At 49.5% G+C, this 570,767-nt stretch overlaps 11 protein-coding genes across 30 annotated transcripts; 3 read left to right on the forward strand and 8 right to left on the reverse strand.

The window, feature by feature from the left end:
• Positions 1 to 576: 576 nt before the first annotated feature.
• SMOX (spermine oxidase) lies at positions 577 to 71,534 on the reverse strand. 2 transcript variants are annotated; one of them, XM_082050221.1, is made up of 7 exons: positions 71,519 to 71,534; positions 27,126 to 27,360; positions 22,066 to 22,292; positions 13,023 to 13,196; positions 9,929 to 10,628; positions 2,680 to 2,840; positions 577 to 1,075 (listed from the first exon to the last, which is right to left on the reverse strand). In XM_082050221.1, the coding sequence occupies exons 2-7, from the start codon at positions 27,331 to 27,333 to the stop codon at positions 938 to 940; spliced, it is 1,608 nt and encodes a 535-aa protein (XP_081906347.1). In that variant the 5' UTR covers positions 27,334 to 27,360; positions 71,519 to 71,534; the 3' UTR covers positions 577 to 937. The 2 variants fall into 2 exon arrangements, with proteins under 2 accessions (XP_081906347.1, XP_081906346.1); XM_082050220.1 differs by lacking the exon at positions 71,519 to 71,534 and adding an exon at positions 59,330 to 59,446.
• A 69,309-nt stretch (positions 71,535 to 140,843) lies between these two features.
• Positions 140,844 to 170,758, forward strand: RNF24 (ring finger protein 24). Of its 7 annotated transcripts, none has more exons than XM_082050231.1 (7): positions 140,844 to 140,890; positions 147,473 to 147,554; positions 157,307 to 157,456; positions 164,929 to 164,971; positions 165,887 to 165,928; positions 168,602 to 168,681; positions 169,607 to 170,758. In XM_082050231.1, the coding sequence occupies exons 3-7, from the start codon at positions 157,314 to 157,316 to the stop codon at positions 169,743 to 169,745; spliced, it is 447 nt and encodes a 148-aa protein (XP_081906357.1). In that variant the 5' UTR covers positions 140,844 to 140,890; positions 147,473 to 147,554; positions 157,307 to 157,313; the 3' UTR covers positions 169,746 to 170,758. The 7 variants fall into 7 exon arrangements, with proteins under 7 accessions (XP_081906357.1, XP_081906354.1, XP_081906351.1 ...); XM_082050226.1 differs by lacking the exon at positions 140,844 to 140,890 and adding an exon at positions 145,041 to 145,384; XM_082050228.1 differs by lacking the exon at positions 147,473 to 147,554 and having other exon boundaries at positions 140,847 to 140,890.
• Positions 170,759 to 173,092: 2,334 nt separating this feature from the next.
• On the reverse strand, positions 173,093 to 188,859 carry PANK2 (pantothenate kinase 2). 2 transcript variants are annotated; one of them, XM_082050223.1, is made up of 7 exons: positions 188,518 to 188,859; positions 178,272 to 178,624; positions 176,776 to 177,029; positions 175,260 to 175,436; positions 174,922 to 175,045; positions 174,004 to 174,129; positions 173,093 to 173,641 (listed from the first exon to the last, which is right to left on the reverse strand). In XM_082050223.1, exons 1-7 carry the CDS (start codon positions 188,744 to 188,746, stop codon positions 173,591 to 173,593), a joined length of 1,314 nt encoding a protein of 437 aa, XP_081906349.1. In that variant the 5' UTR covers positions 188,747 to 188,859; the 3' UTR covers positions 173,093 to 173,590. The 2 variants fall into 2 exon arrangements, with proteins under 2 accessions (XP_081906349.1, XP_081906350.1); XM_082050224.1 differs by lacking the exon at positions 188,518 to 188,859 and having other exon boundaries at positions 178,415 to 178,556.
• A 7,198-nt stretch (positions 188,860 to 196,057) lies between these two features.
• On the reverse strand, positions 196,058 to 204,080 carry MAVS (mitochondrial antiviral signaling protein). Of its 3 annotated transcripts, none has more exons than XR_014183921.1 (7): positions 203,803 to 204,080; positions 203,508 to 203,682; positions 202,278 to 202,504; positions 200,743 to 201,328; positions 199,840 to 199,994; positions 198,365 to 199,373; positions 196,058 to 197,406 (listed from the first exon to the last, which is right to left on the reverse strand). XR_014183921.1 is itself a non-coding variant. In XM_082051170.1 (6 exons), exons 1-6 carry the CDS (start codon positions 203,917 to 203,919, stop codon positions 198,726 to 198,728), a joined length of 1,908 nt encoding a protein of 635 aa, XP_081907296.1. In that variant the 5' UTR covers positions 203,920 to 204,080; the 3' UTR covers positions 198,043 to 198,725. The 3 variants fall into 3 exon arrangements, 1 of the variants encoding a protein (XP_081907296.1); XR_014183922.1 differs by having other exon boundaries at positions 196,058 to 197,142; positions 198,123 to 199,373; XM_082051170.1 differs by lacking the exon at positions 196,058 to 197,406 and having other exon boundaries at positions 198,043 to 199,373.
• A 399-nt stretch (positions 204,081 to 204,479) lies between these two features.
• On the forward strand, positions 204,480 to 335,123 carry PTPRA (protein tyrosine phosphatase receptor type A). 2 transcript variants are annotated; one of them, XM_082050210.1, is made up of 24 exons: positions 204,480 to 204,755; positions 230,543 to 230,680; positions 267,216 to 267,287; positions 308,650 to 308,728; positions 309,127 to 309,492; positions 312,226 to 312,243; positions 316,422 to 316,506; positions 318,196 to 318,269; positions 320,714 to 320,850; positions 322,645 to 322,735; positions 323,186 to 323,262; positions 324,353 to 324,389; positions 324,868 to 324,965; positions 325,103 to 325,222; positions 326,372 to 326,538; positions 328,084 to 328,219; positions 328,956 to 329,105; positions 329,224 to 329,317; positions 330,488 to 330,564; positions 332,060 to 332,194; positions 332,644 to 332,769; positions 333,182 to 333,333; positions 333,628 to 333,763; positions 334,779 to 335,123. In XM_082050210.1, exons 2-24 carry the CDS (start codon positions 230,663 to 230,665, stop codon positions 334,851 to 334,853), a joined length of 2,520 nt encoding a protein of 839 aa, XP_081906336.1. In that variant the 5' UTR covers positions 204,480 to 204,755; positions 230,543 to 230,662; the 3' UTR covers positions 334,854 to 335,123. The 2 variants fall into 2 exon arrangements, with proteins under 2 accessions (XP_081906336.1, XP_081906337.1); XM_082050211.1 differs by lacking the exons at positions 204,480 to 204,755; positions 230,543 to 230,680; positions 267,216 to 267,287 and adding an exon at positions 299,999 to 300,135.
• Positions 335,124 to 341,937: 6,814 nt separating this feature from the next.
• Positions 341,938 to 346,113, forward strand: MRPS26 (mitochondrial ribosomal protein S26). The gene is made up of 4 exons (XM_082051238.1): positions 341,938 to 342,212; positions 344,550 to 344,687; positions 345,456 to 345,579; positions 345,895 to 346,113. The coding sequence occupies exons 1-4, from the start codon at positions 341,956 to 341,958 to the stop codon at positions 346,024 to 346,026; spliced, it is 651 nt and encodes a 216-aa protein (XP_081907364.1). The 5' UTR covers positions 341,938 to 341,955; the 3' UTR covers positions 346,027 to 346,113.
• A 962-nt stretch (positions 346,114 to 347,075) lies between these two features.
• Positions 347,076 to 350,616, reverse strand: LOC309438985 (neurophysin 1-like). 2 transcript variants are annotated; one of them, XM_082051033.1, is made up of 3 exons: positions 349,746 to 350,616; positions 349,118 to 349,319; positions 347,076 to 347,771 (listed from the first exon to the last, which is right to left on the reverse strand). In XM_082051033.1, exons 1-3 carry the CDS (start codon positions 349,863 to 349,865, stop codon positions 347,722 to 347,724), a joined length of 372 nt encoding a protein of 123 aa, XP_081907159.1. In that variant the 5' UTR covers positions 349,866 to 350,616; the 3' UTR covers positions 347,076 to 347,721. The 2 variants fall into 2 exon arrangements, with proteins under 2 accessions (XP_081907159.1, XP_081907158.1); XM_082051032.1 differs by lacking the exon at positions 347,076 to 347,771 and having other exon boundaries at positions 348,773 to 349,319.
• Positions 350,617 to 352,114: 1,498 nt separating this feature from the next.
• LOC309438986 (vasotocin-neurophysin VT) lies at positions 352,115 to 354,500 on the reverse strand. The gene is made up of 3 exons (XM_082051034.1): positions 354,281 to 354,500; positions 353,422 to 353,623; positions 352,115 to 352,306 (listed from the first exon to the last, which is right to left on the reverse strand). Exons 1-3 carry the CDS (start codon positions 354,455 to 354,457, stop codon positions 352,143 to 352,145), a joined length of 543 nt encoding a protein of 180 aa, XP_081907160.1. The 5' UTR covers positions 354,458 to 354,500; the 3' UTR covers positions 352,115 to 352,142.
• Positions 354,501 to 360,942: 6,442 nt separating this feature from the next.
• Positions 360,943 to 381,381, reverse strand: LOC309438597 (RING finger protein 37-like). 5 transcript variants are annotated; one of them, XM_082050213.1, is made up of 5 exons: positions 381,317 to 381,376; positions 370,222 to 370,318; positions 368,041 to 369,223; positions 363,714 to 363,875; positions 360,943 to 361,824 (listed from the first exon to the last, which is right to left on the reverse strand). In XM_082050213.1, exons 2-5 carry the CDS (start codon positions 370,273 to 370,275, stop codon positions 361,613 to 361,615), a joined length of 1,611 nt encoding a protein of 536 aa, XP_081906339.1. In that variant the 5' UTR covers positions 370,276 to 370,318; positions 381,317 to 381,376; the 3' UTR covers positions 360,943 to 361,612. The 5 variants fall into 5 exon arrangements, with proteins under 5 accessions (XP_081906339.1, XP_081906341.1, XP_081906340.1 ...); XM_082050215.1 differs by lacking the exon at positions 381,317 to 381,376 and adding an exon at positions 381,116 to 381,258; XM_082050214.1 differs by lacking the exon at positions 381,317 to 381,376 and adding an exon at positions 380,344 to 380,616.
• Positions 381,382 to 384,546: 3,165 nt separating this feature from the next.
• On the reverse strand, positions 384,547 to 437,872 carry LZTS3 (leucine zipper tumor suppressor family member 3). 3 transcript variants are annotated; one of them, XM_082050380.1, is made up of 4 exons: positions 437,719 to 437,872; positions 400,000 to 400,488; positions 396,846 to 397,607; positions 384,547 to 394,039 (listed from the first exon to the last, which is right to left on the reverse strand). In XM_082050380.1, exons 2-4 carry the CDS (start codon positions 400,447 to 400,449, stop codon positions 393,329 to 393,331), a joined length of 1,923 nt encoding a protein of 640 aa, XP_081906506.1. In that variant the 5' UTR covers positions 400,450 to 400,488; positions 437,719 to 437,872; the 3' UTR covers positions 384,547 to 393,328. The 3 variants fall into 3 exon arrangements, with proteins under 3 accessions (XP_081906506.1, XP_081906504.1, XP_081906505.1); XM_082050378.1 differs by having other exon boundaries at positions 396,846 to 397,676; XM_082050379.1 differs by having other exon boundaries at positions 396,846 to 397,676; positions 400,000 to 400,514.
• Positions 437,873 to 472,334: 34,462 nt separating this feature from the next.
• Positions 472,335 to 510,939, reverse strand: DDRGK1 (DDRGK domain containing 1). Of its 2 annotated transcripts, XM_082050787.1 has the most exons (9): positions 510,772 to 510,937; positions 504,380 to 504,532; positions 494,662 to 494,768; positions 492,710 to 492,811; positions 482,829 to 482,951; positions 480,847 to 480,885; positions 476,755 to 476,811; positions 475,387 to 475,435; positions 472,335 to 473,860 (listed from the first exon to the last, which is right to left on the reverse strand). In XM_082050787.1, exons 1-9 carry the CDS (start codon positions 510,857 to 510,859, stop codon positions 473,688 to 473,690), a joined length of 891 nt encoding a protein of 296 aa, XP_081906913.1. In that variant the 5' UTR covers positions 510,860 to 510,937; the 3' UTR covers positions 472,335 to 473,687. The 2 variants fall into 2 exon arrangements, with proteins under 2 accessions (XP_081906913.1, XP_081906914.1); XM_082050788.1 differs by lacking the exons at positions 472,335 to 473,860; positions 475,387 to 475,435; positions 476,755 to 476,811 and adding an exon at positions 477,322 to 477,523 and having other exon boundaries at positions 510,772 to 510,939.
• Positions 510,940 to 570,767: the final 59,828 nt, after the last annotated feature.

Here is a 570,767-nt window from a genome sequence, read left to right on the forward strand (position 1 = left end):
CTACACTCCTACATAAGTCTGCATGTTTTCTCCACTGGACTAGCTGCCCCAGTTACAGCGGTAAACTCAGGCTCTATCTGCATTACCAAGGTAGTTTCAGGGTTTTACTTTGCACTGTAGTCTGGTGCACAAGCATGAAAGCTCCTTCCACAGTGTTGTTCAAGCACTTTTGAAGGACAAGTGATGGGTTAAACTTTGACGTTCCCTTTACACGCTGCACCATAGATGGGCAGCTCCTGGAGAAATGTTCCTGGTTTAACTTCCTTCGATAACTCCCCACGGGCTGGCTCAGTGAAGCCAGAGGGAAGAGAAAATTCCCCTGGGAAATTATAGGCAGATTTCCTGAAGCACAAGCTGAAAGACACATGACAAATGGAGTTAAACATGTACCAATACAGAGTGATTTCTGTGCTAATCCAGGCAAGACTCTGCCTCCAAGGTGTAATTCTTTGAACAGTTAAAATCAACTGGTACATCGAGTATCCAGATCTCAAGATCCTCCTACTCCAAATTCTGCAGGAAGGAAGAAAAACCTTATTTTAATAACAATGAATAAAAGAGTCACAAGACAACGAGTGAAGTGTCCAGGAAGTACCAAAGCACCCAAGTCTTTTTATTACAACATTTATTTCAGTATCGAAGGCACTTACAATGCAGAAAGAAAAAAAACTGATAGGCACCAAAAGTGAAGTTAGAATTAAAATGACAAAGAAACAGTTTACCAGACAAAAGGAGCACCCTTCCCTGTTAACAATACAGCACATGGAAATGAAGCTATTCATGACTAACTTTTTAAACAGTTAGGGCTCTTTTTTTTTTTAATAGAAAAAAGATAAAGGCTGCTCTACTGTGAACTGAAGTTAAGAAAAGAAAAGAACCCCTCCACACACCTGCACAAGGATTTGGGAGTTGGTGGTGTTGACAAACATGGGGCTTTTCAGTTCCGGCACTGCAGGAGGTCCTGGTACATCTCGATGAGGTGAGCGGCCTCTCTCTGCCCGGAAAGCACAGCACCGTGGGTCGTGGAATAGTATTTCCTGTGAGTGGCCTCTCCTGAAAACATCACCTGCATGGGCTGGGGAGAAGGAGAAGAGCAGAACAACTCAGCAGCACTTACCGGAAAGCAGATGTGAGGCTAAAAGGAGATAAAACTTTCTGTGCTCTCCCACATTCCCATGAGGTGATACAGAGGTTTGAGAGCTCTGGTTCTCAAACACCAAATGTGGTGCAGCATGGGAACAGGCAAGCACACGGTTGTCACCGTCATAGAATCATAGAACAGTTTGGGTTGAAGGGACCTTCCCAGCTCCCCCAGTGCCGCCCCTGCCATGACAGGGACATCTTCACCAGCTCAGGTTGCTCAGAGCCCCGTCCAGCCTGGCCTGGGATGTCTCCAGGGATGGTTCATCCACCACCTCTCTGGCCAACCTGGGCCAGGCTCTCACCACCCTCAGGGCCAACAATTTCTTCCTCATGTCCAGCCTGAATCTCCCTCCTTTAGTTTAAAACCATCACCCTTGTCCTATCAAATGTCAAGCTCATCCTCATTGCTGTGCCTTCACAGAGCTGTTTGCAGGGCTGAGTCATCATCACAAAGCCAGACACCAGCTCTGATAACCTCAAACCAATCTACAGAAGTCACTGAGCACCACAATTCTCCAACAATTCCTCTTATTGCTCCCTCATATTACACTTTAGCCTTTTGCGCTTTAAGGATTTGTTTTTCCGGACAGCAATTTCAGAGACATCTTATCTGTGTTTAGTCTTCTCCTGGTTCATCAGCATCACCCTCTCTGCCCAAAAAATGGAGGAAAAAAACACTTCCACTGAAGAAAAAGGAGGGACACCTATTCAATTTCAGACATCTTATCTGTGACCGTCCCCCTGTGCTGGGTACTGGGGAAGGCAAACCTCAAATCCTGGGGTCAGTTTTGGGCCCCTCATGCCAAGAAAGGCCTTGAGGTGCTGGAGCGAGTTGAGAGAAGGGAACGGAGCTGGTGAGGGGCTGGAGCACAAGTGTGATGGGAGCGGCTGAGGGACCTGGGGGGTTCAGCTGGAGAACAGGAGCTGAGGGGAGACCTTCTGATCTCTGAACTGCCTGAAAGGAGCTTGGAGCCAGGGGGGTCGGGCTCTGCTCCCCAGGAACAAGCGCCAGGAGCAGAGGAAACGGCCTCAAGTTGTGCCAGGGGAGGTTGAGGTTGGATCTGGGAACAATTTCTTCCCCAAAGGGCTGTGGGGCATTGGAACAGGCTGCCCAGGACAGTGCTGGAGTCACCATCCCTGGAGGGTTGGACAGACGGACATGAGGTTCTCAGGGACATGGGTAGTGGTGGACTTGGCCATGTTAAGTTAACGGCTGGACCTGACAATCTTAAACGTCTTTTCCAAAATGATTCTATGATCCAAAACCCACAGGGTGAGACACAGTGTCTAATCTCTTGCATCAATAGTTAGACGCCTACTGCCAACACAGAAAGATTTCCTAATACGCACCTCTGACACATGGACAAGGTGAAATCCCGGATATATTATTTGTCCAGATGGGGAAAGAATAAAAATGTGGAAAACACACTACTGGAGGCCCAACAAGAGATTGTCTCTTTCAACCTTCCCCCCCAAAAACCCTGCCCACTCTCACATTAGTTTTCTTGCCATAGAACCGATTTGGGCCATACTTACGGCAGTTTTGGAGCTTTCAGCATAAGGCAGTGGTTTAGCAAGTTTCTCTACATCAGCCCCGCTAGACCCGACTTGGGTGTAAGAGTAGGATCCACGGAAATGGGGATTGCTGCCCCAGGAGGACCGCAGGATCCGGCGAGGTTTCGGAATGTTTGGATTCCCTGGGTGGAAAGAAGGAGAAGACAAAACATCAGACAGTGTCCAAGAGAAGACATGGCAATGCCTGTGCAAGGTGTGGGCTGGCACGAATTCAGCCTGATCTATTGAAAATACATCCTAGCAGAGCCCGCAGGCTACAGGGAAGAGGCCCTAAACCTGATCTATTTTTTATCACTAAGTATCTATATAAAGAAATAGCATCCCTTTTCATCTCAGCTGCAGTCTTCCATTTTGGGAAAGATCATTAAAATGTTTATGTTCCTAAAAGACTGGGGAGCCTCAGGGAACCCTGGTCACCCTCTGGTTGAAAATACGGAGCATCTCCTGGCCTCATTTGCCCCGGGGAGCCTGGTGGTGATCAAGCATAGGACTGATCTCACATAATTTTAGGTATTTAATTGGGTGCTCAGTCTAAATTGGATGGGTAGTGGTGGACTTGGCCATGTTAAGTTAACGGCTGGACCTGATAATCTTAAATTGGATTGGGTAGTCCTGTGAGAGAGGTGTGGGTAAGGATGTCAGAGGGCAAACCCTAATTAAGTGGAGCCATAGGAAAACCTGTCAAAAGTTCTCAAAACCTGTATTACTTAGTCCAACTGCTGATCAGTTGCCCCCGAAACGAATGTAAAATCCAATGGACCCATTTTGGGGGATGCACATGGCATGGAAAGAAGGTTTTTGAGGCCAGAAGTAGGATTTTTAGATTGCTGTAGGATTTCCACAGCTAAGAGGATGTAGGACCTAGAAGTGGGGGGCACTTGAGTGCACCAATGGGGCCATCATCAGCCACTGTCCCCATCCCCAAGAGTACAGGAGCACATGGCATCCAGGACTGTGGCCAAGAGCCTCAGGTAGAACTGAAGTAAGGAGGGTCATTCTTTGGAGACCCTCTTGCTAGGCTGGTTTGAGACCATCTCAGTGTCGTTGACCGGGATCTTGTTTCCCTCCTGTGGTCATATCTGGGCAAGAGAGGAATGGGGAGATGCAACATGGAAAATTGCAATGAAGATAAATTGTGTCTGCAGCAAAACCGAAACCCACCCTTGAGGAAACCTCACCTATCCAGGAAATGTTCAGCTACCTGGGTTGAGTCTAAGTCTTCTCCACTGAGAAGGTTACCAAGCACTGGAACAGGCTGCCCAGGGCAGTGCTGGAGTCACCATCCCTGGAGGGGTTTAGAAGGTGTGTAGATGTGGTGCTTAGGGACACGGTTTAGTGGTGAACTCAGCCATGTGAGGTTTATGGTTCAGTATGATGATCTTTAAGGTCTTCCTAAACAATTCTATGTTTCTAAGAGACTGTCAGCACAAGAATGAAGAATAATTTAGACATATTTGCATCTTGCACAGTTCCTGTACCTGCTTCAGACCCTGAAGCACTTGAGAATGCTTAGGCTGCTATGAAGACGATCCAAATTCCCCCACTTTCTCCATCAAAGCTTAGAAAGGGAGACATCCAACTGCAAAGATTAGTTAGGCATTACTTCATTTAGTTCTACTAAACAGTTTTTTAGTCGTATTTTTAATTCCTCAAAACCAGGAGCAGGTTACATCCCTGGTTCAGCTACGGCTTTTAGGAATATTGTGTGCCAACCAGAACTATGAAATACGAGGCCGAAAGAGAGCAAAGGGCCCTGGATGGTTTGCCAGATCACACTTTCTAACAACATCCCAGATCAAAATATAGCACAGACTAGAAAACGAATATACCCTGCAAACAAAATACATCCTATGCCTCGCTGTTGTTTCAGGAGTAACAATTTAGCATAACAAAGCCTCTAAAAAAAGCTCCTGTGAGAATCCTCAAAGCAGGAATGCCTGGGATGGAAGTGAAAAGCCCAAGGGAGGCTGAGAACAAGGAGCTCTCAGATGCGTCAAGGAAATAAGTTATCGTGTTTTATTTTTAAGGGCTGTGGGAAGGCCCAGGAGAACACACCATGAAAGCTGTTAGACAACAGGGCCAAAGCAGTCATCCACCGCTTTGCATTACACAAAAACAATCACAAAATGGATTTTCAAACGAAACGAGTCTCTGCAGTGGGGTGGTGGTGCCTCTTCTGTAGCTGGTGCATGTTCTCTGGTTCCACTGTCAAGTTACGCAGAAGATTTTCAATACAGGGGTCAAGTAAGGTGTTGATAAAAAGATGATTAACATCAGGAATACGCAGTGTTGCAAGCAATGAGATGAGGGCTTGCCAGCCTGCAGATAAGACCACAGATCTACTGAAAGACTGAAATTTGTTAACAAAAGGGTTTGTGGAGTCATCAGCCCAATCAACAATTGTATAAATCCATCAATATTTAACAGAGCAATTATTCAGACTGCTAAAAGCACCAGTTCTGTCTCTCTCTAGTGTTTCCCGTGAATGACCTTGTGCTGTGTACACAAGCAGGTGAACAGCAGCCTTCCCACCAGGGAATTCTTCATGTAGTAACTTCATCACAAGGGAAACTGCAGCCCAGCGACATGAAGCATGTGGCCTCGGGCAGATGGCAGAGATTCACGCAGAGATGCCCAAGCCAGCTGCCAGCATGGAGTGGGGCTAAGGAGCCTGGGCATGTGGATATTAGGAAATAATTCTTCCCCAAAGGGCTGTGGGGCATTGGAACAGGCTGCCCAGGGCAGTGCTGGAGTCACCATCCCTGGAGGGGTTGAACAGACACAGAGATGAGGTTCTCAGGGACATGGGGTAGTGCCAGGGGTGGGTTAACGGTTGGACTTGATGATCTTGAGGTCCCTTCCAACCAAAATGATTCTATGATTCTGTGAAAACGCAGCTGTACAGCTCCCAGAAGCAAAGCCAATCTCCTTCCCCAGCAGCACGCTGTGTGGTGCAGAGGTACCAGCTCTCGTGAGCTCCTTTAAGGCTCTCCAGCACACCCGAGCATGTTGAAGCCCCTATCGCGGGGTCAATACTACTCGCCACCCTACTCCTAGATGGGTAAACACATGCCTTTGTCTACACATAAAAGTAACAATACACATGTGGAAACTTTTAAGTATATACTGTCCAAAAAGAGATAAAAAGGCTAAAAAAGGACCTTTGCCTTCACTGAAATAGGAGGGTATCTATGTTTATGCCACAGATTCCCATTTGTGAAGCTATGTTTGTCATCCCTGGAGACATCCCAGGCCAGGCTTGACGGGGCTCTGAGCAACCTGAGCTGGTGAAGATGTCCCTGCTCATGGCAGGGGTGGCACTGGGGCAGATGGGAAGGTCCCTTCAACCCAAACCATTCTGTGATTCTATGAACTCCATGTGCCTCAAACAACCCTGTTCTTATTCAGCTACTGCAGATTGATTGGTTATGGGGCTGACTATGAGACACAGGATTATCATGAAATCAACGCACAGATCTAAATGAAGACACCCAAATTTAGTTGTCTACCTGAGAGCTGGGTATCCAAGATCCCATCAAGGCCAACAGAGAACTGTGGTACTACACACTCTTTAGTGTCTGCAGCCACCAGAGAGATATTGGAGCATCCCAGACATCCACAGGAGCTGGTAGATATGATGCAGAACCTAAAAGAGATCCATTCCCCTGTAGAGAAATAGCTGGAGGATGGGGAGGACAACTCAAGGCATCACCAGCTGCAGCTTGACACATCAGTGAGTCCTTCAGAAGGGAGCAGGTCTGCAATTCCTGCCTTCTGGCTTCCAACACTCCGAGCTGAGCCAACAAAGAAAGCAGAGCAAGACTTCTAATTGTCCCGACACATCCCATTTAATCAGATTTAGAGAATGCTGCTTTACAGCCATCCAGCTGTGAAGAGCAGCAGTTGTCAATGGTTCTTAGGTAAGAACAATCCTCGGAGCTTTATACAGCAAAGCCAGATAATCCACAACACCAACCTGCATGTGAAATTTAAGGTCAGAGACAGATCATCTCCTCTCAGAGAGAAATTCTCAGTGTGAAATAACACCGAGTCTAAAAGAACGGATTTAACCTAGGACTGGTCTAAGACCCTCTGAAGCCAACGCAAAGGCTTCCATGAGCAACAGACTGGGAAAATACAGCTGAAGATGGGAACCCACTTGGATAATGTATAAATTCTTTAATAGAAGAATAAGAAATAAGAACATGGGGGGCTTTATACTCAGAACATTAAAGCTACAAAAGGCAAAGTGAACATTATAAGGCTCATACTATCTAGTCTCATCACTGAATGTAAGGCCCTCTCTATACTCAGTAGATAAAAGCTTCTACAGAAGGTGTCACAGAGCACCAGGTGAGCTGTGGAAGATCTGAACTGCCTTATGGAAGAGTCTTTGCACTGAGTCTAGGAACTTCAGAAGACTAATTTCCCAACTCAGTTAGTTGACTTACATGAAGTTGGGTGGTGGGAAAAGCTTTAAAAGCTGGGTCAGGTCGTGCTAACCGGACCAGAGCAGACCAGTCTTTTCCAGAAATGATCACAGTTAGAGAGAAGGCTGCTTTGGCCCCCCACAACCAGTACTTAGCTGGTCTATCCCACTCTCGCACTCCCAAGAAACGGATTAGTAGAGAAGACGGTAGGTACATGGAGAGCTGAACATGCTTCTCTGTTTCAGCCCAGATTAGGCTTAAGGTCCTGCTACTTCTGTGAACCTGCGAGGGAATACAGGGGAGCAAGAGTAACAGGATAAACCCAGCTACCTTAGCGAGGCCACCCTGAAACAGCTGTGAAACGTTTTTCTACAACTTAACAAGATTTTGGGGCAGAAAGTGCAACAGGTCACGTTGCATAATGTGTGCTGCAAGGACAAGTTTTCTTCTCGCAGTTTTGAGCAGGTGCATAAAATGTTCCCTGCAAGGCAAGGTAAATTCAGTGTGAAGTTCTCCAGGGTTAGATAAGCCAGGATTAGCAGAGGGCTGAGCTAGAGCTCGCACTGCTGAAGGGTCTGATGGGCAGTGACCAGGTGCAGGATCAGCTGGAACACCAACTGCAGCACATACCAATGACCCAGCGCCAACATATTTCCACCCTGGGAGGAAGAGAGGAACATCCAACACATGTAAACAATAACAACAGCGTAGGAGCCCACGAAAGAAGAGGGAGAGTGTTCTCCCATCTGCCAAACTAAGACAGACCCAAAGAGCCAAATTCCTACTGAGGAATCAAAGTGTTTTAGAAAAAAAGAGGCCTTGCTGCAACAAATATATGCTCTGGGAGACGTCGGCACTGAAACAACTTGGCCTCAAAGAGAAGAGCCGCCTGCTACGCCTGTGTAGGGCAGCAGTCGGCCTTTTGAGGTCAGGAGGAAAGAAGCTGTGTATGTACTGACGTTGTAACATAACGAAGGGATACCCAACACCACTGAAAACAAACGGCTCGGGAGGGAGAAGCTGCCCGGAGTCAAGCATTCACCGATTCATCCCACTTCTCCGCAGGCTGCTGGGGAGCCACAGGTTTATCTTCCAACATCAACACAACAGGAACAAGCTGAAACAAGGTTTCAGTTTTGGTTGCTGCATTTGGGTTTCTGAATCCAGTGTCTAAACTAAGATTTCTGAAGAAAGCAGTAAAACCTATTATAAAGCCTCTTTTGACAGTAGCCAGTTATGCGGGCAGTCCTGAGCTTCACAGAATCCCAGCCTGGTTGGGGTTGAAGGGACCTCTGGAGATCATCCAGTCCAACCCACCTGCTCACGCAGGGTCACCAGAGCAGATCACACAGGGTCGTGTCCAGGCGGGTTTGAATGTCTCAGAGAAGGAGACTCCACAACCTCTCTGGGCAGCCTGGGCCAGGCTCTGGCACCTCAAACTGAAGAAGTTTCTCCTCATATTCAGACAGAATATGTTTCAGTCCTGTGTTTCAGTCTGTGCCCGTTGCCCCTCACCCTGTCACTGGGCACCACTGAACAGAGTCTGGTCCATCCTCTGACACCCACCCTGGAGATACTGATCAGCATTGATGAGATCCCCTCTCAGCTTCTCTTCTCCAGGCTGAACAGCCCCAGCTCTCTCAGTCTCTCCTCATAAGAAAGATGTTCCAGACCCCTCGTCATCTTCATAGCCTGCCACTGTACTCCCTCCAGTAATTCCTTTTCCTTCTTAAAACCCTTTCTCTAGATCTCCATGTTGTTGGTAGAAAATAATTTGAAAGCACGAGGGAAAGCTACACTTCTGAAGGCAAATTTCTTTGGTTAATTGGAGGTTCACAGACAAGAGGTGAGGCTGGAAACCCACTGGGTGTTGAGGTTTGGCTAACAAGCTATCAGATATAAATAGCTCAATCATGGGGCCTATCTCTAGAAGAGCATAAAACACATCTAATCTTGGAGGATGCTGCTCTTATAATTGCTTGTAATTATGTATAAATCCAAAATCCTTATTTCAAGACTGTCAGTGAGTCAATCACTATTTCTTTCAGTGTTACTACCTGACAGTTGCACAGGAGATCTCAAAGAACTCTGTGGATGCTAAAAGGCCTTTCCTTGGGAAGGTGTGCAGGCTCTAGAGAAGTGACTGCAGACAAACTAAGGCTCAGCGTGTTCAAATATTGCTACTTTTGGTGATTCCATAATGGATTTTCTCAGCAAAATACACAAAAGATCTGTCTCGCTACGACCCTTTAATGTGATGTGTGCTCAGTATATGTGAAATCTGTGAAGTCCAGGACGGTTTAGGTGAGGCACCCAGAAAAAGGAAATTCTCAAGATCACTTGGAAATTCAAGCCAATGAGATTTCCACATTGCCTCAAGTTGAGTGGAAGTCAGGGATGAGATTCAATCACCCCATCTCAGTTGATCTAAACAAGTTCAACTCCCCTGGCTCTAAAAGAGCTTTCCACAGCTGAGATCAGTCCCCAGGAGCACTGAGCTCCAGCTGCTAAAGAGTTATTTGTGATTAAATAAAGCAGAGGATGTGGAATCCTCAAGCACTTCTACCCACCACTTCCTGAGCCCGTTATCAGTGTCTCTGTATAAATAGCTTTCAGGCACACCCAAGCAGGAGGTACACGCACAGCCCGTTCAAAAGGACGTAAAATGCCAAAAGAACTAAAAATTACTTTAGTGCATTTCCTTCCTAGCAGTTATTCCACACCCCAGCCCCGCTCTCCCTCTCTTCACCACTCACCAAAGGAACCAGAGCATGGCTGACCTGTAAATTTACGTAGCATCTCGGTACAGGTTTCCGCCACGGTTTCATCATCGCACTTCTCCATAATCAAAGCCTCTTCTCCACAGATCCAGCCGCTCAGGACGTGGCCGTACCTCTCCGGTGGGTAGAGCACATCAAAACTGCAGATCTTCTTGTACCACAGCTCCTCGGGATAAGTCAAGCTCTCACTCTCTGCCTCATCTTCCCAGACAAACTGGATGCTGTTGCACTCGGAGCTCCAGAAAGGCTCTTCGAACTCCAGGAAAATCTTGTCAGTCGTATTGATCCCTAGTTTCTCAATGGCCATCACCTTGTCCTCGGGCAAGCGAGGATGAAACAGGGTCTCGTGGCGCTTCTTCAAGACTCCCAGGGACACAGTCACGATGACGTGGTCGGCTGGGATGAACTCACAGTCTTCGCACTCCACGAAGACATCGGAGCCCTTGTCCTCCTCGGGGAGGTCACTGTTGTGGTCAGCCACCCTCTCAATCTCCTTGCTGACTGACTGGTTCCAGTGGATGCACTTGACCGGCTTGCGAAGCTGGATGACAGACTCGGGAATGGAGCGGGCCAAAATCTCCACGATTTTAATGAAACCGCAAGGGATGATGTGATGAGCCCCAGGGATTTCGGTCCATTCCCCAAATTCACTGAGCGAGACTTCATCCATGCTGTGGGAGCTGCTCTCACAACTCTCTACCTAAGGAAAAGAAACACAAAAGCAACGTCGCCACAGAGCAACTCATTTTGCCACAGAACAACATTGCAAGGGCACAGAGGAGCTGCGCAAGCTGGGAGTCCTGAATCCCACTCTTAATCCACATTATTTTTGCTAGTAAAGAAGCCTTTAGCCACAGGTTCTAACAAAAATCAATCCTTGGCCTTCCTGCCAAGCAGAGAAGCCACTATGTCATGGTAAAAAGCTGCATCAGCTTGGGTTGCATTGGCCACGGTTGCATCATCCAGAGTTCAGAGATGATGTCTTTGCTTCTGCGTGACTCTGAGTCACAGTTCTGACAGTTTTCTGTCATTTAAAAGCCACTTTACTTGCCAGGGACTGGCTGCTCGGTGCTCCTGCAACAGAAGCTGGAGCTATGTTAATCAGATGCTCTTTCCAATGTTAATAGATGTTCCCATGAGGAGCCAGGAGAAACTTTTGGCAGCAGTTTCTGCCGCCTGGAGCTTACAACATGCTGTCAAACAGTCAGCAATCAGCAAGCGAACAACCTGCCAGAGGTGAGAGTAACCTACGCAGAAGGAACTGGAGGAGACAGAAAAGGGAAATGCCAAGACTGCGTCTGATTCACTTGATGTGATTATCAAAGCTTTAGATTCGAAACCTGCTGGTTAATGTTTGCAGGATTATCAGGTGTAACTGTAGCTTCCAGAAATCCTGGAACAAAGGCAGGATGTTCAGCCTTGTGATAAGTTTCTAATGATAATACTGATGCAGGGGACACAGTGATCTTAAAATCTTCAAATCACCAGAGTCACAATGATTTGCATGCTGTAATTCTTTAACCACTTTAGGCAAAGGGAACATTATGATTCCTTGCCTCACCCCTTTTGGTCAGTTTTCCAGCTCTTTACACACTGTAATGACATGTCTGGAAACCTGGCAAGCCTTGACCTCCCCTGTGGAGCATCCTGGTGCAGGGCAGTAATCTCTGCGCCGGGCTAAGATATCAAGCAAACAAGTCAAAGTTGCACTAAGTAGTTCACAAACAGGTGTTTGCCCCTTCCTGGTCATTGCCCAGTGACTCCAGTGAAGACTGAGCAAGGACAGGCCCAGGTCACCAGCAGCTAGGTCTTGAAGAAGACCTGTCCTCTGAGTGTGCTGTGGTTCCACCCCATCCGACAGCTCCAACACCCACGCAGGGTCAGTTCTGCTGGCCCACGATACCAACTCTGCACCTACACTTTGCCTGAGACACCTGGTAATCCTCACTCTCTCAGCAACAACCCTGATCTAATAGTCTTAAGTATCAGAAGCTTTGTTGTTCTCAGGTATTTACACATGAGAAGGGATTCGCAAGGGCTGTGGAAAAGTCTCTGGCTGCAGCAACCTGTAGCAACCACAGAAGTAATCAAGAAAACCAGAGGTATATCAAACAACTAACATTGTCTACGTGGGTGATGTTACATGGATAACACAATAAATGATGAGTCTTTATGTGGCAGCTGTGGAGACACCCTGCGCTACAAACTCTGGGCTTAGGACAGGGAGATATCAGAACAGCGCCCAGGATGCCTTAGTTCAAATCTCAGCTTTATCACAGACCTCCTGTGAGACTCTCTGGGGTTTTATTTCTCTTTGTTTGAGCTTCCCACCTGTAACTAGTGAATACCACACACTTACCCACATCACAAAGCACTACTTGCGTCCCCTGCTTCATTTCATAAGACTTTATAAGTCATTACAATTGAAATAGGAACAACTGTTACACTTTACTTGAGGAATGCTTGATGCAGCATTAAGTCCTCATCCCACAGAGATCTCATTTAGGCCAAGGCATCAAGGAGATAAAAGGGACTTAGGGAAGCCATGAGGAAAGATGATCAGGACATGGTTTATACAATCTACCTCTGATTTTATTGCTTTACCTTCAAAATGCTTTCCAGAGATTTCTTCAGCAAATTACTAGTATCAAAGTTACATTTCTTCTGGTTTCTGAGATGTGGACAGAGGCAGAAGAGGGTAAAAGATACTCAGGTGGGACCACAGGGTCCCAGGTGTAAGGCACAAGACAAGACATAACTAAAAGAAGCTGATGACAGAGTAGCTTCAGATGGTAAGAAAATGTTAAAACACACCAGAAAATTTAACAGGGCCTAGGATGTCCCCTTCTAATTAGAAAGATGGAAGTTTAAAGTAAGGAGAGGAAAAAAAAAATAATAAAGGCATTATTTCTTGCAGCCCACTCTTCAGATATGCCCTACAAGGAAGAGTTGGTGATATGAACACAAACTGCCCCAGCTGAAAGACACCACAGAAACCAATTCCCCAGTGATGTGCAAGGCTTAGCCAGGTCTCTGAGGTTTAAGATTTGTCTGTTGTTAGCCAAAACAAACAAACGACGACATGTGCACACACCTTTAGGTACTGCTGGATCATGGCCAGTTTCAGCCTCTTGACGGTCTCTGTGTCATCCGGATCGGCCTTGACGCGTTTGCGCACGACGTCCCGTGTGAAGACGCCCACACTGTTCTGGCTCTCAGCGTTGACTGGTTTACCTCGTTGGAAGAACTCCTGAGTCAGGTTATAGACCTGCAAGAGACAGGAAAGAAAGATGGACAACGTGATTCACAGCTGAATCCCAAGCCCCAAGTGGGATGCTTTTTCCTCCATCCAAAACCAGCACATTTATCGTGCACTTTGCTCAACCCCTGAGGGTGGTGAGAGCCTGGCCCAGGTTGGCCAGAGAGGGGGTAGATGAACCATCCCTGGAGACATCCCAGGCCAGGCTGGATGGGGCTCTGAGCAACCTGAGCTGGTGAAGATGTCCCTGCTCATGGCAGGGGGTTGAACTAGGTCCCCATTAAAGTCCCATTTCCACCCAAACTACTCTCTGATTCTACGATTCTACTCACCTGGAATGGTCTAGTTACTATTAAGTCATTAAGTTACTATTAAGTCATTTATTTAATTGGAGCATGTCCATTCTATCACTTGCAGAAGACCAAGTGAGGCAGTCCTGCCATTTTCAGGAGCTACAGCCTGTTGTTCAACCAGCTGTTGAGATACTACAGCTGGATCGGTAAGTGCAGAGCACAGAACTTTTCTGCACAACACGTCTGGGTTTGCTACGTGTAATTTCTGGCTCTGCTGAGCGGTGTCACAGCCTGACTCGGTCCCAGTCTCCATCCATAATCTACTGGGACTGAACTTAAGAAGTAGAACCTATGTGTTTCATGGCATTTGACGAGAAATCACTGGCTCTTCTCCCACCTTAGTGTGTTTCAAGTGCAAGCCCACGTTGCAGGGCACATACATTTGGCTGCTCTAACCCAGAACCAGCCCTTTCGCCCCCTCTGTTATTGAGCAATAATGCCCAGGAATCCACCAGGCTGGGCTAATTCAGTTTCATATTGTTTTTTTCTGTTGTCCCCTGAAAAACAGGGAGCAACCAACACAGGCTTAGCAAACATATTTTGTATGTGCAGGTTTTACTTGCTGAGCACAAGACAGGTACAGAACCATAAGACAAAAAGACATCCCCAGTTACCCTCCAGTAGGACCCACAAGAAAAATCCCTTTCTAACAAATTGTTCTTCTTCAAACAAGATCGTCCTGACCTTATTTTTTAACCCCACTTTTCCAGTGTACAATAGACTTAAAAGCAAGAAAACAACCATCCACCTTGGCCATCTGCTGGTGGGTGTTCGGAGAAATCAGTATTTCTGTCTGTAATATTGCAGGAGAGACTGCAGTTGAACCACGGCGTTTCATTTCCATGGAAAAACTCAGAGGAATCTTTTAACACAGGAAAGCTTTCAAAAGATGCCTCCCAGAAATGCAGCTCATCCCATTCATGACTTGTTTGGCCCGAATGAGTCACCCTCTCATTTTTATCATGCCACAGGCGTGCTCAGTACCCTTAAAATTAGAGAGGCAAGATCCCTGCTTGGGGAGTTTTTTGGGTCAAAGGTGGATTGATTACAATTTACAATCTTTCTTTGCAGACAGATTATTTGGACACACTGAGAAGTTCAACTCCAAAGTAAATGCTTGGTAGGAAGTGACAGAACTATGGCAGCCTCTCCTTCAAAGGCTCCTGCAGCTTCTCATTCTCTGCTGATATCACAGAACCCCAGAACATCAGGGGTTGGAAGGGACCTGGAAAGCTCATCCAGTGCAATCCCCCCATGGAGCAGGAACACCCAGATGAGGTTACACAGGAAGGTGTCCAGGCGGGTTGGAATGTCTGCAGAGAAGGAGACTCCACAACCTCCCTGGGCAGCCTGGGCCAGGCTCTGCCACCCTCACCATCAAGAAGTTTCTTCTCAAATTGAAGTGGAACCTCTTGTGTTCCAGTTTGAACCCATTACCCCTTGTCCTATCATTGGTTGTCACCCAGAAGAGCCTGGCTCCATCCTCCTGACACTCACCCTTTATATATTTATAAATATGAATGAGTCACCCCTCAGTGTCCTCTTGTCCAGCTCCAGAGCCCCAGCTCCCTCAGCCTTTCCTCACACGGGAGATGCTCCACTCCCTTCAGCATCTTGGTGGCTGCGCTGGACTCTCTCCAGCAGTTCCCTGTCCTGCTGGAACTGAGGGGCCACAACTGGACACAAGATTCCAGCTGTGGTCTCCCCAGGGCAGAGTAGAGGAGCAGGAGAACCTCTCTGACCTACTGACCACCCCCTTCTAACCCACCCCAGGTACCATTGGCCTTCCTGGCCACAAGGGCCCAGTGCTGGCTCATGGTCACCCTGCTGTCCCCAGGACCCCCAGGTCCCTTTCCCCTACGCTGCTCTCTAATAGGTCATTCCCCAACTTGTACTGGAACCTGGGGTTTTTCCTACCCAGATACAAGACTCTACACTTTCCCTTGTTATATTTCATTAATTTTTTCCCCACAAAGGAAATAATTTCTCCTCTGTCCCCAATGCCAAAAGCCCTTTGGCAGGTTCAACATCCCACGGTTCTCAGGTCCACTGATTTCTGAGGCCCAAACCTCTTCCAGCAAGTCCAAGCTGTGGAGACCTTGCGTCAGCACAACACAGCACAGCTTTCATAAGCCGATTGCACATTATAAGCAGATAACGCGTTCACAAGACAAGCAGAGCTGCGTTAAAACCCAGCTACCATTTGGCCAAAGGGATGAGCGAGCCATGGGTGTGTTTTTATTAACCTTTACATTCTTCATTGCCCAACAGAGAAAAGAGAAGGCGCAGTGGTCTGTGCTGTAAATAAACATCACGTCTTTCCTATGTATGTCAATCTCATCAGAGAGCAGGTCAGTATAACAGCATCAAGATTTAGTGTTTTCCCAGAATCCCTGTTATTTCCTTGCTTTTCTCTTCTTGGGGGTGCTGAACCAGTCAGTAAAGAACAGAAGACAAAACTGTTGTAGCCAAGAAGCAACAGCAAGCCCTGCATTAAGACGCTATCAAAAGAGTCAAAAAGTTGCTCATAGTGTGTTCCTAAAGTTACACACAAAACAAACAAACAAAAATGTATAAGAAACTATGGAAAAGATTCACTAGAAGTCCTATTTAAGGTACATTTCTAATGAAGCAGGAGGAGAATTGCACTGTCTGGAGTTGGAGTTACTTTGGGTTTGCTCCCTCAGGTGGGAAACTGCTCATAATAACAGAAAGCGTCTTCATGCCTATGTGACCACCTCTGAAATCACTGGGAAAAGGTGTTTGAGATTTAAAAACACATTCTCCTTCGATCGTTTCATCATGATGTGATGACAGAAGGGTTCTTCAGAGAGCTCAAGTGGTCTTAATTACTAAGAGCCTAGTGAAAAGCAGCATCAAGAACCACCTGAAAGATGCTACTGATGTTCCAGTACAAAATATCCTTGCATCCGAACTGAGAGCACCATGCCTGTCAGCAAAGAGCTGCACCATAAGCAGTCTTTTCTACTCACATCCCAGCACGATCCCCTCCTCATTTCTCACTCTAAAGCTCCTCTGGGTTCGGGCAGAACAATGGGCCTGGAATCTCATCTGCAAGAACTATCAGCAGAAGCAAAAGACACAGAACATCTCAAGCGACTGCAGATTTCCATCCTCAGTTCTGAGAGTTTACATCCAATCTTGCAGGGAAATGGGTCTGAAGGTCAGAAATTAAAAGGAGTTCATTGAATGGCCATAATCCTAAAACAATGGCTTCGCTTCAGCTTGTATCTTCTGTCTTGTTTCTGACCAGCATCCCACAACTGGGGTCTCTGCAGGGAACGTGGGTCCCACCAGGGATGTCCTCTCTGTCACCCACAGGTCACCTACACGTGTTCATGACATACGTGCTCCTCCACCACGGGAAGAGGCTGTTTCTTAGGAAGAACAAATCTAAATAAAGAAGTTTCTCAGCGCCGAAGGAGGTCAGGAAAGCACATCCCCATCCCCGCTCCTTCCTGTCAGCGCCGCTGACAACGCGTCGCATTGTCTTTTTTCTCACTTGGCTTAAAAACTGCGGTGATTTAATCCCCGGTCAGTAAAAAAAACCCTGATGGAGACATGTCTGTGCTGTTCCAAGGCCAGACATCTGTGGGTGCAATAGAGGGACAGGGAGGGAACGGTGACTCTTGGTGGCCCTTTGGTCCTGCTTTCTATGATAACTGGAGTTTTAATTGAGGATGGCGTGAAGCCCAGCACAGGGTGGGGGTGAGAAGGGTGGAAAAGTTTGACATTCTTCAGCTGCATCCCTCCCCCAGAAGCTGTGCAGAACACAGGAGAAAGCTGACAGATAACAAGGCCATTAATTAGCTGATTGTTAAAGGGAGGGTTCCTGCTAAGCAGGTCTTTAGGGACCACATCCTTACTGAAAAGCCTAAGTGACTTATTCTAAATCGGGATAGCTGATGGACTGTGAAACTCTCAGATGGACTGTGAAATTCTTGGGTGGGATTTTTCACCTGCATTTAACTTGTCCAGCTTAACACCATCCTCCCACCCTTCACAAATACCTGAGAGTTGGCATTAAATACATGTTTGGAGAGAGAAATGAGAACTTAGCAGGGACAGAAAAGCAACTCTGAGACGAGTTGTCCCTATTCACATTTTCCCAAAAGTCACTGATACTGCAGTCATTGCTGTCAGGTCACACTCCTGCCCCTTGTCTTTGAAAGTCACACAGATGTGGTATAAGTAGAGGCCAAAATCCACCCCCAAGCCCCAGGATTTCCCCATAAATCATTCAATCATAGAATGGTTTGGGTTGAAGGGACCTTCCAACCTCACCCAGTCCAACTCCAACATCTTCAGCAGCTCAGGTTGCTCAGAGCCCCGTCCAGCCTGGCCTGGGATGTCTCCAGGGATGGTTCATCCACCACCTCTCTGGCCAACCTGGGAGGTCCTTGGAAGGTCCCTTCCAAACCCAAACTATTATATGATCCACTGATTCTACAATCCTAGAAGTGGAGAGGAAGGTGAGAAGATCATGAATACATGGCATGGCCCTCACACCATAGGGAACCTACCAGTGCTGGTGCCCCTTTGAGAGACTGACGAAATAGAGTGACGATGACCCTAAGCAGCCCCACACAGTCTAAGAAGAATAAGAACCAACAGTGGCTGGAGAGCTGTCCTGCCCACAGCTCGATGCCCTTTCTCATGGTGCATTGCTTGGCAATCATAGAATGGCTAGTGGAAAGGACCTCTGGAGATCATCTAGTCCAACCCATATACTAAAGCAGGTTCACCTAGAGTAGGTGAACAATGTGGGCTTCGAAATCGAGGTAGCTATTCTGCAGGACTGGAGATCTTTCTTGCAGGCATTGGTCTTTCCTATTGCTCTCATGGAGAAGGAATAGGGTCACCTTGCTCACAAGCTCCTGATAGATCTTGACTGAATTGGACGCAGTGCAACAGCTTCTCAGTTAAAACAGCCCCTCCTAAGGACCTTTCTGCTACAGGAACAAAGAGCTGAGCAGTCCTACTGCTGGCTCTCTTGTAACCAAATAAAGGTTTCTGCAAGGCATTCCTACAGCCATTAAAAATTCAGGCTACTGCAAACAAAAAGAAGCAAAACTTGTATTGAAGTAGAAGAAGCCGGCCAAAAAAAGATTGGATAAGTGCCCGGAAAAAGCGTAAGGACTTTCCAAATGAGCTAACGAGGCAAAGCTCTGGAGGTACTGGGGTGCTTGGCCTTTCACATCAGGAAAATTCAGCTCGCCTTGCTAGGCTGCAGCTCCGAGACTCCACAGACCCAAGTGAAACGCCAGGGAGACCCTCTGCACTTGCTTCTACTCACATGTGGTGTCCAGATGAGAAGATAACTGGGGCTGGAGGATGGGAAAGCAGAGCTGAAGGCACATGCTGGAGCCTGAGCCCACGGCAGCAGCTGCAGCGACGTGAGGGCATGGGAAGCAAGCCATGAAACTGTGATGGATTTAGCCCCGTTCATTCAAGACATTTTCCACTGCTCATGCCAGTGCTCCATCCCTGATTAGGCTTTGCATCCATCATTGCGGCTGCTGGTTGGTTTGGGTTTTTTGTTTTGTTTTTCAAGTCAGAACACGGTGTGTCACGGGCTTTACTATCTCAGCCTCTTCTAAAGTGGAAAATGCGGCCTGAGAGATGAGATGAAGTAGAATCATAGAATAGTTTGTGTTGGAAGGGACCTTCAAAGGTCATCTAGTCCATTGCTAACAGCAGGTTGCCCCAAGATTTTGAGAAGAATCTGGGAGCTGCAATGAGGCAAGTGAGGAGCCTGAGCTCAGGTGATCTGTAAAATGGCTTTTGATCCTGGACAACTTCAAGATGTTCTTAACAAAACCTCTCAAAAAACCTGCCTCATCAAACAAACAAACCAACCAAAAAAATGCCATGAAGATGCAGAACTGAAGACCAAATTCCTACTGTTCCTCCCGAGCACCCATTTCATCGGCAGTTAAAATAAGGACGTATTGGACAGCCATGATAATAAAAAGATGGAATGGGCTATAGTGAAAATAAGCGAACAAAACCCGCACACTAAATGCACCAGGCTGACTCAGCACACATAAACAGAAACATTTTCTGCACTTTATAGCAAAGGGAAAGGTCCCCAAAGCCACACAGCACATGCATTTCATCCAGCCTTTACTAACTGGAGATTTTCAGATGGGGTAGTTCACCTTAATTCCCATTTTTCCCAAGCAACACAGGGAAGAACCCCCAGTCAAGTGTCTGAAATCACTAAAGATCATCTGACCGACACCCCAAAAGGCTGGGACAACAAAACCGTGAGCTGCCCTGGCAAGAAATTCCAGCACGTTTTGAAAGAAGAGGGAGAAAGCAGCAATTAGAGGTTGGCTGACGTCCTCTTCTTGGCTTAAGCCGTCCCTTACATATTTTTTAATCGCAGGGAGTAGCTGGAGACACTTTTACAATCCATAAATGTGGAAGCCGCTTCTGTCTCCTAGTGATAAAGATATCCTGTGGTAACGATAAGCCAATTACGTGTTGTGTAAAGGAGATTAACTTTTAATGTGGCGTTGTCTCACATTGCTGGCTGCCCCCCTTTCTCTCGCTTTGAAATAAAGGGGACATTTAGCAAATTAATCATCCCCAAAACGCTGGCACCTTGTTATAGACTTTATCTTATCGGCTGTATCTCAAAGCTAAGTAGCTCTCATCTTTGTATTCTCATTTCAGAGCCTGCCTGAGATGCCCTCCCTTTGCTGGAGATTTTCCTGTCAACTTTGAGATAGGATGACCAGGGCTGGTGATGCGCCCTTTCCATCAATAACGTTGCTTACTACAGAATTTTCGCTTCCTCCCTCTGTCTTATCTTAATTTTGCTCCGCACACATCTCACCTGTATTTTTTCCTGGCCGGCTCTGGTTCTGTTTTCAAGTCACTAATACGAAATGGTTGTTCTGATGAACTAACTCCACCCGCGTTTGTCGCAGAAGAATTCCCTCCCTGCCACAGGTTGCTAAACTCCTTCCATAATGGGGTTCATCTGAAATTACTGCCCCTCTCTAAAACAATTTTGTGCTGTCCCATCACAGGTTCCAGTTCAGAGCCCATCACAGGTTCCAGTTCAGAGCCCCAGGACAGTGTCAAAAGTCCTTCCAAGCAAATGCTTGGAATGCTCTGCATTCAGTTCTGGATAATTCATGGGCTACAGTGACTTTTGTCCCGGTGGCTTTCTCTGTGCTCAGGGACATATTTTTAAAAATAAAATATGCAAGAGTAACCTGAATCTAGTGTGTGTTTAGCCAAGAGTCAAATCCTGGTGACATTCACTGTCAGATGAAAATCCGAAGGTTTCAGGCATGGCTAAAGCCCAATGAAAATAACGTCTGGCTCTGGCTTATACAACCCACTGAGAGGTCAAATTACCTGGAGGACTAATCATTCTGCATTGACCCCCCCCTAAGTGTATTTCATAAGTGACATACAAAAGAATATGAGGAATAATGATAATTAACTCTGGCAAATCTCCTCCTTTCACTTCACTCTGCCTAAGGCCAAATCTTCCTACTGAATGCCGACATAACTAATCTCAATCTTTCACAGGTCTTCAACACATAAATCAGTAAGAAACCTCTTTTCCCTCTGGAATAAACACCAGGAGGACAGCGGCAGTGCCAAGTTACATGAAAATAAATTGGGCCCTTTTTATATAAGAGTCTAACAATTGCTTCTCTAGCAGAGGTTCGTCTTTCCACTAAACGTCTTCCAGGCTTCTATTTAGTACTTTTAGGTTCTGCATATGTAGTTCTTTAGTTCCTTGGGGTTTTTTTTTTGTTTGTTTTGTTTTGTTTTGTTTTTGTGTGGGTTTGGTTTAGTTTTTTGTTTGTTTGGTTGATTTGGTTGTTTGCATTTTGCTGGTTTGGTTTGGTTTCTTTCCTCTTTGGTTCTTCTATCACATATTGATATGTGATATTGAGGTCCTCACCCACACTAACTGAAGAGGACTTCACTGACCACTGAACAAAAGCAGCTAAAATAAACTTAAACTGAAGTCTGTGCTGGTCTGAATCTACTAGAAAATATGTTCCTTTCCTTCTGATACAAGAAAACTTGCAATTCCTATGATGCTGCTCCAACTTTTGCACACTACACAGCACACTAAGGTATTTATAACATCAATAAAATGTCACAGAACTACAATATTTAGCTGGTTGTTGCTAAGGTTTTGCATTCTACTTTGTTTAGTAATCTGATCCCTCCTTTATTCTTTTAATTAAGTAGCAACTTTCTAAAGCAAATGACTGGATCTCCTCAGCAATAGTTGCTGGAAGTGATTAAATTGATGACAAATGTGGAAAGATTGTTCTCCCTAACAACAGTGAGTTAATCCCACATCAGGGACAAATGCGAGCAGATAAGAGCAAACTAATCATTGAATTTTGCAAAGAAACTAAAGACATTACCGGTTTTCTAACTTTGTCCAGTTTCTGGAACGTTATAACTGTCAAGGGGTCCCAATGTTCCAGGCAAACCTGAAAAAACAGCTGAACACCCACCTCGTTGTATAAATCACTGAATTCTTCAACCACATCTTTCGGGATCCTTTGCCCGTTGTTGGTGAGGTGATAGGCCACCCCATTCTTGGAGTAAAGACTGATCCGCCCAACACTTCTCTCGCCATCAGTGGTTTCTTCAAGTAAACCATTGTCTTCTGCTAGATGATAGACTGGGTTTCCATGTGAACCATGAATCCACGTAGCTCCCAGTTCAAAAGTGGCGTGCCCTGCAGGGGAGTAAACCCAGAAAACCAGTTATCCAAGCCCATTTTCCTGCAAGCTTGTCACACTCGGCCCTAAATAAAAGGTACTTGTGTAAAAGGAAAACAATTGCCCAATGACAACACGTTTGCGAAGAGAAGCTGCCAAATTCATGTATAATGTGATTAAGTTATAAAAGACGTACCCATCGTTAACCAATTGATATGGTCAATGCTTTCAACCACCTGCAAAACGAGGGGATGTTTTTCAAGTTTTAGATCCTTCTGCATGACAAGAGGGACAGAAGATGAAGCGACACATTGTTTAGAAGCAGAGTGCTTAGTTTATAGATTAATTAGTAGATATATTGTAAGTAAGAAACTAAACAATTGTAACTAACATCATCAATTATTTCTCAGTATAGATGTATGGCAAAATTTTCAAAAATTATAATGCATATGTAATAATTACGTGAATATACGCAATGCAAGAGCATCCAGTCATTGGAGCACTTATGGAGGATGATCCCCAGTGTTCCCCAGCGCTGATAAAACAAAGAATGCCGCTTAACAGTATAATTGACTCTGCCTATTTCATCAGTTAAGTGAGTTCTCCCTGTTAGACAAGGACAATACTGGTGTTCCTCAAACCAGTCCTTCCGGATTCAAGTTGAAATAGCGCTGGAACCATGGGATGTTTCCAATAAAGTTACATCCCAGCAACACACCTCTGATACTTAAGGCAAAATTCCCAATATTTGAGGTTCCCAGTTCTTATGGTTGTTTCCAGCTGCTCTGTTCTTGCTACTTGGCTTTTCTAAAGCATCTTCTCTAAGCCTGAACTCAAGAACACGACCAGAAAACAGAGAAGCCATGAAGAGGGTGTGGGAAGGAAAAGAGCTGTAAGAAGCCACAGGTACTATTGCAAAAAGGACATATAAGGACACTTACATCAATATTAAAGTTGTAGGGAGTAAATAGAGTAAAGACTTCAAATATCCACTGCATTTGAGAGGAGGGGATGGACACCCAGACATAAGAAAAGCACATCCAGCAGGGAAACACAGCAAAAAATGCATCACCCTGGGATGGCAACATACAGAATATTGTTCTGTGATTAAAAATGCAACTTATTTACAAATACACCTCAGATTAACTGCAATATAATGCACTTCCATTCCCCATATGAGCAAATAGGCTATATTTTATTACTGATGCCTTTAAAAACTATTTTAAAAGATGCCCTGTTAGGTTAAACACCAAATGTGTTTAGTCTCCATCTATACACCTGCAAAACAAAGGGTTTGGTCAGCCCCACTGTCTCCCTTCTCTATAACTAACAGGGTTTGCACCAGGGCTCTGACCCCCAATAAACCAGTCATCATACACTGTTTAACATGTAAATATATGTTCAGATAGTTTAATGGGTGAAAGCTCCAAGAAATGCTGAGAAACCACCTCCAAGGGAAGCCCCATGTATCTTGTTTTTCAAGCAACCCCCTTGTCATTAAGGAGCATGCTGATTGTCCTTCAAAATATACGTTACAGGACGCCAGAGCACTAAATTCCTATGTGTACCTAAAAACAAAGCGTGTGCAGCATCAGGCTACAAATGTGTGAATATTTAGGGCTCCACAAGCTCCAACGCAGTCCCAGAGCACCCGGCCTGGCAGGAACGATGGCTCATAAATATTGAGTGTGGCCATCACCTCGTTAATGCAATCACCTCGTTAACACGATCCTCCCATGCCAGACCGGCAGCAGGAATACACACACTAATAATCCTCCTCCATAGAGCTCTTATTTACACACCACCTCATCTTTGGTGCTCGGTAACAATTGTGATGTGTTCCAGGTTCTTCTGTTTTTAGAAACTGTGTGGAATATAATCAGATACCAACCAATTAAAAATAGTCATTCTTGCCTGTAATGCTTAGAAACTCACTATCATCACTACCAAGCAGATGCCAGTTGTTACCTAGTGAAAGTTATATAATAAATTATTTAAACGTGTAAAATTAAATAACATCTTTTTAAACAGAGATAACTATTTTACGAGATTTTAGTTTCACAAACAAAACACCCAACACAACAAAACACAGGAATAAAAATCTGCTTGCCATTCTGTGAATATAATTCCTGAGACACAAGCACCAGGCAAAAGAGGCCTATACACAACAATATACCGCACCAGCAGTTTCCCAAAGGAGTGCACAGATTGCATATCAAACCTTCTGAATACACACAGGAACTTTCCTTCGCAGCCCTGACTATTCCCTGGGCATCCTGTCCTGAAATAGCTGCAGTGGACACGGATCTTCTAGATCGTGCACAAGAAACAACACAACCCATAAGCACAAAAACTCTCTGCCTCACCTGTGCTAGAAATAACGAACCCAATCCCTGAATATCCAAATTATTCCCCTGTCCTGAGCAGCAACGTACTTTATGCAAGCGTGTTGTCCCCCGCAAGACCCAGGGGGGCTCAGTGAGAGTGGAAACATCAGGATATAAACCCTGAGAAGGTGCCACCTTAGCTCTGCAGAAGATTTAAATCAGATCTTTAGTCAAGTGTGCAGACAGGGGAGCGACAGAGAAGTTTAACATTTAGATGCCAGGCACATTAAAGTGGCTGTGTATTTAAAAAACCCCGAAGAAACCACTTCTGTAACAGTTTTCTGCAAGCTTAGGCCAGTTCTGAGAAATGAGCAGGTCTTGCAAGCCCCAGCTACAATCTCGCTGCTTCAGGGACTGCAGAAGGGAAAAATACAGCCCAGGACCACGCTGTCCTTTTGCTTGAATACCAGGGAACAAGGAGGCTCTGAGTAGGTGCCGCTTCTGCAGATTTCACCACCCAGAGCTCCAGAATCGTTTGGCTAAATGGCACGTATATCTACAAAGCACACAGGGGCCAGAACATAAACCCACCGTGGGAAAGAACTGCAGTCCATAGCCATGCGGTGTAACCTTGATGGCTTGCAGAAGATATGAAAAGGCAGTTTATGGTTTTAAGAAAGGTATTAAAAGATCCAGACTTTGGATTCCAGGCCCCTGCTCTGCAAGTAACAAATGACAAACTGCAAGATCTCCACCAGACTGAGCTCCGGTCTCACGTTAGTTAAGAAGTGTTAACGAACAGGAGGGAGATTCCCAGCAAAGATATGAATAACCAGTGGTGTCCAAAGGTGAGAGAAGTAGTCTCAATAGTAGTACCACAAAACCATTTCAAAGGTGTACTGAAAACATTATCTATTGCTCCCTGAAGCTTTCAGGTCTTTAACACTTCCCTCCTCTCGCAGACACGTTCCAGGATATTTTTAATACAGCGTATTGCGAGCAAAGGACACACTTCCCATTCTAACCTCTATGCCAAGTCACAGCAGAATGCAAAGTGCCCTATTCAAACCCTGGAGATTAGATTTCCCTGACTGCCTTTTCATTCATTTCCCTTCTGAAAGCTCATAGGACGCTGCTGTTTATTTACTGTGGTGAATTTATCGAGTAAAATACACTAAATGATGTCAGCACCTGACAAATAGAAAGAAAAGAGGGCAGCAAGAGGCCAGAGTTAATAAGTAGAGAGTGGGATCAGAAAAGAGAACTAGTTAATTGAAATCAGGAAGGCAATTTGGTAAAATGAGGAGCTTTTTGCCTGCTGTGGAGGAGACACAGGCAATGCCCTTCTCCAGACCAGGGAGAGTTTGGTTGACTGCTGTGCTGCAAAAGGCAACGTTTGTTCCACTCGTTTTTCATTTAGGGATTTTACAAGCCCTGCCAATTGACACGGGATTAAAATACCCAGTGTCTGCACCTTTGTGACACGCTGAGAAAAGAAGCCACGGAGGTAGGAAAGCTGCAAATCAGGATGAAAGGAGACATTGAAGAGGATTTTTTCCAGCAGCCTGATTCATGGTGGGTAGTGCCCTACACAGTCAATTAGTTCTAGGGAAATGAATGAGGCTGTTTGTGAAATGGAATTGCATAGAGCTCACCCCTGTGCAAGCGATGTGAGTCACAGAAATGGCCGCTCATCAGCCAGGAGATTTACCGACTGCTCCTAGTCCAGAGTCAAGCTTGAAAACATTGGTGGAAAGTGTCTCAATACAGTTATTTAATCACACAATGCTTTGTTACACAGAGCTCTTCCTGGATGAGTGAAACATAAGACCTACAATATTCTTGAACACAAGCCCTATGGGGAGAGGCTGAGGGAGCTGGGCTTGTTTAGTCTGGAGAAGAGGAGGCTCAGAGGTGAGCTCAGCACTCTCTAGAACTACCTGAAGGGCAGTTCTAGCCAGGGGGGGATTGGGCTCTTCTCCCAGGCATCAGCAATAGGCCAAGGGGGCATGGGCTTCAACTCTGCCAGGGGAAATTTAGGCTGGATATTAGAAAGCAATTCTGTGCAGAGAGAGTGGTCAGGCATTGGAATGGCTGCCCAGGGAGGTGCTGGACTCGCTGTCCCTGGAGGTTTTTAAACTGAGATTGGACATGGCACTTAGTGCCATGATCTAATAAACGGACTAGAGTTGGACCAAGGGTTGGACTCGATGATCTCTGAGGTCTTTTCCAACCCAGTCGATTCTGTGATTCTGTGTGAAAACAGCCATTAAGGTATTTATTTTATAGAAACATGGGTTTGGAGCAGCCCTCCCTCAGAAGAGATGCACAAAACAATTCAGATTCACCCACCCACCCTGAAACATGATGGTTGATGGCAACATTCCTGACAACATCACACCGCAAACAACCTTTTTGCACACATGAATTGACCGCAAAAGCACGTTTACAAGGTCAAATTAACCTAATGGCAGCACAAAGCCTCACCAGCTGTATTTTACTCCCCGAAACGCCGTTTCTTACCGAGTTTCACGCTCTGCACGCGGCCTCCGATGCGGTCGGTCGCCTCAAGGACAGTTACATCCGTGAACCCGCTTTCCAAGAGCGCTTTGGCTGCCGACAGGCCTGCGAGCCCAGCACCGATAACCACTATTCGAGGCTGTCGTTTTCTCCGTAGGCCACTACTAAGAGGATCATCCGTGCTGTCTGCAGATATTTCACAACTTTGCATGCCGTCCAAGCTCTCTTTCTAAGGAACCTACGGAAAAAAAGGCAAAGAAGAGCGTTCAGGGAACTCGGCTCAACTCTGCAGTTAGAAATCCTAAAGGAAGTCTATAAAATTAAAAAGTCCAGCAGGGAAGAAAGAAAACTTGTGCGCTAGACCCAGCCTTCAAAACGGGATGCATAGGAAGGAAAACTGAGGTCAAATTGGGATGCAACAACTTTTTGGCCTAGAGCACCAGTGCTGGAAACTCCAGAAATCTCCACCCTCTTGTACCATGTAGACTATTTCCAGCGAAGTCAAAGGATTTTCAAACCCCCATCTCTTTATATAACCTTCAAAAGTGGCAATTTTGTGGCAAAGACTTTAAGAAAAAAGAAAACCACACGCCAAGTGCCGACAAGCTGCACAACACAGCAATGCAGATTCACTTTGCCTCTGTGGCAACCACAAAGCATAAGCTTGAGATTATATAACTACAGGAGAAGGTAAGGAGGATTTAGCTCGAAGATCAGATATCAAACCAATCCTTACAGAAACAGTACAGACGGAACAATGGTTTCAACGGATGAAAGCCAACGAGGGCCAGCTCAAAATCCACAGCCGCACGATGCAGAGCCAGCACTGTCCTGCCACATCGCGATCAGCCTCGGTCTTTGATGCGAGAGGTTTAAACCCACGCTAGTCCTGACTAGTCCAATTCTACCTCCACCCACCCAAGGCATCCAACTGCTCCTCCAAGCAGTATCCTATTTTTCTTTGCAAACTCCTAGAAACCATCTTTTTAACTGTCTCTACCCTTAGTTGTTGGGTCCTGCCACCTTATTTCAGTATGCAGCCAGATTTGATGGTTAAAGTTTAACCTTAACCAGGGACCACCAGTGTAGATGTCCTCATAGACAAATGTCATTGTCCAGTCATCTGATTCTGGACGGGTTCACATCTGTCCCTCAAGAACAGGAGAAGGAACAGGGTGCAGAGACCCACAGTTCACCAGGCTGAAGAAGATCTCAGTCTTGACTCGCAATGGAGAAACCCAGCCGAAGATTCACCAGCCACTGAATCAGCTGGTGCCCAGTGACTTGGACAAAGCCCACACACAATTCCCAGCCTTACTGTCCTCCCTACCCAACACTTACAGAACACAGAGAAATCCAAGGGGCTTGTATGCCGGCTCTACCTGTTGCCAAGCTGCTGGATACTCCTGAGCTCTTCCCCAGTTCTCCCAACACTTGGTGAGCGTCAAAGACTCCTGTTTCCCTCTTGCATCACCACAAGAGTCAAACCTTTGCGCTTAAGACATCGCTGGACTATTACAGTATATAGTAATTTGTACTAATGAAGTACAAAGTGGCCTTTCTGTACTTAAAAGGGGCCGATAAGAAAGATGGGGACAGACTTTTGAGCAGGGCCTGTTGTGATAGGACAAGGGGTGATGGTTTTAAACTAAAGGAGGGAGATTCAGGCTGGACATGAGGAAGAAATTGTTGTCCCTGAGGGTGGTGAGAGCCTGGCCCAGGTTGGCCAGAGAGGTGGTGGATGAACCATCCCTGGAGACATCCCAGGCCAGGCTGGACGGGGCTCTGAGCAACCTGAGCTGGTGAAGATGTCCCTGCTCATGGCAGGGGGGGCACTGGGGGAGCTGGGAAGGTCCCTTCAACCCAAACCATTCTGTGCTTCTATAGTTTCATTTGGAGAGGCCCTTTTTCTCCAGGATCTGAAAGCATTTGTGTATATTGACCAAACATCTCCTGCTCTCTGTAACAGAGCTGACACCACAATGCTGTCTGTAGCAATTTAAGCAGTGGAATAAAAAGTGGTCCCACCCCAGCTCTTGACAACTGTTTTGAAAGTGTTTACTTTCACAACTGGAACAACTTCAGCTCAGTCCACCCTGTCTGGGCTCACCTGCAAGAGGGATTAAGCACAGAGCCTGTAACAAACTCTGCAGCACCGGTACAGCTCGTTCCAACTGTCACTGAACAACGGAACAGGTTCCAGCTCTGCTGCAGCCACACCAAAATCTTCTACCTATCATCTCACTGTTTTCATCTCCTCACCAACAGATTTCAGCTAGTAGACAGCTGTCACAGAGACATCGGAGAGTTATTTCCAAGCTGAACTCAAACATGTCAAGCATCCACTGCTTTCTAGTCCATGGGGAAAGAGTCAGGAAACATGGTCATTTGACAAGCAGAAAAGCCACGAGCAGCCAAAACCAAGCCCTGGACTTACTGCTGAGCAAGCTGGGTTCACAAGCAGTACAAGAGTCTGAAGAAGCAGCAGTGACTGATTTCTTCCCTGGTCACACAAGAAACTGCGAAGCTCTGGAGCAGGCAGGGAAGAGGAGGATGAAAAACTCCTTCCCTACAGCAGCTGGTGAGATGGGTCAGGTTTCCAGTTCTAGACCTTAGGGCTTGTCTTTACTTGGACTTCTCCGGTGGTCTTTCCTCATGTGGGGCAGGACTGTGGACCTCTGGAGACCATCCAGTCCAACCCACCTGCTCACGCAGGGTCACCAGAGCAGATCACACAGGGTCATGTCCAGGCGGGTTTGAATGTCTCAGAGAAGGAGACTCCACAACCTCTCTGGGCAGCCTGGGCCAGGCTCTGGCACCCCACAGGAAAGAAGTTTCTCCTCATATTCAAACAAAACTTCCTGTGTTTCAGTCTGTGCCCATTGCCCCTCAGCATAAATAAGATCCCTCTCAGCTTCTCTTCTCCAGGCCAAACAGCCCCAGCTCTCTCAGTCTCTCCTCATAAGAAAGATGCTCCAGACCCCTCAGCATCTTTTTAGCCCTCGCTGGACTCAACCAGTAATTCCTTGTCCTTCTTAAACTGAGGAGCTCAGAACTGGAGATTATTAAATGTCTTAAATATCTTGAAGGATAAGAAAGTTAGTCAGGAGGTGCTCCATGATGTGCCAGTTAAATTCTCACCAGTCAGAGGCTGGCAGGAAAAATGAGATCATGTCTCAAAAGACTCACACAAACACACCACAGAGATGAGGAGCAACATTCTAGTTACAAACTAAACCAAAAAGGAAGCATCACTTTTCTCTATACACGAGTGCAGGACAACGGGAAGAAGCCAGGTTTCCTATAAATAAATGTTGTTTCCATCATCATTTTTATATTTTCTTGCGGTTGAGCCACTACTTTTCCTGGACCCTTCCATGCTGCACAAGGTGCAGTGGATCAATCACTGGTCCTTTGCCTCCCATCTCACGTATGTCAACTTATTGACTTCTAATCTAAAAAGAAGTTAAATTCCTCTGGGTTCCTTTATGATTGTTAAGATGGGCCCTGAACATTGGCATCTGTGTACTCAGAGCTTCGGGAAAGTCCACCACTGGGATACGAAGGGAAAAGCAGCACAGTTATTAAAGGAGACACAAGAACTGCCACAACAAGTCATGTTGACAAGTTTGGGGTTGGTCAAAGAGGAATGATCCTCTTCTGGCAGTACCAGCTCCCAGCAATACGTCCAGTAAGGACACTGTAAGGTAGAGAGCCTGTCCAGACCCCTGGGGACTTCTCCTCCTTGCAATTCCCAACTTATTTTTGAATCCCTACCTACTTGTGGCTTTTGCAACAGTTTAGTGGTGAGGAGCTGCACAGTCTATTAGCTCTATGCAAATATTAATGTCCCTTTTGTGGTTTCAAAACCACTACCCAATGAAAATTGAGGATATCCCCCAAAACTATAAGAAACATTGAACAGCCATTCCCTGTTCACATCTCGGTGCTAAGGACCTTCATATATGATCCCAGTTGTCTCTTCTTCAAGAAGAAATAAATCTTGATGACCTTAAAAGTCTTTTCCAACCAAAATGATTCTGTGATTTTACACAGTTAAGAAACATCTTTTCTGCCCTCTACATCCTATAGAAGTTGAACTCTTTCAGCTCAGTTCTTTAAGAATAGCTTTCCTAATCCTGGTTTCAGTAAACTCATGTGGATTCTTTACTTGAAAGCTTCAAAAAAATGTTTTTCCCTCCTGCTTCAGCATTTTAATTTTAATACTGGATTAGGTGACCTGTCTAGACAGATTATAAAATAACAGGGTATTTTGTGTGTACAGAATCCTGATTCAGAAATCACCCTTAATTAGCCAACAACCTCTACCATATGATCAGCAGGGGAAGGCAATTAAAATTCAGCAAGAGTTTAGTCTTTCCAACCAGCATATACGCTCTATTGTGAAATGAAGAGATGATATAAATATATGAATTCCCACTACACTTTATGTCAGTAGTAATTACACACTTTGTTAGGCACATAAGCAAGACAAGCACATAAATCATGGCCTTTTATTTGTAATTCTCTACCTTCGGCACTTGCCAAGCCACCAGCCAGGGCTTGAGCCAGTGAATATTACTAAGTCCTCTGACACAAAGACAGTTTGGCTTTTTACTTTCTCTTGATTGCCAAAAAGGGTTGATTCTTTTATTTCCTTTTTAATCACAGGGTAAGAAGTGTGCAAGCTGTTGTACTGGGAATCTCTGTGAGGCTGTGATTTTACTTTGTGTCCCTCTAAGAGCAAGGGTAGTACTAAATCACAGCTTCACTATAAGTAAAATTCCACCTACTTAGTATTGCTTATAGCTTTCCTGTGAGACAGCTAACAGACAACCGTTACCCACATTAAATAAAAAAAAGTCAAAATACACATTTTCCTTCTGTCTTAAAAATATAGCTTCGATCCTCTTACCTCTTGTGCATCTAAGTGTCTCACTCATGATATTTTAATCACTTCTTCTTCCAGACCTGCCCCCTTTTCTCAGTTTCTATCACCACTATGTCCTTGCCTTCCCACTACCCTTCCTTCATCCCTTCGCACTACTGTCCAACTGCTGGTTCCCAGCAGACAAATCTTTGCAAAAATATAATTTCAAAGATGGGCATAATTCTACCAATCATGGGTTTTCCATTCCTGGCATTTGTACCCTTCAATCTGGGGACAGACTTTCCAGCAGGGCCTGTTGTGATAGGACAAGGGGTGATGGTTTTAAACTAAAAGAGGGGAGATTCAGGCTGGACATGAGGAAGAAATTGTTGGCCCTGAGGGTGGTGAGAGCCTGGCCCAGGTTGGCCAGAGAGGTGGTGGCTGAACCATCCCTGGAGACATCCCAGGCCAGGCTGGACGGGGCTCTGAGCAACCTGAGCTGGTGAAGATGTCCCTGCTCATGGCAGGGGGGGCACTGGGGGAGCTGGGAAGGTCCCTTCAACCCAAACTATTCTATGATTCTATGATCTCCTTATCCCTTCACCTCTGCTGATGTCAGTTATACCCCCAGCAAACTGCTCCCAGGGAAACGACTCTTCATCTGCACAGAGAAGCCTTGGTAGCTTCCAGCAGGACTTCACACCAGACCTACCCTGGCAAAGACTTAGAAATAATATTTCACAGATTTTTGTTTTTCATCCTTTTAATCACGATATATTCTTTACATATTCCCTTCACCACAGAGTGCCTTCTACTTAAGTTACAACGGCCCTGCAGACAATGGCAACCTAGAAATAGCATGAACGCAGATGCCACGCCAGCCTGCTCTACCTTTAATCCAGCAGCAACAGCAACAAAGTTCAGACATGTGCCTACTTCATGGGTTTTGTTTGTTTTCTCTTTTTCCCATTTTGCCAGTAAAACCTTGCAGGTCACAAAGACGAAGCCACAGAATTAAGGCAGCTCACAACTGCCCTCCTTATTACAACAATACCCTCCTATCAGGCTATTCTTCTAGGACCCTTAAGAAAAAAGTCACTAAAGGCTCTGACAATTTAAAAATACAAAACCAAAATAAACACAAACATTTCTCAAGGAAATCTGCTATTCTTAGCTCAGCCAAACGCTCTCCTGCTAGCACTGTCTCAGCTGCGACAACACAAAGGCTTAGGCGAGGCTTACACAAAGCTCGTGTGTTTAAAGTCTTGTCTGGTGGTGGGTTGGGTTTTTTGGTTTGTTTTTTTTCCACCAGGATTCGTCACTCTTAAAAAAAAAAGTGACCTTTCTCTCCTATCTAACTTCATATCACACAGCAGGTTGCCTTACAGCCCCAAGCCATAGCTGTGGGCTCCCAGCATGCCATAGACCACAATCATGGTCATCTCAGGTGGGATTTGTCTCACCTTGTTTCATTACTTGGGTGTCCAACTTGCATCTGCTGTCTGCAGCCTTTCAGGTGATGGAGAGAAGGAGTAATCATAGAATAGTTTGGGTTGGAAAGACCTTCAAAGCTCATCCAGTGCCACCCCTGCCATGAGCAGGGACATCTTCACCAGCTCAGGTTGCTCAGAACCCCGTCCAACCTTCCCCGTGGTTTCCTTCATGCTGTGCAGTGGAATTGAAGCAGCCAAACGGCTTCATTCCTTCTGGATGAACCCAAACTAGATGATGAAGCCCAGGAGAACCCAAATGCATCCCAGACATTCAGGGGCATCCATGGGGCCAGAGTACAGCAAGTCCAACATGGAGCCTCCAGGGACACACACTCACGGACATAGGGACCTCAACATGTCACCTCACATCACCTACTGATCTAGAAACAGCTTTTGGCAGCTAAAATGAGGTTGGGAGGAAAGGCACCCCAAGAAGAGGCAGCCGGTGGCCACACTTCCACATGCTGTTCCCAGACTCCTGCACAAGGACTTGGTTTTCTTTCCCAACCGCACGATTTGCCAGAATTTTCTAGGGTGTTGGATTGAGTCTTCACAATATCAAGTGCAACAGCCAGTCTGGAGGGTGAGAAATGCATCATCAATACAAATAAATTCCCTGCGGACCGCACAGACCAACGTAAACAGACTAAAATTTACCAGAATCGCTTTATTCCCTCATCATTTTAATTTATGGGGATTACACATCATCCTTAATCATAAACTTAAAGAACCGCATTGTGTTTGTTTGAAAGGAATTCAGACTAAAGCAACAAGATTTCATTTGAAAGACTAAATGGAAGCACAAGAAATAAAATAATAACAAAATAGTAGCGTGTTTAAGTGCAACTATTCAAGATACTATCAACACATGAAGGGGCACTACATACACATGTGTTTATAATGCAGCTTTGTCATCACAGTCTGAAAGCATTTACAAACAGAGATTATTTGACACCAGAGAATTAATTCAATCTAAGCAGAGACAAAGCAAGATTGAGCAACCAAGAGCAGCAGCTACAAACAATTCACAACAGAAAGAAGATGTCTATTTTTAACAGTGACACTAATCAGCTGTTGAAACACTTTTCACTGAAGACAAAGAGGATATTGCTTGAAGCTTTTAAATCAGGATCCAATCTCTCATCGACATTTACACTCCATTCCCACCAGGAGAAGGTTGTGCTGGGAACGCTGCTGCATTGATGAAGATGGGCAGGGTAGATCATGGACAAAACTCTCTGCCCTTTGCAGCTCAGGAATCTACCACGATGCAGAAATGTGGGTCTGTGAGCACATGAATTATTAACAAACTGTTTTGGGGGTGGAAATTCACACAGACCACCCAGTGCAGGGCACCTCCTGCACCTCAGAAAACAATTTAAAAAAAGAGGCAAACTTGTTGAAGGAGAGTTTCAAAAGCCTCTTTCCAATAGATGTAATAATCCCTATTATTTCACCAACTGCGCACAGAGGAGTGGTGATCTGAAAGCACTATTAGCAGAGCCCACACGCAAAAGCTCCACAAGAAAAAGGCAATTTATTGAACAGATTTAAAGATGGCTTGTTGTTAACTCATTAAGCAGTCCACCACTAATTGTACTGAGCAACCGCATGGCTGGAGTGAGTAACCTTTACCTAAGTGACTGCAACAACATTTTCAATTTTCATCTCTAATGCGCTTTTTTTTTTTCCCTAAACTGAGGCAGAAGCACTTGGAAGGATTATAAGGATAGAAGGATATAGTTACAGCAGTTTTATCTCCTTTAGCACCTTTGCAGGCGTCAGACTCGGGCTTTCCACTGCGCGTGGGTCAGGATGGAGCGGATTGAACTCTGAGCAGACACGCCAATGAAGTGGAAGGGGATTTCTGCTGTGTCACCAGTGCCTCCCGCGGCTGTTTGCTGTGGTTCACCACGGCTCCTGGCACAACAAACCGGCGTTTTGTAACTTCGCCCTCTTTTCCCCTTTCATCAGCCTTCTCAGCAGCAAGGACATTAATCCTTACTGCCTGGTGTTTCAAGATGCTCTTTCCAAGCTCTCCAGGCTGTAAACATGTCAAGAGGGAAGATATGTCTATTTTTCCTCCTCTACATACCCCCCGCACTCCTTTTTATTCCAGCCAAACTCACAATCCTTTTGAGAATCACCATTTATACCAGCACGGGTTAAGCACAGACACCCTCCCAACATAAGGCAGGAGCGTTATTAATTGAACTTAAGCCCTCCACGTCAGTTGGATACGCGGGTGAAACACGCCTGCTGTTATAAACTACCTTTGTACAGGAGTTGTGCAAACACCGACCCAGCGCAACGGGAGCTTTATTTCATCAGAGGCAGACACACCTCAGCTGCTCAGCGACCTGGAGACCTGCAGGAATGGGATAATGGTCCATAGCCACCTACGTATATACCAGGGACCTTCCCGAGCTTGTAAACCTGTGTCACCGACAGCGTACGCACCACTGAGATCAAGGTTAACTCTGCAAAGCCACCTCCAGCTGGGCTGAAACCACCCGGAGAGCGGTGGTGTTGGAATATTGTGTCCAGTTGTGGCCCCTCAGTTCCAGCAGGACAGGGAACTGCTGGAGAGAGTCCAGCGCAGCCACCAAGATGCTGGAGGGAGTGGAGCATCTCCCGTGTGAGGAAAGGCTGAGGGAGCTGGGGCTCTGGAGCTGGACAAGAGGACACTGAGGGGTGACCTCATTAATGTTTACAGATATATAAAGGGTGAGTGTCAGGAGGATGGAGCCAGGCTCTTCTCGGTGACAACCAATGGTAGGACAAGGGGTAATGGATTCAAACTGGAACACAAAAGGTTCCACTTAAATTTGAGAAGAAACTTGTTCGGGGTGAGGGTGGCAGAGCCTGGCCCAGGCTGCCCAGGGAGGTTGTGGAGTCTCCTTCTCTGCAGACATTCCAACCCGCCTGGACACCTTCCTGTGTAACCTCATCTGGGTGTTCCTGCTCCATGGGGGGATTGCACTGGATGAGCTTTCCAGGTCCCTTCCAATCCCTGACATTCTGTGATCATCATCCTCATGCTCAGACTTTATCCAACTCAGTATTTGAGTCTGAACGGGTTTGCTGGCTGGATGTGTGCAGCTGGAAGAAGCTGCTCAGCCCCAGACCAATCCTGCAGGCAGCAGGGCTTGTCAGAGGAGACCTGTTCTGACAGCTCACAGAAACTGCAAGTGTTGATCAGAAGCAGCCCCTGCAAGGCTCCACTCCAACCTCCTGCTCCAAGAAGGACCATCAGGGCATTGTCTCCTTGAATGCAGTGGTTTCCAGTGCTTCAAACAAGCAAGACAGATCCGCATTATTTTCTCCATGTCTGACTGGAGCCACAGAATCCCAGCCTGGTTGGGGTTGAAGGGACCTCTGGAGATCATCCAGTCCAACCCACCTGCTCACGCAGGGTCACCAGAGCAGATCACACAGGGTCGTGTCCAGGTGGGTTTGAATGTCTCAGAGAAGGAGACTCCACAACCTCTCTGGGCAGCCTGGGCCAGGCTCTGGCACCTCAAAGGAAAGAAGTTTCTCCTCATATTCAGATGGAACCTCCTGTGTTTTTGTCAGTGCCCATTTCCCCTCATCCTGTTGCTGGGCACCACTGAACAGAGTCTGGTCCATCCTCTTGACATCCACCCTTGAGATATTTATTAGCATTTATAAGATCCCCTCTCAGCTTCTCTTCTCCAGGCTGAACAGCCCCAGCTGCCTTCCAGATGCTGCACACGGACACATGATCATGGGGGAGCAATTGCTCCTGGACCCAAGTTTTGGAGTGGAGCTTCTCCATCATCTCTGCAGCACCCTCCCCACTGCATCCCACAGCACCAACACAACCCATTTACCCCATGTGCCTCACCTTTGCCCACCACCCGGGGTGATGGAGAGCTGACTATGCTCACCTTTCTCCCCACGCTGGTACAAGGAAACCAGAGAGCTTTGCACAAAAACAAGGCAGCGCTCCTGAGAGATGAGTGACCCGTGCCAAGTGTTATGCTTCAGCAGCAGGAGCAAAAACAAAGTGGCTCCATTTCCAGAGAGCTGCTGGAATTTATAGGGGAAACTGTGAGAGAAAAGTAAGTCTGAAATGAGGACAACTGCTACCATCCACATAAAAAGCCCAAGCTCGAGGCACTTAAAAGGCTGCAGTTCAGCGGTACTGATCTTAAGTGAGCATCTCCAAGCCCCATTTACAAATGACTGACCCACGGTGAATGCGGAGTTGGATCAGACATCAAGTGAGGAATCACATTAGTAACACACCCCTGTATTCTTTGACAACAGCATCAACAAAATTATTCCCGTTTTACCCACACGCCAAACCCACAACCTTGTGCCCAAAACCTCGGCATCATTTTTTGAAGGCAGCAGAGACCTCCAGGCTGACTTTGTATTCTTCTTCTTCTGGACACATCCCAAGAGATGGAGGAAAATCACTGAATTAACCTTTGCCTGTCCAAACCCAGGTCTCCTCCAGCCTGAGATGACCTTAGCTTGGCTGCCTGGTCCCTACTCTTGTAACAAATCATTGCCATCCTGATCTTCATTTCCCTCCTCATTTCCAGAAATATCACCTCCCCACACCTCAGAAGAGACAGAGATGGGGCCACACTAAACACGGTTTTGTTTCCCAAGCTGGGAAGAAGTTATTCTCCTTCAATGCACACAACAAACAATGGACTCCTACTCCCAGTGTGACCACTGTGGGACCTCAGGGAAGCCATCACACCTCTTCATGCCAAACAAGGGTGACCATCCAGAGCCACCTCTGCCAAACAACTCTGCTAGTTATGAACAAGAAGCAGCCCAAAGCTTCTACATCTTAAAGCTGAGGCCCTCAGAGCTTATGCAGGCTCCAACGACAGCACCACTCCGTGGTCCTACATGCTGGCCTAGAAAACAAAGCAGAAATGTTTTTAAGTTCAACAACAACAACATCACCTCATAAGTACGATCCAAGACAGCTGTCTCCTTTTGCCTTTTCCCACAACACCATCCTCCAGGAAAATTGCGGAGGAGACAGAGAGAATAATCAAATGTCATCAAATCTGACATGTTCTAATTATCTCTGAATCAGCAAAATAGTGGAAAAAGCTCCACAATAAGATCTCCTGCTAGTTTAGAGGCACTGGGCACCTAATTGATGACCAATTACCTAAGCAGCTCATCTGAAGCTGTGTTGCAAGAAAAGACACAGCAAGCTAGTGCCCAAATCTTGGGGTGATCAGAGCAGCAGCTCACAGAGAGTGGGACAAGTGGACAAACCAGCACCTGTGATAATTCAGTCTTAAGACAAGGAGGGCTGAGGAGAACTGAAATGAGCCACCAGCCGGCAGACCCACCACATGCGGAGCAGCGTCCCTGCAGAGGTGCCTGTCAGAGCTGCTGGGAGCGGGTCGGGCAGGGGAACTCAGACAAGCCAGGAAAGATGGAGCAGGCAGGGAGCACAGCTCACCTGGGAGAGGGATGGCGTAGTTCCGGCTCTAGAGATGAACCTGTTGAGGGACACACAAGCGTCAACATAGGATTTATACACCAGTGAAGAACCCACTGCTGTGGCCAGTAAACCCCATTGAATCATTTTGGTTGGAAAAGCCCCTTAAGATCATCAATCAAACCATTCCCCAGCCCTGGCACTGCCCCATGTCCCTGAGAACCTCATGTCCATCTGTCCAACCCTCCAGGGATGGTGACTCCAGCACTGCCCTGGGCAGCCTGTTCCAATGCCCCACAGCCCTTTGCGGAAGAAATTGTTCCCCACATCCAACCTCAACCTCCCCTGGCGCAACTTGAGGCCGTTTCCTCTGCTCCTGGTGCTTGTTCCTGGGGAGCAGAGCCCGACCCCCCTGGCTCCAAGCTCCTTTCAGGCAGTTCAGAGATCAGAAGGTCTCCCCTCAGCTCCTGTTCTCCAGCTGAACCCCCCAGGTCCCTCAGCCGCTCCCATCACACTTGTGCTCCAGCCCCTCACCAGCTCCGTTCCCTTCTCTCAACTCGCTCCAGCACCTCAAGGCCTTTCTTGGGGTGACAATACTGACTTCAAGCAAAGAAGTGTCAGGATATTTTGTCTTGTTACACCCAAACCCCTGCACACCAACATTCAATTTGTATCACCTGCTCCAAGTGCTCCACAAACATATCAAGTGGCTCCCAGAAACACCTGCCCCAGTGAAGTCTCCTCCACTCACCAAAGTCACCAAAAATTTGCCAACCAGGAAAATCTCTATATTCTTGAATGCTTAGAGGAGATTAAAACAAACAAAAAAAAGTCACTGGATGGTGCTTTTGGTGAGGAAAACACTGCACATTTTTACCACTGTGATTAACTTGTTTTCACGCCTGCAAGTATCCCTCCAGTCAAATGAACTTGTTCAAAGCTGATTCACACCAAGGCTACTTTTTAAATTGGGTAGTTGTTGACAAGTAGAATATACTTAACAAGCCCCAAGCATCTTGGCATATGGTATAAAGACTTCCTATTGTGAGCTGGGGTTTTCTGTTTGGTTTTTTTTGGATGTTTTTTTTCAAACTGACATACGGGCAGAGCAGCTTGTGCCACAGGGCACTTCCATACAGTGCTTGGCATCAACAGACCTGCCAGGATATCCAGAAAATAAACCAAAGAACGTCATGCCAAGAACACAGGGGATGAATCACACCATTGAAAACACACTGATAAAACACACCATTATGCATTTGTCACATCTTTCTCATCTGAGGGAAAAGGAAATAAATGAAAACAACTGGCTAGCCCATGGCTGATTGTTCAGCATGTTCTTCTGGCTGAAGGGCATCGTGAGGATTCAGGAGCCTCAGCCAGATCTGAGATGCTGGGATGGGAGCAGAGTATCTTGATTTATTCTTCAAAGGCCTCCTGACAGGCTGCTGGAACACACCTTGGCCAGTGGGGCGGCATCATAATTGACAGTACATGGACAAAATTAAGAAATAGATTATTTCCTCCACCATCGGAATCATAGAATAGTTTGGGTTGAAGGGACCTTCCCAGTTCCCCCAGTGCCCCCCCTGCCATGAGCAGGGACATCTTCACCAGCTCAGGCTGCTCAGAGCCCCGTCCAGCCTGGCCTGGGATGTCTCCAGGGATGGTTCAGCCACCACCTCTCTGCCCAACCTGGGCCAGGCTCTCACCACCCTCAGGGACAACAATTTCTTCCTCATGGCCAGCCTAGAAGCTCCCGTGGAATGGCTGGTGGGTGGTCACCATCACCGCGTGATTCCCAGAGAAATGGGCTGAAAATGCAGTCAAAGTCCTTCAGGAACACACAGCAAGTGCACCCTGTGATGGTAAGATGGGCCAGCTATGGTCAGATTGGCTGAGCTTTTGGAACTGTCCCAGAGGCGTCTCTTCCTTCCCCTTTTCATTGGGGTTTTCCTGGTCATACAAAGCTGGTGAGCTTGTCTGCAGCTGAGACAATGACTTCCCTTGTGCCACGGAGCTCCTCCTGCCCACGCAGCTGGTAAGATCAGAATACTGCAATGCTGCGGTTCATGTGCCAGAGGCTACAGCATTACACGGGACACAGCTAAAAGGAGTTTCACAGCAGTGACAAAAAGCACAGCTTCGGCATGTTCCTTGTACAACAGAGGAACAAATCCAGTAAATCTGCTGCTCTACAAACCCCCCAAAGAGAGAACAAGCACGTGCTATAGCTTTTGCATCAGCATCCCTTTATTTTGGAAGGTTGCAGAGATAGCTACAAGGGTCCACCTACCGAGGAGGCATCTCGCAACACTTACTCCACCACCAGGGACACCTCGCACTGCCACACCATTGTCCTGCACCAGGAGAAGCTGGGGAGAATAGGGACACCAGAGCGGTATTCAGCCTGCCGCAGTGAATGGGATATTCCTACCCTGGCGATAGAAATCATGATCTAGCCACAAACTCTAACACCTTTGCTCTCCACGTCCTATAGACCATCAGGGACCCGTCGATTCTGTCAGCTGGCCAGAAGTTCAACCAGCACAGCCAGATGCAGGTGAACAGCTCAGGAACGGAGCTGTTGAGCTTACCAGAATAATAACAACCAGGCCCAAACTGCCCTGCCTTTTCCCATGTTTTTGCAAGCTCGCCAAACCCTGGTTGAGCCCATGGTGGGAATTTTCCCCTTATTTCCAGCTTCTTGATCACTTCCATTATTAAGAAATATCCACCACTGCTAAGCTTCTCGTGAAAGCAAAGCTCGCTGTTTCCCGACTGTAAAAGGAAGGAGAGACAGAAAACTACAGAAAAACAAGAGGTTACAAACTAAAAATATTGGTGTAATGGATCAGAACAATGCTGCAAACAAGTTTCCTGCACAACCTGCACTCTGTCCCATCTGCATCACCGTGCGATCTTATCTTCACTATTCTCCTTCTCCCTCCAATTGTTTGAGTATCTTAATTGATAAAAACCAGCTTTAATTAAAGAGGAAACTTGCCCATGTTTGCACAACTCAGAACACAATGGGATCCCAGTCAAATAAGCACTGGTGTCTGTATTACATTTGGGAATTCCCTGCGGTTTGGGGTTTTAAATTCATCGCAGCAAGTTTGGGAGCAGTGCTTCAAGGAGAATCTTTTCTTCTCCCATCCTGTGTAATAGGAGGGTGAGACAGGGAAAGAATCCACACACAGAGAGGCTCAGAACTGCTTCCAACTCCATGTGTACATGAGGATCATTTCAGGACACACCATACGAGACACGCTAGCCCAAAAGCAATTATTACTTTTTCTTACCACTTCTCAGAACTCAGACCAACCGAACTGCCCTGAAATAGCAGCACAACTCCCTAAATAGCATCATTTCTTCCCTGTTTGAAAGCAACAGCCACAGTGAACCTTTGATTTTAAGCTATCCCCGAGCAGCTACCACATCTTCACCATTCAAGCCACAGGGAAAATCATTAAATGCAACAGAAACGCTAGGGGATGAGAAGCAAAATTAGACAAGCTGAACACCACACAGATTTACTCGCACAGTAACTGGATCGACTTCAGCCTGGACCAGACTAGACGTGACTCCAGAAAATAGGACGTCTTTCCAGATACTGTGGGGATTTCTCCTGGGCTCCCGCTTTGCTGGAACGTTAAATACCAACAGAAGCAACTTCATTCTGCTGAGTGATTTTCCTCCTGAGTGGTGAAACAGAGCAGAAACAGCTCAAAAGCAAAGCAAAAGAAGGGTGGGAGAGCAAAGAGATGAAAACACGACGGTGACGCCGTCGGCTTTGTTTCCAAACTTCAAAACGAAGCCCAAGGATGAAGTTTTCTCTGGAGACTCCAACAGCAAACCAGTTCTTATGCTCTGAGGTTACAAAGAGCCCTGCAGGCTGGAGTGCCAGGGCATGCATGTTAATAATGGGTTATAACTCCTGCAAGGTGCCTTCGGTTCCTCCCGACACACCTGCGCTCAAAAACGTTTCTTCTCGGTGACCATCAAGACGTTTTACTGAGACGAAGGGGAGTTCACTTTACATGGCTCCTCCTCGGGAAACCGTGTCTCAAATTGCTTCAATAGAATTAAAATAAAACGTTGCTCAGAGAAATTAAATAGCACAGGCTGAGGGAAAATAAGATTTTTAGATCTAAGGGATTTTGCACAGAGCAGGAAGACTTGTCATGCGGTAAATAGGAGAAACCAGGACACTTGTGATTGATCTGTTCTTCCACAGCCTTCCTATGCAGCTGAAGGTAAAAGAATGATAATCCTATCCATAAATTGCTAAAAATATAGCACAATTTCAGTGTATTTGGATGGGAGCTCATTTTATTTAGCACATCATGCTTTATCCTTTTGATAATTCAGCTTTGCCATACGTTAAACAGCACCAGCACATTGCTGTGGCAAAATAAAGCATTCTGATGAATGCCCTCAAATAAAAAGGAATCGGTGTAAAGTATTAGGTGCCCACCCATCAGGACTGAGCTATGTGGATGATAACAAGCCAGTAAACTTCAAATCGCTGTTTGCATCCATCCCACAGCAACACGCTGAAATGCACAGAGCCTACAGACAGGCTGGCATGTTGGCAAGAAAAGATTGTCATTTCTAAATTTAGCAAACACTTCAATTATTGTGCGATGCTTCAAAAGCAACAGAGATATAAAGTGGAGTCTGTAGGGCAATGATTTAAACTTCAATGAGATCTCTGCTTGCTGAGCAAAGACTTTTCTTAATCCCTTCCTGTTTGGACAATCTGATCCCTTTTTTTCCACCGCAAGCACAAGGGTCTGTCCTGCACTGAATGGATGGGGCTTGTTGGGTTTTATTTTCTGGGATAACTTCCAGGTTAAAGAGAAAGGATTTACACTTGAATGAAACATAGGCTCTGTATTTGGAAAATTTGTTTTGAAAACTTGGGAAGGAAGCAAAGGCTCCTTCGTTTCAAAAGGGCCTCAATTAACATTCTCCAACAAGTCTTCCTACCGAAAGGCCAGCGCTTGCTGCGGGACATGTGATTGGAAACTCGTCCTCCTCGCTCACAATGTCCCTTTCTGAAACACAGGCCACGGTTTCTGCGAGACACGAGGATCTCTGCACAGCCTCCCAAAGGACAAGGCCTGGACTCCGCACATAAGATGTTCTACGACTTAGGCTCAGACTTAAAATAAGCAGCACAACAGTTATCTCGGCTTTGAAAAACAACCCTGAAAGTGCTGAGCGTGTCTAGATATTGCCTACGCAGGAGAAGGAAAACGATCTATGCCATTATCTTTTTCCAAATAAAGCTAAAGGGGAAAAAAAAAGGGTCACTGACAATATAATATTCACTTTTATTTCTGAATTCCCTTATCAACGGAAGTGTTCTTCACCCTTTAATAAGTATCAGTCAAAGTCCGGCCCAACTCAAAGCTGGTGATGGATTGAGTACGGGAGTTTATTTCAATACACAGCAGACTGGGATGGGAGATAAAGGTATTATTAGTGTAAATTGTTACAGAAACATTGCAGCCTTCACCTCATTCAACACTTTAGGGAGACCATCTATAACACACCACTCTAATTAATTTCTTCTGCAATCAAAATCTGATCCAGACACAGCAAGAAGGGACCATTTACCTGTAGCACTGTCAATTCTTCAGCTTGGAAAATAAGAACACAGACTCTCCGCAGTCTGTCCCAGTAATTTAGATGCTGAGATGTGAAAATATGGAAAAAAAGATATTATTTTTCCTACTGACCACACTTTTAGTGCAGGCACTAAATCAGGTATGGATAACTATGAAAAACATTCTGCATACAACCACTATTCTCTAGTTCATCCAAAATCAATCAGCCATTTGGGGGTTTGTCTACACTGAAATGGATCAAAACAGTTACCCTACAATATTTTTCCTTCATCCAAAATAAAAGTGATTTAGGGGTTTTGTTATTTAATAAGATTTTCCATGGGAAAGTCGGCATGCTTGAAATTCACACCCCACTTTACAGGGGAATAGTTTCCTCATGTGGACACGCGCCTAATTCTGAACCCTTGCTGGCCACAAAAACACAGATGTCGAGACAGAAAGCACCACAGAATCCTCCAAATTCCCCAAATAAATGAACCACAAGGTACTTTGCACAGCTCATAAATGAGCTGCTTGGTGATAAACACACTTAATGGAGTTTACATTTGCTTAAGACACTTAAAGATTAAGAGGTCTACTACTGTCTTTTCTGCCTACTGCAGACAGATGTTGGACAGAACGACAAGCTGAAGATACTTTTTAGATGAGTTAAACAGGCTATAAATGAAAAGCCCAAGGCAACTCACCCAAGATACGGGGCCAAAAGTTGGGGTGAACTTGAGCTTTGTGTCAAAACCTTCCATCGATTCCAGGGGAATCCACAAAATATTTGGATAGGGCACGTTCCACAGTCACTCTCTCCTTAACTTGCGCTAAAGATCCCTTTGGTTGATACCTCCTTTGTACCCAGAAACGTCCCTTGCAGATACTTTCTCCTGAGAATATAATAGCTGGTGACAATTAATTAAATATGCTTGTATCCATAGGTCTTTCAATACATAAGCTAGCTGAGAAAACTGGGAAAATATAAACACATAGACGTCCCTACAAGACGTCCCTACAAGACGTCCCTACTTGGTTTTCATTACACCTTTGAAAAGAGACAATCCACTCCTAAAGTTTTGAAATGGGTAAATACAATTACTGCATTATCTCAGGAAATAAAGAAGAGTTATTTCCATAACCAAATAGCTTCTCTCTTCCACATAAAGAACTGGTCATGCCAACCCCTACCCGAGCTTTTCTTCATGTTCTAGAAACAAGCTTTAGGACAGGGAACCTGCTCCGAAATCCAGGTTGACACACAGACATAGGATGCATAGCTCTGTTGTATCACGTTGGATTTAAAAGCAGGGATGAAGTTATCCTGGCATGTTTTATTAAAAGACACCTGTGAAAGGGATTTAACCACTAGAAAAACGGTGCTTTTAAAAGTGAAATTGCCTGGTTAACATGGGCAAATCTGAAAGTGTTGCAAGTCTCTGCTCTGGGACTTAAATATTGATGTAAACGCTACAACCAGAGCCTCTGGAAATGAAGCGATGGGGACACGGGATGATATTTTCTCCTCTGCTTCTTGCGCCCGTTTGTCACCAAGCGCATCCTCCCCTCCCTGCTCCAAAGCAGATTAAGCTTAATACACTCATGTAGTTGTGAAGCGTACTGCCTATCATCCAATTAAAGAGCTAACGAGATCTGAGTAACAGCACGTAGGCACAGATAACCGTCGGCTGGTATCTGGTCCAGATTAGACACGTTCCTTATTTTTCCAGCCCTTGCAGAAAAAGGGTTGGGATTCGTTCAAAGGCTGCTCTGAACACTGGATGCAGGTAATTGTTTAATTTTGTTTGGGACCCATAAACACATCACGGTTGTTTCCTCTTGATCTCCTGGAGCTGTCATATGGCAACTGTCCCATTACAAAAGTCACAATAAATCTGGCGTGGCTTGGATATTTAAACTTTGAGTGTGGATGGGGCAGATCTCATCACCTTTAAGGTCCCTTCTAGCTTCAAAAAAAAAAAAAAAATCTATGGAACAATAAAGAATCTATGCATCAGCGGGAAAAATAATGTATGTCTGTGCAAAGGTGATAAGGATACTCAGCAATGCAATTTTTATTAGCTCTGACACTGCTCCTCATGACAATCCCATAACATACAGCTAAAAAAACATGAAGTAGATATAATCATCACAAAAGGGCTGCTTGGCAACATAATTCTCAGGGCATAATTAACAAGGGTTTGCTATCTAATTGGGAGGGCACTGGAAAGCGGGTCCAGCCAGGTGTAAGAGCTGTGCAATATTTTCATTACCGATTCGGATGACAGACTGGAATGTATGGCCATAAACCCAAGAGATGATTCAGCCGGGAGGATTCACAAGCGCTTATGGTGTGCAGGTTTAGATTTCCAAATGATCTTGGCACACCAGTCCAACATCAACAAGAGGAAATGGTTAAGAAAGAGAAGCCACGGGTACAAATGCAAAAATAAAGAGCAACTTCCTATAAAGCAAGACTCCAGAAAAGGCTCTGGCATTATAGAGAGTCACGGTATTGCAAAACTGACATTCAGGAATGTCCCACAGCTGCATAAAGGCAAATCTCAGCCTGCAGTGATAATCCATGGAAAGCCCCTTCAAAGTTTTACCCTCAGCTGCTCACTGTTAATATACTTTTTATAAAAGCAGACTGAAGAGGATCTCGTGGAGAGCGACCAAATTGCAACACACCAGCTATGAGATTAAGCTGGATGCATTTAAGCCAGATGTGTTCCTAAGAACAGACTAGTCCAGGCGAGCAGGCAGGCCACGGCCTGAAGGAATCCTCCTTCTTCCAACATCCAGCAGGAAAAACTCAGAGTTCAGCTTTTTCTGAGTTTAATACCCTGGATTTAATCTCTATTTAAAAAGTTAATGGTCATCCATGTGGATGCAAAAAAATAAGAGTCCAATGGCTTATCAACACAGAAAGATACCAGAAAGTACTTTTTAGAATCCCACATGCATTTACTTCACATCCCTCTTATTTTATGGCTGGACTCAATGACCTTGAGGGTCTCTTCCAACTGAAATGATTCTATGATGCTTCCCCCATGGACAAGCCCCACATAGGTCAGTCTGAACACAACTTTTGTACTGTTTTGAAGCAGCTCCCTCATTAGCAAATCTTTTAAAGAGTGACCACCCTAGAGACACTTAACCCATCCCCACAAACGGGGAGATACACACTGGATGGGTGGAACGCAACATGACTAAAATTTGGTTGGACTGTTGAGCTCAAAGAGTAGCAGCCAACAGATTGAAGTCCCAACTGGTAGTGTGATATGAATGATGTTCCTCAATGAACAGCCAGTACTGATGCTGTTCAACATCTTAATTAACGCCCTGGATTAAGAGCTTGTAAGAGTCGGTCTGAATATTTGTCTGAACGTTGCCATTCAAGAACAGATGGACAACGGCTTGGAAAGGGGCCTGAGGAGAAGAATTGTGTTGCACAGGTCTCTCCAACCCGGGGGGCTACCGGTAACAATGGCTGCTGTGTGGACTTCACCTGCTGCCTCAGCCAAACTTGCCCCCACCTCCTAAAAGGGATTGTGTTATTCACGTCTCTCTGACCTGGGGACAACAGCTGCCATCCAGAAGATGGATTCTCACCTGCTGCTTCAGCCAAATGTGCCCCCCACCTCCTCCCTGAAACAAAGGCCAACGAAGAAGAGTGTGCCCAGAAGCTCGCCAAGGATCCTGAGGTCACCCAATGGACCAGAAAGAGACCCCTGAACACGAGGCCACGCAGGCGCAGACGGGTCCTGGCAAGCAAAGCAGGGACTTTTCAGGCCTGCGCAGTTAAGCCTGGATTGCAAAGCAAAGGTGGAGATTGGCCTCAAACAATGGGAGCAAGAGGGGGCGAAGAAGCATAAAAGATGACTCCTGACTGGACATCCCACCAGAGGATCCCAGATCACGACACAGGACCAGCAGAACTCTATGGGACCGGAGACCAGAGGGACGCCTTTGGGACTCGTTGGTGGTAATTAAATCCTCTTTCCCCCTTTTTCTTTCCCTTTTTCTCTACTCTCTCGCTATCGAGTGCTGCTTTACGGGCAAAATAATAAAGTAACACTGTTTGACTGAATTATAACCCCTCGGCATTTTGGTTGCCTTAATTTTGCGCTTCGAGATCAAGGTAAACAAACCATCATGAGTCCATCACTGAATGAACTGTGACAGAGCTCCCTCAACAAGTTGAAAGGCAACACCATGCTGGGGTGAGCGGTTGATATACTGGAGGGCTGACTGCCCAGCAAGCTGGAAGAACATGCTGAAGGAAACCTCATGGGGTTGAGAAATCCTGCACCCGAGACAAAAAAATACCCATTGTCAGCACAAACTGGGGACTGACCGGCTGGGGAGAAGCTCTTCAGTAAAGCACCTGGGGTCCTGGTGGGCAATAAGGTGAACAGGAATCAACAGTGTGCCCCTGCAGCTATAAAAACCAGCCACATACTGGGCTGTACTGGGAAGAACAATAGCCAAGAGCTCAGGGAAATGGATCTTTTCTTCTCTTTTAGCTGGACTCCCCAGAAAAGACATTGCCAAACTCTGCGGAGTTCAGTGGCAGTCTGGTCACTGGAATACAAGATGGAAGAGAAGAGAAGGAGGGAACAGGGTTTGTTTAACCTTGAGAAAAAATGCTGATTAGTGGGGGATCTAATTTCTGCCTTCGACTACCCAGCTGCGGGGTTACAGAGGAGATGGAGCTACATCCTTCTTGACGAGCGTGAACAAAATGATGAGAAACAACAGACGCAACCTGCAGCAAGGAAAATTCTATTCAGACAAGAGGAAAATATGCCTCGCCATGAGAGTGCTAAGCATGGCATCAACCTGCCATGTTTGACTGGAAAAGGCCTGAAACCTGATCAGAAAAAGTTCGCAAGAAACCCACCTTGGAGAAGAAGGTCAGATGAGAGAGCTCCAGACGTCCTGTGCAAACTAAGTCACTGTTCAGTTCTAGGAAATCATTATGATGAAACACTGAACAAGGGATTTTGCCCAGCAGCCTACAGCACTCTCCACCTGTTCAGTGATAACAAGTACTTTAGACTCAAAAGCTGTCAATAAAATACCTTCCACATGACTAAAGATCCATGTATCTCTAATTAAGGGAGAAAAAAAAAAAAAGAGTAAGAACAGAAATACTAGAGCTTTCATGGTTGTTTGAAACAGAACAAGAGAGACTGGAGACTCACATCGCACGAGTTATCATACAAAAAGCTCTGCAAGAAACGTGTGAGGAATTCAAAGGCGTACTGATAATTCAAACAAACAAAAAGCACGACTGCTCCTCCCTACCTGCTCTTCCCACCACAATGAAGAGGAGCTGACGCCAAGAGCTGTTTCAGACCTGTCCAGACCAGCCTTCCTTTTGGTGTTACCTTCTCCAGCTGGCTGTGTGCAGACATACCTTCCATACACACATTCTACTTTCTCCCACTGAAAGGTATAAGAGGTGTTAATAAATCTAAATGAAACACCTGCAACAACACACACAAAGTTGTTTTGTTTTGGTTTGGTTTTTTTCTTTCCCCCCAAGAAAAAGTGAAGCACTTTACTTTACTTGGAAATGGTTAAAATGAAACTGCCCCCTTCCTCTGAGTATCCTGTAAAACAAACCCCCTGAAACCTGATAAAACACACACAACTGTGGTTTACAAGACAGTCAACCGATGCAAACTACAGTGTCTTGTGTAATTTGGACATCTGTCCACCTGGAAGTAGCAAGGACCAAATTCACGTTACCCATGTGGACAAGCAGCCCTCAAATATCTGTCTCTGACACAGAATAGCCATTTGGAATAGTTTTCCTAAAAGTATAAAAATCAAATAATAAACACCTTCAAGCAAAGGGCTAATTATTCCTTTAATGCTGGCTGGCACGTTACCCACTTCATCTTATTAAATAATGTTTTTGGTGCTTATCTGCTGCATTTTCTGTCATGTTTTATGTCTGAGTGCTAACTCTCCTCTCAGAATAATCCTCACAGCCATGTTTTACTCGTGTTAGAAATGCACAAATAACTGTATCCTTCACTGAAACAGATAGTACGTGCAAAATCAGATGCACGAAGCGTAACCACTGCAGGGAGGGAGAACAGAAGAAGGTCACTCGTGAACTACAGTTGGGAGGTCAGATCAGGAAAAGCACAATTGCCCAAGCTGCAACTGAGCTGCTCACGGGGAAAACCTTGGTGAGAGCAGCTGGCAAGGACCTTCACCTTATACTGTGCTGATAATGGGGGAAAACAAGAGATGCACCCATCAGTTTTGAGTCCCTTACAACAAGAAAACCCTTGAGGTACTGTAGCGAGTTGAGAGAAGGGAACGGAGCTGGTGAGGGGCTGGAGCACAAGTGTGATGGGAGCGGCTGAGGGACCTGGGGGGTTCAGCTGGAGAACAGGAGCTGAGGGGAGACCTTCTGATCTCTGAACTGCCTGAAAGGAGCTTGGAGCCAGGGGGGTCGGGCTCTGCTCCCCAGGAACAAGCGCCAGGAGCAGAGGAAACGGCCTCAAGTTGCACCAGGGGAGGTTGAGGTTGGATGTGGGGAACAATTTCTTCCCCCAAGGGCTGTGGGGCATTGGAACAGGCTGCCCAGGGCAGTGCTGGAGTCACCATCCCTGGAGGGCTGGACAGATGAAGATGAGGTTCTCAGGGACATGGGGTAGTGCAGGGAGTGGGGTAACAATTGGACTCTATGATCTTGAGGGTCTTTTCCAACCAAAAAAATTCTATGATTCTATGACCATACCCCAAAGTCTACATAGGAGAGTCACAAAGTGGTGTGTCAGGCCAGTACAGGTGGGTACCAGACTGAGCTCTGCAGCCAAGTTCTGGGCCCTGCAGCTCAAGAGAGACATGGTCCAGATATTCCCAAATTCTGCCGCAGAGGATGGAACAGCTCGCTCTGCACAGTAACAAAAGGCCAAGGGGTCAGCAATGTTCAACTGCAGCCCAAGAAATCAGAGTCAGACACTAGGAAAATCTTGGTAATGATAAGAACAATGAAGGGCTTGAAAGGATCACCCAGGGAGGATGGGCAAAGTCCATCTCTGGAGGCATTTAACAACTATGTTGGACAAATATCTGCTGGGAAAGTTTAGATAGATCTGACCCAGGAGGTCAGATTAGACAATCTATTAAGGTCCCTTCCGGTCCTGCTCTTCTTTGCTTATAACAGAAATATGACAACAGAACATATCGGCAGCAGCCCCAGAGCACATGAGCTCCCTAATATTTCCTTAATTCGGCAGAAAAGTGCTGTAAGATCCCATGTGCTGCAGTTGCCCGTTCCCACCTGGTAACTTCTCCCTCTGTTTCTGGAGGAGCAATACAGAGGTAATGCCAAAAAAAAATGGTTTTACAGAACAAGGAAGAACAGGAGCTCAGGACTGAACCCCTTTTACGTTTTGGTTAAGCCCCGAGCAAAACATCCGTGCTTCTAAAGACAAAAAATCTCACAGATTGTCTGCTTGGCCTCACAGACTCTTACCTGTCCCTCTGCTCAGCTGGGAGCATGAGAAATCCCACCTGCATCAACCCTTCAGGCAGAAACTCCTAATTAGGGCTGGCCTTTGGGCCTTTTGGCCCCAAATCTGCGACATTCAGGGCTTCCTACCAGCTTGCCCATAGGCAGGGAGCCCACCACACCGTCCTGGAGGCCACCACATGGTCCTGGAGGCCACCACAAGGGAATCAAGGGGACAAAAAGTTAACGAGCCAGCGCTTAACCCTAAAGCCTGTGGTCACATCCAGCCCTTTGTCAAGTTGTCTTCGAAGTCCAAATAGAGGCACCGCATGCTATTGTATGACTGGAGTGATGGTGTAAGCTCCCCACGACTATAAAAGGGACGTTTAATTTAGTCTGCTACATTATTGGAAGCACTGTGCTTCTGTAAGCATTAATTAACGGCACATCGTGTTCTGGGAGATCAGAGCAGCCAAGCAGCAAAGTGTAAACTGCACAGCCCAAAGTACTGACCTTTCTCTCAGGGTTAGAGCTTGGGCTATCAACTTCAGCAGCAAAGGGTTGGGTTTTTTTAGGAGTTCTTTCTTCCTTGCGTGTCCCCCACAGCTCCTCCCGGCTCATTCTTGTCAATGCTGGGAAACTTCAACCGAAGTTTGCACTGTCCTTAAGAAATTTCAACCTAAGTTTGCACTGTCCTTAAGAAGTCCTGACAGCAGCAGCCATGGGACAGGCCAAGGATGGGATCCAACTGAAAAACAACCCCATCAAAATAAGTAATAACCTGCTGCCAGGTGTGTGATCTCTCACCCACAGTCATGGCAGAACAGGCCCAAGAACAGGCCCAAGAACAGGCCCGAACCTTTCACTAGAAGTAGCACCTTCAATTTGTGTAAATCACCCATAAAACTAAACTCTCATGGAGGTGGAGAAGTTATGCAAGAGAAGAACAACCAGTGAGAGACAGGAGAGCACAGTGAAAATACCTTAGAGCAGTTTCCCTGCTGAAAACAGGGCCTTGCAAAATGATGCTCCTTCCAGCTACCCAGGCTTTCCAAAAGGGTCTGTGATTTTTAGGGGTTCGAGGAAAGGATCACCAGACACTCTAAGGATGCATGTTCTCCTGGCAGAGCCCTCTGGGATCACAATTTGTTCCAATAAAGAAAATCCTGTTAGAAGAAGATGGGGGAATCAAAGCAGGAGCTCACACCTACATCCTGGAACACGCAGACTAAATATCTGTCCATCCAACAGAAACATGAGATTTGCACACTTGAATGTTACACCTGTAAAATGTCTTTGGGAGAAAAACCATTCCCCTCCTGTCCTGCTGAATGAATCAAACCAAAGAGAGCTCTCATAAAGGAAAATAAACTGCTCCTTTTCACAGAATCACAGAATCAGCTGGGTTGGAAAAGCCCTCAGAGATCATCAAGTCCAACCCTCGGTCCAACTCCAGCCCATTGACTAGATCATGGCACTAAGTGCCATGGCCAATCTCAGTTTCAAAACCTCCAGGGCCGGTGAGTCCAGCACCTCCCTGGGCAGCCATTCCAATGCCTGACCACTCTCTCTGCACAGAATTGCTTTCTAATCTCCAGCCTCAATTTCCCCTGGCAGAGTTGAAGCCCATGGCCCCTTGTCCTATTGCTGATGCCCGGGAGAAGAGACCAATCCCCACCTGGCTAGAACTGCCCTTCAGGTAGTTCTAGAGAGTGCTGAGCTCACCTCTGAGCCTCCTCTTCTCCAGACTAAACAAGCCCAGCTCCCTCAGCCTCTCCCCATAGGGCTTGTGTTCAAGTCCCTTCACCAGTCTTGTTGCTCTATTCCCAGCTTAGAGATAGGCCAGGACTACCTGCTTAGCTTAGAACAGGTATTTTCTGGATACATTAACAGCTTGGGTAGGTACTTCACAACAGAAATGATCAAGAATAAAGTGTCTTTTTTTTTTCTCTCCTCAAAGTGCACAAACACCATCGTGTCCTGTCCAATATTTCAGTCATTCCAAGCATGCCAGCAACCTACGCTGTTAAATGCCACTCGGCTAAATCGGGAGGGCACACTTAAGAAAAATCTGGCATTATGCAGAAATATGAACAACGAAGAAATGAACAAACAACTATCCATTCTTCAGAAATTAGCTGCTATCCACTTTGTTTTCTACTTTGACAACGAGGAAAACAACTATTTTCTTTTGTCTTAAAAGGTAGTTGCTGCCTTTGAACTCAGTAGGTACCAAAAAAAAAGTCTTTTAATGACATTTTTAAGCCATTATAAAGACCCCGCAGCTCTTTCAAGACCTATTGGATAAAAGAAATGCAAGTGACCAAACCTGAAGATTCTCCACATGCTGCAATTGTCTTTATTTACACCAGTTCAGCTCTCTGGGCTCCCCACAGCTGATAATCCGCCTCGCTTACTGTGACATCCTTTCTGTCACTGTCCCTCCATCCTCCTACTCTCAGAGCTGAGATAAACATCTCCAAGGATGATGTGGAAAACAGCTCCGAAGGAAGAACACGCGACACCCAAAGCCCTGTGTAAGTCACAACTCTGGGGCTGCAAAATCCGCTTCTCTCAGACCCAGCGAGGTCCCAGCCACCATCATTTTGAGTTATCCCAGAGCACTAACTAATGCCGGCTTGTTTTACCCGGGCTTAAAGGATGGTCTGGGAGCAGAGACTGACCCTGAAATAGCTGTGGGATCAAACTCCAGCGTGAACAGCAGGGAAGGGCTTTCTGACCCCTCTTGCACTGCATTCCTGCTGGTGAGGTTATCTCAGTAGCTTCAGAGCAACCCAGGACAAACCCCCGCTGAACCTGTCCTGACAACATCACGTCCCCGGCATCAAGATATCACCAAAAAGCCAAAAATAAAACCTCCAGTGGCAATAAAAATAAGAAAAAATATCAACAAAATCGCACTTAAAACCAAAGATGGGGCAACTTGATCTGGGTGAAAATGTCCCCGCTCATGGCAGGGGTTGGACTGGATGAGCTGCGAAGGTCCCTTCCCACCCAAACTGTTTTATGATTCTATGACATGATTAAAATTCACTGAAGCAACAGCACTTTTAAAAAATCTACTGCATTTCAAGATCTCCAGAGGAAAAGGTCACCAGTACATAGAGCGCGTCTCGCAAAGCAAAGGTCTGTGTCCTGCTGCTCTCAGGTTGTTATAAAGCCCCATGTGGTGTGTTACCCACAGCCCGGGTGGGCAGCGTGGGGTGCAGGTTGAATCCCCATCTACCTGCATTTTTGCTCCAGCCTGCAGCTCAATCCCTGCCCCAGGGTCCCTCATGGGTGCTGCCTTGGGTACCCAAAGCTTCTTCTTGCCCTACAATGAATAAAGAACATGTCCAGACCACAGCGGGACAGCTCTACATACTGGTGACATGATGCACACACTGGTCAGGTTAAGGCAAAGGTCAGTGCCATGAAAGATTCTTGGAAGATTCAGACTAGACATGAAGAAGAAACTTTTCTACACTGAGGGTGGTGAGAGCCTGGCCCAGGTTGGTCAGAGAGGTGGTGGCTGAACCATCCCTGGAGACATCCCAGGCCAGGCTGGACGGGGCTCTGAGCAACCTGAGCTGCTGAAGATGTCCCTGCTCATGGCAGGGGGGGCACTGGGTGAACTTGAAAAGTCCCTTCAACCCAAACTACTCTATGATTCCATAAAGTTCATGCATCCTACACACCCAAAAAGCAGAACCGCTGAAAGGCCAACTGGTGACATCCTCCTTAAGAGGATGTGTCAAGTTGGACCTCAAAAAGCTTCCTTAGAGGTTGTGGTGGACTCTCAGAAGGTACAGGGAGGAGCTGAACCCCACAGGCTCCCCAAATGTGTTCACAAGTGTACACAGATAGAAACATGGGACCTCAGACTCAGGTTCTACAATGCTGATCTCCAGAGCAGAGCCACACACCACATGAAACAGCTGCACCACATCAACCTGCTCCTCGGGTGCCACAACACACATGGTGCTAATGGAATCGCCATCAAGTTTTATTTTCCAAGTAGTTCGTATTCCCATCCACGATACTTCTGGAATCTTTTCTTAAAATAAAAAGAAACCACAGAAACATTATTTTTTTTAAAAAAAAGAAGTAACAGATTTGTAACCAATTTCCACGGTGACTAATATAAACTCAAGTCATATTACTGTGCACAGACTCACGTACCCTCTACATAGAGCATGGGACACCTGGACACATCAAAGCCAACGCACCAACAAGAACTGATAAAAACAGCGGTTGAAAATTGTCATTAATTCCTGCACTCAAGCAGGACAAATCCTCAAGCCAGATGATTTAGACACTCTCTTCAGAAGGAAGAGTTCAAATCCATTCTCCACCCACATCATTTCCAAGAGGTAATATTTATATCTCTTTAGTTTCTTGTTTACCACTCTGGCACAACTTCTAGCTTACCAAGAGAGCTAAAGAAAAATCAGTTATTTAATTTCCATAGACTTGACTTCATTAAATTCTGGAGAGGACTAAAGTCTGTGGCCACAAAGAAAGGGCATTTCTACATTTTTCCATTTTCTGGTCTGTTTATTACAGTTATTGAAAGAGACAGCAGTTACATTTGTGAAATACAACAGGCTGTGTTCTAATATTCATCAAAGGCACCGAGAAAATAATTTCTATTTCTTTTCCATATAATCAAATCATACACAGGCAGTAAATCCACATACTTCAGCATCACCATTCTCCTCAGACCCACATTTGGGCCAGCGGGAAATTAGCTGGAGAATCTTTGATTGCATGGGAAGGGATCATGGTCACAGAAAACATGAAGTGATATAAACGGGGTTGAAAGGATGGGCAGCTCTGCTTCTCCAGGAATTAATTCCAGGCAGCAATACTCCTCCAGCTTCTGAGGCAGAGATGGGCAAGAATCCACCACCTTTTGCAGATGGATGATTGTGAAAAACCCAAACCCTTGGCTAAGGTGGAGACGAGTAAAAGCACCATCACACCTTTAGACCAAAGGCTTCTGTAGGGACCCCATAAACCAGGGGTGTCAAATGCATTTTCACATCAGCCTCATGGTTGCATTCAAAAGGCCAAATATAATTTTAGGACTGTATAACCATAACTACTCCTACATCTCTACAGTCCTAAAACTACATTTGGCCCTCTCAAGGCAACCGCGAGGCCGATGTAGTCCCTGGTGAAAATGAGCTTGACACCCCTGCCATAAACAACAGGTTTATGCTTGTGAGGAATGTTAACAGTTTCATGGAGCTTTCTAAACTCTACCTCAACCTCTCCAAATCCACCAAGTCAACTGAGATTCCCCCATCCCAGGAAAAGACTGTGCTTCTGAGACATCTCAGTTAATTTGCGACAGCACTCAGACACATTTTGGTGGAAAAGACACAGAGACAAGAAAGCCCTTCCAATGAAACCCAGAGAGGGCTACCCAGGAGTGTTTGCAGCAACAGTGAAGATGAGGAAAGGGGCTCCCAGGACACATGTGGGGTGTCCATGGTGTCCCAGCCACATGCTCCACCATCTCAAGAAAGCACAAAGCAGTACAGTGGAGAACAGCTGCTCCCACAAGCAAAAGGAGAAAAATAAAAGGACCACGGCACCCAACATCAACCAGCATTTTCAGGACCTGCAGATCAACACCTCTGTGGCTATTTCCACATACTGTTTGGCCAAAACAACAGCTAGATGCTCCTCTAAACCCCAAGATGCCTGGGAAACATTTCAGCAGCTATGTGATGATTTGGATCCAGACCTAAGACCATCATTTTTTTTTTTTTACCAGCTCAGCAGTCATCTGAACCTGTCTCCCAGTCCAGCTCCACAACGGGGGTACAATGGAAAGGCGATACTTGTCTTTTTTAAAGGAGAAGCCAGCTGGAACTACAGACCTTGCTACTCACTGAAAAACACCGTACATCTGTTCCGCAGCAGCGCCGTAAAAGATTAGTAAGCGCTGGGCTAACAATCCGGAAAGGGAAAAGGACCTGCGAGAGCAGAATGTTATCACTAAGTCAATAAAGCAACACTTGTAAAAGACTGAAAAAATCCAGTGTTCTCACACAAGGCGCAGAAACGCTCCTCGGCTGATTTCTTGTCCCCCCCCCAAACTTGTCTGGTGACTCCAGGAACGGGACCGTGTCGTACGGGCTGAGGGAAAAGCGGATCGAGGGGGTGAGCTGAGGACAGAGCTCCAGACTCGACCCTGTTTGTGCAGGATCATGGAGTGGACACACGTTAGCTGATACATATGGTTTCACTTTTATGTAAAGCTTGCGTTTACATCTAATGTATCAGGGCAATTACAGCCCTGGGTTTGAGACAGCGTGCTTATACATCACACAAAGGATTTTTAGGGGTGATAAAAGAGCAAGGGTCCAGCGGAGCAGCTGTTATTTCTGAGGCTGAGGATGTAAATAGCTAAAAAGCTTTGTTTTGAGGTCAGATCGGCTAAGCGACAATTGGCTTGGTGCGTTTTGCTGCTGCACGTCCAGAATTAACCCCTCGCCCATCGCGATTTAAAAGACGGAGCAATTCTGCAGAAGTCAATGGGTTTGACTGAAAACACGAGACCGGTGGGAACCGCCAAGCCCCCGGTATTGTCACAGCTTCGTGTAAACAAGAGATACTGAAATGCAGAGCGAACTGCAAGCCTGTACAGCTCGTCATTTACATCCCGCCGCACGCATCAGATGACGGCGACTTCCCTACTTAACCTTTATTCTTCGTGTCACCGCCTGAAACGCTGAGGCAGAGAAAGCGGAGGCGCGATATGTTGGCATAAACACATGGGGAAAAAAATAATAATAATAATAAAAAAATAATAATTAAAAAAAAAAAATCAATGTGATGGCAAACATCGGTGGGTTCTCTACCCTCGGCCAAGCCCCGTGCACCCACACTAAGGTGTTTCTTGGTCCCACATCCCTCCCCAAAAACACGGGTTGGGATCAGACTCCCACCCGGGCTCGGTGCTGCACCAGCCAGGGGAATTTTGGGGGCTGAGGAACGAGGGTGGGCACGTTTATAAGGCCGTTTAGTGGGTGCATGGGATGGGGTGCAGGGGCAGGTCCCCCCGGCAAACCCCCCCCAGCTCTGCCCCACGGCAGGCTGGAAATGCCCCTTGGCCGTGTTTTTAGAAAGAGGGAGCCGGGCTGGGGGGCTCCGGCCGCGCTGCCAGGTGGCCGAGGGACGGGCCGGAGCGCGGCAGGTGCTGCGGGGGGAACGACCCCCCTGGGAAGCGGGACCCCCGGTGAGCGGGGAAGAGCCTCCCCCGCCTCCCCCCCTCGTCCCGTACCTCTCTCTGCGGTGGCCGGAGGGCCGGGGTCTGGCCGCCCGCCCGGCTCGCACGGCGCCTCGCTGCCCTCCCCGCGGCTGGCGGCTCCCGGCGCGGCTGCGGCGGCTGCTGGGGCACTGCGGGCCCAGAACCAGCGCCGGCCTGTTTTCCAGCCGCCTCCCCCTTGGGCCCGCCCCGGCTCCGCCTCAAGATCCCCCCGCCTCCTCCAGCTCCGCCCCTGCGAGCACCGGCCTGGGGCGCCTGCGGGGACGCGGAGCCGCGACCCGCCCGAACGGCAAAGCCGCGGGGTTGATGTATCCTCTCTCCTCCTCTAAGACAGGCCTGGGGGAGGATGGCGCTGGGGACCGCGGCATGAGCCCCCCAGACACACTGGAATGGGATATAGCGTCGTTTTTTTGTTGGAAAATCTCCTCAAAATCATAAAGTCCAACCGTTCCCCCACCGTTGACACTGCCCCATGGCCCTGAGGACCTCATCTCTGCAGCCAAAGCAACTTCTTTCCCTTGAGGTGCCAGAGCCTGGCCCAGGCTGCCCAGAGACCTTGTGGAGTCTCCTTCTCTGGAGACCTTCAAACGGCACTGCTGGAGTGGGATATAATTATAGAGTCTTTTTTTGTTGGAAAAGCCCCTCAACATCATGGAGTCCAACCATAACCCACCCCTGGCACTGCCCCCTGTCCTGAGAACCTCATGTCCGTCTGTCCAACCCTCCAGGGATGGTGACTCCAGCACTGCCCTGGGCAGCCTGTTCCAATATCTGACTAAACACTCTGGGCTTTAAGCCTCTGCCATGCAAACCTCTCCCACTGGTAAAGCAAAAAGAAAAACCTCATTTCGGTGTAACAAACTGGCATTCAGAGCCCTAAAGCAGAGGGAACAGGGCTCTCCCAGCATCTGAGTTTGATGCCTTCCATGCAGCTGCAGGGTAAAAGTCTTGTCTCCAAGCTGCAGCTCGGTAAACACCACGTTTTATTAAATTATAGTCTCTTTCCAAAGTAGGTTTGTCACGAGCAACATATAAAGCACAGGATGAGGATCCACCAGTGCAGCTGAAACACTCAGAAAACCCCCAGCCAACCCATTAAACGCTGACTGAAATTGTTTGGGGTTATCTAGATAAAAAGTTTGGAGAAAAGCCTGCACCTTGGATGGAAATAGTCATGTCTGCAAGTTGCCTTCGAGCAGTTTAAGTTTTTATAAAACCCGCTCAGCTGCCTGCCAGAGGTTCGCACCTGCACGACTGGGGTGAGGCCGCTGAGCCAGCACAAACATCTGGAGAAAACGGCAAGAATAACGTGGGGATCAGATTTCCCAGCTTCAACCAGCCAGATATTAAATAATAGCTGTGCAAAATTTTCCATTGCATGTATACAGCGTTTGCAGGCCATTTGCTGCCAGACCTTGTACTCTTCTGATTGCTCTTTACTGCTGTTGTCACTGCTGGAATTGATACCTGCAAAGCAGCTTGAAGTCCCCAGATGCTGAAGCCACCATAGTATTTGACAACCAGCGCAGGACAACGTGCACCTCGTGGCCATACGCTCTTTACCTGTGTTGGAAACGTGTTTCCTGAGCCTGCAAGCCGTAAGGGTGGGTGTCCCCATCCAGCACGGGAGCCAGCCGGAGCTGCTGGGCCAGACTGGGCATGGTGGGATGCTGACGGAGAAGAGGCAGCAGCTCTGCCCACACACACATGCCCCACAGCCTCAGCAAAGGGTCTCCACCAGCCTACAGACGGAAGTGGAGCTTTGTAAATTAAAGGGCTTCAGAGAAAGGAGCCATAAACCAGTTTTAACCAGGCATATCCCTGTTTTAACCGGTTACTGTGTGCAGTTCTGGGCTCCCCCATTTAAGAAGGACAAGGAATTACTGGAGGGAGTCCAAATGAGGGCTGTGAAGAAGATGAGGGGTCTGGAGCACATTTTTGATGAGGAAAGACTGAGAGAGCTGGGTCTGTTCAGCCTGGAGAAGAGAAGCTGAGAGGGGATCTCATCAATGTTTATAAATATCTGAGGGTGGGTGTCAGAGGAAGGACCAGACTCTGTACAGTGGTGCCCAATGACAGGATGAGGGGCAATGGGCACAGACTGAAACACAGGAGGTTCCATCTGAACATGAGGAGAAACTTCTTTCCTGTGAGGTGCCAGAGCCTGGCCCAGGCTGCCCAGAGAGGTTGTGGAGTCTCCTTCTCTGAGACATTCAAACCCACCTGGACACGACCCTGTGTGATCTGCTCTGGTGACCCTGCGTGAGCAGGTGGGTTGGACTGGATGATCTCCAGAGGTCCCTTCAACCCCAACCAGGCTGAGGTTCTGTGATGTCTGGCAAAAGGATTTTGGCAATGAGGTTGGTTATGTTGGCTGGAAAGAACAAGCCTTTCCCACTGGATTGGACAAAGTCCTCGATGATGAGGAAATAGGGTCAGTTTGATGGTCCAGCTTGGTGTGACCTACCTGGGGGAGATGGAGAGAAAGCTGGGATTTCCTGCTCGTGGTCCTCAGCGTCTCACAGAGCAATACCTGCCCCTGGAGCTGCTTCTAATTGAGGCTGCGTCTGTTAGCAGCCAAAAAGGAGCCATGGTGAAGAACAGATGGGTTCTCCCTGTTCCCACAGAGAAGCTGACCCGTGAGAGATGCTCGTCATCCAGCAGCTGGGAAAGCTTGGGAGCCAATTCCTACTGAATGGCACTTCTATTTCCTCCATAGCAAATAAACAACCGTGTTCCAGGGCTGCACTAGCTCTCAGCTCCACTTGGCTGCAGTTTGAAGGATTTGAACTAAATCTAGAAAACTCTGAGTAGCTGGGCTCCCCTGGGCTCTACCCTCTTTCTCCAGTTTAAATTTGGCAATGAGAGCCCAGCCAGCTCCAAAGCCCTGGACATGCTTGCAAGAGGCTTTGAGGGTACATAGAAATGCAGCTACCTGTGGGAAAATACAGCTAAAATGCATTGCAAGCACAGTTTTAATACACTGCTTCATGCATTAAGAAAGAGGAATTGACAGATGTGGGTGACATCGGTGCCATACTTGGAGAGTAGCTCCAAAGAAATTGGATTAAATCCTAAAATAAGCACTTTTTGTGCCTCTGACATTTGTTCTCTTAGCTTGTGGTTTGTGAACAGCTGGTCTTCAAGGTAAATCAAGCGCCCTTCCTGGGAAGAACCCATGAACCACAGATTTGTGAATGAAATGCAAAGTGAGTGATAAAAGTCCAGAGGGTGTAACCCACAAGCTGGGAAGAAAGATCTGCTTGTGCAGCACACCTGAGAAGACTGCCAAGAGCTGCGAGCCAGACATCATCAGCATAAATAAAGGGTATTATTGCCTGGAAGTTCTCTTTCTGGGAGGGCTGTGGGGTTTTTGGCACTACAGAAAATGTCCCAAGGATGGACAGAAATAGCTCAGGTCTCATGTCCTTCTACACGCACAAATTTGTTTGGGAAGGGAAGTCTTGCAAACTAATCAGGAGAGCTCATGGTGGGCACAAGGGAAGGTGGCCTGGACACTATATTAAGCTGTACTTCTGGGTTTCACAGTTTCACAGTATGTTTGGGATTGGAAGGGACCTCAGAAGATCATCTAGTCCAATCCCCCTGCTGGAGCAGGAACGCCCAGGTGAGGTCGCACAGGAACATGTCCAGGCAGGTTTTGAATGTCTCCAGAGAAGGAGACTCCACAACCCCCCTGGGCAGCCTGTTCCAGTGCTCTGTCACCCTTACTGAGAAGAAGTTTTTTCTCAGATTTAAGTGGAACCTCTTGTGTTCCAGCTTGATGCCATTACCCCTTGTCCTATCGTTGTTTGCCACCGAGAAGAGCCTGGCTCCATCCTCGTGGCACTCACCCTTTATATATTTATAAACATTAATAAGGTCACCCCTCAGTCTCCTCTTCTCCAAACTAAAGAGACCCAGCTCCCTCAGCCTTTCTTCATAAGAGAGGTGCTCCACTCCCTTAATCATCTTTGTTGCCTTATGCTGGACTCTCTCCAGCAGTTCCCTGTCCTTCTTGAACTGAGGGGCCACAACTGGACACAATATTCCAGGTGTGGTCTCACCAGGGCAGAGTAGAGGGGCAGGAGAACCTCTCTGACCTACTGACCACCCCCCTTGTAATACACCCCAGGATGCCATTGGCTTCCTGGCCACAAGGGCCCAGTGCTGGCTCATGGTCACCCTGCTGTCCACCAGGACCCCCAGGTCCCTTTCCCCTACACTGCTCTCTAATATGTAATTTCCCAACCTATACTGGAACCTGGGGTTGTTCCTGCCCAGATGCAGGACTCTACACTTGCCCTTGTTAAATTTCATTAGGTTATTCCCCGCCCAACTCTCCAGCCTGTCCAGGTCTCTGGATGGCAGCACAGCCCTCTGGCGTGTCAGCCACTCCTCCCAGCTTAGTGCCATCAGCAAACTTGCTGATAGTGCACTCTATTCCCTCGTCTAAATCATTAATGAATATATTGAATAATATTGGCCCCAGTACTGACCCCTGAGGCACTGCACTAGATAACTGGCCTCCAACTAGACTCCGCACTCCGTTTGGGGTGTCTGAAGTCTTGTCAGTGGGGTCTTTGGATGGATTGATCCTTTTTTCTGCCAAGAAAAATAATGACTTCATACCATTAAGTGATTGTCTTCTAGATTCCTATTGACCAACATAGTGTCCCATTCCTAGAACTGCCAGGCGAGATGAGGATCAAGCCTCACATGAAGGTCTTTTTTAGGAAAATAAAGATGCCTGGAGAAGAGAGCAGGAGAGGAGATGAAAAACAGACAGCATTCAATACCCCTCCATACTCCCCAAACACCACATTCTTGACATTCAGTATTAAAAGGCTTTGCCTTTTACCTTTCTCACGCAACGTTTTCCATCCTCAGATTTAAAAATGCTGGTAAAAGTGCCATTATCCACTCGAAGGCAGCAATTTTCCAGTGCAAAGCCATCTGATACAAGCCACAGGGCTGTGCTTCCCAATTTGCCCACTCTTGCTAAAATTCGGAGTTGGCATTAGGAGCAAAAAGCCTCATTGCATGTCCCAAGTTTGGCACGTGCTCGTATCTCTTGGGGGATCCATTCACACACTTGACATCTAACAGGACGCTGGTAAGTTAAAACCTAACTCAAAAGCAAACACAAAATAAGTAGCATAGAAACAGGTGTTTTTTCCAGTTTTCTAACCCAAGAATTGTTATCATTAGGACACCTGAGCACTGATTTTGGCTCCTGCTCTGGGTGACACACGACAGCAGAGCCACTTATGTTTCCCTAAGCAGTAAATTAAGTACAGTTTGGAAATACCTGTGTTAAATAATTACAACAGCCCAGCTGACTTTTCCATCCTCTACACTGTGTGTTTACTAGAGAGAGACGAATCCATTTTTTACCTGCAAAGCAGACAAGGCAAACTCACCATGAAGGGCTCAGATATAACGCTCTGTTATCTTTCCACCCGTACGTAATACGGAATTTCCATGATTCATTCACCCACTTGAGGAACACTTGAATAGTCAAACAAAAACATACATTCCCAGGAGAAAAAGCCAAACCACATCCGGTGCAGGAGAGAGAAAACTTTCTGACATAAATACAAGATCCCGCTACAAGTTTTCTCCAAAGCAAGACTTGCTGAGCATAAACACAATGGGAAAGGGCAAAGATCAAACGCTATCACTTCTCGTTAATGTTTTTTCCCCTTTCTCTCACAATCCCCTGATGATAAGTCAATAAAAGGTTTTACCAGACTACAAAGGGAATCTGAAAGCCCAGCAGCCTCCCTTTGAAAGTATATTCAGGCTCCAGGCGGCTTCAAAAGTCACTTTAGAGAGTCTGCCCTTTGCTAAAAAGCCTTGTGACCTCCCGGTCATTCCAGCGTAGCTGCAGTAATTCATATGAATGAGTAATATATGACGTTTGCTATTGAGTCATCATTTGACAAGCTAAGTGACAAGGGAGATCTATCACAACTGTTTCCCTTTGATGATAAACCATCCAGCTCACCTTTATGGTTAGAAATAAAATAAGACCAGGTGAGAACTACTGAAGGTGATTTCCAGAATGATGCAGCTCAAAGAATAGTTAATTTTAATATCCTGATAGCTATAGTCTTGAACACTTTCCTACGTGGATTCCTGGAAGGATATAGCTGCTGAGAAAAGTATCCAATCTCAACAATGGAAAAAACGAATATATGTGTGGAAGATCCATTGCAATCCTGGAGCACTGGAACAGGCTCCCCAGGGAGGTGTCACAGCCCCAAACCCGACAGTGCTCAAGAACAGACTGGACAACACCCTCAGACACACGGTGTGACCTGTGGGGTGTCTTGTGCAGGGACAGGAGTTGGACTCCATGATCCTCGTGGGTCCCTTCACACTCAGGACATTCTACGATTCTGTGATTCTATAAATTGTTATAGCGAACGTGCACCCGGAATGACTGAAACATATCGTTATTTCTATCTTGTATCTGCCAAGCTTCGAGTCCAAAATACGTATTCCTACCACAACATTCTGCTAAATTTAAAAAACATTGTTCCATTTCTGTGATTTATCATAGCTGAGGTATCCCTTTGGTTTCACTTGCTTTAGGAAAACTGGAAATACTTTCCGTCATGCACACACAGACACATCTGCCAGGGGCTGTCCCGTCCTACAGCTGCGATATCTCCAAATGCCTCATTGTCCGCAACATCTGGCTCATTTGGGAAGGAGCTCTGACAACTTCTCTGCCTTACATCAGCTGCATAAGTGCTGCGAGACTCCCTGGGATAGATGGGGACAACAACCTGAGTTGGTACAGCCAAGGCTGCTGTCTGTCCATACTGGTGACAAATCCTTCCCGGACCTTCAGTCCCCACCATCGCCAGGTGAGCAAGGCTGGTAGTACAAAGATCACAGCTTTTATTACACACTTGTTTCCTTTGCACCCTGCTACATCGCTCAGAAATCCTGGAGAAAGTCATCTTCAGGGGACAACAGGGAGGACGGCAGTAGCCCAGCCACACCACAGGGCAGATGCCTTTGAAAATAGGTGAAAAAAGTCAAAAAGAGGCAGAAAAATGGGCTGGCAAAGAACATCAGAACCACTGCCCTGAGTGAGAACAAAGAGCTTTCTAGGTCAGTGTGCTGCCTCCACAAGTGGAAGAACAAGATTTACCCCCCTCAGCTCCCAGTTATTTTCTGCTCAGGGACTTTGTGAGATAGACATGGTTTCTCTCTATTCAGTAACCTTCTTTGGATTTTGTTTTCATGAGTTTCATAGTGATGATCCCAACACCCTGCAGTAAGGAGTTCCACCAAGGAAACGTATCAGTGACACTTTCTTTGGTTTGCTTGGAGCTTGCTCCATTTCATCATAGAATCATCACAGAACATCCTGAGTTGGAAGGGACCCACAAGGATCATCGAGTCCAACTCCTGTCCCTGCACAGGACACCCCACGGTTCACATCGTGTGTCTGAGGGTGTTGTCCAGTCTGTTCTTGAACACTGTCAGGCTTGGGGCTGTGACACCTCCCTGGGAGCCTGTTCCAGCATCCACCACCATCTGTGTGAAGAACCTTTTCCTAATGTCCAACCTTGATGGCCTATTTGATGCCCCCATGTTCTTATGTTGGAAGAGAGTGAACAGCTGACTTGTTTGCAAGTATCTCACTATTTTGTACAGCTCTAACATACCCTCTTCAGTTATCCCAGGCAAGTCCTGGCTCACCTTGTGTGCTTTCTTATGAAAGCAGTGATGGACCTTTACCCCACTTTGACGCCAGTTCAGCATAGGTTCTGTGAAACTGCAATCACTTAAACTATTCTGAACACGAAGAATTCAGGAAATGAAAATCTGGCAGGTACAAAGGGACAGGACTGAATATGGAAATGTGGGAGGAGGCTTCGGCGCAGCTCCTGCCTTATCTCCCAGCAGGTAACCGAGAAAGCGCAAGCGGTGGCAAATGCAGCGAGAACAGTGGAAAAACGAAAACGACGCCAAAACACAAACGAGTCCTAGGAGTCTCGTTTTCCATCCCTAACGCTGGCCAGGTGACAGCAGTACTTCCAGCCAATATCTCACTGTTTCAGATGTTGCCCCTCAAAGTGAATGATCCTGAGGGTTCTCCTGCCCCCGCCACCGTTTCCATCCCCATCTCGGCAGCCCCTGCATCCCGTCCTGTGCCCGCAGGTGTCCGCTTGCAGACTGCAGCCGTTCTCACTGACCAAAACAACCCTTTTGTTCCCGTCCGTCCCGCTGTCTGTCCGTGCCTGTCTCTCAGCTCCTGACGATGCTGAGTTCACCAGCCAGCCAGTACAGAGGCCTCCTTTGTGTTCCACACGCGTGTACGCTGCCAAGTGCTCTGAGCTACCCTGGTACCGCGTCTCCTAAAAATAGATTGCCCCATAGATGGCCTGCAGTCTTTAAAAGCCGTGGGTCTTCAAGATAAGCCCCTCGTATAACCTGTGCAAAATGAGAAGTGAAGGCACTCCTGGGGTGAAGAGTAAAGCTCGGAAGAAATAGGCCAAGTATAATAGAGAACACAGCCTCACTACACCCACAAGCAGCAGAAGAAACTAGTGCCAAGGGGCCCAGGGAGAAAGTATTATGTATAACCAGCACACAGACGTAATACGACAACTGCTGAGCCACAAGGTTTTGTTTCTTTACAACCAGCCTCTGAGTTCTGTGCATGAAGGTACAGCACTGCTAGCAAAAATAATCCAAAAGAATAACGATCTAAATGATCTGAAAAAAACACTCAAATTTATCTCCTTCTTTACATAAGGGTACGTATTTTGGGTATGAAATACATCCAGATAGCATTTCGCCCATCCGCAACTTGCAACACACTCATTTACTCTTTCACATTTTATTTTAATAACAGGGGAGTCAGGCAAGCTCGACTGACGGGCTGGTTCCCAGGGAAACCTGGGCAACTTATTTCTCTTAAATAGCAGGCACAACTGTTCCCCGTGTTAAAACGTGCAGCCTGCTGTGACATTCACATCTCCAGGATTTAATCGCAGAAGGACAGAATGCTTTTGCCCGGCTCTGAGGTGGGGAAGGAAAAAGGTAGCAGCACAATTCAGGTGACAGGCACAGCAGGAACCTGGCACCCAAATCACTTTTGTGGAAACAGGTCCCTTGGCCTCATCCCCAAAGGAAGGGCAAAACAAGACTTCAAAAACAAAAACTGGTAAAATTAGCCAGTGTTCCTGGGAGAGAAATGGAAGAAGGGAATTGGTAATAGCAAGCGATCAAAATCTGTCACAATGTTGGGCTGGCTGCCTGGTGTTTTGGGGACACATGAAGAACATAAGAAACAGCCACACAGCTCTCCCCAGGGTCTGTCCAGCTCAGCAAGCTGCTTTGGTAGGTACACATAAAAGGGAAAGGGTCTTGAAAAAGAAATTGGAAGATGAAGCTGAGTGTCCTCATACAGTGCTCTCTGGTAACACTCGAGGCATCTCAAGACCTGAGATTACCCCCTCAGACAGCTGTGAAGAACATGGAATCACAGAGTAGTTTGGGTTGGAAGGGACCTTCAAGCTCCCCCAGTGCCACCCCTGCCATGAGCAGGGACATCTTCACCAGCTCAGGTTGCTCAGAGCCCCGTCCAGCCTGGCCTGGGATGTCTCCAGGGATGGTTCATCCACCACCTCTCTGCCCAACCTGGGCCAGGCTCTCACCACCTTCAGGGCCAACTATTTCTTCCTCATGTCCAGCCTGAATCTCCCTCCTTGAGTTTAAAACCATCATCCCTTGTCCTGTCACTACAGGCCCTGCTCAAAAGTGTGTCCCCATCTTTCTTATTGGCCCCTTTTAAGTCCAGAAAGGCCACACTAAGGTCTCCCCGGAGCTTCTCTTCTCCAGCTGAACACCCCAGCTCTCTCAGCCTGTCCTCCCAGCAGAGCTGTTCCAGCCTCGGGTCATTCCTGTGGCTCCTCTGGCCCCTCTCCAGCAGGTCCATGTGTGTCCTGTGCTGAGGACCCAGAGCTGGACCAGCACTGCAGGGGGGTCTCAGCAGAGCGGAGCAGAGGGGCAGAATCCCCTCCCTCCACCTGCTGCCCACGGGGCTGGGGATGCAGCCCAGGACACGATTTGGCTTCCGGGCTGCAAGCGCCATGTTCCTGCTGCACGTGCCAACGATGCCGTTCCCAGCTCCATGATCATATGCCGTGAGGTGCAGTGGCTTTGGTGGCTAAAGCTCATTCTGCTTCCTACTTTTTCAAGTTAACTAGATGAAATAAATAGATAAAACCAGTGGCCAGGAACAGGCACTCAAGGGTGGGTCAAACACATATGATACTTCTCCCCAAAACTCTCCCTGCCTCCTTTATTTTCAGCTCAGGCGATATCTTGTGCCTGATGAGATGTTTATGCTTAGTAAATCCCAGCAGATCTCTCATCCATGTACTTGCCCATTTACCTCTTGAACCTTCTTGTATTCACAATATCCTTCAGCAAGAAGTGTAAGGCTCAGCTACCCATTCGATGAGGACCCGTCTCCATTGGTTTGTTTGGAACCTGTACCCCACTAATTTAATTTGCTGACTCCTCATTCTTGTTCTGGCCGAGACACTGGACAGCCGTTCCCTCACCACCCTGTCCCTGGCACACGGAATTTGCCACATCTCTCCAATGTGCTCCTTCAGTATCTAGGACCATATCCTGCTTTCACTTATCTCCTCTGAGCCAATATTCAAGCGGCTTTTAAGTGAGCAGGTAACAATTTGGCCTTGGAACAATTTTTCCACACACGCAATTTTTTTGTTAAAAAGAAAAAATATTTAAACACGTTATTTTTTTTCCCTCAGATGCTTTACAATTTGCATGCCAGAGTTTCCAGGTACCCGATGTCCTGTAACCGAGACACTGAGCAAACAGCAGCAAACACGATCCCCGGCCTTTGTTCTGCCAGCTGGAAACCGCAGGTCGCTCTGCACCCGGACACCACCACGGACCAGAGCCTTGGAAGGAGATGATGCAAAACCCTCCTTTCATCAGACAGACTGAAAAGGGGGCTTCTATTTTTATTTTTTTTTTTACTGAATTGGTGGGTTTTTTTGTTCACCTTTTCTATGAGAAGGTGTCTGTCCATGCAAGTGACTCAGCTCAACAAACAGCACTGGTGATTCATTACTCCTGAATGTGCCAGTGACCTGCGTGGTGCTGGTCTCATCCCCACCAGGAAACAACCTTAATAAATGACACCAGCAGTGTCATCTAAGTGGTGCCCAGCATGGTGGAAACTGGGCTGTAACACAAACTGCGCAGTGAATTCACTCCAGCGACAGAATTAAAACCATTCCCCTGAACTTTCCATGAATACACATGAAAATAAAAGGTTAGCAGAAGGAAATGAAATGGGCCAACCATCAAAGGTAAAAGATGATCCTTTGTGGAATTACTTGCTCGCACATCCCAGATCACCCGTCTCAATTCAGCTCCAACTGGAAACTTCTTATCAGGTCATTAAAAAAAATCGAAATAGGGTACAAGGCAGTTTTCTAATGTAGTCTGAGAAATGGTGACAGCATATGAAAAAATCATTGCTCTTCTCTGTGCTCAGGTCAAATATCCGAATACCCAGCAGCTCTCCAAGTCTCGATGTTTTGGGTTGGTCTGAAAATTGCAGGTAAATTCCACATAAACAGAGAAAACTTGTCTCAAATAAAATAACTGTGATCCTATACAAACATAAATCATCAAAAGAACGCTTTTCTTGAAGAAACAAGCACGTTAATCCCAGTTGTCCTCCCAGTTGCGATTGCCACCATATTTCAACTCTACTGTGTTATCCCTGCTACAGAGACATTGTACAAACCACTCAACATACCCGACATGGAAAGGTGCTTCATACATGTACAATTTTTTCCCATTCCTGTCCAGATAATGAAATTAATCACATTAGACTCCATCTCACAGCTACAGCCCGGCCTATGGACCAGAAGACCACAGCCCAGCACAATCCTATCCAAACACTGTCAGGTTTTCTTATCTCCCAGCATCCGCTTTCCCCATATCAGTGTTTTTGCAGTTGCACAAGGCAGTGTGATATACATGAGAAAAATGCCATCTAAATGCAAAAACAGATGTAACTTTAAACTTTCTTTTAGCTTAAAGACCCCCAAAATCTAGCAGAGGATCAGCTCCCTATTGTGCATATTTCAGCCTACAAACCACGGTCCTGCTCGTCTTAGTTACCTTCTGCTGAAACTTGCTGGTGGAGTAGGTGGATCGAAGCTGAAGGTCCCTTTAAATCCTTTGTTGTGCTTGTACAAGTGGAAAACAGCTCCTATTAAAAAAAATCTCCTCTGTTTGCCAAGCCGTGTGTAGAGATTATGAATCACTAAATGGCAGCCACGTGTCAGCAAAAGTAGCAGGAAGTGTCTTGCGTTTGACCTTTATTTATAGTAGCAGGAGCACTTTGTACATATAGTTACAATGATCTAATTATCCTTGCTCACCAAGAAAGATCAGATCAATCGCCTGCATAATATATTTTTTCCATTAAAAATATATATATATAATATCTGGCTAATAGTTATCGGTCTGGAGGAACTGTGAGAAAGCTCATTCTGTATGTTTGGAAGGCAGAGGACTTGTTTGGAGCTTTTCCTCTGGGATCCTGGTGGAATGGGGGACTTGACATCAAGACCGCTTGCCAAGCCTGTTGACTGATTTTTCGGCACACCTCTCTTGTTCAATAGACACCCTTGTTTCACAGAACCGAGCGGTGATGCTTCCAAGTTTGGGAAGCAATAAAGTCCTGAACCCCCTCCTCACTGTACACATGTAATTTGAAACATATGCTTATTTTTTAGTAAATCCTACACATTGGAGAGTGTTGCTGAATCAAGACAAAGCACCTCTGGGCTGCTATCCCAAGCCTGGAGATGTGTTTGAATTACACAAGGGTGTAAGCACCATGCCTGGTTTTTTCTTGTATGTAAAAGAGCATTTTGGTACCTTTTCAGATTAAGAGCCAAGTCTAGCAGACGTGGTGAGATAAATCAATGGCTCATTGCCCTTAGAAGGGGGTTCTTTATTTCCCCCCGTCCTCTTTGCCTCTGGACAATGAGATGGTGTTCTACCATATCTCCAAAGGGTCTGCTGCAGTGGAGGGGGGAGACCTGCATGGCCATGGGCAAGGGTGAAGGTGAGAAACAAGGCTGAGATGATCTCCATAAGGTCCACACAGCCTAAGCAATAGCCATTTTTAACAGTGTAGACATCTGAGAGATGCACATTGGGTCCCACAACAGGGTAGGTGAGACATGCATGTTGGGACAAGTTAGGAGCACCCCAGAACCTCCAGCCATATGACAGAAAAGGGATCTGTTGCCCAGAAGGGATCCCATGAGCACAGATTCCTGCTAATAACAGAGCCACAGTGCCACTGCCTCCTTCCCACTTTGGGCCTAGTGATCAAGGCGACCTCTCGTGTCTGGCATATGGAAGAGAGCAGGAGGGCAACTAGGGTGATGTATAGGAAAGGAAAGTGATGTAGGGTCTTGAAGGATAATGGTTCATCCCTCAGGCTCCCCAGATCCTCACACTGATGAGAAGGGGCAGCGATCACCTTGTGCCTCTAGCCTGAGCCAACAGAGCCAAGACTGAGCCAGGCTTTGGCCCGCTTAACCAACTGAGCCCTGCAACCAGGTCCCCACAGGTCCCACCTAGCAGGACTTAGAAGAACCAAACCCAAGACAAATAGCCCTTGTAAGCTCTGCCACCCATGGCAATATGATGCACTACCTCTCTGCAGACCTGTCACTTAGGGATCCAGCAAGGACACTGCAGAGGATGGTCTAACCACGCTATCGATCACAATGTGCTGGCTGCCCCATGCCCACCACCCTCTACATCTGGAAGTTGAAACCTGCCAGGACTATGCCAGTCTCTGCTGCTCCATGGTCTTTCTCTGCCCTCCACTGAGATCCTCTTCACTAGCCCCAAGGCACAGATAAGCCAGAATCCCTCACCTGTCCAGAACCCACAGTCCATCCTGTGGACCCCACTAACCGGCTCAGTGACACCATGTTGGGCAACCCTGCTTCTTCATCAGCCTTTTTTAATTAAAGGTCTTCTAATCTTATAGTGGTCTCCATTCTGCTTTGGACCTGAGTCAGGGATGCAAGAGTTGCCTTCCCTCCACCGAACAGGTCTCCCTGTCCGGTCAAACCAACCTGGCAAGAAACTGACTGCCCAGTGGTCAAATACCAGTGACACCTGAATTAGTTGGTGGCCACTCCCAGAGGTGGCATGTGTCCACAGAACCAGGCCTTTAATCATACTGTCCTTCATGGATTCCCCTTGTCCCCTTCAAATTCCTTTGTAGCTCTTTCCTACACTTCTCCTCACCCTACTCTATCTGGTTTAAAATTGTGCTGATCACTTACTCAGGCTGGACATGAGGAAGACATTTTTGACACTGATGGTGATGACAACCTGGCCCAGGTTGGCCAGAGAAGTGGTGGATGAACCATCCCTGGAGACATCCCAGGCCAGGCTGGACGGGGCTCTGAGCAACCTGAGCTGGTGAAGATGTCCCTGCTCATGGCAGGGGTGGCACTGCTTGAACTGGGAAGGTCCTTTCCAACCCAAATTGTTCCATGATTCTGTGATTCTACATTTTATTCTCCAGGACAAGGCTGGGCTGTTGCAGAGATCCAGTCACTGCCCCACATGCTCAGCTCTTCTCTGGAAGTCCTTTCCCTGGAGGGAGTCAGCCCATATGACACTCACATCTGTCTCCAAATAGCCCCAGCACCATCTGGATCTCACCCAGCTCGTCCAAGCACTCCAGCTCTGACTCCGTGTCACCACAACTGCATTCTTGGAAAGGGTGCACACACCCTGACGTTGGGTTGTTACAGCAACTGCGCTTGACATCATCACCTTTCCCCACATCCACCGCTGTCATGCAAGAGGTTGTGAAAGCCTCTTGGCACTGTCAGGCAGCTGCATATTTCAGTGCTGGGGAGAGGACTCCCGTTCAAAACCAGGAGCGCAAGGAGCAGATGTATTATGTCTCCTGAAGAGCAGGGTCAGAGGGCAGCACAATCTGCCTAGCACAGCATGGAACGCGGAGCCACAAAGCAAAACAAACAAGGAAATGAAAGTCGTGGTCCCACAGGGATGGAGTCTGCTGCCTCCAGCAGCAAAAAGGAGCAGGTGCAGAGCTGGCTCTGCAGTACCTGGATATTCCCCAATGATTTCTGCACAGGGGCTTGCTGCTCTGTTACAAAATCCTTTTTTCCTGCAGGACCCATGGGACACAGCTGGGAGCAGAGTCACCGTTCAGGCCACAAACTCCCAGCAGAGTGGAGCCACCATATGGTCTCCATCCTCAAATGACTTTGGCGTCCCTGTGGGAGATGAGTCTTGGAGCTTCTTTCAAACCTCCTGTGCAGTTGCAGGCAACATGTCTCTTAATTTTGGTGGTAACCGTGGCCATTTTATAACCAGGGAAGAGTCTGGATGCCAGAATTCAAAGCTTTTTATCAGATGCCAGAAAACCTGCCATTTCTCTGTTGATGCCTTTTATCCAGCTGAGATGTTTCTAGGACAAGGGACATTGCCAGCTCACACCTTGTCATCAGGAGTGTCCTGATCTTCAGCATCCTTCCTAAAGCCCATCCTTGCAGTTGCTCAATTAGAGGCAAAACACAGGTTTTATGATGTCACATGCACACCTGAATCCCTTGAATTTCCCAGCCTCCAGCCTGGCGGAGTTTGAAGGACTGACTTATGACTTTCAAATGTATGAGCTGGAGCGTCCCTGCAATCCCTCGAGAAGCACGTGAATTTTCAAGCAGGAATGTTTGTTGTTTCCATAGTGCTGGCTTCTGGCTAGTGAAGCCAGGAGTGCTTCATCAGCATAAAACATTAACATCTGTTCAGCCTGCAGAAGAGAGGGCTGAGAGAGGATCTCATCAACGTTTATAAATATCTCCAGGGTGGGTGTCAAGAGGATGGACCAGACTCTGTTCAGTGGTGCCCAATGACAGGGTGAGGGGCAATGGGCACAGACTGAAACACAGGAGGTTCCATCTGAATATGAGGAGAAACTTCTTTCCTGTGAGGTGCCAGAGCCTGGCCCAGGCTGCCCAGAGAGGTTGTGGAGTCTCCTTCCCTGAGACATTCAAACCCACCTGGACACGACCCTGTGTGATCTGCTCTGGTGACCCTGCGTGAGCAGGTGGGTTGGACTGAATGATCCCCAAGAGGTCCTTTCAACCCCAACCAGTCTGGGATTCTGTGATCTCCTTCTTTTACAAAAAAGCAGGATCTCAGAGGGTTTTGAAGGCCAAGGCAAGGTCTGGAGGGCAGCTTCATGGGTAGTTATCACCAGGTCTTTGCTCCACTGAGCAACAACCAGAGGGGAAAAAGAAGGGACCCACCCTGACTCTCAGTTGGGAAAAGCTACTACAGACCCCACACTGGATGCAAAAGAGAAACAACCCCGCACATTCCTTCTTCCCACCATGGAAAAAGACTGTTGACCTTCCCTAGCCCCTTCAGACTCGCCCTGCATGAACAGAAAGAGGAGAGTAAAAACGAGTAGTGTGACATGCAAGAGAGCTGACAATACCCATGAGTCCATGTGGACTTTTGCCTTGAGGTCCCACGCTAGTACCAGTTGATTGCAAACTTATAAAAGCTTTCTATCTATGACTCTTCTGCCATAAAATCAGGTGGATGTTGGTCAAACACTTCTAACTAAGTTGGAGAAGGTCACAGCCTTCCATATGCAAAGGATTCTCATAGATGTTATGTTTTCTTATGAGACAAACATAAAGTTATCCCCATGGCAGACACCCATGGAAACAAGCTCAGCAGAGACAAGGGAGCTGGGAGCAGGGACAGAAAGCCAGAGGCTTTAGCCAAGAGTGACAGGTTATTCAGGTCTGGGATGAGGTTACACCCAAGAGATGGGATGGACAGTGTGACGCAGTCATATTTCCCAACACCACCCCATTCCCAGGCCTGCTTCACGCCACACAGATCCAATCAAGCTGCTTGGGAATTTTCCAGACAAACATTATGTGGATTTGTGGAACACTGAATGTTTCACAGAAAACACATTGCATCCAGCGAACCTCTGATGGAACGCAGGCAGGGAGGTGTTTCCACTGGACAAGACAAAATTACATCAGGAACCTGACTGCCAGTTCACGTGATGAGCTTACAAATCAACTTCTCCACACTTCTAGGGAGCCAGGCTTGTAGATTTGCAATCAAGATCCCAGGTTGATGACCTGATGAGCTCAAGGCTTCTACAAAAGTCTCTCTTGTAGCTCTTAGTCAAATATTGGGATAAGCTTGGCAGTTCCTGGCTCTGGGGCAGCTCACTACAGGTGCAATCCCAGCTCACATCGTCTCCAGGATGGTGAACTGTCCTTTGGGGAGCCCAAGGAGCCATCCAGCCAAATAACATAAGCAGACCTAAATCTCTTTGGATTGCTTGAGGTCATTGCTCCTGCTTTCACCCTCCAGCACATCAGCGTCTTTATTTTACCAGGGAGACCAAAACAGGACACAATAGCTGGATGTGTCCCACAAGCATTGAACAGAAGGAATTGTCACTTCCCTCAGCCTGCACTCTTGCTATTACAGTGTTGTTTGTGGCTCATCACTGCACAAGGCTAATGTCCAGCTTGGTGTCCACCATGATCCTCAGGGCATTTTAGGCAAGGTTTGGTGGTTTATTTTTAGCTTCCATTGCTCCCGTTGCAAGACAACACACAGAAACCCCCAACCAAAGCCAGGTCAGGCCAGCAAATTACCCTGTTTAAACCTCTGGTTGCAAACGAGGGTCTTACAGATCAACTATCCATATGACCAGTCACATTTGTTGAGCCTAAATACTTTCTCAAGTGCTCAGACCTTCCCCTTTTCCTCTGTAAAATGAAGCTACGGACTTTCTCTTTACAAAAGGTCAAATAGATTCTTCACACCCCTTGAAGAAACTGCAGTGATCTAATTAACTTGGGCTATCTCCATCCTGACAAAGTCACCCTCTCCAGGCGGCAATTTCTGGTCTCCAGGCTAAATGCTGTGGGCTCTTGTCTGTCCTGTCTGCCTGGAACAAACTAACAAGTTTCTTTTGGGTCCCCCGGTCCTTTTGTGCATATTTTTTAAATTACTTTTTTAAATTATTATTTTTCAGTTCAAAGACCTCGTGAGGGCTGTGTCACCACCCACCAGAGTGGTGTCTGGGTACGTGTTGAGTGCCCTTGGACAAAGCTGTGGGCGTATGGACACTGCAGATGGTGCACGACATGCTGGGATAGTTGTGGAGGAGACCTTGTAGGTTGGCCAGAGCCAGTTTACAACTTGAATACTTTAAGTCATGATGCCATAACGAGGCAGCAAGGCATATGGAATGAATTCACAGACTGCGCGCAGCCCCCAAACACAGGTTCCTCAGCCCCAGCATGAGGAACATGACAAACATGGGCCAAGCACTTCTCCATGATAAGGTTATTCTCTTAGTGCCCATTATAAGCTGCAGCTCACAGCTGTCACCATGCTCAGTGGCTTGCTGGTGTCACTCCAAGGACCAGTTCTCTACCCCAGGACACCCTCAGTAGCTACATTTACTGCTGGGAGGTGAAGCCCCAGCCTGGCTGTCCCAGAGGTCCTGGCAATGCACACATAGAATCATTGAATCATTTTGGTTGGAAAAGACCCTCAAGATTATGAAGTCCAACCATAACCTAACTCTGGCACTAAACCATGTCCCTAAGAACCTCATCTCTGTTTTTTTTAAACCCCTCCAGGGATGGTGACTCCAGCACTGCCTTGGGCAGCCTGTTCCAATGCCCGACAGCCCTTTCCGGGAAGAAGTTTTTCCTAATATCCAATCTAAACCTCCCTGGCGCAACTCGAGGCCATTACTTCCACTGCTGTCGGTACCTTGGCACCAGAATGCAAGCAGACCCCATCTTCTGGGATCTTTAAAGTCCAGTTTTGCAAACCTAAAAACATGTGGCACATATATGTTCTACAGGGCACCTACACACCATTACTTGTCCTGGCATCATGTGAAGTGTAGATAGACCTGGTCTTCTAGGCAGCTGGGCATCTGCCCCTCACCTCTTCTACAAGCCAAACGGTTCCCTCAGGCAGTTGCCTTCCTACCCCCAAACATGGCATTTACTCTTCTCCTCAAGTTGGCAAGCCTGTGTTACTCAAGGCCATGCTGTTTAAACTGTTTGACTTGATTTTCATGTACAGCACTTCCTCTTCTGAGGCATTTGAGGACTGAGAGCGTGACCTTTGGCTGCTGTTTGGGTTCAGCAGCACAGGCAGCAGCCCCAGGGTTGGGTGGGTTGAAAGAGGAAAAGCCTTTTTGCTCCCCCTCCTACCTCTTTATGGATGAACTCACACCAAAGCTAGCAGGCAGCTGTGAGTGCAACATGCGGCTTGGATGCTGCAAGGAAGACCTTCTCCATGAAGCCCATGGCTGAAGCAGCAAAGTGACCCAGCGCTGGGGTGAAGCCTCAGCCCATCCTCCTAGCTTGGGCAACATTTCGATTCCATACCTGACTTCCATATGACTAAAAGGGAAATGAAACCCAACGTAAAGTCTTTGCATGTTGAGTATGAAATTGTATCTACCACAAAGCACCATTTCTACCAAAGCTTTTAGGGTGTTCATCTACCGCTGAAGCTTTTCTGCTGCCTTCTATAGTAGGAGTTGTTGAACTTTATATCAGGACAGCGTAAGCCCAAAGGTTCAGGAGAAGGCTGGAAAGATCAGGAGGGAAAGCCTCATGTTTGGATTGACTTTGGCTCATTGGATCAGTAGCTGGGGAGGCTGAATGCTCCCAAAGGCCTTCTGGGTCACCTGAAGGAGCAGAATACACAGCCTGACAGATGTGTTCACTTCCAGCAGCAGAGCCCACCATGGACAAGAGAGTAATCACATAATGTAGGACGGTCTCCAGGAGGCTTTTCCTGGCAGGTATCATAAAACGAAGCAAGATTTTGTCCTTTTTCCCAAAGATGTTTCTAAGGCCACTGATGAAAATGGAAGCAACTGCAGAAGGCCAAGTAGCACCATCTGCCATGGCAGAGCCTGATGTGGTGCAGAATGGTTTCTGACTAAGATGTGAAAACAAATCCTTCCTTGGTCTTTTGAAAGAAAAAAAAAGGAAATTACCATCTTGAGAAGCACGTCTGTCTTTCAGTTCCACCTCGCTTCAGCTGAATTTGTGAGGACTCAACATTTTTGCAACTCTGGCCAGACACGTGTCACATGCGCAATCACACACAGACATCCACATCATCCAAAGAGTTCAGACCTCACTTAGGAACCACAGTCAAGCACAGATTTTGAGCACAGCGTGTAGCAAAGGTGAGAATAGCAAACCATGACAGCCTTTGGACCACATCGTCAGAGCACATCAGAGTCCTTCCCACCCTACACAGACCTCTGGTGACAATCTGGCTACTTATTTTGATACCTAACAAGAAAATGTGGCCCCAGCAGAGGAAGGGGATTTTTTCAAACATTCGGGCCAAGATGTCCTGCCTCAGCATTGCCCAAGCAGCACATCTAAAATAAGGTGAACTCAAATGGATAGTTTAACTCATTATAAACAAATGCATTAAATCAGCCTCATGTGCCTCCTTAGTGCAACTTGGCCGGATATTTTATAGCTGCTCAAGAGAAGAGAAGCCAAGTTATGACCCGACTGCTGGATCCTGAACTCCCAAGTCCTCTATTCACAGATCCACAGAATGTCAGGGGTTGGAAGGGACCTGGAAAGCTCATCCAGTGCAATTCCCCCATGGAGCAGGAACACCCAGATGAGGTTACACAGGAAGGTGTCCAGGCGGGTTGGAAGGAGACTCCACAACCTCCCTGGGCAGCCTGGGCCAGGCTCTGCCACCCTCACCAGGAAGAAGTTTCTTCTCAAATATAAGTGGAACCTCCTGTGTTCCAGTTTGCACCCATTGCCCCTTGTCCTATCATTGGTTGTCACCAAGAAGAGCCTGGCTCCATCCTCCTGACACTCCCCCTTTCCATATCGATCACCATTAATGAGTCCCCCCTCAGTCTCCTCTTGTCCAGCTCCAGAGCCCCAGCTCCCTCAGCCTTTCCTCACACGGGAGATGCTCCACTCCCTTCAGCATCTTGGTGGCTGCGCTGGACTCTCTCCAGCAGTTCCCTGTCCTGCTGGAACTGAGGGGCCACAACTGGACACAAGATTCCAGGTGTGGTCTCCCCAGGGCAGAGCAGAGGGGCAGGAGAACCTCTCTGACCTACTGACCACCCCCTTCTAACCCACCCCAAGTACCATTGGCCTTCCTGGCCACAAGGGCCCAGTGCTGGCTCATGGTCACCCTGCTGTCCCCAGGACCCTCAGGTCCCTTTCCCCTACACTGCTCTCTAATAGGTCATTTCCCAGCTTACACTGGAACCTGGGGTTGTTCCTACTCATGGTGTCCCTCTCCTGATAAAGCAGAAAAGTCTCAAGTATAAGAGTATTTTATGCTACCTGGTGAAACTTGCACTTGAGCACATAAAAACCCATCATTCTGCACACTAGGTTAGTCCTTTTCCTACAAAGGCTCCTGATATCTCAACTTTAAAATAAATTACATGCAACACTGTTTGAGTCTACAGCTATTCCAAATTCCTGTTATTAGTCAGCTCAGTATGTGGCCCATGAACTTCATGCCTCTGAATCCAAATAATGTCCTTTAGCTCATAACAGGCTAATTGACACCGCATTTGCAGCGAGCAGCTCCCACACTAGGCCTGCACCAAAGCTTAATGGGTTGGAAACTTGCAGGGGTTTCTGATCTGAGCAGTGGAAGAGAGATCTTAGAGTCTTGAGGAGAAATGTTTCCTATTAGCTCTTGGGATTCTAAGTGTGTTTCCTTGTCAGCCCAAGGGACAGGAGGTCTCCACAGATCTGAAGCTGGTGTGTCATGGACCTGCTGGAGAGGGGCCAGAGGAGCCACAGAAATGACCCAAGGCTGGAACAGCTCTGCTGGGGGCAGGCTGAGAGAGTTGGGGTGTTCAGCTGGAGAAGAGAAGCTCCGGGGAGACCTTATTGCAGATTTTCCAGACTTAAAAGGGGCCGATAAGAAAGATGGGGACAGACTTGTCAGCAGGGCCTGTTGTGATAGGACAAGAGGTGATGGTTTTAAACTAAACGAGGGAAGATTCAGGCTGGACATGAGGAAGAAATAGTTGTCCCTGAGGGTGGTGAGAGCCTGGCCCAGGCTGGCCAGAGAGGTGGTGGATGAACCATCCCTGGAGACATCCCAGGCCAGGCTGGACGGGGCTCTGAGCAACCTGAGCTGGTGAAGGTGTCCCTGCTCATGGCAGGGGGGCACTGGGGGAGCTGGGGAGGTCCGTTCAACCCAAACTGTTCTCTGATTCTATGTCCCAATGGAGTACTTGGCACTGGCCTCTAGATGTAAGAAACACCTTCAGTGCTGATCAGTTGTGGTTTCCTGATGATGCTCAAAGACAGCACAGGAAGTCACTGCCCACAATGGGATTATGTTGCCCAGAGTGTGGACACCAACAACTGAGAAAAATTATTCTTCCCTCCAACTTTCAGCCTGTCTTTTGTACCCTCACTTCCAGCCTTCAGACCTTCAGCTGCAAATTAGCAAGATCTGCTACAACTAACCAGCTTTGTATTTTACCTTGTGGACAAAGTCATCTCTCACATCTGGCTCTCAATACAACTGGAGATGCCAGCCAGGTGAGCACCTTTGGCTTGTCCCAAGCTCTCTTTGCCACCAAATGTCCTCCTTGGCTCCATGGAGGGAAGTCAGACAGGGAAGCTAATGTTAATTTGCAGCTGCAGCAAAGAAGAGACTTATCAACCGTCAAAACAATGAGTGCCAGCATCGTGACTTCCCTCTTCCCTCGTGATCTGTGGAAAATGAGAGGAAATCCAGACTCTGCACGGGGAGGCTCAACAGCCTGGAGCTTCCCAGGCACAGGCGCCTCTTTCTTTGCCTCAATAGGTCACCCACTGGTAGCTGAAGGGAAAGTGCTAGGCCTTTAAAGGTCACCAAGTTGAGCTGGACTAGCATGGACCACAGACAGCAGTTCATGGCCCAGCTCACTTTGGTCTCATCCTTAAAGTAGGGTGGCAGTTTCCATCCCTGCTGATTCCCCTGTATTCATAGAATTATTTCAGCTGGAAGAGACCCTCAGGATCATTGAGTCCAACCATAACCTAACTCCAGCACTAGACCATGTGCCTAAGAACCTCATCTGCTAATCTATTAAACCCTCCAGAAATGGTGACTCCACCACTTCCCTGGACAGCCTGTTCCAGTGCCCAACTCTTCCCCACTGAGAAGCAGGTTTTACAAGGAAATGGAAAACCTACCTCATGCCACCAATCTTCTTGACCAAAGCACAAGTCCTATTAAAGACACCTGAAGCCAGAGATCACAACAACCTGCCTTAAAAACCAGGAGCTTGCTAATGGCGTTGTGCAAACACCAACATGTTTTGAGTGTGTGGCTTCACAACACCAAGTCTTTACAGAAAAACCTGCTGAAGGTGTTGCTGCCTTCTTCATCCTTCCCCACCCATCATCTCACACTACTACTGCCTTGTCCTCTCAGTGCCAACCAGCACAGCTTTCAAAACAACCACACTTGCTGTTGTTGTTGTTATCTGCCTGTTTTTAGGTGGATCAGCTCCCATAACTGCATCTCTGCCTGACTGTACAGTTGACAGAGAGGAGATGGCCTGGACACAACTGGGGATGGGCCCTGGGAAGGGAGTGCATAATTCTGTTTTACTGGTACTGCCATATAGAGTTTTTTCATACTTAATTACCCACAGTGAATTTTTCTTCCATGAATTTATCCATTTGCTTTATGAGTTCCCATCAGTTTTCAACATCCACAACATCCTGTTGCAAGGAGTTCCACAGCTTAATTATACATTGGCAGAAGAATCACCTCCTCTTGTTTTGGACTTGCAATTTCTGGTTTCCTGTAATCCTTGTACAGGTGAACATACTCTCCCTGTCCACCCATTCCCATACCACTCAGTTATTTACAGTCCTCTGTCATAACCTTTCTCAGATGTCTCCCCTTCCAGCCTGATGAGTCCTCATCTGTCTGGTGATGTGGCAGTGACCACAGAATTTTGAGCATCTTAGTGTCCTGAGTCTTTTCCAGCTTCACTTTGTGTTCACAGCCATTTTGAAGCCAGGGAACCATCTTTCAAATGATCCCTAGAAGAGACAGCGAGCACCTGAGGTCCCTTCCCATGAAGGTGTGTGGATCCCATACAGGCTCAAGACAAAGGGGTTGCCAAACACATGAACATGGAAACCCATCAGGCCAAAGCAGCTTTAACAACTCTATTAACACATTCCTTGGCCTTTCTGTATTTAAAAGGGGCCGATAAAAAAGATGGGGACAGATTTTTCAGCAGGGTCTGTTGCAATAGGACAAGGGGTGATGGTTTTAAACTAAAAGAGAGGAGATTCAGGCTGGACATGAGGAAGAAATTGTTGTCCCTGAGGGTGGTGAGAGCCTGGCCCAGATCGGCCAGAGAGGTGGTGGATGAACCATCCCTGGAGACATCCCAGGCCAGGCTGGACGGGGCTCTGAGCAACCTGAGCTGGTGAAGATGTCCCTGCTCATGGCAGGGGGGGCACTGGGGGAGCTGGGAAGGTCCCTTCAACCCAAACCGTTCTATGATTCTTGCTTCACTGAGGACACAGAAGTCAGCACACAGTGTTTGCAAATGGCCTTGGGGGGCTGCATTTTTTTGAAAGGGAGAGAGATGCCAATATTTTTGTATTAGGCTCCAGGGATACCAGAGGGGAGAACACTAGCAGGGGAGATTTGAGTTTTTCCAGGGTAACTTCTCTGAATGAAAGCCCAGAGGATGGCTGACATGACAGTGGAGAGACCTCTGAGCAGTAGTGTCCTCCGTCAACCTCTCCTTATTGTGTTTCTACATTAGCACAGATTCTGGGCGACCCATCTCCAGCACCAACATAGCTGAGGAAGCAATGTCTTCCCTGCTCAGAGCAGAGCAGATCTCACACAATGTGTTCCCTGCTCAGAGCAGAGCAGATCTCACACAATGTGTTCCCTGCTCAGAGCAGAGCAGATGTCACTCCTGCTTTGCTGGGCAAACATTCCTGTCTACAAAGTCAGCAGAGAGAGGAACCAGCCCCAGAGGGAAAGGCTCATTTTACAAACACCAGCACATGAGGAACCTCTAACAGCCAAGGCAAGAGGCCCCTGGGCAGCATTGCTGAGCATGTTGATCCCAAGCCAAAGCCTGGGAAGGTGGGAAATTTAGGAGGACTTTATCAAGTATTTTCTGCCCCTGATCACAGAAATCGCAAACTTGCAGAGCTTCAACCATTTCACCCCTCTCCCTGCTCCTTTGTTGTTATCAGAGCACCTAAAGAGGCGATCGGAGCACAGAACCACAATGAGTTCAGGGGTGTACAAACACCAACAGCCCTTCCTGAGAACACAGCTAAGCCTTTAAGAGGCTCAAACCGAACTACAAAATCACCAGCAGATCCTGTTTGGGACCAGCTGGTGTTGGCAGGCAATAACAGCCTGCCTGCCATGCAAACATCCATCTGTTTCCCCAGCACCTATGTGTGCTTTCCAGGCAGCGTCCCACAGCTTTGGCTGTCTGGGACACCCCAGGGAGCCAGACTCATTTCTGTTGATATCACAACTACAGCAAAAGAGATGCTTAAATTAGAGACACTTCATAATTCTAGGTTCTTTCCAATTCCTGTTCATTTAAAAACCCCGTAAGCCCAGGACTCAAGTACATATGGTCAGAGACCATCAGTAGACACCTCATGGATGAAAGCAAGTACAAAGAATAAAAAGAATGCTGGGTCATCCCAAACCTTCCATTTGGTAGCCATCACAGCACCACGGTGTTTTAAGAAGATACTTGCATCTGGGTAGGAACAACCCCAGGTTCCAGCATAAGCTGGGGAATGACCTATTAGAGAGCAGCGTAGGGGAAAGGGACCTGGGGGTCCTGGGGACAGCAGGGTGACCATGAGCCAGCACTGGGCCCTTGTGGCCAGGAAGGCCAGTGGTACCTGGGGTGGGTTAGAAGGGGGTGGTCAGTAGGTCAGAGAGGTTCTCCTGCCCCTCTGCTCTGCCCTGGGGAGACCACAGCTGGAATCTTGTGTCCAGTTGTGGCCCCTCAGTTCCAGCAGGACAGGGAACTGCTGGAGAGAGTCCAGCGCAGCCACCGAGATGCTGAAGGGAGTGGAGCATCTCCCGTGTGAGGAAAGGCTGAGGGAGCTGGGGCTCTGGAGCTGGACAAGAGGACACTGAGGGGTGACCTCATTCATGGGGATCAATATGGAAAGGGTGAGTGTCAGGAGGATGGAGCCAGGCTCTTCTCGGTGACAACCAGTGATAGGACAAGGGGTAATGGGTTCACACTGGAACACAGGAGGTTCCACTTAAATTTGAGAAGAAACTTCTTCTTAGTGAGGGTGGCAGAGCCTGGCCCAGGCTGCCCAGGGAGGTTGTGGAGTTGTCTCCTCTGCAGACATTCCAACCCGCCTGGACACCTTCCTGTGTAACCTCATCTGGGTGTTCCTGCTCCATGGGGGGATTGCACTGGATGAGCTTTCCAGGTCCCTTCCAACCCCTGACATTCTGTGACTGTAGGAGAGCAAGGATGTTTTAAAGAATTTCTCCCACCTGTGCTTGAATAGGCAGTGCAGAAGCAAGGGTCAGCCATTCGGTACAGAAAGGCAGTTGTCAGTAACAGAACATCCACGTGGTGATGAAGGTTCCAGTTGCCAAGGGCCATAACTGGACCCATAACTGTGCAGACACAGCACAGAAAGCATCAGCGGGATTTTGACAGAGCACACTTTTCAGGGGCTGGGATAACATGCATGCAAGCAGAGGGGACAAATTCACTGTATCATCAGAAACAGTGGTGTCCTCAGCCTTCAAGAAAAGATACCAAGGGAGCACAGGAGGAATAAATTAGCTATGCTGGGCACAACCCAAAATCCATGAGGTCTTGTCAGACACAGGCCAAGGTTTTAGCGAACACGTGAGCTGGGTCTTGGCATAGTGCATGCACAGAAGTGGCAATCAGATCAAGCTGGAGAGGAAATCAGAGCCAAGGGAGAGTTGTTTCAGATGGGAAAGATTAAAATGTGTTTGGGCTGTGAGGAGGAGAACCAGCAGCTGGTGGAAGGGTAAGCAAAGAGAGAGCCAAAGCAGAAGGGAGCATCAGGTGACAGGGCAGAGGATGGGGGAGACAGGTCTGGGACTGCTAAAGGAAGAAATGTGCTTTTTTGCCAAAGTCATCTTGGAATAGAACAGAGAGTTCCTGTTCGGAGCCAAAACAGGGGGGTGGATGAACAAGGAAATCAGCTTTATCATGAGATATCCCGCAGCAAGAGAGCAGGGGAGGAGAAGGGACACTGGAAGGCGACCATGGCTGGTGGGATGGCCTGGGATGAGCTGCAGAGAGCCAGGCACTGAGGACAGAATTCATTTTGTCCCTTTTCAGCAATAGTCCATACCATGCCCTAGCCTGGGGCCACTTCCAGCCGAGGAACTCTGTCCTTCAGCTTATGCAATGTATTTGCAGGTAGCAACACAAGTCCTACCACTGGTGCCTGCAATAACGTGAGGGGTGGAGGACTCATTATTTTCTCTGACAGTATCATGGTTTTCAAGAAATAACCCAGAAAACAATATTTATGTTGGCTTAGGTGTGAAGTCATGTCATGATGCAAGCAAATTTAAAAGAAAAAATGGAGCTTAGAAAATTGGCATTGTAGTTCTGAGCTGATGGAAGAGTTGCATGTGTATCCCTGACCTGAGAGGATCAGGAGACTCGTGGTGAGTAGTTGTGCTACTCATGGCTCTGCCTGGACAATGACCCAACTCATACCTTTCCTTTTCTTCCTTCAGTACTTAAAGGAGCCTATAAGAAGGATGGGGACACACATTTTGGAAGGGCATGTTATGACAGGACAAGGGGCAATGGTTTTAAATGAGAAGAGGGGAGATTCAGGCTGGACATGAGGAAGAAATTATTGGTCCTGAGGGTGGTGAGAGCCTGGCCCAGGTTGGCCAGAGAGGTGGTGGATGAACCATCCCTGGAGACATCCCAGGCCAGGCTGGACGGGGCTCTGAGCAACCTGAGCTGGTGAAGATGTCCCTGCTCATGGCAGGAGGGCACTGGGGAGCTGGGAAGGTCCCTTCCAACCCAAACCATTCTGTGATTCTATGATTCCATATTCTTCATAGCTCATATGATTCCCAGATGTTCTAACACCTCTACTCCTTCTCTGACACGTGATGTGAAAACTACTTGCCCGTCCATCAGCCATCAGAGTGTACAAAACCTCGTTCAGATCAGAAATGTTCTACCTGGGCAGGTCACATACCCAAAACAAGATGTAATTTTACCCTGATGAGGTTCCCAACCTAAAGAGCTGCCCCGGGAAGGAAGACACTGTCCTCAAGGCCAGCACCAACTATGACATGGTCACCCTCTAGTGGCCACCACTCCTCTCAGAGACTCCTCATCTACATCAACATCCATTGCTTACTCCTGTTTAGTGAGAGGTTAACCCAGGCACACAAAGAAACCATTGTGGAAAGTTTTGCTTCCCCCCACTAACCATTTCCAGCAGCATTGCGTAGGCTCACAGTGCGAGGGTTCACCAGCTGTGCATTAAAAATGTAGAAGAAACCATAAAAATGAAGGTGCCCACAACCATCCCATCAGTTCCTCATGATTGCAGCACAGCTGCCCCTATAGCACTCAGCCCATACAGCACCAGCATCAAAAAGAGACCAGGTAGAGATCAAATGCTATTAGCAGGGCTAAAAATACAAGTTCTGCTTGGGTGCACTTTCTATTTGTTTGGTGTTTTTTTAAAAGGAATATCCTGATCCTCCAACATTTTTTTTTTCTGTTCTCCACATGGGCCACCCCATCTATATCTATATGGTGTTGTGTCAAATGAGGTGGGAATGAATACGCAAGGGAGAGTTTGCTGGGGTGGAAGGCACAACACAGCTACTCAAGGACAAGAGCTCATGTCCTTTACTTCCTCAAGACAGTGGCCAGATGAAACATTACACCTCTGAGAACAACATTTCTTCCCTTGAGGTCTATGTGGGCATCTTGGGCAGCCCATGAAACCGTGTCCATGGTTGCTGTGTCCACTTAAAAGCTCCCCCCACAATGCATGTTGTCCCCCAGGACACTGAAGGTTGCCCCAGTGGGATGCAGTTTCAGAACTGCTGGCTTGTGACCAAAACTGAAGCTGTACCAAATCAACCAGGAAAACAAGTGTAAATGTTTTTAAACAAAATATCCTGTGGTGACACTAAAAAACAAACACATGTTGCTTCTGTTCAGGCAAAGGAGAATTGGAACCAAACCGGAAGGCGAAAAGGAAGCCAGCAACCCAACGGGTGACAAGTAACTCAGATTTCTTGCATCACGCAGGATCCACTCCTGTTGCAAAACCCAGTTTGATCCTTCCCTCACCAATCTCACCAGCCGTGAGTCATTTCAGAGGGCAAGAGGAGACTCCAAACTCACCAGGTCCTGCTGCAAATTCATACTAGGGGATGCGACTGAGGAGGAATGATTTATGGCAGCGTATGCAATGACAACCAAGTCCTCTCCAGCCTTCCTTGAGGACAACATCAGAGCTACATTTGCCACTGGGAAGTGTATTTCCACATCCAGTGAATGTTGTAGGGGATGCCTGTTGACCATCTCACTCTAATAGCTAACGAGTAACTGAAATACAATCAAAGCAAGCAAGGTGAAGGAATCTGCTCTGGGATTTCCTGAGGTTGAAGCTCCATTTGATGACCCCTAGTTGCTGAGCTGTATGAGACAGAGGCCACCTAGTCCTTGCTCATCCTCTCCAGACCACCCATGAGTTTCTAAACCGCTCGTATGTCCTCCTACAGTCATCTCTTCAAACCGCAGAAGTACTTACCCAGCTATTCCTGGCAGGAGTATCACTCCGATGCTTTGCCCTCCTTGCTGCCCTTCTCTGGACCTTTCCCAGCTCCAGCTCCTCTGGATGTTGGATGCCGTATCCATGGTGCAGCACTATTGTGACATGACCCCTGTGTTCTTTATTCCTACATGAGAGTTCCTGACACCTCACCCATGCTGGAGGTAGCGTCACTCAAAGAGTTCATCTATCTGAGCAGGAAAGGCACAGAGAAAGAGACTCAGCAGCAGGGAACATGCCTGTAATGAGGACGGGGATGGAGAGGCTTGAACTGAACTCCCTCCTGCCACCGTAACCTGCATGGGACAGAGTCAACAAACATGGTTTACATCTCTGTTGCAATGAGATAGGAATAAAGCAAGATCTCAAGAAGATAAGCCAAGAGCTGGGAGAGCTACTGACAGTGCAGGGGAGGGCAGGACAGTGCTTGGGCTCACACATGGAGGTGCCCAGGGACACGTGTGTGACCCTCTCGGTGCTCTCCCTGCTACCCGAGCTGTGGTTAGCATCAGCGGGAGCTTAAAGCAACAAGAACAGGTGGCTTCTGACAACCAGTGATAGGACATGAGGCAATGGATACAAGCTGGAACACAGGAGGTTCCACTTAAATTTGAGAAGAAACTTCTCAGTGAGGGTGGCAGAGCCTGGCCCAGGCTGCCCAGGGAGGTTGTGGAGTCTCCCTCTCTGCAGACATTCCAACCCGCCTGGACACCTTCCTGTGTAACCTCATCTGGGTGTTCCTGCTCCGGCGGGGGGATTGGGCTGGATGAGCTTTTGAGGTCCCTTCCAATACCTAATATTCTGTGATTCTGCCATAGGAACAGAAAAGCAAGAGAGGTCAATTCCTGTGTCCTCCTTCCTTGGGGAAAACCGTCTGCATATCAGCTACCTCTGCACTGAGGTTGTGGTGCCTCCAGCTGTGTCTGTCTGTGTCTCTGCCCAAGCCAACGCCACATTCGTGGTGAATCACAAGCCAGAGGTGACAACACCAGAGCCTGAGCCAGCGAGGAGGACGGGGGCCAGCACTGCCCATGGCAGGAGATCGCCTGGGACCAGTCAGCGTGGAGGCCAGACCTGCACTCCTCCGTGACACTGAACTGGGGACAATCACAGCCACAGCCAGTCCTTGGCTCTGTCCTCACTTCCCTGCTGGGGACACAGGGATGGGTTTGTCCCTATGGTGACCAGCGCTGTTTCTCTCCTCCATCCCTCTACCAGGTGTTTTTTGCCCATCTCCTCCACTCAGATCCCTTTTGTCTTTCCCTCCCCACAGGGCTGGGCTGATGAAGCTGATTTGGGATCACGTGTTGCTTAGCAACACTTATTATCCCTGACAATATGCAAGTTTACTCTGGCTGCCAAAGGGAACCCGAATGAAATGAACCTCCCCCACCTCTGTCACCAAGAGCTTTTAACTACATTTGCGTTTATCGCTACCCTCTCTGCATGCACACACTACAAGAGCACCTTTCCCCTCCATCACTGTCCAAAGCCCTTCTGTGGGACTGTGTCTCTACCAAGGCAAGTCCCAAATCTCTATTCTGGTTCAGCAAAACTAACAGAGATGTTACCAACACCAAGCTCCGCCAATGGGTGAAAAGAGACTTTTGGGACAGAAGCAGCATCTCCTTTCTGAGCTGTTTCCATCTTACATGCAGCTGTGCGATGTTTACAGCCACTGACTCCAGCAACACCTCATACATAAACACATTCCATAGGGAAGACATTACCTGACATACCTTCTGTTGCCACTTGTTGCAGGACAGCAAGCCAAAAATGCATTCAGATGTTGGCATCTCCTGGGATGACACAGATTACCAAAGGGATGCAGCTTGTGAATCATTGAATCATAGAATAGTTTGGGTTGGAAAGGACCTTCCCAACTCCCCCAGTGCCCCCCCTGCCATGAGCAGGGACATCTTCACCAGCTCAGGGTGCTCAGAGCCCCGTCCAGCCTGGCCTGGGATGTCTCCAGGGATGGTTCAGCCACCACCTCTCTGGCCAACCTGGGCCAGGCTCTCACCACCCTCAGGGACAACCATTTAATCCTCTTGGGGACATGGCACAGGGTCTACAAGGATGGAGAAGTGGCCACTGAACCAGCGGATGTAGGAAGGGATGTGCCAGGCAGGAGACCCTGAGTATCCAAAGCAGCGCTGAAAATGTGTATTTAGGCAACTGAATCATTGTCCATGTGTCTCTTTGAGTCCAGAAGTGTGTCCACGCCACAGAGAGCACAAAACAATTGGACGATGAGAAGTCTGGGCTATGCCAGCTCTGGGCTGAGAGAGCATTGGCATCCAGGATGCCAATTCAGCAGGTTTCTGAAAACACCAGCTTCCCTTGCGAAATAAGTTTCACCCACGAAGGAAAGGAACCATGACAGCTCTGTTCTCCAGCAGCTGCAAGAAACAAAAGCTGTGTCAAAGCCCATTCCAGCAAGGAGGCACAGAGCTACAAATAACCCAAAAAAATGCAAAGGATTTCCTGGCATAGCCAGCACCTCCAGCATGATCCATGCTCACAAGCTAGAAATTCTAATCCTTGCATTGTTAGATAAGATGGGATTTTAAATCACATATAAGCAGCATCAATTAGCCATCCTAATAAGCAGTGCTGTAAAGTGGTGATGTGTGGAAGAGGCAGCAGATCAGACAGAAACACGTTCAGAGGGCATGAGGGGTTTTCTGAGGGAATTTCCTTGGGATGAGCCAGGGCAATGGAGAAGGGAAGATGCTAAAGTGGTGAATTTGGGCTACAAGGAGCTTGCTTTGTAGTAGAGAACAGAGCAAAAGCCACAGAGCTGGGAGAAACAGTGCTTTGGATAACACCGTGTAAACACACCTCTGAGAACATCTCAGGCTTTGAGGAAGGTACAATGAGTGTTGTAACCTCTGTTTCATAAGAGAAAGGAAAGCAGAGAGACTGCATGGACAAGCAAGAGGAGGAGCATGGATTGCAACCTGATGCTTTCTCCTTGACCTAGCCATGAGAACAAGCTCTTTCTCTTGTTGATATTATTTGGGCTAAAAATCAAAGCATTCAAGAAGGTTTTCTGGAGGTGCATCCAGGGCTTCCTGAAGGTTGCCAAAAAACCTGGAGAAGAGCTGAAATCTTCTCCTTCTGAGAAGCAAATAAAATGCAGGCAATGCCTAAAATCCTTTTCCTTCATCTCTTATGGCTCCAGATGTCCCAGAAAACGTCATCCCCTGGCTTCATCCCTGCAGGGGACCTGGGCAGCACCATGTCCCCAAGGCATGGAGATGAGCTGAAAACTTCATGTGGTTTTGGAGCACAGCAGCACATTGCTGCTGAGCCTTTGCCATCCTTCCAGACCATTGAGGCTGCTGTGTTCTGCATCCAAACTACACCAGCTAACATCTACCTCCCGGTCCTCATGGTTCACTGAGCTGATCATAGAATCATGGAATAGTTTGGGTTGGAGGGGACCTTAAAGCTCCCCCAGTGCCCCCCCTGCCATGAGCAGGGACATCTTCACCAGCTCAGGTTGCTCAGAGCCCCGTCCAGCCTGGCCTGGGATGTCTCCAGGGATGGTTCCTCCACCACCTCTCTGGCCAACCTGGGACAGGCTCTCACCGCCCTCAGGGACAACAATATCTTCCTCATGTCCAGCCTGAATATGACCCTTGGCCACAATTGGGCACAGAGAAGCAGCCTGGTGTGCGTTTGCTGGGTGCACATAAGGAAGGGATGATTGCACAGGGTGTGCTGGGTGCACTGAGCTCCCCAGGACTCAGCATCTCTCTGGACCAGGGTTTCGATCAGGGCACCAGCTGCATCACAGGACAGGAAAGGGCCTAACTTTAGAGTTTCCTCCACTGGATCAATTAATGAAATATGCAGCACCTTAGTGAGGGAGCAATAAGACAGAGGAAACTGAGGCACAGCTAAGCTGTGCACCCCAAAGAGAGGATCCCAGTCCCATGTAGCCACAGTCCCTGGCAGATGGAGACAGCACATATTGCAGTGGGTAGTTTCCAAAATGACAGTTGGGCTCTGGATCCACTTTAGATGAGCCCCCAGCCCATGTCCTATGGCTCAGATAAAAGATTCAGGTGCTGTCCCTGCTCTTGCTGGAACTCAACAAGGCTTTGACCTGTGAACTGAGCCAAAGCCCAAAAAGAAATTACAGGAGGAAGCTGAGCAGACTCCAGGATGTCCTCTCATCCATTTTCCCCCATTTGCTGTGGTTAAAAGTAAAAGGGATGAGAGGTTTGGGATGTGTCCTGATTACCCCGCTCTGGAAAACACTTTGTTCCGCCACTGATGTTTCCTGCCCACCTACAACCAGTGGCCTCAGTGTTTGTGCTTTTGGCACAGGGCGATGAACCCGGGAGCTCAGAAAACATTCAGAGCGCTGGAATGAGTAGCAGCCCTGTGTTTGGGCTGAATAGCAAAAGGAGCTTGTGTGGGTTTCCCTTTCAGAGACAGCTGAGAAAAGGTTTTGTTGCAACTCTCTGTCAGGCCAGAAGCACCAGGGAGTCTTGAATTCTGATCTCTGTGCTTGTTTGTGTCTATTTAATGCCATTATTTGCTCTTTAACTGCTATAAGGCTTGAAGGAGCTCAGTGCTTGCAGAGAGGACTCCCTCTGTCCCAGACAGGTGAGGTTGGGCTCTGTCATTTGGCTTGGAGACCCAAGGAGCCCTGTCTGAGACTTAAACCCCTTCCCACAAAGGACATCATTGCTATGGGATTGACCCTCTGTCCTGGCCCAGACCCTCACCTTGGCAGGGTTCTCAGAGGGCTGTCTTGTACTCCAGCTTTCTTTTCCAGCTCAAACACAGTGAGAGGAAGAGAGGCAGAAACAGGAGTGTGGATAGAGCTGTAGCTGCTGGAGACCTTCCCCTTGTCCAAAACCTCTGCCCTCAGACCACCATGTCATCCCACAGCTTCTATGTTCTCTTCAACTCTCCCAAGCATCCCAGAAGCTGTGATGGGAAAGATGTGCTCCGTCCCAGCCAGCTCTGACCTTAATCTGGCACCTCATCATCTCACCCTTGGACCTGCCTGCGGTTTCCCACAGATCAGAGATCTCCAGGCTCAATGGTTTTTAACTCGTTCTGTTGTGGAATAAATCATAGAATCACAGAATAGTTTGGGTTGAAAGGACCTTCAAAGCTCATCCAGTGCCGCCCCTGCCATGAGCAGGGACATCTTCACCAGCTCAGGTTGCTCAGAGCCCCGTCCAGCCTGGCCTGGGATGTCTCCAGGGATGGTTCGTCCACCACCTCTCTGCCCAACCTGGGCCAGGCTCTCACCACCCTCAGGGCCAACAATTTCTTCATCATGTCTAGCCTGAAATTGTCCACCTTGGCTTTACATCCCCCTCTTTATCATACAATGGGCCCCATGTACACAGTTATAACTCTTCTTGAGAGCTCTGGACCCTACCTGTGGCCATTACACAGCACGTGAACACACAGGCATATTGTGCCACACAAACCCCAAAGCACCTCTGAGGTGTTCTCAGGGCCTCTGGGAACAGCTGGAGGCCAAGCCAGCTCTGCCCCAATCAGTGCCACTGCACCACCAGCACTCAGTGAGAACCTCAGGCAGTTCTCAGAACCAGAGAATCACAACACATTGCTTGAAAACACTCTCATATCATGAAAATTCATCTCCTTGGGGGACCAGATCCATGGGAAGCCATGGCTGCACCAGCCCGGTGCTGGGTCTGTCAGATGTCCCTTGGTGTTTTCTGGCTGCTGGTCCTCTACAGCCACCGCTCAATGGCATGAGACACACATGAAAGAGGGATTATCCTTAGCCATGCATGGTCTTCTACAACCCTACAGTATCAGCCATAAGCTCAACCTGCAAGGTGGCCATCCTGGCTTGGAAACTGCAGTAGTCATGGTCCCCACTGTGATTTTGGTTGAGCCACCTCTGAGTTCATTCCTGCTACACATCCATTCTGACCATGCAGTCCTCCCCAGATATAAACCAACTGGGACAGCACCTTGATTTCTGCTACTAAAGTCTATCAGGTGCCTTGAAATAGTAATATCAAGTTATTCCAGGTAAGCTGCAAAGCAAAGAGTTCCAGGAAGGCTCCAGGTGATGCTGATGAGGTAGCCTCATCTTAAGCTACTGAAAGAGAAGCAGCACAAAGGAAGTGGGGGGGAGTGGAATGGAACAGAGTAAGGAAAGATATTACTTAATGAGTTTTAATATTTAGTATCCAGAATCTGTCCTTGGTTAGTCTGTGAATTTAGATCTGAAAGGGCTTGGAGGGATTTTTGTGCCTCGTATTCTCATAGGTGCCAATTAATTAGATAAGCCAGCCTGAGGTGGAAGACACTAAAGATGAAGCTGAATAACCAAAACCAGTCTACATGGAGAGGAAAAATAAAAATAATAAAAATAATAATTCAGAATGAACACAGAAGTCCCAATTAAGGGAGAGAAAGTTCAACTTCAGAGTTGTAAATATGAATTATAACTGCTGAAGCGCGTAAGTCATAACTTCTGGGCATCCTCCCTCACAGCCTTGTGCCTATATTACATGATCTGCACCTAAGGGTTGTGTTTTATAGACAGAGGAATGTTGATGCAGCCACGTCAGTAGGAAGCCATTCATCCGCCGGCCGCCGCCACTGCACGCACAGCACATCAGATGTCTCTGGGGACTTTATTCTTCCTGCCCCTGGAAATCCGACCTCGGCCAGGCAAGGCTCCAGCCAAGGGGACGTCCTGGCGCTCACTCCGCGGTCACCGGGGCTGACATCAGGATAACCCCCCTGCAGTGCAGGGAGGGCCTCCCGCTCTGCACAGGCGTAACCAGGGGTGACATGACCCCACCGTGATCCTGGCCCTGGCCATCTCCACCCTCAGGGACAACAATTTCTTCCTCATGTCCAGCCTGAATCTCCCTCCTTTAGTTTAAAACCATCACACGCCTTGTCCTATCACAATAGGCCCTGCTCAAAAGTCTGTCCCCATCTTTCTTATCAGCCTCTTTTAAGTCCGGAAAGGCCACACTAAGGTCTCCCCGGAGCTTCTGTTCTCCATCTGAACACCCCAACTCTCTCAGCCTGTCCTCCCAGCAGAGCTGTTCCAGCCTTGGGTCATTTCTGTGGCTCCTCTGGCCCCTCTCCAGCAGGTCCATGTGTGTCCTGTGCTGAGGACCCAGAGCTGGACCAGCACTGCAGGGGGAGGACAGAGCTGGAGGAACTAGAATATGTCCCACCCATCAGGAGAGCTCTTTGCCTGCTCTCAATCCAGGGTCTGGCATTACCCCAAGGAGCATCTCTGACAGCTCTCCCAGTGCTCTCTGGAGCTCACATAACCCTGGTGAAGCACAGATACTTCAGATAATGCAAATGAAAACATGGGGGCCACCAGGCTTGTTGCAGGAACCTCTGTTTCCCAGCCCGCTCCTCCCCTCACTGTGTGGTACACCTCTCCTCAGGATGCTGAGCATCCTTCTTCCCAGGGAATGGGGAACTTGGCACCACTGGGGAAGCCTTAGTGACCTTCTGGATGAAGCCCAGAGTGGGGAAGTTTTCACAGCATCTCTGAAACATCCCTTTCCCATCTGCCCTGTAATCGCAATTTGCAATGATAACCAGTGTCAGAACAGCCAGTGCTTCAAGAAGAGCCATCACAACAGCAAGGGGAGGATGTCCCTGTCTCCCAGTCCCCTCCACACAGCCCCATCAGGCAAAATCTCCACCTTCTAGAAGCCTTCTACTCATTGCCTTAAGAAACAAGGAGAGGGGGGAAGGGAAGCAAATCTCAACCCCAGGCTCATGCATTTTCACCCGTCAGAAAGCAATTTTACATGATTACAGAGCTTTCTATTCTGGTCTGAAATTGCAAGTTTATTAGTTAAGAGCACACCAGTACCTCGGAATTGTGACTGCATTAGGAGAAGCACTCAAACCTCATCATCTTCTGAATGAGACACTTATGGAAACACCCACAGCAGTTATAATCTCTGCCTGTGGCATGACTTGATGTGCTCATGGTTGGAATAATGAGAGCAGGGAGCAAGTGATAAAGCTTCCAGCACAGAAAACCTCAGTATAGCAGCAAATCACAGTCGTCTTTACAGAGGAGGTTCACAAGATCTTGATCTGCTTTCATGGTTTAAAACCCAAAAAGGGAATCAAGTTTAAGCAAATGAAAAACACTCTTAAATTGCAGAAATTGTGAAACATATGCAGGAAATACAGCTGGAGATTTCCATAAACAAACCCAGCAAAGCAAAATCATAGAATCATTTCGGTTGAAAGGTAGTTGAGTGCAACCGTTCCCCCACCCCTGGCACTGCCCCATGTCCCTGAGAACCTCATGTCCGTCTGTCCAACCCTCCAGGGATGGTGACTCCAGCACTGCCCTGGGCAGCCTGTTCCAATGCCCCACAGCCCTTTGGGGAAGAAATTGTTCCCAGATCCAACCTCAACCTCCCCTGGCACAAATTGAGGCCATTTGCCAAACCACACATCTCCTTCCCTGCAAGATGGAGTAGCAGGGGTTCATCATGGAACAGGGAGTAGCAGCCACATCAGGGGATGTGACCAAGGGGACACCCTTCACACAACACCTTGCTGCCTAAGTGGGAGTTCAGTGACTGCTGAACATCTCCAGCAGACATGGACAAATCCTCCTAAGAGCCCACTGGGAGATGGAGTAGTCATTCTCATTTCACAGCAACAGGGAATTATTACAAGCAAAGGCAAAGCAACAACAGATTTAGACCAAAATCCTAAGGTGCCTAAATTCCCTTGACCAAATGGCTATTCATTCAAAGGAAATAAACCTTAACACACTACCAGTGGTTGATGTATTTATAATTTACTGAGATCACTCAGATTTATAGCAGAATCAGGGGATTGATTTTTTTTTCTGAGCCACAAACACCTTCCTAAATTGTGGAGTAATCGTTCCACTCTGTAATTTAAAACAAGTGATTAAAGAAACAGAATAAAAATAAAATCAAAGCAAATTTCAATGATGTGAAATTAAGATTACTACCAACATCTGCTTTCTGAAAAAGAGATAATCATGAAAAGATTGTTTGTAAAGGAGTTTGAATGTAAGCTTGAATGCTTTTTCAAATGAAGAGGAAAAAAAAAAGCCCAATCTAGAGGAGCTTGGGCACCCCCCTCCTTCAGCAGAGACAAAATGCCACTTTCTGGGAAACCCAGCAAATTCAGACCCGTGTTCCCGGAGGATGCTCTCCCTGCGGGATCACACCCCTCCTGGGGGACCTAAAATGTTATTTCACCCAGAGCTGCGAAGCTAAATCAGGCAGAGATGAAATCACCTCCCATGCCAGATGTGCTGTTCCCTCTAATGAAGACTGTCCATCAGTGGGACCGATGTGAGACGGGATTTATTCACCAAGTACCGGCTGTGCTGATGAACTTGTACTCACAGGGTAAAGCCCGTGTGCGCTTCACACAGCTCCCAGGCCAGACTCCACAATCCCACCACCACCTCCCAGATTTATTTGCAAGGACAACAAATCATTTTCCTGGTCAGCACGCAGGATCCAGCCCAGTGACAGCAGCAGGGTGCAATATTTCCCGGCCAACTCCTGCTCAGTTAAACAAGAACACCTTTTAAGCAATCATTCTCAACCATCTACCAGCCGACCAGCTCCCTCTGCTGCTGCTTATTCCAACTTGACCCAAACTATTTTCAGAGATGAGAAGCCACCAGAAGCAGCTGATGAACTTAGCCAGCCTGGGGGCACAGGCTACATCTTGGGCTGAATTTGAAGTCACTTCTCTTATGGGGAGAGGCTGAGGGATCTGGGCTTGTTTAGTCTGGAGAAGAGGAGGCTCAGAGGTGAGCTCAGCACTCTCTAGAACTACCTGAAGGGCAGTTCTAGCCAGGTGGGGATTGGGCTCTTCTCCCAGGCATCAGCAATAGGACAAGGGGCCATGGGCTTCAACTCTGCCAGGGGAAATTTAGGCTGGAGATTAGAAAGCAATTCTGTGCAGAGAGAGTGGTCAGGCATTGGAATGGCTGCCCAGGGAGGTGCTGGACTCGCTGTCCCTGGAGGTTTTTAAACTGAGATTGGCCATGGCACTTAGTGCCCTGATCTAGTCAATGGGCTGGAGTTGGACCAAGGGTTGGACTCGATGATCTCTGAGGTCTTTTCCAACCCAGCCGATTCTGTGAGAGAAGAGTGGGAGGAAGTGGGTAAGCAGTTCTGAACAAGGAGCGAAGCAATTCAGGAGAAGAAAGGAGGATGGAAACCCTTTGCAGAGCAATGTCCTCCTGCTTGCTTTCCCTCTTGGCAAGCCCAGCAAACAGGCTGCGATGACAGGAGGGACAGGAGGGCCACATTGCCAGCCCCCCAGACAGATGAACATTTGCTCTGCCACTCACAGAGCAATTAAAGCCTCAAACCCTGCCTGCACAGATTTGCAAGACCTGCTCTCCCTCCATTTAAGGGCCAAAATAAGGATTAAAATGGCAAACGCAGGTGACTGCTGGCTGCGGGCACTGCAGACCTTGTGCCTTGTATGGATGAGATTCCACCTCAGCCGTGACCTGTTCCCACCTGGACACTGAAGGGAGGGAATCAGCAGAACAGAGAGGAGAAGGAGAGCCAAGAGAGTGGGGAATGAGATACAATGACCAGATGGATATTTCCAAGGGCTTGTCCAAGCCAGATCCTGCCAGGGATTTTCTGCAGCCCACATCTCCTCCTCTCTTCCCCCAACCTGGACAACCACTCAGATCAGTGACACTGGCACAAAGACTTGCCTGAGAGGGCTCCTGGGGGAAGTGTTTTTGCAGAGGAGACAAAAGAGGAAAGGAAGAACGCTTGGAGCAAGGGAAAAAACCCCAGAGCTCTGCCTACAAGACAGATTCATGGTCCTGAATGGGGCAGAAGACCCAGAGGAGCAGCGAGATTCAGGAGGGTGAAAGAAAAGCAGAAAGAAAAGCAATGCCAGTTCCTCACTCATCCACAGCTGCAGCCAGGAAAATTCACGCCAGGACTCAGATCACAGTATTTCCTTGCAAGGGGTGCAGAGCCTAATGTGAATTAAGATGAACGGTGAAAAAATTTAGCCTAACACAGGTCTATCAGTCATCTCATCAAGTTATAGAATCATAGAATAGAATCACAGAACAGTTTGGGTTGAAGGGACCTTCCCAGATCCCCCAGTGTCCCCCCTGCCATGAGCAGGGACATCTTCACCAGCTCAGGTTGCTCAGAGCCCCATCCAGCCTGGCCTGGGATGTCTCCAGGGATGGTTCAGCCACCACCTCTCTGGCCATCCTGGGCCAGGCTCTCACCACCCTCAGGGCCAACAATTTCTTCCTCTTGTCTAACCTGAATCTCCCCTCTTCTCATTTAAAACCATCACCCCTTGTCCTATCGCAACCCACTCTGCTGAAAAGTCTGTCTCCATCTTTCTTATAGGCCCCTTTAAGTTCTGTTTGAGGGGACATTGAAAGAGCATTGCCACAGGCACACTGAGAACTGCTAATGAGTCCATCTCTGCCTCAGATAACAAGATCTGCTCCCAACAGCAACCACAGACGCCCATTATCAGGGATAAGGAGGAGCCAGTTTTAGGATGATCCACTTCTTGCTCATAGCCAGAGGGCTGCCAGCTGCTGGATGCATCTAATCTTATTGGCAATTTAGCTCCTGGCTTATTGTCTTTATCTTTGCTTCCACTGGAAACTTCTGATGGAACTTCATGATTGTGATGCACAAATTCACGCTCCAACACCAGAGCTTGGACTGTTACCGCAGCAGGAGGAAGATATGGGTGAGAAAACTCATCATCTGCATTTCACACCATTGATATTTCAGAAAATCCTGCCTGGAACGGTAGCAACTAGTCAGGATTGCTTATCTGCTGGCTCTGCCTGCCTTTAAGTGGAGCAATTTGATGATGTAATCCCAATAACTCTGGCAATAGCTTAAGAGGAGTCATATGAGTCATAAATCATTGACAATAAGTTAATCACTTGAGCTAATAGCTAAGACAAAGAAGACATTGTTCTAAAATGAAGCAAAATTTGCCAGTGACAAATAAACCAAACATATTTCTCCTGATTGCTTTCTGCTGTTGGTGTCGACAGGAGAGCAATCGCAAGAGATTTGCAATGAAATATCTGTTTCTCTTCTGATCAGGCTGGGGAACACTAAAGCAGCTTTTAAGGTAATACCCAATTTAAGACCTTATGTCACCAGGTCATTCAGGAGGAAGATTTTGCAAAAGAAAAAGTCCTCATTTATCACATCACTTAACAGCCTTGAGTCATATTTCCCCCACAGATGTGACAATGTTGTAAATGCAGCAGGATGCTGAACCTCCCACTGCCCCTTCTCTCCTGGAGGAGCATGGAGTTACCCCTCTCCTCAAAGAATACAATAGGATGATTTGTTTCCAAGTATGTACTTGCACAAAAAAGTTCAATGAATTAGCTGTGCCTTCCTCTGTCTGCTTTGAAACTTGACCGGGCTGACAAAGAATTTGCTTCCTGGAAATGTATTTGAGGGTGTTTTCGGAAATCACCAGATGGAAAGCTGAGCCAGAGGGTTACTTTGCTCCTGCACCAGCACATTTAGTCCTCTTCAGCAACACAAACTGCACGGCCACAGCTCTGGTGCAGGTGTCTGAAATTCCCCCCAAATTCTGGCCAGAAATTCCTCCGAGAATTCACTTCTCAATGAGCAAAGAGTCATTTGCTCCCACCTCTCCACATCACGCTCACTCTGATGGATTTACTCTATTTTTTTCCCAAGATGAAAAGTCCTGGCCTGCCTAATGCTTCTCTTCCAGAAGTCCTGCCAGACCTTTGCCTTGTTCACAGGGCCATGAGGATCCAGGATATCTGGCTGTGGAGCTGCAGGAGACCCGTGTCCTTCTGGACCAGCAACCAGAGGACAGACAGGATATTTTAACCCTGAGGGTGGTGAGAGCCTGGCCCAGGTTGGCCAGAGAGGTGGTGGATGAACCATCCCTGGAGACATCCCAGGCCAGGCTGGACGGGGCTCTGAGCAACCTGAGCTGGTGAAGATGTCCCTGCTCATGGCAGGGGGGGCACTGGATGAGCTTTGAAGGTCCCTTCCAACCCAAACCATTCTATGACTCTATCCCCAGTCACATCAAACAGCACTCAGCACTTACACTTCAGCAGCTGAAGTGATCCGGGTGGGATGGGGACCATCAAGAGAAAACAGAGGGCAAGGAAAGGCTGGGAAGGTGGTGGGAGAGTCGGTGGGACACCTGGTTGTCTTGCAGGTGCTGTGATTTTCCTCCCTAGGAGCACAGAGTAGTGGGTTATTTACTGGTGGATTTGTTCAGAAATCTAGGTGAATGCCTCACCATAGTTCACATCCTCTCCTGCAAATCGTCATTCTTTCAAAGCAAAAGAAAATCAAGAACCACCTGACTTGGTGTATCAGGGCAACTGTACCTCCCTGAAGCCAGCAACCTTGTAAATAGGGTATCAGAAGTAAGGCAGATGAGATGACCTTGTCACTCCCACCTGCTTCCATAGCTGTTTGGGCCATGACCAAACACCAGGTTTCATAAAGACAAAGAAAACCCATCACTGGGAGGGGTGGAAGGACTCCTGTCCTCACCCTGAGCTCTGTGTGAGTTTTTCCTACATTTTTTCACCACAGAGCCCTAATTAACCACAGATGAACGGACTCCTGTGCTAAACATGCCTGAAGTCAGTACAGGAGAGGGACCAGCATTCCTTATTCCCAGCCCACAGACAGAACCAGGGGGGCCAGTCAAAAATAAAAGGTTTCATCATGTGAACTTCCCAGAGGAAGCAAGTTTTCTCCTGGAAAGAACAGAAATGGTGTGTGGCAGGAGCAAGTGGCTCCTTGGGGGCTGCCTGGGCAGGAAGGAAGATGTTTTGATTTATTCTAGGTGTGAAACTTGGCCAGGGAAACTTGCCAGGTGTTTATATTGGCTCCACTTCATCACCAGGCTGTGGTTCCAGTGGGAACTTTGCTTCTCAAAGCTGGATATCTCCATATCCGTAACCCGGAGAAGACGGGACAGCCAGCAACAAGGTCTGGCTTACCCAGGGGTAAGGTTGGTAGAGGGGCTTAGGTTAGGCTTAGCTCAGCCTCCACCAGCATCTGGCAAGGATCTCAGATGTCTTCCCCCAAGTCAGCCTCAACACCACCCATCCCTGCCAGCTCCATAGTGCTGCAGAGAAAACCAAGAACCCAACTTGCCATCAGCGCTTTGGTGCAATGAATTTTCCCAGCAAGGCAGATCACAGCAAAGACCTACAAACCAGGGTGTGAGAATCATAGAATCATAGAACAGTTTGGGTTGAAGGGACCTTCCCAGCTCCCCCAGTGCCCCCCCTGCCATGACAGGGACATCTTCACCAGCTCAGGGTGCTCAGAGCCCCGTCCAGCCTGGCCTGGGATGTCTCCAGGGATGGTTCATCCACCACCTCTCTGGCCAACCTGGGCCAGGCTCTCACCACCCTCAGGGACAACCATTTCTTCCTCATGTCCAGCCTGAATCTCCCTCCTTTAGTTTAAAACCATCACCCCTTGTCTCATCACAACAGGCCCTGATGAAAAGTCTGTCCCCATCTTTCTTATTGGCCCCTTTTAAGTCCAGAAAGGCCGCACTAAGGTCTCCCCGGAGCTTCTCTTCTCCAGCTGAACACCCCAACTCTCTCAGCCTGTCCCCCAGCAGAGCTGTTCCAGCCTCGGGTCATTCCTGGGGCTCCTCCAGCAGGTCCATGTGTGTCCTGTGCTGAGGACCCAGAGCTGGACCAGCACTGCAGGGGGGTCTCAGTAGAGCGGAGCAGAAGCCAGATCTGTGGCAGCTCAAGGCATCGGGGTGATCAGCCTTTGGTCAGACACAGTTCAACAACTTCCCACAGATGGGGCCAATTCCAATCAAGGCTTTGTGCTTCTGGATGGCATGAAATTGGGTCAGAGGACAGCCAACAGCCTTCCCATTCTGCAGGAACTGGAAGGTCCCGAGATAACCTGGCACAAGCTGAAAGCAAATAAAAGGAAACGCTGTTTCACACCACTCACAAAGATGATGCAACTCGTTGCCAACATATCTCTCCATGTTAGATCCACTGTAAGTGATGGGAAATCAAGCAGATTGTGTTCTGGCTCCCATCTGGCTCAATACTCACACTTCTCTGAATGTAAAGGGTTTCCTTCCCATCCCAGGATGCAAAGGCACCACTTGTGCTGTTTTAACTCTTCCCTTTCCCCATCTCTTTTCGCATGCTCTCACAGAGGTGGGACACCCAGTAGCATCACCTCCTCGCTCAACTTGTGTTGCTGTCTCACCATGTTTTCTCATATGTGTGTTTCAAAGGGGCATGTGCAGGAATCGAGCCTGCAACCTGGGATTTGGAAGGCTAGAGGACTGCAGAGGGTGCACACATCTAGATCTAGACCAATTTCACCCATGCAGGCTGAAGTGGATGAGAGGAGGGGGCTTCTGGTGCAAACAATACCAAGAATCATGCTCTGGATCCTCTCACAGGGCACACTGATTTACACCAAAAGCAATACAGGATTCTGCATGTCTCCCATCACTTCTCATCCTGTCACTCCAGCATCTCCTTCACCAAGGATTCCCTTCACCATTAAGGGTAAGGACCAAGGACAAGCCTACCTTAGACCCACCCCTACACACTGAAGTTGTCCAAGCTCTCCTTCCTGCCTCCCTTATCACTTCAGGCATGGTCACCCTCTGCACATCACTTCAGCATCCACATCTCTTCACCACTACAAGAGGTGACAAGTTGACAGAGCAAATGACTCTCGACTTTGCTCCAGACCAAGCACAGCCCTTTCCTTGGGATGAGACCAAGTGTGCTGAGTGTACAAAAAACATCCTGTATTTCCCTGACACCTGTGTCTAGTGAGGCCTTCAAGAGGCAATTTAAGTACAGTCTTCAGCTATGAATGTTCTTGGTTTCATGGCTCAAAGTCAGACCTTTATTGTCATGAAAAGGATACTGTGAGTACTGTCACTTCCACACACCGTTGGGAAACAGACCTTGCCATGAACTAGCTCTCACTTTCCCTGGAGTATTAACCCATGTGTTGCTTTTAAGGCATTTAGAATTATAGAACCATTTTGGTTGGAAAAGACCCTTAAGATCACCAAGTCCAACCATTAACCCACTCCTGGCACTGCCCCATGTCCTGAGACCCTCACCTCCGTCTGTCCAGCCCTCCAGGGATGGTGACTCCAGCACTGCCCTGGGCAGCCTGTTCCAATGCCCCACAGCCCCTTGGGGAAGAAATTATTCCCCACATCCAACCTCAACCTCCCCTGGCGCAACTTGAGGCCGTTTCCTCTGCTCCTGGCGCTTGTTCCTGGGGAGCAGAGCCCGACCCCCCTGGCTCCAAGCTCCTTTCAGGCAGTTCAGAGATCAGAAGGTCTCCCCTCAGCTCCTGTTCTCCAGCTGAACCCCCCAGGTCCCTCAGCCGCTCCCGTCACACTTGTGCTCCAGCCCCTCACCAGCTCCGTTCCCTTCTCCGAACAGTCCTGTCTCTAAGCTGCTACCTAACAGAGCACTACAAAGACACATGCTTTGACAGAGACCCAGGCCACCAAATCCACCTGCTTGGGTCCTGATTCCTCCTTCCAAGGCACACACAAGAAACTGCATGAGCAAAATAGACTCCATGGCCAAGATCCACATGCAGCTGAGCCAACATATCTGCAGAGAAGAAGAGCCTCAGTTAACTCATCCCTCCCTGCTTTTCCCCAGCCATGTGGTCCTACCCCTGCCCAGCACCCACTCACACCCTGACACAGCACCAAGCACAAAGACAAGCCAGTTCTTGTCTGTGCCATTACAGATCCCATCTCTTGGGGACATGGGAGGATGTTTTGTAAGGGCATGTGATAGTATGGCTTACCATGGAAAGTTTTTCCCTTCTCAGGGAGCTCATTTGCTGAAACATTCAGCCACATTGCCACACACCCCAGTACAACTCCCTCATATACCACCTGTCAAACACCAGGATTGTCACTTCTAGGACAACACAACCCCAGGTTTCATGCTGTTGAACATATATCTTGCACAACCAGGCTGCTTTGTATTTATGGAGAGCTTTTCTAATTCGAGAAAAACAAAACAAAACTAATTTCTAACCCAATTCTTGAACCCTCCTGAGCATATGGTGGCTTCAGCATCCTTGAATGGGACCTACAACCTGGGTCCAGGAATTGTTCACTATCTTATGTCAGGGGGCTACCAGCAGCACAGGGCAAACCGCACAAGAGAAGAGCTGCTGAAGAACCCATCCCAAAGGACTCATCATCGGGACAGGCATCAACGAAGCCTCAGCTCCCCAGGAAAGCACCTGGCAGCCCTCTCCCTGGAGAGAGGGGAGATGAAAGCGCCCAGGTGCACAAGCAGGCAGCTGCAAGGAGCCCCAGAGCTTGTTCTCACACAACGTGATGTGTTCCCGGAGCAGGGTCAGGGTGGTGTAATCCACTCCAAAAGCACCCAGGTAATTGCGTAGGTCTCTGGCTCTTTGGTTGGGTCATATCTTGGATGTCTGCCATGAATCCTCACCACTCTGACTTGTACAAGCAGGTATCTGATCTGCATGAGGGTGTCCCTGCTCATTGCACAGGGAGTAAAATAAATGACCTTTGAAGGTCCCTTCCAACCTAAACCATTCTATGATTCTACACCAAGAAATAGAGAGAAGCAGGATGAGCTGGTTTTGGAAATCCCTCAGGTGGCACTTCCCTTCAAATCGAGAGGCTGCATTTTCCTGATGAGCTCTCATTGCTATGATTTTGCAATAAGATACTTCACAGCAGACCTCCTCATGGGGATCCCATTAGCAAAGGCTGCATCTGAGGGTGGTAAAATACTGAAACAGGTTGGCCAGAGAGGTGGTGGCTGAACCATCCCTGGAGACATCCCAGGCCAGGCTGGACGGGGCTCTGAGTAACCTGAGCTGGTGAAGATGTCCCTGCTCATGGCAGGGGGGGCACTGGGGGAGCTGGGAAGGTCCCTTCAACCCAAACTGTTCTATAATCTGCCCCATCAGCCCCTACATCACCTGCTGGAGCCAGAGCTTCTCCCTGGTCACCAGGTTCCTCCAGGTGAGGAACTTCCTGTCCACCCAGCTCTGCATCCCACCTCATCACCAAACCCAAGCTCCTGACCAGATGCTTGAGCTCTCTTTCTGACAGGACCTGTCTGAGCACGCTTTGCGCATGGCTCGGGGTGATGGCTGGTGTTTTGTAGGAATTAACCTCAAACACAGGCACGAAGTTTGAAAAAAAAAAAAAGCAAGATTAAATATCAAAGCTAAACCTGGTAAAAACAGAACCCTGAAGGGACAAAATCCCCAGCCTCAAAGCTGTTTACACATCTCAAGTTCCTGGTGTTTTTTTGACAAACCTTAGCTCAATCCTGCCCAGCTTTCCTCACTATTTCCAAGCGTTGCTCCCTCACTGTGCAAGCCTTGCTCCCACCACGCTAATCCTTCGCTTTCCTGCTGCATTTCTTAGTTCTACCAAGCATGCTTTTCCCCTGGACCACCTTCCCCAACAGCTAATCTAACTACATCCCCATGGTGCATCTTCGCCATCTTCCTTGATGTTGGTCCCAAATGATCTGAACCACCGAGGGTCTGAAGGACTCACCCCAGATGCAGTGGGCCTCTCCTTCAGTTACCCAAAGCTCTGGGACAACCACCAGCTCACCCAAGCAAATAAATCATCATTCTTTATCCAGCACACACACAAATCTACACAGAATTAAGACCCTTGATTCTTTATCCATCACACACACAAATCTAGACAAAAATAAGACCCTTGTGCATTTCACAGACTGGTTGGTGTTGGAAGAGACCTCTTGAGATCATCCAGTCCAACCCACCTGCTCACGCAGGGTCACCAGAGCAGATCACACAGGGTCGTGTCCAGGCAGGTTTGAATGTCTCAGAGAAAAGGAGACTCCACAACCTCTCTGGGCAGCCTGGGCCAGGCTCTGGCACCTCACAGGAAAGAAGTTTCTCCTCATATTCAGATGGAACCTCCTGTGTTTCAGTCTGTGCCCGTTGCCCCTCATCCTATTGTTGGGCACCACTGAAAAGAGTCTGGTTCATCCTCTTGACATCCACCCTGGAGATATTTATAAGCATGAGTAAGATTTCTCCAGCTCACCATGCACTGAGTATCTTGTGGTTTTAGGGCAGAGCTTCCATAAGGTCTCCAGGACCCCCCTTCCCTTCCCACAGCTCCTCTGACATGGGCTGGGTGACCCTTGCTCTCCCCTCAGTGATCTCCTTGTCAGAGGTGGGATTCAGCTGCCAGATTATGACACCTCAACACGTGCATCTTGATGTTGGACATTGATGAGAGGCAATGGAAGAGTCTCAAATGCCACCAGGTTCCTGTTTTCAGGCCACCAAAGTAAGCCTGGGTGCCAACTTTTGGAGGAGCCTCTTGTCCAGTCACACCCAGCAGGTTCTTCACCTGATCTGCTGCTCCAGCTTGGATCTTGCACTGCATTGGGTGTGAGCCACATTTTCTGCTTACCCAAACTGTCTGGATAATGGCTTATCCAAGATTAACGCTCCCCAGAAACAGCCCCTGCACCAGGGGCAGGAACATCTCCCATAACATCCAGGTGACTTCCCCATGTTCATCTTGTAGAAAAAGCAAAAGCCCCATGTTTAACATGGAGTTTGCAGACTGCTGGGGGTAGATAATAAACCCCCAGTATGGGACAAATCTCAGATGCCACACACAGATCATGCCAGGGCTCAAACAGTCGATGGAGATACTTCCATGCAGGAACCGTTCCTGTCTCTGCTCCCTTTAGAATTTATTATGGCATTATCCACATTTCCTCTGCAAAGAGCAGTTCCCATCCCAAACACACCCGCCAAGGCAGATAAGGGCTGTTTATCCTACAAGATTTTTTTTCACTTATGTGCACTATCTTACACAAACAACCCATCTCAGTCCCCCACACTACAATGGTGTCATGGGTACCAGAGAAAATGGCCACATCCCTTTGAAAATTTCAACTAGGAATTATTCAGTTAGGAATTATTTCAATAGAAAAAGTAGGGGACAGAGAATGATCACAGAAGACAGGAGACGCGCCAGGGATGGCATGGTCAGCATTCTGGGCTCTGTCCTTGCCACAACATAAGAGCTTTTAGGACATTGCAATGGTCATGGTTTACAAGCCATGTACACAAGGCACAGCATCAGGATTCCAAGAGCTCAAGGACCACAACTGGAGTCAGGTTTTCCAAGGAATTCCTAGGCCACCTTTTCAGTACCAAAAATCAGATGGAGCATGCTGAACTTTTTTACTCAAGATCCCTCACTTGGGACACAAAGGGGCAGATCCAGACCCTACACTCAACACCAAAATCTACTGTGGCCTTTGCAATTATTTTATACTGCATCCAGCTCTGGGTCCTCAGCACAGGACACACATGGACCTGCTGGAGAGGGACCAGAGGAGCCACAGGAATGACCCGAGGCTGGAACAGCTCTGCTGGGAGGACAGGCTGAGAGAGTTGGGGTGTTCAGCTGGAGAACAGAAGCTCCAGGGAGACCTTAGTGCAGCTTTTCCAGACTTAAAAGGGGCTGATAAGAAAGATGGGGACAGACTTTTCAGCAGGGCCTGTAGTGATAGGACAAGGGGTGATGGTTTTAAACTAAAGGAGGGAGATTCAGGCTGGACATGAGGAAGAAATTGTTGTTCCTGAGGACGGTGAGAGCCTGGCCCAGGCTGGCCAGAGAGGTGGTGGCTGAACCATCCCTGGAGACATCCCAGGCCAGGCTGGACGGGGCTCTGAGCAACCTGAGCTGGTGATTTTTCAGAAAAAGTCTTCATATAAAGGGCTGTCAGGCACTGGAACAGGCTGCCCAGGGCAGTGGTGGAGTCACCATCCCTGCAGGTGTTTAAAAGGTGTTTAGACGAGGTTCTTCACAACATGGTTTAGTGCTAGAGTTCGGTTAGGTTATGGTTGGACTCTGTGAACCTGACTGTCTCTTCTAACTGAAATGATTCTATGATTCTAAGATGCCCCTGCTCATGGCAGGAGGTTGGACTCGATGAGCTTTGAAGGTCCTTTACAACCTGAACTATTGCATGATTGTCTCCATCATGACTAAGAAAATTCCTACTGCCAGCAGAGAAATACTTAAAACTACCAAATGCCTCCACTTACCTAAAAAAGGAGTTTGGTAAAGATACAAGAGATGCTGGTGTAGCATCCCCTGGCTTTCCAGCCCACTTTCAGTGCAAGCAAGGACCCTGTTGAAGAGGACAGCAGTTAAATCCAGGTCTCTATACCTGAGAAAGCTGTTTTTCGCAGTGTCTGCTCAGGCCAGGGTGTTCTGGAATTAAAGCCCCACATGCAGGTACCATTCAGCACAGTCTTGCTTCATGCCCAATACAAAGCATTTGTCCAAGTGCTGCCAGCACACCTCATCCAGAGGAAATCATTTGGGGATTAGGCTGGCACATGTGTAGCAGAGACATGATGAAACAAGCACCAGAAAAGCCACGGCCAGCAAGGAGAGCCTTGAAGAATCCTCCAGCCTGGCAAGGAAATACAAGTTCAGACAAAGGCAATCAATAAAGAAAAAAACTCTGTTGTATTTTAGGAGCCCTGAAATAAAAATCCCAGCAGAAAAGAGTTGTACATGACATTCCAAACCCCAATGCTGCTTTTTGTGGGAGCAGAGAGACAGTTTTTCTCCTAAGGGGAATGAGTGCGGCTCTGCCAGAGGCAGCAGAGCTACCGTGAGAAATACAGTGGCCCCTGACTTCCACCTGGTGACTTTCTTTTCACATCACAGCACATTTCCAGAGATTAAAAGATGACTATGCTTTGTTTGATAATTATCCTCTGCTAGCAACTTCCCTTCAGCTCCGCTTATTATTCTGACATGTTTATTGTGCTCTTTTGATCTCCACCTTTGCAATGACGCTGTGGATAATAATTTCCAACAAAGGATTAAATATTTTGATGTCTCCACAAGTAGCATCTGCTGTCAATGTGGCTCAGAGGCAGCTGCAGCACCTCATAGCCCTTATGCTTGGCTTGGGATGTCTCCAGGGATGGTTCATCCACCACCTCTCTGGGCAACCTGGGCCAGGCTCTCACCACCCTCAGGGCAGTGTTCATGGAATCACAGAACCACTTTGGTTGGAAAAGCCCCCCAAGATCATCAAATCCAACCATTAACCCACCTTCAGCACTACCCCATGCCCATGAGAACCTCATCTCCCCGTCTGCCCAACCCCTCCAGGGATGGTGACTCCGGCACTGCCCTGGGCAGCCTGTTCCAATGCCCAACAGCCCTTTGGGGAAGAAATTGTTCCCAGATCCAACCTCAACCTCCCCACACTTGTGCTCCAGACCACTCACCAGATGCTGCAGGCTCTTATGCTTCAGTCCAAGCTTGCATATGTGCATTCAAGAGACATGAAAACCAAGCCCCAGCACAGCTAACAAGAAAGTAATAGGCAAGCCAGAGACAACCATTCTTTTAAGACACCTCAGCAGAAAGACTAATTGGTCCCAGGTTGAGCTTAAATAGAGCTCCAAGGCCCATGGGTGGGGTGGAGACCACAGGTGAGGCTGATCATGGCCATTAAGGCTGATTAGTGCCCTCAGAGCCCTGATACCAAGGATATCTCTGATGGCGCAAGACATCTGTGTGTGGACAGCTGAAGGGAGCCTCATTCCTGGGGAATTACAACTATTCATGCAGCTGCACTTCACCTCAGAAATGCTCAGATATGTTGTTTTCCCATAATTTAAACACCACCCTTCATTTCTGCTGTCCATCTCGCTTATTTCAGCAGTGGTTTGCTTCAACATCCCCCACCTTCCAGCTCCAGGGCTCACATAGTGTCCGCTTAGTGAAGTGTTGGAGACCCTGGAGCAAGTGGTGCCGTGTTAGTCCAGAAGGCGCCTGCGGACCACAAGCCTGCGTCATCTTTCCATCACTCTTTGAAGTGTGGAAATCATCTAATTAGTGGGTAATGCAACTGGAAGTTAAGGAGCTTAGAAATCCTGACATTTTATGCTCAAAAGTGCCTGTTTTTACTGCAGCCCAGCAGGGAAACTATTCTGCTCTGACGCCAGCTGGTGGCTTTGGGAATATTATCTCTTCTGAACATTAATAGCCATGAGCAAATAAAGGCATGTGGCTGAAGGGGAAATAGTACCACCCAAGGAAGGAAGGCAGCCTTCTTTTTATGCGTTTACACTAAAAACTGATTCTAAATTGAGCTTTAGGAAAGGTCGGTTCCCATGCAAGCATCAACATGATGCATCCCTGTCTGCAGGAAGGTTCATGGGTTGTGACATTACTGCTAAGGGGCTGGTTAGTCCTGCAGAAGACTGTGACCATACAAGACAGCAATGGAGACCTTACAGTGAGCAGAAAGCAAAAGCTCACAAAGCAAATGCCATGGCAGGGTGAGCTGTCCCAGAAGTCTTCATGGCTTCGAGATAAGTTGTGACTTCACACCTCAAGGACACTGGAAAGGGGCAGAACCAAGCCCCAGCTCCCCATCACCTAACCTAAGTCCTCTTTTGACCCATAAGATGACAAACAAATATCTTAGGGACCCTGTGAGGCTTTGAAACCCAGTGAATGATTCTGCAAGGAAAAAAAACAGCATGTGACCTGTGGTACCAGTTCACTTCTGGCCAGGAAGAAACTGTTTCCCCTGATGGTGGTGAGAGCCTGGCCCAGGTTGGGCAGAGAGGTGGTGGATGAACCATCCCTGGAGACATCCCAGGCCAGGCTGGACGGGGCTCTGAGCAACCTGAGCTGGTGAAGATGTCCCTGCTCATGGCAGGGGGGGCACTGGGGGAGCTGGGAAGGTCCCTTCCAACCCAAACTATTCTGTGATTCTAGGCTGATATCTGCCACCCTCCCTTGCCCTTCATTGATAAGATGAGATAATAAAGAACCAGCATGACACCAGCAGCAGGCTACTCCCTTCTGTGGAGCAACACTGTACTCCTCACTCTTGCAGACCCACATGGAGTCATTCCCAGATGTGCAGACCTGGCCTGAAGCCCACTGGAGCACACGGTGCCTCTCGTTTCCACAGACAATTGATGGGATACAGAGGGAAGGAGGAACCAGATCCCTTTCGGAGATGTTGGTGGAGGAGATGGTACTCCAAGTGTTGTCTGCCAGCACATGCAAAGGATGGGAGTGGTGCCAAACCCCTCATGGACATAAACACCCCATCTGAGCCAGCCTGTAGGCATCTCCCACCACCCTGCAGACTGCACCCGTCTGCCTGGCAGAGACACAAACGAACCCTCCCCTTCCCCACGGCTGCATCTAACAGTGATCAGGATGGGGAATCCCTCTCCCTTCAGATCCCCTGCCTGCCGTTACAAGCCCTGGGTGAAGCTGGCTCATTGCGGGTTGTGGAGCATCTGCCAGCAGCCAAAACAAACAGAAACACCAGCACCTAGGACCCCAGCAGTTGGGGTTACCCTTGGCTCTGCAGATCAGGCTGGAACCTGCTGAAGAATAGGGGGCAGGAAGACCTGCAGGGTTCCTACTTGAAAGACTTTATTGGTGGTGTGGGTTTGGGACAAACGTGTCTGTCCATCACTCCCCAGAAACCCAGATCTCTGCTTTGTCCCAGCCAGAGATCAGCAATACCCAAAAGGTAGTGAGAAACCATCTGCCCTAGGATCCTCCTCTTTTTCCCTGAGGATCTTCAGACCTTCTCCTAGGGACTGCCTCCTGCTCCCCCAAACTAGTGAAGACAGGATCACAGAATCTCAGAGTGGCTGAGGTTGGAAGGGACCTCTGGACATCATCTTATCCATCCTCTCTGCTCCATCAGGGCCACCCAGAGATGTTTGCCCAGTACTTTGTCCATATGGCTTTTGAAGGTCTCCAAGGCTGGAGACTCTGCAATGTCAACTTGTGCCAGACATAACTACCCAATGTGGACTACAAGCAGTAACACCTCTCATGTTTTCAGAAGGACACATCGATGATGGTGAGACACCAGATTTTACCTGGAGAAGCTCAAGACATGGTTGTTGCTGGTGTTTCTCCAGGAGATTTTCACCTCTAGGAGGGATAAAAGACCTACTGGGACACAAACTTCTACTGGCAACGCAGGAGTAGGAAGATCATGTTTGCCCACAGCTACATGTGGCCATATCACCCTCTGCAGTGCTTTGACACCTCTTTGCACAACCTCCTTCAGATACCTCCTGGTCAACCCTGTCTGAACCTCCAAAAATTTGGCTGCAGCTTCTCTACCTGAGCTTCTGAGCCCAGCTCAAGCTTCCTGGCTGGCTGGAAGCCAATGAGTGGCTGCTGGGTCCTGGGTGTTTTTTCAGTGCCAGTGGCTCCAGCTGGTCTGTCTGTGCTGAGTGGGCTGGTAGGGGTGGGAGTAGGAAAATAGCATTGGAAAAAGATGTGACTGCAGCTCTGTTTTGTAATCCACGGGGGTTCTGGTTTTAATCTGGCTTGGGAAAACCCTGAGGGATGTCTCTGCAAGGAAAATAAAGAGAGAGGGCACTGAGTTGTCAAGGTCAACTGGCTCCTTGTGTTTCAAGAATGGGCAGGACTTGGGGCAGGGTTGAGCCACAGACGAGGCTCTGCTGGAGCTGCAAAGCAAAAGCAAGCCTGAGATGGACTCCTGCAGACAAAAAGCACAACCCACGCTATTTCCACCATGCTGTGGGTGAACCGAGGCCAGCACAGCCCCTATGGATGGGCTGCATCAGCTTCAACCTCTGCCCTCCAGCTGGGAGGAGCAAGACCTTGGACACCATTAATGTACCAAGGTCTGGAGGACCCAGAGCTTGTCCAAAGTTTGGCCCAATGGCACATTTACATACCAGCAAGGGGGAAGATGGCAGAGCATGGGCTTGAGCAAGATTCTCTTAACTACCAGCACAGGCAGGTTGAGAGGTGCATCAATTTAGTGTTATGGTTCCCTTCATGAAGAAGTCACTGCCCAGGATGACATGTGCCTACACCAGTGCAGCACATCCCTACCCAGGCAAGACACATGGAATCACAGAATCATTTTGGTTGGAAAATACCCTCAATATCACCAAGTCCAACTGTTAACCCAGTACTGGCAAGTCCACCACTAAACCATGTCACCAAGAACCTCATCTCCGTGTCTGTTCAACCCCTCCAGGGATGGTGACTCCAGCACTGCCCTGGGCAGCCTGTTCCAATGCCCCACAGCCCTTTGGGGAAGAAATTGTTCCCCAGATCCAACCTCAACCTCCTCTGGCGCAACTTGAGGCCATTTCCTCTCATCCTCATCATCATGCTTTTAACAGCACAATGCTCCCACAAGGATAAGTCACGTAAGGAGCAGGTCTGAGTAAAACCTTTGAAATCAATATCTGTACAGAAATTAAGGGAACTCAGTCCCAGCCATCTCACTCCATGTCCAGGTAAGATTCAGGGTCACATCACCCCTTTCCACACCATGCCATGCTCGCCGTGCAAGTAAAGCCCTCCAGGGCTTAAAACCAACCAGCCTCCACTCAGTCTCGTGTCAAGGGTTGTGACGCTTCTCCCTGACCCAAAGGGAGTTTTCAAGCCACCCAGGAGCTTTCATCCCGCTTGGTTTTGTCCCTTCCCCACGCCAGTCTTGCCACAAGCCAAGGACATAACTGCATGTGTACTCATGCCTCTGCAACCCTTCCCAGCACAGAGCTCTGCCCGCTGCCTCCAGGCTTCAGCCAGCAGGAACATTTGGACAGACCTGCTTTCCTTACCAAACAAAAACCAAAACCAAACAGAATGTATCTCAGTGGGATGCATTGGCTTTCCCAGCTCAGGGGATCTGGGGAAGGTTTGATGTTCTGCAAATGTCCCATTTTGCATCCTCCTAAAATGCAACATGATGGGGGGAGGATGTATTTTGGTTCGATTTTGCTGTTTTATTTCGGATTTCAATGATTCTTGTCGCATTTGCAGTAGTCATCGTACCAACAGTTTGGGGTGTTTTAGCTCTCAGGGAGAAGGATTCAAAGCTTAACCTTTCCTTTAGGACACACAGACCATTTTGTTCCCAGATCAGGGGTATTTGTAGGACCTCTTGTTCCCACCACCTCCATATCCTCATATAAATCCTTGGCAATGGGTGGCCAGGTCTCCTCCTCTGTCCCACAATCATCCACCTTCTCTCCAGCAACAGCAGAGGCTGGAGGCAGCTCATCACATGCCAGAGATGCTCTCCATAAAGAGTGGACCCTCTTAAAAATCACGTCATGAGCCATTTTTTTTAAGCTCCAAGTGTCTTTTCCTCCACCTCACGGCTTCAAACAGAGACGGAGAGGAAGGCAAAGTGTTAAAGAAGTGAAGCCCAAGACCTCTGGGACCTCCCACCTGCAGCTTAGAAGGAGAAAGAATGAAGGGGCTGAAATCAGACACTGGATCTTTCCAGAATGAAATCGCCTGATGCTGCCAAGAGGGTTTTTTCCACTCTACAGCTACTGTAGGGTTGATGACAGGAAAGCTAATTATATCAACATCCTGCTTACCCGGCAGCGTGGAACAAGAGCCCAGATGTATTTTGGGATGTGAGGGTAATACTCTGATCCGGTTGCATGAAAGAAAAAAATCTCAGCCATGCGTCTGGGTCATTTTCTTCTGCAAGTGAAGTTCTACCACCTCCCACTGCCCCAAACCCATGTTGGTTTGCCCAAGAACATCCTGGAAAGCAACTCATGGAACCTCTACCTTGTGCAGTTCCCTCGCAGAGCTGGGAAACCGCTTACGCTGCTCTTGCTGGAGTACATGGGGTTTATTTAAATCCCTGTGGGTTCCTACCAACCCTGCAGCAAGCGCCAGCCCAAAGCCAGGGAGGATTTTCCCTGGGAACACCCTGACGGAGCGATACTTTGCAGAAGAAGCAAAACACCCACTAAAAACCACCCAGCAAGTCAGGACACCCTGCCTCAGTTTCCCTCTCTGTCAGAGCTATATCCAACAGACTGGTGCCTTTTCCCCATCCCCTCCTTGCCCCACACCTTATATTTCTGGCCAGCGGGCAGCTGGGTGTGCTGGCAGGGTCCTCTCCAGATGTGGGTTTGGCTTTTCTGCCTTTCCACCAGGTTGCTTCACATCAACCATGGCTCCTCTGCTCGTCTGTTGCTGTCCTCTTTTTCCACATTTCCCATCATTTTATTTCTCCTGCTAAGCCTGAAAAGTCATGGGACAGCGGGACTGGAGGAATCACAGAATGGTTTGGGTTGAAGGGACCTTCCCAGCTCCCCCAGTGGCACCCCTGCCATGAGCAGGGACATCTTCACCAGCTCAGGTTGCTCAGAGCCCCGTCCAGCCTGGCCTGGGATGTCCCCAGGGATGAGGAGGCCACCAGCAATGAGCCTTCCCCATCTCCCTCCACTCCCTGGCATTTTGCCATCACATCTCCACCTAAAGACCTTGAGCTTATTATGGTTTATGGTGGCCACCCACTGGCAGCGGAGCCAGTGCCATTCTGTTGGGTTTTCCCCTTCAGAGCACCTGTTAAATGCAAACCCAGAGAACCCAAATAATTTGTACAGTACTGGAGAGGCCATCCAGGACCAGAAAGTGTTCATTTATTCTGTCCCAGCTGCTGGTTTGAAAAACAGCCAGAGAAAGTCTCTTCTCCTACCATCTCCCAGCCAACCAAGCCGGTGGTGTGACGTGGTATAGAGAAAGAGCTGAAAGACACAAATTCCTGCGGTAGGACTAGAGCTGCCAGTGGGCAGGGGATTTGGCAGCTGGATGTGGCCCAGGGAAAGTGCTCAGACCTGCCTCCAGATGTCAGAAGCTGCCAGCACATTCCTCCTACCTGAGTATCAGAAATAGATGGAATAGAGTAGAGTAGAGTAGAGTAGAGTAGAGTAGAGTAGAATAGAATAGAATAGAATAGAATAGAATAGAATAGAATAGAATAGAATAGAATAGAATAGAATAGAATAGAATAGAATAGAATAGAATATTTCATTTGGAAGGGACCTACAATGAGCATCCGGTCCAACTGCCATATCGTACTGAAGCCAAGAGAGAAAGAGGCGGAGACTCACATCTGAGTCTGACTTTACTCAAAGCTCCAGAGGGCTCAGCAGAGGTTGGGCCACCCTAGTGAGAGCCCATAGGATGGGCCATGGTTTTTGGAGCTACCCTTTAACGCCTTCTGTGACCATCACAATCATTATTTTCAAAAAATAAATGGCAATACCCAAGATGCTCCTCTCAGCTGAGTTTGAGTCAAGTCAAGTATGTTCTAAGGACTTTGTTCCTCTTGTCAAGGGAAGACCCATTCCTAATTAATGTTAGGCCATGGCCAAGACTTCAGGAGACCACTCTTGTTGCCAAATCCTCTTCCTTCCTTAATATCAACTGCAGAAAACTGAAATAAGCATGTTTTTTTCCAGACCTTGTTATAAATTAGCAAGGCTACTCAAGTGTATTTATTATCCTCCAACACAGAGATATCCTTGTAAAACACCATGGCCCACCATTTCAACCTTCTCCCAAGTCCTCTTTCATCAAGGGGGAGGTTGCTCCTCAGGCCCTGTGACATGTGTCACCTCAGGGGGTACCAAAATAGGTTGAATCAAGAACCTGAATTGCAAAGCCTGTCAGTCCCAGCAGGCACTGGGGTGGGATACAGCTGCCCACCAGGGACACCTGGGCCATGGAGAAGCTCAGGTCACCATCTACAAGGGGATGGCTGATATGACAGAGGACCAAAGGGACTTGTACACCCTTCCAGAGCATCATCTGAAGACCAAGAGACAAGACAGTGCCACAAGTCTGTGCCTGCACGAGTGTCCTGCATGAGCTACTGTACCCTAATGTGTCAGGGCTTGGCTCAGACTGCCTTTTCCACTGAAACATGTGGATTTAGGTGGCCAGAAGAATTCATGAATTTGGCAAATTGCTCTGGCCACGTGGAAAAAAAATAAAGCAAGAAGAAAAAATAAACCAAAGTTGAAGGGTTGTTCAGAAAAGTCAACATCTGCCACAGCTTATTCACACCAGCAGCACTAAATCACTAAATCAAAACAGAGTTCAAGCTGGAAACAAAAGCAAAACAACTCTTTTTGTTTGGGTCAGATTTCCAATCTGTTTTCAGTGGAGGGGGTTCTTCTGTTTATTTACTTTGTTTGACTCAGCCCCAAAATTCCCTTTGATATTTCAGTGCAAGCTGAAGGCAAAGCTCCGTTATTTGCACAGCTGCCTGCACACCCCGCCGCAGAGCACGAGCCCCTCGGGATGGAGGACATGGGGACAGCCACTTAGGGTCAGAAGTGCCACACGAGATGTCCTGTGACAGAGGAGCAGGAGGGATGGCCACAGCATGTCTGAGCCTTTCCCTTGTCCTCCAGCAACCCTGTGCAACACACAGCACCATGCAAAGACAGGAACATGGTGAATTCATAGAACTGTGGCATGGTTTGGGTGGGAAGGGACCTTCCCAGCTCCCCCAGTGCCACCCCTGCCATGAGCAGGGACATCTTCACCAGCTCAGGTTGCTCAGAGCCCCGTCCAGCCTGGCCTGGGATGTCTCCAGGGATGGTTCATCCACCACCTCTCTGGCCAACCTGGGCCAATGTTCTCTGCACCTTCTCCTACATTCCACAAAAGCCACCAGGAACAGCTCTTCAGCTAAAAGAAAAGGCAAGGTTCACATCTGCAGAAATAAGAAATGAAACTAATTTAATTAAGAGTTTTGTGAGCTATGTAGCAGCAGGATCCTGGTTCCCTCTGGCTAAAGCCTGGGAAGGCACAAGCCCCATCTAAGCATATTGGTAGAGAATGAGCATGGACAGCCCCAAACCTCACATCTGAGCATGAAGAGAGTGGAACAAGTCCAGCTTTTCCTCTTCCAGCTCTCCATACAATCGTGGTCCCATCCTGCGGGAGAGAACACGGTAAGGAAGAGCCATCAACCTATGGTGAAGCAATATTAAAGTCAAGATTAACACAGACATCTCTTTAGGAGTCCCATCTGCCTCTCAGCTCAGGGTGAAGGAAGAGAAGGGGATGGAGGGTTTATTGGTGGCATCTCTGGTTTGCAGTTTCTGCCCTATCTCCACAAAAATAGTGGTGGGGGATTTTAAGGGTTTATGTTATGGGGGCCAGTTCCAGCAAAGGAAGATCACGCCTCATTAATCTTTTAAAATGTGCTGGCTGAGTTGATGCCATCTCTTGGGAGAAGCAGGCTGGGCAATCACATGGAGACTTTCCATATGTACCAGAGGTGCAACCACATGGCTGAGTAGTCCCAGCATGGGAAGCAAGATGTTTTTATGGAGTAAAAGAGGAGATAAAATGAAGACCCAGATGCTCTAGTGGGGGTTACAGGCTCTTTGCTCAACCTGGCACAGCATGACAGCCCCAGTACTACCCCTACACAGATGGATTAGGACACCTAGGCTTAGTTGAATTGGGTAGGGGTCCAGTTGAGTAGGATTGGGACTTGAATATCCCACCTGCCTCCAGATGCTGTTCCAGAAGAGCCCCAGTCTCTTGGAGGTCCTCTGCTAAACCTACCAGCCCCACAGGGATGTCCCAGGTGCCCCAGAGCATTGCCCCAAGGAGCAGTTTGGATTGACCCTTAGAGAGGGAGGCAGCACTGTGTCCATAGAATGCAGATATTACAAACTTCTCTGGGACTGAAGAGGAATTTCAGGAAGATGTAAAGAGCTCCAGGACAGATGCGTACGGCCCATTCTCCCTTTTCCCTGACGGGGCATTGCAGGAAGGAGCAGCTTTGCACGTCAGGAGGAGGTTGCAATGGGCATGTGGCCAACGGAGGCGAGTTTGCTGCCAGCCAAGGACGAGATCTGCTCAAGGACAGAACCTCATCCTTGGTAAGTACTGCTGGTACAGTGAACACAGGGACCTTCCCCTCCTCTGTCTTCCAAGGCCCCCTCTGATGCACAAGGAACTAAACAGCTGCAGAAATCAGCTGGGAGCTTCCCTCCCCACCCAACAGAGGCAAAACATTTGTTTTCTTTTTTATTTGTTTTTTTTTTTCCTCCTAATCTCGGTTTTGTAAAACGCTGAATTATTTTAGCTGGAACTTTCCAAAAACATTCCAGCCTGGAGGCAGCCAGCCAGCCTGGAGGAAAAGTCTGGTGCGTTATCACTAGTTAAAGGCAAAGTTTTAGAATAACAGGAAACAAGGAGCTAATGACAGATCCCATGTCTCCCTTTAGACGGGCAGCACCTCATCAGGCACAGGAATCGAGCTGCCCTGGGGCACCAGAAGGGAGTGAGCGATGGATGGATGGATGGATGGATGGATGGATGGATGGATGGATGGATGGATTGTGGGGGACTATGGTGAGTCCTTGGATTCCATGACGGAGGGCATGTCAACAGAAATGAGCCTTGAAGATAATAAGGCCTACCCATGAGAAAGAGTAAAGGAGTATCCAGAGATGTTAAGGATGTACCCGTGAGAGAGAAGGGAGTAAAAGAGTAACATTGATGATAGCAAAAATAGCCAATGAGATGTTAATGATGTAACTTGTAACCATTAGTGAAGAAACACATGAATTGGTAAAACTGTATAAAAATGCATTTGTGGCAATAAATGGCACCTACTACTTTCATCCTGGAAGAACCTGGTCTATGTCGTTTGTCCGTCTCAACCGCAACAATGGATAGATGGAGAAAAGTGACAGAAAACCAGAGAAGCCCATTCCCTGCTGAAGGACAAAGGGCAGGGTGCTCTTCACACCCTCCAGATAAAGCCCTACAAGCAGAAGCACAGTCAGAGGAGATCCTCTCAGCTCCTTCTCCATGGGCATCAGAAACCCTTCAGGCTGTCCTTCACAGCTGCTCCATGGCCCATGGGGCCATTAGTTGTCATCTCACTGGGAGAAGGGCTGGGGATGCAAACTAATGCATTTCAGAGTTTTCCACCGATATCTGCAGGAATCCTTGGTCTTCTCCAGACCATGAGCATCTCCTGGAGCAACAGGCTGCCCAGTGGTGATGCTTTCTCTGAGCTGCACCTGGAATCCCAGGGAAATCATGCATGGCAAATGCTTGGAGCATGGAAGATGGCATCTTCAGCAGAAGACAAGCCTCTTTGTGAAGTAAGTGTGATGCTTTGGGATCTAGCAAGGTGATAGTACTACTAAATTAATTCAATGTGCACAAGCAAAGCTCTGCCTGGGTAGTTGCTATAAAAGCACAAAGTAGTCCTCTTTGCCCTCGGGTAAAGCAGGCTCATGACCCACAAGCATCCAACATTTGTTTAGACAACCAAAAGCCTTCACCAAGATGCAGTCCCAAATGGCACAGACTGACCTGGGGGTTCCAGCCAGCTCAGAATCAGAGAATCACAGAATGGCTGGGGTTGGAAGTGACCTCTGGAGATCATCCAGTCCAACCCACCTGCTCACGCAGGGTCACCAGAGCAGATCACACAGGGTCGTGTCTGGGGGGGGTTGAATGTCTCAGAGAAGGAGACTCCACAACCTCTCTGGGCAGCCTGGGCCAGGCTCTGGCCCCTCACAGGAAAGAAGTTTCTCCTCATATTCAGATGGAACCTCCTGTGCTTCAGTCTGTGCCCGGTGCCCCTCACCCTGTCATTGGGCACCACTGAACAGAGTCTGGTCCATCCTCTTGACACCCACCCTGGAGATATTTATCAGTATAAATAAGATCCCCTCTCAGCTTCTCTTCTCCAGGCTGAACAGCCCCAGCTCTCTCAGTCTCTCCTCATAAGATGTTCCAGATCCCTCATCATCCTCACAGCCTCTGCTGGACTCTCTCCAGTAATTCCTTGTCCCTCTTAAACTGGGGAGCCCAGAACTGGACCCAGAACTCCAGATGCAGCCTCACCAGGGCAGAGCAGAAGGGAAGGACAACCTGCAGGCTAAATGCAGCGGAGACTGTAATCCAGCAACAGACAGCTGGAGGGTAGCAGATTTCCATCATAACCACAAAATGTCAGAATTGCAGATACAGCAAAAGCTGTGAACAATATGATAATCTGCCTTGGCCAAGACATCTCATTTGGGATCAGCAGGACGGACAGACCAGCACATTCAGACCTCAGGAAAACTGACTCAGGAATTCTTGGATCATTAAAGTATCTCATTTGGGCTTTTTTTGGTCTGTCTTCTTGATTTAGAACAATTAGGTTCTATCTTTTCAGCCTCCTCCGTGCAGCTGAATGGAGCAGACATTTTTCTTGCATGAATATCTCCTCACGCAGTGTTCCTGTGAACACTCACACAAGTCAGGGCCCTAAGAAAAAGCACCAGAAATACCTGTCAGCAGCCAATATCATCTGTATCTGCCTCACTAAGCAACTCCTTGTCCCTGGAGCAGCTCCCAACACACTTTCTCCTGCTGGAAAAGAGGAACAAAGAGACTTTTCTGCCCTCCCCAACACTACACAACCTCCCCACAGTTGTAGGTCCAAGTAGTAGGTTCAAGTCAACAACACTTTGAAGATGGGTCTGAAGTAATGGGAGGAGATGCCATGATCACAACCTACAAATGGCAAATATTTCCTAAAGACGGGGATCTCATATTCATATCTAACAGGGCTTCTCATTCCAGATAGGTTGCAGGAGTTTATCTGGATGAATTGAGTGAGTAGCTGACCCCCAAATCCACAACTCCTTGAAGAACCAGATCCAGGACATGGAGCCCATGGAGGAGCTTGGTGTTGGCTGCAGACATCAGTCTGGACGCAAGGACTCATACGTGGACCAGCCCATAGGAAAGCCTGGGTTTGAGTCTCTCTCTAGAGTCTGTGCAGGTGATGATGGGGTAAATATGCTGCAAAACTCAGACGGGCAGCGCTGTTGCCTCCACACTTATCAGGTAACACAATAACCCCATTTGTCCTGTTGACAAGGACCAGGGCAAAGCATCAGTCTCTGAGTGAAGCATCACCATAAAAGCAGAGATTTAAATACAGGTTTCCAAAACCTACTTGTAGTGGACAAGAAAAGCTGCCCTCGACCTTCACTGACAATGGAGGAAGAGGAAAAGGGAGCATCCATGGTGGTCCTCCCAACCCCACATGCCCACCTTCCCAGGAAGAGCCACACGCATTGCAAGGCACTTGAAGCTCCAGAGATATCTCCGTCCCACCGCTGTGCTTCTGGATACAGCCACTAGAGGATGGCAATGTCCTAGGCCACCGCCGCACGCCGGGACTCACTGACATCCGTCTCTGGAAACTGGCTGCACAGGGGATTCCATCAGCTCCCAGGCCACCAAAAACATCCATCCTGTGTCACTCAAGTCCAAATCACCACCTGAAGATCCCAAGCCCTCAGCTCCACATCCCAAGCAAGGGCAGCCCCTTTGGAGACGGGTGACTGAGATTTTACGAGGGATCAGCCCACACGTGCTACCTGGTCCCCTCAGGACATGGGTAGGGGGGTGTTTAGCTGAGGTACGTGGTGCATTTCCAGGTGTTACCATCCCCACCTCTACTGTCTGTGACCACAGAGATGGTCAAAGCCCCATCATCAGGTGGGTTATGACCCTGACTGGACACCAGGTACCCACCAAAGCCACCCGATCGCTCCCCTCCTCAGCTGGACAGGGGGCAAAAAATATAACAAAAACCTCAAGGGTTGGGATTAGGACAGGGGGATCACTCAGCAGTTAGCATCATGGGCAAAACAGACTTGACTTGAGGAAATTAGTTTCATTTATTGGCAATCAAATCAGAGTAGAGTAAGGAGAAACAAAACCAAGCCTCAAAATACCTTCCCCCAACCCCTCCCTTCTTCCTGGGCTCAACTTCACTCCAAATTTCTCCACCTCCTCCCCCCAAGCAACACAGAGAGATGGGGAATGGGGGTTGTGATCAGATCATCAAACCTTGCCTCTAGTGCTCCATCCTCCTCAGGGACAGAACTCATCGCATTCCTCCCCTGCTCCAGCGTAGGGTCCTCCATGGGCTGCAGGTGGACATCTGCTCCACTGTGAACCTGCATGGGCTGCAGGTGGAGATCTGTTCCACCATGAACCTCCATGGGCTGCAGGTGGACATCTGCTCCACTGTGAACCTCCATGGGCTGCAGGTGGACATCTGTTCCACCATGAGCCTCCATGGGCTGCAGGTGGAGATCTGCTCCACCATGAACCTCCATGGGCTGCGGGTGGAGATCTGCTCCACCGTGAACCTCCACGGGCTGCGGGTGGAGATCTGCTCCACTGTGGACCTCCAAGGACTGCAAGAGCACAGTTGGCCTCACCATGGTCTTCACCACAGTCTGCAGGAGACTTTCTGCTCCAACACCTGGAGAACCTCCTCCTCCTTCACCGACTTTGCTGTCTGCAGAGTTGTTCTTGTCACATTTTCTCACTCCTCTCTCTGGCTGCTGTTCCACAGTCGGTTGTTTTTTTCCCCTTCTTAAATATGTTGCCACAGAGGTGCTGCCACCATCACTGATGTCTCAGCCTTGGCCAGTGGTGGGTCCATCCTGGAGCCGGCTGGCGTTGGCTCTATCAGACATGGGGGAAGCTTCTAGCAGCTTCTCACAGAAGCCACTCCCGTAGCCACCAGCTACCAAAACCTTGCCACGCAAACCCAACACACAGGTCTTCTCGCATCCACCATCACATGTTTGGACCAGAGCAACATCCCCCTGGGCTCTCCGTGGGGACGTGATCTCCAGCAGAAAGTAGGGAGCCTGGTGAGCTGAGGAGATGGAGACAGCACAGCACCTCGACCCAAGCACCCCCCCAAAACACTTTTCAGGAGACTTTAATGACAAATATCTAGAAACAATAAATACCAAAGTAAAAGCCTGGTTATGCCAAAAATGTCTTTTCTGAGCCACAGCTCTAAGAAATATTCCTCCTCACGAGGAAGCGTAAGAGCCGAGCTGCAGAATGAGATGAGCTGTAGCACCTTTGAACAAGGACTTGCTGGGGAGTAGAACAGCATCAATTATTTCGAAATAAGACCACGGTTATGAGTGCGATCAATCTTGAGGCTGCGTGTGCCTCATTCATGGGTGTGCATGGCCCCGCTGTGGCCACGGAGCGGGTGGTCTTGAATGATTGGCTGCGACCGACCTTCACTCTCTCCTGGGGGTGAATTCTGCTCAATGCTGCAAGTGTTTTGCTTCAATCAGAGAAGAAAACGCTCAGCTCCTGGTGGGTTTGAGGAAAGCAACCAAGATAACCCTCCTAAGACATTCTGCCCCCCTACGCTGCCCTGGTGAGACCCCCCTGAAGTGCTGGTCCAGCTCTGGGTCCTCAGCACAGGACACACATGGACCTGCTGGAGAGGGGCCAGAGGAGCCACAGGAATGACCCGAGGCTGGAACAGCTCTGCTGGGGACAGGCTGAGAGAGTTGGGGTGTTCAGCTGGAGAACAGAAGCTCCAGGGAGACCTTAGTGCAGCCTTTCTGGACTTAAAAGGGGCTGATAAGAAAGATGGGGACAGAATTTGAGCGGGGCCTGTTGTGATAGGACAAGGGGTGATGGTTTTAAACTAAAGGAAGGAGATTCAGGCTGGACATGAGGAAGAAATTGTTGCCCCTGAGGGTGGCGAGAGCCTGGTCCAGGTTGGCCAGAGAGGTGGTGGATGAACCATCCCTGGAGACATCCCAGGCCAGGCTGGACGGGGCTCTGAGCAACGTGAGCTGGTGAAGATGTCCCTGTCATGGCAGGGGGGGCACTGGGGGAGCTGGGAAGGTCCCTTCAACCCAAACTGTTCTACAGTTCTATGATTGGGAAGAATTAATTATCTCAATATGCAAATAGATTTCAGTATTCAGATGGATAGAATTTGCTCAGGTCTAGCTTAGAATGAATACTAGCAGTGATGATGACTTCTTCTCCCAGCTGAGAAGAAAGCTCCCTCCCACCGAGAAGAAAGACCCAGCTATGCAGGGGGTTGGACTGGATGCCCTTTGAAGGTCACTTTAAACCCACTCTGTGATTCTATGCTGGGCACATCTCAGCACGGTGGATCTGCTGTGCTGGCCCCAGTACACCAAGTCCCTCTTGGGCCGGGGAGCCCAACATGGGGCTTGGTCTCCAAATACGGTCTTGTGGTGGTCCCAGGTTGTGCTCTGCAGGCATCCAGCCTGGCCCTGCGATGTGACATTTGCCTTTTCTGAACTTCACGAGGATCCGGCGGCACAGGATCCACCGACAGCTTCCCCGAAAGACTTTGCCGTTGCTAATTAAAGCCTCTGGTGTCAGTGGTTTCATGCCAAGCAGTTACATAACACCAGGGGGTGTCCAGGGCTCCATCCTGCATCAAGGGCAGAGGTGGTAATAGATCTCCCAAATTCCAGCTACCCGCTCCCCTTTCTCGTGGCTGCGCCAGTGACCTCCAGCCTGGCACAGGCACAGAAGGGACAGAGGGAGCTGCTGGCCCTGGGGAAGAGGTAGTTTCCTTCCAAAAAAGGGGTAGGTGGTAGCAGAACCACAGCTGGTCTCCCACCCGGTGGCACCTTCAGAGGGGGACCTCAGTTCATTGTCCCCTGCCACCCGGATCCAGACCATCTAACCAAGCACCCTTTTCTCTCCAGTGGGGATTTTCACGCCCTGTCTCAGCTTTCTCCACCCAAACAGAGTTATAAAAAGATACAGCAAGACCTGAGGTTCATCCAGCAAATTCCTTTCAGCAAGAAGAGTAGGTTTTCAAAAGGGACCAGGCTGAAGTTTCAGAGCTGGGGCCAAGTCCAGCTGACTCAAAGCTCCCAACTGGTTTGCCAGCTGGACGTGATGCACCCCAGTTTTACGGGTAAGGCGTCCAGCCAAGAGGTGTATGAAGCATTGCCCAGGTCAAGTGCTTCTCACTCGTGCACAAAAACGTGACTACGTGAATGGAGGCAGGTGCCTCCTCCATGGGACCAGCCTTCTCCATCGACCGTAAAGAATCCCAGAGATGCTCATCTTAAAAACTACGGCTACCCCATGTGAAAGCCCTTGGCTGGAAGAGGACTATGAGCTCTCCTGGCTCTCCCTGGGGTTGGTGGGACAGTTGGTGAAGAGCATTTCTGTGGCCCCCCAAGGTGGCTCTGCCGCAGCACCCAGGACAGACTTTGGCCAAATGCTGTTACTCAGTGTGACTGCCCAACACCAGCCTCAAAAGTCTGAGGACACATCCCAAATTTTCAGGGTCAACCCAGCAAAACCTGCCTCTCCCAAGGCCTCAGGACAACTTTGAGTTGAGCTGCAGGTCTCCCAGCCCTGCTTTGCAGAGGTAATATTCTTCAAGCCAACCCTCTGACTTTCAGTTCTCCAATTCTGGGGGAGCTGCACTATGTTTTCTGGGATTTCCTACTCTCTCCTCTCCATGTGATCGTGTCCCACACATTTCCCATGGGAGATGCTGATCTCTTCCCCCTCTGTTCCCAAGGACAACATGAAAGACCATCACTCAGTGCCCTGAGAAGGACAACATCACAAAGCTGCGTGTCTCTGGTGAGAACACATCAGCCCAGTGGGCCGTGCCTCAGTTTCCCCAGTTATCAAAATGGGATTAGTTCATTTCCAGGATGTTGTGAGGCTCAAAAATAAACACCACTGGGGCAGGACTGAGCATCACGCAGGCGACAGTTTATCTGGGCTGCTCCCAGTGCCACCCAGGAAGAGAAGATCCGGTGAATCTTTGCCTCCCCAATTAGCCGGTGACGGGCAGGGACATCATGGGGGTGGATGTGTGGCATGCTGGGTTTCCCTCCACCCAGAAATTACTCCAATTGCAGAGCCCCGGTTCTTCCAGTCTGCCCATTTATCCGGAGGGTAAATACAGAGGGTTGATGGGGAGTTTCCTGGGGCCACACCTGCCCTATGAGACCTGCCACATGCAAGTCAAGGTGGGAGGAGATGTGAAGCCCTTTCTTGGCGGCATGACTTCCGCTTTGAGAAGGTGCTTCTGGTCTGGGATTTCTGCTGGAGAGGTGTTTGCAGGGGGATTTCATAGCACAGTGGAGAGAAAAACACCTGAAGCATCATCCCCATCGCTCTATTTGTGAAGCTCCGAGGCCACCCAAGAGCAAGGAAACCTACCTCAAGGGCTTTCACTCACATTTTACACATGGGGAAACTGAGGCACGGGTATGCAGCCTGGCCAGAGAGCTCTCAGCTGGCATTTCTCTGCAAGCGTTGGGTGATTTCACAGTGCACCTTCCCTCATTTTCTTGCCCCAGCTGGTGCAGAGCAAGAGATGCCGATCTCCCCATCTACTCCTCGTGCAACCGCCTTAATGACGGTTTCAGCGGAGGATCCCCCCTCTTCCTCCTCACCCCGGGTCATTGCACACTGATTTACCACCGTGCCAGGAGCCTTAATCTGAGCTAACCTTCTCCTGTTACAGGGCTGGGATGGCTCAGGGGAGATGGTTTGGGATCGTTTCCTACAGGGGGATGGGGTAACGAGACGTCTGAGTTTATCTCCCTGGGTTTGTGTTGCAAATCCAGATATGCCACTTCCCATTGGCATAGAATCATAGAATCATTTTGGTTGGAAAAGACCCTCAAAATCATTGTATCCAACCATTAACCCACCCCTGGCACTGCCCCATGTCCTGAGAACCTCATGTCCATCTGTCCAACCCTCCAGGGATGGTGACTCCAGCACTGCCCTGGGCAGCCTGTTCCAATGCCCCACAGCCCTTAGGGGAAGAAATTGTGCCCCAGATCCAACCTCAACCTCCCCTGGTGCAACTTGAGGCCGTTTCCTCTGCTCCTGGCGCTTGTTCCTGGGGAGCAGAGCCCGACCCCCCTGGCTCCAAGCTCCTTTCAGGCAGTTCAGAGATCAGAAGGTCTCCCCTCAGCTCCTGTTCTCCAGCTGAACCCCCCAGGTCCCTCAGCCGCTCCCATCACACTTGTGCTCCAGCCCCTCACCAGCTCCCTTCCCTTCTCTCAACTCGCTCCAGCACCTCAAGGGCTTTCTTGGTGTGAGGGACCCAAAGATGCCCCCCAGGATTCGCAGTTTGGCCTCCCCAGGTCCCAGCACAGGGACGGTCACTGCCCTGGGCCTGCTGGCCACACCAGTGCTGGTACCAGCCAGGATGCTGGTGGGTTTTTTGGTCATCTGGGCCAAAAATCCTGTGCTCAGTCCCAAAAATTTCCCTTTGTGACTGTGATGCCAACCTCCCCCAAAACATCCATTCCCCTCCACAGCTGGCCAGCACCAGGGAGGCTTTACAGGAGCTTCATAGCTGTTTTCTTGCAGATTGCGTGGAATGTCCCTTGTCACCCTGGTTTGGTTCAAGGAGAGGATGATGGTGCTGGGAGAGGCAAACTCCCCTTGGGATGTAAAGACAGACCCAGAAGTTCAGCTCAGAAGGTCAGGGTGACCATCTCATCACGCTGCTGCCAGCATAACACTGTGTTTTCTGGCTGCTTGGGCATCTAGGTCCAAGGAGGAGGTTCAGCAGGAATAAAAGCAGGTAGAAATGTCCCGTTGGCAGGATTCACTGACCCAGCAAGTCGCCAGCTCCCTCCTTGCACAGCAGGTAGGGGAGCAGCCGGAGCTGGAGGGTGCTCAGGGCAGGGACTGAATCTTCCTATAAACAGGGGCAAAATTTCCCATAACCACAAGGCAGACAAGTCTGAGAAAAGCCAAGACCCACAACCCCCCAAAAAACCCCTTGGAAGGGTGAGTGTTGGAGGAAAGGTTGGAGATGAGCCATTTCAGGTGGCCTCTGCTGCTGATGCATTCAGCATTTCCTTCTCCCTGCTCCCCAGACCAGGCTTGGCCGGCTCCCAGTGTTTACTGGTGTGTGATGGTATCAGGAGTCACAGCTCTGCCTATACTTGCAGGGGGTAAATCTGCATTTTGTACAAAGGGTGGGGACTTTCCTCCCTCCCGACTTAAAGGCAACTTCAGAGGAGCAGCATCTGCCTCTCATCAGCGCACAACAAGAGTAGGCGTTTGATGACCACTTCTCCAGATCTTTTCAGACATGGAAGAAGCAAGTTAATTATCTCCACTTGCTTCTTGCAGAGGCTCCAGAAGATTTATTTTCACCTCTTTTTTTTTCCTTTTTTTAAATTTCATAGAATAGTTTGGGTTGAAGGGACCTTCCCAGCTCCCCCAGTGCCCCCTGCCATGAGCAGGGACATCTTCACCAGCTCAGGTTGCTCAGAGCCCCGTCCAGCCTGGCCTGGGATGTCTCCAGGGATGGTTCATCCACCACCTCTCTGGCCAACCTGGGCCAGGCTCTCACCACCCTCAGGGCCAACAATTTCTTCCTTATATCCAATCTAAATCCACCATCTTTGAGTTTAAAGCCATTAAATCATCCCCTGTGCAAAGCTGCCCCCAGCTTTACCCAGGAAAACCTCTCCTTGGGGACACTGCTGCAAGGAATTTCCCAGCCTAACTTTAAACCAATCCTAGCTGATCAAGTGTGCTCCCAAACTGAAGCATTGCCACAAAGATCTAAGGAAGGGACACTATTTAATAAAGATGCTCAGGGCTCTCTGCTCCTCTCCTCCTGCTTTGATTGCAAGATCCCTATTTCTGACCCCACAAAAATTCCAAAAGGCAAATTGCCCTCAAAATCCCCGGGGTGGTGAATGAATTTTTGCCCATTGCTCCCCCTTACATGGTGCAGTTAAATTAACGTGTTAGAAGAAAGCGGCTGCTCCTGGGAAGGTGGGAATCACCTTCTCTTTCCAACAAAGCTGCTCGGGGGGTTGTAGCATTCCCCAAATTGCTGCATCTTGGGGAGATGCCGGTGAGACAGAGCAGACAGAAGATCACAGGAGCTGTGAATTCCAGCTCCTGCACAGTCTTGCGACTGAGTGAACCCCTAAAATGTCCCTGGGATGGATCCCATCTGCAAACCCCGAACGCTCCTGGATGGGATGCACCTATTGCCAAATCCCGACTGAAGCCCAGGACCGTCTGGGTCTGCAAAGGGCAGTTTGGACCCGTTCCTAGTTTGGAGCATTCCTCTTTGTGGCTGATGTTCTCCAGATGTTTTCTATTGCAGCCTCGTGTGGAAACCCAGGGTTGAATCCTACCCAGCCTTTCACGTTACACCCGGCAGAGAGGAGGAGGAGGGTGATTACATCGCTGTATGCATGGCATTTATTATATTTAAAGCATATTTAAAGCAACCCCAGGGCTGAGCCATGGCTGCATGAAACCACCTACTCCAGTGCTCACTCTTTCTCGTGAACTTTTTCCCAAGAAAACACAGTGAATATGATCCCACCCCCTCCATCAAGTGCTGTTACACAGCAAGATACGGATACAACCTCTGGCTCAGGAAGTCCCGAAGCAGCAAATTGCCGGAAACTGGGAAAAAATAATGTGGAAAGCATTACCCTGGCTTGGCTCTTGCCTCACATTCCTCCGGAGCAGCTCCCCATGGTCCCAGACAGCAGATGGATTTGAGCAGGGACCATGGCTCTGAGCCAGGAGGAGCTCTCGTCCCACCTTGCATATGCGTCTCATGTCCATATTGTCCCTTTCGCATGGATTTTGTTGAATGAGCAGAGGCTGTAACCAAAGACCGAGTCAATTTTGTTCTTGGCCTGTGTCTTCTAAGGGTGGGATGATGCACTTGGTGCACTCCTAAGGGATAAGGCATGGACCTGCTGGAAAGGGGTCAGAGGAGCCACAGAAATTATCTGAGGCTGGAACAGCTCTGCTGGGAGGACAGGCTGAGAGAGTTGGGGTGTTCAGCTGGAGAAGAGAAGCTCCAGGGAGACCTTAGTGTGGCCTTTCCGGACTTAAAAGGGGCCGATGAGAAAGATGGGGACAGACTTTTCAGCAGGGCCTGTTGTGATAGGACAAGGGGTGATGGTTTTAAACTAAAGGAGGGAGATTCAGGCTGGACATGAGGAAGAAATTGTTGTCCCTGAAGGTGGTGAGAGCCTGGCCCAGGTTGGGCAGAGAGGTGGTGGATGAACCATCCCTGGAGACATCCCAGGCCAGGCTGGACGGGGCTCTGAGCAACCTGAGCTGGTGAAGATGTCCCTGCCCATGGCAGGGGGGGCACTGGGGGAGCTGGGAATGTCCCTTCAACCCAAACTATTCTATTATTTCATAATTCAATGATAAGTGAATATTTGGTTGGACTCCTTCAGCTCTCAGCTCTGCTTTGGTCTCTGCAGGCAATGAGCGTGGTAGTTCTCAGCTTTGTCCCCTTTGGCAAATGACCCTTGCCAAACAGGGACATTGTGGGTCCCTGGCCATGAGACAAGGCCCATGGTGTCCCCAGCAGCATTGATGCAGTGGGGCATCACATTTTCTGTGCATTAGTCACCATGCAGCCCATGCACATGGTGTCTCGGACAAACTGGTTTGACCTGCATTTAAGGAACTTTCTCATTTGCAATTTACAGATTATTCTTTTATCTTTCCAAAGACATCCCTCCCCCCCATCCTTCCCAGTCCTCACCCCTCCTCTGTGATCCATACATCTCTGAGGTTGAGGAGCCGCACTGGACGCCTGGTTCTCGAGAGATGTGATTGCGGAGGCTGGTGGGCTTTGCTTTGTCCATCTGTCCTTGCACTGGTGCCAGATCCTGCACAGGACAAGGACACTCAGACCCGATGAGGGTCTTTTTCCCAGGGCAGGAGGGTGGGCACACCCTGTGGTGTTAACAGGGTGAGGGAAGGTCTGACGGGAAATCCCAAGCGCTTCCTTGCATCTCAGGAAACCACCTGCATCCACCAGCAAACGGTCCCTGCTACAGAAAAAAGGCACTTGAAAAGTTTTCCCAAGTTCAGTAGCAGGAAAACACCTGTGGCAATGGGCTCTTCATCCTGCCCGGGCTGAGCCAGACACCCCAAACTGCCAGGGCTGGGCACTCCCAGCAGGATCACAGAATCACAGAACAGTTTGGGTTGAAAGGACCTTCCCAGCTCCCCCAGTGCCCCCCCTGCCATGAGCAGGGACATCTTCACCAGCTCAGGTTGCTCAGAGCCCCGTCCAGCCTGGCCTGGGATGTCTCCAGGGATGGTTCAGCCACCACCTCTCTGGCCAACCTGGGCCAGGCTCTCACCACCCTCAGGGACAACAATTCCTTCCTCATGTCCAGTATGAATCCCACCTCTTTTAGTTTAAAACCATCACCCCTTGTCCTATCACAACAGGCCCTGATGAAAAGTCTGTCCCCATCTTTTTTATTGGTCCCTTTTAAGTCCGGAAAGGCCGCAATAGGGTCTCCCTAGTGCCTTCTCTTCTCCAGGCTGAACACCCCAACTCTCTCAGCCTGTCCTCATAGGATCAATCCCTGCCTGCAGCTCTGAGCCCCACAACCAAAGCTTTCAGCATTGCCCAGCAATGTCCAGGCTGTTTCTTTTTCCTGGGTACGTTTCTGGAGCAGAGTAGGAGGATGAGGATGGACCCAGGAGGACGCAGGCTGAGCCCACGGCACGTTGACAGAGAGGAAGAGCCCCGGGGTTTGTGTTACCACCCGCGACCTATACCTGCTCTGCTTGTTAAACTGGACGTGATGCTCAGCACGAGATCCCCCTGGGTGGGTGCAAGGACCGAGGAGGTGAGTCACGAGGAGCTGGGTCACCGTCAGGCAAGCCCTGCACAAGCAGCATTATTCCTTGAGTCACAAAGTCATTCAGGAGCCAAAGCACCCGGTTAATCCCTGCTACAAGGAAGAGGAAGAGTTTGCCCCGCTCCACCCTGCTCCACATCAGCCTGGCAAGGCCAAATCAAAGTCCTGGTGACGCCGTGAAAGAGGTGGAGGAGAGGTCTGAGAGGGCAGTCCTGCAGCCCAAGTGTGGAGCAACGCCCGTGCTACCGGACAAACAACATCAGCACAGCAGGGATGGAGGGAGGGAGGTTCCCCACATCCCGCTCCGGAGGTGGAGATGGGATGGGCACACTCTGCACGTGTCTGATGTTCACCAACAAGTGTCCTTTCCTGGCCATGCTCGCTCTTGGATCAGCCACCGAGGTCACCCAATAGACCCCGAATGAGCACAGGGAGACGAGGAATGGGGAGACCAAACAGTCATGGGGGATGAAGAAGGAGAAAAAAAGCAGCAAAGTGAGGGAGATTTGTTTCCAGCAAAGAAGTTAGAGGAGGACACTTGAACCAAGAAGGTGTTTAGGACCTGATAGCTATGTCATGGGTGCTGGGACAGGGAAGGGGATGGTCTGCAGGAGCATATCTGTTCCTCTGCCCACCAAGTCTCCCATCCACAACCCCTGCATTATTGTTTTGGCCACACTGGTGAGGATGAAAGTCCCTGTGGCCAGCAGAGACGAGATATGGGAATAGATGGTCCCAGTAGGCTGTTTTTATGTCCTCTCTACCACTGACACATGCCAAGATGACCAAAGCGCATTTCTACTTGAGCCCACACCACATCTTCTGCCTCTGGCAGGTGGGCCAAGGGCTGAGATTTTGGGAGCGTGACCTCTGCAAAAGCCTGAGGGAAACAGCCAGAGGGTCATTCTCGGTGGTGAGAAGGGAACATCGAACAGCAGTTCCGCTGTGAAACTCACTATCATCTTCTTCTGCCTCATCTCATTGGGCCCTCAGCCAAGGACCAGCCCTTGGTGAGCCCTGTGAAACCCCCGCTGTGGCTGGGAAGGGCTTTGAGGGGGCCACATCTCACCAGGCAGTGACAACACTATGGATCTACACCTCCCACCATCTCCTCCATGCTGGCAACCAGAGGGCATCTCTCCCCACAGACACCTCATCACTTTTCATCCAAACAAGGAGAATCACACCCAAGCTCTGCTGAGGTCTGTGTTGTTCTGCCTGCAGGACAAATTTTGGGTTTTTTGGTCAAGTGAGGGCCGTTGGGCAAGTGACAAGTTGGGTATCAGCATTTGCTTTTGGAGGGCTTGAAAGCACCAAAAATGCAGGTACGTCATTAGGTTCATCCAGCTCACTCCTCTGCCGGGACCACACTGGGTCCACCAGCCCCATGGAGCAGACCATGGCTTTCTTTCCTTGGGCCACATGGGTGGATGTAGGTCTAACTCACCATGGGGAACCCAAAGCCCCGCCACCACTCGCAAGCAAGGCTGAAATGTCACCAGAAAAGAGCTTGTCCTTGTCCCCCAGCCCAAGTCATGAACCACCCAAGGCAACCTCAGAGGAGCAGGAGACCTTCATGGGCTGCAGAAGGTGGTGAGTCAGGGATGTTCCCCAGCTGCTGCCACCCCACCAGCCTCCACAGGGAGACACAGGTCCCAACCCTGTGCTTGCCACCCCATTTGTCTTGGGACGACAACAGGTTTGAGGTGGCATTTGAGGTCCAGCACCACCTGAACTCAGGACTGGGCTGGGAGGAGAACTTTGCAGTTGGCTTGGTTCTCATGCCACAAGAGGAGCATCCCAAAGATGAGCTCTTCTTAGAACAAGTCCTTAAACCCCTCTGCTTTCTCCCCAAAATCAAGATAAAGACTTTGGGATATCTCTACAGGCTGGATCAGTGCAGAAGAGCATCATGTGCATTCTAAGAGAAGCAGGAGATCCCTGCCCAGGAGAAGACAGCCTCTATTCCATCTGCTTCATGCATTTTGTCAGCAGGGTCTATGGCTGAGCAGCACAGCTTTGCAATGGGTTGGAAGGAGGTGATGGAGGTCCACCAGCCAGCCTGTGAGCCCTCCTATCACCTCCTACGTGATTATCACAAAGCAAAAACATCTTGGAGAGGAATGAGAGGAGAAAGGAGACGTTTTCCACAGTCCAAACAACACAGACCCACCCTCCCTTATCACCCATCTCTCTGCCGTGAGGCTTGGGCATGCAGCCGTGCCGGATCTCATGTGCCTTCGCTCATCGAGGAGGAAAAACTGGATCTTCTCATACACAGAGTGGGGTATTATTAGCAGGAGCACAGGGAGAAAGTGAACGGTGTGGTTTCCTCCACAGTCAGGGAGGTGAATCAGAGCTTGGAGATGCGGCCCTGCTCCCCAAGATGAGCCGGTTTGGGGTTGTCCCATCCCACAAAACTCACACCACCAGCCCGCAGGCAGGACACCTCTGATCCTACCCTTCTCCTTCCACCAAGGGGACTTTCTCAGTCACGTTCCCACAGAGGCATCCGCATGTCCCAAAGGGGAAACTGAGGCAGGGAGGAAGGTACCTTGCAGGGAGCCGTTTGCTATAACCGCAGCAGGTCTCCTCCGAAGACACAGTGTCCTGTGCATCCTTGGACTGTGGTGACAGCGAGCAGGACTGTGCGGTGGGGCTGGTCCAAATCTGGTGCAAGCCCGTGCCCCTGTAGCATCCAGCTGCAGCAACCAAACCCCACTGGTGAATTTGGGCAGGACCATTTTTCCTTCTCCAGCTTCTCCCATGAAGTCTAGTGAGACACTGGAGCCAGCAAAGCTCCCCGCAGCTCTGAGCTGGCTCCAGCAACCAGCTCAAGAGTAATTATTTATTAATAAGGGACAAACTCTTCCTTGAATATGGATCACAGAGGAGGCGGTGGGCACTCTCACAGCCTGCCATGTCCTAACACCACCCAAGCCATCACTAGGGCTAGGAAAGGGAGATGTTTCCATCCATTTATGTGCCCTACAAGAAAGATCATCATAGAATAGAATAATAGAATAGAAATATAGAATAGAATAGAATAGAATCACAGAACAGTTTGGGTTGAAGGGACCTTTCCAGCTCCCCCAGTGCCCCCCCTGCCATGAGCAGGGACATCTTCAGCAGCTCAGGTTGCTCAGAGCCCCGTCCAGCCTGGCCTGGGATGTCTCCAGGGATGGTTCAGCCACCACCTCTCTGGCCAACCTGGGCCAGGCTCTCACCACCCTCAGGGACAACAATTTCTTCCTCATGTCCGGCCTGAATCTCCCTCCTTTAGTTTAAAACCATCACCCCTTGTCTCATCACAACAGGCCCTGCTCAAAAGTCTGTCCCCATCTTTCTTATTTGTCCCCTTTAAGTCTGGAAAAGCTGCACTAAGGTCTCCCCGGGGCTTCTCTTCTCCAGCTGAACACCCCAACTCTCTCAGCCTGTCCTCCCAGCAGAGCTGTTCCAGCCTCGGGTCATTTCTGTGGCTCCTCTGGCCCCTCTCCAGCAGGTCCATGTGTGTCCTGTGCTGAGGACCCAGAGCTGGACTCAGCACTCCATGATGACTTTCCTTCCAGGATGTGCCAAGGACAATGGCTGCAGCTCTGGGCTTTGCCCCAGGATGCCGAGGGCTGGTCAGCGTGGGAGGAACAGCAGAACCTGATCTCCGGGTGCATTTGCTTCCCAAACTCATCCCGTCAGCTGCTGGTGGCCCCCGCGGGGCCCTGGCTCTGCAGTCTCTTCGCCGACACCAGGACTCCCAGTTAAAAGCATCTCCAGCATGTTTGGGCAAATCCCTGCCGTGCAGAGTGGGGATTCCCACCGCGGGAAGAAGGCTTCGCTCCGTGAAAACATCCAGCAAACTGGCTCCTGTCTCATCGCTCAGGCATCCCGAGGTCAGGGCCACAGCGTCATCTTCAAAGATGCTGCGAGTCTTCCCACGATGCCTCGTTAGGGCATCCTCCTCCTTCCTCCGCTGGCGAGGGAGAGGAGGTCGCAGCAGAACGGAGAACAGCATTGCTGCCCGCTGATGAAAGAGTTTCCCACCAGCTGGCCAAGACCATCCAATTTCACCAGGATGCGGCTGCTGCTGCGGCACAGCCTGATGTGTGGGACCAAGGGATGCAACACCGCAGACAAACTGTATTAATGAGTTTCTCATTACAGGCTCACAGCTAATTACAGCTCTGTCTCCTCTCCCTGGCTTGCCCACCACTGACTTGCCTTGCCAGGCTTTGCCTGCCTGGTTGGGGAAGGAGAAGGAAAATAAAACTTTCCTTGCACATTAATAATGTCCTTCAGATGAACCTGAGGGCCTCAAACCTTGCGAGGAGCTTGGAGAAGGTGGAGAGGGAGCACAAGTGTGATGGGAGCAGCTGAGGGACCTGGGGGGTTCAGCTGGAGAACAGGAGCTGAGGGGAGACCTTCTGATCTCTGAACTGCCTGAAAGGAGCTTGGAGCCAGGGGGGGTCGGGCTCTGCTCCCCAGGAACAAGCGCCAGGAGCAGAGGAAACGGCCTCAAGTTGCACCAGGGGAGGCTGAGGTTGGATTTGGGGACCAATTTCTTCCCCAAAGGGCTGTGGGGCATTGGAACAGGCTGCCCAGGGCAGTGCTGGAGTCACCATCCCTGGAGGGTTGAACAGATGGAGGTGAGGTTCTCAGGACATGGGGCAGTGCCAGGAGTGGATTAATGGGTGGACTCCATGATCTTAAGGGGCTTTTCCAACCTAAATGAGCTCATGAGTCTATGATTCTTTGAATCACCGATGTACCCAAGATCCTGAGCTCAACTGGTCGCTGTGTCACATGTGCAGATGGGCAGTGTCATGCCACCATCGCACTGGACACCACTCTGTCCCTGCTGCACTGGGTGTGGAGCCCCCGCTGTGTCGGTGCAACGGGGTCTCTCTCATCCTGCCTGCTCAGTTTGTCTTCATACGGTTGGAAAAGAAAACTTGTTGTCCTAAGGACAAGGAGAGCTTGTCCCAACAAGGTGGCACCAGCTGGCTGATATCCCAGCGCTGGTGGGTGATGTAATTTCTCTCAGAAATGATGTCAGGTCCCTGGAGATGGAGACAGGGATGGGGACAGGTCCTTCCCCTTCATCTTCCTTGTCACCACCATAACCCCATCCCCTCTGCTGTGCCCTCTCCCCATTTCCACCCATTGCCACCCCATCCCTGTTCCCACGGCCACCTCGTGTCTCCAATATCATCCCTTGTTCCTACAGTCATGTCCAGTCCCCACACCCCTCCCCTCTCCTCAGTGCCACCCTGTCCCCAATGCCCCTCTGTCCCCAGTGTCACCTCATGTGCCCACTACATAATCCCCTTGTCATCTGTGCCACTCTGTCCCCAGTGTCACCTCATGTCCCCACACCATCTCCCTGTCCCCAGTCGCTTCCTGTCCCCACTATAGAATCACAGAATCCCAGAATGTCAGGGGTTGAAGGGCCCTGGAAAGCTCATCCAGTGCAATCCCCCCATGGAGCAGGAACACCCAGATGAGGTTACACAGGAAGGTGTCCAGGCGGGTTGGAATGTCTGCAGAGAAGGAGACTCCACAACCTCCCTGGGCAGCCTGGGCCAGGCTCTGCCACCCTCACCGGGAAGATGTTTCTTCTCAAATTTAAGTGGAACCTTTTGTGTTCCAGTTTGAACCCATTGCCCCTTGTTCTACCATTGGTTGTCACCGAGAAGAGCCTGGCTCCATCCTCCTGACACTCCCCCTTTATATATCTGTAAACATTAATGAGGTCACCCCTCAGTGTCCTCTTGTCCAGCTCCAGAGCCCCAGCTCCCTCAGCCTTTCCTCACACGGGAGATGCTCCACTACATGTCGCCCTGTCCCCTTCCCATTGCCCCCGCGTCCCCGTGTCACCCTGTGTCCCCAGCCCCCCAGCCCCCCCGCCCCGGACGCAGCCCCGCGCATGCGCAGTGCGGCCGGCGAAGCCGCGGGGCGGTGCCCGGCGCGGGGCCGTGGGCGGGGCGGTGGGCGGGGCCGCCTTCATCCGGGTCCCTCCCCGCCGCCGGGCAGTGCGGGCGGCGCGAGCCTCGGCGGGACAGTGGCGGGTGAGTGCGGGGTGGGCGCGGGGCGGCGGGAGCCCCCTGGGGGGCCGGAGGACCGGACACCCCCTCCTCATGCACCGTTCTGTGGGGCTGGGACCCCTCCCTCTGCCTTATTCTGAGGGGAAGGGCCCTTCCCTCAGGATCGCTGTGGGGCAGGGCCCCTTCTCTGTGCCTTGTTCTGTGGGGCAGGGACACCCGCACCTCAGCAGCGCCTGGCGGGGGGACAGGCCGCCCTCCCTCTCAGCCCCGCTGTCCCCTGTGGGGCAGGGAGCACTTGGGGAAATGGGGCTGCCAAGGCCTGTCGCTGTGCCCCCCACCCAGAGCCCTGTGGGGCCGGCCTTCCCCTTTTTGGGGTGGCTGGTGACCCTATTGAGGGAGCCATAAGGTCCCTGCTTGGGGGATAGGGGAGGCCTGGGACCGCATCACCATGGGGTGACAGAGGAAGGGACAGGGGACATGTCCCCACCCAGTGCCCACCCCATGGGGACCCCTTGTGTCACAGGGAGGTCCTGGGTCACCCTGTACCCGGTGGCCGCTGGCTTGGGATCAGGCATGTCCCTTCTCTTTCCTGGGGCTGAGACAGGACGCTGCGGGTTTCTTCGGCTTAAAAAACCACCCAGAAATGGGAAAAGCTGCTTTTTGGAGTTCTCCAGCGCTGCTGTTCCTGCCGTACAGGCACGTACGGAGCCCTCCCAGCATCCGCCGCTTTGCCTGCCATTGGCAAGGAATTTGTGTGGGTCCCACCGGACTGAGAACTGATGGGTAAAAATGCACCTCGTGAGGATTTGGTGGTTTTTTTTATTTAGTTTAGCCTGCCTGTGTTGTAGCCCATCTTTGTTGTAGCCCGGACACGCGGAGAAGAACAGCTCCATAGGTCCCACCGCCCTGTGCACCTCCAAGCGTTGCCGGATCCTTCGGATGTGCCAGCGTGTGTGTCTGGGGGTTATTTCCCCCCCTCCCTCGCGTACCTTTGGCAGGAGGTTTGGATGACATCTTGCTCTGGCACGCTCCTCTCCTTTGATCTCGAGTTTCCTGCCATGTCTAACGTGTTCGGCAACACGCGAACCCGGCTCCGTGGCTGCTGGGGAGGGTGATGTGGGTGCCTCCTCGCCCTGGTTTTCCCCGACCGGCTCCTGCCGACAGCTCCTGCTTTTCCTTTGTCTCAGCTGCTTCCAGGACCGGCTCTTGAAGCCTGAGGATGCTCTGAACGGAGCAAAGACGAGCACAAAAACCTCCCCCGTCCCTTTGTTCCCAGCCATTCGCAGGCTCAGCTGACTTTATACAGCGTTTTGTCTGCCTGGGCAGATAAACCGACTACTCACTTTTTTTTTTTTTTTAATTTTTTCTGGGTTATTTTAGGTGAATTAGCTTGCAGAGAACATATCCCAGGTGCAGGCTGTGCCAGAGGGATGCGGCAGCTTCCTAGAAACAGGGTGAATTAGCCAGAAATGTAACTGGAACACCTCATGGTTGTCCTCTTATGTCCTCATTGAGTCTCTTACAGTGAGCGGGGCCATGTGCCCTCAGTACCACACGCTAAAATCTGTGTTCCCCAGCCCTTCTCCTTGCCTGTAGAAGGACAAGTTCGGCCCTGGTTTGAACAGCCCGTGGCCGACAGCCGTTTTGAGGCCCGCGAGGATGAAGAAAAGGGAACAAAACCCAGGTCTGGGCTGCCCTGATGGCTGAAACAAGTGTTTTTTTTCTGCTTGACTTGTGAGAAAGCAAAATACAAGTTGTAATATTATTATAATTTTTTAGATTCCTATCATTGTTTCAGGTTCAATAGTGAGAATTCATGTTAATGCTTCTCTTTTATGCCAGGTGTAAACAGAGCCACCTTGAACGTGTCAAACAGCCCCTGATAAATCAGGTTATTTTCTCTATTACTTTATTCAGACAGGTTAGATCCTCCAGCTGATGGATCTAGAGTGCTGTGCCATCTGGAGCAAAAATTAAATACCAATTTGGCCCTCAGCCCGGAAAAATAACGAGCCTCCAGTAACTGGCGGTGGAAGAATACAGCCTCTGACAGTAGAAATGCTTGGGGGCAATATGGAAGGAACCCAAAATGCATTAATTGAGGTATTTTAAAAAGGAAAAAGAAAGAGGGAAATTAAATCCTTCCAGCCTTGTGTGCCATAAGCAGTCAGGAGGGATGGCGTGATCCAGTTACAAGTTGCAGGGCTGATGACCACAGGTGAAGGTCCTGGTCCTGAGAAGGTGGTGGAGCTCCTGGAGGTGAGGCTGGTGGTGACCTCCTGGATCTCCTGGTCTTGCTGTTGAAGGGAATCCCCTCCACAAGCTCCCAAAGCTCCACCTGACCACTTGCTCAGCTCGAGTTCTCTTATTTTGTCCCTGCTCAGCCTGGTAAAAGTTTATGCCAAGGTTTACCTGCTGGTCAGGACCTGCCTTCTTATCTCCAGCTAGGTTTGGACACTCTAGGTCTGCTCGTTGGGTCACTGGTGGTGGCGTTTAGTCTCAGAGCTGTGGGGACAAGCTGTGGAGGTGGGTGAGCTGTGGTGACACCTCATATTTATACAGCCTGGGCTCTGGTCTGCTTGTCTCCAAGCTCAGCTGGAGATGCCTGTTGTGATGGACCAGCTGTGAAGGACACCGTGGTCAACGTGCTCTGGACGTTGTGGGATCTATTCTACCTTCTAATAAGCAAGAGCGTATGTGCACATGGGAGATGAGATGATGATCCCCAACAAGGACTAATTTCCAGCTGATCTCCCGGGGACCTAAATAACGTGTGGGACGATACGAAGACACCCAGCTTTTGTTGGGAGGGCTTGCATGTTCATGGACTTTACCTCCACGTGTTCCCTCTTGGGTCACCCCTCCCAGCGACCCAGCCGTCACCTCCACCTTGGTGGCAGAAGGTGTGTTGCGAGCGATCAGCTCAGAGCCATAAAGCACCACCTGGATGTTGAAAACAGGGAGAGAGGCACAGGCTGGACACACTCATCTCCTCCTACTCCCACCACTGTGACCCAAAACACTTCTGCGGTGGGGTGGCAGGACTTGGCACAGCTGAGACAAGGTCCTGTCCCACCAGGTCAAAATCCTGCTGTCTCACTTGAGTGCACAGTAAACCCGGGCATCCCCATCCTGAATAGGAGGTGCAGATGCTTCTGTTGGCCTTCAACCACCTTGGAACCATTGTTATCAAAGCCTGGAGGGTGATTTGGGGAGTTTGAAGCTTCTCCTGGTCTTCAGGCTTTTGAGTCCCAGCTGTGGTTGGTGTCACTGACCTGGCTTTGTTTTTGTTTCCTGCGATCAGTCATCACAAAGCTGCATGTTGTTGATGTGAGATAACATCCATCTTGGATAAACTTCCCCCCTCCCGTCCCTTCCTGGCAGTTTGACCTGACTCACCGACAGCGCTTTAAAATGACATCACTGATGATGTGATATGGGGCTTATCTGCAGGAGAGCTCGGCTGTCGCTTGACCCTGGTGATGCCTCTCGCTTGGTTGAGAGATGCAGGTGACCCCATGGAAAATGTGGATATAAACCCCCCACGGTTTCACAATAGTGCTGGGCAGAGGTAAGCTGCGTTGTTTCGGGATGCTTTTCCCTCCCAAGGTGTCGTTTTGCTGCCCGTAGGGCACATTTGATTTTCATCAAATTGAAAAAAAAAAACCTAAACAGTTCAAACCACGTGTCGAGGGCTCTTGTGTCCTGTTAATGAGGTGATTACGGTGCCAGAGGGATGTAGAAAAAGCAGCCATCCAAAGCATCTCGAAAGGATGCCAGAAATAGCATCGGCGGTGGGGATGGAGCAGCTGTGAAGCCCCCAAGGTCGGGATGAGCGGTGGCAGGAGAGGAGAAGACACTCTCGCGGAGGACAGACAACCTTGCTGCTCCGATAGACACAAAAAACCTCAACGCTGACACGGGGATGAGCGGCAGGAGCCGAGTGCCAGAGCCCGACGGACCAAATTAGCTGCGAGCAGCTGCCTCGGCAGAGCCGAAAGCCGCGAGTTCTCGGGTTGCTGCGACGCTGGAGCTAAAACTGGATCAGTCTTCGGAAAAAATGGGCGAGATGCCGAGGAGGAGGAGCGAGGGCAGGGAAGTCCTTCGGCCGCTTGCCTTTTCTGCTCCAGCTCCGGGGCTGTGGATGTGAGAAGCAAGTAGGAATAACTTCTCCTGGTTTATTTTTTTTTTTTTTTATCCCCGTGGAGGATTAATCTTGCTGCTGCTACAGCTTTTAACTCGCAAAGCGCCTTAGAGGAAACTGCGTGTTTGCAAGAGAGAAACTGAAAGTGCTGAGCCCTTTACTGCGACCATTGGCCGGTTTGGGGCTGTTCTTGCTGTCCCTGCCTGGAAATAACGGGGGATTTCCCGACTTGTTGGCTTGGAGAAGTATTTAGGGGAAAATACAAGAGCTTTAGGGCCGTGTGGATTCTCATCCTTGGAGTCCACGAGCGTGGAGGGCAGGAGGTTTCGGCCCTTCGGTTGTTCTGGTTGAAGGCAGGAGGAGCAACCCAGCAGGTAAGAGGATGGATGAAGCCAAATTACCTCTCAAAATTAGGTGGGAGGGATCTCAGTCTCCCACTAGATGACTTCCAACTAAAATAAATCCATTGGAGTGTTGTGCCTCCCCCCAACCAGGCTCTTCTTGCTTCCAGCCTGCATGAAATTAAATTGCTGGCGTACCGTAAGGATTAAATTAAACTTCTCTCCATGCAGAGCTTTGTCACGAGCCGGCAAATATTTCGCGGTGCTTTAGAGACTCTCATTTTTCTATTGTTCTGCATAAAAAACCCATCGCCAGGCTGGGCTTCCCCTGGGGTGATTTCCTGGCTCGTTGGTTATTAACACAGCTGTGGGGTTGGTTTTTTCCATTTGGTTTTGAGCTGAGAAGCGCTGGATTAAGACCCAGCATCTCTCTCTCTTGGCGGCTGAAATAAAAGACGAGGCTTTTGGAGACTCTGTGCCGGTGGTGGCCGCCCAAAGTGGGACGGGTTTGCGCAGCGCTGGGTGTTTTTGTGGCTGAATAAATAGTGATAATCTCGCCCGAGAGGTGCTGAAGCCCGTCTGCTGGTGCTCACGTCGCTCGCCTGTCTGTCAACTGAACCATCCACCCCGGTCTCGCTTTGCATTTGCACCAAAAAAAGTCACAATTGTGCTGAGCGTCGTTTGGGGGCGGCGCTTTGGGAGCAAAAGCAGGAAAAATGGATCATTTCCTCAGCTGCGGCTTTGCCTGGGAGATGCTGAGTTGTCGTGTGCTCCAGATTTGGGGTTTCTCTCTTGTATCTTCCCCCCCTTGCATCTCCCACCGATGCAGCAGGACAAGCACGTCAGGGGGTGATGGCGAAGGGCTGGGATGTGTTTTCCTGGCACTGAGAGAATGGTTTTCTACACCTAAAGATGAAAAAACATATATGGTACCCTATTAAAATGGGCTGGATTCTGCTGCCATCCCATCTAGTATCTTCGAAAGGGCAATTTTAAGACAAGCTCTGATGAGATTGAGTCCTGGTTTAAGCTGAGGTTGAAACTTAGATCTCTTTTGGTTTCTTTTTAGGATGGAATTTAAAAGAGGAAAGAAATAAGCACTAGAAAAAAGTTTACTTTCTTTGTTAGAAAGCTTCTGTTTTATAACAAAAGTGACTTTTCCTCACCAAAGAATCACCTGAATCCTTTTTGCCTGAAGCCTCTTTTAGGTTTTGATTTATTTCGGCTATTAACACATCCCTGAAGAGCCAGAACATGAAACTTAGGAGCGAAACGTGGTTGGTATTGCAAACCAGGTTACACGTTGCCTGCATCTTCTAAAGCAAATAATATATTCTTTAATTTTATAAATGTTTAATCACGAGTGTGGCAGCAGGTGTGGGGCTGTTTACACAAGGACACCGTGTTATATTTTTCCACCTTAATAACAGGAGTTTTTGCGGCAAAGTTGCGCAGACAAAGGTTGCTGCGAAGCTGAACAAAACTCAGGTTTTGTGTGAATTATCCAATTTGCCGCTTAGAAGTTTGCCCTCTTTTTTTGTTACTAATAAAATAATGTTTTCCTTGGTCAGTGCAGAACAAGTTGGGGATTTGGGGGTGGGGTTTTTTTCGTCGTTCCTATAGAAGCGGGACCCCAAAAATGGGTTGTGATGCTTGTCTGGGGTGGGATCCTGCAGCCGGGATCTCCTCAGACAACCCTGGGATACAAACTCCCCTTTTTCACCCCAAAATCAGCCCCGGTGAGGATTTCTTATTGTGTGGCTGCCGTCTCCATGCGCTACTCTCCGCTTTTGTTTACATCTGCTTGAAAACTTCTTAAATTTACTGACGAGGGAGTAATTCTAATCCTTTTCAATGAGATCAACGGATTAGTGTCTCAGATGCTTATAAAATTGCGAGGATTAGCCGAGACTTTTTTCCTCCCCCCCTTCTTTTCTCTCTACGCCATGTAACATCATCGCTGCATTTTAAAAGGGGATCTCTGTGCTGTTACCAAGAGCTGAACCAATTTATAGGAGCCCTTGCGAATCAAAGAGTTTGGAAACAATATCTTCATCCTCTCCCCGACACACTCCGGCTTTTTGTGCAATATTAGGGTTGTTTTCTTTTTCTTTTTTGCAGCGTCCCCGGCAGCAAACCGCAGTAGCCGTCCAGCAGATACATTGGGTTTGCGTGGCCTGGCTGCGTTGCGGCACCTGTGCGGGTAAGTAGGGAGCTGACCCGAAACCTTTCCCCAATGGATACTTGCGAAATCACACCTTTTGACGAGCAGATCTTGAAAATGACGTTATTTCACGATGTTGCCCGTTATTGCAAATCATTCGGGCTTTTGTCGCCCAGCCCCAGAGGGGAACGGTGCTTTTGGGTCGACGGGATGCGATGGGAGCGGGATGAGAATCCATGCTCTCTGCGTTCTTGCGCCCTCTTAATTATAGCCTGTGCTTTCATTAGGGTGTGATCTGCCTCCTATCGCGACATTGCCCTGTGGGGTCTTTTTAAAATGCCTTTTCTCCCGGGTCGACGGCTGCGCAGCCGCTTGACCTGCACAAGCGATACAATCCTGAACCGTCAAGTGGTGGCAGCTCCAAGCCAGGAATTTCTGGACCCGACCCAGTATACTTTCACAGGCAAGCTCTTAAATACATACAAAGACAAGCTCATAATTTCCACTATACTAATGAGGCCACGGCGTTTTCATTGAAATGTGCCAATAGTCGCCGCGGTGGTATTTTCGCAGCTTTGTACCGTGAATCCAAATGTGATTTGACATGGCAGCCCCCGCAGAGCGGAGGAAAACCGGCTTCTCCCGCTGAATTTCAATGATGCTTCTTGACAGCGCCACCTGAAAACCCTCACAGTGTGGGGCGTTTCCTTATGTTTCGTCTCAACACGGGTTTTCCCCTCAAATGCTGTCGGTTTGGTGAAGGTGGCGAAGGGTAGGAACGAGTTGAGAAGGGGATAATGTTATTTCAGGGCAAGGAAAGCCGTGGGTTTAAAAACTGGTTTTAAAAGATGTGCAAAGGCGGTGATTTAATAACTGGACTTGCTGGAAGTATCTTTAACTTGTAGTAAAAATCCAATGCAAGGGCTCTCAGGCATCATGTGCTCTCTTGACCTCTCAAAAGCTGCTCCAAGTAGCTGCCTGCTTGTTGCTACGCCAACTCCTTAGTGCCACTCATCTATTTTCCCTTCTCTAGGCAGTTCAGCGCCTGGGAATCCGTAAAGATCTGACAACAAACCATTACGTCCCTAAAAGTCGCGTAGGTGTTTTTGAGCTTTGCTGCCCAAGGAGGCCCCAGTAGCCTTGGAGTGGTCAGAAAAATATTTAGCAGGTTTTGGTTGGTTGGCTAAAAGAAAAATGCAAACTTTAAGTGACCCTCTCAAATGTTGTGTGTTTGTTCTTTTAAATGCATCAGCAGCACAGCTGTAACTTGAGGTTTTACTTATTTAGGACTCAGTTTATGAGAAACCCCTGTAAGAAGTAACATCCTTGAGCAGAGGAGGGGTGCGGGTAGGTCATGCTGAAAGTTCATGCGTGATTATCCGTCATCGCCTGGTTACAGACCCCCAGGGTCCAAGTAATCCTGAATTTCAAGCCCCTTTGACTTTCTCCATACCACTAAGATGAGGCGATGATTTTGGTGAGAACGGGAGAAGAACGGTGTCCCATGGCATCATCTTCAGCACCGAGACTGTGCCACAGAGGAAGAAAATGTATATTTGGTTTATGCGTCTTCATCTCCATCAGCCACCTCACTTGGCCATGCAAGTCTGGGAGTGGAAAAGTTCAATTTGTCATTTCCAGCTGAATTTTGAAGGTTTTGCCATCCTTACAGCCACCTTTGCTTGTGCTGATCGAAGCAAAGCGGTTTGTGTCCGTATTTGGATCACTCCAGAGAGGGTTTTTTTTTTTGCTGGAATCTAAAGCATTGCAAAAATCTTCCCGGTCTCTGTTAGCAGAGCAGAAAAAATGATATATATAAAAAAAATACTCACAGAATCCCAGAATGTCAGGGGTTGGAAGGGACCTGGAAAGCTCATCCAGTGCAATCCCCCCATGGAGCAGGAACACCCAGATGAGGTTACACAGGAAGGTGTCCAGGCGGGTTGGAATGTCTGCAGAGAAGGAGACTCCACAACTGCCCTGGGCAGCCTGGGCCAGGCTCTGGCACCTTCACCATGAACAAGTTTCTTCTCATATTTAAGTGGAACCTCCTGTGTTCCAGTTTGAACCCATTACCCCTTGTCATACTGTTGGTTGTCCCCGAGAAGAGCCTGGCTTCATCCTCCTGACACTCACCCTTTATATATCTGTAAACATTAATGAGTCAGTCTCCTCTTCTCCAAGCTCCAGAGCCCCAGCTCCCTCAGCCTTTACGCATAAGGGAGATGCTCCACTCCCTTCAGCATCTTGGTGGCTGCGCTGGACTCTCTCCAGCAGTTCCCTGTCCTGCTGGAACTGAGGGGCCAGAACTGGACACAATATTCCAGGCGTGGTCTCCCCAGGGCAGAGTAGAGGTGCAGGAGAACCTCTCTGGACCTCCTCCAAAATCGAGTACTTTTGTTAAAACCAGAGGGAGGGCTGACTGCACAGCTCATTTTTTTCTGCAAGTATCAGGAAAAATAGCAAATGGCAGTGACGTGGCATTAGTGTAAATTCCCAGCAGGCTGAGGTTTGGGTTTGTTTGGGTTTTTCTGCAGCCTTTTTTCAATGCTGTCGGCATCTCAAAATCCAAACCTCGCAGTATCCGTTTGGGCTTGAGGGGGTGGCTCCTCCGTACCATTTGTTTTAGTGACTTTTTTCCGGTATCCGATAGCAGCTTTTTTGCCCTTCTGAGTACAACTACCTCTTCCTCTTAATTTTGACCGCAAATATCAATGGTGCAATTAAAAGACTCTGCGGAGAACATTCCTCAGGACTGAAATCCAAGACCTGGGAGCAGACGGCAGCAGCATAAAGAGGAATTCTTCCCTCTCTGGCCTCACGCTGCTTTTCCACCGCGAGGCTTTCCAGCCATCTGGAACCCCTTTCAGATTATGTGTCATGTCCTCCCACCCCCCAAAAAATATAATCCATAACCTAGCAACCTTATTTAGTGTAAATGAGAGCTTAATGCCTTCCTATATCCCAAATTGTGCTCGACTCCTCTTACTGCTTTTATAGGATGGCTGCTGGCAGCTGCGATTCCCATCGCCAGCATGGGGTGCCCACCTCCAGGAGGATTTTCTAGGGATTATTGATCCCTGATTTTTGTTTTTCCCATTAAAGGAGCTTAGGAAACAGAAGGAAAAGGGTTTCGGGAGGTCATTTAGTCCATCTGCTTCTTGATAGAAAAGAGAGGAGAAGGCCAGTCGCTCTTCTGCTGTTGTTCAGCCTGTAGATGACTTGATCAAAGTAAGATATTTTGTTTTCCATACGTGATATTTCGGGAGCTCCCGTTGCTTCCCCCAGCTCTCGGTGTCATCACCCAGGAATCTGCAAATTCCCCAATGTTTAATACCAACATCTCCGATCTGGCCCTTGGGCAGCGTAGACTGAGCTTTTCTCATGAAGTTTCTGATCCTCTTTCCCCGAGGAACCTCTTAATTGGGGAAAACTGCAAACGAGGAGAAGCGACCGCAAATGAAGGGCGGAAGGTTATTTCCACCAAATTAAGCAATAGGGTCGGGGGGGAAGCTGCTCCCCCTGCCTTCAGCCCTGGCTTTTGGTGCTGTGCTTGGTCTAAAATACTTGCTTTTTTAATAACGTGTGCGTTATTAAACTTTTCAGCACCTGAGCTTTTTAGCACCTTCCCCACCACGATTTTGGGAGGAGGTTTGTGTTCCCAGTGACGCTGGGTGAAAGCTCTTGACTTGAAACTCAGCGATAGGAGCTGCAGCTGACCTATTTTCTGCACATTTCTGTGCCAACAGTACCAAAAAACAATTTCTCATTTAAATATACTCTTCGATATTAAGGTCGTGGGATCGTTTGTCTGTTAAACTGTCCAAGATCAAAAGCGCTTGCTGAAAATCGCCATGGTACTGCTTGCACTACCAGGTATTTATTTCATTATAAAGACTTCTCTATGTTTTTCCAGTGACCTATTGCTTTGTCATGTTGTCACATCGCTCTCCCCACATCCCCCTGCCCAAAGACAGTGGAGAGGGTTAAAATGTTGTGCTCGGTGTCAGCCGTCCGGGAAATGAAGCCAACAAATTTCCTGATTCCAGGTCAAAAAAAGCATCGGATTCGCTCCTGGGGAGAAGGGATCAAAGGTTCAAAGTGCTGCTTGCTTGGAGGTCAGTTTGATTTCACGACTGTCTGGGCACACAATAAAAATCTGCTGCCGTTCCCGAAACCTGCACGTAGCTGAAGTGGGTAAAATAAACAGGTTTTGTTCTGTTTGGCACCCGAAAGTTTCCTTTTTCCCCCAGCCGTGGCGCAGCATCGCTTTGCTGGATCTCAATACGACTCTGCCCCGTAGCGTAACTCATTATCGGGGACATTTTGGGATGTTGGCCATGAAAACACCCCAGGCTGTCCATTCCCAGCACGCTTTGCCATGCAGTCATTAATCCCGCTAATCAATAATGCTGCCAAGCCGCATGTTCGCCCCTTTTTCATTTTAGAATCAATCAATCATTTGGTTGGAAAAAGACCTTTAAGACCATCGAGTCCAACCAAATTTTGCAGTGAAGGAGGTGGGTCCGGTTGGATGCTCGAAGCCAGCGCTGGATGCGGCTCCACAGTAGCATCGAGGTTTGTTTCTTATTCTTTTTCCTCAATCTCCGTCCTGTTGTCCCCTTGGCAAAGGGGACAGCCCAGGGGCGAGCCAGCACTGGGCCCTTGTGGCCAGGAAGGCCAACGGTACCTGGGGTGGGTTAGAAGGGGGTGGTCAGTAGGTCAGAGAGGTTCTCCTGCCCCTCTGCTCTGCCCTGGGGAGACCACAGCTGGAATCTTGTGTCCAGTTGTGGCCCCTCAGTTCCAGCAGGACAGGGAACTGCTGGAGAGAGTCCAGCACAGCCACCAAGATGCTGAAGGGAGTGGAGCATCTCCCGTGTGAGGAAAGGCTGAGGGAGCTGGGGCTCTGGAGCTGGACAAGAGGACACTGAGGGGTGATCTCAGTAATGTTTACAGATATATAAAGGGTGAGTGTCAGGAGGATGGAGCCAGGCTCTTCTCGGTGACAACCAACAGTATGACAAGGGGTAATGGGTTCAAACTGGAACACAGGAGGTTCCACTTAAATTTGAGAAGAAACTTCTTCCTGGTGAGGGTGGCAGAGCCTGGCCCAGGCTGCCCAGGGAGGTTGTGGAGTCTCCTTCTCTGCAGACATTCCAACCCGCCTGGACACCTTCCTGTGTAACCTCATCTGGGTGTTCCTGCTCCATGAGGGGATTGCACTGGATGAGCTTTCCAGGTCCCTTCCAACCCCTGACATTCTGGGATTCTGTGGTGCCGGCGGTGCCGGGTTTGGCTTCACAGCTGTTCAGGATTTTCCCACCGCGGATCCTCCAGAGGTGGAGCCAGAGGAAATTCCTTCCAGCTGCCTGAGGTCAGGGCTTTGCTTTGCTTCTGGGGCTCACAAAGGGGTATTTAATCTTTTTTGCCTGCAAGTTGAACACAAGCATCTCTCACTGCTGCTTTTTAAACACGTGGAAAAATCTTTTATTTTAAATTATTTTTAATTTTTTTTCTTTTTATATTATCTTTAATTTTTTTTTTTTTTATATTATCCCATTATGTTGTGGATTTATTGCATGGAAGAACACCCCATTTCACAGTACAACTTTCAGCTGCTCACGGTTTAACTTTCAACCGAGTTAACAACCGTTTTGGTTCAACCTGTATCAAACCCTTTGCGGACTTGCCTAATGCCTTTGAAACTCGAGACGCCGCTCGCGCCCGCTTGAAACCTTTCCCGTGGATAAAATATCCCGACTTGGAGTTTTGCCACGGTTTAGAGTTTTCTTTTCCCTGGTTTGCACCAGGTGATGGGAACCTGTGCATATCTGGATCTGTTGAGTTTTTAACGCGGGGTCTCAGACCTGCAGCTCCATCCAGCTCTTCAGTGGATGGTTCAGGAGGTTCAGACCAGCCTGGGTTTGATTTGAATCCCCATGGAGGAAGTTATTTATCTCAAAAACATAAATGCCTTTGAAAATGGGTTTTTATTTAAGAACAGCAGAGGTAGAACCCACTTCTCTGCCCAACACGTGGGCTGAATTTAGGGATGATGCACGGTGCTCACGTGGCCCCTTTATCTGCTGGTCTTATAAATAATAAAAGAAGCTCCCTTTAATAAGTAAAACCCAGAGACACAGTCCAAATCCACGTTGCGAAGGAGTGGGAAAGAAAATATTTGCAGCTTTCAACTCGTGAATGATGCTCGTGCCGTCACCAACAGTGTCCCCAGTGTCACCCCCTGGCCTTGGGGACCACCACCCTCCTGCCTCAGTTTCTCTGCCTATAAGAAGATAATTGTCTGGTTTTTAATCCCTCTGAGATGTCCCGATGAAAGCTCTGGGTAAGAGGTTGGCCCCACTTATTAAGCGCATTAAGCGTTTGCCGTGATTATAATAGGGATTAATTGTGCTTGGTGGCTTCTTTGAGTTTGTCTTTAACAGCCTGACTTGTAATCAAAGTGCTGCGAAGCCGGCGGGTTAATGCTGACCTGACTTCTCGATACGCCATTCACTGTAACTTGGCTTTTAATTAAAGCTTGGGTTTGTAGTCGTCGACGAAACGCGGATGGGCTTGGCCTGATTCATTGGAGGGTTTAAGGAAGGAGGAGGTACAGAGCTCGGCTCGTTCTGCTTCTTGGCATTACCATCCCTGTTTCTCTCTGCATCCCCATGTTTGGCCTCGTGGCGAGGACGCTGCTGATCCTTTTTATTTTTGCAAGCTGTTGTATCATTAAATAAATACCCTCCAGTTCCCTCCACACTGCAAACTTATTTCTTCTGTCCCAGCCGGCTCTCTTTCCTCTGGACAGGTTGTACCCCTCATCCTGGGGACAGTGGGTGTCCCAGGAACAGCATCGTCCTCCACTGAAACATCTTGGCTGGGCAGAGAGCAACAGGGAGGCTTTTGTTCTGCACCAGAAACTTTTCATCCTTCTTTATGGCTCCTTTTTTATTTCTTTTGGCTGCGCTCTCCCGAATCTGAAGCAGATTAAAATACAGTTCCTCCCCCTGCTGAAAATCATCAGATTTCAGTGAAGCCTTTTAAAGTTAACGGTTTCCTGGATACTGTGCAGACTCACTTATTTTTTCCCTCTAACCTCCGTGTTTTTTGCTGTAATGTTTCTCAGCTGTTGCCGCAGGCGGGAGGGAGGACCAGGGTAGCTCCGGCGTGGAGAAGGTTATTTCATGCAGGGGTTGGATGGATCTGATGTGGGACTCTTGGACCCTTGCAGTATGGCCAGGCTGCATCGGTGCTGCCTTTTTTGGGGTAAAATCTTTGGGAAATGGTACTGTTGGTAGGAAAGAGTAGGATGTTGTAGGTGGGACAGAGCTCTGTTCATACTGATGGTTGTTTTGATGGTGGCTGTGGTGGTTTGTAGCTGTGGTTGTGGGGATGGGTGGAAGAGCTGCACAGCTCCGGCTGGATACGACCGTGAAGAGTTTTCCTGGCTGGATGGGGTTGACCACCTTGAATCCACCCTGAGCTCTTCCCTACCTGTCATCTCTGCTTTTGTGCTGTGTCTTCTGCAGCATCTCCAGGTGGGAGAGCTGAACCAAAGCCCCCAGAGCATCACAAGTTCACGGAGCTGTAAAGAAGAGCCACTGTCCGGTGCTCATTGGTTTTGTTGCCTCTTCTCCAACAGTGATCTCTCCTCCTTTGCAAAAAAATGACCCGAAGCCATCCCAGATGGGAAATGTGTAATTTTTCTCTTGGGTGGTTGAGGAGGTGGACCCAGCCAACCTTGGCCAAGGCCAGTGACTCAACACAAACTGAGGGTGAGCGGGGACAGTCGGAGCTTCGTCCTTCAGCTGAAACATCCTCTGTCACATGAGCACGAGCAAGGGGAGAGCTCCTGAACTATCTAAAATCCCTTTGACCCAGCAGAGATATAAACCAAACCCAACCCTGTGCCGCCGAGCCGGGAACAAAGGTTTAGGGGCTGGTTTGGGCTTTTTTTTTTTGGAATTTATTTGCAAAGCAAACCAGCTCGGCTGAGCGGAGGGAGCGTTGGTGGAGGAGTGTGAGCTGCTGTGTTATAAAATCCCATCCTCGCAGCGGGGGAGCGCCGGCTCCCCGAGCTCTTGTAGCATTTCCACGTCGGCCGGGAGAGTTTCTGAACATGCGTGTTGGTCTCTGGAGGCTTTAATCAAATCCAGGCTTTCCCAGAAATTGCCTCGAAACTTCCAGCGAGTCGAGGGAACCGAAAGCGGCCGGAGTGAGATGCTGCTGGTGCCGGTGAGGCAGCTGGGATGAGGGGTGAGTCTGCACAACAACTGGCGAGCAACGTATATACAAGCAATGTATTATTAATAATATATATGATGGGGGTGTGGAGGAGAGCCCAGCAGGTTCAGCAAAAAGGCGGAAAGGAGGTACAGGAGTGAGGCTGCTGCTTGGAGAAGGAGCGGGATGTTCAGAGACGCTTTTGAATTTTAGCAGCGTCGCTCCCCGGCGTATTTGGGTTCAAATCCCGCCGTACAAAAATTGGAGCCGTGCAATTAATGTGCCGTTGAAAACTCCCCGCTTCAGGGGAGGGTTTTGTTATCCCTCGGTAATTTTATTTGGGAAACAAAGAGTTCAGGCTTCAGGTAGTTTCCCTGCTTGTTGTGAAATTTAATTGCATGTCCAGCCCTCTCCCGTGGGCAGAAAGGAAAACAAGGCGTATATTTTAACTTCCTTTTCTAAGCTGGGGGTGGGTGAACTTTGTGCCTGGCCAGGGATGGTTGTGATCGTTCAAGGGTGAATTTCTCAGAGAATGATTGCAATAGAAAGGATTAATAGTAAGAGATAATAAATATGTGCTTTCCACTTAAGGGTTTTGAGTAGTAACATGGCTTTATGGCAGCGAGGGGGGTTTTCTGGTGATACAGAGACATGGGGCTGGTCTTCCACCTGACTTCTGAAAAGCATTCTGTGAGGACTGGTGTAAAATATTAGTGTCCCGTGCGATAAAACTCAAATCATATGCTGAAGTCATTATCCCAGGCAGCTGCTCGGGGTTTAATTGGGTCTCTCTGAGGGGAGGGAGGGTTTGGTCCCGTGTCCAAGACGTGGTCCATCGACGGCCAAAATCGTTGCGTCTTCCTCTTGGCCGCCGCTCGCGTGTTCTTTGGGGTTTTGCTGGGGGGAAGCAGCGCGGGTGATACTGAGGAATTAACCTGAAACCTGCAAAAATACCCTTAAACCACCTGGTGCAGATCTCACGTGATAAAAACAAACCAAGTCTCTTTTATGACCCCTATAATTTCTCGTCGGCGCGGCCGTGTGACATGGGAACATCCTCGTCCTTCCCATCCCGCCTGCGTGTTGAACCCGCGCCGGTTCACGTGCACGGTGGTTTTGGAGGGGGGATTTCTACAGAATGAGGAATCAGTCTCGGGAACCACAACAGGGGAAGGAAAACCTGCCTCGCTCTAAGACTTTCTGGCTACTTGCAGTATTTTGAGCTAATTAATGAGCGGTTTGGGGGGCTTCGGCTACAGCCAGATGCAAATCCCCGCTGTCCATCTGATGCAGCGTTTAACTTCAAAGATGATGTGTGTAAGGAAGAGGGGAAAAGAAGCTCACAGCGGGAGAAGAAAAATCCCAGCCGATCCAACGCTGCTTTGTTTTCAGGGTTACTGAGCTGGGGGCTCAGTTTTGGGCAAGGATGTGAGACAGCAGCGGGGCTGGCTGTGTTCTCCTTCCCCCCGTCTGCCATCAGAGGGGCCCGTGGTCTCCTCTGAACATGCCGTGGTGCTGCCAAGGGAGCCTGATGTCCCTGTGTTTCCTCCCTGTCTCCACAGCCTACCCATGAGCTCAGACTTCCAGCATTACAGTTTCAGGATGCCGAACATCGGGTTCCAGAACCTGCCGCTCAACATATACATCGTGGTTTTCGGCACAGCCATCTTCGTCTTCATCCTCAGTTTGCTCTTCTGCTGCTACTTGATCAGGTAAGCAACTTTTCCCTGGCTGCTTTCAGACTGAAGTCATTATCGATCCCTCCATCCCAAACCACGGGTGCCATCACCTTGTCTTTCCACAATGCGTCTCACGCCAACCTGACGTGACCCTTGAAGTGGTTTAATTTTCCCTCTTTGCCAAAGAATTTGCTCAGCCCAACATTCATCCCTAATAGAACCAACAAACCCAGTGCCTACCCTTGTCCTTCTCTGGAGACATTCAAACCTCCCTGGACACAATCCTGTGTGATCTGCTCTGGTGACCCTGCGTTAGCAGGTGGGTTGGACTGGATGATCTCCAGAGGTCCCTTCAACCACAACCTCTCGGTGATTTTGTCAGTACCCAACACATCGTGGAGCTACCAGTCCCGTGAGGCAATTCCATTAAAAACAGGAGATATATTTTTATATACGTTCAAATAGGCGTGAAAACATGGTTAGTTTCCCAAAAAGACTGCAAAGGGATGTTTTATGGTTACTGTTCCCTGCTTAATGTTTCAGCATTTCCCCCTTTAATGAGTAACTTGTGTACTATGTGCTTAAGAAATGTTTAATATCTGCTCTGTTTGTTATTGGACACAAATTGCTCATTGAGCAGCGCGGTTTAGAGATTAATGATGCAGAGTTGACTTGTTAATCTGAACAATGAGGAGTGGGATGGGGGGGGTTAAAGGTTGTTCCGATTTGAAGCTTGTTTTAATTATTTTATGGGCCACTAATTGAGAGAAACTCTTCTGGCTGGAGGGAAAGCAAGAGGCAGGTGGGGAAAAATTGCCTGGCAGTCAAGGTGGCGATGGGGGCTGGTTGTGCTGATAACCCAGGACGCTGGTTGTAGAACAGGGAAACAAGATTTCAGTACTGCCTTCTAAATATTTGATGATTTCCACCTGTTTTCAACTCGGTATGAAGCAAAGCCTTGTTAAACTTGCAGGTGAGCCCAAAGCCAGGCTTACCCAGGGGTGGTTTGAGCTGCCTGGGCACCAGATCTGCATTTTTATGACAATTACGCACAAGAAGAAGTTGTTTGAAGGTGCAAACACATCTTTCCACCCCCGCAGATCACAGGGTCATCCCTGACCAGGAGATTTGTATCTCGATGTTAACAAGGTCTGTGCTGGGATAATTGTGTCTGCATCCAGTGTTTGCATTTTAACTGGGACACCAGTGGGAGGGGAAGCAAAACAAAATAGACAAGTGGTGTCCAGAAAGTTCAAGGACATGTTTTGCCCAGATTGAGCTTGAATCTATATGGCTCGCTTGCAAAATGAAGATGTGTTTGGACTTTCAGAGTATTTTCCTGGGCACCGGGTCTTGCTGGGTGTGTTCTCCCCCAAAGAAGAAATAACAACTAGTAATGTCTGGAAGATCAAGCCAGAAAAGCTTTAAATTTAGAAATTGGAGGCATGTTGTAAGAGAGAGGGTGAGTAATCATTGCAATGAGCCAGCAAGGGAAGTGGCAAGTCCTCCGTGTCTTCGTGTCTTTAAATCAAGACAGACCGTCTTTCTGGATGAGACGTTTTGGCTCCCGTTCCCCAGAGTAACCAAGTGCTATTTAATGACCTGTGATAGATGGGAGGTTGGATTAGATCATCTAATGATCCCTAAACTCTATAGAGATTCTGTGAATCATTCTTCAAACCACCGCCCCCTGCTCTGTTCTTGGCAAAATGAAGCCAAACAAGAATCCTCCAGCCCCGCTGTGGAGGGTTCCTCTGTGCCCCAGGAGCATCCACCTCCTTCAAGTTTGCTGTGTAATCTCAGTTTGTGTGGGTTATAAAAGCTTGAGCTTCCATGTGGTTTGGAAATCCTTGGAGATGGACAGTGGGATAGGACCACGTGCCTGCAAGTGCAAAACATCCCAAACTTTTGCTCTGGGACGGGTTTGCCATGTCGCTCCGCTTTGGCGCTGGTTAACACCGAAGCGTTGCTGTGTAGCAAGCACATACCTGTAGCCCTGTACCGGGAGAATCTGGTATGCAAATTAAGATATTGAATTTAAATTGAATTTTTCCCTCTCCTGAACCAGTTGGTAAAGCCTCCTGGATTACCCCACACATTTTTGACCCCTTTGGCAATGAGAGTGTTGGTCTCTTCTCCCCAGGAACAAGCGCCAGGAGCAGAGGAAACGGCCTCAAGTTGCGCCAGGGGAGGTTGAGGTTGGATCTGGGGACCAATTTCTTCCCCAAAGGGCTGTGGGGCATTGGAACAGGCTGCCCAGGGCAGTGCTGGAGTCACCATCCCTGGAGGGTTGGACAGACGGAGATGAGGTTCTCAGGACATGGGGCAGTGCCAGGGGTGGGTTATGGTTGGACTCGATGATCTTGAGGGACTTTTCCAACCAAAATGATTCTATGAGATGCATGGCTTTAATACAGAATTATATCTGGAGGCTGTATAAACGAGAGGTGTTAATTTAACGAGCAGATGCAGCATGGATCAAACTGTGTTGTCGCAGAGAAACTCCTTCTCTGGAGACATTCAAACCCGCCTGGACACGACCCTGTGTGATCTGCTCTGGTGACCCTGCGTTAGCAGGTGGGTTGGACTGGATGATCTCCAGAGGTCCCTTCAACCCCAACCAGTCTGGGTTTCGGGGCTCCACTGGCACCCATGGGGATTATTTATGCATAACAGCGTCTCATGGCTTTACCCAGGCCCTGTTTAGGTTCAGAGGTGACACAGCCCGTCCTCTCCCTCTTCTCCTGACTCACACATCTGCAGTTATTTGGCAAATAAGGAGCAGAGCTCATGACACCAACCTCCAGGCCCTGCTTCTCATCAGCAGCTCCAGCTCAGAGCATCCCGTGCAGGCCCGCTCCACGTCCCCAGCTGGGGAGGCATCTGGAGCATGAAAAAGCCAATATCTGGTGTATTTACCCTGAATCGCAGAGCTGATGGCATTAAATAAAGGATGTGCACGTGGGCTGCGCTTCGCAACTGTGTCAATATGGAGTGTGCTACCCACTCCGACGGGAGGAAGAAGTGACGTTTTTAATCGAGTTGGCTCAAAACAGAATCTGATAGGAATTTCAGCCAAAAGGCAAGCAAAGATCGTCGCTGGCTGTGCGCAGTCCATGAATCTCAAGCTCTTCTGCTGCTTCAAACTGCTCCAGTATAAAGCTCAGGTCCCACCCTCACGGCTGGTGCGTCTGCTTGGAAAAATTTAAAAAAAAAAAGAGGAGAAAAAGGAAATTAAATTTTGCAGGTAGCCAATAATGAAGGTAATAACTTCACATTGCCTTTGGTCCCCTAAAACCCAGGTCAGAAGGATGCTGAGCTGAGCGATGCCGTGATTTCCATGCTCGCCCTGGGCAAACGCTGCCATGTCCTCTCTCCTGGCGCTTTGCAAGGGGCTCGTTGCTGCCTCAGAGTCTGCGGCAGGCGCAGGGCACATAGACCTTAAAAAACCCTCCTTTTTATAGAGCTCTTTCCTTCTATGTTCTAACCTGCCAAGATCAACCACAGCAGTTGGGTTTGCAAAACCCGAGGAGCCCAGAAGAGTGATGTGGTGATGGGGCAAAGAGCCAGCGCCAGGACCTTTCTACTCTTAAGGCATCAGATACACAGATCTTGGTGATAAACCTGAAGAAAAGTCACTTATTTTGGATTTTATTCCCCAGGTCATTCACTAGCTGTAGATGATTCAGTCACCGAGGGAGGGAAGATGCTCCCTTTCCTTTGGGAGCTGTGGAAAGCTCAGGAAAAGATGACAAGATCTGTCCGAGGTGGTTATTAAAATTCAGAGATGGGTGACATGCATGGTCTACAGCCACGTGCTGCCTTTCAAGATGTTGTGTGGTCCCTTATCTAATCACCCATCTACCAGAAATTCTTCTGGAGTCATAGAATCACAGAACAGTTTGGGTTGAAAGAGACCTTCCCAGCTCCCCCAGTGCCCCCCCTGCCATGAGCAGGGACATCTTCACCAGCTCAGGTTGCTCAGAGCCCCGTCCAGCCTGGCCTGGGATGTCTCCAGGGATGGTTCATCCACCACCTCTCTGCCCAACCTGGGCCAGGCTCTCACCACCCTCAGGGACAACAATTTCTTCCTCATGTCCAGCTGAGACATGAGAGTCATAGTTCTTGACAGGAGATGGATGAAGTCTGGAGTCCGATGAGGATCAATGCTTGGTGGGATCTGAGATCTCATTGTGACCGTTACACTGGGTCCAACTGGGATCCATCTGGCCCAGGAATCTGCATGTGGAAGGAAAGTGTGGAGGAGCAGACAGAGCCTGCATGCTTTGGGACCAGATGTGCTCATGCCCTCCAATATAATCCTTGGATATTAGGAAAAATCTGAATTAGGAAAGGTCTGATGAGAGCGGCTGAGGGACCTGGGGGGTTCAGCTGGAGAACAGGAGCTGAGGGGAGACCTTCTGATCTCTGAACTGCCTGAAAGGAGCTTGGAGCCAGGGGGGTCGGGCTCTGCTCCCCAGGAACAAGCGCCAGGAGCAGAGGAAACGGCCTCAAGTTGCACCAGGGGAGGTTGAGGTTGGATGTGGGGAACAATTTCTTCCCCAAAGGGCTGTGGGGCATTGGAACAGGCTGCCCAGGGCAGTGCTGGAGTCACCATCCCTGGAGGGTTGTACAGACGGACATGAGGTTCTCAGGACATGGGGCAGTGCTAGGGGTTGGACTTGATGATCTTAAAGGTCTTTTCCAACCAAAATGATTCTATGATTCTAACCTTTAGGGCTGGTGCTTTTTTTAGCAAAAGCTCAGCACCAGTCTGTGGCATCCACGGTCTGATAACACAGAGCTGCTGGGACCCATGGCCATGTGGCCGCTTCTTCCCCATCACCGGTCCAGTTGCCACCACAGATGCTTGGGCTTGTTCTACAGGCCACTTTCCCTCCGGTGGGTTTATCTTTGGTTTGTTGCAGCAGCCGTTAGACAGATGCTGGGAGGGTTTTTCCCCTCGCACGTCGTCTCCAGCCGCTCATCTTGCATTTCCCCATCTGTATTTCATAACCGTTTCCCAGCCGCCGGGGATCCCTGCGGGTCGGGCTGGTTTCATCCTGTTTTCTCTATTGTTCCTCCATCTTCTGCTCGTGTTTCTGCTCGGGTCGGTGGTGCAGGGATGCGACCCCAACCTTCTCCCTCCTGCCTGCTGCAGTTTTATCTGCAGCTCTGCAGGCGGGATCCCTGCTGGGCAGCATCGCTAGAGGGGGGAAGGTGAGTCCCCACTGAATTCAAGGCTCAGGAGCTGATTTACTCCATCTCTCAGCTCTTTTTGCAACATTAACATGCATTTTTACCCATTCCTCGACTCTTAAGGTCCACGATATTTTGGGGGAGGATTGTTTTTGCGCAAAAAACAACAGGTATATATATATTTTTACATCTTGTTTGTATAACTCTCCCACTGCAGCCTTGCAGGGCCAGAAAGCCTCCGAGAGCTCAGCACGGAACAGCCGGGGTTTGAAACAACCCCCAGAATATTTTCGGACATACAGGCAAGGGGGTTTTCCCATCTGAAATCACACCCGAGCCTGGATGGGGAAAATATTTTTACGGCTGCTCAGCAGACGCACACTGACATCATGTTAAAGTCCTTGGCCAACTCGTTGGCCTTGATGACTTCCCTCTTGAGTTTTCAGAGCGCTTCACTAAATGTTGTATCTTGTAATGAGACGCAATATTATTTTCTTTTAAGAAAAAACTTATTTATTTTAGAAGCATAATTGGCTTCTCCGGCCAGCCAATGCCTGCAAAGCGCTCTGCCGGGCTGTGGAAAATGCGCTGCTGCTTCTTGTGCTGTGGAAAGATCCTTTGTTAATAAGAGTTTGAACTGAAAGCTCAGGAGGGATGTGATGTGGTTTTGTTTTTGCTGTTCTGCTGGGTCCCCAGGAGAGAGGAGGCTGCAGAGGGACAGGACGGGCTCTTTGCTCCTGATCTCAAATTCCTGCTGGCACTTTTGGAATAGATTCATCCCCTCTGTCACCATCCCTTGATTTTCTTCAAGGCTGGATGCTTGTGGGGACAAAAAGAGACACCCAAAAAGCCCCAAATTATGCTGAGCACGGTGGTTTGAAAGGTAGGTGGAGGGAAACAGCTCTATAATCTCGTTTCCTGGGGTGGGCAGAGCCCTGGATCAGGGGCTGTGGGGCATTGGAACAGGCTGCCCAGGGCAGTGCTGGAGTCACCATCCCTGGAGGGTTGGACAGACGGACATGAGGTTCTCAGGGACGTGGGGCAGTGCCAGGGGTTGGTTAGTGGGTGGACTCGATGATCTTGAGGGGCTTTTCCAACTGAAATGATTCTATGATTTTGTCACATGGGCTCGTCACCCCACGCTGGAACACAGCACAGCCCACCTGCTCTCCTGATAAAAAACCCCAAAATCCCAAGGTAAAGGTTCATTCTCCTGTGATTGTTGGCAGCTTGTTATAGAATTGTGGAATCACAGAATCATTTTGGTTGGAAGAGACCCTCAAGATCATCGAGTCCAACCGTTCCCCCACCCCTGGCACTGCCCCATGTCCTGAGAACCTCATGTCTGTCTGTCCAACCCTCCAGGGATGGTGACTCCAGCACTGCCCTGGGCAGCCTGTTCCAATGCCCCACAGCCCTTTGGGGAAGAAATTGGTCCCCACATCCAACCTCAACCTCCCCTGGCGCAACTTGAGGCCGTTTCCTCTGCTCCTGGCGCTTGTTCCTGGGGAGCAGAGCCCGACCCCCCTGGCTCCAAGCTCCTTTCAGGCAGGTCAGAGATCAGAAGGTCTCCCCTCAGCTCCTGTTCTCCAGAATAATTATCTCTGGTTATTAAATTGCCCCCTGTGACGGGGGTGAGAGGTGGAACACATCCCACTGCTTCTCATCCAAAGCTTTCTGCTCCAGTGTTGTCTTTGGATAAACCACCATCCTCTGCTTGCTCAGCCCAGCAGATGACCTCTTGTTAAATGTTTCTTACTGATTGTTTGGGAGGCTAAAGCAGCACAATTGATATTATAACTGAAAATAAAGCCGTGTTTGAGGAACCCAACATTGCCCAAGTGATGGGGACTTTGCTGGGAAAGCTGAGGGGGGAGATCTCTGTCCTTGTCCCTGCTTGAGCAGGAGCGGAGCTCTGCCCAGGGCTGAATACCCATCACTTGGAGAAAAGGTGTTGTGTGCAGGCTGAAAACGGGTGGAAACTGGAGGTATTTGTGGCAGCACCTGATTTACTCCACAGCTTTTGTTGGTGTGATGGCGCAGGGGATGTCTGTGTGGAAAATGAGGGACGTCAAAAGAGGAGAATGGGAGGATGTTGTGTGTATCTGGATGGAGATGTTACCTCCCCAGCCTCAACGGATACTGGCTGCTGCTTAAATGCATCATTTTGCGTGGCAATTCTTCTTTCTGAAATGAAATATTGAAAAAAAAATCATATTTATTCTGGTAAGGAGGCAAATGATGTATTTGAGTATTACCCTGATTTTTTTGCTGATCTTCACGTTTCTCCCTTGTTTCGATTGCAGGCTCAGACATCAAGCGCACAAAGAGCTTTATGCCTACAAACAGGTGAGATACGATACCCAGGAAGTTGTCGTCTTCTCCCCTTCATCTTATCTCTAAAGCCACGTCGGAGCAGTCACTCCTGCAGGTTTCCTCACACTGTTCTTCTCCTTGGGAGGCTTTTGGTCTTCAAAGAGAAGTTTCAATGCCCTGGCGAACCTGTGTCCTTGCTGGTTTATTCTTCTTCTGCCAGTTGGGCCCCGTTAATCTGCAGTATTCTGCATTTTGTGACGAGGTCCCTGAGCAATGGGGACATCTGGGCAACCTCTCCAAACCCTCCCCTGATCTCCCCACTGGGGAGCAGGAATGTGGTCGTATCTCCATCAATCAAACGATGTTTTGTGGGGTCCCAATCTGCTCCCCAGCTTAGACCCAAATGCTCCGGGCCACCCGCAGCCACGGGGCTCTCGTAGGGACCTCTCAACCTCCACGTCCCCTTGGCCAACCCAGCGCTCACATTAAAACAAACACAGCCAAGAGGTCGGTGTCAGGTTGCTGCTTCAACGTCCTCGTGTAATTTTTTCTGCCTCTGGATGTGTCGTTGGAGCAGGAATCTGGGTGGAGTCGGGCTGATAGGATCTGGTAGCACGTGGTCATCCTGGATTTATAGCTCTCTGCGGGTGTTTGGCCTGGGTGGAGTGAAAATCAAGTGGCAGACATCCACGAAGGAGCTTGTCGCAGAGTGTGGGAGTCATTTGGGAAGAAACCTCTTGGATTTGGTCCATGTGTTAGTGATTATAGCAGTGCCAGCCCTGCCTTCCTCCGGTTCCTGCACGGAGGTGAAGACCTGATGCTGTGCTGAGTTTACCGGGAGTTTCCAGTTCTACTGGGACGCTAAAAGGGGTCTTTTCTTCCTGGAGATTTTTGCGGTGGACGCTGATGGAACAAAGTGTGTCCTGACCCTGGCGCTTTGTTTTACAGGTTATACTCAAGGAGAAGGTGAAAGAGCTGAACCTACACGAGGTGAGTACGTAGCGTGGTCCAAAACCCCCTCACCCTCCTCCTCCTCCAGCTGGGGAGGGGACAGGCCAAGGCCAGCACAGGTAGGAGGGTGCGAAAACTCAAATTTAACTCCTTCAGGAGCAAAATACACCATGAGCAGCGGGTTTTGCTCCGCAGCCTCCTACCCTCTTACAGAGAACATGGCAGGGGCAGGTTAATGGCTGCACCGGCACCTCCATCGCTCCCCAATGCTGCTTTTCTCTTTCAGAAAGTCTTAATTGCTCGTTAACGCAGCTGGTAAAAGCACATCTGCAAAATGGGTCTGGATTAAACCATCTCCCTCCTCCCCCTTGGTCCCCCTTTGTTTTTACTGTATTATTGTTATATATTGCATCATCATTATATATTGCATTCTTTTTATTTGTTGCATTCTTTTTATTTACTGCATCACCATCATCATTATTATTTTCCACATTATTATTTTTATTATTTACTACATTATTATTATCACTACGATCAAAAGCGGTGGCGACAAGAGGAGGCAGACGCTGTGTCTAAACTGTCCCTTGAGGGTGACGTCCCCTCCAGCCCCGCTCAGCGTTGTCACCGTCAGATTGTGACAATATCCAGCACGTCTCTACCAGCCACGGTGCTCGGACAGACTAAACCCTGCTGGGATTTGATAGAAATCAAAACTAAACTCTCTCCCCAGCCTCTTGCTCCTCACGCTCCCCGTTTGCAGTTTTGCAAAGAGCTGGTAGGAAGAGGCAGGCAAAGGGGAGTCTGCTTGGACATATTATGAATTAAAACCCCTTTTTCCAACCCCAAAACCATTGGGGTTTCTTCTCAGATGCAGGAGGAGGGCAGAGTCCGTTGCAGAGGTAACTCAAAGCGCCCATGACAACCAATGTACATTTTCAGGGGGAATTACACCAGTGCCCATTCCATCCCTGCAATGCGGGCGCAGAAGCGGCTCCTCACTGGGTCCCTCTGTATTAACGAGTTAAGAGGAGGCAGAAAGGTGCCTCAGATTAACGACGTTACCCTGATCCACTCTGCCTACCTGCCCCTTGCCCTTTCAAACCCATTAGCTGTTCCCCGCAGGTTTCCAGGCTGTTTTGGGGCCGTGTCCCTATTTCCAGCCCCATTTTTTTCCACCAAAGTTGATTTCTGATGGATTTATTTCCCCTAATGACAAAAAAATGCCCACCCGCATCCCAAGTCCACTCCTCTATTAAATACCAGCTCCATTTGTTTATAGGCTGCTATCTATTTTTTAATTCCCAAGCAGAACAAGAACCCATCCCACGTTTCACCCTCTGCAGCCAACAGGCTTCATCCAAAGGGCAGGAGGGTGATGGAGGGAGGTCCCTATTTCTGATCTGCTCACATTAAATTAACTCACGGTGGGATTTTTTGCAGACACACTGATTTAAAAGCACTTCCCAGGGTGAGAAGCTCATTGCAGGGAGGATTTGGGAGTTTGCCGGAGCTGGGAACAGCAGCGATAACCCTCATAACCCTCCTTCACCGCTGTTCCTGACTCTCCAGCCATACAGGGACAGAGCAGCTCGAGCTCTTCCCTGAAATCTGGGAAAAGCTGGAAGGGTTTTGCTCCATCTCCCTCCAAAACATCCCTTTTTGGACATTTAGACTTTGATATTTACAGTAAGCACGATGGGGGGATTTTGCAACATCCCGGGGCGGCTGCCAGGGCTTGCGGGGAAAGTCCCCGCTGAGCTCTGCAGCCTCGTGATTTTGGGTTGGATTTTGCTCTCCCTGGCTTTCCCGGCGCTCCAGATGTGTGTGTTCCATGGGGGCTGACACCAGCGGCTCCGCCAGCTCAATCAAGAAGTCTCTGATGAGCTTTGGGTGGCCAGAAAGAATCGACGGACTGTCAGAGACTCCCAGGCTGGGGGGGTCAGGGAAAAAAACAGCCAGGAATAGCCCAAATCCCTTGGGAATATCCAAAACGGGTCAGGAAAAATGTGGGGGAAGGAGATTTTGGCTGGATCTCTTGCCTGAGGGGAGAAGAGCATGTTTGGCAATGTCTGGGAAGGATTTAGTGGGGATTTCACCCCTCTGGGATGCAGAAACCTCCCAAATGTTTCTTCTGCAGCACGGGGTGGGGGCTGAAAAAAAAGCAGCTTCTTGGTTGGAACTTCTAAAACTGCCTGAAAGGAGCTTGGAGCCAGGGGGGGTCGGGCTCTGCTCCCCAGGAACAAGCGCCAGGAGCAGAGGAAACGGCCTCAAGTTGCGCCAGGGGAGGTTGAGGTTGGATGTGGGGACCAATTTCTTCCCGCAAGGGCTGTGGGGCATTGGAACAGGCTGCCCAGGGCAGTGCTGGAGTCACCATCCCTGGAGGGTTGGACAGACGGACATGAGGCTCTTAGGACATGGGGCAGTGCCGGGGGTGGGGAAATGGTTGGACTCAATGATCTTGAGGGTCTTTTCCAACCAAAACGATTCTGTAACTGTGAAAACAGGGTTTATAGCAAAAGAGTTTGCTGTCCCCACCGCCAGCGTGTCCTCACCTGCATAAGAAGCCAAATTGGCCTTTTTTTCCCCCAACCAAAGGCGGGGGGGAGGCGAGCGCCGGGGAGAAGCTGGCAGCTGGCCCAAATCATGACTTTGGGGAAGGTTTGGTTTGGTTTGGTTTGATTTTTGCTGACCGCCTTCTCCGTTGTCTTTCAGATCTGCGCCGTGTGCTTGGAGGAGTTCAAGCCCAAGGACGAGCTGGGGATCTGTCCTTGCAAACATGCCTTCCACAGAAAGTGAGTTTGGGGACAGGGGACCCCATCCTGTCCCGAGTGGGGGGTCTGTGGGTTCCGCTGCACCTCGCTGGGGTTCCCGTCCACCCCAGTTCCAGGGAATTGCAGCAAAATCCCCTTTATTGAGTGAATTTGAGCAGCAAAGGTCCTGCCATGACCTTGGCAAAACCACCTTCATTTCGAGATATATAGATTTATATAGTCCAAAATTCATCTGTACATTTGCGTGTGTGTATAGCGATATATCTACATCTATATTATTGATATATCTTTATAAAATACGTAGAACCGCTGGATCAGGCTCCCCAGGGAAGCGCTCACAGCCCCAGTGCTGTTGATGTTCAATGTCGATGTTTGAGCGACGCTTTGGGAGACGCGGTTTGACTCGCAGGTCGTCCTGCGGCGATGCATAAGTTGCCCTTGGAAAATGTATTTATATACATTTTATTTGTATATATTTTATAGAAATGTAGAACACTTTAATATGCATGATATATACACATATATCATGTATATATATATTTTTTTGTAGGTTATGTATTTATAAAATGCGTATATTCATCTACACCTTTTTTGTGTATGTGTTTTATATGTTTTGGTGTATGTGTAGACATTTATTTATCTGTTTTATAAATATATCTTATATATATATTTATTTATTTATAAAATATATATATATGTACACAAAAATCTGTCTATATATACACACCCACCAAAAAAAAGTCTTAAAATGTAAAGGCACCTAAATGGAGAATTAAAAATTCCACAGCATCAGCGCTCCAGGGAGGGTGACAAGGGCTCAGAGCTTGCAGATGGTCCCTATGGGGGGGTTTATCCCCCACGGGGTGTCCAGGAAACCAAACCAGGGTTATTTTTCTTGCAGCATCACTGCAATGACCCCCCCCCGTGTCTGTTTTTGCCCCCCCAGGTGCCTCATCAAGTGGCTGGAGGTGCGGAAAGTCTGTCCCCTCTGCAACATGCCAGTGCTGCAGCTGGCACAGCTGCACAGCAAGCAGGACCCCGGGCCCCCCCAGGGCCCCCTTCCCGGTGCCGAAAACATCGTATAGCTCAACCGCCCCCCCGGACTGCCCCGCCACCCGCCCCGGGGACTCGGGGACAACCAAAGCACTACGGCACCAGCACGGGGGGACGGGCGAGGACACAGCACTTTAAGGGGGGGACACATCCCCGCTGGTTGAAGCAAAAGAGCCACGCGCCCCAAAAACCTGCCCCTGCGGAGCTGCACCAGGGTGCGGGGGCTCGGGGGTTGGAGGGGACTCGGTGACAACGCGACGTCCTTCTTGCAGCGCATCCTCGGCCAGGACGCAGCGTGGGGCACGAAGGAGCCACCCGGCAGCACCCGCCACCTCCTGTGACACCGCGACATCCCCCTGAACGCCCGGTACGCTCCCCAGCCCCGCTGCCCCACTGTCACAAATCGCTGCCCAAAATGCGGGGGGGTGGGACCTGGAACATCACAGCTCTTTCTCTTTGCCATTATTTTAATGGCTTTACCTTTTCACAACCCCCACCTGGAGAATGGGGTGCCCCGTTGGCATCCACTGCTCCTCCAAAAGGGCTCACCGAGGCGGGGGAAGCCGCTGTCACCCCCCAGAGGACATCACGGTGACCGTGGTGTGGGGTCCCCGGGGCTTTGGTTACCCCAAACCCTCCCCAGGGGTGGCTGCCCCCATGGGCTACCTCAGCGGGGCCATCGGTGCCCCCGACGGGCACGATCCGGGTGTCGTCCCCCCATCCTGTAAATACCCTGCGACTCCCGAGACTGTTTATGGAGCGTGGAGCCTCATAGACGTGTTTATACACTACGAATTCTGCAGCAGAATATTTTTTAAAACATTCGCTGTTTTTTTTTCTTCTTCTTTTTTTTCATTTGGTTGGTTTATTTTTTTTGTAAGCTATATTTTTGTATATTTAATTGCTATTTTAAAATCCTAATAATGCGTCTTTTTTGCTAATCACACTATTCTTAAGGAAAAACGAGGAAAGAGAAAAAAAACACAACAACAACACGGTTTGCATGTGATTTGACTTGAAATGTAAATAAAAGCAGGTTTTGGAAGTTGGGGGTGTGTTTGCGGGGGGGTCACACCATGAGCAAGAGGATTGTCCCTTGTTGCTCAGCCCCGTGTCACCCCGGGGTGTCCCCAGCGGGGCTGGGACCCTGATGCCACTCTGGCCTCTTTTTTAATGGGGCGAGGGTTGGAAAATGGGCTGATTTGGGGCTGTAGGAATGTGGGGTGAGGAAGCAGAGCTGCCACCTTGCCCTGTCCCCCTGTCCCCTGTGTCCTCAACGCTGGGGGCTGCTGCCCTCTAGTGCTGGGTGTCCCCAAGTCCCACCTGGAGATGTTCTTCAAGAGACAACTCAAGGAACCACCTTCTTGCTGCCCTCCCCGTCATCCGTCATGGTCACGGTCGTGTCCCACCGGTGGGACGGAGCAGCAGAAGGTCCGGCCCAGCGCAGTCTGGATTTAGCACCAAAGCGCACAAAACACGATGGTTTTTGTTGCTTCCACCCCACGGCTCCGGAGAGATGCGGCGCTTCCACCTCCAACCCAACCCACAGCATCCATACGTTAAACACCAAGAGGCCTCCAAAGCACCGATCAGCACCTGCCGACCACGTCATCTTTTGTCAAACCCAAAAAGCTGGATTTTGCCCCCAAATGACACAGAAACGCCCTGGCTGGACATCCCAATGCCAGATCATGATACAACCTGATCCTATTGTGCAGAAACCTACCTTCTCAGCAGCGCAGCCCCACACTCAGGTTTAGGTAAGCCTGGTTTAAGTGACCTGCTTAACATTACAGCGTTGGAGAGTCGAGCATCGAGGAGGGATCCTCACTACCAGCAACAGGCAAATATTGATATTTTTACTATTTATTTTTTGGTGTCCATTAACATGCTTTGCAATGTGATTTTCAAAGACCACAACGTGCAGGGAGTGAAAAGTAATTGAGGATTGCGGAGAGTTACTTGTTATAAGCTGCTAAGAAGCAATTGCAAGGACTCGTTCACCCCCATTTCACCGACGTGTTCTTGGTGCCTCTTCAGATCATTCATCCCTTTGCTCTGTTGTAGAAAAACACACGATGCAAACGTGAGTTTCACGTATGTAAAAATAACTGTAATATTTTATTACAAGAATTAAAAAATGGCCAAAAATTACACACAATACAGCGGGGACTTTGGTGTTGGCCATCAGACCATGCAGGATCTCCTCAAAATCCACAGGAAAAAGGCTTCACCAACCCAACGTCATCTGCATAAAAGCCCCGGAACTAATTAAACCTGATCAGCCCACATGCGCTTAAGTATGGCGGTGAGGAGCTAAGCCAGGCCTGGGCACAAGGACATCTTTAAAAGCCAACGTGTGTTTTTCTGTTTGTGTTCCAGGAGTCAAACCAGGGCGAGTTTTGATGGAGGGTGGGAGACACGGCTGGAACGGCAGCCGGTTATGTGCCGTGTGTTAATATTTTATATGGTGGAGAAGGAGTTAAGTCAAGAAACCTACAACCAGCGATTGAGAAGTGTTGTTTTTAGTACACTTGGGGGACCTTTTGTGCGATTTCACGAGAAATGAATAATATTTGAGGTCTCAGATACAACAGATCCCGAACAGGTTGGCCAGAGAGGTGGTGGCTGAACCATCCCTGGAGACATCCCAGGCCAGGCTGGACGGGGCTCTGAGCAACCTGAGCTGGTGAAGATGTCCCTGCTCATGGCAGGGGGGGCACTGGGGGAGCTGGGAAGGTCCCTTCAACCCAAACCACCCCACAACTGTTATCCTGCTCAACCCCCTTCCCTTTAAAAGTACCACGATCCACAACACTCACCCAGCAGCGCTGGAAGAGAAATATCCCACAGGATCTCAACTAGCCAGAGCATCCCTTCTGAACTCGTGGTTTATCCCCTTTTTGGGCCCAAAAGTGAGGCAGGTGCTACACAAGGAGCTGTGGGGAACCTTGCATGTGGGTGGGTAGAGACTGAAGCCATTTGCTGAGGTGCAACAGCAAAAAAACCAAACCGGGACAACCCAGCACTGCCAGCAGGTGTAAAACCTGCACCGGATCAACGAGCTGAACAATCCGATTTAAACCGGGCCTAAAGAGCTGTGTTGGAGTGAGGGTGACAGTCACTTCGATGGCCCCGTGCAGGAGACCCAAGCCTGGGAGGGACTTCTGCAAGGAGCCGCTCAAAGCAGAGACGGGAAGGAAAGTTCAGATTCCGAACCCATCCACAGCCTCAGATCTTTTGAGGTTCCAAACCACAGCAGCTTGGAGATGGCACGCAGACAATACAGAGGACAGGACGCGTACGGGAAGGTTTCCCCCAAAAACTACTAGTTTTACAGTTACTACACATAGAAATAAAACACTACAGAGATCCCAAGTGAAAAAAAACATCTCTTTGGTATAATTATATGCAGCCAAGTTTAACAACAGAGAGAAAAACACAACAAACAGGAAAAGAAATACTATTTAATCTTCAAACTTGCTTGTAGATCAAAAGGGCAGAGGTTGATGGACACTCGGGCCCCACGGCAGCCCCAAAGCATCGTGTGGTTGAAATCAGAGCCAGCGCGGGATTTGGGCTTTACCTTTCATCCCTAATTATATGAACGACGTAGCGAAGAAATAGCGGCGAGGGGAATAAAGCGTCGCTGCGGCCCAGGCAGCGGATTGGCGGACGTTCTCTCTTTTGAACAAACCCGCGTTGGAATTGAAGATCGGTTTGAACTGTTTACAGGTAGAAACGCGACGGGCCTTGCCCGTTCCCATCGGGTCACCCGCAATTAAACAGCGAACGGATGGTTTGAAGCGAAACGTGGGTTTGGTGACCGGGGAAGCGCCCCAGCTCCATAGGTCCAACATATAGAATCTGTAGGGACTCAGGCTGAATCCAGGAGTTCCAGCAGAGCACCGACTGCACCGAAATAACCCTGAGGAGCAGAGAGGAATTTATTAAATATTAAAATAAAGGCACACAACTGAGAGGAAAACAAGAATATTACGCATACATTGTAATTTTAACAACTTGGTGGGAGGAAAATAGATTTTAACAACTGTAAGGTGGGAAAGCAGAGCTCCACAGAATCATCTACACCCTCAAGAGTCTTACAGTTTGGTAGGAAACAATTCTATTATTAATTACTGGAAAAATAGATGTGTTTTTGTGACCCTGTGTAATAATACAGTGACCCACTGTAGCAACCTGCTGTGTGTCAACAGCTACAGGCTCCACGCGGCTGTTTCACAAAGGGTTTGAATCTCAACACGGGACATAATAAATTAAACATTTCACCTCGTGTTCCAAGAAAAGTGCTTTTAACTGCCCCTTGGACCAGTAGTCCAGAGCGTACGCCAGAAGCCTCATGGAGATCGTGTTGATCCGAAGGAAGTTGCCAACGAACACCACGCGATTAATGTTCTGCGAGTATTAAGGAAAAAAACCCAATGGAGCGTTAAGGCTGAATTCAATTCTCTGTTTGCACTGATGATCCTTATACTGGCGAGAAACACTGATCACCAAGTGCCATCTCCTCTCCCCACAACTCCGGGCTTTAACTCATCACTAAATAAGCTGAATAGTTCTCTACTGTTAATGTAAGACGAATAAAAATATATAGGAACACATAACCAACACAATCCTGAAAAGACCAACCAAGTCGTGGTATTTTTGATTTATATCAGACTTCCAGCCACACTTTTCAATCCCAAAATTGGTCCGAGCCAAGCGATGTGCTCTGAAGCTTTTGATCTCCAACAAGAAAATCATTTCGGTTCCTCCTCGTTCCACAGAGTCAGGATTAAATCCTTTCTGCCCCTTCACTTGCATCCTGTGGATTTTCCTTCCATCCCCACGTTCGTTAACACTTTCCCCTAATTACGGAGCATCCTTTTTGCATTCAGCGAGGACTCAGCAGATGGATTGCGGGTAGGCCTGTTCAGAAGGCCTCGCCTAATTTCAGCAGTAAATTAAGGTAATTAGCGCGCGTTGGCTTAGCCCCAGCAGAAGAGGCTGCGGAGGGAGCGGAGCGCTCGTCTCTGCTCTTTCATAGCCCTGTACAATGCTGCTTGACATGAACGCAACAAGGCAGCACTGTAAAGAAGCTGAAAGCACAAAGATAACCAGGAACGGTGGTGGAAACGGTGGGACCTGAGCGAGAAATTCGTCAACCCGCCGCAGGAACCGTATGTGAAAGAGGTTTCCCCGTGATACCTCGTTGAGCGCGCACATCCGCGCTATGGAGCCGATGTTGTTGGTGATGGTGATTAAAGTGGCCTTGGCCAGGTCCTCTTTGCTGACAGAGTCCTGCTTCTCCTTGCTCATCATGTTCCCAAAGCTGGAAAAGACAATTTTGGGGTTAAAAGTCCATCAGAATCCCAGGAGAAAACAGGAATTGCTTATTTCTAACTGCAAAAAGCGTTGCTCTCGGTAATTCAGATCTATTCAAACACAACAACAGAAGCAGTTGCTCTCCCAAGATGTGTAAATCTAGTTTTTCACCCTCGCGCGATCTCAAATGAAAAATATAAATTACAAAACTCAGTCCTTACCTGGAGGCCACAGCCCAACCGGGCAACCCGAACCGCTCGTAGTCCCCCCCGTAAATGTCCCGCACCAGCTTGTCCACTTTGGTGCTGTCCCCGCGCGACGCCATCTCCAGCGCCTCCTCAAACGTGGAGCAGCCGGTCAGGAGGCAGCAGAGCCCAAAAAAGGTTCCCCCTCCCAGGCTGCAACGTAAAGAGAAACCAAAGTCACCCGCTTTGCTTCTAAAGAGACAGAAAACGGCTCGTTTCGGTGAAATCTCGGTGAGTTCAGGTTGCCCCGTTCTTTCTCTTTTCGGTGAGGACAATGTCAGATGAGCAGCAGTTTTCTTGAAATCTGTTGCTTTTCAAATAAAGGGATCCCAGGCCCTCACAGCCTTCTGCAGAGAGCATCATCCTAAATAACAACTTCATTTTCTATTTTTACAATATCCACCTTCTTCCCAGTGCTTTGAGAAGTCAATCTTAAAATAAATATTAGTCCTGAGGGATACCTGATGTATTAAGGGGAAAAAATGATGTCCTGTTCACTTTACTGAGCACACACGCCAATAATGGTGTATATAATAAGACTGTGGGGTTATTGTTATTATTACTATTACTATTATTATTGCTACATTCACAGAATCACAGAATCGACTGGGTTGGAAAAGCCCTCAGAGATCATCAAGTCCAACCCTTGGTCCAACTCCAGCCCATTGACTAGATCATGGCACTAAGTGCCATGGCCAATCTCAGTTTAAAAACCTCCAGGGCCGGTGAGTCCAGCACCTCCCTGGGCAGCCATTCCAATCCTGACCACTCTCTCTGCACAGAATTGCTTTCTCATCTCCAGCCTCAATTTCCCCTGGCACAGTTGAAGCCCATGGCCCCTTGTCCTATTGCTGATGCCTGGGAGAAGAGCCCAAGCCCCACCTGGCTAGAACTGCCCTTCAGGTAGTTCTAGAGAGTGCTGAGCTCACCTCTGAGCCTCCTCTTCTCCAGACTAAACAAGCCCAGCTCCCTCAGCCTCTCCCCATAGGGCTTGTGTTCTAGGGAAGCTCAAAGCCACCGAGCTCTTTGGGTTTGCGAGGCAAAAGAAGTCATAGAATCATAGAATAATTCTGGTTGGAATTGAACCCTCAGGATCATCGAGTCCAACCATAACACAGTTGGAAAATTACTGGAGAATCACGTCCCTGCCACCAAAATAAGGGAAATTTCCGAAGTCCTGAGGCAAATCTCTCCTGCAAAGTCAACGCTTGTGAATGGAATCATTGTATTTGGGTCAATCTGAAATTACGGGAGCTCTCTGATGGCAAATAAACCACTAATTCCTACAGCAGGGCAACTGAAAAATAACTTTTTAAAGAGACTGGTCACAGTAAAGAGACTAAGGGGTGAAATTCAGATTCTCTCTCTTGGCAGCGAAAAGGGAAGAGCAGGAGCTCGGTCATTCAACTCACCACCTTTACTGCAGCTTGTTCCCTGAAAATGTCACTTTTTACTCTAAATTAAACGCAATTGGTGCCCTTGCAGCGCTCACCTGGTGCCCGTGACCCGCTTGTAGTTTTCTTTGGAATACACGGCCAGAATGCTGACCCCCGAGCCGATGTTCACCAGGAGGAGAGGATACGGGTTCTCCAGGTTGAACGGGAGCTTCCGACACCGTTCGGCATCCGTCGGGTTCTCGAAATAGTAGCACTCCGAATGCCCATTGAATCCGACCGAATCGATGTACAAAACTCCTTTAATAAGGCAATCGAGTTCATCGAGCTTACAAAGCTCAAGGTCACTCATCTGGTAGGAAAAAACAAGAAGAGTATTCAAGAAGTAGCAAAGGATCTGAAGGGTTTATGCTCAGGGTTAGAGAAATGCATTCGCTGCTGGATAAATTCAGCCGTTGCTCCCTGTGATCGCGAGAGGGCTCCGGCTTTCTCCACGTGGACATTTAGTGACACCAGTCCAGTTGGGAAATGGGGGGGAACAAACAACTGGAGCCACGGATGGACACCAAGAGAGTCCCGTCAGCTTCCAAGGGCCTGGTCTGGGTCCTGGCTCTGAGCGTTAGCAGGAAAAGCAAAGAAAAATGAGAAAAGATTGAAGTGTTTGGAAAAAAATATAAAAAAATAAAACCACACAGAACAAAACCAACCCCAAAAGAACAGGGGAAGTGATGATGATGAGCTTGGAGCCAGGGGGGGTCGGGCTCTGCTCCCCAGGAACAAGCGCCAGGAGCAGAGGAAACGGCCTCAAGTTGCGCCAGGGGAGGTTGAGGTTGGATCTGGGGAACAATTTCTTCCCCCAAGGGCTGTGGGGCATTGGAACAGGCTGCCCAGGGCAGTGCTGGAGTCACCATCCCTGGAGGGTCGGACAGACGGACATGAGGTTCTCAGGACATGGGGCAGTGCCAGGGGTGGGTTATGGTTGGACTCGATGACCTTAAAGATCTCCAACCAAAATAATCCCATAAAATTGTTTTCCCCTCACGTCACTGCCGCGACTGCACAAAACGCTTCTTCACTTGGTGTGTTTTTTCAAGCCCTGGTTAAACAAAGTCTTTGTCGCACACGTTTTTCACCTACAAACAAGAACCAAACTTACAATGAAGCCACAGGACGATGTCAAATCCCAAACGCCAACCTCCTTTCAGTTAATTTACCACCAAAGCAGCTCACTCACAGGCGTTTCAGAAACAAAACCACACAAGCAAAGGAACAATAAAGCAAATATTAAGCGTGTGAAAGACAGCAAAGGGAAAAAAGACTGACTGAGATCAGCATAAACAGAGATTAATTACACAGAGAAAGCCAAGTAAGAGCACAAGCCATGGGAGTTAGCGAGTAATTTTACAGTTACAGGGATGTCACATGCATTTTCAGGGAAGAACTTGGAGATGTGAACTTGGCTCCCCATGCTCCCCAAACCCAGTTTAATCAGAGTTAGGTACACCCTTCCAAAGCCGAGATTTAGAGAAGCTTTAAGAGCCTGAAGAGAAAGTTTTATATATCCCCAACGGTATAGAAGCCAAAAATTGCATACTGTGCGAAAGTCCTGCTCAAATTTGTACGCTCCACCTCCCGTGGCACATAAGGTAGTATGGAGGCTTGAAAAGTGTTTTTCGCTTCCCATTTGAATAAAAGCGGGCATGTCATGAGTAGGAAAGCGTATAAAGTGCAGATTGCCTTTACGTCCACACAGGGTAAGGTCCTTTAGCTCGAGGTGCACGTCCCGAATGCCCGTGGAGCCGTAGGCCACGTTGGACGTCAGGTACTTGCGGATGCTTTTGAGGTTTTCCACTTCTTCCTCCTCCTCTTCAGCGGTGATGTCCTTCGGTTCGAAATAAACCAGCTTGACCAAGGTCCCTCCGATGTCCAAGCCGAACCAAGGAAAGACTAAAGAAAAGAAAGAAATAGGGTATGTTACTGTCGTACCGCCAACAAAATACTTATCAACTGAATTAATTCGCGCAGTTCTCTAGGGACTCCAGAATGAAGGCATGTTTGGTTTCTAAAGTGGAAAACTTAAAGGAAAAAACGTCACAAGTGTGGTCTGTATTTCACAAGCGTGGCTGAGACTCCTCTGTGCGTGGACTCAACCCGTTTTGCTGCTAAACTGAGGGAGTGCGGTCGGGATGATCGGGTAGTGAGGTGGACTGTGAGCTGGCTGAAGGGAAGAAGCCAGAGAGTCGTGGTCAATGGGGCAGAGTCCAGTTGAGGCCTGTATCCAGTGCAGTGCCTCAGGGGGCAGTGCTGGGGCCTGTGTTATTCAATATATTCATCAATGACTTGGATGAGGGAATAGAGTGACTGTCAGCAAGTTTGCTGATGATACCAAGCTGGGAGGAGTGGTGACACTGGAAGCTGTGCTGCCATCAGAGACCTGGACAGGCTGGAGAGTTGGGCGGGGAAACATTTAATGAAATAGAACAAGGGCAAGTGTAGGGTCTTGAATCTGGGCAGGAACAACCCCAGGTTCCAGTGTAAGTTGGCAAATGACCTATTAGAGAGCAGTGTAGGGGAAAGGGACCTGGGGGTCCTGGGGACAGCAGGGTGACCATGAGCCAGCACTGGGCCCTTGTGGCCAGGAAGCCAGTGGTACCTGGGGTGGGTTAGAAGGGGGTGGTCAGTAGGTCAGAGAGGTTCTCCTGCCCCTCTGCTCTGCCCTGGGGAGACCACACCTGGAATCTTGTGTCCAGTTGTGGCCCCTCAGTTCCAGCAGGACAGGGAACTGCTGGAGAGAGTCCAGCGCAGCCACCAAGATGCCGAAGGGAGTGGAGCATCTCCTGTGTGAGGAAAGGCTGAGGGAGCTGGGGCTCTGGAGCTGGAGAACAGGAGACTGAGGGGTGACCTCATTCATGTTTACAGATATATAAAGGGTGAGTGTCAGGAGGATGGAGCCAGGCTCTTCTCGGTGACAACCAATGACAGGACAAGGGGCAATGGGTGCAAACTGGAACATGGGAGGTTCCACTTAAATTTGAGAAGAAACATCTTCCCGGTGAGGGTGGCAGAGCCTGGCCCAGGCTGCCCAGGGAGGTTGTGGAGTCTCCTTCTCTGCAGACATTCCAACCCGCCTGGACACCTTCCTGTGTAACCTCATCTGGGTGTTCCTGCTCCATGGGGGGATTGCACTGGATGAGCTTTCCAGGTCCCTTCCAACCCCTGACATTCTGTGGTTCTGTTTCTGTGATTCTGTGATATAGCATGTTCTGGAGCTCCCAGCCTTTGGTTTTCAGTCCTCAAAACCCTCACAGCCCCACATGGCACTGGAGATACCCCATCGTGGGTCTGACAGCACTGTGACACCCGCTCCATCCCCTGCGCTTTCTTTCTTTTATAAAGTTCCGATCCAAAGGCGGAGCCGAGGACAAGGCTGGTGCTTTTACATCAAAGGGATGTACAAACGTTACCTAATTACAACCTATAACCGAGGTAGACGAGTAATCTGAGATGCCCCAGGGAGACGAAAACAAATGTCTAATTGGATTATTTTATTAGTCAAATTCCCCTGTGGTACAAAATATGCATTAGTGTCAGGCCCAGCAACATTTACAGCTGTATTAGATAATGAGCTGCTTGGAAAAGATCAAGAGAAAACCCCGATCAGATGGATCCTGCGATTAGAGCCAAGAACTGGAACAGATTAATATTACTATTAATGAGCTACAGGATAGGCTTGAGCTAACGAGATCCACGGGCTCCAGAGCAAAGAGAAAAACGCAGCCACATGTTACGGCTTACGGCAGCGGGATTAAACCATTCACAACCAAGAGAAATAAAGTTGAATGGCAGTCGAAGGGAGAAAGAACACGGGAGCGATTCAAGGAGTTTTTTCATGCCAATAAAAATGTTTTTCATGAAAATTCCTCATTCTGTACCCCAGAATTCAGAACCGAAGGTCCCTTCTGACTCAAACTGTTCTATGACTCTGCGACCCACGTGCTCATCCCAACACCTTAAACCTAAAAATCCCATACACGAGTTCACCTGGTACGATATTAAAACCGTTTCCAACAATGTACATACATCTGTAAGTCAGCGGTCCCCGTGTTAATGGCAAAATAGGACCCCCTCCCCCAAAGCATTTAAAGTATTTCGTCTTTCTTTAATCAAAGGCCTCGAGTACTCAATTAATTACCGCAGAAAAAAGCTTTGAACATGGATCATGCGCCGCTGTTGAGGGAAGTGATAAAAATACCAGCAAGCACAGGTGAACAAGCAGCCAAACCAGCGGCTCCTGCTGCTGTGACTGGCACTGGGAACACCCTCTGTCTAAACACCAGCACTAAAACCAGATTCCCCACATGCACTGGGCTTTTTGATACTCAATAAACCGCTGGCAACCCAGCGAGCTCTGCGCAAGGGAAGGAAGAACAAGCAGCTTCCCCACGTTCCTCAGCCAAGTTCCCTCCGGTGTCGTGGTCACCGACACCTGGACAACCCTCTTCACCCATTTCTCCCTCTTAAAAGCTTCAACATGTCTGCTCTGACCAAGGAACTGGTTCCAGAAACCCTCTGCGACATCACTTTGTGAGGTTACGTAAGGGCAGAAACAGGGAGAGAGCAGAGAGGGGGATCTTGGAGATGTCCATCAGCAGCAGAAAAACGTCCAAAAATTAAGCCATGGAGCTGAAAATGCCACACGAGCTGCTTCACCACAAGCTAAAGGGGCTTCTGCTCCCGAGGAGACACTCAGCTGGCAGCACAAGCATTTGCTCAGTAGGTAACACTGGTTCATGTTAAAGCTGGTTGTGAAGGTCACAGAGCAAACTCAGGGACACAAACCTTCCAGATTTTAGGGCATGAGAATCACCAACTTGGTCCTTATCAACACAAAAGAGAGCAGCTCCTCAGAAACTTCATCCCAGCTCATTCCCTGTGCTGGGCACTGGGGAGGCCAAACTGCCAATTCTGGGGTCAGTTTTGGGCCCCTCACGCCAAGAAAGGCCTTGAGGTGCTGGAGCGAGTTGAGAGAAGGGAACGGAGCTGGTGAGGGGCTGGAGCACAAGTGTGATGGAGCGGCTGAGGGACCTGGGGGGTTCAGCTGGAGAACAGGAGCTGAGGGGAGACCTTCTGATCTCTGAACTGCCTGAAAGGAGCTTGGAGCCAGGGGGGTCGGGCTCTGCTCCCCAGGAACAAGCGCCAGGAGCAGAGGAAACGGCCTCAAGTTGCGCCAGGGGAGGCTGAGGTTGGATCTGGGAACAATTTCTTCCCCAAAGGGCTGTGGGGCATTGGAACAGGCTGCCCAGGGCAGTGCTGGAGTCACCATCCCTGGAGGGTTGGACAGACGGACATGAGGTTCTCAGGACATGGGGCAGTGCCAGGGGTGGGGAATGGTTGGACTCAATGATCCTGAGGGTCTTTCCAACCCAAGTGATTCTCTGATTCTCAGTCCCCTCAAGACCTTCAATTTTTTAATATCTATAAATTTCCCTTTTATTCAGGTGTTGTTACAGCTGCCACTGAACTCGCAGAACATCAGGCATGGGGTTAAACACACCAGGTACCCACTGGCTAATAAGGAAACAGCAACAACACCTGCAGAGCCTGGTGTGAACCGTACTCAGGTTAGGATCAGACTTTACTAGTCCTCACTCTCATTTTGTTTTTTACTAGCCCCACTAAGCCCCAGCTGGCCCCAAAAAGAGCATCCAATCCCCAACAAGCCTCAGCTATCCCCGCAGACCCAGAAAAGCTCCGCACGGAGCAGCATCGTTCTCCATCTGCCAACAGCTCGGCTGTACCTTCAGTCACCAGGGACAAATTCTAAAAGATCGCCCATTAAGGTAATTAACTTAAACCAAATGATTCTTAATTATGGATCTCTCAGTATATATATCCCAGGCACAGGTTAGGAATCCGAGGAAGAAGCATGCTAGCTCAATATTAAGTATTTCTTTACCATACCCTAAGGGATTTTCTATGCAGTAAAATCCGTGCAGAGCACTCCAATAATCTGGGGCATGGACAAAACATCCCCTATAAACCCATTTGTCCAGGAAAGGGCTGTGGCACACAAATGATGTAGAGAACGATGTGGCAAAGAACGATGGGGAGAACGAGAACACAGGAGGAACATTGTGGGGTGAACCTCTGCGGTCTCCTCCTGCCCAGCATCCTCCAAGAAGAGTTTTATGTCTCTCTGGTTGTTTGGACATTTACCAAAAAGGCAAGAAATCCTCTTCTCAAAGCCACAAGTGCTCTCCACCCAAAACCTTCTACAGTCTTCCTTAAAGGAACTCTATTTCTTTCTTAGCATGATGACAGCAGCTAACCTGACAAATGTTGTGTAAAAAAGTCAAGAAGAAATAAATGCGATGGTATTCGGAGTGAAAAGAAGCTGGGGTACAAAGAGGGTGATGTGAGGAACTGGGAAAACTGTGGCACCGCTCAGCAGATCAGGGACACAACCACAGAATCCCAGAATGTCAGGGGTTGAAGGGCCCTGGAAAGCTCATCCAGTGCAATCCCCCCATGGAGCAGGAACACCCAGATGAGGTTACACAGGAAGGTGTCCAGGCGGTTGGAATGTCTGCACAGAAGGAGACTCCACAACCTCCCTGGGCAGCCTGGGCCAGGCTCTGCCACCCTCACCATGAAGAAGTTTCTTCTCAAATTTAAGTGGAACCTCCTGTGTTCCAGTTTGAACCCATTACCCCTTGTCGTATCACTCGTTGTCACTGAGAAGAGCCTGGCTCCATCCTCCTGACACTCACCCTTTAGATATCTGTAAACATGAATGAGGTCACCCCTCAGTCTCTCTTGTCCAGCTCCAGAGCCCCAGCTCCCTCAGCCTTTCCTCACACGGGAGATGCTCCACTCCCTTCAGCATCTTGGTGGCTGCACTGGACTCTCTCCAGCAGTTCCCTGTCCTGCTGGAACTGAGGGGCCACAACTGGACACAAGATTCCAGGTGTGGTCTCCCCAGGGCAGAGTAGAGGGGCAGGAGAACCTCTCTGACCTACTGACCACCCCCTTCTAACCCACCCCAGGTACCATTGGCTTCCTGGCCACAAGGGCCCAGTGCTGGCTCATGGTCACCCTGCTGTCCCCAGGACCCCCAGGTCCCTTTCCCCTGTGCTAACCATGAGCCTTATTTTCAGAGTCACAGAATCATTTTGGTTGGAAAAGACCCTCAAGATTGAGTCCAACCGTTAACCCACCCCATGTCCTGAGAACCTCATGTCCATCTGTCCAGCCCTCCAGGGATGGTGACTCCAGCACTGCCCTGGGCAGCCTGTTCCAATGCCCCACAGCCCTTTGGGGAGGAAATTGTTCCCCAGATCCAACCTCAACCTCCCCTGGCGCAACTTGAGGCCACTTTCATTTTGTCCCCTAACACACCCGCTGCCAGAGCAGTTATAAAGCATCCGGAAAGACAATTTTTCTCCAAGAAATTTTTCTCCAAGAAATTTTTCTCTTCATCTTTTGGCCTGACCAAGGATTGTCTTCTCTTAACACCGACACTTTCCAGAAGTAGCTCTACACATACATTTTCATACACACAATTTACATACAGCCTTAAATATAAGCTTTCTTCTATGGATAAGCAACAACAAACACAAACGTTTCTGCAAACAAAGTTCAGGGCTTGGGGCTATCACTAAATCACCATCTTCAGATCCCCCTCAGGGTCAGACCGCAAGCTCTCCAGGGCAAGAAAAATATAATGCCTGTATATGTTATGGAAATCGCTTTATAAAACTGGCTGCTATATAAATAAAAAACCCCTCAACAGACTGTTTTTGAAAGCTGTAAGTGTCAAGATGAAAGAGGAGATATAATTCAAAACTCCCGTGGTGGATTTTTCTTCATACGACAAGCGGCTCAAGTCGTTTTCCAGATTGATCCTTAAATTATGAGCCAATTAAACCAGAAGCTAAAACAATTAGATCAAGACTGATGATTTAGTTGAGCATTTGGCAGCATCTCTACGCTTACTCTAAAATATTCAACGTTCTATTTTGATATCGTTACACCACTATGGAAATCTTACAACTGGGAAAGAAAAAATATTAACCAGCGTTTAATATAAAGCGACACTAATTCTACATATCCTCTCATCTCTACAAATAGGCTTTGCTTGAAATTCACGTTTCACACCCAATTCCAAAACATAAAAAGGTATTTAAAAATACAAATCAAAGCTTGAATTTCATACTGCAGAGGAGCTGCCCAAGGAGAGTTTTATTTGTACCTCTAATTGCATACGATCTGTATGGAGAATTTAAAGCGATTTGCACACTATGTCCGTGCATGATTCTGATAGGAGATACTAAAACTTGAAAAGAAACAGGTGAATAGAGGGGGACATGCTTTTTTTTAAACCACACAAGGGTAAATATAGAGAAACTATTCGCAGGATGCTCTTCTTGATATTTTAACTACAGGCTTTCTTTTGGAATTCATGAGCACCCCACAATACAAATCCACTTCATGCAACCTCTCCCCTTTTTAAAGCAGTAAAACGCCCTGGACAATGTCGCGCAAAAGCATCACAACCAGCTTCTTTTCAAGGAAATAACCTGAACTCACCTCTGCCGAGGAAATAATGGGGAAGGAGCAGAGAGAGCAGAAGGGGATGAACTGGATCGCTGACCTATTTCTCTTATCAGGAGGAAGATTAATTATAACAAAATATCCCCCTGGTGGTCACGAATTTTATGCCTGGCACTCAACCGAACCCCCAGCGAGCGCTTGGTATCCCGCGGTTCCGTTAAAATAACCATAACGTGAATATCATCTTGACTATTCCGGGGTATTTCCAGTCCAGTTTTGAAGTATAGATTTCAATAACGGTTCTGAAAATTCATTAGCAGGAAGGAATTCTTCTGTATTGCCTCTGATAAAGCTTTTTTGGTATTACCGTTATTACTAATAATCCTGTCGAGCTCCCGTTCGCACCCCACCAACATAATCCCCCAAAGCAGCTCGGGACTCCAACACGTCTCCGCTCCACGACATTTTCAGGGACAATCCTCAAATCCTCGCCTTCTCCTCCTTTTACCGAAAACCTGCAATGAAGCTCTTTAATTCCTACAAAGCGAAATATTTAAGAGCCTGAGCCGCACCAAGACGCGGAGCTCGCGTCAGGTTATTGCAGATAAATCCCATCTAATTCCCTTTGGTCTCGGATCTCCCCTGCGTTACAGCTCCAGAGGAAGGGAGATCACAAGCTTCAAGGGCAGCCCGCTGAAATCCTTTCATTCCTAAGAAAACAAGGCTCATCTGCCAAGGCCTCAAGGTCACAGCGCTCAATTGAACCTCCCGGCAGCAGCCGAGCGGGAGCTCAATTAGGACATTTTTGATCAGACGCTCATTAAGCGGGTTTGTTCTTCTTCAGGCTTGCTGGATTCTTAAGGTGGGACCGAGCGTTTTAACTTCAAGACGTTAATCTGCGCCGACATCAGACCTTGTCCCTGTTAAGGGATGGACTCGCTCGAGCGCGTTTCCCTTCAAATTATCAGGAGGATCGTTTAGGAAAGCCAGGCTGGGATCCCGGGTGGATCCAAACCCGGCTCTGAAACCCCCAGAACACCCGTGTTCCCACCAGGATCCCACGCCAGTCTCTGCTCTGGACTTCACCGCAGCAAACAGCGACCTCAACGCCCAATTTCAATCTCGGTTTTCCACACGAGACACTGAAACTGCCCCCGGGCAAAGCGGAAAAGTATCATCACCCAATATACCCAATTCCACCCTAATTTTCATACCGGAGATTGCTGGCTGCAACCTATTAACATGCACACCTCTAATTAACAACCCCACATGTCCCGCTGGTGGGTTTTGCTGTGATTTCCTTACGACACGACGGCCACAAAAGCGGATATTCACATATAAAGTTGGTTTTGCTGCACCTAAATCGCTGCTAGTGCCGTTACATCCCTCTAATAAATTCCCCTTTTATCCTACTAAATCTCAGGTAAGCAGAAAACCCCACAATCACCTCAGTTATTTAAAATTAACTTTACAATCATCTCCTGGTGCAGGATCGCTCCTGTAATCCAGCGCAAGCTGGAAATGAGAAGGAACCCAGGTCAGCACAGCCTGACGCTCTATTAGCACTTGCCTGAAACCAGTAACACAAGCAGCATCCAGTTCAAGTCTCTGAATGTCTTTTGAGATATCATTCCTATTTTTCAAGCTCAAGGCAAAAAGAAGCTTCTTTTTTCCCAGCAATCAATAAAAAGGGAAAGAACAGTATTTAAAACTTCGCATTAATAGCATAACAATAACATCATGCCATCGCCAGCCAACAGATGGAGTCTCGCTACAACAAGCAGGATGATTTTGATTCCTGGATTAATTTGCTGGCGTCCCTTTAATAGCCATGCAGGTAATGGGGAACTACGTGGATACGGCAAATTCCTCCCAAGAGGAAGGACCGTGGCACAAGGAACAACCACGCAGCTCCACGTCCAACGTGGCTGAGGTGACGTCCCCAGCACCTGCACAGCGGCTCCCAAAATGAAGGCTGCCATCCATTTTGCACTTAATTCCACACACCATTTCTGATATGGCGTTTAAAACCAGCCTTAGGGGGTGTTTTTTACCTTCCAAAGCTCGGCTCAGTCTGTGCCCTGTCCCTGCCAAACCCACAGGCTTCTCCCCTCCCCAAATTTACACCTTTCTCTTTGCTCTCTGGTGCTTTTCTTCCAGCACAGCCACGCAGCCTTCGCCCCCCCCCAGCATCTCTGTCTGTCCTTCTGTCATCTTTTCCCCACGCTCTGTCCCCACCAGTGACCTTCCCAGTCCCCCTCCAGTCCCAGGTCCCTGATTTGGCCACCTCAGCCCCAACCCCACCAGGTGCCACCTCCATGTCCCAGAGCAGCTCAGCTCATCCCACCCTCCACCGAGCCCATGGCCCAGTGTCACCGTGTCCTTGTCCTACCATGTCCCCATCCCACTGTGTCCCTGTGTCCCAATCCCACCACGTCCCTGTGTTCCTATCCCACCGTGTCCCTACGTCCCCATCTCACCCTGTCCCTATGTCCCCATCCCGTGTCCCTGTGTTCCCATCTCACCGTGTCCCTATGTCCCCATCTCACCGTGTCCCTACATCCCCATCTCACCGTGTCCCTATGTCCCCATCCCGTGTCCCTGTGTTCCCATCTCACCGTGTCCCTATGTCCCCATCCCACCATGTCCCTATGTCCCCATCCCACCGTGACCCTATGTCCCCATCCCGTGTCCCTGTGTTCCCATCTCACCGTGTCCCTATGTCCCCATCTCACCATGTCCCTACATCCCCATCTCACCGTGTCCCTGTGTCCCCATCTCACCGTGCCCCTACGTCCCCATCCCGTGTCCCTATGTCCCCATCTCACCGTGTCCCTACATCCTCATCTCACCGTGTCCCTACATCCCCATCTCACCGTGTCCCTATGTCCCCATCTCACCGTGTCCCTATGTCCCCATCTCACCGTGTCCCTATGTCCCCATCCCACCGTGTCCCTATGTCCCCATCCCACCGTGTCCCTATGTCCCCATCTCACCGTGTCCCTACGTCCCCATCCCGTGTCCCTGTGTCCCCATCTCACCGTGTCCCTGTGTCCCCATCTCACCGTGCCCCTACGTCCCCATCCCACCGTGCTCCTGTGTCCCCACACCCATCGCCCCATTGAAAAGCCCCTCTCCCCAAGCCCCGCCCAGCCCCTGGGCACGCCCCTCCATCCGCAGCACCGCCCACTCATTACCATAAACCACGCCCCATCCGCCAGGCCCCACCCACATCGCCCAAGCCCCGCCCCCGCCGCAGCCCCCGCTCCCCCCCCCGCCGCACTCACGCGGGCGGTTCTTGCGGACCGAGTCCCGGCGCTGCCGGCTCACGGAGCCGCCCCGTTCGCGGGGCTGCGGCCCGGCCGCGCTGTCAACGCCCGCCGAGGAGGAGCAGCCGCCGCCACCGCCGCCTCCGCTGCTGCTGCTCCGCCGCCGCGGGGGCCCGGCGTCCGCCCCCGCCACGCCGCGCCGCCGTGACTTCTCCTCCGTGGTGCCGCCGTTGCGCAGCGGCTCCATCCGCAGCGCGGCCCGGCCCCATGGGCCGCCCGCCCCGCCGCGCTGCGCTCCTCACAGCCGCCGCCGCCGCAGCAGCCGCCCCCAGCGCGCCTGCGCCACACGGCCCCCCGCGCGCGCCCCCGTCCCCGGCGGGAAGGTGGGATTAGGCGCCTCCAATCCGCGCCTTCCTCCGCACGGAGCGACAGGCGAGTTCGCCAATGGGAGGCGGGGATTGGACGGCAGCGGGACGCTAGGCCCGCCCTCACCGCTCGGCCGCGGGTAGTGACAAGGGTGGCTGCCCAATCAACGCGCCAGCTCGGTACGGGGCGGGGATTAAGGCGCCCGTCGGGGCGGGCCGATATGCGGCAGCGTCGGCCTATGGCTTTCCTTCAACAAGAGAATGACACGGCAGCTGTCCAATGGCGTGAGGCGGCCGCCCGGTCGGGGCGGCCGAAGGCCGGCTGATTGACAGGGCGGGTAACCATGGCAACGCAGACGGGGCTGCAGGAAGACCGCAGTAGGACTGGTTGGGCCGGGGCTGCTTTGCATACGATTTGCATATGCAGATAGCGAAGCCTCCATCACCCCCTCGCTGTGGGGCGGTTCTGTGGCCCCTGGGCCCCCTCCGTGTCAGGCCTGTGCCCTTGGGCCTGCACCGCAGCCCCCGGTGGGAGCACAGGCTGGGCTGAGCCATCTGGGCCTACAGCTCCGGCCGTCAGCCTGGGGAGCTCAGCATGGCTGCTGGCGCTGCCGGCGAGGCCACCTGTTTGAGAATCTCAGCTCTGGGCCACGTTAATGGCTCTGAGGAAAAGTAAAACGTGTTTCTGAGCTCGGCGTGTCCTGAAGGATAATGACTGGTGCTCTGGCCTTGTTGGGGAGAGCTGAGGTTTCCGTCTTGCAGAGGAAGAGCCAGAAACAAGTCCTGTTTCCCCTCACGAGGCCTTGGAGATCACGCTGGATCCGAACACCCAGCAAGGGCAGATGGAAACGCTCCGGCTCTCCAGACAGTTCAGAGAGAATAAAATGGGAACGAAGACAAGAGATTTAGGAGGAGAGACAAAGAAACAAGAGTCAATGATTCTGGGTACGTTCTGCCCCAATCCTTGATTCCCTTATATATCACAACATCATTTAAATGCAGATAAGCCCTATTCTTTAAACTCAGACCCTACATTTATCAATGCTGAGCTCCCAACTACAGCAGCAGCCACGCAGGCAACAGAAAAAATGAGGCGTCCGTAAAGCACGACACAAGCAACCATCAACAGGGTGACGTTCAAGAGGAAAACACACTCTCAGACTATTTTACGCCATAACAGATCCAGTTGTAACACGCTGGAGGTTCCCAGGTGGAACGTTAAGTGATGTCTCGCACACCCAAGCGCGGAACTGCAACCCAGTGACCCCCGGTGCTCTTTACCTGCATCTCGTTAATCCCAGCTCGCCGCAATCCTCAGGCATTAACTCGATACCGAAGGGATAAGCAACTGGCGTTCAAAGCAGGTGTAATAATTTCAGTAAGAATTTGCTGAATTCTTGGCTGCTGTGGTGAAAACGAGGCAAAGGGATGGGTCAAATTTAGTTTGTATAATTTTAATATCGCAAATAAATGGTGTTGGTGCCCATGTGAGATAAAGTACAACCTCTCTGAAGAAAAATGATGCTTCTTAATAAAAGCACTGTCTTCATTTTGTTAAGGAATGAACTCGCTGAGCTTTGTCACCTGAAATTCAGAGTATGGTCAGTACTGAGCCCTAAAAGTGTTTTGTTTACCTGGCTGTAAGTCCAGAGCTCCAGCTGGGAAAGCAGAAAGCGAGTGAACACGTAGCAGAGCCCTTGGGAGCCTCTTGTGTAAAAGGCAGCGTGGAGATGGCACGGAACGCTACTGAAAAGGGCTGGTTTTGTCATGCTGCTCAAAACCTTCCTGCTCGTCCCCAAAATGCAAAGGCCGCAGGGTGACTCAGCCCAGGGCGGCCTGGCCAGCGAGGGATGAGCAGAGCCGGGTGCAGCGGGGGGTTTGGGGATGTTGGTCTCTTTTCTGCAGGTCAGAGCAGAGCCTGGGGTGGGAAAGGTGGCCCAGCTGCCTTTGCTGTGCAGGATCCAATTCAAACAGAGAATATGGGAGAATCTGGATCATGAAGAAGTGTGAGCAGCACCCTGGGCTGTACTGTCCACAGCGCACACTCATGGAGTCATAGAATAGAATCAGAGAATCCTTTTGGTTGGAAAAGACCCTCAAGATCATTGAGTCCAACCGTTCCCCCACCCCTGTCCCTGCCCCATGTCCTGAGAACCTCATGTCCATCTGTCCAACCCTCCAGGGATGGTGACTCCAGCACTGCCCCACAGCCCTTTGGGGAAGAAATTGTTCCCCAGATCCAACCTCAACCTCCCTGGTGACACCCAGTCCCTTCCCAGCCTGTCACCACGCACCAACACCTGCCTATGACCCTGTTTCTCTCAAACGCTCTTCTACCTTGCAACAGTTTGCAGCTCGGATCTCTGCTTAAAAACCTTTGGTGCATTTTTCTGAGGAACTTGCCCAGTTCCTCTTCAGCAACCACAACATCCTGAGGATACGACTTATGCAGCTCAGCTGTTCGCTGTGCCGAGAAACACCCTTCCCGTCTTCACCCCCAGCCTACTCTGAGGTCCTAGGAAGCCCAACCTCTGGACCAGGATCTGTGCTTGCTCCAAAATAAGGACAGAAAACTGTCCCCAAATCCTGTCCCACTTCTTCTTCCTGATGTGGACTGGTGGCCTCGGTCTCGCCGTGGCAACGTGTGAAGCTCTAAGTGCCCTTCAGAGCATTTCCTCTAGTTTCATAAACCTCCTGCTCCTCGAGACGCTGACACAGGTCCAGCCACCACTGCGAGCAGCCGAAAGGGGTTTTACCTGCCCCTTGCACCACATTTGGTGGCTCTGGGCATTGTCTGAACCACCCCCCAAACCCTGGGATGTCACCTCTCGTCTCTGGGACGCTGGAACGGGAGGTGTCACCCCAGCGTGCACAACACACAACCCAAAATATTGAAGCGAGGGTTTTAGCAGAGCTGGCGGGCTGAGGAGGAGGAAGAGGTGAGTGTAAGAGTCGGTCCGAAGATGGAACAGTATTTGCCTGAAACGTTTGCCATCAGGGACTAGGAGAACTGAACCCTGACAGAAAGAACAGATGGACAATGACTTGGAGAGAGGCCTGAGGAGAAGAATTGTGTTGTACAGGTCTTCCCGACCCAGGGGGCTACTGGTAACAATGGCTGCTGTGTGGACTTCACCTGCTGCCTCAGCCAAACTTGCCCCCACCTTCTAAAGGGATTATGTTATACAGATCCCTCCAACCTGGGGACAACAGCTGCTGTCCAGGAGATGGATTCTCACCTGCTACCTCAGTCACACCTGCCCCCACCTCCTCCCTGAAACAAAGGCCAATGAAGAACAGCATGCCCAGAAGCTCGCCAAGGGTCCTGAGGTCACCCAATGGACCAGAAAGAGACTCCTGAACGCAAAGCCACACAGGGGCAGACGGGTCCTGGCAAGCAAAGCAGGGACTTTTTGGGCCTGCGCAGTTAAGCCTGGATTGTGAAACGAAGGCAGAGATTGGCCTCAAACAATGGGAGTGAGAGGGGGTGAAGAAGCATGAGAGATGGGTCCTGACTGGACATCATTCAGATCTTCCCACCAGAGGATCCTGAATCACGACACAGGACCAGCAGAACTCTATGGGACCGGAGACCAGAGGGACACCTTTGGGACTTGTCTGGTGGTAATTAAATCCTCTTTTCTCCGCTTTTCTTCTTTTCCTTTCCCTTTTTCTCTACTCTCTCTTCACATCCCGCTTTATGGGCAAAAATAATAAAGTAACACTGTTTGATTGAATTATAACCCCTTGGTTGCCTTAATTTTGCGCTTCGAGATAAAGATAAACGAACCATCACGAGTCCATCACCGAATGGACCGTGACAGCGAAGAAGCCGAATTCCCAGCAGACACTCAGGCAAAGCTGCTCCGAGAAATCCAAACGCAGCTCCACGGCGAGGAGAACGTTCCAAATCCCACAGAGTGGCTTCAAATCACGTACGGCAGAAGTTGTACCAACACCTTTCTCTGAAAGCACCTGTCTTCTTAAATGGAACAACAAATTGCTGCCACCCTCCCCAAAAAAAAGAAGAGGATGGATATTTGGATCCTTCTTTGTGGCCTCCACTCCCTGAGCAGGTAAATCTGGGATTTAATTCTCCAGACAACTTGTAGGTGGAAACTTGCCTTGCTCCACAGAGGCTTCAAAAGCTGAAATCCTGCCCCTTCATCTTACACACATGCACGACAACTGCATGAGTTGAGTGTCAAGTGGCAAATGATTTTATTATACAATTAGTAAAAAGCTTTTATTTTAAAAGCTGTGCAGGGATAGTTCCCTGCAGGCTCACCCGGCATTTACACTTTCAAAGTGCTACGTTACAACTCTGAAAACGCTGGCACTTCACAGCAGAAAACCCAATGTCTGTTTTCAATCGAGTCTGAAGTGGCGATAAACCAGCTGTTTCAAAAGAACGATTCGATGTGAAAAGGCAAAACACACAAACCATTGCTAAAACGTAGTGGGGAAATAATTTTGCAGGCAAGTAAAGCATCAGAGAAAAGGGCCTTGGTACAGATGCTGCTGGTTTGGGATCTCATGGATCACACAGAAACTGCATGGAGAGGGCACACACCCACGCTCCTTAATGAAGTTTTGGATGGATTCTGGTGTGTGGTTATGCAGGCTCGTGTACTCTGCTTTACAAGGTGTATTCTGCTTTACAATGTGTATTCTGCTTTATTTTGGTGCAATATGCAGTAGTAAGCATCAGCCTCTTAACAAGGTGAAAGGATATGGGGAGATTTCCTTACTGCAAATAATAAAGTGCAATTCTTAGTGCTGAAAACTGCAGCTTTCATGGGGAGCTGACAGGTCCCTACGAAGCCTGGCAAAATTATGAAAAGTAAGGGGAAAAAAAAAAATAAACAGTTTACTGGGGACAGGAAATCCTGGGTCCTTCACCCCACTTGTGGGCAGGTTTTGGACAAGTCACCTCGTCTTCAAATGGGGAGAACAGCCCCCGTGTTCCCTCTGCTGGCAGAGGAGCTCAAGTGTGGGCCCCTCGGGAACTGGAGCAAGTTGAGAGAAGGGAACGGAGCTGGTGAGGGGCTGGAGCACAAGTGTGATGGGAGCGGCTGAGGGACCTGGGGGGTTCAGCTGGAGAACAGGAGCTGAGGGGAGACCTTCTGATCTCTGAACTGCCTGAAAGGAGCTTGGAGCCAGGGGGGTCGGGCTCTGCTCCCCAGGAACAAGCGCCAGGAGCAGAGGAAACGGCCTCAAGTTGCGCCAGGGGAGGTTGAGGTTGGATCTGGGAACAATTTCTTCCCCAAAGGGCTGTGGGGCATTGGAACAGGCTGCCCAGGGCAGTGCTGGAGTCACCATCCCTGGAGGGTTGGACAGACGGACATGAGGTTCTCAGGGACATGCGGCAGTGCCAGGGGTAGGTTATGGTTGGACTCTATGATCTTGAGGGTCTTTTCCAACCAAAAAGATTCTACAATTCTTTAAAAGCTCCATCCCTCCCTCTGACAGATAAAACACCCATCGCAGAGCAAGCACTGAACATCTCCGGTTCACCTGCAGAGCAGCCCTGTCAGATCAAGATCAACCCCTCGCTATCGCAGATAATTTCTTGTCCTCATTGTTCACACGACAGCTGCACTTTGCAGCCGGGTCTTGGGGAGCTCATCTCCAGCAGGCAGGTTGTATTTTGGGAAGCTGTTACCAAACAGCAGCAATCCAGGAGGAATAAATTACTGGCCACAGTAAAGCAGGGAAGAAGCAACAGCCTGGACATCAGCACCAGGCCCCTGCCACGGTTTGAAGCCCACGGCATCCTTGGCGCTTGCTGGATTCAAATCGTGCCAGCCCATGGCACGATTTCTGTGCAAACTCAGCTCCCCTGCTCCCCCGCAGCATATCACGGGAGGGTGGGAACACCCCAAAGTCTGCGCTGGCATCTTTAGAGCTCAAAAAAGAAAATCCTCTCGCTACAACAACCCTCTAACTACATGAAAATAGTTTTGCTACTTCTGTACCCCTGTGATTTTGGGAGGGAGTAGATCAGGAACACCTTGCAGCTGCAGAAGTGGGCAGCGTGGCTGGTGATCGCTAAACTCTGCCTAGAGCTAGAACTGGTACCAGCAGGAACTAAGCAGGGCTGCTTCTGCCCCCGAACGCTGCCATGGGCAGGGGGAAGCTGAGGATATTTATTTGGGTTTGAGGATTTCATCTTCAAAATCTTGCAGCCCAGTCCCCTCGTGTTCCAAGCTGATCCCTGGGGGACAGCAGGGAAATGACAGATTGCAATTTTAAACCTTCAGGATAACCCAGAGCATCTCGACCACCAGCTCTGGCCTCCCTGCATTGTACAGAGTCGATCCTATTTGTGTCGCAGCTTGGACACAAGTTTCCCATATTCCTGTCACATATTCCTACCTCATAGCACCAGGTAGTGGGAAAAGTAAGAACTACATCCAGACTCCCAGCCAGGTGCTAAAAATATAGCCTAAAGATCAAAGATGCCCAATAATCCTGTGTGGGAGCAAGTCCACTTAACGCTGGCTTTGTGTGAAACGTTCCTCTTAAAGCCATAATCCCCCTTTCCCTGGCCGGAGGGGGGTGAAATCACAGAATCCCAGAATGTCAGGGGTTGGAAGGGACCTGGAAAGCTCAAGTTTCTTCTCAAATTTAAGTGGAACCTCCTGTGTTCCAGTTTGTACCCATTACCTCTTGTCCTATGATTGGTTGTCACTGAGAAGAGCCTGGCTCCATCCTCCTGGCTCCATCCTCCTGACACTCCCCCTTTCCATATTGATCCCCATGAATGAGTCACCCCTCAGTCTCCTCTTGTCCAGCTCCAGAGCCCCAGCTCCCTCAGCCTTTCCTCACACGGGAGATGCTCCACTCCCTTCAGCATCTTGGTGGCTGCGCTGGACTCTCTGCAGCAGTTCCCTGTCCTGCTGGAACTGAGGGGCCACAACTGGACACAAGATTCCAGGTGTGGTCTCCCCAGGGCAGAGCAGAGGGGCAGGAGAACCTCTCTGACCTACTGACCACCCCCTTCTAATCCACCCCAGGTCCCATTGGCTTCCTGGCCACAAGGGCCCAGTGCTGGCTCATGGTCACCCTGCTGCCCCCAGGACCCCCAGGTCCCTTTCCCCTACTCTGCTCTCTAATAGGTCATTTGCCAACTTACACTGGAACCTGGGGTTGTTCCTGCCCAGATTCAAGACGCTACACTTGCCCTTGTTCTATTTCATTAAATTTCTCCCCATTCAACTCTCCAGCCCGTCCAGGTCTCTGGATGGCAGCACAGCTTCCAGTGTCACCACTCCTCCCAGCTTGGTGCCATCAGCAAACTTGCTGACAGTCACTCTATTCCCTCATCCAAGTCATTGATGAATATATTGAATAATACTGGTCCAGCACTGCCCCCTGATGCACTGCACTGGATACAGGCCTCAACTGGACTCTGCCCCATTGACCACGACTCTCTGGCTTCTTCCTTCAGCCAGCTCACAGTCCACCTCACTACTTGATCGTCCAGACCGCACTCCCTCAGTTCAGCTGTGAGGATGCTGTGGGAGACTGTGTCAAATGCCTCACTCAAGTCAAGGTAGATCACGTCCACCGCTCTGCCATCATCCATCCACCTTGTTATGTCCTCATAAAAGTCAATGAGGTTGGTCAAGCACGACTTCCCCTTGGTGAAGCCATGTTGACTGCCCCTAATGACCCTCTTATCCCTGATATGCCTTGAGATGGCACCAAGGATAAGTCGTTCCATCACTTTTCCAGGGATGGAGGTGAGGCTGACCGGTCTATAGTTACTCGGGTCCTCCTTCTTGCCCTTTCTGAAGACTGGAGTGACATTTGCTTTCCTCCAGTCCTCAGGCACCTCTCCCGTTTCCCAAGACTTGGCAAAGATGATGGAGAGCGGTCCAGCAATGACCTCAGCCAGCTCCCTCAGCACCCGTGGGTGCATCCCATCCAGACCCATGGATTTATGGATGTCCGGATTGCCTAACTGCTCCCTAACCCAGTCCTCATCAACCCACGCAAACTCCTCCACTGTCCTGCCTTCCTCTGGGGCCTCAGCGGCACGGGATCCTCAGGACAGCCTCCAGCAGAGCAGACAGAGACAAAGAAGGCATTCAGTAACTCTGCCTTCTCTGTGTCTTCTGTCACCAGGGCACCCACCCCATTCATCAGTGGGCCTGCATTGCCTTTGGTGTTAGTTTTATCTGCCATGTATTTGAAAAAGCTCTTTTTGTTGTCCTTGACCCCTCTTGCCAGCTTTAATTCTAAGGAGGCCTTAGCTTTCCTAGTTGCCACCCTACACCCTCCGACAACAGCCTTATATTCTCCCCAAGTGGCCAGCCCCTCCTTCCACGATCTATGAACTCTCCTCTTGCACTTGAGCACACCCAGCAGTTCCCTGTTTAACCACGCAGGTCTCCTGGCTCCCTTCCTTGACTTCTTGTGTGTCAGGATGCTCTGATCTTGTGCCCCATAGAACCAGTCCCTGAACACTGACCAACTATCTTGGGCCCCTTTACCTTCAAGCAGCCTTTCCCATGGGATTTCCCCCAGCAATTGCCTGAAAAGGCCAAAGTTTGCCCTGCTGAAGTCCAGGGTTGCAATTCTGCTTGTTATTCTGTTCCTGCCACATGAAATCATGAACTCCACCATTTCGTGGTCGCTGCAACCCAGGCAGCCCTCAACCTTTACCGCTTCAACCAGACCCTCCTTGTTGGTGAGGATGAGGTCCACAGTGCACCTCTCCTAGTCAGCTCCTCCATCCTTCGCATCAGAACGTTATCGTCAAGGCACTGGAGGAACCTCCTAGACTGTGGCTGGCCAGCCAAGTAGTCCTTCCAACAGACATCAGGGAAGTTCAAATCCCCCACCACAACCAGGGCCTGTGATTGCGAGGCTGCTCTCAGCTGTCTGTAGAGGCCTCATCAGCTTCCTCAAAGTTGAAATGAGGTTGATACTCGAGAAAGATGGAGAGATGTGGATCTTTCCTGCCCTTCAGCTTCATCCTCAGGGTGTCAGTGCCCATCCTTGACCCTTGGGAGTGGGGAGGATGCTCCAAAACAAAGCACCAAAGCAGGATGACAGTTCTTGGGAGAGGGGACAGCTCACGTGTGCTCTGGCCTGGCACTTTTTCATCACAGGGGTGTCTCTTTGTCACAAATGAGCGTCACTTGCTGCACAGGGTCCTGCCCACACATTCAGGCACAGTCTAGACTGTGGCTGGCCAGCCAAGTAGGCCTTCCAACAAACATCAGGGAAGGCAAAATCCCCCACCACAACCAGGGCCTGTGATTGCGAGGCTGCCCGCGCATTCAGCACCACGAAAAAGCAGCAGTAAAAACAGACAAAAGGTCCCAGCAGCAAAGGCAGAGACACCGAGTAATACAAATTCAATGTGAGGTGAAGGCTCCTGCACAGACCCCGGGCAGGTTTTCAAGCCAAGATGAGCAGAGCCAATAAAATCAGCTCCACTTTTATGGATCTGCAAAACCTCTCCTGGCTGTGCTGCCTGCAGGGACCCAGAGGGTCACCCTTTGGACAACCAGGACATGTTTCCCTGGGTTCTCCTGGGACCAAACAAGGAAAACGTGGAGAATCGGCATGAGCACCTTCTTTTTTGACTCAAGGGATTGCTCCCAGAGCGAGATCCTCTCTGTGGGTGTAAAAGGAGAAGGCTACAGACAAGAAGATGGTTGGGAAAGAACAGACCCAAACCCAACAGCACCACACAACCAAGGCCCCTTCCAGGAAAACCTTCCAGAAGGAGATTTAACAACACCCATACCATCCCTGCCGCTGCTCAAACGTTGGCCAAATCCCTGCTCTGAAGAGGAATCGCCGAGGCTGAGCAACAGTCATGGCATCCCCTCCGCTCCAGCGCTATTTCCGCAACCGAGTGTACGCCAGGAACGCCAGAGCTGAAATTGCAGCGATGCCCACGAGGTGTGACAGGGACGGTCTGATGCTGTACCCACAGGGGACTATGACCTCAGACGAGTCAAAAACCGGAGGGTTTCCGAGGAGATTTTCTCCATCTTGGAGGCTGCTGCCCGCCCTGAGCTGGGTGCTGGGGTAATGGTCCACACGGACCTCATGGGTGCCCAGGGAGGTGCTGGCCCAGCTCGAAGGTGGAGAAGAGTCTCCGCTTGCTCCAGGTTTCTCCTTTTCCCTGGCGTTTTCATGGGCTGCTGGAGCAGAACATCCTAAGGAGACTCTGGAGAGCGTTTCTCCCGAGCTGGAGCTATCTGCACTCATCAAGAGCGGGTCACTGCTGAAGGTGAGGCTACCAAATGACCTGGAATGGTGGCCACTGGGTCCCCGAGAGCTTGGGCACCTGCCAGCCGCTTCTGGGCTCTCTCCAGGCATGGACAGGAGGACATCCGGCTTGCTGGGCTCCACATCGCCCTCCACGCTGCCCCAAGGCGCCCAGATGGTCGTGGCAGAGCTCACCCGGGACGTCGTCCTCCCAGGCGTGACTTCAAAGCTTCCTGCGACTGTCGGAATCGGGACCGTCGAGGCTGGGAGCACCTTTAGGAGACAATGAGAGGGGCTGGGTGCTACAGGGAGCACCCACATCACACCACAAACCCACTTCAGTGCTCAAGAACCACGTCTGCAGCCGCTAATAGCGAGTTCAGGTCACAGGTAACTGCCAGGGCCGGGAGGGCGAGCAGGGCAGGGAGGTGTTTGGGCTCTGAGGAGATACAGGAAGGAGAAAAGGGGAGACAAACTGCAAGGAGAGGGGTGGGAAGAGGCACCTGGAAGCCAAGAGACTGACTGGCAAGTCGAGGAGGGGAAATATGTAGTCAAAGCCTTACAGACCTTCTCCCGTGCTACAAAATACAGTATCTGCACAGGAGCGTGAACACAGTGGGGAAAAAAGCCCTTGAATAAACCACCACCAGCTCAAAATCTTAACAGCGCAGCAGAAAATCTTCTAGATAGGGGGAGTCTGCAAGGACCTGAATGAAATGCAACAGGAAACATCACCTACTTTCTCCTCCGTGGGCACGGAACGGGGGCCGCTGGCCGTCTCCCCCGCGGGCAGATATTGTTCTTGCACAGGAGGCTTCAGGGAGGTGTCGCAGGACAGGGAAGCGTCTCTGGGCACAAGGGTAGCAACCAGGGTACTTGTTTCTGTTGAACTGTCTGTCAGGGAGAAAACAAATTGTGTTAATCACGAGACCTAAAAGGTGAGTTTTGCTTTTCCTCAAGGATGCTGCAACAGGATCCTCCCGGAGCTGAGGAGGGTTCGTGGGGAGCAGGGCCCAGCGTGACTGGGTGCTGCCTGCGTGGCCCTGGTTCTGCCGCGGCACTCAAGCTCTCCCGGTAGGTGCAGCTAAACCAGATGGCACCAGCAAAACCAGTACACCCAGTCTGTTCCTCCCTTCCAGAGCAGGGTGTCCCCAGGCTGCTGAAATGGGGGATGCAGACATTTAATTGGGGTGTTTTACATCAGAAATGAGGCAAGTGCCTCTGCCAAGCCTTGGGCACAACGTTGAGCCAAAAATACAGCGAGCAACAACAACTGGAGAAAAAACCTGGGGAAAACAAGCAACTGAGCTGGATTTCTGCACAACCCAACCTCACTCCCCTCCTGGGGGAGGTCACTGTGCCCAGGGATGGGTGACAAGAGCAGAGAGCCACTCTCTGCACCACCAGGAGTGCTCATGGGCCACCAAGGCAGACACCACCTCAGGTTGTCCTGTACCAACAGCTGCAGCTGCCACCGTTCTTTGGAGGGTCCCCACAGCCTCCAGTGGGGCTCTACCCCACACCTGCACCTTCTCTGCCACTCTCCACCCTCCTTATCAAGCAGGATGGGCACCGAACAGCACCTACAACCCCGCTCCCTGTCAGCATGGCAGATACACGGCTCTGTGGGGAGCAAACCCACCTCTGTCTGCTTCGTGCTCTCGCAGCATCTCAACACGCTTCTGCTCCGCATCAAACTGCTGCTGTATGAGCAGGGGGCTGCGCACGTCCACGAAGCTGCTCGGGGGCCCGTCGTGCTCAGAACTGGGCACAGCCTGTTGTTTTGGCGGTGAGTCTGGGGGCTGCACCCCCCTGCTGCGAGCAGATTCCTCCGGCCTCGGGGGCGACTCGGTGGACATATAGAAATTCTCTTCGGGCTCGTTCCTGGGCTGCTGGGGGCCACCCGCAGCACCCGCAGCCTTCGGCAGCAGGGAGCTGCCCAGACCCAAGCCCGGCACACCGCGGTGCAGGTGGTTGGCGTTCCCAAAACACCCGTTATCCACACACACCGGGTGCTGCTGGCGGCTCAGCCAGTCCCGGCCCTGATCGGAGGTGGTGGTCGATGGCACAGCCACGGTGCCAGCCCTGGGGGGTCCTGCTGCCACCTGCACAGCCTCGGTGGGGTGCGGGAGATGTCCCTCTCCATCATGCCCATCGCTGGATCTGTCATGGACTGTGCTCCCAGGTGGAGGTGGCTGGGGACTCTCTTGCTCCAGCTTTTTGGGGAGCTGGAAAGAAATGAGCTGCGTTAAATCGTTCTAAATACTCTGCTCCGGTGAGAGACCCCCCTGCAGTGCTGGTCCAGCTCTGGGTCCTCAGCACAGGACACACATGGACCTGCTGGAGAGGGGCCAGAGAAGCCACAGAAATGACCCGAGGCTGGAACAGCTCTGCTGGGAGGACAGGCTGAGAGAGTTGGGGTGTTCAGCTGGAGAAGAGAAGCTCTGGGGAGGCCTTAGTGTGGCCTTTCCAGACTTAAAAGGGGCCAATAAGAAAGATGGAGGCAGACTTTGGAGCAGGGCCTGTTGTGATAGGACAAGGGGTGATGGTTTTAAACTCAAGGAGGGAGATTCAGGCTGGACATGAGGAAGAAATTGTTGTCCCTGAGGGTGGTGAGAGCCTGGCCCAGGTTGGGCAGAGAGGTGGTGGCTGAACCATCCCTGGAGACATCCCAGGCCAGGCTGGACGGGGCTCTGAGCAACCTGAGCTGGTGAAGATGTCCCTGTCATGGCAGGGGGGGCACTGGGGGAGCTGGGAAGGTCCCTTCCAACCCAAACTCTTCTGTGACTCTTTGATTTTATGAAATTGCTGTGCCAGGATAAGGTGATCTGGGATCTCTGGCGTGTCCCAAACCCCAACCCAGTGCCACATGTGAGTCTGGTGATTAGGGGTGTCTCCTTGGCCCAGCTCACAGGAGCCCCACATGGGATCAGTGAGCCCAGACTCACAGAGCAGACCCTCAACTCCCACCTGTGGAGGGGAAGCAGGAGAGGGGAGCAGCTATAGGGCCATATGTAGGCTATAAGTGACCAGATGCAGCAAACACACAGCAGGTATCACCAGCGAAAGCCTGCTTGGGGTGTCCCTCAACAGTTACCCTATCACAGGCTCCCCATGCACCCACGCGCCAGCCCAAAAGGGACCTTTGTGTCCCCATCTGACACATGCCCCGCTCACCGATTCCTGCACTGGGGCCCTGGCGTCCAGGTCTGTACTCGTGATGGTGGCATTGGGCAGGAGAGGCGAGCGGCCACCGACGGGCAGGTCTCGGCACGGCTGCTCTGCCAATGGGGCGCCCAAAACAGGGTTTGGCCCTGGGGACGGCGTTTGGGCAGCGCTGGAGACGGCAGGACGGGCAGCGCTGGCCGCAGGAGGGGGGGAGGCAGCGGCGGGAGCTGCGGGACCTGGAAGAGCCAAGGAGGTTTGTGAGTGGGGACACTGGGGGAAAAGCCGAGGAGGCAGAGGATGAGTGTGGGGCCAAGGCAGCCCCTCATGTGCCCTCGCTCTGTCCCCACAGCAACTTCCATTCATCCCACTGCCCAGGGCAGTGGTGGAGTCACCATCCCTGGAGGGGTTGAACAGATGTGGAGATGAGGTTCTCAGGTAGTGCCAGGGGTGCGATAATGCTTGTGTTTCTAAATATCTTTTTTTTTTTTCTTTTCAGATTAACAGTAGAGAGCTATTCAGCTTATTTAGCGATGAGTTAAAGGCTGGATTTGTGGGGAGAGGAGACGGCATTTGGTGATCAGTGTTTCTAGCTATCATAAGGACACTGTAGCCAGTTCTATTCAAATTCCTAAGCTAGAAAGGCTGTAGTTACACCTGGGTAGTGTGGAAGAGTCTGAAAAAGAGCCTGTCTTAATGTGACCTGGCTGGTGCTGCTTTCTGACGGAACTGTGGGTGCTCCTAATGTTCTGCAGATCCTGCTCCACACCTGCACCTGTCACTTAATTCACAGAATCATTTTGGTTGGAAAAGACCCTCAAGATGATTGTTTCTAACCATTAACCCACCCCGGCACTGCCCCATGTCCCGAGAACCTCATGTCCGTCTGTCCAACCCTCCAGGGATGGTGACTCCAGCACTGCCCTGGGCAGCCTGTTCCAATGCCCAACAGCCCTTTGGGGAAGAAACTGTCCCCCAAATCCAACCTCAACCTCCCCTGGCGCAACCTGAGGCGTTTTCCTCTCATCCTTAGGGTCTCTTCCACCCAAAATGATTCTATGATTCCATCATCTTTCCATCTCCCCTCCAGGTGACAAACCCAACGCCAACCAAACCACCTACCAACAATGACCCCACCAAGGTCTATAGGAGCCTGGCCTTTTCTAGAGGGGGACACCACCTTTGTGTCCCCATCTCCACCAGCCCCCCAGGACAGCACCCGATGACACCAAAACCACCTACGGGGTTGCCAGGAGTCGTACACGCGCTGCAGCTCGTCGGCCAGATCCCCGGCGTTGTTGTGGCGCAGCGCGGCGATCAGGTCCTGCACCCAGCCCTGCCGGCACCGCAGGTACTGGTAGAACCTATAGGCGGTCGCTTGGCTCCCTCGCGTCTCCTCCCGTGTGTGCAGTTCATCCTAAAAGAAAACACAGAGCGGGTCTAAGAGGTCTGGCTTAGAGGTAAGGCTTAACATGCATAGGTTGCTTAAGATATAGATGGAAGGAGCGCGGCAGGGCGCGGGAAAGCGGGTGATTACTCTGTCGGCGTCAGTCAGGCAGCTGAGGGAATCGGCCAGAGACGCCACACGGATGTTCTTGAAGCTCCCGAGGTTCTGGATAATGTATTTGTAGACTTTGTCCTCGGCAAAACCCATCTCGCTTCAGCACCTGCCGAGACTTGACGCGAGCAGCAACGCTGGGCTTATCTTTAGGAGCTTGGGCTTGTCTATAGGAGCGTGGCCTTTTCTAGAGGGGGATTCCTGGGCGGAAACAGCGCAAATTAAAAACACTCGGGTTAAAGTTCAACGCGCGTCTCTCCGCTTTCAGAAATCCAAATTTCCTTCCGCGATTGCGCCGGGGAACGCACTGAGCCCGCCCCACGCTGCGCGTCGCCGCCGCTGATTGGTTGCTGCCTACGCCCGTCGCGGTGATAGACAGGCGTTGTGAGGGGGGGCGCTGCCCACCTTCTCCTCCCCGTTACCTCATGGCGGCGGGACGGAGGCCGGGCCCTCCCCTCCAAAAGGGCTCCGCCGCAGGGGGCAGGCACGGAGGGGACGCCCCACTCCGGTACGGGCAGTGGGACGGGGAACAGACGCCCCTCCGGTACCGGCAGGTGGCAGCACCGTAACGGCAACGTCCCCGACCCGGGTACCTGGCGGAGGGATCCCGCTGTGGCCCCGCCCCTCGCCCCGCCCCCTGCCCCGCCCGCCCTGTCAGCGCAGCGCGCCCTCATGCAGCCGCACCATGGCGGCGGCGGCGGGACCCGCGGGCGGGCGGCGGGGGCGCCGCTGAGGGCCGGCAGCCCCGCGGCGGGGTGCTGAGGGGCGGCGGTGCCTCCCGAGCCCCCTTCCCTCCCTTCCCCACCACCACCGCCTCCCACTCCCGACCTTTTCCATGGTCGCGGCCGCCTCGCCGCGCCGTCGTACCGGAGCCTTTAGGGCGGCGGCGGGAGCAGCGAGGGAGGAGCAGCGGGCCCGGCCCGGCCCCGCAGGTGAGCGAGCGGCCCCGCGACGGGGAGGCGGTGGGGACGGGGCCGGGGTTGTTATGGCGACGCGGGGGCGCCTGAGGCGGGGGGAACGCCGGGCGGGGCCTCTCCGGGCGGCGCCCACGCGTGTCCGCGGCCTCTCGTCCCCAAAGCGGCTCCTCGCGGCTCTTGGCCTAGACCGGGGGTTTAAGGCTGATTTTCGGGAGGGTGCGCCAGCCTCGGGGCTCATGGCGTGCGCTGGCCCGTGGGAGGTGCCCCCACGCCGGGGCTGTATCTCTTCCGTGGTCCCAGGGCTGCGTCCCTTCCGTGGTCCCAGGGCTGCGTCCCCTCTGTATCCCCAGGGCTGCGTCCCCTCTGTATCCCCAGGGCTGCGTCCCCTCTGTATCCCCAGGGCTGCGTCCCCTCTGTATCCCCAGGGCTGCGTCCCCTCTGTATCCCCAGGGCTGCGTCCCCTCTGTATCCCCAAGGCTGTGTCCCTTCCGTGGTCCCAGGGCTGCGTCCCCTCTGTATCCCCAGAGCTGCGTGCCCTCTGTATCCCCAGGGCTGTGTCCCTTCCGTGGTCCCAGGGCTGCGTCCCCTCTGTATCCCCAGGGCTGTGTCACCTCCTCAGCGGTGTCACTGACACCCCAACTGGGAACCCACGCACTCCCACGCTGGGGAAGCCGCGTCCTCCTCGCTTATTCCTGATCTTGGATGTCATCGAGGCTTGGAAAATGTGACAGGAAGGAAGGGAGGCTTTTTTCCCCCCCCCACTTTTTGCTAAATATGGCCTGACGTTCAAATCCAAATACTGCCGTGAAAAAGGAATCCCGGCCCCTGTTTGTCGGAGGAGGGAAAAATGATGTTTTCTGGCTTTTGGGCTGCGAGGTTCCAGCTGGGAAGTTTCGCAAGGAGCAGCGGGGTCCTCGCCGAGAGCCTCAGGAATTTACTTTTCTTGTTCACAGGACGCTCTCCGCAGCATTTTATGCTAAAAAAAAAAAATTAGTCATCCCTTCTCTGCTTGTCCGTAGCTGGAGCTTGTTGCGAACATGTGGGATGCTTTGAAAATATTTAGGGATTTTTCCTCCCCCATGCAAGGAGAAACAAACGGGACGCAGGCAAATAGATCTGCATCTCCAGCAGGAGTTTTTCACCTTTCTTTAATTCCTGTTGCTGCAGCGGCCGGTGGCAGGGGAGGAGGTGCCCGGGGTGGCTGCAGCCGATCCAGGGAGCTGCCGGCTGTGCGAGGAGGATTAATGGCTCTCCCTGTCAAGAATCGGATGCAAACTCATGCCATTATTCCCACTGTGAGGTTGGGAAAGCAGCTTAATGATGAGAAAAGGGACTCTGGGGACGGTCATGGTGCTGCCAGCTCCCTCATTGACTTCTGCCGTGGCCAAGGTGGAGAGGCAGGAATTTTGGGGGGGGGGGCACAGATCACAGCTTTGAGAGCTGGGGGGCTGTGTGGGAGAGACTTGTCTGTGCTGGGCAGAAAATGGGCACTGGCACCTCCCCCGTCTGTGCGTTGAAGAGGTTTTTGGGGGGTTTTCTGTAGGAAGCTTCAGGGCTTTTGCCTGATCTTTATAAAAACAGTTTGTTAAAGCCAGGGGTGGGAGGGGGGGGATGCTGGGAGGTGCTGAAAATAGATGTTTCCCGTTTCCAGGAGCATTGCTGCCCTGGCGTTGGTGCGGCTGTATTGTTTGCGAGCTAATAGGACACATAGCTCTGCTTTGCTGAAATGTCACTCTCGAATAACTGATGCTTTGTGTGGAGCTGCGATACTGGTCCAAGTCCAACATCAACATCCTTGTGGAAGAGCAGTTTGAATTCCCTCTCTCCCCGTCTCCTCCAGACGACGACTGACATCTATTTTCCTCAAATCCTCTGTGTTTGCGGCAGGATGGCGGATCCTGATCCGGCGGGAAGGGCGCAGGTTGCGTGACCTCTGCCGTAACCACTTTGGGTAAGGCTGTGCTGAGCCATGGTTGCGTGGTCGTGGTCTGCGTGATGCCTCGAAACCCTGCACAGTGTGGGGCGGGTGATTTCGGGTTGAACAGAGCGCCTGTATGCTCCTATAGTGTCAGGAGTAGTTTAGCAGACACACAAAACGCTGGCTGGTGCGTTACTCTTGGCATTACATGGGAACGAGCTCAGCCCTCACGGCTGCTTTCTAGTTTCATTCACAAATTGCGTTTTCCTCTTGAAATAAACCAAATCCCCCAGCTTTCCTGTTGCGGTGAAAATCACTTGAACACAACCAGGTCCGCGGGCATCTCCTGCGGACAGGAAGAAACCCTAGAGCGGAGAGGTAGGAAATGTCCGTGTTTTATCGCAGTGGGCTGATTCATCTCCCTGCTCTTAACTCTTTCCCTCCTGCTTTTGGGGAGATCCAGCTGTTTTGCTTTCAGGCTCAGAGGTGGAGGCAAATATCACCAGCTCGTTCTCTAACTGGATTGCCAAGTGCTGCTGCTCCATGCTGGGTTTTGTACGTTGTGTTGATGCGGTTTGGGGTGGAAAAGGGCTGGGCTGTTAGGGGTGTGTGGTTATCTGAATCGGATAACCAGAACATCAGCACTCACATTAGGAAGGATTAATATTTAATATATGGGGTATGAACCATGGTGCATAATCACTATCTGAAGGGCTTAGGCAGAGATTTACCGATAAGCAAGTGATTCCCGAATTGTTCAGAACGATTTCTTGAGTCTTCCTTGGGAGCAGCTGGTCCTGGATATCGCTAGAGACTGGTCTGAGCCTGTTCTTCCTGTGTCTATCAGGTTTACAAGTGGGTAGAGTGGCTTTCATCACGAGTGCTTTCTTCTCATTAAACTTACAAAAAATGCTGGAAACACTTTTCTCAGATGCAACTCACGTGGGTTTCCTGTAAACAGTGCTTGAAACTTCTGTGTGTAGCCAGAGCTCGTGGGGAAACCTGTCTTGGGCTTGGTGGACACTGTCACTGTCACATCTGCCCAGCCATGAATGCGGAACTGGCTCATTCCCACCACTCTCTGGCTACTGTCTTCAGGAGGCCTTGAATTCCACCTGTGTGCCCACCCTGGTTCTGGAAACCCTTGTGACGGTGACGCTGCTCCCCACGTTGACCCACGTGTGTTTTTTTGCAGCATAAGGTACGTGTTAACGTCCCCCTTCCCGCTCTGCCGTGAGTCAAAACTCACCCAACTGAAAGCATCAGCCGTGGCCGTCAAACCCGCTTTTGCTGTGGTTATATTAATACATGCGGAACCATGGTGTTTATGGTGGCTGCAGGTTTGATGGTGGAAATCAAAACAACTGAGTGTGGGTTGGGTTTTGGCAAGTTGGTCACATGGGAAATCCTGGTGGCTACTGTGACAGGCGTGGAGGTTAGAAATCTTTTAAAAAATGGACTGAGAACTGCTTTTTTTTTCCCAAAATGCATGTGGGAGAACACCCTTTTTATTCCATGTGATCGAGATCACTTGCTCAGGCAGCGAGTCCTCTTTATTCCAGAATAATTTGTTGTCCTAATTCCTTCCTGTTGAAGCAACTCCGTTTTGCATGGAATAATTAGTACTAATTTGGGCCTGGGATGGAAAGCAAGAGTTCTCTGCCTTCAGAAGAGGAGGTGAGAGCATAAACTCTGCCTCTCCTGTGTGAGTCAGGTTGTGCTTTGCCATCCCTCCTCTAAAGCGAAATTAAAACCTGTCCATGAGACCAAACATCCCAGGTGGGTAGGAGGGAGCAGGAGATGTAGTTGTCACCGGTTTGAAGGGAACCGAGGACTTCTGCGGTGAGGGGGAACGGATCATCGTCTGAGGAACAAATCAACACGGATGTTCCCAACCGCGCTGAAGCGAAAAGCCGTTTCGGAGCCAGTCTGGTGTGTCGGTGGATTCCTGGCACCCCAGCCAAGTACTTGAGACCTTTTTATTGCCGTAACGAGGACTTCCACATCCTGCCCCGCAGCCTTACTCGAGCCGTGGCTATTTTCTGGTCCTTCCGGGAAGACGTCCCTCTTCTCCCTTCCTTTGTGTAGCGAAGGGAAGCTGGCCAAATTCCTTCCCTCCCGCAAATCCCCGCGTGTTTGAAGCAGGGAGGTGCAGGGATCCTTCCTGCCTTTACCTGGGAAGCACGAGCTGAATTACAGCGTGCGGGTGCCCGTCTCACAGATGGTAGGTTCATCGTTTCTGCTGGCCGGGGTGGTGAGCACCAAGGCCTTGTTTTCCAGATTGCTGCATGAATGTCTTTCCAGGCTGAGCCCTGGAGGCGGTGGAAACGGGGAACGTCTCGCCTGGAAGTCCCAGGAGCTGCTCCGTGAGTGAGACAGGCTTCCCCGTGTCTGGATACTGTGACTGATGGATGCTACAGGGTTAGACGGGGAGTTTTAAGACCTGCATTCATAACCTAGGGGTCCAAAATGCTGTTTGACGCTCCAAGTTAGATGGATAAAAGCATGTTAGAGGTGCTGCAGCAGCATACCAGTCTTAAAAACAGAGTTCGGCGTGTTCAAGCTTGTAGGATTTGTATATCTGAGTTAAGTAATAGGCGACAGGAAACCTTGGTTCAAGTATGAATCAATCAATGCTGGATTGCTCTGTGGTGGAACCAGCCCCCCTTGGGCTGACTGCCTGCCCCTGTCACGCCTCATGTTTCGAAATAACCCCTCCAAGTTCCGATTGTTCAGATGATCTAAAATCCAGGATTTAGCTGGCTTTGGTCTCCACCCTGTTGGTGGTGACCTTTCTTTGGGGCTGCAGAGAGCTGCAAACATTCTGGTTTAACTTCTGAAGGTTGCATGGCTACCAGGTCTGTGCTCAGGTGCTCTCTCTCCTCCAAGAGGTTGGGGATCTTCTGACCAACAGCCAACTTGTGGAGGGTTCCCCCAAAACTGATACCGAACCATCCTCGCTCGTCTTCTGCGCATGCAGCGTGTCTTTTTCTGCATCTGTTGTTTTTAGTGCACGATCTGGTGGGCTCACAGAAGTTCTTCTTTAACTTTGGTCGACCAGGTGGTAGGAAGAGCAGTGAGCAGAGGTGACGGGAATGGGATGGACTAAGGAGCTCTGGGGTTTTTCTGGAGCGTTGCTGCCCCTGGGAACACTGATAATAGCTGTAAGTAAGTGGTTTGGCCGTAGTGGTGAAATTTGTGGTACTTGCAAACCAAGAGGCAGATCCTCCTTTAATCCCAGGCACTGTGTGGGGTCCATCCCTTGCTCGCGACCCCGCGCCTTCGGAGTTGGTGTCTCAATTCATACCCTGGGGATTTCAAACACTTCATTCACAAACTGCGGCTGGCTAAGGCCTGATATTACTAATTTGTGTTAGCAAATTACGTCATGGTACATGTCAGAGATTGTTCTGCAGCCAGGGAATAAATCTGTTCTTGGCCTCAACGTGTGTTGCAACCAGCTTGAAGTTCTGCTGGCTCCCAGCTGGGCACCTCCTACTTCACCAAGGACAGGAGGAGATGGGAGATGGAGGAAGAACAACCTGCGCAGACAGTGAAATATGTTATTGAAAGAAAAGCCAGGAAGGCAACTGGGATCTGGCTGCTGGTGGCCCGAGAGCCTCAGCTAAACCCGGGGGCAGAAGGGACAGATTTTATGCTCATGATGCTGTTAAAAGCTTCTAAACGGCAGAAGCCCTCAAATAAGTAAATCTTGCTGAGTAAGAGAAGAAATACGTACAACAGGATTTGCCTTTTTGTTTTGTTTTGTTTTTAAAGGCATTTTAGTGGTTTATGAAGCTGCCAGCAGCGCTCTGGGGATGGGCAGCTTCTCATTCCACACAGCACAGGGGTATCCTGGCTCTCAACCTGAAGGTTTTGAGGTACCATAACTTTTTATTGCAATAGTATATGACAGGACAGCACGCAAAACTTCCCTGCTGCTTTAAAATTCGAATAATGTATTTATCATGCCAGCAGATTATCACCTCACTTTTGTTCCAAAAGTGAAGCTTCTATGAATATCTTGGAGAAGCCTGAAAATAAATATGTTCACAAGTGTTTCCCAGTGTTGTTTAACACGTGGTAGATGCCAGAGCCTCTGGATTTCACTTTCTTGCAAAGTGGCCACTCTGGAGAATGAAGACTCAGAAGTGTAACTTTAGGCGCACTCTCAGCTGTACATATTTAGTTAGTCTCTAAGTGGAAATATAGGCTTAGTCTGCCCTCGTCCCTCTGCATTGCTGGATCAGAAGGTCAGTCTGTCTGTCTGTGGCAGCCCAAACGTTGCAGCTAGAAAACACTAATGTCATCTGTGCTAGGCCTGAATGATGAATTAGACATGAACGGAGATGAGTTAGAAATTAATAATAAATTGGAAAGCATGGATAATCCTCCAGGTTTTCTCCTGAGGAGACTTTAAACCTATTTGGCTACAGACAGAGAGATGTTTTTAATCCCGCTTGCCGTGTAGAATTTGCATTCTTATTCCAGTGGCAGGGTGAGAATGCGGGGGGGATCTTTGGGCGATTCAATGGCAGCGGCTTGTTTTTAGGCACTCAGCTATAGCTGGAAGACTGTGACTGGGATTAGAGAGGTTAAATTGTTTTCGAAGGTTATGTAGGAGTATAAGGAAAATAAATGAGAAGACAATTTTCATGGCTAGCATGGTTCTACTTTGCAGTTTCACAAATGAAGTTTTACTGCTTTTTGGTTCTTCAAAATCTTCCTACCAGGCAGTGGCCTCGAACAGCTTAATTTGTGGATCCCTATTCTTTTTTCCATCATTTTATCCCTTGGAGTAATTCAGTGTATGCAGGTTGCTGTGGGTTTGTGTTTCAGTCTTCGGTGAGCTCATCTGGAGCGGGGTACAGGTGTTTCCCGTGGGGCTATAGGAGAATCTGTTACGTAGCGCTGCCTTTTAGACAAAATATTTAGCCAACTCATCTATCGTATTTTTTTATACCTGGCTTGATTTGCAGTGGTTATGTATGAGTTATTTTTTTACTCCAGTAGATGCCTGGGGGTAAAATGTGTGACCTGGCCATTGCAGCAGTGCCTGGGGCTGCACTTCAGCTTTTGCCAGGCTGAGCAGGCAGGAATCCAACATCCAAACCAAGAAAATGCACAATAGAGGTATTGTTACAAGGGGAAACTGAGGCACGGGGTAGCCAATGTACAAAAGCAGCTTTGGAAGGGTTGTTGATCTCTGCAACCCAGTCTCTGAGCATCTCTTGCTACTCTCCTCTAACATGTAGAGGAACAGCAGATCTCCAGTCCCCTCTTTGGCTCCAGAGAGGCTCCCAAACGCAGTGGCTGCTTGGGCTTTATCCACCCTGGGTCCATCAGCCTGTTAAGATGACTCAGAGGGTCACCAAAGCGTCTCCACCCCCCCCGGTTGCTGGCAAGAGGGTCCCTGCGGGAGGCCGTGTCCCCGGCTCAGGAGCTCAGGGAACAATTAGTGATGCAGGTGCAAAGCAGGAGCATGTTCACAAAGGTGAGAAGTTTTGCAGACATCTGAGGATCTGTCCTTGCTTTTTGTGTCCATGTCTTACCCCTGTACGCCAGAGGATTTATTTGTTAAACTCAGTGCAGTGCCTATGCAGAGGTAGTTGTTTGTTCTTTTTTTTTCCAGGATGCAGTGTATTCTGCGGGCAGTGTTTGAGTTTACGTAACTTCCCATATGTTGCCCTGTTGGTGTAGAAACTTGAAGATAAATTGTGAAATGCAAGAAGTTGCTTTAAAAGGATATACCCTCAGCTGGATCTTGGCTTATTTGTGGCAAGAAAAGAGGAACTCAGGGAGCTCGCTGTCCTTATTTTCTCTCCTGTCCAGCTGAGTGAGCAGCGTGGGATGGAGCACCTGATGCTGCCTTATTGCCCAACAACGTGATGCTGCTTGTGGCAGAGGCCATGGGGAGCTGTCGGCAGGCTCGAGGGCAGGCATGTGCTGTTAGAAGGGTGGTGGGTTCTCCATGGAGGTGCTGCAGCTCCAGCATTGTTCCCTGCAAACCCCCTCCCCATTTCTGAAGCCACTTCATTCCTGTGCCACTGCCCGACACAGGTTGGTTTTTTCCACGGAGCCTTAAGTCAGCATTAGTTGAACTAGTTGGCTGGACCTGATCTTGCCAGGTGCTGCTTGGTTTCTGTTCCCATGTGGATCAAGTGAGGACACTCAGCATCTATCAGAAGAGGATCCTTTGACTCCTGTGGGACACAAGCCCGGCAGCTGGAGATTCATGGTTCTTGTTCGCTGCAAACTTGAAAGATGCCGTTTACCCGCCTGGCTTGTTTCTCACAGAATGACAAAATGGCTGAGATTGGAAGGGACCTCTGGAGATCATCCAGTCCAACCCAGCTGCTAACGCAGGGTCACCAGAGCATTTCACGCAGGGTCATGTCCAGGTGGGTTTGAATGTCTCAGAGAAGGAGACTCCACAACCTCTCTGGGCAGCCTGGGCCAGGCTCTGGCACCTCACAGGAGAGAAGTTTCTCCTCATATTCAGATGGAACCTCCTGTGTTTTAGTCTGTGCCCGTTTCCCCTCACCCTGTCACTGGGCACCACTGAACAGAGTCTGGTCCATCCTCTTGACACGCACTCTGAGATATTTATCAGCATTGATAAGATCCCTCTCAGCTCCTCTTCTCCAGGCTGAACAGCCCCAGCTCTCTCAGTCTTTCCTCATGAGAAAGATGCTCCAAACCCCTGGTCATTCTCATAGCCCCCGCTGGACTCTCTCCAGTAATTCCTTGTCCCTCTTAAACTGGGGAGCCCAGAACCAGACACAGAACTCCAGATGCAGCCTCACCAGGGCAGAGCAGAAGGGGAGGAACAACCTCCCTCGACCTGCTGGTCACACTTTTCCTAATGCACCCCAGGTACTGGTGAGCCTCTTGGGCACAGGGCACATTTTTGGTTCCTGGTCAGCTTGTCAACCAGAACTCCCACGTCCTTCTCCGCAATGCTGCTTTCCAGCAGGTCAACCCCTGACATGCTCATTATTTTTTGAGAATGGCTCAGTCACAAGTGTAAGAGCACTGGTAGGTGTGACACTGCCGGGGTTTGCAGCCTGCCTCTACTAAATTACTTCATCTATAATGAAGGCATCTGAAAACATCATTTCTGTTCCCTCTCCAATCCCCTGGAGCAAAGCCAAAAAGCTCAACCCCCAAGCAACCTCCACTTTTGAACATTAAACTGAATTTTCACTCTGAAAACTCTGCTGGTGGACGGAGGATGAGGAAGCCTGTGCACAAGCATATGGGAGAGGTGGAAAATCCTGGGGGGAAAAAGTGCTTCAGGGCTGAGCCACGCGGGTCTGATGATCGTTGGATGGAAACTCCGGCCGGGGCTCCTGGGCAGCGAAGCAGCCTCAGCGGTGCCGGGAAAGCTGAGCTCCCCAGCATCCAAGCCCAGGAATTGACCTATTTAATGTTTTTTTTCTTTTAAAGTTACTGCAAGATCATGACTGTTTTTAGGAAGCCAAGGACTTTGCAGTTGCTCAATACTTGCTCAGCTGCTTTCGTGTGGATTAGTTGGAATAATTTGATTTTTGTGGGGTTAGATTTAGAGCTGTCGATGTGGGATCTTTGGAGATCGGTGTGTGGTGGGGAGCAGCAGTGCCAGCCTGTCCTGGAGGTCCCAGCAAGGTGGTGCCAAGCTTGCCCATCGTGGTTTCATTCAAGGTGACTAATCCCTGGCTATGGACTGAAAAACCAAACCTGTATTTTAGCATGTTTAACCTGGTGTTACTGCCCAAAGCGAGTTCCTGCCTGTTGCTGCCAGTGGTCTGGATGCCCAGGTGCGGAGGAGGGAGGTCTCACCCCCTTACAGTTTGGGAAAGAATCTTTAAAACTGTGTTTTGCAGCATTTAAGGGTTTCTTCCCTAACGGGACTCACGGTGCGGCTCCTTGTGCACCTGTTAGCGCAGGGCGGGCATTGCGGGGTGTGCAGGGGGATTTAATTCTGTGCCCTTCATTTGGACCGAGAAATGCAATGCAGTTTTAAGGGAATTTAGGTTCCTGGAGCCCTGTCTGCTGAAATACCATCCGCTTGTGTCGGAGAAGGTATTGCTGGCCACCTGAGATTGCTGCTTTATTTTCAGTGTCGGATTTTTCTTCTCCTGCTGCTTCGTTAAGGTGATGTAGTTACAGAAATGTGAGTAATTAACTACCAAAGGCTGGTTGCTGTCATAGTTACAGATCTTTTCAAGCAGTGTTTGGTCTTTCTCTTTGCTAACAGGACTGGCGTTCGCAGGAGGATTGGTTTGCTGTTTAGGTGCTGAATTGCAGCTCAGCTCCTTTGAGATGCTTTGACTTGGCCCTTCAATAAATTAGCTTCTCGAGCGAGTGCTCAGCATCCAGAGCCCAGTTCTTCATGTCCCTCCTGCAGTTTGAGACCAGGGTAGGGCAGCTTAAAAGATTTTTAAAAATCCTCTATTCAGTTCTGCTGCAGCCCGGGACATTCCTGCCTCTTTATCTCTCTGTGCCAGCATTCCCAATGGGGAGAATCTGCAATGTGGTAAATCCTCTGGCACAGGGGAGATGAGCTTTAGGCTGTGGCAGCGTTAGAGGGTTTTTCTCCTGTCCTTTCATCCAAAGGACTGGCAGCAGTTTGCCCCTGCCATCTAGGTGCCGGTTTCCAGCATGAGAAGCTGCTTGCAGGGCTGTTTCACGTGGGGAGAGGACACGTTGCCCTGAGATCTTGTTCGAGCGGTGCCATCGCTGCCCCTTCCCAAGGGCCAAGCACCTGCCTCCCCATCCCAGCCCTCGGGAACAGGGATGCTGGAGGGCTGGGGACCAGAGCAGACGCTGAACTGTGCTCGTGGGTTTGCTTTCACCTGTGATTTTTCATCCTGTGTTTCTGTGCAAGGTGGCAAGGAGTTGGAGAATATTTATTATGGTTTTTTTTAATGTGACAGTGCCAAACCTGCATCTTTCTGATGAGGAGAGACTGAGAGAGCTGGGGCTGTTCAGCCTGGAGAAGAGAAGCTGAAAGGGATCTTATCAATGCTGATAAATATCTCAGGGTGGGTGTCAAGAGGATGGACCAGACTCTGTTCAGTGGTGCCCAGTGACAGGGTGAGGGGCGATGGGCACAGACTGAAACACAGGAGGTTCCGTCTGAATATGAGGAGAAACTTCTCTCCTGTGAGGTGCCAGAGCCTGGCCCAGGCTGCCCAGAGAGGCTGTGGAGTCTCCTTCTCTGAGACATTCAAACCCGCCTGGACACGACCCTGTGTGATCTGCTCTGGTGACCCTGCGTGAGCAGGTGGCTTGGACTGGGTGATCTCCAGAGGTCCCTTCAACCCCAACCAGTCTTTGATTTGGGATTTGTGAAGCCTGGTTTCCAGGGGCTGAGCAGATGCCCCATGAACAGCAGGGACACAGACATCCCTTCTGCTGCCCCGCCAAGGTGCTACAGCCTCAGGTCAGTGGGGAAACAAAGTTCAACTGCTGGGTTCTGTCAGTTTTCATGGGGTTTTTTTGAGGTTTTTGGAGAGCTAAGACTGCATCGAGCCTTGGGAGGCAGTGTGGCCTCTGACACCTGCTGTGGCACGAACCCATCGTTTGGACTTGGGCTACCAACTTCCATTTTTGGGCCAGCTCTCGGATAGCAGTGAATTTTGTGAAAGACATGGAGGTGTTTTATGTCCCTCTTGAGTGAAACTCCTCCAGTGACCCCGTTGTAGCTCTTCAGTGTTCTTCAGATGGTTCTCAAGCATCTCTGCCCCAGGTTATCTGTGGCCACTTGATGTGCAGTTACACAGTCAAACTGTAGCATCGGGTGTTATGTTAGAATTTTTCGCATTGCTGGTGGTTTTACTTCATATATTTTTGGAAGCTGGGACTGAATTTTACTTTGAAGCAGTCAAACCATTGAATAAATCTCTCCAAAGTTTTCCCTTCAGACATTCTCAGGGTCATTTCCATCCAGCTCTGAGCTGTGCCTGGTTGCAGAGACACTTGGATCTACCCCTGGGGAGAAGTGAGCGGCATGAGGAGCATCAGTAAATGATGTTATGGGGAAGAGGAGCTGAATATTTATGTGGTGCTTAAATCTGTTCTTCCTAATAAGAGCTACTTGAATTTATTTCTGAGCTTGAGTTTGGTCCATCCTGTTCTGGACCTAAATTCATGGCTTGTTTTTTTGGATTGTCTCCTTCTTCCCTTCTGGCCCAGGTGCCAAACCCTCCCGTCACCACTGTGCCCTGGCACGCAGCATCGCAGCGTCTCCAGCTCCAGGACCGCGGATGTGCTGGCTGGAGACACTGAGCTTCTCTACAGGTAGAAATTTTGAAAGCAACGCAAAAAATTATCACTTCAGAGCAGCCCAAAGCACGTGTGGGAGCAGAGCCCAGCACAGGCGGTGGTGGGATGTCCACCTTGTCCTCTGTTTTGCCTGCAGCGACCGGCCAAGAGCCGCCGAGACCAGCAGTGCTGGGTCACGCCGAAATCTCGCTGCAAACCCATCCTGCACTACAGGAGGGAGGCGCTTGAGAAGCCATTTTCATCTCCCCACTGTGAACTGTTCTTGGATCCTGCGCCTCCATCTCCACGGCCAAGAGCCAAAAGACGATCTTGGAATAAGGTGCCCGCAGGCAGAAAGCCTGGCAGTACCCGCGCTGCCCTTCTTTTCCCTCATCCTCCTTTGCTTTTATGAGCCTGTTCCATAAATTGCCTCTGTTGACAGAATCACACTTATGTCAAGCACTTGCCCACTTAATTCTTCCACTTGTAGTTTTTCTTTCCTCTGGGCAGGGTTATTTCTTAGCAGCTTCAAGTGCAAAGATGCCTATTTGTTAAATCTTTCCTGGCTTCCAAGTTGAAACTTTAATATTCCTGTCTGCTGTGAGCTCCATGAGCTTTCCTTTGCTCGCCATCCTACTCCCATTTATCATCACCTGCCTCGCTCGTGGGTTTGGGAGGAGGGAGGGAGTGGGATATTCCTGTTGTGTCACATTGGGCTGCCCGCTGTCCCCAGGGAAAGGGGAGAGATGTGACATGAAAGGAGGAGCTGGTGCTTCAATGTCCTTGGGAAACACCAGCTTTTGAAATAGTCTGAGCCTTAAGTCTCTTGCTTGGGGCGTAAATATGTGTCTAACGATGACCTCCTCCCACTCGAGTCACCCACTGCCTGAGCCAAAAGGGACTTGTTCCCCCTGAAGTGAGGCTCACTCAGCTCACTTCAGGTAATGGGCAACTAAAAAAGCAACACTTTTGCTTTTTCCCAGCAGAAAACATCCTGCAGAGGATTCATTATTAATAATAAGCTGCTAAACCTTGTCATCTTCGATACGCAGGTAGCTGAACTTGGTGGTTTAGTCCTGCCCTATAACTGTCCTTTAACCTCAGTGTCAGCTGTGCCTATTTCACCTTTACTATTTGCTTTTAGTATTCCCGTTTGCTGCTTAATAAGTGGGGGTCAAGCCCTGTCTTGTCAAAATTAGGTGTTCACCGGGGCTCAGGCACAGCAGCGTTGCCTCGTTAGTACTTGGTTGAGCAGGGACGCCTATCGCCCCGGTGGCAAAAGGAAATTAAGGCGTGAAGAGTTGATTAGCTGTTACACGGCTGAGGTGAGCTGATGTAAGATGTAGGAGAGTTTATTTTTCTCTTCCCGTCTTTTTGCACGTGTTGGCCCATGTCTGAGCACGGGGTGAGGCAGCTCAGCTTGCTTACCTTGGCATGAAAGCGTCCCTGTCCCGGCTGACGTTTTGGCAGGGGAGCCGGGGAGGTTGGCTCCGTGTGGCTGCCGCAGAGCCTGGGAATGCCAAGGGTGGGGAGGACGAGGACAAGTGACCTCTCACCTGGTGGCAGTGGCCTGTGTGATCATCCAGCTTGGAAAGACCCACGATAACCCACCGCAGAACTTCTCCAGACGGTGCCTGACGCTCATCTTCATATAGGCTGAAATGAAAATGTGGAAAACAGATGTGACCTGAAGATACTATCTTGTTTAACTATCTCTATCCAGATGTTTCCAGCTTGTAGTGCTAATTTCCACTTACAGTTGCCCAAGAGCTGAATCCAAGGTGCTCCCTGCCCTTGCGTCTGGGAAGAGGAGTCAAACTAACCTTAATGTTAGTCCTGCGATCGTAACTTTGCTCAGCATGGGCTTAAACTCTACCAGGGTAAATTTAGGCTGGATATTAGAAAGCAATTCTTTACAGAGAGGGTGGTCAGGCATTGGAATGGCTGCCCAGGGAGGTGCTGGACTCGCCGTCCCTGGAGGTTTTTAAACTGAGATTGGACATGGCACTTAGTGCCATGATCTAATAAACGGACTAGAGTTGGACCAAGGGTTGGACTCGATGATCTCGGAGGTCTTTTCCAACCCAGTCGATTCTGTGATCTTTTGCATCCAGGTGGGGCAAGACCGTCCGTACCCAAACTGCCACATGCATCTAAAAATCACCTTCTTTGTTGTCAAGATTTTTCTTCATTACCTGGATTGAAAAGCAAAAGGAATGAGTATTTTGAAAACAGTATGTGTTTCAGGGTAAGTACTTTTCAAGGGCTTTTCATCACGTCCACTTTTGAAGACAGTGTGAGTAGCTTTCTCTAAGGGATGCTCTTCCCTCAGGACTGCCCATGTTTTTCTTAATTTCATCGGTACGTGACCACGGAGCACTGAAGGATTCATATGAATTTTTATAACTGCGTCTGAAAGGCAAGCTGTTCTTTCAAGCCTCTCGCAGAATCTGCGTGACAGGAGATGCTGTAACCAGGCTGCAGCGATAATTGCGTTTGTAATGTGAAAGACAGAACAGAGTCGAAAATTCTCATCCTCGACTGGCTCTGTGGGGACACAAGGTAGTTTAAAAAATAACCCACCACACACAAAACCAACAAACCCAACCATTGCTTTTGACATTTAAAATCGGTCTGGGCAAAACATTAGGAAACAACATACTCTAGGGGACGAGATGATCTAATACATCTGACTTTAAAGAAACATGCTCCCATGGAAACTCGTTTCTGTGCATATTCCAAAGTGCTGGCTGCTGCTCCGGTTTCCCCTGCCCCAATGAACCATCTCAGCATAGTCAGCAAATTCCATTTAAACTTCTCTTCTGCCTTTTATTTTGTGCGCGTACCTGAGTTATCTCTATTCCCAAGTAACCAGTTCCTTGTCAGAAGAAAGGCTTTCAGGATCCTATTGGACACATACTGTCTGTTTTTGGAGGAGAACTTCTTGATTGTAAGTATTTTGCTGGAGATCCTGACTGCTCTGCATTGGGTGACCTCCTTGGGACGAAGTTCCAGCCGCCCACGTGCACCGTCTGCGTTGAGCATTAGAGAGGGAAATCTGGAGAACCCATCTGTGCCGTAGGATTTCGCCATCGCTGTTCATTGTTCCTTTGACATTGCAGTTGTGATGTACGACGATCCTTGGTGTAGCAACTCCATTTTGCAAGCAGAAGCTCTCTGCTGTTTCGCGCTGTTGAATTTCGAGGGGTGTGGGGACTCTGCTTGGCTTAGGGACACTTCTGCAGTGACAGAACCTCCCCTGTCCTTCCTCCAGCCAACCCTGACTGCAGATCAGACCTTGCTGAAACCAGCTCTTAGTATGAAGATATCAAAAGGGATTTGACATCCCAGGTGGTTACGGGCTTGTTTACTCGAGGTTTTCCTTTAATAAAGGTTTGGCATTCCCTGGCTTGAATGCTAGGCTGATTTCTTTGTTGTATGTAATCGTAGGTGTGGTGGGGACTTTCTCAATAGGACGCTGCGTATTCAGTCTCATTCCTTTTCCCTCGTGCTACATAAAGAATTTATTAGATTATCTTTTCAGGATCTGATTCTTGCAGGTTTGGTCAGGAGCAGGTGCCAACACCACTCTGGGTGTATGTGAAGTGAAACAGCAGCAGCTTGTCTGGGACTGACTGTCGCCTCCTCTCTGCTCAGGACAATTTCACCTTCCTTTCCCATTTTCTGGAAAACCACCCATAGCAATGAAACCTGAAGAAAAAATCAACCGTCACATCCAGCCGATTGACCTGTTTTGGTGTTTGGGTTTTTAACCAGGGTGAATGAGTCAGCCTCTCCCCAATACAGGGAAAGCACTAGGGCTGTCGGTACCGATTGATGCCTCCCTTTGCTGTATTTCCAACTTGCCTAAATTATGGAGAAAGGGAAAAAAACACTCTGTGCAGTTGCCTCAGTTTGAGGGGGGCGAGTTTTTTGCTCCTTCTGTTCTCTGCTGGTTTTCACTGGCTGCAAAGTCTCAAAACTTCTCACAGATTTAAAACCTTTGGAGAAATCCTCTTAAAAAGCAGATATGGGATAGAACCATCTTCCCATCTCCCACGTCCCATCATTGGCTCTGCAGAATGATGGAGATGCTCCTGTTGATTTGGTTTTTACTCGCCTTTTCCTTTCCTTGAAGATTTTAGGGCCAGGGTGCATGTTTACAAGAGTGTCTGGATGTTTCCCTTTACTGGGACTCCAAGGTATGTGTCTTCTCTGCTTATTGTTTCCAAAAGGAGCACCAGAAACACAGAGAAACCAAGACCTCGTGTGAACCCGAACTTCTAGTATCACGACTCTAAGCAATGACCTTCTAGTCACTCCACGAATAAATCTCTATAAATCAGCATTTACACTATAGAACTTCAGGCAAGTCAGTTGCAAAGTCACTTAAGGTGCAACACAATAAAAAATTTAGCTGTTATGAGGTTAAGGCTGTAAAGGTAGATAAGTACTGATCTAGAGGCCGTGGAGGGCTGGTGACTACAAAGTTATGGCAAACTCATATCAAATTCTTGTGTTTAGTCCTTAGGATGTGGCCTTGGTGTCTTGGGACTGCCCTTTGCATGCTGGGCACTTGTATTTTTTGCTGTTCATCCTTTCTTCCTAAGAGCAGAATGCAAGGATGTGTGAGAGCGTATGTGCCCGAGTGCTGGGGTCACGTCTTTGACCCATCAGCACACGGAAATATCTGTAAGAAAACTGGTGCTGGTGGAGATGGGAACCATCCTGACCGTAGTCAGGGCAGATGGGACGCGCAGACTGAACCAGCCCATCTAGTTTAGGCTTTATTAATTAGACATGTTATCGGAGTCATCTGTATTTTCTTTCCTTTTCTCTTTCCAAACCAGTTCTTCTGCTTCGTTACCCGCAGAAGAGCACAGTCTGAATCCTCAAGACTCGCACGGCAATGTTTGTTTCTCGTGATCCGTAGTAATGCTGTAATGTTGTAACAACTTTGAGAACTCCGTGGAGCTTTGTGAGCTGTGGGTATCATAATTTTTGGAGTTGACAGTTCTGTCCAAGTGTATTGTAATTTTGGGAGTTGATGGTACAGCATGTCCGCCCTAGCACGCTGTCGGTGTTTCTGAAGACTTCCACCCCATGCGTAATTCTTTGCTTGCTGTAGGATGCTTCAAATCTTACAAGGGTTGGAAAGGAGACTGGATAAACTCATGGGAGTGCAGTGCAAAGATCCCTGAACAGTTTGTGCTGGAGACTGGGAAGTGTTGCAGGTCAAAAATGATACAGGTGATGCGGGTCTGCCCTTGCATCCCAGACCTGCTGCTGGTTGCTGTTGGAGGTGTTGAATTGTACGTATATGAGATGCGGTTTGTCATGTCAAAGCCCTTGAGGTGCTGGAGCGAGTTGAGAGAAGGGAACGGAGCTGGTGAGGGGCTGGAGCACAAGTGTGATGGGAGCGGCTGAGGGACCTGGGGGGTTCAGCTGGAGAACAGGAGCTGAGGGGAGACCTTCTGATCTCTGAACTGCCTGAAAGGAGCTTGGAGCCAGGGGGGTCGGGCTCTGCTCCCCAGGAACAAGCGCCAGGAGCAGAGGAAACGGCCTCAAGTTGCGCCAGGGGAGGTTGAGGTTGGATCTGGGAACAATTTCTTCCCCAAAGGGCTGTGGGACATTGGAACAGGCTGCCCAGGGCAGTGCTGGAGTCACCATCCCTGGAGGGCTGGACAGACGGACATGAGGTTCTCAGGACACGGGGCAGTGCCAGGGGTGGGTTAATGGTGACTGTGCCCGTATCTGTGTGTGGAGGGCGAGACTGTAAAACCCTCCAAGTGTGACGTGCCCACATCTGATGTGAGAGATGGGGGCCCCTTGTCAGGCCACCCTGTACTTGCGTGTCCACATTTCAGCCCTGTGGGTCTGTTTTCCAGCCGCCGTTTGATGGGGTGAAGGGCAGCTCTGTGTGTTGGCTTCATGTCTAACACTCTTCCAGGGAAAAACCTCATTCACGGAATGAGCCGCTGGATCATCCCTCCATAAATGGGGGGAAATGGCTGTTAATTATGGGTTTGTAGCCGGCTTGGATATTGCCCAGATCCCTTCCAGGCCGAGATGATGACAGTGCACACGTGCAGCATGTGTTATCCATGAATCCTTTCCCCAGGTGTGGAGCATCTTTGTGTACGCACAGCATCTCCTGCGTTAATAGGCTGCTGGTGTCTTAAATCAGCAAATTAATTGGGATATGTCCTGCCTCTGCATCCCCTCTCTGAAGCTACAAATCCGCCTTGCTGCTGATGAAGATCTGCGATGCTGAGATATGTGGAGGTTAAATCGCAGATAAACCTTTGGGTTGCAAGGGGGGATGCACACGCTGTGCTTCCTCCTCAACTTGTGTCCAGCTTTAGCGATTTTGTAACACGATTTTATATTGTGATTCCTCCTCCCGAATGCACGCGGCCCCGTTGCTAGGGGAGGGGGCAAAAACCTCAGGAACACTAATCTTCAGTGATCCAGCACTGGAGATAGCATTGAGTCACTGCTGAAAGCCTCAAAGCAAAACAGATGTTCAGTTAATAGTGACTAAGTTAAAGGTACCAGATGAGCAACGTTTTAACTAAACTATTTAATGTGCGGTTGCTAACTCAGACCGAGCGTGAGCAAACAAGGTGCAATGCAAAAATGGGCTTCTTTTCTGTCTTAAAGCTCCTGCATGTTTTAATAAAAACTTTTTTCCATTTTTTTTTCCTTTTTTTTAAATAGGACTTTCCGGCTTGACTCATTCTGACTGTAGTTGTAACCTTTAGGCCTGGGTGGGAAGGTAGTTATTTTGTAAGGCAGGAGAGCACTAGGGTGATGGGCTTTTGTTGCTGCCTCTGTCACCTCATTGCCTGACAAGTCGCTTCTTTAGGAGTGTCCTGTGTCTGTGAGCTTGGACTCAACGATCCTTGTGGGTCCCTTCCAACTCAGGACATTCTGTGTAGTTGGGGATAATGACACTTGCTCTCCAAACTAGGGAAACTGGACTTCATGAGTGCATCTGCTTAGCCTTGCTTTTGCGTTCGTGAACGAGTAGAAAACTTTGAATCTGAATGTGACTGTCATACAGCTGTTAGGTTTCGAGTAGGAGACCGTTTTTGAAGATATTACGTTCTTAAAAATTAATAAAATTAAGATCAGAACTGTGATTCCAGGAACTCTTTGGGCAGTCAACACTGGAAGCCCCTTGAGATGCTTCTGGTGTAGGTATTAGATTCCTGTTCCTTTGATCATTGCTGAGAAACCTGCAGTATTTTCTGACTGTTGGAAGCACAAACGCCACTCGAATTGGAGCACAGGATTTAATGCTCAAAAAACAAATAAAAGGAAGGAATTACATCCTGGTCGCTCTTCTCAGCAGCACGTGCCGTGCGAGCAATTCTGGGCTTCTTAAGTCCAGTGAATATCTGATATATCTGAAAAAGGACCGTGGCCAGAACTTCCCTCCAGGGTAAGTCCCCTAATCGCTCTGCTCTGTACTTTGGGGTGCAGTGACTTGCGTATTTGGCTACTGAGCATCGTCAGTGAAGGACAGAAATGCCCATGGGCTGGTGTGCTGAGCCCAAGCGGGAGCTGAAGCCAGGGCTCCGTCTTTTTTCTTCTTGACAAGTTCTAGATGGTTTCTATTAAGAAAAAAAAGCTTTTTGGATCTTGTCTGCGGGTGCCTCCCTTTGTAGGCTTTTTTTTCAAGAGCCTGAATGCTGAGCACTTAACCCTCCATCCTGCTTACGGGAAGTGGGACAGACAGCAAACCTTGTTGGCACCTTATTTCACTTAATTCCTGCATTTAATCATGCCTTTGCTTTTAAGAGAGTCTCTGCCAAAATCAAGAAGTTAAGAATTAAGATCATTATTGTGGCAATGGAAACAGTGGTGTTCCCGCTCTGTGTGCAGTGGAGGAAAGGAGCAGCCTGGGTTTGATCGGGTCTCCTGGGACACACTGGCCTGCAGGAGTTAATTTTACCCCCGGCTTCTCTGTCCGTGAGGAATCCATTTGTGCTGGAAGTAAATGGCAATTTCTTGCAGTGAGGATCAGCTTCACCGCTGGAGAAAGGGATGGATCTTTATCATCCATATAGCTGCTGCTCTCTGTGCCTGTTTTATTTGTTGCTCATCTAAACTAAACTCTTTGCTGATTAACTTGCCTGTATGATATCAGATTTCACAGGGACCTGCAAGGATTTTTCTTGCTTGCGTGTGCTGTTTCCCTGCAATTTCTATCACTGCAGTAATCAAGCAGTAGCCATCGAGAAGACTGAGTAGATAAATGTGCAGATTCTCCAGGCTAAACTAAGTACAGGTAGGAGCTGGAGCAGCTCATCCTGGAAACCATGTCCGGGCAGCTCATTGATGAGAAAATCATCAGGAGTGGTAAAATGAGGGCAAGTCCTGCCTGACCAACTGGAGCAACTTCTATGATGAAGTCCCTGGGCTGGTAGACAAGAGGAGATCAGTGGATATTGTCCACCTGGGCTTCAGTAAGGCTTTAGACCTTGTCTCCCATGAGATCCTCATGGAGAAGCTGTCAATGTATGGACTGGGTGAACAGACAGTGATTTGGGTTGAAAACTGGTTGGATGGCTGGACCTGGAGGGTGGTGACCAGTGGCACAAAGTCTACTGGGAGGTCAGTGACTCGCCATGTACCCCCGGGGTCAATACTGGGGCCAGTCCTGTGTAACATCTTCATTAAGGATCTGGATGATGGGGCTGAGAGCATCCTCAGCCAGCTTACTGGTGACACCAAACTGGTTTCAGACTGAGAAGATCAGCTGATACTCCAGAGGGCTGTGCTGTCATCCAGTGGGACCTCAGCAGGCTGGAGAAATGGGCCAACAGGGACCTCCTGATGTTCAACAAGGAGAAGGTCGAAGTCCTGGCCCTGGGGAGGAACAACCCATGCACCAGTATGTACTGGGGGCACCCAGCTGGAGAACAGCTTGGCAGGAAAGGATCCGGGGGTCCTGGTGGACACCAAGGTGACCAGGAGCCAGCAAGGTGGCCTTGTCACAAAGAGGGACAGTGATGTCCTGGGTTGCATTAGACACAGCATCACCAGCAGGTTGAGGGAGGTTGATCCTTCCCTCTGCCCAGCACTGCTGAGGCCACACCTGGAGCACTGGGTCCAGTGCTGGGCTCCCCAGTACAGGAGAGACACGGACAGACTGGAGAGAGTCCAGCCAAGGGCCACAAAGATGATTCAGGGCCTGGAGCTTCTCTGCTGTGAGGAAAGGCTGAGAGAGTTGGGACTGGTCAGCATGGAGAAGGCTCAGGGGATCTCACCAACGTCCATAAACACCTGACAGGAGGGTGCAGAGAGGATGGGGCCTCTTTCCAGTGGTGCCCAGTGACAATGAGCAACGAGCACAAACTGAGACATGGAAGGGTCCTCATGAACATGAGGAAACACTTTTTGACCGTGAGGGTGACCAAGCACTGGCACAGGTTGACCCAAGAGGTTGTGGAGTCTCCATCCTTGGAGATCTTCAAAAGCCGTCTGGATGTGGTCATGGGCAACAAGGTCTGGGTGGCCCTGGTTGGACCCGATGATCTCCAGAGGTCCCGTCACACCTCAACCACTCTGGGATTCTGAGCCGGGGAGGTTGAGGTTCTCAGGAGATCCAGGTGGGCTGAGCCCTCTGTAGGGGTCTGACTGTATATAAACACAGCTGGATTTTGGATCGTATAGCACTATAGGATCACATCTGCTTTGCTGTATAAATGTGAAATGTCTTAATAATTCTTCTCTTGCTGCCTTGGATTAATTTCTATCTTTATGCTGCGTGTTTTCTTCCTCCTTTGACCTTCCCAGATGTCTCCTCAGAGCAAACTTCCGTGACTCTTATTGTTCTACTTGTTTTCATCCTCCTTCTTGGGTAAATGTATTATATTTTGGTTTAAGTGTGGTTCCCTAGAGCTCTACAAAATGCTCTTTCCCCGCTGCATTTTGAAGTATTAGTTGCAAAAGAAAGGGGAGGGAGTCCCAATTCAGGTGCATTTCTCTTCCTGTATCTCTTTTGTCTTCTAAACGCGACTAAAGCCACAAGTAAATAATGCTAATTTTTGCAACCATCTGTGATCGCAGGACCAAGCTGTTTCAGAGTAGTGGTTTTAGTGCTTTATCTGTTAAGGGGGGAAGAGAAACGCTCTTTGCATCAGCAGCAACACCCCGTCTCCCACAAATCACCGTCTGCGCTCCCATCCACCACGAAAACCCAAAGCAAACAAAGATCCGAGCAAAGGCAGGAAATGTTTTGGGTGTAAGTGCCGGTAGATCTTTGCTTTCGCGATTACTGTTTTCACCCAAAAAGACAACGAGCAGCGCTGCGGTTTGCTCGCCTGGGTTTATTTATTATGAGCTCTCGCTGGGTTCTTAATTTGACCTTTTTGGCAGCTCCGTGAGTTTTAAAACGTCCTGGATGAGCGTCTCCTGGATAAAAACAGCCCATGGAAGAAGGGAAGGGGCTGGTGCTGGTATCAGAACCTGGTTTGGGGGCTATTTTGGGGGCTGGAGAAAGAAAATCAAAATCAAACCTTGAATAATGGTCCAGAAAACTGTGATTTAGCATCAGCAGCTCGTCATGGCCGTGTGTAGCTGCAGAATAAAACCATAACTGCTTATCTTTAATGTGTCCAAATTACCCACTTAAAATACCATATTGGAGATACGAGAGTCTAGAAGATAAATAAGACTTGTCTGGGGAGGGAATATTAAATAATCGACCCATATCTGTATTGGGGGGGGAAAGATCTTCCATTTCTGATCTGAGGAACTAGTTTATCTGCCTGAGAAATTGTTTTTCTGCCCCATGTGTTGCATTTGTTGGTCTGTCAGAAATCAGGGCTTGCCTGGGTAGATGGTGTAAAACACCCACTACTCAGCAATCCTGTACATTCTGCAAGTTGTGTTATGTATAAATTGCTGCAATATTGATCCTGTTTCCGTAATTCTTTTAAAATTAAGCTTCTTAAAAAGCTTCAGCATTTCTGGTCTCGTAGGCTCCTATAGCGTGAAATGCGCAGGTATTTTTCCTCTGTACCCCACTCTGTAAGTAAATGATACTTCTCTGAGCTTCCTCCACGTATTCTCCAACTCTTACGTGTAATATTCCTGTTATAAATAACTCCTTTCTTGAATCCTCGAGGCAGATGCTGCCTACATTTGTATATTATATCCAAGTTGAGGTCTGACAGCTTGGTGCATAGTCCTGCCCTCTTGGGAGCAAGAAATTGAGATGGCAACAGGGAAAATATCCGTGCCCCTATAGGTAACCCCCATTTCCCTATAGCTAATCCCTCTATAGCTAACCCATTTTCCCTATATCTAATCTCCTTTTCTGAATATAGAGCGACGGTGTGCGTCTCCTCGCAACCCGCAGGAGGCCGGAGAAGTGGCAGACAGATGTGCCAAGGATTATTATATTTGATCAGGCTTTGAAATGGGCTGGAGATAAAGCCCTTGGTGTTTACTGGGCCATTAAACATTTATTAGCCTCTCTTGGTAACACTGTAAATAAGAGCTCTGATTAGAGGGGAGGGGTTTAGCTGTTGATTTTTGCACTGATTTTTGGAGATGGAGAAGCCGGTCGTGGACTTTTTAAGAGGTTGATTTGGGGGAACATCTGCCCAGCTGTTTTGGAGAGAGGGGGCAGAGGAGCTGGCCCAGCCCAGCTTGTCTTTATCAGGAGGAAATGCTGAAATCTTGGGAAGTGGGAGAATTTAAACAACAATGAAAAAACAAAAAGATTAGGGCACGAGTCGGGAGTTAATCTATCCCTGCCCTTCCGAACAAAAGTCCTTCCTGCCCTCAGGTCAGAATGGCTTTTGGGTCTGGATTTAATTAGATTTGAAAGAGGTTTCTTGCCTATTCCCCCCAAAGCCCCCGCACACACGCCAGGCTCGCCGAGACTGTGGTTTTTCCTTCTTATTTCCATCATCAGGCTTTTATTTCCTTTTCCCCCCATCCCCAAACTTTAACGGGCGATGAACGGCATCACCGCAAGGCTCAGACTTTTCCAGCGGGGTCTTGGCTGCAGCACCTGGTTTGCGATGGGGGTTTTGAAAGGCGGAATATGACGGGATTACCGTATCGCTGGGAGGCCGCAGCCCGGCGATCCGCACCGCAGGCAGTCCCTCTGAAGTCAATGAGATTGCAAAGCGTGTAAATCAGGCTGGAATTCGGCATTTTCCTCGAAAAGCGGGGGATATTTGTTTTACTTGCATATAAATGGCTTCTAATAAGACTCTCCAGACATGACCGATCCTTCTCATCACACCGTCGCTCCTTGCAGTCCCAAAGTTACTCTTGGCATCCTTTCATGGGGAATATCGGTGTTTGCTGCCGGGCTTGCTGGGAATGACTCAGGAGGGACCCGCGGTGTGAACGGAGAAAGGAGACGGGCTTGTTTTCGCACTCCCCTCATTTTTGAGCCTCTGCCGTGTTCCTGTTCCACCGTTTCGACCTCGTCAGGCTGTGGGATAATTAGAAGGAGCCTGTTTGGCTACAAAGCCAGGTTGCCGTGAGCAAGCCCGGCTTATTTCTTGGGGAATGCAAATCGATGGAGTGGGCGACCAAGGAGCGTTGCTGCACCACGGGGGAGAAGATGCTCTGCTGCTCCTGCCCTGTGTCTGCAGAATATATCTCCTTTCTACAATGTAAAATAAATAGGATCTATTCTGCTGCCTGGGTGGTTTGGGTGCTGTGCACAGTTTACTTTCCATGTGTGAGGGCTTGAATGCTCTAATAAAGCATTATAATAATGAAATTGGCTTTTCACTTGCTACAGTTGAGGGGATTGTTAATTTTGGCTGTGGTGTCCTAGCAGCATAGGTGGTTTTAGCTATTCCAGACTTGCTTTATGAAAATGTATCTTGCCTGTTTATGTGCTGTGCGGCATGTGGGGAGCGCAGCGAGCGTTGGTTGAACATGGAATCTAAAAACTGGAAGGAGTCCTACAGAAAGTAACCGAGAAACTGAATATATTTAATTGAATAATTGAGAAAATAACCGGGTCCCATTGAGCTGGTTGCCAAGGCAGTAATTCACTCATCTCTCCCCCAGCCTGATGAAATAGTTATTGTTTTCCTCTCCTCTTTACCAACGTACCCACAGCTCCGGAAGAGCCGCTTGGCGCTCCTGCCGATGCTCCGACTGATCCGGCCCTAATTCCAGCTCAAAGCCGTTTTTGGGAGGGGTGCGGAGCTTTGGAGGCACCTTTCACTGGGTCAGGATGTAAAACCTGGCACAGCCGGAGAACTCTCCAGCTTTAGGACGAGTAATATATGCTCTTGTTGTCCTCTCTGCAAAACACAGCACTTAAAGACTATTTTTCTTGTTTATTTTGTATCAGCAGACTGTGTAGCTTTGGATTCCTCCTATGCTATGATCTTATCTCTTCTCAACCACCTCCATGCCTTCTACAGGCTGCGGTACCTGCAGCTCTGCCTGGAATACCTTGATAAACTCATTTCATATACATTAGCGGCTGGGATAATCTCAATTATATGGGACAGTCCAGTTCATCCACAACAAAATTCAAGCAGTTGGGGCAATAAAACGTTTTACTTCATAGGGCTGATCTGTGAAACGACTCGCTCGTCTTGGCACAAGCCGTTAACTGGGTGGTTTTTCTCTCTTACAGGGCGCATCGAGAATAATCGTCAGCCTTAATAAGGATTGATTGTGTACTGCCCATCATCGTCCTGGTTTGATCTTAATCGGAAAAAGCTTTGACCATCACGTTGGGGAGGTGAACAGTTGCATGAGCGGCCCTTTTAAGGTATAGTAGAAACATAAATTAGATCTTAATAAGCGCGGTCATCCTGGACTGGAGGGTTGCCTTTGTTTTGGTGCAAACTTTCAGGAATCTACTGTTGTCTATTTACTTGAAAGAATCTTTCATTTTTGAAAGTTGTGTTGCGAGACGTGTAGAGTTTGGATATCAATATCTGCACTATTGTGAAGAGGGGTTTTCTTAAGGCTGTTTTTTTCTTGGTTGTACAAACTGGTGTTAGACTGAAATACACTGACCTCTGCTGTTACCTTGGCACAGATGGGCTCATAACTCTGGCGTGAGCGATTTATTAAGGAGGAGGAAAGGAAGGTCACAGAGTAAGAATGAAGGTTATGGAGTAAGAAAGAACGTTACTGAGGACGTCAGTGGATTAAAAACCAACATCCAGCAGGGAGTTTGTGGGAAGTTGTTCCGGTCAAAGTTCTTCCCCTGGTCTGACTTGAGGAAAAGATTGTAAGATTTCTTGTTCTGTATTTCAGAGGAGTCATTCCAACCCAAATGCGTTTGGTGCTAGAGTGGTATTGCTAGAACAGCAAACGGAGATGTGTGCGTGAAACCTGGTGACGTGAAACAAGCTCTTCTTTTAAAGCACTTCTTGTTGCTGTGGCTTTCACAGGTTCCCTCTGCCTGGAGATGAAATTTGTGTGTGTGGTTTGCTGTTTCCCCCGAGCTCGCACGCAGGGTCCTGCTGACACTGCAGCCGCTTCAGGCTGCACCGGTTTATGGTTTCCTGCAAAAACTCTTTGAACCCTTTGCAAACCCGGCGCGACACCTCCGTGCCAAACCGAAGCCGCTCGTAACTTTTACGGGTGACTAAATGCTTCCCTTTGAATTTGTGAGATACTTAGCAGTGAGTCTCAGGTCTGTGCATGGGCTTAACTCAGTTTCATGTTGTGTTTTGCTGGATGGGTTTTTTAGTCTGCTTGGCTCGCTTTTGGATTTGACCTCTTTTTGAGGACAAGAGCTGAATGAATCCCACTAATTCACAGAGAAGAGGCCAACTGTCCTAGAAAGACTTTGTCCTTGGTCCATGCTGATCCCAGAAAAGGTTTAAGTTCCATCAAGCAATAGTCGGAGATACAGAAGAAATTTCCCTATGATACACACTGTAAACATGAATAACATAAACTCTGTTTAATATTCAGGTTTTGCTGGCATAAGAAAAGCCATTTTAGAGATTGAATATATGCAGATGTCTACCAAAATAACCCAAGTCCTATCGTAACAAAGATGCTCCTGCACACTGAGTAGCTTTCTCAAAAAACACCTATAGTCTGGATGCGCCTATCAAGGCTTCTTGGCAATTTGGGTTTGGAGCCGGCAATTCAGCAGCCAGTTGGGATCCTAAATCCGCTGGGATCCGTGGGATGTGTGAACTCAGCTGAAGAGCGGCCGCTCGCAGCGTAAATGATCTCGACAAAATTGCTTCTGTCCAAGTGGTTGGTTTTGCATGATGTAGCCAGATGTGGATGTGACGCTGACAGCTGGAGCAAAACAGCCCAGTGGCAAAATCCCTTCAGAACGAGACGGCCGGGTCCACAGCTGAGGTCATGGGACTTGTTTTGTCATAGAATAGTTTGGGTTGATGGGACCTTCAAAGCTCATCCAGTCCAACCCCTGCAATGAACAGGAACATCTTCACCCAGATCAGGTTGCTTTTATTGGCTATGGGAAAGGTGTTTTGAGCTGAGTGTGTTTTTCTCTCTAAAACTGTGGTTATAAAATAGCCAATGCAAGTTTGAGCACCCTTTGATGCTTCTATGGGTTTCTTGATAAAGTGTTTCATTCTCCATCACTGATTGATTCATGTTAGAGCTCAAAAGCATTCAGATTTGGATTATGTGGGAGAAAATGAACACGTGAAGTCTGTACAAAGCCACCCACTCAGCTGGATCGCCAGATTGCTGGGCTTTGTTTTCTCTGGTCACATTCACTTGTCACAAGTTACCGTCCCCTTTTTGTCAGCCATTTTAGCAATGTCACACATTTATTCCAGCTCAGCCTTAGTAGGGGGTATGATGCCAGCAGACCAGGGAGCTGGTGTCTGCAGAACACAGGTAAGAAGACATCAAAGGTTAGATCTAAAACCCCAATTACTGCTGAAAAGGTTCTGTTTGTGTAACTGGAACCCTTGGGATCGCAGACATCGTAGCGCTCCCAGGTCTGGTGGCTCCTCTGAGCAGAGGTTGCAATGGTCAGAAGTCAAACTGGCTGAACTGGAAACACAGCACAGGGGAAAGAGGGTGAGAGGTAGAAAAATCATAGAATGGTTTGGGTTGAAGGGACCGTCAGAGCTCCCCCAGTCTCCCCCCTGCCATGACAGGGACATCTTCACCAGCTCAGGTTGCTCAGAGCCCCGTCCAGCCTGGCCTGGGATGTCTCCAGGGATGGTTCATCCACCACCTCTCTGGCCAACCTGGGCCAGGCTCTCACCACCCTCAGGGACAACAATTTCTTCCTCATGTCCAGCCTGAATCTCCCTCCTTTAGTTTCAAACCATCACACCCCTTGTCCTATTGCTACAGGCCCTGCTGAAAAGTCTGTCCCCATCTTTCTATGGGTCCTGTTTAAGTACAGAAGAGCCACACTAAGGTCTCCCCGGAGCTTCTTTTCTCCAGCTGAACACCCCAACTCTCTCAGCCTGTCCTCCCAGCAGAGCTGTTCCACAAAAGCTTCACTAACACCACTCACCGCCTCTCCCAAAGAGCAGGAGTGGGAGTCCAGCCTTTTCTCACCAGGGATGGTTGCTCTGGCTCATTCCTGCTTGATCTTCCAGGGCTCTGGTGTCTGGCCCAGCTCCCCGTACCGGACAGGACAGTTTCACCGACCCACGGTTGGGTCAGCCCAGGTTTTTCCACCCTAATTATTTTCACGATCCCAGCCGGTTTACGGGAGGTGTAGTGGGGAAGTGTCTTCGTTGAGGTGCAAAACTTGCAATGAGAACAAGGATGAGCTCTTCTCCCCAAGCCTTAGGCCACCAGGCCCGCCTTAGGCCGGGCGTTAAGAACACCGTACTGTTTGAGCGCTCTGCCAGCAGTGAAGGATGTGCCGTGGGGGCGGCTTCGTAGGAAACTCAGCGTTTTCAGATGTGCCGAGAAGCCGCCGCTGTGTGCAGCAGGTCGGAAGCTGCGCCGTCGGGATTCCTGCCAGGAGACGGTTCTTGGAAACTCTTGAGCACGCGGTGCGAGCAGCAGGGCGGGAGGTCTCGATTGGAACTCGAGATGATAAAACCACGGAGGTTTTGGCAGGGCTGGATGTTAGGATGCCTTTGCTTAGCCTTTCTCGTGGGGGTGTAGAGGTGAACCCCTGCCTGGGCTGGCTCAGAAACTTCCATCTGACTTTGTAGGAAGCTGCAGTTTCCGCTGAATAGGAAACTTTTTGGGGAGTGTAGCAACTGTGTGTTATTGGATGGAATTCTCCAACCCTGTGGCTACACCCAGCCTATTTTTCTGAATCAAACTAGCGCTGAAACAACCTTGCAGGGTCATTAATTCTTTTTAAAGCTGACTTTCTTCTTCCATGTTCGTCTTCCCTGACGTCTGGTCTTGCTGCACACGTTACCTCTTGGCCTGTGAGAGGAAAGGGTAGTGGAGGTCATTTGTGACTCACTGAGACCCTTGATTGACTGAAAACACCGTTTTTTTCTGATATATCTCAATTTGGGCAGAAGAGAAAAGGAGAGAATAGATTTATAATCTCTGATTAAATCCGCCATCAGTTTCTTCCGTAGGAATACATATGCACTGCTGCAGTGGAAGTAAAACCGATCATTATTGTTTGCTGTAAAATTCACCCAAAATACTCTCAGTTCTCCATCACGTAGGGATTTAGGGGCTCACAGCGCAGGACAAGACACAGAGGGAGGAGGGAGAACTCATTTGCTGCAGTTCCTAGAGGCAAGTTATGTGCTCACATTTTGGGGTGTGTGATCACACACATGGCAGCAATGTTGGGGTTTGGTTTCTGCTGCCCCAAGAGATGGGGGGGAATTCAGAATCATAGAATCACAGAATCATTTCAGTTGGAATCACTCGGGATCATCGAGTCCAACCATAACCCAACTCCAGCACTAACCCGTGTCCCTGAGAACCTCATTTAAATGCCTTTTAAACCCCTCCAGGGATGGTGACTCCAGCACTGCCTGGGCAGCCTGTTCCAGTGCCCAACAGCCCTTTTCAGGAAATAATTCCTTTCCTAATATCCAATCTAAACCTCCCCTGGCACAACTTGAGGCTGTTTCCTCTCGTCCTATCACTTGGGAGAAGAGACCAACCCCCTCCATGCTCCAACCTCCTTTCAGGCAGTTGTAGACAGTGATAAGGTCTCCCCTCACCCTCCTATTTTCAAAGCTGAACAGCCTCAATAAATTGAAAATGAAGAATAAACGGAAAACGTCGCTGGAGCCTGGAGTGGCAATTAGTCTTTAACTCAGGTCTGACTTTCCTCAGTCTTTTTTTCTGTGTAGTTTCCCCATCACTTTCTTTGAATCCTGTCATTTTATTTTTCAGAAAACTTTAACATTTGTGGAGAAGGGAGGAAAATCTCACTACAAGGGCTGTGTCAGCATCTGTTTTTTAAATCCCTGGGAGAGCAGTTTGTCAGAAAACTGTGGGGAGAGCTGAGCCTAACAGAGCCAAGCTGAGCTTGAATGCTCCCTTGCTTTAAGCTCATCCGTATCAGCAAGGTGCGGTAGGAGCAGAAATCCTTTTATTGGTGATAAGGAGAATTTCCCGAAGCTCAGGCTTCCTCCCTGTGTTTTTGATCCGAGGAGGCCCTGAGAAAAGCAGATACGCTGGGAAATGGAAACTCCAGACAAGCCCATGCACGCAGGGGTGTGCGAACCCACATGCAGGTACACGGAGCACTCTCCCAAGTAGCCCAGAACCTGAGAAAACCCAGATAAAATCAAGAGACAATTGAAGTTAAATATACTTCCAGGGCAATTGGAGATGGGTTGAAATCTTGTGGGGTTTCTGAGCCCTCCCGCTGCAATTTGGGGCTGAGCATGGGGAGGGAGGTTTGGTTGCTGTGGTCATTGGGGCTCGGTTCGGACTGTTTGGTGGTGTCAGAGCATGGTGGCTTTTGGGCTGTGGATGGCACAGATGTCACCACCAAAACCCAATTATCTTCTCATTGCAAATTCTTCTGTATGTCACTTGGCTCCTTTCATGGTGGAGGGAGCCGACCCTTGTTCTTCGAACTGCACAGCACAAGTTTGGATTCAATAGAAGTTTTGGCTGTAGATTAAAAAACAACAACAAGTAAAAAGCATTTTGACATGTGACTGAACTTGGTTGTTCTTTTTCCACCCACATAGTTTCCCTTTCTTTGCATCCTCACCAAACTCTGGCCTGAGTTTTGTGTTTCGGGCAATGGTGAGGTCACTAGCCTGACTTTGAACTCCATTAGTTTCTCCAAAGAGCCTTCAAAAAAAGCCACATTCCAAGAAGTTTTGGATATCTCTGGTTTACAAAGGAACTGGGATATGACCGAACTCCTAGAAATGCCAGATATTGGACATTCAGGTGTTTATAGGTGAGCTGGTGTGGAGCAGCTGAATTACAAATCCATTGTGAGGGTTAAAAGCCTGAGAAACAAAAGGAAGAGCTTTGCTTTAGCTGTAGAAAAACTAAAATCTTTAGGGACCAAGCAATGGGAGCTCACAAAACACACAAAACTGTGTGGAAAGGTATTTCTTGCCATCTCATTTTCCCCATCCTGTGAATTTAGGCCAAGAAGTGCTCTACTAACTTCAGAATTTTGCCTGGCGTAACCTTTGGGTCCACAAGCACGTCGTAGCAAAGCGCCATCAAACACGTCGTTATGGGACACTGCGCTTCGTGTTTTTTGGTATGTCCGTGTATTTGTCCAGAACTGTTCTCCACCAGCAGAAGGACGTGGTACGATTAGCAAAATCTTTATTTTTACTCACTTACGATGGAAGATCTTTGTTCACAGAATCGTGAATAAAACAAGACGGTGCCTCATAGCAAGTATTAAGGAAATAATAATAATAATAATAATAATAATAATAATAATAATAAGAAGAAGAAGAAGAAGAAGAAGAAGACGAAGAAGACGAAGAGGTTGTCTTTGGAATGGTCTTTCCCTCTGGCACTCAGGCTCGCAGTCAGTAATTCGAAGGAGGTTTTGTGGGAAGGGGAGATGAGATACAAGAGTTGCTATGACTCCCCCAAAGGTGAAAACTTCTAAAGCCAGGACTCAACCACTAATCTTTTTAATTCCGGCTCAGCACTTCACTGTGAGATCATTATTCTGTTTAATTAATCGTCGCAATGCCTCTGAAGCCTCCAAAGCCATAATGCTACATATGCCTTAAAAAATCCTGCTGCAAGTCCTTGTTTGAGTCTCTAGGAACCATTTGCTGTCCCCAACACCTTTTTGCTTGAACTTTGCGTATAAGGAACTATCCCCAAACCCTGGGTGGTCGTACTCTGATCTCATCACCAGCGCTGATATATTGTTCGTGTTCATTGGGGAACATTGTTTTCAATAGAGTTCTTGGTGCAAAAATTGGCTAAAATGCTAATGTTTGATAGGTATGGGTACAGTGATAGTGTTGACAATGTCATTCATAGTTTTCAGTTAACGGTGAGTAAAGTGTCGTGTTCTTAAGTTTAATTTTCTAAAGACAGGAGAGTGGTGATAGGACCCACTCTACATTTATCAGCCGCTCCACCCCAAGGAACCTTTTGCACCGACTGAGCAATTTCAGCCACGTTTGAGAAACTTCAGAGTCTCCAAATCTTGCAAGTCCCGTGAAAACTGAGCAGCAAGGAGGTCGACTGGAGAGCTGATAAGACTTCAAGGCTTGATGAAAAGTCTCGCTGCGTAAATTTGCTTCTTAGCTAATCCAGATTTGATTTGTAGGGTGATGCCAACTCCCCGGTTGACGTCATGGTGTTACCGAAGCCTCGTGCGTGACAGTCGCTTCACCCCTCTGCCGCATTAACCTCTGTTTCGCATACGGGTGACTTCATCTCTCACGCCGCCTCTTTCACAGGCATTAGCAGATTTACCGGCAGCACCTCGCGCATCTAAACGCCGTCAGCGCCCCGAGACCGCGACTTATCCAACGCGTCACGTTGCAAACTGTGAAACTGGAGATTCGGCCCCACTTTAAAGCGCCGTAAGCGGCAGAACTAATGCAGCTCAGCATACTAATGAGGGAGGTATTTATCGTTAAGTGTTGAGTCGTGTTCAGCTTCATCCTTGAAACCGTTCTGGGAGGTTCGTTTTCTCAGGCTGAGCTTTGCAGGGTCCTTGGGAAACAACCAGCTGAAGGACGACTGGGAGCAGCAGGAGGAAAAAGCCCAACTCGCTCATTTTCAGGGAAATGGTCCAGAAAATGAAATACTCTGTATAATTTATAGAAGACCTTAAGTAAGGAAGGGGAAGGGGTTGATGTAGAAATGATTGTTTTTTCTGGGGAGAATGGGAAGATGAAACATAAAAAGAGATGTAAGCCGGCAGGTTACCACAAGGATAAAAGTGAGATGCCAACAGCTTACGGTATCACTTGAGGGCATCCAAAACCTTGGTATTTTCATTTTGGAGAACCCCTTCTCGCTGTCTGTGTGGGTCACTGTCATCTCTGAACTCAGGCTGGACATGAGGAAGAAATGTTTGTCCCTGAGGGTGGTGAGAGCCTGGCCCAGGTTGGGCAGAGAGGTGGTGGCTGAACCATCCCTGGAGACATCCCAGGCCAGGCTGGACGGGGCTCTGAGCAACCTGAGCTGGTGAAGATGTCCCTGTCATGGCAGGGGGGGCACTGGGGGAGCTGGGAAGGTCCCTTCAACCCAAACCATGCCATGATTCTGTGAATTTTAACTGGAAAATAGCAATATGAGTGACAGTGTCACTTTTAACCTTCTCTGTGTTCAGTCAAATAGCATTTAGAGCTAAAGCTGGTTTTGGTGTTACCTGGAGACAAGGAATGGAGATTGAGATCAAAGGCTGTTTTTTAATGAAAGGACTTCAAAAACCATCAGGTTTGTGAGATACCACGTCATCAGGGGCTCATTGGAAGGGGCATATCACTTACTCCGCAAATTTATAACCTGCAAGTTTAAATTCTCTGCCTAGAAAGGGCTGGGTCTCTTTAGCTTGGAGAAGAGCAGACTGAGGGGTGACCTCATTAATGTTTACAAATATATGAAGGGTGAGTGTCAGGAGGATGGAGCCAGGCTCTTCTCAGTGACAACCAATGGTAGGACAAGGCGTAATGGGTTCAAACTGGAACACAGGAGGTTCCACTTAGATATGAGAAGAAACTTGTTCCCGGTGAGGGTGGCAGAGCCTGGCCCAGGCTGCCCAGGGGGGTTGTGGAGTCTCCTTCTCTGCAGACATTCCAACCCGCCTGGACACCTTCCTGTGTAACCTCATCTGGGTGTTCCTGCTCCATGGGGGGATTGCACTGGATGAGCTTTCCAGGTTCCTTCCAACCCCTGACATTCTGGGATTCTGTGAGGATGGATTCAACCAGGAGGGGAAAACGCCGCCCGTCCAAGCGGGTGTGGTGGTTTCTGTGAATCTGAGTAATTTCACCCCAGCCCCTGGAGACTGGCTGGGTTTGGATTGCAAACCTCCGAATTATGTGTGATGTAATAGCCGAGTTACTCTAAACCAAAACGATCTGAATATCTGTCCTCCTGACTTGGATGGAAAACCTCCAAGAGCAAAGATGGTTTTTGTTTAGATGCCCTGAAATTCGCATCAAAAACCCCAAACGCGCAAATTCGTCTCTAATTACTTGAGATCTCCATATCTAACTTGCAATATCCCCAGGACGATCTCCATTTGTTTCCACCGTGAACGTGAAATTCCGGCTGAACCGCACGGTGCAGAACTGGTGTCAACTGGGAACCCCAAGAATTTTTAAAGGGAAATTACAGCAAACAAGGGAAACCAACTTCCAAATCTAAATCCTCCGCGAGCACAATACAATTATAGCAGCTTTCCCGGGTCAGGAAACAAACTCTGCGACTGCTGTATTCCTGTGTGTGATATTTCTGACACACAATGTTATCTCTGTAATTGTTGCGTGTGCTTTTATGTAGCGCAATTAGGGTGGGGCTGGGGTTAATGGGGATGTTAATCGTTTTCACGTTCCTAATTTAGGCTCTGAATGCTGCCGTTTCGGTACAGAGTGAGTAACAAAAATTATTCATGCTATTGTGCTGCTGTCACATCTGCGGCGTAGGGAGATGGCTTCAGCTCAGCCTAAATCAGCCAAGATCACCCAGGCCTTGGATTTACAGTATCACAGTATCACAGTATGTTTGGGATTGGAAGGGACCTCAAAAGATCATCCAGTCCAATCCCCCTGCTGGAGCAGGAACGCCCAGGTGAGGTCGCACAGGAACATGTCCAGGCGGGTTTTGAATGTCTCCAGAGAAGGAGACTCCACAACCTCCCTGGGCAGCCTGTTCCAGTGCTCTGTCACCCTTACTGAGAAGTTTCTTCTCAAATTTAAGTGGAACCTCTTGTGTTCCAGCTTGATCCCGTTACCCCTTGTCCTATCATTGTTTGTCACCGAGAAGAGCCTGGCTCCATCCCCATGGCACTCACCCTTTATATATTTATAAACATTAATAAGGTCCCCCCTTAGTCTCCTCTTCTCCAAACTAAAGAGACCCAGCTCCCTCAGCCTTTCTTCATAAGGGAGATGCTCCACTCCCTTAATCATCTTTGTTGCCCTACGCTGGACCCTCTCCAGCAGTTCCCTGTCCTTCTTGAACTGAGGGGCCCAGAACTGGACACAATATTCCAGATGTGGTCTCACCAGGGCGGAGTAGAGGGGAAGGAGGACCTCTCTCGATCTACTAACCACCCCCCTTCTAATACACCCCAGGATGCCATTGGCCTTCCTGGCCACAAGGGCCCAGTGCTGGCTCATGGTCACCCTGCTGTCCCCAGGACCCCCAGGTCCCTTTCCCCTACACTGCTCTCTAATATGTAATCTCCCAACCTATACTGGAACCTGGGGTTGTTCCTGCCCAGGTGCAGGACTCTACACTTGCCCTTGTTAAATTTCATCAGGTTATTCCCCGCCCAACTCTCCAGCCTGTCCAGGTCCCGCTGGATGGCAGCACAGCCTCTGGCGTGTCAGCAACTCCTCCCAGCTTGGTGTCATCAGCAAACTTGCTGATAGTACACTCAATTCCCTCGTCCAAATCGTTAATGAATATATTGAATAATATTGGCCCCAGCACTGACCCCTGAGGCACTGCACTAGATACTGGCCTCCAACTAGACTCCGCACCATTGACTACCACTCTCTGGCTTCTCTCCCTAAGCCAGTTTGCAACCCACCTCACTACTCTATTGTCTAGACCACACCTCCTCAACTTAGCTGTGAGGATGCTGTGGGAGACTGTGTCAAAGGCTTTACTGAAGTCAAGGTAGACCACATCCACCGCTCTGCCATCATCCATCCACCTTGTTACATTCTCATAAAAGGCTATGAGGTTGGTCAAGCATGACCTACCCTTGGTAAAGCCATGCTGACTGCCCCTAATAACCCTCTTATCCTTGATACGCCTTGAGATGGCACCAAGGACAAGCTGTTCCATTACTTTCCCAGGGACAGAGGTGAGGCTGACCGGTCTATAATTACCCGGGTCCTCCTTCTTGCCCTTTTTGAAGACTGGAGTGACATTTGCTTTCCTCCAATCCTCGGACACCTCTCCCGTTTCCCAAGACTTGGCAAAGATGATGGAGAGCGGTCCAGCAATGACTTCAGCCAGCTCCCTCAGCACCCGCGGATGCATCCCATCTGGACCCATGGATTTATGAATGTCCATACTATTTAATTGCTCCCTAACCCAGTCCTCATCAACTAAAGCAAACTCCTCCATTGACCTGGCTTCATCCGGGGTCTCAGGGGTACGGGGCTCCCCAGGACAGCCTCCGGCAGAGCAGACAGAGACAAAGAAGGCATTCAGTAATTCTGCCTTCTCTGTATCTTCTGCCACCAGGGCACCCACCCCATTCATCAGTGGGCCTACATTGCCTCTGGTATTAGTTTTATCTGCTATGTATTTGAAAAAGTTCTTTTTGCTGTCCTTGACCCCTCTCGCCAGCTGTAATTCTAAGGAGGCCTTGGCTATCCCAGCTGCCTTCCTACATCCTCTAACAGCAGCCTTATATTCCTCCCAAGTGGCCAGCCCCTGCTTCTATGACCTGTAAACTCTCCTCTTCTGCTTGAGCATACCCAACAGATCCCTATTCAACCACGCAGGCCTCCTGGCTCCCTTCCTTGACTTCCTACGTGTGGGGATGCTCTGATCCTGAGCATGGAAGAAGCAATCTCTGAATGCCACCCAGCTATCTTGGGCCCCTTTTCCTTCAAGCAGTCTTGCCCATGGGATTTCCCCCAGCAATTGCTTGAAAAGGCCAAAGTTAGCCCTGCTGAAGTCCAGGGTTGCAATTCTACTTGCTATTCTGTTCCTGAAAAGCTCAGCTGATTGAGCTTTGGTGTCTTCTCCTGCTTGTACCACATTGGAAAGTCCTGCTGGAAGGCGGGAGGGCTCTGCAGAGGGATCTGGGTAGACTGGAACAATGGGCTTATTCCAATGGGATGAAGTTCAACAAGGCCAAGTGCTGGGTCCTGCACTTTGGCCACAACACCCCCCTGCAGCGCTCCAGGCTGGGCACAGAGTGGCTGGAGAGCAGTCGGGCAGAAAGGGACCTGGGGGTGCTTATGGACAGAAGCTTAACATGAGCCAACAGTGTGCCCAGGTGGCCAAGAAGGCCAATGGTGTCCTGTCCTGTATCCAAACCAGCGTGGTCAGCAGGACAAGGGCAGTGATCCTTCCCCTCTACTCTGCATTGGGGAGGCCACACCTGGAGTATTGTGTTCAGTTCTGGGCCCCTCAGCTCAGGAAAGAGATTGAAGTGCTGGAGCGGGTCCAGAGAAGAGCAACAAGACTGGGGAAGGGACTTGAACACAAGCCCTATGGGGAGAGGCTGAGGGAGCTGGGCTTGTTTAGTCTGGAGAAGAGGAGGCTCAGAGGTGAGCTCAGCACTCTCTAGAACTACCTGAAGGGCAGTTCTAGCCAGGTGGGGATTGGTCTCTTCTCCCAGGCATCAGCAATAGGACAAGGGGCCATGGGCTTCAACTCTGCCAGGGGAAATTGAGGCTGGAGATGAGAAAGCAATTCTGTGCAGAGAGAGTGGTCAGGCATTGGAATGGCTGCCCAGGGAGGTGCTGGACTCACCGGCCCTGGAGGTTTTTAAACTGAGATTGGCCATGGCACTTAGTGCCATGATCTAGTCAATGGGCTGGAGTTGGACCAAGGGTTGGACTGGATGATCTCTGAGGTCTTTTCCAACCCAGTCGATTCTGTGTGTGATTCTGTCTGAAGATCTTCATGGATGGAAAAACCAAACCCTGCACTTCAAGAGCAGGTGTTTGTATCACCATCCGCCCAGCTGAGCTTCTGCTGAGGCACAGGAACTATTTACCATGTATTTGTTCAGAGAAACTCGCCTCTGACATAGTGACTTCAATTCACCCGGAATTTCTCATTTCTCAAATGAATTCTGGAAATGCAGGTGTGTGGTTATAGGGCTTTTTTTCTTCCCCACTAACTTCCACGAGTTGCGACGCGTCTACCTACAGGTTTTATACAAAATACCCATCTCAAAATATATAAAAAAGTAATAAAAACCCCCCACTACGACCCCAAAACCCCTCAACTTGTTTTGTTTAGTGACCACTCCTAAATTACTTTTGCTCACCAGAGTTGTGGAATAGGCTCCCGTACATTCTGAGTATCACTTGAGGGTTACAGCCGAATGAAAGATGCAAAAAATAGAGGAGATTTGCTTTAAAAAAATAATGTCTGCAGTGTCTAGTGAGAGGTGAGAATTCCTGCCTCTCCAGGGTCAGGTCCGGCTGCTGTGCTGGATCCCATGGGACCTGTAGCATTTATCGGAGGGCACGTTAAAATACTGGGCTCCTCAGCTTCCTAACGGGTTGAAATGCACCAGTTTTAAGAGAAAAAGATATGAAGTGCTGGGGTTTTTTTCTAGAAACTGCAATGTCGCAACCATCCTCGGGTAGTTACAGAAGAAACACACACAACCATTTTGCCAAGGACCAAACTTCTTTTTTATTGTGATGTGCTCGGTTCACAAATAAAAAGCTTCTTTGCTAAAGCCCATTTGATTTTCACAGAATCCCAGAATGTCAGGGGTTGAAGGGACCTGGAAAGCTCCTCCAGTGCAATCCCCCCATGGAGCAGGAACACCCAGATGAGGTTACACAGGAAGGTGTCCAGGCGGGTTGGAATGTCTGCAGAGAAGGAGACTCCACAACCTCCCTGGGCAGCCTGGGCCAGGCTCTGCCACCCTCACCAGGAAGTTTCTTCTCATATTTAAGTGGAACCTCCTGAGTTCCAGTTTGAACCCATTACCCCTTGTCCTACCATTGGTTGTCACCGACAAGAGCCTGGCTCCATCCTCCTGACACTCATCCTTTATATATCTGTAAACATTAATAAGGTCACCCCTCAGTCTCCTCTTCTCCAAACTAAAGAGATCCAGCTCCCTCAGCCTTTCCTCACACGGGAGATGCTCCACTCCCTTCAGCATCTTGGTTGCCCTGCGCTGGACTCTCTCCAGCAGTTCCCTGTCCTTCTGGAACTGAGGAGCCCAGAACTGGACACAAGATTCCAGGTGTGGTCTCCCCAGGGCAGAGCAGAGGGGCAGGAGAACCTCTCTGACCTACTGACCACCCCCTTCTAACCCACCCCAGGTCCCATTGGCTTCCTGGCCACAAGGGCCCAGTGCTGGCTCATGGTCACCCTGCTGTCCCCAGGACCCCCAGGTCCCTTTCCCCTACACTGCTCTCTTTTGCTGCAACCAACACAAAGGAAGCACAAGGCTGGCTTAATTTTATATGAAAAAGAACCTTCTGTGAGTGCTCATCGTGTTTTATTTCCTTAGTTCAGGACTCCGAGTCTTTCACAAAACTGAGAAGCATCCCATGGGGCCGCAGCCGTCCTGCGCTGCTGGATTGAATGACTTAAGTGTCTTTTTTTGGTCTGATTTGTGACTGTAGCTTGAATTTATTGCCTCCTCTGTAAACCACAGATATGTTTGTTATTCTCAATTACATGGTAGGAAAATAAAAAAGGAGCTTTATTTGGATTTTTAAGTCATTCTTTCTCTTCGCCTCGGCCTTTAGTTCAAGGAAATCCTTTCGTGAGGATGCGCGATGGGCAGCGGGGCCGTAAGGCTGAGGAAATAAAAGAATTAGGATTTTATGGCTTCACTGAGGCTGGTGAATCCATCCTTCACCCAACTCCACTTTGTACGTTGAATATTTTAAAATTGTGGCTTTTAATTGTTTTTTTTTAGCTTAGAAACTCTCCTATCACAAATTTAAACTACTTACACAAGTTGGACAGCGTGGTCTGATGATGGTGGTCACCACCTGCGCATCATTCAGCACCAACCCTGCTTGTTTCTCGTTTAACACAACTTTACAAGGTTTACACTGGAGTTTTCCTGCCTGTCGAATAGTTTCTCTGTTCTACCGAACCCACATCTGGTAGATTAAATTTTAGTTTTCAGAGTAGGGAGAAACTTGTGGTCCAAGGCCAGTGATTAGTGATAAAAGACCTTCAAGAAATTTAGCAAGTGCTTTCTTGTGTTGGTTTCCCATCTGTCAACCTCTTAGAGAAGCAAAAAGCTCCGTGTTACCTGGGTGGTTTCCATAAGCTTCGATAAAAGGTTATTCGGTGTCCAAAAAGTCTCAGAGTTGTGGGTTTTTTTACCCAAAAAGCTTTGTTCTTGTAGAATTCTGTCCTGAAGATCCTAGCTAATGACCACAGCCTCGTGAATGTTTTCATGAATATTTTATTACATTTAAAAACGTAGCCCCGTGGTTGTGTTCCTATAATTCCTGAGTGAAAATAACATGTGCCGACATGAACCCCGGTGGCAATGGGGAAGGCTTGAGTGGGAGAAAATGAACTTATCTCTTCATCAGTATTATATCAGCTCAATCACAATATTTTGATTAGGAAAATGATTGCACTGTGCTCCCAAAGAGCTGCCGCACGCTTTCTGTGTTTCTGTCATCTGGAATTGTTTGGGGAAGGGTGAACACGGCATAGCTTAGAAATACGAAACCTGTAAGACTTGATGAGGAATCGTGGATCATCTTTTAAAAACTCCGTCATCTGCTTTATATCCTTTTTATTTCTCCAACCTGAGTGCCAGGGAGGAAGCCGAGAGCTCTTTGCTTTGCAGTGGTACCAGTGCCTGGGGCTTGTTCTGGCCACTTTTCGTGTAGGAGAGGACGACTTGTGAGCAGGGTCCAAGGGATCAGAAGGTCCAGGCTGGGATCATAGAATTGTAGAACAGTTTGGGTTGAAGGGACCTTCCCAGCTGCCCCAGTGCCCCCCCTGCCATGAGCAGGGACATCTTCACCAGCTCAGGTTGCTCAGAGCCCCGTCCAGCCTGGCCTGGGATGTCTCCAGGGATGGTTCATCCACCACCTCTCTGCCCAACCTGGGCCAGGCTCTCACCACCCTCAGGGCCAACAATTTCTTCCTCATGTCCAGCCTGAATCTCCCTCCTTTAGTTTAAAACCATCACCCCTTGTCCTGTCACAACAGGTCCTGCTGAAAAGTCTGTCCCCATCTTTCTCATCGGCCCCTTTTAAGTCCAGAAAGGCCGCACTAAGGTCTCCCCGGAGCTTCTCTTCTCCAGCTGAACACCCCAGCTCTCTCAGCCTGTCCTCCCAGCAGAGCTGTTCCAGCCTCGGGTCATTCCTGTGGCTCCTCTGGCCCCTCTCCAGCAGGTCCATGTGTGTCCTGTGCTGAGGACCCAGAGCTGGACCAGCACTGCAGGGGGGTCTCACCGGAGCAGAGCAGAGGGGCAGAATCCCCGCGGTCACACTTCTCATGAGGCTTCCCAGCCATCCCTGTGTGTCCTCACCGCATCTTCTTCCTCATGGGAGCACCTGTCCCGCTCTGCTCAGAGCAGCACGTGGTTGAAAATAGAGAAAAACAGTCTCTCCAGCCTCTGGAGATGGAGACAGTGACACCTGATGTGCACAACGGATCGTGACACCGTCCCCCCGGCCTCGCTGGTGACCGCAGACAAGTCTTTCTCCCTGCTGCTGCCGTTTAAAATCGAGAATAAAAGGCAGTATCTTGAAAAAAAGAAGTTCTGAAGGCAACGCTTGGCGTAGCTCTGTCTGTTCTAGGTGGTGATATTACATCTCTCCGAGCTGTCTGTACTCCCGATGCCCTTAGATCTTCGCGTCCTCTGAAGTCTGAAGGCTTTTGTGCAGCGTTTAGCGAAGGACTGATCAGCTGAAGGAAAAGAGAAACCCTTTGCTGATCAAACGGCTGGAAAAGGAATCGGGTTTTGCATCCATTGAGAGATTTATGCAGTGGCGTGGTGGCGTCGCTGGGAAAATTCACGGGGACCTCAAAGATAACGGGAACAGGAGTGTTGAGAAGCAGCAGAAGGGTTGTATTGAGAAAAAAGTGTTGCCTTTTTTTGGGGATATTAGAGAAAATTGTGTGGGTAGAAGTGGTGGTAGAGTCTATGTGCCTGTATCTGGAAAGCTTTAGGTTTCACCAAATATTTTCACAGTGAATCGAGATCGCGGGGCAGATAAAACGATAGAGCTCACAAAATACCCAGAGGTTCCCTCTCAAAGGGTGATAAACTGGATTTCTGAGCAGCCGTGGGGGAGTTATCAGGGAGCCGAAGCGATAAATGCAGGATTAGTGCTTGGATGTTTGCTGATGGTGAACAGAGATGCGCAACGGCAGCTGGAAAAGCTGCGAGCGCCGTAATCCATAAATTGTTTAAATAAATAAAGTCAAACAAACCTTCGGCGCTTGAACTAGTTCTGCAGGCAGACGGGGTGGAGATGCCAAAATTGGGAGGAGCTTTGATACCCGGTGATGAAAAGCTGTTTCCTGAGTCGGAGACTGGAAAGACGGATCGTGTAGGTCGGACTAACCCGGGGCCGCTGGCGTTCCCGCTGCCAACCGCGTTCTCCCTTTTCGCCGGGTGATATTTATTGTTTCGCTGGGGTTACAACTTCCTCGCTGGCACACGGGGGTGGGAGGGGGAAGGAAATGACACTTGCTTTCTTCGCAGGACGTTCCGAAGATGCGCAGATGAAAAGCTCGGCTGTAAGAGCCAGGTGTTACCAGAGACGGTAGAAATAGAGAAACAAAATCACCCTTGCAGGTACGTGAGGCGCAGTAACCTGAAACCTGGCACTCGGGGTGCGGCACAGCAAGATTGCAACCCGGCCAGTTTTGCTTTGGGACGTAACACACGGTAGAAAAGGGCCTGTTAATCTGTTCTGCGCGCTCCCAAGCTCTGCGTGGTGTCGAAGGTAACTCGGCTTTGTTTGCACCGTTCCCTCCAGAGCCTTATTTCCCTTCACACAGTTGTAATCAGGCAGGAAACGGGGTGGTTTTTTGTCTGCTGAACCAGCCTGTGTTTCTCAACAGCGAAACCTCCCTCCTTGTTTTCTCCCCGGACGCCGCTGGGAAGGTCTCCAGCTCCGCTCCCCCCACACTTGTCCGTAAAATTCCTCCGGAGCTCTATCGAGACGAAGCTTTTGATCACCGAGCATCACTTGGCTCACACGATGCTCCTTGGAGTTTTTCTACCTCACACGCCCCAAAAAATCAAGCGCCCTCGCCTGCTTTTTTTTCATATCATTGTACAAAATGTGGCTCGTCACACCCACCAGCTTCCTTTTAGTTTTTACCCAGCGCTGGACTCTGGGTTCTTTGAATAAAGCGTTTTCTGCTGGGCCGTGGCAGCGACAGCCTTTCCTCCTGGCATGACCGGACTCTCAATGTGACATTCAGAGCTGTAAAACCCTCCCTGACAATAGCTGGTGTTGTCCACATAGCAGCATAAATAATCGAGATTTCTTGTTTTTACAAGAAGAATAACATCTCCCCGGGCTGGTCGGGGAGGTGATGGGCTGTTTGTCATGAGTGGGGAACCTCAGAAAAGGGGTGACATGAAAAGTAGGGGTTTTGGGTTGTTATCCAGAAGGTTTTCAACATCATGGCACTGGGATGTCTCTTAAACGAGGTGTTGGGACGTCTGTTCTCTTGTATACCCATTTGTATACAGAATAAAATAATTCTATAATGCATTTTTTGGTGTTTGTAGCATGACAGGTTGACCTTGTGGCAGACGCTTTAATTGCTGATGGGAAACCTGGGATACCTTGGAGAAGAGGAGACTGAGGGGTGACTCATTCATGGGGATCAATATGGAAAGGGTGAGTGTCAGGAGGATGGAGCCAGGCTCTTCTCGGTGACAACCAGTGACAGGACGAGGGGCAATGGGTTCAAACTGGAACACAAGAGGTTCCACTTAAATTTGAGAAGAAACTTCTTCATGGTGAGGGTGGCAGAGCCTGGCCCAGGCTGCCCAGGGAGGTTGTGGAGTCTCCTTCTGTGCAGACATTCCAACCCGCCTGGACACCTTCCTGTGTAACCTCATCTGGGTGTTCCTGCTCCATGGGGGGATTGCACTGGATGAGCTTTCCAGGTCCCTTCAACCCCTGACATTCTGGGATTCTGTGATCAAGCCCTCAGGAGTCTGGTCTAGTCTCCCAGGCGACCCTGCTCAGAGCAGAAGGTTGGACTGGAGACTGCCTGAGATCTCATCTCAAGTCCCAAAACACCCCATGAGTTCATCTTCACAGAATCCCAGAATGTCAGGGGTTGGAAGGGACCTGGAAAGCTCATCCAGTGCAATCCCCCCATGGAGCAGGAACACCCAGATGAGGTTACACAGGAAGGTGTCCAGGCGGGTTGGAATGTCTGCAGAGGAGGAGACTCCACAACCCCCCTGGGCAGCCTGGGCCAAGCTCTGCCACCCTCACCATGAAGAAGTTTCTTCTCAAATTTAAGTGGAACCTCTTGTGTTCCAGTTTGAACCCATTGCCCCTCGTCCTATCACTGGTTGTCACTGAGAAGAGCCTGGCTCCATCCTCCTGACACTCTCCCTTTCCATATTGATCACCATTAATGAGGTCACCCCTCAGTGTCCTCTTGTCCAGCTCCAGAGCCCCAGCTCCCTCAGCCTTTCCTCACACGGGAGATGCTCCACTCCCTTCAGCATCTTTGTGGCTCTTTAGATCCACTTGGATCTTGAAAAACCTCCAAGGATGGATGTCACACAACCCCTCCTTGGTGGAAAACCTTCTCCCTACAGTTTATGCAATAATTTGAACATTTCTTTCATCTTCTACCCACTGTCTCGTGTCTTCCTACCATGTGGTCTTGTGGAGAACCTGGTTCCCTCTTCTGCCCGACCTTGGAGATGCTGGGAAGCTGCTGTGTCCCCATTCTTGCCCGGTGCCGGTAGCTGGATGTGTCCAGAGAGAAAAAAGGGGCAAATATATCGGGATTTGTTCAGCTACTGCACACCTCAAGTTTTTCCTTGTCTTTTTGTGGGTCCGTCCCACCTCTGTTGTATTCACAGATCAGAAACAGGGAGGAGATAACTTTTCTGTCTTCATTTAATCTTTGGCTTTTGCTGCTTAGAATCAGCTAAATTAGAATTAAAACCAAAAATCTGGCAAGCCTATATTTCTTGAAGAAGCTCCCAAAAAGCTGCAGTAGCAATTCAGTGAAATTTGGTCCCACATATCAAAATATGTGTTTCTAAGACTTTATTTTTGTGCTTCCAGTCTTTACATTCATTGCTGCCAATACACCCAATAGGTGATGCGATACTGGCATCATTTTGGCAATTAGGCGGCTTTTTGGTGCTGTCACCCCAATATGGGGTAAAGCAACTGCTGATTTCATCCTTTTCAACAGATTTTTTTCTGTTCTTTCTTGTGGTTCTTTCAAAAAATCAAGAGTGTCAGCAATAAAGCAGCTTCTTTCCTGGTAATTTCTCCCATGCTATAGAAATAAAGCACTGAAATAAATGTATTTTGCACAGTGAAAAAGCTTTTGTGCGTCCTTCAGGCTGAAGCTGACCCGACCTCATCTATTAAAATTGCGGTTTTGTGAAAAATTATTTACATACGCTTATTTTAAAAAAGAAAAATGTTCTAAGACTGGGCTTAAAGTGAAGAAAAGAATAAAACGCGGTGCTGTTGGCCGCGTACAGACTGTGCTGGGCGCGTGAGCTGGGTACGAATGAGGCCGCACTGTTGTCCCCGGGCTGGATTAGCCGCAGTTGCCACTGGTTACTGCTCGTCGGGGCTGGGGAACCCAGGGGGGGACAAGGACGTGCCTTGAGATGGGATTTTGGGGTTCAGCCGAGGGGTTACTGCTCGTCGGGGCTGGGGAGCCCAGGGGGGACAAGGAAGTGCCTTGAGACGGGATTTGGGGGTTCAGCCAAGGGGTTACTGCTCGTTGGGGCTGGGGAACCCGGGGGGGGACAAGGACGTGCCTTGAGATGGGATTTGGGGGTTCAGTTGAGGGGCTGGGGAGCCCAGGGGGGACAAGGACGTGCCTTGAGATGGGATTTTGGGGTTCAGCCGAGGGGTTACTGCTCGTCGGGGCTGGGGAGCCCAGGGGGGACAAGGAAGTGCCTTGAGACGGGATTTGGGGGTTCAGCCAAGGGGTTACTGCTCGTTGGGGCTGGGGAGCCCAGGGGGGACAAGGAAGTGCCTTGAGACGGGATTTGGGGGTTCAGCCAAGGGGTTACTGCTCGTTGGGGCTGGGGAACCCGGGGGGGGACAAGGACGTGCCTTGAGATGGGATTTGGGGGTTCAGTTGAGGGGCTGGGGAGCCCAGGGGGGACAAGGACGTGCCTTGAGATGGGATTTTGGGGTTCAGCCGAGGGGTTACTGCTCGTTGGGGCTGGGGAACCTGGCGGGGGGACAAGGATGTGCCTTGAGATGGGATTTGGGGGTTCAGCCGAGGGGTTACTGCTCGTCAGGGCTGGGGAACCCAGGGGGGGACAAGGACGTGCCTTGAGATGGGGTTTTGGGGTTCAGCCGAGATCTTCCCAGCCCACACCCATCCCTTAATGTCACCCACTGACTTTTGAGACACTCACTAGTGCTCTGACCTCCAGCAGCATCCACAGGAGGCTGTTTCTCCTGGGATTTGCTTTGCGTCGATACATTCTTACCTTTATTTTTGTTGTTGTTGTTGTTTTTAAGCCTCTTTACAGATCAAAATCCCCTCAAGTCTGGTTTTTAGCAACGCTGCAATTTGGCTTTCAGCGCCGCCGCTTGCACGGGTGGTTCTCAGCCCTGGAGCCAGGCGACGATGGATTATTTTCTCTTTATTTGAGATGTTAAAACAAAAGCAGCTCCTGGTTGGTGTGTTGCTGCTTTCAGCCTTGTTCCCAGCCCTCCATTCAACTGGCTCCTGTCAATCAATGATGCTTTTAAACCAACGCGTGGGATAAAGCTGCAGAATGGTTCCAGTGTCGGCTCCGGAGCGGTGACCGATGTGCAAATGTACCCACGCACCATCATTTTCACACAATTGTTTTGGTGTGGTGGTAGATGTAGCAAAATAAAAATGCCAGCAACCAAGGTATGAAATCATAGAGTCATAGAATCATTTCAGTTGGAAGAGACCCTCAGGGTCATCGAGCCCAACCATAACCCAACTCTAGCACTGAACCATGTCCCTAAGAACCTCATCTAAACGCCTTTTAAACCCCTCCAGGGATGGTGACTCCTGGGCAGCCTGTTCCAATGCCATTCAATGATTCCATCAGCGACAGCAAAAGGCAGAACGGCTCCAGTTGTCTCATATCTCAGAGCTGGGATCTGCAGCAGCACTCACGTTTATTTTCCTGATGAAAATAACCCCAATCTGGGAGTTCCTGAATCCCATACACACTTTCTAGACTGAGTCGGATGAAACCAGCTTTAAAGCACAGCCTTGCTTAGTGGAGATGGGACACAGTGGTGTGTCATCCTTTCCAGAAGTAATAACTGTGTACAGTGTATTTAGATGTTAATCTAAGAAAATAGAAGGCGTCGAATCAGCAGCGATGATGGGAAGTGTTACGGCAGCATGGGGGAAACGCAAGGATACGGAAATAATAAGAGGTGGCTTTTGGGCAGCAACGTGTTTCCCAAAATGCTCAGTGAACTGGGAATGTGTTAATGAAAATGAGGCATTTGGAGGGAGCCCTCGAAGGCGAGTTGACCTTGTCATGGGCTGCGTGGACACAAAATACGGGGACAGCTTCTCATCTCTGAGTCCACTCCTCAGATAAGGCCCAAAAGTAATGCCTGGGAAAGGAGAATAAGGGTTTGGTCGTATGGACTGCAGAGCTGCTTGTGTTGATCTCAGATATTTGCTTATATTTCTTTATGATCCAGTGCCATGCTTCAGCAAAACCTTCCATGACCTTGCACTAGGAGATGCCACCGCTCTGGGTACCGCTCTGAGCAGCTTTGCCACCAAAGCCCAGGCTCATCTTCCTTCTCTGTTGCCGGTGAAATCTGTGATTCTATGTGATTCTGTGATTCCATGATTCTATGAAATCCTCAGCCCTTCCAGGGCGATGACCTCCGGTTTATACCCGTAGACCCGGAATTATTCCTCAAGCCATGTTACGCAACTGGGAACGCGATCCCATATGTGTTCTCTAAATGCAGAAGAGGATTTCGGGTGTCGCGCTGGAAAATCAAAGCCCTACTTGGGGGAGCTTGTGGTCTGACTATCCAGTTGGACAAGCTCAGCTTTCCCTGCAATTTAAATATACTCGCCCAGAATTTTAATCACGCCGGTCTCCATAAATACATTTTAACTCTTTAGGAGCGTGCGGGGTTGCCGAGCCACCGTCGCTCTCCTGTTTAAACAATTCAGCTTTAGAGGAAAAAAACAGGTTTGAATATGTGTGTGCATCACCTTCTTACTCCCATAGAAAGCTTTTACAGCTGCTGTGTGGCATTTGGGATAATCCCAAATATCTCTGCACAACTCCAGGGGGACTTTCCCTCCCCACCTGCTTTCTCAGAGCTTCCCTGTCCTGTATGGGAGTGAGAATGTCCCTCTGAGCACCGTTTTTACCCTTATTCAGCCCAGAAATTCGCTGCGTCTTTAAGGTTGGCTGTGTGGTATCTGTAACATCTTGGCATTCAGATTCTGTTTCCTTGTTCTCAGTTTTTGCTGGCACTTATGTGCCTGAAAGTACAGCGGTTTCCTAACTACATTCAACCAGAATAAACAGCGTATATAGAGAGAGCTGCCAGTTTGTTGCATGTATCAACAACATTGGAGAAACACTTGTTCAGATCAAGGAAAAAGTCCCTGAAAATCATTCTCTCATTAAATAAAATAAATAATCTGCTAATGCTTTGAGTATTGAAGATAGAGGAGGGGTTATCTCGATTTTGCTGTGTTATGGTATTGTGAGAAATGCAGCAAAACCTGCCCCCTGGAAATGCTGGAAGCTTTGCTCTTGGTTTACATGGATGCGGAGTCAACCCCCCTGTGTGCACTTGCATTTGAATAGCCAAGGTTTAGGATGGTAAGGGAAACAGAGACTAGGGTAAAACAATTTGGTTTCCTTAACGCTGCAGGCCAGTGGTGGAAATAGAAAAAGAAAATGACTCTTTTTCCCAGGAGATTGTCTCACCTGCAGCACGTCCCTTCCCCAAGAGGCAGTGCATGGATTTCTTTGTTCTTCGTTAGGATGATTAAAAGTCTGAGATTTGGGAAAGAGCAGCCACGTGTCCTCAGAGTTTGACTGACATGTTTCATTGTAGCCCATCTTATTAATTCCTGTCGCAGCTGGTGTTCCTGCTGGGTTGGACCCGTCATCACGCAGGGGTTGGACCCATCATCACACAGACGGGAGAAGTTTCGCGGCTCCAGGGTCTCCGTCACCCGTGGTGCTGAGACTGCGCCGTGGCTGCGCTGCGGCTTGGAGGCAAAGTCAAGTTCCTGCTCTTGCTTCTGCGGCCGAGCCTGGAAGATCAGCTCGGGCACCAAGGTGATCTGCAGAAACAGGTTTCACTTCCTTAGTGCTTAATGCAGCAAAGAGCGTGATCTGCGCTGCCCACGTGCCCTCCTGCCGTAGATTTGGCTGGTGGATGGTGCAGGAGCTGCTCAGTTGGCTTCCTACAGGTAGGAATTCCTGCTGGTGGGAACCACAGAGGAGACCAGCAAGGTGACCCAAGGCTGGAACAGCTCTGCTGGGAGGACAGGCTGAGAGAGTTGGGGTGTTCAGCTGGAGAACAGGAGCTCTGGGGAGACCTTAGTGTGGCCTTTCTGGTCTTAGAACGGGCCGATAAGAAAGATGGGGACAGGCTTTTCAGCAGGGCCTGTTGTGATGGGACAAGGGGTGGTGGTTTTAAACTAAAAGAGGGAGATTCAGGCTGGACATGATGAAGAAATTGTTTGTGCTGAGGGTGGTGAGAGCCTGGCCCAGGTTGGCCAGAGAGGTGGTGGATGAACCATCCCTGGAGACATCCCAGGCCAGGCTGGACGGGGCTCTGAGCAACCTGAGCTGGTGAAGATGTCCCTGCTCATGGCAGGGGGGGCACTGGGGGAGCTGGGAAGGTCCCTTCAACCCAAACTATTCTATGATCCCAGCCCGGTGGGTGCGATGCCAAGAGCTGCAGCAGCTGCCTGAAGCCGTATCTGCTCCAGCCCTTGATGGAGCTGCTGCCAATCTTCCAACTTACAACTTAGACACTTCCAAGTTTATCTGCACCGGGTTCCCGTGTCTGCAATATTAATGCTGAGAGGGCTGGTGTGGGACTGAGGACTTGGCACCTTCACTGCTAATCAATTTTTCTAAAGCTTTTAGGTAATGAATCATATCAAACAAATCACGGTAGCTAAGGTGGGAAGGTGATATCTGCGTGAGCTGCAGTCCTGGGTGGAGGCTTTTTTTTGTTTGGGTGAAGGACTTGAGCAAATTTGAACTGAAAATGTGTGGTTTTAAATACAAAAAACCTCCATCATTTAAAGCAGTGTTTTGTATTTTTAAACAAAAAATAACGGTGGCACAGAGAGGACTTCCAGAGAACCAAACGCCTTATTTGACTGCTGGAGCAGGGTCTCCACTAAGGAAAGAAACCAGAAACGCCTGAAGAAAGTCGAGTCTTCTCGCGTTCTGAAGACTCAGGAGATCACTGCGATGAAGTGAAGCCGCACAGCTGCACGCAACATCTGGCGCCGTAGCTCGCTCCAAGGTTTTCCATCCATGAGGAGGTCTCGTCCGTGACTTTTGGCTCCAGTTTCCATCTCCAATATGTCCAAAGGTTACAAAATTCCCGTGGTAGGACTCCTCACAGGGACCCTGCCACCAGCATGATGAGTCCCGCAGGTTTGTCCTGCTGTCCGCTGTGTCCGTCCGACAGAAACATTCAAAACCTCTCACAGAAAAAAATAACAGGTCCTGAGTCTTTGACTATTTGGGGGAATTTGGGTGGTGTGGACCAGGAGGTGGCTCCTCCAGAGCTGCATCTCCAGGAATCTGCCCTATAGCCCCTTTGCAATGTGATAATCCCTCTAACGAGATGCTTAATGCTTTCAAACCTGATGCACATGAAGATTTGTGCCCTAATGCTCCCGATCCTTAGGTCCATTGAGTCCCCATGGACCTCAGTGAGGTTTGGGGGTGTTTCAGTCAAAACTCTGAATTTCATCCAGCCTGAAACGACAAGATTTTTTGGTGCAAACCGTTTAACAATCCACAAGAAACAAAAGCTTCATTTTGCATCGTGCAAAGGGTCCGTCCTTTGCCTTTTCGGAGTTACTGCTGGGGCAACCCCTGTCCTACGTGGGGGTGTGTTGTTTCAAACCATTTATAAATAGAATCATAGAATCATTTTGGTTGGAAGAGACACTCAGGGTCATCAAGTCCAAGCATAACTTAATCTAACACTAAACCGTGTCCCTGAGAACCTCGTCTAAGTGCCTTTTAAATCCCTCCAGGGATGGTGACTCCAGCACTGCCCTGGGCAGCCTGTTCCAATGCCCCACAGCCTTTTGGGGAAGAATTTTTTCCTAATATCCAAATAAATACAAGAAAAAGAAAAAAGCTGACGGTAATAATAAATCCACTCTGTGTAACTGAGTGGATTTATTCACAAACTTTGTTTTGACAGTGAATCTGAGCTCAGAGCCGGATGACCAAGCCTGAAGGCGAAACTCTTCCAGGACCGCACTGGAGTGATGTGGTGCCACTGCCAGAAGTGAAAACCCTTTTTCCTTCAGTCTCTGCTGTTGTGGCTTATTTTTTCCCCCCATGTTCAGCCTTCACTTTTATTAAAACCCTATTCTGCTCTATTGTCCGCTGAGGTTTCGGTTGATGTTCAGCTGGGCCGGGTTGAGGTTCCTCAGAGGTGTGTAACAAGGTGTCCCGATCAGCACTGATAAAAGATCTTGCGATGCTGACGACCAGCCCTTGGAAAGAAGCCGGGGTTGTTGTATTATATTAACCGTGAACCCCCAAAAAAGGTGCTGGGAAATCCAAGCGTTAACAATGGACATGAAGATGTTGCTTTCTGAGCACCATGACTTGCTGTAGCTCTCAACTTGTGACCCGGAGGAGAAAAGCACGATATTCTGGCTACAACAGTGTCATATTTCTATCTGAAACCCCAAAACTGATATATGTGGAGGAATGGAGAACATCCTATTGCTGTCCCGTGCTAGAACCGTTTTTAGAAATCCGGCTGGAACGTCTTTCTTGGGTTGGTTCCCGATGGGTCTCTCGGTGTCCCTGCCCCAGCTCCACCACCTGCGCGCACAGAAATCGCACCAAAACTGCTGCCCGACCCCACACAAGCTGCATCCTGTGGATCTCCCATAAAAACAGCTCCTTGTTGCCTTGGTCAGACATAGGAATTCCCAAATTTGAGGTCTGACAAGCCAACAGCATCATGGGGATCTGGGATTTTTTCTCCAAAACCCTTGGGGAAGCACAAATACCACCTCGCTGCCTTCATTCGCTCCCAAAATATACAGGATGCCCCAGGCTGCGCAGGGGACGACCGAGTTGTGCAAATGGGGCTTTTCCCCCCTTCATAAGTGTGTTTATTCACTAAGGAAATCAGAAGAAGAATAAAAAGGGTGCAAATGTTTTGCTGGGCTAGAAATGAAACCTCAGCGGTTGGGCTGCACGTTGTCCTGCGTCCGATGCGTTCAGCAGCTCTGACATCCAGGAGGTGTCCGGGTAGGGTCACAGCTTGTTTATGCATCTCCTTATATCCATATCGACCCACATACCGATATTTGACTATCAAATCATCGCTGATGAACACCTCTCACGTATCACTTTGCAACATCAGCTTCCCGGGACGTGACTCTTGGAGTCGGTGGCCACCTCTACACACCTGCTTTTCCCCAACAATATCACTTTGGTTTGTAAGGGCCTCTTTTCAAACAGCTTCACCCCATCTCTTTGCATCTCCTGGTGGTGTTAAGAACATTTTGCAAGCACAGGAGGAGATCAACAGGCACCGCTGGGCAGAAAACACGAGGAAACAATTTCCACGCAGCTACGGCAAGGAAGGGAAACCAGAAGAAATCGCCAAGGGAAATGGTCTCATTGCGCACAACGTGTTTTCTTTACATATTTGTTTTCCCCCCCGCCACTTTTAGGATGCAAAACGGGGTTTTGAAGATCTGGAGCCGGCTGGTTTATCTCTGGGTGCGACGTTGCTGGGCTTCTATCAGGTGTGTGTTGGCGAGGAAAACCCTTCAAACAAAACCCTTTCACGTAATGTGTGCGTTAGGCTGGGCTCATGCGATTAGGCAGGGTTTGGTGTCTGCACTGTTTTAATTCAGGGTGGAACAAGTCTAATTAATGCGGCTACAGGCAAACTGATTATTTTTTTGGTCTTTAATAAATTCTTTTAGGGGATGGAAATCCTAGGGTGGTTTAGTACAGATGAGTGGAGGTTAGATCTGTTAGTGAGAATGTACGGAACCACTAACACCAAAACTAGATTAACTTCGTATTAGAATCATTTAGGTCGGAAAACACCTTTAAGATCATCGAGTCCCACCGTAAAATTAGAAGCATAGAAAAGCTTTACCTGCTGCAAACTGCCGGCTTGTTCAGTTGTCAGGGCATCAACCAGATGCTTTTATTGCACTTAATTGCCCGTTTAGCTCTGACGTGCTTTTTGCTGGGATGAAAAGAGAAACATCGACAGGCAGGACTGCAAGAGCTGTCGGCGTTCGTTGCCTACACGGTGGTAACCGCCAGCAGGGTAAATAGGTAAAGTAAATAGGTAAAGTAAATAGGCTGGGTTTTTTAATTATTATTTTTTGTTACAATAAAGGAGATAACAATGCTGTCCCATTTTCAGACTGGGAGTTGTTCGCCGGGCTTGGATTACAGGAATTACAGTTCGAAGCGACGGTGCCGCCAGCTCCTATTTTGTATTGTACGTTGTTTTAACTAATTCATTGCGGAGAGTCTTCAGACAAAACCGTTCTGCTATATCTTGGGCTTAGTTGCAATCCCAAACCGATCTGCTGGTGACAGACTTCAACTAATTATCACCAAAAGGTGGTTTGTAAAGCACCAGCTGTGCCAAGGGATTGGGTGTTCAGAAGAAATTGGGGATTAATGAATGCTAAGGTGCTGATGCTGCCCCTGCCAGTATCTATATGACTTCTTAGGGAGCGGGAGATGAGTTTCCTTTCACTGCTGAACTACTTATGGGGGATTCTGCTTAAAGAAATGGGGAAAACCCCACAACCCAGCCACCTGTGGGGTTTTTTTGCTCTATGCTTTGCTATTTCCTTTGGCTCAGTTTTGCCACCCATTCTTGCTCATTCTGGAGCATCCCCCAATTCCCACATTTCCGTGCCCATTTAATATTTTCACCCTTTCACCCTCGTTTTCCCTTTTCCTGCACTAACTCATTTGGATCCATTTCCTTTGCCGTGGGTTGAGTTTGGGGTGCTCACTGTGTCTATTTGGAAACAGGGTTTGTGGCTTTGATCCCCCACGTACCTCCGCAGGATTCTGGAGTATTTTTAGGTCTATGGGATGTGATGTGACCCCGCGCTGCAGCCGGGCAGCTTCTGGGTGCTGCTGTAAAACCCACCTCTTCATATTTATAAGGTCAAAGCATCAGAGAAATGCAAAAATTCAGGAACACTGACGTCGAACGCATTGAAAACCTTTCACCGGGACATCTGCGCCTGGGCTGGTTTGGTATTTAAGCACCGTTATTCGATGAAAGTTGATTATTTTGACTTTGTGCTGTACAGAGCGGCTTGTATTTGCTCTCACCTGTGGCGCAGTGAGCGTTACCAGATGGTTTGCCCAGAGCTGATTTTTGCCTTTAACGCTTTTAGCGGTAGGTTAGCACTTGGTGCTCTTCTGCTGGGTGTTTTGTAGCCAGGCAGAGTGCCAGCGCGTCTGTCGGAGGAAAAACTCCCGGCTGGTTCCTGGAGAACGAATTGAGCTCAAATTCCCTCTAATTTGAGACAGCTCTAGTCCCACAGGTAGGATTTTTCATCATAATGATCCCATTTGGCAGCTAAATTAGGGACCAGTTTTGGAAGGAAAGCAGGGATGGTCTGTGGGCAATGGGGCTGGTGAGGGGCTGCAGCACAAGTGTGATGGAGCGGCTGAGGGACCTGGGGGGTGCAGCTGGAGAACAGGAGCTGAGGGGAGACCTTCTGATCTCTGAACTGCCTGAAAGGAGCTTGGAGCCAGGGGGGTCGGGCTCTGCTCCCCAGGAACAAGCGCCAGGAGCAGAGGAAACGGCCTCAAGTTGCGCCAGGGGAGGTTGAGGTTGGATGTGGGGAACAATTTCTTCCCCAAAGGGCTGTGGGGCATTGGAACAGGCTGCCCAGGGCAGTGCTGGAGTCACCATCCCTGGAGGGTTGGACAGACAGACATGAGGTTCTCAGGACATGGGGCAGTGCCAGGGGTGGGTTATGGTTGGACTCCATGATCTTGATCTTCCAACCAAAATTATTCTTTGGTTCTGTTAACTGTGTCCAGTTCTGGGCTCCCCAGTTTAAGAAGAACAAGGAATTACTGGAGAGAGTCCAGCGGTGGCTAAAAAGATGCTGAGGGATCTGGAGCATCTTTCTGATGAGGAGAGACTGAGAAAACCGGGGCTGTTCAGCCTGGAGAAGAGAAGCTGAGAGGGGATCTTATCAATGTTTATAAATATCTCAAGCACCCATGTCAAGAGGATGGACCAGACTCCTTTCAGTGGTGCCCAGTGACAGGGTGAGGGGAAACGGGCACAGACTGAAACACAGGAGCTCCCGTCTGAGTATGGGGAGACACTTCTTTCCTGTGAGGGGCCAGAGCCTGGCCCAGGCTGCCCAGAGAGGTTGTGGAGTCTCCTTCTCTGAGACATTCAAACCCCCCTGGACACGACCCTGTGTGATCTGCTCTGGTGACCCTGCGTTAGCGGGTGGGTTGGACTGGATGATCTCCAGAGGTCACTTCAACCCCAACCAGGCTGGGGTTCTGGGATTGTATCCCAGCAAGCATGCTGAACTCTGTTGCAATTCAAGTGTAGATTGGAAGGGATAAAGTGCAATGATGTTTAGGAAGGAGAGTTATTTTAGGGGTTAGCTAAGAAAACAGACCAGCATTTCAGACGAAGCAAATCTCAGCCTTTCTTCTCCATTAGTTAGGTTTGGTTTGGGTCGCCGTGCAGCCGTACCTGCTGCGGGGGCTGCCAGCGGAGCTCCAGCCTTTTCAGATGCATCAGCTCGGTCCCAATGCTTTCCCAGAGGATTGTGGCAGATTGGAAACACGCTCAGCACAATCATACCATCCCAATCAGCATAATGATGCTGCCTGATGTATGTGCAAATTGCCCTAATTTATGTATGTTGATACAGAATCCCAGGGTGGTTGGGGTTGAAGGAACCTCTGGAGATCATCCAGTCCAACCCACCTGCTCACGCAGGGTCACCAGAGCAGATCACACAGGGTCGTGTCCAGGCGGGTTTGAATGTCTCAGAGAAGGAGACTCCACAACCTCTCTGGGCAGCCTGGGCCAGGCTCTGGCACCTCACAGGAAAGAAGTTTCTCCTCATGTTCAGATGGAACCTCCTGTGTTTCAGTCTGTGCCCGTTGCCCCTCACCCTGTCATTGGGCACCACTGAACAGAGTCTGGTCCATCCTCTGACACCCACCCTGGAGATACTGATCAGCATTGATGAGATCCCCTCTCAGCTTCTCTTCTCCAGGCTGAACAGCCCCAGCTCTCTCAGTCTCTCCTCATCAGAAAGATGCTCCATATGATTAAACCAAGCACAGGAGGAACAGGCTTCAGTCTCAACGCAACCACGGAAGCATAAACCTGCATCCACTCTCAAAATGTGCGGAAAGTCCAAAATCTGTTCTCCATGTTACTAAAATACGGAGGTTTTGTGTTGTTTCGCCCCCGCGGCTCTGGAGCCCCACGGGGTGCGGGGCAGGACTGAACTCGCGGCAGGAGGGAAGAAAATAAAAGATTCCTGCACCGAGATTTACGCGGATTAAGGCGGCTTTAATTCGCCTTGATACACTCGGCTTTCAGGTGGATTACGCAGGCGGAGGGATTTGGGGCTGTCTAGCCAACTAATACCTGCCTTTCTTTTATTTTAATTATTTTAATGAGAGATGAAGGAGGCCTGTAACTGCAGCCCACATTTTCCAGCCCCAGATCTCGGACATTTTTGCATGTAACGTTTTATACCATTAACATTCTCGACTAACAAACCCGCTGATGTTGTCTGAAGTCCCACCTAGCGTGGTCATTCCCCAAGCACTTTCTCAACTGGGTTCTTCCAAAACCAACCTCTAGTTTGTCAGCATGTATTCCTCATTTTTATAAAATAAATGGTGTTGCACCATAAAATTGTTCATAGGGAGTGGGATGATCCCGCATAGAAATGTTTGACTTGAGTGAAGTTCTCGGCCTTGATGTCTGTAGGTCTGTCATGTCCGCCACAATGTTCATTCCCATGACTTCGGTGTGAATTTTTGCTTTGAAGAGAGACACAATCTGACCTCAAAGGTTTGGTGGGTAAAACATGGTACCAAGGCTGTGAAACTCGGTTTGGGCTCTAACACCTGTGTGGTCACCGACCTTCTGCTTGAGCTGTTCTGGGAGAGAAACACCAAGGAGTGGGACATTTCTCCTGATCCCGTCCATCTTTCTGCTGGTGTGGTTTGCAGATGTAATTATATTTTCAGGGAGGGAATATCCTATGGTTCTTTATAGCTCATTATAAGGCTCTGACCGCGGCCGAGGTGTCAGGACACCACTGAATTTATCGGAGCTCTTCACTCCCACCTCACTGCCCGTGGCGTTTTCCAGTTTGATGATGGGGAGCCAGCAGTCGACCTGCAGTTTTGCTCTGTGAGATAAGCTGCTTCTGTTGTTTGTTGAGGCACGAATGTGGTTGAACTCTCTCCTGGGATTAACCTGCGCTCTGCCAGTTGATGGATCATCCCTCAGACCGGTTCATCTTCAGGGGATGGAGCTGGTGGTGAACTTGTGAGCATGCAGCTCTGAAAAAAGCCACAAACACAACCGATTCACCTGACTTCTTACCGATAAAACCGCTTTATCTCGTGAATCTTAAATACGAGAGCACATGGTAGACCTTTCCCTTCACCAGTTCTTGTGGTTTGCAAAGGAGTCTCTAATCTTCTAGCACAACATTGGACTGGAAGATGTTTGGCCATTGAGTCCCAAGGGCTCTTTCATAACTGCAGTTATGAACCAAAGTGCTTTTGTGTTACAATATTGTCCATAAGCTCCTGGATCAGGCCAGTGTTGGGTTTGGGCCCCTCACGCCAAGAAAGGCCTTGAGGTGCTGGAGCGAGTTGAGAGAAGAGAACGGAGCTGGTGAGGGGCTGGAGCACAAGTGTGATGGAGCGGCTGAGGGACCTGGGGGGTTCAGCTGGAGAACAGGAGCTGAGGGGAGACCTTCTGATCTCTGAACTGCCTGAAAGGAGCTTGGAGCCAGGGGGGTCGGGCTCTGCTCCCCAGGAACAAGCACCAGGAGCAGAGGAAACGGCCTCAAGTTGCACCAGGGAGGTTGAGGTTGGATGTGGGGAACAATTTCTTCCCCAAAGGGCTGTGGGGCATTGGAACAGGCTGCCCAGGGCAGTGCTGGAGTCACCATCCCTGGAGGGCTGGACAGACGGACATGAGGTTCTCAGGACACGGGGCAGTGCCAGGGGTGGGGGAACGCTTGGACTCTATGATCTTGAGGGTCTTTTCCAACCAAAGTGATTCTACGATTCTATTCCCAACGCTGCTGGTCTTAGAAAACTGAATTTTGGTCATAGAGAATAGAAGCTTCATCCTATAGCCAACGTGCTTTCCTCACTGTTGATGTTCTATAACAGTGTATAACATTTACCTGGTTAAATTGCTTTAAGTGAGACATATACAACTAACACATACAAATACTAATTAGAAATAGTAATGATAGTATTCCGGTGGCTGGTGGGCTGCAGCCACCGCTTACCACATTCAGCTGCTGCACCGGACCCTCGGGACCCCGCATTTTTGGAGGATTACCTGGCAAGCGGATCCCAGCGGTGTCACCTTGCAGCCCGGTGGGGTCGGGACACGGCAGACGAGTCACCCAACGTGGCACACGCCACCTCCTTTCAGTTCTGTCACACGTTTGCCCTTTGGCCATGGGTTTTCCTGCCCACGTGGGCTGTGTGACTGATTTCTAAGAACAGCTGTGGAGGTGAGATATCCCCGTAGGTATGTACAACATATTTGTTTCTGCTCTTACGTACCTGAGCGATGGGAGCGCCTGCTGCCCGCGCTCCCTACCTGTCAGGAGGAATGAGCTTTGTGAGTCACCGCAAGTCATGCATCATGAATTACTCTCCTTTTCTGAACTGTTTTTACAGCCATCTGATCACACAGCCTGCCCTAAAACCCATTCAAACGTGTTGCGTTGATTTTTATAAGCTTTCACAAGCTCTTTTGTTTTCATTCTGCCTTTGCATTTGCTTTTTTTCATTGTCTCCAGCGTACTTCTCCTTCCGCAAGACGCTGTCGTTGTCCCTGCACACAGTGCATTTGTCTTGCTCCGAGCTTTGTGGAAACTCAACCTCATTGCTGATTCCCTTTTAACTCTCAGATGATGCTAATAAGGGCAGAAAAGGGGAGTTCTTCGTTCTGTCTATGCTCTATAAAACCAGAGGTGAATGCAAAGTCTTCCAGCTTCCCTTGAGCTTCTTGGCACTGTCTGAGGTTGCAGCTTGGTGAACGGAAGAATAAATTGCCCGTGAAAATATCGACGTGTCGGACTCGATGATCCTGAGGGTCTCTTCCAACCAAAACAATTCTATAATTCAGTGATTCTTTGCTTACGCCAATTTGGTCCCGTAAAATTCCCCCCTTTATTTTAAACACATGTAGCTAACTGAAGGGTGAAGGGACCTCATCCCCATCGCACGGGGAGGAGGCTGAACTGCATTTCTGAAGCCCCCAGATCACTCTGCCCTGGGCCAGCAGCATTGCTGGGAGGTGTTGGGAAATACTGGGTCATAAGAAAGAAAATGCATGTGGATCTGGAATCTTGTGTCCAGTTGTGGCCCCTCAGTTCCAGCAGGACAGGGAACTGCTGCAGAGAGTCCAGCGCAGCCACCAAGATGCTGAAGGGAGTGGAGCATCTCCCGTGTGAGGAAAGGCTGAGGGAGCTGGGGCTCTGGAGCTGGACAAGAGGACACTGAGGGGTGACCTCATTAATGTTTACAGATATATAAAGGGTGAGTGTCAGGAGGATGGAGCCAGGCTCTTCTCGGTGACAACCAGTGACAGGACAAGGGGTAATGGGTTCAAACTGGAACACAGGAGGTTCCACTGAAATTTGAGAAGAAACTTCTTCATGGTGAGGGTGGCAGAGCCTGGCCCAGGCTGCCCAGGGAGGTTGTGGAGTCTCCTTCTCTGCAGACATTCCAACCCGCCTGGACACCTTCCTGTGTAACCTCATCTGGGTGTTCCTGCTCCATGGGGGGATTGCACTGGATGAGCTTTCCAGGTTCCTTCCATCCCCTGACATTCTGGGATTCTGTGACCAGCGGGTTTGGCACATCTATGGTTTGCTCCCGTTGAGCTGGAGACAAGAAAGAGAAAGCAGACGCCTCAACCCAGTTCTGTTTAAAAAGAAATATTGGAAAAGTAGCCCAGCTCTCCTCCTCCCACCACATCCAATGTCTTTTTAATCTGCTCTCTCTCAACTTCTCATAAATGGAAGCTGAGGTGGGCTGCTGGGGTTAAGCAGCGATTTCTGGCGGACTTCAGAGCCAGCGCGATCTCCAGGTCTCGGTGCTTTGAAGCTCCTGCTTCTCTCACACTCAACTAAATGCGCCTTTTTCTTCTCCGTGGAGGTAAAAATCAGCCTCGCGCGCCCATCTGATTGAAGTGCCGAGACTTGTCTGATTGAACAAGCGCTCGAGTCAACACTTGAGTAGGATGAAAAGCGGCGAGTGGATCACCCAGGGATCACGTCTGAACTCCACAGCCGCTTGGCAGATGGCTGCATCGCATCCTGCCCACGGCTCGGGAGAAGAGATGGCGGGGGGAAAGAAATATTAATTTGGTTAAATAGATTCCGTTCTACATCTAGAAGTGCCTCGGGTCTCTAATTTCATCCTTTGGAGGAGATGGGATTAGTGGAGGGAGGGGTTGGTTCTGCGAGGAGCTGCTGCTGCCTCAGAGCTGATGGGGGTGAAAAATCCAGAGCGGGAGCGATTTGGCTTGTTGTGTAAAAATGGGGATCAGCCAGGAACAGTCTCCACTTTGTGAGTAAACCGCAGGCCCCTGTGATGCGATTTTGCTGATGGAGCGAGGAACCCCCATCTGAGAGCTGGTGGGGAGGAAGGTGTTTTGTGCAGAGGTGTGAGGACATCACAAATGTCACCACGGGTCACCCGAACCCCAGGGACAAGCTTCAGCCCGGTCCCTTTAGGACTGAGCTTATCCTACAGCCAGAATCCGTATCCAGAGAGATTTGGGCTTGGGGAAATCTGCTGGTGGCCGACTCAGTGCTATGGGGACACCAGAAGTCCTGGTGACCACCATGTGGCTTCCTATACCCTTCAGGGTGGAAAAAGTAAAAATACGCTTTTTCCAATGCCCCAATCACTTGTGTCGGGGTAAATACACATCTGTAGGAACTCAAGGTTAATATGATACCTTCAGAGTAGTAAAAATTACCTACTTCTGTGGCCCCTCCTAAACTTTGCTTTGCTTTACTTCAATTTTACTCCACTCTGACCAGCAGTGCCCGTATGGAGTGAACAGCAAGAGTCTCCTTCTCATCTGGACCCACAATCACCTGCTGCCGCCTCTGCCCCAAAGAGCAATTTCAACCCTGGAAACTCCCATGATTTTGCCTCCTGTGCTTCAAAATTATCGTCATTTTTTCAAGCTTGTCTCTAGCTTGAGCAATAAGGAAAAGCTGCATTTTGTGTACGGGTAAAACGAAGCGGAAAATAAGGAAAAACACTGTTTTCCGAAGATGTTGCTGAATTTTCGCTCTTTGGTTTTAAAAGCTTTTTTTTGCTTGTTTGTTTGCAGGGGGCAGCACTGGAAGAACCTTTATGGGCTCCTAATGACATGCAGGTGGACGATTCACTTATGATCATTAAGGTAGGAGGAAGCGTTTGTTAATTTTGGCATCTTGGCATTTGTCCTCTCCTTGAAATCAAACTGCGCTGGCTGGTGGCATTTGAGGGTTCGGTTCACAGCGACGGCAGCACGGCCAAGGCAGCAACTTGTTGTGTTCTAGTGTCCCTTTAAACACAGGGGGAAGGGAAATCCTATTTAAGAACTACCTGGGAACGTAACTAAGTGGAAAAATTCCGACTTCCTCCCCCAAAGGATAAAAAGGTCTCTGTTGGTGCGGAGGTGGAAGGGCCGTGACTCTTATTTGAGAGCACTCAAGCACAGGGATTTTTTTGTTCTGCTGAAACGTAGCGGTTGGGTTGGAATTCAGGTTCTAACTTGCCATCTCAAAAAAAAAAACACACCACCACACTAAAAATATGTTTTATTCGTTTATTTTAATCATCTGGAGTTTCTGTGGAAAGCTGGGCTGTCTCCAAATGTGGCAAGACAGTGCTCAATTCTTGATTAATGAAGCGGAGGAAAATCCCTGATATTAAAAGCACTAAGCTATTGGCCAAGCTTGGAAAATAAAGTGCAATGTGTGTAGAGTTAAATGTATTTGTAAGTAGTTTTTATGATACGTTAACATCTGGATTCTCGCCTTGCTGGGTCGTTTCTGCTGCAATTGTTGTGCTCAGAAGCATCATCGGGATCACTGCTGGTCTCTGCCTCCTCTTGCTGGAGGAAAGATCTTCACCATAGGCACCGTATCGACTCCTAAATGTGACTTGATCTTTCCCCTTGCAGTCAAAAAACCTTAAAAAGCCAACCTGACTTTACTCAGGCAAGAGGACCCTGCACATTTCCATTCTACACACTCATAACATTCTGATTTACAAGCTGGAAAAGGTGGTAAAGCTGCCTCTGAGTTCCCACTGATACCTAAAATATTGTAAAGCTGGATGCTTTGGAGCCTGGGGAGATGTTTGGTGAGAGCAACGTTACCAAAAGCATTTTCTTCTTGCATTTATTCGGACTATAAAGGTGTATGAAATATCAGTGGTGAACGTGGGGTGTGTTTTGTCTATCGTACTTTGCTTTATATCACAATTATTTACACTTCTTATGAGCACGTGTGGAATTAGGGGTTTGGTTGGTGTTCGGTGTCGGTGGATGGTTTATTGGCTGAGTCGTCGGAGGGAGAGGAGGAAATTCAAGCTGTAACAAGAGCAAATTCCTTCATCACAGGCTTACAGCTCTCAAATGTATTTGTACTTTTTGTCTGGCTTGCGATAAGATGCGCTACTGTGGAATTTGCTCGGAGCGGGGATTTGCATGAATTATTGTTTCTTACAAAATGAACAGCTGTGCAAACTCCCCCCGTGCTCCACGGAACCGCAGCGCCCGCTAGAACCAGGATTTGTGTGCCTGGATGGGGCGGTCAGCAAAAGCCAAGCCTTGGGGGAAGGAAAGGGAATAATGGGAACAAAACCACTGAAATCAAGGGGGAAACTCATTCTGGGCTGCACGATGGCGTCAGGATGTGTGTGTGTTTATTTTATGTGCTGACTTCTTCCCTTCCCATCCCAGCGCAATTTTTTCAAAAGCAACATCACAGAATCCCAGAATGTCAGGGGTTGGAAGGGCCCTGGAAAGCTCATCCAGTGCAATCCCCCCATGGAGCAGGAACACCCAGATGAGGTTACACAGGAAGGTGTCCAGGCGGGTTGGAATGTCTGCAGAGAAGGAGACTCCACAACCCCCCTGGGCAGCCTGGGCCAGGCTCTGCCACCCTCACTGGGAACAAGTTTCTTCTCAAATTTAAGTGGAACCTCTTGTGTTCCAGTTTGAACCCATTGCCCCTTGTCCTACCATTGGTTGTCACCGAGAAGAGCCTGGCTCCATCCTCCTGACACTCCCCCTTTCCATATTGATCCCCAGGAATGAGTCCCCCCTCAGTGTCCTCTTGTCCAGCTCCAGAGCCCCAGCTCCCTCAGCCTTTCCTCACACGGGAGATGCTCCACTCCCTCCAGCATCTTGGTGGCTGCGCTGGACTCTCTCCAGCAGTTCCCTGTCCTGCTGGAACTGAGGGGCCACAACTGGACACAATATTCCAGGTGTGGTCTCCCCAGGGCAGAGCAGAGGGGCAGGAGAACCTCTCTGACCTACTGACCACCCCCTTCTAACCCACCCCAGGTACCATTGGCTTCCTGGCCACAAGGGCCCAGTGCTGGCTCATGGTCACCCTGCTGTCCCCAGGACCCCCAGGTCCCTTTCCCCTACGCTGCTCTCTAATAGGTCATTCCCCAACTTACACTGGAACCTGGGGTTGTTCCTGCCCAGATTCAAGACTCTACACTTTCCCGTGTTATATTTCATTAAATCATCCTCCCGTTACAAAAAACGCAGGACAACTACACTTGCAGAGTTCAGTTTTGTATTTAGGGTCGATCACAGGAGCTGCTGTTTGAAACAGTGTGGCCCAAAAAATACATCAAAGATATGAATAAACAGTCATTACAGATGGTCTCTTGATTCTGCACTTAAGGCATTTCATTTGAAGGGTTTCCCGTTCTCGTAGAGAGATCTTTCTGTAAATCACTAATTAAGCAAATTAGCTACAGTGTCATCAGTCTGTCTGCAAAAAGCAAGAAGCTGATGTTTGGAAGAAACCTTCCAGCTGCAAAATTATCTAATATTTAAAATTACGGTCTCATAGGAATAGGAAGAGCGCTGAAAGAATCGCTTGGAGTTTGGGTAACTTAAAGCCAGGTAGAAGGCAGGCTTTTGATTTTACTCAAAAATTCTACATGGATATTAAACCTGTCATCTTCACTTAAAATTTCACCAAATCTCATAACGTTAAATAATTTGCTTGCAATCCTTTATTTTCTTTTCGTAGACAATAGAAAAGGCCAAGGAAAATACATTGGGATGTTCATCTAAAATACTTTGTGTAATGTACTTATTTTCTCAGAAGTTGGTTTTGATAGAGGAGGAGGAGGAGGAGAATTTCTTCGTTTCCTGAAATAAACCCCCCGTGGCACGGAGAGGTGTAGGTGTGAGCAGTGAGACTGATGGGTCATTGCTGGTCCCACCATTCGTGTGAATGGTCCTGAGTTGGGAGAGCACTGGTTTGTGTTGAAGGCAACAGGAGCGAGATGCATGATGTGGTGGAGACACGACATTGTGTCGAGACGACTGTGCCCATGGATGCAAATCATCGCCAGATGTGCTCATTAATAATTAACCGCCAGCTGATGCACATACTGGTTGGGTTGTGAGTGTGTTATGGTGTGTGTGTGGCTGGGGGTAAGTGCCGGCTCACAGGGACGCACTGCAAGGGGCAGAAAGACCATCCAGGCCTGGAGGTGACGGTCACATCGATACCGGGGCAGTGCTGAGCGGAAGGACTTGTTTTGTTGAGAGGCTGAGTACTAAAACCTCATATCTTAGAAGCACAGAATCATAGGAGCAACCTGGGCCAGGCTCTCACCACCCTCAGGGACAACAATTTTCCTCCTTATCTTCTGAGTCGGGGCAAAAGCACCTCTTGGCTTGGTCACCATCTGATGCAAAAGCCACCAAGGTGAACCATTGCATGACTGGGATGAGTCATAATGCGTCACCTCCTCTTTGCTTCTCCTGCAGTTTGCTCACAGCTACATGTGCTCAGCGAGAAGACCAGACTATGACACCAATGTAATTGTTTGAAGAGCGACCCTTAAGAGAGAGGGTGCAGGATCCAGCCGCTGCGGCTCCTGGTGCCTCCGTGCAGCCTCCCCTGCCCGCTCCGCAGGGGACGGAGCCCCGCAGCAGCACCAACACTGCAACGACAAATTAAACTGCAAGTTAATACGGGAACGCATACCAGAGAAACGAGCCAACCGCAATTACAGACTCTTATCTCGCAGGAAAGATCTTTCAGTTGTTGTGGGTAGCGCTGAAAACATCAGCTCGGCGATTGGCACTGCTGGAACCGGTGAGAAGAAAACCACATGTGTCAAGCTCTTCTGCAAATCCATGTTGGCTTGGGTCCCACCTCCCAAAGGATGTTGGCAACGCAGCTGGAAAAGGCACAGGGAAGGATATGGATGGTTTGAAGGCAACAAATAGTTTTGAGTGGGCTGCATGCCCAGCAGCGTGGGCAGCAGGTGGAGGGAGGGGATTCTGCCCCTCTGCTCCGCTCTGCTGAGACCCCCCTGCAGTGCTGGTCCAGCTCTGGGTCCTCAGCACAGGACACACATGGACCTGCTGGAGAGGGGCCAGAGGAGCCACAGGAATGACCCGAGGCTGGAACAGCTCTGCTGGGGGACAGGCTGAGAGAGTTGGGGTGTTCAGCTGGAGAAGAGAAGCTCCAGGGAGACCTTAGTGCGGCCTTTCTGGACTTAAAAGGGGCCGATGAGAAAGATGGAGACAGACTTCTGAGAAGGGCCTGTAGCAACAGGACAAGGGGTGTGATGGTTTGAAACTAAAGGAGGGAGTTTCAGGCTGGACATGAGGAAGAAATTGTTGTCCCTGATGGTGGTGAGAGCCTGGCCCAGGTTGGCCAGAGAGGTGGTGGATGAACCATCCCTGGAGACATCCCAGGCCAGGCTGGACGGGGCTCTGAGCAACCTGAGCTGGTGAAGATGTCCCTGTCATGGCAGGGGGGGCACTGGGGGAGCTGGGAAGGTCCTTTCCAACCCAAACTGTTCTGTGATTCTGTGATTTCCTCCTCTAGTTTTGATCAAAGTCACCAACAGCTTTAGTCCTTCTCAGACCTTTTGCAGTCAGATTCTGGCATTGTTGGTGTGCAGGCTGCCCCTTGGAGAGCGTTTTGGAAACGCAGAGATCGGGACCAGAAATCACAAGTTATGGTGCTCCTAAATCCCAGAGGCGCTTCTCCCCACCTCCTCCCTATGAAGCTTCAAACTCCTACATGGAATTTGACATCACAGATGGGAGCTGACCTGGCTGCATGGTCCAAACACCCTGGGACTGGTACGAGCTCTTGCACCAGCCGTCGGTACCAAACACAGGCTCCAGCGCTCACTGTGGGCTGGGGATATGGAGACATCTGCTTCCAGAAACCACCCTGGGCCGCGTGTTGGGACCTGCAGCCCCGACCTGGAGCTGCTGTGTGTAAATACACACATCCACCCTCCATCTTACTTGTGACAACTACCTCCCTGAATAGTAATTCTTATATTTTTTCAGTTCTGCAGGCAGCTTTTCCTCTTGCAGGTGTGTAGGAAGACCTCGGGTTTGTGTTGATTCAGCGGAACTATCAGTGCACAGACACCGACTGCTCTTGCGTGTGATTTTTAGTGAAATTCAGTCCTGAAAACTGATACCAACAACCGGTGTATCTGTTACCTGAGTCAGACAGGAAACTGCACCGAAGTGGTGGTTGCTTCAAAAACATGTTGTTCTGCAGGGTGGAGCAACCACAGTTTCAGCAGAGCTCTGCTCTGCTCCCGGGGTTCAGGATTTAATGCTGTTTGCTTGCTAAGGTGAAGGGCTTCCTCAGCATCAGGTCTCCGCTGAGATCAAGCAGTGCTAATTACAGCTGAACACAGTTACTGCTGATCCTGCTGGACCTGAATCAATGGGAGCAAGCTTTTTCGTGTCGATGGCCTCAGACACATCTCTGCGTTGATGATGTTTGGTCCCTTGAAAAGGTTGAATTGATCCACATCTCGTTCAGTGAAACAGATCCTTCCAATCAGGGGGACCATAGAATCATTTTGGTTGGAAAAGACCTTTAAGATCATGGAGCTGAACCATTAACCCACCCCCAGCACTGCCCCATGTCCTGAGAACCTCATGTCCGTCTGTCCAACCCTCCAGGGATGGTGACTCCAGCACTGCCCTGGGCAGCCTGTTGCAATGCCCCACAGCCCTTTGGGGAAGAAATTGTTCCCAGATCCAACCTCAACCTCCCCTGGTGCAACTTGAGGCCATTTCCTCTCGTCCTAACGTATTAAGCGATTTAAATGACTTATTTTTACAGCTCAGAATGGATCTTTTTCTGGGCAAGTCGTGTTTCCCAGCTCCAGCCAAGCCTGCCTTGCTCTCATTGATCAATATTCTGTAACAAGATGTGAAGGCGAGTTCCTCGTTGCTGGAGAGTTTATCTGCTCCTGGTCACAACAACCAGAGATAACAAGTTGAAGTGAAGACGTGGAAGGGACGGTGTCCTCACTCTTTCATCAGGAGGTCCCTCTGAAGGATGGGGTGGCTCTGGGTTGCCTTTATTTTCAATCAGCGGTGCCCATTCCTGATTTTTCAGAGTGTCCTTCATGCTGACGTTAGCTCCTCATTCCCCCCATCCTCACTGTTTTTGGAGAGTGTGTTACTAACTGATGGTGGAACATAATGAAGAGCAGATGAAGGGTCTTCTGCAGCCCCAGCCTTGGGTGGCAGTGGCCTCTTGGTAGCACAGGAGGTTCCATCAGCAATGGCTGCAGAGTTTGATCAGAACCTCAAGTGGAAATGCCCATTAGTAAAATGAGGAGAGCAAATTCAATCAGCTGGGGTTTGGGTTTGTTGATAACGACACGAGCACAATGGCTTAATGACAGATTTGGGGTGCGTTTCGGATGATTTCTTTGTGGTACCGAATATAGAGGACACTTAGGCTGGCGGGGTTGGGGGAGAACATCCCCTCCCAGTTAATATAAACCAAACCCATGAAATTATGGAATTGCACCCAATAGATTTCCCGTGTGCCGTAGACCACATCCAGGTTTCAGGAATACGTTCGGTCAGCTGGATGCAGCTCAACGATGGGATGAGACAGCTCAGCAATTAGTAACACCATTAACTTATTGTTTCTCCTTTCCCAGAACTCAGTTCTCACAGTGTTAAGTGTTTTGTAGTCCAAATACTTGAAGTTCCCTGCTGAAAGTAAAAACAAATATATCAGTCCTATCAGTGTGGAAATCTCCTGTCCTCGGGCTGGCGCCGTCACCGGTATTTCCCTCTCTCCTTTGACCAATAACTTTTCCTTTAATATTGCTGTCTAAATCTTCTGTGGCTTATACAGTGATTAAAAAGAAAGAAAATATATATATATAAATATATATATATATATATATGCTACAGGATTTTGGCAAGCGTTATGTGGACCTCTCACAGTTCCAGTCGGCGGTTAGACGGATTTGTCACACTTATATTATAGACGTTTATGATTTATTTGTGGTGAGGAACCGCCGGTGCTTGGTCAGGGACCTGTTCCCTTTTCACACGGAGCCGTTCTGAGGACAAGCAGATATTTGGCTTGTTATTTTTTGTCTGTGGGGATAAGACAGGCTGGAATAACGAATTATTCTCTGGGAGAGCAGCATGTTTGTGAGTGATGTTTTACCCGTGGTGATCTAAGGTAGGTGAATTTTAGGAGAAATAATATCTGGTAGCAGATAAAGTGCCGCAGCTGGGGAGAGACAGAGAAGCTTTTGAAGCGTAAATCCTCCAGTTCTGAGACAAAAAAATCATTATCGGGCTTACAAGTTCAGCCACTTGCTCTGAGCTTTGTCTAAATATAATAACACTTGGAGCAAGAGAGAAGACATTTGGTACCCACGGAGCCGAGGGATGCGCTCGCGGGGCAAGGAGGTAAATTATTTCTTGGGGAACATGGAAGGGTTATCCGGGGACAAAGATGGGGGACAGTAAATGAGGGAAACTAGCTGGCAGTGAATTTAATTCCCAAACTAGCTTCTTAAAGGTGTTTTATTGCTACCCATCAAGTTTTCAAGACTACTGCCCGTCCTCATTGTCACCCTGGTGCCTCTGCCCAGGGCAGGAGTTGGCTCCGGTGTAGGGCAGGAGGAGGGTAGTTATTGGGAGAAGCGGACAAAATTTGGGGAAACAAGTGCTGCATTGCATGGGGTTTTGCTGCTGCAAAGAGCATTTGTGGGGATGTGGGCCACGAGCAAACGCTGCAGCTCAGCCGGTTCTGCTCCCATTTGATGGGCCTTGGTGACTGATTGACCGAAGTCAAGTAGCTCTTTGAAGAGCTGGAGGGAGGGGAACAGCTCTTCAGAGTAAAATACTTCAAATTGTGATGGGGTTTATGCTGCAATGAAGCTGCGTGTTGCTTCTGTGTGGCTGTTTCCCCCCCGCGACGCGGCCCCGCGTCCTGGCACGACTGCGTCTCGCTCCACAGATGTTCTTGGCAACCTCGGCTCTTACCTTGGATTGAGCTTTGAGGAAGCAGAAGGTCAAGCTGTGATAGTTGTTGAGGAAGTTTGTAGGTTATAAATTCAGCTAGACCTGGTCCGTAAAAAAAAATTAAATTTAAAAAAGAATTTAATGTGGACTGTCTTGTACATGAGGTTGGAGAAGCCAACAAGGTTGTGTGAACAAGACGATTCTGCCGAGGAAACCAGATACCCAAGTGCCTTAGCTTTTGGGAAAAAAAAAGCTTTATATTTGAGACAAGCCAGTTTTGAGGATTGATTGCTGCTGTGGAATGAGTGGGTATTACGGCATCTAAACTGATATCTGAGCTTCTGAGATACAGGTGTGCCTGAGCAGGAAGGTCCCTGCAGCTGCAGTCCATTTGGGTTTAATTATTGCATTGCACTGCGTGTGGGATTCCTCCTCACAGAAAAGAGTCGAGGGCAAACTGCTCTGAAGATGAAGCAGCAGAAAGATCAGAGAATCATAGAATCACAGATGGTTTGTGTTGAAGGGGCCATCAAATCTCCCCCAGTGCCCCCCCTGCCATGAGCAGGGACATCTTCACCAGCTCAGGTTGCTCAGAGCCCCGTCCAGCCTGGCCTGGGATGTCTCCAGGGATGGTTCATCCACCACCTCTTGAGTAACTGCTGAAGGTGGGTTGAGGTGGTCGGGAGATAAGTTAATCAGGATCTACTTTGTGTTGGTGCATTTTAATCTCTGCAAGAAGACTGGCGAAGGTGTGTTCGAGGTGCACAGGAGGAAGAGGTTGATGGGTGTTGAGCGAGTGCTTGCTGGAATGTCCAGCTTCTCGCTTCCTTCACCCCAGGGATGAACACTGAGTTATAGATTTGGTAGGGCACATGGTGGGACTGCATAATCAAGACCAGTGTGAGCTTGAAGGGCAGTGGTGGAGTCACCATCTCTGGAGGGGTTGAGCAGACATGGAGATGAGATTCTCAGGGACATGGGGTGGTGCCAGAGTCAGGTTATGGTTGGACTCAGTGATCCTGAGCATCTCTTCCAACCCAAATAATTCTATGATCTGGAGGGAAAGAGTTAAAACTGAGCAAAACCCAAATTGTCTGGCAGGGCTGGAGCTCTTCCATGCTTCCCAAAGCAAGAGGTCAGGAACCCCAGGAATCGCTCCTGCACCTGGGGGTCCCCATGGAGGGCTGTGTCAGGGCTGGTGGCATCACCCGCGTGTTTTCTTCTGAGTCTGCATCTCCAAATGAACACACAGCCTGAGGCACCCAGGCAGGACGGGGATTCTGCTTGTGCGCTCTCCTCCCACTGCTGGACCAGGTGTCACCTCAATGACACCAGTTACAGTCAAAAAACAGTGTGAAACTCGAGTTGTGATGGTTCACTGCCTTCAGCTGCAGGGCACTCATTGTGCACCCCAGGACACTTGCTGCCTTGTCACCATTTTTAAAATGCCATTTAGAAAAGGCAGAGCCCGGCTCCTGCAGCACCTGGGGTGCAAGGAGACCCCGACACCCATCCTGCGGGTGCTCCTGCTAATGCTGCCATAGAACAGAGTAACAGAATCATTTTGGTTGGAAAAGACCTTTAAGATCATGGAGTCCAAGCGTTCCCCCACCCCTGGCACTGACCCAGCCTGGTTGGGGTTGAAGGGACCTCTGGAGATCATCCAGTCCAACCCACCTGCTCACGCAGGGTCACCAGAGCAGATCACACAGGGTCGTGTCCAGGCGGGTTTGAATGTCTCAGAGAAGGAGACTCCACAACCTCTCTGGGCAGCCTGGGCCAGGCTCTGGCACCTCACAGGAAAGAAGTTTCTCCTCATATTCAGATGGAACCTCCTGTGTTTCAGTCTGTGCCCGTTGCCCCTCATCCTGTCATTGGGCACCACTGAAAGGAGTCTGGTCCATCCTCTGACACCCACCCTGAGATATTTATCAGCATTGATAAGATCCCTCTCACCTTCTCCAGGCTGAACAGCCCCAGCTCTCTCAGTCTCTCCTCATAAGAAAGATGCTCCAGACCCCTCAGCATCTTTGTAGCCACCACTGGACTCTCTCCAGTAATTCCTTGCCCTTCTTAAACTGGGGAGCCCAGAACTGGACACAGTTAACAGAACCAAAGAATAATTTTGGTTGGAAGATCAAGATCATTGAGTCCAACCATAACCCACCCCTGGCACTGCCCCATGTCCTGAGAACCTCATCTCTGTGTGTTTTAAACCCCTCCAGGGATGGTGACTCCAGCACTGCCCTGGGCAGCCTGTTCCAATGCCCCACAGCCCTTTGGGGAAGAAATTGGTCCCCACATCCAACCTCAACCTCCCCTGGTGCAACTTGAGGCCGTTTCCTCTGCTCCTGGCGCTTGTTCCTGGGGAGCAGAGCCCGACCCCCCTGGCTCCAAGCTCCTTTCAGGCAGTTCAGAGATCAGAAGGTCTCCCCTCAGCTCCTGTTCTCCAGCTGAACCCCCCAGGTCCCTCAGCCGCTCCCATCACACTTGTGCTCCAGCCCCTCACCAGCTCCATTCCCTGCTATGGGGGCTCAGCTCTGCTGTCTCACAGCTCTGACACACATTGTGCATCATCAAGATTTGTTTCTTCAAGCGACCGATCACAGGAAATGAATTTTCTGCTCCTCCGCTGCCACCCCCAGCTCCCACTGCCGGGCTCGGGTTCCATCAGCAGCACTGAAACCGCCCTCGGCTCTTACGGTGGGAACGGCAACAGGTATCCACAGGCACAGATGTGAACTGGGAAGCCCAGTGTACCGCTGGTTTTGAGCCAGCTTCGCCTTCTCTTGGTGGCTTCTTGGTTATGCTGTTTTGCTTCAGACACAAATCTATTCAGTCCTTGTCCTGAGCACCAGCCAGAGGCTCCATTGAAACTTATTTAACAGCAATTCCTTTATTTTTACATGCTTTAATAGATCCTGGGATGTATAATTTGGGAAGATGCTTTATTGAGATGTTGGATGGCAACTCGCTTTCTCCTCTGCATTAACTGTTTTAAAACATCGACTCCCTGGTTCGATTTTATTTGCCCTTTAATAAAAAAAGATAATATCTGCTAGAGACGAGTTTTTTTCTCCCTCAGGCAGGTGTTTAAGAGTTCTCATTGTTTTTAAAGCAGCTGTTTCTGTGCTTTTTGAGCGGCTGTCAGCTTGCTGAAGACGATGATTAATTATCAAGCACTTAATTGAAAACACCGTTGAAGTGATGTGATGCAGATCATCGCTGGGATGCTCAGGATTACTTTTGGTCCATGCACAAAAGCATCCCTGTATTTTGAGCGTTGGCAGGAGGAGATGCTCTTCCTCAGCGGTTCACGTCTTGCTTGCAATGAAATTACTTTATTTATTTAATCAACTTTTTTCAGTCACAGAAGGGAAACAATGTCATGAACTTGCTGCTTCTCCTCACCGTGAGCCAGATTTAAAAGTACCTTTGAAAACCCGTCCTCTGCCTTTCAGCAGATTGAATTATATCCCCCGCACACCTCTTCTTATTAACAGATTGAGAAAGCACACCAAGGCTTTTCCATAGGCATCGCTACTTTCTTCGCTCTGAGCTCATCTCAAGTGCAAAATACCTTCTGCGCAAACAACACTGAGCAAAAGTAACGAAGGGAAAAGCCTTTTTATGGGACAGAGAACAAATTGACTTCGGGACAATGGGAATGTGGCATTGGTTGGAGCGAGAGCGGTGGGGACGGCTCCATGTGGCCTCGATCTGCAGAACCCGACGTCAGCGTGAATTCCCCTTTGCCGTGACGCTGCTTTTAATTAAAAAGTCAGGACTCTAGAGGACTCACTGGAGAGCTTTGGTCGATTTTATGCTGAAATGTTGGTAGTTCTGACTCCTTCCTTGTATCTGATTCTTTCATTCAGATTGTGAATGTGGTTTTCTCAAAACCAGAGACACGCACGGGATGGGGTGATGACTGGAAATGCAAAGCTCCCAGCAGGACAAATTTCAGACCCTTCCCACTGCTCATTCTTGGGAGCAAAAATATGGAAGAATTTTCTGTTATATAATTTTAAACATATATTTGGAGGGTCTCATACCACAAGTTTTAGGGTTTTATTTTCTAATCAGGCTTTCACGTCTGTATTTGGTAAAATACGCTACTTTTTAAGCATTTATACTTGTGACTTTCATTTCGTGCCTGAACCAGTTCTGATGTGAATTTTCCAACTTCTGGTTTTGGGGAGGAGCAAAGTTATTTTTTCTCACCAGCCTACACGGCATTTAATCCAACTGGAACACGGGGCTGCTTTTATACAGAAAACAACACACTGGCTTTGACAAACTCTGCCCTGCGCGACTTGAGGAGTTCAAGCCGATTGAAGAGGTTGGCTCAGATCTCCTGACAGGGACGCCGGGGCTGCGAGCTAAAAGCTGTTTCTGCTTAAAGATGCTGCTTCTATTTCAGTAGGAAAGTGTCCATCATCCACAAGTGTTTCTTCCAACGAGCTGCACTCTCATCACGGAGTGTGTCTTGATCATAAAATCATGGAATCACGGCATGATTTGGGTTGAAGGGATGTTCACAGGTCATCCAGTGCCCCCCCTGCCATGAGCAGGGACATCTTCACCAGCTCAGGTTGCTCAGAGCCCCGTCCAGCCTGGCCTGGGATGTCTCCAGGGATGGTTCAGCCACCACCTCTCTGCCCAACCTGGGCCAGGCTCTCACCACCCTCAGGGACAACAATTTCTTCCTCATGTCCAGCCTGAATCTCCCTCCTTTAGTTTAAAACCGTCACCCCTTGTCCTGTTGTAACACACCCTTCTAAAAAGTCTGTCCCCATCTTTCTTAATGGCCCCTTTTAAGTCCAGAAAGGCCGCACTAAGGTCTCCCCGGAGCTTCTCTTCTCCAGCTGAACACCCCAACTCTCTCAGCCTGTCCCCCAGCAGAGCTGTTCCAGCCTCGGGTCATTCCTGTGGCTCCTCTGGCCCCTCTCCAGCAGGTCCATGTGTGTCCTGTGCTGAGGACCCAGCACTACAAGTATCTCATCAGTCAAAAAACGCCAGGGGTATATTTATTTGATTTCAATAGGCTGGGATGCAGTGAGGCCCCGCGTTAGCAGGGGCAGGGTGCTGCTGGTTAATTAACCCCTGAGACACGTGAGGATGCGCGAGGGGTTCCTGGACGCAACCGGTGTCACTGGGAAAGCACCGAATACGCAGCCGTTCCCCCATAGAGGCTGCCCAGGGAAGTGGTGGAGTCTCCTTCTCTGGAGACATTCAAAACCCGCCTGGACATGTTCCTGTGCGACCTCACCTGGGCGTTCCTGCTCCAGCAGGGGGATTGGACTAGATGATCTTTTGAGGTCCCTTCCAATCCCAAACATACTGTGATACTGTGATACTGTGATAGCCAGGGATGTGCTCATGAACCGAAATGCAGGCGTTAGCGATGCTGTGAAGAATAACGGGATTTCTCCCCTGAAAAGAAGAGGGGAGGTAGGCAGGGGCTGAAGAAACACCCATACGGTTACGTTTCCATCACTGTCATTATCTTCCATCGCTGTCATTATCTTCCTCACGCGGATCGAGACGAGTCGAGGCGGAAGGACAGAAACCTGGCTGGGTGGTTGGTGACCCATCTCCACCAGCCGAGAACCTTGATGATCCTGTTTCTGTTATCTCAGCATCATACACACTGTCCTCACCGCTATTTCTAGGCGGATTTACGAAGCCGCTGAAGTGCTTTAAGCAGCATTTGAATATTCCAGTGAGTGTTTATCTGCAATTAAGATCTTTTGAAAACATGCTGAAACGCGAGCCATCGGCTGAGTCCTGCTTCCCTTTCTGACAGGCTGGTTAAAAAAACATGTTTTGAAAGTCTTTTGTCCCTATGGATTAGGACCACGTCCATTTTCGTTGCACAGGGGATGCACCGAAGCATCTGGGATGGTGCAGAAGCCGTCGCAGCCCTGGACGAGCAGCAGAAAGTCCCATCTCTGCAAATTTCCAGCCTCTCCAGTGCCTTTTGTGAGATGGCACCAGCTTTAATACTTCAAAGAAAGGTGTCAGAAATGCAAAAATGAGCAATTAAGGACTAATCTGCTTGTGGGGATGGGTATCTGCCTCCCCCTCCTGATTGCACTGTAAATTAGTGCTTGACTGGAGCCCTGTCGTGTAGCTATTTATACCTCGAAGGTTTGAATTATAGCTCTGTAGATTGTATCGTCCCTTTGTTTAATCCTTTTTCCTTTCTTCTGTCATGCTTTTGACCTCGGTGATTTTCAAAGCCGTCAGATTCGCTTCCTATGGTTTTCTTGTGATGGTATTTGTATCCAGGAAAGGGGAGGAGAATTAAATGGCTTTTTCTGTACCATTTTCTTTCCCCTAACGCTCTCCTTTACTCATTTCCTCATTCGACCACCCAGCCCTTTTGTTTTAACCTTTTCAGAGGTTTTCATCTCCCAGCTTTTCTAGGGCTTTATATTTTCCAGGGCTAGGGGTGAATATTGCCCATGATGAGCTTGAAGTTTTCACTAAAACCTTCCGAAGGGAAAGTCGCTGCCACGCACCTTCCCACGCGTCGGACCTGCGCCTCTCCTCCGTTATCCCCACCGAGGAACCAGCGATGCGAGGGGGGGTATTGTTGCCGTTGGGTTTATTGGCTGCGATTTTGCAAATAAGCGCTTTATAATCACTTCCTCGCCGCGCCTCGCGGCCAAGAAGGGGGGACGCACAGCAAGGAAGGGCCGGTGCTCCGGCTTTCCCTTCGGCTTTGCGTTTCCTATTTCCCAGGCTCCTTTCTTTTAGACTTGTTGGAGGATGTAGAATATATATTTAGTCTTACAGATCTCTATAAGTCGCATTTTAAACAAATAAAAAAGCCAGAATGGCCCCAGAGCGGCGACTGCGGCTGTTCCTGGCTCTTTGCTCCATCGCAATTTGGATGTTCCCGGACTTCCCGTCCAGGAGAAGCCGTCAGAAAAATAAAGGGCACAGGAGATGCAGACACGCTGAGGTCAGCTAAATATTTTAAACCATTAGACGATGCTGTACAAGGGTGGGAAATGAACTTTGCTGCGAATGCAAGCGGATAGTCCCTCCACAGCTCGAGCTTCCCTCCCATCCCTCTCGATGGGGATTCCTACCTCGAGCAGCCCTCCCACCAAAAACGCTCCCTTTGGCTTTCAGGCCCTTATATAGCAAAGGTTTTTTTTATTTGGCAAAGCACTGGAAGGGGTTTTGCACGTGGTTAAATGTTTTAAACAAGAAGGAATGACAATAGCTCTTGAACACAAGCGTTGACCTTTGAAGCTTGAAGTTGAGCTGAGCTGGACGTGGGCTGCAATGAGGATGGAAGCAACAGGAACACTTGCATGATGGGAAAAGCCTTTAATTATTTATAATTAATCAAGGCTGAATGCATAGCCTCTAAAAGAGAGGCCATTGCTCGTTAACGTCCAAACATTAGCACATCAAGCCACGTCAAGTCATGTAGGTGAACCCAAGAGAGTAATTCCAACCATTTGCCATCACATTTCCCTGTCATTTCTTTTTTTTTAATCTTTTCCATGGAACCTTGCATTTAAGTTTAAGTTGATAATGAAGAGAAACCTTAAAAGTGTAAGCTGAGAAAGTATCGAGTCTTAAGTGTGATACTCAATTACTAGCATGCGTGATACTCAATTAATAGCGTGGTCAGCAGGACAAGGGCAGTGATCCTTCCCCTGTGCTCTGCATTGGGGAGGCCACACCTGGAGTGTTGTGTTCAGTTCTGGGCCCCTCAGCTCAGGAAAGAGATTGAAGTGCTGGAGCGGGTCCAGAGAAGAGCAACAAGACTGGGGAAGGGACTTGAACACAAGCCCCATGGGGAGAGGCTGAGGGAGCTGGGCTTGTTTAGTCTGGAGAAGAGGAGGCTCAGAGGTGAGCTCAGCACTCTCTAGAACTACCTGAAGGGCAGTTCTAGCCAGGTGGGGATTGGGCTCTTCTCCCAGGCATCAGCAATAGGACAAGGGGCCATGGGCTTCAACTCTGCCAGGGGAAATTGAGGCTGGAGATGAGAAAGCAATTCTGTGCAGAGAGAGTGGTCAGGATTGGAATGGCTGCCCAGGGAGGTGCTGGACTCACCGGCCCTGGAGGTTTGTAAACTGAGATTGGCCATGGCACTTAGTGCCATGATCTAGTCAATGGGCTGGAGTTGGACCAAGGGTTGGACTGGATGATCTCTGAGGGCTTTTCCAACACAGTCCATTCTGTGATTTACTTTCCGTTTGTGTTGGTTGGATAACTCAGAGGCAGAAGCCTAAAGTAGCGACACAGCTCTTAGATCCTATGGGTAATTCTTTTATTAAAGTGTAAGAATTTCCACTAGGATTAAGCCCTAAAATAACCAAAGCAACTTAGCATAGTTAGTGCAAGAGCAGGCCGTCAGACAGGTGTATCTGGGTGTCAGATCCTATATTGAAAATTATGGGGGAAAGGCAATGGCAGATTGGAGTTGATTTTTCCAATCAAGGCTTTAATTAGGATATTTTCAGTCGAAGCCATTGCGTTTATTAGGCCCTTTACGGGTATACGCCATAACCATAACCTGGTGGATATTTGGGAGCTTGTTTGTCTCTTGCAGCTGTTCCAGTTTTGGGGGGAAAGATCCTGTTTATACTGGAGCAGCATTTCAGACCCTGGTCCTTCTTTTTCCAACCTGCCGCCTGCAATTTTCACAGAATTCAGTCTTTCTCCTCCTCAGTGTATATTCAGTGTATTTGTGGGAAGAAGTGTATTTGAGCCTCTTATGGTTTAAGGCAAGGCAGCAATAAACCGTGGCAGACGCTCCCTGTTATCTATATCCCCTTTACCTCCCACCACCCCTTCCTTTAGATCGGAAAGATGATTGGAAAGATAAGAGGAGAGGAGAGGAAGAGAGACTTAGACTTCAAGTTGGAGAGTTTTAAAGGGTTTTACTAATGCTATTAATAAATAGAGAAAATATATATATAAAATATGCAAAGTGTGCGGAGCTGGCGGCTCCAGCAGCTGCAGCTCAGGCCCCGGCAGTCACGGGCGGGACTGCCCAGCAAACGGAACCTGGGTGCGGGATGCAGGGCCTGAGGCCTGTGGATCACAGACAGACAGACAGACAGACAGGGGCCTCTCCAGATGCCGCCATGGGCGAAGAGAGAGTGACCCTGTGATCACCCACTTATATAGGGGTATGACGATGATGGGATGGAATACTTGCACTGGTCAGTTCTAGTCACCTGTTCATCCACCCCTCCTCAAACACGCCCCCTCACAACGGAACGGGGGAAAACTTATTAGTCTTTCTTGGCTACCATAGTAATAAATCTAAACACGAGCTTCTTCAGCATCCCGTTGGTCTCTTATCAGCACCGAGTGCAGCATCCGAGGATAAATATGCAGGTTAAAACTCAGAGAAGTACAGGCACCTAGAAGAACTGAGCTGAAGGAAGAATCACTGAAAGAGAACCGGTCTTGTTTTTAACAAAACCAGGACAGTGCCCACTGCAGAAAAGCCAATTATTGGATGAACCCAGTTCCAGAGTTAAGAATATTCATCGAGCAAAGCCGGTGTCGTAACCTGCGTTTTCACCCGCCAGCAATCAGGCTGCTCTGATGGGACGGGTTCCCTTATCCCACCCTTCCTCCTTTTTTTCTCCGCTTTCCTCCCCAAAAAAATGAGGGGGGGAAGGAAAGCAAAGTAACTTGTGCAGATAAAAGGGAGGTGTAATTATGAGCAGTGGGACCAATTTAAAAATGGAAGATTTCAGAGAGACTCAGCCTTTCTTTGACACGTTGGGCTTTCTTTTTTTTCATAGAGGATAAAAGAAACATAATTTATTCCTAAATTGTAATTCCTTTTTGGTATGAATCTGTTTAATTAGCGTAGTTCATAAATGCACAGACGCAGGGGAGAGGGGGGGAACTGCAAATTAAAATGAAGAAGGTTTCCAAAGGAGCATCTTGCTGGCAGTGAGATGGTTGATGCTGCGGGGAGATATAATATCCCGGGAGAAAAGGTGGAAACTCCGACGCTTTGGACTTTCATAAGAGTGGATGGAGGAATTTGGGAAGTTTCTCGGAGTGGTGGGTAGGACACAATGATCTAATCGATCTCTCGCCTCTCCAGTTCATATGGTTTTCATTTCCTTCTGCCGAGAGGTGGGGATGGGATGGGAGGTGGTATCAGGGATTGGTCATTTGTTGCAGAGTTAATATGTTTTTTCTGGGCTTTGATTGTGCTACTCCAAAATATTTTAAGTTAGAAAGGACTTTTTAGCCGTTGCTCTGAGGATTTCAAGCTGTGTAAGGGTGTAACCATCCGAGCGATTATTGCTCTTCAGCTTCCCTGAAATCACAATTGAGGCAAGTCCCAAAACTGCCTTGTATCAATAGGGTGGCAGCGCAGGAGCTTAGTAACCAAATACTCTTTCACTGAGATTTTAATTGCGTTTTCATTGCTTTCACACACAAGAAATCCTGTTTCCTATATGGTCCATACTACAGAGCTCTGAAAATGGGTCAGAAATCATAGAGTCACAGCCTGGTTGGGGTTGAAGGGACCTCTGGAGATCATCCAGTCCAACCCACCTGCTCACGCAGGGTCACCAGAGCAGATCACACAGGGTCGTGTCCAGGCGGGTTTGAATGTCTCAGAGAAGGAGACTCCACAGCCTCTCTGGGCAGCCTGGGCCAGGCTCTGGCACCTCACAGGAAAGAAGTTTCTCCTCATATTCAGATGGAACCTCCTGTGTTTCAGTCTGTGCCCGTTGCCCCTCACCCTGTCACTGGGCACCACTGAACAGAGTCTGGTCCATCCTCTTGACACCCACCCTGGAGATATTTATAGACATTGATAAGATCAAGGTGAGTCAGAATGTAGCTGGCCAAGAACACTTTATTCGCCTTCTCTTCAAACCTTGGTTGTCCATGCAGGCTGGTGTTGAGAAAACCTTTTGAAGCTTGTTGGGATTTAACGTGCTCGTAACGGTAAATTATGTGGTTAATGCCTCTTGATGTGTTGCGGCTGAATCGTGGCTTGAAGGTCACAACCGGTCTACCACCAGCCTTATTTATCTACCGACGTGGTTGCTCTTTCTGTTGATGGGAAGTAAAACAAGAATCTGTGATTGTGCGTGGATTTCCAAGGAAAAACTGAGAGATCTGAGGACAAGTTCTTTCCTTTGCCACCAAGATTGACATGTCATGGTGGAGCAGATGGTTGTAGGACCTGGGAGGAGGGAAGAGGTGGGAGAGGAGGCTGTGTGCAGCTTTTGGGAAGAAGGTGGATTACAGTTTGAGTTGGTGATAAACGTGAAGGTTGTTCTTGGGGCGAAGAGAGTTGGAGCAGGGAAGACGAGGACTGTAGAGCCTCAGGTGAAGGAGAAACTGAAGTATCTTGGATCTGCAGCGTGGTCCAGCGGTAGGATGTTGGATTTGGGTGTTCAACCTAAGCCCAGCAAGGCTTGTGTGTAAAACCCGTACAAGGAAACCTTGTGTTTTAGCCCAAACAGAAGAAAAATTATTCATTACATCCCCGAAGAGGAGCAATATCTGTGTGCGGTCCATGGGTACGTTTGTCCTTGAAACATGGGTGCGTGTAAACACAGTTCCCATGTGTCTGGTTTTGAGGCCCTGTAACTATCATATCCATCTTTATTGGATTCTGGGCTACAGGGCTCATATTCCCTCATTTCAAAGGTGAAAAATGGAACCACAGCGTGTTGACGTGACCCCCTCTGCAGCAGGACACGCTCAGAGCATCTTCATCCCCTTCCACAGTGCAAGCTCAGGTTCCTCCTGGATCGTTTTTTTTCCCTTGTATCAAATTTTGCTCCCGGTTTAAGAATTATATTAAAAATAACAACAGCACCAATGGAAATGCTGCTTCGGTGCTTTCCTCTTAAATTACCTATTCACTTACAGACCAGGAGCTGCGGCTTTGCCACCACTTGAGACCCAAAATGCGAATAGAACTGAGATCCCATAGAAATCAGCCCATCTGCTTTCTGATCGATGTGTGGAGAAGGCGTACAAAGGGAAAGCCATCATCAAATATACTGAAATTTAAAACTTGGCAGAAAATAATGAAGCAGTTGCGGGCTGCTCTCACATTGATGGTTTGAGTGAGCCGGTGTGATTTCTTTGGTGCGTTGCTTCAATTTAGTTAATGCTTCGCAGCATAATGGTAATTTCTTTAGTTATTTCAGTTAGTATCAAAACTACAACACAATAAAGACAGATTTTTTTCCTTGATAACACTTTTCACCAAGGTTTCCTTTTATCCTGCAACTTTTAAATAACTGACCCGCTGGCTCTTTGCTTTTATTGTACTTGGGATATTATAAACGTAGATTGTTTTGTAAACCACTAATTTTAGACACATCTCCATGCTTGTTGTTCCCTTTATTGCGTTTTATTTTAATACCGTGGCAAAACCTCTGCAGGAGAAGCGGAAATCATCTGTGTCCTGAGGCTTTTACGTCTCGACTGGATGGAGGGCAAGAAAATGCAGCCAGAGGAATCACCCACCAGGATCTTTTAGAATCACTTTCCTATAGCAAAAATTCACAACTCATTCCCTTCCCCATAATATGAAGTGGCAGAAATTGGACAAAAATCATAAATGTACCTATATTAAGTGAGAAGCAGCTTTCCAAGCCAGTAGGTATATATAATAGCGGACGCGGGCATTACAGATACAATTGAGTTGCTAAGGCAGGGCTTTCCAATAGCGCCTTGTATAGCCCCGTATTGTCTAATTATTCCGCTTCGGTGTAAGTTAACAATGAAGAGAAGAGAAAAGCTTGGCAACCCATTTGCTTAGAGGGGTCGATTTATCCCGGCTTTTTGTGGGACGGTGTAATTTTAGGCTTTTACGGGGCGGGTAACACCATCCCGCCCGCAGGAACGCATCCAAAAATAGGTCAGGAGGGGATGGAGCGTGGAGAACGGTGTCACAATCCTACCTTACTCAATGGGAATTCATTTTTTCTTGAAGGAAATAAGATGGTTTTGTCCTTATTCACCCGGTTTGTAATAAAACTAAGTGGGTCAGTCGGCCAACAGCTGATGACAGCAGCGTGTTTCGGTGTGATGCATTGGGGATGGGAAGGTTCACAGAGCCTGGGATTAATGTTACTTCAGCAACAGCAAGGAGTGATGCCTTTTTTCCGTCAACAGAAGCTTCTGACAATTTATAGCAGGTTTTTCACCTTTCTGAAGATTATTTTGATATACTGGGCTTGTTTGGCGTGGATTATAAACCGCCTGTGGGGCTGTTTGTCAGCTCCAGCATTTCTGGGTGACCTTAGATCTCATCTTTGGAAGCAGTTTAATCCCCGTAAGATCTAAAAAGAAGCATCTCAGTTTTCTTTCCTTCCATATTTCCCAATGCTGTGAGGAACTTCAGCTGCGGGGCACGGTCAAGGGTTTGGCACCCAATAATGGGGTGAAATTCCTCGTTCCTCCTCTCCCCACCGACAGGCTACTAATTACCAACGAGAACATAGGAGGACTCTGGAAGATGGAGCGTTGGCAATCAGGTGCCAAGGTAAATATAACCTGGGCCCTGCCTTTGTCTACCTCAAGGCCACCATCATTACATGAGGAGTCCTGCTTGAATAAGATTATATGGCCCGAGGTTGATAGATGCCTTCGAACACCCGTGAGCAAGCGATGCAAAACCTTGGTGTAGGAGCAAGCAGAACCTGGGACTGTCCTCCCAGAGCTGATAAAGACTATTGAGGATCCAAAGGATCCCTAAAAAAGGAATAAAAATCCACTTCTCTGCCTTAACGTGTAGCTCCCAAAACCACATGGGAGATAGATGGACGTGTGGGGATGGTAAGAAGTTGCATTGGAAACCTTTAGTTCGCCTTCCACCCAAACCACAGACGTTGATGGGCATGGGGACAACCAAATGCCAGAGGTGCTTTTCATTTTGCAGACTTGCTGGGGAAAAGGAAGGGAAAAGGCAGCCGATTGTGTTAGTCGGTTGTGCGGGAATGCTGGGGCTCGGCTCAGCAGGACTTTTCTCCTCGTGGTTGCTTCACTTCCCCAGTAGAGTTTCTTTTCATCGAATGCAACCAAAGGGCTTCCAGGGTATGACTTGAACTCAAATTTTCCTCTTCCAGTAAAACATGAGGGTCATTTGAAGACGACTGGTGTAACAACTTTTAAGTAGAAGCAGGAGGAGCTCACACTTGAATTTTGTCACCCAGTTCTTTCATTAATCCAAACTTAGGTCTTTTTATCTCTCCTTCCTCTGCTTCTCAGCATCTTCTGCCCTGGTGCTTGGGTTTCATGGCCAGAGGCTCCAGCACAAAGGAGCGACCCCTCAATTTGCTCGGCCCCTGTACCCGTTAACACGTCTCTTTGCAGCCACCTCTCCACTCGCTGCCCTTTTGCATCAGGCCCAGGAGCCTCCTTTGATCCTTGCACTGGTTTCCTCAATAAAAAGGGGTGGAAAGAAGCTGAACAACAACTCCCTGGGGTCAGGAGAGGGAAGGTGGGTGCACAGCAAGACACACACCAAAAAAAATGGAAACAATAGCTGAATCTGGAGCTTCTGTGCGGCGAGGAAGGATGGAGATGCTGGTTAAGACCCAAGGCTGGGACTCGGGACACCTCGCGGTCCTTGGCTGCCCAGCTTGTCACCTGCTTCCCAGCCAGCTCCCTGGTTCCCATCATGGCGCCAAGAATCCCCTCCTGCCGCAGGGCTGGTTTGGGGAATACTTTGCCCCGGGGACTCGCTTGGTGTGAACAAGAGGAGCCGGATTTCCCTTCTCCTTCCCCTCCGAGTCCTCTGGTTGCCGTGGGGCTTGTGCAATTACATGGTTCCGTGTGTTCCTGGACTTGTGTAACTCACTTCATTACCTGCCGAGCTGTGAACCCCACAATTTTGGTACGCTGCGTTGCAGCTCTTGTAATATCTCAAGTCTTTTGAAATGGAAAAGAGGCAAAAAATGCCCCACGTGCAGATGCTGCTGGGCCATGAGGACCTTGTGTGACCCAGGAACGGTGCTGGGCGGTGGGGACAGAGGCTGCTCCAGGTGGGGCTGTGGGCATTCTCCGAGGGGTCGGGGATCACACCGTGGTGGATGCCAGGGGCCAGCAGTGGGACCTCTTGACAAGCTGCTTAATGTTTCTGTAGCTGAGTGCGGCATCTGTGTGGAATCATAGAAAGGTTTGTGTTGAAGGGACCTGCCCAGCTCCCCCAGTGCCCCCCCCGCCATGAGCAGGGACATCTTCACCAGCTCAGGTTGCTCAGAGCCCCGTCCAGCCTGGCCTGGGGTATCTCCAGGGATGGAAGATGGTGATGATTTGACGTACTTTCTCTACTTGGATTGTGGGTGCTGATCATTACCACACCTTCATCAGAGAGATCCAAAATAGCTGGAAATGGTGCCTGAGCCCCTCAATGACCTTTGCTAGAGCTGCCTTCTGCTGCTTGATGTTGGAGCTAGTGAGGGTCATCTTGGAGGGGCTACATGCTAGAAAAGCAGCATGGAGATATTGTGGTGCTAATTCACAGAATCACGGAGTGAAGGGACATCTGGAGCTCACCTGGTCCAACCCCTCTTCTCAAGCAGGGCCACCAAGAGCCAGTGGCCCAGGACCATGTCCAGATGTGTTCTGAAGATCTCCAAGCATGAAGACTCATTCCACAGCTTCTGTCCATGTTAAAAGTTCCCCAGCACCACGGTGAGACCTAAGTAAGGAAACTAAATGAGAAAAGAGACAACAAAGATGCTGAGGGGCGTTGGTTGCCCCTTTGGTTGGGGATCACACCAGAGGCTTAAACCATGTTCACTGCAGTTGCATTGATCATCTGGGAAGCTCCTCCTTGGTGGCTGAGCTGGTTCCACCCTCATGTGTGGACCTACCGAAGGAGCAGTGTGTGCAACTCTTTGATGTGATGGAGTAAAAATACTACCCAGGTCACACTGAGTCCACCTGGGAGATCTTCTTTTCATACACCAACAGAGCAGTAACCCTGTGAGGACACTTGTGGCTTGGGGGGTTTCTCTGCTACTTTCTCAGAGAGTTTTCCATTGGTGAGGTAAACTAATCAGTCATAGCTCGAAAAATCAAATTATCTCAGAGCACTAAGCCATATCTTGTTGAATGGATCCATCCGTTTGCTCCACACCTTACCGGCACAACTAAAGGCTTCAGGATCTTTATCCCTGGATGGGTTTAAAGGGCGTATAGATGAGGTTCTTAGGGATATGGTTTAGTGCTAGAGCCAGGTTATGGTTGGACTTGACGATCTTGAGGGTCTCTTCCAACCAAAATGATTCTATGATTCTTTGCTGGAGATGACCTCTCTGTCTTCAGCCTTCCTACCGACCTTCCCAATGAGGAATCCAGCTCTCCAAGGCTGAGCGCATCCTTGGTTGGCAGGGGGTCCAGTTGGGTTTGGGTGCTTTGGGCATCGTGTCCGATGTGGTGGAAGGATGATGGTTGATCAGTCCCAGGGCTGGCTGCTTGGGGTGGGACCATCCGCCTGGTCCTCAAACCCGAGATCCCAAATCAGGTACTTCCCTGCAACAATGAGGCAGGAGGGGAAGATTCCAACTTCACTCTGTGGTTTTGGTAGCTTCTCTCTGACTTAATAGGAAAACACTGACTGCAGGAAACGTACGTTATGTTTTTTCTCTGCATTTTGCTGTATCTGTTGAGCCGCTTTGCCTGTAGAGGGAGGAGAGAAATGGGGGATGGGGAGGAAGAAATAATGGTGTCTCTGTTCAATGAAACTCCCTTAACAGTTCATGTTGGTTTTTCTTCCCCCCTCCAAACACTTAGATCTAAGCTGAAAATCCAGGGCTTAACAGCCCAGATGTTTAGTCCGACACACAAACGTGGCATCTTTCCAGCAAGTGAAGCAGCTTTGCCGCTGGTGAGTTCCAAGGAGCTAATCCGGGATAAGAGGAGTTAAAGCTGCTCAGCAAAAGCTGCATCCTTGAACCAGGTCACCCCAAACTTCCCTTCCCTTCAGGTGAGGGGTCTTTCCCTCTGTACCAAAGCAGCTTTCAGAGATGTTGCTGCTTCTTCTGTCCCTCAAAGTGTCCTCTGGGGCATGGGGAGAAGCGATCAATGGTGGTGGCACCGTGTCGGATCGTTGCGAGATGGTTTTTGTGGGTCTTATCTCCATCCCCAAGTAGGTCACTGGGAAAATGGTGTTGGATTAATTCAGTCTATACATAAATCTCATAGTCAGAGACGCATTGGGGTGCCGGTCGGGACGGCACCATGTCTTTCTAACTCATTAATTTTAATTCCAGTCCCCGCCAGCAAGGATTACAAGTCACCCCACTGCTGATTTTCCTTGCCTGACTCTTAATAAGTATCTCAGCATCTGCCATTTATAACTGGTTCCTCCGGCTGGTTTAAGAGCGTCCCACACCTGAAATGCCCTTCTACTGTTGGGAAAGGCCACCTGGAGAGACCAAAGGCGGCTCCGCTTCCATCTGCGCTCGCCCTTTCCAGAGCATTTCTTTGCAAATGCTGCAAAATCTGCTTTTAGGGGTCGAGCTGTGGCCACTGTCTTCACCACCAGCGCTGGAGCTGGGAGGTGGTCACAGTTGTGCTCATGAGGATGCTGGTGGCCTTTGCAAGGTGATGGTGGTTGAAATGTGGGGGTTTTCCTTCAGCTCAGCAACCAGCGGGCACTTCAGAGCTAAACTATTTCACCAAAGGACTGGACTTGATGGGATTGGATTAGGTTTGGACTAAGAGGAATGGGGGGGATTTGAGGGAGGTTGGCCCCTAGTCTTCAGCAGGCAGTGTTCTGTGGAGTCAGAACTGCTGCCACCAAGCCGAGCGCTGCAGGTGACACATCTGAGGGACGGGATTAATCTAGAAGGACCTGGACAAGCTTGAGGAGTGGGGCCATGAGAACCTCATGAGGTTCAACAAGGTCAAGTGCAAGGTCCTGCACCTGGGTCAGGACAACACAGGTATCAACACCGGCTGGGGATGGAGGGATTTGGAGCAGCCCCCAGGAGAAGGACTTGGGGGTGCTGGGGTGAAAGATGGGACATGAGCCACAACGTGCGCTTGCAGCCCAGAAGCCAAATCGTATCCTGGGCTGCATCCCCAGCCCCGTGGGCAGCAGGTGGAGGGAGGGGATTCTGCCCCTCTGCTCCGCTCTGCTGAGACCCCCCTGCAGTGCTGGTCCAGCTCTGGGTCCTCAGCACAGGACACACATGGACCTGCTGGAGAGGGGCCAGAGGAGCCACAGGAATGACCCGAGGCTGGAACAGCTCTGCTGGGAGGACAGGCTGAGAGAGTTGGGGTGTTCAGCTGGAGAAGAGAAGCTCCGAGGAGACCTTAGTGCGGCCTTTCCAGAATAAGAAATATGGAGATGGACTTTTGAGCAGGGCCTGTAGTGACAGGACAAGGGGTGATGGTTTTAAACTAAAAGAGGGGGATTCAGGCTGGACATGAGGAAGAAATTGTTGTCCCTGAGGGTGGTGAGAGCCTGGCCCAGGTTGGGCAGAGAGGTGGTGGATGAACCATCCCTGGAGACATCCCAGACCAGGCTGGACGGGGCTCTGAGCAACCTGAGCTGGTGAAGATGTCCCTGCTCATGGCAGGGGGGGCACTGGGGGAGCTTTAGAGATCCCTTCCAACCCAAACCATGCCATGATGCTATGAAAACGGGATGAGTTTTTGAGGTTCGGCCACAGCGCCACCAAATACACACTTGGTGTTCAACAGCAGACTTTGTCTTGTATCTGTGCAGCCTCGAGCTGCCACAGAGAGCCATCTGTGTTGTGGCGTGCGAGCTCCTGTACCATTGAACGCCTGGTCAGGGGGGTCTCTCATTTAACAGCGATACTGAGGAGCCTTCTGTGTATTATGCTCCTCGCCTGGGCGGGATGGAAATGGCTGTTTTTGTGGGAATGCTGCTTTTCAAAGCCTTTTGAAAAGGCTGGGACAGCAATGACTTTGAAAGACGGGGACGTCGCTGTTGCTACCCAGCGCTTTGCTATTGAAATGAAAATATTTAACCTGAGTGCTCCGTCATTCCGGATCAGTTTGAGATGAATTTTACTTAGAATAATTTGGATGGCTCTTCGGCCTAGGTGCCTAATACAGGGGGATTTGAGCTCTGTTGTAACCTCTTAATGCTTATTTGAATATCACTAAAATATAAGTGACACAAGGTGTTATTAATGACCTTGTTTATTGGCAAAAAAATCCACAATGGGCCATAAAACCTGAATTGCAGCATTACCGTGACTCTGTTCTCTCTTTCATACACATCCAGGCTGGTGTCAGCAAGGAATTTTGAAATCCCCTCTTTATGGGTATTTATTTTTGCACACAAAATAGCCAAGATATGACACTTCACCACTGCTTATGTGTGTGCAAAAATATTTATGGCCCTGAAGCAAATAATATCTCTGGTTGTTTCAGAGAAGTCATTTCTTGTGGCCACCACCGCTGCTGCCTGGTCCCATTGGGCCTGATGGCAGCAGCTCTTCCAGGCTTCTGAGTGGTTTTTGGGCTGAGAACTGACCCGCCGAAGGAGGGGAAAATTCTTCTGGGGGGGTCTGTTCCTTGAGGATGATCTGGTGGGATGGGCATCCAGGGTGTTCTACTGCTGTGTTGCAGGAGGGGATAATTAATCGGATGATTTGTTGTTTTTTTACAACGTTGCTGTGGCAAACTTGTCTTTTCTAGCACCAAGCTGCAGGTCAGGAGATGCATGGAGATCATGGAGATCACAGAACAGTTTGGGTTGAAGGGACCTTCCCAGCTCCCCCAGTGCCCCCCCTGCCATGAGCAGGGACATCTTCACCAGCTCAGGTTGCTCAGAGCCCCGTCCAGCCTGGCCTGGGATGTCTCCAGGGATGGTTCATCCACCACCTCTCTGGCCAACCTGGGCCAGGCTCTCACCACCCTCAGGAACATCAATTCCTTCCTCACATCTCATCTGAGATGATGGAGTGCACCCGCCTTTGCTTTTGGGAGAGACCTCAGGCTTCTGCTGGAGCTCCATCTAGAGGGCTGGACAATGGGCTGGTTGTGGAGACTGGTGGCTTCTTTGGGCCACCATGGCTCTGGTGTCCCCTTACCTGACCTTCTGCACTGTGGCACCTTGCTGGGGCTGTCACCATGGCTCTGCTGGTCCTGTGGTCACTCTTGACCACTTTTCTGCTGGAAACCCTTGCTGCAAAGCCAACAGCTGTGTTTAGCAAGGAGGACACCATGACCAAACCCAGTTCTTTCCATATGACCACTGAGGAAGGGGATTTCTCCACCAAACCCCATAAGCAAGTGCCAATCCCTTGGCTAAGGATGTAGAAATCATACGGAGCCCTGCAGTTGCTTTTGGGTTGATTTCACAAGAGAAATCTTTGCGGTTTGGGCTGGGGCTTTCCTTGAGAGGACACTCCAGTTGGACGTTCCCAACATCTGCACCACAGCTGCATGGGCGAGGTGGCCAGCATCTCCATGGACCTCTTTCCTCTGGCAGAGCTTGCTCCTCCATCTTCTCCGGCTTTCCTCTTGCCACGCTGATAGCGGCACCATCCAGCCCTGTGCACGGATCATTCCCAGCAGCCAAGCTTGTGAACGTCTTCACCGTCAGCGCTGCGATAACCTCGAGGTTTCACCGTGGAGGCCTTTGGTCATGGTTCACCTCCCGCCCTTGCTGGACCAAGATGACCAAATTCACTGCAGTTCAGTATCTCTAATTTTCATGAGAGAATGCATTGATAGAACTGGCGACATCTTGAATAATCGGTCCTATGGAGTGCTTGTCTTGATGTCCTTTACCGTTTTAGAGTTCTCTGTTTAGGAAGCCGTGCATACGATCCACTACGCTCTTCTGCACCTAGAAAGAAAAGACAGAGTTGATCTGTCCATCCATATGAGACTTTTCAGCAGGGCCTGTTGTGACAGGACAAGGGGTGATGGTTTTAAACTAAAGGAGGGAGATTCAGGCTGGACATGAGGAAGAAATTGTTGTCCCTGAGGGTGGTGAGAGCCTGGCCCAGGTTGGGCAGAGAGGTGGTGGATGAACCATCCCTGGAGACATCCCAGGCCAGGCTGGACGGGGCTCTGAGCAACCTGAGCTGGTGAAGATGTCCCTGCTCATGGCAGGGGGGGCACTGGGGGAGCTGGGAAGGTCCCTTCAACCCAAACTGTTCTGTAATTCTGTGATCTCAGGACTGCAGAGGTTGGAGCATCACCTGCTGCAAACACAAGTGTGCTCCAGCTGTTGGCTTTGCTTTGAAGTCCCCTACGTGATATTCAGATTAAAGTCCTCTACGTGATATTCAGATTTTAAATGCTACCCTTGAGGGAAAACCACACTGGGGCTGGGTGTCACCTTATTTTCCTCTATCCGAGTCCTAATTCTTCCCTGTTTTTTCACATAGGGTGGCACCGGGATACCCGGCTGTGCCCCAAATAAAAGGGCTGATTTCAACCTTAGCAACAGGGTAGTTTTGTTTAGACTGTATTTATTCTCCTGTGAGAGTCATTGTTCTCTCCCGTGCCTTGACCATTTTGAAGGCTGGTGATAAAAGCCCTTGCTGACGATAATACGGTTGAGTTCAGCCTTTTGTTGGGGAGATTAAAATAGAGAATGAATAGTGAATAACATGGGAGGGCTAAAAGTTAATCGTCCCAGGCTGTTCAGTCACTTTAAGGATAAGAAAATGCATTTTATTTTATTTTTTTTTTAAAACTACTGAGCATTATTCTATATATTCTATAAGGTCTTGTGTTGCTATATAGGGGAGCTGCAGGGGCTCATGCCCCCCCTGTTGTTTAAGACTGCGGTCATTTCAATTTGTGCAAAGTTGTGTCAGCAGGAAAATAGGTTTATTATGGTGACATTAGGTTTATGATAGCTTTTTAATAGCAATACTATATATAAAATGTAATTGTTTCATGATACTAGGTTTATAATAAGTTTATGGCTATACATATAAAAATATATAAATGTATTTCACAAGTTTATAGCAGTGGCAATGATAGGAGGTGCCCTTCTTGTTGGTCTGACTCTAAGACTTGTGTCTACAGCATCACTTTGTCTTGAGTGAGGACACCCTTGTTGGAAAATAGATGGAAAAATAAAAGATGGGTGGAAAATTCTAGATGGAAACCAGAGATGGAAAGTGGAAATCGAGCCACCAGAGGCAGAATTGGGTCCTTTTTCAGGAGCGTGGGATGATGAGAGGAAATATTTGGGAGCCTGATCTACTGGAAATGCCAAGAGCCTGAATGATAACGGGGATCACCCCAAAACCGCTGGGATATTTATGGTCCTGGTGAAGTTCCCGCTCGCATGGGTGTCTTGAAAAGCTTCGCATCCCTCCTTTCAAACAGTCTCTGCAGCCGCTCGTACCTGCAGTCCCCATAATTGGCAATAATTTTCCTTAATTGCTCACAAAAGCAGATGTTCTCTCTGTGGCCGCACCGAACGGGCTTATGCTCTACTACATACATGAGCACACGGCATTAAAGGACTAATTCCTGTAAATAAGCCTATTAAGAGGTTAGAATTAATGCCTCCAACTAAACCATCCATGGCAGCTGGATCCCACTGGTTTTATTCATTTGTTATTTGTGACATGACAATCCCTGTCTGCTCGGGACTGCGATGCCCTCACGCTCAACCCGTTGATCTTACGTTGTGGTGGGTGGATGTCTTAGTGTATGAGATCAGCCCTTTGTGTTGTTTCCACTTCATAAATCACATTTATAGGTAATTAACGCTACACCTACCATATCGGGCTGCACTTGGCTGGTGGGTGCTGGGGATGTCAAGTCCCCATAGCTTGTGTGACAGGGAGAGCACAGCCCTGCAGCATGCACAGGCCTCTTATATCTGGATGGATAGATAGATAGATAGATAGATAGATAGATAGATAGATAGATAGATAGAAAGAATGTTTTTTCCTCCTGTTATATTTACTAATTCAGAAAGCAGGGGCTGGGATACTTTCTATAAATTGGGATGGCCTAAGAGTGGTTGTTCCTTTATTTTCTGGTAGGTCACATATGATCGTAAAATCATTTTGGTTGGAAAAGACCTTCAAGATCATGGAGTCCAACCATTCCCCACCCCTGGCACTGACCTGAGAACCTCATCTCTGTCTGTCCAGCCCTCCAGGGATGGTTTATTATGGACTCCACCATATAGCGGACTCCACCACTGCCCTGGGCAGCCTGTTCCAATGCCCAACAACCCTTTGGGGAAGAAATTGTTCCCCAGATCCAACCTCAACCTCCCCTGGCGCAACTTGAGGCCGTTTCCTCTGCTCCTGGCGCTTGTTCCTGGGGAGCAGAGCCCGACCCCCCTGGCTCCAAGCTCCTTTCAGGCAGTTCAGAGATCAGAAGGTCTCCCCCCAGCTCCTGTTCTCCAGGCTGAACATTTTACAAGGGAGACCTCTTCTCTCCCTCTTTTTTTGGCCGAAGAACTTTAGCTCGTTGTCCTGCAATCCACGCGCTGACACAAAGGGTGTAATGTCACAAGCCAGAAGTTCAGCTGTGGGTCTGGGTCAGGGCATCACAACCCAAGTCCTGCCCTTCCCCAGGACGACCCTGAGGCCATTTCTGAGCTCAGGGCACGGGTTTCACCAGCAATTTGGTTTGCACTGGGAATTTCAGCCTTTGCGTCCCCTCGGGAGGTGGCAGCTCCTCATCCTCACCTGAAGTCGAGCAACTGGGCTGTGCCCTGGATGATGGACAAATGCAGAGTCTGCCAGTATATAGTGAATATTATCAGCTATTAACTCAGTTTTGCTCCTTGACACCGCTTCTTTCTCACCATTTCATCCTCTTGGTATATTCATCATCAATGAGAATGGAATAATGAAGGCGTTTAGATAATCTGACTTTTTAAAGCAGCATCACTCTGGGTCTGCAGCTCCAGAAGTACCTGTCAGACCATTTTCCTTTCGCCTGGAAATACGCTCCACTATCTTATTTGTAGGTTATGTTGAAAAGCATTTGTGTCTGGCAGCACAACTGCTCCCAGTCAGACTTTTCAGCACAAGACGTGCCTCAAAATGCTTTTGGCACTCGAATAACAGAATGAGAGAGGAAAACGCTTGCGACTCCAGTTCCCCTCGTTTGCAAACCTCGTTTGTAGACCTCTCACAGCCACTGGTTAAACTGGGCTTTTGGTTTCATTCTGGCAAACTGCAACAAAAATGCAGTTAATGCGAGATGCAGGGGATGCATCTCCGACCCCGCTTGGGGTGGCACCGTTTGTACATCATCCTCGACCCTTTTTTTCCATTCTAATACATGCAAATATATGTAAAGAGTAAAGCCTGTTCCACCGAGTCTTGCACATTTGTTTAAAGAGAAGGAAAACAAGCTGAATTTACAGGGAATTTGCAAGCTGAATTTTAAAACCCATATCTAAAAAGACCCAAAGAGCAGCTGGCGGTCGCCAAGGCTGACCGAGGTGATGGTTTTTGGCATCTTTATTGTCGCTCGCAATCATCACATCGTTAATACGGAGCTTTTGGAGAACTGGAGTATGTCCTAATTAGCAGCCTCTGATTTATTTATTTAATTTTTTCCCCCTAGTTTCATAATCAGTGATCTCGGCTACACCACAAGTGTTACTGTGGCAACAGGGCTGAACTGAGCAGCGGTGCAGAATTACCGCAGGTAAACCGGGGATTTGAGGGATCCGCGGCACTTTGCGAGCCCCGGGGCTGCTCCGTGGGACGGGCTGGCTGCTCCCCGCACCCCACGAGTGGCGCGGGTGGATTTCAGGGTAAGCACAACCAGCGATTCAAGCTGCATGACCGAACGCATGCCTTTTAATTGGAGCTTAGCCTCTGTAATGAGCTTTTAAGGCTGTCGTGCGAACGATCCCCGCCGACACCTTTGTTTTAAGTAGGATGCTCTGAGCGCTTGCTGCTCCGACTCTCCAGCTTCTCGGCTCGATCTCAGCGTGGAGCTGGGAGTTCAGCTCAGTCCTGCAGAAAGCTCAGCTTTATTTTCTGTGGGTTTGTTTTGGTTCGCTCGCTCTCCAAAAAGCATCTCGTTAGGCAGGGATGTTGTTCATGCTTCATCCTGACTCCTCAATCACATGTAACCGGTCCTTTCAGTAGATGGTGTACGAACTGCACTCATGTTTTCTTTGTACACGTTACAAATGATGCTTGGGACAAAGAAGGGGACACCCTAAAAGCATAGAATCATTTTGGTTGCAAGAGACCCTTAAGATCATAGAGCCCAGCCATAAAATGGAATATTTAAAGAGATATATTCCTGTATGACTTCACTTGAAAAGAAAATACATATTAATTTGTTATTTTGAATAATGAGATGAAGCAGCTTCACTCAAGCCTTTTGGGCGATTGCTCTTTGCTTCCCAGCGCCACGTCGCAGCCGCGATGCCCGTCCCGCGGGGGAACGCGCCCCGGGACGGGTCAGGGAATCATCCATGGGGTCACAGAACACCAGGTTGGAAGGGACCACAAGCATTATTTTAGTTTTAATTTCCTCAGGAAGAGGTTTCACCTCCCTCTCCCCTTTGCAACGCAGCTCTGGCCGCCCCACCGACCCTCACCAGCCCCACCGCAGCGAAACGCTCCATTCCCATCACCTGCCTCATGGTCACGGCTCAACGTCCATCCTTCATCCTCATCCCCCCTGAGCCCACGGCTCCCTTGGGCTTAGCTCACCGCTCTCCTTTTCCTTGGCACTTCACCTTCTCTTGGCTTTTGCCTGGCCCACCTTGATGCTCCTTTAGGAGACCTTCTCCAGCTGGTTGTTCTCCATCGCTACAGGTCCAAGAACCTCTTCATCCCTTTCCGTCTCATAGAATCATAGAAAAATTTGGGTTGGAAGAGACCTTCAAAGCTTATCTAGTCCAAGCCCCTGCCATGACAGGGACATCTTCACCAGCTCAGGTTGCTCAGAGCCCCGTCCAGCCTGGCCTGGGATGTCTCCAGGGATGGTTCATCCACCACCTCTCTGCCCAACCTGGGCCAGGCTCTCACCACCCTCAGTGTCAATAATTAAACCCATCCTAATTGTGAGGGTTACTAGCAAAATTATTATTAGGAAAATCATCGGACGTATTTGTAGCTCTTCCCCTCCAAGGCGCTTGGGTGGCTTCTGGATGGTGACTCTGCTCGCAGTGTGGCCAGGAGAGCCCGTCCCTGCAGCTCGGTGGGCGAGGACCGGAGATCATCGCGTGTCACCGATCATAGATGTGCCACCGATCTGCCCTCGGCATATCAGGGATGCAACCCGCGTCTCCTGGAATTCATTATATACCCAGTAATTTATAATTAACTGTGGTATTAAAGGTTCTTTTATATATTTCTGAATGAATTAAACCCGTAATTCACTTAGGGAGTAAACAAAACTTTTTGGGAGCCTTTTTATGGTCGGTCAGGCTGAAGCGTGGGGATTTCCAATGTTTGGCAGCAGAGATAGGAAAGGAACATGGGGAACCTTCTTCCAAAGTCTGCCTGGGGAACACCTGATCCTCTCTACATCCCCTCGCGATGGTTTAACACACATTACTGCTCCCAGTGAGTGATTGAGAGCCTGTGTGATTGGCATGGGATAGACTTACATCTGGCTAAAGTTGACCTCCGGGAGAGAGACTGATCCTGGTTCAGGACAGCAGATTTTCTCATCATCCTAACAGTGGTGCCTATTTCTGGACACCCAGAACAGCAGGTGGAGGTAGGGTCAGGTTCCTTCCGTGCACGTATGATGATCTTGCTCTTTGAAAGGGGACCGTGCGTTCCTCTGTTGGACTGAGGGCCACAAAAATGATCCGAGGCTGGAACAGCTCTGCTGGGAGGACAGGCTGAGAGAGTTGGGGTGTTCAGCTGGAGAAGAGAAGCTCTGGGGAGACCTTAGTGCAGCCTTTCCGGACGTAAAAGGGGCCGAGAAGAAAAATGGGGACAGGGCCTGTAGCAACAGGATAGGGGGTGATGGTTTTAAACTGAAGGAGTGAGATTCAGGCTGGACATGGGAAAGAAATTGTTGGCCCTGAGGGTGGTGAGAGCCTGGCCCAGGTTGGGCAGAGAGGTGGTGGCTGAACCATCCCTGGAGACATCCCAGGCCAGGCTGGACGGGGCTCTGAGCAACCTGAGCTGGTGAAGATGTCCCTGTCATGGCAGGGGGGGCACTGGGGGAGCTGGGAAGGTCCCTTCAACCCAAGCCATGCCATGAGTAAATATCGAGGTGCAGGAAAACAGTGATTTGTTGAAGGCTGGACAGATGGAGAGAGCAAAACCCTGAGCCCACAGGCTCGTCCTCCTCCTCGTGCTCCATTCGTTGCCGCGGCTGTCACTTGTGTGGAAGCCACCTGTTTATGTGAAAGAGACAAAAAAACAGAAAAAAAATGAAGTGGATTTTCAGAACGATTGAATGGTTGTTGTGATTCATCTTCTCTGTTGAAGGGTGGAAAAGCAGAGGGTGGGGTGGGGGGATAATGTTCGGTGACACATCAAGGCCTCGTTTCAGCTTCGGAGACACATGCAAGGAATTAATCACTGCAACAAAACCCTTTTCCTTCCCTGAACTCAACGGCTCCTCTCCCTGCCATGACCAGAGACAACCTGCACCTCATTAGCCACCCCAATGCGATTCGGAGCCGAAGCAGCTCCTTGCAGGGTGGTAATGAAGCGAAGAAATCAATAAATGGCTTTGGAACCCACTGCGCGGCGCTTGGTCCCCAAGGGATTTCCCATAGGGGACCAGGCTTTGCTTTCCATCCTCATCGTTATTTTTACATCCTTCGCATCTCATCCAACACAAGCAAGGGGAACCCGCTGCCGGCAAAATAGTTGTGCCATGGGATGAGCTCCCCTCCACCGCACATCGCAGCTCCAGCGAGAGGCTGCAATAACCACAAACAGGATTTAAAAGGAGCCGGGAGCAGGGAGAGGAGACGGCAGGTTTGTTTTGAGCTGTGCTGGTGGCTTGCTGCCACCAAAATTAAAAAACAGACCTTTTTCCCCTTTCTTTATGCTCATGCACGCTCTCTTCCTACTGTGAGCTGCTTCAAAGCGCTGACCGGTGCAAACGCCAACCTTACTCCTATTTATGCCAGAAAACAAGAGGAAAACTGAACAATTTTCTATTTTTCGCTGCAGTTGGGGCCAGCACAAGGTAGTCGAGTGATCTCGGTCGAGCTGCTGTGTTTTAGCATCCCCCCACAGCAGCAGCGCTTTCTGGGGTCCCAGAAAACCAGGTGGAATTAAGGTCGTGTCTCCTCCTTGCACATAGAAAAGAGATTGTCTCATGTTCCAGGAGTTAGGAGCATGTCGGAGGTGGGGTAAATCCTGCCTTTGATTGTGGACGCCGGGTGAGATCTGGGCAGTTTGTGCAGCAATAATAAAAATTAATAACAATAATAATAATTGGTTGCTTTCTGGAAAGACGGGGAGGTGGTCCCGCAGCTGAACCCCCCTCCAGCAGCACACACAAACACCATTTTTAAGCCACTTATTATTTTATAAAGAGATTATTTCCTTCCCCCCCTCCTCCTCCAACAGCATCAATCATCTTGACAAAATCCGCTTATTTTAAAACATGCATCCCAGAGCCTAAAATCCAGCCTTTCCTATAGGAAGCTCCCAAGCAGCGTGTAGGGTAGTTCAATGCATATATACCATATATGTATAAATATATATATATATTATTCAGGTTTCTAACTGTGATTTTTGAAAAGGAAGGTTGAAAATGAAGACACGATGCCGAGCGTCCCAACCCGCCGGGGCAGCGGTGCCGAATCCGGCTCCTTTTCTGGTCGGCGGAGCCGGCGCCGTGACGTCAGGCTGTTTTTCTGCAGAGCTCGCAGGATGTCGCAGCCGGCCAAGAGCTGTGTTTATGTTGATAACATTACAAGTATTTCCTCTCCGTTTCCGAAACCAGCGGGGCGAGAGCCGAGGGGGAAGGGAGACTCGGGTTTCTCCGGCTTCGGGGTAGGACTCTGGAGGCCTTTTTATGTTCAGAAGCGGGTAACGCTGGAGTGCTGGCATTTATTTATCCTGCGTTTGGGAATCAGGAGCGTTTAATAGCTGGGAGCTGGGGCTTTTGCGTTTGCTCTCTCTGCTCCGGATCTGGATTTTGAAAGGTGATAAAGCGGCGCTGGCAGCTGGTCACAGGAGCAGCTCTTGCGATGCACTCGGGGCTGCCCGGCGTCCTGGTTCTTTTGATATTTGCAGTAATAAAGCCATAAAAACTGAGGATCCGCACGGACCGCCTTCTTCACGAAAATGGGGCAAGGCTTGCCAACCATTAATGCGATCTGCTCAAGGATCAATGAACTTATTAAACATAATATCAAGGGGGTTTTAAGGGCAGGCAGCCTTTGGTGTAATCCCTGCCGGCCCAGCGAAGGAGGGACCTGCACCCATGGTCAGACTCACTGGTCTTAAGGGTCTTTTCCAACCTAAATGATTCTACGATCATCTCACCATCCCAAAGGGGTTTTCCAGCTGATACCCCTGGCCGGTCCAGCGATCACGGTCGTGGAAATAAAACCAAGCTTGTTTATTATTGTACATGGGTTATTTCCCCATAACAGAGGGTGTAAAGAAAGGGAATTCAAAGTTTTTACTTATTTCCACCCACTGCTTTTGGTACCAAGGAAAAAATGTGTTGAGGATGAGGGACAAGACCTTTGGAGGCCAACAAGACATCCAGCTGTTGGACTTAGAGAGGGGGTGTGGGGTCAGTCTGTGTTAACCCATCCGTCTTTCCTTCCTTAACTTCTCAAAAGGGCTCCAGGGACCACAGATGGCAGAGGAGCCGGGTCCCCTTGTTCTGCCGCCCCTTTGCTGAGTGACCATGAGCAAGTCATCGCTGCCCTGGGATCTGATGCAAGAGCGGGAGCAGCCAGCTCGGAAAGATGCTTCGAGACATTAAAAAAGGCTTGGAAGAGATTAAGAGCTACGTGGTTCTAGGTTCTTAGGGGCATCGTTTAGAGGTGGACTTGGCAGTGGTAGCTTAATGGTTGGGCTCGATCTTGAAGGTCTTTTCCAACCAAAACAATTCTGTGATTCTGTGTGGTTTTCCAATGATCAATGAATTATGAGGCAGATGGTGAGGAGCAAGATCTCCATGTGAGGGGCCAGTAGGATGTCAGTGCAGTGGGAGCATCCCAGTTAGGGACTGGTTTGTCTGCTCTGGGGGCAAACTGCTGCCAAATGAATGGGATTCCAAGTGAATGGGAATCCCAAATGAATGGGATCCCAAATGAACATGATCCCAAATGAATGGGATGCCAAATCAATGGGAGTCCCAAGTGAATGGGATCCCAAATGGACAGGATCGCAAATAAATTAGGATCCCAAATGAACAGGTTCCCCAATGAATAGGAACTCTTGTTTGGAGAAGCGAGTTGGGAAAGAGGAAAGGAGCCACATCCACCCATGAGAATGGTGTTTCTGTGCAAATATTCATCAAAACACACCAAACGGTCACTTTTTCTCCTAATAATGTTTGCAGCAGAGCCAGGTCTTGACCTTGTGGTTGTTCCCAGCAAGGGAAGCTGTTGTGATGTTGAGACCTTGGCGCCTTCGTCAGCATCTCAGTGCCGCCGTGACCTTCCTTGGACATCCAGTGTGGGCTTGGGGACCTTCTGCCTTTGCACGTGGGTCCCATCCCATTGGGATGAGCACCCAACTCCTGTGGGTTTCTGCAGCGGGATGCTCGGACTATCTGTGCCTTGCAGCAAGATGCTTTCGTTCTCACCGGTGGTTCAGCTGCCTGTGCTTCCCAGTTGCTATTAAAGATGGGGAGGACATGAGGTTCCAGTATAAGTTGGGGAATGACCTATTAGAGAGCAGTGTAGGGGAAAGGGACGTGGGAGTCCTGGGGACAGCAGGGTGACCATGAGCCAGCACTGGGCCCTTGTGGCCAGGAAGCCAATGGTACCTGGGGTGGATTAGAAGGTGGGTGGTCAGTAGGTCAGAGAGGTTCTCCTGCCCCTCTGCTCTGCCCTGGGGAGACCACACCTGGAATCTTGTGTCCAGTTGTGGCCCCTCAGTTCCAGCAGGACAGGGAACTGCTGGAGAGAGTCCAGCGCAGCCACCAAGATGCTGAAGGGAGTGGAGCATCTCCTGTGTGAGGAAAGGCTGAGGGAGCTGGGGCTCTGGAGCTGGACAAGAGGACATTGAGGGGTGACTCATTCATGTTTACAGATATATAAAGGGTGAGTGTCAGGAGGATGGAGCCAGGCTCTTCTCAGTGGCAGCCAGTGATAGGACAAGGGGCAGTGGGTTCAAACTGGGACACAAGAGGTTCCACTTAAATATGAGAAGGAACTTGTTGGGGGTGAGGGTGGCAGAGCCTGGCCCAGGCTGCCCAGGGAGGTTGTGGAGTCTCCTTCTCTGCAGACATTCCAACCTGCCTGGACACCTTCCTGTGTAACCTCATCTGGGTGTTCCTGCTCCATGGGGGGATTGTACTGGATGAGCTTTCCAGGTCCCTTCCAACTCCTGACATTCTGTGGTTCTGTGAGCCCCCTTTCCCATGCTGAGGGGTTGGAAAAGCTCTTTGGTTAGGACCTTCTCAGGTCCTCAGCTTGGTGAGAGGCCTCAACAAGCTCTAGGAGTGGAGTGAGCCATCAAAACCCTTCCAGTTGTGGGATTCCCAGACATCCCACCCTGGAGCAGAGCCGCAGGGAGGCATTGTGGGACTAGCCCCACTCTCACCAGCGATGGGAGTACCGAATCGGTTCAGATTCATCCAGACAGATGTTTTATTAATAATCCAGTGGAAAGTTGGCTGCTCACACCAGTGGGACCCCTTGGAGAAAGCCCTGCCCGACTCGTGGAAAGAACCAAGGGAAAGCTCTTATCTCTGGAGCTTGGTTTCCTTCTGGTTCAGGGTTTGTCTGACCTTTTGGACACTGAGTAGGTTCAGTTTTGCCAGGTTTTCTTTTGGAGAGGAGGAAAAACATGTAAGCGGGTGGGAGGATACTCTTGGGTGGGGTGGGGAGGATCTTGTACTTCTGATACTGTTTGATGACTTCAGTGCTGTCCTTCTGCCTGGAGTTTGGGATGGGTCTAGACTGAAGCAGATTTAAATAAAATAGAATGAGAACAAACAACACAAGATGTATTTAAGGGGGGGAGAGACTTAGACTGCGTAGCGGGGAATAAAACCCTTTCTTGGCAGCGCGACGAGTTGACTTGGTGGTGAGATCTCGCAGCCTCCTCCCAGGAGATGCTGAAGATGCAGCTGGACGCGTGACAGAAGCCTGAAGGACAGGAGAGGGTCGGACGGCAGCTGCCGGCCGCTGGCACGGAGCGAAGCTGCCCCCTCTCTGGGCTCGTAGCAGATGCGAGATGCTGGCCCGACCTCGGGAGGCCCCGGGCGCTGGGACTTGGCAGCTTTGGGCTTTCTCTTGGCCAGGACGGTGACGTCTGACATCTCGCTGTCGTTTGCCTCAGCCTCTGGACCGGTGTCTGTTTGGGAGGAGATAACTGTGCTCATTTCTCAGGAGCGTTTTTGAGGTCTACAGAGGAAAGAAATCACCATAAAAACTTGGTATTTGAAAGGGCTGGGGCCTAAAGCCTGGGGGAGACAACTTCACTGAGGTCATCGGGCTGAAATTTTGCAGGATGTTTCCTGGGAAGAAACGTACAGTACAACGCACGTGCAGATGATCTCGGGTTATTATTCATGGGGATTTATGGCCATTTTGGATTAAGACTCCTTGCCATGGTCTTCACATCTTTTGCATTTCAGTTGGCTCAAAGTTGACTCATTTGCAGAGCGTTTTATGAACACATTATTCATTTCCTTTAAGAAATTATCCTAATTAGTTATCTTTGGTGCTCAGCTTCATAGCTTGTTCCTCTCATGCTCTCTCACAGTTTGCTCATTCCCTGTTTCATTTCTGGTCACTTTGCTGCTCCACCAGCCTGGGATCTCTTTGTGCACCATCCACAGAATGACAGAACAGTTTGGGTTGAAGGGACCTTCCCAGCTCCCCCAGTGCCCCCCCTGCCATGAGCAGGGACATCTTCACCAGCTCAGGTTGCTCAGAGCCCCGTCCAGCCTGGCCTGGGATGTCTCCAGGGATGGTTCATCCACCACCTGTCTGGCCAACCTGGGCCAGGCTCTCACCACCCTCCAGTCACGAACATCTGGACATTTGTCCCCTGCAGGGACTCCAGCCCCACGTCCACTCCTCCCTTCCAGCTCCACACACCCCAGATGCGCAGCGGCGCCCCCGGTTTGTATTATTTTGTGATGATGTTGCGCCAGGGTTTCAACAACTGTTCTCTGCTCTCTTCCCCAGGTCAACATGGATTTGTGGTTCTTTCTCCTTTTGCTCGGAAGTGGCCTGATATGCATAGGTGCTAACAACGTGACGACAGGTAAACTATGCTCATTGTCTTTTTTGTCCCTAAACCATCGTTAGGATCACAGGAGTAAGTGCTCACATGCTCACTGGATTCTTGCTTCTGCCCTGCGCTTCGTTGTAGTATAAAGTGTCAAAAAGAGGACGATGGGCTGGAGGTGCTTATAAATCAATCTAAACATTGATCCTCTCTTACAGGGTCTTTAATCTTTGTAGCTCCTCGATATCATAATATATATTCAATTACCTGTTTTTATAGGGTGTGCATCACTGTGCTGTGCAAAGCGTTCCCAAAATATGGCACTTTTTGGCTGTTTTTAGTTACACGAATCTCACGAATCTCCAGCATCTAAACTCTCCAGTGCTGAAGGAAAGTATCTCATGGAGGTTCCCTTGTGCTTTCTCCTCTTGCAGAGCCACCCAGGACAGCACCCACCTCCCCCAGGAGCCCCACCAAAGCTCCCACAGCACGTCCTGAGGATGGGACGACGACCACGAGCGCCAACACCCTCAACGTTAGCACCCCAGTGACTGTCGCTACCCTGGCGCCAAAGCCACCCACAACCACAGCCGCCGGGATGTCCCCCAACGCCACCACCCTCAGCCTCAACACCTCCACCCTGGGGACAACTGTCCCTGTGCCACCAGCCACCTCCCCGCTCCCCAGCCTGACGTCCCCTGCTCCCCGCACCGCTCTCCCCAGCACGGAAGCGGAGACAACGGAGAGGAATTTCAGCGCGACGGTGACCACGCAGGAGACCTCGTCCGCTGCCCACAATGGTAGGCATGTCCTCCACCTTCTTCTCCTCCAGGCCACCCCTGCCCATGGGTTTGTTTCTTTGCTCTTCTTTTGTTTTGCTGAACAAAAGGGAATGAGAAGACACTCGGGGGCAAATTCCACAGGGATAACGAAATAATATAACTCCCCAAAGAGACCAGATCAGATGAGATTTATCCTGCTGAAGGTTTGGGCTCCTTGCCAAGACACTGGGGCACCAGAAACCCTCGGATCTCCTTCCACTTTTGTCACAGATTAATTTCATCGCTTTTTGTGGTTTCCGGAGCATGAAATGGGGCTGGTGCTGTGCAGCTCCCAGGTGCTGGCTGAAAAGTTGATCTGTAACGAGTTTGTGCGGACAATAAATCACTTGGGGTTGCCGCTCAGCTGCAGAGCTTGGCTTAGCCAGATGTTTCTGCATTTATTTGTATTTTGGTAGCCACCGTCCTGCTTTTTGGCACTGTACAAGCACATGCACGCCAAGACAGGCCCGGTCCCAAAGGATTTAAGGCTTAGACTAGAGCTGGCCAACCAAGGGGTGAGATCCAGCTCCTGGGAAAAGCTGCTAAATTGGTTAATTATCCAAAATTAGCCAAGCTGGGGATGAAGGACGATGTGGTAGGACGGTGCTGGCCCATCTGGTGGAGTAATCTGTACCCTCCAGCCGATGGCTGCCAAACTGCCTGCAGACACAAGCTGCACGTGGTTTGATAAACCATCTGAAGGTGCTTTCGCTCTGCTGTGGTGAGCACCAGGAGCAATGTGGTGAGACCTTATTGAGCAGAGTATTCCATGTGCTGGATGTCTCAGTCTGGCATATACCGATGCATCTGATGTTGGGGTGGATGAACCATCCCTGGAGACATCCCAGGCCAGGCTGGACGGGGCTCTGAGCAACCTGAGCTGGTGAAAATGTCCCTGCTCATGGCAGGGGTGGCACTGGGGGAGCTTTGAAGGTCCCTTCAACCCAAACCATTCTGCAGCTCTATGCTTACATTATCAGTTTTTTCCGTTACTTGGGCTACTTTCATCTTTGAAAGATCTGGATGAACAGGAGTTACCTCTCTTGCCATCCTGCTCTCATTCCCTTCTTGGCACATCATAAAACTGCCCCTAACGATGTAGTTTGGCTGCTCAGCATTAGTTAAGAGCAAAAATCAGACAAAAAGAAGCTGAGGTGACCAAAAATCTGAGCTGATCCGTGATTCTTCAGCCACAATTCGCCCATTGCTGGTTGAGACCCAGATTTGATGCTCTGTGCCTCTGAGTTGCAACAATTACATAGCAGTGCCTGCCAGAGGTCACAGAATCACAGAATAGTTTGGGTTGAAGGCACCTTCCCAGGTCCCCCAGTGCCCCCCCTGCCATGAGCAGGGACATCTTCACCAGCTCAGGCTGCTCAGAGCCCCGTCCAGCCTGGCAGCGCAGGATTTAGTGGAAAAAACAGAATGGGAAACTTGATGGTGGCGTAGAAAAGACCGAAAGAGGACAAGTCTGGAGTTAACGTGGGGAAATGTCAAGTGTACGTTCCTTGAGAGCAAATTTCGAAGAGACATTGGGTGCTGGGGGTCTCCTCGCTGGGAATGTTTGGAAACTGCAGCCCCTGAAGCTGCAGTGAAGTTGTTTTTGCCATCAATGTAGGAAGGGATGTGGCCAAAGGAAGTTTGCAACCCAGCTTCCTTAGCATCCTGCCATCCCCGAGCTCATCCAGCTTCCTTTCAAACACAAACCCTCAAGGCTTTTGTGCAGAGTGAAAGAGTCCGGAGTAACCTCAGATATGCACATGGTGCAAGTTTAGAGTAAACATCACCTTCAGTGGGAGAGATGGAGGCAAAAGCCTTAATTACTGTGAAGATCTGGATTTTGTAATATGATGTCTGCTGCTAGGGGACTGAATTCATCATTTTTGTGTCTTTCCTACTTCTTTTTGTGACTCGAGTCACTGTTTTGGGTGAATCCCTTGGTGTGCGCTGTGACTCGTTGGCCATTGCACCATCGGGGCCAGATGTGGCTCCTCAATCAGTGTCAGTCCCGGGAACAAATGACCAGACCTGATTCTTTCTTTGTTTCAAGTCATTTGTCAAGGAGCACAATTAGTTTTAGGGCTTCCCTTGCTGTTAATGGGAAATTTGGATCTCGGTCACAGAAGAATTAAGTGATGCTCAGGAGAGGGACAGAGGCGGAAGGTGCCGTAGCAATTACATGTTGTACAAGCAGTTCCTGCTTCTCCCAACCTCCCAAGATTGTCCTCAACCCTGTTCTACAGCTCTTCACATGTAAAACAGCACACAGAGGCTCTGCTGGGATGCTCGTGGTCCCCATCCCTCCGCCCAGCTGCTCTTAATTGAACTCTTGGCTCAGCCACTCTTGCACAAGTGTCACCTCTTAATATTTAAGTGCTAATGAATTACACCAGTGACTTGCTGGTTATAGGCTTAAACAAAGCGTGTTAGCAATTGAGAGCAGTAGGTTTTGCTTATCGATGTTATAACTTGGCTTCAGCTCCCTGCTCTGCTGATAAAAAGTTGCTTTTTATTCCTTTTTCCTTCTCGCTAAGGGAAGGTTGAAACTCTTTTTTAACATCCTGGCTTTGTAGCTGGTGTTTTAAAGGGAAGATTTACACAAAGGTGATGAGAGTTACTAAATTTGTTACTGTCTTGTTCTTTGATCCTCCCTGACTTATTAAAATGTATATTTCTTTGTTGCTAAGATACTTTTGTTTTCTTTTTCTGCAGGTAACTCTGACAGAAGAGGTAAGAATTTTATGTTTCATTGCTCTTCAGTCAAGCCCTCAATAAAGATATTTCCATAAGTATTCTGCTATTAGATACCTCTCCTTATGACAATTCTAAACTTGCTTTTACAAAGCAAATCAGGTGACACACTGATGTCTTAATCTGTGTTGGGCTCTACGTACTAATTCGTACTTGTCCTATAAGATACAACAGGTTCCTGCTGAACGCTCTGAAAATACCAGCATTACCATCCCTAGACTTGGATGACCAAAGTCTAAGAAGCCATTCAGGAAATGTCTTTCCTTTTTTGCTTGTGAATTGTGTTTATTGACTGTGACCTACCCTGTTTGATCCGGACCCATTTTGCAAATGATGCGAGTAATTATTATTCTTCTTAATTCTGTTGGCAAGCAGTAGCACAAGTGCATTTCTTGTCATATAAAACCACTTAGGTGCTTTCTTCCATCTCTTAGTTCTGAGAACTGACATTGCTACCAGAATATCTAAAATTACTCATTGCTTCAGCAGGGTGGGAGCAGGTGGAGCGGAGCTGCAGCTGCTCTGGTTGCTGCCTATAGAAATGAGCTTCCATTGTGTGTTCCCATCATTGCTCTGGTGGGTGTTTCACCTTTGTAAACTCCACAGCAGTTGACTTCCTGCTGCCCAGTGTACTGAACATGCACTGGAGAATTATAGAATAGAATTGTGTCGTGGTTTGGGTTGAAAGGGACCTTCCAAGGTCACCCAGTGCCCCCCTGCCATGAGCAGGGACATCTTCACCAGCTCAGGGTGCTCAGAGCCCCGTCCAGCCTGGCCTGGGATGTCTCCAGGGATGGTTCAGCCACCACCTCTCTGCCCAACCTGGGCCAGGCTCTCACCACCCTCAGTGTTAAAAACTCCTTCCTCATGCCCAGCCTGAATCTCCCTCCTTTAGTTTAAAACCGTCACCCCTTGTTCTGTCACTACAGGCCCTGCTCAAAAGTCCGTCTCCATGTTTCTTATTGGCCCCTTTTAAGTTTGGAAAGGCTGCACTAAGGTCTCCCCGGAGCTTCTCTTCTCCAGCTGAACACCCCAACTCTCTCAGCCTGTCCCCCAGCAGAGCTGTTCCAGCCTCGGGTCATTCCTGTGGCTCCTCTGGCCCCTCTCCAGCAGGTCCATGTGTGTCCTGTGCTGAGGACCCAGAGCTGGACCAGCACTGCAGGGGGGTCTCAGCAGAGCGGAGCAGAGGGGCAGAATCCCCTCCCTCCACCTGCTGCCCACGGGGCTGGGGATGCAGCCCAGGATACGATTTGGCTTCTGGGCTGCAAGCGCACGTTGTGGCTCATGTCCCATCTTCCACCCCAGCACCCCCAAGTCCTTCTCCTGGGGGCTGCTCCAAATCCCTCCATCCCCAGCCGGTGTTGATACCTGTGTTGTCCTGACCCAGGTGCAGGACCTTGCACTTGGCCTTGTTGAACCTCATGAGAGTACAGTGGAGCTCTGGCCTTTTCCAAGCAAAATATGTGCATGTGAGCGACACAGTCCCGAGGGAGCGATTAAAGGTGTTTTGTGAACACGCTGGTTTATCCTGAGCTGCAGTGTCTGGGGTGGCTTCTTCTTCCACCTCCCGAACACGCCTGGAAAGGAAATATTGCAGGATAAAAAGCAAGGATTGAATCAGGGGTCTGCTCCTGCGGGACCTTTGTGATGTTTGCAGGGAACGTAGCTGCTATGTGGTTTAAACCTCCCTTGGCATCTCAGAGATTTAAGCTCTTGCTGCTGCTATGCTCTCCCTCTGCAACCATTTTGGAGGATTTGCTTTGCCAGGAGTTCCGTATCTCATGTCCTGGGGGTTTTATTTGAGAAATACTGACCCTACGTCTTTGCTTCCATTTCTTTTACTCCCATTTTTTTGCTTGTGGTCGCACAGTTTCTTGTCCGCTTGATTTGTGTCCTGTTTAGTGGGCAGGAGCTGCCAGCGATGAGCGAGGACGGCTCCTCAGCCCTGTCCCTCTGCCAGGTGGCTGTACCCAGGTCTGTGTCATGTATAGGAGACAGCCTATAGACCGCTATATAGCGCCTCTACCTACAGTTGGAGACTTATCTCGAGACCAGAAGGTGATTTGCTGGCTCCTCAGAGGTGCCAAGATAAGATTTCAGCATCCTGATGCCTCCTGGGCTCCGGACCGTGGTGGATGCTCCCAGGGAAGCCAAGGGCCGAGTTCTTCTCTCTTCTCCAAGCGAATTATGTGTGTAAAACCCCCGGGGCCGATCTTGAGCAGGACGGGAGCTTGTGGGGGGGTTGGCACCGCTCACCAGGGGTGGAGGGACCAGCCAGGGACCCTCCAGCTTGTTTCCTGCGTGGGTTTAGCTGGGTGGGCCGGCAGCACGGCAGCGGTTACTGCCCGCGGTGGAAAAGCTCTAACTCATCCCGCCACATGTGTCGAAAGAACGGCTGCAATAAAAAATAACAACCCCCTGGGCTCCCTGCATCCTGCTGCCAGAGGCACCCCCGCCAAAACCCTGCCCGTAAATCACGTCTCCTGCCAACCGATGCTGCCGCAGCAGCCTCAGCCCAGCTCAGCACCCGTTAGGCTGAGCTTAACTCCAGCCAAGGCAGGAAAAATGGTTCAGCAGTGCATAGTGGGGATATAACGCTGTGGGCTTTGGCAAAGCAGCTATGCATCCTCTCCTACAGCCAGGATGATGGTGATGGTTACGGTCGGAGGTCTCAACAAGAAGCACCTCAGAGAAGACACAAGGTTGGGCTAAGACGCTCCGTGGTCGCTTTGCCTTCCCCATCTTGCTTTTGGGAAGTCTCATGGTGGGTGATACCAAAGCTCACACAGTTATCGAGCATAGAAAGGCCTCCCAGTACATTCCTTGACTTTGTGCTGCTGGGCTGCGGGAGATGCCAACACGTGAGGACACTAGATGGAAAGAATAAAGACATGCAAGACCGGGAGGGTTTCATGTTTTTATTTGCCACAGCAGGTCCTTGCGTTCAAATAATTTTTGCACCTTTTAATACTTAAAAGGGGCTGATAAGAAAGATGGGGACAGACTTTTCAGCGGGGCCTGTTGTGATAGGACAAGGGGTGATGGTTTTAAACTAAAGGAGGGAGATTCAGGCTGGACATGAGGAGGAAATTGTTGTCCCTGAGGGTGGTGAGAGCCTGGCCCAGGTTGGCCAGAGAGGTGGTGGCTGAACCATCCCTGGAGACATCCCAGGCCAGGCTGGACAAAAATCTTATATTTGGGTCAGAATAACATTTCTAGACCTCACAACCACAGAGGAACAGATGCAGAAACTCAACCAGAGTGTGTCTCGGTAGCTCCATCATCAGAGATGGACAAGATAAATCCAACCTAAGAAAATCTGGCTGAGATTGCTGAGATGTGAAGGGGGAATCTGCCCTGGCAGGGAAATGGATGCGCAGAAGGTGGAAAGGGGGGTCGTGCCCTATAGTCTGGGGGGGCTGAGGCTTTTAGACACAGCACCATGGCCCAGACAGACTGAGCGAGCTGATGGACAATGGAAATACCCCAGCTGGCCTCGCTGCATCCTCATTTATCTGGAAAAAGTGCCCTTCGGGGTCGTTTTCCGATCTGGATAGCGTTGCTTGGCTTCCAACCCCATCTGGCTAATTTGCTTGCGCCAAACCCTGTTTCACTGACCTCCAGGGCAAGTTACAAATAGCTTATTTAACAAAAAACATAATAGCCTGTTGTGGGTCTCAGAGGATGGGAACATCTCAGATGTGCCTAATCTAAGGGTGTTTGCAAGGGAACTGTGCAGCACCTGCCCTTGAGAAGTGTCGCGATGGGTCGTCTGATGTCACCTCCTCCCCAAACTCAATCTTTCCAAGGGGAAAAAGCAGCAAAATCAGGACTATTTTTAAAATGTAGGGTCTGTGGGATCTTCCAAGTGCCACAGTTCTCACCTGTTTTTCCAAAAGGATCCCTATTGTGTTTGGCCAAACTCATGGACCTATTAGAAACTGCTCATATGGATCCTTATGTCTCAGGCAGAGACTTTGTAGATCCGTAGGTGACAGAGCGAACCACCACTGGAGAAACGGAACCTTACTTAATACTATTAATAATATTAATATTAATAATATATTTTGCAAGCAGCAGTTGTAGAGCTCTGCCCTGTTAAATGCTGGCACTTGATATTCGCTCTTCATAACCCCACTTTTCTTTTCCTATTGCAGATGAGACTCCGATTATAGCTGTGATGGTGGCCCTGTCTTCCCTTCTAGTCATAGTATTTATTATTATTGTGCTGTACATGTTAAGGTAAGAAATGCTTTAATGCTGACTTCCCTTAATTGGCAGAAATTAATTACTTGAGTGAACAGGAATAAACCTTTTGTGCTGTTTCCGAAGCTGAAGGCTGACACAGCCGGTGTTTGCAAAAGAAACCTGTAAGGATAATGAAAATTATGTTTGTGGTTATTTAGTAAATGATGCTTATTCCTTTGTATATAAAGCTGATCCTTGTGTGGGGTGATGCCTGTTCTGCTACTGAAAATGTCATGTTTAATAGGATGGATTCAACCAAAGTCCCACAAGTGCTGTTACAAAGCAGGTGAGGTTTCCTTGCAAGGTTGAGGATGAATTGAGAAATCCAGGGACTTGAACACAGCGCCAGAAAGTCCTTTGTGTGATATTCCTGGATTCCCACCTGGATATCGAACGTGATCCAGCATCCTCTGCCTGAGATACCAGACCTGCGTACAACCAGAGCTTGTTGAGAGCATTAGGTGATGCTGTAGCTGGAATTATAACTAAAAAAGCAGCCTTTTTAGGTCCATTTTGAAAAAAATCCAAACATCTGGGCTGCTCAAAATGTAGTGTTCCCTCATCCTGAGTGTATATCTACTCAGCTAAGAAAGCTCACCCGCACTAAACATTTTAATGTACTCAACAAGTTGCTGATTAAATAAGTAAGAACAAAATTAAAGGAAGAGATAAAACTCTCTGCTTAGCGATGGAAAAATTCCTCTCGTCTCCTGGCCTCGCAGGGGGAACCCGCTGAGAGTTTTGCCTCGGGAGTTGGGCAGCAGCAGAATTCGAGTCCTCCCCACCTGGCTTCCAGCCCTTAATAAAGTCAAAAAATAAGCCTTTCTGTTCGCAGCCGCCTACCCGGTGATTCAGCAAAACCCTGAATTTCGGGCAAACGGAGCATAAGCATCTGCTTCCCGTTAAAAGCACGTGGAGACGGGTTTTGCTGCAGGGGGACGGATCAGCCCGGGGTTTATTTGCTTTACTGAATCAGCCCGTGGAGCAGGAACTCCGTGGGGTGTCCCCTATAAAACGCAGCCTTAAAGCTTCTCCTCATGGTTTTCACCTTGCTCTGGTCTCCTGCGGCCTTTCCAGATGTGGTCACTTAAAATTTACACCCGTGGGTGGGATTTTAGAGATCCCAGAACATCTCGAAGCTGATTCCTCAAGCCGTAAAGTGAGGAAAACCCTTTGTGGCTGCATCTCTCATCCAGAAGGTGCTTCTTGGTGGTATAGGGCAACAAAGATGATTAAGGGAGTGGAGCATCTCCCGTGTGAGGAAAGGCTGAGGGAACTGGGGCTCTGGAGCTGGAGGAGACTGAGGGGTAACTCATTCATGGGGATCAATATGGAAAGGGGGAGTGTCAGGAGGATGGAGCCAGGCTCTTCTCGGTGACAACCAATGATAGGACAAGGGGTAATGGGTTCAAACTGGAACACAAGAGGTTCCACTTAAAAATGAGAAGAAACTCCTTCCCAGTGAGGGTGCCAGAGCCTGGCCCAGGCTGCCCAGGGGGGTTGTGGAGTCTCCTTCTGTGCAGACATTCCAACCCGCCTGGACACCTTCCTGTGTAACCTCATCTGGGTGTTCCTGCTCCATGGGGGGATTGCACTGGATGAGCTTTCAAGGTCTTCTTCAATCCCTGACATTCTGGGATTCTGTGTATCTACTGATGTTCTCCGTTCCCTTGTCGTTGATAGGTTCAAGAAATACAAGCAAGCAGGGAGTCACTCCAACTCCTTTCGCTTGACCAACGGCCGGACGGATGATGCAGGTGAGACCCACGTGGGCGCGACACAGGGAGTAAAAAACACATCTTGTAGGAGGAATAAGCTTTGTTCGGATCAAAACGGGTCAATGCAAATGTTCTTCAGGGTAACAATGGAATCTTGTTTTTATCCTGCTTGGAACCGGCTGAAATCACCTAGTGAAATAATGAGAAATTCTCCTAAAAATCATTAAAAATTACAAAAATGACGTAAAACCCTCAAAGTGGGAGAAGCGAGGTTGGTTTGTGCCCCTTCTGAGCTGCCCACGCAGGGTCTTTCCCCTTCCAACACAGCAATAAGACACTTGTTGGGCGTGTGGCCAACGTTGTGGCATCTTTTACTGGGCAGCTCGAATGGAACTGGGAACACACCAAGTACTGGTTTGCAGGAAATGTGTAAAAAGGAAAATAAAGACTGTGTTCCTTAAGTCTCGTCTTGGAAAGGCTTGTGAAGGTGGTCCTGAATAAGTTAAATATAAATAAATTTAAAAAGATACATAAATAGTCCAGAATAATATAAATATTATACACCAGAAGACTAGGAAAGCCCATGGATGCAGTGACAGCGCCTGGGGACTCAGTGGACTGGATGCCACGGCTTTGTCCACCCACATTATATTTTTGCAGGAAAGTGGGGGTTTTATCACCTACGTTTTTATTTGTTTCTTGTTCTGAACTTGCCCTGTTTTCCATGATTTTGGAAAAACTTTTATAGAATGAAAATCCGCTTCCCAGCTCATTCCAGAGACAAAATGTTTGCCCTCACGTGGTGAATATTAAGAGGGGTGATCACTTCCAACACTGAACTATTCACGGTTCCTCTTGAGTCTTCACAATATCTCTTTGGCTCAAGAAGCATTTTATTGAAAAATTACATGTTTGAGGAATAATTAAATATCCTTGTACCCTTTCAGATTAGGATTAAAACCCCCACGCAGATCTTCGCACTAACTGTAGGCACCAAACTAACATTTCTGAGAGAAAGCACCAAAGTAAGAGCTGAAGAGGAACCACCACCAGTTAGACCCAGTTCAGATCCTTCTTTTGAGCTCCCTCCACATAAACCAAACACCTTTGGAGCGAGCGCTAACTGAAAATCAGCACGTTTTTCTAACGTTGGCAGCTAAGACCTTCCCTACCCGTTTTACATTTTTACGAGTAAAGGTGTGAACTTCATAAACTGTGGGGTGTGTTGGTGTAACCTGCCGTGGTCTCTCGGCTTTGCTGAGGAACCACAAGCAGCAGCTGCCTGGGAGTCACGTCAGGGTGATGGGGCCAAACCTTCCGTGTGAGTGAGGGTGAAATCTGAATTCAAAGCAAAGGGATCTTCACCAAGCAGTGTTGATGACTTAGAATCATAGTTTTGGTTGGAAAAGACCCTCAAGATCATCGAGTCCAACCATTCCCCCACCCCTGGCACTGCCCCATGTCCTGAGAACCTCATCTCCGTCTGTCCAACCCTCCAGGGATGGTGACTCCACCACTGCCCTGGGCAGCCTGTTCCAATGCCCCACAGCCCTTTGGGGAAGAAATTGTTCCCCACATCCAACCTCAACTTCCCCTGGCGCAACTTGAGGCCGTTTCCTCTGCTCCTGGCGCTTGTTCCTGGGGAGCAGAGCCCGACCCCCCTGGCTCCAAGCTCCTTTCAGGCAGTTCAGAGATCAGAAGGTCTCCCCTCAGCTCCTGTTCTCCAGCTGAACCCCCCAGGTCCCTCAGCCGCTCCCATCACACTTGTGCTCCAGCCCCTCACCAGCTCCGTTCCCTTCTCTCAACTCGCTCCAGCACCTCAAGGCCTTTCTTGGCCTGAGGGGCCCAGAACTGCCCCCAGGATTTGAGGTTTGGCCTCCCCAGGTCCCAGCACAGGGACGGTCACTGCCCTGGGCCTGCTGGCCACACCAGTGCTGGTACCAGCCAGGATGCTGGTGGCCTTTTTGGCCACCTGGGCACACACTGTCTCATGTTCAGCTGCTGTCACCAACACCTCCAGGGACTTTTCTGCCAGGCAGCTTTCAAACCACTCTTCCCTTAGCCTGTAGCATTAAGTGGCGTTGTTAGACTTGATCCTCATTGTCCTGTCCTGCCTCTCCAACAGCATAATGCTCAGCCACAGCATACTGAAAGCTTTTCATGTTATTACAGCATCCCCAAATTTTGTGCGCTGTCCATGGGAAGAGCAAAAGACCGGGTGGTGTTCAACGCCAGGCTGGACGGGGCTCTGAGCAACCTGAGCTCGTGACGATGTCCCTGCTCATGGCAGGGGTGGCACTGGGGGAGCTTTGAAGGTCCCTTCCAACCCAAACTATTCCATGATTCTATGAAAATACAGGGCGGTGAGGATGCGAGCTGGCCTTAAAATTGAACATCGTGGGGTGTGCGAGGTCCCTGTGCCCAGCCGGGTTTGGTGAGCTCTGGGCTGGGTGGGCAGCTCTGACGTTCGGGTGTCGTTGCAGAGCCGCAGAGCATGCCGCTGCTCGCCCGCTCCCCCAGCACCAACCGCAAGTACCCGCCTCTGCCCGTCGACAAGCTGGAGGAGGAGATCAACCGCCGCATGGCCGACGACAACAAGCTCTTTCGGGAGGAGTTCAACGTGAGTGCCTTCGCTTCTTGCTCTTCAATCCCACAGGCTGCTCTCAGTGTTGGGCTTAAGGTGGAGAATGGGGAAAATTCTGGTCTCGCTTCATAGAGCAGGGACAGAATTTTGGATGAATCAGAGCTGTGGTGTGCTGTGGTACCTGGCTTGGGAAACCGAATCGACCAAATAACAGTGCTGGTGCTGGATGCCGTGCTTCAGAAGAGCTTCTCTGAGAGCTTCACAGAGGGACTGATGGGCTGCTTGGTCCACAGGGGTTTCTCAAAGGGCTGCGAGGTGGGAGGATTCTGTCCCTGAATCTGCTGTGGGGCTGGAAAAGCCGCTACCCCTCACATTCGCTACAGGGAGCAGAGGTTTGTTAGCAAGCAGCACTATGAGGTTACATTTTTTGGATTCAGGAGGTGTCCTGGACATGTTGGGATCTTCCAGAGCTTCCTTGCTGGCTGCTTTCCTCCCAGGAGCTGCCTCCATCCTCCTGGTCCTCATGGCTACAAGGGGGACATTGCCAACGTGAACGGCCTGTCAGTCATCATCTTAAATCCACAAAGAGCCAAAACAAGAGCTCTGACAGAGAAACAGAAATGACCCCATCTGTTTCAATGAGCTGTTAATCCTGAAGCAGAATGATGGCAATTTATCAGACACCAGAGTGAGGAATAATTCAGGTACTGTGGTTATCCCACTATGCTGGAGCGGTTCTTCTGAGCCACAACTTCTTCCTGACGTTGCTGAGCTCTGCAACTTCTTGTGGCGATAAACCTGTTTCACCTTGGCATGACAAAGACAGGGGACAGAGTTAAATAACTGGTGTATCCCAGCACGTAATGTAGGAGATGCTGAACTCCCTGAGCAGTCCAGCAGCCTAATTAAAGAAAATCTGTTAATCCAGTTGTCTGCACTGCAAAGGTGTCATCTGCAAATACCTAAAACCTGAGGTCCAAGGCGTGATGTGACAATATGAGGATGATGAGAAGATCAAAAAAAAAAAAGCCACTTGAGTTTCCCAGCTGTTGAACAACTTGATACTGTTCCTGGCTACACTCCGATGAAACTAGATAGGTGGAATGAACCCCCGGGGAGATGAGGTTTTCAGGTTATAAATAATACAAATAAAGCCTTGAAGACTTCCGCTGCTGAAACACGTCTGTCCCGTCAGCTGGAAAGGATGGTGAATCCCTCCAATAGCTTCTCGTCCCCTTCGCTGTTCAAAGACATTGTGGAATAACCATTCTGGGAAAGCACGTCCTCTGCTCAAACCCGAAACCTGTGACCAACACAGCATCGCCCGTGACCCCAGCACCCCAACCCACCGGTCCCTGGTGCTGCTGGATGGAAAATAACTCCCTGCATGGATGCTCCTTCCCATCACGGGGTGTGCTTGGGCCATGGAGGTTCATCGCAGGGGTTTAACTAATTTTAGCATTGTTGTTAATGGAGGAAATCTCAGCAGGAGCCTCTGCGGGCAGAATCGAGCTCCTGCGTCCCTGTGCTGGTGGGTTTGGTGTCAGAGGCTTTGCTGCCACCTCGTGTCAGTGGGTCCTGAGGTTTAAGATATCACATTTTTCGAAGAGATTTGCTCTCTCTGGTCCATCATGGGTTATTTGAATGGTCTCCTTGGGCATGGTGGGAACAAGGAGCTGTTGTTGGGGTGGAGGTGAGGGCTGTGGGTGGTGGGAACACGACTGAAGGGGATGCTGAGATACAGCATGCGCCGACATGCCAGCCGTGTTGTGGATACTGCCATGCCATGAGTACAAACATCACGGAAAAACCCCTTTTCTGCCATTTCAGGCTCTCCCAGCGTGTCCTATCCAGGCCACGTGCGAAGCTGCTTCCAAGGAGGAGAACAAGGAGAAGAACAGATACGTCAACATTTTGCCCTGTAGGTAGCAGAGCTGGTTGGGCTGGGTTGAGAGGAACACATCTTGGGATCCCCATTCCTTTTACTGGGATGGGTGAAGATGTAGTTGAGGTCATTTCCCATCCCAGATGTGTGGCTGCATCTCCTTTAGCTTTAGATATCTATGAGGTGGAGCTCCCTGGAGCCACCAGCAGCAGGAGGTTGTGGAAAACAAAGTGGGTGGGAAATGCTGAAATGGGTGGTGTGGGGCAGCAGGCTGGCCTGGGGCTTCCTCAAATGTGAGTGCTCTGCAGGTGAAGAACTTCTTGGGTGAGGTTTAGCACCTCTCCAGGCTTAAGGGAGAAGAATTTGGGGGCATAAAGGTGTTTGTCTTTGCCCAGGCCCCACTCCAACACTCGGCTTTCTCGTTACACCAGATACCAGCTGCATGGAGGGAGTTGTTTTTAATGCAGAGTTTTAATTTGCTTCCAGATGATCATTCCAGGGTTCACCTGACTCCTGTCGAAGGAGTTCCTGACTCCGACTACATCAACGCCTCCTTCATTAACGTGAGTTTTGTCATTTGAAGGGGAAATCTCCACCAGCTGAGCCCCGGCTGACAATGCCTGGTACCCCCAGGACCGGGGGGCTTTTATGGGGTGTGACTTGTGCTACCTCCTACATTAACATCTCCCCAGCTCCTCCAGAGCAATAAATTACACTGATTTTTGATCTCATAACCTTTGTGTGGCCGTGACAGAGCTCACTGTGCTCCACTCCATGTTGTAAACCCAGACAAAAGTGGTTGGAATAGGAGGCCGGGAGCTGGGACTCATAAATCCTGGCTGTATCTCTGCCATCGCTTGGTGGTTTTGCCACACTCACATCTCTTCCCACCTCTCTTTTCCACACTTACACTCCTCAGGGTGCTGCAAAACCGAGCTGGCTGGTTTGGAAGGGGTCTGGAAACTGTTCCTGTAGGAATTGGGGATTTCTCATTAACGGCTGATGAGTGGTTTCTGATTAATGGCTGGTTAATCATCAGTACTTCCCGGCTCGCAGGCCTGGACCTGGGAAGGGCATGAAAAAGAAATCAAGTGATGCAGCTGAAATCAAAGCAAGATTGCCCTGCTCTGCTCCTTGGAGGAGATGAGTCCGATATGATTATCAACATATAGCTCAAATAAATCATACTTTGAGAGAGATGGAGGCATGTGAAGAAAAGCAAGACCCAAAAGAGCTTTATCCTTTGCTCAGCAGGAAATAAATATCCATTAGGAAGTACACAAAATCAATTCTCAGGAGTTCAACAGCCCGGTCTCCTTAAGATTAATCCTGATTTTCGTGGGATGCTCTGGATGCAGGGTCTGGTCCCAGTGGAAGAGCTGTTGGGCACTGCCACATTAGTGCTCTGTGCCAAAAAATGGGGTCACCCCCCCATTACCTGAGCATGGGGAGCATTTCCTTGGCACAAGGACCCTTTGCACAGGGATTTTCCATCATTTCTGCACCCCCCCATCAGTCCTGTTTCTCCCCTTGGAGGCTGCAGGGAGTGAGCAACAGAGCAGGCAATGGCTCAGTTTATTAGTGCTGTAGATGCATTTCCTGACTTGTTAGACAAATCCTTATGTTTTCATTTGTCTCTCTTTTTCTCTCCAGGGGTACCAAGAGAAAAACAAGTTCATTGCTGCACAAGGTAAATGCTCGGTTATTCCCACAGCTCTGTCTGGTGGAGGTTGGGTTGGGGTCCTTCTGCTCTGCGAAATTGTGCTGGTTTAACCACAGCACAACACCTTGTGGGGCTCCCCTGGTCCAAAGGAACGTGGCTGGTTAAAGCACAAAGCTCAGGGACAGCACTTCTGCGATGACGGACACAATTTCCCTGGGTGACCTTGGGCAAGTGGTTTCCATGCTCCATTTGTCTGATTTCCCCTTCCTGGGCTAACAATTTCTTCATAAAACATACCCAAAAAGCTCAGCTTTTCTGTGATAGGATTGTTCCTCGGCTTAGCCGCCATTCCTGGACACCAAAACACTTCCTGTGCTGACATCTATTGGCAAAATTGTGTTGCATCATCCACGACGTGTGACTTCGCACACTTGGGTTTCAGTTCAGTCCCAATGCTTGAAGGGTTGATCCCAAAGACAACATTTCTTTTTTACCTCCTTCTTAGGACCAAAGGAAGAAACCGTGAATGATTTTTGGAGGATGATTTGGGAGCAAAACACAGCGACAATTGTCATGGTGACCAACCTGAAAGAGAGGAAAGAGGTAGGTGCCAGGAGGCTTCGTGGGCTGGTATCTAACCCAGCTTCATCCCAGCCTGGCACATCTCATGCCCATGGGCATGTCTTGGAGCCGATCCCAAGGGACCGGAGCTCACCTGCTCCTGTTTTCTCTCCCCGCAGTGTAAATGTGCTCAGTACTGGCCGGATCAGGGCTGCTGGACCTACGGGAACATCCGAGTGTCCGTGGAGGACGTGACGGTCCTGGTGGATTACACCGTGCGCAAGTTCTGCATCCAGCAGGTGCCAGGGTTCATGTCTCCCGTCCCATCCCACCCCATCGCATCCCTCCCCTCTCCACACTGGGCATCCAGCAGCTTCTCCTCAACTCCTCTGAGGTGCCATGAGAGCAAAGCTGGGATGAAATGACCCAAACATCCAGTTTTAACCAGAACTATTAAGAATTTACTGACCTGGGAGCCCACTCCCAGCAGTTACCAGCGTGGCTGTACTGAGAGCGGAGATGCTGGAGTACGCAAGGGCTGAAATTCAGTCGACGTGCTGTTCATAGAATCACAGAACAGTTTGTGTTGAAGGGACCTTCCCAGCTCCCCCAGTGCCCCCCCTGCCATGAGCAGGGACATCTTCACCAGCTCAGGTTGCTCAGAGCCCCGTCCAGCCTGGCCTGGGATGTCTCCAGGGATGGTTCATCCACCACCTCTCTGCCCAACCTGGGCCAGGCTCTCACCACCCTCAGGGCCAACAATTTCTTCCTCATTACCATTTTCTACCTCATTATTGTTACCAGTATCAGTTCCTGCTCTCCCCCACAGATACACAATGCCCGCAAATAATCAGATTTATCCGATGGGCGGAGACAAAACCCAGCGCCGCATGCGTTGGTTCTGATTGTTTTCCCATCTGTTGCTACATTTTCTCATCCTCCGAGGAGGCTCTGGGTGCTTTAGTCACTCTGTTTATTTTCCTGCTGATCTCAGAGGCCAGCAAGGAAGAGTTGAAAACCCATTTGGACTCTGAGCAGGGTTCTCCTGAGCCTCACCCCTCTCTCCGATGGCCCAGACATGGGGTGGTTTCCTCCCCTGCATTTAATTGAGGACCTTGTGGACAGAGGAATGGGAAGCATGAAGCAGCAGCATCTGTTTGAGCTCACTGAGAATGAAAACAGCAGCTTCTGGCAAGTTGGAGGCACAGCCGAGGCCAGGCTGGCACCTCTCACCCCCAGGAGGTGGGATGTGATGCTGGGTGATTAAAATGTCATGTTTTTAGAGATTAATTTGGGCCTGGAGCCTGGGTCTGTGCCCTTTCAGCTAGTCCTTCTTAAGCCATCCAGCTCAGTCTTGGGGCTGCAGCTCCCTCTCTGCCCTCACTTTTGGGGGAAGAAAGGAAAATCTGAGTATTTCTCATTAATCTGAAGACACATTTTCCCTTCAGGTTGGCGACGTCACGAACAAGAAGCCTCAGCGCCTGGTGACTCAGTTCCACTTCACCAGCTGGCCCGATTTTGGGGTCCCCTTCACCCCCATCGGGATGCTGAAATTCTTGAAGAAGGTGAAGACGTGTAACCCCCAATATGCAGGAGCGATTGTCGTGCACTGCAGGTACGTCCTGCTCATTTTTATTTAACTTTCCTGTGTTAAATGGGAATGTTCCACACAGGAACGTTAAAAAAAAAGCATATGAATTGAAGGAACTTCTTGGAATCAGCGATGTGATGGTGTGAGCAGCTCGTGCCGGGTTTGGGTCAGCTGGATGCTGAGTGAGCCAAGCTTGACATCACAGCTTGGCGTTGGTGGCATCTCCCTTGGATTTCCACTGCCCTGGGCATGTGAGGGCAATATCCCTTGTTGTGAGAATGCAGAACTCAGCTGACAGCGGGACTGAGAGCAGGGACTATGGTGTTTGACCTCCTGTGGGGTGGGTTCAGGCACAGCAGCGAGGCTGGGAGAGCCACAGAGCCTCCTGTCCGTGTTTTGGTAAGGGAAAACCCCACAGTTAAAGGCAGAGAGGATCCCAGAATCCCAGACTAGTTGGGGTTGAAGGGACCTCTGGAGATCATCCAGTCCAACCCACCTGCTCACGCAGGGTCACCAGAGCAGATCACACAGGGTCGTGTCCAGGCAGGTTTGAATGTCTCCGAGAAGGAGACTCCACAGCCTCTCTGGGCAGCCTGGGCCAGGCTCTGGCACCTCACAGGAAAGAAGTTTCTCCTCATATTCAGATGGAAACTCCTGCGTTTCAGTCTGTGCCTGTTGCCCCTCATCCTGTCATTGGGCACCACTGAACAGAGTCTGGTCCATCCTCTTGACACCCGCCTTGGAGATATTGATCAGTGTTGATAAGATCCCTATCATTGTGTCTTCTCCAGAAGACCAAACTCTCTCAGTCTTTCATCATAAGAAAGAAGCTCCAGGCCCAAAGATGCTCCATCTTTATAGCCTCTGGTGGAGTCTCTCCAGTAATTCCTTGTCCTTCTTAAACTGGGGAGCCCCAAACTGGTCCGAGATGCAGCCTCACCAGGCAGAGGAGAGAGGCAGGATAACCTGCCTTGACCTGCTGGTCACACTGTTCCTAATCACAGAATCAAAGAATGGCTTGGGTTGAAGGGGCCTTCCCAGCTCCCCCAGTGCCACCCCTGCCATGAGCAGGGACATCTTCACCAGCTCAGGTTGCTCAGAGCCCCGTCCAGCCTGGCCTGGGATGTCTCCAGGGATGGTTCATCCACCACCTCTCTGGCCAACCTGGGCCAGGCTCTCACCACCCTCAGGGACAACAATTCCTTCCTCATGTCCAGCCTGAATCTCCCTCCTTTAGTTTAAAACCATGACCCCTTGTCCTATCACAACAGGCCCTGCTGAAAAGTCTATCCCCACCTTTCTTATCGGCCCCTTTGAAGCACTGAGAGGGACTCACTCTGCTTGGTGTCCTCATGCACTCTGGCCACAGTGGTTGCTGGAGATTCTCTGTGCCTCTCTCTGCAAAACCCAGGCAACACCGAACACCAGGCTGAGAACCTCTCTCATCTCCCAAACAGATGTTGCTATTTACTCACTGCTGGGAAGCATCTGGCTTACTCCTGGACACTCCACAAGGGACCCCAACACCCACACTGCTGCACTGACTGCTTGTCCCCTCTGCTCTTTCAGCGCCGGGGTGGGACGCACAGGCACTTTTATCGTCATCGATGCCATGCTGGACATGATGCACGCGGAGAGGAAGGTGGACGTTTACGGCTTCGTGAGCCGGATCCGGGCTCAGCGCTGCCAGATGGTACAGACGGATGTAAGTGAGCTGCTGCCGCACTTTTATTTCGACTTCAGAGGTCAATAGATCCCCTTCGCACTGTCAGTGCCGGCCTGCAGCGAAGCCCACGTGAGGGTTGAGCGTCATTCCTCAGTTTAGAAGGATGCAGCGTGATGTGAGCCTTTTGCTGGATCCTGCTCTTTTTAATCCCCTTCATAGAATCACAGAGTCATTTTGGTTGAAAAAGACCCCCAGGATCATGGAGTCCAACCGTTCCCCCACCCCTGGCACTGCCCCATGTCCCTGAGAACCTCATGTCCGTCTGTCCAACCCTCCAGGGATGGTGACTCCAGCACTGCCCTGGGCAGCCTGTTCCAATGCCCAACAGCCCTTTGGGGAAGAAATTGTTCCCCAGATCCAACCTCAACCTCCCCTGGCGCAACTTGAGGCCGTTTCCTCTGGTCCTGGCGCTTGTTCCTGGGGAGCAGAGCCCGACCCCCCCTGGCTCCAGGCTCCTTTCAGGCAGTTCAGAGATCAGAAGTTCTGCCCTCAGCTCCTGTTCTCCAGACTTGGAGAAAGTTTTGTGTCATGTCAGCTTTGTGTGATATAGCAAATACATTCCCACTCCCCATACAGCAGCAGAAAGGTTGTCACCCACTTTTCTGGGGTCTCAGGGGTGGCCACATGCCCAGCGGACACAGGTGGGCAGTGGGGAGGTGGGTTTGCAGCCAGCGTGTGTGCAGAGACTGACGGCTTCTCCCTGCAACCCCTGCAGATGCAGTATGTGTTCATATACCAAGCACTTCTGGAGCACTATCTCTATGGTGACACGGAGCTGGAGGTGACCTCGTTAGAGATCCACCTCCAGAAGATCTACAACAAAGTGCCAGGGACCAGCAGCAACGGGCTGGAAGAGGAGTTTAAGGTGAGCATGGCTGTCGTCCTGGTGAATCTGCTCCGATGGTGCTACCAGGACCACCACGTCCTCAGCTGGTGCTGGGTGGCTCTGAAAGGTCCCTCTACTTTCTCTCTCTCCTCTGCAGAAGCTCACTTCAATCAAAATTCAGAATGACAAGATGAGAACAGGCAACTTGCCGGCAAACATGAAGAAGAACAGAGTGCTTCAGATAATTCCATGTAAGACGTGTTCATCTGCCTGGGGAAGGTGTTCCCAGTGGGTGTGGGGACCATTTGGGTGGGTGTGGGGACAGGAATCAGGCTGGAGAAATGGACCAACAGAGACCTCCTGATGTTTAACAAGGAGAAGGGCAAAGTCCTGGCCCTGGGGAGGAACAACCCAGGCATCAGTGTGTGCTGGGGGCACCCAGCTGGAGAACAGCTTGGCAGGAAAGGACCTGGGGGTCCTGGCAGACACCAAGGTGACCAGGAGCCAGCAATGTGGCCTTGTCACAAGGAGGGACAGTGGTGTCCTGGGTTGCATTAGACAAAGCGTCACCAGCAGGTTGAGGGAGGTTGATCCTTCTCTCTGCCCAGCACTGCTGAGGCCACACCTGGAGCACTGGGTCCAGTGCTGGGCTCCCCAGTGCAGGAGAGACACGGACAGACTGGAGAGAGTCCAGCCAAGGGCCACAAAGATGATTCAGGGCCTGGAGCTTCTCTGCTGTGAGGAAAGGCTGAGAGAGCTGGGACTGGTCAGCCTGGAGAAGGCTCAGGGGATCTCACCAACGTCCATAAACACCTGACAGGAGGGTGCAGAGAGGATGGGGCCTCTTTCCAGTGGTGCCCAGTGACAATGAGCAACGGGCACAAACTGAGACATGGAAGGGTCCTCATGAACATGAGGAAACACTTTCTGACCGTGAGGGTGACCAAGTACTGGCACAGATTGACCCAAGAGGTTGTGGAGTCTCCATCCTTGGAGATCTTCAAAAGCCATCTGGATGTGGTCATGGGCAACAAGGTCTGGGTGGTCCTGGTTGATCAGGGGTTTGGACCAGATGATCTCCAAAGGTCCCATCCCACCTCAATCACTCCCTGCTGTGACTTTCTTCTCAGTAGGGTGATGCTGCTGAGGGTTTGTGTCTCAAGGGAGAAGGGAGTCCCTGTGGTGAGCAGGTCCTGGACTTCTGAGCGTCCCTTCCTCCCTTCCCAAACCAGGGCATGGCAGAAGCAGAACTGAGCCTCCTCATCCCAAACGGGTGCTGTCAACACAAGACTCTCCTTCCCACATCTCTGTCCTCTCACCCAGGGCTTGGTGACTTCACAGCTAAAGGCCACGTGTGGTTATCAAGGAATCCTGCTTTGAAGATGTTTCCCAAAACTTACATCATTTTGTTTCTGTTTCAGATGAGTTTAACCGGGTAATCATTCCAGTGAAGAGAGGGGAAGAGAACACAGACTACGTAAACGCGTCCTTCATTGACGTGAGTCTTCTTTAATCTTCTTTCCATCTTCTCCCAGTAGAAACTCGTCACCTCACTCTGCTTTCTGCAGAAAGGATTTGCCCCCAAGATCTCTGGATTTCACAAGGCTCTTTCCACTTGGCCTTGCTTTGTGTCACCGGCTGGTGCTGGTTTCTTCTCCAAGAAACCCCTGTTTATACACAGTTTCCTTGTGACCCACGGATGGTGGGAGAGAAGAGCTGGAGCTTGAGCAAAGCCTTCAAATTCTGGTCTTACTTCTGCAACTCCAGGCTCTGATGTTGGCTTTGGAGAAGCAGCTGCATGTAGCCATGGAAATGCTTGTTCTACGGCACCGTTCGTTTGGTCAGAAAATATCTGCTAGATTGGGTCACGGAGCGATACACAGATCCCAAACCCCTGGAGAAAAACCAGGTCAATCCCATTTCACCTGTCTGGGTGACAGCGGGTGGCGAGGCAGCGAGGTTAAGTGCTTTCCTCCCTCTGAGGAGGCGCTAAGTGATCGCACATTCTATTCTCATCAGAAACCGTATTAACTTCAGGGATGCATCTTGTATGAGTATTTATCTTCTTGCAGTGATGCCAGCGCTGGAGAAGTGACAGAGCCCTGCTCTTTTCCAGCCCAATTTCTCTCTTCATCTCCTAATGGCACTTTTTTTTTCCCCCCACAAAGGGTGATTACTTCCATGGGTTGAACCAGTAAAACCAACTTGTTCCCAGTTATAACCTCCCAAATTAATTGCTCCCTGAAATCTCCTTTGCTGGGTCCCCGCGGGTTGCTCTGCCTTGTTCTGCATCGAGATCAGAAAGCTTAAATGTCACATAAGCAATTTTTGGTGAGGATTCAATTTCCTGCCTCTGCTGAACTTTGCTTAAATGACAAACTCCAAATGACGAAGCATCTTTAGTCACAGTCTGCAGCGAGGGCACAGGGCAACGTCAGACGCTTTTTTGGAAACAGAAGCACTATGTGGTTGTGGAAGAGCCAGAGTCACCCAGACTATTACTGTTTTTCACAGAATGGTTTGGGTTGGAAGGGACCTGAAAGTTCATCTAGATACATCTAATTTTGCTTACTTCCTTCCAAAAATCCCTAGTAAAAATCATACCTGAAGTATTTGGAGCTTAAGCAAGGCTCTGCTACAACGCTCGGACTTTGCGACGTCGCTTAGGAGTGCTGGAAACCCAAATCTTTCTTCACTAAGTGGATGAGGCCATGAATATAGGGGATATGATCCTCCTCCAGCTGTTTTTCTTTAAAAACTAAGGTCTTACCCCGGTGAAGCGCTGCCTGATGGCACCTCGGCTGCCAAGCAGTGGTGCGGAGAGATGTAGCCCACCGTGAGAGCAAGTTTCCCTGCCCAGGCTGTGGTTATTCACACGGACAGCCATGATGTTCCCAAAAATTCCCTGAGCTTGGTAACCAAACCGTGTCCAGGAGCGTTTCTGCCACCGCTCCCAGCACCTTTTCACCACTAACACTGGTTTCACATCACAGGGTTATCGCCAGAAGGATTCCTACATCGCCAGCCAAGGGCCGCTGCAGCACACGATAGAGGATTTCTGGAGGATGATCTGGGAGTGGAAGTCCTGCTCCATAGTGATGCTGACGGAGCTGGAGGAGAGAGGCCAGGTGAGAACCTGGGGACCTTGTGCTGCTTCAAAGGGGTCAATAAGAAAGATGGGGACAGACTTTTGAGCAAGGCCTGTTGTGATAGGACAAGGGGTGATGATTTTAAACTAAAGGAGGGAGATTCAGGCTGTGCATGAGGAAGAAATTGTTGCCCTGAGGGTGGTGAGAGCCTGGCCCAGGTTGGGCAGAGAGGTGGTGGATGAACCATCCCTGGAGACATCCCAGGCCAGGCTGGACGGGGCTCTGAGCAACCTGAGCTGGTGAAGATGTCCCTGTCATGGCAGAGGTTGGAACTAGATGATCTTCAAGGTCACATCCAACCCAACCCACTCTATGAGATCCCACATGGCTTTGGGCAGCAGCCAGCCCCAGGAGAAGACTCATTCCATTCAAGCCCATGGGAAAAGTACAGGATCTTCACCCTGTCTCCTCCTGTCCTGCTTTCTCAGGAGAAGTGTGCCCAGTACTGGCCGTCTGACGGCTCCGTGTCCTATGGAGACATCACTGTGGAGCTGAAAAAAGAGGAGGAGTGTGAGAGCTACACGGTGCGGGACCTGCTGGTAACCAACACCAGGGTAAGAGTCTGGAACTCCAGGTGGTTTTGGGTTTGGGTGTCCTCAAGCCCCACTGGTGTTTCTGGTGCTTTGCAGTTCCTCTTGCAGGTGCTCTGGCATCTTCAGCTCCATCTTCTCCGTCATCCCAAAATAGTGTCTGTCCCCTTCTTTCCTACTGTTTACCTCCCACCTCAGGCATTTCCTGTCCTCCTGATGGCTCTTCATCCATCCACCTGCCTTGTCCCTGTGCCCACCGCCAGCATCCCTCCTGCTCCCCGTTCCCCACATCCTACCCTGCTCTGTGCCACAGGAATGTCCCCACTCCACAAGCAGCTTTCCTTGGTGGTTTGTTTCCCCAAAGCCTCAAGCTGGTGGGTTTCTTGATACAGATCTCAAGCAAACTGATTGACCACAAACTCTCCTCTTCCACCAGGAAAACAAGAGCCGACAGATTCGGCAGTTTCATTTCCACGGTTGGCCAGAAGTTGGGATCCCCGGGGATGGGAAGGGAATGATCAACATCATCGCAGCTGTGCAGAAGCAGCAGCAACAGTCTGGCAACCACCCCATCACTGTGCACTGCAGGTAAAGCCTGGGTTGGTCGCCCCTCCAAGGGCATCTGCTCTGCAAGGACCTTTTGGTCCTTCAGAAGATGTGGGCTGAGCAGGAGCAGCCTGGGCAGATGCGAGATGAGGTTTTCCTGCTCAGCTAAGCAAGGCTTCAGTCTTGTAGAGCGTGTCCTAGCTAAACTTGGAGAGACTCAGGCAGGAACGTTGGTTCCTCCATTTCTCTGGTGGTTCCCCTATGGATTGTCCCCGCGACAAAGCCAACACAGTCAGGATGGATGGTTTCCCTTACCTTCTGGTTTCTCTTTGGCAGTGCCGGAGCAGGAAGAACAGGCACCTTCTGTGCGCTGAGCACTGTCCTGGAAAGGGTGAAGGCAGAAGGGATTCTCGACGTCTTTCAGACAGTGAAGAGTTTAAGATTACAGAGGCCACATATGGTGCAGACACTGGTAAGTGTAGCTGAGCTCCTCCTGCCACCCTGGACTTCAGCAGGAATGGGCTGGGAACTCAACGTTGAGCAAAAACTTCCTCAGTTGAAGGTTTTATCTCTCCATGAAAGATTGAGAGTTGGAGGTTGGTCAGGAGGTATCTCCTCTTCCTACTGTTAGGACAACTGGAAGAGTGGAGCTTGGCTGGCTGAAGGCATCAAGCCCCTTTACAGCATTGACACAAGCTGTAGGAACCTCCTTGGAGACAACTCAGCCACAATCCATGTATCTATGGGTTCCAGGAGCCTTGAAACCTCTCCTGGGGTGGCTTTGGCATGGGCTTGGGTGGGCAGGGAGGGGAGAGGAGCAGGTGGGACTGGAGCACAAGTGTGATGGGAGCGGCTGAGGGACCTGGGGGGTTCAGCTGGAGAACAGGAGCTGAGGGGAGACCTTCTGATCTCTGAACTGCCTGAAAGGAGCTTGGAGCCAGGGGGGTCGGGCTCTGCTCCCCAGGAACAAGCGCCAGGACCAGAGGAAACGGCCTCAAGTTGCACCAGGGGAGGTTGAGGTTGGATCTGGGGAACAATTTCTTCCCCAAAGGGCTGTGGGGCATTGGAACAGGCTGCCCAGGGCAGTGCTGGAGTCACCATCCCTGGAGGGCTGGACAGACGGACATGAGGTTCTCAGGACATGGGGCAGTGCCAGGGGTGGGGGAATGGTTGGACTCGATGATCTTGAGGGTCTTTTCCAACCAGAATGATCAGTGAGTCTGTTACTAGGTGAAGTCTTGTGAGAGGGATTCACAAGGGTGTTCAGAGATTTTTTTAGAAGGTCTTCTTGGGGTCAAACTAGGACCTCGGCGGGAAGGGAAAAGCAGTTTCTTTGGTTGGCGGCACCATCTGGTTCCTGCACTCGCTCTGGGCTGAGGGCACCAGACCCCGCTGGGTCCCAGCAGGTGCAGAGCACGGAGCATCCCATTGTATCTCAGGTGTGAATTTTCTCCATCTAACACCGTGTTCTCCCCCAAATCCCGCAGGAACAGTACGAATTCTGCTACAAGGTGGTGCAGGAATATATCGACGCCTTCTCAGACTACGCCAACTTCAAGTGAAGAGAAACCGACACAAAACAAAAATCCACTCCCAGAAACAAATGACAGAAGAGTTGCCTTCTTTAATATTTTGTAATATTCTGTTTGTTAATATACCCCCCCCCCAAAAAAAAATATGTGTATATATCTTAACTGTTTTAGAGGTTGGTACCATAAGCTTCGTATTAGCTGGAGATTTTATATGTAGCAAAGTGTTAGTGCAGATACTGTTGGCTCCTTTTTTTTTCCAATGTTTTATTGGGGAATTAAATAGCGTGATGTTTGGATTAATATTGTCCTACCATCTCTCTTCTGGAGAGTTGATACAGGCTGTTATTTTGTTTGTAAATCTTTTGATTTTGTTTTTTCTTGAGGGAGTAAAGCCTTTTAAAAAAAAAAAAGATAATAAGAAGAAAATGATATCCTGGATCTTACCTGAAAACAAATACAACCCACAGCCCCACAAGCACAAGCGTTTCCGAACCTGCAGGGAAATGGTTTCACATTTTTCCGCTGGTCAGCTCTTTAACAAAAAAACAAGGAGAAAAAAAGAAGAGGCTTATTCTGTGTGTGTCTATATATATAAATATCCTCATTTTTATATAAAAAGCAAAAAAAGTTTCCTCCTTGAGGGTTTGGAAATTGTAGTGACCAGAGCAGCGACTGCAGGGATTTCACCCAAAAAACAAGAAACCAACCAACCAAACGGAATAACAAAAGGGTTTTTGCTCCCTGAAGGAAATGTCCATGTTTGGTGCCAGATTTCACACCCACTGTGGGGATCGCGGTTGTCACCATGGATGGTCCAAGTGGCCCCATTGTCCCTCTGGTCCCTTCCAGGAGGGACCTGCAGCTTCTGCGGGGCGTTTAGGGGAGAACGTGGCTCCCCATGGTCCCAGCTCCATCTTCTCACCGCTTGTGTCTCCTCCCAAGTGCCACCCGGTCCCTTCCCTCCTCCTGGTCTGTACCAGCAGCAAACGAGAAGTTTTGGAGCCACCTCGGGCTGTGTCCGTTTTCCACCCTGTGACCTTGTGCCCACGTCCTCCTTCCTCAGCTTTAAAATGAAGCTGGGAGAGCAACCTGCACCCAATCCACCAGCAGGAAAGCGTTGGAGAAACCCAGGAGATCTTCCAACAGCCGAGGTCCAGAGAACAAACCAGCTGGAGAAATTCTATTTCAGAGGCTGAGTTTATTTTATTTTATTTTATTTATTTTATTTATTTTTTCTTCTCTGTACCCTCAGTTCTCCTGGGAAGTGCGGCTGAAAGCAAGGGAGAAGAGCCCTGTGTCCCAGAGGAGACAACCAGGCTTTCTCCAGCCATAGCAATGGGTAGCAAGGACCCCTAGGCTCCACCACACACACCCAACCTGCTGCAGGTCTTTGCCTCCATCCTTGGACCAGGAGACCTCCAGCCCTAGATCCTGGAGGAGATTTTAGATCTCAGCAACCTGAGCTGGTGAAGGTGTCCCTGCTCATGGCAGGGGTTGGTCTAGATGAGCTTTGAAGGTCCCTTCTAACCCAAACCATTCTGTGATTCTATGATCATGGCTTCTACCATTTCCAGAGCTGCTAAAATCTGTATGTGGGCACATTTAAAACTCAGCTGGTTGCTCCAAGCACCTTGATCCATCAGGGGTTGGACTAGGTGACCTTCAAAGGTCCCTTCCCACCCAAAGCATTCAATGATTCTATGATCTGACTTGGTCCTGCCAACAATGTCTCCGTGTTTCTGCTTCTCAGGAAGGATGCGTGTGGTCCTACACCTTGGAAGTGCAGGAGCGCAACTTGAACAACGGGCCAGAAATTCAACATCATCGAGGTGACTTCACACCCTTGGGTGGGTGATGTTCCACAAAAACGGCTGCAAATGCAAATCATAGAAAAGTTTGGGTTGAAGAGACCTTCCCAGCTCCCCCAGTGCCCCCCCTGCCATGAGCAGGGACATCTTCACCAGCTCAGGTTGCTCAGAGCCCCGTCCAGCCTGGCCTGGGATGTCTCCAGGGATGGTTCAGCCACCACCTCTCTGGCCAACCTGGGCCAGGCTCTCACCACCCTCGGGGCCAGAACAATTTAAGACCGTACAATCTTTTCACCCTCCAGACAAGTTTAGGGTTATTTTTCTTCCCAATGGAGGCTCCATCACGGAGAAGAATTTGAATTATCAGAGAAAGGGGCAAAAAAGAACTGCTGATTTTTATCATTCCCCACCCAGAAGAAGAAAAACAGAAGGAAACCCTGATGGGCCAGGACACCCAGAGAGTCCTAATGGATGAGGGAAGACCTAAGGATGCAGAAGAGTCCTGAGGACCCAGGGGTGCAGCACCCTGTGTTTAAAAAACAGCTTCATGTGGTTTATTTTCATCTTGTTTTGGTCACAAAGAGGTGTCTGGTGAAGCACCCTCCTTGTTCCCCCTGTGGTCGGGGCGACCGTGCCCTGGTTACTGGGGGAGCTCTGCAGGCACTGGGAGAACTGGGACTGGAGGTTTCACCCCCAGGATTCACCTGGGTGCCCCCCCGGGATCACTGCAGGGGGTGACAGGGCTTGGGGACAGTGACCCCCCCCCCAGCCAAGGGGGCACTGGGAGGACATGGGGCTGGAACCTCAGAAATCCTGGGAAAATCCACCCCGTGAGTCCAGTTATCGAGTTTTCCAGCAGGAATTTTCTGGTGGGGGAGGTGACATGGTGGAGACAAGGGGACCTCCCCCCCCCCAGCAAGCCCAAAACACCCCCAAAAATGACTTCACTGCTGCCACCATCACCTGGCACCCAACATCACCATTAATAAACGTTAATTCTTGAATTTGGGGGAATTTTGGCCAAAGCTCTAAATCACACTCAGAAATAAACCCTCCTGCAATGGGGGGGCTGCGCTTGGCCACTGTGGGGGCTCCCCCTGGGGACACGGACCCCCCAAGCACCCCCGTGCCCCCCACAACCAGGCATTGGCTGCTCAATTGGGGGCTGGCGCTGGGTGGGGAAACTGAGGCACGGAGAATTTACTCCCTCGTTCAGCAAGAGCATCCCCAGGATAGAACACACCCCCCCCCCCCCCAAAAAAAAAGGGGTGTCAGGGCGCTGCCGAGGGGATTTGGGGGGGAAGGAGGTGACGGGCACTGGCACAAGGACACCGATGCCACCGATGCCACCGGTGAGGTCACGGTCCCCCATGGGAGCGATGGCAGGGCCGACGTCACCATGTCCAGCCCTACAAATAGCGGAGCTGTTTGTCACCAGCACCACTGTCACCACTGTCACTGTCACCGCTGTCACCCACCGGACAGGTGAGGCTGCCGGGGGGCGGGGGGGCTGAGGGGGGTGCTGGTGGCATGTGGGGACCCTGGGGTGGGGGGTCCTGCTCGCCCCGAATCTGACCCAAATGGTGCCCTGGGGGGGCTGTCCAGGCTGGATACAAAGCTCAGCAGCACCCATGGGTGCTCATATCCTCCACATCTTCATGCCCACCCCAAAGAGCACCCATGGGTGCTGAGCCCCTCTGCATCTCCATCCCCAGCCCACCCCAAATGGGACCTGTGGGTGCTGAGCCCCTCTACATCTCCATCCCAAACCTGCTGCAGCAGCACCCATAGGTGCTGAACCCCTCCAGTATCTCCATCCCCAACCCACCCCAAAGAGCACCCATAGGTGCTGAACCCCTCTGGATCTCCATCCCAAACCTGCCGCAGCAGCACCCATGGGTGCTGATCCCCTCTGCATCTCCATCCCCAACCCACCCCAAATGGGACCCATGGGTGCTCAGATCCTCTGCATCTCCATCCCAACCCACCCCAGCAGCACCCATGGGTGCACATCACCTCCACATCTCCATCCCAACCCACCCCAGCAGCACCCAGGGGTGCACATCCCCTCCACATCTCCATCCCAACCCACCCCAGCAGCACCCACGGGTGCACATCACCTCCACATCTCCATCCCAACCCACCCCAGCAGCACCCACGGGTGCTCATCACCTCCACATCTCCATCCCAACCCACCCCAGCAGCACCCACGGGTGCACATCACCTCCACATCTCCATCCCAACCCACCCCAGCAGCACCCACGGGTGCACATCACCTCCACATCTCCATCCCAACCCACCCCAGCAGCACCCACGGGTGCACATCACCTCCACATCTCCATCCCAACCCACCCCAGCAGCACCCATGGGTGCACATCACCTCCACATCTCCATCCCAACCCACCCCAGCAGCACCCATGGGTGCTCATCACCTCCACATCTCCATCCCAACCCACTCCAGCAGCACCCACGGGTGCACATCACCTCCACATCTCCATCCCAACCCACTCCAGCAGCACCCACGGGTGCTCATCACCTCCACATCTCCATCCCAACCCACTCCAGCAGCACCCATGGGTGCTCATCACCTCCACATCTCCATCCCAACCCACCCCAGCAGCACCCACGGGTGCTCATCACCTCCACATCTCCATCCCAACCCACCCCAGCAGCACCCACGGGTGCTCATCCTCCCCAGCATCTGCACCCCCAGCAGCCCCCCCGGGGTGTCCCCTGGGTGGGTGCCGGTGTCACAGTGTCCCCCATGTCCCCGCAGCCCCCCCGGCCATGTCCCCCCGCGGGTCCCTGGTGCTGCTGGCGCTGCTGCTGCTCCTGGCCGCCCCCTGCCCGGGCCAGCACTGGTCCCACGGCTGGTACCCGGGGGGCAAGCGGGACCTGGGCACCCCCCCGGCCCGGCAGGTAGGGCCCTGCACCCCCGGGGTGACCCCCCCGGGGTAAACCCCCCGATCCCGGGGTTATAACCCGCTTGGTTTATCCCCTTCCCTGGATTATTATGCGTCCACCCCCCCGTGGTCATTTTACCCCCGAGTTTCGCGCCCCCCGGATTTATACCCCTCCCGATCCCCCCCCGCTCGGGTTACCCTCCCCCACATTATCCTCCCTGGATTATCCCCCACACACAATTCCCCCCCCATTGTTATATTCCCCACTGAGTTCGCCCCCCCGGAGTTATAACCCCCCAAGAGTTCCCCACCCCCAAATTATCCTCTCTGGATTATCCCCCCGCCGGTTCCCCCCTCGGCCCCCCAAGATTTATATCCCCCCAGATTATACCCACCCGTGTTACCCTCCCCAGATTAACCTCCGGATTAAACCCTGGGTTTATATCCCCCCCCCGGTGTTATGTGTCCCCCCCGGGCTGGGTGTCCCGCCGTGGGTTGTGTGTGTGTCCCCGGGTTTATATCCCCCCCCGGTGTTATGTGTGTCCCCCCGGGCTGTGTGTCCCCCCGTGGGTTGTGTGTGTATCCCCGAGTTTATATTCCCCCCCCAACCGGGGCTGGGTGTCCCCCCGTGGGTTGTGTGTGTCCCCCCCCGGAATTGTGTACCCCCCCTCCACGGCAGCCCCTGTCCCGCAGGTCTCGGTCCCGCTATGGCGCTGCCGCCCCCACGCGTGTCCCCCGCGGCGGGAGGAGCCGCTGCCGGTGAGTGGGGACGGGAGGGGACACCGTGGTGGGGGGGGGGACACGGGAAGGTCCTGTCCCGGCCCCCACGACCCCGCTCCTCGCAGGGCGCTGCGCTGCGCTGACCAACCCCACGCGGGACCGACCCCACGCGGGACCGATCCTGGAGCGGGCGCGGGGCCCCGCGGGAAATAAAGGGGCTCAGGGGGAGCCTGTGCGGCGTGGTGGCGGCTGCGGGGGAGGGGGTGTCCCGCGTGGGTGTGTGCGGGGGTGGCGTGTCCCGTGGGGGCCGTGTCACAGCGGGGGCTGTGCCGCAGGGGGATGTTTTTCATGGGGGGCTCTGTCCTCTGCTGGGCAGTGCCCGTGTCCCACGGGGGTCCGTGTCCCAGGGCGGGTCCCGTGGGGCAGTGCCGTGTCCTGTGGGGTCCCGTGGAGCTTCTGTGTCCCGTGGGGGTTCTGTGCCCCGTGGGTTCCCGTGTCCCATGGTCCCTGTGTCCCGTGGGGGTTCCCGTGTCCTGTGGGAGGTTCTGTATCCCGTGGGGTCCTGTGGGGCAGTCCCGTGTCCTCCGGGGTTCTGCATCGCATGGAGGTTCCGTGTCCCCTTAACTCCGTGTCCCGTGGCATTCTGTGCCCCGTGGGCTCCATGTCCCTTGGTTCCCGTGTCCCGTGGGGGGAGTTCCGGTGTCCCGTGGGTTCCCGTGTCCCGTGGGGTTCTGTCCCCCGTGGGTCCCCGTGTCCCGTGGGTCTATATCCCATGTTCCTGTCCATATCCTGTGTTCCTTGGTTCCCGTGTCAATTCCCATGTCCCGTGGGTGCCCGTGTCCCGTGGGTTCCATGTCCCGTGGGTCCGTATCCCATGGTTCTCGTGTCCCATGGTTCTCGTGTCCCATGGTTCCCGTTTCCCGTGGGGTTCCTGTGTCAGTTCCCATGTCCCGTGGTTCCCGTGTCCCCGTGGTTCCCGTGTCGGTTCCCGTGTCCCGTGGGTTCCCATGTCCCATGTCCCGGGGGTTCCCGTGTCCCGTGGGTTCCCATGTCCCGTGTCCCCGTGGTTCCCGTGTCCCGTGGGTTCCCATGTCCCGTGGGTTCCCGTGTCCCCGTGGTTCCCGTGTCGGTTCCCATGTCCCGTGGGTTCCCGTGTCCCCGTGGGTTCCCGTGTCGGTTCCCATGTCCCGTGGATCCCGTGTCGGTTCCCATGTCCCGTGGGTTCCCGTGTCCCGTGGATCCCGTGTCGGTTCCCATGTCCCGTGGATCCCGTGTCGGTTCCCATGTCCCGTGGGTTCCCGTGTCCCCGTGGATCCCGTGTCGGTTCCCATGTCCCGTGGATCCCGTGTCGGTTCCCATGTCCCGTGGGTTCCCATGTCCCGTGGATCCCGTGTCGGTTCCCATGTCCCGTGGATCCCGTGTCGGTTCCCATGTCCCGTGGGTTCCCGTGTCCCCGTGGATCCCGTGTCGGTTCCCATGTCCCGTGGATCCCGTGTCGGTTCCCATGTCCCGTGGGTTCCCGTGTCCCCGTGGATCCCGTGTCGGTTCCCGTGTCCCCGTGGGTTCCCGTGTCGGTTCCCGTGTCCCGTGGGTTCCCGTGTCCCCGTGGTTCCCGCGTTCCTCACTCCATTTCCCATCAGGCCCCTCTCCCGCTCCCGCTCTCCCCGCGGGCGGCTTGGCGACGCGTCACTTCCGGCCGCCATGCTGCCGCTGCTGAGGCGGCTCGGGCCGGGCCCGCTGGCGGCGCTGGGCCCCGCCGGCTCCCCGGGCCCGTTCCCCGGCCCCCGCCCCGCCTGGGGCCCGCGGCTGCTCCCGGCGCGGGGCCGCAAAACGCGGCACGATCCCCCCGCCAAGTCCAAGGCGTCGCGGTTGAAGGTGCCGCCGCCCGTGGACCCCGAGGAGCTGCTGGTGGTGCTGGAGCGGTACCGGCTGCACCGGCTGGTGCTCAGCGCGCTGCGGTACCGGCGGGGCTGGGGGCTGGGTGTGGAGACAGGGCTGAGGAGCTGCTGTGGGGCAGGGGAGGGGGCTGGTTGTGGTTTTAGTTGTGGGGCTGGGTGCTGCATGTGGGGCTGTGGGGTTGCTGTGGGGTAGGAATGTGTTTGGGGGGTGGTTGTGGTTCTAGTTATGGGGCTGGGTGCTGCATATGGGGCTGTGGCCCTGCTGTGGGGCAGGGGAGGGTTGGGGGGCTGGTTGTGGTTCTAGTCATGGGGCAAGGGCTCAGCATATAGGGGTGTGGAGCTGCTGTGGGGCAGGGGAGGGTTGGGAGGCTGGTTGTGGTTCTAGTTATGGGGCTGGGTGCTGCATATCCGTCTGTGGAGCTGCTGTGGGGCAGGGGAGGGTTGGGGAACTGATTGTGGTTCTAGTTATGGGGCTGGGTGCTGGGTATAAAGCTGTGGGGCAGGGGAGGGTTGTGGGGCTCGTTGTGGTTCTGGTTATAGGGCTGGGGGCTGCATGTGGGGTTGTGGGGTTGCTGTGGGGCAGGGGATGGTTGGGGGACTGGTTGTGGTTCTAGTTATGGGGCTGGCTATAGTGCTGTGGGGTTGCTGTGGGGCAGGGGAGGGTTGGGGGGTGGTTGTGGCTCTAGTTATGGGGCTGGGTGCTGCATATGGGGCTGTGGCCCTGCTGTGGGGCAGGGGAGGGTGGGGGGGCTGGTTGTGGTTCTAGTTATGGGGCTGGGTGCTGCATATCCGTCTGTGGAGCTGCTGTGGGGCAGGGAAGCGTTGGGGGAACTGATTGTGGTTCTAGTTATGGGGCTGGGTGCTGGGTATAAAGCTGTGGGGCAGGGGAGGGTTGTGGGGCTCGTTGTGGTTCTGGTTATAGGGCTGGGGGCTGCATGTGGGGTTGTGGGGTTGCTGTGGGGCAGGGGATGGTTGGGGGACTGGTTGTGGTTCTAGTTATGGGGCTGGCTATAGGGCTGTGGGGTTGCTGAGGGGCAGGGGATGGTTGGGGGACTGGTTGTGGTTCTAGTTATGGGGCTGGCTATAGGGCTGTGGGGTTGCTGTGGGGCAGGGGAGGGTTGAGCTTGTGCAGAGGTGATTTGAGGGCTGGTTGTGGGGCTGCAGGGCTGCTGTGAGGGACAAGGCTGGTTATGGGGCAGGGGGCTGGGTATAGGGCTGTGGGGTTGCTGTGGGGCGGGGGATGGTTGGATGGCTGGTTGTGGTTCCAGTTATGGGGCTGGCTATAGTGCTGTGGGGTTGCTGTGGGGCAGGGGAGAGTTGGGCTTGTGCAGAAGTGGGTTGTGGGGCTGCTGTGAAGGAGGAGGCTGGATGTGGGGCTCCTATGGGGCAGGGGGCTGGCTATAGGGCTGTGGAGCTGCTGTGGGGTAGGGGTGGGTTTGGGGGGCTGGTTGTGGTTCTAGTTGTGGGGCTGGGTATAGGGCTGTGGGGTTGCTATGGGGCAGGGAAGGGTTAACCTTGTGGTGCAGAACTGGGTTGGGGAGCTGATTGTGGGACTCCTGTGGGGCAGGGAAGTGTCTATAGGGCTGGGGGCCTGGGTATGGGCCTGGTTATAGGGCACAGGGCTGGTTATGGGGCTATAGGGTTGCTGTGGCGTAGGGGAGGGTTGGGCTGTGCAGAAGAGGGTTGGGGGGCTCGTTGTGGGTCGGCTTTGAGGGAGAGGTCTGGCTATAGGGCTACGGGGTTGCTGAGGCATGGGAGAGGCTGGTTGTGGCTCTAGTTGTGGGGCTGAGAAAAGGGCTGTGGGGTTGCTGGTTGGGCTTGTGCAGAAGTGGGTTGTGGGGCTGCTGTGAAGGAAGGGGCTGGGTATAGAGCTGGGGGGCTGGATGTGGGACTGCTGTGGGGCAGGGGGCTGGTTATGGGGCAGGGGAGCGGCTATAGGGCTGTGGGGGTGCTGTGGGGCAGGGGAGGGTATGCCTTGTGCAGAAGTGGGTTGGGGGGCTGTTTGTGGGGCTGGCTGTGGGTCTGTGGGTCTTCTCTGAGAGACAAGGCTGGGTGTGGGACTGGATATGGGGCTGCTGTGGATGGGGGGCTGGTTATGGGGCAGGGGACTGCATATGGGGTTATGGAGCTGCTATGGGGCAGGGCAGGGTTGGTTGTGGCTCTGTGGGGCAGGGGCTGAGTATAAGTCTGTGGGGCAGGAAAGGGACAGGTGGGGTTGGTTGTGGTTGTGGCTGGGGGCTGGGCAGAGGGCCGTGGGGTTGCTGTGGGGCAGGGGAGGGTTTGCCTTGTAGTCAGGACTGGGCTGGGGCTGCTGTGCGGGACAAAGCAGGTTTGTGAGAAGCCCCGGGGCTCCCAACCCCAGGCAGGAGCTCACCGGCCCCGTCCCCTCCCCGGCAGGGCCGAGTTCAAGGCCGAGGTTGTGCAGCGCAAGCGGGAGGCGTCGCTGTGCCGGGAGGACTCGGCGGAGCAGGCGGAGGAGCACCGGCGGCTGATGGCCTGGAACGAGGCGGAGAACGCCCGGCAGCGGCTGCGCAGGTCAGCCCGGCCCCACGGGCAGCGCTCACTGCACAGAGCGGGTGGGAAAGGACCTTAAAGCTCCCCCAGTGCCCCCCCTGCCATGAGCAGGGACATCTTCACCAGCTCAGGTTGCTCAGAGCCCCGTCCAGCCTGGCCTGGGATGTCTCCAGGGATGGTTCATCCACCACCTCTCTGGCCAACCTGGGCCAGGCTCTCACCACCCTCAGGGCAACAATTTCTTCCTCATGTCCAGAACCAGCTTTGACTTTTGCTTGTGCACAACTTAATTCAACACCCTGTTCAGTTAGATCTGGCACTGCCCCATGTCCTGAGAACCTCATGTCCGTCTGTCCAACCCTCCAGGGATGGTGACTCCAGCACTGCCCTGGGCAGCCTGTTCCAATGCCCTACAGCCCTTTGGGGAAGAAATTGTTCCCCACATCCAACCTCAACCTCCCCTGGCACAACTTGAGGCCGTTTCCTCTGCTCCTGGCGCTTGTTCCTGAGGAGCAGAGCCCGACCCCCCTGGCTCCAAGCTCCTTTCAGGCAGTTCAGAGATCAGAAGGTCTCCCCTCAGCTCCTGTTCTCCAGCTGAACCCCCCAGGTCCCTCAGCCGCTCCCATCACACTTGTGCTCCAGCCCCTCACCAGCTCCGTTCCCTTCTCTCAACCCGCTCCAGCACCTCAATTGAGCACCTTTACATCACAAGGGGTTAGTGTGTCTCACTGAAGTGCGGCCCTGAAGAGTGTAAACATTAAGCAAAGCTTTTTCTTTTCCATATGGCAGGGAGGAAAGAATTAGGAAAGAAGAGGAGGAGCAGAAGAGGCAGAAGCTCCAAGCTGCGGAGAACCAGGCCAGGAAACTGGAGGCTTTCCTGAAGGAGAAGGAGCAGGAGGTTCTGCGGCTGCAGGTGAGAGCAGCTGGTGCCCTGAGGGGTTTGATAGCCCGTGGGATCCTTGTGGAAGCCGTGGGCTTGTTTCCCAAGAGATTTTTATGTTGGTTGCTGGGAAGCTTTAGCACCTTCCAGGAGCATCGACAGCACGTGGGTGGGATGGAGGCGAAGTGAGAGCTCTGAAAACAGAGGGAGGAATAATCCCGAGGGAGAGAATCCAGGTTTCCTTGCTCTGGAATGACGCTGGTGGCATCTTGGGGTCTCCCAGAGATCTGTGAGCTCGGAGGGCACCAGCAGCTCGTGCGTTACGAGCCGTCCTTGTCCTTCCTGCAGGAGGAAGCCAAGTCCTTCATCACCCCCGAGAACCTGGACGCGCGGATTGCGGAGTGTCTGGACAACCCGCGCAACTACAACTTCGCCATCGACAAGGACGGGCGGATTGTCAAACGGACGGTGTTGTCGTAGGCCCGGCTTCCGTCTACCGGCTCCGTTTACAGAGCTTGTTTATTCCTTTTAATGTATAAATCACCCACAGAATTGTTGGAAAAAGCCCGCGGGGTCTGGCTGTGGTTCTTCTGAAGGGTGAACGCCGGTGGGATGGGGGTGCAGGAGAAATTTGGGTTTGGAGAGTTCCAGGGAGCGGCGGAGGCTCCAGCGGTTCATCGGAGCTGCTGGGGTTTGTGTTCCCGTCACAATTCCGCCCCCACGTCCCTGGATCTCGCTTTGGATCCCTCCCATGTCCACACTGAAGAGCAGGAGCGGCCCCAGGCAGATCCTGATTCTGAGCACCCCCCGTTTGCCTGGCGACCCCTCCAGATGCTTTTGGGAGGAAACGAGGTCGGAATGGCTTTGCAGGAAACACCACCCTCTGATGGTTGTTGAGGATGGAAGAATTTTGTCTCATTTCTGCTGTGGTGGGAAGACCTGTCCTTCCTGCTCATCCTTTCCACCCTCCTTTCCGCATCTGTTGGTGCAGCTGTGTGTAAAAATCATGCAGAGGATGTCTCATTGATACCAGCTTTTACATCTTTTCTCTTTCTCCCTCTTGAGCATTATTTTACTCATCACCGGGGCGTTAAGTTGTAAAGAATATTGTAATTACTCTGCGTCCTCTTTGGCAGTACCTGGGGGTGCTAATGGACAGGAAGCTCAACATGAGCCAACAGTGTGCCCAGGTGGCCAAGAAGGCCAATGGTGTCCTGTCCTGTATCCAAACCAGCGTGGTCAGCAGGACAAGGGCAGTGATCCTTCCCCTGTGCTCTGCATTGGGGAGGCCACACCTGGAGTGTTGTGTTCAGTTCTGGGCCCCTCAGGTCAGGAAAGAGATTGAAGTGCTGGAGCGAGTCCAGAGAAGAGCAACAAGACTGGGGAAGGGACTTGAACACAAGCCCTATGGGGAGAGGCTGAGGGAGCTGGGCTTGTTTAGTCTGGAGAAGAGGAGGCTCAGAGGTGAGCTCAGCACTCTCTAGAACTACCTGAAGGGCAGTTCTAGCCAGGTGGGGATTGGGCTCTTCTCCCAGGCATCAGCAATAGGACAAGGGGCCATGGGCTTCAACTCTGCCAGGAGAAACTGAGGCTGGAGATGAGAAAGCAATTCTGTGCAGAGAGAGTGGTCAGGATTGGAATGGCTGCCCAGGGAGGTGCTGGACTCACCGGCCCTGGAGGTTTTTAAACTGAGATTGGCCATGGCACTTAGTGCCATGATCTAGTCAATGGGCTGGAGTTGGACCAAGGGTTGGACTGGATGATCTCTGAGGTCTTTTCCAACCCAGTTGATTCTGTGATTGTGGTCTCTCAGACCAAGCCACACTCACTTTGATGCTCCCCAAGCTCACCAGAGGTCCAGTTTGCCCCCAAACCCCCCTTTTTTTGGGCTGACACCAGCCTGTGCTTTGCTGCGGTTCAGGTGGACTGACAGCAGGTCCCTGTGTTCTCCCTCACTTACTTTTTATCTAAACTTTCCTAAAAATGGATATTTTCCCTCCAGCTTGAGTCTGTACCTAAAGGAGACAAGCGCACAAAAAACACAGACCTTTTGTTTTCCTGTACAAGTTTTATTTCTGATTAAGATCACAAGTTGCGGAGCTTGGCTCGTCGGTTCTCACCCTGGGCCGGTGCGACTATAGATCCGAGATCCTGCAGGTTCTTCCCTCCCGTTCTCTACGCAAAGGGCGCCTCGTGGTCGCAGGAGGAGTCGAGCACACAACCCTCTGCCCGGGAGAGAGGGAGAGCGCGGTGAGGAACGAACGGCACAAACCAGCCCGCGGTGACACCGAGCGGGGTTGTGTCCTGTACCCTCCCGAATGCCCCCCAGGGTTTGTATAATAGCAGCATCTCCGGTAGGTACTGACTTGGGGAGGAGGCTGCGATTTGGGGCATGGAAGGAGGAGTTTTTGGGCTTGGAAGGAGGATTTTTGGGAGATGGAAGGAGGGTTTTTTGGGCATGGAAGGAGGATTTTGGGGAGATGGAAGGAGGGTTTTTGGAAATGGAGGATTTTGGGGCATGGAAGGAGGATTATTTGGGAATGGGAGGAGGATTTTTCGGCAGATGGAGGATTTTTTGGGAAGTGGAAGAAGGATTTTTGGGAGATGGAAGGGGGATTTTTTGGGAGATGGAAGGAGGATTTTTTGGGAATGAAAGGAGGGGTTTGGGGAGATGGAAGGAGGATTTTTGGGAGATGGAGGATTTTTTGGGAGATGGAAGGGGGACATTTTTGGGAGATGGAAGGGGATGTTTTTGGGAGATGGAAGGAGGATTTTTTGGGAGATGGAAGGGGGACGTTTTTGGGAGATGGAAGGAGGATTTTTTGGGAGATGGAGGGTTTTTTGGGCACGGAAGGAGGAGTTTTTTGGGCATGGAAGGAGGAGTTTTTGGCGTGGAAGGAGGATATTTTTGGGGGAATGGAAGGAGGATTTTTGGGGGAATGGAAGGAGGATTTTTGGGGGAATGGAAGGAGGATTTTTGGGGGAATGGAAGGAGGATTTTTGGGGGAATGGAAGGAGGATTTTTGGGAGGTGGAAGAAGGATTTTTGGGAGATGGAGGTTTTTTTTGGGAGATGGAAGGAGGGTTTTTTTGGGAGATAGAAGGAGGCATTTTTGGGGCATGGAAGGGGGATTTTTTGGGCACGGAAGGAGGATTTTTTGTAAATGGAAGGAGGATTTTTGGGGGAATGGAAGAAGGATTTTTGGGAGGTGGAAGAAGGATTTTTGGGAGATGGAAGGAGGTTTTTTTTGGGAGATGGAAGGAGGCATTTTTGGGGCATGGAAGGGGGATTTCTTGGACATGGAAGCAGGATTTTTAGCAATGAAAGCAGGACAAGGCACAGCTTGCCCTCCTCGGCTCCTGCCGCTTGCTCAGCCCCCTAACTTGCTTCTTTTCCACTTCCCCCCCTTCCTCCAAACCTCCCAGGCCCTTATCGCCTTCCCTGTCATCAAAATCCATCTGCCCTGCGCCGGGTGCTGCGGAGACACACGGACGTGCCAAACCCCATCCCTTGGGCAGCGTCCCCTGTCCCGCTCCCACACCACCCCCCCGAACGGCCGGTGTCCCCTCACCGCTGCCGCAGCAGAGCCCGGGGGCGGCGCAGCTCCCCCCGCTGCCGCAGGGTTTGCGCCCCGACTCGCAGGGGGTGGGTAAGAAGTTCTCCTCCTGGCACCGCAGCGTCTCGGCCGTTCCCAGGTAGCAGCCCAGCTCTTCCCCGCAGCAGATGTTGGGACCGAAGCAGCGCCCCTTGTTCCTGGGACCGCAGGGCAGGCACTGGGCGGCAACAGGGGAGAGAAACGGGGGGGTTATTTAGGAAAGCGCCGAGGGTTTTGGGGATGGGGTTGGGCTTTTCAGCAGGGCCTGTTGCTATAAGACAAGGGGTGATGGTTTTAAAGTAGAAAAGAGGAGATTTGGGCTGAAATTTTGTACACTGAGTGTGGTGAGACCCCATCCCAGGTTGCCCACAGGTGCCCCATCCCTGGAGACACCCCAGGCCAGGCTGGACGGGGCTCTGAGCAACCTGAGCTGGTGAAGATGTCCCTGTCATGGCAGGGGGGGCACTGGGGGAGCTGGGAAGGTCCCTTCAACCCAAACTATTCCATGATTCTTCACCTTGGTCTTTTCCTCCCACCAGCACCCTGGGGCAGTTTGGGGAAGGGAAGGAGGGGTTCGGGGATCTCCCAGCCCCCCCAGACGTACCTTCCTGATGTCCATGTCCAGGACGGCGCGTTTGCCCCCGATGGGGCAGTTCTGGATGTAGCAAGCGGAGGACAGAGCCAGGAGCCCCAGCAGGCAGAGGGCCAGCGCCTTGCCAACCATGGCCACAGGCTTCAAGGAGCTTTTCGGCTTCTCATCCCGGCCGGCGGGTCGTGTTTATATAGCGCCAGCTCCTACTTACACATTCCGGCACCGGCGTCACCCGTTTTGTCCTTAAAAACCACAAGGCATTGATGTCCACACCGAAGGGCTCGGCTCATAATGGAGGTCGAGGACGTGAGGTCAGGCCCAGGGTGTTGGTTTTGCTTTGGCGATGAGTCCGACAGCAGCGGGGGGGACATGCGGGGGCTGGTTTTGGGCTTGTGTCCCTTCTGCGCTCGCCTGCTGCGTGTCCTGTCCCATAGGGATGAAATTGGGCATCTCCAGAGCCTGGTGGGACGTGTCACCCCCAGGAGTGGGGTGAACAGGGGCTTTGTGCACCCCTTGACTTCAAATCCCTTCTGGTGGGGGGGAGATAAATCTGAATCCTCCTCTGGGGGTATCAGTGGAATCTGGGGTGGGAAATGTTTTGGTCCTTTCTGCCCCCCCGTGTATTTTTGGGGATGTCCCGCTCTGGGATGATGGTGACACCAAGCCCATCCCTGCCTGCATTCACCCTTTTTAGCTTAAAAACACCAAACCTCATTGGCAAAAGCCTGAAAACCCCCAAATCCCCATATTTTCTCCCTTGGGGCTTGGACGCGCTGCCCCAGCCCCACAACGTCAGCAGGTGAAGGACCTGGAGAACCGTCCCTGAGGACGGGGCCGAAGGCTGATGCAACCACTGCGACCCTTCGCCTTCATTACCGCAATTAAGAGCTTCCCGGCTTGAATAAATTCCTCCGCTGCGGACAAACCTCGTGTCTATCGAGACCGTGACCCCGGTCCCTCCCTGCGCCTGTTTAATTGGGAATTAGGCAGCCCGGAGAGTGAAAACCGTGACCTCTCATCGTCCCCTCCGCCTCGATTCCAAATGTGTCACTTAGGGCGGGCGGTGATGAGGTGAGTCCTGGTCGCTGGGGACACACCAGGCGCCAGGGTCTGTGTTAACGGTTTGGAAATGGGGCTCAGGACCTGCCTGTGATGCCCCAGCGGCTCAGCCAGTTTGGGGGTGTCCCCACCCCGTGGGATGTGTTTTGGGGGGACAGATGTGGAAAATAACCCACCCAATTATCAGCTCTGCTGTTGTTTTGGGGTGTTGACACCCCGACGCTGAGGCTCCTATAGGTCTGGAGCATCATCCTGCTCAGGGACATGTCCAAGATGCTGCGGTTCACATCCTGCCCCCCAGGATGGGCTGAGCACCCGTGCTGGGCTCAACACCCCCCGTTCTTCATCCAGTGCGGGATCACCCACCTACATCAACGCTGCCCCTTTCCCAGTGATTTTTTTGGGGTGATTTTGGGGTCCCTCCCCTCCCCAGGGCTGGGATGAGATGCTGGTGGTGGGGAGCAGGCGCTGGGTGGATCGGGAGGTGCTGGGGGCAGGATGGGTCCCAGCAGCGTGGCCAAGCTCCACCTCCACCGAGGTGCCACCTCCCGCGGGGACGCTATAAAGGACGAGTGTCCCTTGCACCGCTGTCACATTCAAGCCCAGAGCCGGGACCCCGCCAGGGTAAGAGAGCTGGGGAGGGCTGGGGTGGCGGTTCCCCAAATTTGGGGGGTGGTGGTGGGATAACTGAGGGGGCCGATCCTGCCCATTGGTGTCTGGTGGGGACCAGTTTGTGTGGCGATGGTGGGAAAGACAAGACCAGCCGTTGGGGGGGGTGTATGAAGCTGGGGACCTTAATCTTTCCACTTTTGGGGTTTCTTTAGGTGCTTTTCCTTATTTGTTATCATTTTTAGTAGATGTGACTTGAAGCCTCCTGATGTGCTGGTTCCTGAAGGCGAGGCCCCGAATCTGCCCCCAAAAGGGGTCTTGGATGGGAGGTAACGAGATGGTGGCACATCTCAGCTATCCCCAGTCTTAGGGGACACCCAGCACCCATGGGTGCTGCCGGGGCCCCTGGGGTGGGATCGGGTGGCTGGATCCTAAATCCTGAGCTTATATCCCTTTGTGCTGTAAGGATGGGACCAAATCCTGCACCCAAGCTGAGCAAAACCACCATGGGTGGGAGCTGAACTGCGCGGGGCTGGGTGGGGATTTGGGGAGCGGGGGGGGGATGTATAAAGACACACCAACCTCCACCCCACCATCCCCAAGCCCCAAATGTGTCCCCAACAGCCCCCATGACCCGTCCCCAGCGCCCTGCACGAAGCCACCACAGTGCACAAGGACTTTTATTGGGTCTCAAATTTACAAGTGCGGTTCGGGGGGCTCGGTGCCGGGGGGGGGGGACGCTCAGAGGAGGGGGTGCTTGCCCTGCTGCTGCCGGTTGGCCAAATGCATCAGCCTGAGGAGCAGATCTCCAGCAGAACCGTCCAGCACCGTCAGGTTCTTCTCCGCCGTGTCCTGAGCCCCCTCGCTGCCCTCGTCCAGGCAGCCGGCGTCCATCGCGCAGGTTTCTTCGATAGAAAGTGAAACGTTGGGAGGGGAACGGGGTTATCTGGGACCCACGAGTGGTTTCTTTTTGGGTGGGGAAGGGGTTGGTGGCAGCCTGGGGTGTGCACGCAGCTTTGTCCCTCGTGTTCACCAGGGAATGGGGCTGGATGGGGGTTTTTGGCACAACGGGAAGAAAATGTGTGCCTGGTTGGGAAATATCTCACGGTGGTGGCTCGGGAATGAGCTCCCAGCCCAGTCATAGAATCACAGAACAGTTTGGGTTGAAGGGACCGTCCCAGCCCCCCAGTGCCTCAGGGATGTGTCTAAGATGTTGGGGTTCACATCCTGCCCCCCAGGATGGGCTGAGCACCTGTGCTGGGCTCAACACCCCCCGTTCTTTATCCAGCACGGGGTCACCCACCCACATCAACGCTGCCCCTTTCCCATTGATTTATTTGGGGTGATTTTGGGGTCCCTTCCCCCCCCAGGGCTGGGATGAGATGCTGGTGGTGAGGAGCAGGCGCTGGGTGGATCAGGAGGTTTGGGAGGGATGCTGGCTTAGAAGATGCGGCTTTGGGAAGGGATGCAGGCTTGGGAGGGATGCTGGCTTAGAAGATGCTGTTTTGGGGAGGGATGCTCAGAAGATGCTGGTTTAGGGAAGCTTTTTGGCTTGGAAGATGCTGGTTTGGGGAAGGGAGCTGGTTTGGGAGGGATGAGAGTTTAGAGGATGCTGGTCCGGGGGTGATGCTGGTTTGGGGAGGGATGCTCGGTCGTGTGATGCTGGTTCAGAGAAGGTTGTTGGTTTGGAGGGTGCTGGTTTGGGGAGGGATCACAGAATCACATGAGCAGGGACATCTTCAGCAGCTCAGGTTGCTCAGAGCCCCGTCCAGCCTGGCCTGGGATGTCTCCAGGGATGGTTCATCCACCACCTCTCTGGCCAACCTGGGCCAGGCTCTCACCACCCTCAGGGACAACAATTCCTTCCTCATGTCCAGCCTGAATCTGACTATCCCCAAACCACCCCCAGGCTCCATGCCTCAGTTTCCCCATCGCAAGGAAGGAGCCCCCCACGCCATCCCCACTCCCCCACAGTCCCAAGACCCCCCCAAACTCCCCTCTCCGGCGTCCCCCGTGTTACCGGCGCTGCAGCAGATGCCGGGAGCGGCGCAGCGGCCCCCGGAGCCGCAGGGCTGCCCGCCGGCCTGGCAGGGCGAAGGCAGGTAGTCTTCCTCGGTGCAGCGGCGCGTCTCGGCCGTGCCCAGGTAACAGCCCAGCTCGGGGCCGCAGCAGATGCCGGGGCCGAAGCAGTTGCCTCTGTTCCCAGGGCCACAGGGCATGCACTGCGGGGAGGAGCTGCTTGAGTCCCCTGTGCCCCCCCAAAAAAAAGGGGGGAGGGCACCCTGCTTGTAGCCCTTTGTATTTGAAAGTAGCCCCCAGCCCGTGGGGTGTCATGCTGGTATGGGGTGGCTTGTTCCCACCATTAGCAGTGTGGCCCTGCTTTGGGGGCTCCCGCTGCCCCCCCATGTCATAGGAAAGAGTCATACAATCATTTTGGTTGGAAGAGACCCTCAGGATCATGAGTCCAACCATAACCCAGCTCCAGCACTAACCCACGTCCCTAAGAACCTCGTCCAAGTGACTCTTAAACCCCTCCGGGGATGGTGACTCCCCCACTGCCCCAGGCAGCCTGTTCCAATGCCCCACAGCCCTAATCCTCAATGTCCCCATCCCCACTCCCTGAGGGTGCCCTGTCCCCGCATAGGGATGCTTGGCTGTGGTCCCCTTCTTGAAGGTGACACCCGCATCTCAAGCTGCTCATTCCTCTGCCACCGCCCCACCACATGCCCTTGGTCATGTCCCCTAACCTCCCCCAAAAAGCAATGCACCACACTGCCTGGGGGACAGCGGCACAGCCAAGGGTGCCCACGGGTGGCAGGGACCCTCTGCACCCCACACCCCCCCAAAAAGCCCCATCCCGTCCCCCCAAGCCCCCGTACCTGTCGGAGGGCTGTGTCGGCCAGCGCCCGCTTCCCGCCGCGGGGACAGTTCTGGATGTAGCAGGCGGAGGACAGGGCGAGGAGGCAGAGGAAGGAGAGGGGCAGCGAAGGCTCTGCCATGGCGCAGGGTGCCCGCAGCCGTGCCACGTGTGCCGGGGGAAGCTGCTGCTTCTGCATCTGGCCCTGGGCTGCACCGGCCGCTATTTATGCTGCTGTCGCCCCTTCCCAGGGGAGGAGGAGGAGGAAGAAGAGGGCTGGGTTGGGTTTTTTGTTGTTGTTGTGTGTTTTTTCTTTTTTTTTTTTTCTTTTCTTTTCCCAAATCGCATCCAAGACACTGTAATTGAAGTGATTCAGTGCAAGCGGCAGCGCTCAGGGCTGGTGAATCCTCCCCTCCCCGAGCTGTGGCTGCTCTCAAGGACACCCCAGGGATGGGGGGGTGCGGGTTTGGGGTGGGGTGCTCAGGTAGAAGGTGCTGGTTCAGGGAGGGGTGTTGGTTTGGAGGATGCTGTTTTGGGAAGGGATGCAGGCTTGGGAGGGATGCTGGCTTAGAAGATGCTGTTTTGGGGAGAGATGCAGGCTTGGGAGGGATGCTGGCTTAGAAGATGCTGCTTTGGGAAGGGATGCAGGTTTGGGAGGGATGTTGGCCTATAAGATGCTGCTTTGGAAAGGGATGCAGGCTTGGGAGGGATGCTGGCTTAGAAGATGCTGCTTTGGGGAAGGATGCTCAGAAGATGCTGGTTTAGGGAAGCTTTTTGGTTTGGAGGATGCTGGTTTGGGGAAGGGAGCTGGTTTGAGAGGGCTGAGAGTTTAGAGGATGCTGGTCAAGGGCTGATGCTGGTTTGGGGAGGGATGCTTGGTCGCATAATGCTGGTTCAGAGCAGGTTGTTGGTTTGGAGGGTGCTGGTTTGGGGAGGGATCACAGAATGTTAGGGATTGGAAGGGACCTCGAAAGATCATCTAGAAGTTGCTGGACAGGGGTGATGGCTTAGAAGATGCTGGTTTGGGGAAGGGAGCTGGTTTGAGGGGGATGGGAGTTCAGAAGATGCTGGTCCAGGAGTGATGCTGGTTTGGGGAGGGATGCTCAGTCACATGATGCTGGTTCAGAGACGGTTGTTGGTTTGGAGGGTGCTGGTTTGGGGAGGGATGCTGGCTTAGATGATGCTGGTTTGGGTGGGATGCTAGTTTAGAACATACTGGTTCAGGGAGGTGTACTGGTTTGTGGAGGGGAGCTGGTTGAGAGGATGCTGGTTTAGAAGATGCTGGCCTGGAGGTGATACTGGTTTGGGAAAGGATGCTCATTCAGAGGATGTTTTCGGAGGATAGTTGGTTTGGAGGGTGCTGGTTTGGGAAGGGATGTGGTTTTGGGAGGGAAGCTGGTTTAGAACATGCTGGTTTGGGTTTGGATGCGGGTTTGGGGTGGGTTGCAGGTTTGGGGAGGGGAGCTGGTTTGAGAGGGGTGCAGATTTAGAAGAACCTGGTTTGGGGAGGGATGCTAATTCAGAAGATACTGGTGTGGGAGGGATGATGGTTTGGGAGGGTGTTGGCTGGGAAGGGTGGGGGTGTGAGGAGCAATGCTCAGCCAGAAAATATTGGTTCAGAGAAGGTTGTTGATTCAGAAGATGCTGCTTTGGGGAGGGATGTGGCTTTGGGAGGGATGCGGGTTTAGAAGATGCTGGTTTGGGGAAGCTTCTTGGTTTGGAAGATGCTGTTTTGGGGTGGGGTGACGGTTTGGGAGGGATGTGGGTTTACAAGATGCTGGTTTTGGGGGGATGCTCAGTCAGAAGATGCTGGTTTTGGGAGGATTGTTTGTTTGGAGGATGCTGTTTTGTGGAGAGATGCAGGTTTGGGAGGGATGCTGGTTTAGAAGATGCTGGTTTGGGGTGGGATGCTGGTTTAGAAGATGCTGGTTCAGGGAAGCTTCTTGATTTGGAGGATGTGGATTTAGAAAATGCTGGTTTGGGGGTGATACTGTTTTGGGGAGGGATGCTCAGTCAGAAGATGCTGTTTTGGGGGTGTGATGGTTTAGAAGATGCTGATCTGGGGGTGATGCTGTTTTGGGGAGGGATGCTCAGTCAGAAGATGCTGTTTTGGGGGTGTGATGGTTTAGAAAATGCTGGTTTGGGGGTGATGCTGTTTTGGGGAGGGATGCTCAGTCAGAAGATGCTGTTTTGGTGGGAGTTGCTGGTTTGGAGGTGCTGTTTTGGGGACCAGTGCCCACTTGGGAGGGATGCTGGTTTGAACACTGCTGCTCCGGGGGGGGATGCTGTGGGGCAGCGATGGGGAGAACTCGGGGGTGCAGAGCAGGACCTGCCATCGCCACACATCGCTCACCCACCTCGGCCACCTCTTTTTCCTCCTAGAAACCAGGAGCAGAGAAACCAGGGGCAGAGAAACCAGGAGCAGAGAAACCAGGGGCAGAGGGAGAGCGACGGGAAAGAGAAACGCACCTTTGGGGATGGCACTGACCCTCATAAGTCCCACCCAGGGTGAGACCCAGCACACCCGTGTCACCCGTGGGCTGTCGGAAACATCGATACGGGCCACACGGCAGCAAAAATCCCTCCACCAATATTCCTGCTGGTCCCAAATCCCCTTTCCAGCAAAACTGAGGCCAGCTTGGCAATGATAATTTAACATGCAGAGAGGAATCAGGTGCCTAACGAGCATCCGCTGCCCCCGAGCACTCAGGGTGATTAACAAGGGCTCGTTTGGGGACGCTGGGTGGGCAGTGGTGTTTAGGGGGTGTCACCAGCTGTGACCCAGCCTCTGGGCTGTTTTCCTACCACTCATCTTCATCAAAGATTGGGAATTGAGGCAGAGAACTATAAAGACCATCAGCCTGGCTTTTCCCCACCCTCGTTAGCATCCCTCGTTTTCTCACCCTCATTTTCATCCCTTTTCTTCCTTTCTGGGCTTCGGAGGCACCAGCGAAGGATGTTGGAAGGGGATGAAGCCCAGAGCATCGCTTTGCCACCCAGGGGAAACTGAGGCACGCAGGGGTAAGGCCAAGCATCTATTTTTGGGTGATATTTGCCGTGCTGGGGGTCCCATCCTCCTCTGCTCTCCTTCCCTGGTTTTTGGGGGACTCCTGGCTTGTTTAATGGGTAAAACAGCACCGGGCTCTCCCCAAAGAGGGGGTGAAGGTAACCGCAGCCCCTGACTCAGGTCTCCCCAGGACCAGGGGAGCAGCGAGTTCCCAAATTCACCCTGTGCCCACCTCCAGAGACGCTGAATCACACCCGGGGCAGCCGTGGGCAGCTTTAATGACCAACATCATTAGCGCCGGCCACGTTTCCCCGTCCTAATTCATCCCCTCACAGCAGGAGCCGGGACCCACTTGCGTTGCAGGGCTGGGGACGATGCAAAAGCTCTGGGCTGGGAAAACTTGTCTTTAAAAGAAACCCAAATGTCAGCGCTAAATTGGGTGTTAGGCGCTCGTGCTCCGTCTCTTCATTACTGTATCGTAAAATTACATTAGCCGGGAATGATCTGCATTCAAATGACTCTGTGTCTGGAATGATAACGCAGGAATATGAGATTAAAATGTAATTATGCTCTTTAAAGTCAAGGAAGGTTAATAAAATGTGGGTTTTTTTTTTTTTTACAAGTTGCAGAGGCGACGCAGAATCACTTACAGAAATCAAGGGGAGGATGAGGTGGGAAGGGTGGAGGCAAAAAATGTGTGGAAAATGGAAAAAGGGGGACGTTTGGGGGATGAAAACATTGGGGTCACCAGGGGGGTGATGTTGGGATGATGGGGTTCCGTGGTGTTTGGGCACTGATGCTCCCTGGTCCCCGCGGTGATGCTGGGACCCCAAACCTGCATCCCACTGCCACTCGATGCTTTGGGGCCACTCGCATCCCCCCCATCAGCCACGGGGGGTCCCTTCTGTGTGTCCCAGCACCGGATTTGCTGTGCCACGTCCCTGCTCTTCCCCAGGCCCCAGAGGATCCTCCCTTCGTTAGCGCTGATCTCCTAACGACATGCGCGGCGGGCGAGCGGCGGCGGCGGCATTAATTGGCGGCGTTAGTGGTTTGCTCTCCATAACCCAGCTCGGCTGGCGCAGGAAAACCCCAAAGACCTGCCATGGGGTGGGGATGGGGGAGCAGCATCAAATCCAACCCCCCAGCCCCCCTGCTTGGCCAAAATCCGGCCCCAGAGCCGCCCAAACACCTGCGGAGGGGCCGGTGGGAGGGTCGGATGTGGACATCCGTGCTTGTGCCCTTCCCAAAAACTCGTCACGTCGGGGAATGAGGTGGGTGATGGAAACGTGGTAGCGATCCAGGGAGGAGAAAACAGCCTCAAGTTGTGCCAGGGGAGGTTGAGGTTGGATCTGGGAACAATTTCTTCCCAAAGGGCTGTGGGGTATTGGAACAGGCTGCCCAGGGCAGTGCTGGAGTCACCATCCCTGGAGGGCTGGACAGACGGACATGAGGTTCTCAGGACATGGGGCAGTGCCGGGGGTGGGTTAATGGTTGGACACCATGATCTTGAGGGGCTTTTCCAACCAAAATGATTCCATAATTCTATGCTCCTGCATGTAAAACACCCTTTGGCTACACCCACAGCTTCAAAGCATCATCAATGCACAGAAACTACAACCATTTTCCAGTCCTGGAGCGATCACACCCTTGCATGTGGTCAGGGCAAACTACGTGTATTCACCACCCATCCTTCATTAACAGATGGTGCTTCGTTAGCCGTGATGTTTTGCAAAGCCCTTCCAGAGGCAAGATTGAGGATGGAGGTCGCGGTACCTGATGCCAAGCTCAAAGAAACAAAGTTTAATCAGAATGAATTAGTGGATGTTGGGTAATATGTGGAAAATTGGATTATTTTCCACCGATTTCTGCATTTTTCTGCAGCGAGAGAAGGAAAAAAACTTCACTTTAACTTGTGTTTTAAGTGAGCAGGTCAGGCTGGCCAAGGAGAGCTCCCAGCTCCTGCCTGGGTGAACTAATGCTCCTCAAATGGACTCGTCTGCGCAAAATTTGGCAGCAGCCGCTTCTCCCCCAGCCGGTCACCGCGACCTCAGGGCTTGATGGGGGATAATGGCCGGGGCTGACGGATCCTGCACCTCCCGGCGGAGCACAGCACCTTGTTTTTCGTGTCGTGGCTGAAGATGCTCCTCTGCTTCCACGACATGATGGAAAAATAGCTCTGATGCTGCTTTAAAGCGCAGCCGACGTCAGGCTTTGCTGGGCGCCGCTTTTATGGCTCAACCGTCCAAATCCGTCCCGTGGGGACGCAGACGTCACATCAGGAGGTCACCAACCAACGAGGGATGGATTTGTCCGCCTAAAACGCACTTGGAGGATAAAGCGTTAGAGGAAATTGCTCAGGCTTTCAATCAAAGGTTGTTCGGCGCAGCCTGAAGAGAACGACGGGCTCGGTGGAGGAGATAAGTTGACTGGTGGCATCTGAGACAAGAGCTGAAGCGGAATTGCTGTGGTTCTGGGTAGAATGTTCCATGGGAAGTCCTGGCTGTGCCAGTCAGCCCCCAAAAACCCTCATTTTTGGGGTGCAGAGGGTCTCTGCTTCCCATGGGGTTTCGGTGCCTGGTGATCAGGACTCAAACCCAGCTGGTGGTAGGATGGGATGAACTTTGAAGGTCCCAAACCATTCTATGATTCTGTGGTCCCTCCCTAAGTGACAAGAGGTGGGTACAGAGGGAAGTTCGTCCCTTCGCCCTCCCTGTAGCGGCAGGAGGGGACACACACAGTGAGACTTGCTGCCAAAAAGGTCCTACGGGGTTGAGGAGGAGGAGCAGGGTGGATGAAGGCTCTGAGAAAACTGGTGGAACATGGAGATGAGCAGGAGATCGCGGGGAAACTTCTGGGCAGGAGCTGCTTGGCTGAGCTGGCGGCTTCGGGTTTGGTGGGAGGCACCGGGGCTTCGTTAGCGGCAGAACATAACGAAGAGGCTGCATATTTGGGGATCTCCTCCAGAGACACGGGACGGAGGAGGCACGAGAGCCAAATCACATCAGGATGGGTCACTGCAAACACAACCAGTGATAACAGGAGTTTGCTGCTTCTGAATTGTGGGATTTTTAGGATTTTTCTTGCCTGTTTTCTAACCGTTTATTATTTAAAGATGGGGGACTTCCTATTTCTGTTATAAATGGATGAGAAACTCCCACTGACGCAGACAAAGATCAGTTGGTGCTGACAGAAGATGAGACCATTTCCCGTGACCAGAAAGCCATGAACATTATGGGTTGCTCAGAAAGTAGGTGACTTTTGAAGAGAACAAAGGTATTTATTACACGCAAAGGTGAGTTGAGTCAGCTGGAAGCTCATTACCCCAGAGAAACTGGCACAGAACGTCTGCTCTGCGGAGAGAAATTACCAATTAAGTGGCAGCAGCAGGGGGTTACGGAGGTGACAAAACCCTCCGCTGTCACCTCACCCTCAGCACATCCAGGACACGCTGGAGATGGGGTGATTTTCCTTCTGGCTTTTTATTCCCGAATAGCTCTTTGAAGATCAGAGCTCCTCTGGTTTACAGAGCTGAGTCTCAACCCAGTGACGGTCCCCACAGCTGCTGTGACATCCCCTGGAACACCCACGGGTCTGCTGATCCTTTGTGTTGGCTTTTCCCAGCTCATCCAGCCCTCCGCAAAGAGATTCGCCCCACAGAATCATTAAGACGCACGCCGGCTACGAGTCAGAAAGAGAACCTGACTTTAAACATCATTTTATTAAGGCTTAAATGTTTTTATCAGCCAGACGGGAGCTGGTCCAGTCACACGACATAAAACTGAGTGACGGTGGGTGCGACGCGATGGCTTTTCCAGCAGAGTTCGCACGAGCAGGACGAGGTCGCTGCTGGTCACTCACGTTCACCACGGGCTCTCTCAGTGCCTCGGCGCGATGGGGGTGAACGGGACGTCCCGCAGCACCGCGAGGAGGAGGGCGAGGAAGGGGAGAAGTCGGGGAGCTTGTACGTTTGTCAAGCACAAGCACCTTCGCCTGGTTCCACGACCAAACGGCTGCTCGTCAAATACGTAAATGGGTTTTTAAACTGGGGGCAAGGGGGGAAGCTAAACTCACAGTCCGAAAGGCACCTATGCTAAACCACGGGGCCACGGGGACGGCGGGGAGAGGGCGGGCGCGGGAGGTGGAAATCAGTTCTGTATAAATACATATTCCTCGTTAAAGAAGCTATGGCTTTTATTATCCTCCGGTCGCTTGGCTCTAACCCCCCGCTATTCGGCAAGCAGAAGAGCAAAGTCCTCTCCATCACCACTGACAAGCTCTCCAAGGCCTCTGTCCTCCTGCAGATCAAAACAGACACGGGGAACAGCGGCGGCTCCGTGCTCTGGGGGGTCAGAAGTGAACCCTGCGGACGTCGTGCGTGGCCGCTGACCGTTTACAGCTCCCGCACAGCACGGACGAGAGGGATTTCTGCTTCTCGGCCAAGCAGGGGCGACACAGGAGGTGACCGCAGGGGAGCTGGTAAATGGGCTCCGTTTTGAAATAAGAGGAGAAGGTTTTGCCGCAGGAAGCGCATCCTTGGGTCTGGCCGCTCCTGCCGTGCTCTGCAAAGGAGAGAAGAGAAGCGGTTTGGTCAAGGGGGGGGTGACAAGTCTGCGCTGTGTCACCCCTTGTGTGCCCAAACCTGCCCAGGAGCCGAGGGACCCACTTTCTGGTGACATACAGCTCAGGACTGTGTCCCGTTTGCTTTGTCACCACCATAAGGAAAGGGAACAGTCGGCCTTCTAGGGCAGTTTGTGCTCAGACGGGGCTGGATCACGTCAGCATTTGCACCATCAGGCTTTTAATTGAGGACAGATGACTGTAAAGGGCTTTTCATTTATTTCTGAGACTAAATCTGCCTCCCTTCCGTTTTTCAAACCGATTAAAATCACCAGTTCCCCAGAGAAATGCTTTAGGTATCGCTTTGCATTCCTGTCACACACTCCCCATCCAGGGCTACTCAGTCAACTCTTAAACGGCAGCAATTTTAAAGGGGGCAGGAAAAAGCTTAATAACTTAATGTGGCTGCGAAACAGAACAAGCTATTCAGAGAGAGGCAGGGCTGCTGGGAGCTGTGAACCCCCAGTGCTTTCTCAGGTCCCGCTGAACCTTTCTCTGCCACGAGCAGGCGGATCCGCGCTCGGGTGGAGAAGAGCGAGGCAGCAGAAGGACACGGGCTTGTGGAGGGAGACAGGAAGGTTTAATGCTTCCCTGCACCATGAAGCATCAGAATATCATTTTGGTTGGAAAAATCCCCTCAAGATCATCAAGTCCAACCATTCCCCACCCCTGGCACTGTCCCATGTCCTGAGAACCTCATGTCCGTCTGTCCAACCCTCCAGGGATGGTGACTCCAGCACTGCCCTGGGCAGCCTGTTCCAATGCCCCACAGCCCTTGGGGGAAGAAATTGGTCCCCACATCCAACCTCAACCTCCCCTGGCGCAACTTGAGGCCGTTTCCTCTGCTCCTGGCGCTTGTTCCTGGGGAGCAGAGCCCGACCCCCCCTGGCTCCAAGCTCCTTTCAGGCAGTTCAGAGATCAGAAGGTCTCCCCTCAGCTCCTGTTCTCCAGCTGAACCCCCCAGGTCCCTCAGCCGCTTCCATCACACTTGTGCTCCAGCCCCTCACCAGCTCCATTCCCTTCTCTCAACTCGCTCCAGCACCTCAAGGCCTTTCTTGGCGTGAGGGACCCAAAACTGCCCCCAGGATTCAAGGTTCAGCCTCCCCAGTGCCCAGCACAGGGACGGTCACTGCCCTGGCCCTGCTGGCCACACCAGTGCTGGTACAGCCAGGATGCTGGTGGCCTCTCGGCCACATGCTGGCTCATGTTCAGCCACTGTCGACCAACACCCCCCAGGTCCTTTTCCGACAGTCAGCTCTCCAGCCACTCTTCCCCCAATAAATCACGTTGGGAAAACATACACAGCTGGATCGGTGTGTCGAGTTAGCAGGTGCGGTGAAAACTGCAAGGATTCAACAGCCTGGTCTACAAATACTCAAACCCAATGGGATCCTGGACACACACTCAGGCAGTGATGTCGCTGCCGTTACTTGTCCCCGGTATTTGCTGGATTTACCCCTCCCCACTGCAGCGCTGTGGGCAGGGAGGTGCAGGCTCCAGTCTGCTCCCCATCCCTGGAGTGTTGGACAGACAGAGATGAGGTTCTCAGGGACATGGGGCAGTGCCAGGGGTGGGGGAATGGTTGGACTCCATGACCCTGAGAGTCTCTTCCAACCAAAATGATCCTTGGGACAACATATCTCACTTCCTGGGGGTCAACAAGGTCTGATCTGCCTTATTGGGAGAATAGAACATTGAATATATAATATTTTGGGGTCTGAAGAGGCACAGAAGGATGCTGAGCAGCAGCACAATCCTCCCTGTTAATCCAGTCCCAGTTCTCCTCTCTTCCCTCACTCCCAAAAGTGAACCAGAGGCACTTGTCACCTACCAAGGATGGTGCCTGCACCCCAGGAACTGCTGCAGCCTCCCTCGCTCTGCGCCTGCTGCTGGCTTCTCATCAGCTTGGCCGTAAACGAGGGCATGGAGCTGAGCGCCGAGGTCAGGGCCGTGTCCAAACTCTCCGAGAGTTTTTGTTCGTGAGAGACCAGATCTGCAAAGAGAAGCACAAGCTCGAGAAGCAGATGTTGGGGAAAAAAAACCCCCAAAAAACGGTGTTGATGAGCAACAGAAACACTGCTGCGCCTTGGAACCCTCCCAGGGGACAACACAGAGGATTTTAGGAGCTCTGACACTTGTTCTCTTGAGAGGTCACTTTTCCCCATCAAGATGAGGTTGCAGTGCCTCTCTAGAACAAGAGGAAACAGCCTCAGGTTGCGCCAGGGGAAGCTGAGGTTGGATCTGGGGAACAATTTCTTCCCCCAAGGGCTGTGGGACATTGGAACAGGCTGCCCAGGGCAGTGCTGGAGTCACCATCCCTGGAGGGTTGGACAGACAGACATGAGGTTCTCAGGGACATGGGGCAGTGCCAGGGGTGGGTAAAGGTTGGACTCAATGATCTTGAGGGGCTTTTCCGACCAAAATGATTCTCTGATCCCATCTCCTTTGGCTCCTACAGACAGAAAGCCCTACGGATTTCTGTCAGACATTCACATCACACCCCAGTGCCAACAAACATTCAGCTGCTGCCTTGTATCTGCAGGTCTGAACGAGGCCAAAATGCCAAATAATCCAGAAACTTGTATGTCTCTGCAAGCTCAGGCAGGTCCATCTGAGCTCCAAGGAGGCTCCCAGCAGCTCACTGGGAACGTGATTTAAGCCACTAACAAAATCTGGGGGACTTTTCCTCTCTGTCCCAGTTGTGAGCCAAGGGATGAAGCCGAAGGCAGAGGGCTGGCCCCTCCCCGCAGCGTTCTGTCCTGTGCTACGCCGAAGGCATTAATGAAGACATTGCGTTTATGAGGATGGTGTCTGCATCACTAATCCTGTTAAATCCATCTCCCAGAGGAAGACCTTTGAATTAGGGCTGCACATTTGCTACAGCAATCAAGGCTGATGAAATACTGAAGCATGAGCTCACTGGGCTTTAGTGCTTTTACTTCATAGAATCATTTTGGTTGGAAAAGACCCTTAAGATCATCGAGTCCAACCATAACCTAAGTCTAGCACTAACCCATGTCCCTAAACCATGGGGACAGGGCTCCCCTGCTGAGACTGGGGCACATCCCCAGCAGCAGCTGTTACACACTTCTGTAGGGAAAAATAACTAATGGTTCCTCCTAAACCATGGGTTAAGCTCTAAACTGAGAGATCAGAGCAGACATGTGCAGCCTGTCTTCTTCCTACTCTTTCTGGTACTATCAAACATTGGGTGTCTTTCTACCAAGTCTTTAAGTAATTTCTTTAAAACGAAAAAGCCACCAAAGCTTTCGTTGAAATATTTTTGAGTAATTTTGGGAAAAAGACAATGTGAATGGTGGGTACGAGCGGGCATTAACAGCAATCAGAAGCCATGGGCCAGCTTTCGAGGTGTTACAGACCTCTGGTCTGGAAAATACAAGGGAACTGGACTTACCTGCCCAGAAACAGCCCTTCCGTGAGCAGAGGACACATGTGCACCAAGTATTTATACCACCCTGCTCCGACCAGAGCGCTTGCAACATGCGGCCTCACAGACGTGGCTGCTCTCATAGAACAGAATAATTTTGGTCGGAAAAGCCCCTCAAGATCATTGAGTCCAACCATTAACCCAGCCCTGGCACTGCCCCATGTCCCTGAGAACCTCATGTCCGTCTGTCCAACCCTCCAGGGATGGTGACTCCAGCACTGCCCTGGGCAGCCTGTTCCAATGCCCCACAGCCCTTTGGGGAAGAAATTGTTCCCCACATCCAACCTCAACCTCCCCTGGCGCAACTTGAGGCCGTTTCCTCTGCTCCTGGCGCTTGTTCCTGGGGAGAAGAGCCCAACACCCTCTCACTACAACCTTCTCCAACCTCTCTTCAAGTTCTTCTAAACCTGAGATCGCTAAAGACATCTCTCTCCCTCCTCTCAGCTTAAGTTTACTGTCCTCCTCCAGTAGGACCATTTCCCAAAGCAATAACTCAAGAAATATAAGCGATATAAGTGTTGCTGTATGAAGCACAGTTATATCCACGTAACATTTACACTGACAGCAACTCCAATATGTTTCATGAATTCCTGTGCCAACAAGGGAGGAAGTAAACACGGCAAAATTTATGTGGATCCAGGTGAAAGATCTTGTGTGGAGTCAAGAGGAGCAACTCCCTTTGTCATCACAGACTGAAGGATGAAGGTACTAAGTCATTAGAGAATAAATCACAAGAGCAAACAGATTTTGGGGAGAGAGGTGTGAATCTCCTTGGTGTATAAACCACATATTTGCTTTCTAAGGACTGTTGCCTCCTCACCAGTCCAGTCCCTGCTGGGTGGGAGCTGCTGGACCTACACAGAGCATCTTCCACACCAGAGCTCAGGGGATCCCAGCTCAGTCTGCGCTGCCCTGGCTGTCTGGTGAGACGCTGTGTGTGGCTGGGGTGAAAGCGCCCGGCTTTACAGGGAATTTGTCTCAGGGTTGCAGATCTGGAGTGTTTTTCTGCCTCTCGGAGCTTACGCCCAGTGGTGCTGCTGGGAGATGGCTGAGAAAAGCAAGGCTGAACGGAAACCAGAGCCCTTTTCCTTCCTCTGTGGACATAAATCGCACCCCTTGTCTAACGTCTCTACCTGTTTTTTTGCTTTAATGAGCTAAAAACCCCAGGCAAGCCTCTCCCAGCCTGTGCTGTCCTCTCCTCCCTTCCCTGAATCATAGAACAGTTCGGATTGGAAGGGACCTTCCCAGCTCCCCCAGTGCCCCCCCTGCCATGACAGGGACATCTTCACCAGCTCAGGTTGCTCAGAGCCCCGTCCAGCCTGGCCTGGGATGTCTCCAGGGATGGTTCAGCCACCACCTCTCTGGCCAACCTGGGCCAGGCTCTCACCACCCTCAGGGACAACAATTCCTTCCTCATGTCCAGCCTGAATCTCCCTCCTCTAGTTTAAAACCATCACCCCTTGTCCTATCACAACAGGCCCTGCTCAAAAGTCTGTCCCCACATTTCTTACAGGCCCCTTTTAAGCCCAGAAAGGCCGCAATAAGGTCTCCACGGAGCTTCTCTTCTGTTGCTGTTGAATACTGACACTAGCTATGACATCGAGCGCTCGCTGTCACCAGAAACACCCCTCTCTGCGACGACAGCCACACTGCACAGAGAATCAAAATCACAGCATTCACACACTGAAGGCTCCAGAAGGAAATGTCACGTGTTGCTAAGGATACCATAGTTTAGCGTTAAGCTGTGACACCAGGTTCTCACCACCCTCAGTGTTAAAAACTCCTTCCTCATGTCCAGCCTGAACCTCCCTCCTTGAGTTTAAAACCATCACCCCTTGTCCTATCGCAGCAGGCCCTGCTCAAAAGTCTGTCCCCAGAGAAGAGATACAATCTGTGCGACGATACTGAGCGCGCAGGGAACAAGCTGCACCGAGAGCCCAGGCTGGCAGAGCCTGGGCAGAAAAATGCAGGAGCAGGATTAGTGCCCTGTTCCTGCCTCCTCCCCTGCTCACTCCTCCTGAGAAGATCCCACACCAAGGCAAGAAACGGCCTCAAGTTGCACCAGGGGAGGTTGAGGTTGGATCTGGGGAACAATTTCTTCCCCAAAGGGCTGTGGGGCATTGGAACAGGCTGCCCAGGGCAGTGCTGGAGTCACCATCCCTGGAGGGTTGGACAGACGGATATGAGGTTCTCAGGACATGGGGCAGGGACAGGGGTGGGTTAAAGGTTGGACTCAATGATCTTGAGGGGCTTTTCCAACCAAAATGATTCTATGATTCTGTAATATATTGTATGTCTGAGATAATAAATCACCCATGATAAAGAAACTTCAAACTATCAGACCGTGAGAAAAATGTCATCTCCATGTAGCCAGCAACTTGAAAGCAAGGAGGAGAACAGAAATACAAAATAAAATGAAGCACAGTGATGTGAGTGCACAAGAGGAATGGGTAGCACAAAGAGAATGGTGACCCTGGAGGCGAGACAAAGTGACACAGAATGGGAATAAAACCACCCAGGGATGGCAGGTTGTGCTGAGGAGGGGAATGAGACTATGACCTGATATCCACGGCATCTATCAATGGCAAAACGCAACGGCCCTAAAGCTTTCTAGAACGTGATGGGAATCTCTACTGGAGCCTCCTGACTTGAAAACCTGGCCCCAGGCTGTCAAGACAAGAAACAAAAGTGACGTAGGGAGCCACGATACCTGTTGAACAGTCCATGTGGATCAAATGCGAGTCATTGTCCGTTTTCATTTTTTTAGCACTGTTCTCTGAGGTAGATGTGACAAGCAAGTTTGTAGAAGAAAAATAAGGTGGCTGCATGGAGCTCTGATCCATACAGTCCATTTTCCTTTTCAGAGAAGACATCGTCACAGAAGAAGGTACGAGCATTTCGGAGGCGTGAGCCCTCCCGAGGAGGTTGGTGCCGGGGATGCTGTGCTGCAAGAGGAAATGGTCTATCCTGGCCTTGAGCGTGGGGTGAGGCAGGGGCTGCGAGTGCTGGCTGAAAGCCACCCCTGTGAAAGGATCGCTGGGTACCCTGCCCCAAGACGCTTCACTCCTGTTGCATTTTTCCAAGGTGGTTTGGTCGATCACCTTCCCGGAGGGCAGGAGCATGGGGAAAGTCATGATTTCCAGAGTGATGGGGTCCAAAAATTCTTCAGGGATGTCTTGGACGACGTCCACCAGCTTGCGGAGGGTCTGCTGCTCGCTGTCGTTGGCGCTGAAGGGCACGCAGTCGCTCTCCATCGGCGTCCAGAGCTCTGGCTTGACGTTGCCCATGTCCTGGGTGAAGAATTGGGAGGCCACCTGATAAACACCCTCGATCACCTCCTGCGGGCACGACTTGGCGGGTTGTCCCCACACCTCCAGCCTCTTAATGCAGGGCAGGCCGCCCCCGGCCACGTGCGTGATGCAGATTTTTAAGTGCGACACGTTGCTCAGCGAAGCGGGTCCTTTGTTCCACAGGTCTTGAGATACAGAGCCAGGGTAGGAGAAGACGTTTTCCATCTGATGGAAGGGAGGTCTCGGCTTGAAGCCCCTGTGGCCAAATGTCACTTTGCTTTGATTTTTTAAGACAGCTTTGCCCACCAGCGTGAAAGTGTCTTTGTCCGACACAGGTTGACCGGCCAGACCTGAGAACTGACCCTCAGGGCTCTGCCACGAGCTTTTATTGCATGAGGTAGAGGTGTAGACTTCGAGCCCGGAGAAGGTTTGGTATCCCCCGGATGAGATGTCAATATTAATCCTGCAGATCTCGATGTTGAAGGGAAAAGAGATGGTGACGTGGACTGGAGGTTTGATGAAGTATTCGCTGCGGAAACCACGATTTCTCCTGGCAAGGTCTTCAGAAATCAGGTTCTCCACTTCGTAACCATCAGCAGAAATCTGTGTTTCAAAAGAAAACTGGATTTATTTTGAAGCAAGAAAACAAAAGGAAACTCATTTCCAAGCACCCTCTGCTCTACTTCTGGACAGGCTGACTTGACTGATTCCCTTTCCTGGAAGCCCCGAGGCTTATAAAGTCTCCAGCACTTGCTAAATGAATAGATAAAAGCAAGGAAAATTCTATTTATTCCAGCTATGGTCACTCCACACCCTCCTGATCACATAATACCAAGCCCAAGAAGCACGGCCAGGTCTCTCAGCTCACCACCGGTGCTGTTATTTTTACAGCACAATACCGAAAAATCCAAGGTTGTCTTGGATTTCGGTGTGTGAGCCGGTGGGGAGACTCATAATTAAAAAATGGCTTTGAATTGAAACTCTTCTTAGAGATTCTGATGATGCTGAGTGAAAATGTAACTACTTGTAGAGTTACTTCAGCAAACCTGGTCAAGGGCCGCATATTCTGCCGTACAAAGGGAAAGCTGTAATATTGCAGGGAAAAGGGTATCTCAGGTCAAAGCAGGCGCACCTGCAAGTATATAATGTTGTCTTGTTATGAGATCCTACAAAATTAAGGCTTTTTCTCCTCAAAACGTAGCATGTGCCACATCAGAGCAGTCACATGAGGTTACAATGTTCTAAACGCTACCTGAGAATGACCCAGCATAGACAGGACAACCCAAATTTTGAAGAGTAACTCGTGGAAAATCTCTCAGCATTGGTTTTTCAAAGCATTGAGCCTTCAGCTCCACTTGATTGTCAGGTGAGCTGCAGATCCTGAGCACCCAGACATGGGTTCTCTTAGTGTTTGCACATCAGGGACTCTCTCCAGACCGAAGCACAAACAGGGAAGGGGATCCAGGAGCCCAAATTCCCAACATCAGTTCAGAAAACCTTGCTGGGAATGACAGGAGACTGCGGAACTTGGAAAAAAAGCCACTTCCATCTAACCCATCTATCCCTCCAGCTCCCCAAACCCCCCCACATTGTTATTTTACCTTGTTGCAGTGAATTCTTGGCTTGAACTGCGGCAGACAGACGTTTATGACCATCTTGGCAGATGGAGAGAAGTCACTTTCTGAGCATCGGATTCAGCTGGTAAAAAAAGAAAGATGACAAAATAAAGTGAACATCAGTGAACAGGGTCTCGTGTTTTGGAGCCTGTATGAATTACAAGCTCAGTAGCTCCTAAAATGCAGCTCAGAACTGAGTCCAGGAGGTGAAGTCAATATAAACCCAAATGACTGTGGTGGAGAGAAAAAATTGCGTTAAATAGCGAATCCCTGGAGAAACAAACAGAAAATGGCTATTTTAACTAAAAATGCCTTATCTATGGATAGACCAGCAATTAGATCTGAAAGTTTATCGAAGACACAGGTTTTGTAGATAGAGTAAAGCATCAGATTATCATGGGGGGGTTGTCAAGGGGATCGGTGCGGGCTCTCAGCAGCACCGCAGCCCCCACTGCGGCGAGGCAGAAAGAGCTCATGTCCATTCCCACCACCTGGCCTGGAACTGGGCGATTTGCCCCGATTCCCAGTTCCCCCAGCACCGTCACGTTGATCCGCCGCCTTCAGCAGATGGAGGCAGGACCTGCCTGCGCTCTCCGACAACACGAGGAGGGAAACACCAGCTGGCGCTGCCGCAGAGAAAAATGTTTCTGAAGGGCTTGGGGAGGCTCAGATGTAAGCTGAGATTAAAGACAAAATATTAATAATCGGTATTTAATAGCTCCGAGGGAGCAGAGGGCATTTAATAGCTCTGAGGGAGATGATCTGTGCTCTGAACACTGACCCAGCTGATTCTTTCGACAGTGTTCATTAAATAAACTCAAGCGAACGCACCTTCTTTTCCATTGAAAAAAATGTGACTCGAATCGGTTATATCACATCCCTTTTCAGAATGAAATTATCCGCGAGGTAAGAGCTTTAACCTTATGTTAACCTTAGTTTTAGTATGTCACTGCCTGGGGCAACCTCGCAAATCAGAAACCCGCTGCTCCCTTCAAGAACAAGCAGCCCTTTAATGATTTTCAGCTGAAGCCGGTAGCTCAGCAAAAATGAAACTGGTCTTATGGGGGCAGGCGGGTCCGGCCGCTGGGACGCAGAGTGTTAATGAGCCGCTTTTGCTGGCAGAACGCGGGGGAGCAGCCTGGTGGCTGTGCTAGGAAGGAGCTTCTGAATTTACGAACACTTTAAAAATACCAAACTGCATTACTGAAGTCATTACTCGTCGAAACAAACGGCTCAAAGATCACAGAGGACTCAAAGACTATGAAGTGCTGCCAGGAGACCACACAACTGTCCCAACTCTCTTGGTGATTCACCTTCCCGTGAGGTGAACAAAGATCTTTCGACTGAGGTGATGAAACGCAGACCTGGAGGATGGTACTCGGCCCTTTTCTACACCAGCAAGATACACTGTGGTGTTGGGCAAGAGATTTAGAACCAGGATTTTTGGAGCTGGTCACCAAGTGTCTTCCTGGTGTCCTACATATGACTGGAGAGCTGCTGCAATAAGGAATATAGAATCACAGAACAGTTTGGGTTGAAGGGACCTTAAAGCTCCCCCAGTGCCACCCCTGCCATGAGCAGGGACATCTTCACCAGCTCAGGTTGCTCAGAGCCCCGTCCAGCCTGGCCTGGGATGTCTCCAGGGATGGTTCATCCACCACCTCTCTGCCCAACCTGCGCCAGGCTCTCACCACCCTCAGTGTGAAAAATTTCCTCCTCATGTCTGGCCTGCATCTCCCTCCTTTAGTTTAAAACCATCATCCCTTGTCCTATTGCAACAGGCCCTGCTGAAAAGTCTGTCCCCATCTTTCTTATCAGCCCCTTTTAAGTCCAGAAAGGCCGCAATAAGGTCTCCCGAAATGTGCACAGTGGTCATTGAAGGTGCTCTGTAACACTGAGAAATTGAGGGAGATAAACAAACCATCCAAGGTATTTAAAACCAGCAGCTAAAATGAGCTGGATCAGGCTTGGGACAGCAACCTGCTCACAGCCACGTCTCTCCCCGTCCTCCAGTTCAGAAAGCCTTGAAACGCCGCACGGCGGAACAGCCAGAACAGCTTGGATGGCTTTGCATTGGGAATGGAAGCGTCATCTGCTGTTCCATGTGAAATAACCCCTGCAGCTCCGGTGTGAGGCAGAGCCTGCCCTGTGCACCTCAGCAAACAACCCTCCTCTTGGAGAAAAACACCGGCCGAAAGCTCAGGAAGATGCCAGCAGCTCTGTCCTCAGAACAGCGCGAAGGAATCGGACACCAGGCCACATCCTGAGCAAGAAAATAACACAATGAGCCACATGAGCATGAAATTATGGTCTCAGGGTCAGAGCAGCTCAACTCACAGCCCCAGGTTCCACCTCACCACACACCTTTCACGCCCTGTCCTGCCCATGTGCAGCTCCCACGGGAGAAACTCGGCCTGCGTGCCCTCCAGCCACAGCTCAACGCTGGTGGAAACAGTAAGGAAATACAAATGCATGTTTCCTGGAACGCCAGGTCAGCTTCATGTCTAAAAATCACCCCGATTCTGTCCCCATTATTACTGTTCTGCTCTAGAGTCACCAAATCCATCTACTTTCATTTAGGGTGGAGGAAAAAAGTAATCGTGGAGAAAAATGAATAGGACAGTAGTTTTTATTTAGCATCTGAGGATCTATGTACAAAAGGAGAGCGCAGGACATAAGACTGTCAACAGAGCAGAATTGCATAATGTAGCAAGGCAGCCTGAGCACACAAAGCACCTGCCAAAAACTTAACAAACCCTCAGAGACCGTTTTAATCAGTAATTAGAGAGATGCATCGGGGAGGCTGTGTCAGGCCCACCCAGCCCTGCGCAGCAGCGCCGGGTCGAACACTTTGTAATGGAGGTAGCTGAGCTTCTCCAGCCGCGTGCGTTTGAGGAGGGGGAACCATTCCCAGAAGGGAAGCTCCACCACCACGTAGCCCAGCTGCCGCAGCTGCCGCCGCTTCAGGTGGTGCAGCCCCAGGAGCCGCTTGGAGCCATAGCAGTAGTGGTTGCGGTTGGACACCTGGATGGCCAGCTTTACCCCCCGAGGGTGACGACTCAATGCGAGAGAAGGTGGGGGTTCAAGAGAGTGCCCCGATTTAGGCTCGACTCGCAACCTGGCATCCGTGAGAAGAGCTTGACCTAAAAGCGCAGCACTCGGTGCTCGTGCTTCTTCCCCCCTCGTCCCAGCTTTGTTTTCCGCTTCTGCGACAGGCTGGATATTAGACCTCCCTTTTATAAGCTGAGTCATTAACTCATCCGTTAGACTCACTCCGACCTCTTCTAATTTCTTATCTGCAACAGGCTGTTTTGAGTTGAAAGGGATGGGATGTCCATCCATGGCCAAGTGCACCTCCAGATCACTGGACCTCGTGTGAGGTAGGATCATGTGGTTCCTCACGTACTCAGGGCCACCCAACACGCTCTCGAGAAGAGAGGTGGCTTCCACAATTTCAGGCCTGACATAGATTTCCTGCTCTGCAAAATTCAAAATCATCTCAGTGATCTCCTGATCGAGCTGAGGCGGAAGGCGGCTGCCTCGGTAGCTCGGGCACTCGATTTCAACACTTCTACTAAGGGTGAACAGGTCCTTTTTGAGCTCGTATTTACTATCTCTCGTTTTCTGGACAAACTCATCCCCCAAAGCGTAGTCTATGAGCTCCTCTGGGAAGCGTTTGACAAACGCCAGGCCAAGTAAACCAGTAAGGAGATGCTCTGGAAACTTCCTAAATTCATGGAGTTTTCTATGCATCTGCTCTATCAGGCTGGAGTAAAACTCCTCCTCGTTTGGAGGTTCATAGTCCAAGCACCCAAACGACCACAAGAACTTGGCAGCATCTTTGCTTCGGCAATAAGTCACCTTAGAAGGCAAAGACGCGGCTACAGCGGCCATAATGCCTTCATCAAAGTAGTGTAAGGACGAACAGGTAAGAGTGATGTGCATGATGCCCTGGATGTTTATCGTAGGAATCCGAGCGGGAATAACCTTCCCAAGTTCCTTCAAGAGGGGTAAGTGGTCCATGCGAGAGTAGCGGAGCATTTTGAGGACATTCACCAAAGCGTAGGTGCTCATGTCTTCCATCTGCAGGGACACTCTGTCCGCAACTTTTCTCATGACATGGTCAGAGATGCCGCTGAGGGACTTGAAGAGCCCTAAGCAGATCGCACCCACCTCCTCCAAGGTGAAAGTGTCCAAGTACTTCAAAATTGCACTCTCCACCTTCTGCGCCAAGTCGGCGGGTGACCTCCGGCCTTCACCTATGATGTAAACGAGCTGAACAAACTGGGGCAAAGTGAGGTCTTTCCAGTGCATGTTGGTGTAGCTGAACAAAATGCTCAGGTAGGAAGGGACGCTGCGGTCCAGGCAGCGCCAGCAATCGGCCACCAGCAGCACCTGGTCCAGCTTCATGTCCCACACCCGCCGGCAGAATTCGTTCTCGCATGTGTTGAGCAGAGGGTGGGCAGGCGGAACGACCAAACGAACACAAGACTTTAAAATATCAATGAGGTCTGAGGTACCGAACAACCTGATGTTTTTGGCAGCACAGGAACACAGTGTATTAAACCTGGGTTCGGACACCAACGCTGCGTGTTGTTCGACCGGCAAACGACTCAGTTTGCGAAAATAATCTGCAAGAGTTGCTGGGCTCTGGCTGCCCTCGCATACGGCCACGCTGTGCAAAATCGAGTCACCTTCTTCTAAAGGAAGGGTCTCCAGTGGCTCAGACTTGTCATAGCTGACAGATCTGTACTCAGGCCGCCCCTTCTGAAACATGCGGGGGTCCTCCTTGGAGTCGTGCATCTCCATTTTTACCTTTTCTGCCTCTTCCTTGGTTTGTGCCGTGGAGAGACTCGCTGAGATGGTCTCCTCGAGGAGAGGTTTGGACTTGGGCTTTGGCAGAGCATTTCGGAGAGGTGGCAAAGCTTGAGATGAGGAGGTATCGAATGTATGGTGAATCTGTGAGGTGCCAGGGCTGGTGAAAGCATCACCAAGAGCTTGGCCACTGTTCCTAGCAGCGTGCTGCTGGGACACAGCTCTGCTTTTGGCATAGGCAGCTGGATTGTACAACACTCTGTAGTCCAGGGGATTCAGCAAGTGGATTGTGGCTGCAGATTCGGTGCCGGCATTGGCTGCTTCTGGGTTCTCTTCCTTATCCTGCTCACTTTTGCTGCTTCCGCTCTCGGCCTTGTGCTTGGCTGTGGTTGAGAATGTCGTCACCCTGCTCAGCCTTGGAAATCTTCGGCACAATAGCACTGTAGCCATGGATCACAATTTACTGGGGTCAGAATTGCTTCCAGGTACTGAAAAAAGGGCAGACGAAGAATGAGTGGTTTCCACCTAACATGATGTACTTTTTAATCTAGCCTTTATGCTACCGAAAGTGAGGTGATGCCGGTATTTTCCCCGAGCTGGGGTGGCGATTTCCCTGCAAAGCCGTGAGGCAGCTGCTACTGAACGTTACCTCACACAAAGGCAGCTCAGGACGAGCACCAAGACCTGACATACCCAAAATCAGGGTACAGGGCACTCGGGGATCATGTGCTACTCAGCAGCTGCAGGTAACCTGGCAGACACTGTGAGAGTTAAGAAAAAAACCTCAAGACTTTTTCATTTTTAAGAGACCAAACCTGCTCTTCTTTCATTCTAAACAATAAAAATATATCTCTGCAGGAGAGCTGCAGCTTCAAGAGACTTTATGGATTCAAACGTTCTGCTACTTTGCTCACCATAGTCTGAAACACGAACCACTACCCAAGAACTTGTTGGAATATCCAGGGTGCCGCACGGCTCTTTGCACCTGGAGACAGTATGTGGAGGTTGGGAGAAAAGTCTCTGCAAAAATCAGTACACAGACTGAAATCTGACCTGTAACCTGCAGATAAAGATGAGCTGAAAGGAGAAATGTGACCCCAGAACAAAGTTGGGGAAGAGTATGGGAGAAGTAACACAAATCATGATGAGGTGTTACATTCTGAGTTGAGAACCAGAGGAAACAAGAGCTTCACGCTTCAGATTTGGGAGTGTTTCCCATAGTTTTAGGGGACAGAAGGCTTAAAAATGTCAAGTGCCTCCCTAAGTCCTGCCTAAAGCAGCTACAGCACAGAAGGTGAGGATGAGAAATTCGGCAGGAGTTAAGCTGTGTGCTGCCAGCCTGCACAAGCTGCCAAACGAGCCTGTTTATGATCATTTCGATGCTGATTAAAAAAAACAACCCACCGTGCCAGCGCTCTGTGTAACACACCCTCATCCCACCAGGGCTGGCCAACCCCAAAGATGCATTAAATGGGGTGTTTTCAACTTTAAAATCACTTGGGCTCTCTCAGAGCAATCAGGAAAACCACAGCCCGGCAGAGGTGCTGCAACAGCGAGATGCATCAGCTCCAAACAGGGAAACGAATCCTTAATGGGCATCGCTCTGAGCTCTGCTTATATACACAGCTTCCCGATCAGGGCTGGATCAAGATGCTAAATCAGTGGAAAGCTTGGGGGAAGAAGAGGGAAGAAAAAGTCGGGTGAACGCTGTAGCTTTGGGGTGTCTGAGTAGGAGAGGGACAGGGGATCATGTGCAGCTGTGGCTGAATATAAACTGGATTTTTTTGAGTACAAGAATCCTGTCATTTCCCAAAAAATCACAGAATCATTTTGGTCGGGAAAGCCACAAAAATCACTGAGTCCAACCGTTCCCCCACCCCTGGCACTGGCCCATGTCCTGAGAACCTCATCTCCGTCTGTTCAACCCCTCCAGGGATGGTGACTCCAGCACTGCCCTGGGCAGCCTGTTCCAATGCCCCACAGCCCTTTCCAGGAAGAATTTGTTCCCAAGATCCAATCTCAGCCTCCCCTGGCACAACTTGAAGTCATTTCCTCTAGCCCTAAACAACCCATTAGATGATCTATTCCTGCATTGCAATGGCAAAGCATCAGCTTCTCCCAAGGAAGGGTGAGACGGGCAGGAAGGGTAAAAGGGGAAAGGGAGGGAGGGAGGATGGGGTGGGGGGGACTCGAAGTGATGGTCTCTGCTCCCTCCTGGTGCTGTTTTTTCACCAGGCAGCTTCCCCTCCACAATGACAGGGCTCAGGTTCTGTCTGAGAACAGGATTCCACTACAGAATTGGCACAGGAGCACTCCCAGTCCGCTCCAGTGCAACAGTGCTCAGTTCAGCCCTTGGGGATCAACTGGCACCGAGGCAGCCGAGGAGACCTCCTGCCCTCTGCTGCACAGGCAGAAACTGCTGCTGAGGAGAAGCTGCTGCAGCTGTGACCATCTCAGCCACCCCAGCAGGAGAGGTGAAAAAAACCAACCAGAGTGGAGAACAGGGAGCTCTGGGGGGAAAAAAGAGGGAGAGCAAGATAAAATGAAGATTTCTGGAGACAGCCAAGCAGGGAGGAGGGTACAAGAGGCCAAAGCATTTTAAAAATAATAAATGGCTGATAAATATTGCGAGATACTCATAAGCTTGCCAGGCACTCTGTATCTCACAGGGCAGCCCCTGGTGCAGATCTGTGCTCCAGACACCAGGCACAACTGAGCCTTATGCCTGTGCTACCCGCCCAGCCAGGCAGCTGCAAGGCCAGAACACCCCCTTCCAGTGTGAGAAATCAAACTGTGCAGGCAGGAGAGACTCTGAGCCATCCCTACCACTGACTGGCTGGTGAGCAAGGGAAAGGAAAAGTTCTCTCAGAACCTGGACAGCAAAACCTGCGCTGGGAGCTGAGACGCTGCGGCACAGCCCAGACTTGGCAAAGCTGTCAGCAGCAGCAGGCAGGAGCTGGATCTTAAAGCTCTCCCGTTTCTCACAAAGAAATATGTGATAAAAATACCGTTCCTGGCTTTACTGGCTGTGATCTAGAGCCAGAACTGGCCACAAGCGGCAGCCGTGAGGTGGGTAAAGCTCAGAGCTGGGGGAAGGAGATGCCATCCCCACCAGCATCGCAGAATCACAGAACAGTCTGGGTTGGAAGGGACCTTCCCAGCTCCCCCAGTGCCCCCCCTGCCATGAGCAGGGACATCTTCACCAGCTCAGGTTGCTCAGAGCCCCGTCCAGCCTGGCCTGGGATGTCTCCAGGGATGGTTCATCCACCACCTCTCTGCCCAACCTGGGCCAGGCTCTCACCACCCTCAGGGACAACAATTTCTTCCTCATGTCCAGCCTGAATCTCCCTCCTTTAGTTTAAAACCATGACCCCTTGTCCTATCACAACAGGCCCTGCTCAAAAGTCTGTCCCCACATTTCTTACAGGCCCCTTTTAAGCCCGGAAAGGCCGCAATAAGGTCTCCACGGAGCTTCTCTTCTGTTGCTGTTGAATACTGACACTAGCTAAGACATCGAGCGCTCGCTGTCACCAGAAACACCCCTCTCTGTGACGACAGCCACACTTCACGGAGAATCAAAGTCACAGCATTCACACACTGAAGGCTCCAGAAGGAAATGTCACGTGCTGCTAAGGATACCATAGTTTGGCGTTAAGCTGTGACACATTTGGGAAGCAATTCAGTAAAGAGAATATTTCTCTCCTCGCTTGCTCCAAATCCAGCAAAAATAGAGAAGACCACACCCAGGGGGACGAGGTCAGGTTGGGTCAAGACACTTCAAGCACCTTTGAAAGAAACAGGCTGGATCCCAGTGGCCTTTTGCCCAGGATTTCACCCACCCCCGCCCTAAATCTTTGTGATCTTTTCAGTTTCTACAGCATTTCTCTTTCAACTCAACCTACACCTCTCCTCAATTTTCCTCTCTTCCTCTTACCCCGAGAAATCAGCCTTCTTTCCACCTCCCACTGCACTTCTCTTCTTCATACAAAGCCAAACTCCTTCCCACCTCTGGGCAAGTCTCTCCAGGAATTTCACTTCCACTGAGCCCAAAAAGCCAGTTGAAAAACATGTGTTTTGGGAGCAGGGCCCTGCAGGCTGCAAATAAACTTTGTGTAGGTTCTTTGGGATGGAAACATCTGTGTCTGTGTGTCACACTTACAGCTGAGATCTTGGTCAAAAGTACAACAGCACAGCTGAGTGTTACCTGAACACCAGAGAAAACAGCATTTCTGCAGGGATCACAGAATAGTTTGGGTTGAAGGGACCTTTAAAGCTCCCCCAGTGCCACCCCTGCCATGAGCAGGGACATCTTCACCAGCTCAGGTTGCTCAGAGCCCCGTCCAGCCTGGCCTGGGATGTCTCCAGGGATGGTTCATCCACCACCTCTCTGCCCAACCTGGGCCAGGCTCTCACCACCCTCAGGGACAACAATTTCTTCCTCATGTCCAGCCTGAATCTCCCTCCTTCAGTTTAAAACCATCACCCCTTGTCCTATCACTACAGGCCCTGCTGAAAAGCCTGTCCCCACCTTCTTATCTGGCCCTTATAAGTCCCCACATTTCTTACAGGCCCCTTTTAAGCCCGGAAAGGCCACAATAAGGTCTCCCTGGAGCTTCTCTTCTCCAGCTGAACACCCCAACTCTCTCAGCCTGTCCTCCCCACAGAGCTATTCCAGCCTTCAACACCACCCACCTCAGATTATGAGCTCTGTGCAAGGGGATACAGCTGCACCCTGAATGGCTGCTGGTGCTTTTCATCCATTTGAAACCCTCAATGGGACTTCCCGTAGCGCAGGGCCCCTCTATGAGCCCAATGTCTTGTCCCCTCCTTCCCCCCACCCAGCCCCACAGGGCGGGCAGCACCTCCTCGGTTACACGGGAGGAACTTCAGCTCCGAGCAGTGAAATGCTGGGGTGAAACACCTCGTTTTGGCCAAGAGCCCATAGTCAACGCCTGGGCTGAAGAGAAAAATCACAGGAATTCTTTCCCCCAGGCACTAGATTATGACATCAGAGTGCAAAACCGTCACGTTCTTTTTGTTTGTGCTTTTTTCCCCTGTCAATTTTAAGTCCCTGGGGCAGAAAGACAAAGGGTCCGGCCCCTGGCAGGGAGTTCACACCACAGAATCCCAGACTGGTTGGGAGATCATCCAGTCGAAATACAAGCCCTACTCCAAAAATAAGCACTAGTTACAGTTCATTTAAAAACTCAATCTGAATAGTGTCCAGACAGCTATACGTGTAAAAAAGTAAGCACCTTTCGGAGCAAAAATTAATATAAGACCCTCTCTTACTTTTGGAAAAACAGGGTGTATATCCAGATCATGAAGTCCAACCCAGGTTCACCAAAGCAGATCACACAGGAAGGTGTCCAGGCGGGTTGGAATGTCTGCAGAGAAGGAGACTCCACAACCTCCCTGGGCAGCCTGGGCCAGGCTCTGCCACCCTCACCATCAAGAAGTTTCTTCTCATATTTAAGTGGAATCTCCTGTGTTCCATTTTATACCTATTGCCCCTTGTCCTATCATTGGTTGTCACCGAGAACAGCCTGGCTCCATCCTCCTGACACTCCCCCTTTATATATCTGTAAACATTAAGGAGGTCACCCCTCAGTGTCCTCTTGTCCAGCTCCAGAGCCCCAGCTCCCTCAGCCTTTCCTCACACGGGAGATGCTCCACTCCCTTCAGCATCTTGGTGGCTGCGCTGGACTCTCTCCAGCAGTTCCCTGTCCTGCTGGAACTGAGGGGCCACAACTGGACACAAGATTCCAGGTGTGGTCTCCCCAGGGCAGAGCAGAGGGGCAGGAGAACCTCTCTGACCTACTGACCACCCCCTTCAACCCACCCCAGGTACCATTGGCTTCCTGGCCACAACCTCTCTGGGCAGCCTGGGCCAGGCTCTGGCACCTCACAGGAAAGAAGTTTCTCCTCATATTCATATGGAACCTCCTGTGTTTCAGTCTGTGCCCGCTGCCCCTCACCCAGTCACTGGGCAACACTGAGAAGAATCTGGTCCATCCTCTGACACCCACCCCATAACCTCTGCAACCCGAGCCCCGCTACTTACCCATGTGCCTGTACCTACACATATATTATATATACATATATATATATACGCATATAGGGGCAGCGCAGGCCGCGGGCGGGGGGCGCTCGGTGCGTTCGCGTGTGCCGCTCCCGGCCCCGCTGCGGGGGCGGCGCTGCCGAGGGGCCGGTGGGGGGCAGGGGGGAGGGGAGGGGTCGCTGGCCGCGCTCCCGCCGCACTCACCGGGCCTGGCGCCTCCGCCGGCGCTGCCGCTGCCGCCCGGCCCCTCCGCCCGCCGCCGCTTCCGGCCACCTGACAATGACGTACTTCCGGGCGCTGAGCGTGGCCCAGCGCACCGCCGCGGGAGGAGCGGCGGAGCGTAGCCGGTAGGTGGCGCCAGCGCCGCGCCGCCCGACAACACGTGATGCGGGAGAGGGGTCATGTGACACGGGGGTTGCCATAGCAACGAGGCCTGTCATGGCGGCGCGGCCCGAAGGGTTCGGGCGATCATTCGGTTCCTCGGTGCCTCCCACCTGCGACACACGGCGGCTGCAGGCCCGGAGGCTGCCCCGGGAGCGCCCCATGGATGCCCCGGGGAGCTGGGCGGCAGCTGCAGGAGCCACCCCCAGTGTCACCACATAGGCCGGAAGACCTGGCAGTGAGGCCTACTGGAAATTTAATATTAGACGAATAATAAATGAGATAAATAAATGAACCGCCCCCCAGTGTCACCACATAGGCCGGAAGACCTGGCAGTGAGGCCTACTGGAAATTTAATATTAGACGAATAATAAATGAGATAAATAAATGAACTGCCCCCCAGTGTCACCACATAGGCCAGAAGACCTGATAGTGAGGCCTGCTGTAACTTTAATATTAGACGAATAATAAACGAGATGTCTAGCGGCATTTAACTTTTGATTGTAGAACAAAACCTATCCCGGAATTTAGAAGTGAACCATAGACAGTTGATTATCCAGTGATTATTGCCAAACTTGGGGATATGCTTGACTTAAAGTAAACTTTCCTCATTGTAATATCATTTTAATATAGAAACACAGCTTGCAAAATGTACGCCTTAATGATGGGTATGTGTTAAAGTGATTGGACACCTTTGTTTTATTTCAATACTTATTCCTTGAAACTTACGAAGAAGCCTCCAGGAGAAGGACCCTAACTCACTCAGCATGTGTAGTAAGAATAGTGGTTTTATATATAACTCGTATGTAAATATTGTAACCAGCCAGCCCTGCAGGTCTGCCCTGAGGGGGTGTGTGCAGTGATCAGAGATCACAGACTGGCTGGGGTTGAAGGGACCTCTGGAGATCATCCAGTCCAACCCACCTGCTCACGCAGGGTCACCACAGCAGATCACACAGGGTCGTGTCCAGGCGGGTTTGAATGTCTCAGAGAAGGAGACTCCACAACCTCTCTGGGCAGCCTGGGCCAGGCTCTGGCACCCTCAGAGTAAAGATCTTGTATAAACGATCAATACTTTTATTGCTGGGGTGCCAGTTCGATCAAGCATCCAGATTTGCACAACTCTGTAATAAAATGGATATCTCGTCTCTGTGTGCAGAATTTCGCTCATTTTCATGTGTGCTGGGTAAAGAACGTGTTTAGGGACAACACCAGGAGCAGGTCCCTGTGCCCCTCCATAGAATCAGAGAACAGTTTGCGTTGGAGGGACCTTCGACAGTCATCTAGTCCAACCCCTGCCATGAGCAGATCGAAACGCTGGCCCAGGTTGGGCAGAGAGGTGGTGGATGAACCATCCCTGGAGACATCCCAGGCCAGGCTGGACGGGGCTCTGAGCAACCTGAGCTGGTGAAGATGTCCCTGCTCATGGCAGGGGGGGCACTGGGGGAGCTGGGAAGGTCCCTTCAACCCAAACTGTTCTGTGATTCTGAGATTCTGATGGTCTAGGCGTAGCTTCTCCGAGGCCTCTCCGCACCGGTGTGGATTTGGGTCGTGAACAGCATGTGGTGGAGGCGCATGTCTCAGCTGACGCCTCTCACTGCAGCCTTACCCACAGAACCGGGGTGACTGAGGTGGGAAAGGACTTCCAAAGGTCATCTGGTGCAGCCCCCTCCTCAAACAGGGCCACCAAGAGCCCATTGACCAGTGCCGTCTTGAGGCAGCGTTGGAATATTTCAGGTGCTCACAGCTCCCCTGTGCCCAGACACATTTCTTCTTTCCACTGCAGGCTTTAAGCATTGGCAAACTATAATTAAATAAAGTTTTGCACATGGAAATGCATTAAACGGGGCTTGGCATATAGACTGACTTAATATTTATAATCCTTTCCTAATTGTTCGACCAGGTAAATTTCCTTTTCTCCTCTTCGTTTCCTTCAGTCTTTTGTCCACTGGCAGGTGAGGAATTCACACGTTTAAGAGACTAAATGTAGTTGGAGGAGAACCATGCTCATAGTGAACTGAAATGAAAATCTCGTGTCACTGTTGTCACCTCACACCTCAAACCTGGTCTGAGGGGAAGCATCGAATCCCTGACATGCCTCCGAGAGGCTTCAACTTTGTCATGGAAGGACAGGAGACCTCTCTGGCGAAACTGGTGTTGGAAAAAGTGTTGGATTTGTTGTTTTTGTTTGAAAATAATGTTGATATGAATGTTGTTTTAATGTGACACTGGCGAAGCAGGTGGGGTGGGATTAATTTGAGTAAAAGCCTGCAGTATGGCAGGAGATTTGGGACATCCCGAGCTCCATGCTTGGGAGGGAAGGCAAAGTAGACCTTGCCCTGGGGTCAGCCTCCAAAACTGGCAACACCCTCCCCCCCACCCCAGCCATCCAGGGATCCAACATGCATTTGCTGCTTTTTGACTGTGTTTTCTGTTCCTTTAGCCACATGAAGGGCTTGTGCAGGGGAAGCAGCCCCATTATCCCATCCAGCACCAGATGGACAACCTCAACCTCCCCGCCATGTTCCTTTCAGCCCGAACAGCCGCTCCCCCAAACCATCTCCCTCCCCGGCCTCTCAGCCTCAGCACAGCGCAGGTTTCTCGGGGTGGCAGCCTCCAAGCCCCAGAGATAGGGGAACCTCACAGAGACGCTGCAGCGGGAGATGCGGCTGCTCTGAGCAAGGTCTTGGCATGGAAAGGATGGGAAATTAGCTCATATAATAGTTTGGGATGGACCTTCCCAGCTCCCCCAGCGCCCCCCCTGCCATGAGCAGGGACATCTTCAGCAGCTCACGTTGCTCAGAGCCCCGTCCAGCCTGGCCTGGGATGTCTCCAGGGATGGTTCATCCACCACCTCTCTGCCCAACCTGGGCCAGGCTCTCACCACCCTCAGGGACAACAATTTCATCCTCATGTCTAACTTGAAGCTGTCGACTGGAGGATGCTGACATGTCCAAGGTGAGATCTTCCCTGCAGCTCCCTCCCAAAATCCCTCGTGGGTCTTGCCGCTTCTTCTACTCACAACACAACCAGACAAACCACACAGTCGGGTTTTTAAAACGGGGCCTTTCTCCATTTTATTTTGCCCAATAAAAATCCTTCACAGTTAGGCAGAGATAGGAGAGTGAGAGATACGTATACATATAGATCTTCATATATATTTATATATATACATACCTCTGTACAGATATATATATATATATTCACCGTAGAAAATCGCAAAGGCAGTAGCTCTTCACATCTTGGAAACATACAACAGACGAGCAGTAGATTGGGAAGTGCGGTATAGTTTTAACGAGAATTTCCAAAACATGACACCTTTGCTGTACAAAAAGATCCCAGAATGCTGCGTTTTATCTCTTGTCTGTAAATACACTGACCAGAGGCAAAGTCAAGACAACGGTGTTTGGAAGTGACTGGTGGACAGGAGAGACACTCAGCTTTATGGAGTTCTTTTTTAAATATTTTATTTTTTAAGATATATATATATATAATTTTTAAATTTTTTGATTTGTTTTTTTTTCAAACTCTCATTAAACGCAGTTCAAAGAACCAGCAACAGTCAACGCAGAAACAAAACAGTAACGGAGTCAAGTTCAGAACACTTCTGGTTTGAATTCACAGTAAGAGCAGAGAGAGACCAAGGCGTCAAGAACCGAACAAGAGGAGAGAAAGCACAAGGCTGGGACTGAATTTACAGTTGGGTACGTCCAAAATATTGGACGGAGGGTCTAATGCAAAGGTCCTACACACAGACACAGCTCACCCGGTGGTGGAGCAGCACCGGGGAACTCCAGCCGCTTCTCCACGGGGCTTTTATTGCTGGTGAAATCAGACAGCAGGTTTGCTGGGCCAACCTGACGTTCTCCCATTGGGGAGCTGTTTTTTTTGGGGGGGTGAGGGACGGGACACACCTCTTGATCTGCTGGAGGACGAGACGCAGAAGACGGGGTGACTAAGCAACATGCATCGATTTTAGGATGAGGAAACCCTCACAAGTGTACTGCCCGGTGCAAGGCAAAGACTGAGAGGGAATTCCTCTCGGCTCACAGCATTTATCAGGTCCGAGTGAGTGCAAATGAAGACACCTTGGAGGAGCTCCAGCCCTGGGCTGGGCTCTGCGGGGACGCCGCTGTGTGGAAAGGGACTGCATAGACACATTGGCTGGTTGTGCAGCATTTGTTATTTTTTGCACCGGTGATGGAGCAGTTTTGCACCGGTGGCGGAGCTCTGCCCATGCACAGTTTGCTCCCTTCGGCCACTGGAAGGGAACCCATGTGCCAGCCATGAAGGAAACAGGACCTTCTCCTCCGAGAGGGCTCCTAGGACAGCCTGACTCTCAGGGATGGCAAAGCCAGTGTCGTGGTCACCCACTGCTGTCTGGTTGTCACCAAATGTGACTCTGTGAGCTCAGATACCCCAGGAGACACAGTGACTCCCATGCGGGTGAGCTGATGGAGAAGACCTGCTACAGGGACGCAGTAACAGCCATGGGATGGGCACCAGAGGGGCATGGACCACACCTCCTGGGGACCCAAACTCATGGCCTGCTGGATATGGGCAGCTTTGGGCTCTCCAGACCAGTGGGAACCGCCAAGCTTAAACCATTGGTGGTTATTTGGACCCAGACTGGACCTCGCATCCCTTTCCCAAGGAGGAGAGCCCAGGGCTGGAGCTGTGAAGGTATTCAAGGGAACATTGGCTTCCCTGCAGGTATCAGAGTTGGGAATAGTCAATAGTCCCTTTTAAATCTCTTTAGAAAAACCTATTGCTTTGTGACAGAAAGCTGAGACTTTCTGCCTGAGAAAACAGATCCGTAAAAGGGCTGCGAAAACACAACCCTGCGTGACAGAGGTTGTCCCAGGCTCCAGATCTAATTGATCCCCTTCATTGGGAGAACCAGGCTGATCATGGAAATGCAGAAGCTCGTTTCTGGTGTTGCCAGCAGTGGCACTGCCGGCATGGAATACCCTATTGGGAAGCCAACATCTGCAAACAGCTGGATGTGATCCCAGCCCCTCGATACACTAGGGATTGGGTGGCATGGGAAACCCCAGAGCTGCCTGGTTGAGGTGTTGCAATGGTGTGAAGCCACATGCAGCCATCTCAAGTGTCATGGGGATGTCCTCAGCAAGAGGCAAGATTGCTTTTGGAGGGAAGCAAGGCTGATCCAGCTGAGGTGGGAATGATGGAGAGAAGAGGATCAGTAGTCTAGAAGGCTCCTCTGAGGGTAGGGTTGGACATGCCACTCTCAGTGGGGGTTTTGGGCTTCAGCTCCGGCTTGTTTAGACATATCTGGGAGAGTACTGGGAGAGGCACCGGCTGCTCCTGGGACAGTGGGGATGGTGATGATCTAAAAGGAGGCAAGGGAGTCTGGAGAGCTGGGGCAGAGGAGTAGCAGGGCACAGGCAACATGATGAGCAGATCTTTAGCAAGGGGTCTTGGTGAAAAGTGACTCTATAAAGTGGCCTTCAAGGTTTAGGCTGAAGAGTTGAATTAGAACAGTGGCCAGCTGGACCTGCTCCCATCCAGGACAGAAGTGAGAGCTGTCACTGCACATCAGCAGGATTTCGTGGTCTTGGTATGAACGGAGCAGAGAAGGCTTAGCATGGCCTTGGAGCAGAGATATGGTGAAGAGACACGTGCCCGAGGCGCAGGGCCACTCAGGCACCTATCTGCAGAAGCACAGGTCTCTCACTGGCCTGCACTCCATGTGCCAAGGGTAGGAGCAGTACCAGGGACCTCCATGGGGTGATGGTGGCCACAGATGCCATCAGCACCCCAAGCCGGAAAAGCAACGGCCATGGTGCCTTCACCTTGGAGGATGGTTCCCTGGTAAGGAGAGTGTTGAGGATGTCCTGGAGTGAGCTGGAGAGAGGACACCAAGGGCGCAACCAGCAGGACCAGCAGCTCCCAGGATACACATTTTCCTGGCCAATACAACTGGACCCTGTAGCAATGTCTGCTGCTCAAGCAGTGGAGACCTGTGGCCGTGGAGACAAGGCTTGGTGTGCAGCCTCTCTTCTCTCCAAGGAGAAAGGGGAGTTGCATCCATTCATTCTGCCTCCTGGTCTACACACTCCCTGGGCATTGCATGGAAGTAGTTGGCACAACCATGGAGGATATTGGTGCAATCAATTGGGGACAATCAGCTTACCCAGGAACTCCTTTCTACCCAGTCCTGTCTAGCACAGGAAAGGCCTCTCATGGCCATGCAGATGTTCCCAGGTGGGACACAGGGAAACCCAAGCCCTCTGCTGTCCCCTGCCAGCTCTCATTCCCCATTCCGAGACCCCACCAGCCTCATCTCTCCCCAGGAAAGTCAGGAGGCAGCTCCAAGTGTGCAGTCCAATGCCCTCCAGAGATCTTTGGTCATGTTGCTTGTGAGCTCGCTGTCTGGAGCAAGCTATAAAGTGCCACTGCGAGGGGCAGGAGTGGGATGGGTTGGTCCTTTCCATGGGCAGAGCTCAGGGCTCAAGGAAGTCACTGCTGGGAGCCACTGTCTGCAAGGAGGTTTGGGGGGACAGGAGGTTGCCCTGATGAGGCTGCATCTGGAGTACTTGGTCCAGTTCTGGGCTTCCCAGTTTAAGAAGGATGAGGAATTACTGGAGGGAGTCCAGTGGTGGCTACAAAGATGATGAGGGGCCTAGAGCAGCTTTCTTGTGAGGAAAGACAGAGAGAGCTGGGGCTGTTCAGCCTGGAGAAAAGAAGCTAAGAGAGGACCTTATTTATGCTGATAAATATCTCCAGGGTGGGTGTCAAGAGGATGGACCAGACTCTTTTCAGTGGTGCCCAATGACAGGGTGAGGGGCAACGGGCACAGGCTGAAACACAGGAGGTTCCATCTGAATATGAGGAGAAACTTCTTTCCTGTGAGGGGCCAGAGCCTGGCCCAGGCTGCCCAGAGAGGTTGTGGAGTCTCCTTCTCTGAGACATTCAAACCCGCCTGGACACGGCCCTGTGTGATCTGCTCTGGTGACCCTGCGTGAGCAGGTGGGTTGGACTGGATGATCTCCAGAGGTCCCTTCAACCCCAAGCAGGCTGTGATGGGCAGAGGGGACTTCAGCCTTAACCAGGGGATGACTGCAAATCCTGGCTGAGGATGACAGCAAGCATTGAAGCAGGACAGTGTCACCAGGGAGTCCATCCCAAGTGGATTGCCTTCCTGAGAGATGCTGAGCCTCCCATTTCCACTGCAACCAGCAGCAGCTCGGGGGGTGCTGAGCACCCTCCACGTAGGACTCAGCGCTTGAGTGCAGCCTCGGCTGCTGCTCTCGATCCCATTCACCGATATAGAAGCCACAGATCTTTCTTGTCTCTTCATTTAATCATTGTATATACAGAGCTGGGCTGTTATTTACATCCAAGTACACTTCTCTCCATATAACGTAGCAGTGTAAGAGCAACAATTCGATTCCTCTCTTGAGTGTGAAAACCCGGAGGTGATCTCCCACCGGCACGATGCCAGCGACAGCAGGAGCAGTGCAGCCGGCTGCCACGAGACGGTGGCAGAAGCTCAGTGGGACTGTGTGAAGCACAACAACGTGCGATGGTTGTGGCATTCGCACCCAGGGTGAGACGCGAGTGTTGGCTGCACGAGGGGAACCAGCGCAGCTGGGTTGGCATCTTATAGCAACCTTGAAATGATGGTGGAGCAAAGCAACCCCACTCGCAGCAGGTGGGAAAAGGGGCTGCTTAGACCTTTGGTGGAACCAGGAGGGCCTGCTCAGCCCAAATCCTCATGGATGGAAACTGCTGGAGCTGATCAGTGTCCCCTGTTTGTTCACATAACAGCCATGTGGGTATGCTTGGAGCATGACTCAGTTGCCCACATGTGGGTGATGTGCCACTAGAGATGCTCCAGGTCTTCCACCACTGGCTTGGCTGTTGTATCATCTTGGCCAGCCCATGTATCAGGTGTCTCAGAGCATCTCTAATGTGTCTGGACCCCATGTGTGGGCAGCTGACCTGAGACCCTCATGACCACGGATTTTGCTGATGGCCAATGACAAGTTAAACATGACCTGTTGTTTCAGTAGAGACACTGACCACGTGCAAGATATTGAGGGCAGAACTTGGAGAATTACACATGAGCAACTGCATCACACTGAATCCCGTCTTCTCCAGAACTGGGTGCGCAAAGGTGGAGGTGGCAGATGGGTTATGATCAAGACTGAACTCCGAGTTGAATTTCATGGGACAGAAGCATTTTATCAGCCCTGCCTGAGCCTCCAAGAGACAATATGTCAGCCTCCTTGGCCGTTCCCAGGATATGTCATCAAAACCCCAGTCTGGCACCCCGTGCTATCTTGCTCCAAGGTTAAGACCCCAGGGCCTCAATGGAGACCAAGCTTATGATGAGAGACTTCATCCAGTCAGTGCGTAAAAGTGTTAAGGTCTGGAAAGAGCTAGGTGAGCTCCCATCTGGGTCCAGATGGGCACAAACAACAGGAACCCAGGTGTCCCACCATCATTTTGCTCTATCTCTGCTGAGCAAAGGGCAGTCACCTCCAAGAGAGACTGGTTACCAGCTTGTGGCCGCATTGGTAGCACATGGGAGAGGATGTGATGGGGAGCAGCATGTCCAGTTGTAGGGAGGATTCCTGAAGAGCAACAATCTTTCATGGCAGTTTGGCTGGGAGCACTTGCCAAAAATGTGTATTTCATGTCACAGTAGCATAGGGGGGTGGTTTCTGCAGGACAGCTGAGTGTTTGGGGATGCTCTGTGAATCCCAAGAGAGGGAAAACCACCATCAGCAGCACAGTGTCTTTAATGGGTATCTGCAATGCTCTCATGTCATCCAGGGAATGTCCATAACCAAGGTTGCTCAGATCTGGGTGGAAGCTCTAGATCAAAGAGATGCAGTGAAGAAGGTGGTGAAAGGAGTGTACTTTTCCTCCTCCAAGGTGGAAAATCTCTCCTTGCTTCTCCATCCCAAGGAGCTCTGCAATCCCTGATGGATGCACTGTGAGGCTGTCCAGAACCTGTGTGCCTTGAGGTTTCACTGGGTCCATCAAGATACATTCATTCCTGGCACCACTGCAAAAATATATGTAGGAAAAAGATGACGGAGCAAACCTGGCATGCTGGAGGCCTTGGCTGACTGCTGCTGACTGGAACCAGGAATTTGAGGAGGTCAAATAAGCTCCTTCTGCCTGTGGATTAGCAAGGAGCTCTGGTAGAAGCTGTCCCACATGGAGATGCCGATGTCAGTTCCTCTTGAGCATTAACGCAGCGGGAAATTGTGGTGTACAACCTCCTCAACAGCAGCTCCTTGAAACTCAGTCACTCTGGGTGTCCTTGAGCTACCAACTGAAACGCTGTTTTCTGCGAAGGTTAGTGGGAAACCAACCTCAACATCAGCAGAGCCAAGAGGAGCAAAGTTGGAGGTGACCCTCCAGGTTATTGGACCCATCTTGTGGTTAGGGCACTTGCTGTTGGGTTTGCTTTTCATGTGGTGGCTTCAAAAACACCATACGACCATCTGAGACTGAGCCTCTTGCAGTTTCTCAGTGCTTTTCCATTTTGCCCAAGGACTGCAAAGCCCTTCACAGACACAGGTGCCTCACAAGTCCTTTGGGAAGGAAGACAGTGTGGGTTTATCTGATGTGGAAAGAGAGGCACAGAAAGCTGAGATGACACAAGGCACCAGGTCTCCAACCCCAACATTGTGGGATGTTTGACTCCATCTCGAAGGCCCAGTGTATGAAGTGGAGGAAGTTTCAGATTTGCTTGGCCAAGTGTGAGTTTGCGGAGCACATGTGGATGTCTCCCTTGGCTTGGCAAAGTCAGACTGTTGGGTTGTGCCTTCCTCCAGTTCCAAAGACACAGGCAGAAGCAGTGAGAAAAGCCAGGTGCCCTCAACCAGCATCTTGAAATGCCCTGGTCTCATCACATATCTCCATTTTCTGTGGCTCCAGGGATCACTGCCAGCCACCAACAGTTTCTGCTCAGTAATATTGTCTGTTGACCTTGGCTGGAGATTGGTGGGACTAACTGGAGTCTCCTCTCTCCTGCTCAGCCTCTTTGCTCAGTCTGGAGCTCACCACAACCACGTCTGATGCCAGCTTGAAGGTCAGACCTGGTGATGGGGAGGAAGGAGCTTTCGGGGAAGGGAATGTGGAAAATGAGTAGCTTCAGGGCTTTTGTTTGGAAGGTCTTCAGCCCCTCAACGCCCTGAGCTTCTTCCTTGGTATGCAGGTGAAATGTGATCTGGTCAAACTCCATGGGCACACAGACATCCCATGACATCCCAGGGCTAATTCTAGTTTTGTTCTTCTAGCTGCTCCCGAGGACAAAGAGCTGAAATTCCCACTTGCGTTTGTCCTTTGGCCACTGTCCAGTCAGTGCCAACTCCACTTTGCAATATTTTTTACACTTTGCTGTGGGTCATGCTAAAAAATTGTCCACAAAAGGGAGAACCAGACCCACCTTGCCCACATTTTGAAACTGAATGCTGGTTTTTGGTTCCTGCACCCTTCTCAGTGACTGTGCCTATAGGATTTGATTATTATTCTGCCAGGGCATAAGCACTTGCATCACCTTAAGTGTTTTTCCCTTCTTATGACTGTTCTCCTGCTCAGAGTTAGTAGCTGAATATTTTCTTAAGCTAGGCCTGTATTATCTCTGTCCCTGGAATGTGTGATGCCAGATGGGATGGCTGTGGGTGCTGCACTAAAAGTGATGTAACGATAATGCTGATATGTGCTCACTGCAACTGCTGAGTGAAGCTTGGATGACAATTTTTAAGTAGACCCTGGACCGGGAAAGTGCACCGAAGCATCACTCGTGTGGGAATGGGGTAGCACAGTTGCCCCTTGTTGAGGCAAATTGCTAAAGCTTCAGTTTGCATAAACATCCCGCAGGTTTGAAGGCTTCCCCAAACCTTGATTCCATTGACTTTGGGAAGAAAAAGGGCTCTTGGGAAGGGACGCTAACTTGGATTTCCAAGTTCTTTCCTTGCTGTAGCCAACTTGAGTGTATGGTAAGAATAGGGGGACAAAGGCAGAGGTGGGAGGGTGTTTCTGCTCCCAGAGTTGGTCACAACCCAGGAGAGAAGTGGAACTGCAGAAGGAAATCACAACGGAATGAAAACACAGCAGATGTCCAGTTCTGCTGAACCTCCGAAGAGGCTCCTGCTGGGTGATCATTCCTTGTTGGCTTATGTTACAGGCTCATCCAAGGATGTCCTAACCTCTTGCAACCATGGTAGCCATGGGCTGGCAAGAGGGTGTCGTCTGGTAGAGATATGTCTGGTTTCACTGAAATCAGTGGCCAACCTCCCACTGACTTCACTAAGACCACCGTCTAGACATGATACTTGATGCAGAGCAGCGAGATTGCTCATGATCCCGAGAGCTTTGCTCCATTAGCCAATGTGGCTAAAAATACCCTAAAAAAATAAAACAAAAACCAAACCAACCTGCCACTTCAAACTGTTTTGCTGCACATATAAATGCTTGGAAAACCAAAGAAACCAAATATAACCCTCCAAAACAACCTACCGAAGAGGGGTGAATTGTAGGAGAGGGGATGGCAGCCTCTAGCAAAGTAACAGTCACGGCAGATTACAAAAGAGCCAACTGACCCTCACCAGCTGTACTAGGAAGAGGAAACCAAAAGAGATGTCGCATTATCGATAGAAAAACAACGCACATCCACAGTTATTTTACCTACAAAGCACAGAAGTATAGAGTAAGGGTGGTGGAGATCGGTGTGAGCAGACTCACACAGGTCCTACAGTAGCGTATTATCCTTCGGAAGATCACTGGCTTGAGTAGTCAGTACATGCACAGCAATAAAAAATAATTATGTTGTATTGTCTTGGTCCCACCTCAAATCTCGGTGGATTCTATCCGCTCGAGTCTGGAGGGAGTCCATGGTTTCTTCTCCTCAGTGTGCGGGGGGCTGGTGGCCTTTGTGTTCATCTCGTTCACCTTGTGCTCCAGGAGCTGGTTCTTCTGGTACATCTCCACGTAGTTCAGCTGTAGTTGCTTCTGGTACTTGATGACTTTCTCCTTCTCTTCCTGCCACGTGCGCCGTTCCTCCTCAAAGTCCATCACCTGCTGCTCCCGCTGCTGCCGCTCCAGCTTCAGCTCCGTCTGGAGCCTCTCCACCTCCTTCCTCAGCGTGTTGACGCTGTCCTCGCTCTGCCGCTGCATCTTGGCTTCGTCACTCTCACAAGCCAGCGGGTCCCGCAGCTTCTCGCCAAGGTCCCCACCAAAAGGCCCCGGAGGTCCCATGCTGGCAAGTGTCCGTTTGAGGCCAGAGACCTCCAGCTCACAGTGGTTCAGTTTTTCCCTCAGCACCTGGACCTCGCTCATCTTCCGCTGCAGTTCGCCCTCGCAGATCTCCAGGTTGACGCTCTTGGAGCTGTAGGAATCCTTCAGGGTGAGGATCTGCTCTTCTTTCTCCCGTAGGAAGTTCTTACCTTCCTTAAGCTGTGTCCGCAGTCCCACGATCTCGTTCAGCTTCTGGGAGACATCTGCTTGGGAGTCCTTCAACTGCTGCTTGAGCAGGGAGATCTCACCTGCCTTCTGGCACACCTGCAAGGAGATCATCCATGAGGCAGGAGGAAGGCAGTGATGACCCGCCACCGCTGCTTGTCTCCCATGCTGCCCATGAAACATCTCCGTGGCCTCGCATTGGCAGGAGGCTCAGGGAACAGAGGGGACAGCCAAGGACAGTGCTCAAGGCCTGAGGTCCAGCCTTCACCAGGACACAGACCTAGAGGTTGTCCCCACATTTGTGGGAGACATTTGGTGTTTCTTCCTGACTCTCAGGGAGCCGACGCTGTTCCCATCTGGTGTTGATCAAAGAGCTAAGTGTTGTGGTCCTCACCACTGCTGCTTTCCTCCCTCCATTCATGTTACTCACATAACCACAACCCCAAACCCTCTGCTCTCAGTAGGAGTTCTCCCACTGACCTCAGTGGGATATGGACCTTGAACAAGCCTGAAACAGAAACATCTCAGACCCAGAGACCACCCGGGCTCTCCTCAAGCACTGGGAATGTAGGACAGGGCACAGAGATGGTAGATATTACTTACTTGTCTTATGACACTTTCCTTCCCAAAGGCTCCTGAAGAACCCAGTTGACTAAATTTTAGGATTCGCTTCACTGGGGACAGTGCAGGGACTGGTAACTATTTAATTCTTTTTGGGACAGGGCATGAAAACTGACAGCCCCTGTGCCAAAGATCAAGGAGAGAGCTGCAGCCTTTGTAGAAATGGGGCTACCATACGCTGTCTTTGGACGCTGCAGTTTCAGGTTTTGTCATGCCTGGCTCAAGTCTCATCCATGTGGGAGGGTACACAAACCCAGTGGAAATTCCCTTGCTGTGGTGGGTATTTGCTTTACATAGGTGTCGCAATTCAATGTGACACTCCTCTGCACCTGCGTAGTCCACCAAAGGTGATAGTTGCAACTGTGGGTGTAGGAAGTAAAGGGTAAAAATGACCAAAACCTTGTTTTCCCATGAACTCTGTGTTTTTCAGGGCCTGCACTGGCAGATGTGATCTGTCTGCTGTGGGCGATTGCAGAGACAAACAGTCCCTACCTGCTCCAAGGAGCCATCAGGCTTCAGAGAGGATAGACATAATGAAAAATAGACTTGGTAGCCACCTCCAGACCAGGGTGTCCCGTCCTCCTGAAGCTCCTGTCTCTTGTCACATGTGAAATGCTTGGCCTTTCCTCCCTCCTGTGGTGCCTGCAAGGTCCCTTGCTGCTCTGTTCCTGTTGGGTCAATGCTCCTCAAACTCTCCTCTCCACTGCCTTCATTGCAACCTCCACCTTTGCCCTAGAGGACTTGCCTGGTGCATAATGTTGAGCAAGACCTCAAAGCTCATATATCAAGGTAATCCAGTGGTCACTATGAATGGCTGAAGACCTGGGAGATGTACCCAGTCACTTCCTTTTGGTAGCATCTTTCAATGAAGCTGGCAACTGTGGTGTTTCCCCATGCAGACCTAAATCTGTGAGTACCCACATCCACACCAGCACTTGTCCGTAGCAGATGCAGAACTGTGTCACGCTGGTTTAGTTTTAGTTAGAGTGGAGTAATTACTGCCTTAGCTAAAAAATTGCACAATTTGCTGAAAGTGCTCTCTCTGGGCTGGTTTTTCCCAAAAGGCAGAGAAATACATGACGAAGAACTGCTTGGACAGGAAAAGATCCAGGAAACACAGTCCATGGAGCCTGGAGAGCAAGTCAACAAGTCAACATGTGTAGGTGTCTACAAATTCTAGGCGTCTCGATCCATAAGCTGAATCCTTATATTTACGTCGACATCCCTGGTTTAACTGTTCCAGACAGAACTATAGAAGTGAAGCGAATAATCAAAAGCCCATCTGCAGTTTTACTGGTGCAAAATCAGGGAACTTTCCAGACCTAACTAGTTGGAAGTAACAAAAGACCTGGGCAAGAGCAGCTGGCATCATGTGGGACAATGCAGCCGGCTTGGTCTGGGCTGTAACTTGCAGAGTTTTTTTACAGCAAGCCTCTAATGAGCTCTGCTGAACATCTGCAAATAGCACATTTCAGAGCCTAATTAATCCCAGCTTCATTGACTTTCCATCAGGATTAGCAGAATAGGGTCTTCTGGATTCTAGAGCTACGTGTCGCCTCTACACTCTTAATAAATTTAAAGTTTCTAGCCAGTCCATGGAAGGATTAAAATTCTTCACATGATCAAGCTGGAAAAAAAATGTTAGTACTGGCTATACAAACAGACTTTGATAAAGTGTTCTAAAAATAGGAACAACAGAAAAAAAATTAAAAGGCTCAAAAGCAGAACTAGAAAGAGGAATTTGCCTTTCAGCCTTATAAGAGAGATAAACTTATTAGCAACTGAAAACAGTGGGTTACAATGGAAAGCATGAGGTAGACTTGGCTATCGGTATTGTTCTTAGCTCACTTGCTTTATATCTTAAAAAGAAAACCAAATGTTTGAGAAGCAGTTTCAAGGTCTGCCCAAATGCAGATGTTAGAAGAATTTAATTAAAATAGACTTAAACCAGTTTTGAGTAGACACAAATACCTGTATGGAAGGACTTGTATTCACTGAAACTGGTTTCAAATGTCACACGTTGGCATGACCTGAGTGGGAAGCCTAATTATTAACCAGCACAGGAGATGTACGCGAAAAATTGCGCTCCTTTTAGTTTAATTCAAAACTACAGGCTCGGGACTCGAAGAAATGAAAAGGTGACTGAAGTGTCATCTGTTACCTGGGGGCCACCAACCCATAGCCATTGCCTGTGGTGTCCACTTAGGGCAAATACGAGGTGTTTTGGTCTATCAGGGCCCTCAGTGAAAACCTCACTCAAGGTCTGTTACAATATGGCTCTTACCTCCCACTTGGTCTCTTCAATCTTTGGGAGAAACTCAGCCTGTTCCTTCTTGAAAGCCACAAATTTCTTCTCCAGCTCCTCTCGTTGCTGCAGGAGTTGTCCCATATCATCTTGGAGTTTTTTTTTCTCTTGCTGGAGCTTGAAGATCTGGAGCTGCAATGCTTGCTGAGCCCGCTGTGCCTTTTTGGAGACCTGTTGCAATTTGTTGGCATAGTTTTGCCTCAGGTCCTCCATTTCCCTTTCCCAGATCTTCTGCTTCTCCTCAAACACTTGGAAGATGGCTGCCTCACTTTTGTCCAAGTTCCTTCGCATCTGGAGGACCTCCTGCTCCTTCTCCCACAACCGATCTTCCAGGTCTTGGATGATGTCGTCGGTTGAAGGCGAGTGGAAAGGCATCGTTTCGTTGAGATGGTTCAGTCTGTTGAATGAAGAGGTGCTCTTGCTCGAAGACCGCCCGCTGTCTGAGGTAGATATCCCGTTGTATCCCACCATGTTCTTGTCCACGTAGGTTGTACCGATGCGGTTGATGTGGCTGGTGGAGGCGCTCATTGGACCCACGTGCTGGCTGTAACCTGTCCCGTACGTGGGCAAGCTTGTTAACGAGTTACGGCCTGAATCAGAAAGGCCTCCGACCTGGTTTGTAGTCCTGTTAAGGCTGCTCTTGTCGAGTCCGCTTTTGGGTGCCGACGGGCTATTGCTGTTGGCATGGTTCAAGCTCTTTCTGTTCTCTGTCACCCCGTTGCTCTGCGGCGGGCAGAGGTTCTGCATGGAATGGAAGTTTTTAGGAACTACTGGTTTAAAGGCTGAGGGTCTAACTAAGGGCTCATTGCTCTGCAAAAAGGAAAAAGGACCACGCATCAAACATAGCAGGAAGCTTGGTAACAGCACACAAAAGAGACACATCAGCAGAGGCTGGGGCTGGTGGAGCTAAGGTGTCTTGGGTGAGCTCCATGTTTCTCAGCTTTATTACACCCAGGACCATTTGGGATTTAACATGAGGGGTCTGTGGTCACTCACAGGGCAACACTTTGTCTTTCCCCACTGAAAGAAACCCCAAATCTTGAGTCACCCCAAATCTGCGTGATTATTCCCTAGAATATTCCTTGGTTCCTGTTAGTGCTCTTTGCAAGAAGGAGGGCTGCCACCTGCCTAACAGACCTGATCAAAACAACTCTTTGATTTTGGCAGATTATAGAATCCAATTTTGATTGGAAAGAACCCTCAAGATCATTGAGTCCAACCATTCCCCCACCCCTGGCACTACCCAGTGTCCGTGAGAACCTCATCTCCGTCTGTTCAACCCTCCAGGGATGGTGACTCCAGCACTGCCCTGGGCAGCCTGTTCCAATGCCTCACATCCCTTTTTGTGAAAAAAAAATTCCCAATATCCAATCTAGACCTTGCCTGGTGCAACCTGAGGCCATTGTCTCTTGTCCTGTTGCTTCCTACTTAGGAGATACTTTGAAGGACCTTTAGCACTGAGGGTGCATTTCCTTTTTGCAAAAACTGAATTGAACCCTTGGATTAGCAGCAATTCTGCCCCAGGGGTATCACATTTCCCTCCTGCTGGCACTGATTCCTTGCCCTGTGTAGACATTGTGTCCTGCTTATGCTTGGACGGGAATAGGTAGGAGCTGTGACCCCAGGAACAACCCTGGGTAAGTAACATGCTGAACCTGCTCTTCATGTGAATGTTTGTGTTTTCTGCATCCATAAGCAATGCTGAAGGGAGAATGGACTGCAGCTGTAAAGGATTTAGAAAGAATTTTAAAACCTTGCACATTCCTCGACCCGTGAATGCACCTACAGAAACAAAATTTTCCTCAAAATGGGATTGAGTCTCCATTATTGCAGGTTGGGCTTCAGGTGAAAATTAACCCAGAGGAAGCCACTTTGCATTAGCAAAGATGTTTTGAAAGTGCCTTCCAGGAGAAACAGAACGAGCCCCGGTGAGCAGGAGAGATTGGAGACTAAAAACCTGCTGCCTGGCATGTGGGACTGAGATGGACTACAGGGGCCGTTGGATTAATGACCCAGGAGACAGGGCCACCGAATGCTGCGGAAATTATACTGCATAAGGCAGCGTCCCCAGGACACAAATTATTGGAGTCACTGAAGCAGAGCAGCAGGATGGATAAACACCTTTGGCTCTGGGACTTTGCTTCCCCAAGCCTGGGAGATGTTTGCTCCCCAAAGCCAAAACGAGCCATAAGGACTGGGCTTGGATGGGCTTACAGGGGTAGTTTGTGCTGCCATGGCTTACAGGGGTAGTTGACAAGTCTTGTCAACTTGTCCTTCACAAGGGGCACTGGGATTTTGAACAGATGCTCGTAGTTGCTTTCAAGCAACAGCTTTTGGTCACAGTAGGTTGTTGGAGATTGCCTGTAAATGGCACAAAATGTAAGAGCGAGACTCAGATGCTGGACCTACCAAAATGAGAGCTGACTCCAGCTCCCTCTCCATCAGCTGGGGAGGCAGGCACAGTCTTGGGCAGGCTGGAATAGACAGTGACTTAAATACAGGCTCAAATGAGCTGGAAACTTTGTAGAATCATTGAATGGTTTGGGTTGAAGGGACCTTCCAATCTCCCCCAGTGCCACCCCTGCCATGAGCAGGGACATCTTCACCAGCTCAGGTTGCTCAGAGCCCCGTCCAGCCTGGCCTGGGATGTCTCCAGGGATGGTTCAGCCACCACCTCTCTGGCCAACCTGGGACAGTGTTTTGCCATCCTCAGTGTCAAAAACTTTCTTCTCATGTCCAGCCTCAATCTCCCTCCTTGAGTTTAAAACCATCACCCATTGTCCTATCACAACAGGCCCTGCTCCAAAGTCTGTCCCCATCTTTCTTATTGACGCCTTTTAAGTCCAGAAAGGCCGCAGTAAGGTCTCCCCAGAGCTTCTCTTCTCCAGCTGAACACCCCAACTCTATCAACCTTTCCACTTAGCTGTGGAAGATTTGTTATTATGCTGTTTGGTTCCTCAAGAACTAACATTTTCCTTTGCTCAACCCCCTGAAAGCCATAGGAATTATATTATCTGCATGTCAAAATGATGCCATCTACGTAGTAAGAATTAGACTATCTGTCATGATTGCACCATTGCCCAAGGTTTCCTGTTTTTTTTAGAGATGTGCTCCGGGATGTGGGTGTTCTCACCTGGTCGAGTTTGCCGGATATTGGCAATATCTTTGGTGGGTTACTGGGCTCTCGGTATTGGGGAGGAGGCGGCATGTTCTTCTCGTTGTTGGTGGTCACATTCCCACAGATGTCCATCTTCACCTTCTCGCTCTTGCGCAGGTCGCCGTTGATGTAAAGGGAATTGGAGACCTTCTCCGACTTGTACGTCTTCTCCTCGCCGGAGTAGCGGTTGGAGATCTCCCGCGTGGAGTACCCATTGCGAGAGCCCTCTGTCTGCCGGCCGGTGCTCTGCGTCCGCGTCCCCACACTCTTCATGGCGAACTCTTGGTCGTTGGCAACTCCACTGCCCACGCTCCCCATGGTGCTCTGGGAGGTGAGTTGGGATCGCCGGGGAGCAAAACCGTGGAAGTTCTCCGGGCTGGGGTAGGTCGGGTCACTAAGAACGGGCAGCGTCTCTAGTGTGGCCATGGCAGCGTAGAGCTGAGATGGAGGCACAGGTCAGTGGCACTGGGAGAAGGAGGAAAAGGAAAAGACTGTTAAAGAGATGGGTTTTAGAATAATAGAATCATTTTGGTTGGAAGAGACCCTCAAGATCATAGAATCCAAATGTTAACGTAGCACTGTCACAAACCCACCTCCCTGAGAACCTCATCTCTGTGTCTGTTCGATACTTCCAGGGATGGTGACTCCACCACTGCCTTGGGCAGCCTGTTCCAATGCCCGACAGCCCTTTCTGGGAAGAAATTTCTCCTATTATCCAATCATGCAATGGGGAAGCTGCTCCATGTTCTACTGAGCTGGAGCAATGGAGATCTCCTTACAGAGGGTGACTATTCCCTCCGCTTAGGAATTAACTCGATCCTCTGTAATGCAATCAGCCCCACAAAGGTGTAAAATCTTATTTAAGGAAATAAAAAGACTCACAACAATATTTTTGGGTTGCCTCATTGAAAAATGGAGAATTTGAACCCGTACCAGCTAAGGATCTTGTTACCTGAGGGAAGGGAGAAGATGCATTGCAAAGTTTGGGTGACTGCAATGAATCCTGCTGTCTTTGTATTTGGGGGATATATATTTGTATTTACAAGGATAAATCATCCTGGCAGCATGGAGACTAAAACAAGATTTAAGGGCAGTGGAAGGTGCAGGTTTCCCCCTGGATAAAAAAGGGATAATAACAGTGATACCCTTTGGAGAGAAGTGATGGTGGCTCAGGCAGGGCCAGCAGGTGGGGGAGACATGAAAAATCCTCATTTCAGTGAGATTTTCCCTGTCTTGGGATAAGGTTGTTAAACCATCCCTCCCCAAGTAAAACAAGAAAGCCGGGTTTATTTCCCTGGAGAGCCAGCTTAGGTCTAGAGCTCGACTCCGATGTGGTGTCTCACAGGGTCTTGCTATTTGCACTAATAATGGAATGGAGAAGAAAAATTAAAAAGGTTAAAGCAGGGTCTGTGCCACTCGACTTCACTTTTATTAAATTGTGTTTCTGGAGGCTTTTGCCAGGCGTGCTGCCTGTAGCATCCTCCCTTTTGCCAGTGTCCTGATCTACTCATAGAAAACTGCCCTGTTCAAAATATGTCCTGAGTGTTGTGGGGACGGCAGATGTGGCAAAATGTTGCTCCAGAGAGAGAGGACACAGAGCTGATACCTACAATGAGCTGAGAGAGCTTCTCTGGGGCAGAGCAGGGTATGGAGGTGGTCACAGAGGGCAAAAGTGGTTTAAGGAGGTGCTCTGGTGAGAGCCACCATCCCGGCTGAGCTCCTGTGGAGGTGTGAAGGAGCCTCTGTGGTCTGACACACCAGATGTGCCCCATCATGGATGGGGGACAAGGAAGCTGTGGGGCAAAGGGGGACATGCCTGGTGGTGTAACCTTCTCCATCCTCTTGCACATCACCCCACCCAAGGTGAGTGCCCAGGGGACTTGCCCTGCTGCACAACCAGCAATTGAAGTGATAGGCATTGGGTGAATGTTTTATAGCCACAGAATTGCCTGGTTAAGGCTGAAGTCCCTTCTGCCCATCACAGACTGGTTGTGGCTGGAAGGGACCTCTGGAGATCATCCAGTCCAACCCACCTGCTAACGCAGGGTCACCAGAGCAGATCACACAGGGTCGTGTCCAGGCGGGTTTGAATGTCTCAGAGAAGGAGACTCCACAAGCTCTCTGGGCAGCCTGGGCCAGGCTCTGGCACCTCACAGGAAAGGAGTTTCTCCTCATGTTCAGATGGAACCTCCTGTGTTTCAGTCTGTGCCTGTTGCCCCTCATCCTGTCATTAGGCACCACTGAACAGAGTCTGGTCCTTCCTCTTGACACACACTCTGAGATATTTATAAACATTGATAAGATCCCCTCTCAGCTTCTCTTCTCCAGGCTGAACAGCCCCAGCTCTCTCAGTCTCTCCTCATAAGAAAGGTCCTCCAAACCCCTCATCATCTTTGTAGCCACCACTGGACTCCCTCCAGTAATTCCTTGTCCTTCTTAAACTGGGCAGCCCAGAACTGGACACAGTACTGCTAATGACCTGCACTGCTAATGACCTTCCTGCAACTTGTAACTTTGTCCCCTAACAGAGATGTTTCTGTGTCCATCACTGGTTGAGATCTAAAGGCTGAGCAGCAAACGAATATCACAAAAGCATCACACAGTGCAGCATGGGAACGCACTGTAATGAAAACATGTAAATGTTTATCAGTCATAAGTAACAAAACCTCCACCAGCAGAGAGAAGTGTCCAGGTCTGGTCACACATCCAGCGTATGACATTTGGACACGTCCCTTTCCAATGCACTGAGCAGGGCTCAAAGACTCATGACCCTATTGCACCCTAAAGGCACCTTCCAATGAACCCCACCATAGGTAGTTCATGCGTGCCCAGGGATTAGTCTTTGTGTCTGTTGGGCACCTGGAGCCTTGGTTCGGCTCTGAAGCAACGAGGAGGAATGGAGAACACACATCTGAAGCCACACTCAACACATGGTGCCTTTGGATTTCATTAGTCAAGGAAAGACTTTTCGTTCTCCTAATTTAGGAATAACCTTCCTTCCAGTGACTTTGAGATTTCCATAGGCCTTGTCTTTTTTATGAGACACTGACCACCATGGGAGGGATGTGCTGGAAGATCTCAGCTCCACACAAGGGAAAGGCAGTGGTGCTGTTGCCTCCACGCAGCCCTCTCTGGTCCTGTTCAGCTGGCGGAGCAGAAATTCAAGTTACGTTCTCCTTTTCCTCACTAGGTAAATTCCACAGTGACATTTGCACATCTATGTTGACTTGGAAAGTTTGATCCCTCCCAAAACCACAAAAAAGTCAACACAACAACAAGCACTATAGGCTAGAGAAGACAAATTACCTTACCTTACCTTACCTGTCCACCCCAGGACATCTTCTTGGAAGATGGTGCCTGCCCAGCCCCATAGCATCCCCATCAGCGGTTGTCACCAGCAAAGTGTCACAGCCTTTCTCTGCCCTTGGGGACCCCATGGGGTCATGTCTCAAGCCCATTGGGACATTGTTCTCATTCAATGACAGTGACCCAGAATCAGGGGGAACTTCAGGCTGCTTTCTTGGGATGTGGGACCAAAGCTGCACCACAGGGACACAGTCTGAAAATGGACCTTTTTCCTCTTTTTTTTTTTTTTTTCCGTTTTAACTAGAAAACATCAAAAAATATTCTGAAAAAAAAAATGGTTAACTTATGTTTACTGTAATCCCGGGATCTGATAAACAGGACATACGGAAAAACATTACAAATGTTATTAAGGGGATTCCAGAAGTGCCAACAGATCCTTGACAGTACAGCTTTATTTGCCAAAAAAAGGGCCACTTTTTCGAGAACAATAGCTCTCGTTTTTGTATCTTCTGGCCAGGTCCAGTTCCCAGTCAGGTTTTACCTGGGTCGTTCCTTAGGTGCACTGTCAAATAGAGTTTTGAGCACACTGAGGTAAGGAACAACACTGCCAGGCTCCAGCGTGGAGCTGGGTTTGTTTTTTCTCCTTCCAGGTTTAGAGGAATGCATGATTAAAAACTTCCCCAGGACATTTCTCCTCCTTATATCTCATAACTGCCTCACTCATGGGAACACGAACTAAAACTGGGTTTACAGGTGATTCCCAATGAGAGAAACGAGGATGCTGAGCCCGAGCCTGGTACTCCATGAGCACAAGAAGGCTGAGGGAAATTAAACCGACTTGCCTTTACCAGCATGTCACTCCCCAGTCCATCCTTCAGAAGGAATGAGAGTCACCTCTGAGCATGGCTGGGCTTGGAAGAGACCCCTGAGCCACAGCAGAGGGGTGAAAGTGGCTTCCGCTGCCCATGGTGCTCTGGAGAGGCTCCAGACAGGTGGAAAACCAAAGCAGGAGTTTTAAGCAACCTGCCAGTCACTGCCCTTTCCAGATGTTTTATATATCCAGATGTTACATACCGTCTGCAGCCGGAAGGAGGCACCAGGACCACCTCACGCTTCATGCGCACAAGGTTCTCAAGAAGACACTGGGTCCATCCCACCTCCTGAAGAAGACCATCTCTATCCAAATTGCTCCCAAGTGATGTCCGTCTGTCCATGCATCACAGCAGCCACCACCTCTGAGAGCTGACAGCCAACCCTCACTGAGTGCTGCCCTTGCCCCAGAGCCCCGTGGTTCCTGCAGGAACCCAAGCAAAGGGACTTTCTGCAGAGACACAAAGGAGGAGACGGGAACCCTTCCAGAACAAACGCTGAGCTCATTTCCCATTTCCCAGCATTACTGTGGTAATAAAAACTCAAAAGAGTTTCTGTGTCTGCCTGGATCGATTCAAAGCACCCTTCCTGGTAGGGTTCTCCACACTAGGAGGGTTGTTGTGTCTCATTGGTACAGCCAGCCTCCTCTCTGGCTGAGGACACTGGGACTTCATGGAATCATAGAATCATTTTGGTTGGAAAAGACCACCAAGATCACCGAGTCCAACCATTAACCCACCCCTGGCACCACCCGATGTCCTTGAGAACCTCATCTCCGCGTCTGTTCAACCCTCCAGGGATGGTGACTCCAGCACTGCCCTGGGCAGCCTGTTCCAATGCCCGACAGCCCTTTGGGGAAGAAATATTTCCTAATATCCAATCATGCAATGGTCCGGCTCCCCAGCATCTCCATGGTACGTGACCTCCCTGTCCCATCCAACTGTGGTGACCCCTGGACCTTTCCCACAGCAGCCCTGCCTTGGAGACAACAGTATTTTTATGCCCGATACAGAAAATCTAGGGGGGAGATCTTATTTTCCCCAGCTATGGTGGGTCAGCTCTTCATGGCCACCTCCTACCAAGGTTTCCTGCAGCTCCGGGGGACCCCTGGATGCTGTTGTAAATATAATAATCCATAAAATAACTCCTGCGTCTTCACACTTGCTTTACCCAAATGAGTTAGCGAATGCCTTCCAGTTAGACGGAAGAAAAATTGCTTTCAGATAAGCAGCTGAATGGTTAACTAAGCAGAGATTATGAAGGCCTGGCTCTGTTTCTGCCTGAGTAGGTTAATTGTTAACACTCTAGTAACAAAGGCCTTTGGGAGACATACCTGGGCACTGTGCCATGCGAGAGGGAAATCAATCACTGGTCTCGGGCACAGAAAGCTCCAGCAAACAGCCCGAAAACCAGGCAGTGCCTTGGCACACGCTCCATCCCGGGCATGTGGTCGGGCCAGGACGGGCAGCAAAAGCATCTGAAGGTCAAAAATTCCACCCCCCGCCGCCGATTGCGGCAACAGGTGTGTCCATGACCTTCAATAATCGGGTTTCTTTGCGTCTGTTTTAATGAGCGTGCAATTACTGACACAATGAAAACATGCAGGGTTTGTTTTTTTGGGGGGTAGGACCTACACCTACACAGTATTTAGGGCTCTGGTTGCTCTCCAGTTTGTTGACAGCGGTGCCAAAGAGCTGGTATGGCTGGAGGAAAAAAGTCATCACCTCCTGGGGTGGTGGGGCTGGTTAGAAACGGTGTAAAAGGGGCAAAACCAAGTTTTCTGTGATAATTTCAGCTTCTTACAGAAAGATAAATGGAAAGAGAAGGGGAAGCCTGTAATGGGGAGACCTTATTGCAGCCTTTTGGACTTAAAAGGGGCTGATAAAGGTGGGGACAGATTTTGGAGCAGGGCCTATTGTGATAGGGCAAGGGGTGATGGTTTTAAACTGAAGGAGGGAGATTCAGGCTGGACATGAGGAAGGAATTGTTGTCCCTGAGGGTGGTGAGAGCCTGGCCCAGGTTGGCCAGAGAGGTGGTGGCTGAACCATCCCTGGAGACATCCCAGGCCAGGCTGGACGGGGCTCTGAGCAACCTGAGCTGGTGAAGATGCCCCTGCTCATGGCAGGGGGGGCACTGGGGGAGCTGGAAAGGTCCCTTCAACCCAAACCATTCTTTGGTTCTGTGATTCTATGAATGGGTTATTAATGAGGAGACAGCGGACCCTCTAGGGAGCAAAACCACCTGGGTCTGGAGAAGCATTAATAAGCCCTGGAGAAAAACCACCATTGAAACCTGCAATCAGGCTGGGGCAGCATATCCATGGGAAGTTGCGTTCGAGTCTCAGCAAAGCTACTGGCACCTCAGAGGTTGTTGCTCGGGTTGGTGTGGACACCCTGTGTTCCCATGAGATGGCTCCAGCAGCAATGGTGAGATGGGAACCCACCTCCTGCTCCCTGCCCAGGCTGGGGATGGCAATCGTTGGCACAGGGGAGGACTGCTGAATTTCTGGAGAGGGTAGAATGGACCTGCCTAGCTTCTTAACACTCCCATCCTGTCCTGCAAAATGCATATGTATCAGCATGTGCCTCCAAGAAAGTTTTTCTCTTCCCACCAGGTAGTTGCAGACACACGTTGCAGTCACTTCCCTCTTCTTCTCCGGACTGAGCAAACAGCCCTCAGCCTCTCCTTGCACATCAAGTCCTCCAAAAGGACCATTCAGCTACTGCTCTGCCTCCTGTGTGTCCTGGGCCATCATGAGTTACCGCCTTTTGACCCAAACCTGGCTGAGATCACCTCCACTTGGGCTGATTCAACAGACCCTCCTCCCACCCGGCTCCAGCATGTCGGCACCTCCTTTTCTCCTGCACCCTTCTCAAGTTGCCGTGGTCTGAAGAGAGGAACGGAATGAGCTTTTCCTGTCTCTCACAGGCATTTTTTCCAGCCCTCAAGTAATTCTTGTGGCTCTTTTCTGCACCTCCTCCAACTTCTTTCCCCCCGCAACTCCGACATCCTGGCTTGGTGACTGCCAGGTTTTCCTCCGCCACTGGAATATGGCACGAAAACACTTGAACCTGTCTGCAAAAACATGCAAATCTCAGCTCTTCAACCACAAGATTTTTCCACAACCAAAAGCCAGACAATGTCAGATGAATGGCTCCTTCTGCTTCCCCAGAACCTGGACCTCTCTTTTCCCATTTATCCGTGCCAAAGGAAATGGGACCTTCGCAATGAGGAGCTCTTTCCTCTCATTGAGGGCCAAAAAGCAAATTTGGGAAGGCAGACTGGAGGGTCAAGGAGTGACAAACTCGTGTAGTTATCTTCAGATATCTCTTTGGCCATGGGGTTGCTGCTTATCTGCACAACTTGCATCCACCTGTAGGGACCTTCATCCAGTGCCCCCCCTGCCATGACAGGGACATCTTCACCAGCTCAGGTTGCTCAGAGCCCCGTCCAGCCTGGCCTGGGATGTCTCCAGGGATGGTTCATCCACCACCTCTCTGCCCAACCTGGGCCAGGCTCTCACCACCCTCAGGGACAACAATTTCTTCCTCATGTCCAGCCTGAATCTCCCTCCTTTAGTTTAAAACCAACACCCCTTGTCCTATCACAACTGGCTCTGCTGAAAATCTGTCCCCATCTTTTTTATCAGCCCCTTTTAAGTCCGGAAAGGCCGCAAAGTCTCCCTTATCTATCCTGAAGCTCTGTGCTACAATCCTGTCTCAGAAGTTTTGCTGGGGAACATTCAGTTTGAGAAGATGGGGACCATCCTATCCCTCTATGACCTCCTGCTTTCCAATGACACCTCTTGTCCCAGCAGCTGAGAGCACTGGGGGATCTGCACAGGGACCTGCAGCGTCCTCAGCATCACAGGGCCCAGTTAAAAGCTGTCAGCCCCCCGAGTATGAGGCTGTTTCTGAGATGTGAGGACCAGGCTTGCTTTTCTCTCCTGCAAATACAGCGCCATCGGGTCAGGGTGGCAGGATTCGGGGCAGGGATGTCCCCATTTTGGGAGGCTGCACTTTCTTGGGCTGCTGTATGAAATAAAAGCAAGTGGCTTTGAAACATTTCCTTTTCCTTTCTGCCTGCTAATGAGATAATTACAGCCTTTTGTATTCAGGGAAACTACTTTCTCATTACGGGGGTGCATCAGCTATTTACATAATAAGCCTGAAACAAAAGAGACGAGATGAAAAGACCCAGGCGGCTCTTCGGGAGAGCCTGTGTTGTGCTGCCGAGGAAGAGCCGGTGGGATGATGCCTTTCTCCATCCCTGAGATCCCTCTGTTGGGGTCTGGAGTGTGTGGCAGCACTCGATCCGGGATATCCACAGCGTGGGATGCTCCTTCTCTCAGTTGCAAGAATCCCCCGTGTACCCAGAACCAGCCCGACACACTCTCATAAACCATCTGCTGTGATTCCCGTTGCCGAAGGATTTGGGAGGGGTGGCTGTGGAATGGGACCCGTATGCAGGTGTTGGGGAGAGCCGTGGCAGCTCTGTCCTGATGTGGTCAGCAATATATGTGGGGTCACAGTGACACGATGGAACGAGTCCCACCACCTGAGGATGTGTTGGGTACCAAACTGGCCCATCCCCTGTCCCATGTCCTATGTCTCAGTATCCCCATCCCCCCCAGCTGGCCATGGGTCATGCTGGGTACCCAACTGTCCCACATCCCAGTTCCCTGTCCCTCCAGCTGGCCAAGGGACATTTTGGGTACCAGACTGTTCCAGTCCATGTCCCACATCCCAGTTTCCTTTTCCCTCAGCTGGCCAAGGGACACGCTGGGTACCAACCTGTCCCATCCCACGTTCCCTGTCCCATTTTCATGTCCCATTTCCATGTCCTCCCAGATGACCAAGTGACACATTAAGTACCAGTCTGTCCCATCCCACATCCCGTGTCCCATTTCCACGTCCCCCCAGCTGACCAAGGGACACTTTGGGTACCAACCTGTCCCATCCCATGTCCCATTTCCATGTCCCCCCAGCTGACCAAGGGACACACTGGGTACCAACCTGTCCCATCCCCTGTCCCAGTTCCCTACCCCTACATCTAGCTAAGGGACACTGGGTACCAAACTGTCCCATCCCACATCCCAGTGCCTTGTCCCCAGAGCTGGCCAAGGGACACTCTGTGTACCAAATTGTCCCCGCCAGCCTGCCAGCCCGCCACCTCCCTTCCTCAATAAAGGCCCCATTGTTCAGCCCCGACAAAGCCTGAATAGTGCAGCCTGCTCCACCTACCCCTGGCTAATCCTCCTGCTTCGCTATCAGTTTTACTCCTTTTTCGGTGGCTGTGTTTAAGGGACATGCTCCACTGCCAGCCCTCTCCTAGAAAGTGGCAGGAGGGGGAATCACAGCAAAGCATGGCTGAAAACAGCACCGCTGAGCTCATGGCCTTGGCCCTGTGCCCTCCTGCCTGTTCCCCTTCCCTCTCTGCTCCCCAGGGGTGGTGATGGGGAGGATGATGAAGAGCAACAGAGCTTTGTGCTGGGTCCACGCTTGTGGACCACGCTGCTGCCCCAGAGCATCTCTCTGCAAGCACAAGGCTCAGAGAGCCCAGCAGCTACTTGGAAACCCCTTATTGACAGGAAACAAAAGAATCGATAAATTAATCTGGGCATTACTATTGCTCCTCCAGAATGAGCTGCTCCACCTGTCTCAATCCCAATCCCACCACAGCTCATTTCGGGGTGTTCCCAGTTTTACTCCACAGGATTTTCTGGGTGCAGAAGAACAGACAAAGGTGTGGAATAAAATCATAGAATCATACAATCACATAATCATTCCAGTTGGAAGAGACCCTCAAGATCATTGAGCCCAACCATAACTTAACTCTAACACTAAACCATGTCCCTAAGAACCTGGTCTAAACACCTTTTAAGCACCTCCAGGGATGGTGACTCCACCACTGCCCTGGGCAGCCTGTCCCAATGCCCAACAGCCCTTTCCATGAAGAATTCTTTCCTAAAAGGAAGAATTCCTAAAGGAAGAATTCCTAAAAGGAAGAATTTTTTCCTAAAAGGTCAGGCACCTGGTCTTGAGCTCCTCTGATAAGGAAAGAAATCAAAATTACTTTAAAGGTAGGCAAAACCCCCGAGAAACCTTAAGGGGTGACATGGATGTGAGACAGTGCTCTGGGATTTGTACGGCAACCCAAGGAGGTTTTGCAGTCTCCGCCTTTGGGGATTTTCAAGCCCTGAACAGACTAAGCCAGGTCTGACCTTGTAGATGAGCCTGATTTGAGCACCAAGGTGGCCTGGAGACCCCTGAGGCTCCTTCCACCATGAATTGTCCTGCCATGGAGGATGGAGGTTTTGGCAAGGTGTTGGCGTTGCCCTGGACCACACTGCTGGCACAGTCCTCATCCTCAGGAGCATTTTCCCCCTTTTCCTGGGCTGCTGTCAGACCTCAGACCCAGCATGGCATCCTCCAGGATCCACCCAGGGACAGACAGGAGGGATTTTCCATTACGTGGCATGTCTGTCCCTATTGTCCTCAGGAACAGAGAGTGCCAGTGGGACAGGATGGTTTCAAGCACAGCCCAAACTGCTAACCCACATCCCATGTGTCCCTCAGGAAGGGTTTGGACATGGTCTCATCCATGCCCACCTACCCTTGTGGCTGCCCCCAGAAGATGCTCAGCACCAGCTGTGGGCTTGTCATTGTCCCCAGTGCAGTCATGGTGACAACTGCTGCCAGGAAGATGCCAGGCTTGGTGGCACAAGGAAAACTCCCTGAATTCACTCGGTACGGGGAAAAAAGGTGGATTGATGGAGCAGCCTCGGCACTGGTTGGGGGTCTGGATGCTCCACACTGCAGGCTGGGCCACCTGAAGTCATCCCAGCCCTCTGTGCCTCAGTTTCCCCTTATTAAGGAGCTGCCTCCTCAGCAAGGTGGCTGGAGATGAGCTGCTGCTGGGTGAGTCCGTGGTGCTCCCTGATGCACATTATTGCAGTAGGGGGTACGAGGGACCTCCTGGCCCATCTCAGTGTGCTGGTACAGTGCTGCTGTCCCCTGGAGGTCCCCCAGCAGGGAACTACATCCCTTGCCTGGCATCTCTGAGCATCCTCACCTGGCCCTACATCCCAAATCTTGGGGGGATTCCAATGTGATTGCATGCTACAAACCTGCTCCTTGGCCCCAAATGCCTCATGGTGGGAGCTGGAGGATCCCCCTCTGCACCATGGATGATTTAGACCCCTGCCCTGGCCTGTGTGTTGCTGGGGGTGGGACAGATCCTGCCCTTGGGGATGAACCATCAGCACCGGAGAGGTACCAAGCAGCTGTCCCCATGGCCCCTGCCTGGCTCTGCCGTCCCCAGACCTTCCCCAAACCTCCATGTCGGCAGAAAGGACAACAAGGGGACACACCACCAGCTCCCACCCGCCGCCCACGCCACCAGCCCGGACGCGATTTATCATTAACTCTCCCTGAGGAATTTCAAGGGCGCTGAGCCAGCCTGGGTTGTGCTCACTCCTCCCCGGACACCATGCTCCGAGCAAGTTCCTACGGTGGCGTTGCCCCACGGTGGCTTTTCCCCATGGTGGCTTGTCCCCCACTACCAGGGTGATGCCCCAAAACCCCCTGGTGTGCAAGGTGCTGCTGCTGGTGATGCCAACTGGATCCAGGGTGAGCTTGGGGGGGGGGTGGAAATAGCTCTCTCCACCCTGAGCAACCCACCTCCATGCACCCCATCTCTGCTACGACCAGCGGGTACGTCCCCCCCAAAAAACGCACCTGCAGCACGTCCCACAAAATCCACCAAACCCCCTCGTGTTCCCCTTCCTGGCCCCTTTCTGGGCTCAAACAAAGACACTCAGCGAGAGGGGGGAACGAGAGGAAAGGAAAGACCCCCCCCAAAGAAAGTCCAGCACCCATCGGGATTTACCTGGGGTGCATCCTCCAGCTCCCCGTCCTCCGCGGGTCTCGATGTTCATCGTCTCCCTCCTCGATACCCCGGGAAAAACCCGAAAATAATACCTGCAAGAGCAACCTGCCGCTGGGCTGGGGCCAAGGGCCGCGCTGGGCTCGGCCGGATTGGCCACCGGCCGCCAACGTCTTAACTCATCTTAACTCTTTGTGCCCATCGGGGCGGGATGAGCCTCAAACAGGGACGCCGAGGTCCCACCGCTCAGTTTTGCTGAAATAGGGACTTTGGAGGAGCCTGATGACTTGTTTTTTGCTCAAATAGGGATTTTGAGGTCTTATAAATAGGGTTCTTTTCAAAGGGGAATTTTTGAGTCCAACAGCTGTTTGGTGTTTTTTGTTTGTTTTAAATAGGAGGTTTAGGATCTGACTTGCTTGTGTTCAAACAGAGATTTTGGGGTCTGATGACTTGTTTTCTTTCAAAAGGGAATTTTGGGATCTGTTGGCTTGTTTTTGCTCAGATGGGGATTTTGGGGTCCAACAGCTGTGCTGGTGGGGGGGTTGTTTGTGTTTGTTTTTCTCCAAAATAGGAGTTTTTGGGTCTTACAGCTTGTTTTCCTCAAATAGGCATTTTGAGGTCTGATGGCTTGTTGGTTTTATTTTTCTAAAGGGCATTTTGGGATCTGACTGCTTGGTTTTGGTCAAATAGGGATTTTGGGGTGGAATTAATTGGTTCTTCTCAAATAGGGATTTTCAGGTCTAATGGATTGGTTTTGCTAAATTGAGGATTTTGGGGTTCAATAATTTGTTGGGTTTTTTTCTGATGAGGATTTTGGGGCCTGACAGTTTATTTTTGCTCCAATGGGGATTTGGGGGTCCAACAGCTGGGTTTATTTCAAAAAGGGATTTTGGAGTCTGATGACTTGGTTTTCCCAAAGAGGGATTTAGGGGCCCAACAGTTGGGTTTTGCTCAAACAGGGATTTTGGATTTGACTGCCCATTTGCTTTCAAATAGAGATTTTGGGGTCTGACTGCTTGTTTTTTGCTCAAATGCAGATTTTGAGGTCCAATGGCTTGTTTTTTTTATTTCCAATGAGGATTTTGGGATCAGTTTATTTTTGCTCAAATAGGGATTTTGAGGTCCAAAGGCTTGTTTTTTGCTCAGATGGAGATTTTGGGGTCTGACTGCCTGTTTGTTTTCAAATGAGGATTTTTGGGGTCCAATGGCTTGTTTTTGCTCAAACAGGGATTTAGGGATCTAGTTATCTTTTTCAAATGGGGATTTTGGGAGATGACTGCTTGGTTTTGCTCACATGGTTATTTTGGGTTATTCCCAGCACAGGACCCAGCTCCTCAACTTGGAACAGCCTCAGCTTTAGTTTCTTAAGTGATTTGGGTTAATTGATACCCTAAATCTCACTGGAGCACACAAGAGACGCAGGTTGACACCTGGAAAGGCCACATTTGTGCACCAACACTGAACCATCTCAACCCCAAATTCCCTGATAAAGCTGTGCACGTATTAAACAACAACAACAAAATAAAGTTATGGGTGGTTTTGATCTTGCTGTAGCCCGTCGGCAGGTTTCAGCACATAGAAAATGGCAAGAGGCATCAATTTTCTCCCCTGGTTATTGCAGATGAGGAAGCAAGTGTTAAATGGTCTACCTTTCCCCCCCTAACTTTGGCATTTTCTTTCCGGTTTCAGCCCATTTGGACAAATGGGATGATGCCCACCACCCCGCAGAAGCTGGACCTGGCTCCTGCCCTCTGTCCTTTGCCATCACTATTTACCATCTGAACCCTGCTCCATCTTTCGGAGAAGGTTCTGGTGATACAGGGCGGTCCAGAGCTCCTTCTCCTCCATCCCTGGCTGCCAGCGCTGCGGTGGGAGAGCAATCCGGCTTCCCATGGGGGCTGGCCGGCCTCAGCGCTTATATTGGATCATTTGCAGTCATAAAGGGAGTGCAATGGGGGAAATAAAGCTACACAAAGCTGCCGCTAATTTAGACTTATTTGCTCAAGTGAATTTTCTATTGGCAGGATGTCTGCGTATCAAAGGAGTCGCTGGTCGCAGCCTCGCAAACACAGCGTCGTCAGCGGTGGGCTAAGAACAGCAAGAACAGTAAAATAGCAATAATGCGAACAATAATCAAGTATGGGTTATGCCTGCATTTAAACCACGGCAAAATGCACCAGTGGGGTGCATGGGGAAGGTGCAAATTATACCAAAATGGATTCCTGCAGAGACTCAAGCTCTTAATTTTGCCCTTTGACTTCAGAAGCAAAGACTTCCAAGAAACGGAGGCTGCTTTATACATTGCAAGAAGAGATTCCCAGGAGCAGGATGCACAGTGTGCACCTTGGAAATAGCCACGTATATAGAAAACCCTTTCCACCCCAGGGAAAGCTCTTGCAATAGCCAGAGCTGACCCAGGAGCTTCATGGACCATTTCCCCGAGTGGGATTTGGTGAAGCTGCTCGAGCAGAGGAGCCCATGGCTGCACAGTGTGGAGCTGCACAATCCCCCTGGCTTGGAGATCTTGCAGAGGGAAGATGTTTTCCTGATGTTACAGCTGGTTAAGGCTGTGCTCTTCTCTCTTTGGGAGCTGTGTTATGTCTAAGTGCTTCCCATAGATGAATAAATCATGATGGAAGAGGCTTTGGAGAACACTAGAAACTCTGGGATAATCTGTGCTCCAGACGGTCTCAGGCAAATCATAAACTTTTGAACCCTGAACTCTCATTTCTTACCCAGGTCTCCAGTCCCTGAGACATAAAACTTTCTACCCACTGAGTTCACCTCCACCAAAGCCCCTACACCACCTCTGAGGGCCAACAGAGATCACCCGGCTTGCAGCCAGCACCCCATCATAGAATCATAGAATCATTTTGGTTGGAAGAGACCCCCAAGATCATCGAATCCAACCGTAATCATGCAGGGGCTCCTATATAGTCAGTTTCATCCAGGTCCTCATGTTTCCCTGTCCCCATGAGACAGAACCACCAAGACTTGTTCTCGTCTCTTTGGAGTGTTTTGTCCGTCTCTGTGCCGCCCTTTTTGGGCAGCTGTGCACCCAGATCTGACCACCTGTGGTGCCTCCAGGTGATGGTCCTCATTCCCCACTATGGCAGACTCTGGCTGGAGAACCACGGCTCTGATGACAGGTCCTTAATTGCCATTTAAATTAGACAAGGTCATTGTTATCAACACAATTTGCAAGGGATTTTCTTTCCAAGACACATTCAGCTTCATGGCTGGTGTTGCGGCAGCCCTGGGTAGCTGATGGGGAGTGGTGCATCCATCAGACCATCTCTGACAGCTGGACTTTCAGGCTCATGAAAGGGCTGTCCAGATGAGGGGAGGGGACCTGGAAAATTTGGCTGAGAGCGTGAGGTCCAGCTCACCCATTTTGGGGAAGTCTGGAGCCTGGAGTTGTGTGCGTGGAGCCACAAGTGGAAAGCAGAAACCAGTTGGGAGATGGAGATGGAACTCAGCCTCAAATACAGCAAACACTCTATGGAGACACTCCAACACTACAGCCTCCAGCCTTGTACTACAGGGCTTGGAGTTACCCACCTAAAAAGTCATCCCCACCCACCCACAACAGACTGGCCTCCTTCTGTGTGAGGAAAGAGGTTTGGAACATCCACAAAGGACCCACAGAAATGACCCGAGGCTGGAACAGCTCTGCTGGGAGGACAGGCTGAGAGAGTTGGGGTGTTCAGCTGGAGAAGAGAAGCTCCGGGGAGACCTTATTGCAGCCTTTCTGGACTTAAAAGAGGCCGATAATAAAGATGGGGACAGACTTTTGAGGAGCGCCTGTTGTGACAGGAGAAGGGGTGATGGTTTTAAAGTAAAGGAGGGAGATTCAGGCTGGACATGAGGAAGAAATTGTTGTCCCTGAGGGTGGTGAGAGCCTGGCCCAGGTTGGGCAGGGAGGTGGTGGATGAACCATCCCTGGAGACATCCCAGGCCAGGCTGGACGGGGCTCTGAGCAACCTGAGCTGGTGAAGATGTCCCTGCTCATGGCAGGGGTGGCACTGTGGGAGCTGGGAAGGTCCCTTCAACCCAAACTATTCTGTGATTCTGTGATCCAGACAGACCCCAAACTACATCCATCAAAGGACCCTTGAAGCTGGTGACATCCTTGCTCCTTTCTCCCTCAGTTCAGCAGCCGCAAATGCTGTGGGTGCACATCGCTCATGTTGAGGGCATGCATAGCACACATCACTCCCAGCTCCCAGTTTAGTCCTTTTGGGTGAGAAATTTTGGCCATGGTCTTCACTATTCAGCCCTGGCAGGTGGCTGGGGATCAGACCTCTATCCAGTAAAACGCAGTGTGTCCCAATCCGATTTAATCCATGAAGCCACAGCAACAGTTCCAGTTTTTGCCCTGAAACTGCTAAGAGAAACACAGCAGCCCCCAAGCAGCACCCCCAGACATTGGAGGCTCCACCATGTCAAGGAGGATGGCACCAGCTCTCCCATTCCATCCACATCTCCTCCCTTGGTGGGAGGAAGGTCTACCCTGACTTCCCCAGCTCCAGCAGCTCCCACCAGGGCAGCAGCTCCTCTCCAAACCTCCCTTTCCCCACTAGGCTGAAGCTGTTCATAACCACGATGCCCATGACAAGCAAGTGATGGATGGATCTTCCAGCACATGTCCTCAGGCTGAAAAGTGTTTAGCAACACAGAAGAGATTACAGGCGTTTGCAGCTTCAGGTGGGAGCCACAACAAAATAAGACCTGGAGCTTAACAAAAACCCCAACAAACAAACAAACAACAAACCAAACAAAACCAAACAAAAAGGAAAGAAGCAGATCCTTTTTCTCTACTCAGTGGATCCACTGGACTGGCTGCTGTCAAATGGGACCCCAGGGACGCCTGTTCAGTTTTTCTCTTCTGCAGAAAAATTCTCTTGGGAAATATTTCTGTAGAAATGCTTTTTTGTTTCCCCTTTCCTTTTTGCTTTTGATTTTTTTTGTTTGTTTGTTCCTCGGTGATTTTTTGTTTCTTCAATGCCTTCTCCTTCCCCTGAATAAAATAAAATTCAGTTTTCAGAAAGAAAAATACCGCCTTTTTTTCCCCCCCCATTCCTTCCCCCCTCGCCCCACAAGCTTTCTTCTTCTTGAAGAAAGGAAAAATAAACTTTACAAGAAAAAAACCCTTTGTTCCCAAGATCCTTTGTTTTCTTTTTCCTTTCTCTTGCAGAATCGGCGTGCTCTGAGCAGCTCCCCTGGCAGGGTGATTTCACTCCTGTTGACTCTGTTTAATTTCAAGATCCCAAAGCTCTTTGAGGTCCCTGGGCTGCAGAAGTGTTTTCTGCACCGATCAGAGAAGGAGCGAAATGTCAGCTGCAGTGAGGGCTGGAGGAACGTCACTGGCCCAGGACTTTCCCTGGGGAATGAATGATGGGCAGAAACATCAAGACTCCTGTCTCACTGCATTGAGATTTCTTCCTTGAAAGCTCTGAGGAGCAAATGCTGGGTGCAAAATACCCCGATGTGAGCAAGACCCTTCCTCCTCCTTCCCTCCAGACTCCTTTATTTATGGAGAAGATAATTTACAAAGCCTTGAGGAGCAGAGAAGCCTTCCTCTGGTTATAGCACATGCTTTCAGGTCATGAATGAGGTGGAGGTGTCTCCATCCTGAGATGCCTTCATGCCTTGGCTGGGCACTGCCAAGGCCAACCTGGTCTGGTGATTATGATAGTCTTACTTGGACTGTGGAGTTGGGCTGGAGACCTCCAGAGCTTTCCAACCAGCATCACAACAACTTCAGACTTCAGCTGTGAGCTGGTTGCACTTGTAATAAGTGCTTGGCATCTAGCAGGTTGCATGCTGTACCTCCAAATCAGCCTCTCTTTGAAGCTCTTTCCAGTATCTGTTATTGGAGCAGATGTTTCCAGCCCCGTCTTTGGAGGAAGGACCTGAGCCGGCTTTCTGTGACTGTCAATGGGTGTTGAACATCCAAGGGTTTCCTTATGTTTCTGGAGAGATCCTGCTTTGTTTCATTGTTGTGGGTGTCTTGCAGGGATCATAGGGACCACAGCCAAATGGGCACCAGGCTACTGGTAGAGTGGTGTGGCCAGAAAAATACATTTTTACTGGTAGGAAAGCTGATATAATCACTATTGCAGTCTATACAACCTGGGCAAGCTCTGTGGCTGAGCTCCCACGAAAAAAATGCCACATGAACACCTAAAATTTATTTACACAAGAAGAAACAGTTGATTGCTTATGTGGTTAAAAGCCTTCTCTGTACCTGGAGGTTCACCTCCGCCAGAACTTGCTCAGCGAGATCCCACCATTGCCCTGGTCTGGAAGTTGAAATGCTGAGGGCAGTTGTTCCTGCTCGTTAAATGTAATAATTTGAGCACATGTGAGGAAAATTCATAGCCACACAAAGCAGTGGATGGGAAAGAATCTTCCCCAAGCTGCCGCAGGGGACTGGCGGGGGGTCCCAAGTCTGGGCTGGCACTGCAAAGCTGGGTTGGTGCCATCTGCTATGACGGGGAACATCTCCTATCTCCAATCCCTGACAACATCTGCCTGCTCAGCTTGAGACAACATGAACAAGCCAGAAGACTCTGGTTTATGTCATCCAGAGAGATGGTTTCCTATTCTGGGAAAACCATCCCTGCTGGTATAAGCTGTCTTCGCCTGTATTGACACGGGGCAGACAAGGCCTCTGCAGCGCTGGCAAGTCCCAACCTGGTGCATCACCCAGGTCTTCTCATAAATCAGGGGAAGCTCTTGCACCTCCAACTGTGGGTGCTGAAAGCCCAGGGTGTGTGCTGGGATGCTCTGGAGTGGTGGCTTGGCCATGCTACGTAGAATGACAGAATCATAGAATAGTTTGGGCTGGAAGGGACCTTCAAAGCTTATCTAGTCCAACCCCTGCCATGAGCAGGGACATCTGCACCAGCTCAGGTTGCTCAGAGCCCCGTCCAGCCTGGCCTGGGATGTCTCCAGGGATGGTTCAGCCACCACCTCTCTGGCCAACCTGGGCCAGGCTCTCACCACCCTCAGGGACAACAATTTCTTCCTCATGTCCAGCCTGAATCTCCCTCCTTTACTTTAAAACCATCACCCCTTGTCCTATCACAACAGGCCCTGCTGAAAAGTCTGTCCCCATCTTTCTTATCAGCCCCTTTAAGTCCAGAAAGGCCGCACTAAGGTCTCCTCAGAGCTTCTCTTCTCCAGCTGAACACCCCAACTCTCTCAGCCTGTCCTCCCAGCAGAGCTGTTCCAGCCTCGGGTCATTTCTGTGGCTCCTCTGGCCCCTCTCCAGCAGGTCCATGTGTGTCCTGTGCTGAGGACCCAGAGCTGGATGCAGTAAGTAGGTCAGGTCTGAGCTGCATGGGGGAAACACATGATGCTCTCTAAAAGCTGGTGCTAACCATGTGGCACTCCTGTCTTCTGCCTGCTCATCAGAACTGAAGAAATGCACATTAAATGACCACCTTCCCTCATGCAGGTAACAACAGGAATGCGTGGAGTGGGCTTTTGTTCACCAACCCTTGAAACCACACATCCTCCACAGTGGAGGAGGGAGCCTGTTTCGCTTGAAATGCATTAATGCTGGCTGAGACCGTAATCTAAAACTTATGAGCTGAAAAAAAAGGGGAGGATGAGCAATGTTGTCCTTTTCCCTTCCCATCATACAGTCTTGGCATCCCCAGCCTCTTCTCTGCATGCAAGTGCTCCTCCATGGCATGCTGGATGGAGCAGATGGTTGCCTGGTGTCCACTGACGTCCAAGCCACAGTAGATGCCAGGTCTGGGGTGAAAACTGGCTCCAACATGACCCCCTTGCAGTCCATCAGGTGGAAAGGTAGACAGAGGCCTTTTCCTGTCCTCGCTGAAGCCAACACAGCAGATGCAAAGCCAAAGCCATTAACTCCTTTTGCTCCTTCATTGATGATGTGCATGGGGAAACCCAGGAATGGGCTTTCTCTGAAACCATTCTTCTGGTTACTGTCCAGTTCACCTGCTGACCTCACTCCATCACCTTCTGAATAAATCATAGAGACTTTAGGGTGTAAAACAAAAATAAGGAGTTGAGGAGGAAGCAGGGGATTGGCCAGAGAGGGAAAATTTCCATAAGTGCACAGTAAAAGCTGATTACATAAGGGCATCTTGCGTCATCTGTGGCTGGCATCTCCGGAGAAGTAATTACATCTGCACCACACTTCTAAGGAAAATATTATCACGTTAGCTTCCAAATCCTATAATTAGCTCTTGTAAGATATGTGCCAGGGGCTTTATAATTTCGTATACATTGGCTATAGAGCTAGACACAGATATATGTGGTTTTTTTTATTTGCCAGCTAGGAAAATATTTGGAGTTTAGTTGACTAAATGGCAGCTGACCCAGTTCCCCATGATTCAGCCCCCATCGCATGGGGAGAACCACAGAATCACAGAATCCCAGAATGTCAGGGGTTGGAAGGGCCCTGGAAAGCTCATCCAGTGCAATCCCCCCATGGAGCAGGAACACCCAGATGAGGTTACACAGGAAGGTGTCCAGGCGGGTTGCAATGTCTGCACAGAAGGAGACTCCACAACCTCCCTGGGCAGCCTGGGCCAGGCTCTGCCACCTTCACTGGTCTCACCACTCCTGTTTTGTTTTGTGTTTCAGCTCTACCTTGAGCTCAGGACAGCAGGATGCCTCAGATGTGCGTGTAAAACGAAAAGCACTTGTGAAACAAGCTCCAGAGGAGTCTGGCACATGTTACCAGCTTGCACTTCGTATATTTGGGGCAGAATTCATCCCAGCACAACATCCTTATTAATTTGTCTAGGCTGTGAGCAATCCCACGCCGTTCGTCTCACCTGTGCTGCTGACAGGGACTGCCAAGGGATCTGCCTGTGCAAATACCAGGAGTATTTTCAGCATATTTCCTCTGTAATTTTTTAAAAATGAATCCGTGCAGATGAATTGCTCAGATGTCCCCAGGAGGCTTTACAAGAGCGTTAGTGGCTTTGGGGCAATGCTTCAGACAGCTTGTAGTTTGGAACAGGACCATAGACGTGGCCAAGTGACACACAGATGTCAATCCCTGTCTTCTTTACAGCATGAAAAGGAGCAACACTTAAACAAAAACTGTCAGGAGGCAGGTAAAGGAAGAAATCAGGAAGAAGAAAAGGAAGAAGCTCCCTCCTCATGCATGAGTAGCAGGGCTGGGGAGCTCTCTGCTGCAGGATGCAGTTGATGTTCAAGGGGAAACTCAACAAATTCATGGACCAGAAATCCATCATAAGCCAATGCAACATGCACAAAAGTCAAATTTGGGAGTGTATCGGGGGAACATAAAGCAGGCTGTCAAACTGACTCCTTTTCCTCCTTCCTTCCTTCCTTCCTTCCTTCCTTCCTTCCTTCCTTCCTTCCTTCCTTCCTTCCTTCCTTCCTTCCTTCCTTCCTTCCTTCCTTCCTTCCTTCCTTCCTTCCTTCCTTCCTTCCTTCCTTCCTTCCTTCCTTCCTTCCTTCCCTCCCTCCTTCCCTCCTTCCCTCCTTCCCTCCTTCCCTCCTTCCCTCCTTCCTTCCCTCCTTCCCTCCCTCCTTCCCTCCCTCCTTCCCTCCTTCCCTCCTTCCCTCCTTCCCTCCTTCCTTCCCTCCTTCCTTCCCTCCTTCCTTCCCTCCTTCCTTCCCTCCTTCCTTCCTTCCCTCCTTCCTTCCTTCCCACCTTCCTTCCCACCTTCCTTCCCTCCTTCCTTCCCACCTTCCTTCCTTCCTTCCTTCCTTCCTTCCTTCCTTCCTTCCTTCCTTCCTTCCTTCCTTCCTTCCTTCCTTCCTTCCTTCCTTCCTTCCTTCCTTCCTTCTTCCTTCCTTCCTTCCTTCCTTCCTTCCTTCCTTCCTTCCTTCCTTCCTTCCTTCCTTCCTTCCTTCCTTCCTTCCTTCCTTCCTTCCTTCCCACCTTCCTTCCCACCTTCCTTCCCACCTTCCTTCCCACCTTCCTTCCCACCTTCCCACCTTCCTTCCCACCTTCCTTCCCACCTTCCTTCCCTCCTTCCCACCTTCCTTCCCTCCTTCCCACCTTCCTTCCTTCCCACCTTCCTTCCTTCCCACCTTCCTTCCTTCCTTCCTTCCTTCCTTCCTTCCTTCCTTCCTTCCTTCCTTCCTTCCTTCCTTCCTTCCTTCCTTCCTTCCTTCCTTCCTTCCTTCCTTCCTTCCTTCCTTCCTTCCTTCCTTCCTTCCTTCCCTCCCTCCTTCCCTCCCTCCCTCCTTCCCTCCTTCCCTCCCTCCTTCCCTCCTCCCCTCCTTCCCTCCTCCCCTCCCTCCTTCCCTTGCCCATTGTTTGTATTTATTTTCCCTGCTGTTTGTTCCTAAAACACTAAATGCCCCCACCACATCCCAGGAAGGCAACAGGTTGGAGAAAGTTCTGGGAAAACCCAAATGATCATAATCCAGAGGGTCTTGTCTGCATGATACTAAACAAAACCCAAACCAAACCCAAACCATAGAACACTTTAATGTTTTACTAAAGAAAAATAAACAGGGGAATTTTCTAAACTGAGGATAGATTATCTGGCATGAAGGCAGCTAAATTTGTATCACTTGCCTGGCTTAATTGCTTACATGCTGAAAATGCAGAGTGTATTTTTCAGCAGGACCATCCTGCATGCAGTCTCCACAAAAACCAAATCTTCATTGCTGGGGATACCGTCACTTTCTTGTTTCAGTCTCAGGCAGACAGGGCTCATTATGAGCAGGATGGGAAGAAGGGAACATAGCTTTGGAGAGGATCTGGGCAGACGTGAGGGCAAGGTAGGATGAGAAACTCATCTCCAGCAGGAAGGTGGGATGGTGGGGAAGGGGAGATGGTGGCTGATGTTTTGGGCAGGTTGGGGGAAGAAAGAGCATCCTTGAGAAAAGGCAGTTTGGCCCCTGTTGAGGAGTTAAGGACCCAAATCCCCTGGTAAGGACAGGTGCAACACAGTGTGGTGGATCACGGGCCACCCAAACCATAGTTGCCCTGGGGCAAGCACAAGGAGTGGTTTGGCTCAGAGACAATGCTGTCCAGGAGTCCAGCTGGACACTGGACAAGTCCCGTGATGCCAAGTTAGCAGGTAGATAAGCTGGAGGAGTCAGCGGGCTGTGTTGTGTTGACTCCCAGGGAGGGGATGCCAAGAAATGCAGGACTTGGTGTCTCACCAGCACACAAACTGGGGAGTGACACCAGGTGGGACAGCACAGGTGACAGAAGGACACTGAGCTCCAGAGCAACACACAGCCATGTGAACATGGCTACACTATGCCTTGATTGCAAATGGGTCCTAGTCACAGGAGAAAACTCTGGAGGAGCTCTCCATGACTTGGTGAGGAGCTTTTTAGCTTGGTACAAGTGGATTCTTAGTAGGGAAATACCCTGGTGCAGACAGACCTCTGAGCACTTGAAGATCTATGCATGGCTCCCTGCCTCATCTCCATGGCTCCTAACAGCCTCTTGCTGGTCACCTTGATCCTGCATCCTTCATCTTCCCTTCCGGCCACCCTGACCCCAAATCCTTGATCCTCTCTTCTCAGTCACCCCGACCCTGCATCCTTCATCTCCTCTTCCTAGGAGGCACCACTCTGTGAGACCAGCACCTGTTTGCCTTGGGAAGGGTCTGTTTTTGCCTTCTAGTCTGGTGCTATCTCTGAAGAACCATTTTTGCTCATGTCAGCATTGATGGTGGATGTTGAGCTACGCCTTTGACTTCAGTCTGAGGTGGCTGCACCACAAGCAAGGCACTGCTGAGATACTGGTGGTGGGAGGAGGGAGAGGGGTTAAACACTCCCAAATGTCTTAAAAATAGCCGGATTTTTCCCCGCTCTTGTTGACTCACCCGTCACAGACCACAAATTCCTGAGACACGTCATGGGCTGTGGGGAAATCGCCTTTCTGCTCCAAACAGACCATGGGTTTGTCTCCAGAGTGACCCTTGGTCATCCTCCAAGCATGCAGGGGTGTTGGGATGGAAGATGATGCTACCAGGGGAGATGTGTCAGCATCCCAGCAGAGGTGGGCTGGAAAGGAGGGTGGGCTGAGAACCCTCACTCTCTTTTCCTTCTCCAGGCATTTTCTGGGGACCCTTTTGGGGTTCATCCTTACCACTGCGGCTTCCTATGCCTGCAAGTACCCTCCTACACCACAATAAGACAGCCAGAAGAAAATAGGACTTTGTGTGTGTCCATTCCCATCAAACAAGGTTTCAGTTGTCTCTGGTTTCAGTTCACTCTCCTCTAGCTTTCAGTCCTCCCCATCTCTTCCCAGGTGCCAGGGCTTTAACCCCATGTGGGAATGGTTCTAAGGTCCCTTATCAAAAAGCCTCAGTTAGTGGTTCCAGCTAAAGAACAGAAAGGCAGGAGAGACATAACCCAGATTATTTTGGAGATGCAGGGCCCAGGGGTCTGTCCACCTGCCTCCAGCCGCCTCAGCTGGGATCACAGCCAGGGGCAACACAGCCTCCAAAAGCCACCAGGAGACCCCAGGTCCTCACACAGCCATGGGGTCCTTTTGGCCAGAGAGGTGGTAGCCACAGGAGATTAGTTAGAGGAGAGGGTCCATATGTTTAAGGACATTTAAGCCAGATGCAAACAGCTTTGTGAGCTTTGGGGCCAACCAACTCCATTGTCCCTGCAGGAGCCCATCCTCTCCTACTGAGCTCATCTCACCAAGAGATGTAGATCACGTAGGTGAGGTTCTTAAGGACATGGGTTAGTGCCAGTGTTAGTTTAATGGTTAGACTTGATGATCTTGAGGGTCTCTTCCAACAAAAATGATTCTATCATTCTATGTCCCCTCTCCAGCGCACAGATCCTCATGGTCCAAACCCAGCCTGCCCAAAGCTCTGTGGTTGGATCACTGGAGCCTTCTCCCACCAAGAGAAAGGTGCAGAATGATGTGCTCACATCTTCTGCTGTGCTAGGTCCCACTGGTGTAGAGACAGACACCCAACCCACAGCTGCAGCTGGGCTTAAAGGAAAGGTTGTCATTGATATTTTGGGAGCCACTTCCTTCCCCTCCACTCCTTCAGAATAGCTTTTTGTCTTTGGGCTTGTTTTCTTTCTTGCATTAAAAAGGTTTGACCCTGACGTGTTTTGAATGGATTCAAACGCGGCATTGAATGCCTCTTGGGAGGTGGCTTTTTCTGGGTAAGAGGGGGAGGAGGGAATTTCATTGTGTCCAACCTTGCAAACCTTCAGAAAAGAAAAGCAGTGGCTTCTCCCACTCCTGTTGCTCTCTGCCTGGCTCTGTTTCTCTCTATTGAGTCTCACGTCCTCACCCAACTCCTCCCTTAGACCAAACGAGCCACCAGCCCCTGTGCATGCTGCTCATCCTTTGCAGGGCTGTTCAGTGACAGCTCCACGAGCAAAACCCCTCTGCAGTGGTAAAAATGGATTGTCCACCTCTTGGCCAGCTCCTACCTGGCTGGGTCTGATGCAGTCTGTTTATGAGCTGCCAGGGGTCTTCAATCCTCTGCCGCAGCAAACACAAATCATCACAAAGCCCCAACGTGCTCCTTGTGCTGCTGAGACCTCATGGATGGGTCCGATGGCTTCTTAAGTGTTTGGAGACTCAACTACCAGGTAAATTGGAGCACAAGTGTGATGGGAGCAGCTGAGGGACCTGGGGGGTTCAGCCTGGAGAACAGGAGCTGAGGGGAGACCTTCTGATCTCTGAACTGCCTGAAAGAAGCTTGGAGCCAGGGGGGGTCAGGCTCTGCTCCCAAGGAATAAGTGACAGAACAAGAGGAAAAAGCCTCAAGTTGAGACAGAGGAGGCTGAGGTTGGATCTGGGGAACAATTTCTTCCCAGAAAGGGCTGTCGGGCATTGGAACAAATAGTACAAACCCAGGATCTCCCTTAGCACCCACTGCCCACTTCCTACCTTTGCCAGGTCCTCAGAAAGCACCAGAGATGGTGACAGAGCCTCAGGTAATGCTGACCTGCAAACCTGGCTGCAGACATGGGTTGCATCTGCTGTCACCATGACATTTGGCCCTGGGACCCCCTGTGGACCCACTGTGTGACTTCACAGGAGGACAAGTGACCCACACAGATGGTGAGGTGACAACTGTCTGCAGCTGGGGTCACTGGCAGTGACTGATGGCATTACATGTGGTTGAGACCTGCTTATGGTGTTTATTCAGCCTGTGGATGCCCAGCTAATAATGTCACCCTCTCAAAATAACGAATAAAAGGTCTGGATAACATTCTGGCCTTTTGGCAGCACTGGCAGAGAGTCAAAGGGTCTTGGGGGCCCCGCTTCCATTTGAGCTGTTTTTTCTCCACCCAGAGTACAGAAGAACCAACACTGGCTACCAGAATAAGAGCCTGCTGATACTCTAGCTCAAGAAAGTTATGGCATTCACTCTTCAATTAAGTTTGCAATGAATGAATCCCATTCCCAAGCATTGCTCATGTCAGATCTCACGGACAACCAGGAGGAAGTGGCTTTTGTTTTGGTTTTGCAAAATGAAGAACAGTGAAATAACTGAGCTGCAGCAACGTTCCCTGTCCCCAGGCTGGAGATCAGAAAATTGCTGATAACAATGGAGAAAAGGCAGCAACGCTCAATAATTTCGCTTCTGGTTTTGGCAAAAGCAGGCTGATGTTCTCATATTGCACAGGGGTAACAAAGTGCTTTCTAGTCCATTAGTAACCTAGGAAGACACTAAATGGCATGGCCTAGGGATAAACATTTATAAAACAGTGATCCCAGATTCATTTTCTCCCAAGAGTCCCTTAGAAGCAGGGCGAGGAGTGGTGTGTCCTGCTGCTCATCCCCTCTAAGAAGTCCAGGGATTTCTCTCTGATCCCAGAAGATGGGAAAGACGATAATTGCAGGGCAATATTCAAGAAAAGGGGAAAGAAGAAGAGCTGGGGTGATGCAGCTTAGCCTGGCAGAAAGTGATGCGGGACTGGAGGGATGGAGCGTGGGAAGCTGTCAATATAAATAGATGGTTCATGCAAAATAAGATTTTGAAGATTCATTCAGCTTCATTTGGGGCAGGATGCATTAGATGGAAATATGCTCATATGAGGTGCTTTGGTTTGGAGCAACATGGTTATTCTGGTTAAAAAATGAGTTAGATTTATCATTCAAAGTCTATGATGGGGAGTGATGAAGTGAGGGGTCTTAACTGGATGCCAAGGGGTGGGACAGGGGTGTTTCTCATTGGGTTCCATGAAGGTCCTCCCAGCTTCCATCCTCCCTGTGCAGCTGGTGCTTAGAGGGAAAAGGACTAGGAAGAGGAAAAACTCACTGATCCTTCCTCATATCTCCCCTGCAACAAAGTTTTTCAGGGACATCTCACAACCGAGGGTGCCTTTGGACCCCTCAAATGGTTTGATGCCATCAGAGGGTATCAGGACACTACCTGGTCCCTCCTGAGTCAACCTAATGGTGTTGTGTCCTTCATGAATTTTTGGCAGTGAATTTTTGTGAGGGAATGATGGCCTCTGAGGAAAACTACCTCATCTGGTTTATTTTTAGCCCAATATTTGAATCATCTCCAGTTGCATTTTGAGGAAGAGCGAAGAGTCGCATCCACTCATCACTTCATGCCATAAACAGGTACTTCAATCCATTTTAGGCTTGACAGTAGTTATTTTGAATATGCTTGAAGTTCTGCTGCCTCTTGGGCACTCTGGGAATTAAAAATCACTGTACCAGGCTATGGTTCCTGTCTTGTAATTTCTCTGCATCTCTACAAGTCCTAGGGGTACCTGTAAAAGGTGGCCCTGGAACAGAAACCATCTCACTGCTGCCATTCCAACCTCTTATATGTGACACACCGGCCACTGCCGACCGCTGAGGAGGCAGAATCCCCAGGGTAATTCCTGCCAATTACTGCAATCAGCTAATTAGCAAACAAGATCGATTCAAATGACGGTGACGGTGTCAACAGCTATTACGCAGGCTTGCCTGTGCTGGAGCAAAGCCATCCCGGGAGGGTCTGCGGTGGTCGAAAAGCCCGTGGGGATGGGAAATTGGAAGAGTTGGAGGGGATGTGGTGGGTGGAAGTGAAGCTAAGGGGAAAAAAAAATCGTTGAGATAAATTAAGGAGGAAAAGTGTAAAAAACTAAAGCAATCCAGGTACTTGCTTGCAAATAGGAAGGGGATGACAGAAAGGGATGATGCCGACCGGCCAGGTTGGGATGAGAGGGGGAAGTCAGCTCTTAATCTGTGAATCACAGAATAGTTTGGGTTGAATGGACCTCCCCAGCTCCCCCAGTGCCCCCCCTGCCATGACAGGGACATCTTCACCAGCTCAGGTTGCTCAGAGCCCCGTCCAGCCTGGCCTGGGATGTCTCCAGGGATGGTTCAGCCACCATCTCTCTGGACAACCTGGGCCAGGCTCTCACCACCCTCAGTGTAAAAAGGAGGGGAAGAGGGGATTTCTCCCCACCCTGGGGTCAAACAGCCTAGGAAGAGCTTTCTCCTCTCCGGCCACAGGCACGGTGCAGGCAGAGGGCAGGAGATAATACTCAGCCACATCCTCAACCCGCACCAGAACCAGCTCTGCAAATAATAATAATTGCCGCTTTTGGAAGCGAATTGCCAGCCTGGACTTGCTTGGGATGCAAAAGCCTCCTGGCAGGACTTAGAGCCAGACTTGCTCTGTTTTTGTCTGAAAATTATCTTTGGGAAATGCAACCCTGAAGCTGGATAGGGTGACCAGGGTGGGATGCTGGACTCTGGGGCTACCCAGGTGGGATGCTGGACTCCAGGACCAGCTCCAAGCCAGAGTCAGAGGTTGGTGTAAAGCCTGTAGAGGCTTTAAATCCTCCCCTAAGTCCTGCTGTGATGGATTTAAAGGGTGTTTGTATCACTCGCCCCCAGGATCAAGATCCTTAGAGGATAAGTGTTTGAAGGAAATGAAGGGATTCTCCTTCCCATGGCATGAAATGGAGATGCGGCCCCCACTGGGACATAGTGGGGAGCTGGTGTTATCTCCTGCATGCTCTCCCTAGGAGGAGAGGGATGCCTGCTGTCACCTTGCTCCGGACTTTTGGGCAGGGAGTTTTGCTGCCCAGCTCTGGAGCTGGCAGATGCCCTGTTTTATTCACAGCAGCTGACCCAGAATCATAGAATCAGTGAATCATTTTGGTTGGAAAAGACCCTCAAGATCATCGAGTCCAACCATTAACCCACCCCTGGCACTGCCCCATGTCCTGAGAACCTCATGTCCGTCTGTCCAACCCTCCAGGGATGGTGACTCCAGCACTGCCCTGGGCCGCCTGTTCCAATGCCTCACAGCCCTTTGGGGAAGAAATTGTTCCCCACATCCAACCTCAACCTCCCCTGGTGCAACTTGAGGCAGACTTGAGAAAGACTATCCAGCAGCCCAAATCTCTGCTTGCCTTTAAAACCCTGGAAGGATGCAAAATCGCTTTTCACCCCCCAGACAGGGGTGGGGAATTGAAGCAAAAGAGTTTTCCCTGGTTCCTGTCTTGGCTGAAACCTGGGCTGGAGCTATAACCACTGTTGTCCTACCTGTCCTTGACTTCTCTGCTAAGGAGGAGGGGAAAAGGCATCAACAGATTGATGGGAAAGTTAATCAAAGAAGGAACAATTAATTTTTCCAGCTTTGAAGAATAACCTCCTGGTGGTGGATGCATCTGTACAACCTGATGCTGCGAAAGCTGTGCGGGCTATGTGGGCATCCACAGTAGAGAGGCGACTTGGGTGACTTGTAGGACTTGTTTTTAAAATAAACATCTGAAACCCCGCACCTCCAACAGGAGAAAATATATTTAAACAAGAAACGCCACCATTAATCACCTTTGGAGCTTGAAGGTTTGCTCAGGAACCTTCCTCCGAAGCCACGTACCCACCTCCCACGATGCTGGGCACAACCCAGCCCTGCTTGGAGTCAGAGTGGCTGGTACCCAGCACATTGCTGGGAGAAGGAAATAATCCCTCCTTTCTTTTCCAGCTATCAGGAATGCACCACACCTGGTGCCTCTCCAGGAGTGTTTGCACTCCTGGGCTGGATTGTTTACCCAGGGATTTTTTTTGTGTGTGTATTATTATTATTAAAAGCTAATTTGGTCCCCTGAGAGCATGGAAGGGGGAAAGACAAAGCCCTTGGCTGGCACTGAGGAATGTCAACAGGCCGTGGGTTGGTTTGGCTGGTGTCGCGCCGCCCTCGTGAGCCGCAGGTCACAGGTGAGGTGAGTTTGTTTGGGCTTTGCTTGGAAACAGGCTGGTCATTGCATGCAGGGGATTACCCACCCCAAGCATGTGCAGGTCACTCGTTCACCAATTTAGCCACAAGATTGGGGTTTAAAATATCTCACCATAGTCCCCATTTTAGTTCCACTCAGTCCATTGCTGCCCTGGGTTTGGGAGACTGCAATACAGCCTATCAGAGGGAAACGGAGGTCCGCAGGTTAAGGAACATGACAAGGGTCACATAAAATGCCAGTAGAGAGCACAAAACACAGAACACATATTCTGCTTGGGATTCAACACCGCTAAAACCAGTCCTGACTACTGCATATGTCCTGATCCCCAACGAGATCAACCCCTGTGGTCTGCAAATGCAGATGTGACTGCATCCCAGATCAGAAAAACAGCGGGAGGGAGGAAGAGCGCGGCAGCTGGGAGGAAGAGCACAGCAGCCTGCAGGTCGGAGGAAGGAGGAGAACAAACTCCGGCTGCTCAATGGCTGGCCAGGGACCAGCTCGGCAGCAGTGATTTATTATTTGCATTACGGGAGGAGCTGGAAGCCACGGAGGACGTCAGGTCTCCCTGAGACCTGCAGGAGAGCCGTGCTTTATGGGCTGCATTCAGCTTGCTCCTAGAGACAGGTATTTATGCCCTTGCTGAGCTGAAATTAGGTGGAGCTGTGGCTTCTCCTAGAGGGCTTTTGAGAAATGTAATTATTTGAGGAGGGAGAAATTTGAGCCAGGAACAGGCCACGGTCCTTCCCAGAGCATCCCTGATGTATGCTGGGAGAGCAGGACCCCGGTGTGCGGTGCAGGGGACGTGGGGGTGCAGCTCTGCCCACCTCAGCCCAGCATCCCAGATGGATTTTTACACTGAAGGTGGTAAAACACTGGACCAGGTTGACCAGAGAGGTGGTGCATGCCCCATCCCTGGAGACATCCCAGGCCAGGCTGGACAGGGCTCTGAGCAACCTGAGCTGGTGAAGATGCCCCTGCTCATGGCATGGGGTTGGACTTGATGAGGTCTGAAGTTCCCTTCCAACCCAAATTATTCTATGATTCTATGTGTTTTGGGCTGTTTTAATCCTCTTCTTTCTCTCCTGGCCTCTCTGAGCCGCCCTGAGAAGCCATTACAGGGACAGCCCTCCTTGGCTTTCACCCCACTGCTGGGAGGAATCACCCTGGGTGGACAACGCCAGGGCAAGATGCATGGTCTGGCCAAAACCAACAACACGCCCCTGTCCCCTTGCAATTCCCTGTATTGCTGGAGGCAGAAGACCCCGCTGCAGGAAATGTCTGAGGTGGGATGGCTGGTCCTGCCATCCCCAACATCTCAGGTGGGATGGCTCGGCTGTTACTCCAAGTTCTTGCCAAGGGCAGAGCTGGGGATGTGATGAAGGAATGGTCCATGGGGAGCAGAACGAGCTTGTACTAGATCAACTGATATAATTAGAAAGCAAGGACAAGGAGATGAGTTCCTGTTCCTGAAAGCTGGTCTGTTTTTTTCAAGCTGGGCTAATAAAAACTCTGACCTCCCCTTGTGCAAAATCTCCAGCATGTGTCTGCAGGGTGCTGCGATGGCTGTGAGCTTGGGCAGGAGCTCCCATCCTTGACTAGTTCCAGGGATGGAGCATTTGCAACCTTTCTGGGCAACATCCATGACCATTGCTTTGGCCACTCTGTCTCCTCTTGCTCCCCTTGCCCTGGGCAGGCTGAGGGTGGGCAGTGTCCATCCTGCCCAAAGCCACACAGCTGGGGATGCTCACCCAGTTGACTTTGTCTACCAGTTTCATGCCCAGGGAGCCTCTCTTCATAGAATCATAGAATCACTTTAATTGGGAAAGACCCTCAAGATCATCGAGTCCAACCATTAACGCAACGCTGCCACTACCCCATGTCCTTGAGAACCTCATGTCTGTCTGTCCAACCCTCCAGGGATGGTGACTCCACCACTGCCCTGGGCAGCCTGTTCCAATGCCCCACAGCCCTTTGGGGAAGAAATTGTTCCCCAGCTCCAACCTCAACCTCCCTGGTGCAACTTGAGGCCATTTCCTCTTGTCCTATCACTTGTAACTTGGGAACATACTTTGGTTCAGGCAAGAACCCCAAAGTTGCCCCAAAATGACAACCCTCTTACTAAACCCTCACTCATACTCTCCAATGATGGTGGGGAGGAAATGGTGGACTTCTAATGGGAATACCTCCACCAAATCCCACTCCCACAAGCCAGGGTTTCCCCGTGGAAGGATGAACTGGGTGAGAGATCTCCATTCATCTGCAAACCTACCTCATCTCTAGCACTTAGTCCCCAAATAAACTTCCAAAACTTGCAAACTGTCCTTACAGCAAGGATGTAGTGACAGGGAAACTGGAAAACCCTGATCAGCTGGAGAACGCAGACCATGTCCGGGCAGGCTGGGGCAAGAAATATTCCCACTGGACTTATGGGATGTAACCACCTGGTTTGGAGAGGAAGAGGTCCAGTGTGTCCTCCTGCTTGGCCCTGGGGCTGGATGGAAACAATGGGCTGTTTTATCATATAGGATGGGCATAGGTGAAGGAAATCTGCAAAACCACTGAGTGATGTAGAGTCTGCAACAAGGTACCTTGAATACCTGAGCCTATAGAGGGAACAAGTTTCCCCTGGGATTCACTAAGTCCTGGACACATGGTCAGAAATTTCCTGGCTAGGATCATTATCATCATTTCTGGTGCTTTGCTTCTAGAGAAAAACATATCTTTGGGCCACATACCAAGGGACTGGTTTAATTCGTCACCAGCAGGCACACATATATTTATTTGAAAGTGCCTCTTGTTATGTTACTTGGCAACTTCCGAGCCCGTGTATTTCTCCAGCTGATAAATATTTGTGAGGTTGTTTGCGTGAAGAGCGGCATGTGTTAACAATATGATCTGCTTTCTTCTGAGCTTCCTACGAAAAGAATGGGCTCTGTGACATCTGTCTAAGCCTGGAGCATCTTGCTGGCTCATGATCAGGATCTGGTCCCAGAGGCAGGAGAGAGTTGTGTATCTTCATATTAGTATGAGGATGAGGTGTGCGAGTTCATTTCGCACCCATCGATGCTGCAGTTCAGATTCCAGCAGCACCCACCGGGACTAGTTGAGGACCAAAAGGCTGGAGGTGGCTGTTGGGTGGGTGGTGGTAGCGGTGAGGATGCCAGAGGATGCTAAAGGGTACGCAGGGGCTCAGAAAGCAACCAGAAAATAAATGATAGAGCAAAAGGGAAAGCTCAGCTCATTGAATAAATCCCATAGCTACCAACTGCTGGAGGCCAGAGGAGTTTCTCTGATCTCTGAGCTAGCCCAGGCTGCTGTGGGTGTAGCCAACCTGGATCCTTCTGTTGAAGGATCTCCACTGAGATGAAGCAGGAGCTTCTGCAGTTCTTCCATCAGGTCAAGGGGACTTTCAGCTCCCTCTGCCAGGAGAGCTCTTGGCTCCAACCAACCCTGGATTATAATTCATAAACCATCTCCCTCTTTCCTGATAGCTGCTTTAACATGTGTTTTATTTTCTTGCTGTTTAAAGAGCTACATCAACCTTCTTGTCCCCCTGGGAAGATGAACCTCCTCCTGGCTGTGCTCTCCCTGTCTGGTCCCCTCTTGTTCTGGGACTATGTGAGGGTCTCAGAAGAAATGATCTTCTCACCCACCACCCCACCAAGATGTCTTCCCACAGGAATAGCTGGAAAAGGCAAAAGTCCATCCTCTGGCTTCCAAAAATTGGAGGGTGTCAGAGTGGTCATTTCCCACCACAATGGTGCCTGGGGCCATGGGGCAATGGGAGAGCTGAGCTTTGGGTGCACGTTGCTCCCTGCTGGCAACCACCCAGCTTATTATCATAGAATCGTTTTGGTTGGAAGAGGCCCTCAAGGTCATGGTGTCCAATCATTCCCCCACCCCTGACACTGCCCCATGTCCTGAGAACCTCATGTCCGTCTCTCCAACCCTCCAGGGATGGTGACTCCAGCACTGCCCTGGGCAGCCTGTTCCAATGCCCAACAGCCCTTTGGGCAAGAAGTTGTTCCCCAGATCCAACCTCAACCTCCCCTGGCGCAACTTGAGGCCGTTTCCTTTGCTCCTGTCACTTGCTACTTGCAGGATCTCAAAGCTCTTGGACCACCACCACCAGGATGGACCATCACAGCCTCCCTGTGGCTCCTGGTGCCACCATGTCCTGCATGAAAAAGCTGTGGAAAACACAACCAGAGGAGGAATCCAGTGACACAATGTAGGCTATAAAGTCTTTACCCATGGAGGAAACACGTGGGTGAGTGGAGGGTTTGGGGGGTCCCTGGCTGCTCCCCCTGGCAAGACGGGCAGGGATGTCTGGGATCCTGGACATCTGCCTCCATTTCACTTTCAGATCCCTCAAATAATAACCGTGTTTGCCAGCTCCTGTGACAAGAATGACTAATGGGGAAAGATCCTCAGCGAAGGGAAACAAGAAATCTCCTCATTTCACCCTTTGTTTGCTGGATTGATGGCCCCGGGCACAGCGGGGCTTTCCTTGGTGTGCTCAGCTCCTCTTCATGAGAAAGCAGATTTTAAGCCCTGTGACAGCTCTAGCAACACCCTCTTAACTCTTAAGCATCCCTGTTGAGACATGACTCCCTTTAGAAACTTTTTGCAGCCCCGTTTATCCAGGTTTCTGCTCCACACTGAGTTATCGTGCAGCAAATGCCTGTGACTGCTGATGCAATTTGATTTTCACTGTGCATTTGGAAATCAGCCTCCCCACTTGCCTTTGTTTTATTTTGTTTTCTGCAAGGCATGGGACTGTCTTTCCTCCTCTAGGGAGGGATGAATGATCAAGAGATGCCCTCAACATGCACCATGATGTGGTGATACCCTTACGATGGATGCAGCAGTGGGTGCCTAGGGCTGAAGCTGCAGCCCCCATGGAGGCTGGGGCTCTCTCAGTCCCATCTCTGGTAGGACAAGCTGTCTCCCAAATATTTAGGATCCTGCAGCAAGATGTTGGTCTTTCAGATGTTTTCTACCTCCTCATTGAAAGCCTGGGGATTCATCCCTAGAACATCAGCCCGGTGACCCAGCACAGAAGAGTTCAAAGAGGAGGGAGTCTCGTCCCTGTATGGATCCCACACACACCCCTGCACCACTTTTTAAATGCCCATCCCTGCAGCAGAGAGTGAACGGGGGTCAATTTGAGCCCCTCCACACATTCCTCCTCTGCCCCATCGTTATCGCGAGGACAACGCTCAGGACAAGGCGCCCGGTTCCCTCGCGGGAGGCCGGACCCTGCGGACGGGGAATCACGCCACTCTGACATTTCCACGCCTGTTTTTCAGACCATTCGCCTCCCAACCTTTGCAGAAAATAAATTCCCCAGCCAGGCTGAACTCGGATGACAGCATCGCATGCTATATATAGCCACGGCAGATCACCGCTCGAACCAGGGCCACACATAAACAAACCGCGCGGTTCCCTGCGTTGGAGAGGGGACGGGCGAACGAACCACACGTGATGGAGGAGCCCCCCACCCCTGGCTGCTCGAGACTGGGGGTGCTTTGGGATCCAGCACCCTCTTCTAATGCCAGCACCTCCCTCGAGGGCTCAGCTGCTGGCATAATCTGCTGCCCAAGGGGGTTTGCAGATGAAGGATGTGCTGGAGGGTGTTGAAAGCAGAGCATGGAAGAGCAAAGGGAGTTGCCAAAGGTTATCCCGTGGGGCGAGTTGGCATCCCCTGGCTTGAATTGCACCTGCTGATTCCCAGTGTGAATTAAAGAAGCTGTTGGTATGACTCAAGCCGCGTACTGCGATGTGGGGCAGAAAATGCCAGCACAGCCCCACGGCAGCATCTGCCCACCTCTGCTGCCTTCAGCCCACACCTCCCTACAGTCCCGCTTGTATCTGCCTGCTCCTCTCCCTGACTGACCCTCTGACATGGTGCATGGGGCTGCACGGTGCTACAGGAGGCTGTGTGGAGCTGCACAGGGGTGCATGGAGCTGCACAGAACTGCATGGGGTTGCATGGGGCTGCATGGGGTTGCATGGGGTTGCACGGGGCTGCATGGGGCTGCATGGGGTTGTATGGGGCTGCACAGAGCTGCACAGGGCTACACGGAGCTGCATGGTCTTGCATGGGGCTGCATGGAGCTGCATGGGCTTGCATGGGGCTGCACGGAGCTGCACGGTGTGCGGAGCAGAGGGAGGCGATGTGCAGCGGGGACCACGCCTGGCTCAGCTGGCAGGCCTTGCCCTCCTTCCCCAGCTCCCCACAACATGAGGAAGAGACAGGGGATGCTCAGGGGATCGCTCAGGAGGCTGTGGAGCATCCATCTGACCGATGGTCTCCTCCAGAGCACAGAGACCAGCCAGCCTGGGGGGCCACTCACAGCCACAGGTCCCCAGGCTCTTGCCCTGGCTCTGAGGAGTGGCTGGGGGTGGCAAAGGGGGTCCTTGCCCTCCGCTCTGGGCAAAAGCGCATCCCCACATCTCTCCGCTGCAGTGCCGCAGCTCCAGCCCTGCTCTCTTCTGGGGAGCTGACAGAGGGGATGCCTTCATCCTTCCATCTTCACCCTCTCCGGCTGCTCCAAACGCGACTGCCGGGCCAGCGAGCAGGATGAGCCATCGGGAACAACCTCAACTCTCTCCTCTCCTTGCATGGGGATGGAGCCCGTGGGCTTGGGCACCCAGGGGAGCTGCGGGCAGCGGGGTGGGTTTGCACCCACACCCCTACCAGCGTGCACCCAAGGCTCGGGAGTTGCAGTGGGTGTGGGGGGAACGCGCGATGCCCGTGTCCTCGCAGAGCCAGGGTGAAGTCCCAAGCGGGGAGCCCCGTGTTGTGACGTGCCCCCTTCAGCGTCCTCCCTCCCTCCCCGCTGCTGTTGGGCGAGGGCCACCCAGCACCGAGGCAGATGACATAATTCCCAGCAACTGCACGTTAATCACTCGGCCGCCAGCAACCTCCTTCCCTCGAATCCAACCCCCATCCCCAGCCACCGCTCCCCTCCCTGACATCGCGGCACAAGAAATAAAGAAATAAATGAAAGAAGCTGAGGGAGGGGTGGGGGGAGGAATAACCTGATCCTGCTGGGCACTGGCAAACAGGTCTGCACCGCCCCCCCCCCGCCCCTCCCTGCTTCTCACTCTATTTTTGGGTGCTGTCATATCCGAACGGCCCCGCGGGGCCAAATCCAGGCAGCGGCGACTTTCCGCACAAACAAGCCACCCTCCCCTCCATCACACCCCAAATTGGCGCTGCCAACCTATCCTCCACACCCCCCCCCCCCCCCCTTCCCCAAAATCTTCCCCTCCTCCTTACCCCCCGCCCCAAATTATATTCGGGTGGGTGGTTTCAGCTCCAGCATCAGGTCCCCTACCCCCTCCTCTTCTTCTCTGTGCACCCCACATGTCGCCTTGTTACCTCCCCACACCCCGTCCCGTGCCCCCCCCACCTCCCAGTACCGCTTCCCAGTTCCTCCCAGTCTCTGCTCTTACTCTTGGCGGGGATGCTCGGGGCTCAGGCTGGTCCCCGCTGGGCAGCGCAGCGGGCAGGGAATCAAGCGGCGCTGGCTGCGCAGCCGGGTGGCCGCTCCCGTCCGAGGGGTCTCATCTCATTTTGTCATATGTCACCAACACACACACACACACACACACGCTCGCAGCCACGTTTCCCCCCCCTTCTTGCGGCAAACGGCGGCCGGCCCCGACCCCACCCCCTGTCAAAGCAGCAGCCTAACAGCGAGGGAGGGAAGGATGGAGGGAGGATCTGCTGCCTTCCCTTTAACTCTTCCCTCGCCACCCCCCCGCCCCCAGGACAGGGCTCCCCCGGGCTGGGGATGGTGGGATGCTGACTGGACCCCCCCGCCCCCCAGCGTCTTCCCCCATAGGGCTCTGGGACAGGGAACGTTGAGGGTTTGGGCAACCTCTGTGGGGCACTGGCTCTGTCCCCAACAGCCTCACCGTGTCTCATCACCCCAAAAGCAAGACCCCCCAATACAGCTCAGTCCCGACATAGAATCATAGAATAGTTTGGGTTGGAAGGGACCTTCCCAGCTCCCCCAGTGCCCCCCCTGCCATGAGCAGGGACATCTTCACCAGCTCAGGTTGCTCAGAGCCCCGTCCAGCCTGGCCTGGGATGTCTCCAGGGATGGTTCAGCCACCACCTCTCTGGCCAACCTGGGCCAGGCTCTCACCACCCTCAGGGCCAACAATTTCTTCCTCATATCCAGTCTGACATTACCCCATTCAGTGGGTCAGGGGGGATGTGGGGTGTTTTGGGCCATGGTTGGAGTTTGATGGGGACAGGCAGCCTCATGACATGTGGCTGGGGGTGGGAATTGTGTCTGTCTGCCTGTGTCCACCTTGAGACCATGAAAAATCCATTTTGGCCCTCGGCTCCTCCCCATCTCCAGGAGCAGAGCCCTTTGGGGTGACACAGCCTGAATAACAGAATCACAGAATAGTTTGGTTTGAAGGGACCTTCCCAGCTCCCCCAGTGCCCCCCCTGCCATGAGCAGGGACATCTTCACCAGCTCAGGTTGCTCAGAGCCCCATCCAGCCTGGCCTGGAATGTCTCCAGGGATGGGGCATCTGCGCTGCGGTTGCTGCAGGAGGGTCAGGTCCTGCCATACACACTGTCAGGCTCCAGTTCTCCCCTTGGTCTCTCCCATGGATGTGCATACATTGTTGCTGGCAGAGCTCCAGGGGCTGTGTGTGATTCTGCTTGGATGGGAAGCACAACTGAGGCCCTCTGACTTACTTACAGTCATCTTTGTGGACCAGGACTAGAGTCTGGGATAAAGCCACCTCTTTGGTGGGTGGAACTCCACTGCTTCCCACCAGCACTGCCAAGCAATGGAGCAGTTCAGGTCCTGCATGGACAACTGGGGACTCCTTCTGTCTGTTAAATCTAGCAAGGCAAAGGGAGAGAGCAGGACTGCAATGAGGGATGGAGAAGGTCCAGTCAGACGTGTCTGCTGGGACTGTCCCACCAGAAATGAAGACGTGCCCAGGAGACAGCAGGATTACATCTGTCCATGCAATGCAGCCCCTTGCTCGTGGGCAGCCTGACATCCTCTGAGCATGGTGGTGCAGCCTCTTTTAGGGGATATGAAAGGACATGGGGTGTCTCAGACATGAGCTTCCCATGCTGCCAGCCTCAGATGAACCCCACTCTGATTGTCACCCAGCCACATGCCTCCAGGATTGAGCACCAACACTGAGTCAGAAGCACCTGAATGGTGCAGCTCGCCTCTCCAACATTTTGAAGATAATTTAGGTACTCCTGGACACCCTGAGGAAAGAGGAACCCACATGTGTCCTCTAGTCCCAGCCATGGCACACGCTCATGCTGGGGCAGGGCTGGTTGTGTAGCTCAGAAGATGTTCCGATGATGCTGCAGCTCCACCAGCTCAGCCCAGCATCCCAGGGACAGCAGCAGCTGTGTGTAGAGTCCCAAGGAACACTCTCCACCACAAACACTCTCCAACCGTTTCAGTTCCGCAGGTTTCCTGTTGGTGAGGTCTCTACCAAGACACCCAAGAAGACAAAAGCCCCAATGGATGTACCCTCTGTGGCCAGAGCAGCAGCGTTTCCCACCTCTTCTTCCTCACTGCTGGAAATGAGAGGTATTTGCAGGGTCCAGACCTCCATGAGGGCTGACATCCCTTCATGTGCTGTGTGTGTCCCCACTTTGTCCATCTTCACTGCAAGGTGTTGCCTCCTTCAGCCTGGGTTGAAGGCCAGAGACTGTAGGCACTATCGTCCTCTCTGCTTTCAATTGCCAAGTCTTTTTATAAGGATTATCCTGGGACTAGCACTGGGACAGCAGGTTTTCTGCTCTCCTCTCCTCTTCTGCACCATTCTTGATCCCTTTCCAAGAAGTTCTTGCAGATGTCGTTGTTTTCAGTGCCAGGCTAGGATGAGCGCTCTCTCCAGAGGACATTTCCCTGCTCCCTGTCCTCATCGTGGCCCCACTAATGTCTCGAGTGGACTTTGTTTTCCCTTATTTGCTGAGTGTTTTGTGCGTCTTGATGTGGTTATCATGCTCCAGCCGTCAGATTGTAGCGAGTCCCAGGGAGAAGGTGCCAACTTTAACATATGCCTGAACAGTTCTTTTCAGACATATACAAACTGGAACAATGCCTCGCTGAGAATATGCTTGTTGATGCGATTTGCCAACTGTGGTTTCAGATCTGCTCTTTTCAGCAAGTACCAACTATTTGTAGACAATGCACAATCTTGCATAGCTGGGGATTGATGGGGTCTCTGGAAGTCTCTCTCTCCAGGCATGGAGGAGACGGTGGGGGAGACAACCTCGGGCTGAGTGAAGACCTCCAGGAGTACCACAAATAATGTTCAGATCAAACACTTTGCCTCCCAGAACCCCAGTCCTTTCTCTCTTCACTTTAGGAAGCAGCCAGCAGTGAGCAGTCACTGGTTTACCACACAAACCATGAACATGTTCTCACCTTGTGTAAGCAGGACTTGGCTCCACTCCTCACACCTCCTGGGTTGAAAAATCTTGCAGTCCTTCCTCCATCAATGGTGCTCATCATTCAGGTAGGACATCATCAGGATGTGGCTTTAGTGTACCTGGATGTAAGGCTGCCCAGTACAGAGCCAGCGGGGGTGTCTTTACTCCAGCACGTCCTTGGAAACAAGACTGACAAACTTTGGATGGTAGGTGGACTCTCCTTCTTCCTATGGATTTGCAGACACCATGGCAACACTTTAAGGAAGGGTTGGAAGATGATGACAAGGTGGGTTTTGCAGTTGTGTCTAAGAAATCATAGAATGTCCTGAGTTGGAAGGGATCCACAAGGATCATCGAGTCCAACTCATGCCCGTGAACAGGACAACCCCAAAATTCAAGAAGATGGGCATGAGGTGTTTTCTCACCATCATCCATTAGGATGTGGCTCTGCCCTTCCCCACGTGTTTGCCTTCAGCTGCCAAACTCCCAGGGCAGGGCTCAGGTCCTGTTCTTCGCTGATGAAACACCCTGTCAGCTGGTGGCATTGGATGCGGAAATGTTGATGAGTCGGTCCAAGAGCAGGACGGTCAGCACTTGAGCTGCCTGTTCTCCATGGAGGACTGCCAAAGGCACATGTGTTTAACACAGCGAATAATCAAGAGACCATTGTTCATAGCAACCTCGGTGGAAATATTTTTGTGTGTGTGTGTGTGTGTGTATGTGCTGGCATCCAATTTGGCAATGGTTACTCAGCACAAGTGGGCGGCCTGTCCCTTTCTCTCAGCTGAAGTCTCCTCCTCCTCACAGGACCCAGAAGAGGGATGAAACTAGAGCAGATGGTTTGTGGGGTGCTCAGAAATACCAGTGCCAAGGGCTGTCTCATCACCTGCTAGAGCTTCATGGCATGATGAACATGCTCAAGACCAAAGAGGTCTCTTCAAGGAAAGGGGGGCATGGGGGGCTGCAAGAAACTCTTGGAGATATTGATGGTTTCTGCTTTTGGTTGGATTTTGAGGAGAAGGAGCAGAAGCAGAGATCTTGGGATGTCATGCAAACTACAGGGTTCTGTGTCAAATATTCCCTCCCCAAGTCCAAGGGAATTTGAAATACTGATGATGAAGGCACACAGAGAGGGGCCATGCTGGTCTTGCCAGAAAAAGGTCCCAAGGCTTTCTCCAAGTGAGAACCCAAGGTTGCAACCCTGGAGACCTAACCAAGGCAGATGTGCTCCAGACTATCTCCTCTTCGGATGCCACATAAAATCTGCCACATTCCTCCAGCAGATAAAGTCCCAGGCTCCCATTGAAAGCTTTGCTGCTGCTCTCATCCCCTCAGAAGTGAATGGAGAGATTTGTCCTCACCTCCATCCCCCTGCACAGCTCCTGGCACTTTGTTCTCTCTGAAGCAACACGCTGCTGCTCGAATCAGCTGAGATGAAACCGAGCTGGCTCCTACACACCTTGGGAGCTCAGGCAGGGTTGCTGCCCACACAGTGTCTTTCACCCAAATTAAACAGCTCTCAGATGAGCTCTGCCATCCATCATGCCAGCCTCGCAGGCAGAGCTCAGTTTTGGCAGCTTTTGACACCCTTGGGCTCATGTTCTGTGGGGAAAGAGTGGGGACCTTTTTTTGTGTGTGTGAATACATTGCAAGGGGTGCACAGTCAAGGAGGCTACAGGACCATCCTTGAGATCATGCTGGAATCGGTAGGAGACTGGTAGTTGTTAAAAACAGTAAAGATCTGGGCACTGAGGGCTCTTTTCAGACTGCCTACTGCAGTGTTAAGTATCCAAAGGGGCAAGGATGGATGTGGACTCACTGCTTCCCAGGGCTGTGTCACTCCACGAGGAGGTATTACTGTGTTTCTGCAGTAAAAATAGCCTGTGGACCTTGATGGAGCATCAAAGGGAAAAACAGCTGATGTTACAAGGACTTTGCTGGCCTGGGACTGAGCTGCATGAGGACTCCCAGCTTCAGATGACTCGCTCTTTGTCAGTGGTGTCTGGGTGTCATTCAGCTGGTCGGACCTTGGTGTCCACATCAACAGCAGGTTATTGGCTCCTCAAGCTGCATTGACTGTATGGATTTGAGCTCAGTTCAGCTACCCATGTCTAACAGCACTGCAGATGTCCCTGAGTATTTGAAGCACCGACACAGAGCAGGTAGAGATGGCATAGAGTCTCTGTTAGCACCACCAATGGAGAAGATCCTTGATGGAGACCAAATACTGTTTGTTTTCTTCTGCAACTAAGGTATCAGCCCATGTGAGCTGCCAGCTCTGTTGGCAAGTGTCAGATCCACAGGTTCACATCCAGCTATTTGAGGTAGGAAACAGGGGAGCTTTGGCTATCTCAGCTCCCTGAGCTGGAGGCATCTGTACTGTGCAAGCCCATGTGTTGGTCTCTCTCCCAAGTAACAAGCGACAAACAAGAGGAAATGGCCTCAAATTGTGACGGGGAGGTTTGGATTGGGTCTTGAGAACAATTTCTTCCCAAAGGGCTGTGGGGCATTGGAACAGGCTGCCCAGGGCAGTGCTGGAGTCACCATCCCTGGAGGGTTGAATAGATGGAGATGAGGTTCTCAGGGATATGGGGCAGTGCCGGGGGTGGGGTATGGTTGGAGTCAATGATCTTGAGAGTCTCTTCCACCTGAAATTATTCTATGATTCTATGCTTCTCTGTCCACAGATTTCAGATATCCGCAGCCAGTTTTGTTATCAAACCTGGTCCACAGAAGACTGATTTCCGGGGTGATTTTAGCAGCCCTCCCTTCTCCCACTCCACCAGGTCTCTGGGTGGCAAACAAACATCTTGCAGCTCTGCGTTGTGTAGCCTTCGCCCTGAGCTCACCAGATCAGCCACTTCAGCAAGGTGGAAATCTCTGGTTCTTTGCCACTGAAAGGCTTTTGGGAGAAATCATCATTAACTCACCTTCTAGCTTGCTTTTCAGATCCCCTTTCGGGAAGGGTAGCTTTGGCTAGCAGATCCTCCAGCCTCTCGCTGTTTACTTGCTGGAGAGCAGCCTGGGGCAATGACCTTAGACTCAAATTGCATTAAGACAGGTCCTCGTTAAACAAAGCTGTTCTCAGAGCCAGAGTTCACAGCCATCCTAGGCAACCGCCTTGGGCTCTTTCCAGTCCTCCAGGGAGAAGCACAGTCCCCAGAAATCAATAACTGAGTTCTTTTGAAAGTCGGCAGGACTTTGGCTTGATCTAAGCCACTCACTCCAGTGATTTCACTCTGCTGAAAGCAAATGAGGGTTCCTGAGTGAGAGTCAGGGGTTCAAGCAGACTAAAGAGGATCAGCCCTGACCCCTCTGTCCCATTGCAGGGGGGTGGTTTGCTTCATGCCCCCATCCTTCTGGCCAGCTTCCCCCTACACAGAGACAGGCAATGTTTTTTTAGGTGGAAATAGCACCCTGAGGCACCACTGAAGCAGGGAGAGTCAATCCCTCCTTCTCACATCGGGCTCAGCCCCCAATACTCATTTAATCTTCAGACGTTCTCTCTCCTTCTCTTTAAACCCAGGATTTCATTCCTGACTGCATCACCCCAAAGGCTTCTCATTTCACATGCACCCCAATAAACACCCTACCCCCTCCCCCGTCTATCTTTTCCCCTCCCCAAAACACCCAAAATAGCGAACACAGATCGCTCGTATACTAATTCCTCTCCCAACAGACCTTGATCTCTCTATGTATCTGGACTACACGTGCCTGACTCCTCTCAGGCTTAGATTAACAGACTTAAAAGGTCTTGTTCACCCACCTCATCCTCCGCTGCATCTCTCCCAAAGCAAGGTGCCATAAAACAGCATCTTTCCCAGCTCTTAGGGGAGACATCCTGCTATAATCCCTCCTCCCAGCTCAGCTCAGTGCTGGGTCATGTAAAACCCAACAAGGCTCACTTCTGAAGCTGGAGCACCATAGAGTCAAAGCTGAGTCTGCTATGTGCTCCTCCCCATGGACAGGAGCTGGATTTTGAGCCCAGTTTAACAGAGAAGATGCCTAACGGCCATTCGTGTGATGAATTCATACATAATTCTCTACAACTACTTGAAAGGAGGTTGTAGCATGAAGGGTGTTGGTCTCTTCTCCCAAGAGTGACAGGATGAGAGGAAACAGCTTCAGGTTGCACCAGGGGAGGTTTAGATTGGGTATCAGGAAAAGATTCTTCCCCAAAGGGCTGTGGGGCATTGGAACAGGCTGCCCAGCGCAGTGCTGGAGTCACCATCCCTGGAGGGGCTGAAGAGATGCGGAGATGAGGTTCTCAGGGACATGGGGTAGTGTCAGGGTTGGGTTAATGGTTGGATTCCATGATCTTGAGTGTCTTTTCCAACCAAAATGATTCTATGACTCTATAATTGTATGTATATATGCTTTATGAGCAAAGGTAGCTGAGCGGCTGCGGGAAGCATCAGCCAAAGAGCTCCACATCCCACCAAGGGTCAATCTTGCATCCTGCTCGTGTGCCTGCAGTTCAAAGGGAACAAAGAAAAATCGAAGGAAGTTCAGGAAAGCACCGCATTTATAATGTCCTGAGAAACCTGTTTCATGGCCAGAGATGTAAAGAAGTCAGCTGGGTTTGTGCAAGATGAGGCTAAGAGGTGAGCGGGTGACAGACCGACACCATTTGGACTGTGAAGACCTTTCTGGAGGTTCATGGCTCACCAGTGCAGCTGGGAAAAGACCCAGTGAAAAGCAATGATGGGAAGATGTAGCTGCCTGAATTCCCAAGTTCACCCATTTCTCAACAGTGAGGGTGTTTTACCAGCTGGACAACTTACAATTGGATCCTCTCCCGGTCTTTAAACTGAGCCCATCTGTGTTTTTAAGTACTAAGTTTAACCCCAGAAATTATGATCCGGATAGAAAAAAATTAAGTCGTTAGCCACATTCTGGAAAGGTTCAGAGCAGATGCATCTAACGACCCCTTGGAAAACATAATGAACCTATGCACCTTTCAGAAAGAAACTCCAGGATGTTTTAAAATATGTTTGTGCTACATCTAGCGTGATGTAGCAACAGCTGAAGGTCATAGGCACTGTATAAATAGAAAGGAGGTTTTTATTGTGACATGTCCATCCGGAGCCGTTGCTCTTGGCTATGCCATCTGGGATGGGAACAGGAGCCTGCGCATTCCTACTATAATAACAAAAAAGAGATCCTTGTCCTTGCGAGGAGCGTAAGGCGATACCATGTTGGGGGTTGGTGATGAGGTTGTAACTTTACTCCTAATTTTACCAATTCTCAAGAAAAATTGGATGTGTGATGGTGACCTTCGGAATGCAAATCCTCCTGTGGGGATTAAATCAGATACCCAAGTAGAGAGAAAGAAGATTTTCACCCATAAAGAGCATTTTCTACCTGCTGGAGCATGGCTTATAATGATTGCGCTTCTAATTCAGGTACCTCAGTGTCCCCACCACTAGAGGCTCTTTGATGCCCTTTAGCTTGTGCTGATAGGATTTTATACTGGTGTCTGACAATGTGCTATCAGTGTCCTTTTCTGGAGATGCCCAAAACCCTGCTTCATGCAATTTCTCTGTGCCACCCATCAGCTCCCTGCACCCAGCCTTTTGTCTTCCTCATGTATTTAGGTGATAAAGTCTTCAGAGTGGGGAGCAGTGGATGCTGCATTCTTGGTCCATGCCAGAACAACAGCTTCAGGAGGCTGCCTGCAACAACTGGAGATGATCGCTCCAGCAACAACCTGTGGATGTCCTGAAAGAAGCAGAGCACAGGGAGACATGGGGGAGGAAACACTGAAATCATTTAGCAAAACCAGAGAGGATGAAACACTGAGATGTTAGAGCTTGACCCAGGGAACCTGGCTGAAGAACGGGTGGAGGGCTTTGCTGGTGCAGCGTGCTGCAGTTGCTGCTGCTCCTGAAGTGACGAGTCGAGGTAGCCACAGAGAGAAGACAAGACCTTCGTGTTCATCGCTTGGTGTCAAAGATAACTCGTGGTGTTTAAATAAGGAAAGCAATTTGAGAGGGACACAGGCTGTAAATCTTCAGATGTCATTGCTGGACGAGAGCCAAAGAGTCTCAGCTCTGCCTGTGCAGGGTCCCAATTTATCTAATGGGCCATCTGCTTCATGGATGAAGGGAACAATGTCATGTCCTGTCCCATGATGGGGTGAACCCCAGAGAGACCCAGGACTGCATTAGGGACCAGACAGCTCTGAGTGCTGGGTGAGGACCCTTGCTTTGGAGACCTGACCCTCGCTTGGGAGCAGGTCCTCTGGCAGCTGCTCAACATTGCCTCCTCCTCCTCCTCCATGATCCCACGCTCAGGAGATGCATTTGCACCACAAATACAGATCAGAACAGCATCCTGTCCGCCCACCTCCCTTTTGCAAGGCACAGGTTGTCTGCACCTGTTTGGGCAGGAAAATGTGGATAAGTCCCCAAATGACATTGTCTGTGGTCTGGAAGGAACTTGCTGATCCAGGTGACATGCTAAGGAAGGCCTGGAGGTGAGGGATGCTGTAGCTACAGCAGGGTAATCATAGAGCCACAGAATGTCAGGGGTTGGAAGGGACCTGGAAAGCTCATCCAGTGCAATCCCCCCATGGAGCAGGAACACCCAGATGAGGTTACACAGGAAGGTGTCCAGGCGGGTTGGAATGTCTGCACAGAAGGAGACTCCACAACCCCCCTGGGCAGCCTGGGCCAGGCTCTGCCACCCTCACCGGGAACAAGTTTCTTCTCATATTTAAGTGGAACCTCTTGTGTTCCAGTTTGAACCCATTACCCCTTGTCCTACCATTGGCTGTCACCGAGAAGAGCCTGGCTCCATCCTCCTGACACTCTTTACATTTTTATAAACATTAATGGGGTCACTCCTCAGTCTCCTGAGGGGAGATCAGGTTGCTCAGAGCCCCATCCAGCCTGGCCTGGGATGTCTTCAGGGATGGGGCATCCACCACCTCTCTGGGCAACCTGTAATCAGGAGCTTCAGTAGCACAGGTAGTGCTAGATATGCCCCTGCTGGGTCTTGCTTCTTCTGTTGCATTACAGGCTTGCTGGGTTTATTTGTTACTTGTCCCTGGAGTTATTTTTAGCAGGTGACCAGGATGGGGTCTGTGAGTCTCAGGCTGGACATGAGGAAGAAATTGTTGTCCCTGAGGGTGGTGAGAGCCTGGCCCAGGTTGGCCAGAGAGGTGGTGGCTGAACCATCCCTGGAGACATCCCAGGCCAGGCTGGACGGGGCTCTGAGCAACCTGAGCTGGTGAAGATGTCCCTGCTCATGGCAGGGGGGCACTGGGGGAGCTGGGGAGGTCCCTTCAATCCAAACTCTTCTGTGATTCTGTGAAACACTGAAGCACGTATCAGTGGCCTGTGGGAAACCCACAGGAACAAAAGGAGGAAGGTGCCAGCACTTTTCTGCAGAAAGGGGGGAGCGATTCTTTCTTCCCGCCCTCAGAGGACAGTTGGGTGTGTGGCATTATAACTGCAGAGGGGAAAATCTTTGCTCTCCTGCTATCATTGCTGATGTGGTATTGGATTGTGCAATGGGTCACACCTATTGATCACAGCAGCTAAAAAAGAAACAACCCATAAATAACTCCTGACATCCCCAGCTGTGCCAGAAACCCTGAACAAAGGACTCTTGGGAAAGCTGCTGTTGGTATTTCTCTGTCCTCCTCTGGAAAATGCTTGGGACAGGTTTGGTTTGGTTCAAGCCAGGTAACTGGGGCTCACAAAATGTTTTTGCGGGCGTTTTCTTCAGAGGGCTGAGTTATCTGGAGGTGTTTAAAAGACGCGTAGAAGAGGTTCTTAGTGACATTGTTTGGAGCCAGTGTTGGGTTAATAGTTGGACTCGATGATTTTGAGGGTCTCTTCCAAACAAAATGATTCTGTGCCTGTGTGACTCTACGATCTCATTCCTTAATCCAGCCCTTCCTGGAAGAGCATCAAATTGGGATGTGGCATTGCTACTGGTGTTCAGCCCTGTGCTGTTCCCATGTCTGAACTCGCTAACACTGAAACTTGTACATGAGCAGATGGTTAATACAAGAAGGCAAAGATGACTCTCCCGTTCCTTCACTGAAGCTAGTCATTTCTTGTGCTGAATCTGGCCTTTGAATTTATGAAACTGCATGATTTTGGCAAAAAATAACTGTAATAAATGCATGCCAGGAAGGCTAAGGGAGGATAATTTCTTAGATTGTTCTTTCTTAAGGAAACTCAGCCGCAGATGGTGCCAGGGTGGAGAAGCAAAACGTGGTCCCTGCAGAGCACCAGGGACCCATCCAGAGCTTCTGCTGGGAGGCAGCAATGGGAAGGGTCAGGAGTCTGTAAGAGATGCAGTGGGGAGCAGTGATGTGTGCGATGCTGCAGGGTGCACCCTGCGGGAAAGGGACAGACAGACAGACAGTCTCCTCCATAAAGCACTTACTGATACTCCACCAGATCCCATGTGCTCTCTGTGGACACCAGAGAAGAGGAGACAGCCAGGCACCGTGCCTCTCCTCCCCCCGCCTCTTTCTTTCTCTCTCCCTCCCCCTCTTTCTACTTTTTACACTGCAGAAAAAAAAAGAAGTGTGTTCCCCACATAATGATGATTCGGTCAACAGGTCAAGTCAAGCATGATAGATTTCATTTTCGAGCCGGGGTCAGGCAGTAAATTGCCTTAATGCTGCTGGCACGGAGATCGTTGTGCCGAGGGGCTCTTGCAAACAAGGTCCCCCGGCATTGCTCAGACCTTCCCTTTCTGCAAAAGCAAAGCCTTGGGGTGTTGAGGGGCTGGTGGGACCAGCCACAAGCAAAAGAGGCTTTGAGACCAGCTTGTAAACATGGCCTGGGGTCATTTCTCACTTTTTAAGGGACCGCAGCAACATGCTTGATTGATACGTGAGTTATCTCTGCTGCCAAAAGCTCTGCACCGTAACACAGGGCACACCGGGTCCTGCATTCCCGTGGCAGGAGGGAGAAGGCAGCAAATGGCTTTGCTAGAGCAAGAGAGGGCCAAAGGGAGCAAGGAGCTACGGGTCCCATCCAGGGAGTGAAACTGGTGCTGAGAAAGTTCCAGGAGACACCCAGGCCCTGATACGAACCCAAGAAATAAATCCATCCCGCTGCAGAGAGATGGAGAGTCAGCCAGGGAGGGGAAGGTTTATTTAGAGAAACAAGCGTGGGCTGTCTGCCCACATCAGGCTTTTAGCTGATGATCTGCACGTGCCGGATTTGGGGGTGGCTGGGGGAAGGAGACCACTATTCTCAGCCTCACAGCATCTCTGCCGCAGCCCGGAACTGATCCAGCAGGATCCCACCTCTCATGTCACCTCATCTGACCTTGGTCAAATCAGAGACGACCCCGCGGCAGGTCGCTGATGGCAAACACCAGCAATTCCTGAGAAACTGGCTCCTTTAAGGATTACTCAGTATTTCAAATGTGCCCAGAGATCCGCATATGCCCTGAGCATCCTCTGCCAGGGCAGGCAAGGAAAAGGTGGGAAAAGGGAAGGATGACCTGGAGAGGGTGGAAATGTGCAGATTGTCCCACTCCTAAGCAGGGTGCAGTCTGAAATATCAATGATCCTTGGGATTATGGGTGATCCAGGCACTGAATCCATTCCCTTTATGCTTCTCACCCCTCCAGACATGGCCAGCACCTGACAGCGATGTGAATCAGCACGGGATAATCCATCTCTTTCCTTCTCCATTTCTGCCTCGGTTAAACATCCCCTGCTCTGGGGAAGGCTCTGTCTGCAGTAATTAAGGTGGATAGATCTCCTGTAGCAAAGGGCACTTGCTGCCTCGTTAACACAGAGGAGGACTCAGCAAGGGCATCTCTTCCTTGCCTTGGGGAAGGAGGACATGGAGAAAATGGTACTGAGTATCCCAGGAGGTCCTGCTGCTGTGGGGTGCCAGGCGCTCAAATGCATGGATAGAGACATCTGGCCAACATGCTTGGAGCCCTTGGGGTCCCAGGCTCAGCTGTGCTCTGGGGGTCAACCATAGGAGCCGTGGGGAAGAGTTGGTGCAAACCTGTGCTTGCATGGGGAATAGACCTCTTTGTCCTCATCATTAGACCTTCCTCTGGGGGTTATTTGATCTGTCTTGTTGGAGCTCAAGTGTACTTTACCATCCCAGCTAGCTGCAGCTCTTCTCAGCATCCCATGGGTCCTTGCTAGCCGGGCTGGTAATCATAGCATCTTAGAATCACAGGAGCAAGATCATAGAACCATAGAACAATTTGGGTTGGAATGGATCTTGAAGCTCATCTATTTCCAACCTCCCTGCCATGAGCAGGGGCACCTTCAACCAGATCAGGTTGCTCAAAGCCCTGTCCAACCTGGCCTTGAACACTTCCAGGGATGGGGCAGATGTGAGGGCTGAGCACATGCCCACCAGGGCCAGAAGATGTGCTAAAACAGGGTTGTGGAACGCGGGGACCAGGACCCCACCTGAGCACACGAACGTCCCCTGGAAGACACCATTTTTGACACAGCTGCCCATGATGCCCATGTTCATCTCTCATATACCTGGCTTGTGCAGAAACAGGGACTCTGCTGCTAGAAGGATGGGGCAGGTCCAGTGCTATGGCTCAATGGCTCTGGGAGGTGCTTCTCCTTTCTCCTCTCAGCCTTGCAGCTCTAGGAGCTGGAGGAAGGATGCCGAAGGACCTGCCAGTCTCACTCCATGAGGCTCTCTTGAACTCAGCAAGAAAGCCTTAAAAACAGAATCATAGAATCATTTTGCTTGGAAGACACCCTCAAGATCATGGAGTCCAACCATTCCCACACCCCTGGCACTGCCCCATGTCCCTGAGAACCTCATCTGTCTGTTCAACCCCTCCAGGGATGGTGACTCCAGCACTGCCCTGGGCAGCCTGTTCCAATGCCCCACAGCCCTTTGGGGAAGAAATTGGTCCCCAGATCCAACCTCAACCTCCCCTGGCGCAACTTGAGGCCGTTTCCTCTGCTCCTGGCGCTTGTTCCTGGGGAGCAGAGCCCAACCCCCCCTGGCTCCAAGCTCCTTTCAGGCAGTTCAGAAAGCAATAAGGAGCGATACATTAACTTCAAGGGCTCATTTGCTACAGCCTCTTCATCTCATATGAGAGTAAAGATGCTTTTTTTCCCTGGAGCTTACCTGCAGGAGGTGACAAAAAAAGAAAGAAACCCTTATTTTCAATGTTTTCCCTGAAAACATGTGCTCTGGTGCAAAATCAGCTGCGGAGACATGCCCTGGGTAAACCTCCCAGGAACCAGCTGGGATGGAGGGAGGGAGACCAGGGTCATTAGTGCAAAGAGCAATGAGGCCAAGAGGGTTTTCATACCTCAGCATCTTAATTAAAATGGGTTTCCCATCCTCCCCGTGGCCACCAACTCACTCAGGCTGCTTCAAGGACAACCGGCTAATGTGTCTCCTGGCCCAGTGCTGTACACTCTGCATCCCGATGAACTGCACACATCTCTTTAATTAAATGTCAAGATATGCAGGTTTGTTGTTTTTTTTTTTTTTTTTTCAAGAGCCTTGTACTCGGAAAGATTCATGGAGAGCTCAATTACCGTGTGGTGAGGAGGTGGGGAGGAGGGAAAGCTTCGGGTGGAAAAACTGCGGAGAAAATGGGGATTCCAGACACATGGGATCAGGGCACTGCCTTAAATTTGCCTTGGCTGTGTCCAGACCTGAGCTGTGCTTCCCACCTCATCAGACTGTGGTAACGGATTAATACCAGGATGTTTCTTGGCTGCAGAAGAAAACCCATCTCTCATATTTTTCATGCGATGAAATCATTAAGCCCCATAGATGAGACTGGAAATCAGTACAATTAAAACTCCTAAGTGCTTACAGCCAGGATGCGTCTGCTGGAAATACTTTGGGTTGTTTATCTGCAAAGATCTACTAAAACCGGCCACCTCCATGCTTGAGGTGTAGATCCTTTGTCTCCAAAGTGATGAGCAGCCCTGGGACATCACTCCCAGGGGAATCCAGACCCATCCTGCACCAGTGTGGGATGTCCTAAAGGACCAAAACCACTTTCACGCAGCAAAGGGCTGCCTGGCACGGCCTTTCAGAGGTTTGGGTAGATGCTACCAGCCTTTTTTGCTTCTCAATCCTGTCCTCTGAAGACACCTCCTTCTCTGTGTGCTTCCCCATTAAAGATGTCCTATAAAAGGCGCCGTGACCGATGTGGAGAGATGCCAGATGAGCTTTCTTGCAGCTGATGGAAGGCTGGATACTGAGTGCTGGCACTCCCAAGGGAGGCGTTTGGATGTTTCTGTACAATTTGTCCTCGCAAGGAGGCTTGGAGGTGAAGCAGGAGAGGACACAGCACAGCAGGAAGCAGCAGGCAGGATGGAGGCATGGAGCAGGACACATTCATCACCTCCATCTTCCCATGGCCCAGTGCCAACCATGAATGCAAACAGCTCCTGCTCCAGGCCACCACCTTGGGTCAGCTTCGCCTGCTCTCTGGCTTGCTGTTCTAGTCTCAGACCTGGTCAGAGTCAGCGTTGCACCTGAGAAAAGCCTTTTTTAATCTTGATAAACTTTCAAATCTACAACATAAATCTTGCGGTGATGGCAGGGGGAGTTCGGAGTTGCCCTGGTAGGATGGAAATGCATTTTTGACAGTTTCTGGGGACCCCACAGCATGAGACAACTTGGAAGACAGAGAAATTTAGTGTTCCAAAATAACCATAATTCGTTCTGGAAAGCACTTAGCAGGATTTCTCAGATGGAAATATGAGCTGGCAACTGACTCCAGCCTTGGACTCCCCTCCATCTCCCTGGGCTACAGCAGGCGCTGACACACTCCATGTGCACACAGACCAATATTCAGGTGAGGTGATCTCCACCAGATCCCACTCTGACCATCCCAGCACTCCAAGCATGGCCCAATGATCCCAGCATGAACCTGAGGATGGGAGATCCTGGACTGGGCACATTCTGTATAGAATCCCAGAATCCCAGACTGGTTGGGGTTGAAGGGACCTCTGGAGGTCATCCAGTCCAACCCACCTGCTCACGCAGGGTCACCAGAGCAGATCACACAGGGTCGTGTCCAGGCGGGTTTGAATGTCTCAGAGAAGGAGACTCCACAACCTCTCTGGGCAGCCTGGGCCAGGCTCTGGCCCCTCACAGGAAAGAAGTTTCTCCTCATGTTTAGATGGAACCTCTTGTGTTTCAGTCTGTGCCCATTGCCCCTCATTCTCTTTCTGAGCACCATTGAAAAGAGTCTGGTCCTGTCTCTTGACACCCACCCTGGAGATATTCACCAGCGTAAATAAGGTCCTCTCTCAGCTTCTCTTCTCCAGGCTGAACAGCCCCAGCTCTCTCAGCCTTTCCTCATAAGAAAGATGCTCCAGACCCCTCAGCATCTTTGTAGCCACCACTGGACTCTCTCATGTTGGATCACAGCTCCAGGGTTGTGATGCTGTTGCTTCCCACCCTCCATCCCATTGCTCTACAATGCAGTTGTTTCTGTTTCGATGCCTGAAATGGAGCGAGGCGGGAGGCAGGAGAATCCTGGGGTGGTCAGTCCCTCCACTGAATGGGCCTGGGGGAATGGCAGAAGATGTGGCAGAGGAGGTTTAGGTTGGACATCAGGAAAAGGTTCTTCACCCAGAGGGTGCTGGACACTGAACAGGCTCCCCAGGGAGGTGTCACAGCCCCAACCTGACAGTGTTCAAGAAGAGACTGGACAACATCCTCAGACACACGGTGTGAACTGTGGGGGTGTCCTGTGCAGGGACAGGAGTTGGACTCGATGATCCTTGTGGGTCCCTTCCAACTCAGGACATTCTATGATTCTATGAAGAAGGAGAACGGTGCCTCTATCTTGACAGAAGGCCCATGACACAGGGAGAGGAAGACTTGAAAGAAGCACATCAGAGCTTTGCTGAAACCCTTCAAAATTTCTCTGCTTTAAGATAAAACTTTCAGATTTTAGAAAATGCCTGGGTGGGATGCCAGAAGGACCTGGGAAGCTGACCAGACTCCCAACACCAGTGTGTTGATCTCACCTTGGTGGAAAGGCATGATCTCCCCATCTCAGCGGTTCTCATCTTAACCATCCCAGGATACTCAGCCTTGCATGGCTTTGATGAAGCTGCTCCTTCTCCTCAGTACATTTTGGGGGCCTTGACTGTCTGGGAGGCATCATGATATGGTTCCTCTGGTGGGATCTCATTATGAGATGAACTGAACATCTGGATTAAAATAGATCAAATAGTCACTAAATCCTAAATAAGCCTGAGAGCTCAGCAGCAGCCATATGCTTCCTACTGACAAGCTCAAAAAAATATCTGTCCTTGCCATTAGCTCACGCTGCATGCAGTGCTTTATCCTCCTCCAGCCCAGCTCTGAAAACAAACCCTCCTGCTCTTCATGCTTGGCTCAGACAGGGCTTCAGCTAGCAAAAATCCTGTAGCAACATGACAAATACTACTGTTTTCTTGCCTGTAGCATTTTGGGGCGAAGAGAAAGGCAGCAGCCTAGTGGGCTCCAAGACTACCTTCTTGGCTGGAGAAGATGGAGGGTGGGATGGACTGGTTTCAGCCCCATGGCTGGGTTTAGCTGGCTCTGATGATGCCACATGTGTGCACAAGCATCAAAGAACCATAGAACAGTTTGGGTTGAAGGGACTTCCCAGCTCCCCCAGTGCCCCCCCTGCCATGACAGGGACATCTTCACCAGCTCAGGTTGCTCAGAGCCCCGTCCAGCCTGGCCTGGGATGTCTCCAGGGATGGTTCATCCACCACCTCTCTGAACAACCTGGGCCAGGCTCTCACCACCCTCAGGGCCAACAATTTCTTCCATATGTCCAGCCTGAATCTCCCCTCTTTTAGTTTAAAACCATCACCCCTTGTCCTATCACAACAGTCCCTGCTGAAAAGTCTGTCCCCATCTTTCTTATTGGCCCCTTTTAGATCCAGAAAGGCCACACTAAGGTCTCCCCAGAGCTTCTCTTCTCCAGCTGAACACCCCAACTCTCTCAGCCTGTCCTCCCAGCAGAGCTGTTCCAGCCTCAGGTCACTCCTGTGGCTCCTCTGGCCCCTCTCCAGCAGGTCCATGTGTGTCCTGTGCTGAGGACCCAGAGCTGGACCAGCACCACAGGGGGGGGTCTCACCAGAGGGATTTGACTTTTCAACACTGCTTTCATGGCCTGGCAGTGCAGAAGATAAGCTGTGGCCATTGTCTGTAGGTCAGGAGCCTTGTTTAGCTTAGCAGGACAAGGGCTAAGGTCTTGTGAGGCCTTGGCGCACTTGTCTTGGTCGGAGCTGTTTTTAGCCGGTTTTAGCCGTAACAGCATATTGCCCAACGGTCAGACGAGCGTTGCTGGCTGTGACAGCCAATCTGCCCCGCGGTCAGGCGACAAGCATCAAGCTTTAGCTAAGCTTTTTTTGCAATTGCGTGGTTTCACCCTAAAAACATTCTACCAGTCAGCGAAGGTCTAAACAAACAAAAATAAGGGATCCTTATATAACCCGATCTGCTGACTGGTAAGACAGAAATGCCAGCAGCACGCTGCTCGGCAAGGTATGAAAATAGCACCATGTCCCCCAGGACCACACAGGGCACCCTCAGCACCTCCAGCAAAAAATTTGGGGTGCTGGTGACTTCCCATGATGACTCTGAGGAGGAATGAGCAGGACACTAGAGATGGCGGGAAGTCTGTGTATAAAAATCATATTATGATTTCATTATTAATGGGAATTAACAGTAATTGGATAATCTGGATGGTATGTGTTGGTCTCATCGCAAGGAGGCTCACAAAAATGACTTGATTTATTGTGATTCCGTTATTAATGAGACTAACGATAAATTCCATGCTCTATGCACAAGGTCTTCTCCCTTTTTGCCTGCTGCTAAATTTCGAGTGTTAACACTTCAAAGATAATAATCTGGAAATGGCATCGGCTGCTGCGCACAGAAAAACCAGGGCAGCCCATGACCTAGGCTGGCTGGAGAAATTCTCCCTTCTTCTCTGCCTCCTCCCCTGTGCTGGGACCCAGTTTGAGGGAGACGAGGGTGGTGGTGGCTGAGCCATGTTGGATCAACCCTTTATCATTTATTAATAATGTGACAAATGGGAGCACAGAGTGTCCCCTCCCCTCCAGCACCCGTGGGCACAGTGGCCCCAGGACACAACTGAAGGTGAAGGATGCACATGGCTGCCCATGTGCAATAATTCATGGGGGCCAAATCCTGCTGGGGGAAGTCTGAGGACCCAATTCAAGTTCTTTGATGCCTCTCAGGAGAGGAAAGGACCAGATATTCGTAGCATCATAGAAAGTCCCAAGTTGGAAGGGACCCACAGGATCTTTGAGTCCAACTCCTGTCCCTGCATAGGACAACCCCACAATTCACACCACGTGTCTGAGGCCGTTGTCCAAATGCTTCTTGAATATTACCAGTTTTTAGGCCGTGACACCTCCCTGGGGAGCCTGTTCCAGTGCTTCGCCACCTTCTGGGTGAAGAACCTTTTCCTGATGTCCAACCTAAACCTCTCCTGGCACATCTTCTGCCATTCCCTTGGGTCTTGTTCACCTCAGGGATGCACAGCCTGAAGGAACCAGCTCTCTATTTGCCGAAACGTCTCCCCAGCCTGCCTTAGCTTCCCATTTTTTTGGCAGAAAAGCATTTTTTTCGCTGCGGAAGGGGCTGGTTGTGCTGTGATGACATGGGATTCACACACTCCTTTTTCCTTCTGGGTGAGATCTCATGATTTTGCAGGCTGATCTCCCAGTTCTTTCTGAGGAGAAACAAAAGGGCAGGAAAGGAAATGACATACCCCAGGAGGGGAATTGCAAACCGAGGAGTCCCCCCAGGCTTTGTTTCAGCTGACAAACGCCTTCCTCCCCCCTGCCCTGTTAGCCTTTCTTTTTGCATCCTGGGAAAAGGTCTGAATTTCGGGCCAGGGAAAGTGCTGGGGGAAGGATGGGGGTGGTGGGGGAAGGGATGCTCTCCCTGCATCGCCTCTCCTGCCTCCGGTCCTGTCTGCTTGTGGCCGATCCCTTCGCTGCGCAGGGTGATGGTGATGTGGAGCGACACTTGACTATGCGGAGCGGGGACATGGCAGCCCCCCCGCCAGCCGCTCCCCCTCCCGCAGCACCGGGGACGAGCCGACATCGCCCGGGGAGCTGCTCTTGGGGTGATGATCAGCACCCCAAGCCTCATCGCCAGCCCTCCTGCTCGAGGTGAGGTGGTTTGAGGGGTCCCGGAAAGCTGGGGTGTGATGGAAAAGGTGGTAAATGGGACTTGGTGTGGCGGGGCTAGAAAAAAGCCTGCAGCTACTTGCTGGTGAAGAATCATCCCTTGGATAACTCAGGAGTATTTCCGGGACAGGGACTCACATGGCTTGCGGATTGGGGTGATGGGCTGGGGGTGATATACCCAAGAACTGAGGTGAAAGTTGTCTGTTCAGCCTGGCTTCACCTCTGCAGGGCTCAAATGCAAGCAAGGCTGTCCCATATCCTTTCCTAGCCTCCCCTTCTCCAACCCCAGCCTCTTCTTCTCTATCCCCAACCTCCCATTTTCCATCCCCAACCTCCCATCATCCATCCCCAGCATCCCCTTCTCCATCCCCAGTCTCTTCTTCTCCATCCCCAGCATCTGTTTCTCCATCTCCAGCATCCCCTTCTCCATCCCCAACCTCCCTTTCTCCATCCCCATCATCCCCCTCTCCATCCCCAGTCTCTTCTTCTCCATCCCCAGCATCTGTTTCTCCATCTCCAGCATCCACTTCTCCATCCCCGACCTCCCGCTCTCCATCCCCAACCTCCCCTTCTCCATCCCTAACCTCCCATCATCCATCCCCATCATCCCCCTCTCCATCCCCAGTCTCTTCTTCTCCACCCCCACCTTCTTCTCCATCTCCAGCCTCCTTTTCTCCATCCCCAGCTTCTCCTTCTCCATTCCCAGCCTCCCAGCTCCTTCTGCTCACCTCCTGCATAGGAAAGTCTTGCTGTTGGCTATGGGGTCATAGATTTGACTTGGCTCCATAAAACCCAGCCCCAGATGATACCCAGCTCTGTGCTCTGGTGTTTCATTCAGGAGCAAACCCCTGCTTCAAAGCCTGGAGCCAGGAGGAGAGAGATGGAAGCTTCCTTGTCAGCCCTTCATCATCAAGGTCAGGGCAAGAGGAACCTGAAAACAACATCTGTAGAAAACAGACCTGACTCCTCACCCCTGGATCAAGAAGGCACAGTGGAAGGGACAAGGCTCCAGGGAGACCTTATTGTGGCCTTTCAGTACTAAAAAGTGGTCAATAAGAAAGATGGGGACAGACTTTTTAGCAAGGCCTGTTGTGATAGGACAAGGGGTGATGGTTTTAAACGAAAAGAGGGAGATTCAGGCTGGACATGAAGAAAAGATTTTTGTCCCTGAGGGTGGTGAGAGCCTGGCCCAGGTTGGCCAGAGAGGTGGTGGATGAACCATCCCTGGAGACATCCCAGGCCAGGCTGGACGGGGCTCTGAGCAACCTGAGCTGCTGAAGATGTCCCTGCTCATGGCAGGGGGGGCACTGGGGGAGCTTTGGAGGTCCCTTCAAGCCAAACTATTCTATGATTCTATGACCTAGTTTTTATGGCAGCATTTAATATTTCCCCTGCAAGGCAAGCCAGCCCAGCTTCCTCTCCCTCCCTCTCGGCCAAGCAGCCAGACTGGGCTGTAGTCTTGCCTTCCTGGAGCTTAAGAGCTCATCGGCATGGGACGGAGGGGAAAATGTGACTGTGCAGCCTCATCAGGCACCCAGATGTGCTGCTGATTCATCCGCTAGTTGCGTAAGCCCCGTCAGCGGGACGTGCTCACAGCTGGAGCTGCCCGGGGAAGCAGCTGTTTCCTACTTGTGCACCAGCATGGGGGCTGCATGGAGGGACCCACCTTCATACTGTGGGGAGAAGGACCACCTGTTGCTCAGGACACAACATGGACCAGGGCAGAGGGATCAGGATCATAGAATCGTAGAACAGTTTGGGTTGGAAGGGACCTTCCCAGCATCCCCAGTGCCCCCCCTGCCATGACAGGGACATCTTCACCAGCTCAGGTTGCTCAGACCCCGTCCAGCCTGGCCTGGGATGTCTCCAGGGATGGTTCAGCCACCACCTCTCTGGCCAACCTGGGCCAGGCTCTCACCACCCTCAGGGCCCACAATTTCTTCCTCATGTCCAGCCAGAATGGGGTGCAGCACCTAAAAACCACCACAGCAAGAGGTGAAGGACCTGGAAAAGACAGAATCGTCATGCTATGGCTGGTGGGAACCAGGTGAGCAGATCCAGAAGCACTCAAGAAAGGAAGCCACAGGTGACCAAACCAGTCCTCCCATCTCCGTGTTCAAAACCCAGAAGGGCATTTTGCCAGCTTGAGTGATCCAGTGGCCCTTGCAAGGGGACAAGGGACAAATCTCCATGGGATGCTTCATGCACTCGCTCATGTAATCGTGTGGATATAATTTGATTATTCCTTCCTAGATGTTTAGCGTCACAAAGGGAAAATCCACGTCCAAGCTGAGCCACTGCTCTGGGAATGGTCTGCGGGAAGAAGGGTCAGAAACTGGGCTGGAGAGGCTGCAGCACGATTTATGGCATTAAAACTATCCTGTTTAATTGGAATTGCCTGGATGTGAAATATTCTCCCAGCAGCAAACAGGCTGGGCCCTTCTGGAGCAGATACAAACCCAGATACTGCTTTTGCCCCAGGGCACATGGAAGTTCATTTACTTTCTAGTAAAGACACAGGCATCAACAAAGACCAGGACAGTCTTCTGCCAGGGCTAAAAATTCATCTTGTGGAGTTAAGAGGTTTCAGTGAGACCCTGAAACTCCTGATCTGGTTTAGTGAGAGCAAATCATGAGCAATATCTGTGATTTTAGCAGGCCAGGCCAAATTTCAGCAGCAAATTTGGTAGTAGACATGCATGTGCATCTGTCGAGCGTGGAAGCACAAACGTAACACAACGGAGGGTTTGGAAGACAACATTGTACAAAGCGATATATTAGCAAGTAACACTAGCCAGATGAGTATATTTGGGTGCTATATGTTAGAAAACAGCTGTTAGTTTACAAAGGATTTTCTCCTGCACATGCATTTTCATGCTCAGTCTGAGCTGCCACATGCCTCTGTCTGCAAGCTGGGGCTTCTGGATTTTGCAGGCTGGTGTTCATGAGGATGAACATGACCTTGGCCAACCCTTTAAGGAGGCCACTTGGCCATCTCATGGGCAGCAGGTCTCAAATTAGAGTTACCAGGTGGGGAGAAGCTGTGCAAATGCTGAATCTAGACCTAGCAAGAGGAGAAAAATAAACCTTCTAGGTTGGAGCTGGTGGCTGCACATGTGGAGAAGGGGGTGATGGAGCCAGTCGTGTCCTTCTGGGCTGCTGGAGGGAGGGAAGAAGCTTTTTCTTGCAAAGGGAGTGAAGGAAACAGCTCAGTGGGTCATCCAGAGTGATGTTGGGCTAAGCCGAGGGTTTAGCACAATTATAAGCGGCTTTAGGAGCAGCGAACGTGTGAGTCATACACACAGGAAAAAAGAAAAGGCAGGAATTAAAAGCAAACAGTGTCAGTGGTTGTGTAAGTGATCAGGGAGTCACCCCAGTGTCACTGGCTGCCGTGTGCTCCCCAGGGTCTTCACTGCACTGGCTGCACACGGATGGTCTTTTGGTCCAGCCTTATCACATCCCATTAAGGATTTTGGGGAAAAATTCACAGAATCACAGAATCCCAGAATGTCAGGGGTTGGAAGGGACCTGGAAAGCTCATCCAGTGCAATCCCCCCATGGAGCAGGAACACCCAGATGAGGTTACACAGGAAGGTGTCCAGGCAGGTTGGAATGTCTGCAGAGAAGGAGACTCCACAACCTCCCTGGGCAGCCTGGGCCAGGCTCTGCCACCCTCACCATGAAGAAGTTTCTTCTCACATTTAAGTGGAACCTTTCGTGTTCCAGTTTGCACCCATTACCCCTTGTCCTACCATTGGCTGTCACCGAGAAGAGCCTCAGCTCCCTCAGCCTTTCCTCACACGGGAGATGCTCCACTCCCTTCAGCATCTTGGTGGCTGTGCTGGACTCTTTTGCCCCTGAGGGTGGTGAGAGCCTGGCCCAGGTTGGCCAGAGAGGTGGTGGCTGAACCATCCCTGGAGACATCCCAGGCCAGGCTGGACGGGGCTCTGAGCAACCTGAGCTGGTGAAGATGTCCCTGCTCATGGCAGGGGGGGCACTGGGGGAGCTGGGAAGGTCCCTTCACCCCAAACTGTTCTATGATTCTAACCCAAGCACATCCACAGCAAATACCGATGAGATGTCAGCAAAGCTCACTGAAAGGAGCCAGAACAACATGTGCTGCAGCCTGTCTCGCAGACACCCGCTCCAAGAAAGACGCCCTGAGCCTGCCCTCTGTGCTTACTGATTTGTTTTCCATATTTCTATTTAAAAGATTAATTCCTCTGGCTGGAAAGTTTGTGCAACCCTCAGGCGCGGTTGTTGCATCACACCGCTGTTGAATCTGGCCAGCACAGCAGAACAGCAACCAGCATCCTGACTTCATCTGGATCGCTTGCCTCCCGGTGACAGCCATAAATAGGAGCAGGTTGGGGAGGGCTGGGAACATCTGCGTGGAAACGCAGCACAGCTGGGCCAGAAAACACCTCTGGCTTCCTTGTGCTGGGCTCAGCCCTGGGCTGCAAGTCCCGACACTTGTTCAGAGAGTGGTTAATTATAAACAGAGGTGATAAATAAGAGCTGAGGTATGTTGTTTTTTCCTTCTGCCCTCCAGCCCAGAAATCTTTCCTAAAAGGGAAACGCAGCTCCAGGAGGTTTGGCATCAAGAAATCAAGCAGCCAGCACCTTTTATAGGAGGTGGAGAGCAGAGACTTGTCCTTGCATGGTCAGCAGAGAGCCTGCAGAGCCACAAGGATGGAAAATCAGTTGCAATGTTGTACATGTAGCTTAATTTCCCCTTTGGGGCTGGCTCAGCACAGGGTGGGTTGTCCTGGGAAGGTCTCACCACCGTGTCAGTGATCGGATCTTTACAGGTTGTGCTCTGTGCCTCAGTTTCCCCTGCTCTGGAGTAGGGCAGAGACACACTGAGCCTGTGCTGAAAAACCTCCAAAACCAGCTTGGGTGGAAAGTGATGGAGTTTGCTCCACGAGAAGAAAAATAAATCCTTGGGAGGAGACGTTTGCATGGAGGTTCAGCTTTTCATCAAAGCAGAGCCACAAAAAGCCTCTTTCAGACGAGGCCATGAAGAGAGATTTCTGCTTCTCCAGCTAAACATGAAGGTTTGTGTCCTAAAGCTTCCAAAGTTCTCCCATAACTGCTGATGGTGCCTGTGGAGGAGAGGGCACCTCTGACCACCCCACCACCCACCCCATCATCCACTCCCAGGGGTCATCCAGGAGGTCAGGGACAACCTTGTCTGAACAGGAACCCGCAGAACAAATTGTCCCTTAACAATGGGACAGATATAATAATGCCACAATAATCCCTTAACGATGCTAAAAGACCTGCTGGGCTAATTATGTTCTCCAGGTGTCCACTTTGCCCTCACCAGCTGCTCCTGTCTTGTCACATAATGCTGCCCAACTTCTACCCTTTGCTCACGTTAATGTCCTCAAACTGATGTTTTCTTCCCTTGGAGAAGGTGAGTTGTATCCGTGCCGCTGTCACGTCTGCTCTGGAACCAGGATGATAAATGGTCACCTGCCTGCTTGTTGGGTGGAGGGAATGCACTCAGGGCTTGCTTCAGCATCAGTTTTTCCCTCAAAAGCTGGAAATACAATCCTCACCAAACCCCATACAAGGCTGAGCTACCCCACTCTCAGGGTGCGTTGTCCCCTGGAAAAAATGGGATGATACTGTCAAAAAACCTAGTTGATCAAGTTTTGGTTAAATATCATGTCCAGCTCATTGAAAAGGGTGGATCTCTGCCTCCTCTGCAGTGTCCCAGGCCTCTTCAAGACATCCACATTTATTTCATTTCCAAGCCACCAGCTGCTTTGGAGTGTCCATTGAAATCTGGTCTCATTCCTCATACCCTTTCGCTGCTTTATTACCAGATCCCATTTTCACGTGGAGGTTTCTCATGACCTTCTGGATAACCCCATGCACGTTCTTGGCCTTGGTGCCTGGTGAGTATGAGCCAAATGGTTCCTGCCTTTTGTTTCCTGGATGGAGGAAGGATCAGGAGTGGGAATCAGGTCCAGTTTGGTGGAACACAAGCTTATCCTCCAAAAAAAGAGACCTCAGAGGAGTCAGTCAGGTGGCAGCAACCAGCTCTTGGGTGGTGAGAGGAGATGCGGGAGAGGGTCCAGGCTGGCAGGTCAAAGAGCAGGCGCTCGTGTAGCTGGTTTTATCCTTCCCGGAGCCTGTTGAAGAGGGATCTTATTAATTCTAAGAGCAGCTTGGCTGCGTGCGTGTGGAGCTGGCACCCATCTGCTAACACCTGGCCCGGGATGAAATCATCGTCCTGCTGCGGGGGGCGGGGGGAGGCTGATTCACTTTGTCACGAGTCCTAATTAGACACAACATGCTGATTAGCGCTCGTGTTTGGGAGCAAACACTCAGCTGGTTAGTGGCCCACAGAGGGATGATGGATGGAGCAGAAGAAAGGGCCCACCCCTCCTTGGCTGCGGGGGCCAAATCCAGTCCGGGTGGTGTGATTGAACCTGGACACCATCAGGCATGGACCATCACATCTGCTGGGACATCTGACATTTCACCTGGCCTTGTTTAGTAGGATCATAGCATCGTAGAATCATTTTGGTTGGTAAAGCCCCTCAAGATCATTGAGTCCAACCATAACCCACCCCTGGCACTGCCCCATGTCCTGAGAACCTCATGTCCGTCTGTCCAACCCTCCAGGGATGGTGACTCCAGCACTGCCCTGGGCAACCTGTTCCAATGCCCCACAGCCCTTTGCGGAAGAAATGTTTCCTAATATCCAATCTGAACCTTTCCATGCCTTTCACATTCAACTCACTCATCTTCTTTCCATCCCATCCCATCCCATCCCATCCCATCCCATCCCATCCCATCCCATCCCATCCCATCCCACCCAGGGGGGTTTGGCTGCACCCAGGAGCAGTTAAAGCTCATAGTTTCATGCCCTGGCTGTTGCTGCTCCCTGTTTCCCTGCCACAAACCACAAAGTGAAGTTTTCAGGGCTTTTTTAGCCGGCTGAAGACAGACAGTGTTTTGCTTTCCGTTATTTTTAGCCCGGTTCCCCGAGGAGACCAAGTTGTGCTCTTCATGGCATCCCTGCCCGGTCACAGCCGGGTTGGTGCCCTGAGCTCAGCCTTTCCCTGGGCTCGTGGCCGGGATGAGGGACACAAGCTGAGGTGCTGAGTGCTGGGCGATCGCTGTCCTCACAGTTACCATCATTGCAGAACAAGCCTTCCCAGAACCAACAATTTAGGTTGAAACCTCACAATTGTTGTCATAAAAGAAATGTCAGGCTATGTGGTTCTGTCCAACAGCATCAAACCCTCCTAAAATTGATTGTTGTCAATACTCTCTGCAGCTTTATTAAAAAAACCTCAAACAACGAAATATTTTGATATTAGGGGGAAATGGAGTGGATTTTTCTTTTTTTTTTTTTTCCTCCTTTCCTTTCCTTTCCTTTCCTTTCCTTTCCTTTCCTTTCCTTTCCTTTCCTTTCCTTTTTTCTTCTTTTTCTTTTTCCTTTTCCTTTTCCTTTTACCTTTTCTTTTTTCTTTTTCTTTTTTTCCCTTTTCATTTTCCTTTTTCTTTTCCTTTTCTCTTTTTTCTTTTCCTTTCCTTTTCCTTTCCCTTCTCCCTTTCTTTTTTCCCTTTTCATTTTCCTTTTTCTTTTCCTTTTCTCTTTTTTCTTTTCCTTTCCTTTTCCTTTCCCTTCTCCCCTTCTTTTTCCTTTCCCTTTCCCTTCTCCCTTTTTCCTTTTCCTTTTTCCTTTTTATTTTCCTTTTTTTATTTTTCCTTTTTTCTTTATTCACACATTTATTTATTTACTTATTTACTTTACATTGTCGAATGAAGTGCTCCCCTACAACATTCAGCAGGCATTGCAGCTGGCTCCGTTCATTCATATCCCCCGTATTCCGATGCGTGCAGATGCGAACAAGCGCATCTCAATTCGGTAGAGAGGGGAACCACTGCAGCCCATTGGGACGACAGCATCTGCAACCCGCACAATACCTCGTGGGGGTTTCACCATGACCCAAATTTGCCCTCAATTCCCATTAACCACAGCAGCATCAGCAGCCGGGACCACGCTCCCCACCACATGGGCTGCTCCTTTCCCAGATTCATGGGGAAACCAAGTCCCTCAGATGGCAAATATTCACTGTCAGAGGGAGTGAAGCATCATACCCTGGCAGGTGGGACAGTGCGGGGACACACAAACCACTGGTTTCTATGAGAACCAGTCCAGGTGTCACCAATGCGGGGGATGCAGGTGAGGATGCAGCGGACCATAGGATGGGGATGTGGCATCGCCACGGATTTGCATTTTTGCGGTGCAGGGGGGGAGACGGCAGCGCTGGCGCTTGAAATCTCCTCTGGCAAACGTCAAAGCGAAGCTGGGAATGGTCTTACGCAGCTTGTTTTGTTTGGCCGGTCTCAGCAAGTGAGCTCACGTCTCCTGCAAACCTAAGGAGATGTTGTGACAGCAGCCGGCAGAGCCGGGGGGATGGAGCCGGACGGGCACAGGGGGATGCGCTGACATTGTCCTGCTTGCTGGGAAGACCCTGTTTGTCCCAGGGCCCTGGTGGCACCACCCGGCCTTTCCCCAGTGCCAGCTCCAGGCTCTGGCGCTCTTACTGAGAAGAAGTTTCCTCTCAAATTTAAGTGGAACCTTTTGTGTTCCAGTTTGAACCCATTACCCCTTGTCCTATCATTGGTTGTCACCGAGAAGAGCCTGGCTCCATCCTCCTGACACTCACCCTTTAGATATCTGTAACCATTAATGAGGTCACCCCTCAGTGTCCTCTTGTCCAGCTCCAGAGCCCCAGCTCCCTCAGCCTTTCCTCACACGGGAGATGCTCCACTCCCTTCAGCATCTTGGTGGCTGCGCTGGACTCTCTCCAGCAGTTCCCTGTCCTGCTGGAACTGAGGGGCCACAACTGGACACAAGATTCCAGGTGTGGTCTCCCCAGGGCAGAGTAGAGCTGTTATAATTATGAAATTAAATAAGGTGGGATCTGCCTGGTGCTTGAAGGCGAGAAAAAGTGGATGTAATCCTTACAGTGAAAGAAACGGAAACTATAGAAGGTTAGGAGCCACCTGGCAGATACGTAAGGAACCCGATGGCCCAACAATGTGTTTTGTTTTGTTGTTTTTTCTACAGAGCCGTATCTGCTGTGTCAGTCCATAGCTGGAACTTGAAACCACAGCAGTTCATCGGCCAGAGTCAGGGCTTGGAACAACACCAGAGAAATGTCTGGTTGTGCTGTGTCAGGTCCGAGGTGACACCAGCACGGTCAGCACCTCTCGTTGGAGCTGCGGCCCCAAATGAAAACATCCAGCAATGAGAGAGCAGCCTGGGACAGGAGCAGCGTCACTCCTGCTCTCTGCTGGAAGGAGAAGGATGAACCAGCTCCAGGGCTCAGCTTAAAACTCTACAAACAAGGTGGAGAACAAGTCACGGTTGCTGGATTATCCTCACCAGCACTGAGGGGACTGAATCGAACTTGAAAAGGAGCTTTGAGAGCATCAGATCAAGTGGCCAAATGTAAAGCATTAAGACAGAAAAGCAACCTTTAAACCTTACTAAAATCACTCTCCAAACCTCTCCCTTGCCCCCCTCAGACAACTTTCTGAGCTCTGCCCTGACTCCAAGGAGCAATTCCACGTTCATGCCAAAAACCCCATCCTTGTAGCTTTTCAGAGCAGGTCAGAGCTGGGTCCCAAGAGCTCTGCTGTGTGACCTGCCTGTAATTCACCCGTCATGTGCGTGGCATCAGTCACAGATGGAGGGACAGGTCCCCAGTGGCGACTCAACGTTACGTGGTGCCTAATTGCAAAAAATTCAGCGTGCAAATAAACAGCAACAACCGTAATGATTCTCCTGCTGCAGGAGCAAGATTTTGTTAACATGCATATTAGTGCATGCTAATTAGCTCCCACTGCTGCTCCTGCCACCAGCCTGAAGATGGATTATACCACACGTGCTAAGCAGCTGAGTTTGGGTGGCAGCACAGGGGCGAGCAGGGAGCTGACAGGGAGCAGCCAGGATTCTGAACATGGAAGATCAACCGTTTCTGAGCAGCAGGGAGGGATCTGAGCTCACAGACGTTCCCCTGCTCTGGCTGCTCCCTGTCGAGGGCTGTCAGACTCAATAGATGCTGCTGTAAACATTTTGCCATGAATTCTGCTGTTTTCCCACCTCGGTACATCCAGGTGATGTGCAAGTTTTGCAGTAGCTTTTCCCTTCTGCTAAAAGAAACACAGAATCCTTTTGATTAGAAAAGATCTTTAAGATCATGGACTCGAACTGTGCCCCACCCCTGGCACTGCCCCATGTCCCTGAGAACCTCATGTCCGTCTGTCCAACCCTCCAGGGATGGTGACTCCAGCACTGCCCTGGGCAGCCTGTTCCAATGCCCCACAGCCCTTTGGGGAAGAAATTGTTCCCAGATCCACCCTCAACCTCCCCTGACGCAACTTGAGGCCGTTTCCTCTGCTCCTGGCGCTTGTTCCTGGGGAGCAGAGCCCGACCCCCCCTGGCTCCAAGCTCCTTTCAGGCAGTTCAGAGATCAGAAGGTCTCCCCTCAGCTCCTGTTCTCCAGGCTAAAGTTACTAAGAAGTAAAAGAAAACTCAGTAGCCATGGCTGGTTCAGCTGCAACACTCAGGTTGTCACCTCGATGCGATGCTGGGTGAGGAGCAAAGCACCAGGCAGCCTCTTTCCACCTGTCCCCGGCCCAGCGGAGCTGGGAGCGATGGGCTGTTTGCTGGGCAGCGATGGTTTCCTTGTGCTCGTCCTCCAAGCTCGGGGGATGCTTGGCTCCCGTTGCCATGGAAACGCTGCACAGGGGGGATGCGAGATCTGCTGCTGCCACCTCCTGGAGGAGCCCTGGATGGCGGGGGGTGGTTTGGGGAAAGCAGAGGCAGGAGGGGAGAGGTTTCAAGCAGGGCTCAGCACAAATCCATAGAATCATAGAACCGTTTCGGTTGGAAAAGACCCTCAGGATCATCCAGTCCAAACATAACCTGACTCTAGCGCTAAACCATGTCCCTAAGAACCTCGTCTAAACTTTTAAACAGGGATGGTGACTCCACCACACCAGACCCAGGTACATTGGTAAATTTGGAGCCAAGCAGCACTCACCTGTTGCCACCTCCTAAGGGCAGAAGCTTGCAGAGCTGTGGACTGTCTGCCAAACAAATTCAAATGGTCATGACCCTGAATCCTGCCCAAATTGGCTCACATAATATTTCGGTCAAAGGTTTTTCTGTGGTTAGCTTCACCCTAGGGAGTTTTGGGCACATCTTTTGCTGGACTGGGCTCTCTGGGAGGACCCTGAAGGGATGGAGAGGCCAGCTCAAGGATGGAGGATATGAGGAAGAAATTGTTTGCCCTGAGGGTGGTGAGAGCCTGGCCCAGGTTGGCCAGAGATGTGGTGGCTGAACCATCCCTGGAGACATCCCAGGCCAGGCTGGACGGGGCTCTGAGCAACCTGAGCTGGTGAAGATGTCCCTGCTCATGGCAGGGGGGGCACTGGGCATGCTCTGAAGGTCCCTTCAACCCAAACTAATCCATCATTCTGTGATTCTGTGGTGTGTGAGACCATTCAGAGGTATCAGCACAACCAGGACACCCGTGTCCTGCGCCATGTAGTGCCAACGTGACTGTGGTACCTGCACTCGTGGCTGCAGATTCCCTTGCCAGGCTGAAATGAGGCCGTTGTTCTGCTCTGTCTCCTGACCTTGATTTGATGCTGGCAGAAATTTTTCATGGAGATAGACCAGAAATCTCTGTCACCTGTGGTGACCCTGGGTCCACCTGACTGGGAGGTGTTGCAGAAGGGGATGCCAGACCGTCCTACAGTTCATGTCCAATTTGCCTCTGAGCATACAGCGTGATCCTCTCTACAACCTGCTTTTAGGTCATCTCAACTAAATATTAGGCCACTAGAATGGTCTGACAGAAATACCAAAGGTATTGTGTCTCTGCTGCGTCAGGCTGCATCCCACAGCATAGGTCTGTGTAGGAAGGGGGGTTTAGAGACAAAACAAATCAGCTGGGTCTATTGCTATGCAGAAGATGTCCAACAATCAGGTTATTGCTGTAAAAGTCCTGTCGTGTCCATTCTCTGGTCTCCAGAGCAGGCAGTTGTGTCTTGGCTGCCACCTCTGCATCCACCCTTTGCCTGAAGAAGCCCCTGAATTCACTCCCATCCCCCATTTACACTGGAACAAGGGTCAAGGAGAGTTTGTCCACCTGAACATCAGCTGCCTGGGAGCACCATGTGCAGCTGAGCTGGGCATCTGTGGCCCAGGAAGGAGGGTTGGACCCCATCTGCTGTGCCCTTCAATTGTCCGTCTCCTTGGGATACACCAGAAGACAAAGGAATGGGACCAGGAGTGTCCACCCTTTGAAGGGTTGGGAGCATCTCTTATCCCCAGGGAGCCATGCAGGAGAAAGGCTCTGAGCCCTGGATCTGCATCAGATCATCTACCAGCTGCCAAGCTCAGATGCCACCTGGGAAAGGGGAGGGTTCCCACCACCGGTCTGTCTACTGGTTCACAGAATCACAGAGTCCCAGACTGGTTGGGTTGAAGGGACCTCTGGAGATCATCCAGTCCAACCCACCTGCTCACGCAGGGTCACCAGAGCAGATCACACAGGGTCGTGTCCAGGCGGGTTTGAATGTCTCAGAGAAGGAGACTCCACAACCTCTCTGGGCAGCCTGGGCCAGGCTCTGGCACCCCAAAGGAAAGAAGTTTCTCCTCATATTCAGATGGAACCTCCTGTGTTTCAATCTGTGCCCATTGCCCCTCATCCTGTCATTGGGCACCACTGAACAGAGTCTGGTCCATCCTCTTGACACCCACCTTGTGGATAATTATCAGCATAAATAAGATGCCTCTCAGCTTCTCTTCTCCAGGCTGCACAGCCCCAGCTCTCTCAGTGTCTCCTCACCTGTGAAAGTGCTCACTTTCACCCTGAGATTCACCAGCTGCAGCCATGCAAGGAAGAACAGTGCTGGGGTTTCACTGGGGCAGGTAGGAATTAAAACACACAATAAGGGCAAAATGTGCAGGTGATAAAAAGAGGAAAAAGCTTCACCATATCCAGACCTATCTGCCAAAAGTAGGTGGGAGGACAAGAGGAAATGGCCTCAGGTTGCACCAGGGGAGGTTGAGGTTGGATCTCGACAACAAATTCTTCCCCAAAGGGCTGTGGGGCATTGGAACAGGCTGCCCAGGGCAGTGCTGGAGTCACCATCCCTGGAGGGCTGGACAGACGGACATGAGGTTCTCAGGGACATGGGGCAGTGCCAGGGGTGGGGAACAGTTTGAGTCCATGATCTTAACGGTCTTTTCCAATCAAAACGGTTCTATAATTCTATTCTATATAAGTGGCCAGCTGCTCAGTTCACATGCAGTGAAGATCACAAAGCACCAAAACAATAAAATGAGTTTTCCTAAATGCTGATATGATGCAATTGGGTGCAAAGAAGAGGAATGGAAATGGTGGAAGCGGATTACAGACAGCCCAGCAGCTACATAGTCACATCTTATCCAGCCAGATGATGTTAGCTCTTCCCAATACCATGTTTCTACACAATAATTCCACAGCCTTAGGACCAAAATGGCCAGGGTCAGGTCCAAAAATGCAATACTGGAGATTCCTCCTAGGGAATCCCAAATAAAGCCAGCACAGACCCCCAAACAGGCTGCCCAGAGAGATGGTGGATGAACCATCCCTGGAGACATCCCAGGCCAGGCTGGACGGGGCTCTGAGCAACCTGAGCTGGTGAAGATGTCCCTGCTCATGGCAGGGGGGGCACTGGGGGAGCTGGGAAGGTCCCTTCAACCCATTCTATGATTCTATGAAACCCCAGTATTTGTTATGAGCTCAGCAAGGGGACAGATCCACAGGTTCCATCTTGTCTCCCACAAGGACAGACAACACACAGATAGATGTACAAAACCCATTTAAAGGGCTCGCTCCAGCTCCCTTGCTCACCTCACTGAATATGGAAATGCTCCTTCTAAGCTCAGAACAGGAGCTCAGGCAAGTGGTGCATCCGAACCATCCGTTACTGTGAAAATTTAGCTCATAAATACTTTGGTGTCGCGTCATTCTGCCCTGGCACCTCCTTTAAACCGCAGCTTATCGTCAGCCTTTCTGGGACCTGCCGACTTGGCTTTGGCGCAGCCCTGCGAAACTCCAAAACACAATGTAAAAATAATTCAGGGCATTTCAAGACGCAAATCTTGATACAGATAGAGATGTTCCATTCTCGGCAGACAGCTGGTGGTTTCGCTGGTGCAGCTGGACGGGCTGAGCACAAACAAGCTGGCACTGGGCAGTGAACGCGGCGTCATCGGTTACGTTCACAGAAATTGAGGGTGCTTTGGGACGATTTCAGTGGATTTAAGGGACCTCTGGTCTTTGGCACGCTGGAATCTTTGGTATTGATGATTGGCTCCTTTATCTTATAGAATCCTTAAAAAAATAAGACACCTTGAATGCAAGTATCTGCAATTCTTTCGGTACTGTTTCTTTAATTAAAATAATAGTTCAGGAGAAAACAAATCATGGCAAAATCAAATTTGGAATAATTAAGAGACTTTACAAGCCTCAAATCTCAAGTAGTTTCTCTGCTGGTGATGGTTGTGCAGCACAGTAAGGACGTACCGATCTTTCACATCGCCGTAACTCCGCAGCCCTGCAGAGCGTCACATTCAGCAGTGATGCTGAGATTTGAAAGGAAATATTCTGCCTTCCGTTATTTTATTGCTCCCTCACCGACAGCGCAGTTTTTAGTCTACTCGAGTTACCTCTAAGTTTGGCAGCGACAAAACCAGCTCCTCTTGCCCTCTCCAATTATTGTATAACCACATGAATTCTGTTGATTTCAGGAAGGAGAATTAACAAAGCATCAATTAGGCTATAAAAAAATATAAATATTCCTATGCAGGAAACATACTGACCTTCCAATTAATATATTAATAATCATTTACTTGGAACACTAATTGCATGAATCACAGTGCTTGAATTTGATTTTGTAAAACAAAACCATCCAAAGCACAAAGGCCACGGGGCGGGGGTGTCTGAGGCCTTCAGACACACTCAGCTGGCTCTGACTTCAAAGGATGAATCATCAGAATCTGGTTGTTATCAGCAGAACTGGCCTGCACAACAACCGAGGTGACTTCGCCTTTCCCTGGAGGTGTTTCTGTCTCTTCGCTACAGGAAAAATAACACGGCTTGGCCGCGAGCAAAATTTACAATCTATAAACCAAGCAAAACTATTTATATAGCAAAGCTTTTCTAAAATAACCCCTGGAAGTTCTCTCATTTCTAGAGTTTCAGTAGATATTTCAGTAAGAACAGAGAAACACACAGTGTTTTCTTTTTACTCCATCCTTCCAATGTTGGTACAGCAGAAAAACTCTGCAAACCTCACCCCTACACAACTATTATTCTGGGCTGGATTTGTCATTGCCACAAAATTATGCAGCTCCGTAAGTGCAGAGCAGGCCTGGAGAGTTCTGAGTGCAATCAACCCCAAATATATTTGACACAGGCATCAGAACCTGGAAACAATGAAAAATTTGGGTATAGTCACATGAGACTAAACGCCAAGATAAATTAACCATGTAAAAATTACTGATATTGTTGTGCAGAGTGCCCCAAGTTCTTGGCCAGCATCTGTTGTACAAATGACTATTCGATTTTATATCATCTTTAACACAATAAAAAGCAAAACTTTTGATCAAGTCTTGCAGCTGATGCAGCTTCAAGCACCGTGAATGGCCGAGAGGGGTTCCCGTTTGGTTTAAATTATGCAGCTTATTCATTAAAAGGTTCAACTCCTGCTGTGTTTTTCTCACACCACTGTTGGAGCAAGAGCTTGGCTGTCAGGCTGGAGGTTGATGAGGGAATTGCTCGCTTGGGCCAGCTCTGCGATGGAGACTCGTCCCCTCTGTTTGATGTACTGAGCCACGGCAGCCATCTCCTCCGGAGTGATGTAGATGAACTTCCCTCTGTCATCAATCACACCTATGGAGAGGAAAGAAAGGACCTTGAAGTCAGCACTTTGGCTGCTCTCACTTCCCGACACACATCAGTCACTTCTTTTGGAAGGGCCGTTCAAACTGCTGAGGCTGCGTTTCATATCTAGGGCAGGCGGAACGACGAGCGAGCAGCCAGGCTTTGATCTCCTCGCTGCTGCTGGGGCTTTGAGCCGGGCTACGACAACAGCCAAGTGCCACGGTAAAACTCATTTTGTTCGAAGTAACACATCCTTTTTGCTGTGTGTCGCTAGCTGGGACTACTGCTACTTCAGGTGCGTAGTTTTGGTGCCGAGGTTCTGCTGGAGCAGCAGGAGAGCCCAGGAGGCCAGAGCCCCACAGGGCCCAGCTCAGCCACTCCAACTTACCCTCTGAAAGGGAATGAAGCTCAGTTTCTATATTTCAGTTGCTCCATCAAGATCAAGAACAGACCTCTCTGTTCTTAACACAGAACCCCAGACTGGTTGAGGTTGAAGGGACCTCTGGAGATCACCCAGTCCAACCCACCTGCTAATGCAGGGTCACTAGAGCAGATCCCACAGGGTCATGTCCAGGCAGGTTTGAATGTCTCAGAGAAGGAGACTCCACACCCGCTCTGGGCAGCCTGGGCCAGGCTCTGGCACCTCACAGGAAAGAAGTTTCTCCTCATATTCAGACGGAACCTCCTGTGTTTCAGTCTGTGCCCGTTTCCCCTCACCCTGTCATTGGGCACCACTGAAAGGAGTCTGGTCCATCCTCCGATACCCACCCTGGAGATAATTATCAGCATAAATAAGATCCCCTCTCAGCTTCTCTTCTCCAGACTGAACAGCCCCAGCTCTCTCAGTCTCTCCTCATAAGAAAGATGCTCCAGACCCCTCAGCATCTTTATAGCTCTCTGCTGGATTCCCTCCAGTAATTCCTTGTCCAAACAAGGAATTTCAGGATCAAACGCAAGGCAGGGCCTCATTGACATGCCCTTCGCAGACCGAGCCAGGCCGCACACAACCTCATGCTTTGACCTCTTTTAGGTCATTTGAATGAGGAGCACATGTACCCCATGTACCCACCGTGGGAGCTCCTTCCCAGCCATGACCATGACACCAAGTCAGTAAATTTTTGCACTGGCGCCTTCCTCTACTTCATCCTTGGAAAGAAACAGACTGCCCAGCAATAAAACCAGACTCGTTCAGACATGCTCAGGCTCTGCTTATGTTCCAACTCCGATTGCATGGGTACATGGCCAGGAACGAGCACCTCACTCACCTTGTGCTGGTCCTGAGCTGTTGGGGATGCTCCCCCTTAACCTCTGTATAATGTATCATAGTAACAACCACATCCCATAGTGCTTTAAACCGTAGTTTCACGGCAGCTGAAGTAGGGATAATAAAAATAACTATTTATCAAGTCCTACTAGGATCTTCTACAGTTTAAAACAGAAATGACACAGAAATCTCTCTCCACCATAGCGAAGGCATTTTCTGCACCACCTATTCAGCAGCCGAACTAAAGTGCTGTTTGTGTTTTGGCTGTCACCTGTCAGCGTGCCATCTGCCATCAGGTCCTGGATTCTGCTAATTGCATCCTGTTCAGAAGGGAAAACGGAAAAAAACCTGATCAAAAGTGAGGCAAAAAACATTTCACACGTTCAGATACACTACAGACGGAGGTTTATGTTTAATTCCTCAGTGAGGGACACACATCAGCATTTCCACACAGGCGGATGCAGTAAACACGTTGGTTTTAGAAGGATGAAGTGAGCTTCTGCATTTTGGGGTGTTCAAATAATTTCCCTATCCCCAAAAGAGACTTTAATTGCCAAGTGGGCTGTCAGTTTTACAAAAAGGGGGTAGTTATACACATCTTCCCAGGGAAACGCTGTGTAGTGCCAATGCAACACCAAGTTCCATGAAATACACTTCGGTGCTTCTCTAGAACCTGGTTACACTTAATCCATTCCAGAGCTTTTCCATTTAAGAGGAAACCTCTTTTACCAAGCCAAAGAACAACTTGTTGAATTTATTGCCATGTTAAATCTGCAGTTAATCCAAACATGCTGTTCCACACATTAAGGCAATATCTAAGCTCTGTTTTCCACAGTTCCACCTCCCTCCTTTTCTTGCCTTTATGGGACTGCAGAAGCAAGTTTATATATTAGATTTCAACCAGATAAATTCCCTTAACTGGCTCACTGCATGCTTAAATCAAATCCTGGCTTAAAAAAGTGAGGCAGGGCATTGAAACCTGGATTTACAGCAGCATAAGCTGCTGCGAAGAGGCACCTCGAGATCAGAATAGTTACTTAAAATAACAAATAAAGCCGTGACTATTCTTCAGAGTCAAAACATAAAATGTTTAGAGAACAGAAAGAGGACAGAAGGGAATAAAAAGGACAGATAAGAGATATCACACCGCTTGACAGGCTCATATGGGCTGAGGTACAATAATGCACAAAAAGATGCAAGTTCTTTAATGTTGTAAGAATACATAAGCAATTGGAGCAAAACGGCTCATCTATCGTCTGCAAACATAACAACATTGTCCAATTATGCAGGCAGCCTCTGAATTTGCTTCTATCTCTGCTTCTGATTCCCAAGCACCCCAAATGCTGTTACTGGGTTTGCAAACGCTATATGATCTGTTAGCCAACAGGCCGCTGCGCAAGCGGCAGATTGAGCACTTCTCCCCAAAAACAACCTTGCAAACCAACAACACTTCACTGGCTGGATTATACTTTGATAAATGGCCACATTTTTAGGGCTGACTTTGCTGATCTTCACCAAACTCCAAGTAGTTTCAGTAGTGCTGAAACACTTGCATAGGTGTTACCCTTATTTACCCACTTTCTCTCCCGTTCTTTTTAAACTCATGGCTTGTACTTGCACCCCAAACGGGAGCACTTACCTGTGTTCTTAAACCCAAATGCGAAGCCAGGTCCTCCAGCTGGATTACCTTTGTTTTCTACGGAAACAAAAAGAGAGTTACAGGCAGTTGATGAATTACAGGGTTAGCACATTTCCTTTCAAATTGAAAGTGCATTTAATGGACAAAGTAGAACCTGTCATTCTAACTAATTTTTCCTAGTTAGTGCTTTTCTTTGATGAAAAACTCTAACTTAAGTTACTTAAGTTACTGAAGCCAGCGTGCTCTGTGGAAAGACTGGATGCTCTGACCCACCTGGGTGAAGACTCAAATGAATTTGTCAGAGTTTATTCTGCACGTTATGGGACAGGATGAGCACAAGCACAACAAACAGGCCCAGATCCCCCTGTCACCCCAGTTCATCAGCTGCTATCTCTAATTTCCAGGATGCTACAGCAAGATCCCTTTTTGTCTGAGAGATGTTGCAAAGCACGTTTGAAAACGATCACTGGGGTGTATCAGTGCATCCATAAAAATCCAGACAAGACCAGCAGCTTTAAGCGCTTCAGTCTGTTTTACTAATGTAATGTGTATTAATGGCATAATAACCTTCCTAAGCAAGCGAACACCTTATTAAAGCTGTCAGTGCTGGAACTGCTTCGCTATCAGGCAGCACAGGGATATCTGAGAACAACGGCAGGAGCAGGAACTGCAGATTTTCATTTTGCTTTTGCAAGAGGTTCTTCCTGTGGCCTTTCTCACTCAGGACAGAGTCACCAGCGCTCACATCTGGTTTTATGCTCCTCTGGAGCTGCAGAGAATTACAGAGAAAACACCTGGTGTGCTCGGCTGGAGCTGCTCGGTTCCTGTTTTCTTCTCTGCTAAAGTCTTGGAAACTCTTTTGTTTAGATGCAGTAAATGATGTGCTGTTTATTGGGAATTTTTTATAAACTTTTGAAAACAGCTAATATTCTGACTACATTCCTAAGAGCCATATGTCTATGGCCACATTTACATTACAGATGCAATACTTCAAACAATAAATAAATCCATTTGTTGCTGTACACTGGAAGGACACTGAAGAAATAAAGCGAGGCTGAAATAGATGAATCTTTTCCATTAATAAAATCAGACCAAAAATAACAAAGCCACACACGGACTTAGCAGTCGTGAAGTTCGATGCAGCCAAGCTAGAGAACTGAATACCATGGACTGAACGCATGGAACTGGAACCAGTCCATGGAATTCAGTTCTCAGAGCTGGGAACTGCCAAGATTCGTCACATCTTCTTTTAAAGGAATGGAGGGGGGGTTTGCAAAGCCACATAAACAAGGAAAACAGGATTTAAACCTTCACTTCGAGATATTCACCCTCCACGACCAAGTTTACTGCAAGTTTCCCAAGAAGAGCCCAGAGGGTGGGGTGGAATTAGGCTGCGCTCCACACACTGAAATAAACGACATCGCGAGGTCCCGAGCCAGCAAAACACATCCCATGTGCTTCGTGTTTTAGGGACGTTCATCGAGCCACATATACATGTCTATACTTTACTGAATTAATTTAATTTTAGGTAGGATTCTGCTGCTGAAATGGGATGAAACAGAGCAAGAGCTCCCAGGATTAAGACAAGTTGGACTTTCTTTTTCCTTATCTCGTGTCATTTTTCTTAAAGAAAATAAACCAGGAAGGGCTAAACCTTCTGAAGCCTTCGCTATCCCTTCCAACCTTAATGAAAGCGGAGTTTGCTGTTTCAATTCACGGGCTGTAATTTGGAAGCACCCAACTATACACGGAACAGTTTGATGGAAGAATTCCAGGCTCCTATTTCCCTGGGCTTTGGAGAAAAATCTCATTTCAAACAAGCCCATGAGGCAGAGCTGCAGAAAAGAGGCTGCATTTTACTTCTAACACCCTTAGGAATGAGCTCCCCCCAGCCAATTATACCAGTAACATCAGTTATTCAACACAAGAGCTAAATTCAATTTTATATTTTTAAAATGCTGTTTGCTCCTTTAACGTGTAAGTTTTTCAGACAGCTACTAGAAGCTTAGAAAGACTTCTTGATATAAGTCAGCGGATTTCTGTGAATAGAACAGAAGATGAGGGCTATATGTAATCTATACATTAAGCATACTTTCAAGATTAAAATAAAAATACTAAAACCTGTAAAAGAAAGCAATGCCCCAGTTCTGCAACTCTACATAGGAAATCAGGTGTTGAAGCGCTTCGGAATTAGGTTTTCAGACAGTGATTAATTTCTATGATGTCAAGTTGAAGTGATTAATATAAAACTATACATATGTGCTTCAACACTGAACAGAGAGCTTGTGATTAATCTGTTGGGTCCATCGCAGCCACTGGGGTGATGTGCAGAACCGGCCCCTACTGCGTTATCCCTTGGAAACCCTCCCAATTTCAGCGGAGGATCCCAAGGGACATCGAAATATCCTACTGTTCTACCTACTGTTGGTCTTAACAGATGTGACCACTTCAAAAGTTCCCCTCCCTTCCAAAGAAATCTCTCTGGCTTCTGTGGAAAACGCAATATTGAAATTGCCACATGGCTGCAAAATTAATTTTGCTAACTAATGAAGGCTTTCACTCCCACACTAAACGTTGTCAGATAAAAATCCAGTTTCCAGTAAAGGAGGAAAGGGGATTAATTAGGACAAAAGATTTTCATCCAGTGAGACCTGGACAGGCTGGAGAGTTGTGCAGGGAAAAATTTAATGAAATAGAACAAGGGCAAGTGTAGAGTCTTGTACCTGGGCAGGAACAACCCCAGGTTCCAGTGTAAGTTGGGGAATGACCTATTAGAGAGCAGCGTAGGGGAAAGGGACCTGGGGGTCCTGGGGACAGCAGGGTGACCATGAGCCAGCACTGGGCCCTTGTGGCCAGGAAGCCAATGGTACCTGGGGTGGGTTAGAAGGGGGTGGTCAGTAGGTCAGAGAGGTTCTCCTGCCCCTCTGCTCTGCCCTGGGGAGACCACACCTGGAATCTTGTGTCCAGTTGTGGCCCCTCAGTTCCAGCAGGACAGGGAACTGCTGGAGAGAGTCCAGCGCAGCCACCAAGATGCTGCAGGGAGTGGAGCATCTCCCGTGTGAGGAAAGGCTGAGGGAGCTGGGGCTCTGGAGCTGGACAAGAGGACACTGAGGGGGGACCTCATTCATGTTTACAGATATCTAAAGGGTGAGTGTCAGGAGGATGGAGCCAGGCTCTTCTCGGTGACAACCAATGATAGGACAAGGGGTAATGGGTTCAAACCGGAACACAAAAGGTTCTACTTAAATTTGAGAAGAACCTTGTTTGGGGTGAGGGTGGCAGAGCCTGGCCCAGGCTGCCCAGGGGGGTTGTCGAGTCTCCTTCTGTGCAGACATTCCAACCCGCCTGGACACCTTCCTGTGTAACCTCATCTGGGTGTTCCTGCTCCATGGGGGGATTGCACTGGATGAGCTTTCCAGGTCCCTTCAACCCCTGACATTCTGGGATTCTGTGAAATGCATTTGATTTTTGATATACTGTTAGTGGAGAAAGAAACAGATCAAAAGTGGAAATCCTCACAAATACAGGACAGTTTTAAATAACCAACCCCACAATAGCATGAAAGGGCGACTAACACACCCTGTTAAAAACAAGTGATCTCCTTAAACATCCCTCCCAAACATTACAACAACACTGGGAATTGCACGGATGAAAATAGGAAAAGAAACTGTAGGAAAAGTCTGTAGGAAAATGCCTGCTGAACTGAGATGTAGAGATTGGTTTTCTAAGTCAGTAACTGATGTTCACAAACAAAAATGCCTGAAAATCCTAAATCCCCATCACCAGCAAACGTCACTGTTCATAAACAGGTGCAGAGTTTGTAACATCTACCCATAGGAAAGAGGAGAAGAGCTACAATCCTGCCCCAAAAAGCCACGACGCAGCTATAATTACAAACCATTTTAACAATGACACGCTCATGCATGGTTAATTAAATAAAGCAGACTTTTTCTACGGTATCACTTTTGTTACTTGTTGAATATTTAAGTAAATCAAAGAGGAAGCAAAGATTTCCCTTCTTTCTGCAACTCAGCTTATTGACAAAGATATTTTACAAGTATAGAAGGAGCAGAGAGACCTGCGGTCGCTTACCTTAACGTATTCCAGAAATTCCAGCAGAAAGCTGCGAGACTGCATACAAGAAGGAAAACAACTGTTATTTTAAACTCATTAAATGCATCCCGAACTTGCTGAGTACAAATATTATTTATGATAGATATTTTCTAAGACAGAATATAGCTCAAGCACAATTTGTGTTCAGGTGTTTTCTGAAAGGACGTCTTTGAATGTTTTATTCTCTCATCAAACACACCCTGAAATGACCACATCTGGGTGCGTTGTGTGTTAAGTTACATGTGTACACAAGGGGCATTTTGTCCAGAGGTGAAGTGCAATTCAGGTGAAATCTCCTGCAGATGGCCAAGGGCACACACAGCTCTGCGACACGGGTCGGGGCTCAGGCTGTTTTCAAAGCTACGCATCCAAAATCCAGCATTTTAATATCAGCAGCTCCATTTTCAAAGGAAATACAAACTACGTACACTAAAGTGAACAGGAGATCAAGTTCCTCTGCAATCCTGCCCATCAATCAGCCTTAATTAAATGCTTAATTCTGCACTCAGGATGTTAATTTTCAGCAGGAGGCTGGGCACGCCAGCCTCAACAACCCAAGGCACCAGGATACTAAAATGCTTCTGTCTCCAAATAACGATGTACCTGGGACTGCTTCTGAAGATGACTTTCCAATCATCTGTTATTAAAGTATTATCTCTCTACTCCTACCACAGATACGTTTTGTTGAGATCCGGGCATCGTCAACTGCCTGCCAGGCTTTTTTTGCATGAGGAACACCCTTCTCTGTTCCTACTTATAGAAAGATTAATTTTTCCTTGACAGACAGCTGCAGGAACATAGAAAATAAACATTCTAGCTTTAAAGACATTCTAAAGTGGAATAATTCAATCTGATCTTCTAACAGGCCAGGCACACATTTTTGAAGGAATTTCCAATAGTAAGTATGCATTTCGCCGTTCTTAGGAAATTCCCCATCACCAGACAGAACTTCTCTTGGTGTTAATCCTGGCATGATGGAGGGATTCCTCTCAGTGGGAACGGTCCGTAGTGAGAACTTGTGGTTAATGCCAAGCGGTGTTGGCTCATTACAAGCTCCTCAGCCCAAAACCACTCTCAGTCACGCTAAGGACAAATCCCTTCTATTCAGCAGGGTCATATTAGCTGAGGAGTAAACGCAGACTGAAAAAATACTTATTGTGGAATGCACCGGACAGCTCAAATTTGGCAGCTACGACCCCAGAGTAATTTCTGCATTTGACAGCAATTAAAATGAGTCTCATAGGTTTTCAGCAGCCAGAAGAAGAACGCTGCCTCTCACAACGGCGGAACTTGTTCGTGTTTGCTGTGATATTATGTCAAGCAGGACATTTCAAGCAGCATCCCCAGCAGTGCGTCTGCAGGCGGCCGCAGGAGCAGCACGTTAGGAGGTTATGCAGAGTTTTAAATACTATTGACCGTAGAAATAATTTGCAACACTGAATGCAGAGTTTTCCAGCCCACAAGAACCTGTTGTTGTGTCCTGTGAGTTCTCTTAGCAAAAGCCTTTTAAGAGATGAGCTTGGTTTTTCATTTGATTTCACAGCAGCTCCGTTTGTCTAGAAAATAAAAGCAAAACCAAGCACTTTTTGCACTAGCAAACTCCAAATTTAGGCTTGCCTTCCTCTGGCCCATTGTACATGGGTCAGGCAGAGCTGATGACAGCAAAAGATTATCTGAATTCCAGAATGAGTTTATTTCAGTCCTTAGATGAAGGGATAACTAATTTCCAGCAATATGCAGATGCCTCTGCACTCTTGTAGGAGTCTGGGATGAGGAACTGTAGCGTTCCCCAGGAAATACTCCAGGTTAACCTGTGCCACGGACACAATTTAGCCTTTACAAGCAAAAATATTTGGCTGACTCCTGCTTTCAGGTTTATTTCAGATGGGACAGAATGGAATAAGGCCAACTTGAGTCTAACAAAGAGAAAGGAAGCTGCAGCACCAGCCCAGCACACGTACCTCTTCCTCTGTCATTGATTCTTCAACCCCTTCCTCTTCAACTACAAAACTCTCCTTCAGCTTCAGGTACTCTTCATACTCTCTCTTCTCCTCTTCTTCCTTTGCCTTCCTTTTTTCCTCTTCCTGGACAGAAAAGATGACAAGTGGTCAGTTTGCTCCTCTCCTAAATCAGGTTTCGTTTTAAGTAAAGTAGCATCTTCCGTCAGGTTTTACTAGGACAGACAGCAGATAAAACGTTTCTAAAAATGAGTCTAAGTTCTCCCTTGATGGCATCATTAATTTCACAAGGGAGTAACCACCTCACACGGCAGCGTGAGCCTGCACACAATGCACCAAGCTGGTTCTTAGCAGATCTGACCCAGGGGAGAAAACCTCTCTTATATAGCAACCTGCTCTCTGAATTTGCATGAATATGTTTCTCCTGTGGGTCCCGTGACAGGAAGTCCCTGCTTCAAACTGCACTTTGATGCAACAGCCACATTTTGGGTAACTGGCCCCAGTTCTGGTCTCCCACATGCTGGTGTGCACTGGGAGTGATCGTGAAGACTGGAGTTTAACTGGTGTCTGTCTGTGTGTGGCCTGTAAAAGAGTTCAGTAAAATCTCTTTCATATCACATACAGGCAAACTATGTCTACATGGAATGTAAAGAACTGTATGAAGTATTAGAGGCACAGAAGACAAGGTATGACTGTATTAAAAAATGGGTTTTTTACACGTTTGATTGTTAACTAAAACCTCCAGGCTCTGCTTTAGTTATTTGCAATAAAAATTAAATGTTACCTACCGGAATGTTAGTCTTAAAAAAACAATAGTGCCAACCCAGGAGACTCCAAGCACAACACCAGTGGAATCACAGAATCATTTCGGTTGGAAGAGATGCTCAGGATCATCCAATTCAACCATAACCCCACTCTAGCACTGAACCACGTCCCTGAGAACCTCATCTAAATGCCTTTTCAACCCCTCCAGGGATGGTGACTCCAGCACTGCCCTGGGCAGCCTGTTCCAATGCCCAAAACCCCTCTCCAGGAAGAACTTTGTCCTAATAAATGGTGATGTATACAAAGTGATGTAGAATCATCACACATTCACAAAGCAAAACTGTGATTAAAAGTTTTGGAATGTGACAGATTACTTAAAAAAGACATTTCAAACAAGACCAGGTTTTTAATGGGAGCTCATCGATTTGCAGCTTTCCAGGATCTGCTTTTAAAATCTGTTTAGCTCTTTCCAAACCACTTTACACGTGTAACTTCACCCAGAAGAAAAATGTTTCCTTACACAACGGTTTCTTCCGCAGATTAATTTGTGTTGGTACAATGAGATTCCATTTTGACCGGCCTCTGGTTGCTGTCACATTGCAAAGGCTTGATTAAAACTTCAAAAGATGAGTTCTTCAAATTGCGGTGACAATCTCTGGGCATTCCTTTACTATTAGCACAGGAACTGATCTCTTAAAGAACAATTATATTGATTTCTAAATGCTTGCCATGCTACATCTTTGACACTAATATGGTAATTGCTTCCTTAAGTGGCTGCAAAGCAAACACTTGTTCCATTAAAACAAGAAGAGATAGCAACATTAAGTATATTGAAAAATGTCCATATTAAAAAAGATGCCATGTATGGTCAAAACCGGCAATGGTTGTGGGAGGGTTGCTCTTCAATAAAAACTGAACAGAAAGTGTATTTGGTTCCAATTGTATTTAATCGAACTCCCATAAAGTCACAAGAAGAAATGCTACCAACACAGAAGTACGAGGAAAACAGGACTGAAAGGATTGTACTGTTTGTGCAAAGTCAAAACCGTTTTTTAAAACACCATCACCTGAAAACACCAGAGATCTGAGGAAGCTCTTGAGATAAAACAAGACCATGTTCTAGGTCATTCATCACTGTAACGATCATTAGCAAAAGCCCAACAGCAGATTTTTTCCTTATATGAGCTACAGGTGCCAACAACAACGTAAGCCTATTTCATTTGGAAGTGGCAGCACTTGTTCCTTTCTTGTAAAGGCATTGCATTCAATCACATTGGAAATACAAGACCAAGGTTCTTCGCCTGGTCTATTACAGAGGTTGAAATGCAAAAGGATTTGAAATGAGAAAAAATAATAACCACAAAACCTGGAAACTGCAGATGATTCGAAACAAAAAAATAATCACAAGACGGTGTCCCATTTATAACCGAGGGCAACAATAACTAAAATATTTTCCTGTTTCTGGAACATCTAACAACAAATGAAGAAGCCTCGTTCCTCTCCTCCTTACCTACCCAAAGAATAGGACCTTCAATTTTACTAAAGCCCAGCAGCCCGTTACTATCAGTCCTTCTATTTCCAACACGTGCAGAAAAGCATCTCTGCTGTGAGACTGGCAAAGCACTCGCTACCAGCCCCTCTTTTGTGGTCTCCTTAAATCAGGAGTTAATTTTCCAGATCCTAAACTTTGATGCTATGATCAGCAGAGCATTTCCAAGTGGTCTGAGCCATTGCTTTGGTAGTTAAAGCACATCAGCCCTCAAAGCCTCATGTTTTATGGTGCTTGTAGCCTCTTCCATAATACTAAGTATTTCCAGATGCTTTTTCATCCCATAACTAAAAATCCCAGCCCCTTCCTGCACAGTCTCACAGCCTTTACTGCCCAAATTCACCTACAATTCAATCTGTAGAATAAAGAAAGTTTCAGCCAAACTGTAAACTGGTTCAAAGCCAAGAGGAGAGACGAATGAAACTGAGCGCAGCGCTTGCTTCGTGCGAGTCACACCGGGGGCACTCAGCTCAAATAGAAATGTAAAAAAACTCACATTTTGGTTAGTCAGGCTTCTTTGCCCTCCCCCCATTCTGATCTCATTAACTGCTGTGGAGTTCAGTGGTAAAACATGTGGCTCGGAGGAGCGATACCAGCTGGGCCACCTCCCTTCATGGGTGGGGTGGTGGGGAAATCCCAGCAGGGTGGAAATTTGGCAACTGCAGATGCTCACCTTCAGCCGCTTGCCTTTTTTTCCTTTTTCATCTTTTTTGAAGCAGGTTTGCTTCTCTTCTCACCCACCTAAACGTTACCCAAACTGAGGGCTTGCTATAGTGTAAAGGATTTTTTAAAATCAGTTTACTATTCTGCATGTGAGAATAAACTCTCCCACTTCGATCATGTCTTTACTGGGGGGAAAAAACCCCAACAAACTAATCACTCAGACCTTTCTCTCTTCTTTTTCTGACAAAATGTCCACATTATCACTGCTGGATGAGTCTCATGTGTCACCTTGTGTAGCAGACAAGATTCCAGAGCTCTGTGCAGCCTGGGGGTCTCCAGCACTCTGGGAAACACTTTCCAACACCCTTACTTACCCCTTCCTATTAATTATAGAATCACTTTGGTTCCAAGCGACCCTCAGGATCATCAAGTCCAACCATAACCCAACTCTGGCACTACCCCATGTCCCTGAGAACCTCATCTCTCTGTTATTTTAAACCCCTCCAGGGATGCTGACTCCAGCACTGCCCTGGGCAGCCTGTTCCAATGCCCAACAACCCTTTCCATTATGAATTTTTTCCTAATATCCAATCTAAACCTCCTCTGGTGAAACTAGAGGCCATTTCCCCTCGTCCTATCACTTGCTACTTGGGAAAAGAGACCAACACCCTCCATGCTGCCACCTCCTTTCACGTAGTTGTGGACAGCGAGAAGGTTCAGCCTCCTGTTCTCCAGGTTGAACAGCCCCAATTTCCTCAACCGCTCCTCATAAGATCTGTGATAATATCTCCAATCTGGTCAGCACCCCCTTCCCACTGCACCCAGTCCCAGTCCTGCCACTGCTCTCCAGGCTCCCCCCCATCCCACCGAGGCCCTGGATTTGCTCTGAGGCTCCTTTCAGCTCATCACCTTCTGTTTTGGCCTCTTACCTTGATCCCAACAATTATTTCCACGACATTAAAAACATTCGTTGTGCCAACCGCGCAAAAGCTCAATCTTTACCCGGTGAAACCCACAGCATCTTGAACACTTTCAGGCTTCCAGCTGAAAGCAAAGCTTGACTCTAGGGATCACAAATCCTTCTGGAGTTTGGGACGCTGCTTGAGGAACTGCACCGTTCTGGTTGACAGATTACAGCCTTTGAAGGTTTATTTTAGCAAACGGGGAGGACTGTATCGTCCAGCAAGATATTGAGCCGCCGTTTCTAGCTTTCACTGCAGTAACCCATTTAAGGTGACACTGAGTCTAAGTGATATTGGCCTGCAGAGTAAGTAGCTTTTCTGAGGGCTTTGCCTAAGCAGCTTTCCCCAAGAGGAAAGTGCTCGTTGTGCGCTGGGCCAACTCTGCTCCAAATCGGATAAAAACCCAACTTGCTGACAAACAAATCATTTCCAGGCGGCTTATTCGAGTGCTAAGTGGAAGAGATCTCATTGCTAGGGAGGAAGGCAAAGCAAACCCTGGACTCTCTTCAGCCACCACCTCCTACCAGTCGTTCCTGGTTTGTGGCTGTTTCCTTAATATGCAGAATGGGGAAGAACAAACCAGTTCCTATGCCAAACGCTTTGAGGTTCATGGACCAAACAGACCTTGGATAACATCCAGTTTTCATGCTGTTAGTGCAGGTTCTGCTGGAAGTGAAAAGGAACTTTGATCATTTGGCGTAGCGCAGATGGATCTGTAGGATTCCTCCCCAGCACCTCAGGGTTTAGACACAAAATTTAAAAAAATACCTTTAGAAAGAGAGAAAACGTGTTTCTTACCAGTCCTAATCCCCTCAAAACCAGAGTAGAAAGAGTACACTTGAAGGCTGATGCTTAAACTGAAACTATAATACGTAGCAGCCTCCATCAGCCTCCAGAAACGCACTGTTTATGTATAACTAGCGGATATAAATGTCAAACAGATCATGCAAAGCTCTGCTGAGGGGCACACAAATCATAACGTTCACATAACACTACACGTAATGCAATAACTCCATGATCAAACACCTGGTGCCTATTCTTACATGATCGAATATTAAATCAAAGCACCTAAACTTCAGGGGTCTTAGTTCTCAAAAGCTTCAACAGGATCCCCAGGATCACAAGCAGATCCTCCATTTCTATAGCTCTAAACATCCAGATCATTTTTATTTAGGCACTTAAACGCAAAACTGAAAGCCTAAAGGAAATTGCCCCGGTTTGGAAAATTTGGGGACAGCTGTAGTTGAGCAATATAGATCTTGTTTTAACGTGAAAGTGAATAAACACCAGTCTGCACTCCTTTTATTTCTGGAGCAATCTGCAAGGTTTTGTATGAAGACGCTGTCTTGCAACATCAGAGGAAGTTCGCTCTCATTGATAAGGTGGCGGTTGGTAAACCATCTCACCACTAAAAAACTCCAAGAGTGAAAGGGAAATCCCCGGGGTAAAGCGGCGCTGAAGCAAATGCCAATTGTAAAGGAGCTTCCTCACCCGCAGAGCCAATCAGGTCAGCAGAACGCTGGAAAGGAAACTTGAATTTAAAAATATATGAGCTGGTTTGCAACACTGGAGCCAAGGGGCAACCACGTTTTATTTGTATGTGCATACAAATCTATTGAAATAGAACCAGGGGGTTATTTTTCATAAGAATATGCAAGATTTTAGCCCAAATAACTCCCATGAAGGTAAAGTTCCCGCTTGTACTACAGCGCTGGGTATACTTGCCCCAAAATAATTGGAGAGAAATATCCATTTGCCTATAAAACAAGGTGGGTTTTCATCTGATCGAGAATTCAATATCTCCACTAGACTCCATATCTCAGGGTGTGAAAGGGTTAACAGTCCTTATCAAAGATCAACACCGGGGAATTTCTAGAAGATCTGTACACTGCAACATGTTGTTTCTCTCCTCCTGAATTTCTTTGGTTTCCCTCATCATCTGACAAAACTTTTAGATGGTTTTAATGGTGCAGGAATCACCTGTTGCTGTTGACTGGGACTGAGAAATTATTTTAAGGCTGTAGCTGGAGCTCTGAAAGGAAACTCCACACAAAGCCAATCTCAATGTTCACAATTTTGGTGGCACCTCTTGGGAGAGACACTGAAAAAAAGGTTCAACTGAAATGCAGCCAACAAAGCTGGTTGTGCTCGTTTGGAGACGCCGCTGTCGCTGTATCTGCAGAAATACCCTGATCTACTGGAAAAGGAAGGGAAAAAATGAAGCTATCTGACAACCATAGCATTTCTCAGACAAACTTTAGTGATAAACTCTAAAATCCTTGTGCTTTATGGGATGCTATGAAGGACAGTTATCAAATTGTCTCCAAAAATCATACAACCAGCTACCCTCTGTTTGTTATGTCATGACTATCAGTCACTTCTCGAGCTACCATTTGTCATTTTGCATTTCGATCTCCTAACCTACACGGGGGGACAGTATCATCACGTGCAGTCCACAAGGGCTTATTCATGACAAAGTGCTACTTGTGGAAATAAAGAGTCCTTTCCCTAGAGGAACATATAAATGCCATTTTATCCTATGTGAGCTATAAACACACAATATATTTAATGATCCCTTTATCGCTTACAGGGGCCCAGACGAGAGAGGCAGCATCTTTTACAGCAGACAATCAGTCTGTAACAAGATTTCAAAGATAGGATGTTGTGATCATAAAGACACGCACAGTAATCGAGTCTCTATTAATTCTATTTATTTCCCCTCCTATCACCCAGTCAAGACTAAACCGCCGAAGTCTTGTTATTACCAAGTTCCCTGTAATAGTGTTTTCTTTGCTGACTGAAGCAGGAACTCAAGCAACGCTGCCTAAACATGTACAATTTGTTGAATTGTTCTGCTTCCACTTAAAGAACTAGATGAAGACAGATTTAAAATTACTAGAAACAGCCGAGGATGGACATTAAATATTGTCAGAGACATTTACTGCGACCCACGCTCAAAATGTTCCGCGGCTACTGGGTTATTGACTTGTCTTAGACACAAGGAAAATATAAAATATTGAAAATACTTTCCCCTGAGCAGCAGAATAACGTTTGTGATGTAGCTGGGTTTGCTGCCCTGATAATGACTGCTGGAAAGAACAAAGAAATGAACCAAACAAAGGTTAAAATTACAGAATTTCAGTAGCCAAGGAAGTTATTGCCGAAAGTGAACAGCAAACTAGATTTAGGCATCTGAGCAATTTTCAAAATTCTAGTAAGCACCCCCTGGGACTGTTGAGCACAACATTTAAAACCTAAAATAAAGACACCAAAGCCTTCGTTTATATTCCTCTTTTATCACTGAGCTTTCTGACAAAATGTCCACATTATCACTGCTGGATGAGTCTCATGTGTCACCTTGTGTAGCAGACAAGAGATTCCAGAGCTCTGCAGCCTGGGGGTCTCCAGCACTCTGGGAAACACTTTCCAACACCCTTACTTACCCCTTCCTATTAATTATAGAATCACTTTGGTTCCAAGAGACCCTCAGGATCGTCAAGTCCAACCATAACCTAACTTTCCTCATTCAACCAAAATACTCAGGATTAAAAAGATTAAACATATGAATAAGTACCTTCTGTGTGAAGAGACCCCTAGTTAGAATTTCACCCTTATTTTCTCCTCAACTTTTCAACTGTGCCTGACAGATCCTGATTGTTCAGCCACACTGTGAAAGCCCAGGTCAGACTTGGAGGCGTTTAACAGGATAACATCTCTGTCCTCTAGAGCTTCTTTCCAGCAGGTTGCCTGAGCTCAACTGCAATTTATTTAGCAATTCAGCTACCGCGCTGGAAGGAACGGAAAGTTTGTTCATTAGCCTCCTCTAAAGGAAGTGACACTTAAAACAGTCATCGAGCCAGTGCAGCCTCCTAATTCCCCATGGGGTATTGGAGTCATTTGGTTCATTTCGACCAGGTTTTAAGGATATTAAATTCGCAGAAATCTAGGAAAAAAATATATTTAAAAGAAAAAGAAATCAAGGGACTGGGCGGCAAAAAAACACTGGAATTAATCCACGTCTGGAAGGAAACTTGCTGTCTGAGTTACCTGTTATGCCAAGCCCCACGGCATGCAGGATGGGCGATAGATGCCACGATTTAGAGCTCATCTTGCCTCCTTCTGAACTGGGAGAAACGGGAGATACTCAGGAGCAAAGCAGAGTAGTCACAGGGACCAGAAGTTGCTGCTACTGAAGTGTGTGGGCAGGGGAAACGCAGCAGACAGATCCACAGGACGCCAAGGCTGATAGTTGTGCTGGTAGGAAACACCTTGGCCCAAGCACAGGAGGGACTCGGATTAACCGAGATCCCTTATCCAACCTCAGGGTTTACTCTTTGCCTACTACCAGGTGTAATTCTCACTTTGTACACTTCTCTCAGAAGGGCAGCTGTAGAATAATTGGTCCCCTGGAAGTTTGTTCAAGTTGCTTTACAAGTTAAAGTCTCAGACCATGCTACACATCCTGATGTTGTAGTATTGACATTCTCCTCATCCATTTTGATTTCTGAAATTCAAGGGCCTTCTACTGATGAAAAGGAAACGACAGAATGTTCAGAAGATATAGGATTTTAGGACGGATAACCCCAGAAGTAAACGTACATTCTACAATAAGATCTCATGGATATAATCTACATGTGTAACGTATGGAAAAAATTAAAATTGCTTTATCCTGCCTTCGTGCCCCCAACAGAGGAAAGGAAAAATTGCCTTTTCCTCTTTCAAAACGTTATCAGCAACACACTCTACTTATACAACCCACGCTTTGAATGAATTAAAATAAATCTGCTCATTACAAACCAGAGACACACATTTCCACACATGTTTAAGTACCCCAGAAAATCCACGCTGAAAGCTGGGGGCTCCGCTCCCCTGGGACGGCAATTATTCAGCACTGGATTGTGCAGAACACCTCGGTCCTCGCCTCCAGAAGCACATTGCAAAGTTACCACACAACTTGCTCGAGCAGCAGAGAGCGTGAAGCTTGTTCTCGGTTCTTCACCAGCAGCACTGATGCCCAAAATACCCAAAAGCAGCTCCGAAATAAGTTGGCCTCCCTCACTGTATCCAACAAAAGCATTTCAGTTGCACAGAAGCTGTTTTTCTGGCTCGCTCCTGCTAACACACACCTTTGTATGCATAGTTTAGAAATCTTAAATTGTGAAGCACGTCTACGTTTGTATAATTAGAATAATATAATATAACTTTACCCAACAGTTGCAAAATGCTGATGTGTCTCACTTTCTGCCCGGCTGGTTACAGCTGTCAGGAGCAGCTCAAATGAGCGTGATGGAACAGGGGCCTGGTTAAGCTGCAAAATCATCTTCCTTAAGCAACACTCCAAGTCAAAGTCCTGAGCAAGCTGCTCTACCTGGACACGGTTTGAGCAGAACAGAGCAGACGGTTGCCTTTCAATCTACATTATTCTACAATTCTGTGATAACCAAACTACTCGTAGCAGCCACCGAGCAAGCAACCCCCAAAATTTCTCTTGCGACAACTCCTTCCTTCACGTACGTGCACTTCAACACCTGCCAGACAAATTTATGGCCAACTTTATCAGCTACGTTTGTCAACATAACAAGTTAAGCAAACAATCTGTCACCCTGGCTGGCAGCAGTAGCAGATTTACTATCAGGAGATTGGGTTTCATTTTGCGCTGGACTCGGCCGTGGGTGGGTGTTCACTGCTGTGTGTGCATTGATGTTTGGAGCAGTTTTCACTTCTGCCAAGCACTGGAAGGAACAGAGCTGGGATGTACGGTTCAAATAACTGAGCGTTACTGTCATTCAAACCAAATGGAGCAACAAAAAAAAAAAAGCCAAATTAAAAAACGTAGAAAGAGAAACGAGAGGCAAAGGGGGGTCTGCTGATCAGAGAACTTGCATAGATCAATCTCAAAGGCAAATCTGTACAAAATTTCCATCTACAAATACCACCAATCCCACCTGCCGTTCTTCCTCCAGACGTATTCTCTCCTCTTCTTTCCGCCTTTCCTCCTCTCTTTTTGACTCAAGTTTTTTCCGTTCTTCTCGTTCTGCTTCTTCAGCCTAAAAAAACACCCCAAACCGAAGCCATTACTCTTCCTGAACAGACATTTTCAAACTTCATATTGTGATACGATGGGGGGTTTCTTAATGTCTTCCTAGATGCATGTTCAGAAAGAAACGGTAAAGACAATAATAAAAAAATCATTATCATTTAACTCCCCCCACCTTGATCTGTAGCACATTTAACACTGTGGTTTAGAAATTACCCTTCTCACTGGCATTATCTGCATCTCAATGAGGGTTTAAGCCTTGAATGTGCATATGAGCTTATTATTATAGTGATATTATGTAATAAAGTGTTGTGACATTCCATTTCTCCACACTTAAAATTTACTTAGAATGGACTCTAAGGAGAGAGGTACATTCAAATCTATCATTAACCTGGGCAGAATCTATTAAAGGAAAAGCTCTCTTCAAATCATTTTATAATTTGTTTTTAAACCAAACCTATCAAAGAGATTGTTGCGAGATGGGGAAAATATATAAAAGGGTGTTTAGTGTATTGTTTAGAGATTTTTTTTTAGATTCAGTCTCTTCAGGATACTTAAGTTTGAAAATATAGTAAGAGAACAAGCAGAAGTCATTCAAATGGAGGATTTGTGGCTTTAAATGTGTCAGAGCAAAGGCCCTAAGCGAGGAATTTATCTGTCTACACGGGAAAATAAACATCAGCATGTTTTAAAATGAAACAAAAGATTCCTCGCTCCGCCAACCGCTACTTATCTAACTTCATTCGACTTTGCTCAAATTTTCCACAACAAAAAAGAGTCTAATTAAACAGAATGAATATGGAAAGTAATGACAAAATGGTTAAAGCGTAGAATGAGTGAGAAAAGGACCGTAATGGAAGTTTATATATAACATAATAATCAAGTTTATTATCAACTGCCTTATCTGTTCTGGAAAGCAGAAACTGGATTTAAACCTCTCAAAATTGGATTTCACAAGCTTTGTTTGGAACCTCTACGCATTAGAAATGTCAGTAGTTTCCTAAAACCTCTCTTTTTGTAAGACGTATCAAGTCCGCCCTGCACTCCAGCCTCTGTTAAGCAAAGGCTGTATAAGTTTTATCTACTTCTTGCAAGCCCATGTTCCAAGTTACAGAATAATATAGGACTTGCAAAAAAATATATAGAACAACTAAAAGGAATTAATGTATAACCTGCTGCCATCCACGAGCACATTTCAGAAATTAAGATTCAAAAGGCCTGCTGCTTCCCTGGAATTAACAGCAAAATGCTGGGCAAAATGGAAAAAGTGCAACAGTATTTAAGTACTTTTATGCACAGATTTGAGCAAGAACAACCAAAAAGTTACAGTGTGTTTGCTCTGCATACTCGGTCTCTGTTTAAGGGCCAAACTTAAAATCTGTCTGCACCACAGATTTCAGTGGATTACAGGATCTACTTTTCATCTCCCCCAATCCATAAACACAATAAATGCTGCTAAACACAGAAAAAGCCATACAAAGTTTTTGCACTCTGAGAGCACATGAAAATCGCCGCTCAGAACTGCCCATGGATTGGGTCACAGCCCCAGCGATACAACAATGTGATGTGGGCTTGAGTGTATCTTTAAGGGGAGACAGCACTGCAAACCAATGGAAACATGCAGTAAAAAGCCCACGAGAATGCCAGAGAACCTCAGGGAAAGAAAACGAGACACGACTTTCCACGGTCCTCTTGGGATACGACATAAAAAGCTCAATTTAAATTTTTAAGAGAAAACCACAACCCTTGTAGCAATGACACTGTCTTTACCTTTCTGGGGTGTCTGTCATCACCAGTTCTTTGCCGAGAGCTGCTATTCAAGCTCTGCTCCGAGCTCTAGACGTGGCAGGAAATTCTTACCTCTCTCTGTGCTTTTCTGGCTTGTTTCTCTTCTAATTTCCTCTGCTTCTTCGCTCCGATTTTCCCAGACACCTGAAATTCTGGCACCTCCTCAGCATCATCTTCCTCTGCAATGTGACATAAGTGACAAATTTTACATCGCCTGTAAAACGTCCCTTCGAGAAACTTCGCTGCTTCCTAAGAAAGCAGCAGCAGATGAAAAGGAGACACACACACATTTCAGACAAGACCTATTAGATGGAAAAAAGCAAAAAAGAAATAGCACCAGACTGCCAAAGCCACAAAGTAACAAGGCAAACACATGCTCAAGTGAAGCCAGAGGTAAAAATTTACATGATCATTTGGAATAAAGCTTTTCATAAACTTTTTCTGCTTTCCACAATTCAAAGTAGACTTTCTTTCATACACAGAATGTGCTAATGGTTGTCATTAACACCCACCTGCAGAGAATTTCTTCCCAGTTACCTCTAAGCTCAGCACAACGGGCTGAGTTCAAAAGTGGGATTCAGGTGCATGCTACTCACCCACTAGTTCTAGCTTGATATAATATAACCAACCTTTAGGGAGGAGGAAAACAAAATCCCTGCAATGCAAATCTTGGGCTTGACTGCAACAAAACTACATGTAAATAGCTCCCTCTTGTACGACAGCTGGTTGTTTTTAAAGATGATTTCTGCAACTGTGGAATGGGAAAGCGTCACGCCCAGACGGTGTGCAAATATAATGTATTTCTGCTCACCCATGTACTAAGACTAAAGAGTTTTTAAAGATTGCTATTTCCTCCCCTTCGCCCCAAACCATGAATATTTGGCCTCTTTATTTGCTGATCTAAATTAGTCCTTGATCCTACAACATAAGAGCTGTGGATTGACCTGAACACTCAAAGAGAAACCACCGGCTCACTTCGTGAAACGCTGCACAGTATGTAGAGATTCACGCATCTGAATCGGATAACGGAATCAAAATGAAACATCTTTAATGCACGGATCCCTTTCTGGCTGAAATAATTTCCACTTTCAGCACCCACAGTGCTGTTACGCTCGAGGCTGAATGCAAATCCACGCACTTGGAGTCTGCTGGGTAACCTGATGAACGGCACTGCCAGGTCCTGCTGTATTCCTGAAATGCAGCATTGGTTTAGGGAGGGAGAAGGGGAAAACTGTGCAGGGGAAGTTCTTCCATTATTAAGTTTTATCCATCAACACTGGGGGAGAAAAAACAAACAAAACAAACCATTCTCCACTCACACAACCCCCGAGGCCTTGGTTTCTGCAACTGGGCTAACAAGAGGAAATTAGAAGATAAACAAGCCAATCATGTTTGATAACCAGAGAGCCTGGCCCCCTTTTTTTGGGAACCCAAAAAGCTGCTGTTAAAGGAACATATGGATGAACGAGACCCACCCTTTTTTTCCATGTACAATTAGGTTTGGGACACTCTTGTTTTACTAATTCCAGAACAGAGTATGGTGCTATGGTTAAGCCACTGAGACACATCATCAGAAATAAATGTAACTGAGAGCTGTGTAGGTGGCTCTCAAATAACAGAGCTGTTTGCAGAATATGGAAGTTAATTTGAGGCAGCCTCGGTGAATTGGGCTTCAGAGAATTACTGGTATCTGACTACTGGGATGATCAAAAGGGTTCCCCCTTCCTACACCGCAAACAAACAGAGCAAAAGGGGCCACTCAGACTTGACATAGTTGCTTCTACAATTTTGCTGAAGCATAAAATAACTGTTTATATTTTAAATACCGGGCCGAGGGGAGTTCCAAACACAACGGGTGAGCAACCCAGCTTCAGCAGTTATTACTCCAAAATTAACAGTTCAACGCTGGTATTATTAGCTAGAAAATTATTTCAGGAAAACATCGCAAGTATAAAACACCATCCATGACGTAATTCAAGCTGAGGCTCGGAACGCTTCTCAGATTTCATCTATATTAAGAGCACCTGAGGCAGAGGTCAGGCAGAAGTCTAGCAAAGCTTTTAAAGTCTTTTTCCAGTCCTGGATCAAACATTCCTTTGTTCAGTTGCATTTACTTTCCTCCCCTTTGAAGCATATGATGTGATCCCTTAAGTCCCACTTCCTCCAAGCATTTTCCAGAGCATGGAGTTAACATCCAACAAAAGGCAGAGGCAGCGGTGCAGCCGCAGCCCGTGATTCAGCAGAGCTTTAAAGGTCAACAACGCACTAAACCTGGCTGCAATAAATATGAGCTAAATAAACCTGAACATGCTGACGAGAATATAAGCACGTGGTAAAAGGATTTATGGAATGAATTGGTTATTAGAGCAGAATAGCTGCATCAAAAGCAGAGTGGATGCTGCACACAGCCAGCAATACTCAATTTAACATAAAGAACCCATAGTTTCAGCAGCTTTTACCAATCACTTTTCACATATTTATAGTTGCCAACACAAGCCCACCTAACAGGGGGTCAGTCCCTGGGAACACGTGCTCCATCAGCTTCTGTGCTTCAAATAGGATGCAAGATGTTCAATTTGTTGTGCTCACTTGTGAAGGCAGTTTGTCATCACCCAGAGCACTGGGGTTGGCCAGTCTGTATAAATACTCAGTTGGGGAACCCAATGACATCAGACATCATCGTACAGCTGAAGCTCAAAAAGTAGTTTTGTTTAAATGGGAGGCCTTATTGCGGCCTTTCTGTACTTAAAAGGGGCCTGTTGTGATGGGACAAGGGGTGATGGTTTTAAACTCAAGGAGGGAGATTCGGGCTGGACATGAGGAAGAAACTGTTGCCCTGAGGGTGGTGAGAGCCTGGCCCAGGTTGGCCAGAGAGGTGGTGGATGAACCATCCCTGGAGACATCCCAGGCCAGGCTGGACGGGGCTCTGAGCAACCTGAGCTGGTGAAGATGTCCCTGCTCATGGCAGGGGGGGCACTGGGGGAGCTGGGAAGGTCCCTTCAACCCAAACTATTCTACAATTCTATGCTGCTCCGCACAATTTGTCTGATGTCTCAAAGCGTGGCAGTTCTGGAATGTATGTAGGGTGACAGGAAAAGAAGTTCAGTGCTCCAAACTTGACACAAGCAGTTTCTAAGCAGCGATTTTCCCCTGGCAAGACAAGAAAGTCCCGTTCCCACTTCACGATATGGTGCTGATGAAGAACATCAAACCTCAAGGTGCACAGGACCCTCTTCACCTCAACAGCTTGGATGTGACACGATGGGGCTACTTTCAACCACAGTCACAATTTCGCTAACGTGTCCTGGTCCGTGTGTACAGAGTCCAATATAATGATATCAACATTTCCGGAGCTTGCAAAGCATTCCCACCAGTTCTGAGAGACAGAAAGCAGAAATAATCTGACTTACAGAAATGCTTTCACACCACTTTACATATTCTGTTTTACACAAATATGGGTTTTACTCAGCTAGACAGCTGAGTAGTTTCAGGCAACCTTAGCTTTTCCTTAATATTTTGAACATACTGAGAGGCAGGACAAGAAGAAACAGTTAATAGTCACACAGATGTTTGAATCTCTTGAAATTTACAGAGTACTTTTTAAAAATACTTCCCAATACCATTGGAAAGTGTGCTGGAGTGCGGATGTTCTCTATCAGGACTGGAATTTACCAGCTACTGTGTACAGAATATGCAAAACCTCCAAATGAAAAAACCCACATCGTATATTTTAGTTGCTGTTGCCATCTACATCAAAGAGCCCGTCTTGCCTCCCGTTAAGTTTTGAAAATGACACAAATGGATTCCCATCCATGAAAAAGGATGCAAACTGCACATGTGGCTACTCACAAAAAGTCCTTTAGGCATGGCTAGCTGCTTAATTTACTATTTAAGTGGTACCTAACAAAAAGAATAAGAGAAAGGGGGAAAAGATGGCAGCCAAAACAAACAGTTCATCCTGAAGGCGGAAGACATAAGTGTTATTAACATGGAATGCATGTGTGACACCAGCCATTGGAAAGGAATCAGTCTGCCTCATCTCGAAGTGTGGACATTCATGATTAACTCAGCCCTGTGCTGGTACAGTTATAACAAATTTTAATACATTTTTTTTTTAATTTAGTAGCTATCTGGTTTAGGAACCAAACGAGACATTGGCTTATTAATCTGAAGGCACAAAACTATCCTACGCTTAGGACAGAAAAAGGACAAACAAAGGCCATTAGTCCTTTTGAGCAGAACTCAAACGACATGAAGTTTTTTCTCGACTAAAGCCATATGGCATAACAGAGAAACCACACACCCACCTCTGCCACACACCATCTGCGCTCAAAATGTCTCAAGGGCAGATCCACATTGTGGATACTTTGATAACACTAAAGGCACTTTCTATATGAGTAGCAACAAGTCAAAATTAACTTTTGATTCATAGTTGATTAATAGTTAAAGTTTAACTGTACTAGAAAGGTTTTCCTACTGATTAAGCATTAACATTATTTCGACTACTACATCAATTAATATAGCTCTATTACCAGCTGTTTCACAAGAACAGGATGGGACCACATCAGCGTTTTTAAGTTTACACATTTTCCAGATGTTTTGGCACAGCACAGTATGGGGAGGTGCAAAGCTACATGAGAGGTAGGTGGTCTGCTCAGAAAAAGTGCTTCTTGTTTTGGGACATTTCAGCACAAACACTGTCTTCTCTAAGTCATGCTCAGTATCCACCACCGAATGGGGATTAAAAAACATTTTAAGTCTTATTTCTTGTTAAAACTATCAGAAACACCCATGCAAATGTTTTTTAGATGCAAGATTTGAATGCTGGACTTAGATGCTACATAAAGCAATGACAGGAATTTTAAAATGTCCAAATATTATGGTTTTTTAAACTTCTAAACCCCTTTTTTATTCATTTTGTGCTTTCTGCCTCAGTAGTGATTAACGCTTAGAAAGGGAAACATGAGATTCTGATCTCTAAGTCTTGCCAAGCAAAAGAAGAGAGGAACTATGCTTTAATTTATGTTGGAACTGGTAAGCTCTTGTTATCTTTTTTTTATTTTAGAAGCTAGAGCACTGAAACTGTCAAAAACTGTTGGCTTTATCAATTCAGCAGAAGTCAATTTAACCCAATGTTCTCTATACTGGATGTTCCTACACCTGTGCTCAGATGCACAGGGCTAAAAGCCTGCAGATGTTGGAATATTTACCCTTTTGGAGTTATGTGCTGCTATCAAAAGTAAAGAGCCAGTAGTTTGTTCCAGTCATGAATATAGGCTGTTGAGGGAACTTACTTTCTGTTTGTTACAGAACAAAACAAACATAATAATCCACACAAAGTACCATTTTTGGCAACACTTTTTGCAACAAGTCCGAGAGGTCAGTTGTTTGCAGGATGTGGAAGTGAGCACCTTGGAAAACTAAACCCTTGAAAATATTCCCTGGCAACATATTGGGGCTACTCTGGAGATTCCTAACATTCCTTAGAGAAACCTGTTTCTTTGTAACCGCCCCAAATCGTGGTGTGGTGACACCCACCAGTTTCAGCCAACAAAAATGCAATGTCCCCCCAAATCAACAGCAGCAAGTTTTGGTCCAAGACACCATTCTAAGCGACAGAAAACCTGGATTGCAAAACCTGTGTCCTGCTCACCAACCGAACCACCCTGGAGACGCCTCCCTCTCTCCAGAAACTCTTTGTATCGCATGCCGAGGCAAACAGGTTTCCTCGCTACATGTTTGTACAAAGCCACTGTCGGAAATAAGGTATAACAGTCCTCCAAGCAAGCAGATGTTTGCCCCGGATCATCATCCTCGTTATTTCTACCAGAGTGGGATCAAGACAACATCCCCACAAGTTTCTTGTTGCTTCATTGGAAATTACAGAACTAAAACTTTTATGCAAACATCAAATTGGCTGGGTTGCTTTCTGCTCCAAGAAGCAAAATACGTAATGTCAAGAGAAGTACCAACCTCCCTGCAGTGTGCAAGGCACAATGAGCAGGTGTGGAAGCACAAGCTCGACTCAAGAACTGGACGCCTGCTTTTCCTGCCCATGATCAGCAACCAAATAAAAACTCTCAACACAACATGTACCCAAAGGTGATCGAAGTCCCAAATGGATGCAGTCAGAGTATCAGTCAGGAAAAAAACAAGAGCCACAGACATTCTCTTTGGTCAATAAAAATAAGATCTGAGATTGGAAAATGGTTCAATGCTATTTATTCACACTATTTCATGCCCCAAACAACCCTCGACCAGACTCCAGTTTACCCCTTTCCCTCGCTTAGCTCGCCTGCCCTAAACGATTGACGTCAGAAATCCACACAGAGAGTTTATTTGCATCTTGGCTGCAGCCAGCCCCACAAAGCCACTTCTGTCTGGGTTCAATTGAAATTAAAATGCAACTGAGATAATTAAGTCTGCTAGCTGGGTTATCAGAAGGAACATAGCCACATGAATACAGAACTCTCCTTCCAGACTCATTTTCCACAGGGAAAGGCATGGGCACGCTGCTATGACGTGCAGAGCAGATGTCCTCCGAGACACACAGAATTTAACAAGTCGCCTAGATTGTGCTGCATAAAAGACTATGACTAGAATTAAGTTGGGCAATATAAACCAACCAAACCCATTTTTCTAAAGCCAGCCTGGAAGTGACGCTGGCAGAACACAGCTTGGGGGGTCTCAAGTCATTTTGAGAATTACTTTGTCACCAATAAAAAACCATCTCCCCAGCAAATCTTTGGTCATCAGAGGATATTAATAGATGCTGATATTCTCATAACCGATGACCTCCTTTGAGTACTCAACTAACCACTGAAAAACATTAGTCAGGCAAACCGAGCCAGTGTAGGCACCCGGCTGGCGGGGCTGCCCCCTCAGCATAGCCCACGTGGAACCCGTGAATAAGGAACCTACCTACGCCGTGTGGGTTACAATTCTGGTAGGAAAGTTGAGGCATTTAGTGTTTCACCGTTTATTTTCTGTCTGTGACAATCTGCAAGTAATTTAGATGCCTTACCCCACGGAGCTAAAGGAAGAATTATAACCTGGTTTAGCTCTGCTGGCAATGGGTGTAGATCTGAGCATTCAAAACAATTATTTACCATCTTTGTCTGTATTAAATGACTCCTTGGAAGTAAATAAGATTAAGATTTCAACCACCAAAGGGGCAATTAAAAGTTTTCAAGGTTCTGATCCTTGTGCCACAATTTGTTTTTGTTCCTTTCCCATTACTCTGCGAGAGATTTGAGTACTGGCATAACACAAAAACCAAGCTTATGCAGCAGAAACCGTGGGCTACTATTTTACCCTTGAAGCTTTCTTTGTCATTCTGGAATTGAAATCTGATTGTCAGATGGAAAACAGAAAACCCTCATGCAAACCACAACTCCGAAGCCTGCAAGTGGCGCTTTGAGACCTTTCCTAGAGTCAGCAGAACCAGCTCCTGATGGGCAGAATATTTCAGTAATAACAGAAGCTCCTCCCTGACTCTGCTTCTATGTTTGTAACGGTAACACAGGGAATCCTTCCCAAGTTCAGGGCTAGAAATCTTGCAGTGATAGGTTGGTGTGACCCACCTCCACCGACCTGTGGCACAAGCCAGAGTGACACAGAGCAGGATTGAGTAACTTTCCCAAAGCTAAACACAGGCCCAGAGTGGAAATTCCACATGCAGCACAGAAACTTGCAAGTAAAACATTTCAGCAAGTTTAACAATATTTGAACAATTAAAAAAAAAAAAAAAGAAATCCACTTCAGTTGCAGATGTTCAGAAGCCTTCTGAAGCAACAAGAACATTTACAAGTCAAGGCTGAAGAAACCAGACTGGCTTGTTTTCAGTGTTGTTGTCTACGTTGCCAAATCACTTTGTTCTTCAGCCCCAGGTGCCCCAACTGGTCCTGCATTGCCTGGGACTGTGCATCACCCCAGGCATTTTGGGCTCTCCTTCCATGGGAGCCAACTGATTTTTATAACACAAAACTCTGCTGTAGGGATAATTTGCTATTTCAACAGGTTCAAATGGAGTAATTAGACAAAACTGGTCTATCTTGCAATGAAAAAGAAAATGCACATGTCCCCCACATAAAGGAGACAATTCCAAGGGTGATTGCAGACCTATGCTGTATGTCCAGGGAGTGGGCTTCAAAATATGTAACACATCCTTTTTTAAGGGGGAAAAAAAACCCGTCTTAGAAAAGCTCAGGGCCAGGCTAAAGGCTCTGCAACACAGACACAGCCAGTCCATGGCAAAGCTGGGGGTCTAATCCCAAGTATTAATAATAATAATATGACCACTGGTCACTCACACCTCAATGCTGCTCAAGTCTACGCTCAGTCTCCAAAGGCTCTGGTGTTACTGCTGTGCAGTGGTGCTCAGGCACTTGGAAAGAGCATCCCAGAATAAGAATAAAAAGCCACACAGAAGCACAAAACAGAAGCAAAGAGCAAAAAGTTGGTTTAATTTGAAAAAGAAATTTAAAAAGGTAAATAAAACAGGGATGTCATTTCCAAGAAAACTTAATGCAAGAGCCCCAGCTCTTGCATCTGACGTACTGTAAGCTGCAAAAGAATTATTTATAAAGCTCAACAACACAGATTCTTTTATTGCTAAAGTGATAAAGAGACAGAAGTTGTTTGTTTTGACAGCTTCACTGTTGTTCTTCGGCATTCAAACTTTCCCTGTCTGGAGTTTAAGGCAAAAGATTTTCAGATTCCATTTTCTTTAGAGGATGTTTTCACATGAAAAAGAAATAACCAAGTTGAAAAGTTCAGGCCTGTCAGTGTTTCGTTTGTGAAACCGTTGAATGCAATTAGCTCAAACAGCACGTTTAGCGGCCAACGTGAGTGCAAGATGGTTTCTACAAACTGCAAGATGAGAAAAGCTGAAGAAAATGCAACTAGGCCCTCATTAAGGCATCAAACAGACATGTTCCTACTGTTTCTCACCTTCTGCAGACCAAAAGGACACCCTGATCTCCACTGCAAACTCGAGTAAAGCAAAGCCCACTTTTATCAATACTTAAGCAGAAACCTTAACATTTAACCCACAATTTGAAAGCAGAAGGAATCCAGTTAGGTGAATCATGGTGATGTGGCCTCTTTGATTAAAGATAATAATGTGTGAAGTTTCACCAGAAATGGGAGTGAGGCTTACAGGGTGTAGAAAGATGTTATTTATCACCATATTCTTGTCTATAAGCACAGCACAGAGATGTAGCTACTAACTGTAGATCCAACACAGAACAGAGGACTTGTCAACAACCTGCAGTCTGTGGTGATCCCCAGCATACCAGCTTGATTCTGACCACCACCTGGATGGCTTCTCAGAAAGAAAACTCCAGATTTTCCAGAGATTGCATTAGGGAATTAACACTTCCCAACAATTTGCAAGAAACCAATACTTTACTACAGCTTGTTATTCTACTGCAAGATGCAGATTCTGGTTACCCAAATTTAACCTGCATGGCGAAGCAGGAAATGCAAAAGGCAGCTTCTAAGGAGCAAGCGAAGAATATGTCGCGATGCACTGTTGGCACAGCAAACTGCCACAATTCACCACAGAAGCAGGTACACACTTCAGTTAAAGCTAAGTGGTGTCTAGAGATAAGTGATGAAGTATGGAAAGAAGGTGGACAGCGAGCGAGATGACAGTCAAGTTGCAAATGATTCAGTCAGCAACACTGAAAACTTTTCTTCAGGAGCCAACCACACTCCTTCACCAACCTTTATGTCTGCTTTTAAGGTATGTTTCAATGTTTGCAAGATGAACTGAACCAAACGTTACCTTCCACCCAGTCTTCTGCCTGCTGCGCTCTCCTCTGGGCCATCATCCGGGTTCCCATGTTCCTCCGGCGCCTCGGCATCCCGTCTCCCCGCTCCTCATGGGGCCGAGGCCTGGCCACCGCCGCCGCCACATTTTGCTGGTGTTCCTCATCGGCTGGAAAAGAGAAATAGAAGCGATGAGAGATTTGCCATCTCTGCTGGCTGCAGTTATCTTTTTGCCAGTCAACTTTTTGTGCATGGTAGGAGATATGTGCAAAGTTGCTTTGCCATGATTAAGTGGAATCATGTACTGGAACCTTCTTATCTCCGCACAGTGCTCTGTGCAATGGAAATTTTATGCTGATAGCAGTCTCTTTTGCAATAGTGTAGAGATCATCGTAAAGAAAAACATATAGCTGGGTGCTGGTAATGTTATTTGATCTCACAGAGCCCACACAAAAACCCTCAAAAAAATCACCATACCACAAAGACACCACTCTCCAACTGCTCAAAAAAACATTCTTCTTTAATCTAAACTGATAATCTGTTTTTTCCTTCTGCCAGGAAACCATTCCCTTCACCTGGTAGGACTAGCAGTCTAATAATTTCTGAGTTACCAAAAGGCAAGAATCCAGAGGTGCTTCTTTTTCCCTTCTGAAGGATTCTGATTTTTATTTTGTACTTGTGTAACTCAGAAGTAGATTCATCTGAATCCAAACCACAGAGCATACATGTTTCAGAATGGAATACATCAATTATTATACCTGAAACAAACCCTGAATAGCAAAGAAGGATTACAAATTCCAGCTGTAACTTCATTCTACCACGCTGATTTAAACTGCAGATTTCCCAACAAACACATGGAGGGGAAGACGGAACACCAAAGGTCACTGCAGCTCCCGCTACCATCCTCTCTGCATCTGCTGCAGTTACTAATTAAGATCTGACAAATGAGGAATACCATAATAGAGGAGCAGCTGAGATACAGCATGGGGGAAAGTGACCGGTGGGCTCATTTCAGAAGTTCTCTGTAGAAAACCCTCCCCCAGGTTTTTCTTTGAGACCTCCATGATCCTGTTGCTATCAAATACCATACTCATGCCAAAACAATCAGATAAAGGTAAAATATCACCATCCTTGATACCTGCTTTGCATATTCTGTTGATAAGCGTAACTGATATTTCCGTATGTTGATACTTGCTCATTCCTGCAAAGTATTACCTACTATGTTTTAATTCAGGTAAATATTCAAATGGTCTCACAGAAAGCTGCAAAACTACTCACTTACTTAAACTCAAGACACATTTTTTGTGCCTTGCTGGACTATAAGGTGTCCCAGCAGGAGCACAAAATGCTCTCCACACTCTGCCAAGCCTCCAGGATGCTCTGATCCAAACAATGTCTTCCTAAAAAAACCCTCCTATTAGCATATCTGTGATCAGAAAATAAGATTCATTATGAATACATCTACAGGACGATCAAAGGTGTGCTCACGGCTCATCTCAGCATATCTCAACTAGCTTCAAAGCAGCTAATGTTGGTACTGATAACAATACAGCTGCAGCAGCACTGAGCTCACCAGAAGCTGCAACACAGAATAATGTGGGGAAGCGTTTGGCCAACAAAGCCACCACGAATTCAGGATTGCTGCAACACCCTGTCAGCAGTCCCCCAGCAAACCCAGCACTAACATGCACCGTGACATTTTGAGCTGAGTCACTGCACTATCACACTGCTGTCACCCACTTGTTCTCATCCACCCCTTTTATCTGTAGACCAAACCAGGTCTATAATAAATCACAGGGCGCAGGCTCCAGGGATCTGAAAATTGTGCTTCAAGGCTTGCCCGGTCTTATTTATATTCCCCTGTGCTGGGCACTGGTGAGGCCAAACCTCAAATCTCGGGGTCAGTTTTGGGCCCTGAAGGACGAGAAAGCTCTTGAGGTGCTGGAGCGAGTTGAGAGAAGGGAACAGAGCTGGTGAGGGGCTGGAGCACAAGTGTGATGGGAGCGGCTGAGGGACCTGGGGGGTTCAGCTGGAGAACAGGAGCTGAGGGGAGACCTTCTGATCTCTGAACTGCCTGAAAGGAGCTTGGAGCCAGGGGGGGTCGGGCTCTGCTCCCCAGGAACAAGCACCAGGAGCAGAGGAAACGGCCTCAAGTTGCGCCAGGGGAGGTTGAGGTTGGATCTGGGAACAATTTCTTCCCCAAAGGGCTGTCGGAACAGGCTGCCCAGGGCAGTGCTGGAGTCACCATCCCTGGAGGGGTTGAACAGACACAGAGATGACATTCTCAGGACATGGGATAGTGGTAACTTGCCAGTGCCAGGTTTGCAGTTAGACACAATGATCTAAAGGTATTTTGCAACCTAACCAGTTATATGATAATGCTTATTTTGAATGCTGTCAAACATGCTATAGGAAAGCATTACACTGCAAAGGCAAAGCAGCACATCACTTATTGGGACACTGCTAAATGCCAGAAATAGTCTGCAGAAGTACTTTCTATACAAATGCAATATTCCTCCTTAACACTGGAGTTCAAACCTCAGCACCCTTCCATGCGAAAGCTTCAGAGTGTCTATCTCAGCACCTTCCAAAGCTGGTCCTGCACGGCGGATCAGCTGTGCAGCTCTAGCGCTCATTCATTCTGGGGCTTGTTTTTGGTTCTCGTTGTCCTGCTTAACAGAGACTGTTTTGCATTTTGTGAAAGAGGAATCTATTTATAAGCCACGTATTCATTTCAAACTGAGGCGCTTAACGCTCACAGAGACAAACATGTGAACTAAGCTGTCCTGTTCTCTCTATTAAATTCTCTACAGGAGACATGGTAATTCCTCAAAGCTGACTAGTGTTGAGAGGGCTCAGAAAGTAGTAAAAGTCCCACTGAACCTGACCCATATCATGGTCAAACACACAAGTTGTTGGACAAGACTTGTCAGATCTCCAAAACGTCAGACAAACAACAGAAGACACCTAGAGACTATGGATTATCATTTAGTAGGAAAAGAGATGCTTTACTACAGCTTTTTTCTTCCTTCCTCCCCTACAGCTTCTGTATGCAAGATATTCAGCTGGATAGTCATCTGAAAATTATCCATGTTAGTCCTCGCATTTCTTTTCATCCTTCACGACGGGGAGGAGAAAAGGATCATTTACTCTGCCTGTAACACTTACACCTGGTCAATGATTAGTCTATTTATTCCAGCATCTAGAAATTTAGCCACGCTCTCTTCCTTCTGATCTGGAAGCACCATAGATTGATCAGAACTGCACACAGAGGGGTGTGACTGCTGGTTTCACAGAATATGGAGGATATACTTAAAAACTCTCTTGCTCTTCTTCTTGGAACTGGATTGACTGTCAGATTTGAGGTCAAGAGTGATTTTCTGCGGGGTCTAGCTCTGTGTTTTTTTCACCTCCTGCTGCAGTACAGGGTGTGGTTTGGCCACTGCCCTTATCTGAATACATCTCTTCATTTTCCTGTAGAGATCTCAGGCAAAAGTGGCACCCCAGGCTAGCCAGTTCAAGCAGAGATTAGTCACACAAGGACTAATTAGACGTGGTATAAAGCCATCTGAGTGAAAGTTAATGACAAACATTATAAAGGTAAGACAAGTTGATCTAAGAGTTGCTCGATGGTTTGCAGAATAGCAGGCCAGACGAAATTAATTAGATAAAGCCCTCAAATTAACAGGAAATACAAACAAAAAATTAAACAGATGTCTGGATAACAGACAGGGGTTTAGGTCGTATTTTAAGTCAGGCATTCTCCAGTTTCCAACTCAGCCTTTCAAAAACTAGTCAATCCCTTTCTCTTGGGGCCAGAAGGTTTACTGCTGTGCTGAGACAGCAGCTCTGCCTCTGTGTTTTCAGAAACATCAGCACAGCGCAGAAGCAGCAACGGGGATTATTTCATCTGACTTGTCAGCCAGTGCACAGCACAACTGTGAGACTCTGGTTGTACCACCTCCTTCCCAAAGGGGAACAGCAGAGCTCTGAGAGAAGAGCTCTTTCCTAAACTGGATGTGGAGCACAGCTGTTATACCATTACAAAATCTTTCAGAGCCCAGACTTCTTAGGACCTAATTTTACATCCCCTAGGTTGAAATCTGCTCCTTTGCAACTTTTCACTTGCTCAGAGCAAAGATATTTTCTCTCAAGAAGCCTATCACAGCAGATTAGCTTCAGTTACATCAGATAACCAAGTCCATCAGGGTAACACCTGGCCTGGCAAGTTTTGAGGCAGCCCAACCAGACACAGCTACTAGTTTGTGAGCACTGATGTGGGGAGAGCTCCACCTACCACACTCTCACACAGTGGTGGTGCTTCCCACCACACCGGCAGCATCCAGCAGCTTCTACCTTCACGCTGACCTAACCTGTGAAATTCAAGGAGAAAGAGATTCAAAACGCAACAGGCAGAAAGGCGTTGGGCTTCCCCGAGGAGCTGCTTTTGCCTAGCACAGCTTATCACATCAGGGCTTGTTCACAAATAGATATGCCAACCATCTGTAAAAGTCAGTAACGTTATGTTTTTCTCAGCAGAACAAGTCCAGGCATGATCTTGCTGGAAACACTGTGCTGCTCCAAATGACCTTTCAAAGGAAATCCAAAGTTACAGGATTTACTTCTTGTGATCCTTCGTCAGCTAAAGCAGGCAAGTCTTGAACAATTCTAAAATTCCCCAAAAGAGAGCATGAAGAGAAGCTGCTGCCCAAATCCCCAGACATTTAAAAAAAACAAAAGGTCAGAGCAACCAACCAGTTCTCTAGGTCAGGTCAGAGACCCTGGTTTCAAATCCTTTCCATGACACAAGATTTCCTTGCAGAATTGTAGCAGCTTCCATTTTCCCCAAAAGAAAAGGAAAGCAAGTCCCCATCTACGACTGAATTTTGACAATAATACACCACAGCCCAAATGATTTTAAATAATAATTTCTGCTGTATAAGGACAAAGTCATTCCCCCAATCTGAAATGCTGTAAAGGGGTTTATAATGACAGAAATCAGCATATTAAGGTAGGAATTGTCTTAAAATCACAATAAGAAAAAGCAAGACCAATGTGGAAGTGTCAAAAAGATGCCACTGAAAGAGATGCTTCAAAGTAATTTAATTATCCTGAATGTAAACTAAATTTAACCAAGCTGCTCAAAAACAGCATCAAAGCTTTTTGAGAACTCAAACCATTTAAAACAAATGTTCAGGCTTCAAGTTAGTTAGAATTTTGTACACTTAGAAGAAAAATAAATCCTCCCAAGCTCCATAGTCCCTTTTTTACCTACGTCATGATACAAGTCAAGCTCAGGAAATTATGTATTTCCAGCAGTCTCATTTCTCTAGGACATGCACCACTCACTTTTACCAAAAGCTCAGTGGTAACTAACTAGAAATCTGACAAAATGTCATCAGTTTCCAGGCTGTTGAGAAAGGAAGATTTAGACCATGTCTATACAAGGAAAAGCAGGAGAAAAAACATGTTGGAAAACTTAAAAGCAATTTTTGCTGATAATAATTAACACAAAGTCCTTACCAGTACACACTTGTGAACTGGCAGAACTGTGTTTAGACTAAAGAGTTTTGTTCTGTCTTAAAACAAAAGTCAAAGCTACAGTCCCCTCAAATACAAACAAACAAAACAATAAAAGCCAATCCCCAAAACCTGGAACTGCTGTTGTTTTACTGACAAAGGGTTCAGTGACTGCCCTGGCTAAACATCTGAATGTGAGACCCCTGGAAAACACAAGAAGGCTGAGAAGCTCACAGCCACATCTGACTTCTTCCCCAATATTCAACTTGCACCCACACAAGGTCAATTCCGTAATGGTTTGACGCTTCCACAGCCGCCGGTCAGCAAAAAAACAGAGAGAGGCTGAAAGACTCAAGTGCTGGATCATCCCCCTGCTCCCAGAACGGGACTGCGCAACACCCCACCTCAACCTGCCCCAGTTCACAACCTCCTCCAGCACCAGGCGAGGTGGAAACAGAGCAAAAGTGGGAGTTTTCTGGGAAATTAAGGTAAAACAGGCCTCACGTGTGACAGGAGCATTAACCAGGGAGGCCCAGGGGTCCCGTCAGCCCGGCTGGGCCGTCCCCTCCCGCGGGGGGTTTCACTCTCCGCTGGCAGAAGGAGCCTCAGGGACACGTTCCCTGCACCGGCCAGACACCAACCCCCCCAGCTGGCCCCCACTCTGGGGCCCCCTCGGGGAACCAGGCCCCGCCGGCTGCTGGAGGCCTCCCCGCGGCCCGGCGGGAAGCGCAGAAAGCCAGGGATCCCCGGGGAACCAGCGGGACCCCCTGCCATGGCGGGCCTGAGGCGGTGCCCCCTCCCACCCCGTTTCCATGGAGACGCCCCCGCAGGCCTCCGCCGAAGGGCAGCGGCGTGGCGGGGAGCAGCCCCGGCCGGGCCGTGACCCACCTGCCCTCGCCTGGCCGCGGAGGCGGGTGGCGAAGAAGAGAAGAACGGCGAGAATGGCGGCGGCAACGGCGAGCAGCACAGCGTCCATAGCCCGCGGCTCCCGCAGCCCCGGCCGGGCCCGCCCGCACCGGCCGGCACCCTCCGCCCCGCCGCAAGGCCCCCGAGCGCGGGCTGCCCTTCTTGTGCCTGCAGCGGGGCGACGCGGCCGGACCGGCGCAGCGCTGGGCAGCCCGCACGGGGAGGGGGCCTGGCGGCGGGGAGAGGCTGTGAGGGAGCGCGGAACCGGGTCCCGGCCGGTGCTGAACCCGGAGGGAGGAATTAAAAACTGTGAGGAAAACCGGCCCCGCGCAGGGCCTGGCCGTGGGGTGCGGCGGCTGGTGTTTCCTCAGCAGCACCGCGGGGTGGCCCACGCGTGGTCTGCAGGCCCAGGGAGCACAGGACAGACATGGAGCTGCTGGAGAGGGGCCAGAGGAGCCACAGGAATGACCCGAGGCTGGAACAGCTCTGCTGGGGACAGGCTGAGAGAGTTGGGGTGTTCAGCTGGAGAACAGAAGCTCCGGGGAGACCTTATTGCAGCCTTTCTGGACTTAAAAGGGTCGATAAGAAAGATGGGGACAGACTTTCCAGCAGAGCCTGTTGTGATAGGCCAAGGGGTGATGGTTTTAAACTCAAGGAGGGAGATTCAGGCTGGACATGAGGAAGAGATTTTTGCCCCTGAAGGTGTTGAGAGCCTGGCCCAGGTTGGGCAGAGAGGTGGTGGCTGAACCATCCCTGAGACATCCCAGGCCAGGCTGGACGGGGCTCTGAGCAACCTGAGCTGGTGAAGATGTCCCTGTCATGGCAGGGGGGGCACTGGGGGAGCTGGGAAGGTTCCTTCCAACCCAGACTATTCTGTGATTCTGTGATATCCAAAACCATGAACCTGCACTTTGATTCCTGCACTGGGTCCAGCTGCACTAAGCACACCAGCTGTCAGGGTGTCCCTTTTAATGGCACTTAAGTTACACTTGTGAGTAATTTGTACTCCACCATTAACTCAGGGCTGTGTAAGTATGGAATCAAGCTGAAGCATGGTCAAGTTGGAGCTACCTGGTTCAGTAGCACGTCATAGAATCATGTCAGTTGAAAGACACCCTCAGGATCATGGAGTCCAACCATAACCTAACTGAGATCCAGCACTATACCATGTCCCTAAGAACCTCATCTAAATGCTTTTTAAACTCCTCCAGGGATGGTGACTCCAGCACTGCCCTGGGCAGCCTGTTCCAATGCCCAACAGCCCTTTCCAGGAAGAAATTGTTCCTAATATCCAATCTAAACCTACCCTGGTGCAACTTGAGGCCATTTCCTCTTGTCCTATCACTTGCTACTTGGGAGGAGCGACCAACCCGCTCCAAGCTCCTTTCAGGCAGTTCAGAGATCAGAAGGTCTCCCCTCAGCTCCTGTTCTCCGTCTGAACCCCCCAGGTCCCTCAGCCGCTCCCATCACACTTGTGCTCCAGCCCCTCACCAGCTTCATCGCATCCTCTGCACTCTCTCCAGCACCTCAATGTCCTTCTTATGATGAAGGGCCCAAAACTGATTCCAGGATTCAAGGTGTCCCACTCCAGGATTCACTGGGGTGTCCCCAGTGCCCAGTACAGTGACACAATCACTTCTCTAGTCCTGCTGGCCACACTATTCCTGACACAAGCCAGGATGCTGGTGGCATCTTGGCCACCTGGGCACACGCTGTCTCATGTTCAGCCACAGTCACCAACACTCACAGGTCCTTTTGTACCAGGCACTTTCCAGCCACTCTACTCTGATCCTGCAGCATTCGTGGGGTTGTTGTGACTCAAGAGCAGTACCCAGCACTTGGCCTTGTTGAACCTCAGACAATTGTCCTCATCCCAATGGTCCAGTCAGTCGAGATCCCTCTGGATCTCTGCCCTCTAAGCAGCTGGAGAAATGATATCCTGACATGGCCTGAGCCAGAGGAAATTTGCCCCTTAAAATCAGAGACACTGACTCTGAACTTGCATCTCGTGTAGTAAGCTGGCTTAATTTGGTATAAATGTAGGAAATCAAACTCCCCAGAGGAAAGTTATTTGTTTAAAAATCAGGTTTGTGTTGGTCTGTTGGACCGTGGGTGGTTGGTGGGCTTCGGCTATAGATTGGTAATTGATTTAAGCTGATCTTGTGCTGGTGTCCAGCCAAATGAAGTATCTACTGCCTGTTGCTTCCCTTTAGCTGGTTAGCAACGCTCTATGACCACACAATGGAAACTAGTGTTTTGGGGTGTTTTACCTAGATTTGATTTTTAGCCAGACCAGAACACGTACCAGCACAAAAAAGGTGCTGCAGGAACTTGCAGCTGAGGGTGGAGAACAAGCTTCTCCCCGCCCTTTGGATGGTCACCCACTGTTAGATCTGAAACCATTTGTCACGTTTAGTCCTGGTGTGAGTGAAATAGAAGGATTTTAGTTTTTACTCGTTTTGACTTGCTTTGTGGTTGTAGCGTTCTGACTGATCCAGCCCTTTCTTGCTTTGGGGATCCCTTTTAAAGCATTGTTTGCCGTTAGGGATATTTTTTTCAGAAATGTTTTGATAAATTGAAAATGGAAATGAGAGACCCTTGGACATATAATCAAAATAAATGTTTTAGCTAATTAGTCATTACTGTGGACTGCACAGCTGCCTGTGCACAAACCATGGTGAGCTTGAGACGAATTCAGATCTGTCTGCCACAGAAAAAACAGCTTCTGCCAAGAAATTTGTGAAGTCTGAACAGTGTGGACACAGTGAAAAGTTCTCAAAAAGGAACTAAACTACAGACTGAATGTTTTATTACAAGGTTTTAATGATAATATTTCAAATCTCTTTGTGGAAATTGATGATAATGCCCCCTTGTCCATATTCTGCTCAAACTGTATTGTCTATAGTCTGGTTCTGTCCTACCACATTAGTCTAATACTCACTGTGTGGTCAGAAACTACACGTCCTCTTGTGACTTTTGAGGCACAAGGGAAATTACACCTGTAGGCAATTAGATAAATCACAAACCGAAGCTTTCCAGGTGGTTATCGTTAGGGTGCGCTTGGACAATGGTTATTTTGTCTCATGTAATGGTCAGGATTGCTTGTAAAAATAAAAAAGGAATGAAAAATGTCTGGGTTTTTCTTCCATGGCTTTACCTGTGAATTTGAAAAATGGTCACTCTTTAATAGCAGAAAAAATAATATCTGCAGAATACTTCATTTTTTTTCTTAAAATTCACTCTGTTTAAAGAACATATTAAACTTTCTAAGAAATGTTATGGACTTTTAAGTTAGACATTAAAATATTCTTTTATGGTTCTGTATCAAGTCCTTTAATGCTGGTGGGGAAACGAACACAGACCTGTGTGGTAGGGGTAGTCTCAGTTTTACTCAGTAGCTGGTTACTGGAGCCACACACGAGCAAACTCTAAGCAAAGCTTGAAAGATGCATCCAGAAATAAGTATTATTCCAGAAAATTTACCTTTTTTTTTTTTTTCTTACTTTGCTTAATTTTTAAATTTTTGCTACAGCTGATGCGGAAGGAGTTGGTGGCTCCAAGATCCTGTTTTGTCATCATCCAGCTGATGACCTCGTTCTCCAGCCAGCGCTTACTTGTGCGATACGTATTTTAGTTGTTTGCATGGTCCCTACGGCCTTAATTAAAGAGTTAATATTAATGATGTGATGTGATCTGCTCCCCTCTGGGCTGCAGAGGCAACAGATGAGGGTTCTCCTGTAGGTGTCACCATTATGCCGTGGAGAAACGGAGCTTGAACTACAGATGAACCACCAAATGCTCCGGTCAGTTCAGTTACAACACTGGGGCTTCTTCAGGAACATTTTACATCCCTTGGTCTGTATTTCTGTTATATTTTTACCCCTTGAAAAATCCCTCCATTTTCTTTCATAACCACACAGATTTACAGTATCACAGAATCACAGTATGTTTGGGATTGGAAGGGACCTCAAAAGATCATCCAGTCCAATCCCCCTGCTGGAGCAGGAACACCCAGGTGAGGTCGCACAGGAACATGTCCAGGCGGGTTTTGAATGTCTCCAGAGAAGGAGACTCCACAACCCCCCTGGGCAGCCTGGGCCAGGCTCTGTCACCCTTACTGAGAAGAAGTTTTTTCTCAAATTTAAGTGGAACCTCTTGTGTTCCAGCTTGATCCCATTACCCCTTGTCCTATCATTGTTTGCCACCAAGAAGAGCCTGGCTCCATCCTCATGGCACTCACCCTTTATATATTTATAAACATTAATAAGGTCCCCCCTTAGTCTCCTCTTCTCCAAACTAAAGAGACCCAGCTCCTTCAGCCTTTCTTCATAAGGGAGGTGCTCCCCTCCCTTAATCATCTTGGTTGCCCTACGCTGGACCCTCTCCAGCAGTTCCCTGTCCTTCTTGAACTGAGGGGCCCAGAACTGGACACAATATTCCAGATGTGGTCTCACCAGGGCGGAGTAGAGGGGAAGGAGGACCTCTCTCGATCTACTGACCACCCCCTTTGTAATACACCCCAGGATGCCATTGGCCTTCCTGGCCACAAGGGCGCAGTGCTGGCTCATGGTCATCCTGTTGTCCACCAGGACCCCCAGGTCCCTTTCCCCTACACTGCTCTCTAATATGTAATTTCCCAACCTATACTGGAACCTGGGGTTGTTCCTGCCCAGGTGCAGGACTCTACACTTGCCCTTGTTAAATTTCATCAGGTTATTCCCCGCCCAACTCTCCAGCCTGTCCAGGTCTCTGGATGGCAGCACAGCCTTCTGGCGTGTCAGCCACTCCTCCCAGCTTAGTGCCATCAACAAACTTGCTGATAGTGCACTCTATTCCCTCGTCTAAATCGTTAATGAATATATTGAATAATACTGGCCCCAGTACTGACCCCTGAGGCACTGCACTAGATACTGGCCTCCAACTAGACTCCGCACCATTGACTGCCACTCTCTGGCTTCTCTCCTTAAGCCAGTTTGCAGAGGATTTTGAGGCTGACTTTCTACCAAGACACTAGAAAAACGTGTGTGATGAGCAGTGGGTGTTAATTAAGTGACTGCTGTTGAAGGGTGACACTCATCCCGCTCAGTCTTGCAACTATTGGGCTATGGTGGAATTATAGTAATCCAGAATTTTCAAATTTATCCTGGGGGCAGTGCCTGATCTGACACAGGTGGTTTGGGGAGAAAATATGTGGCTTTTCAAATGATTCTTTATTGTGACGAAAGCTCAAATAACAGCACATTCTCCCCTCAAATGCCTCGTCGTCTGCAGGAATTATATACGTTTGCGTGAGTGATTGTCACTTCTTTATAACAACACCAAGAATTCATCCAGCTGGCAGTGCAGTCCCAGAGTTTTGCATTCGGTAAGCGATGGTGGCATCATGCATTGATGTCCGGTAATGAGACTCTAAGTAGAGGCAAATTCAGCTTCGTTTCTGCTAATAAACTTAAGTGCATCCAGGAACTAAATGTATCCTGGGCCCTGTGGCCAATTGGCACAGATTTCCCTCTTCCACACTTGTAAACTGTCTCGCCTTCCAGAAGAAGGTGGTTGGATGCAAACAGGGAGTTGTTCCTGGACTGTTCTGTGCATCCAACCGTGCCTTGGAATTATCTAGGAAAATGAAAACTGGCATCTAAATTTATCCTGGGGAACTTTCTTAACACTTTTCTCACACGGATGATTACTGGGTGTGCCTGAATTTATGGTGTGGATGTAACCTTTGTGCGACAGAATGTATTTACAGGGAGGAATAACGCAAGTGTTGCCTGCCTGCTCCCTCCCACTTGGGTATGAACCGCTGGGATTCTTCCAAATCCTCATTTATAAATGTGTTAATGAACGGAAACATTTCTGGATCCACTCATTTGTGCCAGTGGGTACAAAAGGTCTTCAGCACCTTCCAGGAAGCGTTCGGTGAATTACAGGATCTGACTCTGGGAGGTGTCGGAATCAGTGTGCCAGAGTTAATATATTTATATATCATTATATTTTTATATGTTATATATATTTATTTTCAATAAACCGACACGTGGGGCGAACTGTACCCAGGACTTGGGTGCATTGTGGTAGCTCAGCACCTCCCCAAATCCTCTACAGAAGCTTGTGAGACCTGTCATGGTCTCACCCTGATGCTTTGTTCTCACTGCTCTACTTGGTTTGCTCATTTTAAGAAAAATAACATGGCTTTTTGTTGCTTGACATGATGACCTTTAAATTTACCTTTAACAGATAAATTTAAATAAAGGTAATCAAAACAGAGTCTTAGTTCTTGAAAACAAAACTGCAAAATTAAGACGTGTATGAAAACAAACTGGAAACGAAGTAGAGGTAAATTAGGTTCTGCTCACATGGGTTTTTTGGGCCAGAGTTGCTGGAATTTTTGAGCGAAGGGGTCGATTTGTCAGGACTTTGTGTGCAGAGCAGAACTGCAGCCCTGGATTTCTGTCTCCTGGGTGCTCCCAGGGTGCTGCTGAATGTCCCTGCTCATGGCAGGCCTTGGACTAGATGACCTTTGAAAGTCCCTTCCAACCCAAACTATTCTATGGTTTTATGATTCTATGAATCTGAGCCTTATTTAGGCTGTGAGAACACTGACAGAGCTTTGAGGTTATATGAGAAAGACCCTGGTAGGTGGGATTCCATGGTTTTCTCATCCTTATTTTCCTCTTCTCTCTGCAGCTCAGTCATCCCTTGAGTCATCCCTTGGTTTTCACCGATTGTCTTCCTCCTTTAGAGCCCAGGACACACCAGAAGGTTCTCTGCATTTGAAGATTTGAACCCATTTTGAGGTTTGTCCCATTCTGTTGTGTTCTGTGGCAGCTCATTTCTGGTCTCATTCAGCCCCAGCTTCCCCTGGGGCAGCTGATGCAGGGAGTGAGGCTCGGTGATCAGATAAAATCCTCTTTCACTTAAAAAGCTGGAGGAAGATTTGAAACAAATATCACCACTAAAAATAGAAATCTACAAGAAATCTGAGGATTTCACCAAGCAGGTCTTCAAAAATATTTGGAGATGGAAACTGCTGTGCTAATGGGGGATTATAGAAAAAAATAGTGGTGAAATGAAATCCCTAAGACTGAAATTCAGATATTTTCCTCTCGCATGGCTGCAGAGGTGGGGATTTACATTTTGGAATGACTCAGTCCTGCGCGGTGGAGCCCAGCAGGGCAAGACCTCATCTGGCCAAGTCGTTCGTATTCAAGACAGAAGGACAGACAGACACATGAAGAAGTGAGAAGTCTGGCATCTCAAGAGCGGGGAGCAGGAGGAGATGAACTCAGGCAGATAAACAGTCCACTTTTTGGTTACACCAGTATTTTCTAACACTGTTGTTCTGCAGACACGTCTTTTGGTGATATGAGGGTTGTCAGAAGCCAGGATCGGTTCCCTGGCCCGTTCCACCTCCTGCTCACAAGCACGGAGGGAAGGCACAGACGGACACGGTTTAAGCTGCCAGAGCAGCATGGGTGAGAAGTGATGCTCAAAGATTTCCTGGTGTGCACTGAACCAAAACCTTTCAAAGGCTTTTCGGTGAACAGAGTGTCTGGATTTGGATGTCCCTGGATAATGCCCTGACCAGGACCGTGTGACTGTGACTGCATCTGTTTGTAGGGATGTCTTTCTGATAATTCATTTACATTGTTTTCTTTTTTTTTTTTTTTTTTTTTGGCTATAAATTATACCAAATGGCTCCTACCCAGCATTTCTTGGCAATGGACATGTTCCCAGAAATGACCTGTTCTTCTACACCTGCATTTTCTGCTGGAACTCATCCTTAACTAATTCCACATAGCTCATCTGAGCTTAGTCCGAGCACTGGACAAGTTACTTTTCTGTGCTTGGCATTTCATAGCTGAAAACCAGAGATAAAAATATTTGCCTTCTGCACAAAGTCAGTCCTGGGGAGGACATAAATTGCATAAATGTTGTTAATGGTCAGTAGTTGCTATCATTCTGGTTATCGTTTTCATACAGTGCTGCTCCAACTGCAGAGCTATGTCCCTGCTCTGCCTCGTTATTTGTCTCGAGCCTTAATGAGCTTCATGTATCTTTTCTAAATGTAAATTGTAACCAATTTAAAAGTCATTAGTTAAGAACTCTGTCACAGCAGCTCCCGTTTAATTTCACCTGTCTCTTCTCTTGTTTCCATTAAAACCCATTTAATTAAAAAGGCCATCTTGTTCTCAGGGCAGTCATCTCCATTTGAAATAAATGTCCTGCAGAGTCTGTGACTCAGCTGACAACACGCGAGCAGTGACCAAGGCCCGATGATAAGGTTTTCCAGCACAAATTAATGAAGAACGCCGTCCACAGATCCACCAGAGTGAAGGGAAAAGAAAACCAGAGATGTTAAAATGCAACTTCTTTGCTGTACGTAGGCAGGTAGAGAAAATGGGTGCAGTGCTATAACCCAGGAATATCTCTCTTGGGTTGTCCCCAGGGACTGGGGGGGACTGCAAATGTAACACGATTGCTGCTTGAGGTCAGTCTTTAGCGCAAGAATCCGTGTTTACAGCCACGCTGCTTAAGTGCTTTTAGCTGGATGGTGAACTCTGCATAATGGGAATGTTGCTTGCCATTGAACATCTTGGTCGAATCACAATCTGCATTTCTTTTTCTGTGTGCAACACAGAAGAAAGCATCTTTACTTCGTCTTGGCTCAAGGCTAAATTTTGTTTGGTGACCAACTGCAGAACCCGGGGAATGGCAGGAAGATGTGCCAGGGGAGGTTTAGGTTGGACATGAGGAAAAGGTTCTTCACCCAGAGGGTGCTGGACACTGGAACAGGCTCCCCAGGGAGGTGTCACAGCCCCAAGCCTGACAGTGTTCAAGAAGAGACTGGACAACATCCTCAGACACATGGTGTGAATTTTGGGGTTGTCCTGTGCAGGGACAGGAGTTGGACTCAATGATCCTTGTGGGCCCCTTTCATCTCAGGACATCCTATGACTCTAAACAGTGATTGTCCCCGATGTTGTCTCTGGTGCTCCCTTCCTCTGAAGGCTTCTTCCTGCCATTCTCACCGTCCTTCCGTCTGTGTCTTCCCTCCGTGCTCATGAGCAGGAGCTGGAATGGGCCAGGGAACCGATCCTGGCTTCCGACAACCCTCATATCACCAAAAGACATGTCTGCAGAACAACAGTGTTAGAAAATACTGGTGTAACTAAAAAGTGGACTGTTTATCTGCCTGAGTTCATCTCCTCCTGCTCCCTGCCCTTGAGATGCCAGACTTCTCACTTCTTCATGTGTCTGTCTGTCCTTCTGTCTTGAATATGGACGACTTGGCCAGATGAGGTCTTGCCCTGCCATAGTACTATATAAAGGTCCCAGTGAACACGGTCAGGAGTCTCGAGCATGTAAGATTTGAGGCTGACGGAGCTGGCTTGGTGTAGCCTGGAGAGGGAAGGCTGGGTGAGATCTAATTGCACTTTTCAGCTACATAATTAAGATTATAGAAAAGAGAGAGCCTGGCTCCTCACAGAGGTGTGCGATGAAGGGATAGGAGGCAACAGGCATAAGCTGCAGCAAGAGAAATTCCAATGAGATATAAGGAGAAATGTTTTCACTGTGTGGATGGTGAAATGCTGGAGCACAAGCCCAGAGAGGTGGGGGCATCACCTTCCCTGGAGATATTCAACACTAAGCTGGACAAAGTACCTTCCAGCTGAAATTTCTATGTAATTCTGCAAATGACCATGGAATAAAACAGAAGGAATTGCACGTATGAGAAGAGATTGGTTTGAATTCAGCATGCGCCGTCTCCTTATCTGGCTTTGAAATAACACTCCTCCATCCCAGCAGCTCCTTGCTGTCGGCTGCCCGAGAGCTCAGCACGCTGCAGCAGCAACGTGGAATATGTGCTTTTCTTCTCGAACTGCATGGAGTTCACAGATAACTCTGAAAGCAGCAAGGCTACTTTCATCTCCCTGGAGCTAATGTGAACAAATCACTTTGCTGGAGGAAACTGGGGGAGAACAGGAGAAGGCAGAGCATCAGTTTAAAAATAAATTAAAAAACATCCTTAAAATCAAAGCACTTGGTAGCGGTCTAGAGGATCAGGAGTTACCCATCCTTGCTGGTACTGCATTTATTGCCTTTGCTACGTGTGTCGACTGAATTGCCTTCTCTCTCCAACAAGTGGTGCTCACAGCTAGTGTGAATTGCACAGGGTGGGAAAAGGAACAGAACTGTTGTCTCTGTTGTACCTCATCTGTGGATAAATGGCAGACCAGGGGATTGTGAGGATTGTAAGGCTGGGTTAGACTCAAGGCACGTGCAATCTAGTACTTTGCTTTCTTCCAGGGCCAGCATAGCAGGTTTCCAGGGGTCATTGTAAAAGCTGTGCAGAAAGCTACAGAGGGAGAATCAATTCTTTACCCTAAATATTGACCTGCCAGCCTTCCTTGTGGGGTGAACTTTCGAAAATCAGGAAGGTTTCTGAGAGTCTCTAGAAGGCTGTGAGTCACTGGTGGTGCTGTAGAATCACAGAACAGTTTGGGTTGGAAGGGACCTTCCCAGCTCCCCCAGTGCCCCCCCTGCCATGACAGGGACATCTTCACCAGCTCAGGTTGCTCAGAGCCCCGTCCAGCCTGGCCTGGGATGTCTCCAGGGATGGTTCATCCACCACCTCTCTGCCCAACCTGGGCCAGGCTCTCACCACCCTCAGCACAAACAATTTCTTCCTCATGTCCAGCCTGAATCTCCCTCCTTGAGTTTAAAACCATCACCCCTTGTCCCATCACAACAGGCCCTGCTCAAAAGTCTGTCCCCATCTTTCTTATTGGCCCCTTTTAGGTCCAGAAAGGCCACACTAAGGTCTCCCCGGAGCTTCTCTTCTCCAGCTGAACACTCCAACTCTCTCAGCCTGTCCTCCCAGCAGAGCTGTTCCAGCCTCGGGTCATTCCTGTGGCTCCTCTGGCCCCTCTCCAGCAGGTCCATGTGTGTCCTGTGCTGAGGACCCAGAGCTGGACCAGCACTGCAGGGGGGTCTCAGCAGAGCGGAGCAGAGGGGCAGAATCCCCTCCCTCCACCTGCTGCCCACGGGGCTGGGGATGCAGCCCAGGATACGATTTGTCTTCTGGGCTGCAAGCGCACGTTGTGGCTCATGTCCCATCTTTCACCCCCAGCACCCCCAAGTCCTTCTCCTGGGGGCTGCTCCAAATCCCTCCATCCCCAGCCGGTGTTGATACCAGGGGTTGTCCTGACCCAGTTGCAGGACCTTGCACTTGACCTTGTTGGACCTCATGAGGTTCATATGGCCCCACTTCTCGAGCTTGTCCAGGTCCCTCTGGATGGATCCCATCCCTCAGGTGTGTCACCTGCACCACTCAGCTTGGTGTCATCCACAAACTGTATGAGAGTGCACTCAATCCCACTGTCCATGTCATTGATGAAGATATTAAGCAGTACTGGTCCCAGTACAGACTCCTGATTGGGGGATAGTAGGTGCGAGTGGTTGGGGTTGACATGGCACCCTGGGCTGCCGGGATGGCCAGGAGAAGGCAACTTGCATCCCTTCGATAGGTGTGAAGGGGTCAGGACTGATGCACGGCCTTTGCCGGCGGCTGCCAGGAGTCTTTTGCTGCCTCTGTGTATTTTACATCTGCGGTGTGTGTTGAATCATGAAAGCTTGGAGCCTGTAAAAGAAAAAACAAGACAGGACAGGGAAACTGAGGCAGCATTTGCCCCTCAAAAGCCATCAGAAAGGTACTTTTGCAAGGATCACTTTCTGCAGGGATTTATCTGCAACAGAGGCCAAGGTGCACAGAAATGATCTCCGCTCTTATCTTTTTCTAATGGAAAAGAAGCTGAACTGGATCTCCTGGAGAGAGATGCAAACCCAGTAACCCCATAGAGAGATTCATTGGATTTCACCTGCTGGTTGCAACCAAATTGTAAGGGAAAAAGTGGTGTACAAGGCTGGGTAGCTCCTGGGCTAGATTTCTGCATTAACCCAGCCCTTGTCGAGCATCTTTTAATGTGCCCCAGGCATGTAATGTACTCCCTGGATTGCAGGCAGGTTGTGACCACACAGGTACATACCCCAAAATGGCAAATGATACCTATAATACAAATATTTGGCAGGTTTGTGTGGGCAAGAAGAGACCCCCTAAGCCCCAGGAGCTGTGTTGTAGGTTTTGTCATCTCAGAGGAGGAGCACAAAACCAATAGGAGGTTTTTAGGCAGCAATAGAAAGGAAGGGATATGTCAGCTAACATTTAATTATGCACAATCCCATCAGATGAATCAAAATAATGATGGAAACAAATATTTTTAAAGGACAGAATGGCACACAGGAAGTTTTCCTTCTTTTATTCCCAGAGCTTGGCTCTCAGGGCTGGTATGGAAAGGTACATAAGGGTTTGGAGTTACATTTTTCCTTTATTGTCTCTATTATATACAGAATGATCTGACGTACCCTGACATTCTGACTTCATGACTTTTGTTTTGTTGAAAAATAAAATGTGGTGCTGGAAGCCATAAACGTCTAAAGCACAGCACCATTTGCCTGGTCGTATTTTGGTCTTCATAAGATCCTGAATTCTGAAAACATAACCTTGCAGTATTTTTTCCTAGAATCTAACGGTTCTGCTGGCTGCCTGCACTCGTGCAGTGGGTTTTCAGAGGGCTTTTCGTTACCTGCTTTCTCTCTCAATGAGCTATTGTGGAAATGGAAACGCCTGCCTGTGACAATACTGAAGAATGCTTGTTTTCAAAAGTAACAAGTCCTTAGGGACTATATATACTTCATCTCTTGTTTACTACAGGCTGTCGCTGACTGGCGATGATGAGAGTATTTCCATTTGCTTTCATCTGGCTGAAGGTAAATTTTTACCTGCTGCTGCACCTTTTGCATTAATCTTTCTCCAGGATGTTTTCTGTGACACATCTCCAGGGTGAATCTATAATTTGATGTCTACTGGATCTATTTTCTGATCAGTTCCCTCATCTGGTTGATGATGCCCCACAATGTTATCTCGAGGTGCAAGAAGAAGATTGATGGGAACCCCCTGAATTTTAAGCATGATCTAAGAGATGCTTCCAGAAACATGGCAGGGATTTATTTTAAAGACCTGAAGAAGTCCCTCATAGCAACCACGCTTTTCTGTCTGTAAGAACCCACAAAGCATGGACATGGTGGTGGTTAAAATGAACTCTCTGAGAAGAAGGAGCAGAATTCAGGGCTCATTTTGCTTTCATACTCCTGTACTACTCATTCATTGTAAGGCAATACTTCAACTTCAGAAGAACATTTTTGAAGAATATTAGTCCTGGGAATTTGTTTCCATTTTACAGACTTTTCAAAATCAAGCAACCATTTATTTTACTGATGGGAAGTAGAACCACATTGTAGTGGAAGCACGAGAAAAATCACATTGTTCCCAAATGAGGTCAGCTGGTGGTGGTTGGATCAGACAGGGAGAGAGGGAGGCCCCGCCATGGGGATCAGCACCATATCGTGGTTTTGAGGCTCAGTTGTGGACCCCATTGAGGCCAACTGCTTTGGCTGAGCGTGGGCAGCTTTTGACCATGCAGGTATCAGCATGGGGATGGGTAAATAACCCGGTGGCTCAAACAAGGGCTTCTATTGCAACTCCTCTTGAGGTCAGACCCATGCAAGAACTCGTATTTTTTGAGAGACATTTTAGCAGTGTGTGTTACGATAGGACAAAGGGTGATGGTTTTAAACTAAAGGAGGGAGATTCAGGCTGGACATGAGGAAGAAATTGTTGGCCCTGAGGGTGGTGAGAGCCTGGCCCAGGTTGGGCAGAGAGGTGGTGGATGAACCATCCCTGGAGACATCCCAGGCCAGGCTGGACGGGGCTCTGAGCAACCTGAGCTGGTGAAGATGTCCCTGCTCATGGCAGGGGGGGCGCTGGGGGAGCTGGGAAGGTCCCTTCAACCCAAACTATTCTGTGATTCTATGACATTTGGCCTGTGTTGTCTCCCTTGCTAACAGCTCCACGCTCTAACAGTGGTGAAAAGCAGTTGCCTTGAGAAACAGAAACAGCAGATTTTCCCTCTGCATTTAGGAATCAGCAGCTTAGGACTCTCCTGACTGAGGTTCTCTTTGCTTTAATGTCTTCAATGCTCTTTTTCTCCCTTGGTTTGCATCTTTGCTTTTGAATGCATTCAAAGGAATGCCTGCTGTGTGTCAGGAGGAGGGTGTGAATACTTGTGGGAGGCAGGAAAGTGGCCACCAAAGCCCCAAGGGCTCCTGCAGCTTTCTCCATGGCTGAGCGCCCAGCCTGCTCCCCAGGCACTTCCCATCCCATTGCTGGGCTTTATTCCAGCTCTGACCTGGGTGCAAAGTGAGGAGCTGAGCTCAGTGTAGGTGCTGGAGGATGAGTGAAGATTAATGATGACACCAAGGTGACAGTGGTGGGGACAGACAGTGTCTTTTGTGCCATTAACACAGGGCTGGAAGAACGAATCAATGGCCAGTGATGACTGCCCAAGTTACACTGTCTTCTCTTTGATTTAATTGCTGTATGATTAGTCCAGAGCTTGAAAATAATGCTGTTAAACACTATGCTGTTTCTTTTATTGGATGGCTACCTGTAGACATTTTCCGTACTCCTACCTCCATGGAAAGTGTGAAAAAGTGCAAGGAACCCACCTATCTGCCCCAAATCAGCATCAGCTCTACCTGCTGCACCCTGATATTTTGTTGTCTGCTTGAAAGCCACCAGTGATGGGGCCCCATCCTACCCCCCAAACCCTTCCAGTTCATCACTGTCCCTGTCACAATAAGGATTTCCTTTATGTCTGACCTAAATCTTCCTGGTGACAATGTAAGCCCAGTATCATCAACATTCTGTGATGAATATTCATTATAATTCTGTAATGGATAGTCAAGGTCAGAGTTCTTTAATAAGATAGAAGAAAGGCAGACAGGAGGTCCATTTAATAACAGAGGTGACTGGTATATAAAGAGAGGGATATTATAATTAATATCACAAGAGCAGCGACGTGCTAAGGAAACTCCTGGCGACCAGATAAAGGGATGCCATAAAGTCGTAGCTGTAAGAAGTTAAAAAAAATGTCAACTGAAGTTAATGGAAATTCTGCCTGCATAAGAAACACAGGTGGAAAGGAAGATCGGCTTATTTTAATCAAAGCGAGAGGAAAAAACCTAATTTAAATCAGCCCAAGTGATTGCAGGCTTAATTCTTTCCCCTTATTAGACTCTTCAATCCTAACCTAAGAACTCTCTTTAAATTGGAGACACGGGAATTTGATTTGTATGCGCACTGACCCCTCAAAGCGATACAACAAAGCCATCCTCTCTCAGGAGGTGGCTTTCAAGCTGGATCTTCTAGTAAAGATGATTAAATCAGAAGCATCACTTTTTGGAAATTGTGATGGGTGGGGAGGAAGTGACCCCTCTGTGAGCGCTCTCGAATATATGGGTATTAAGGGTCCTAAATCATTTCTGTGGGTGGAAGGAGGAGGAGGGAGGTTTGCTCCTGCTCTGAGCTGGAGGAAAAAGGATAGAGGAAATGTGGAAAAACAGAACTGTTGATCTTTGGGCTCAGAACATCATTTAAATTCCCACCTGTGGTTACCAAACTACTAACCTCTCCCGCAGCCTGTAACGACAGCTTCCCTGTTGCACTGTGGTGATGATATATGGAAACAAACAACCCATAAGGCACTACTCCATGTCCTGAGAACCTCATGTCCGTCTGTCCAACCCTCCAGGGATGGTGACTCCAGCACTGCCCTGGGCAGCCTGTTCCAATGCCCCTTGTTGCGATCCGAAATGTCAAACTTAAAACAAACAAACAAAACTAAACCAAACCTCACACCTTTAGTTTTTATTTCCTCCCTCCTACAATTTTTATTTGCTCTAGAAATGAGGGAATGAAGGGAAAGGATACAAGGTGGATTTTGGTTTAGAAAAGCCTGATAAAAAGCCCTAGCTTACCTTGGTTTTAATGAGCTTCAGCCAAAACTCCTACTGAGAGATAAATGGAAGTGCATTCCTTTTCCTCCCGTTTCACTTTTTTTGTTGTTTTTCATCACAGAAGTGACACAGATGGAGAGGTTTTAACCAGCCAATTCCAATGAATAAGTGGAAGAGAGACCCCATTTCATCCTGGCAGTCCTTCTGGAAACCAGGCCAACTCATTAGCCAAAGATCTCCACGCTTCTCCGCGGAACAGCCTGTTCTCCTGCCCTGTGCGTGGCGCGGTCGTCTTCCATCCGCAGAGGTTGGTGGTGGAGGGAGACACCCTTGGAAAGCCACAGCCTCAACGCAGCTACATCTTACAGCTTCATCTTGCATCCTGCCATATTTAAATATATGTGTTCGCAAAAAAAAACCCCAAATTGCTGGCTTTTGCAAACGTTTTTATTTTTAAGCCCTCTCATTTTCTTCCCCTATCCCCAGGAAACATCAAACCCTAGCGGGGGTCAGCCAAAAAGAAATGAAATGGAAATATCCTGATGTGTTTTTGCAGTTATATTGGGGTTTGGTGTTGGGGTTTTGTTTGTTTTGGATATTGTTTGGATTTGTTTGTTTTGGATATTACAAAGCAATTCCATTTCAAGGCTATGCAAAGACATATGTGGCCTTTGAAGTCACAGGAAAGGGCTGCAAGATTTGGTCCTGAATGTCCTGGTGAAGTCATGTTGTTTCTGACACACTATGCAGTATTCACCGAGACCTTTTAAGAACATTTAAGTGCATTTTTTTGGTTGGTTGTCGTTTTTTTTGTTTGTGTTTTTAAGGAGTTGCGTTTTGACAGAAGAGCAAAAATAACCTGGAGAAGTGAAGCTGAGAACAGGTTCATGTTTCCAGCCAGGCAAATATCAAAAGGCCATTTCACCTCCACTCAGGGAGGAAAGAGAAAGGGAAGGTGGTTACTTCTCACTCCTCCTGAAGCACAAGGACAAGATGCATAGGGGCAGATACTGAAAAGGTGCTTAATCGCCGTCGAACATGAGAATGCCCACGGGGCCCTATTTTCATCCATAGGTGCCTAAAAACCTTTATCATTCTACCCACAGATTTTAAAGGACACAAGAGGAAGGCTGGGTGGCAGCAGAGAAGGGGTTCATCTCCCTCTCAATGCTCCATGCCTCAGTTTCCCCAGGTGCAAAATGGAGATGACAAAGGGTGGAAGGATGTTGTGACATCTCTTGTGCTCCCAGCTAGTTAACACCCACCCAGTCCCTGGTTAGGCTTGGTCTGGGCTGGCCAGACTGGCCATTTTCCTGCCAAAGTCCTTCATGGAGCCTGCCTGCAGCCAGCCAAAGCCCCAGGTTCTGTGCTTATAAAATCACAGTATCACAGTATGTTTGGGATTGGAAGGGACCTCAAAAGATCATCTAGTCCAATCCCCCTGCTGGAGCAGGAACACCCAGGTGAGGTCGCACAGGAACATGTCCAGGCGGGTTTTGAATGTCTCCAGAGAAGGAGACTCCACAACTTCCCTGGGCAGCCTGTTCCAGTGTCTGTCACCCTTACTGAGAAGAAGTTTCTTCTCAAATTTAAGTGGAACCTCTTGTGTTCCAGCTTGATCCCATTACCCCTTGTCCTATCATTGTTTGCCACCGAGAAGAGCCTGGCTCCATTCTCATGGCACTCACCCTTTATATATTTATAAACATTAATAAGGTCCCCACTTAGTCTCCTCTTCTCCAAACTAAAGAGCCCCAGCTCCCTCAGCCTTTCTTCATAAGGGAGATGCTCCACTCCCTTAATCATCTTGGTTGCCCTACGCTGGACCCTCTCCAGCAGTTCCCTGTCCTTCTTGAACTGAGGGGCCCAGAACTGGACACAATATTCCAGGTGTGGTCTCACCAGGGTGGAGTAGAGGGGAAGGAGGACCTCTCTCGATCTACTAACCACCCCCCTTCTAATACACCCCAGGATGCCATTGGCCTTCCTGGCCACAAGGGCACAGTGCTGGCTCATGGTCATCCTGTTGTCCACCAGGACCCCCAGGTCCCTTTCCCCTACACTGCTCTCTAATATGTAATCTCCCAACCTATACTGGAACCTGGGGCTGTTCCTGCCCAGATGCAGGACTCTACACTTGCCCTTGTTAAATTTCATTAGGTTAATCATAGAATGGTTTGGGTTGAAGGGACCTTCCAAGCTCATCCAGTCCAACCCCTGCCATAAGCAGGGACATCTTCACCAGCTCAGGTTGGTCATGGCCTCCAGCTTCCTCCTGCTCCCTTGGGGCTGCTGGTGGCCCTACACTTGTCACCATCACCCCGGTTTTCTGCCTCCGCAGAGGGGTTTCAAACCTACCCTCAGCCTGGTGTCAAAGCCAGTCCCATCTTATGCAGCGTCCCTGCAACAGCGTGTCCTTCTCCTGGACCCTGGGTAAGCCCAAGGTTCCCCTTGCTCCTCAGGTTCACTTGCAGGTCCCTGGCTCTCCCTGCTCCCCAGTCATAGAGTAGTTTGAGTTGGAAGGGACTTTCCCAGCTCCCCCAGTGCCCCCCCTGCCATGAGCAGGGACATCTTCAGCAGCTCAGGTTGCTCAGAGCCCCGTCCAGCCTGGGCTGGGATGTCTCCAGGGATGGTTCATCCACCACCTCTCTGGGTAACCTGGGCCACTGCACCGTGCATGTCCCAGGCGTCACCTTCAACTGCAAAGCTCAGGGGAGAGCATGGGGGAGTGATGGGGCACGTTAAAAGACATCACAGTTATTTCTGCACCTTTGCTGATCAACAGCACCAGCCCTTCTTGGGGTCCTGTCATTGTTGGAGTTGGGAGATCTGTGTTCATGCCTGTCTCTGCCACTGCTTGTCTGTGTGGCCCTGGTCAAGTCACTTAACCTCTCCCAACTTGGCCTGTAGAGAGAGGACAAACATCCATCCTTCTGCCCTGGTGTGACCCATTGCTTTAATGCCACGGGTCTTTGGTGTGAACCAAGCTGGATTGTCATCTAACCAACACATTCTGGGTAAAAGGGAAGGAAAAAAATTCAACAAGCCTTGGACAAGAGCAGCCACTGTCACCTCCTGGCTCATGGGGTGACTTAACTCCTTGATTTTGGTCCAGGTCCCTTGGCTAGACCTGGGCTAGAAGTTCCCACACCAAACGACCTTGTGCAAACCACGTCAAGGTGTTTCTGTGTTTTCTGGGTCTGTTTGTGCACTGTAGTTGTATCTATCAGCAAAATAACCAGGACTTGTTCTTCCACCTCAAGTCCAACTGGCCTCCTTCATGCTTTTCAATCCTCTCAACCTCTAAACCAAGCTGAAACATTGCTAGGATTGGTTCACCGGCTCCAGCATTGTCATTTAAATTGTCTGGGAAATTGCTTTCCAGTTGGTCCTTGAGTGACTGGTGTGGATATGGTGTGTCAGATCAGAAACTCCACAAAAAGCAACACCTTCTGGACGCAGGACTGTATTTCAGCACGGAGGATAATTCCGTATTCCCATCTGCTTTATTTTAAGCAGCTCCGAGGATGGAAGGAGCCACCTTGAGAGAACTGCAGCCAGCACCATCCTGCTCCATCCACCCACGGGCTGACAGATTAAATCTCGTTTGCTTGTGCCAGAAATCTTGCTCACTTGTTTGTCATTATCTGGCGTTCTGTTAGTCCATGTTAAAAAAAAATCAGCAAAACAAAACTTTTTTGTTTTAAATAGAAGCAAAGTCAGGGAAGAAGAAAGTGCAGACATGGTCTTGGAGAGCAGCAGAACACCAGTGGTGTGGTCCTGCCAAGGATGTGTGGAGGGACAGCTCTGGAAGAGCCACAGGAGGAACTCCTGGCCATGTCACACACCTCGTCTCGGTTGCTGCCCTGTCGCCATAGCCTGTCCCCATAGCCTGTCCCCATAGCCTGTCCCCATAGCCTGTCCCCAGGGCTTGCAAGGCCATCCCCATTCTTAACTGCAATTTTCAGATTATTTCCAAAATTTACTGTTAGCTTCCGAATTCTCTAATCTTGCACATCTTCTCCCGCCCACACTGCACACCAAAGCTGGGATATCACGAGGAATTATATCCTTCTCCATTCCAATTCAGAAGAATGAAGAAGTCCAGATAAGAGCCAAGCAGACACATTTTGCCGCAACACATTGTAGCTTCCTATGCTGGTATTCACACCTTCCTACACCTTCCTTACTTTTATCCTTATTGGGACTTGCTTCACATCCTAATCCAGATAATAAATTAGGTGGACCGTACTTGGATGGCCACCAATTTCCAGACACATGCCAAACACCAGGTTTTCGTAACCTCACCGTGAGCTGCAGAGCATGTTTTGACAGTTGCTAAAAGAACTTCAGCCCAGAAGAGCCAAAAGGAGATGTCGCAGGTTCCTGTAGCTCATGGAGACCAGCCTGGCACCCCACCTTCTGCGACCTGTGAGGTCATCGAAGTGGTGGAACGCACATGTGAAATACGGCTGTGACTCCAAGCTCAGCCGGCATCCCCTGGCTGGCTGTGAGCACAGGCAAAAGGAGAAGTCACAAATCAGTAGAGAAAAGGTCTAAGGTGGATCTAAGTTGTGTCCACAACCACTAAAGGGGGGTTATAGAGAAGGTGGATCCAGACTCTTCCGAGAGGTGCACACAAAAGGACAGAGGTGACAAACCAGTGAGATGCAGGGAAGATTGTTTTCACTGTGAGAGTGGTCAAACACAGGAAGAAGCTGTGGGTTCTCCATCCTTGGAGATTGTTACGGTTCAAAACACTGCTAGACAAGAGCAAGGACAATTTACTAAGTTAGAAAACGGCCCATCTTTGGTGAGAAAGTTGAACTAGAAACATCCAAAGCCCCCTTCCCACCTCAATTATGCAAGTCTCATCCATGCAGCAGATGGGGGCACATTTCCCTGGGGTCCATCCAGATCCTTCCCACTGCAGGACCTGATCTCATGCTCTTTAGTGTCTTTCTCCTCCCAAAACCCTCTGAAGAAGGGGGATCTCGGCTTGCAGGTGTAGCTGAGCGGTGCCAGGAGCCTTATCCATGTATATCCACCACCCCATCTCCCTGCAGCCCACTGAGCACATTGATAACATTTCTCTCCATTAAATCATTAGGAAAATTAATTCCCCAAATCAATTATCATGACTCACAGCAGCGCTGCTATGCGGGTAAGCATGACGGTGGCTCTTCAAGTGGATCAGTCCCCTCTTCCCAGATTATTCATGTCAAATTGCTCACAAAGTACGACGTGGCTCGACAGCGAGTTTGCCCACCCAAATCTAAGCCTGGGTGAGCTTCTCAGGGGCACGGGCTGAATTGCTGGCAGGGATGGAAACAGGAACCAGATATCCTGATTTCCAGAAGGCTGAAATGCCACTCGGATGTTCAGTGGGGTGGGAAATTTGCCTAGATCAAGAGTAAAGCCAGTTTTAAGTCTGTGTAGCAGCCTCTGGTACATGAGCCTCGCCAGTACAATGTCTAAATCATCTTTTTTTCACTCAAGGGAGGGAAAAATCCACAAATAAAACCAACTTTTCCCTTTTTCCTCCCAAAAAGCTTCACCGAAATAATAAAGAGCAACCCACACAAAATTTAAGAGATGGAGCTGCACTTATCTCTAGTGTGATGGGTAATATATTAGAGCAAATAGCTTGAAGGACCTGTGAGAGTTACACTTTTATTGCCAGGGATAAAAAAAAAAAGGGGACAAAAGCAACCTCTGGCTAAACTGAAGCATGGAGCATCTTGTTTTGTCTTCACAGCCCATTTAAATGTTATTACACTGAGTCAAATAAATTGCCCAACAATCAGGCCGCTCCTTCTATTGACCTCTAGGGAGCGAAGACAATAAAGGCTTTAGCACTTAAATCAGGCCGTAATGAGATGATTAATATCTTTGGGAAGACTTGCTGACTGCAGCTTGGACCACTCGCTGCCACCAGCTCTGGTTTAAGGGCTTTGGCTTTGCGGGGGCTGCTTGTCTCCTCTGCCTTTCCCATGGTGGGACTTGCCAGCAGCAAACGTGCTCCAGCCAACCTTCTACTCTTGACAATCCCAACCGCTTACACTTGGAATGACCTCCTTGGCCATGCCGCTGGGTGATGGGTTTGTTTTCATGCATAAGAATGCTGGAAGAAACTCCCTGAAAGTAGTTTTGGTATATTTTTAAATTATATTTTGAGAACAAAGATGGGGAGATGACAGCAAAACTGAGCAGCTTGCTTACTGGGAGGTTGGTGGCTTCAAGGTGAGACCATTCCTGCACACTGCCTGCGTCGGGCTAAAGCCAGATCCACCTGGTCGCTCCCTGGCATTGCCCTGGGTCTGGCATATAATGTCCAAGCTCGTCACACAGGTGGCTGGAAAAGGACAAGGTGCTTGAGTGAGGGACTGGGAACCACGTATTTTACCATACTGGGGTGCTCGGGGCTGGACTTGACCCACAGGAATGTGGTGGGTACAAGTGCATTTGTACATTGGTGGATTTTCAAAGGAACATCTTGGAGGAAATTAATTACATCTCTATTTCTAAGTCTTAATCTCTATACGTGTTCCTATATCAGCTCCACAAAGGTTTTCTTGCTTCAGTGAAAACATAAAACATACTCTTTAGGACACGATAAACATGTTATGGTTCAATCTGTCATGTTGTGATGGTTGGGGGTGAGTAAAACCTTTAAAGGAAGGAATTTCTCTCCAGCCAAGCCATTGGTTTAGAAGTCAAAGACAGAAGCATGTTGTTGATAGCAGCTTGAGGAGTTAGGGGGGAAAATTCTGCACAAACATATAAAATACTAAGGAGCAAACAGCTCTGGCTTTCAAGTTGACCTGCAGATAGTTGGATTAAAGACATCAGAGGTCCCTCCCAACATCAGTTCTTCGATGGTTTGTGGAGGCAACCTTGTGGGGCTTGGAAATGGTGAGAAGAGCCAAGGATACAAAACGAACCAAACACGCAGACTTGTATTTAAATCCCTTTAAATTTCTCCAGGATTAGCCAGAAGTTCTGATGTGATTTAATTTGATATATTTTTTTTGCTCACTTTACAGCCTCGACTTGCAGAACTGAACTAAAACCCATGGAACTGTTAATTGAAAACTAAGTGTCAACAGCAGCTCAGCACAGAGAGAGTTTCAATTAAAAGCAATCTCTTCCTGCCATCCGAAGTAATATTTTCCCTCCTGGCTAAATTTTAAGTGAAGCACAAAGTGGTTGCTTGTCAATGCTTTAATGGGATCTGAGCTATTGTGTGGGAAAACTTCCTTTCACTCAGAGGCCAAGGAGCTTTTAATTCATCAGCGCTGAAAGTCAATTTGCTTTTATCTTCTGGGCTGCGTGGGTGAGGAATGAGGTGCGCTGAAGGCCACACCGGGAAGACTATCTAAAAATCAGAGCTGGATGGGGCAGGAATCAATGTTTCTGACTCCAAGTCCCTCCTAGGCCTCCATCCACCCCCCTCCAGCTTGGTGCTCAGCATGGCTGCAGTATTTATCCAGGGATAACACATGGCCAGGAGGTCCCCAGGTGCCCACAGGCCTTTGCAAGCTTCATTTGGGTTTGTGGCTGAGGGGTGCTGACCACATGGGTGGACCACCCAAGGGCATGAATGAAGGGTTCCCCAAAGAGGAGAGTGGAGGAGGAAGAGGTGCTAAGAGGGTGGTGGGTCTGGGGACATGGGAAAGGATAGTATCAAGCCTGGTGACATCTCTTGGGGAAGGATGGCTTCTTGCAGGTCTTGGAGCAGTTTCTCTGTTGCGGTCCAGGGCAAAGACCACATGGCAGTCGGTTGCATGTGATGGAGGAGCAGGAGAGGGAACTGGGATGATGCTTGGTTGGAGATGGGTAGTGATGCTGAGAGGAAGCCATGTGGGATGGAAGGGCGTGTGCCGACGAGAGTCAGCGGTCAAAATATTTGCAGCCCAACTTGGTAGCAGAGGAGGACATCTGTATGGCCGAGCTTGCATACTAAGCTTCTGTGGCTGGCACAGAACTGGGAGTTGTTGAGAGGAACTGGGGAGCAGGGGTATGTCCTCAGAGCCAGGGAGAAGAGCAGAATCTATAATTAAACCATCCTTGCAGCCTCCAAAGACTTGGCCTTGCATTGTGCTCCCTCCAGAGCCAGCCTGGATGACCTTGCATCAATCACTTCTCTTCGTCCCCAGATGCAGAGTGAGGATGTCATGGGGTGTCACCTTCCCAGCTCAGCATAATAACCACTAATCAGGCATGCAGGTTATTAAGGGCATTCCCAGATTTATTTTCCTGAAAAGGTGTCTAAATCCCCCAAAAGGAAGTGATAAAAACTGACAGCTGAAGAATAAACTGCTCTTCATCATTGTGATATGGAGAAAATTATCTGCCTGCCGTTTTAGGGCTTTTACATAAAAAGTGTTCGGAGAAGGTTATGGGGGCTGTGTCTTTGCGAGTCATTAAAAAACAGCAGATCATTTTAGGAACAAAAGTACTAAATGGTTCTTTGTCTGCCAGCTCTGCTCCCCACTTTGCTTTCTGATCAGCACCTTAATGTGCCTTAGCACGAAATAAAGGATGCGAAGTTCGTATTGGTGCTGCTCCCAGGAGACTGGCCCAGAGCAAAAGGGATTTGCAGATGCTCTCAGTTGTGTTGGGACCCACGTCTTCATGGCTTGACTAACTCTGCTTTGGCCATTACAAGAGATGTGGGGCTGCCAGTGCCTCCTGTGGGGCCTGGGGCTGAGCACGGTGCTCCTGGGAACAAGGCTGAGGAGGAACACAGGAGAGACTAGACCAGGGGCATCCAGCCCCACAGACTGTCCTCTCTCCAGCTTCACCTGCGTTTTGTTTTGTGTACCCAGTGTGTTCTGGGATGGAAGCTTTGCTCCATCTTTTCTGAGCAGATGGAGTCAGCATGCTCAGATCTGGTGTGGATCTGGGCATCCAAACTTGTATTTAGAATCATAGAATGACACAATCATAGAATCACAGGATAGTTTGGGTTGAAGGGACCTTCCCAGCTCCCCCAGTGCCCCCCCTGCCATGAGCAGGGACATCTTCACCAGCTCAGGTTGCTCAGAGCCCCGTCCAGCCTGGCCTGGGATGTCTCCAGGGATGGTTCATCCACCACCTCTCTGGCCAACCTGGGCCAGGCTCTCACCACCCTCAGCACAAACAATTTCTTCCTCATGTCCAGCCTGAATCTCCCTCCTTTACTTTAAAACCATTATCCCTTGTCCCATCACAGCAAGCCCTGCTCAAAAGTCTGTCCCCATCTTTCTTATCGGCCCCTTTTAGGTCCAGAAAGGCCACACTAAGGTCTCCCCGGAGCTTCTCTTCTCCAGCTGAACACCCCAACTCTCTCAGCCTGTCCCCCAGCAGAGCTGTTCCAGCCTCGGATCATTCCTGTGGCTCCTCTGGCCCCTCTCCAGCAGGTCCATGTGTGTCCCGTGCTGAGGACCCAGAGCTGGACCAGCACTGCAGGGGGGTCTCAGCAGAGCGGAGCAGAGGGGCAGAATCCCCTCCCTCCACCTGCTGCCCACGGGGCTGGGGATGCAGCCCAGGATACAATTTGTCTTCTGGGCTGCAAGCGCACGTTGTGGCTCATGTCCCATCTTTCACCCCCAGCACCCCCAAGTCCTTCTCCTGGGGGCTGCTCCAAATCCCTCCATCCCCAGCCGGTGTTGATACCGGGGGTTGTCCTGACCCAGGAGCAGGACCTTGCACTTGACCTTGTTGAATCTCATGAGATTCATATGGCCCCACTTCTTGAGCTTGTCCAGGTCCCTCTGGATGGATCCCATCCCTCAGGTGTGTCACCTGCACCACTCAGTGCTCCCAGACTATCAGCAGGTCAGGCAAAGGAGTCCCAAATTTTGTTACACCTCTGTGACCCTGGTCCCTCAGACAGAACTGCCATGCTGAGAGCACCAGAGAGAAGTGAATCTTCAGCTTGTGGCTGGGTCATATCTTGAAAAGCCCATCAGTCCTGCCCAAGTTTGCTGCACAGGGTTTGTTTCCAGAAGCCACGCTGCTTCTGGATTGATATCTGAACACACTGGATGGATGATGCTGGAAGGATAATACTGGACAGATGGATATAAAACACTGCTGGATCTTGCCCAAAGCAACAGGCAGAACCATCTCACATGATTTACAGGTCTCTACCTGTAAATGACACCCACAGAGGGGCTCAGGTTAGACCAACATGAAGGACCAGGGGATTCCATCTCACACTGGGGAGAGTTGCCCAATTCCCCATCATTTTCTGCCCAGACCAATGTGCCAAACACTAGTGTTTTCTCCACTGTGAAAAACGCGAGTCGAGGGTACTGTCCAGAGCAATTACCATCCTTTTTACGAGTTACAAGGACAAGCAGTGACTGTTCAGATTGCTTTTGAACTTTGCTGGTACCATTTATCTACATTCAATGCTCCGAGCCCCATCTGTCTCGCAGATTTTCTCTCGACATCAGCCCTGCATGGCAGTTCTTTATCAACTTTATTGTGTCTCTTAACACAAAGGCAACCTGCCATGACTCTTCCAGGAGGCTTTTGTAGCAAAAGAAAGCGAAAATGTGCCTGTTCTTAATACTTTACCTACTTCAATAGTGATTTATGGGTGTTGTTGAATGCATGCATCCTTTGCAGAGATAAATCTCAGTTACGTGTGGCTCATCTCCTGAACACCTTTTAAGTAAAGAAAGAGGAAAAAACAAAACCAACACAAAACTGGAATAGACATCAGCATGAAGTAAATGGGGGTCCTTTGGGTAGCTTATCCTCTGCAGGATCTCAAGATCTGCATAAGAAACATGTAGCTGCCATCTCCTCATTTTACAGATGGGAAAGCAGAGGAGGGAGAGGGGAAGTGCTGTTCCCACTTACTTATGAAGTGTTTAATGGAGTAAAAAAAAAAGGGAATAAAATTACATTATTTTCTAGACTAATGCTTGGCCCCACATTTTCTCAGTTTTGGAGATTTCTCCGTTGTGTAAAACAAAAAGCAATAGGATTGTACACTGGTTGCAAGTTTCTATTCTACCTCTCACATCTTCGCAAGCCTACCTAGGTGACTTCCTGTCACCTAGGATGGAGGGATTTGGAGCAGCCCCCAGGAGAAGGACTTGGGGGTGCTGGGGGTGAAAGATGGGACATGAGCCACAACGTGCGCTTGCAGCCCAGAAGACAAATCGTATCCTGGGCTGCATCCCCAGCCCTATGGGCAGCAGGTGGAGGGAGGGGATTCTGCCCCTCTGCTCCGCTCTGCTGAGACCCCCCTGCAGTGCTGGTCCAGCTCTGGGTCCTCAGCACAGGACACACATGGACCTGCTGGAGAGGGGCCAGAGGAGCCACAGGAATGACCCGAGGCTGGAACAGCTCTGCTGGGGGACAGGCTGAGAGAGTTGGGGTGTTCAGCTGGAGAAGAGAAGCTCCGGGGAGACCTTATTGTGACTTTTCTGTACTCAAAAGGGGCCAATAAGAAAGATGGTGACAGACTTTTCAGCAGGGACTGTTGTGATAGGACAAGGGATGATGGTTTTAAACTAAAGGAGGGAGATTCAGGCTGGACATGAGGAAGAAATTGTTTGTGCTGAGGGTGGTGAGAGCCTGGCCCAGGTTGGGCAGAGAGGTGGTGGATGAACCATCCCTGGAGACATCCCAGGCCAGGCTGGACGGGGCTCTGAGCAACCTGAGCTGGTGAAGATGTCCCTGTCATGGCAGGGGGGGCACTGGGGGAGCTGGGAAGGTCCCTTCAACCCAAACCGTTCTGTGAGTCTGAGTCTGTGAAATACTTTGTGCTGATCAGAGGGGAAAGGAATGTTGATCATGAGCAACCTTGTCTTGGCTTGTTTATCACAGATCAGCTCTTGCTGGTAGTTTGCAGAACTCACAACATCCCTTGCACGTCTCCTGGCTGCGAGCACGCACACCAGGGAGGCCAAAAGTTGTCAGGCTCTCCCATGAAACTCCCAGCTGATATCCTGGGAACTTTTAGCCTGGCTTTATTTTCAGCATTCATGAGCCTTTCAGTTACAGTGATATGCCATCAAATTTTGATGTCTAATGAAGGAACAATTGTCTCTTCACTTCCCTTTTAGAGCAGCTGAGGCTTTCAGTAACATTATCCTGCCATGTTTTGACATCTGGCTTGTCAGCGAGAACATTATCTACCACAATATGTTTTTTCCATGAGCAAAACTTTGACATAAATTCACTGGCAGGCTGACTGGATGCTGCTGTGTGCAACACCTACCCCTTCCAAATAGTAAACATGCTCCCAGATGCAGAACGTGAAGCCTCTGTTGTATTGTCAGACAAACTGAGATGCGAAATGTTGCACCAAGTGACCACCCTGGGGCTGTGCTGTAAAAACCCAAGAATCTTATTTGTCCCTCTTTCGTGTAGTATCTGGGGTCGAGGGGATTTATTTTGGTGTCACCACTACCATCAACCGTGTGGGGTCTTGCCAGCTTTGAGACACCCACACCAGTGTCCACAGTGTATGGGCGTGATTTGGTTGCCTGACCATTGTGCCTGGAGCCACCTGAGATGCCCTCAGGTATCTGGGAAGCTGGAAGGTGGGACACAGGTTGGCAAGGGGAGTTTTCCAGCAAGAATTGCACATACATGTCCAGTTGCCTTCAGGAACCTTCTGTGGCCATTGTTTTTCATCAGTGATTTTCAAGTGTGTCCACAGGCCACAGAGATGTCCATGGGATATTCCCCAATCTACAATGGACCACCAGAAGAAGACCTGTTTGCTCACTGCTTGTGTTTCCACTGGCCAGCCTTGTTTTACACACTTGTTCAAGAATTACACATACCACCTAGACATCTTCCTGCCACCATGACGTTTCTGGGACTCGCAGACATCCGCCTCCCTCACCGGCAGCCCCACCACTGCCAGGAAGGATTGAAGATCTCTGGTGACTTCCATGGACGCCCAGAGCATTCCTGGCCTCCTTCCACCCCTCTCCACACCCTGGGCCAAGTGCAGCTGAATCGGTATGTTTGGTCCGTTGCCACTTTATCCTGGAAGGCCTCAGCAGTCCTGGAATTGCCAAGAACATGGATCTCAGGAGCGTCTCTGCCAAGCCCAGATGGTGCTTTTGCTTCTCTTCTCCTTCAAGCTCCTATCCATGCCCTGGCCAGCAGAGAGGGTGGGTGTCTCCAGATCCCTTCTCAAAGACTACTGTAAATTCAGGCTAATCCCCCTGGTACTCCCAGAGTAAATATAAAGCTTTCCCTTGGAAAAGAAACACTTGGCGCCCTGCAGATCCCAGAGTCTTTCACTGCTTTGGCTGGCGAATGCTGATCTGGCTTAGTCACAAGGGGAAGGCTTGCCTCACCTGACTTCAAATATCTAAACTAAGTATCTGGATATCAATATCTTAGCCGGTTACCCAGGTCTGCTCCTTTAGTGCTGAGAGACAGACAGTTCTGGGAGGTGACCCACCTCCTTTTGACATTGGCTTCAGGAGGAGATCATTTGGATCTCAGAAACCTTTGTTCCTCTTTATTGACTATAAAGATCACCTGTAGATCACTATTGTGACCAAGGACATCCCCTAGAGTTGTACAGAGTACAGCTTTCATAACTGCCCCATCCTCATACTTTTCTTCCCAAAGACCAGCACAGCGTTAGAGCTGCGCTCAGTTCTCTCCCATGGCAACCTTTCCCATCAAGCTGGACAAGCTCTTGTTATCCCAACAGCTTGAGAAGGAACATGGTAGAGAATCTCCCACAGATCTGATCACTGGGAATGGTTCCTTTTCCAACTCTCTCCCACTTGGGAATGTAAATTCTTAGGGGAGAATGTCAGAGCTACCCTGAGCCTTGTTTTCATAGAATCATGGAATGTGCCAAGTTGGAAGGGACCCAACAAGGCTCGTTGAGTCCAACTCCTGTCCCTGCACAGGACACCCCACAGTTCACACCGTGTGTCTGAGGTCATTGTGCAATTGCTTCTTGAACACTGTCAGGCTTGGGGCTGTGACACCTCCCTGGACACTGTTCCAGTGTCCAACACCCTCTGGGTGACAAACATCCTCATAATATCCAACCTAAACCTCCTCCTTGATATTTCTAGACACCGTGACAGAAGAGCACCCTGGTTCCATCTCAAGGAAGGTCACCAGCTCCTGCTCATCTGCCATTTCGTGTCACATGCAGCCACATGTGCACAGGGCAGTAGTGGTCTGATGCCAACCATAAATCACCTCGCACTATCTCTGTCCTCTCAGAGAGTGCTGTAACCAGTTTAAATTTTAATAGTGAGATCACAAAATTGTTCAAGCCCAGATCTGCTTAGGGCGCTTTGGTTAAACCAGCTGCTGGCTCCATCTTTAATACTTATTAATGTAGTTCAGGGATGGATTTGTGTTTCATTTAAAAAACATGAGCACAAACTGGCTGTCACCGGGCTCTGCGGAGAAATGCTGGGGCATAGATAGTACGGAGAAAATGGGAAAAAAAAAGGGTTATCAACCGTTAATGCCAGACTCTCACAGCACAGCTATCTTTCTATAATATATGCTTCCTATTCAAATAATGAAATCATTTAACTCCCCAATGCTCAAGACATCTTAGGCGTATGCTGTAGGAAATAAATGCTGTTTATGCTGTGGTTTAGAAGCCTTTACTGGATGGTCAGCACGTGTCTGGTGTGGGTGGCTGGGTGAAGACAACATACAAAGATACCTCTTCTGAGCTGCCGTCTCCTTCCCTGGTCCTTAATTTTCCTATAAAAGTCTCTAGATACCATGGATGCAATGAAAGACTAGGATTTAGGGGCCTTAGGAATCTTAGGAGAATCTTAGGAGATTTTTATTGCCAGTGATGGGGCCATCACTCATCCTTCAGCAGCATCACCATGGCCTTCATCTTCCCTTGCAAGACCCCAAAATTTCAGCTCAAAGCAGAGGGAGACCTCTTTTATCTTCCTCCCCTTCCTCTTCAATCCGTTGATCTGTTTGGAGATGTCAAGGGATTGGTTTTCCCCCTGCTGCCAGGGGGACCAGCCGCTACTGGATGGACTGTGGAGGAAAAGATCAGGGAGCAGGATGAGAAAAAACACTATTAAAGGTTCTTCAAGAGCAGTGTGTGGTGGTCCAGAGGCACCACATGGGAGCTGGGTTCATCCGCCCTGGCTGCGAGGGATGTGGGGGCCAGGCTTGGGGCTGGGGTCTCCTTCCAGCACCTACCTGCAGGGACCAGAGCAGTCCACTTTTATTTTTGGAGACGAATCCCTTATGCTGATATTGAGGGATCACCATCCTAGAGGGATGGCAGGAAGATGTGCCAGGGGAGGTTTAGGTTGGACATTAGGAAAAGGTTCTTCACCCAGAGGGTGCTCGACACTGGAACAGGCTCCCCAGGGAGGTGTCACAGCCCCAAGCCTGACAGTGTTCAAGAAGAGACTGGACAACATCCTTAGACACACGGTGTGAATTTTGGGCTTGTCCTATGTCGGGACAAGAGTTGGGCTCAATGATCCTTGTGGGTCCTTCCAACTCAGGACATTCTGATTCTAGAGCTCCTGGGAGCATGCACGTAGCAAACAGCACTGTTACAAGACACCCTCTTGGATGCAGATACCCTCTGGCTATCTGTGCATCCAGAGATGTCCCTCCCATGTCCCCAGAGGGGGACCAGACCCCGAGGCTGAGGATTTTAATGAGTGGGAACACCTGGGGCTGGCTGTGTGTTTTGCCCATGTATCACATTGCCCTCCAGCGTTTGCAGACAAGAATATTTTGTTCTGTCTGAAGCTTCTCCCACTCACCAGCCCTGAGTGTTTTCTCTCCCTAACGAGATGTGAAGGCAGGCAAGGCCCTTCGCTGGTGCACGGAGCTATTTTTGACTGCAGAAGGACTGACTCTAGCTCCTTTTAATTGCATAAGCATTTGTATAATTCATTGGCACTGGATTTAATCATCAGTAACCGGGGCATATGGAATAGGAAAGGACTTGTGTGTTTCTTCCCTGCCTTTTCTTTCCTTTCCAGCCACTGTTCTGCAGGCAGTGGGTTTAGCACCAGGTCAAATCCCCTCCGTTGGTAGGAAAGACTGTTTTATCCATTTCCCGGTTTCTTGAGGAGTTCAGGGCAAACCCGGGAGGATCTGAGAAAGCATTTCCTCCCACAGATTGCAAAGCACGTGCCTGGGAGCATCGGATCTGTAGCTAAAAGCCAAACAACTGGAAAGACTCCCAAGGAAGGGCTTATAAAAGGACACGGGCGGGTTAAGCACTGGAATGACTCACACATCCGAAGCTTTGGGATCTCCAAACCTTTTACAAACAAGAATGAAAAACAAAGTTGTAGACACCCCTCCCCCCCTCAGTGACACATGGGCTGGTACCCACTGCTGCCGAGGAAAGGGGGGGCTCCAAGGAAACCTTATTGTGGCCTTTCCTGACTTAAAAGGGGACAATAAGAAAGATGGGGACAGACTTTCCAGCAGGGACTGCTGTGATAGGACAAGGGGTGATGGTTTTAAACTAAAAGAAGGTAGATTCAGAATAGATACAAGGAAGACATTTCTTATAATGAGGGTGGTGAGAGCCTGGCCCAGGTTGGGCAGAGAGGTGGTGGATGAACCATCCCTGGAGACATCCCAGGCCAGGCTGGACGGGGCTCTGAGCAACCTGAGCTGGTGAAGATGTCCCTGCTCATGGCAGGGGGGGCACTGGGGGAGCTGGGAAGGTCCCTTCAACCCAAACTGTTCTGTGATTCTATGACTTTGGAGGAGTTAACTCTGGGCTTTTATTAACCTCAGCTTTGCCGTGTCTGCGTGTGATGGAGGGAAGGAAGGGCAGCAGAGCTCCCTCTCTAATTAAGCACAGCACCTCGCCAAGCTCAGGCATTGCAGAGATGGTCTCAGCCTGTCACACGACTGAAAATATCCCAGCACCAGCAGCTGTGGTGCTGGTTTTATCTCCAGGCGTCCCTCCAGCCCACACAGGCCTGCGGCTTCTCTGCGACGCCGGCAGAGGCTGCGTCTTGCAGGCAGAGCAATGGGGAGGCAGGCTGGGTGCTAAACGCAGGGCTGGGAGCACCATGTGTTTACAGATCCCTTTCTAAAAAATTCTTTTTATTTATTTTTGCCAGGTTCCTAAGGAAACAAGGGTTGTATCTGTGCCTACCGCTCCCTCCTGCTCACCCCTCTCCTCTGCTTTTATCTTTGCAAGCTGTTGACCAGTTTCAATGGAGAAGAGTGAAAACAGTGTGGTTAGGAGCAAAGGGATGCTCTTTCAGAGAAAGAAGCTCTTCCAGGCACTGCCACTCATAGGAGAGGATCATCACACGAGCCAGACTCCAGCTTGCGAAGATCAATCATATTTCTCATATTTTCCAGGGACAAATTTACCTTTTCGTCCTTGAAAATCTCCCTACGAGTCATAGAATCACAGAATGGTTTGGGTTGAAGGGACCTTCCCAGCTCCCCCAGTGCCACCCCTGCCATGAGCAGGGACATCTTCACCAGCTCAGGTTGCTCAGAGCCCCGTCCAGCCTGGCCTGGGATGTTACCTATGGGGCAAAAACCAGAGCTGAATTTTTGGATGCCCGGATGGGACGTGGATATAAACAGGCTGTCCTGGAGTCTGAAGGAGGCATAGACAAACCTATAGGTTTGTCCAGGAAATTCCTGTAAACAGGAAAATACAGGAAATCCTGGAGCAAAGACAATAAAACTCACGGGAGGAGCAAGCAGGGAAGAGAAATGATCAGTCACTTTATCCCCAGGCAGCAGGTTTATGATGATTTTATTTTTCATTTACAATCTTGTGAGACCCACATAATATTTGAAGATCACTCAGGGGAATTTGTGAGGAGGATAAGAAAATCCTGGAAAGTGCAGAAACCATTCTGCCTTGTTTCTACTCTAGCAAGTCCCACGTATTTTGGGGACACTCATGTTGGTAGGTTTGGTGGGAGCCTCAAATTGAGCAGAAGGCAATGCAAATTGAACTGACCCACTTTGTGCCCACGGAGAACTTCTGAAACCAGTGAAACCTCTGTGGGGAAAAGGAAGGCAAAGATGCAGCTGCTGATGCAGATGAGCTCAGTCAAGATGTCACTTCAATATGTAGCAGCGTTCGGCAAAGTTACAAACATACTTGTTGGCATGGGAGAGCAAAGACAGAGTATAAGATTGGGAACACAGTGTCCTCTACCCACCAAGGGGCACCTTCACCTGGAATAGTGCCTCCGCCCATGGAAATGGGCTTTACAGGGCCTATATAGGACGGGAAAGGGCTTGTTCTTGATTGTGGGAGGTGTCACAGGAGAGGCTGGAAGTGGGATTTACTGTGGACTACGAGACTGAAAAGATCTGGATGATTTGGTGCAGGTGTTTGGCTAAGACTGAGAATCCTAGAATCATAAAATTGTTTGAGTTGGAAGGAACCTTCCAAGCCTATCTAGTCCAACCCTCTGCCATGAGCAGGGACATCTTCACCAGCTCAGGTTGCTCAGAGCCCCGTCCAGCCTGGCCTGGGATGTCTCCAGGGATGGTTCATCCACCACCTCTCTGGGTCACCTGAGGATAGGACTGGTCTCCTGGAAGGGACATTTTACAGTAAGAGCTCTGTGTGCTCATACCAATCCTTGGCTTTCTTAAGGATGAAGAGATGTCCTGTTGACTTTGGAGACCTGTTGACTACACACAAGGCAAAGGGCTTTATTGGTCCTTATCCATGGACAATTCTGCAAAAAGTGGTGGCTTATGCTAGCTGTGGCTCATCTAATCCCACTGTAGGTCCTTCTAGGGCTTTGAAAACTTCCATGTCCTGTCCATAAGCATGGAGACATGCAGACTACTTCATCAGCCAGGCACTATGAGCTCTGCAAACACAGTCAGGATGTCAACAGAAGGTCATCGTTCAGTCATCTGATCTCCCTGTAGGAGAATGAGCAAATATGTGGAAATCCTCTGTGATGGATGGCAGAGTCAAGAAGCGAAAATAAAAAGAGTTGTCCGAAGACACTCAGGCTTTCTAGGTCTGAGCTGGGGGACAGTCAGCGATAATCCATCCAGGAGGGTTCTGTCTGCTTGTCCTATTAATCATACCTTTGCTAATTAACTGTGGTTCATTTTCCTGCCTCGTCTGAGGACAGATCTACAGTGAATTAGCAAACTCTTTGTCTTAATTAATCTCCTCTCTGTTTAAAGAGAGCAGAGCGAGCAAGGCTGGGCTGCTTCAGCAGTCTCAGGGGAAATGTGGTCAGAGCGTCACCTAAGAGGACAGGAGGGAAATCCTTTTGTGGAAAATCCCTTTTTCCACGAGGTGCAGGGGTAACGGATGGAGGTGTGGTTGGATCAAAAAAACACAGCATGATTCATGTCCAAACAGAAGCTTTATACATATTTAACACAGCAAGGATGTACCTTGCACAGAGGACAAGGTTGTATCAGGTGCTGGAGCTTTTTTTGGGGGCGGGAAACCAAGTGGTCCCAGTTGTGAGAAGAAAAGCAGTGATCCCAGCTTTGGGTGCCCTTTCCCTCCTCCTGTCCCTGCTCTTGTTTCTGATGCGCTGTGAATTACCATCTGCAGCCCAGGACAGCCTGGCCTCAGATGAACGCCAGGGAAAGACTCTTACATAAACCGCTTCATCCATAATGGATGAACATCATCAAAATTCAACGACAGCCTCCGGAGCCTTTCCGGTACCTCGCCTACAAATTTCTGCAAGAGGCTAGAAAACCCTGATTTAGCACCGCACATTGATTAGAGAGAAACCTGGGAGTTTGAGCTTCCTCCTGCCTTGGGATTCTCCATCCTCAAAGGGTCTTTTAATGTAATCAAGTCCTTTTTAAACAGGAAAATGATGCAGAACTCCATCTCTGGGCTCGTTCAGGCCTGGAGTGGCTGGGTGGGAGATTGAAGCTGGGAAAGATGGTGCAGATAAAACCACTAGTGACAAGACCTACCGGCAGTTTTCCCTGTGTGCCCAAATGCTGTCTGATCACACGGAGGTGGTTTCAGGTCTGAAATATCCCTTTATGCTTTAGGCTGAGATTTGGGGGTGGAGGAGGATGGAGATTTCAGTGCTTCGTCTTGAATTGATCAGCTTTGAGACCACAGTGGAGAGTCCCTGATTTCTCTCATCTTCAAATCTCTCTCTGCTGGCCCAGGTTTGTAGGTAGAGGTACTATCTTTTGTTAAACCAACTGTGAAAGAAATCAGACAGGCTTCTGAGTCCGTGTTGGGGTTTGAAATAGAAACAGCAGATCTCCAAACTAAGGTTGTTTGCCTGGAGTTTGGCAAGAGGTTTGTGCTTCTGTAGGAGCAGGTAGTTGGTAGCAATGGAAGAGGGCACAGAGGGGAAAGGGAAAAGAAAAAGGGTAATAGATAAAAGAAAAAGGATAATATATAAAAGAAAAAGGATCGTAGATGGGCAGGAGGTTATAGAGAAGGATAAACAGTTTGTGGCTTTTGGTGCCCAGAAGTTATCAGTTTTAGCTCTTGAGTTCCTGAATTGAGTTGGGTCATTGGTCCAAGCAGTGGGAGGGCCAAATCATAGAATCATCTTGGTTGGAAAAGCCCCTCAAGATCATCGAGTCCAACCATAACCCACCCCTGGCACTGCCCCATGTCCTGAGAATGTCATGTCCGTCTGTCCAACCCTCCAGGGATGGTGACTCCAGCACTGCCCTGGGCAGCCTGTTCCAATGCCCCACAGCCCTTTGCGGAAGAGGTAGTTCCTAATATCTGATCTAAACCTCCCCTGGCAAAATGTTTCCCTTTAAAACCCATGAAAGGAAGACATGTCTCTGCTGTCTCTTCAAGAGGTGGGGCAAAGTCCAAGTCTCTGTTGTCCTGTCAGTGCTGAGGGCTGAGTCCATATGACGTCTGTCTATGGGATGGGACACCTTGGGACATCCATGCAGCAGGAGATGTTGCCTGGCCACATGCAGCGTGGCCTGCTTCTCCATCACTCTGAAGGTTGGGATTGTGGCTGGGGTCTGGCAGGTCAGGAGAGCAAACAGGGTAAAAAACCCACCAAAGATGGTGTAGTGAGCATGCTGGTCATCTCCTGCAGGTGGATGGCTACAACCTGCCCAGCTGTGAGTGGTGAATTTGGATTGAAGTGATGGAGACAAAAAGGGCCTCCTGGGCTGCATTAGCTGCTGTTCTTCAAGTGTTTTGTATCTAAGGATTCCCTCTGCCTTCTCACATCAAAATCTACTGGCCATGTCACTTCATGCTGTATCAATCATCTTTATACATACAAATAAGGCTGCACTTCTACAGGTCCTTCATCTTTCTCCATTCTATTTGTTGATTGATTGGCCTGAATAGTACTTATGTTTCCCATGATCTCATGGGCCATGGGTGGACAGCGCTGCACACAACAGCACTTTTATTCCAGTTGATTTTTACAGACTTGCAAACAATCCCAAGACAATATCTGGCAGCTCAGTGCCTGCTTAGAAATGCATGATTATGATAATTTTAGTGGATTATCCCAATTTAACACCTGCCGTGACACTGTTGACATTATGTGCCAATGGGGAGGAGGGCATAAGCTTTAACATCTGTCGGTATGAAAGCTTATGAGTACCCAGCCTCTGAGGAAAAATGTGGTTTTGCCTCCTGTGATGCTGAAATTAGTGGATTAGATGAAGTGAGAAGGTCCCACTCTCTCCTATACAGGATTAAAGTTGTTCATTTGTTGGTGTGGTGGATCTGCTGCAGATAGGTCTCTTGTTAACTCATGTGCCTAATGGCAGCGCTCAGGTCAGCACTGGGAGCTGGTAAACCCTTGCAATGGGACCCATCTCACTCAGTTTTAGCCATCCCAATGTTAGGTAGGGGTTGGACTAGATGACCTTTGAAAGTCCCTTCCAACCCAACCTATTCTCTGATTCTATGATCTTGACTTGGCAGTGTTAGGTTAATGACCTAACTCAATCTTACAGGTCTTTTCCAACATAAATGATTCTCTGATTCTTTCTCAGACACCTTTCCATGCTCCTTCTGTAGACGGTGGAGAGACGTTGGTACCTGCAGGTGATTCAGCCCTTGCACTTTACCTGCCCAATGGGTCCCTTCCAACTCAGGACATTCTATGGTTCTATGAATTGCCCCCTCAAAGCCACCTCTCCCTATAGACCATAGAGGGAATCTAGGCAACGCGCTAGAGCTCAGCCCTTGTCCTAAATGCTGGAGTTAAGCACGATGTCCCCATCAGCATGAACAGCCAGAGCTTTGGCTGCTGTCAGTGTCCACTGTGCCACTTTGGACATTTTTCAGCCTTTTCATCTGCGATACACACAACAACAGCTCCTTCAGGACGCAATGTTGTTTGCACAGAGGGTTTTTTTGGTTGCAGACTCACCCAGTTGACAAATAAATGCACAAGTCAGCAAAAGGCCCAGATAGGAATGACGTGAGTCAAGTCTCGTCTCATCTCACTCAAAATGCGGCTGCAATTTCCAGAGTAGCAGGTCGGATTTGTGGTGGTGGTGCAGAATTTGACCCGTCCTCTCCAGAGTCAGAGGCAATGGGAGATGCTACCAAAAGAGCCGATCTGGTTGTCAGAAATGTTTCATGAATTCCTGTTAATTCAGCCCTGAAAAAGATGAAACATTTTGACAGTTGAAACATTTTAACACCCTTGCATGAAAATGCTTCAATTTTCTCATTTTAAAGTTACATTTAATTTTTTAAGCTTACTTCAATTTTATTTTAAAAGATCCCCAAAATACACTTTTCGAAAGATACAAAATAAAATAAAAAGTTTCTGTAGATCCCAGGTGCTTTTTATGAACGTGTTTCACAGTATCACAAATAAACCAAAAGAAAATGTTTTTTGAAGTGTGGTTATAGACACAGCTTTGTTAAAAACATTTATACCAGAAGACAGCGTCAGGTCCTATAGCAGAGTGTCACACACCTTGCAGTGCTGGTGGGCGCTCCAGTGTCTGCAAGACATCAGAAGGCGGTCATGAAATGATTATAATTAACCCTTCCTTCCCATGTATTCTCTCCCAGGCAGCTGCTTTGTATGTGTTGCCACCCCTGCCAAATTATAGCAATGAAATTACAGTTTTGTGAACCAATTAAACTGTGTTTACCTAAAAGTCCCTTTATTTCCCACTCATCCAGCCTCTCAACAAGTGAAGTTCAAGCAATCTTTACACTTTTTTTTTTTTCCGAAGAATAAAGAAAAACTATTAAACTCTGAGCTAAGATGCCAACACATGCTGAGGTCACTTATTGATAGCGACAGAGTTGGACTTCGGGAGGTTTCAGCTATGGGTGTAGCTATCCCAGTTTATGCCGGGTGTTCCTGAGCTCTGCATGGTTTTAAATTGGAAGAGGGGAGATTCAGGCTGGACATGAGGAAGAAATTGTTGTCCCTGAGGGTGGTGAGAGCCTGGCCCAGGTTGGCCAGAGAGGTGGTGGATGAACCATCCCTGGAGACATCCCAGGCCAGGCTGGACGGGGCTCTGAGCAACCTGAGCTGGTGAAGATGTCCCTGCTCATGGCAGGGGGGAACTGGGGGAGCTGGGAAGGTCCCTTCAACACAAACTATTCTATGATTCTGTGATTATAACAAAACAGACACCATACAATGAATTCACAGCTTCCCTTATTTCTTTCCATCCCTAAACTTCATCGAAGCCCTTAGTTGCGCTCAGCAAAGTCTGAGTTTCTAATAGAAGAGATGGACACCAGAAGAGTTTGCTCATCACCCTGGCTTGGGTGCATGTGAAGAAAATTTGGCTGGAAAGACATTTGCTGTTGCTCTGCAAGATCCCTGTGTTGAACACGGGCATGGGCAGAGACTAGTGCACACTGGATATTAAAAATTTATCATGCTGCACAGAGCTCGGGGCTTTTAAAACCACTCAGATCTTCCTGTGACCCTTTGTCTTGATGTTCTGGTAATGTTCTGGCCCTCTGGGACCAACGGCAGCTCAGCATGTGGTGGTGAAGTTAAACACTGAGGAGTTTGATGATTGCGGAGATGAACTCTGACTATGTTTCCTGTGAGGATGGGTTCCTCATGGGACCTCTGCTAAGTTTTGCCTCCTGCGGCTGCAGAAATCCTCTCCAAGGGCAAATCCTTTCTGCAGCTTATATTATTTTCTAATAGCTACTCCCGAGACCAGTTCAGGATGGAACAAAGCTGGAGAATTGGGCTGAAGGTTTGGGTTCAAGAAAAAGAGCTTAAACGTAGATGAGGTTCTTAGGGACATGGTTTATCAACAGTGCTGGGTTAACGGTTGGACTTGGTGATCTTGAGGGTCTTTTCCAAGCAAAGTTGCCACCAAAAAGCATACATGTCACCAAGTCCAGGGGACAGAAAGACTAGGCTTGGATAGTCAAAAAGCCTCAGTAGATCTGGGCTAGAGTTTCTCTGTCTCAAGATCTTTATGTGTAAAGAATGAAAAGCTTATGCCATTGACACTTCTTCAGAAGAGCCCGGGAGATGAATCTCAGCTGCACCACAGGCTGAACTGAAAGAAAAGGTTTGAGCTGCCAGAAAAGAAAAGCAAAAAAAAGCAAATACTATTATGCCCAAAACACAGCTGAAGTTGACAGTTTGTTAGCTGAAATCCACTGAGGTGCTGGGAAATAAAAATAAAGCATAAAAACCAGTGCTCCAGGGCCTTTAAGATGCATTTTTGCACCATGGCTGCCTTTTGAAATGTAAAAAGAAATAACCAGATTCTCACCGGGACCATGTGTTATATTCACGCGATGAGCTGTAGGATTGTCCCTTACCAGCTGTACCGAGATGAAAGCAAAAGCACTTGCAATCTTTTATTCAGGAAGGCAGTAGTAGTTAAGACGATTAAGTGTTCCTAATGAAATACTGTCCAAAATACTCTGCTGGTTTTATGTCCAACCTAGAAATGAGCTGGTAAGTTGCTTTTACAGATCTGGTGTGATAAGGATGTCCAAGCCACGGAGGGGAACCTGAAAAATGTGTTCTGATATTAAGTCAAGGATTTTCATGAATAAAAAAGACCCAAAGGGAACAGGGTCTATGTTTAAAATTATGCATCGCTTGTAGCAAAGATGTTATATAGTGCAATGGATCATTGATCTGTACAAATATAGCATCCATCATATCCAAACAAGGGCTGCTGAGTGCTTTGCATTGCTGTGTTTGGTTTTGGCTCAACTTCTTGCTGGCTTTCTGGCTGGATTCACCATTAAAAATTGCACCAAATAGGCTGATTTAAATCTCCTGTCCCCATAGGTCTTTGTTTTTTAAGTCTGTGTAGTGGGAGTCATTGAGGTAAAATCCTTTAGTAGAGAATATCTGGAAATGCTAGGAGGGAAATCCATATCCTTGGAGGAAAGAGCAATAATTCAGAACTTGATCTGAACTGTGTCCTGAGTGTGTTGTAAGGTGTGAAAAAGTCCAGGAGCAAAACTGATAATTAAACCCTAAAATAGCACTCAGCAACATCCGTAGGAATTAGTCTCATCTCTGAAGGAGGTTCCTATGAGCATGTTCTGTGTGTAGGACTCACCTCACTTAACACAAAATGCCTGGCGGGAAGATGCACCCGCTTGAGCTTCTGACCCTGAGCTCCCTTTGCAGTTGTTGGAGTGAAAAAGTCACTGAGAGGACAGTTTGTTGGACTTAGTCTAGATGTGTGTCTTAACTGTGCCCAGGAAATGCGGATTTGTCTCTGTTGGCTGTGCAGTGAAGCAGTGGTGGCCAGATCAAACAGATCTTGAGCCTCACATTTGAAGGGAGGGAAGTTATCATCTCAAAGACATTAGATTTGCAAGTGCTTCATGGAAAATATGACCAATGAGAAACCTTAGTCACACTTCCACTGAAGAGGGGATGTAGACTGAGCTCAGCCATCCCAGGTGCCCAGTAATTCCCACTGGAAGCACAGAAACACTTCACCCAGATTGCTCATCTATTTCAACAAACAAAACCAACCATCCGTGAACAGATATCTAGAGGAAAAACAGCTTTTATTTTTCATTATGCACACAGAATGATCTATTTTCAACCTAAGAACCTACAAAATATTTGCTATCATAGTTGCATTATGGCTGAAGAGCCCAGCTGGTGTGAACTCGTCCAAGAGCAAAAAAGGTTGAAGAAGTGGGAACCCCGGCTCAAGACTGGGGAGGGTCTGTGCTTAGGTCCCATCTCTGTGAAAACAAAACAGTAGATGGGCGAAAATGCAGGCACAGTGGTAGCCAATTCTCTGAATATAGGTGTTTAATTCCATCTGAGGTGATCTGGGGTACCTGAGCCACTGTAGGGTGCTGGCAGCAATAACAAAGGATTTTTGGTAAGTCCTCACCCTTATTGATATGGGGTAACACAGAGGGTCTCCCATGGGTCTGTTTGGGGAACTGAACCCACTCTCGGTGATTACTTCATATTGGAGTTAACTTTCATGCTTATTTTTATGATTAGGGACTGAAAGGTTTTGTGGGAACTTGAGACGGCACGATGTGATTGGCAGGGTGTGGGAGACGTGAATCCATGAATCTCTGCCAAGATATAATTGATCGAGTGAGGTTTGCTGCTTTTTTTGTTATTAGCTCCATCCCAATGAACATATATCACAGCATTTCTGGATGGGGCCCTTGAGGACTTGAGGAAAATCGCTTGCTGCGTGCTGTGGGAAAATAGCACACAGAGGCCAGGTATAATGCTGGAAATACAGATTCTTAGAGGGGGACAGACACAAGGTCCTGTGGCACAAAGAGGGGCATGCTAGGTCCAGGCTCAGTCTCTGTTTGAGGAACACTTCAGAACCTGCAAACTTAGGAAACCTCTTGATCTCATGTGACATGCAAAATGAGTTACTGAAGATGTGCAAAATTGTAAAGTAAAGCCATGCTAATGCCAAATTGGGCCATGCTGACAGTCAGAATTGTCCACGATCTGGCAGTGACCAACAGCAGATGATTCATAGAATCATCAAATGTCCTGAGTTGGAAGGGATCCACAAGCATCATCAAGAACAACTCCTGTCCCTGCATGTGAGAACCCCAAAATTCACACCATGTGTCTGAGGTCGTTGTCAAGTTGCTTCTTGAACACTGTCAGGCTTGGGGCCGTGACACCTCCCTGGGGAGCCTGTTCCAGTGTCCAGCACCCTCTGGGTGAAGAACCTTTTCTTCACCCAAATTGAGGAAGAACATCAGCATGTGGTATGAATAGTGGAGTCCTTCCTCAAAAACCCTCCAAGTTTTGGCAAATTAAGTATGTCCTAAGGAAGAATAATGCAAGCTGGAGCAAAGTTAAGGAATCACAAATGCATTTGTCCATGTATTAATCCCACCTGCCCCATCCCATCCTCATCCTATCCTCAGCTCATGGCAGTGCAAGACCCAACAAACAGTATTGCCAAAATGCAGCAAAAGGGTACTCTCAAGAGACTTCTTCCTTAAGTGGGAAGCTGTCATGAAGATGTCCCTCCTCTTTGGATTGTAGGTGGCTTTTCAGTGTCCAAGGATGTGTTTGAACCTTGGGGTGAAGACATGAACTATTGAACAAGCCACTCTTCTCGAGCTCTTGCTGTTGTATGGAGACTTTGCACATTTAGCAAAGCTGATGTGGTTAGTCCCAAAACATGAAGAAGCATCTTCCTGCCTGTTTTCAGCTTTGTTAGCTGTACAGGAGGCATAGCCCTGTCCTTGCACAGCCATGGCAGAGCTATTAATAAATATTTCTAGACAAGCAAAAAAAGGTTCCCTCCCCTATTTTTGTCTTCCTCCCTGTAGCATTAGTTGAGACGTGGGTTGCTTTGTTGTTTTTGTTGCATTTTTGTTCGCAGACCCAAAACCTCAGAGGCCAACTTTGCACAGTAACAAGCAAAATCCATCTGACAGGTAAAGACAGGGCTGGAGAGGTGAGCCGGGTCATATGGGCTTGTATGACTCATTATTTAAGAGGTAAAAAAATCCTCTTCCCCCACTCCTTTCCTTGCAACAAAACATACTTCACGACATCAAAATAGTCCCAGGAAGTCTCTTGTCAGAGCCACTCATGGCAATAACAGATGCATTTCCCATCGGGGGGCACAGCCTGTCTCAGCAGAGATGCTCCGAAAGGGCAGAGCTCTACGGGCAGCACCGCAAAGTGCCAGGAGATGTCTCAAGTGGCAGGAAGCGTCTGCTGCTGGAGATCTGTCTGGGTGCCTGGTGATGAACGAGGAGATGGGAGGAGAGACGAGGTTTCTGGGGAAAAAACATCATACGGCTTCATAAATACAGAAGGGGGCAAGGCTGCGGCACGGCAAAACTGTGTGTATGGTTGGCAGGGTAGTCCTTGGTGTCCATGTTTTGGACGCCTACGTGTCTGGGTTTGAGAGCTGAGCGATGCCGATAGGTTTTTCCAGCTAAGGATTGAACTGGACGCCCAACTTCACCCCCCTCCTCTTCTCTCCCTGCAGATAATTTCAAACATTTTGGCTCCTGGGTGCCAGCTGTGGCTGAAATATGAATGTCCAGTCCAAACAGTAGTCTCTTCTGGTCCCTGGTGAAGATCACTGGCCACTGAAGAGGTGTACTCATACTAGCAACAGAGAAGCATCTCATGCACCATCACAAAGGTCTTTTCTAGCCTAAACTTCATCTGTCTTCCCACAAACTCAAAGTTTGCAGCATTTAACACAGTCGCTTTAACGCGTGCTGTTATTTTAATGCAAACCACGCATTTCACGGGTTTGTCAACTCAACATTAGCTGAGATTTCAACCCAAAAGCTTGTCTTTTTGCAGTCCAGTAAAGAGAAGAGTTCATTTTCGGCCAGAACTTGCCACCACTCTCTGTAAAGCAGCAGAAACTTAAAGTAAGAATTTGGTCTTAAATATTTCATACATAGTTTATCTCAGACACCGATAAGCAGCTGAAATCTTGCTCAAGTAGCTGCAAAAATGCATGACTTCTTGCTCCTTCAGCTCAAGAGAAAATCAACAACTTGCGTGGGTGAGTAAATTAATTTTTACCACTTGCAAAGCCCGTGTGATGGACGATTACACATACGAAAGCAGAACCATTAGCAAGATAAAGGAGGGATCTCCCCAGGCTTTTGGCCAGGCTTCCCATGCTGCTGATGTTTTCCATGGTGTTTCTGCTGGAGTTTAACTGCTCCAGGGAAAGACTTTGCTGGCAGCTTTCCCAAACCAGTCCCGCTGGGACAGTTTCATTCTGTTGCCCGTGACTGCAACACCCTTCTCTCCAGTTCAGGGAGGCAATGGCTGGGTGATCCTCAGGTCGCCTTTTTCCAGGTACTGGTCCATCGCTGAGCCTTGGAGTCACCACGACTTCTCACCTCAGCAACAGAAAGGATCAAAGCAGCCTGCAGCCATGGGTGAAAGCCTTCACAGACCCTTATACGTGTCTCTGTTTGTTGCTTTTCAAAAGCCTGTGAAGCCTAAGGCAAGATTATCCCCAGCAGATGTTACCGATCTCCCTCTAAACCTCCTTTCTTCACCCTTGGTAGCACTGTCCTCTTTCAAAAGGGAGAGAAATAAGGAAATACAGAAAGTTAACAGCTTTGGAAGCACCTGGATGCAGGTTGCCAGGGCTCTGCACCATGCTCAGAGCAGCAAGAACCCTCTTCTTCATCCTCACATGGTCTGTGCTACCCAGGTCACCCCTGACCTGGACCGTGACTCAGTGCTTCTACATACATTGCTTTTCATTTGCCAAAGCACAGGCACCTGTTCTACACTGGAATTGCTCCAAGCTGGCAGTGCTGAGGGATATGTCTTGTGGCTGATGGATCATAGAATCACAGAACAGTTTGGGCTGGAAGGGACCTTCCCAGCTCCCCCAGTGCCCCCCCTGCCATGAGCAGGGACATCTTCACCAGCTCAGGTTGCTCAGAGCCCCGTCCAGCCTGGCCTGGGATGTCTCCAGGGATGGTTCATCCACCACCTCTCTGCCCAGCCTGGGCCAGGCTCTCACCACCCTCAGTGTTAAAAACTCCTTCCTCATGCCCAGCCTGAATCTCCCTCCTTCAGTTTAAAACCATCACCCCTTGTCCTAACACAACAGGCCCTGCTCAAAAGTCCATCTCCATATTTCTTATTGGCCCCTTTTAAGTCTGGAAAGGCCACACTAAGGTCTCCCCGGAGCTTCTCTTCTCCATCTGAACACCCCAACTCTCAGCCTGTCCCCCAGCAGAGCTGTTCCAGCCTCGGGTCATTCCTGGGGCTCCTCTGGCCCCTCTCCAGCAGGTCCATGTGTGTCCTGTGCTGAGGACCCAGAGCTGGACCAGCAGTGCAGGGGGGTCTCAGCAGAGCGGAGCAGAGGGGCAGAATCCCCTCCCTGCACCTGCTGCCCACGGGGCTGGGGATGCAGCCCAGGATACGATTTGGCTTCTGGGCTGCAAGCGCACGTTGTGGCTCATGTCCCATCTTCCACCCCAGCACCCCCAAGTCCTTCTCCTGGGGGCTGCTCCAAATCCCTCCATCCCCAGCCGGTGTTGATACCGGGGGTCGTCCCGACCCAGGTGCAGGACCTTGCACTTGACCTTGTTGAATGTCACAGCAGAGGTGCCCACAAAGCCACAGCGGCCTTGTCCCACCATGGTGAAAGGGACTGTCCCTGCCTGGACGTTCTGCACCCTTTAGCAAAGCAATCCTCTGCTGAATTACACAGCATCTGCTCCGCTGCCATCAACAGCTCAGAAGGATGCAATAGTTTTCCTTTTCTGCCCAACATCACACCTCAGGGCCCGGCTTTCCAAAGTTCCGAGCATCTGCTGAGCCTATTAGCATCAGTGGGAGCTGCTGGCACTGAGCCCTGTCAAAAATTAGCCCCATTTAACATGACTCAGCTGAAATACAAAGTTAACCAGAAAGGTAGGGCTGAGTTGGAAGATTCGAGCTGTTCTGCCTTGATATTAATTCTGGCCACGCACATCCTTGCAACGTTGCAAATGCTATTTTACAGATTGCGGTAGGCAGAGACACATGCACATCATGTTTTCACAGTAGTACAACAGGAAAAGGGAAAAGCTGGGTCATATTGTCCCCCAAAAGAAAAGGTTGGCTTCCAGATGACTCAGGAATGTCCTAGAGATCAGCTTTATCTATTTATATATTTACTCCGACTGGCATCCGTGAATCACTGCTAATAGCGAAGGATTGCATAATTGTAAGGAAGATGCTTTAGTGATGCCTCTGACCAGAGAAAATACATCTATTTTGGCTTGTTTCTATGAATAGGTACTGTGTTCTGACTCTCTGCATTTGCAAACCGCAGATACCGCCGAAAATAAGACATGATTGACAGGTACAACCTGATTAGCATATACAAATTGCTGTGGCCTCTCTCCAAGCAATCATTTGTACAAATTGTTTCCTCAGCCTCCTATCTGAAAAGAGACAGAGCTATTAGGTAAGTCGAGACTTTAAAAGAGTCAGCACAAGGCGAATGCTCACGCCATCTCCTTTCACACCCTTTTGAACATTCAGCTTTTTTCTGAACCGTGTCTCTTTTCCTTTCCTTAAGAAAAATGCCAGGAACCCTGGGCTTTGGGTGAAGAGGCGTTTCCCCCCACACAAGAAAATCTTTGCTTTTTTTCTTTATTTCACAGCTTTTTTTTTTTTTTTTCTTACAGCAACTGTTCCTAAAATGTTTGCTCATTGTTGTTTTCAAACAGATGAAAATTTTCTATAACAGTTTAGATTATACATTTTTCTTTAAATCACATAAAAATGGAAAAAAAAGAGGCTTGCAAGACAAAGTAAACTTTGCCTGATGAAAAACACTTTAGAGTGGGCTGGGATTATATTTCTCCCTCCATATTCAAGCCAGAAATAGGTCTCGTGGCATTATGGATGGACTATATACTCCCCTCTCCTCTTTAAGATGTTCGGTAGCACCAATCACGGAGGTTCAAGCCATGAGTCTTATACAGCAAATGGCTCCAAAGACACGCAACCCCTCCCACACACAACAATAATTTGACTTTTTTACTTTGCTTTGAGCACCTTGGATCTGGAGATGGTGTCGTACCCTTCCCTGAAATCAAAAGCACACAGCTGTTGTTATTTTCGTGGTAGTGATTGTTCCCTTGACTCCAGGAACCAGAGGCTGAAGACCTTTAAGATGCTCCTGGTCTCTGTAGGGTCAGCCAGAGAGTCCATGGGTCACTGAGTCCTTTTGAGTGAGCACATCACTCCAGAAATGTTATCCTACCCAATTTAATTACAACAACAGCAGCACTTTGCAGAACAGCCCATATAAATTTCATAGGCTTTTGAATCGATAATTAGGCATCTTAACGCCGGTTATGAATACCAGGCTGAGTTCTGGCTACAACCTTAATTTAAAACATCTCGCAGCAGGATAAATAAATAATTCCCTTTTAAGTAGGATGCCATTTGGTGCTGCAGACCCTGCCGGGCTGCAGGAGGGCTGCTGCGTGGGAGGGACGTGATGGCTCTGCCTCAATGAGATAAGCAGCGTGCATCCTCCGACGTGGTCCTAACCACGGGCTTCTCTGGGCTCTGCAAAATTCCCAGCCAGAATTGCTTTGCTTTTGCTATGCTCTCCAAGAGCAAAATTTTATCTCTCCTGATCTGTTCTCTAGGGGCTTAAATACATAAAGTGTGAGTGGGTGGGTGAGAGGAGGAGACAGTGTTGGGAAGCCAAGCTGAGCATGTCACTTTGTGCAGGAACGCTGTGTGATGCCACCTGTCCAAAAATCACAGGTCATTCTCCAACCCCAACACTACACGGGAAGGGATGGGTCATGGATTTTCTCCTTGACTTCCTGGCCAAAATCAGTACAGAGTTGATGCTGAAATAGCAGGTGGACATTGTGGGTGCTCTTAAAGGGGCCATGACATTTTTACCAATAACACAGCCAACAATACAAAAGCCTCGACAGTGATCTTTTCAGCTGAGGAAAAGATCACTGGTGTAACATGTAATGAGGCAGGGCACATAATATCACAGTGAGTCACCAAGGTGAAGGTATTTCAGACTTCATTTTGGAAAGAAAAGGAGAGGTTTTGGAGATCGCTATAAAAAACAAGCTTGGAACCAGCTTGCCTATGTCAGTTCAGATCGAGCTGGGTGACGGAGGCAAAGCAGGACCCCAAACTGATGTTCCTTAAGGAGCAGCACTGAGAAATTCAAGTCAGTGAGACCATAAACAGGTTTTCAAAATGCTTTAATGCATGTTGGAGACTCTCTGAAAATGGGTGCCTGGGTGACAGGTCCAGAGTTCACTGGACAAGTCAGAGCTCTGGAAAAGTAATTGGGAATATAAGGAAGATGGGAGTTGGAAAAATAAGAGCCCAGGTGGATGTGAAGAACAGACGTATGGCCCAAATACACACTCGGTGTTGTCTCTCTTTCTGAAACCTGGGGAAGATGTGGGTAATGAAATGGGAATTATTATACTAATCTGAGGGTGAAAAGTCAGCTCTGTTTGGGGTAGATAACCCCGTTCTTGAGCCCTGAAACACCCAAAATCCCAGGCAGCACCTGAAATTGAATTGAAGTGAAACACAGGGATGGAGTATGACTTGACAATAGCAAGTGGCATCTCTGTGTATGGGATGGGAAAAAATTATCCATGCAGCTACAAGCCTGCTAGTCTGACCTTAGTCACTCGTGAAGAAGCAATGTCCAGGCTGGAAGAGGTGTTGGGAAGAAGGATGGAGGTGAGACCTCAGGAGAAGAAGCCACTCAGCCTCAGCTTTGGCCCAGCACAAGATGGGTTGAACATGAGGAGGAAGATTTCCATCATGTGTCGCTGAGGGTGCTGTCACCAGAGAGGTTTGAAGTAGTCAGGTATTGGGTGCATAGTTCAGAGAATCAGCTCTCTCTGGTTCCAGAAACCTGGTGCTGCAATGCAAATGGTACTTGGACAAAACTTCATTCTTCTGCATGGAATGTGAAAAGCCGCAATGACATGCCACAGGAAAAGAGAAGAAATCAGTGCTGTTGCCACAGTCCAAGGGACACATTTAGAGACCATATCCAGCTGTCCTAGGAAGTGCATCCCTCCCTGTGCTGCATCAGGAACCACGAGGGTCCTCCTGATCCCTATGGAAAGCTCATTCCAAATCATAAAATGGTGACTGAACAATGCTGGAGTTTTTGAGCACGATACAGAAAGCAGGAATGTAAATGAGGTTTTTGCACAGCTGCTAGGTCCACTCTTCCCAAAGCCCCCTCTTTACTTAGGCCAAAGTCAGTGGGAAAATGCACTTTTTCCTGCAGCCAAGTGCTGCAGCGAAGAATTAGTAGAGGTCCAACACAACCACCACAATCCACAAGTTGTATTCAAGTTCCCTTTCAGCCTTTGCTGGTGAGACCCACCAGATCATACACTCTAAACACCTGAACCACAGAGGTTTTAGCTCCCAACTCCATCACCGTTGGACTCCAGGACGAGGATGGTTGAGAAATGCTGCAGATAGGAGCTTCATGGTGCTTTGGGAACATGAGCATGGTGCTTGCTCACCGGGCCTGTCCCTCTGATACCTTGCTATCTTGCTACAAAGCTTGCAGATCTCTGAAGGAAGGCATTTCCAGTTCTTCCAGTCCTTCCATGCTGCTTGATTAATCATGGAGCACAGTATCTGTGTGTTTTGCTGGCCATGGGGTCAGTGGGAGCAGGACTTCTCCTCCCCAGCAACCAGAGCGACCAGCAAAAGTTGGAACTATGCACATTGATGCTTCTTGCCAGGACCCAAAGGGACCAGTATCATGTTAAGCCTTTCTCGAGGACTGAAAATGCACGCTTATTCCCCTGCAATATTTAATACCTTGCTATGGATCCTGAGAAATATCTGCCCGCTTGATCATTATAATTAATAATAACACCACGCTGCAGGGAAAAAAAGACTTGTCTAAATGCTTTCAATTGTTAATGACTCAGACCTCAAGGTTTAATTCATCCTGTTCCCTCCTTGTTAATTAAAGGCACTCAGTCTCTCGTTGTGTCAGCCAGATTAAGAAGAGGAGATGCAGAATGGCAAGGAAATTGCATAAAAGTTATCTCAGCCCCGAACACCCTGGGAACAGGGATCGGTACGGACAGTAGTTTGCTTCATCTGACGGCAAAGATGGAAAATGTGCAACATGGTGATAAACTCCCTTTCTCGAGCTTCTTAAGTCCTTTTCTTTACAACCCAGAGATTATGGCTATAGCTTGATTTCTGCTCCGATTCCTTGATAGCCAGGAATTATTTATTTTGCAGCTGTCAGGCTGTATTTCCCACATGCAGCGCTTTTCTATTTCGTCTGTCTCAGATATCCTGGGGTTTTATACCTGAATTTATGTTGTTTGTGGCTCTCTTAGAAATACAATGAAGCCAAAAATAATTGTGTTTGTTACAACTCATATTGCAGATTTCCTGCCAGGAGGTAGCACGGTTCAGGACCTGGTGGGATGCTTTCCAGGCACAAAAAGGGTCAAGTGACAAAAATCAATACGTTTTGAAGCACAGGTCATTTATTTGCAGCAGTGCTGGATCAAACCATAACTTCCCAGATCTAGGAAGAATCCTTCTTGGGATCCACTCAAAATAGCAAAATTAATATTCATTAATTTATTAGGGAAGATCAGGGTGGAAAACAAAGTCACCTTAGGTTGACAGCACCTTCTCTGCCCTCATTCCATATAAACTTATATATTTTTAGTCCTTATATATTTTGTGCAGGAGCCAAGGTGCTGTTGAGTAATGGAAGGCTTAGTCAATCCCCTCCAGGGAATACATGTAAATAAGGAAGTTTTGGCATGGGAGCAAAATGACAACACGTTCCTTGGGCAGTGCCCAGAAAATTAACAAAATCCCAATCAAATAGTTTTCTCTGCTTGAAAAAATGGTTCTTTCATGTGAGGCTGAAAATATCCTCCTGGTACTCTCATATCTCCAAAGTACCTTGGAAATGAGAGCAGCTTTGCACAAAGGGCTTCTGAGGAGAATTTATAGTGGTCTGAATTATCTCCCTTGGTCCTGTCTGGATTCGGGCAAAATTTGGAATTCTTTTGCTGAAGAAGTTAAATTCTGCTCAGGGATTTGAACCTGTCCCCCTCTCCCTGGGTGGCTGCTGCCATGGGGGAATCACATGCCCTTTCCCCTTTAAAAGCAAAAAAAACACGCACACAAATCGATTCATCCTTTGCCACTTGGAGAATAAGGATAAATTCAAAATCTCTGCACGTTTCATAAGAAGCCTCTTCTCCAGTATTACTTACCTCCCTGCAGCAACTGTTGCTTATAACTAACTCAAAGCAGCAAGAACCAAATTTTATCAGTGGTTAATCCTGTTAGAGCAGACACGAGCTGAGCGATAAAGCTGGTTTCTCTTCTCCACCAGCTGCTATGCCTGCCAAGCCCCAGAACATCTAAGGCCCTGTTCCTTGTCTGCAACATTTTCTTGAAAACTTGCTGATCCACCAGGTTCAGAAGTTCCAGGACAGAGAAATGGACAGAGATTTCACCCAAATGTCATTTCTTCCTTTCTTTTTGAAGGAGGAAATGATTAAAAAATGGTCAATGTTTTCACGGGTTTGAGCTACTCTGAGTGCACACATCTGGAATGGAATCATAGAAGCATAGAATAGTTTGGGTTGGAAGGGACCTTCCCAGCTCCCCCAGTGCCCCCCTGCCATGACAGGGACATCTTCACCAGCTCAGGTTGCTCAGAGCCCCGTCCAGCCTGGCCTGGGATGTCCCCAGGGATGGTTCATCCACCACCTCTCTGGCCAACCTGGGCCAGGCTCTCACCACCATCACTGTAAAAATCCCTTCCTCGTGTCTGGTCTGAATTGCTGGGTATTGCTTACACCTACAACCAGCCAGTGACTGTGAGTCCACAGTTTTCTTTGCTTTGGGTTCCATATTCCACATAAATAGCCTTAGCTTGGAGAAGACCTTTCTTACCAAAAGCTCAACCATGATTTCCTGCTTTATACTATGTTTTGAGTTCTTGCTAGCCTTCAAAAATACCTGTTTTGAGTGAAATCTCACAAGTACAATAATAATAATCACAATGTCTTTCAGTCCAGCATTTTGCAGATCATGTGCACGGCAAATGTGGAGAACATTAAATCAAACAAGTGGTGAACACATCACAGGAGGAGACCTGGAGAGAGCAAGGAGTTCATTGGAGCTGCTATGGGGAAGCAGCAGGTAACTGGGGATGTCAGGGTCTTGTTCAGGAGCTTTTAAATCGATCACACGTCACAAAGAAGACCTTTCTCTGGAGGCACAGAATCCAGGAAGAAAGTGAGACTTGATTTTGTTTTAAGCTGCCTTCCAGGATGACCATCGCCATGATTTCAGCATGCCAAAAAAGGGGCAAAAACCAGAGACCACCTCCCCAGGCTAAACCTCCTCCAGAGTTAAGTGTTGGTGGATTTTTGATATTAAGACAGGGGTGGGTTATCCTGTACCCAGGTGTTTGGGACACTCACGTGTGCGGGAAGGCTTTGCTGCCTCCTCATGTATGAGCTGTCTGCAGGTAAATGGGGCCTCCAGCCCTTTGAACCCCAAGCATCCTCAGATCCACTATATCCCAACAGATGATGCTTCTCAGGGGCCTAAAACAATTTGCCCACATACGACATGGGAAGACAGATGGAAACCTACCTGTATTCCCAGACCTAACATTGAGCTAAGGCATCTTATGTCTTCAAACTCATCCATGCTTGTGCCCATAACATGCTGCTTGGTAATTCCTGCCCCATCCAACGTCACACTGTGCACACAATTCATTGCCAGCACTCCTGTGTTTTATTGTGCCATGAAAGGCAGATGTTGTAATCAAACAGTCACACTAAAGCCCCCAAGATTTGCGTAGCTGCGTCATTATAGCACCAGGAATGCATTTTTCACAGCTGTTTTATTTTGTTATAGAGTGGAAGAGAGATTGAGGAGAAAGGAGGACTTTTTAAAGGGTTTTTAGGTTCAAGGGAAAGACGCAGAATTTAAGAAATTAACAAAATGAATGCATGTATGTGTGAGAGGGCTTCAGGATGGTGCTGCAGTCATCCCTTTGGCATTGGAATGTGATGAGAGAGTTAACCCCATCAGTTTCTGTGATGAAAGGAAGCCACCATGCCTGCCCTCTTTCTCCAATGCTCTGGGAATGTCCATGACAGGACATGGGTGACCTTGCAAAACATCCAGTGCTGACCAGCATGGACATCTGGGAGGGGGAAGAAGGTTGTGAAGCCTCTGTGGGAGTTTCATGAACTGGTGAGAAGAAGAACCGGGATGAGACAATTTGGTGCTGAGCTGGTCCACCTACCTTGGACCAAGGATGGGTGAGCTGGGATGCAGTCTTGGGAGGTCCCATGTAGGGATGATAAAGATAAACAGAAGAATGGTTCAGATCCTGTGTGAAGTTTCCAGAGGAGGCAATGCTGCTGAGAAAAGGGAGAAGTTTCTCAAATGAGTTCAGAAAGAACTGGCTTGCTTTGCCATTATGGTCCCAGGCTCCCAGAGATGTGGGAATCCCCAGGGTACGAGATGCTGATGAAAGAAGGAAAGAAGAAGCCTCACCGCCATTATGCAATCCTCTCCAGGCCTCTTCTGCATCCGGCTTATTCTCTCTGCTGTAAATATTCCCAGGGAAAGAAAGCATTGTCCTTCTTTAGGACAAACTCTCCCCTTGCGAGACAGCAAAGCTCCTGCAGAGAGCTCACAGCGTCTCAGGCGTGCAAAGGAGAGACAATTCTGCTAAGCAATGATTTTGGGAACTGCTGAGCATCCCTTCCCCTTGGCTGCTCTTCTGAGGGTCGGCAGCAGCGCAAGGTGGAGATGGCAGGTGTTTTTTTCCTGGAAGTTCAGAGCCAGGTTTTGCTTTGGAAGGATGAAAAGTCAACATTTGAATGTCCTAGGGAGATGCCAGCTTGGAAGTGCTTTTGAAACACTTTATGCTGATATTTTCTAGCTACGGCTATCAGATATACTCTAACATAATAATACTGGCATCAAATGAGCCTGATAAAACCCAGAAGCAAGTAACTTCCAAGCAAGGTTTGCCCCTCATTTTGTTTTATAGAGCTGACCATTTCTAGGGAAAAGCTATCCTTTTAAATTACCCTCCCTACAACAAACACTGGCAGCATCTCCCCTGAAACACTACAATGAACTCAAACCATTCCGAAAGGGAAACCACTTCAGGAAAATTGTTTTCAAACAGCTTTACCTAGGATGCCCGACGAGCCAACTCAGCTCCATCACATGCAGCCCCCAGCGTTCAAACACACCACGAGGTCCCAGAACTTGGTAATTAGGAGAACATATGCTGGAATCAAGCCCGGTGAAAGCAAACATGAGCTGCTTAAGTGTATTAACATCTATTATGGTAAAACTCCCTTTTCTTGTCTCTTGGTCCCTTTTTTCCACATTTCTGCTCCCCGGCATTATGGCCTGGAGGCAGGAGGGGGTTGCTGAGGCAGTTGTAGTTTTTTTTAGCAAGTGGAAAGGAGCTGTTATTTTATACATGAAGATGCACGTACTTGCTCTGTGGCACAGAAGGAGAAGAGAGGTGGATGAAGATAAAATTGGAAATAAACTCTGCCAGCAACTCAGCCACCATAACAGGAGGAGATTGTCTCAAGCATTTAACGGAAGCAATCAAAGTCAAGACCGAGAGAAAATGGGTTCATTGGGAATTTCAGCCTCTAGATCAGGTAGCTGGTAGGGTCAGTCCCTTTAGAGAGTGGTCATCAGGTCCACTGGACATTTCCTATGAGGACAGGCTGAGAGGGTTGGGGTGTTCAGCCTGGAGAAGAGAAGGTTCTGGGGAGACCTTATTGTGGCCTTTCCAGGCTTAAAAGTGGCCGATAAGAAAGATGGGGACAGGCTTTTGAGCAGGGCCTGTTGTGATAGGACAAGGGGTGATGGTTTTAAACTAAAGGAGGGAGATTCAGGCTGGATGTGAGGAAGAAATTGTTGTCCCTGAGGGTGGTGAGAGCCTGGTCCAGGTTGTCCAGAGTGGTGGTGGATGAACCATCCCTGGAGACATCCCAGGCCAGGCTGGACGGGGCTCTGAGCAACCTGAGCTGGTGAAGATGTCCCTGCTCATGGCAGGGGTTGCACTGGATGAGCTTGGGAGGTCCCTTCCATCTCAAACTATTTCATGCTTCTATGATTCCTAAGCTGCCAGCAGTGCTGATGAACCCTTTACATTATCTTGACATCTGCTGATAGAATAATGCAGGAGGACTGTGACAAAATCCTCCTTCTCAATCTCCAGGTAAAATGATGGAGACATTTGGTCTGGTGTCTGTTAGCTGCTTCTCCTGCATGGTGGAGGTGAGTGGCCATGTCTCTTCTATGAGATGTGGAGAACCACTATGGGCTTCACACTGGACGGGCCTCAGATGCAGTTTGGTGTCCAGACTTGTGTCCCTTCCGTCAAAAGGGGCCTTGAGAATTTGGACAGTGTGTCCAAGTGGGAAGAAGATAAATACACCCAGACAGCACAAAGCATGAGGAACAGTAAAATGAACTGGGCTAGCTTATTTTGGAAGGAGCAGGACTAGGAAGTAAGGAGAAGGTCAGCTTCCAGTTGCTAAAGCGTTGTGACGTGCAGGACTTACTGGATGCTCTTAACATCCACTAAGGAAGGGCAGGACAGGACAAAAAGAAAATAGAACAAAAAAATAAAAGAAGGATTTATTTGGGCAGTTAGGAAACATTAAAGACTGGGAAAATGCTTAAAACTTGCTGTGAATATTTAAGGCCCTCTCTGGGAGCTGGGATCAGAAATGGGTATGGAAAACACCTAAAAAGGAGGGTCTAAGACTGGATCCTGCTTCTGAGCAGATGCCACAGACCTTTCTTGCAGCTCTACAAATGTCTCGTGGTGAGCACTACTATCTTATAATACAAACTTCTCATATGGTCACATCTCTTCACTAAAGTAGGTGCCTTTCCCCCTTCTGCCCCATTTCAGTTCCAGCCATACGCAGTTCATATAAGCCCACGGGATCATCTTTTGGGGACATCCTTTAGACCCATGACAGCAGTTCTGCTCTCAGGATAGTGTTGCTCTCCCCAGTCCTTCTCCACTTGCTGGCAAAGCATTTACAAATATCTCTGCCCCTTCTCACATTTTTAACTTCGGGAGGAGACTTCAAATTTCTCCAGGGCACTTTCAACAGACGCATCCTGTTAGTGATCAAACCTTTCACCTTGATGCTACTTTTCAGTGATCAAGATGTGGAGTCAAAATTACAGGGCAAACTCAGCTCACAGAGGAGCATCTTCATCCGAGCAAGACAACAGGGTGAACAGATGCCTCTTTTGGGGCTGTCCAGATGGCCAAATAGCTGCAAGAGGCACAAGAAGGATCATAGCCTACGGCGGCTTTCAAGTGACTAAATCTATCTGGAGTGAACAGTGACCTTTGTAAAGTCACTTAATGAGAAATACTTCCTTGCAGCAGGGTGAGGAGGTGGAGGAATCTCTTTCTCTGGATCTCTTATGCCACAGATATTCCAGCCGTGCAAACATTTTGAAGTAAAGACCAGCATGCAGTTAGCTCTTACCACTGAAAATCCACTTTTCCACCCCAATTTTTTGCTTTCTAGGCAGCTTGCCAATGAGTACCTGGCCGCCAGCTTGCAGGGTGCTGCTCCTAATCACATTAGAGGAAAAGCGCTTCTTTGGGACGGAGGCAGACACTGCAAATAAAGGAGAATGTGGGCTGATCTTGCTAAGGGAAATTCTTTCTGAATCCAAGACACAGCACTGTACCAGCTACTAGGAAGAAAATTAACTCTATCCCAGCTGAAACCAGGACATACTGAAATGAATGGAGAGGTGCATGAAATGGAAAAGAGAAGATTGTCCTTTTTCATGGAGGAGGGAAGAACTTCTGAAGGTCTGGGCTTGCACATCTGGCCCACTGGAAGCGAAGCTACTGGCTCAGTCTTATCTGATGTGAGCATATTTGTCCTACTGCTGCACTTGAAAGGCAGATGGAAAAACCTTAGTCTGGTCACTCCTGATTTAAATTATGCATCTTCCATCTGCTGACTCGAGCACAGACGTGCTTACAGTTACTGCCACGCTTCTTAAAATAACCTCCCTGCTGCAATGGATACTTATGGAGAGGTTTTACACATCCCTGAGTTGCCTAGTCCAAGCTCTCTCAGCTTCTACCTCTTGCTGATGTCCCTGCAGGTGAAAGTTTGATGTCACCTGGAGGAAAGTGAGTGGTTTGGCCAGGCAGGCCAAGATCCCATCATGCTGATGAAAACTGGTCCTTCTTTCCACCCATTGTTAGGAATTTTACACCCTTTGCTTTGGCTGCTCCAAGACACCTCATCTGCCTGGAGGGTGTCTACACATGACCAGAACTCAAGCTTGAGCCATGGGTTGACTTTACTTTTGGAAACCCCTGGACCATAGCACTCCTTACGATGGGTCTTGGCACCTTCAGGAGACCACTGCAGCCAGGCCCAGTTTCCCACCAGTTCTGAGCAGCCCCAGGTGCAGGTGCAGTCATGTTGGCCCAACATCAACCTGGAGCAGAGCCAGGTTGCTTAGATGTGTCCTCATGCTGCCATGATCAGGTCAGTTCCAGACAGCACTCTCATCCCTGCCAGACATGCTCCACCACACTGAAAATGTTGGATTCTTTGCCTCTTTCCTCAGACTCTAAATCAATTCCGTCAGCTTCTTAATTATTTTAATTTTTCTTCATTCTCCAAATCCCTCAAATATATTTTATATATAGGGTACAGGCTTAAAAAAGAAAGCTACCGCTGTGCCCTTGCCTCTGAAATATTACCAGAGAAATGTATGTATTTCATCTCTGCCTTTCATTTTTCCAGGCATTTTTTTTGCTTTGAAGAAGCTTGAAACAGTAATAGGCTGATGGCTACACTCCAGCTCTATTGATTAACAGTGAGTGGTCAAGCTCTCCAGTGCCTGAGAATACATCCAGAAATGGGGGCAGGTGAATTATTGCGTTTTCCTGCAGGGAAAAGGAAGCGGGGGGTAGGATAAGACCCACAATGTTCAAAAGACCAGCCTACCCCATGTCCAAATCCTCGCTGGCATGAAGTCCTAATCTGAGGGAGAACCAATGATTATTTTAGCAGCTCAGCACAGCACAGGGCTAAATCATTTACAAATATTGCGGCTCTAAATTGTCTCTACTTTAACAGGAGGAGAGCAGAGAAGAGAAGCAAGTGGGAACACTTTTAACAGAGTTTTATGCAAGAGGTCAGTGCTGAGAGCAGAAATCTCTTCCCAGACATTACAGTCCTCAGCAATGGTCCCATTATCAGCACATTTTAAGAGAAAAAACAAATAGTCCTCAAGATAAAGGAAGAATTGCAGGCTGCAAGATGTGAAGAAGCCCAAGGGTTGCAAAGAGGTTGTCCTGTTGGACAGTGGGACAGAGGCCCCGAGTCTTATAGCTTTGATTTTCTTACAGGAGGGTGCATCCTTACAACAAGCTCCTAGAATCACTGGGCTATTCCTTAACAAGACCACAGGGTCATAGGATCATGGGATTATAGAGTAACTCAGGTTGGAAGGGGCCTCAGGAGTCACTAGTCCAACGTCCTGCTCAAAGTGGGGTCAGCCACATGTGTTGCTTAGGGCTTTATCTGATTTTGTAAATGTCCAAGGTTGGAGGTGGTACAAGGTCTCTAGGCAACATGTTCCACTTCTTGATTGTCCTCATGTGGGAAGTGTCTCTCCTTCAATATCTAGTCTTAACCTTTCTCTCTTTTTGTCACAAAGGAATCTCTGGTGGGTATGAATGCAGAGGGAATATCGTAAAATCTGGACTTCTCCGAGTAGGACAAACTTGGTAATGCTGTACTCCAAACAAGAGACAGGTTTGGGGTGGGATCACAGTCTATGAATTCCCCCAAACTTGAGGCAAGGAAGAGGAGCAAAGCTTGGATGCAAACAGAGTAGACACCTCACTCTCAGGTTCCACCATCCCTCCACCTCATCCATTGTCTGGGAGAGCTGTGAGTTTGCATCAAACATCAGACAATCCATTTTGCCTTCGAAAAGAAGGGGAATATTTTTGAAAGCAGGACTTATCCTGGGGTGGGAAAGCATTTTCTTCTTCTTACTTGAATTCAAGACTTGTCCCAAGACTGAAGAACAGGTGAAGGCAAC

The sequence above is a fragment of the Streptopelia decaocto genome, assembly GCF_964273445.1.
Source record: "Streptopelia decaocto genome assembly, chromosome: 4".
In the NCBI taxonomy this organism is placed as follows: Eukaryota; Metazoa; Chordata; class Aves; order Columbiformes; family Columbidae; genus Streptopelia; species Streptopelia decaocto.

Coding starts and splice junctions, on each gene's coding strand:
- SMOX (XM_082050221.1), bottom strand. CDS start 27,333: ATGCAAAGTTGTGAAATATCTGCAGACAGCACGGATGATCCTCTTAGT. Junction 22,293..27,125: donor CGTGCAGAGCGTGAAACTCG/GTAAGAAACGGC, acceptor ACTCCCCTGCAG/GGCACGCCACTTTTGAACTG. Junction 1,076..2,679: donor CTGAAAGCTCCAAAACTGCC/GTAAGTATGGCC, acceptor CCTTCTCCCCAG/CCCATGCAGGTGATGTTTTC.
- RNF24 (XM_082050225.1), top strand. CDS start 144,349: ATGCCTCTCGCTTGGTTGAGAGATGCAGGTGACCCCATGGAAAATGTG. Junction 164,972..165,886: donor AGCTTTATGCCTACAAACAG/GTGAGATACGAT, acceptor TTTGTTTTACAG/GTTATACTCAAGGAGAAGGT. Junction 168,682..169,606: donor AAACATGCCTTCCACAGAAA/GTGAGTTTGGGG, acceptor TTGCCCCCCCAG/GTGCCTCATCAAGTGGCTGG.
- PANK2 (XM_082050223.1), bottom strand. CDS start 188,746: ATGGAGCCGCTGCGCAACGGCGGCACCACGGAGGAGAAGTCACGGCGG. Junction 178,625..188,517: donor GGTCCGCAAGAACCGCCCGC/GTGAGTGCGGCG, acceptor TCTTTTCTTTAG/TCTTTCCTTGGTTCGGCTTG. Junction 175,437..176,775: donor AAGCGGGTCACGGGCACCAG/GTGAGCGCTGCA, acceptor TTTACGTTGCAG/CCTGGGAGGGGGAACCTTTT.
- MAVS (XM_082051170.1), bottom strand. CDS start 203,919: ATGGGTTTTGCCGAGGACAAAGTCTACAAATACATTATCCAGAACCTC. Junction 199,995..200,742: donor AGAGCACGAAGCAGACAGAG/GTGGGTTTGCTC, acceptor TCTCCCTGACAG/ACAGTTCAACAGAAACAAGT. Junction 199,374..199,839: donor CCGTGCCCACGGAGGAGAAA/GTAGGTGATGTT, acceptor TGTCTCCTAAAG/GTGCTCCCAGCCTCGACGGT.
- PTPRA (XM_082050210.1), top strand. Junction 267,288..308,649: donor ATTCACTTATGATCATTAAG/GTAGGAGGAAGC, acceptor TCTCTTCCCCAG/GTCAACATGGATTTGTGGTT. Junction 329,106..329,223: donor GGCTGGAAGAGGAGTTTAAG/GTGAGCATGGCT, acceptor TCTCCTCTGCAG/AAGCTCACTTCAATCAAAAT.
- MRPS26 (XM_082051238.1), top strand. CDS start 341,956: ATGCTGCCGCTGCTGAGGCGGCTCGGGCCGGGCCCGCTGGCGGCGCTG. Junction 342,213..344,549: donor CTGGTGCTCAGCGCGCTGCG/GTACCGGCGGGG, acceptor CCTCCCCGGCAG/GGCCGAGTTCAAGGCCGAGG. Junction 344,688..345,455: donor GCCCGGCAGCGGCTGCGCAG/GTCAGCCCGGCC, acceptor TCCATATGGCAG/GGAGGAAAGAATTAGGAAAG.
- LOC309438985 (XM_082051032.1), bottom strand. CDS start 349,865: ATGGTTGGCAAGGCGCTGGCCCTCTGCCTGCTGGGGCTCCTGGCTCTG. Junction 349,320..349,745: donor TGGACATGGACATCAGGAAG/GTACGTCTGGGG, acceptor GTTGCCGCCCAG/TGCCTGCCCTGCGGTCCCAG.
- LOC309438986 (XM_082051034.1), bottom strand. CDS start 354,457: ATGCAGAAGCAGCAGCTTCCCCCGGCACACGTGGCACGGCTGCGGGCA. Junction 353,624..354,280: donor CCGACACAGCCCTCCGACAG/GTACGGGGGCTT, acceptor TCCTCCCCGCAG/TGCATGCCCTGTGGCCCTGG. Junction 352,307..353,421: donor CGGCATCTGCTGCAGCGCCG/GTAACACGGGGG, acceptor TTTCTATCGAAG/AAACCTGCGCGATGGACGCC.
- LOC309438597 (XM_082050212.1), bottom strand. CDS start 375,501: ATGGCTACAGTGCTATTGTGCCGAAGATTTCCAAGGCTGAGCAGGGTG.
- LZTS3 (XM_082050378.1), bottom strand. CDS start 400,449: ATGGCCACACTAGAGACGCTGCCCGTTCTTAGTGACCCGACCTACCCC. Junction 397,677..399,999: donor TATCCGGCAAACTCGACCAG/GTGAGAACACCC, acceptor TCCTTTTTGCAG/AGCAATGAGCCCTTAGTTAG. Junction 394,040..396,845: donor TTGAAGAGACCAAGTGGGAG/GTAAGAGCCATA, acceptor ATCTCCTTGCAG/GTGTGCCAGAAGGCAGGTGA.
- DDRGK1 (XM_082050787.1), bottom strand. CDS start 510,859: ATGGACGCTGTGCTGCTCGCCGTTGCCGCCGCCATTCTCGCCGTTCTT. Junction 504,533..510,771: donor CCGCGGCCAGGCGAGGGCAG/GTGGGTCACGGC, acceptor TCTCTTTTCCAG/CCGATGAGGAACACCAGCAA. Junction 492,812..494,661: donor CCAGAAAAGCACAGAGAGAG/GTAAGAATTTCC, acceptor GTGTTTTTTTAG/GCTGAAGAAGCAGAACGAGA.